The sequence below is a fragment of the Thamnophis elegans genome, chromosome 6 (assembly GCF_009769535.1).
Source record: "Thamnophis elegans isolate rThaEle1 chromosome 6, rThaEle1.pri, whole genome shotgun sequence".
Lineage (NCBI taxonomy): Eukaryota > Metazoa > Chordata > Lepidosauria > Squamata > Colubridae > Thamnophis > Thamnophis elegans.
The window spans coordinates 71,813,236-72,310,800 of NC_045546.1; the positions used below are offsets into that span (position 1 = coordinate 71,813,236).

At 39.4% G+C, this 497,565-nt stretch overlaps 5 protein-coding genes and 1 long non-coding RNA gene across 8 annotated transcripts; 5 read left to right on the top strand and 1 right to left on the bottom strand.

Annotated features, from left to right (window-relative positions):
- Nucleotides 1-8,162: 8,162 nt before the first annotated feature.
- SLC24A3 (solute carrier family 24 member 3) lies at nucleotides 8,163-175,386 on the top strand. Its single transcript, XM_032219148.1, is given in 17 exon segments — nucleotides 8,163-8,293; nucleotides 100,371-100,447; nucleotides 121,376-121,450; nucleotides 123,713-123,797; nucleotides 126,196-126,299; nucleotides 133,996-134,070; nucleotides 136,601-136,626; nucleotides 137,396-137,449; nucleotides 139,370-139,509; nucleotides 141,966-142,067; nucleotides 142,070-142,125; nucleotides 143,622-143,901; nucleotides 148,296-148,462; nucleotides 151,191-151,305; nucleotides 155,178-155,290; nucleotides 170,011-170,076; nucleotides 171,003-175,386. Coding segments are annotated over 15 exon segments (1,599 nt in total). The 5' UTR covers nucleotides 8,163-8,293; nucleotides 100,371-100,447; nucleotides 121,376-121,384; the 3' UTR covers nucleotides 171,153-175,386.
- Nucleotides 175,387-202,345: 26,959 nt separating this feature from the next.
- Nucleotides 202,346-274,120, top strand: RIN2 (Ras and Rab interactor 2). 2 transcript variants are annotated; one of them, XM_032219931.1, is made up of 12 exons: nucleotides 202,346-202,709; nucleotides 216,767-216,851; nucleotides 232,191-232,285; nucleotides 245,496-245,688; nucleotides 247,916-248,030; nucleotides 248,672-248,744; nucleotides 253,271-253,362; nucleotides 255,050-256,174; nucleotides 265,928-266,233; nucleotides 267,726-267,857; nucleotides 271,584-271,747; nucleotides 272,419-274,120. In XM_032219931.1, the coding sequence occupies exons 2-12, from the start codon at nucleotides 216,795-216,797 to the stop codon at nucleotides 272,737-272,739; spliced, it is 2,673 nt and encodes an 890-aa protein (XP_032075822.1). In that variant the 5' UTR covers nucleotides 202,346-202,709; nucleotides 216,767-216,794; the 3' UTR covers nucleotides 272,740-274,120. The 2 variants fall into 2 exon arrangements, with proteins under 2 accessions (XP_032075822.1, XP_032075823.1); XM_032219932.1 differs by lacking the exons at nucleotides 202,346-202,709; nucleotides 216,767-216,851; nucleotides 245,496-245,688 and having other exon boundaries at nucleotides 232,210-232,285.
- Nucleotides 274,121-283,737: 9,617 nt separating this feature from the next.
- Nucleotides 283,738-284,714, top strand: LOC116509954. 2 transcript variants are annotated; one of them, XR_004255581.1, is made up of 4 exons: nucleotides 283,738-283,782; nucleotides 284,063-284,139; nucleotides 284,339-284,420; nucleotides 284,641-284,714. It is a non-coding gene; the product is annotated as an uncharacterized LOC116509954 (long non-coding RNA). The 2 variants fall into 2 exon arrangements; XR_004255580.1 differs by lacking the exon at nucleotides 283,738-283,782 and having other exon boundaries at nucleotides 284,021-284,139.
- Nucleotides 284,715-294,009: 9,295 nt separating this feature from the next.
- CRNKL1 (crooked neck pre-mRNA splicing factor 1) lies at nucleotides 294,010-316,176 on the bottom strand. The gene is made up of 14 exons (XM_032219953.1): nucleotides 316,080-316,176; nucleotides 314,725-314,877; nucleotides 310,196-310,287; nucleotides 309,927-310,085; nucleotides 309,221-309,387; nucleotides 308,959-309,137; nucleotides 307,844-308,014; nucleotides 306,826-307,017; nucleotides 305,732-305,791; nucleotides 303,269-303,349; nucleotides 301,397-301,636; nucleotides 298,276-298,377; nucleotides 296,909-297,157; nucleotides 294,010-295,448 (listed from the first exon to the last, which is right to left on the bottom strand). The coding sequence occupies exons 1-14, from the start codon at nucleotides 316,125-316,127 to the stop codon at nucleotides 295,284-295,286; spliced, it is 2,058 nt and encodes a 685-aa protein (XP_032075844.1). The 5' UTR covers nucleotides 316,128-316,176; the 3' UTR covers nucleotides 294,010-295,283.
- Nucleotides 316,177-316,285: 109 nt separating this feature from the next.
- CFAP61 (cilia and flagella associated protein 61) lies at nucleotides 316,286-466,125 on the top strand. The gene is made up of 28 exons (XM_032220451.1): nucleotides 316,286-316,367; nucleotides 319,304-319,469; nucleotides 319,569-319,719; nucleotides 321,609-321,685; nucleotides 329,856-329,923; nucleotides 330,894-331,020; nucleotides 337,475-337,607; nucleotides 338,191-338,344; nucleotides 341,576-341,640; nucleotides 345,130-345,238; nucleotides 360,650-360,684; nucleotides 360,739-360,926; nucleotides 363,684-363,723; nucleotides 364,830-364,969; nucleotides 367,236-367,362; nucleotides 371,269-371,346; nucleotides 371,721-371,927; nucleotides 374,110-374,244; nucleotides 392,101-392,228; nucleotides 405,260-405,358; nucleotides 407,334-407,502; nucleotides 411,117-411,291; nucleotides 418,612-418,904; nucleotides 427,182-427,509; nucleotides 431,229-431,320; nucleotides 431,767-431,972; nucleotides 451,465-451,555; nucleotides 464,409-466,125. Exons 2-28 carry the CDS (start codon nucleotides 319,312-319,314, stop codon nucleotides 464,607-464,609), a joined length of 3,774 nt encoding a protein of 1,257 aa, XP_032076342.1. The 5' UTR covers nucleotides 316,286-316,367; nucleotides 319,304-319,311; the 3' UTR covers nucleotides 464,610-466,125.
- A 19,019-nt stretch (nucleotides 466,126-485,144) lies between these two features.
- Nucleotides 485,145-486,533, top strand: INSM1 (INSM transcriptional repressor 1). The gene has a single exon (XM_032219254.1). It carries the CDS (start codon nucleotides 485,145-485,147, stop codon nucleotides 486,531-486,533), a length of 1,389 nt encoding a protein of 462 aa, XP_032075145.1.
- Nucleotides 486,534-497,565: the final 11,032 nt, after the last annotated feature.

Sequence of the window (497,565 nt, forward strand, 5' to 3'; positions counted from 1 at the left end):
GAAAATCGGGCAAGGCAGTGCCATATCCATAGCGGATGCCATTGTGACACTTGAATTTTCATTGGAGGAAGGCAGTAAATGAAAAACGAGGAGAGAGAGTAGAACTGAGTACTCTGAAAAAAGCTGTAACCAGCTGGAATCCTGAAGGGAAATTCACACTGCAACAATAACCTTTTTAAAATTAGAGTTGTTAACACATTGAAACTTGCTTTTGACATAGAAACCAACTCTAGTTGCTACTTAGTGATGTATCTTTGCAATATGATGATTAAATATCTCACCAAAAATACTTTTACACATTTTTTCAGCCATCCTTCTCCTTTATTACAATATTTTAAAATCTATTTTGGAGCAACTTTTTCCCAGAAAAGGTCTGATTCAGATTAAGCTTGATAAAATCTTTTGTTCTGCTGCCACTTTGGAATTCTTATCTTGGCATGTGAACTCCCTAAGGATGTATTTGGAAAAGTGGGGGAGTGGGAGGGGGAGGAAGGGAAGGCCTTTGTATTTTCTGAGTAACGTCTTGACTCCCATTTAAGGAGCAAGTGCAGACCTGTAGGAAAAAGGCATATATTGATCTGAATTCTTCATAACCTAATTATATACTTGCCTTGCAGCAAGATTCTTCCTAAGCACTCCAAATTTAAGAATTGTGTATATGCTTTGCACATTTCTCAGGCCATTCTTAAAGTAAACTGTTTTTCTTGCTTGACACAAAATTACAGTTTCAGATTGCAATACTTATGTATGCAGGTAACCAACTGTTTCCATGCTTGAGACCGGCTCCCAGTTTTATGGTCAAGCAGGAAAAACATGAAGCTCACTCACGAGCGAACCGGCAGTAGTGCCTACTGGAACCCACGCCTGTACCTACTGTTTACCCAAGGTTTCCAGCACCATTTGAACCATAGATTTGGAAGCCAAATAATTACATTTCAGGTGTTTGTTTGTGTGCATTTTCATAAATTAATGAAGGAAACTAGAAGCCGATGAAGAAAAACGCCTGTTTTCATAAATGATTATTCCAGCATGTTCAAATTTGCATTATTGAAGTCTCTAGAGATGTGAAACATCTTTTTTTTTAAATTAAGAAGAAAATAAGATTTCCTTCATCTGTGTAGCAATAGTTTTTTTTCTTTCTGTCTCATGGACAGTGCTGAACTGACTGATTGTCAAGTTTGCTGCTGGATTATCTGGTGTTCAATGTCAGATGGTCAGAGGTGATGAAGAAATCCTTGACTGATCACTGCAAATACTCTTCACTTCTATTCTCCACATACAATTCTTGCTTTTATTTTTAATTACTTCCTTCTCCTTCCTACGTGCTGTTCTTCATGCTCCATGCAAGATATGCCCAAACCAATCCACCCATTTCTTCTTATTCTTGCATCTTGCCCTTTCCCAGTAGAGCAGAAGAATAAGGAGTGTGGTGGTGGCCAAAGAGGGGGTGAGAGCTGTGTTGAGTTGTACTGTTTTGATGGTTGAGTGAATCTTGCTTTGTACTGTTAACATCTCATAGATTATGCGTTGCCAAATACTAATTAAAAGGTAAAGATTCCCCTTGCACATATGTGCTAGTTGTTCCCGACTCTAGGAGGTGGTACTCATCTTTGTTTCAAAGCTGAAGTGCCAGTGCTGTCAGAAGACATCTCCATGGTCATGTGGCCGGCATGACTAAACACCAAAGGTGCACACAACACTGTTACTTTCTCACCAAAGATGCTGCTGCAGTTCTTTCCAGAACACCAACAGGCCTCAAAGAAGCTCTGAGAGCTGTGGTTCAATACTGCAACAAGGATAATCTGGAAATACACTATCAGAAAAACAAGATTATGGCTTTTGCCTAAAAGCCCAAACTCTGCTTATGGAGCATTAATGATAATAAAATAGAACATTCTTGCCATTGTTGTGAAGTGACTCACAGCAGTTGTTAAATTAGTAACACTAACTTTGTTAAGTTGTTACGTGAATCTAACTTCCCCATTGACTTTGCTTGTCAGAAGGTGACAAAAGACGGCCACGTGACTCCAGAACACTACAACTGCAACTGTCATAAATACATGCCCAGTATCTGAATTTTGATCATGAGACCACCGGGATCAGAGGTGGGTTCCTACCAGTTCGCACCTATTCGGTAGAACCGGTTCATCAAATCTACCAAATCGGTTAGAAGAGGTTCCACCAGTGGACCCGGAAAGCAGGCCACACCTACAGAAGAGGTTCCAAACTGTTTTGAAACCTACCACTGGCAAGGATCTTGTAACTTGACAGCTTTAAGACTTGCATGCTTCAATGCCAGAGTTTCTGAATAGCTACTTGGACCAACCTAAGTACTAATTCATAATTTCATATCCAGTCACATGGGTGGCAAGCCACTCCCACAAAGGAGGCCACACCCACAGAGTAGGTTCCAACAATTTTTGAAACCCACCCACTGACCGGGATGCTGGAATGGTTTTGCATGCCATTAGTTGGAAGGAAGCCCATTGTGAATATACAGCTTCTATTGGAATATGCTGCTTCTATTGGACAAAAATCTGCCAATGCATCCTTAAATTTTTCCAATCCAGCTGCACTTAATGCTTAAACCTAAACTCTTTAAAGCTAAGCCTCTAGCCCAGCTCCTTTATGGGACTTTGGTTGGCCACCAAGCGTTGGGTTTACCTGTCTGGAAAGGAGCCCAATGCCATGCTCTACCCTTTGCAACATATCTAAAAACTTCCATTGAACTTTTGAAAGGCTTTGCCCCAGAGATTCCAGCAAGGTGGAAACGTCAGAATGTGTCCTTCTTTGTTGCGCCTCTATGGAGACATCTGAACCAGGTTTATATTTCCTCTGATTAGTAGATATTTTGGTCACCTAGGTTTGGCTTATGCCTAGATGTTGCTTATAGACAAAGTAGCCCCTTGTCTACAAGTACCCCAAAATACAGCACATGTACAGCTAGATTTTGCATAGCAGTGTAGAAGATGCATCGAACTCTGATGAGCCAATCACCCACAATGAATTCCCTGTAACTATAATTCATCTAAATTTTAGATGTTAACATTTCCCAGGTGTTAATAGATTCCTTTATTTTGCTATGATTTTAGATTTAATACAGTATTATTTTAGTCTTTAATTATATGCTAGTTAGGTTATTTTAGAAATGTATTTTAGTTGTGTTTTAAATTGTATTTGTTGATTATCTGTGCTGGTCTTTGATCACATAAATGGAATTGAAATTGATGTAAGTAATGTCTTTTAAATGCAGAGTTCTCATTTTAATTAACAATGAAAAACGGAATAAGATTAAGATGTGTTTGTGTGTGTGTGTGTGTGTACACAAACACACACATATGACTCAATTTCTAAATTCTTAACAGCTATCTAACACATAAAAAGGAATCAGAGAATGTACTGAAAGAAATACATCTAAAGCTTAATTTTTTATACATTGAAGCATGTTGTGGAATTTTGCAAATCAAATTTTTTATTGTTAAGGAAGATTATCAGTTATTTTGAACTTTGAAATAAAGACTTGTATTAACATGACATTGAATAGTAAGAAATCAATGCTTCCAGGTTTAAATAATATTCAGTATATTTATTATGATTTTAAATGAGAGTTTTTCAACAATTATTTTTTTCATGTTTACTGGACACCACACAGAAAGTTTAAAAAGAGTGATGGAAAACTTATTGTATGATACAGTAAAGTCTTGTTACACTATTCTTTCATTTTAGTTTAATATCAATAATTTTGTTGACATCTTTTTGGGAAGGATTGTATGGTTTAAAGATCAGAATGTGATTAGAGTTTACTTTGCTTTGGAGTAAACAAGCTTGTGTTCTGCTTATCAACTGGCTGTTGAGAAGATTGATTAAAATTGTTCCATATGGTTAACATTTTATGCTTTGCTTTAAAACATTTTATCTTTTTTATCTCTTTTTTCTTTTTTCCAAGGATTTGTATATGAAGTAACCTGGGGTTCAGTATGAATTAATTTTATCTTTTTATTTGTATAAGGCAGCAAAAAATCTTGCTACACTTATCCAACAATTTTGGCACTAATTCTTCTTTTCCCCCGATGTCTGTATGGGAAAACTGAATGAAAAAAGAGATATATGGGAAGAAAGAACTGTAATACATTTAACTTGAGGCAAGAAAGAGTGAAACTTGTAATGGAAACCTGGCATAAAACACTGCTAACTCTTGAAAGAGGTTCAGGCTGAGACTGCATAGCAGATAATGAGCACCAAGCTGCTGTAGCCTGCCAAATGTTATTGGCACATGAACATGTACTCCATGCTTAATCAGAGCAACATGCAAGTTTCCAGGATTAAGTAGCACTTGCCCCCCCCCCCCAAATATCTTGGAAAGGTGCCATGAGTTTGAATTGAAATGGAAAAATTAAGAGTTTTGCTCATTATTGTCTCCTGTAAAGTGGGAAAGGAGGACAATATATCAATAACAATGCATTGCATATCTAGTTAGTTACCTCTCATGCACCTAAAACTATTCTTGTTGAAGCCATTCATAAACATTTGTGAAAAGAGCATAAAATTATCTTGACTAGTTTATCCAACATTTGTGCTTCCAAAAATCAGTTGCCTTTGGAAGCTTTCTAATGCCCTTTGCTTTTACATGTTTTTCTGGCTATTTTGTTTAAATATTGCATTTTCAAGCTTACTTAACAGGAACAGCAAAATGATCCCTATGTGCTTTTTATGAGAAAGAGCCATGCTGCTGAATAACAAAGCACCTGCTTTGTATACAGAAGGCTTGAAGTTCCAGCTTTGGCATTGTCGCAGTGGCAGAACTAAAACTGAATCCTGGCAAGATATTGAAAGTTAGAAGGGACAGTGCTAGGCTGATCTGGTTAATTTCAAAAGAGGGCTGATTTCCCACATTTCTTACCCTGGCAATTTATTTAATTACTTGTTTTGTTTTCCTTGACCACATTTGTGTGTGTGTGTGGGGGGGGGTATGGGTATGTTTCCTGCAACACAAAGCACTTTCTGGTTTCATTGACATAAGTGTTCTCAATTTTATTTCCTCCCCAACCTTGTAAAGTATGCAATGCTACAAGTAGCTACCTTATCTGGGAGGTAGAGTACTTCCTCTAATTAAGTTCAGGTTACTAACACTCCCTATTTGTTGCCTACAAATATATTGGGTTCCTTTCCCATCATCCCCAGTCATCACTGCCTGGGGGGCGGCTGGTCAAATCACTAATAGCTTGAGATGGGATCATGGGTTATTGAGATGGGTTATTGAGACGGGAGCATGAGACATTGCCTAAGCTGAAACAGTGGTTGACTGGTTTGAAGCAGTGACTAAGAACATTGTAAAGTCTGATAAATGTTAATTGTAATTGTGCTAGATGATATCCTGAGACAGGGATGGGTTCCTGCCAGTTCTAACCTCTTCTATAGAACAGGTTCCATAAATCTACAGTGCTGTTTAGAACTGGTTCCAGCTACCTCCCCCTGCCCATCCACACATCATCAAGATGAAGAGCGAGAGGAGGAATTCTGGGGGTTGAAGTCCACAAGTCTTAAAGCTGTCAAGTTTGAACACCCTGGGGGTGTTTTTCTAAAGGGTTAGGGGTGCGAGCGTCTTGTAACTTGACAGCTTTAAGACTTGCACACTTCAATGCCAGAGTTTCTGAGCCAACATTTTGGTTGCTAAGCAAGAGCGTTGTTAAATGAGTTTCACCACATTTTACAAGTTGGCCACGCCCACCCAGTCACATGGCTGGCAAGCCACTCCCACCTGGGCACATGGCCAGCAAGCCACTCCCACAAAGCAGGCCACACCTACAGAAGAGGTTCTAAAAAATTTTCAAACCCACCACTGTCCTGAGAGCTCCCAGCTGTTTCCTTTCAGTTTATATTTTCAGTGTTACTCTTAACAAACATGCATGGAATGGGGATTTTGCTTTGCAATGGTACGACCCAGAGATTAAGGACAAGGAAATGTAAGATTACTGTAGGAATACAAGATCAGCAAAATACTGTGGACCAGAGGTGGATTGCTTCCGGTTCGACTCGGATTGGGCGAACCGGTAGTGGTGGTGGCAGGAAGCATCATGCGCGAGCACAAGCAAATCGGTACTGCCGGGATTTGAATCCCACCTCTGCTGTGGACATAATATATTTAGACTTCAGCAAGACATTCGACAAAATAGACCACAACTTACTTCTTGGTAAGCTAGAAAAAAGTGAGATAGATAGCATCACCACCAGATGGATTCAAAGCTGGCTGATAAACCGTACTCAACAAGTAGTCCTTAATGGTACTATGCCTACATGGAGGGAAGTAAGCAATGGGGTACCGCAAGGTTCCCTCTTAGGCCCAGTACTCTTCAATGTTTTCATAAGCAACTTAGATGAGGGAATAGAAGGGGGACTGATGTAATTTGCAGATGATACTAAGCTGGCAGGAATAGCTAACACCTTAGATGATAGGCTCAAAATCCAGATGGAACTTGACAGACTTGAACACTGGGCCCTATCAGGGGTGGGTTTCAACCGGTTTGCAGCGGTCCCTGCGAACCGGTTGGTCAGCAAACCCGGAAGTAAGTAACTTCCGGGAATGGCGAAGGGCCCACCCGCCCGCCCGTTCTCCTTACCGGTCTTTGAAGGCTTCTGTGCTTCCATGCAGGGGCATGGCACATACAGCGCCTGCGCGATTCTCCGTGAGCAGCTGGAGCATCGTGCAGGCGCTAAGACGCATGCGTGAACTGCGCGCGTGCACGAGGATGCCGCCGGCCCCGTTCCAACCGAAGAGGTTGGAATGGGATAAGCAACCTACCACTGGGCCCTATCTAAAAAAATGAAATTCAATGTAGAAAGTAAAGTCTTACACTCAGGCAAGAAAACCCAAAAGTCTATAGACGGGGATGAAACCAGGCTTAATAGCAGTAACTGTGAAAGGGATCTTGGAGTCTTAGTGGACAACCAGTTAAATATGAGGAAACAGTGTGCGGCAGCAGCCAAAAAAGCCAATGCAATCCTAAACTGCATTAACAGAAGGATATGATCAAGATCAAGTGAAGTACTAACACCGTTCTGTAAAGCATTAGTAAGACCACACTTAGAGTACTGCATCCAGTTTTGGTCACCATAGTACAAAAAGATGTTTAGGTTCCACCACAAAACTGCGTTCGACTAAAGCGCGCTCGACGAAACTGCATAGCTGACATCATCACAGGGCGACAACAGCGCGGAGACAGAAGCACACTGTAAACGCTAAACCTAAAATTAACACCTAAACCTAAACCTAACCCCCCTAAACCTAACCCTAAACCTAACCCTAACCCTAAACCTAATCCTAACCCTTAACCTAACCCTAAACCTAACCCTAACCCTTAACCTAACCCTTAACCTAACCCTAAACCTAACCCTAACCGTAACCCTAAACCTAACCCTAAACCTAACCCTTACCTTAACTTGAATCGGCTTGCTTTCAAAGCGCTATTTAAAGCGCCCTTCTTTCTCCGCGCTCGCTGTTGTTGCCCTGTTGATGACGTCAGCGACGCGGTTTAATCGGGCGCGCTTTATTTGAGCGCAGTTTTGTCATGCCACGGATGTTTAGACTCTAGAAAAAGTGCAGAGAAGACCAATCAGGATGATTAGGGAACTGGAGACTAAAACATAGGAAGAATGGTTGCAAGACCTGGACAGGGCAGTCTAGTGAAGAGAAGGACCAGGGGAGACATTATAGCAGGGTTCCAATATTTGAGGGGCTGCCACAGAGAGAAAGGGGTCAAGCTATTTTCCAAGGCACCCAAAGGCCAGACAAGGAATAATGGACGGAAACTGATCAAGGAGAGATTCAACCTAGAAATAAGGAGAAATTTTCTGACAGTGAGAACAATCAACCAATAGAACAGAAGTTGCCTTCAGAAGTTGTGGGAGCTTCATCACTTTCAAGAAGAGATTGGACTGCCATTTGTCAGAAATGGTGTAGGGTCTCCTGTTTGGGCAGGGGAGCGTGTGGACTAGATGACTTACAAGATCCCTTCCAACTCTTGTTAAATGGGAAGTCTAATTCCTTTCTCTTTGTGACCTTTTCCTTGCTGGATCTGATCCTGACACCTAGAACAATAAAAGTTCAAATATAATGCTTATCCAAGTATACTGACTTTAGTTCTTTCTTTCTTGGTAGTTTATGAATCCCTGAACTTTGATTTGGAGACTAGTGACAAATGGCTGGGAAGAAGACTACTGCAAGAAAATGAGGATAATGTCACTGATAAACCAGAAGAAGTAAAACATCTCTATCGAAAAAATTGCACTGAACCAGGTAGGATGGAAGTTTTCTTATTTGATTTGGGAGTCTGTGAGGTTCAATAGTTGCAAAAACACCACCCCTTTAATATTCCCAATCATGCAGTTTTTGTATGTATTGTAAAATGAATGATGGCAAGTCTCTTCCAGTTCATACTCAAGATTAAGAGGCTTACAGAATTTCTGTGGACTTTACATGCAGTGTGTATGAAAACCGTGAAACACTTTTACTAGTTTTAAGTGCTCTTTGCTTTTATTATCATTGCAAACTGTGGCCTGAACATGGATTTTGAATGAAAGAGTTTAATAATTAATCATTTATTAAATTGATCTGCCACTTGACTTTCAGTGAAATTTGTAAAGTATTTTTTTAATAAAAGGCCTGTTTGTATATAAACGGTAGATACATCTTGGACATACAAATATTTAGCATACTTTACAGCCTATTTTTCTTCAATAAAACTATGCTCCCTTTTAGTACTATGTCCCCTAACGCTGGTTGCTTCTTTTAGCTTTTCTATTTTTAAATTTTAAATGTTTCTTTGTCTTGTTGGGAGTGGGCGGCATACAAATTTTATTAAACTTGGAAACTTGGAAACATTCTGATTTGTCAGCTTCTCAGTTGTTTCTTCGTCTTTGTAGAAAAAGCCCCACAACTCTTTTCCTGAGGATTTCTTTTTGTACACATTCTTATCCTTTGTTCCCTTACCTTTATGGAGAATCAAATTATGTTGTTGGTAAATTATTTGATTTCTACGTGTTCTTTTCCATTTTCTCAATGGGGGTTGTCCCCTATACAGTGCTTTGGTTCTCTTATTATATCATTTCTACAATGACATTGTTTTATGCTTGCTATGCATAATGAAAAGGAAATGAAAATCCAAATGTAAATGAAAAGGGTGATCTGTGTTTAAAGACCTTAATAGGAAGTAAGATTAAGGGCAATTAAGAGAACTTATTCAAAGAGCAGTTAATGGCTACTTGTCAATTATCCCAGCTCATACTCAATAGGACACAAGAAACTGGGTAAACTTGTATGTCATAAGTTTTTTATTAATGTTGGGAGGGAGCCTTACCTGAATGCGCTAACTTCCAAATAAACATTATTGAAGGCTCTTTCAGAGGAGAGTGCCTTGCTTGAAACTATACAGTTCATTTAAGTAATGTATAAGACCTCTTGTTTTAATTCTATTTTCAGTTAATAATGGAAAAGGACATTTCTCAGGAAGAAAGGTTAGAGTACAGATGAGGAAAAAATGAAATACTGAGTTGTAATTATTAAATGCATACATGTTCTCAAACACTCAACAAAAACAGCTGCATTTATGTATTTTTAGCTAACGTCACTATAAAAATCAGAAAAGCAAGTGATTAATGAACTGAAAGGTTTGTACATACTAAAAAAGATGAATAGATATTTATAGAATTATTTAGCTGACCACATAATTTTGCCAACAAATTTATTATGAAATCCTGGAAGTTTTGTTTGCAAATTCTCACTTACAGTATAATTAACAGTTACATTAATTAGCTGTTATCTTCAAAAAAGCAATATTATTTTTATAGATTTTTCTGATGAATGCCTATATTTTCTTTAACAAAAGTAATGTGTGTTAAGTCCTCGGGGCTACGATGCCACTCAAAGATATTGCCGGCTGTTTCTTGCCAAGCATGGCATATGCCATGCCTCAATGGCTCCGTTTCACCTGGCTGCCAATGGCATGGCAGAACAGACAGTTTGATCAGCCAAAGAGGCATTAGGCCACCTGGGGCCTGGAAATTGGTACGATAATCTGTCCCAATATCTTTTGGCGCAACACATAACTCCTTGCCCAGTAACTAAGCAAAGGCCTGCAGAAAAACTTAAGGGTTGCCGGCTCTGAACAACCCTGGACTGACTGCCCCCCAGCTATGCAGCGGAACAAGCCCCTGACAAATGCAGCACCACCCGAACTTTTAATGTTGGGGATCCGGTCTATGCCCAAAATTACGGGGCTGACCCGAGGTGGCTGCCTGGCCCCATCATTCATCTAACTGGACCCTACTCTTATAGGGTCAAGCTTAACGATGGATGAATGTGGCGCCAACACATTAACCAACTCAGAAGAAGAGCCACAGCATCCAGAACCAATCAGCATCCAGGGCAGGCCCAATCCTACCCTGGAGAAATAACAAGTCCATTGGGCCTTCCCGCACATCCAGAAGCAAACCAACCCCCCCCCCAAGCGTTTTCTTCGCTGGACTGACTAGGAGATCCAGGCCTTCCAGCGATGTTCGAGTCTCCCTCCGACCTATCTGCACAGTCTCCAGTAGTTCCGGAGGACTCTTCACCAGCTCCTCCTTCTTCAGCCACCGCCCCAGAACTGAGATGATCTGGGCGGAGCCAACACCGGCCAGCATACCTACGCGTGTGCCATCTGGGAGGAGAGGGATGTTAAGTCCTTGGGGCTACGATGCCACTCAAAGATATTTCCGGCTACTGGATGCTCCTGATTGGCTAAGATGCTAGCAGCCAGCCGGTGGGAGAATGCAGCCGTTCTATTGGTTTAGCCATCTGACAGCTCCTATATAAAGAGCAAATGGCAAATGTTGTTGTTGCATGTTCGGGAGTTGCCTTGCACATGCTTTGTTAACTTGTTAGAATAGTTCAAAAAAGTTTTATTTCTTTTAAGACAAACATTTTATCATTCCTCAATCAGTGAGACATCGAAGTACAATTTTTTGTATGTCAAAATAATTCTAGTTTACCACCAAATTCTTGTCTAGCCTAATATATACCCCTCCCTCCCTCCCCCCTCCCCCCCAACCCCCCTCCTCCTCCCCCCCCGACTTCCCAGAACCCGTACACGGTATGGATTTTTAACAAACACAGTCTAAAATCTATTGAGAAAAAAAGAAATAAAGAAATTAATAACATTCTACATTGACCTTAGCTTCTTCTTGCTGAACTAACTTTAAACAATTTAAATCATTTCTGATCTTAAGCATAGGCTAACTGGAATTTCTTGGTCCCGTATTTATTTTGTATATAGTCAATCCATTTTTTCCAGTCTCGTTTATTTCTCTCATTTGAGTGATCTTTAAGATATGCCGATATTTTAGCCATCTCGGCTAAGTTTGTAACTTTCAATGTCCATTCTTGAGTTGTAGGCAAGTCTTCCTTCTTCCAGTATTGCGCCACCAACAGTCTTGCCGTCGTTATTAGGTGCAGAACCAAGTTAGTTTCTACCACTGTAAAGTCAGTACATATACCTAGTAAAAATAAGTGAGGAGTAAACTTTATCCTTCTTTTAAAGATATTTTGCATAATCCACCACATTTTTATCCAAAATGCCTTAACCTTTTGTTAGAATAAAGGTTATTGGTTACTGTTCAACCTGCCTTGCCTCAGTTCCTGCCTGCCTAGTTCTCCATACAAAGCAACATTAATATTTCATTTAAAGGAAGAAATAAAAGGAATTGTGATTGTTGTTGTTTTCTGTTAATATATTTTGGGCATATGAATAGGTAAGATTGGATAACTTTTCCTCAGGAAGAATGAAGACAGAACCTCTCCCAAACAAATGGGGTTATTTTAGTCTCTTACTTGTTATTGCACTGCTTGTCTCCAAATATGCAGAAATGTAAGTACAAGGATCTAGATGCAGCAAATTGTGACTTATCCAAAATGCAGTTGCAAAATTGGCTCAAAAACAGAAACACTTAAAGTGCTTCCCCCCCCCCGCTTGCCCTTTAAATTGGGGCATGTACGTATGAGTTCTTGATGACCCCTCCAAGAATACATTTGTAACTAAAAAGTAGGGGCGGGGCTTGAAGTGGCAAGAGTCCATATATCTCAGTTGTGTTTGAAATACTTTTATATCTTGGTTGCCAACATCTTGGATAGCAGGTGTCACTGGCAGTATTGAATTAAATGCAGCTCTGGAGTTAGAAAGTCGCTTTCTATATGCAAAATGTTGTGATCAGGCTATTAGCTGGCGGCTTAAAGCAAGAGCCCACTTTACTGTGCTTTTGCTGAAAGGCTCAACCTGACTTTATTTGCCAGTGATTTTCCATGGATAAAACCATAATATGTTACTTTGAGCTTTAAGGTCTAAAAAGTTGTGGGGGACTATCTGAGGAGCTTATTTATTTATTTATTTATTTATTTATTTATTTATTTATTTATTTATTTATTTATTTATTTGACTTATATACCGCTTCATAGGGCTTTCAGCCCTCTCTAAGCGGTTTACAGAGTCAGCAACAACCCCACAGTCCGGGTCCTCATTTCACCCACCTCGGAAGGATGGAAGGCTGAGTCGACCTTGAGCCGGTGAGATTTGAACCGCTGAACTGCAGATCACAGTCAGCTAAAGTGGCCTGCAGTAGTGCACCCTAACCACTGCGCCACCTCGGCTATTGAGCTGCTTGTCTCAATATGAACGTGCCTAAACATAAAATCCTCTAGAAGAACGTTTCTTAGCCTTGACAATTCCCAGAATTCCCCAGCCAGCACAAATCTTAAATTTGCCAAGATTGAGAAACACTGCTCTAAAAGCTGCTCCCATTTATTGGGAACCCGGGGTGGAGAGCTCCTTTTGCTGCTCTGGAGTGGTGAAACTTGCTTCCTTGCCTCAGGACATATATTCAGCCCTCCGTTTTCTGTTTTTCGAAAGGGAGGCTAGGCATTCTTCCTTTGACTACAGGTCTTTTCAGTTTCAATAGCTTAATGTGTGTTTAGGTGTTTCTGTGAGATTTTCCATGATTACAGTATGCTTTCTGTTTCTTGTTAGCTGTCTTAGTGGAAAGGCAGTATATATCCTAAAAATAAATGGAAAAAAAAGAAAGAATAAAATTGCTTGAAACTCAGGCTGCGACTTGACTATCCATGCTTCACATCAGGAAGTTCAGGAAAGTAGCAGTCCTGTTCTGCTATTCTTGTTGGTGAGATTATTTGACCCTCTGCTGTTTTTGAGGTTTAGGGGAAAAGACTGGCTCCTGCTTGATATGAACATTTGAAAGGAGAGAACAAGCAGAGTTCTGCTTCACCCAGACAAAAATACCCAACACTCATTTGTGAGGACTCGAAAATGTCATTTTAGCGGAAAAGTGATAGAAAACAATAGAAAATTGGAAATAGACTTTCCTTTCTTTCTTCAATGTATTTATTTATTTACTTGCTTGCTTGCTTGTTTGTTTTTAATTAAATGTTTATGACGTCCATCTCCCCTACAATCTTCTCAAAATTGTTCAATATCTCACTTGCCTGCAATTCTTGGAAGAATATTCTTTCTGGAAATTTGATGAAATATGCCTTATGTGTACCTCCTCACTGTAGCAATATGAATTTTATGTGGATACGTTTGTTTAAGGAACACATCAACTATGCCTTTTCTTTGATGCTTTCAACTTCAGTCTCTGACTGGTAATCTGGATATAGTATTTCCTAGCTATCTTCTGGGATTTTTATACTAGGTTTGCAACTAAGTATAATATGGAGAGCAAGCTAAACCTTCAAATGCTCCAGTAAAGTGGCTTAACATTTTCCTCTGTCTGCCCTGTTCTTCCTAAGTCACCTTTCAATAAACCTAGATTTAGATCTTAAATATGAGATTATAACAAATGAAAAAGGGCAGGAAGCTAGAGGCAGAACAGGTTTCCATCTTCCGCCATGCCTTTAATATATTTTACAATCACACCATTATTTCTATGCCCCAGTGTTTCATGTGTACTATGTAATTTTTATAAATTAATTACAATTACTTATGTATTTCTATTTACTGTTTTCATCATCACAAAAGAAAATTGTAGAAATGCATTTTAAGCAAAATACGATTAGGACTGTGCGGAATTTTTGTCATGTTTATATTTCAGTATAGAGTGTTAATACTTCTGAATAGTCTACTTCAATCAAATTCTTGGCCTCACGGCTGCTGAGTTATCATATGCCTTTGATTTCCATCTCTGTAAAAAAAATCTTTCTCCACAGGAACTGTAGCTCATTGTCTTGAAGCTGTGGCAGTTAGTTGCTCCTCTGTGTATGGTTAGCATTGATTTCCATAAATAACATTATCTGGCATTACGTAGGCCTTAAAGATTGACAATGAAGTAGTAACACAGTATGATAAAATGTGGAATAATAATGGCACATAAAAATAACATATTCATGGACATAGACATTGAACATATTTGTTCAACTATAGTGAATTGGGAGCACACGGGTGTCTATTTGCAATCTCGTAACGTGACATCTAATCCCTGACTTGGATGCATTTTTCTCAAGTAAATGTAGGCAAAAATATAGAATATTATTTTCCTTTATTGCAATAAATAAGCAGTGGGGTACAGGTTTGGTAAAAAGAATAGGAAAAAAGGTACGTCATTTCGGCTCAGGCTAAAATAATTGGACACACACCACATCTGCCCTCCAGTTTTATTCAAAACACTGGATGTTGACACTCTGAGTTATAAATGGTAAAGTCTTGATTAAAAGAGCTTTCTTTGAGATTTTTCCCTACATATTTTTTTTGCAGATTTCTGGAAGGGATTTTGCTTCTACCATGAGTTGTTTAGATACTGTCTGGCTTAACAGGAGTTACTGGGTTTATTTGGAAATAGCAAGTACGAGTCTGTTCAAGTTTAATTTAAATCTTAGTTGCTTTAACATATATTTAGAAGCAAATTCAACTAAAATTGGGATAGTTACAACATGAATATAATGCACTGCAGTTAACCTTGAATGTTTACAAGCATCCAGCAACTTAGACAGTTTTGAAAGCTTAAAGTAAACATGAAGCAAAGGTCTCTCTAGGCCACACATTGCACTAAAGCATAAATGCCAAACGTTTTTGCTTAACATAATGTATATACCTATTCTAAAACAGAGTGGGAAATTGGACATATCATGATAAGCCACAAACGAACCACAATATGACTTTATGTGAGTGGTGATCTTACAAGACCTGTTTGATTCCTTACAGATACTTGGTAGATAATTTTCATGGTTCCAAGTACATAGACAGATATTGCATCCTAGGAACACTTGGATGGTCTCTTCATTTGTTGGGAAGATTATATCTTGCAATTTGCATAAGAACATATAAATAATCGTCTTCAGTGCTGGATTTGGAAGGGACTTCCCATGTTAAAAAGTGTGTCAGCATTTTGCAATCTTAGCTGGCAATATCTCAAGGGGAAGGAAGACAAGAGAAGAATGTATATACGGGATATAAATGGGAACGGGTGACCCTTTAAACCCCATTAACAATCTCCCTTTTCTAAAGATACCTCTTTACCATCAGATAATCTGGGTTCACTGACAAATGCGTGCTCGACAAAAGCACGCCGACGAAACCGCGGCGAGAAAACCACGAGGTCGAAATCGCGCCGACGAATGAGCGCAGAAGCGCGCCGACAACACCGCGCCGACAAAAGCGCACCTTCAACAAACAACTAATAACAACCTAATAATCCTAACCCTAACCCTAATCCTAACCTTAACCCTAACCCTAACCCTAACCCTAACCCTTACCTTAACTTAAACCGCGCTTTTGTGGGCGCGCTTTTGTCGGCGCGTTGTTGTGGGTGCGTTTATGATGTCGCAGTTTTCTCGCCGCGGTTTCGTCACCACGCTTTTGTCGTGCGCACATTTGTCGGGTCACGGATAATCTGATCATTTCCCAGCTTGGCCCTCCTGGAATGAATCTAGTCCAAATTTCTCAAAGCAGCATTTCAGATGGCTTTGTCTCTAATGCATCCTTATGCCTTGAACCAACTACAATAAAAGTAACAGGCCAGAGTTTAGCTCTTAATGTTTGCCTACTAGTTGAAACTTGTCTTCTTTCTTGAGTGTTTTATTCCATTGATGCTGCCTGGTAACTATGGGACTTATTCTAGAAGCTCCCTTGTAAGGGAATTACAAATCTTTGTCCACAAGAAGGAATACAGTCAGACAACATTGCTCATTAAAGTCCCAAAGGTGCTTTTCAAAAAACAACTGGACTTTATTTTTTTTCTTTGAAACTGTTTCGCTTCTCGTCCAAGAAGTTCTGGAAATTCTGGAAGCTTCTTGGATGAGAAACAAAACATTTTCAATGGAAAAAAGAATCCAGTTGTCTTTTGAAAAGCACCTTTGGGACAATCAATGACCTGGATGATTGAGAATCTCCATAGACATTGCTCATTAAACAGTGTATTACTGATGTAGTGTCATGTGATATAGAGGTCCTAAATTGCCTGTGGAGCAGCACATATGGTACTTTCTAAAACCTGCCTGATAACTCAGAATATTGGTTTATCCCAGGCTTAGAAAAGGTTTTACCTTGGCAAGGTAATTGATCTAGACCAGTGTTTCTCAACCTTGGCAACTTGAAGATGTCCGGACTTCAACTCCCAGAATTCCCCAGCCAGCATTTGCTGGCTGGGGAATTCTGGAAGTTGAAGTCCGGACATCTTCAAGTTGCCAAGGTTGAGAAACACTGATCTAGACCATAGTAACGAAATTTTGAAAGCCTGACTGTATCTCCCTTCTTTCTCCCTTATACCTGAGGGAGTTACGGCAGAGTGAATTTGAGTTTCTTTTTAATGCTTTCTTTGTTTCCCAGACTTAAATCATATTTTGGCAGATGTTGCTGCATAGTTTTTCCTATGTCATCTCTGGCTCATGAAGCCCACCTGAAGTTAAACGAGGGAAATCAGCTGGAATAAAGATGTGATTATTAGCTTTAAGAAGACTAGATACATGATGTGAGAATGTCAAATGTTTAGAGCGGACAGCCTTCCTGCATCTCAGCATTTCTCTCTGAGTCAGCTACAGACAAAGAGATTATGCTTATTTACTGTACTATAATGTCCCTAAAATTATCTTGGGCAAGCAGTAGAATGATGACACAATGTATGGATAATGCTCTATGCTTTTTTAAAACATAGTGAAGCCATGATGAGAAAGGAATGATATTGCTATTGTTATTGCATGGTTTCTGATTCACTTTGTACATTGGAGAAATAGTGAGTAAGCTGTTGTTGGAGAGAGACTGCCAGAGGAAGGAGACCAATGGGAATTAGTCTACAACAGGGGTAGGCAACCTTTTTATACCTACCACCCACTTTTGTATCTCTGTTAGTAGTAAAATTTTCCAACTGCCCATCGGTTCCACAGTAATGGTGATTTTATGAAAACCTAATGAAAATTTTTAAATAATGCTATGAATTTTTTTTAAAGTTAATTAAATTTTAAAAAAAGGAAAGTGCTTCAGTATCAGACAAAACTCCTACCGCCCACCATGAAAGCTGGAACGCCCACTAGTGGGCGGTAGGGACCAGGTTGACTACCACGTGGCACGACAAAACCGCACCCGATTAAACCGCGTCGCTGACGTCATCAACAGGGCGACAACAGCTAGCGCGGAGAAAGAAGGGTGCTTTAAATAGCGCTTTGAAAGCAAGCCGATTCAACTTAAGGTAAGGGTTAGGTTTAGGATTAGTTTTAGGGTTAGGTTTAGGGTTAGGTTAAGGGTTAGGGTTAGGTTTAGGGTTAGGTTAAGGGTTAGGGTTAGGGTTAGGGTTAGGTTTAGGGTTAGGTTAAGGGTTAGGATTAGGTTTAGGGTTAGGTTTAGGGTTAGGTTAAGGGTTAGGTTTAGGGTTAGGTTTAGGATTAGGATTAGGTTTAGGGGGGTTAGGTTTAGGTTTAGGGGTTAATTTTAGGTTTAGCGTTTACAGCGTGCTTCTGTCTCCGCGCTGTTGTCGTGCTGTTGATGACGTCAGCTACGCGGTTTCATCAAGCGCGGTTTAGTCGAACACGGTTTTGTGGTGGAACCGACTACCACTGGTCTATAATCTCCTACGTGGGCACAAGTGGGCAAAGTCTGACCCATCTTGAATGCTGTTGAGCTTTATCCAGTATTACCTCGGTGCAAACTGTCAGTCTGAGAAGATTCCTATATATAGCCATGAGCAATAAATCAGCTAATTGAATTTTTCACCTGTGGACCTGGCTGTTCTCGTCTGACAGCTGTGCAATGTTGTGGTTTCCAGGTTGTTTTTTAAACCTATGTATTGCATATATTGTAAACTATCCAGAGTCCTTCTAGAATTGGGCGCCCTCAACAAATCTAAGAAATAAATAAAATGAGGTCTAATTCAAAATTAATTAAGCCGCGAGCTTTCAGCCCTGGCCAGATATAATCGTATCTATAAAAGTCACAAAATAATTTGTTGGATTGTAAAATAAGCAGGAAAAAATGGAATTTCATTGGTAATGTAATGCCTAAAGGTGATATATCTGGACCTGGTGACATAAAAGCATCTCTATCATTCTAACATGCCCAATTGCATGCTGTTATGCTATACAGAGCCTTTGAAGATATAATATTCCACTCCCTCTTTTACTTTGCAGAGTTTCTTTTTAATAAGGTATTTATTTATTTTATTTATTTATTAGACTTATATACCGCTTCATAGGGCTTTCAGCCCTCTCTAAGCGGTTTACAAATTTTTTTAGCAAATTGAGTCAGCAACTTGCCCCCACAGTCCGGGTCCTCATTTTACCCACCTTGGAAGGATGGAAGGCTGAGTCAACCTTGAGCCGGTGAGATTTGCAGAACACAGTCAGCTAAAGTGGCCTGCAGTACTGCACCCTAACCACTGCGCCACCTCGGCTTTTAAAGTAGGCAATGTATCATAGCTCAGAAAGCAGTCTCTTGTGTGAACCCACAAGCTTTAATGTAATTTTGGTCAGCTGTACAATAAGCCAAATTTGAGTAAAAATAGATGGAGATGTCGCACCTATTTTAGCTATATTTATCAGTGATAAACAGCTGCAAAGAAAAGACTGCCTTCAAACAAAAAAATGAAGAAAAAAGGGAGATTGGTGGACCAGAAATCATACAATTAAAATATAAAGTACTAATATGATTCAATATTTTCAAGCTGCAATCTAGAGAATTACTTTGTTTGTGGAGCTCTGTCTATGTTAACAATGGCTTACTTATTGAGCAATTTATCTTACTTGTTCTCCTGAAATAATGAGTATTAAGAATGAAAAATTGTAGACGTACTATTGAAAAACTGAAAAACAAAGATTTGGTTTAGTATGTCAAAACTGGGAAAATATGAATGAATACTAGCACATGATACCAAATTGCATCATCAATCTATATCAACATTATTCCCAACACATGATTAATGTTTTAATGGAAAAGTATGTAGATTTTATGATAAATAATATTTACTATTTTATAATGTTAGTAAGGTAAAGCAGTAAAGAAATCACTATCATTTTATGTAAAGCAGCATCTTTGTAAATTCACTGATCAAAAATAAATTGGTAGATTCAAAAATCATAATAATCACTTGCCGTGTGTGTGGGCATACAATACCATACTTTTCAGGAGCTCCTTAAACCTGTTGCACCTTCTCTTACATTTGCGTAACTACTCTCAGCAGCTGATATTTAAAAAAATATGCAGGAAGGAGGAGCCAACGTCGTGACGATATATAGTGCGGACTCGACAGTCCGAGTCCGCCGATGACACTTGCCCCTGGACGGTCCCGACGGTCCTGAAGAGACAGTCCCGAAGAGATGGTGACTAGGAAGACAAAACCTTGCTGGTCGCAGGGACACCGCAAAGTCCCTGATCGACCCAAGGAAAGCGCCTCCAACCAGCGGCAAACAGGCAGCCCCCACACTGACAAAGTCAGAGACGGCTCCGGAAGGAAAGAAGAAAGTGTTCCATCTGGTGAGGTTTTCTTTACTTTCAGAAGATTGCCCTAAGAAACTTTTTTTTCTCTTTAAAGATATTAGTCCTCTAAGTAAGAATAAAGTGGCGAATTTAATCCTTATTGGACTGCCTTAGAAAGTTCTTTGCTTTTGCTTGTAAGGATGTTTTGTGGATTGAAGTGATTGCAACGTTTCCTGTTTCTCCGCTTGAAGTCAATGGACTGATTTTTTTTCCTTATTTTTTACTGCTTTAATTCTTTTGGCTTAAAATGAAACTTTTTTTTTATATCTTAACAAATTCCTCCTTCTATTCTATTCCTCATATTAAAGATACTTGAAGAAAAAGTATAAAAAAGGAAAAAAGTTGAATCTGCCAGTCGGAAGCCTGAGCCTGAAGTTTTTTTTCTTGAAACAATGTATCCTCTATTCATTCCTATTTGACTTCACTGACTTTGCAAACGAAGGGTTTGGAACTTGTCTATAAAACCTGATACAGACTCAAGGGCACAAACAGTGTTTTGCAGGTGTGTTTGGAAAATATTTTGGCAAAAGAAGGAAAAGGAAAGAAAAAGGTAAGAAAATATGCAGTTGCTTTAAAGTGTTCCTGAACAGATGTATGCACACCAGTGCACACTCTGAATCACACCTAGCCCTTTAAATATGGATTTTTATGTAGCCTTAGTGAATAACATTCAAAGGAATGATTTATTATAGTACTATATATAATTCTGATTAAACTTATTGAAAGATTTAGACAATATTGGGAAAAAAGGAGGATTAAAGTTGCCAGGTATGCATCACCAAAAAAACCCCAAAATTACATATTATTTATATAAACTTTATATGTATTTTAAGTGTGAATTTAAAATTAATTAGTATCATTTGAGTAAGAACATAGTATATTTAAGTGCACTTGGGAAGACTTTCTCCAAGTGTGTTTTGTAGGTTTTCTGCCTACATCCGAGTCACAGGCAACTAATCAGCTTCTGCTGCTTTGCATTCTTACAACCTTCATCTTTAAGCTGGACGTAGAATGGACAGCTTTCCAAATTGGAGGCTGTTCTTTGGAACGTACAACAAATGGTTCCTCTTATTGAGCCTGGCAATATACAGTATAAACAGAACAGGCTGTAATGGAATGTGTGGATGACCTTGAGGAGAGAAGGGAAGAGATGCTGCCTAGAAAACTATCAGACAAGAAAGACAGGAGTCTCCTATGGCTTAATTGTCAGAGAAGCACCCTATATGATAAAGCAGTTAAAAGTGGCAGTGGGAAATCTGTGCCTTCCGACTTGCAAGATTCTATTAAATGTAGCCTTACAATAAAGTAGAATTAGCTCGCGTGGTCCTGTTTCCTGACTGGCTTACCTGAGAAGGTTAACAGATACAGATGTACATATATGTAACAGCTCAAATCTTCTTTAGAAGACTATATCACTAATAACCAAGATTATGTGTGAACTGACAGGAAACGGGACAGGAAACCATTGTTGAACATCTTTAGGTAATTTGATGCATCTCTTTAAGGTATATTGGGATATGACTTGCACATCATTGGAAAATCTAGAATGATACTGTGCTATAGGATAGATTCTATACACTTAGCATGTTACCAGTAGCCTCCCACCGTCCAGTGCGATCCCACAGAGTTGGCCTCCTTAGGGTGCTGTTGGCCAGACAGTGTAGGCTAGCGACCCCCAGGCTTCTCTGTGGGAGCGCCTTCCCTCTGGAATGAGCTGCCCCCGGAGCTTCGTATAATCCCCGACCTCCGATCCTTCCGACATGCCCTAAAAAGTTCGCTTTTCCAGCAAGCCAGCCTGGCCTGAACAAAACAAAATAAATTATTGACCATTGTTAATTTTAATTCGATTTTTTTTAAAAAAAAATGTTATTGTCAATTCTAATTGGGTTTGTTTGGGATATTCTATTTAATTTTTTAAAAACTTTTGTATTATGTGTTTCTTTTAATGTTGTATGCTGCCCAGGGGTGGGTTTCTCGCCCCGTTCCAACCGGTTCGGTGGGAACGAGGCCGGCGGCGTCCTCGTGCACGCGCGCGGCGCACGTATGTGTACTAGCGTCTGTGCGATGCTCCAGCTGCTCCTGGAGGATCGCGCAGGCGCTGTATGCGTCCTGCGCATGCGTGGAAGCGCAGAACTCGTCAAAACCGGGTAAGGAGCGCGGGCGGGCGGGCGAGTCGCCGTTCCCGGAAGTTACTTACTTCCGGGTTCGCCGACCAACCGGTTCGCAGGGACCGCCGCGAACCGGTTGAAACCCACCCCTGATGCTGCCCTTAGTCCTTGGGAGAAGGGCGGCATATAAATCTAATAAACCTAAACCTAAACCTACATTTCTGGAACGAAATGTCTGCAATTGTTCATAGTGGAATTGGAAAAACTGATAGTTTGGATAATTCTGTGAAAGTCTTACAGGGTTCCCCCACCCCCTGGGAAAACAGAGCTCAAGAATGAATGAATCACATCAGAGTCACAATTTCCAAAAGAGCCAGTCATACCAAAACAAACTGTCAGCAAAAAAGATAATTAAGTTGATGATGGGTTGTTGAAGTTAGGCGTGGATGAGAACTCAGTGGATGTTCTTTAATTTTGTGACAGGCAGCTCTCAAACACTACATTGCCATGCTCACGTCATCCTCATATGTGGGCTACATCTACCAGAGAGCATAAAGCTGAGCCTATATCCTACATTATAGGTAGTGCTAATTTCTCATTCTCACCTTATCTTCACCAGTGCAAAATGAGGGAGAGATGAGGTCGGTTTCTGCCGGTTCGCCCCGGATCGGGCAAACCGGTAGTGGCAGTGGTGGGAGGTGGTGGGTAGTGGCATGTGCAGAAGCGTTGCGCATGCGCGAACCAGTAGTAAAATAAATTGAAACCCACCACTGGATAAGAAGCATGGATTCTATCTTGATTGGATAAAAATCTCTGAAGTGTTGGGGCCTACAAATTGCAGTCGTCCTAAAGTTTTCTTCCTGTATCAAGACCGTTGAAAGTTGAAGTCAGGAGCAACTAGATGGAAAGGCTAAACTCTAACATTCTCCACCCTTTCTGAATGGCTGATCATTGAACATTGCAGGAGTATCTGCCACATCTGATTCCTTTGATCTTGCTACTTGTTGTAAGTTGTATGATTGTCCCTGAATATCTCTCCCTGCTAGTCCAAGTCTTGCAATGTTTGCAGACATCACAGAATGGGTTTTCAAATCCAAGACTGAAAGACTCCCATACCATGCCATCCTTGGTCCTGCAGTACAGAAGGTTTACTGTTACCTGGATGACACCTTCCACCACCTGTCCCACTCAAATGGGAGAGGATAGTGCTTCCATTCCTTCCTTCTTTTCCCGATTTTCGGCCTCTGCATCTAGACTTAACTTAACTATCTAATCCAGTGTTTCTCAACCTTGGCAACTTGAAGATGTCTGGACTTCAACTCCCAGAATTCCCCAGCCAGCGAATGCTGGCTGGGGAATTCTGGGAGTTGAAGTCCGGACATCTTCAAGTTGCCAAGGTTGAGAAACACTGATCTAATGTTTTGCCTCTTGCTACTCATTACTTCCCCTCCTGTTTTTCACAGGAAAAGAAAAGTGCTTTGATTTTTCTTGTGGTACCTAATTACTATTGCACATCTCCAGGGGCCTTGGAAAGAAAGAACATTTACATGTAGTCCTCGAGTTATTAATGGAGCTTGCCCGTTCCATTAGTAACTTGAGGATTCGTGGGAATGTGAACTGCAATACCTGATTGCTGGTATGCCAGGTGAGAATACCCTTATGCCAAGGTATACTGTGTAACCACGTTTAGGTAATGCAGTAAGTCTCAAGATGGTTAAAATGCACCAAGTTGTGTGCTAGGGCAGGGCTGGCAAATTTGATTTCATTGAGGGTTGTGTTTCACCTTGCGGGGGGAATGGTCAGGGGGCATGGCCAGCTCAACATCACTCATACAGGCTCTGTTTTTGGCCGTGACAGCGTGTGGCCCTCCTGAGCTCTGTTTTCACTGGCAGAAGGCTGTCACGGCCAAAAACAGAGCCTGGGAGGACTGCACATTGCCCTCCCAAGCTCCATTTTCACTGGCAGAGGCACCACAGGCCGGTCCTTTGCTGTTTCCAGGGTGGGCCCATGGGCCAGGTCTAAGCGCCCTGTGGGCCGGATCCAGCCTGCAGGCCTTGAGTTTGATACCCTTGTGCTAGGGAGTGTACATTTCTTAATTGACTTCTATGGCTTAACATCTAATGCAGTGTTTCTCAACCTTGGCGACTTTAAGTCCTGTGGACTTCAACTCCCAGAATTTCCCAGCCAGCTATTTTCCTGTAAATTAGTAATAAATCAAAACAATTATTTACCAACCTCCAATAATTTTGCCATTATTGCAAGCAAGCTTATAAGAGATCCTTCCGCTTGCTATTGTCAATAATTTGTGTTAATCCCAGAGGTAATAAGGAATCCCCAAATTTAGTAGATTTGCCCTATAAACCCTTGTTTAGAATTCCATGTACAAGTAAGCATGGTAATCTACAATCTGACATTCAAGGTTTTGCAATTATCTTTCCATATTGTATAGTCTCTGAGACTCAATTAACCTGTGCTGTACTTAAAATCATTACCCTGTTGATTCACTTTGTCTATCTACTTATTTCTCTAAAAACCACAATATGCTATGCCAAATGAAGAGATCACATGCTTTTAACAAGAAACTCAAAGAATTAGAACCCTACCACCACTTTTTATTTGATATATAAAGGACAGTGTGAGGAACCTCTGGCCCTTTCATGAAGCTTTTTCCTGTCTGGTGATCTCTGTACATCTTTGACTGGATTTCATTCACAGGGCTGTAATTCATCTGGAGAGTATCTTAATTTTGTGCATTTTTTGATGCTTCATATCCTAAGTACAGGCGCCCTTTGGTAAAGCTTTAGTTTCTAAACATAATGTGCAGTGATTGCTTCCCCATTTGATGCAGAAGGGGCAGGCTCTGATTACTTTAATTGCTGCAAAAGGAGTTGGTGATGAGAGTGATTTCATCTGTTTTTCCTTTTACAATTCCAGCTACTTTGTAGAGTATATGGAAGGATTACGATAAATAAAAGCAGAGAGATTTAAAATTAAAGAAAACATATTTCAGCCTAAGGAAAGAATTAAGACAATTGCAAGCATGGGAATGTAATGCATCCTACTGGTCTTGAATTTTACATCATGGAAATATGATCAGATTCTGCTTTTATATTTGTTGGAGGCTACACTTTCTCTGATGTTACAATTCCAGCCTTGTTTCTTTGCAAGTTAAGGCTAATGCTAAAGGTGATGATTCAGATGTAGTAAGCTGCAAACTTTTAAATTCTTCATACTGACAGTCAACTTCTTATCTTAAAACAGCAGAACAGAGTCTTCTCCATACTCTGTCAAACAAATGTTGTGTTATTAGGTGGATTAGCTGTGCTGCCTGCTTGAAAATTACCAATTATAGCAGAAGACATGTCCTCCTTTCTTTTGATGATTTATATTTTCTCATGTTGATACATACAGAAGTTAAAATCTCTTCCACACCCCCAATCCCACACCTTATTTTTCTTCCATTACTAACACAAACAATTTTCTGGCTTTAATAGCATATGAAGATTGCAGGAAGAAACCTTAGAATTCCCCCTATTTGCAGAAGAAGAAAAAAAACCAAGGGAAAGTGTATATAAGCAAATTCATAAAAAAGTAATGTTGTAGACAGAACGTAGGAATTGAATCTGATGGCTTAACTTTAAATTTCTGTGCTACTTCATGCATGAATGTATAAATCTGCTTACTTTTTAAAGTGAAAATATTTTGTTGTTTTCTTTCTAAACAAAATTGCACATATAAACATACCTCTAACTTGGCAAAGTGCTCTGTTGGCAAACACAGGCAAAGAGCTGGACAAATGTAAGTCAAAACTGAGATTTAGCACATCCAGATTGCTTTAGAACCGTTTTTTAAACCTCAGCAACTTTAAGATGTGTGGACTTCAGCTCCCAGAATTCCCCAGCCAGTATGTTTGTGAAGCATATAAATGTCTTTTTAAAATATGGGCCTGTACCAATACCTTGAAAGTTAATATTAAGAAACTGTTCCTGGACCCTGCAGTTTTGGAAATAATAATATCTCCTTTTTTGGTTAAGATGTTGGAAAGGTTACAGTTAGCAGTAGATTCCAAGTCCATGAGGTCATAATATGGTCTTTTCAGAAAGAAGTGGCTTGTGTTTGAAGGAACAGGTATTTAATTTAGGTATACTTCTGGATATATTCTTAATAATGGACCCCTGGTTGCAGCAGAGACTAGAAATGATGACTGATCAACTTTAGCCAAACTTTAATTGGGACAAAAAAACAAAACACTTTCCTACTGTTTGGACGTGGCTTTTCAACTCTTATAATTTTGTGATAATGTTATGTCCAGATTACTGCAATGAGCTGAATGTGGAGACACTTGTCCATTTCTAGCAGCCTTTATTGGCTATAGAACACAAGTTGACTTATAAATCCCTAAACAGCTTCAGATGTTTTTAGGGCCAAAGTCTCCAGAGTTTTTCTCTAAAATATTCATCAGTGGAAGGAAAGTTGGTGATATAAAGGCATCTTAAGGAGAAAATTGCTAGGACTTTCTGTTCATGTCTTTTTTTTACTTTTGATAAGTTTAATGATACTGATACTGTCCTTGACTTATAATCACAATGGGGACCAGAATTTCCATTGCTAAGCAACACAGTTGTTAAGTGAGTCATGCCTGATTTTTATGATCTTTTTTACCACAGTTGTTCAAGTGAATCACTATAATTGCAAAAGTCAATTATACAGCATGCTTCCCTCCTCCCGTGGTCTCCTTAGTGCTTGCCTCGTGCTCCCCCTCCCCAGTCTAGCTTGATTGCAGGCGGAGCAGCTGGCCAGGCTGGGCTGGATGCCGACCTCAGAAGGCAAGCGGGTATGGGGGACCACCAGTAAGGCCATGTGGAAGGTAGGGAAGCATGACAAGGCCTCAGGGAAGGGAGTCACTTTACAGTGAACTGCGCACACGCAGTCACTAAAAAAAATAAAATGGCAGCAGCCCAGCAGTGGCAAGGGAACCAGTTCAGGGGTGTGGCAAGCCTGGTTCACTGGCTTTTCTGCGACCCAGGCCTGGATTCTGCTACTGGTTCGGCCGAACCGGCAGCAACCCACCTCTGAAATGGTTATAAGTCAAGAATTACCTGTTAGTACATTAAGGCATGATGGATTTGGTCGTTTATATAGATTGATTTACAGTAGTTCAAAGTTACAATGACACTGAAAAAAAGTGACTATTTTTTGCATGTACAACAATTGCAGCATCCCCATGGTCACATGATCAAAATAATTGAGGTTTGAGGTTTATTTTATTTATATGCTGCCCTATTCCCTGAGGGACTCAGGGCAGCTCACAAACCCAAGGGGGGGGGAGGTAAACACAAGAAACTACAACAGAAAAGGTACAAGGGAATTTAAAAGACAACCAACAGTCACACGATTCGAGAGGGGAAGGGAACTCATCAGCCCCAGGCCTGCCGACACAGCCAGGTTTTAACAGCTTTTCGGAAAGCCTGGAGAGAGGTGTGGGTCCGAATCTCTGCGGGGAGTTCGTTCCAAAGGGCCGGAGCCGCCACAGAGAAGGCCCTCCCCCGGGTAGTAGCCAGATGACATTGGCCAGTAGATTAAGGTGACCAGACGTCCCGCTTTTGGCGGGACACACCCGCTTTCCAATGCATTTTCCCGCGTCCCGCCCGCCTTTTTAAAAGGCACGCTTTTTTTGGCGCTCGCAGCTCCCGCCCATCAGCTGCTAGCTTGCTGGGCTGGCTCATCGTTCTGTTCTCTATCCTACCAGATGAGCCAGCCCAGCAAGCTAGCAGCTGATGGGCGGGAGCTGCGAGCACCAAAAAAAGCGTGCTTTTAGCCTTTTACCTACTACCTACAAATTTAAGCCAGCCCAGCCTGCCGCTCACTGATTGGATTGGCCTGGACTCCAGCCAATCAGTGAGCTGGCTGGGATGGGAAATTTTCAGCACGCTTGCGCGTCTCCATTTCCTTTCGACAAAAGACGAAAGAGGTTGCAGCTGCGCTGACTGGTGAGTAATCTAATTCTAATCGAATTTTCCGCTCGCCGCGGCAGGAGGAGAGGGTGGGGGCAGCTGCAGCCGCCCGCGGCAGAGAAGTTCCACGCGGTTCAGGGGCTCCCGCCGCCCGGCAGAAGCCCCTGAACCGCGTGCGGGCGGCTGCCCCCTCCTCCTCCCTCTCCTGCGGCCGCGAGGAGTAGTCCATTCGTGCAGAAATTGCCCGCCCCGGCTGAGTGAATTGGGATCGCCTGCGGCCGCGAGGAGTCCATTTGTGCAGGGGTCCTCGCGGCCGCAGGCGATCCCAATTGAATTCACTCTGTGCAGGCGGCAGCCGCTGCGCCCACGAAGAGCTGCCTCTTCGTGAATGGGATCGCCGCCTCCGAGAGCATGGGCGCAGCGGCTGCCGCCCGCACAGAACATCCTCTCGCTTCCGGGGGTCCCGCCGCCCGGAAAGTTATGGAAAGTTATCTGCGGGCGGCGTCCGTTCGTGATTGGGATCGATCGCCGGGGCAGCCTCTCGCTTCCGGAACTTCCTCTCTCACTTCCGGGGGTCCCGCCGCCCGGCAGAAGCCCCTGAACCGCCGCGGAATCCGTTCGTGAATCAAAATGGATCCGCGCGGCAGGAGGAGAGGTTGGGGCGCTGCCAGCCGCTCGCAGACAATTTCCTCTCGCTTTCGGGGGTCCCGCCGCCTGGCAAAAGCCCCTAAATCGCGTGGAAGTTATCTGCTGGCGGCGTCCGTTCGTGATTGGGATCCATCGCCGCCTCCGAGAGGTTATACAGAACACTATTTACCTAAATGTGCATATATACAGTTTAGTATTTTAGCATTTATTTTTGAAAAAAATCAAACTCCTAAATCATGGTGTATAGCTTATTGCTCCTATCTTGGACATATTTTTTCTGATCAAACATTTGTGTTTACTGGGGTGGTGCATAAAGCTGAAAAGAGTTATTGTTTGTAATTTTTCTACATTATTTTGCTGTTAAAGAAGAGTTTTCTTCTTGGGGATAGATATTGATGGAGATTTCTTGTGCCATTAGGAATTGTTGCAAAGAAAAGATAAAGAATCTTATGGTGTGATATTGGTGAATTTTTTAAAAAAATAGTCTGTGTTGTCTTTCTGTCCCAAATAGTTAAATATAATTTCATTATGAACATCTGCAGGGTTTATGGGATTCCCATAATATGGGACATTCATGCCTTTGTAGGTCATATTTGCCCATTTGTGGTTTTCTGTCTCATCTGTGAAATTCACAACCTTTTATTTGTTATGTTCTGAATTTTTCTCTTTTTAGAAAGTGATAAGAAATCTACCTGCAATTTAATCTTGACCAGGCATCCTGACTTTTAAGAAGTCACTGACATGCCAGTTTTAAAATTGTTTTTTTTCTTGATAGTTAAGGTCAAAAATTTAAACTTGCTGTCACAACTTTGAGCAGGGTGTGAGATTGTTGATGTCCATTTTACTGTCTTTCAATAACTGTATAATGTTCCAATCAAGCCTCAAATTAAGATGTTACCAACTAGTATGTGAACTACTGGAAAGATTGTGTGCCTATAGAGTTAAGAGTAAGAGTTTCATTTCATGCATCAGAAGGCTGTATAGTGTAGAGAGAAAAATATGTTCAAAACATTACAGTTGTATGTGTTAGCCGCCTGAATCTATATTACTGTCTTTGTTTTAAAAATTTTCTCTCAGGATCCCAAAATGGTATTTGTTTGTATGGGTTATATTTATCAATATGTATTGCATTAAATATTGAAATCTAAGTATTCACTGCTACTGTGGATTCTCACAATTGTTTGATGGGATTTCAACATAGGCTGGCAAATTTGAATTTTGAGTACCCTTGATTGGGTCTGACCCTCTGGACTCCAAGGAGAGATTTTAAGAAACACTGATTTCTTTTGCCAGGTAATATGTAATAGGTTGCCACTGCAAGTGTATTTGAAAAAGATAGCTTACTCTATGGTGTTGTTTTTTTATTTTTATACTGGAATTCTTCATGAAAAAATCCAAAAGGATTTACAAAAGAATAATAAAATATCTCTTCAAGAAAACAATAAAACTAACAGTGTCAATGAAGATAATATAGAAAAGCAAGGCATAATTCATTTTTAAAAAGCAGTCTAAGAGGGAGGTTGTCCTGAAGCACATGTTACTCTAGAATTGCCTTGGGTGAACAGGCTTGATTTCAGCTGTTCAAACAAACCAATGTGTAGAAAACAGCTACACATTTCCTAATTTATTATTAAATAATTTGTATTCTATCAGGGGCTTTCAGCAGTTTACAGCAACAAAAATGCCAAATAAAATTATATTATTATAAAATCATTGTAACAATTCCACAAAAACAATAAAAAGAAAATCCAGTGATAAAACCATATTAAATCCCAATGGCTCTAGATTCTAGAAGACAGAATAATTTGTACAGCCTTCCTGAATGGACAGCAGGTTAGGGCTCCCTGCTCTGGAGGAGGTTTCCAAAGGATGGGCACCAGCTGAGACCTTCCTCCTGAGAAAGCCCTACCTTTGTCATGAATGGGATTACTAGCAGGGCCTCCCCAGAAGATATTTAAAGCTCTGGTAAGATAGCTTTGAGGGGGGTGGTCTTTAAATATTTGGACTTAAGCTGATTTTGGAAAATCTGTAAATTTTAAAGCACAAAACTGCTATTGGCTTGTTTCCAGATGAGTCATTTACTGTAAGGAGTATAGGCTCAATGTATTTTAAAATAATATTTTATTTATTGTGCATATGATTTTTTAAAATAGTGGTATTCTGTGTTGATTCTTTTTTTAAATTGTCTTAGACTATTTAAAAAAAGATTCTATCCAAAATAAATTGAAACAAGCCATTTTAAAAATTTCTATGCACAATACTTTGAAATGGACTCAGGAGTCATGATTGACACTGAGTGAATTTGCACTTTTAATAATCAGGAAGATACAATGGCATTGAAAAAAGTGACTGATGACCATTTTTCACACTTAGCGACCGTTGCGACCATTTTTCACACTTAGCGACCGTTGCAGCATCCTCATGGTCACGTGATCAAAATTTTCTTTGGCAACAGATTCGTATTTATGCTGGTTTCAGTGTCCTGGGGTGACCTTTTGACAAAATTTTTTTTTTTTAATCAAGCCCCCCCCCCCCCCCCCGGGTCAAGGGTGTCCCTCTTTTCCAATCTGAAAATCTGGTCACCTTACAGTAGATGGAACCCGGAGGAGGCCTAATCTGTGGGATCTAATGGGCCTTTCAGATACTTGGCAACTGACTTATATTTATGACCGTTGCTCTGCCCCATAGTCATGTGATCACCTTTTGCAATCTACTGACAAGCAAATAGGGAACATTCTGACAATAGGGGAGCAAGATTCATTTAACAACCGTGCTACTAACTTAACAACTGCAATGATTCACTTAACAATTCATAGTAATAAATGTTGTAAAATGAGGCAAAAATCACTTAATAATTGTCTCACTTACCAACATAAATTTTGTGCACAGAAGACTTACCTGTAGTTGTTTTTCAGTGGCTTGAATACTTTTTAGGGATTGCAGCCAAGAATTCTTGGAGATTGTAGCAAAAGACTGCCTATCCTTGCTGGAGCACCTCAACTGGCATGTACTAGCCTGCCCTCAGATACCTTGGGTAGCCACATTGTGATGTGCCTAGTAAAAATTCCCATGGAGCAATTAGCCAGGTGAGGATCTTCTCTGTTGAGGCACCTTGTCCTAAGAATTGTGTCAGGCACCTAGCTTCATTGAGTGCTCTTGGAAGGAATATCCATCTGGTTCAGTTCCAAGCCAGGAGAAAAGCACTGGAGACAAAACGAAGGACGGAGGCTGATTGGAAACAGGGTCCATTTCAGAGCACCTATTCGGTAGAACCGGTTCGTCAAATCTATCAAACCGGTTAGAAGAGGTTCCACCAGTGGACCCAGAAAGCAGGCCACACCTACAGAAGAGGTTCCAAAAAAATTTGAAAGCCACCACTGGTGGGTGTGTAATGTCCCGCAGTTATCTACACATTAATAATGATCTAGTAATATTTCCTTATACATTTAGGGACCTTTCCTTACATAATTGGTGTTTTCTTTCATACTTTTGGATTTCTAATTTCTGTTTCCGTTAGTTGGCAATTGCTAAAACCAATCCCATGTGAAAAAGTATTCAAAGCCTTCTTGATTTTAATTGTCAATTTATTCCTGCACATTGTAATATTTATTCATTTACATATCTCTGTTTTTCCACTGTTGTGCAAACACAATTCCAGCTGCTGCTAACATGTGTAAAATTAAATATATATTGTACTCCCTTTCAAATAGCCAACAAATTATTTCTGGTTTTAATTCCATATCTTGCTTTATGATTGCTTCCAACCACTAACTTCTGAATAGCTACTTGGATCGACCTAAGTACTAATTCATAATTTCATATCGGGTCACATGGGCGGCAAGCCACTCCCATCCGGTCACATGGGTGGCAAGCCACTCCCACAAAGGAGGCCACACCCACAGTGTAGGTTCCAACAATTTTTGAAACTCACCACTGATCCATTTATTGATGAAGCAGAAGCACCTGGATGGCTCTGGGCAGCTGACCACATGGAGTGGAGAGTCAGGGATATTTATACCTTCTCTTGGTTTTGAACTTGAGCTTCCTGTTCGTGTGCAAGAACAAGTATTCTATTGGCTGTTGTAGGAGTCATAGCTGGCTCTGTAGGTTGTCTGAGAAGTTTGGTTGAAACCTGGAGGGTGATGCAATGTCCCCAGGTGATTTTGCAATGTGGTGAGCTCTGCTGCTAGGTAATCCTATTATGTCTTGGAGGGTCATGTCTTAATCTCACCCTGGAGCTGGAGGTCTTTTGTCTTGTAAATAGGATGGCCCAGACTTTCTTAATATCTGCTGGGGAAAGGGAACCTGGGCTAAGTTTCTGTCTCCCTTAAGATTTCTATTTCTCTTTTAGAGGAAATATAATATTCTGTCTTTTAAAAAAAATATTTCTCAAAATATTTAGTTCTCCAGGGGTGGGTGCTAATTTTGTACAGTGCTTTGCTTTTGGAAATATTTTAGACAATTTCTGCTGTTGATATTGAATGAACATACATTTCACTATTGCTCTAAATGCAGTGTTTCCCAACCTGTTGACTGGAGAATTCTGGGAGTTAAGTAACACACATCTTAAAGATCCTGAGGTTGAGAAACAGTGCCCTAATGGGGTGTGTCTTACTTGTATATGTTGATTATGAGATATTAAAACCCATTTTTATGCTCACAATTCAAAGGCAAGTCTGGTTCACAATTCAAAAGTTTTATTGCGAAGACATTGAAAACACGGTTGCAAGCGCGGCCTCCCAGATTCTTCCCCATGGCTTGAGTACAAGGAGCGCAAGGACAGATTTCAAGTAATACAATTTATACGTTTCTACTCATCATGCATGACGCCTACGAAGCCCTCCCCATTTGTTTGAGGTTATTATTTATTTATTTCCTTCATGATGGTTGGGCTTTTTATATTGTTCTGTAAAATTGATGTCTAATTCAGCTTGGTGCGTATTTGTATACTAACGTCTACTGTTAAAGCGTGACCCGTCAAAACCGTGCTCGACTAAACAGCGCCCGATTAAACTGCGTCGCTGATGTCATCAACAGGGCGACAACAGCCAGCGCGGAGAAAGAAGGGCACTTTAAATAGCGCTTTGAAAGCAAGCCGATTCAACTTAAGGTAAGGGTTAGGTTTAGGGTTAGCTTTAGGGTTAGGTTTAGGGTTAGGTTAAGGGTTAGGGTTAGGTTTAGAGTTAGGTTAAGGGTTAGGATTAGGTTTAGGGTTAGGTTAAGGGTTAAGTTTAGGGTTAGGTTAAGGGTTAGGTTTAGGGTTAGGTTTAGGATTAGGTTTAGGGGGGTTAGGTTTAAGTTTAGGGGTTAATTTTAGGTTTAGGGTTTACAACGTGCTTCTGTCTCCGCGCTGTTGTCGCCCTGTTGATGACGTCAGCGATGCGGTTTAGTCGGGCGCGGTTTAGTCGAGCGCGGTTTTGTGGGTGAACCCTGTTAAAGTACATGCTACAGATAGTCTCTTGTCAGTGATATTTCTCTCATAGTGAAATACGTAGTATTGGCATTGGTATAATGCTGTGCAAATTAGGAATTATTTCAGCTGAGGGCTAGTGGTAAATATTTCTTCTATTGTGGCTTTGTTAATCTGTGTGAAGTTGAACCTGAGAAGCCGAAAGAGAGGTGGGGGGAAATATGGTCAAACATGACTTTGTGAGAACTGTACGTCTATAAGCTTTGTTAAGAAGAAACAAAGATTTGAGACCCAAGAGAAAAATGTGAAAATTGGGCTGAACAATCTTAAATGTATTAAATATATATATAATGCCTGCTTGTCAGTCTCTGTCAGAAAATTGCTGTGCAACAAGAGACAGCATTTTTGCTCAGAAAATGACTGCTTCAACTTGTAATTTCCCCCCTAAAAACAGCATGAGATCCATTTGCAGCTGCTAGTCCAGATTCCTGTTAGCAGGCAACTGATAGCCAAAAGCACACTGCCTGAATCGCAGAACATCATTCTGGAAAGTGATAGCTTAACTGTTTCCAATTATGCTAAACGTTTCCAAAATCTGCCTTTATGCGGCCTTCCCTGGGGTGTTTTTTTGAAAGTTTGTCAGTGTTAAAAGTTCTGATAATCTTTTCTGCTCTCTCTTTTTCCTTAAATAATGTCTTCATGATTTTAAATGTGAAAAATATGAATATGTATTTCTATACTTTTAAGTACTTGTGAATTTGCTTCAAGAAATCTGTTTTTCTTAAGTGGTATATAAAATTGTGTCTGTGTGTGCGTGTGCATGCATACTTCCTTCCTTCCTTCCTTCCTTCCTTCCTTCCTTCCTTTAGGATTTGTTTCATAGGTTTAGTTCACCTGTGTTTGAAACTCTAAGGATATGTTTCTACACATCTGAACTTCAATGCAACACATAGCTGGAAATTTTCCAAGTTCCATTTTTTAAAACATCCTGTGTCAAAGGGAAGATCCTGTGAAGCTATCTAAAATTAAATGATTTTACATCTTTGGCCAGAAATTTCACCATCATATCAGCAACCATTTTTATTTATTATAATTGAGATTTATATCTGACTTCAGAAGGCAGCAACATCTAGAATGCTGGTTACAAAGAATTTAGGCTCACGGTACTAACATAAATCTTTTAAATTTATCTTCACTTTCCATCTCAAAGCTCCAGGACTGTTATTAAATCCTACCAGTGCTTTGAGGGGAAAAAAAAAAAAATCTAATGCCATGATCATTTGGTAAGATGTATGTTAAACTAAGCTAAGGAAAGACATCGTTTCAGACAAAAAAACAAGAGAACCTAAATAAGGATAGAAAATACATTGTTAGAGATATGGTTGTAATGAACTAGTTTGCCATTCATCCCATAAATCAAAACTCCTTGGCAACCTATTATTACTCTGCCACTGGCACAGTCTTCTGCACCCAGGGAAACCTTAAAAAAATCAAGTTACCTTGTACCAAGTTACCTTGAGGTAAAATGGATGGCCTATAAATTTTATAAATAAAATAAAATAAATAGAATTAAAATTGTAGGTTTAGACAAGCCACAAAGCTGAACACTTATTAGAGCACATCAAGTTCAGTGTGAGCACCCTGTCCTTTTCACTGAAACACATGGAACAGAGATGTATCATTGCCCTAATTTATTCATTTTTTTTCATTATCAAGAAAGAGCATTATCCACCTATGCTGGCCCATAAACCAGTCTCTCTCCACTGTATAGATGATGTTACCATCCTTCCAGATGAACATGAAGTAACCATTTTAATCTCTATTGTTCTGCAAAGAGGTTCTAAGTCTCTGGATATTCCATCTAACTAACATGTGGTCTCAACTGTTGTATCAGAAAGTTTTATCAGAAATACATTTATGGCTTTTGTAAATCTAGGAGAAAATGTGACATAAATTTTACACCTGAAGTTTATAACTTAGGCACGTTAGGAAGATCATTCAAAAGGGATCTCATCAGTTTCATCCAGCTACCGTATATCTTTTGTTGAAAAAAGACAGGTTCCATCAGGGAGGGGACATTTCAAAGTCAAACACCAATAGTAGCAAATTCCTTCTTTCATTTTTGGCAAGGTGTACTACATGCAACAAACCTCACCTCCATCCTAACATTTTTCATTTAACAGAGAGGTCATTGAACACATTCCATTAGATATTATCTTAATTGCTTAGTTCTTTCTTTCCTTTTTTGTTGTAGACATCAGAAAGCAGTTTTGGGGATATTTAGTTTCTGACTATCTCTGTGGTTCGTTTCCTGAAATATATCTAAATCCCGATCCCAAGACAAAATGTTACATAGAGGTACATTTGTGACTGGCTTACAGCCTCTCTTTCATGTTTTGCTTGAATCTCTGTAAACCTAAATTTGACTGAGTGTCCTTGTCCTCTGTTAGGATAGGATGTATGGCACAGTGGTGGGTTTCAAAAATTGTTCGAACCTACTCTGTGGGTGTGGCCTCCTTTGTGGGAGTGGCTTGCCGCCCATGTGACCGGATATGAAGGTGCCAACGACACTTGTCAGAACCACCTTAAATTACCTTACACATAGCACTGGCATGCATAAGAATATGATGCAAACTTGTTTTTTAAAAGGCATCTTTGGTTTGCGTTAAAACAACTTCAACACACGCAATGTTCTGATTGTACCACAAACGCAGTAGTCATCCTTACCTTTCACAGAGGCACTGAGTTTTATAAATATGAGCATGATAGTGTAGAATAATCATATCCAAGAACCAGTGGTGGGTTTCAAAAAAATTTGGAACCTCTTCTGTGGGTGTGGCCTGCTTTCCGGGTCCACTGGTGGAACCTCTTCTAACTGGTTTGGTAGATTTGATGAACCCGTTCTACTGAATAGGTGCAAACTGGTAGGAACCCACCTCTGGTATGGCAGATGATCCTGGGAATAAAGGGAGTGAAGAAGGGGCCTAGAGAAATAAAATAGGCTTCAAAGAAGGCTAGTAGAAGCCACATGGTGGAAGGGATGATGGAAATTGTTGTCTTATACCTGGACTACAGAGATGAAGAAAGCTGCTTTTGGCTGTTTAAAGTTCTGTTTTCTAAATGCCTTGTAAATAGAGTGGTTTCATTTCTATTTTCACATTTTAGTCAAAAGCATTATCAGATTACTTTATGGCAAATGGAATCCATTTCTACTATGAAAAGGGAGTCTGTGGAATCCACTTCCTGACCTAAATTGCCATTGGAGGTTTCACAGGGGATGGTATTGTTGGTTTATAGGCTCCAATAGTTCTGTCAAATTTGTGCCAAATTAAACATTCAGATGGTATTAGATGAATTTCCTCATCCAATTGTAAAATTCCCTTCTCAGAAAATAGCAAGTGAAATTGAAAACAAAGACGTAAGGCTGAGATCTCAAAGAATACATTTCTGCTATTGATTGATTCTAGTCCCAGTGAATTAATGCCACAATGTAGTAAGCTTGCTAAAAAGAATGAAGTAAAGGAATACTCATTAAGTTGCTTAAAGAAGAATCAACTGGCAGACAATATGGCGGAATGAAAGCAGGGGTGGTTTCTGCTGGTTCGGTCCGGTACACTTGTACCGGATGGTCAAATTTACCGTGCCTTTCAGTACCGGTTGGTCCGGTGGCACTGAACCAGAACACTCCTGCCCACCCCTGCTCGCTCCCCCCACCCACCCGGTCGCTGCTCGATCTTGATCTCTCTCTTCCCACCTCACCATGCTTCCAAAGTGTGGCACAAGGAGCAGAAGCCCCCCAAACCCAGCGGGGAGCCTAAGCAAAGGAGGAGGCAGAGAGCTGGGTGAAAGAAGGGGGAAATCCTAGTGAGTGCTGCCTTCTGCCAACTCAACTCCACGCAAATCGGGCTGCAAAGGGTGCCTTAAGGCAGGTTGATCAGGACAGCATGCTGCTGCAAAAAGCTGCACTGCTACTGTTGGAGCTGCATTGCCCCACTGGCCTTGGGGATTTCTGCCCCTCATGCTGTGCTTTGCAGCTGCCAGAGTCCTACATGGATCTCTTTGGGGGGGCAGAAGGGGCAGAAGTCCCTGAACTAGGGTTTCCCCCTTCCTCCACCCAGCTCTCCACCTCCTCCTTTGCTTAGGCTCCCCACTGAGTTTGGGGGCTTCTGCCCCTCATGCTGTACTTTGCTGCCATTGCAGCCGCGCGCAGACCTCTTCAGGGTGCTGGGCAACCTGGTTCTGGGGATTCCCCCCCCCAAAAAAAGACCGACCATGCTGCCAAGGACAGGCACCGGATGGGATGCCAGTGGTGCTGGGAGCCAGGCTGTGCGTGGAGGAGCCGGCGTCTGGGGCGCCCTGAAGCAGCGCCAGTCAGCATGTCCCGCAAAAAGAGGGAATATCCATAAAAAAGGGCAAGGGCGGCAGAGCCAGGCCTCCTCCATGGCCCAGGAGGGGGTGGCCAACGGGGGCACTGCCCAGCCAGCCCTCCCTCAGCAGCAGCAGCGAGTTCCATGACGTCACCTTCAAGGTAAGCAGCGGCCACGGGCGCCACTTGGCCAGGACAGTGGGGCTAGCCCGGCGCTCACCCAGCCACTGCTTGTCGGGTGGGCAGTTGGGTGGGTGGAGGGTTGCCCTGGCCCGACCAGCAGCAGGCATGAAATCCCCTCCTTTTCCTTCTTCTGCGGGGCGTGCTGCCTTGTCTTTGACAGCCGCCTCGTTTCCAATTGGGGGGGGGGAGGAATCCTCTGCATGGATCTCCCAATTGGAAACGAGGCGGCTGTGAAAGACAAGGCCTTGTGTGTATGAGAGAGAGAGAGAAAGAAAGAATGAGAAAGAGAAAGAAAGAAAGTTGGAGAGAGACAAACAAGAAGGAAGGAAGGGAGGGAGGGAATTTATGATCACAATTGAGCCCAAAATTTTGGTTGTTAAGCAAGAGCATTGTTAAGTGAGTTTCACCACATTTTCCAACTTGGCCATGCCCACCTGGTCACATGACTTCTGAGCCACTCCCACAAAACAGGCCATACCTACAGAATAGGTACAAAATAATTGAAACCTACCACTGAATGAAAGGCTGAGGATTTGCTGTCATGGCAGTGGGAGCATTAACTGACTTTTTTTGAGACTCAGGGAAAAATATTTATTAAGTACTACTGAAATTCCTAACATAAGTCAGAAAGAGAAATGAAGGAATGTGTTACAATGACCTTGTGTGTGTGCTCTGAATCTCAGCATGCTTTCTCTAAGCATTTACTTGGATATTTTTAAAACATAACATTCTTTTTAAAGAAAATGTTCAAGAACTGACCATATAATAATTCCTAGATGATATCTTCACTCAAAATTGCAACCTTTTTTTGATATTGTTAGAAAGGTTGCAATCAGATTGGTACATATTACCATTTTAATTTCCTTTGTCTCAATGTGAGGAAATGGAAAAATTGCACAACATTTTTTTAAATAATTAATACTTCTGTAGCTTTATTGGGCATTTTCCCCAAAACATAGGAAATGATGCAACACTTGAAATTAATTCACTTTCCAAATTCATTTTATCAGAAAAATAGAAAACTAAAGAGTTTCTTTGGATCAATGATAATTTAAAATGTGGGAATAGCGCTGGCTAAAAAATTAATAGACCTGCAAAGTTTTCTGAACAATCATTAATAAAAATGGAGTGGAAACAAGAATAAAATGACTAATTCCTGACAAATATTGTTGTTTTGGATGGAAATAAATGTGTATTTTTTTTACTTCTTTAACATTATAAATATATGTAAAAGGTAGGATAATAATGATATGGGATTTCTTGTTTTACTTTTATGTTATTTCCATTTGTTTATTTTTAAATTTTCTATGTTTGTATGATTATTTGACTATCATTTATTAAATTTGTAAGCTTGCCTAATTGTTTGATGCACAGTATATCATATTGAAAACAGCTGACACACAACAAAGAAAAAAATAATCGATATCTGAAATCAACAAAACAAACACCCCTTTTAACATGCAAAATTCTCACAAAGGACCTAACACTCAACCTAGCCCAAAGCCTGGGAGAAGAGCCAGAGTTTAAAGGTCCATTTAAACAAGGTCCATTTAAACAAGAGCAATGGGAATCTCTGGGAGAGAAGCTGTTCCAGAGACAGGAGCCATAACAGAGAAGGTCAACTTCCAAAAATGGGAATTCTTCAGATGTGGTTAGTTGAAATAGTCACAGCTACACAATCCTGCGAGGGTTGAACGTGAATCTGTGTCTCCCCATCCAGACACCAACAGCCTCACACACTGAGACAAAACATTGACAGCATCATTTGGCTTCCTATCCACTCTTTTTCAAGATGAAATCAACATTAAATTTTGGACAGCCAACAGAAGTCTTAATTTTATGTTTGCCATTTTAGCTGCCAACCATTTCTAGGTTGTTCCTGTCAGCCTCTGCTCTACTTCGCTTACTTACTATCGGCTGCCATAGAAATGGGAAGGGTGGGGGCATGGTGTTTGGGATGGGAATAATTGGTGCGGGAGTGAATGGAAAAGGGAGTTTTCTTCTCACCATCTTCTGGCTGGTGTTTGGACTTGGTCAAGGCCAACCGTCTTGCATACCAACCTGATGATGCCTTTTGGAGATGCACCCCACATGACACCTAAGGGAGTTGCAGATTGGACACTGGGGTGGGGTCATTGGAGGGAGCAGACAGGGTTATCATTTGATATGTATTTGTCCGCGCCTTCCTGGCTCAGATCTTGCTTTACTTTCACAGCTATCTTTTCATAACCAGTAAAAGTATTTTAATTCCACGAACAACGGAGTTAGGAGTTTTCTTTCTTCGTTATTGAGGGAGGCATGCCTGACATTAAGCAAGATCTAACCTCGCACCCATCCTGGAGTTAAAAGCTTCCATGGGGGGGGCACCTAAATGCCTAACCCCTGCAGCAAGCAGGAGAAGAAAATGGCAAGTGTCACAACCAGCTGAAAACCAGAGGATGACTGGCAGGCAGCTGAAAGAGAGGACCTCACTATGACCCATGCTTTACACCTTCTTCAGGAGGCTTGGGAACGATGACGCATCCATGTAAGTCTTGCTGAAAGTGAGAATGGATTAGCCGAGCAGGCAGAAGGGGGAGAAGAAGATCTGGTTAGCCCTGAAACATCCCTGAGAACAGCTATCAGAGCTGGGCAAGAGGGAGAGGCCCCAGCCACAGCAGCAGCTGCAGTTCAAGCTCCCCCAAGGAAGGGGGGGGGGAACCACCAAATGCCTCAGATTCCTCCACTTGGAGTGAAGTACAGAGGAGATCCCAAAGAACTGGGGTTTTTTTACTGCAAGTTTAGGATTACATGCAAGAGTATGGGGAGGATTTCTCATCGGAAGTTGTCAAAGTGAGAAGTACTATGGCTTTGGAAGGCAAAGCGGCTGCCTGGATGGTAGCCTTGCGTAATGATGATTCCCCCCTGCTGAGGGATTACAAGGGGCTTATGACTGTCCTGAGGAAACGTTTTGATGACCCCCTTCTAAATCAAAAGGCGAAAAGCAGGATGAAACTCTTAACGCAGGAGGGGAGGCCTAAGGCTGAGTACACACAGGAGTTTCATGAGCTGTTTGTGTATATGCGGGGAAGATATGAGGAGGCACCAAAAGAAGGAAAAGAGGGACATTGGGAGCCCCATTGCTACACTAGACATGACCCAAAACCAACCCTGGCTGGTAGGGTGGAACCTGGCTGGCAGCTAGGGAGATGCTGTGAAACTGCCTTGGAAGGCGTGAAAGGTGCTGATGTCCTTCCCCCAGCCCAGGAGGAGAAGAAACCCTCCTCTTCTGTGGGAGAAAGTGAAACTGATTCAGATGATGACCACTTGGTGAGTCCCTGGTCAGGCCCCATGACCATCCCAGTAGAATTAAAAGTACCATCAACTGAAGCCCAGGGGAAGATACTGGCTCTTTTAGACTCTGGATGAACCTGATGTGTAATCAGCCCAGAGGTGTTGGAGAAAATGGGTTTAAGACTGAGGTCTTTTAAAGTGCCCATTGTCTTTGCCAGCTGGATGGGTCAATCACTGGGGGTGCCTCTGCCCATTTTGTAACTGAACCAATAGAAATGTGGATGGGGGATCACCAAGAAACCTTGAGTTTCATCGTGGCACCTGGGATGGATCAAGATTTAGATTTAGATTTAGATTTATTGACATTTGTATGCCGCCCACTCCCTAGGGACTCTGGGCGGCTTACAAACAAAACAAAGGGAAATATATAAAAATTAAAATAAGAATACAATTATTAAAATTACACATCAGGCATACTGCTTAGAGTGGGGCTGGATACTAATCAACAGCCCCAGGCCTGCCGGAACAGCCAGGTCTTAGTAGCTTTACGGAAGGCCGGAAGAGTAGTAAGGGTCTGGATCTCTACAGGGAGATTGTTCCATAGGGCCAGGGCAGCAACAGAGAAGGCCCTCTCCCAGGGAGCCGCCAACCGACATTGACCGGCCGATGGCACCCAGAGGAGGCCCAATCTGTGTGATCTTATCGGTCAATCCCTCATACTGGAATTCCCATGGCTATGGAAATGGAACCCTTACGTGAATTGGAGGAAAGGGTGGTTGTGCATTCATTCTGCTAAACCCCCTGAGGGGAAGGGGAGGATGTCCCACATAGCCAATGCCAAAACGAACCTAGCTGCCGCAGTGCAGGAAAAGATTGAAGGAGAAGAGAAAATCCACAAAGAATATTGGGACCTCAGGGAAGTTTTCAGTGAAAGAGCTTCCGACAAATTACCTCCCCACCGCGCCACTGATTGCAGCATTGAAATCCTCCCAGGGGAAAAGCTCCCTAAGCCCCAGATTTATTTGATGACCCCACATGAGATGGAAGAATTATGAAAGTTCATTGACAAAAATTTAACAAGTGTGTTCATACAACTGGCTAGACCACGGGTGGCCGCACCCATATTGTTCAGAGAAAAGAAAGATGGCTCCTTTCGTTTATGTGTGAACTATAAAAATCTTAACGCCATTTGCATGGAAAACGTGTACCCTCTACCACTCATGAAGGACATGTTGGCCCAGTTGGGTAAAGGGAACATTTTCACGAAGTTGGACCTAAGGGAAGCATACTACAGAGTCAGAATAAAAGAGGGAGATGAGTGTAAAACTGCTTTCAACTGCCCTTTGGGATGCTTCCAGTTTAAAGTACTCCTGTTTGGGCTTCAGGGGATGCCAGCAGTCTTCATGCAGTTAATAAATGAAGTCTTGCATGAGCACCTGTACAAAGGGGTATTGGTTTACCTGGACGAGATCCTTATCTACATGGAAACACGTGATGAACACATGACTTTGGTACGCTCAGTTCTCAAAAATTTCCGGGCTGTTGAACTTTATGCCAAATTGTCTAAGTATGAATTTCACCAGGAGAGGATCGATTATTTGGGATACTGTATCTCCCACAAAAGTATCAAGATGGACCTGGCAAAAGTCCAGGCAGTCACTGAATGGGCACCTCCTCGCACCCGCAAGCAACTACAAAGTTTTTTGGGATTTGCAAATTTCTATCTACAATTTATCCCCTCATTCGCGAGCATTGCACTGATAATTACAAATCTCCTGAAATCAAAGGGAAAGGTTAAACCTAGACCCGGGTAAGCCTCTGAATTGGACTATGGAATGTCAAGCAGCTTTCGAGAAATTGAAGTGATTGTTCACTGCTGAGCCTGTTTTAAAACACCCAGACATTGATGCACCATTTGTGGTTCAAGCTGATGCCAGTGACATGGCAGTGGGGGCAGTATTGTTCCAAACAAACACAGAAGGTAAATTGCAACCTTGCGCTTACACCTCACGTAAGCTTACAGAAACAGAAAGAAGGTGGGCCATATGGGAAAAGGAAGCCTTTGGTGGCAGATGGGCCTTGATGACTTGGTGACATTTCCTGGAGTGGGCAAAACACCCTTTTGAAGTATGGACTGATCATAAAAACCTGGAAGCATTGAAGACCCCGCGTAAGCTATCCCCTAAACAAGTGCGCTGGGCGCAGCATTTCAACCGGTTCAACTTTACCCTAAAATACATCCCAGCAGGGAAAACATTATGCCTGATGCTTTGTCCAGGCTTCTCCAATACAACAGCACCAGACCAACTGTGGTTCATCCAGTCATCCCGGTTAAGAACCTGGCTGCCCCAATGGTTGCTAGGAGCCAGGGCCCAGTGGACTTAGATGTGACCACAGACCTAATGGACAAACTTAAGAAAGGCCTTGAGTCTGATGACTGGTTCAAAAAATATTCTGATGAATGCACCATGAAAGATGGACTGGCTTGGGTGGGAGCTAAGCTGTATGTTCCTGCCAGCTAAAAACTGTTGTCCTGCAACGCACCCATGACTCAAGAATGGCGGGTCATTTTGGATTGTAAAAACTTGATTAAGAGGCAATTTTGGTGTCCTTCCCTGAAAAAGTCATTGAGTCCTACATAGCCAGTTGTCCTGTGCAGCCACAAAAAGACCATAAAGGAAGTCCCAAGGTCTCCTTCAAAGTATTGTCCATCCTGGGGCTCCGTGGAAGGAGATATTGATGGATTTTATTGTCAAGTTACCAGAAAGTCTTGGAAATACGGTCATTTGGGTAATCAACGATCTGTTCTCCAAACAGGTTCATTTCGTGCCTTGTTCCAAAATCCCATCAGCTAAGTCATTGGCTAAATTGTTTATCTTACACACGTATAGATTACATGGAGTGCCTGAACGCATTATTTCAGACAGGGGGGTCCAATTCACCTCCCACTTTTGGAAAGAGTTCCTGAAATTGATTGGCTCCACCCAGGGACTAAGCTCCACCCACCATCCGCAGACTAATGGGGCTTGTGAACGGGCTAATTCGGTTCTGGAGCAGTACCTTCAGTATTTTATCAATTATCAACAGGATAATTGGGCTGAACTCTTGCCACATGCAGAGGTGGCATACAATAATTCAGTACATAGCAGTTCCGGAATGATCCCTTTTAAAGTTGTGTTTGGCCGGGATTTTGTATCGATTCCTGAATTGCCTCAAGAGAAACCTCAAATTTTATCCTTGTCCAAGTGGAGTAATCAACTTCAACAGTTTTGGCCAATGACTCGCAAATCCTTAGACGCGGCTCACTATGCTCACAAAAAACAGGTGGATAAAAAAAGGGCTAAGCCTAAAGAGTACCAAGTTGGAGATAGGGTGTTTTTGTCCACTAAATTTCTACAAACCACCCAGAAGTCGAAGAAACTGGGTCCAAAATATGTGGGTCCGTTTCCCATTGTGAAAATCATTAATCCGGTATCAGTAAAATTGGAGTTGCCGAAAACCCTTCTGAGGATTTATTCCATTTTTCATGTGAACTTACTTTAACTAGAGCACAATTCTTCCATTCGTCCACCTCAACCTTCACCCCCTGTTCCTCTTCTTATTGAGGGAGAGCAACATTTTGAGATTAAAGAAATCTTAGATTCCAGGAAACATAGAGGATGCATCCAATGTTTGGTATCCTGGAAGCATTTTCCCCCTTCCCAGGCTGAATGAGTGGATAAATCCCACGTCAGAGCTCCCACACTCTTACAGAAGTTCTACACCAAATATCCTGATAGGCTTTAATTTTAATACTGCTGTTGGTTGTTATTGTTGCTGTCTTTTGTTTCCTCTTTCCCTAGGGTTGCTGTCCTTCTTCTGAAGGAGGGCCAGATGTCAGCCTCTGCTCTGCTTCGCTTACTTACTATCGGCTGCCATAGAAATAGGAAGGGTGGGGACATGGTGTTTGGGATGGGAATAATTGGTGCAGGAGTGAATGGAAAAGGGAGTTTTCTTCTCACCATCTTCTGTGCATCCTGGTGGCCGGTGTTTGGACTTGATCAAGGCCATCCATACAGCATAGCAACCTGATGATGCCTTTTGGAGATGCACCCCACTGACACCTAAGGGAGTTGCAGATTGGACACTGGGGTGGGGTCATTGGAGGGAGGGGGCTGGGTTATCATTTGATATGTATTTGTCCATTCCTTCCTGGCTCAGATCTTGCTTTACTTTCGCTCCTATCTTTTCATAACCAGTAAAAGTATTTTAATTCCACCAACAATGGAGTTAGGAGTTTTCTTTCTTGGTTATTGAGGGAGGCATGTCTGACAGTTCCCATTTTCAAGCTGATGCTTCTCAGAGTCTTCCTGGATATTTTAAAGATTTTCTGCTGCACCACTGTCTATGTTCCACCTGTCCTTCTTCTCTAAGAATTGATTCGTATCAGAGTCTAAATTAATTCTTACCATCAGCTTCTTATCAGGAAAATGAGTACAAACTGTTTTGTCTGTCTGCATGGATATCTGAAAAGCCAGCATAAAGTCATGGCTAAAGGAAGGCTTATAAAGGGTGGATATCACCGGTGTTTTTTGTTTTTTTTTAAAGTTGAAGAAAGTGTAAAAAGTTAGCACCCACCCTTCTCCTAGAAGAATGAAATATTCTAGGAAATATTAAAAAGGCAGAATATTATACCTCCCTGGACGAGAAAAGGAGAAACGTGCTATTGGAAAACAGCCCCAGACCTTTGTTAATAGCCCCAGAAAGACTGGTGCCAACCTATCTACAAGACAAAAGACTGGGCTAGTCTATTTACAAAACAAAAGGACATGCTAGGATCAACCCTCCCTCAAGATTCAAACCAGGACAAAGCCATTAAGCCATAATAGGAATTGCCCAACACCCTTTCAGAACACAACTCTCTTCATTACATCATCACCCAGCAAGATTCAACCAAGCCTGGGACAACCTACAAAGTTAGCCCTGCATTGCTCCATGGGAGTCTGACAACCAATCAGAATACCTGCCCTTACACAGGAACAGGAAGCTCCAAGGCAGGGCCCAAGAGAGGGTATAAATCTCTCTCTCTCTCTCTCTCTCCCTCCCTCCCTCCCTCCCTCCCTCTCTCTCTCTCTTCCTCCCTCCCTCCCTCCCTCTCTCTCTCTCTCTCTCTCTTCCATGTGCTTGACTGCCCAATACCTCAAACCATGTGGTCCTGTTTACCATTAAAACCATCCTTCCAAGCAGTCTCCATGTTTCCAGTGTCTTTCTCCCCACTTGGAACTGAACCATGATGGGCATTTCTTCCAACAATTGTTTAATATTTATTATTTGGACTCTTCACTTGTCCATTTTGCTTTATTTTTTATTGCAATATATTATAAGCCACCCAATCAGCACAAAAGAGACCCCATATCCCAGAAAGGGAGTATGCATTTCTCTAGCATGCAGCCAAAGACAAGGCTGGCATCGTGACTCCCATGTATTCCTCCCTATACAGGAAAGGAAATTGTTTCGCTTGTTTTAAATCCAAGCTTCACACAGCACAAGAAAGTAGAAAACAGAAATAAGGTTCCAATGAAGGAGAATATTTGTAACTCGGGGTTCAATTGAGGGGTCCTTGGTGTTATCTGAGCTTGGTAGTTTTCTTGCAGACATTTTATTACCCAAACTAGATAATATTATCACTGTTAATAGAGAGTGGGGTTCAGAGGTGGGTTTCTACCAGTTTGCACCTATTCGGTAGAACCGGTTCATCAAATCCACCGAACCGGTTAGAAGAGGTTCCACCAGTGGACCCGGAAAGCAGGCCACATCTACAGAAGAGGGTCCAAATATTTTGAAACCCACCACTGGTCCTTGGATATGATTATTCTACACTATCATGCTCATATTTATAAAACTCAGTGCCTCTGTGAAAGGTAAGGATGACTACTGCGTTTGTGGTGCAATCAGAACATTGCGTGTGTTGAAGTTGTTTTAACGCAAACCAAAGATGCCTTTTAAAAAACAAGTTTACATCATATTCTTTTGCATGCCAGTGCTGTGTGTGAGGTAATTTAAGGCGGTTCTGACAAGTGTCGTCGGCATCTTCATATCTGGTCACATGGGCGGCAAGCCACTCCCATCCGGTCACATGGGCAGCAAGCCACTCCCACAAAGGAGGCCACACCCACAGAGTAGGTTCGAACAATTTTTGAAACCCACCACTGGTGGGGTTGCTCTCAATTTATATTCTAGTGGTTTGTTCTGTCAATGCTGGTGGGGAATGTGTCAGTCTTGGTGGTTCATTAGTTGGGCTGTTTACTGTTAGCTTGCTTATCAGTTTTTGATTGGGGAACTGTTTACTTCATGGTTGGTCTAATGTTAACCTTGGTATTAATCTCTGCTCATCTGTGTGTTGATTGTTGGTGAGGAAGTGTTCTGTTCTTTTTGTTCTCTTTTTGAGGATTCCTTGGTGTTCTCTGAGCTTAGTGTTTTCTTGCAGACATTTCATTACCCAAACTATGTAACATCATGAGTGGTCATCCAAACTTCCAGGAATTCTCTAATTTTTCCAATTTTGAACTTGGCTTGGTCTGGGATGGTCACATTTGACCAGCAGAAGCTATAGTTAAGTCTATCCATGTGTTATGAAATTAAGGAGTTTTCCTTAATAGCAGTAGACTTATATACCGCTTCATAGGCCTTTCAGGCCTCTCTAAGCGGTTTACAGAGAGTCAGCATATTGCCCCCAACAATCTGGGTCCTCATTTTACCCACCTCGGAAGGATGGAAGGCTGAGTCAACCCTGAGCCGGTGAGATTTGAACCGCTGACCTGCTGATCTAGCAGTAGCCTGCAGTAGCCTGCAGTGCTGCATTTAACCACTGTGCCACCTTGGCTCTTAAGTCTTCTAACTAGTAGTTGGTGTTAATGGGTGCACTTTGCTAGATGAATATCCACACAACTTCATCAAAAAGTGCCTAACCACTCAATCTGATGTAGCACAACCAATACAAGCTGTGAAATGATAATACTGCCATACATCAAAAACATGTCAGAAATCACCAACAGACTACAGTGGCACCTCCGTTCTTGACTGCTTTGAAACTTGTTGAATTTGGTACTTGACGCATTTCGATGAGAAAATTTTATCCTGGCACTGGTTTGTTTGGTATTCAACACACAAACTAGAACTTGATGTCTGTTGCCTCATGCTTCACGTCTCGCTATTTCTTATGGGAAAAATTGTTTGATACTTGTTGTACTTCCTGAAACCAGTTAACGATGAGACCGAGTGTCAGCTTCTGCCTTGCTGTTGCTTCAGCTGCCATGAAACGGGGGGGGGGGGGCTTGTATTTGGGAGGGGTTAATTGATGTGCTGGAGGAATGTTCTAGGATGTACCAGTCGTTGGGATTGCGCATGCGTATGTGTTTCCCGCCTGCATCAACGGCCTCGACATTCCATCGTCCGGCCTGTCTTTTTGAAGTTATCTCACACCTGACATTTGAAGGACTTATGATTGGACTGGAGCTTTGATCCTAAGGGGGGGGGGGAACGGGCTATTCTATATATCAATTGCTTTCGCGCCATATTAATCAGACTTTGCTTTGCTACTGCTCACTTACCATTTATAATTAGTAAAAGTACTTTTGATTTCCAACCCATGGAGTCTCTTAGTCTTCTTTCCTAATTATGTAATGGAGTGGGGCTTGACAAGAAGCAAAGTCTGAAAATAAAACCCCTTTCCAGGAGATTTACGTCTACCGAGAAGGGAAATAATGTCTTCTCCAAGCAGAGAGGAGGAGGGGGCCGTTGGAGGGGCGAATTCCAGTGAACTAGGACCTCCCGACCTTTCTTTACACGAGCCCAGCCCGCCTGACCGATCCTTGCACGAAGATTTATTTCAACTGCAAATTTCCAGCCAGCCTGAACCTTCCCCCCCACCCCGATGGTCAACTTCGGTGGGACAAAGAGAGACAGAGACAAGCTGGAATGCTGGACTCACCCAAAGACCACCCCGACAAACTTCGCTGGAGCCGGGTGCCGTGAGAAAACCCCAGACGAGTGAGTTCCCTGACTATTGGAGCCAAAGGTACTTTGAGGAAAGAAGGGGGGGCGATGAAGGAGAATGGAGAAGCTACCAGCACCAGGGGCCCATGAGAAAACCCCAGCGGAGTGAATTACCTGATTATTGGGGTCAAACATATTTGGGGGAGAGAAGGGGGGAGGAGGAAAGAGACTGGAGAAATTGGCAACGTTACCCACGCCCGACATCTCCCCCTCCCCCTCGGCCTGCTTCGCCCCCTGCGGCTAGAGGTGTTGCTGATCAAGGAGGCCCTCCCCCCCGAAGACATCGGATGGCTAAGATCCCTCCCTTGCCTGTACGTTATAATGGTGGTTCTGCTAGCCTGCCCTCGTTTCTTATGCAAGTGTTTAACTACATGGAGATTTATGGCCGGGACTTTGAAACTGACACCATGAGAGTCAGGATGATTCTTTTGTCCTTAGATGGTGAGGCGGCTACATGGTCAACTGCGTTGCATATGTCTGGCTCTCCCCTCTTGGGGAATTTCAACCGCTTTATGGAGGCTTTCCGCCAACGTTTTGATGACCCGTTAACTGAGAAGCGGAACAAATTGAAGTTTTTAACCTTTGAACAAGACGATAAACCTGTCGCCCAATACATCCAGGAATTTCAGTGTCTTTCCCAATACATGAGAGGTTGGGGGGAGGACGCCCTTCTGGACACATGCTGAAGGATTGAATGAAGACATTTATCAGCAATGTGTCAATCGTAACCTGCCGAGACGTTTAATCACTTGGTTTGAGCATGCAGCGGACGCTGAACTCGACTTAACCCGTCTCCGTTATGCTAAAGAGGAAAGAAGGAAGCGGAAAGAGAGGGCTGCCAAATCCCTCCCCCCTCCAACCACTCAATCGCTCTTCAAACGACGAGGTGAAGCAAGGGGGCCCCCTTCTGGCTTCTCCAGGCCTGTAACATGCTTTCGCTGTGGCAAACTCGGGCACATCGCCCCCGAATGTCATGCTAAATTACCCCTCTCTGCCCAACCCCCTCCCAAACGTGAGGAAAAGTCTGCCAGAGGCCCTGAAAAGAAGAAGAAGGAAACAGCTTTCGCTGGGGAATCCAACCCCCCTCCTTTTGCCCAGCCATTAGAGGGAGACGCGGACGCTAACTCCTCTTCTTCGGAGGACTCCGATGACGACACATCGCCTCACTGGGTGAGTTCAAACAAGGGGCCCCTGCTAATCCCTATTGAATTAAAAGTTCCTCCTGAGGGGATACCTGCCACCCTCTTGGCTTTACTTGATTCAGGCTGTTCCCGGTCCATGATCAATCCAGCCATGGTGGAGAAATTAGGCCTCAAATTGCGCACTTTGAAAACCCCAATTGTATTTTGCCAAATAGACGGCTCCATTGCGGGGGGGGGGGCGCCCATTTTTTTACGGAGCCTTTGGAAATGAGGATGGGTACCCATACTGAATTAATCTCTTTTGTGGTCGCACCGGGCATGGACAGGCCACTCATTTTGGGCATCCCATGGCTTCGAAAGTGGAACCCTCACATAAATTTCCGGACAGGCCGCTTACGCGTTCGCTCGAAGGTGCCTCCAGTGGGGGAGGGCTCTCCGGACCAACCTGCCGTCACTGACGTTCCTGAAGTAGCCGCTAGAGGGCAGGAGAGGATTGCAGGAGAGGAGAAAATTCCGAAAGAATATCTGGATCTTAAGGAAGTCTTCAGCGAACAATCTTCGGACATTCTGCCCCCCCACAGGCCTACTGATTGCTCCATAGACATTTTACCCGGGGTTAAGCTCCCTAAACCCCGGATTTACTCCATGTCGCCCAGGGAAATGGAGGAGATGCGTTCTTTCATTGACAAAAATTTGAAACGTGGTTTCATTGAACCAGCCCGACCCAAAGTGGCTGCCCCTGTACTGTTTCGTGAAAAGAAAGATGGTTCTCTTCGCTTATGTTGTGACTTTAGAAACCTTAACGCGGTCTCTACTCAGAACCTCTACCCACTCCCATTAATGAAAGACTTGTTGGCGCAACTAGGGAAGGGCCGCATCTTCACAAAATTGGACCTGCGAGAAGCTTACTATAGGATACGCATTAAGGAAGGGGACGAATGGAAGACTGCTTTCAACTGCCCTCTTGGTTGTTTCCAGTTTCGGGTTATGCCTTTTGGCCTCCAGGGGGCTCCTGCTGTGTTCATGCAATTTATTAATGAGGTCTTGCACGATCATCTGTACAAGGGCGTTATCGTATACCTGGACGATATCCTCATTTATACCTGCAGTTACGACCACCACGTCAATCTGGTACGCACTGTTTTGAAAAAACTCCGTGCCGCTGACCTTTATGCCAAATTGTCTAAGTGTGAGTTTCACCAAACTAAAATTGACTATCTGGGCTACCGCATCTCCCCTGATGGCATTGAAATGGACCCTGAAAAGGTGAAGGGGGTCACTGAATGGGACGCGCCCAGAACTCGTAAGCAATTGCAAAAATTTTTGGGGTTCGCCAATTTCTACCGTCAATTCATTCCCTCTTTTGCTAACATTGCTCTCCCTATTACTAATTTGCTCAAGACGAAAGGCGACCCGAAGCCTAAACCCAATAAGCCTTTGGACTGGAACATGGAATGCCAGGCGGCATTCAAGAAGCTTAAACGCCTTTTTGCCGCTGAACCAGTTCTTAAGCACCCTGATCTCGACCAGCCTTTCGTCGTCCAGGCTGATGCCAGTGATGTCGCCGTAGGGGCCGTTCTGCTGCAAGCTAACGACCAAGGTAACTTGCAGCCTTGCGCATACACTTCCCGTAAACTCACTGACACGGAGCGGCGTTGGGCAGTTTGGGAGAAGGAGGCTTTTGCGGTCCGTTGGGCCCTCGCTACTTGGCGCCATTTCCTGGAAGGCGCTAAACACCCATTTGAGGTTTGGACTGACCACAAGAACTTGGAAGCGTTGCGAACGCCTCGTCGTCTCTCCCCCAAACAGATGCGATGGGCCCAATATTTCAACCGTTTCAATTTCACTCTAAAGTATATCCCGGGCGGAAAGAACTTCATGGCAGATGCTTTGTCCCGATTACCTCAATATAATTGCTCTAAACTGAGTATCGTCCAACCGCTCCTGGCAGCTCCGGTACTCACACGTCAACAGACCCACGCTCAGAAGGAAGTGCCTCAAGATCTACTTTCTGACCTTAAAAAAGCTCTTCCTCAAGACGACTGGTTTCTGAACTATCGGGACGAGTGCACCATGAGGGACGATCTACCGTGGATTGGTGCTAAATTGTACATCCCCGCTTCCCTACGACTTGTCGTCCTTCGTCGCGCTCATGACTCCAGATTGGCGGGTCATTTTGGTTTCGTAAAAACTTTGCACCTCGTGAAGAGACAGTTCTGGTGGCCCTCTTTAAAAAAGGACATTGAACTTTATGTGGCCAGTTGCCCTGTTTGCGCTACCGCCAAAAAACCGCTGGGGAAACCGCAGGGGCTTCTCCAGTCCGTCGCTCGCCCGGTTGCCCCTTGGAAGGAGATTTCTATGGACTTTATTGTTGAGCTTCCCGAGAGCCAGGGGCATACCGTCATCTGGGTGGTCACTGATTTGTTTTCCAAGCAAGTTCATTTCGTGCCTTGTCACAAAATTCCTTCCGCCAAGGCATTGGCTAAACTGTTCCTTTCCCACATCTACCGTTTGCATGGGGTTCCCGACCGTATTATCTCCGATCGTGGGGTCCAATTCACATCTACTTTTTGGAAGGAGTTTCTCAAACGCATTGGCTCCGCCCAGGGCCTTAGCTCCGCCTACCATCCTCAGACTAATGGCGGCTGTGAACGTACTAATTCCGTCCTTGAACAATATTTACGTTGTTTCATCAATTATCAACAGGACGATTGGGTTGACTTGTTACCACATGCTGAGGTGGCCTATAACAACTCGGTTCACTCCAGCACGGGGTTTACCCCTTTTCGGGTCGTTTACGGCCAGGATTTTGTTCCTATTCCCGAATTGCCTACGGCCCAACCTCAGGTTCCTTCAGTTGCGGACTGGAGTGAGCGTCTCAGTCGCATTTGGCCTCTGACTCTTTCCACTTTGGACGCTGCCCATAAAGCCCATAAGAAGCAAGCCGATAGGAAACGCTCTCAGCCCTATGAATACCACACTGGGGATTTGGTGTATTTGTCCACAAAATTCTTGCACACTACACAGAAATCAAAGAAATTGGGACCCAAGTATGTTGGCCCTTTCCCTATTGTGAAAGTCATCAATCCTGTTTCTGTTCGTTTACAATTGCCCAAACATCTCAACCGAATCCACCCAGTGTTCCACATCAACCTCATCAAGCCGGTTCGGGTGTCCCACTTACGGCCCCCGGATGACCCTCCGCCTGCTCCGTTGCTGATTGATGGGGAACGTCATTTTGAAGTTCGTGAAATTCTTGATTCCCGCAGGCACCGTAATCGCATCCAATATCTGGTGGCTTGGAAACACTTCCCCCCATCCCACACGGAATGGGTTGATAAATCTCATGTTCGTGCTCCCCGCCTGCTACAGAAATTTTATGCTTCGTATCCCGACAAGCCTTGACTTTTCTCCCCTCCCTCTTCTTTTTGTGTTTTGTCGTTTGTCTGTTTTGTTTGTTTTTCTTCCAGGCCTGACAGCCTTTTTTCCGGGGGACGGCCGGATGTCAGCTTCTGCCTTGCTGTTGCTTCAGCTGCCATGAAACGGGGGGGGGGGGCTTGTATTTGGGAGGGGTTAATTGATGTGCTGGAGGAATGTTCTAGGATGTACCAGTCGTTGGGATTGCGCATGCGTATGTGTTTCCCGCCTGCATCAACGGCCTCGACATTCCATCGTCCGGCCTGTCTTTTTGAAGTTATCTCACACCTGACATTTGAAGGACTTATGATTGGACTGGAGCTTTGATCCTAAGGGGGGGGGAACGGGCTATTCTATATATCAATTGCTTTCGCGCCATATTAATCAGACTTTGCTTTGCTACTGCTCACTTACCATTTATAATTAGTAAAAGTACTTTTGATTTCCAACCCATGGAGTCTCTTAGTCTTCTTTCCTAATTATGTAATGGAGTGGGGCTTGACACCGAGGTACCACTGTATTATAACTGCATGGCATCAGTATAGCACATAAATTAATTAAAGCCCTCCAAAATATCTTAACAGAAAGACCCATCAGCCCAGAAGAAAAAACAGGAGTCCTTTACAACATACAATGTAAGGACTGCAACAGCCACTGTGTGGGTAGCCACTATGTAGGCAGAAGTTAAGTCCATCAGAGTCAAGGCTTAGGGCTAATTAGTATTTGAGATGTAAAACTTTTAAAGTTCCATGAAGTCCTTAGCTATTCATTGAAAGAGATTTCATACTCCTTACCCTTTTCTACAGTGAAGAGATGATGGGCAACCTTCAGTGGCTGCTAAGCTTTAGGGAACCATATTAGGTCTTGCTTTGGGTATTATATTTCTTCTGGGATATATGTTACCTTTCTGAATGTCACTACATAGTTGTCTGCTTTTTAGTTTTTGGAAAATACTAAAAATAAGAGCCGAGGTGGCGCAGTGGTTAGAGTGCAGTACTGCAGGCCACTTCAGCTGAGTGTTATCTGCAGTTCGGCGGTTCAAATCTCACGGCTCAGGGTTGACTCAGCCTTCCATCCTTCCGAGGTGGGTGAAATGAGGACCCAGACTGTGGGGGCGATATGCTGACTCTGTAAACCGCTTAGAGAGGGTTGAAAGCCCTATGAAGTGGTATATAAGTCTAACCACTATTGCTATTGCTAAAATAATAATAAAAAAATCCTTCAACAGAAGATTTTGGACAAAACATCTAAAATTTGACTACCTTTCACCACAATACACTGAAAAACAAAAGTTTTTACTGGATCTATCTTTACAGGTAGCCCTTGACTAACAACCACAATTGAACCCAAAATTTATGTTGTTAAGTGAGACAATGGTTAAGTAATTTACTCCATTTTATGACATTTCTTGCCACAGTTAAGTAAACCACTGCACTTGGTAAGTTAGTAAACTGATTGATAAGTGAATCTAGCTTCCCCATCGACTTTGCTTGTCAGAAGATTGCAAAAGGTGTCCTTCGGGATTGGACGGCATATAAATATATTTAATAAATAAATAAAATCTAAATATATTTAATAAAAGGTGATCCCATGACCCGAGGACACTGCGACCGTCATACATATGAGTCAGTTGTCAAGCATCTGAATTTTGATCACGTGACCATGGGGGATGCTACAGCAGTCATAAGTGTGAAATATAGTCACAAGTCACTTTTCTTCAGTGTTGTGTAACTTTGAATGGTCACTAAATGGACTGTTGTAAATCAAGGACTACCTGTAGTATATGGAACAATATTATCTGAATAATGCCTCTGACTGTTTTTCGGAGTATGCTAATGAATTAGAGAGTTGTGCTGCACATAAATGTAGAGGAAGAGGAGGAGAGGTTATAATGCAGTTGAAAAGGAGAAGGGAGAGAGGACAAAAGAAGTGAATGGCAACAGTATTCGGAGGAATACATACACACCAGAGGTGGGTGCTGCTGGTTCAGCCTGGTTTGGCTGAACCGGTGGTGGAATTCAAGCCTGGATCACAGAACCGGCAGTGACCCAGGCCTGCCACGCCCCTGAACTGGTTTCCTCGTTGCCGCTTGGCCGCTGTCATTTTGGATTTTAGTTCACTGTAGATTTTTCTGCACATGCATGAAGAACAATTTACATCGAATAGTGCAGATTTTTGCCACGCATGTCTGGCGCACGTACAGGTTGTGAACCGGCCAGTGGTGGGATTCAAATGATTTACCAACCGGTTCTCTGCCCTAATGACCAGCTGAGTAGGCGGGGCTTGGTGGTCATGTGATCATGTGGGCGTGGCCAGGCCAATGTCACTCAAGTCGATGGGCACTTCGCCTTAGTTGTTACAATGGTAATAAGGGTTAACTGGAGAGGCAGTTTCTGTAAGCAGGGCAATAAAGATTAGGCTAGAAACAACACCAGAATGTTTCCTTCCTGCCTTCCTTACAGGATTAGCCCTATAAAGTGGGAAAAAACAAAAGATTTCTTCCAAAAACCGGTTCTCCGAACTGCTTAGAAAGTTACCAACCGGTTCTCTCGAATAGGTGCGAACTGGCTGAATCCCACCACTGGAACTGACAGTAACACCAACAGCAACCCACCCCTGATACACACACAAACTATCTTGGGATAGTGAACAAAACTATTATTTCTCCTTTGTTTGCATGGAAATCTTGGGTTGACTTTGTTTGCATACAAAAATCATTTTAAAATGTGGACTGAGATAACACTGGGTCATAAGATAATATTGTCATTTTATTCAAATCCAAGTGAGACAATCAGTGTTATGGTCTGGTCAGTGGCTGATAGTGGGAGAGATTAGAGGAAAGGCAATAAAATAAAACTCAGTGTAGACAAGGAGGTTCCCCTTCAATGTTCAGCCTATTCTGAGACCATGAGAATTGTAGTTCAGAAATGCTCCAAGGTCAGTGTTTCTCAACCTTGGCAACTTTAAGTCCTGTGGACTTCAACTTCCAGAATCCCACAGCCAGCATAGCTGGCTGGGGAATTCTGGGAGTTGAAGTCCACAGGACTTAAAGTCGCCAAGGTTGAGAAAACACTGTCCTAGGTATTGCATTATCACTGCAGGCAAAAGCCATTTAGGAGGATCAGACTACTTTTAAAATTAGTATAGACTATTACATCAGTTCTAAAATGTCTCTGACAGAATTAATCCTGCCATACTTACCCTCACTAGGAACCATTTGATTGGATTGCTGCCGTGCTCTTTACATAAATCTGCCTTTTAAAATAGTATGAATTGAGGCTTTGCAGTGTTTTTATGTAATAGTGTCTGTGCCAGTAATGGTGCCTTAAACATGAAACATAATATCAGTGAGAAGGGGATATAATATGTGGATTATAGGTCACAAAGGGACTTGGACAAGACTTTTGATCGACTACAAGTACTAATTATGTTAGCTGACTACTGTGTTCCAATACAGTGGAATGTTGGAGAAAAACAGAGTAACAAAATTGGGATGCTTTTATTAATTGTGTTGTTTTGGAAACTAACTAAACTCAAAGCAGCTTAGTGGTTCCTCCACCTCCAACCTCCAGCATTTCTTAATTTTTTTAAAAAAAGGACTATGCTATTAATATTCTGTGGAAACTTCAGTTGAAAGCATATGTTCCTCCTTCTCCAGGAATTGTTCTTTGACAAATTTTGTTTTTAAGTTTTAAAATAATCTGACTCAAGTTGTTCCCGCATGTATGAACGCTGGGTACTGCCAACAAATGTTAGCATTATTTAGCATTTGTTCTTTACATTTATTTAGTTGCATTACAGAAATTAGCAGTGTCATTTTTATATTTTGTTAGGAAATTTTGTGTCTGAAGAAAGAACATTAAATCTTGTAATTAGTAATCAAATTCCAGGTGTTTTGCTGATCATCATCTTTGTTGTCTTTGTATATATTTAGCATTTGTATTTCTTAGAAATATAACTGCATCCTTTAGCTATCTAAGTCAAAACATTATAATAGGTTTTTTTTAAAAGTATGGATGTTGTGGTACCGTGTTCAGCTTTTGCAAACTGAACTGTATAAAATAAATGTACAAAGTTGTGTCTGTAGAATCACAGAAGCCACAGCCAGATCAGAAGCTCAAATTGAGGATATCTCTAAGTTTCAGAGGTAAGGATTTTATCAGGGAAGACTATAGGTACCAATTATCCAAAATGTTCAAGTGAAACTTTGACCTTATACTTTCTCTGTGTGTGGTTTTTTTTTAACCATAAGAGATAGCCCTACCAATAGGAGAATTTTAAATTGGTGACTTCTTCCTATAGCCCTTCAGTAATGGTTGAACATATTGTATCTTGCAAAATCAATGGATTCAGCAATGGTTGAACATGTATCTTGCAAAATCAATGGATTCAGCAATGGTCTCACTGTAGTACTAATTAGTTTTTTAAAAGTTATACAAAAGTTACAGAACGTATTCTAGAAGTTGTGCTAGCAACATGTATCTCATTCCCACCTGGAAATAGAGGAGTTACTTATTGGCTACTTACTTTGCTTTGATTTTTCAGCATGAGTGTGGAAATGGAGATTACGTTTCTTTTTTAGTCAGCATCTGTATTGCCATCTATAAGTAATCCCCCCCCCCAGAAGTGAAATCCAGCTGTGAGTGATAATACAATCAAGCTTGATTTCCACCTTCCTTCTCCTATAAAAAAGTGATGTCTGCTGCATTCCAAAACTGCTTCTCTTGATTTTACTTTGAGTTTTAGTAATTAAGTGGATGACAGCTGTGAGGAACATTTTGTAGTGGTGATGCATTTATATATGCATGGCATGATTGTTGTACTCACCCATGTCTGCTTTTGAATAAACAAGTATTAAGTGTTGAAAAATATATTTTGGGGTAAATGGGTTTGCAATAGGTTTTAAAGAACTTTCAGTTGGTAAGTTCAAGCAGCTATTTTGGAGCTCAGTTTTTTAGGGGAGAAACTAAAGGCCAAACTAAAGGTGATGGTGGTAATTCCAGTGACGTGCGGTGAGGTTTATGCCTGGTGAGGCTCAGCTGGGCATCTCTTCAAAGACTCGCCAGTTCCTTCCCAGCCTTTGGCGAAGCAGCTCAGCGGGGTAGGGGGAATTTGCATTGCGGGAGCCACCAAGCGCCCGGGTCTGCAGCAAAGGCGCTTGGAGGCTCCCGCGATGCAAAGTGCCCCGCCGCCCCCGATGCCACCGCCCGCCTGCTGCCCCGGCCCACTCCTCTCTCCTCTGAAGCGCGCCCTTCAAAATAACCCGCCCAATGTAAGCGTGCTCAACTGCAACAACAAGGCATGATTCGCTGCTCCCAGATCAGGAGGCGGGAGAATCAGTGCCTCCTTTGCATATGAATTTTTTGCTTTTTAACTCTTTCTTAACTTTTAAAAGGCGTAGAATTCCTTATGCAAAGGAGGCCCCGAGTTCTCTAGCCTCCTCCTATAGTTAACACTGAGAGCAGACACCAAGCCACTGTGACTTGAAATCTGGTAGCAACTAGCCTGGCTTTAATTATTTTTAAAAAATTCTTTAAAATTCTTTCCTTTCCCTCAGGAGACCGTAATTCCATGGGCTTAAATTTATAGTGCAGTTACTGTTACATTTATATCCAAATCTTTCTTTGGGGTCTCATACACTATGCATTGGATTTTCCCTTAATTTCTGTCCTACAACCTTTAGGCTGATCCAAAGACACCTGGCATTCTCAGTGGACAAGTGGGCTTTAAATCTGTTTATCCTTGATCCGAGACCAGCTTCTGAAGAACTGCATTCCAGTCAGCTCTGGTAGGCTGAGAAGTGCAAAGGCCATCCTAATGTACCCTTAAGTACTACCAAATTGTGCTTTTTGCTCAACCAAAGATTGGAGCTGGATTATGGAGAAAAGTGTTTGGAAAGAGAAAGTGCCAAAGCAAAGCTTGTGGGTGAAGCGTGTACCCAATATTAACAGACTGCTTTTTCTTAAAACAGCTATCATTTTAAACATACAAATCTGTTACCATTCAGAAGTATGATTATAAAAATCATTTGAATGAAGAAATTAGGGCAAAATTGACAGTACCAGGGATTCTCATTGTGAGTATTGAATTAAGCTGTGCAAAATATTGAGAAGAGAGGTAGAAGCATGAACTAAGCATCTTTTCTTCAACTGTTTAAATAACCTCATTATTTGCAAGACTCACAGGGTTGGAGAGCTATTCCAAAGTACTGCCATATATATGTACATGCACAATCTCAGCAAAACAAAGGGTATAGGATTGTGGTGTAAGTACCCCTTCCTATCACTATACTGTATCACAACTATACATATACTTTATTGCTTTATTGGGTTTATTCTGTGACATTAAAAAGACTACACAGGAAGGCGAAGCATTCTTGGAACTATAAATCTGACAGGATAAATGTAGAGTGGGTGATTGTATCAAACTGTGGCAGGATGAGATGTTCTGATTGAGATGGAATAGTAAATTGGTCTCAGTTACAGGATGATTGTTGTTCGTTTTTTTGTCTACTTCTCCAACCAGTCTTTATCCTGTTGGATTCTGCTCCAGCAGGAACCCAAAGTAGCCTTGTAGATGAGTACAGATCTGCGAGGAGAGATCCAACCTAGAAGTAAGGAGAAATTTTCTGAAAGTGTCTACAATTCAGGGAGATCCAGAAGAAGATAGAAATACATACTTCAGCAGCATCAAATAACAATGGTTGAGGCGACAAGAAGTGCAAAAACCCAAACTTTGTATCTCCCTTGACATCTGAAGTGGTAAAAAGAAGGAGGAAGAGGAGGAGGAGGAGGATTAATAATCAATGGGATAGCTGGATAGTTGTGGATGCCTCATCACTGGAGGTTCCAAAAATACCTTGGAAAGCCATTTCAACCAGGATGATATAAGGTCTCCTGCCTTAAGCAGTGATTGGACTAGAAGACCTTCCAGCCTTATGATTTTATGTTCTATGCAGTAGAAAATTGGGGTCTCTGGCTGAGAGCTGTCTGACAGATACAGATGGGCAGGCAGTCACCATCTACACTGAAACGAAAGACATCACAATGGCATTAGGATTCCACTCAGTGAATTCCCTCTGGTTTCCCCCTTTTAGCCCTAATGATAGTTAAACATTATAGTCAGCTGATGCCCCCCCCCTCCATCATTTGAACTTTGATTACCAACTACAGTTAAACAGCAAACTCTGGCTGATTCATATATTAGGATGAGACCAGAGGTGGGTTCCTACCAGTTCGCACCTATTCGGTAGAACCGGTTCGTCAAATCTACCGAACCGGTTAGAAGAGGTTCCACCAGTGGACCCGGAAAGCAGGCCACACCTACAGAAGAGGTTCCAAAAATTTTTGAAACCCACCACTGCTCCTTGGATATGATTATTCTACACTGTCATGCTCATATTTATAAAACTCAGTGCCTCTGTGAAAGATAAGGATGACTACTGCATTTGTGGTGCAATCAGAGCATTGCGTGTGTTGAAGTTGTTTTAACGCAAACCAAATATGCCTTTTAAAAAACAAGTTTACATCATATTCTTATGCATGCCAGTGCTGTGTGTGAGGTAATTTAAGGTGGTTCTGACAAGTGTCGTTGGCATCTTCATATCCGGACACATGGGCGGCAAGCCACTCCCACAAAGGAGGCCACACCCACAGAGTAGGTTCGAACAATTTTTGAAACCCACCACTGGATGAGACATACTTCGATTTGTTTCATTTGAGCTTAGCACAATGTATGAACCCAAACATACTCACTTCTAAACCATGTATCAGATGTATAGAACTCAAGATGCCAACACCAAATGCGCACTCCAAAAATTTCAGTATGATCCTTATATACAGAACACAACCCATCAAAAGTAATAACTGAAATGTAATTTTTAATGTGATAGGAAAGGGATAACAGCACAACAACTGTAAACCATTCAATTTTGTTATAGTTAATTTTAAGTTTGGTATTAAATTCAAATAATTATTACCTACCCTGCCGTTTTTAATCCGTGTTCTTTTTTGGCTCAAAAAGAACACGCTGTCAGGTATGAATTATATGTGCTGTGTTTTAGTATCCCAAGTTTGGAATTGAGCAGAATACATACACAGTGTTTCAATTTATGAAATTAAATATATTACTTCTATTAAGCTTTGGCTAGGTGACTGGAATCACTGATTGAAGATGTCATGGTCTGAAGAATACGTTTAGTTTTTTAAAAAAATTGAGAGAAAGAGATAACCAAAATCTTTACTCTAAACATGCCCCTTTGGGAGGGTTACATGAATAATTTAGGGTTCTGGTTATCACCTATAAAATTCTTTATGGCGTAGAGTCAGGTTACCTGAGGGACTGTTTATCCCATGAAATTTGTTCATCCAGTAAAATCAGGCAGAATTGGTATACTTCAGAACCCTTCAATGAAACAATGCCACTTATTGGGATCTAGAAAACAAGTCTTCTTCTCTGTTGCAGTGTCTAACTTAATGATATCCTCCCAGAAAATAATGTAGCTCTAATTCTAATGATGTCCTGGGGACTTTTGAAAACATTGCTGCTCTCCCAGATTGTTGGGTTGGGTGATTATGGAGACCCTTTGATGTTTTGGTATATGGGATATTGTCTGAATGTCTGTTTTACTGTTTTTCTGTTTTAGGTTGTAAGCTAAATTCAATAAATAAATAAATTTATTTTCCTTTATTTTCTCTCGTATTTCTCTCAAACCAGATGTTTCGTAGTAGCATGTCACAGTTTCAAGCCAAGGGTGCTGGCTCTTAGAATGTGAACTAAGGTTGAATGTGCTTATTGGGAGTTGGCAATTCATGAATCATAGGCTGAACCCCCCCCCCACCAAACTAAGGGAGGGGGGGTCAAATGGCTGTTGGGGGTACTGCTGTTGCATGAAAGGTGGGGCAGGCAGTAAAAGAAAGGAATGCAGACTATGAGGAGGGGAGGGGGGGAGTCAGGCCAAAGGAGAAGCACAATATCAGCTGGCTGAAATAATTCACTTCTTTTCTGATCTGCTAGCCGGAGGGAACTCTTTTTAAGTTTAGTCAAGTTTACCGAGACCTGTGAGTTTTATCTTTAAGGTATTTGTTCCCTTCCTATTTTAACTGCAGAATTTGCCAAGGGGAATTGATTGCGTTTCTTCAGGGTTAACATAGGTATGCCACTGATCCTAGGTGAAACAAGACCATCATCAGAAATGAATTGAAATTATGCCCCTTTTCAACAGTGGTGCTATTTCTTTAACACAGCAAATAGATTTTATTTTAAAAAATGTCTATGGATAATCATCCAGGTCATGGTTGCAACTGGATTTTTTTTCTTTGAAAATGTTTTGCTTCTCATCCAAGAAGCTTCTTCAATTCTGAACTGAACTGAAGAAGTTTCTTGAATGACAAGTGAAACGTTTTCAAAGGAACAATAAAGAAAATCCAGTTGCATTTTGAAAAACACCTTCGGGGCAATCATGACTTGGATGATTCTCCATAGACATTTTTTTAATCAAATCTATTTGCTATGTTAAAGAAAGAGCACCACTGTTGAAAAGGGACATAATTTCAATTTATTTCTGATAAATTGCACATTTGGGATTTCATTAAAAAAAATTAACTACATAGAAACATGAAAAATGTTTCAAGCTTCAGAATTCTGTTCCCGGTTGTGGAGAAAATGATTGTGTCAGTTGTCCTAAAGTTGCATAGAAAATCAGCCAGCTCCTTTCTCTGTTGCTGAAGTTGTGACTAAGTGATGGTTTAAAATTCCATCATTGTAAAATCATCAGTACATCCAGTTTTTGACATCCAGTACATCTGGAAGCACCCATTCAGAAAAGGTTTCCTAGAAGAGAAATGACTTTTCAAGCTTTCCACCTGAAAAGGAAAGACAAAGAGGTCTTTGTTAATACAAACACATTTTATGCTTTACATATTACATTTTAAGCCAGCGTGAGAATTTCCCACTATTATTGTTATTGCTTTTCTCATGCTCATTCTCTAAATTACTTTGCAGCATTATAGTATTTTAAAAAGCTATGTGATGTAATCAGATCAAGATTTCTTGTTGCTTTCGTGCAAACTAATTTGTAACAAAAGCATTCTATTTAAAGCTACAAACTTTAGTTTATTTAAAATATTTACTAGTCATATTTCAGCCAAAAATGCTCACAGTATGCTTTACAATTAAATAAAGAGAGAGCTTCTGACTGTGGAATTAGAATCTTAAAAGACATGACAGATAAAGACAAAAGGGTGAGGCAGGAAAAAATAAATACTTATGTAGTGATTCTTAATCTTTTAAGGATCTTAGCCATCCCTTTTGCCGCCACCCACTGGGATGGCATTGGACGCCTTTATAGGGAGAGGCAAAATCTGAATCTGTTGACAATAGCATTTCCCCTTTCTTTCTTTTTATCTATCTATCTATCTATCTATCTACTATCTATCTATCTATCTATCTATCTATCTATCTATCTATCTATCTATCTATCTATCTATCTATCTCTTTCCAGATAATTGTTTAGCCCTTCAGTAGAAGTGTCTATTTCCTTAACATTACCATAAGATGGCAATTTTCATACTGTGACAGAAGCAATAACAAATCAAATATCTTTATTACAGTCTTTCACCAATTTTTACAGTAAAAAGAAACAGTTTGACCCAACAGCTCATGATTGAGAAAGAGAAAAGAACAAAATCTTCACGAAATGTAAATTCAGCTCTTCCTTTTAAGTTTTGCCAAGTGAGTTTTTATTGGCAACACCCTGTGGGTGTAAGAGGAAAGAGCTTGTTCATGCATGGCACATCCACATCTGATAAACTTATTGTAAAACATACCGTGAACAGTTCTGTATGCATTGTATGTACAGCAAACTACATGTACAGCAAAAAGAACAGTGATTCATGAAATTATCTGTCGGTATATTTCTGTTTTCTATTTCATGTAAAAATGCAAATAGAAAAATAGGAACCACCTGTGGTGGGAAAGCTCCATGCACCTTCGGTCACATGACCACAAGATGTCTTTGGACAGCGCTGGCTCTTTGGCTTTGAAACGGAGATGAGCACCGTCCCCTAGAGTCAGGAATGACGAGTACACATGTGGGAGGGGAACCTTTACCTATATTTCTGTAAAAATGTTCTGGTCCTGAATTTTGGAGACCATGATACACAGACACAGATACACAAGGACACACATGAGAGAGGGAGAGAAAGAGAGAGAGAGAGGTGTGAAAGTCGACCTGTATTGTTCATGTTTGTTTTTATTTTCTTTGCAACACTATGCCTACTGAGGGATTTCATTTGACTCAGAGTTTTGTATGCTGACCAGACTCTTGTGAAGTCATGCCAGCAAATGTTATTCTATTAATTAATTTAGGATTCTGCAAACAAAAATAATTTGAAAATGAATAATACTTCAGTGCTATTAATAGTAGTGTTGCAACATTTATATCATTATATCATTCATTAAAAAATCTTTTCAATGAATCGTCATTTGCCCTATTTACTTCAACAATTAATATTTTGGGGAAAATATTTGTCTTTATAAGTATTTAAAATTTCTGCTGATAGTCTCAAAGAAGCTACCTTCTGATCTTTCATACATAGGAATAAATGTTCCTTTTAAAATGGTGTCTATACATCATATCATTGATATGATTATACATCACATTTGCCATATAAAAACCAGAAACATTTTTCTTTTCTGACTTTATTGGTTTCTTCATGTTCAAGTATATACAAGTTTAATTGTTTAACTAACATTACACAATATTTTTATCATTGATCAACAAAATTTGTATTCAATATTAAGATTAAAGCCATCCCATTGTGCCCATAATCCAATCTAAATACTGTAGAAGTAACTAAAATTTAAGGTGCTGTATAAATATAAAAACATGATACCAATACTATTAGCATGCACTATGCATATAATTAGTAACTGAATATAAATTGTTTAACTAACTGTAAAACTGTGGTGCTAATATTTATGTAGACAGTGTCGGCTGGCAGGGCCTCGGAGGAGAGCCTTCTCTGTGGCTGCTCCGACCCTGTGGAATCAGCTACCCCCAGAGGTCCGGACCTCACCCACCTTCATGGCCTTCAGAAAAGCTGTTAAGACCTGGCTGTTCCAGCAGGCCTGGGGCTATTGACCTTATTATGTAGGGTCCAGCCCCAATCAGAACGTATGCGTGTTGGAGAATTTTTAATTTTTTTATTTTTATTTTTATTTTGTTTGTTTTCTTTTGTTCTGTGTAAGCCGCCCGGAGTCCTCCGGGATTGGGCGGCCTATAAATCTAATTAATTAATTAATTAATTAATTAATTAATTAATTAGAACATAGAAAAAGGGGATAGTAGGGAATCTGAAGACTAAAAGTGCAAGAAAAGCAAACAACAAAAATTCAGCAACAAAAAATTATGGGCATTGTTGAAATCATTCTAATGGCTCTAGTGCCAAAACAGTTATCTGATACAAGATAATTTTAGGCAAATACATAAGATGCAAGATCTATATAAATTCTCCATCCAGGGGTTAGGCTAGATGACCTACAAAGTCCCTTCCAATTCTGTTAATGTGTTAAAAGCCTATAGAGGTCCTATAGAGAGAACAGTTGAAGAAGCTTCAGTAAGCACCCCTGTTTTTAAGGAAACATGACAAATCTTAGGATATGTAAGTAACATATCAGAGGTGGGTTCCTACCAGTTCGCACCTATTCGGTAGAACCGGTTCGTCAAATCTACCGAACTGATTAGAAGAGGTTCCATCAGTGGACCCAGAAAGCAGGCCACACCTACAGAAGAGGGTCCAAAATTTTTTGAAACCCACCACTGGTCCTTGGATATGATTATTCTACACTATCAAGCTCATATTTATAAAACTCAGTGCCTCTGTGAAGGGTAAGGATGACTACTGCGTTTGTGGTGCAATCAGAACATTGCGTGTGTTGAAGTTGTTTTAACGCAAACCAAAGATGCCTTTTAAAAAACAAGTTTACATCATATTCTTATGCATGCCAGTGCTGTGTGTGAGGTAATTTAAGGTGGTTCTGACAAGTGTCGTCGGCATCTTCATATCCGGTCACATGGGCAGCAAGCCACTCCCATCCAGTCACATGGGTGGCAAGCCACTCCCACAAAGGAGGCCACACCCACAGAGTAGGTTCGAACAATTTTTGAAACCCACCACTGCATAATAATATAATATGTTACAACTACTAGGTGATGTGGGGGAGAGTAATACATATTTTAAAAACCAAGACTGTCAGATGATGTAGAACTACTAGTTTAGACCAACATGAATTAATTTATGTGCTGATAATGGGAAGGGTGTTCCCAGCAAGCACTACACTGGTGCTTAAAAGTTTGTGAACCCTTTTCAACTTTCAATATTTCTGCATAAATATTATCTAAAAGTTATCTGTATCTGAACCTTTGCTTTAAGTAACTGGTATAGCCCTCTGGGTCAGCAATAATTGCAAGTAAAAGTTTCCAAGAACTGTTATCAGTCCTACACATTAGCTTGGATAATTTCTAGCCCATTCCTCCTCACAAAACAGCTTCAATTCAGGGATGCTGTTGGCCTTCCTTGCATTAACTGCCCATTTCAGGTCCTTCCACAATCTTCTATAGGACTAAAATCAGAATGTTAACTTGAACATTCCAAAATAATACTTTTCTTCTCTACTTTAACTATTTGGTTATATATGTGTGCATGAGAGAGGGGGAGAGAGAGGGGGAGAGAGAGGGAGACGCAGCATACACAAAGGAAGCATTGTGATGTGCAAGATTTGCCTTCTGGCCTGATGAAACCCCAATGTACTCCTGCTGTAAGTGGCCACCTATCTCTTGGAAGAGGATGTGAAAGGACAGAGAAGTGAATACTGGAGGATGAATGACACCGAGAAGGCAGAACCTCTTAATTTCTGTTTTCTGTTTGTCTTCTCATATAAGGAAAAAAAGGAGCCAGAAATTACAGTCCTGTCAGCTTGACATCTATAATAAGCAGGCTATTAAACATCACTGTGTCAACAATTAGACATGCTCAATTAACAGGAGTCAGGCTAAGTTTGTTAAAAGGAAATCACGATAGACTAAATCTATCTCTTTATTTGGTAGAAATAAAAATATACCAAGTAGCAATTTTAATTACTTTTATTTTTATCTATAAATTAAATACTATATTACCACAGTCTAAAGGTGTTTAATATAACTTTTATTAATTTTGAACTGAAGAAAATGTGAAAACTTGTATTTTTATATATAAAGGCTTACTGTTTAAAAACAAAATATATTGCATTAATATTTTTTAGATGTTTAAAGCAGGGAATGATGTAATGTAGCAAATAGCTAATTGTAATGCCTTCCACATCAAGAGTACAATACCATTACTCCCAGGCAAAAACATGATCTAATATGGTGGTAATGAAATTATGAGCATGTCCAGGTAGGGGGACTAAAGTCACCTAACAGCAAAAATTGAGGGAACTCCATTATCAGTCTGAAGATAGGCTGTGACAGCCCAGCTCAAAGATCCTCAGAGTTAAAATTATATTTAATCAAGTACTATGCATATCTTCCACTTCAGGAGCTGAGACTCTGATCACAGGTAAGGTGCTTTCTGAGACCCAGCCCCCCTCCTTAATCTGAAGTCAAAAATTCTGGAAGACCCAAAACCCAGCTTGGCATATTTCTGAAAAGATAACATCACTGTTTCCATGCAACCAAGTTTTGATAGTATATAATAGGTTCACCTGTTCATCCACAACCGAGTCAGTGAACAGGGATTTGTTAACAAATGCATTTATCAAGAACTGTTTGCGGCCAAATTCACTAGTAATCTGGTCAATGGATATAGTACTTGGGCTGCCCAGGCAGCAAGTGCAGATCAACACCATAGTGTTGATTCCTCATTACTGGTAGTGTCTGGTGCCGTCTCTCTCTCAACCTGTCCGTCTGGCCCCATCTTCACAACTTCACACACCACAGCACAATTCTCCAAGCTGCCTTGCTCCAGTGACATGTACCAATCACTGATTACTGTAAATTCTTCTTTGCAGCTTCTCACCTTTCCTAAACACCTTAATCAACCAGGGCCAGTTCCCATGCCAACTGAGCTCTTTCTCACTAATGCTTGGACGCAGAATTGGAGGCAGGTATTCTCTCATATAGGCAGGAGCCACTATCATGACAACTCAAAAAAGTAGGCTTCAACCAAAGAAATCTACTGAGCAACAACCTCTCACTGCAGTAACAGAATGACCCTAGTACTTGTAACACTAAGGGTCCCCAGCTAGTTCATGACAAAACTGGGATTGTTGAAACCAGGGTTACAACACAACATTCCAGTTCATGCTAGAGAGCACCTGTCACCATGCCTCATTGGACAATTTGGGAAGAGATGGTTGGAGTTTCCTCTGACCTGGAGGAGGCTTTATTATAAATTGCTGCAAAAGGATGAAAACCTTATTAGGATTTTGCTTTTGTTTTTTTTGTCTACTTAATAAGACCATCCAATATCAAAACAATTCTGGGAAACTTACACTATTAAAAACAAAGGCAATCAGGAAGAGTATACATTTCTGAATACAAATTCCAAAGACTTCTCACAAAATACACCTAACAGATGCTCAACAATCACTTTACTCCAGAGCAGTGTTTTTCAACCTTGGCAACTTGAAGATGTCTGGACTTCAACTCCCAGAATTCCCTAGCCAGCATTCGAGTTGAAGTCCAGACATCTTCAAGTTGCCAAGGTTGAGAAACACTGCTCCAGAGCCTGGGGAGGAAAACTAGATTTTAAAGAACTTCTGGGATTCCATGAGGATGGGAACCCCACAGATTTTTTTTATGGGGGGGGAGATGCTATTCTAGAGGGAAAGTGCCACAACAGAGACAATACACTTCCTACATCCTGCTAGATGGCATTGTTGATAAACAGACCTGTTGTGAACGGACTCTTCCTGATCTTACTGCACAAGCAAAAATAATAGAAAATAAGCAGTGCCTCAAATAACCTGGCCTTATGCCATGAAGAGGTTTATTATGTACCTTAAATTCTGCCTAGGAGCTCACTGGGAACCAGGCCAGCAGCTAGAACAAATGCGCATACTCAGGCACGCCATCCCTGCCTTCTCCAAAGCATCCTGAGCCAGATGCAGCTTTCATATGGTCTTCATATAAGCTTCTATTTGAGGTACTGCTTATTTTCTATCATTTATGTCCATTGCATTAATTTGGCCTATTAGTAGAATAATGGGTTCCACCACAAAACTGCGTTCGACTAAAGGGCGCTCGACAAAACCGCGTAGTTGACGTCATCACAGCGCGACAACAGCCCGGAGAAAAACCTAAAATTAACCCCTAAACCTAAACCTAACCCCCCTAAACCTAATCCTAAACCTAACCCTAAACCTAACCCTTAACCTAACCCTAAACCTAACCCTAAACCTAACCCTTCACCTAACCCTAAACCTAATCCTAACCCTTAACCTAACCCTAACCCTAACCCTAACCCTAAACCTAACCCTAAACCTAACCCTAAACCTAACCCTTACCTTAATTTGAATCGGCTGGCTTTCAAAGCGCTATTTAAAGCGCCCTTCTTTCTCCGCGCTCGCTGTTGTCGCCCTGTTGATGACGTCAGCGACGCAGTTTAATCGGGCGCGCTTTAGTCGAGCGCGGTTTTGTCGTGCCACGGAATAATGATATTCTACCAAAGAAGAAACCTCATGAAAAAAAGGCGTGTGATTTGCAACCTCATTCCATACAGTTTCCTTAATATGTACATTCTGCTGTTTGGTTTATCCCTTTCATGAAATTTCTGAAGGGAAACCCACATTATTTTTTCTGTGTTTTATCTTTGTGTGTTAATCAGCTGCTCATCCTCCACAGAGAAACTGATTATACCACTTGCTTATCTATTGCTCCTATTCCCAAGCTTTGGCATTTTGTGCTGATCTTCCTGTGGTAATGACTTCCCACAGATCACTCTCAACGTGTAGAATTTCCATTTGTAAATGTCCATAGCTGATAAGGGTTACTGCTGAGCATTGCTATTTCTGGATTATAGCTTTTTTCCAACCGTTGTAACTCTGAGTTCCAGCCTGATTAGATAGAAATCTGTTTATAAGCTCATGTCATATAAATCTGCTTTTTTGAGCAATAGAGTCAGTTGTTTGCCCGAAAACTCATCATCTGAGCCCATTGCCTATTAGACAAAGCTGTGTTTACAGAGGGGCCTTACAGTATGAATACACTGAGTCAGGGACCTTTCAAAGTTAGAAGAAAAATGTCTTTATTTGGTTCAGCATAATTTTTTATATATAATTATACATCCCTGATGAACCAGGATGGTAGAAAATGGCTTGTGAGAACCAAGAGAGAAAAATATCCATAACATAACATATGCAGTACCGGAGGTGGGTTCCTACCAGATCGCACCTGTTCGGTAGAACCGGTTCGTCAAATCTACCGAACCGGTTGATTGATTGATTGATTGATTGATTACATTTATATGCCGCCCTTTTCCCCGAAGGGGACTCAGGGCGGCTCACAATTCAATCAGGGAAGGAGGTACAGACAGGGGGATAAAAAAGACGAGACACAACAATACAAAATTTAAAAACACACAACAACCATACCATTTGAGAAGGGGGGCAAAAACTCTTTAGCCCCAGGCCTGTCGGAACAGCCAGGTTTTAAGGGCTTTGCGGAAGGCCTGGAGGGTGGTGAGGGTTCGAATCTCCACGGGGAGCTCGTTCCAGAGGGTCAGAGCAGCCACAGAGAAGACTCTCCTCCGGGTAATCGCCAGTCGGCATTGGCTGGCGGATGGAATTCGGAGGAGGCCTAATCTGTGGGATCTGATCGGTCTATTGGAGGTTAGAAGAGGTTCCACCAGAAAGCAGGCCACACCTACAGAAGAGGTCCCAAAATTTTTTGAAACCCACCACTGACACACACACACACACACACACACAGACTCAGAGAGAGAAAGAGAAAGAAAGGAAGAGAAAAAGAAATAAGAAAAGAAAAAAGAAAAAGTGAGAGAGAGATGAAAGAAAAAAAGGAAAAAGGGATAGAGAGAGACAAAAGGAAGGAAAGAGAGACAGAGAGAGACAGAGAGAAAGAAAACACATGGCCGGCAAGCCACTCCCACCAGGTCACATGGCCGGCAAGCCACTCCCACAAAGGAGGCCACACCCACAGAGTAGGTTCGAAACTTTTTTGAAACCCACCACTGTGCAGTACCCATATCTGACAGAGTTGCACATTGATTCTCCCTTTTCTCTCCCCTCCCCACCATGAATGTACATGTACTGTACAAGGAATGTATTCTCTTTAGTCCAAATGCAAACCCACCTCCTGCTTTTATTCCAACAGGGGCCATAGTCTTATTTTATATTAACTGACCCCGAACGGGTAGCCCTTTAACAAGTTCTTCTGCATCTTTAATCAGTTCAGAGAATATTAGAGCTGTTTCTGACTGCTGCTCTTGTTCCTCACTTTTTATTGAAATTGGATCCTGAATATAGTCTCTCTCTTCAACTATTCTTTTAGCATAGAGTTTTAGCATAGACTTTCCCTTCTTGCCTTGACCTTATTTGACATCAGTTCTTTTCCATTGTTACTCTTGAGCATTTTCACCTTACTTGTACATTTTTTCTGGGACATTTCTTATTTTTTTAAAAGAATAACTCATTTTTGCATTCTTCCTATTTTTCTCTGTTGTGGAAAATATTAAGGAATGAGGTATTTTTCCAGTTTGTTTCTTGCTTGAGTTTGGATGCCTGCATTTAGATGTTGCATGTCCTTTCTCTTGCCCAACATTTTCATCCTGGCAACTAGCTCTAAGACCACTTGACTGTATTACTTTTTGGAATTATGGAAATGGGTTTCTCCACATTGGTATTCATAATGTTACGTATCTCTTTCAATAGCTGCTCTCTTCAGATGAATTAAAACATACTATAGCAATAGCAATAGCAGTTAGACTTATATACCGCTTCATAGGGCTTTCAGCCCTCTCCAAGCGGTTTACAGAGTCAGCATATCGCCCCCACAGTCTGGGTCCTCATTTCACCCACCTCGGAAGGATGGAAGGCTGAGTCAACCTTGAGCCGGTGAGATTAGAACTGCTGAACTGCAGATAACAGTCAGCTGAAGTGGCCTGCAGTACTGCACCCTAACCACTGCACCACCTCGGCCACCCGGTCACATGGCCAAAAAGCAACTTCCTCAAAGCAGGCCAGACCTACAGAAGAGGTTCTAAAAAAGTTTGAAACCCACCACTGCACAGGTTATACTAAGGAGATCCAACAACACATAAAATCTTTATTACAACCCAAACCCCTTGCTTCATGAGATAACATTTAAATTATTCATTACATATACAACTAAATCTGAATCTTATATGCTGACTCCCCTATTTCATTCCATATTGGTAAATTTATTAAAATTATCAGCTAGATATCGTGGCAGCATATTTGTTTTTTTCTGTTTAGTTAACAGGTTTTTGTTTTTTATTATGAAGCTTCTTAGATTTGCCCTGAGGGAAGAAATAATTTAAAAAGACAAATGTCATAGAAAGCAGAAAGAATCAGTCTTTATTCTTCACAGGTTGAGGGGTGGGCTCCTGCCAGTTCTAACCTCTTCTATAGAAGAGGTTCCACAAATCTACAGTGCCATTTAGAACTGGTTCCAGCTCCCTCCCCCTGCCCGTCTTCACATGATCAAGATGAAGAACGAGAGGAGGAATTCTGGGAATTGAAGTCCACAAGTCTTAAAGCTGTCAAGTTTGGACACCCCTGGGGTTTTTTTTCTAAAGGGTTGGGAGTGCAAGGGTCTTGTAACTTGACAGCTTTAAGACTTGCCTGCTTCCAATGCCAGAGTTTCTGAGCCAACATTTTGGTTGCTAAGCAAGAGCGTTGTTAAGTGAGTTTCATCACATTTTACAAGTTGGCTATGCCCACCCAGTCACATGGCCAGCAGGCCATTCCCACCCAGTCACATGGCCGGCAAGCCACTCCCACCCATCACATGGCCAAAAAGCAACTCCCAAAAAGCAGGCCAGACCTACAGAAGAGGTTCTAAAAAAGTTTGAAACCCACCACTGCACAGGTTATACTAAGGAGATCCAACAACACATAAAATCTTTAATACAACCCAAACCCCTTGCTTCATGAGATAAAATTTAAATTATTCATTAGATATACAACTATTTTTGTTCTCAAAAATTTGGAAAGTGTGCAACAGTTCTTTTAACATGATGGAGGAGTCAAAATATTTCTTAATTATGTAGTGAAATCTCATCAGAGGATTGAAAATGTCCCACAGTTTGCTACTGATCAACTTCTGAATGTCAGACTGTTTTAATTAGGCATTCACTTATTCCGTGTCATTGAGCTTGGCTAATATGAAAATATGAACTGTAGCCTTGGTTACCACTGCGATTAGCTCTTTTTTCTCTTCTTTCTTCCCAGAATGTGACAAAAATACATTTTTGCAGGCCATTGAGTAAAAATCTCCTATATGTTTTTGTAAGAAGAAATAGGTTATTAAAGTACATAGGGAATTTTGAATTGCCCTTTGCAATAATTGTTGCAGTCTAAATTTCATGTTTGTTTATTATTATACCTTATAATATAGTTGTTATATCTTATAGTTTTCCATTGTGGGTTTTATCTGGAGCAGTTTGGAATAGTTCTGTTGGTGTGATAGATATTTTAATTGGGTCATGGTGATTGTTTTTTCCTTGTTTGGGATCTCCTTAGAAACTTTGATGAATCCCATCTAAATTGAAGAAAGAACGGGAACTGAAATTGTTAGATAAAAAGTTAAATCTCTGAAAATGAAGAAGACACCTGGATCCGATGACTTTCCAGTTGATTGAACTAAAAGTATATTTAGTTTTTTATTTTGTTTAAAAATTAAGCTAAATATGTTTGTGTTTCTGTTCCTTTTTGCCTTTTATTTTTTGTATTATAGGTAAATAATAATTAAAGATAGGTTCTTAACTCCTGTTCTTTTATGTCGACACTTTTTCAGACACTTATCTTTTAGTTTCAATGGGCAAATGCAATAGTTTTCCCAAAGCAAAGTAAGGAGATAACAGTTTCATATATATATATATATATATATATATATATATATATATATATATATATATATGTGTGTGTGTGTGTGTGTGTGTGTGTGTGTGTGTGTGTGTGTGTGTGTGTGTGTTTAGTTGGATTTTTATACGGTCATCAAGATTCCAATGATAGTTAGTCAATGTAATTGTTTTAATTTAAAATTGGCAAATCCGCAGCTATTATTTTGCTGGGTGCTAAAAAAAAAGTTTTTGCTATGGTTTCTTGGACCCTTTGAAGTGGATGCTGACTTTTTATAGATTTCTCCAGTTTTATAATCTAGTTATAAATCTATTAATCTTTTATGACCTAAAACAATCTGGTTATAAATGATATGTTCCCATCTATATACTACTGTATTAAAACTGGCTCAACTGCTTGATTATTTTTATCCATCAGTTGGGCGGAACAATGCACCTTAGGCCAACAATTTTTGAAGCAATGTACTTCAAAGAAGGCATCCCAAATCCACAACCGAAGATTCCTGTGGAATTGGAATTTGACAGTTGCTGATGCTTCAGTGCTGTATTGCCACCATGGTTAAGGTGACCAGATTTTAACATCGGTAAAGCGGGACACCATTGATGGGGGTGGGGGGGGTTCTTCATTAAAAATTTGGTCTATATGGATTCTCTTCTCTCCTCCCGGCACGCACCCCACTGAAAGCGCTTTAATCAGTGGGGTGCATGCTGGGAGAAATCTTTACTCTCCTCCTGGCATGCACCCCACTGACTAAAGCGCTTCCTTTCGCCCACCTGAGCTCTGCTGCGGGCAAAAGAAAGCACTTTAATCAGTGGGGTGCATGCTGGGAGGAATCTGTCCTCTCCTCCTGGCATGCACCCCACTGATTAAAGCGCTTCCTTTCACCCGCCCAAGCTCTTCTGTGGGGGAAAGAAAGCACTTTAATCAGTGGGGTGCGTGCTGGGAGGAATCTCTCCTCTCCTCCTGGCATGCACCCCACTGACTAAAGCGCTTCCTTTCGCTCACCCGAGCTCTGCTGCAGATGAAAGAAAGCACTTTAATCAGTGGGGTGCCAGGGGAGAGGACTGCGTCGTGCATTCTTTCCAAAAATCGGGACTTTTTTAAAACGCCGCGGGACGCGGGACAAATTGTTAGAAATCGGGACTGTCCCACCAAAAGCGGGATGTCTGGTCACCTTAACCATGTTCAGCACCAGTCACATGATTGTTATTTCCAGTACTCTGTACCAGCTTCCTATAAGGAAAGTCAATGAGGAAGCTGGCAGGAAGTCCAAAGTTGCTCCAGCTCCATTTTTTTGTCCTCTCATGGTGATTCTGTTTCTCTGTTTAGGTAAGGAAATACTTGTGAAACAATGATCCAATGGGTCAAGGGGTTTCTAGTTTTCATTAAAGTTATGCGTGGCACGACAATTCCGCGCTCGTCAAAATAGCGGTGATAAAACCGCGTCGCTAAAGCCACGATGTCATCACCGTGTGTCATCACCGCCACGACAACAGTGTGGCGACAGAAGGACGTTTTAAAACAGCGCGGCGGCAGAAAGCCGATTTAAGTTAAGGTAAGGGTTAGGATTAGGGTTAGGGTTAGGTTAGGCTGAGTGCTTCGGAAGGCGCGGATTTGCCCTCCGCCCTTATGTCAGCGCGGTAAGGTCGCATTTGCTTTAGCGATTCGGACGGCGCAGATTAGCACTCGTGCTTATGTCTCCGCGGATAAGGGCTTCGTGGTATTGTGGTGGAACCAAAGTTATGCTGTATTATATATCAAAATACCCTCTTTCTCTCCTACCTGGTATCAATAGAAAATTTGAAAATATTGAAACATTGTTTAATATTAATGTTCACAGACTATAACCTTTTGCTTTATGCGACATAGTTTACTTTATAGAGTTCCAAATATCAGGATGAGTTTGGAAGTCTGTCTAGCTATTGATACAGAGAGCTGAACCGGTATTCTTGTACGGAATAACATAACCATGATAAATGTAACTTGTATGTTGGTCTATTTTAAAAGTCATCCTATTTTTATTTTTTCATATTGTCGCAAACAAATTTAAAGAAAAACCAAATATTTTTCTCAGCCAGAAACATCACTCAGGGTTTTAACTGCATAACAATAATTGCCTCTGGGTGTCTATAGAAATTCTCAGTCAGGTTGCTTCTTGTAAAAGCACCTTTGGGACAATTGTCTTTGGGGATTTTTTAAATTTTGGCTTATCGTTAAACTTTTATTTTAGCTTCAGCTATTGATTGGAATAAATTTCAGAAACCAGGCCTCTTTGGACCCAATTTGATGAACCTAATAAATCTGTCATCTTCAAAATGACAATGACCGAGGGCCATATTTATGTTTATTTCGTTTCTTAGTTGCCACTCGGTGGGGGGAAGGGGGGGAGTTAGAAGGAACTGGAATGCGGTGCCTGAGTCCACTAGACAAAACATCCACCAGACGCAGCGTGTAAACCAAGGTTATAGCAACGAACATCTGCTGAGACTGAGGGAGAAGATCCCACTGGATTAATTGGTTAACATGACCCAAGACACCTGAGGGGATGGGAAGTTCTATTCTATTTATTACTCTGAAGTGTGGGAATTCCCCAGAGTTAACTTTGATTTTCTAAATGCCGATACAATGTACTCAATAAAAGGTCTTTCAAGCCTGAATGGAGCTTCTGAGTCCTGATTCATTTGGGTGCATTGCTCGGAACCATGACAAAATCCTTACCTTTTTTTATCTGAAGTTCAGTTTCAATAGTTGCACTTACTGATGTCTATGTGGCCCTCAAAGTCTGCAAATTCTGCAAGATAGGTGCAGTGTCATATCCAAACTCCCTGGGTTGTAGATAGCAATAGCAATAGCACTGAGATTTATGTACCACTTCACAGTGCTTTACAGCCTTCTCTTAAGTGGTTTACACAGTCAGCATATTGTCCCCAACAATCTTACCGACCTCAGAAGGATGGAAAGTTGAGTCAAACTTGAGCCAGTCAGGATTGAACTCCTGGAGTGAGCGTGAGTTAGCCTGCAATACTGCATTCTAACTACTGCGCCCCACAGCTCTTAGATACATGTCTGAATGGATATATTAAAAAAAGAAATGGAACTTGGATCATAACCCCATGCTTGCCTATCTTACATGTTTTGAACCTGTCCTGAGGACACTGCTGCACTAAATAGTACAAGTACATATGGAATTGGTGCCTGAAATAGCTTTGATGCTTTATTTAAATAATTTGTTACAAAAAGCTATATACCCCCCTGTTCTAACCCCCCTCGTCCCACACCAACACACTCCGAGTCAAAGATACTTTCCGGAATTTATTAACAGACAGACAGGTCCTTGGCAGCAAACCAGCACAGATAAGCCATGGCAGCAAACCAACACAGATAAGGCTTGGCAGCAATCCAGCCTGCCAAGCTCACAATTATGTCCTCCAACATTAGTTCATGCGTTGACTTCTGCAAAAAGGGCGTGTGCACAAGCAGTCCTTTTATAGTCTGGAGAGGAGCCTAATGACCACCAGCTGAGTGCAATTACCTCCTGTACTTGCGCAACTGTTCCTGATGCCTATTTGCTCTTCAGTGCCGGGCATCCAGGAACAACTCACTGCTGGAGTCCAGATCACTCTCCCTTTTCTCCTCCCCACTGGTCCAAGGTTCAGGCACCGCCTGGTGGCCAATCAGCCTCTCTGCGCCCTGCTCGGAGTCGGAACCCTGTCCAGGGTCCTCCACATCCTCCAGAGCTGACTCATAGGGCCCCTCGCTGTCGGAGTCTGGTGGCAGCTCCAACGGCTCCTGCTGGGCCACAACACCTCACTATTATGGGATTCTAGAAAAGCTTACATTATGGGTTAATCCTAGTTTGGCGAAGGGGAATTGCTCTTTGTTTGGTTGATTTGGTCTGTTACAGGTTTTGGAGGAATTAGGTGAGGCTTTTAGACAATCATCTGATAAAATACATTTTACAGGATACTGAAGGAAATTTATACAATTGATATTAACTATTTATTTGGAGCGGTCTGGAGATGAGAAATGCTCAATGTCTATTCTCATACCAAAGAGTGGAAAACCAAGAAATATGCAAATTACCATTTTACTATTTCTTCATGGAAACAAAACTTTGCTTGAGAAGAATAGAGCTAGTCATGGAGAGAGAAATGCCAGCTGAACAAGCCAATGGGAAAAAAATATTAGACATACAATCACATAGATAATGCAAGTAGGATAAGTATGTGTTGACATTAACATTCTTTAAATATTTAACATTAAATCAAAGTTTCCCTTTGCATTTAAAAAATGATAATAATATTTTGATAGGCGAGAAACAAATGCACACTTCTTCACATAATAATAAATAGAATATGGAGTAGAACTGAAGTAATAATACCTGAACAACTGTGGAATAATGGTTAACCTGAAGTGAATATCAACTAAGTTCTGATATTTACTCAGCTCAACTGTGCCTTAGTACAAGAAAATGGTATGTTGTTTTGATGTTTGCAGTCCTGAGGATCTGTAGAATTTATTTCTCCCGAAGAGTTGCTACATTTCTGCAAAATGCATAGCCCACATTAGCTTCCTGTGGCTTATGCCATCCTATGCATGGATGCTGCTCCTAATTGGGATGTGTTGCACTTCCGGCTTCAATAAAAACATACATTGTCAATAAAGGAACAGGAGTTATGCATGCAGGATCAATGTCATGGTATTTATCTGATATTTATCTGAACTTTCTACATATTGGGATGAACGGAAAATGTCATCTTTTATATTTATACTGTACAAGGATTCTCTTTAGTTTATTCTCCAAATCTTATACATACACACTTTCAATCTCTCTTTATGAACTGTAAGGGACCTTTCTATTTATTATGAAGTAATCCCTTTTAAAACGTAGAATCATTCCATGTGATTTATGTGAACACTATATCCTGTCCAAGTTCCATAGCAATAAGGAAGAAAGGCATACTTTGATTGATTGCAGTGGAGGAAAAGTAATATTTATACAGCTCATTCTGTTCAAATATCTTGAGTTGTATTTACTATATTTTGATTGGTTGGCAGGGCACATGGAAATCATGGATCATGATTCTCTCCCTTGTCTCAGAGCCAGCATGATCAAGTATGGATCTAACCAATGTAGATTCAAATTAATATAGGCATGCTAAAATGCCTTGTAATATTTATTAGGACAATTTATGCTTTTAAATTCCATTAAACATATCCTATATTTCTGTTATGTACAGCATATTTACTTCATAGTTTCTATGAACGTCAGAGGGACTACTTCGAAGCAAATTATATAGCACTCTGTGCTTGAAAGTAGAATGGAATGCATGCTATACTATCTATAAAACTTGAGCTGACGTGTTTGCTAAGTTTTCATTGTTTTTTTTTATAAATTTTTTATTTATTTATTTATTTCCAAGACAAACATATATTGTAAAAGGTATATCAGCTGGTTACAAAAAGCTTTTGTGCATCTCTTCCACCGTCATCAAATATAATTCATATTAATTCAAATATCTTAACTCAAATATTTACTATATTAACATCATCATACCTCCACTTTTATTTGACCACAGTTATTTAAACATCCTTCATCCTTAAATATACCAAGATTCAATCCATAACCACATGCTGGCATTTCATTCACTTATTTATAAAATCCTCCATTAACATTAAATCCTCATATCCTGTTTCAGCTAAACATCCATAATATTTAGTACCAAAGTTTTCTATTCCTCCATATATATAATTTATTATCATTATCCTTTCTTTACTTAACTATATGCTATATCATAGCATTTTCCCCCTATTAGTTAAAATTTAACTGTATATGGTTTTTTATGATATTTATTATTGTTATTAATAATCTTTATAGATAGTCCAATAATATTTCTAACCTTCCCTTCTCATATCCAATTATTACTAAGTAATAAGTATTATTAGCTAAGATTTCATTGTTGTTGCTGTTGCTACTGCTAAACTCTAATAATTACTGTAAGGATTTTAATTATGGAATGATCTCCTCTGAATATATTTGGTAGCTTAGTTTTGAAAAAGTTTATAGAAATTACATTGGTTTCCTTTGAGAATGTTTATTAAAGTATGTGGGTATCTCTTTCTTTTTGCTTCTCTAAAATTTCTAATGAGAATTAACGGATAATGTAGCAGAACATTTTAAAGCATTAAATTAGAAAAGTCCATCGCTTCATTCTCACATGATCTCAGGCAGGCTAATCTTTCATTCCTATTAGCTGGAACTGTCCATGCATTATAACATTTTCAAACAATGGGCTACTTTCAAACTACTACTATGCACCTTGAGATTTGCAAGAGTCTGTCATTGTAGCTATTCTAGTAAAAATAGCTTTAGATCTGCATAGTGTCTGTTTCTTGGTTTGGTATAGCTGGCATCAGTCTTGCCTTGCCAGTCAAAATGTGCTTCCTGTCAGCCTCTGCTTCACTACTTGCTTTCGGCTGCCATTGAAACGGGGAGGGGGCTGCCCTTGAAGAGTGTTCGAAGACTACAGTTGGTCCAGAATGCAGCCGTGCGAGCAATACTGGGTGTACCCAGATACACCCATGTTACACCCATCCTCCGCGAGCTGCACTGGCTCCCTATTGGTCTCCGAACGTGCTTCAAGGTGCTAGTCATTACTTTTAAAGCCCTACATGGTTTAGGACCTGGCTACCTGAGAGACTGCCTTCTGCCACATACCTCCCAATGACCAATAAGATCTCAGAGGTTGGGCCTCCTCCGGGTGCCATCGGCCGGACAATGCCGGCTGGCGGCCCCTCAGGGGAGGGCCTTCTCTGTAGCTGCGCCGGCCCTGTGGAACGATCTACCCATAGAGATCCGGACCCTTACCACTCTCCTGGCCTTCCGAAAAGCCACCAAAACCTGGCTGTTCCGGCAGGCCTGGGGCTGTTGATTAATGTCCAGCCCCACTTAGATAGAGTGGATGGTGTGGAATTTTTATTAATTGTATTTTTATTCTTAAATTTTAAATGTTTTTATCTTGCTCTGGAAGCCGCCCAGAGTCCCACAGGATTGGGTGGCATACAAATTCTATTAAATTCTAAATTCTAAAATAATCTCTGGAAATCAGTCCTGGTGTATTCACAGTGTAGATTGTGTACATTGTTTCTCTTTATATGTGTCGTTTTGACACGTATGGTAATCCTGGAAAGCATTTTTAAGAATACAAACGAATAATAAAAGTTTGTCCATGGCTTCTAGTTGAGAAAGCACTTTACTACAAGCAAGGACAATGCACTGAAGCCACTAAAGAGAAATGAAAGGTAGAGTGAAGGCAAACTCAGTTTTTTTTTCAGTGTAGTCCAGATTTCAGTGTAGCAGTGTTTCTCAACCTTTACAATTTCGAGCTGCATGGACTACAATTCCCCAAATTCCCAAGACAATATGCTGCTTTAAGGTCTTGTAATGGACGGTATATTTTATGCTCTGATATTTGCAGATATTTCCTTTGCTCAAGCAATCACTGGTTTATATTTTCTAACAGCAGCTTTATATAAATAGCACACTAGCATGCTGCTACTCTAGTTCCTTGTAGGGAAATTGCTTTCTTATCAGTCATATAATAAATAAATGAATGAATGAATGAATGAATGAATGAATGAATTCCAAATACAACAGCAGGCGGTTCTCCTCTAAAAGACCCCACTAATTGCAGTGAAGGCCCTACTACTATTGATTGATATTTGATAGATATCCTAGTGTTCCATTCATTCATTCTGTTCATATCTTTATCTTTGATTCGGAGTGTGTGTTGGTGTGGGACGAGGGGGGTCAGAACAGAACCAATTTTTCAGAGGATTTCTCCACCAAAAGAACCATCCAGTACTGGTATCACGAAAAATAAACAAATATCCTCAGGGGATTTTTGTAGCTATCCTGAGATGTATAGCAATAAGCAGTCTAAGCCTATCCAGCCATAAGAGATACACCTCCCACTTCCCAAGCCAAACAAAGTCAAGTCACATCTTCCATTTCCAAAGGTGATTGGAAAAGGAAGGGGATAACATGGGCTACTACAGTTAGGATTGTCTACTCTATTGTCTTAGTTTCATTGCTGTCTTAGGGGCTAATCATTATCTAGCAAGGAAACACAAATTGCTTAGTGAATGAAAGTTTTATACAGCTAAGCTGTATCATTAGGTATCAGCCAGAGGTGGGTTCCTACCAGTTTGCACCTATTTGGTAGAACCGGTTCATGAAATCTACCGAACCGGTTAGAAGAGGTTCCCCCAGTGGACCCGGAAAGCAGGCCACACCTACAGAAGAGGTTCCAAGATTTTTTGAAACCCTCCACTGGTCCTTGGATATGATTATTCTACCCTATCATGCTCCTATTTATAAAACTCAGAGCCTCTGTGAAAGGTAAGGATGACTACTGAGTTGTGGTGCAATCGGAACATTGCGTGTGTTGAAGTTGTTTTAACGCAAACCAAAGATGCCTTTTAAAAAACAAGTCTACATCATATTCTTATGCAGGCCAATGCTGTGTGTGAGGTAATTTAAGGTTGTTCTGACAAGTGTCGTCGGCATCTTCATATCCGGTCACATGGGTGGCAAGCCACTCCCATCTGGTCACATGGGCAGCAAGCCACTCCCACAAAGGAGGCCACACCCACAGAGTACGTTCGAACAATTTTTGAAACCCACCACTGTTATCAGCTATATAGAAGGGCCAAACCTGGTTGTGGTGCTTCTGAAAATACAGCTGGAATTGCTGGTTTTTTTTTGAGGGGGGTGGATTAAAAATGCACCCTGTGATAAAAACACACAAATACACTCCTATGTTTCTTTTTAATTAAAAGACTACATTTTGTAAAGACTTTGTTTGTAAGGATGCATGTTAAGTACACAGTGCAAACAGCTAAGCTGATTCAGAAGAACAATCTATGCTGATGAGAGTAATTGCATTTGGAGGTTATTTTGAGATGGTTGCTGTGTCTGGGACGTGAATCAGTTTCATGGATTCTTCTTTGCTGCAGCAATTGGTGGGGAGGGCAATTCAGCCTTGGTTTTAAGCCTTGATGTTCGGAACCCAGCAATATACAATATGAAGACATGGGGCTTTTTGCAGTTTGAGCTGCACACAATCCCCCCTCCAAGTATTGTGACAACGTAAAAGCCCATTTGTCTGGTACCAAGATTTACTGTCATCTGTACTTTCTGTTGGTCAAAACAAAGTATTCCATTCCACCTATGCATTCCCCAAAGCCCACACAGATTTAATTACATTGGATGGGAATTTATAGTATGAAGCTAGCAAAGGTTCTGTTCTTAATAGAACCATTTGTTTGCCTCTTCCTTAATTAGGATTTTTCTGCCTGGTAAATTTATTTTAACAGGTCTACTTATCGTGGGTCAATAGTTTTTGATGAAACATCAGTGTAATTTTTTCTTCTTCTATTTCAATCCCTGTTTTTTGATTTTATGATTTTGGGATGTATTTAGCATTGTTGTTACCCTGAAAGATAGTATAAATGCTTATTTTCAGGAAAATTTCTGCTTGTTAAATGAGTGTCATTCCAAGAGTGTTATTTCAGGTACTTGTTTTGTACAAAAAAACCCCTGTGTAATTGAGCCCTTTATCAATAATTAAGCTCCTTTTGATCTAATTTTAATAAATTTAATAAAATAAATAATAAAACAAGTTCATTGTGATTACCTTAATCCTGTTTTTTTAGTGGGAATTTGTAATGAACAACAATCTTGTGGATTATATGATTCAATTCCTGTAAGATATCTATTAATGGATCATATATGTTATTAATGTTTTGAAATTTAGTTGGATGAAACTATACTAGCCACATTTTTTAAACTCTAGTTTTATTTTTCTGTATGCTATGTTCATAATCAGTGCACAGCTTTCCTGTAATTTTCCTTGCATTTAAAAATCCTGCTGAGATAAAATGTCCTGGGAATACTGCAAATTATGCCATCCATCTGCTCAAAAGTAGCTTATTTTTTATTGGGCGTGCAAGAGGGAAATAAGATCAAATAATCAGTTCATAGTTAGAAACTCTTATCAAAGTTATTTAGTATCTCACGTATGCAAAGGGGTGCCACAGATTTGGAAAGAGGAAGTTTTGTTAATGGTCTGATAGCTGCTACTAGCTTAGAATATGAGAAAATTATTAATGTATATAATATTGTACAATGAATGTGAAAGAAGAGTGTATTGTCTTTGGTATAGCATCAGGGGTGGGTTTCAACCGGTTCGCGGCGGTCCCTGCGAACCGGTTGGTCGCCGAACCCGGAAGTAAGTAACTTCCCGGAACAGCGAAGGGTGCGCCCGCCCGCCCGCCCGCGGTCCTTACCCAGTTTTGACGAGTTCTGCGCTTCCACGCATGCGCAGGATGCATACAGCCCCTGCGCAATCATCCAGGAGCAGCTGGAGCATCACGCAGACGCTAGTACGCATGCGTGCACCGCACGCATGCATGAGGACGCCGCCAGCCCCGTTCCAACCGAACCGGTTGGAATGGGGCGAGAAACCCACCCCTGTATAGCATAGTAGGATTTCGTTAATCCAGGGGATTATTCTACCAGGAATTTAGCATAAACTTTTATTATGTTCAATAGTCTTGTTTGCTTTATAGAGCCTTGTGAAGGAGAACATTTTGCTGGATTGCAGCTAAATTATGTACAGCAGTCACAGCAACAGTTTTGCATTTCAATAGCAATAGCACTTAGACTTATATACCACCTTACAGTGCTTTACAGCCCTCTCTAAGCGGTTTACAGAGTCAGCACATTGCCCCCAACAATCTGGGTCCTCATTTTACCCACCTTGGAAGGATGGAAGGCTGAGTCAACCTTGAGCCAGTGAGAATTGAACTGCTGGCAGTGGGCAATGTTATGGAAGGAAGGGAGGGAAGGAGGGAGGAGAAAAGAAAGAGCAATAGCAATAGACTTATATACCATTTCATAGTGCTTTACAGCCCTAACTGATTGATAGAGTCAGCCTCTTGCCCTCAACAATCTGGGTCCTCATTTTACCCACCTCGGAAGGATGGAAGGCTGAGTCAACCTTGAGCTGGTGAGATTCGAACTGCCAAACTACTGGCAGCAGAAGTAACCTGCATTCTAACCACTGTGCCACCAAGACTCAATTGAAGTAGAATTGATTTCTCTTTCACTTTATTTCCTTGAATATTAACATAAGCACTATCTTTATTTTATATTAATTGGATGTGATTTTTATTATAAGGTTCAAGAAGATTTTGTTAATATAATTGCCAGCTTTATTGTGCAATTCTTATCTGAAAAGTGATCAAATTTAGGTATAAAGCTTTATCATCTGTAAAAATCAGAGGATAAACTCTTAAGTTACAAATGCTTTTAATTAGCAAATAATTGCCTCCCTATTTTTTCTTAAAATTAGGTATGTTAACCATAAGTAGGTCCCAAGCTTTAAAAAAAGAACTGTTAAGTCTTTTTTTGATGAACAAGAACTAGATAGGCCCTACCCAATTAGAAACAAACTAATATTTCTGGATTAGAAATATTGCATGAGAGGGATGGAGAGGCAGCCATCCTTATTGAATTACATATAGTTCTGTACTATGCCAGGTAGCCTTCTTCCTTCTGTCAAAGATTTCTTGCAATCACATAGATAGTGGTTCTGACGTCTTGTACATTACTACTTTAACAATATCTCATAAAATACCCTTTTAAAAAAAATCATTACAGTGGTTTCATCCACTTCTCCTCTGTGTAAATCTGACATTAATTGCCTTTCTGTAAGCTGTACTTCAGATTTACGGTCTTGCCTTTTTAATTAGCCAGATGAAAACTTTCCATTCAGTTGGATTTATAGGAAGAGCTTTGCAGACTTCCTTGTTAATCAAGTTTTAAAACATAGACTGATCATGGAACTGATTCTATAGAGCAGTTATTTATTACCAGCGATAGTATACTAATAACATTTTTTTAAAAGGCATATGAAAGACAAGCTTGATCAAAAGCTCTTTCAAGTACATACAAGTACTTTCAATGAGTATCCATATTTCATGTGTTACTGAAGCATAATGAGAACTGTTGCCAGCACTGAAGTGCATCCTTTATCTCATATATCTCAGATATATACAAACCACAGAATCATGTAAGAAGGGCACCTGCCATTCTTAGATATTTGAATTTATCATGAGGATAGCAAGCTGTTAATGTTCAAAAGCATATTTTTCCTCTTCCCATCCCTTCCTTAATTACTTGTAAATGTGCATTGATGTAAAAGGCCGATAATAGGATGAATGATCCATATATATTGTTTTCTCAGTGTAATGATCTCCAAATGTATTGGATTTCAGTTTCATTAATCTTTAACTGGAATGAAGGTACTGTATATGTAATTTTTATCATTTTTTGATGTAAGTCCTGTATCTATGTAATACTGTTGGTAGAGCAGATATTGGTTAAGCAATTATTATCAGTGCACAGACCCACAAGGCATATATCTATCATACTTCTTCCCAAGATGATGCTACCTTCATTGATAAACTATAGCAATACTACAATTTTTTCTTGCAGCATTAAGATGTCCAATAAATATTTTATCTCCAGCAATAAACATGCAAATATTCTAGAAATCAAAATCCCAACTGATTTACCATTTCCTGTTATTTCAGTTACAACAGAAAACCTGGGAAGTTAATAGGATTGTCCAAAATGTATTGACATACCATTCCATTATGCTTTGTTTTTTCAGAAGATTAATTTAAAGAGTTATTGTATGCTATATCAGGTTTAAAAACATTCACCAAATGAATTATTATAGACTGGGTTTTTTTTAAAGTGCAGGTCATTTTAGTATAATCCCAATTTATCCTTTCACATCAACATTCAAAATGAAATGAGAAAATCAAATAGGAATTGTATCATAACTCCAAGTTTCCATTCTTAATCAGTTACTGTCAAGTTAGAATCCATCAGCATAAATGTGAAGTTAAGTGGATTATTTATATCCCAAAACGCATTGCTATCCACCTGCTTATATTAAGTGCATTTACCTCTTTAAAGCCAGTCTTCCTACCTAAAGGTAGCTTTGGAGATTTTTCTCTTGTCCTTTTTTTATTCTAGTTCTCTTAAATAATGTAATAATTATCTGATTGACATATTTCTAATTGCTAATACTTCAATGTTCTCATAATCTATAAAGAAGCAAAATAGTATAACTACAATAGATATAAAAGTTCTATGCGCCCCTGTTAAAATGTCAGGTTTTGAGATGTAAAAAAATCAGACCAAGATAAATCACTTCAGAATTCTTTCTAATTTAAATATAACATATAAACTATACAATTCAATTGAAATTGAAAATAACCTGAAATCTTTTAGGGGGTAAATGAAAATTATTAATAGACTTGGTAGTTACAGGATAATCAACTGCCTAAAATACCATTTTGTAACCACTTTGGAGAATATGCTTCCAAATCATCTTTGCAGCATAAATTGCAAACCTTGGTGAGCTTATTAATTCATTTTTATTAAATTTGTAACAACTTTATTCCAAAACGTGATTAATCAAACTTAGTCCTCATTATATTATCTATTTACATTGGATGTGATTTGTCAACTATAGTTATGACAGCAACAATGTAAAGTAATAAGCTTTTTTTATAATTTACAGTATGAGTACAATCTTTATGCTCACTGACAAATTATGAAGGACATCTCAAGCACTGGTTAGCATAAAGAATGTGCTGATATTCTTCTGCTTAATCACTTCTATTTGGTTCCTTCTCCCAGCAGAAATACTGTAGCTAAATGAATTTAAAAATATTCCTAGTTTATTTAATGTGTTTTCCAAATCAGAACATTTAGCTTTTTCTTCTCCTGTCCAGATATAAATGGATGCCAGAAAATAAGAACAACAAAATTACTGGTTAGGACAGGAATAAGGTTGTTTGATCATCCCTCTAAGTAACCATGTTCACATACATGAGCTCAATTCATAGGTGGGTTTAAATAGGAACAATTGAACAGCTGGCATGAAAATTGATATCTCATTTTAGAAAATTATTGTACCGGACAAGTTACTTTTTATTTTAAATTGGCATTTTGTATGAGGTTCAATAGTTTTTCAGCTATAAATGCACAAATATTTCTGCAAAATCCTCTGTATAATAATGCAGAGAGAAAGCTTGGATTGTTTATAAATCTACATTGAAAAATATTCCACCAAAATTGCCTTAAATAATTTTTTGCATAGTAATGTCTTTCTCTGAAAATTTGCACACCTATCTGCATTCCCATATGCTACTCCCTCAGAATTCTCAAAACTTCCTAACCCTGGAATTGAAGAGAATCAGGGAGCAAAAATATGTAACGAAAGATAAATACCACAGCTATTGATGTTGCTCTCTTATGAGAAGTATTAGACTCCCTACATTAAATAAAAGGTACACTTGTGTGTAATGTGATTCCAAATGTTGGATCAAATAAAATTGCAAACCTTATTTTTTACACAACATGGTAAAAAATTTCAAACAAGAGAATAATGCACGAAAGTACAGTTCTCTCAATGGGGTAAATTCATGAAAATCTGAGAGCATTTAACAAAATTGCAAGGTTTCAAACATTTTTCCTATTTTAAGTTTTGGCATGTATACCTGAAAAATCGCTGAACATTAGGTGAACACATTACATATCTTAGAAGTATACTTCAAATGTGGAAAAAAGATTATAAACGTCATTCACCTATATAGGAAATAGACAAGTACAGTTGTTACACTGAACTTACACTGATAACACATTTAGGAAATTTACACATTCCTGGAAGTTATAATTAACTATGCAAATGAACTGCAACTTTTGTTTGTACAAAGCCTAAGTCAGAAATATATTGCATGACATCAAATTATCCTGGTGAAACAATTCAAGCCAGATTCAAGACAGTATATTTCTTGCTGCTCATTTATGAGAGTATCATGCGTAAAATAGCTTATAGTAGTTCAAAAGTAGTCAAAAAGTTCAGATTCCTTGTTAGGATTCTACAAAACAGTTTGAGAACCAGTTTTGCCTTAAATGTTTAACAGTAACAGGACAATCTGCCATCCTTGACAAAAAGGAAATGGAGATTGGGATTTTTTTGGGTATATATATTTTATTTTATTTTTAAATATACATCAACATCAATACATGAACAGTGGGAATCTGGGTATTGTTCTTTTTGATACAAATGTGCAATGCAATGTGCCATTCTAATGCCGATCACAATATTATTTGAGCGTATATAGTAATACTGTCTTTCAACAATTCTTTAAACATTCATTTGTTTAAAAAAAATAGTCCAATCATGTGTATGATCCCCAGGATCTGTTGCACCCACTTAACTTTGGGGCAGCGTTCTCTTTCAATTGACAGTCCCTGCAGCCTGCCTGAAGCAACTCCAGGTCACATGAGGCCTTTGTCTTTGAAGCAACTTCAGAAAATGCTCTTCCATGGTCTCTGCAGCCCCTGAAAACCACACGAAAGCACAGCCTGTTTTTGCCTGACTTTCTGAGGCCCAGGAATTTGCATGAGATCACCTATCCTCACACAGACTCAGCAGCCTCTGAAAATTGTGGAAAGAATGTGACATACTTTAAAAAACAGTTATCGTCAGGTGTTGGTGAATGCTGTGTCCCCCAAACATTGCAGCATGTCACTTGTGACATTCATGTCCTAGATTCGTCATCATTGTATTAGTATATATTCAGTCAGATCAATAAAAGCCACTGGTCCCATTGATGACTAACTATAGTACTACAGTTGTTTCCTTTGTCTGTGGATGTGCACCCACAACAGTGGTGGGATTCAAATAATTTAACAACCGGTTCTCTGCCCTAATGACCAACTGGGTAGGCGGGGCTCAGTGTTCATGTGATTGGGTGGGCATGGTCAACTCAACATCACTCACGCCGATGGGCGCTTTGCCTTAGCTGTTACAATGTAATAAGGGTTAACTGGAGAGGCAGTTTCTGTAAGCAGGGCAATAAAGATTAGGCTAGAAACAACACCAGAATGTTTCCTTCCTGCCTTAGTTTAGTTTAGTTTAGTTTATTTGTCTTGTATGCCGCCCACTCCTAAAGGACTCCGGGTGGCTCACAATAGACAAGGGAAGGGGGATAAATAGACAAAGACAACACTTTAAAAAACGCAACATTCACAGTTTCCGTGGGGCTGGATGTTTCACAAGCCCCCCGGCCTGCTGGAGCAGCCAGGACTTGGTCTCTTTGCGGAAGGCCGGGAGGGTAGTGAGGGTCCGGATCTCCATGGGGAGGTCATTCCAAAGGGCCAGAGCTGCAACAGAGAAGGCTATCCCCCGGGGAGTCGCCAGCCGACATTGGATGGCAGATGGAATCCGGAGGAGACCTAACCTGTGAGATCTAATCGGTCTATGGGAGGTAATCGGCAGGAGGCGGTCTCTCAGGTACCCAGGTCCGATGCCATGTAGGGCCTTATAGGTAACGACCAGCACCTTGAAGCGGGTCCGGAGACTAATGGGTAGCCAGTGCAGCTCGCGGAGGATAGGTGTGACATGGGTGAACCTGGGTGCACCCACAATTGCTCGCGCGGCTGCGTTCTGGACTAACTGAAGTGTTCGAACACTCTTCAAGGGCAGCCCCATGTAGAGCGCGTTACTTACAGGATTAGCCCTGTAAAGTGGGGAAAAACAAAATGGGATTTCTTCCAACAACTGGTTCTCCGAACTGCTTAGAAAGTTAACAACCGGTTCTCCCCAAATAGGTGCGACCTGGCTGAAACCCACCACTGACCCACAAGACTCACAAATGTAGTGATTAGTATTTTTTTTCAAATGCTGAAAGATTAACCTGAAAAGTTATATACTTAGTTTATCCCCAGACATACAATTCAACCATTTTACTGCTAGTTTTGCCATTCTTTATCTGTGTCTAATAGCAATAGCAGTGAGGGTTGAACCATTGTGTTTTTGCAGCAGCATTTTGCTACTATTTGCTCAAAACCCACATGCAGGGGTGCTTACTTAATCCTGCCACAGGTCTCTACCCCTCACACACACACTTTTGTTGTGGCCCAGCAGGAGCCGTTGGAGCTGCCACCAGACTCCAAGGCAAAGGATGTGGGGCATTTTAGCTCAGCACTATTAGAGAACCAAAGCTGTCTGCTGCAGATGGACTATCAGGAAAGCTGTTTTCAAGGAAGTATAAGCAGATTTAGAGCTGGCTTGGTGACAGGGAAAGAGTGAACACTAAGAGGGGACCCTCAGAAAAAAATGCACAGAACTGAGAAAGAAATCCTAAGTAACCCCACCTTGATATTGTTTAGTATTAAATGGGACAAAGAAATTTAGACAGACTTTCAAGATTCTGTTAGTCTAGATCAGGGGTCCCCAACCTCCAGTCCGTGGATTGACACCGATCCGCGGCATGTCAGCAACCGGCCCATGCAAACAAGCAAAGCCCCATCTGTGGAATGCAGGCAGCATGTAAAAGCACATCACCTCTGGTCCATGGGAAAACCTCTTTTCACGGAACTGGTCCTTGGTGCCCAAAAGATTGGGGTCATTGGCCTAGATTACTATAATAAATAGCATTCTTGGGATCCCTGCCAGGCCTGTTTCTTGACTGCCTTATACTAAAATGTTGACAGGAAGGCACACTTAATTCCTGCCTCCAGTCAAATTTCTATGCTTTTTGCTGTTGGGGGCAAAATTGCTTCCCACCTTCCCCCCCTCAATTTGACAGGTTTGTTGAAGCTCATTGCTTCTGCCTCCTTAGCCCCAGAGAAGCTCCTTCCAGAATTTGCCTTGCAGGATTTATTTGTTTGTTTGTTTCTTTGTATCCCGCTTTTATTGTTTTAACCAACAATATAAGATGGCAAATATATCCAATACACCTCTCCCTACCCATTTTCCCCACAACAACAAGGTCAGTTGGGCTGAGAAAGAGCCTGGCTCAAAATTATCCAGCTGCCTTCAGGCTAAAGTGAGACTTGAATTCATGGTCTCCAGCTTTGTAGCCTGGTATCTTAACCTCTAGAACAAAGTAGAATAACCTGCCCACCTCTCTCCCCCCAAAAGTACCTGAGCTACAGCATGTCCTTTCATTAGTAGAAGCTTCCAGAGCACTTCTCCCTTAGTGTGGTGTTGTGGCCCAGCAGGAGCCGTTGGAGCTGCCACCAGACTCCGACAGCGAGGGGCCCTATGAGTCGGCTCTGGAGGATGTGGAGGACCCTGGACAGGGTTCTGACTCCCAGAGGCTGGTTGGCCACCAGGAGGCACCTGAGCCTTGGATCAGTGGGGAGGAGACAAGGGAGAGTGAGCCAGAGGCCAGTAGTGAGTTGTTCCTGGATGCACGCCATCGAAGAGCTACTAGATGTCAGGAACAATTACGCAATTACAGGAGATAATTGCACTCAGCTGATGGTCATTAGGCTCCTCTCCAGACTATAAAAAGGCTACTTGTGCATACACGCTCTTTGCAGAAGTCAACACAGAATCGAATGTCCGAGAACTTTGTATGAGCTTGGCAGGCTGGATTGCTGCCAAGCCTTATCTGTGTTTATTGCTGCCCAAGCTTGTCTGTGCTGGGTTGCTGCCAAGGACCTGTTTGTCTGTTAATTAAATGCTGTAATTTATCTCTGGCTCAGAGTGTGCTTTGGTGTGGAACGAGGGGGATCGGAACAGTGTGGAAAGGCCTTTTAGGATACTGCTGCAAGTTCCTTACTGTTTGCTTGGTTTTTCTCCCCCTTTTGGGGGGGGGGGGGAGAATAGGACATTTTCACATGATAGCTTTATTCCCTCCCAAATCTCAGGTATGACATTTGTATAGGGGGGAATTTATTGCTCAATCTCTCCACTCTCCTTCCCCAAATACCATACTTGGGAACATACCACAAGTAACCCAGTGCTAGGATTATGTTGCAACCCAAGTAGCCTCATAATGGTTCATTTCACTGTGTCTAGCTGCACTGGACAAAGACAAATCCTGGGAAAGGAAAAAAGTGATGCCTCCTGACTGCTTGCCTGTCTGCGTCCCTCCCTCCTGCCTGCCTGCCTGCCTGCCTGGTATTCACAAATTCTGTTCCCCTAACCAGACCCATTCCCATGAAAAATGGATGGAAGGCTATGAATATAGTACTGAGAAGTAAGAGACCCCCAGGAACGAGCTCCCCGTGGAGATTCGAACCCTCACCACCCTCCAGGCCTTCTGCAAAGCCCTTAAAACCTGGCTGTTCCGACAGGCCTGGGGCTAAAGAGCTGTTGCCCCCCGTCTCAAATGGTATGACTGTTGTGTGTTTTTAAATTATGTATTGTTATGTTTCGTCTTTTTATTTCCTGTCTGTACCCCCCTTCCCTGATTTGAATTGTGAGCCGCCCTGAGTCCCCTTTGGGGAAAAGGGCGGCATATAAATGAAAAAAAAAAAAAAAGAGCAAGCTCATGGCTAGTGTTGGAGATAGTATGAATGTATCAAGCATATGTAGGCTATGGAAAATGAGCCAGGAGGCCATTTGTGGCCTCCTGACTGGAAGCGACCTTCAAACCTCCCCCCAAGACGCTCTTTCTTACTTAGCAGACCTGTTTTCCCATCATATCTGTCAGAATTCTGCATCTGAATTTGTTGTTAAGAGTTAAAATAGCTAAATATCATCAGGATTAGTTTATTTTTGAGAAGCTGAGAAAAGACACATTTATGTTTGCCTTGTAATCTTTCTAGAAAACTCTTCATGTTCACTATTGGAAACAGTGAATGTTGGTTTTTTTTTTACCCTATGTAGCAAGGTGCTTTTTCTGTGTTTGTTTCTGAGTTAAAAGATGATTAGTTCTGGATCAAAACGCCCCTTGTGATCAAAGCCTATTATCCTGGGATCAAAGGGATCTCTGTCTCCTCTCCAATATGCATATCCATTGTCCACTTTGGAAGGTTCTCTGCTTGCTATTTGAGAGATGAAATCTTTGTCTAAAAGTAAGAAATCGGAAAATGACACAAAAATATTTCAAAAGCCTCGATTCCTTGATCAATTTATTTCTATTGCATGTGCTTAGATGTTTTTTTCTTTGAAGGGAACATTTAATAGAAATGACACATTTTCCAGCAATAGATAGCACTGGACAAAAGAACAGGTTAACCTAGGTCTTCACATTCAAGATATCAAAGGTGGAGAATGCCTTCTGGTTCAGAAGCTTGCATTGCTGCTGACAAAATGACTTTGAATGTTAGTTGCTGAGCAACAACAGTGCTCCAATATGATTGGGCTCAAATTTTATCTATTGGTTTCTGTTGTGGCCCAGGAGGAGCCGTTGGAGCTGCCACCAGACTCCGACAGCGAGGGGCCCTATGAGTCAGCTCTGGAGGATGTGGAGGACCCTGGACAGGGTTCTGACTCTGAGCAGGGCGCAGAGAGGCTGGTTGGCCACCAGGAGGCACCTGAGCCTTGGAACAGTGGGGAGGAGACAAGGGAGTGTGAGCCTGAGGTCAGCAGTGTTCCTGGATGCCCGGCACCGAAGAGCTAATAGGTGTCAGGAACAGTTGCGCAGTTACAGGAGGTAATTGCACTCAGCTGGTGGTCATTAGGCTCCTCTCCAGACTATAAAAGGACTACTTGTGCACACGCCCCTCTTGCAGAAGTCAACGCAGGAATTAATGTCGGAGAACATTATTGTGAGCTTGGCAGGCTGGATTGCTGCCAAGCCTTATCTGTGCTGTATTGCTGCCCAAGCTTGTCTATGCCCGTTTGCTGCCAAGGACCTGTCTGTCTGTTTATTAAATGCCGTAACTTATCTTTGGCTCGGAGTGTGTGTTGGTGTGGGACGAGGGGGGTCAGAACAGGTTTCCAAATAAACAGCTAGTTTGCCACTGTGGGAACTAATTCAGCTGGTTTTTGCTCTAAGCAAGCATGTTTTTCCCTTATATTCTTAAAATCTTAATTTGTATTTGTATTTTGTATTTGTTTATTATTTATAGGCCGCCCTTTTCCCTGAGGGGACTCAGGGCGGCTTACAATTTATGGGGAGGGGAATATAAGACAAGACATGAGACAGTACATAAGTAAAAATAGAACACAACATTCATTCATCATTCAGGTGGGGACGGATTAGAATCTTTATCCCCAGGCCTGACGGGATAGCCAGGTCTTGAGGGCTGTGTGGAAGGTCTGGACGGTGGTGAGGGTGCGAATCTCCATGGGGAGATCGTTCCAAAGGGTCGGAGCTACTACTGAAAAGGCTCTCCTCCGCGTAGTTGCCAGTCGACACTGACTGGCAGATGGAACTCGGAGGAGGCCTAATCTGTGTGATCTAATAGGTCGTAGGGAGGTAATTGGCAGGAGGCGGTCTCTCAAGTACTCAGATCCACTACCATGGAGGGCTTTATGGGTGGTAAGTAGCACCTTGAAGCGCACCCGGAGATCAACAGGTAGCCAGCGCAGCTCGCGGAGGATAGGTGTTATGTGGGCAAACCGCGGTGCGCCCACAATCGCTCACGCGGCTGCATTCTGGACTAGCTGAAGTCGCCGGATGCTCTTCAAGGGCAGCCCCATGTAGAGCACGTTGCAGTATTCCAGCCTAGAGGTCACAAGGGCCCGAGTGACCGTTGTGAGAGCCTCCCGGTTCAGGTAGGGTCGCAACTGGCGCACCAGGCGAACCTGGGTAAATGCCCCCCTGGTCACAGCCGACAGGTGGTGGTCAAAGGTCAGCTGTGGGTCCAGGAGGACTCCCAAGTTGCGAACCCTGTCTGAGGGGTGTAAAATTTGGCCCCCCAGCCTGAGTGATGGAACACTAGCCAAATTATTGGGAGGGAAACACAACAGCCACTCGGTCTTGTCCGGGTTGAGTACCAGTTTGCTAGCTCTCATCCAGTCCCTAACGGCTTCGAGACCCCGGCTCATCATGTTCACCGCTTCATTGAGTTGGCACGGGGCGGACAGATACAACTGGGTATCGTCCGCGTATTGGTGGTATCTTATCCCGTGCCTCCGAATGATCTCGCCCAGTGGTTTCATGTAGATGTTAAATAGTAGGGGGGATAAGACCGAACCCTGCGGCACCCCATATATTAGGGGCCTAGGGGTCGATCTCTTAATCACTGTCTGAACATTTTATTCTAGCAGCAAATGTGCCATTAATTAAAAAAAAAAACATGCATTGCATGGCATTTCCTATCATAAATAGAGATGACTGCATCTTCAATGACTGTATTTCTAGGGATTCCTCTGTTAAAGTCCTGAGGTTTGCAGATGGTACAACAATCACTGGTCTCATTCTAGACCAGTGTTTCTCAACCTTGGCAACTTGAAGATGTCCGGACTTCAACTCCCAGAATTCCCCAGCCAGCATTCGCTGGCTGGGGAATTCTGGGAGTTGAAGTCCGGACATCTTCAAGTTGCCAAGGTTGAGAAACACTGGTCTAGCTAGTGATGAGTCTGCATATAGACGGGAGGTTGAACAACTGGCCTGAGGTGCAGCCGGAACAATCTGGAGTTGAACATGCTTAAAACTGTAGATGAGAGTGGTTTTAGGAGGAGCCCTTCTAGCAATAGCAATAGCAGTTAGACTTATATACCACTTCATAGGGCTTTCAGCCCTCTCTAAGCGGTTTACAGAGTCAGCATATTGCCCCTAACAACAATCCGGGTCCTCATTTTACCCACCTCGGAAGGATGGAAGGCTGAGTCAACCCTGAGCCGGTGAGATTTGAACAGCCGAACTGCAGAACTGCAGTCAGCTGAAGTAGCCTGCAGTGCTGCATTTAACCACTGCGCCACCTAGGCTCTGTTCTATTCTAGAATCCTGTAAAGCTTTGGTTCTATAATCTCCCAGGACTTGAAATGGACTCCTAACATTAGAACCATCATTAAAAAGGCACAACACAAAAGGCAGAAATGTTCTTTCATCAACTCAGGAAGTTTAGCCTACCCCAGGAGCTATTGATACAGTTCTACAGGGAAATTATTGAGTCTGTCATTTGTACTTCTATAACTGTTTGGTTTGGTATAGAAACCAAACAGGACAGGTATAGACTCCAACAAATAGTAGGACTGCAGAAAAAACAATTGCAACCAGCCTGCCTTCCATAGAAGACCTGTCTATTGCATGGGTCAGAAGGAGGGCTGAGAAAATATCTACAGACTCCTCACATCCTAGACAAAAAATGTCTCAACTCTCTCCCTTGAGTGCCACTATAGGACATTATATGCCAAAACAACTAGACACACAGACCAGGGGTGGGTTTCAACCGGTTCGCGGCGGTCCCTGCGAACCGGTTGGTCAGCGAACCCGGAAGTAAGTAACTTCCGGGAACGGTGAAGATCCCACCCGCCTGCCTGCGCTCCTTACCTGGTTTTGATGAGTTCTGCGCTTCCACTCATGCGCAGGACGCATACAGCGCCTGCGCGATCCTCCAGGAGCAGCTGGAGCATTGCACAGACGCTAGTACGCATGCGTGCACCGCGCGCGTGCACGAGGATGCCGCCGGCCCCGTTCCAACCAAACCGGTTGGAACGGGGCGAGAAACCCACCCCTGACACAGACAGTGTTTCCCCTCATGCTATCACCCCGCTGAACACCTAATTCCCACAGTATTGTCTTATTTCTAAATATATTTACTCATGTTGTATGGCTGCAGTATTATCATTATCCTCCCCATCTTCTTTATTATTCCCTCTTATTGATATTATTATTATGCTTATTATTACTCTGTTGCTTTACATGTACAGTGAGAACGTTTGCACCAGAGACAAATTCCTTGTGTGTCTTTACCCTTGGGCAATATTTTTCCCACAATTAGTACTATACGTCGTGATAGTGAGAAAATAATAAAATTAGCCCCATTCACTTTACAATTGCCATCACTGTTTCCCAGTTAATATATCCTCTGTTGGTACAGATTTTGAAATAAGTACATCCACCTATTTGGGAATTGCTCTGAACTGTAGAGATGATAAAACTCTCAAGTTTGTATTGTCTCATATTAACCCAAAGTTTTTAAATGTGCTTCTAAATTATGACCGGTATTGTAAGCGTAATTTTATTGTTTTAAGAAGGTAGATCTTTCAAGCCTAGTTATTATAACATCAAATTTCATTATACATATTTACACTGATATAAAATGAAGTCGCTTGGTAATAATATTGAATGTAGGACAGTTTCCATAATATAGGAACATACAAGGATTGACGGTTCCACCACAAAACCGCGGTAGACTAAAGCGCGCTCGACGAAAGCGCGTACCTGACGTCATCACAGCGCGACGAAAACATCAAGCTGTGAGCGGTAAAGTTAAAATTAATGCGAAAACTTTACCCTAACTCCCCCAAACCTAACCCTAAACCTAACCCTAAACCTAACCCTTAACCTAACCCTAAACCTAACCCTAAACCTAACCCTTAACCTAACGCTAAACCTAACGCTAACCCTTAACCTAACCCTAAACCTAACCCTACGCTTAACGTAACCCTAAACCTAACCCTAATCCTTAACCTAACCCTAACCCTAACCCTAAACCTAACCCTTACCTTTAAATGAATCGGCTTGCTTTAAAAGCGCTTTTTAAAGCGCCCTTTTTTCTCCGCGGTCATATTTGTCGCGCTGCTGATGACGTCAGGTACGCGCTTTAATCGGGAGCGCTTTAGTGGACCGCGGTTTTGTCGTGTCTATAAAACTACTGTGCTTGTTTGATGAATATATCTTTACTACAATTCAACTATTTCCAATGTTTTGATTTTAGTTTCTTTTTCTTTCTCAGCTCTCCGTGAATTCCCTAATGACATCTTTACAAATGAAGATCGGCGTCATGGAGCAGTAATTTTGCATGCTTTCTGTGTGAGTTATCTGCCTTACATGCATATTATGTCAGCTGCCTTAAAAGAGATGAAACAGCAAGGGGTAAAATTAATATTGCTTATTCATACCTTAAACGTCTTAAAATGATTAAAGGTTCTAGTTTTCAGTAGGAAAAGTGAAATAACTGTTCCCATCAAAGTTCTGATTCACAGGATAAAACCAAAAAAAGCAAATACTGCATTTTTAAAAAGCTGATCAGCCCACTTGAATTGAACTATGGTAGCATCTACTGTATTCTGGCTACGAGGATAATTCAAAGTTTCAGGGTTGAATTCCAGAGAGAATATTGAACTTTGTATCATATGTTTTTTCTGTCATTTCCTGGAAAAATAGTAAATTAATTGCTTATTTGAACATACTTTCTCTCTCCCCCGCGCTCTTAATAAACAAAGATCGAGATCGGTGTCCTCCATATGTCTGGATTGATGGTAAAGGTCAATTTGCTGATTACTAATTGCTTTCAGCTTGATTCACACAAAAGAGCCAAGGAGCTAAGACAGCAAAATGAAAGAAAGGCAATCGCATTCTATAAAATCCAATATTGTTCCAGGTTCCACACAACCACAACTACTTAGTAGTCCATTGCTTCCTTGGCTAACCAGCTATTGGAACCATTGTCGAAAATGAGAAACTAAAATATCGGCATATCTTAAAGACCATTCAAATGAGAGATATAAACGAGACTGGAAAAAATGGATTGACTATATACAAAACAAATACGGGACTAAGAAATTACAGATAGCCTATGCTTAAGATTAGGAATAATCTAAACTGCTTAAAGTTAGTGCAACAGGAAGAAGCTGAGTTTAATGCAGAGATGTTATTAACTTCTTTTTTTTACTTCCTTTGTCTTAATATATTTTAGACTGTATTTGTTAAAAACCTATACCGTGTACGGGCTCTGGGAAGTCGGGGGGAGGGGAAGGGAGGTGGGGTGTTGTGGGGAGGGGGGATATATAGTATGTGTTAGATTTTAAAGTAACGCGACTGCACTTGTATACTGTTGCTCTTTAATTTCACTGTAAAAATAGGACAAGCTGAATATATTAATCGATAGTAGAAATACACCGAAGGGAGGAGTAGAGGGATAGAAGAAAGAGGGGTAGAGAGGGTGGGAGAGAGGATGGGAGGGAGGGTGAGAAGGAAGGGTACTGGGAGAGAGGAGTGGTAGAGGGGGAGGGGAAGTAGGGTAGAGGAGAATGTTGGAGGGAAGATGGAAAGTTGGAGCGGGGCGAAAGAAAGGGTGTATGGAGGGTCGAAGAGGTACATTGGGTTTCTATTTTGGGGGGTATTGTTGACAGGAGGAATGGCTGTGTTTATTGTTTAATGTTATATGGCCCCGGTTATGCACAGTATATATGTGACTGTACGAAATGAAAATGTAAAATAAAAACACATTTACAATGGAAGATTTTTTTAAAAAAAGAAAGAAAATGAGAAACTAAGCTATGTCTATTTTCTGTAATGTTTCTATTATATTCATTTAATTTCTTATCTATTAAAATGATAAACTTATGATCTGTAAGAGTTGTCTTATCGAGAGATGGGTGGCATAATAGTAATAGTAATAATAGTAATAATAGTAATAATAGTAATAATAGTAATAATAGTAATAATATTAATAATATTAATAATATTAATAATATTAGTAATATTAGTAATATTAGTAATATTAGTAATATTAGTAATATTAGTAATATTAGTAATATTAGTAATATTAGTAATAGTAATAATAATAATAATCATCATCATCATCATCAGGCTTCATAACACCCCAGACTTAGCAATTATTGATAAGAAAAACAAAATGTCTGGATAATACCTGGAGACAGCAGAAGAGAAAGAACTGGAGAAGGTAACAAAATACAAAGACCTGCAAATAAAAATAGAACAACTGTGGCAAAAGAAAACAAAAGTAGTACCAATAATAATAGGCATCTTGGGTGCAATCCCAAAATAACCAGAGCACCACTTGAACACCATCAGCATTGACAAATTCACCATGAGTCAATTGCAAAAGGCAGCTTCAGTTGGAACAGCTTACATCCTGCGAAGATATCTTTTAAGACCATCAAACATCCACATCCGCCTACCTCAGGTTCCTTGGTGTGATGTCTCCCTTGGACGACTCCCTAGATTCCTTCTTAGAGGTCAAGGGAAGATGAGTACCTTTCTGGCACAGTTGATTAATGGCTCTGAATGGCTGGCAGAAAGAGAATTGGAGGAGGCTTCAGCTGGGGAAAGTTTGCAGTGGCAGACAGCTAATGAAGAGGAGAAGGAACTGCCTTCTGTCCTGATCCAAAAATACACAAGAGCAACGGAGGTCAGCCAGATTATTCATAAGAAGGCCCCGCCCATCTTGATGGGCTGCCCTGGATAGCTGGCTATTTATGAGAGCAGACAGAGGGAGGCAGTGCTGGGAATAATGTTTTGGTTTTCTAGCTATTTGTTTGATTGTCGTGATTCCTGCTTCACCCTGTTTGGAATTGTGCCTTGGAGAGTCTGAACTTTTCTTGCCAAATAAGCTCTCATGTGTGGATTTAAGTTTTGCCTGGTGGGTTTAAGTTTATTTGGTGGAGTTATTTGAGCATCTTTTAATTGCTTTGTGGACTTGGCCTCCTTGTGGCTGGACTTAATTGGGACAGTTCTGAGTTTTGGTGAAGGGAATTGCTGGGGAACATTAATAAACTCAGTAAACCACATTTACTTGTGTGTGTGAATGAGCAGGGCAGCACAGTTAGAAGGACTTGATAGGTGGACAAAAATACCTGTCTGAACATCTGGCTGTGTGACAAACCATAATTAATAATCCAAGTTTTTGAATAGTGATTTATGAATGGGTTCTTAAAGTTGCTTAACTTTAGGTCAAGTAGGCAATCCTGTGATAATCAAATGATAATATCTAACCAAAAAGATAAGCCATCACACCAGTCAAAGTTTATGTCTTTTGGTCTTGCCCTTCACAAAAGTCAAATTTGAGGAAGTTGAAGTGTTCAGGACTAGTAATGGTGATGGAGGTACATTGTAGCGTACATAAAAAGGAATAGACACCAACTTGACTTTTTTGACAGTCCACGTGCACACCCTCCCCCACCCCGCCTTCTGATACTCTGGGCTGTAGACAAACTCTATTCTTAGCCAAGTTAAGTGAGTTTTTTCAAGACCTGGCCTTGTTGAAGGCTCAGTGGAGTTTTACAGGACTGAATAGAGAAATCCTACAGCAGAATGTTACCATGTTAATACTACCCCCTTTGAATATGAATCAGGGCTTACTTCTTGGGCATTTTTAAGTTAAAGGTTTAGGAAAAAGTTTTAGAAAACAACAAACAGTGTGGTTTGTCAATAACAATTTTAATAGAATTAAAAAAATCATAGTACCTGAAAATTCTCTTTGCAGAATTGCGTAGTATTTGTTAGTAAACTTATTTATGCTTATTTCAGTTCAACAATCACAAAATACTTACTGGGCACAAGAAATAAAGTGGCTGGTTCTTTATGAAATCATTAGACTTTGTGATAGTTAAGCTTATTAATTTAAGATGGGAGACAATAAAAATTAATACTATATTCAAAACAAGAAGCCAACGATTAAATGGCTTGCATCTAGTAGAAAGATAATTTTTCAAGACAATATTAATAAAATAAATAAATTGGCTGTAGTGTGACATATTAAGTAACAAATATCTAAAAATGCGCTTAAAGAGTAAAGAGATTTAAAAACATAGAAAATATGTAGTTGGTCCACTCATCTCAATGTGATCTATGTTAATTTGCAGCTTTGAATAAAGCAGTCAGATTGGTCTCTGGGCTATTTTTATGTTATTGGGATGAAAATGTTACTTTGTTTTTGATCTTTAGTCAAAATAAATTGGAATGCTTGATTGGTTGACTGATTGACTTAGGCTTTAATTTAGAACTAGAATTTCGTTCCTACTCTTTCTGCAGAGAACACGCCAGGGATCACTCACCCTTTTTAGCCAATGTTAGCTGTAACACTGAATTGTGATCCTTTCTCTTCCAATACAAACATAAATAAATAGCCACACGTATCTCTTTCATCCTAGATCTGCTTATCGAAAAACTAAGCCATATAGCAGAACAAATTATAAACTTGCATGCACATTGTGTTCTGAGGTTCTATCTAAATTAAAATCAGCTTTGAAATGCAATAGGAACTAATGAGCTTTCTTGTGAAATGTGTTTCTTTTGAATCAAGGAGGGAATTATAAGAATTTAATTCATAACTAATAGGCAATTAATTATTACTTGCTTATCTCAACTATCCTTATTAGTTTATGTATTATACATTCTGCTACAAAAGATATGTTTGCATAGCGTTCTTGCTTGCTCTTGAATGTCCACATTAGCATTTATGTAACAGTGAAAGCACTATAATAAAACAGAAAACAAAATTAAAATCATCATATAAAAAGCGCTATGAAAACAACCTAGAAAATGAATCATGGCAGCAGCACTTGAATTGACTTAAAATCAAATAGCCTGGGCTTTCAGTCTCACTGTATGTTTTGTGGGTGGTGATATAATCAGTTATTATCCTCCTTGTCAAGAGTTTGATGTCTTAAAGCAGGATTTTAATGGATTTAGTCTGGGATAACAGGGTGAGATATCATAAATGGTATATACAAAACTCTTGACACTGAGGAGAATCATGATTGGATTGGATTTATTATATTTATATGCCGCCCTTTTCCCCGAAGGGGACTCAGGGCAGCTCACAATTCAATCAGGGAAGGGGGTACAGACAGGGGAATAAAAAGACGAGACATAACAATACAAATTTAAAAACACACAACAGCCATACCATTCGAGAAGGGGGGCAAAAACTCTTTAGCCCCAGGCCTGTCGGAACAGCCAGGTTTTAAGGGCTTTGCGGAAGGCCTGGAGGGTGGTGAGGGTTCGAATCCCCACGGGGAGCTCGTTCCAGAGGGTCGGAGCAGCCACAGAGAAGGCTCTCCTCCGGGTAGTCGCCAGTCGGCATTGGCCAGCGGATGGAATTTGGAGGAGGCCTAATCTGTGGGATCTGATCGGTCTATTGGAGGTAATTGGCAGCAGGCGGTCTCTCAAGTACATGATGCATGTAGCATTGAATGGCAATAGGAATGGAACATTTTGTTTCTGGAATTTGACTTACCAATTTGTCTGATTAATAGGTCAGTGCTTTCTGGATTCCACTCCATAGCTTTTATTACAGCTGCTCATAATCCTGCTCTGATCTAGACGTTTATCTTTGCTGGTCTGGCCAGATCTGTTTTGATAACTATGTCAAGTCCTGGGTCAAAAATATCACACATAAATAGAATAATTTAAGAGGAATCCCTTTGTTTCTGTCAGGAGTCCTGCACTGAAGAGGGAGGTCAAAACTCCACATCCTAGTTACCTTTGCCCAAAGTTCTGTATTTTCTCAATGTCTTTTTGGTCTACTTTTTACTTTTACTTTTTACTTTTATCTTGAGTTGGTAACTGAGAGAACGATGTGACCTGTTCAGGAGATGGATTTATTTGGTTGAAAAAGTAGTAATCAATAGAATGAGGGACATGGAGTTTCAAGAAGAACTAAATAGGTTGCCTCTCCACAGTAGGGACAGAATTAAACAGGGTGTGTGGGAATCGGCAAGATATCTAAATGACCTGATCTCCCCAAAACAAAGAATAGCTTTCTTCAGAGCCAGATTTAACATTCTTCCTTCAGCACTCCTCCAGGGCAGGTATAAGAGAACACCTATAGCAGAATGGGTTTGTATATGTGGTAAAGGAGAAGTGGAAGATAATTCACATGTTCTATTACACTGAGAGCTATACAGAGCTTGTAGGTCTGCACATATTCTCCCCTTATTAGAGAGATTACCAGGGAGGGCAGACAATTTTTATCTAGGCTTTCTCCTCCAGGACACTAACCCAGTTACCACGTATGCAGTAGCAAAGTTCTGCGCGGCTGCAATGTCCATGAGAAAAAAATTGGCTACAGAAGTATAGTTGTCATCTTGTACCAATTATCTGGACATACCTTTAACAATCTTTGGACCATTATGTTATTATCCACTTTTAATGTCAATACTTTTTATTTTATTTTTTTCTCATATATACATTCACAATTATATAATCTCATAACTGTTGTTAATAATATGTATTTATAACAATTTTTCTCCCCTACAATTGACAATATAATTGAGATTGCCTTCTTACCATCCCATACACCCATCTTATTTTACAACAATCCTACTTCTTCTTCCTTCCTTCCCTCCTTCCTTCCCTCCTTTCTTCTTTCCTTCTCTCCTTCCTTCCCTCCTTCCCTCCTTCCTTCCCCCTTCCTTCCCTCCTTTCTTCTCTCCTTCTTTCCTTCCCTCCTTCCTTCCCTCCTTCCTTCCCTCCTTTCTTCTCTCCTTCTCTCCTTCCTTTCCTCCTTCCTTCCCTCCTTTCTTCTCTCCTTCTCTCCTTCCTTCCCTCCTTCCTTCCCTCCTTTCTTCTCTCCTTCATTCCATCCTTCCTTCCCTCCTTTCTTCTCTCCTTCTCTCCTTCCTTCCCTCCTTCCTTCCCTCCTTTTTAATTATATTTTAATGTTAGTATTTTTAACATAGTGTAAAAACTAATGTGTATTGCTGGTCTTTGACATAATAAAGATTTTATTTATTTACTTGGTTGAAAAGTTTTTAAGTTTTTAAGTTTACGTTTTTAAGTTTCCTTGTTTTGTGATGTAAGTGACTAGCTTATTTTTACTTTCATAAAAATGCAAGGGTTCCCACTTTCCGACTGATTCCAGGATTAGCTGTGTCTTTCTCTGTGCTATTAGGTGATTTGTTTTGCGTGCCAGCTGCGTCCTTTACTGGATCAGGACTCCCTGCACTCAATCATTCAGTCCCTAGTCATCTCAGAGATGGACTATTGTAATGCACTCTAAATGGGGCTACTCTTGAAGAGCATTTCATTTTACAGCTGTTGCAAGGTGTGGTGGTGCAGGAAATTTGGGGGGTGGCAAAAATGGCCCCTGTAACACTTTCTCCATGAGCAGCATTGGTTACTGTCTGCCTCTGGATGCAATTCAAGATGTTGGTGATCACCTTTAAAACCCTTCATGGCACGGGTCCAGGTTATTTGAAGGACCATCTCATCCCACTGGGATTGGCTCATCCCACTTGCGCCGGCAGAGGTAGCAGAGGTCCCATCAGCCTGATTATTCCAAGATACTCCTGGCAGAGTCCAGGTGGAGGGCTTTCTCTGCTGTTGCTCCTGCCCTCTGGAACATCTTACCCCCACTCCCCTCCAATGTGCGGTTATCCTGTCCTTTCGTAAGGGCCTAAAGACCTCAGTCTGCCAATTGGCCTGGGGCTCCAGTGGGAAAACCACACAGTGGATGTGGTTGATCGAGTAACCACTGATCCCACCCACCCCCATGTGTCCTATAATTTTAATGTTCAGTTTTAATTTATTCAGGTTTTAATGTAGATGTATTTTTATGTGTGTAAGAGTTACCTTATGGTAAGATGGGTGGCCAATAAACACACACACACACACACACACACACACACACACATATAAATGTTGTATATATAAATACAACAAATGTAACAAAAAGGCAACAGTAATAAAAAAAATATTGGGTTTCTGCCTGGATGGTCTCTTGTGACGAGCCGAAGGACAGAGAATGGAAGTAGTGATCTTCCTCCCATATTTGGGCATACCGGGGGTTGTAACTCTAAAATAGATACCTTTCACCCTGGCTTGGCTGATAAGGAGTCGAACTCTGTAGCTTAGTGGTTAACACATCTGCCTAAGATGCAATACAGCACAGGTTCGATTCCCAGTAAGGGTATGGCTAGTTGATGAGAGCTAAATAGCTTGAAATAGATCTATACTAGTCTCCCTTTATTTATTTATCAGCACAAATACAACATGTGTGTGTGTGTGTGTGTGTGTGTGTGTAAAGCCCATTCACAGAATAGCATTAGCATTTAGATTTATATATCGCTTCACAATTCTTTACAGCCCTCTCTATGCGGTTTACAGAGTCAGCATATCCACCCACCCATCCCAGCAATCTGGGTCCTCATTTTACTGACCTCAGAAGGATGGAAGGCTGAGTCAATCTTGAGCCGATGAAAATTGAACTACCGAATTGCTGCCAATCAGCAGAAGTAGTTGCAGAATTCCATTCTTCTAACCACTGCGCCACCATGGGCTCACATATATACATTTGTGCGGGACAAATTACAAATTAATAGACTTTTTCTTCTAATATTTAAATATATGCAGTAAAATGGAAAATGCTATTGCAGCTCTTGCTACGTTTGATGGTATTTACCCCATGGAAGTGGAGTCATAAGCAGCTCTTCCATGAATTATTGTGGTGTGACAACCTTAGGTAGCAAGTTTGATGCTATTAAGAACAGTAGAAAGAAAGCCAATACAATACAGCTGTAAATCAGTGAGATAGTCTATATAAGTTTTACTGCGGCAAATGGCAGGGGCAAATAGTCCTAGAGAAAGGACTAATAACAATTTGGTATTGTTTGGCTTATGGAGAGAATGCCATGAGCTTCTGTTTGGATGAGCTTTAATAATAGGATTGCTCTCTCTAGTCCTAGTATAATGTTATCCTTACTAATTTGATCTTTTCTGGACATGCATGTTCTGGGTTTTTACAGCTTTACTGCCTTTTAATATTGTAAGCTGCCTAGAGTCTAATGGAGTTGAACGGCCTCCTAATTCTCATTAAATATGTATAATCCGGGGGGGGCAGGGGGTGGATAAATAGATGAAGGATGAGTATGTAAACATCTGAAGGTCAAATCAGTTCTCATTATTTGTCTCTCTTTATTTGGTAGCCTAAAATCACAGAGAGAGAAGGCAGCATGGTTACTGTGCTTTCTGACAATAACTAAAAATGTCTTCTCCACAGAAGATTGTTAACGTGAAGATACTAGTTTGGGGATTCCTTCAGAAGACAATAGAAAGAGCATCCTGACCTTTCAAATACCATTCAATCAAGATGGCTGACCCCAGAATTATGAATTCTAGATCAAACTATGACAATCAGTCTATGCTTCAGTAAGCACTAGACTTTGAGGCGCAGCAGTATTCATTCATTGCCTCCTCATCTATCTACTATCTTCTCCTTTTTAAAATAAATTATTGTTACTTCTAAAATAACAGAAAAGAGGAACAAAAGAGAAAGATTTATGCATTATAAAAATACTTAAGCAGTTAAAATTAAGTGAAGAAAAATATAACAAAATATTAAAATATAGAATATGTCTATACTTTTGTAATTGTACAAAAATTACAATTGTACAAGTGTGTGTGTGTGTGTGTGTGTGTATGAGAGGGAGAGGGAGAGGGAAGGAGGGAGAGGGAGAGGGAGGGAGAGAGAGAGAGAGAGAGAATGAATGAGAATAGAATAGCAGAGTTGGAAGGAACTTTCAAGGTCTGCTTAGACAGGAAATTCTATACCATTTCAGACAAATGGTTGTCCAATCTCTTCTTAAAAACTTCCAGTGTTGGAGCATTCACAACTTTTGGAGACAAGTTGTTCCACTGATTAATTGTTCTAACTGTCAGGACTCCCTCTTCTTTGTGGCAACCCCTGAGAGATCAGAACACTGTTATAATGTCACCCCTAGACCTTCTTTTCATTAAACTAGACATACCCAATTCCAGCAACTGTACTTTATATGTTTTAGCCTCCTGTCCCCTAATCATCTTGGTTGCTCTTCTCTGTGCTCTTTCTAGAGTCCCAACATGTTTTTTACATTGTGGTGACCAAAACTGGATGCAGTATTCCAGTGGTGGGATCCTGCCGGTTTAACAACTGGTTTCACGGACGTTCAAATTGACACCCAAGCGATCCATTTAAAAGTGGCATTTAATTTATAAATTTACAATATTTGTAGTTAAAAGAACTATAGTTACTGTAGTTCTCACTAGTAATGCGAGGGCCCATGTTATGGAACAAACTGTTAACTGGCATTTAAGCAAATCTTCTCTTTATTACAACTTAGGAGAGGACTCAATAATATGTTACCCAGGTCTCTGAATATTGATTTTGAGTGTGTGTGAAAAATACTCCATATATCTTCTGTTTGGTGGAAAACAGGCAACAGTATGTTGGCTAGCAAGATAGTCTCTAGATTAGAGATCTTAGTTTGCGTAAGGTCTCTAATTTCTAATTAGCATGTGTGGACTTAAACTGGGCTTTTTTTTTTTGAAGAATTCGTGTTGCATGGTATTGGTGTGAACTGCTATCTTTCCTTTTTCTTATTTCTTATTTCATGCCTTCAATCTATTTGGCTGTTTCATCTTGCTTTTCTGGATTCTACATAAAGTTCTAAATCTTGAAAAGAAATCATGTATGTACTTTGTATTTTTAAAGCCACCATCTTTTTAGTATTCTTCTAAGCAAATTAATAACAATGTTTCTTTTTTGAAATTAAAATTAAATTAAACTAAAATAGATGGGCTGTTGGTCTGCTCCAGCAAAATGCTGCCTGTGTGATTAAGTTATTATAAAATAAGGGTATAAATGAAATGCTTTCTGAAATATTTATGACATGTTTATTTATTTTAAAATTTTGGATGTCAAAGCTTAGTTTTCCTGGGGAGCTTTTATAATAACATGACTATTTAGAAAACACTTAAACTAAAGCAGTAGTTATAAACATATTATATAAGCAATAAAGGCATCATCAACAAACTCATTTTATAGTTAAAAAAAACCCTATGAGACTATATATTGCATATTTTAAGTCCTAGTTCCAAGGAATGGAATAACAGAAAATAGGCTAAGCAAAAATATTTTCTTTGTATAAAAGTTTGTATTTTCATTAAGAAGGATTAAAGGATGCTGAAAATTATCTACATGAAATTGCTATGTGTAATTTTATCCAGTCTTATAAATCTGAGAATATGATTGGGTGGGCTTGTGGTCTAGAAAGAAATCCAAAGTTTGATTTAGAATTGGGAAAGTGTGTGTTCTAATCCTGCCTTAGGCATGAAAGTCAGCTGGGTGATTTTGGTCTGGTCATTCTGTCTCAGCCTGAAGAATTGGCAAATGTACATCTGGGAAAAAACCCCTCTATGCTCCTGGAGCCCAGGGTTTCTCATCATTGGCAAGTTTCAACTCCCAGAATTCCCCAGCCAACCATGGTAAAATTGCCCTGAGAAACCATCTGAGTCTGAAGATTTCTTATTTTTCTTCTCTTTAGACAGTCCTCACCCATTTCTATTTTAGTGAAAGATTCATCCAGACTTTTTGCCTATGTCTGCATGATTTAGAAAATGACTTTTGAATTCCCAAAGCATGGAGGAAAACTGAAATGATTAGGCTTCTTAAATCCAGAAAACATCCTCTATCTTATCCCTCAATCTTATTATTGAATACAACTACAATTTATACAAAATTAATAGCTAAGTAGCTAAAATAGTATGTTGTCCCAATATACATATTTGTAGGTCCAAATATACATAATTAAAAAGTATGTATTGTTGCACAACCAAATCACTTCTTTTAAAAACTTGTTATTTAAGTATATATACTTAAATAGTATAATAGTATATATATATGTGTGTGTGTGTATGTGTATGTGTATGTGTGTGTGTGTGTGTGTGTGTGTGTGTGTGTGTATATATATATATATATATATATATATATATATATATATATATATGTGTGTGTGTGTGTGTGTGTGTGTGTGTATGTAGGTCTTTGGTTATTCGGGCTTTCTCCCACGTAAAAATACAGTAAAAATATTGGGTTTCTGTCTGGATGGTCTCTTGTGACAAGCCGATAGACAGAGAAAGGAAGCAGTAGGCTTCCACCCATATTTGGGCATACCAGGGGTTGTGACACTAAATTCACACACACACACACACACACACACATATAAGAATTATAAATTGCTTTGGAACTGTAGGGAAATCTGCTTTGGAGCCTGAGATTCCTCACGCTGCACCTTTTAGCAATTCCTTAAAGCAGCCGAGGTTTTTCCTAGGATTACACAGCAAGATCTAGTGAAAAGACGCAGTTATTTTAAAGAGTTGGTGACAGGTGCTGCACTTGTGCCACTCCATACTCCATAGTTCTGATTTAGTTTAATAGCCACAAGTGAAAAGTTATTAGAGATATATAATATGGCCCTATTATTCCATGCAAAAATAGGTATTAATGACTTAAACTAAGGTGAAATAACAAGAGGTTCAAAGTAAGGATGTCCCTTTCCACTATCATTATTTCTGTTAATAACCAATATTTGGTGCTTAGGAACAAATGGTATTAATGGAGTAAATATATCTTAAACCTCTTTTCAAATGAAATGATCTTGATAATATCCAGTGCTCTACAGAAGCCATTTCTGAAAAAGCCTTATATTACTGTGAAGATTAATTTTAAGATATCAGTTACCATGCATTCATATGTTTGTAATAAATAGAAGTCTCATACGTTGGTCAAAGGTTTACTTACCTTAATAAAAAAATCTTTGAATATCTATCTTGACATTAATGGAACAAACAACTTTTAAATTCAAAGAATTATAGATATTTTATGCACATATAACAGAATAACACAGTTTGAAGGGACCTTGGAGGCCTTCTAGTCTAAAGCAGGAAACCCTATATCTTTCTCGGAAGATTAGATACAAGATGTCCAATTCCTAAACTTGGGGGAAATTAAAAATCAAATGTAATGCATCAATATATACATACTGAAGCTGTTCTAAAGGAAAACATATGGAGGGCATATTTAATGAATTGCTTGATCTCAAGACAGGGATGCTTAAAATTGAAGTGTAGACTTGGTGGCAGATGATCAATTACTGGCTTAAGAAGCACAGATTTGTTTTCTTTACCTTTAAAAAAATTATTACTTAACGAGCTGGAAAATATCTGTTGAGCAAAAGGTAATATCATATCAAGTTTCTGTAGAATGTATTTACCGTAGAGTGTAACAGGTAAAACAGGGGTTTCTTTGATGGCGAAAGTACTATATAGGCAGTCCTTAACTTATGACTGGTCACTTAATGATGTTTGAAGTTATGACTTGCAACCCAGATTCAGAGCCGAGGTGGCGCAGTGGTTAGAGTGCAGTACTGCAGGCCACTTCAGCTGACTGCTATCTGCAGTTCGGCGGTTCAAATCTCACCGGCTCAAGGTTGACTCAGCCTTCCATCCTTCCAAGGTGGGTAAAATGAGGACCCAGACTGTGGGGGCAATATGCTGACTCTGTAAACCGCTTAGAGAGGGCTGAAAGCCCTGTGAAGCGGTATATAAGTCTAACTGCTATTGCTATTCAAAGTTCTGATGCTTGTCCTCTCAGAATGGCTGTCCTCTCTCCTATGGTCATTTGACTACATTTTTTGTGCTCAGCAAACAGGCTGCATTTATGGCTGTTTGCAATGTCCCATGCTCACTTAACCATGATTTACATTTTTGCTATAAACTTATGTTTACTTTTGGTTCCTGGAAAAAGAAGCCCCATCCCAAAACAATGAATTTGCACAACAATCATAGTGTTCACATTATGATTGCTGCCTTTACATAATGACCTTTGCAAGATGGTTGTAAAATCAGTCACAATTGTGTGGTGACCTGCTTAACAATCACACTACTTCAGATGTTAGCTTAATGGTTGTAAATTGAGGACCGTATTCAAAATATTAGAAAAAAATACATAGGTCTGAAAAAAATGAGAAAGTGGGGGCTGCAAAATTCCATTAGAAATCAGTTTTTTTAAATACTTGCCTTTTCCGGATTTGAGAAAAAATAGGGTAAGCACAATGCTTTCTAACCTGCACTTCTGTAGATTAGATATTCTAATCCCTTTAGCTGAGCCCATTTCACCATGCTTATCCTGGAATTGAAACGATAACACTATTTCCTACAGTGCTTTCCATCAGGGGCATTGTAAGAGTTATGGGTTGCTCCTCTTGTGCTAATATCTTTACAGAATGGGTGGGTTTAATGTTATGCTTCTTTTTTCAGATATGAAACATTCAATTCTCAGCATGGTAGCAAAGCAGAGTATAGTTGCAGAGAAAACATTACCACATATAACTTTATTGATGTTCCTGGGTTTGCGGTTGTTGTTGTTGGTAATTTTTTATGATCATTAACTGTAAGAAAAAAAAAGACATTCAGTATACAGGTATTTGTGTGTATTTGTACGTGGGGTGTGCATGTTAAAAAGTTAAAATTAAAAAGACAGGTATAGTTGGACGATAAACTTTTATTAATGCTAAATATTAAGTCCGTAATGAAAAGTGACTCATATTGTCTCTATGTATTGTAAAAGTGAATGTTTATATACTTTCTTTTAAATAGCAGGAACACATAGGCCTAATCAATTCCAAATCATTCAAACTCTCTCAAGGATAAAAGAAATTATTGTCTCCCAATAAGGCACTATCTTGATGTGGTTGTGGATTGTGTCCTCTGAGGGAAATGAGAGCTATGCCAGAAGTTCAACCATACCAGACAGGTTTTATCAGAGTGCCTCTCCCATAAACAATATGGTGAGATATAATTTACAGAAAGTTATACCGAATCAGTCAACTCCTAGGCCAATAAGTGCCATGCTAAATGTTAGATGTTTACCAAATGGACATCTGGTGACAACTGTACTATCTGAGCATCTAGAACAGCACAAAAATAATATAGTAAGGTTGTATTCTTTGAAACTTGTTACAAAGAAACATCTAGTACAAGTTTTAAAAGATGCCAATACTGTAATATTAAATATAAGTTTGCTGCAAGAAACAAAGCAACTAATGTATAGCATGGCTGCAGTTATAACTAGATAACTTGGATGCAAAATCACCAAACAAGAAAAGAAGTCAGTGCACCACCAAAATGGAAGATCAGATTGAACAATAAATCAGCATGCTAAGATCAAATGCAAGCAAGCTAGAACAGATGAAATAAAAGAAGCTGAAGAGCAAGAAGACCAAAGACTACCCAATCGAGAAGTATAAGAATAAGGAAGTACTAGAAATAATAAAGTAGCAAATACAGTCAAGAAGATACAAACTTAAATTACACAAGAGGAATAATCTCAAATTTCAGTTGAAACAGAAACATTTCTACCAATCAATTGAGAGACAGCAATGAATCAGTCAGTATCTGATGAAGAAGAAACAGTGAAATGCTTGGAAATACAAAGAAATACAAGAATGCAGTTTGAATAAAGGAGTTCGATAAGAATAAAAAGAATGAAATGAAGAACTTGTAATATCAGAAATGGTGGAGAAAAGGGCTAGGACGATCAAAAATATGGGTCTAGGAAATTTCAGATAGCTTATGATGAAGATCAGAAATGATACAAATTGTTTATAGTTAGCCTAGCAAGGAGGAGCTAAGCTCAATTTAAAGACGTTATCAATTTTCTACTTTTTCTTTAGGTATATTTTGAACTGTTTTTGTTAAAGATTTATACCTTGTATTGGTTCTGGGAAGTCAGAGTGGGAGAAGGTTGGGGGGGTTGGGAGGGGGGGAGGGAGCGGAGTTTACTAAGTTGGAGGAGGGGTGTTGGATTTTAACGTATTATGATTGTACATGTATACTGCTATTTTTTTCTTTTTTATGTATATTGAAATGGAATTATAAATACCATCAACACAAAAGGGAGTTTGCTCAGAAGCTGAAATACACCAAGTGAATTAGAGGAAGAGTGGGAAGCAGAGGAGAGAAGAAAGATAGGAAGAGAGGTACAGGAGAGACGGTGAGGGAGGAAGATGAGGTGTATAAGGAGGAGTGGTAAGGGGAGAGAGGAGAAGGAGAAAGGAAGGGGAAGTAGAGTAGAAAAGGATGATGGAAGGAAGAAAGGATGTAGAAAGGGGGAGGAGAGAGGGTGAAGAAAGTGTCGGATAAGATATAAATATGGTGTATGGAGAGCAGAAGAGCCAATAACTGGGGTTTTTTTTTTTTGGTAGTTGATGGCAAGATGAATTGATGTAATTACTTAACAATACAACATGATATTGACTATGTAATAGTATACATGTGATTATATGCTATGAAAATGGAAAATAAAAAATTTTTTTATGGAAAAAAGAATTGGTCAGCACTAGAGGTAGATAAACTGCATTGTTTTCGGTTGAAACATCTGCTTGGTTCATATGCACTCATTGCCAATCAGTTTCATAACAGAATGCAAGTGGTTGTAATTGAACATTGGTTAACATTTGGAAAAACCTAAATGATAATGAAACATCCAACCCAAGGGTAGCTACCAGGCAACGACAGGCCAATTACTTGCTTACCAACACATTTTCACATTGCTAAAGGGTATTTTAGATGATGCAGTCCGATAGCAACTAGCTGAAAACAAGCTCTTTCCATCTGCACAGAAATGAAACCATCCAAACAGCAGAGGAACAAAAAAAAAAATAATCAGCTCCTAACTGACAAAATTATTTTAGAAAACAGCAAGAGGAAGACAAAATTGAACGTAGCTTGGATTAATTACTTGAAAGCATTTGACTCTCTGTCACATGATTAGATAATTAAGTGCCTAGAAATAATAAGTCAGTAGGAACATCAGAAGCTTTGCGCAAAGATAAATGGCATATAGCAAAAGCAATAACAGACTTATATATTGCTTCACAGTGCTCTACAACCCTCTCTAAGCGGTTTACAGAGTCGGAATATTGCCCCCAACAATAATCCACGACCTCCAGTCCTTCCGATGCGCCCTAAAAAGTTGGCTTTTCCAGCAAGCCAGCCTGGCCTGAACAAAACAAATCAAAGTATTGATTATTGTTAATTTGAATTCTTTTAAAATAATGTGTCATTGTTAATTTTAATTTTGGTTTGGGGATATCCTATTTAATTACTTTTTAACTTTTGTAGTATGTGTTTCTTTTAATGTTGTACGCCGCCCTGAGTCCTTGGGAGAAGGGCGGCATATAAATCGAATAAACCTCAACCTCAATAATTTGGGTCCTCATTATAGCAACCTCGGATGTTGCAATAAATTTCCACAATCTTACAATGTCTTTTCCTCTCCATCAAGTTTATTATGTCTGTTAGTAATGGCACCTTAAATAGCAATAGCAATAGCAGTTAGACTTATATACCGCTTCATAGGGCTTTCAGCCCTCTCTAAGCGGTTTACAGAGTCAGCATATCGCCCCCACAGTCTGGGTCTTCATTTCACCCACCTCGGAAGGATGGAAGGCTGAGTCAACCCTGAGCCTGTAAGATTTGAACCGCCGAACTGCAGATAACAGTCAGCTGAAGTGGCCTGCAGTACTGCACCCTAACCACTGCGCCACCTCGGCTCAAACAAAGTCAAACAATGATAGTTTCCTCTCCATTCAAGGAGAACAGAGAGTGATGCGGCGTACACATTGCTTAGTGATGCAGTGTAGTGATTGCTTTTTGGATGGGGATGATAACAGCTGAGCTTTTTTCCCCCTTGCTGGCCTTTGCCTCACTTGGCAAGAAATCTGCTCAGTTATCCGAATTAGAAAACAATTACTTGTTTCTAGCTCCAGTAGACAGTAGTAATTAAGCAGGAGAAACATGTTGCAGGAAGTACTAAAGCCAGTCCAGTGGTGGGTTTCAAAAATTGTTCGAACCTACTCTGTGGGTATGGCCTCCTTTGTAGGAGTGGCTTGCTGCCCATGTGACCGTATGGGAGTGGCTTGCCGCCCATGTGACCAGATATGAAGATGCCGACGACACTTGTCAGAACCACCTTAAACTATCTCACACACAGCACTGGCATGCATAAGAATATGATGTAAACTTGTTTTTTAAAAGGCATCTTTGGTTTGCGTTAAAACAACTTCAACACACGCAATGTTCTGATGGCACCACAAACGCAGTAGTCATCCTTACCTTTCACAGAGCACTGAGTGTTATAAATATGAGCTTGATAGTGTAGAATAATCATATCCAAGGACCAGTGGTGGGTTTCAAAAATTTTTGGAACCTCTTCTGTAGGTGTGGCCTGCTTTCCGGGTTCACTGCAGGAACCTCTTCTAACCGGTTCGGTAGATTTGACGAACCAGTTCTACCAAATAGGTGCGAACTGGTAGGAACCCACCTCTGAGCCAGTCCCACTCAATTACATCATCATCTTGACCAGAAATTCTTGAAAAGAAAGCATGCTAACACCTCTCCAAATGGCTTAGCTTTTGGCACAGCATTTATGACTCTGCAATGAAAAGGTAATTAGTCTAGGGAGACATTTTTATTTAAATGTGCTTGTTTTAATGAAAACTAAAAGTAGTTCCAATTGTTTGGGGACTGAAATAAAGTAGGTTTCTATAAAATTACCTTTCTTCACTGTTACCTGTCCTATGGAAATGTGATCATTATTTGGCATCTCCAGAAAAGAAACTGGTAATACATAATTTCGCACAGGTAAGTGCACAGAGGATCTTTGCATATGACCTGACCATGTGCTGTGCATTAAAGGGAATATCTTTGCATGCGCTTTAGCATTTCCCCCCCCTCATAGAATAAGACTCTCCTGTTCCTGTGTATGAGGTATAGTGATATCCAGTGATTCTGGATTAGCCTGCATAAGATGCTTGAGTGACTTGAAGGTTCCCTTGTGCTTGTACAAAGCTCTACAAAAAGGAATGGGGCATGTGGAATTGATTTTCCACTGAGATGGGTTCAGGAGTCATTGTGCAGGGAAAAAGCTTTGTCTGTGCATCAGGATTTATTTGCATGGAACTAATAGGATTGCAGTGTTTCTCAACCTTGGCAACTTGAAGATGTCCGGACTTCAACTCCCAGAATTCCCCAGCCAGCATTTGCTGGCTGGGGAATTCTGGGAGTTGAAGTCCGGACATCTTCAAGTTGCCAAGGTTGAGAAACACTGGGACAGAGCATGTGAGTTGATATTAATTCAGCATTTAGTATAATCAGCATTTGATTTGTAATGCTTGTACTGAATCTGTCTAGGCATGGGCAAAAATGCTACTGGAAGTTGAATAGCAATATTGTTTATTTATATGGAAATCACTTGAAATCAGAATAAAAAATGTAAAAGCAACAAGGAACACATGGAAAAATATAAACATATAAACGATATGTACATATCGAACAAATACAAATGAATAGAACCATGTATCCATCACAAAAGTTTATTCAGTGATTGATGACTTCAAGTACTTTCAAATGTGTGACAATTAGCATCAAAAACACTGTACGCTATGAAAATATTGTGCAATGTTTTTCCAGATATATATGATATGAAACGGATAGTTTTTGTACTATGTATTGTGTATTATGTAATCCCTTTTATAGAGAATGCTTTTTGGCATACTTAGGTGCAATCTGCATAGTCCCTTCCTTTGGTCTTAATATAGTGCATACTTCAATAAAACACCAATGAATGTCCAGGTGTTGGATCCATCTGGGAAGGAAGAAGCAAGGATGGCAAAAGCAATGTGGTCTTTCTTCTAAGGGTAATTTTTCCAACTGCTCAGGCAGACAGCATAAATCATTTGGGATTGATTGTCAGTTGGGAACAAGGAAACCAGTTTCATATTTTGGAGCTGATAGATGGACGGAGTCTGTGCCGCCTTGCCTACCAGTGATTACTTCAAGATTACAGCAAAAGCCATAATGCAGATTTATACCACTATTTCTTAGACTGAACATGGCCTGAATTAAGGAAAAAATTAAAACATGTTTGAAAATATACAGTTGTTTTTACACACATACAGATATTCACCTACCAATTTCCTGTAGAGAACTGGGCATGGAAGGACATATCTGCTTGGGTTAATAATTCCTGGTTTTCTAGCAGGAAGAGTTGTTCTGTGCAGAGAGTCCTGTTTAGGGAGCTGAAATGTGTAATGGAGTTCTCTCAACAACTTCCCTCAATAGCTTACTGTTGTGGCCCAGCAGGAGCCGTTGGAGCTGCCACCAGACTCCAACAGCGAGGGGCCCTCTGAGTCGGCTCTGGAGGATGTGGAGGACCCTGGACAGGGTTCTGACTCCAAGCAGGGCGCAGAGAGGCTGGTTCGCCACCAGGAGGCACCTGAGCCTTGGACCAGTGGGGAGGAGACAAGGGAGAGTGAGCCGGAAGCCAGTAGTGAGTTTTTCCTGGATGCACGCCATCGAAGAGCTATTAGGCGTCAGGAACAATTACGCAATTACAGGAGGTAATTGCGCTCAGCTGGTGGTCATTAGGCTCCTCTCCAGACTATAAAAAGCTACTTGTGCACATGCCCCTCTTTGCAGAAGTCAATACAGAATCGAATGTCAGAGAACTTTGTATGAGCTTGGCAGGCTGGATTGCTGCCAAGGCTTATCTGTGTTTATTGCTGTCCAAGCTTGTCTGTGCTGGGTTGCTGCCAAGGACCTGTTTGTCTGTTAATTAAATGCCGTATTTTATCTCTGGCTTGGAATGCGCTTTGGTGTGGAACGAAGGGGGTCAGAACAGCTTACTATTGAGGGAAGTTGTTGAGAGAAGTCTATTACACATTTTAGCTCCCTGCACTGGACTGTAGAGTACAGTGTTTATATTCTTTCTGCAAGAAAACCAGGCATTATTAACCCATTATTAACTATGCCCCCATCTGCCCTTCTTTGGAGTTAGAAATTGAGTAGTTTTGGACCTTTCCCCATTCCTCAGGTGTAGGCTAAGCTGGGAAGATAGAGAAACGTCACAGAGGGCTGCAGTGGGAAACAACTTCTATATTGCTACCAAAGATTCCATATTTTTTACTCTCTGCCTTTGGTCATAATAAATTTTTTTAATCATATTATCAAGAAAACAAAGTAGACATGCCAATGTTGAGCTCAGTTAAATAGTGTCTCTCCTCTGTAGTATTAAAAATATAGATAGATGTGCTTTAACTCTTTTAATAGAATGAAATGAGGAAATATCATGATCAAAATAGCCTCTTCTCAATGGAATGCCTTTTGTTTCTTTAGGCCATCTACATGTTCTACGCTTTGGCTATTATCTGTGATGATTTCTTTGTTCCTTCGTTGGAAAAAATTTGTGAAGTAAGTATCTGCTGAAAATAGTTTTCCATGTTTATTGAAATATATGCATTATCATGTTTTGCATTTAATCATATTTCATTTCTTATTTTACATTTGCCATATCTACAGTAGAGGTTTCCTGAACATATGTATGCTTACACCATTTCCTACTCTGTACTTCTTTTATCAGTGAGAAACATAAGGAGAATAGCCTTGACTATTAGTACTTTCCAAGAAATGTTATTGATGATGCTTCACGGTCTCTGAACATGGAAGTTAAGGCTAATACACGTGGGGAAAAAAATCCATTCTGAATATGTCTAGTTCCTTGTAAATGTCCCCTAGCATATTAAACATAAAGGTTGTGCAAGCTTCAGATTCAATTCTGCAAGTTGCTTTGTAGCATCGGGAGAATGAATGCAGCACCAGCCAGTAATTCATTAAAACACCCATTTCTGTTGCCTGAAGCACATGGCTGATATGGAAAAAGACACAGCTGGTTTAATGACCAACAGATGTTACCTTGGCATTTTTGCATGTTACAAGATAACTTTTCAGCATAATTGATTCTGAAGCATTGCAGAATTCTGTGAACACACTGTATAGAAGAGGAATCCATAAACACATGAAGTGCACATTTCCCTATTCTAAGTTTTTAAAATGAAAAACACACATATTTTTTCCTAATTTCCATATTGTTTTTTAAATTGGTGTCTGTTTTTTAAATGGAAAATTACTGAAGTGGTAGAGTACATCGTATTCCAAACACAGTTATGCTATTAAATGTGTGTAATACTCTTAAGGTACCAGCAGTTCCCTATCTGTTTTTTTCCGTACTCTTTTCAAATAACTGCAGCAGGGTATTCGACTTTTTTAATTAAATAACTTAAATTATACAAGGATTGTGATTGTCTATAAGGCCTGACATTCGAAAGTGTTTATTAAAAAATATGAGCTACAGTGTTTCCAACAGTGTAATTCTGGTGCAAACAGTTGTAACTGCATGATGTGTTTGTTTGCCCTGAACTGAATAGAATTGTTTAAATTTAAAAAGTCCCCATTGGGCAAATTTTAATTTCTCTTTCATTTTTACAAATATAATTGTATCTTTCTGTATCTTTTTTTGAGGTCCAACATTTACATAATTCTAACGTATTAAACTTATTCCAAAACTACACAACCCCTTTATTTTACTCCTAATCTAATATCATCCCCACCCTCATACCACTTTTTTTAAAATATTTGCCATCAGCTTTTGATGACACAGTCAAGGGCTCCAGGAATTTTTTTTTTTTAAGAAGTGATTGGCAGGATCCATGACTCTAGGTTGTTGATTATTGCTTAAAAAATACAGTCTCATCCAGAATGCATATGCAGGATCATTGTTTAAGGACTATTGCACATTTATAAAATAAATATAATAGTGGGCATGTCTGCAAACCTTCTCATTACAAAGCTTTTGGCATTTGTTTCATTCAAACCTTAAAAATAGCAATAGCAGTTAAACTTATATACCGCTTCATAGGGCTTTCAGCCCTCTCTAAGCGGTTTACAGAGTCAGCATATTGCCCCCAACAATCCAGGTCCTCATTTTACCCACCTCGGAAGGATGGAAGTCTGAGTCAACCCTGAGCTGGTGAGATTTGAACAGCCGAACTGCAGAACTGCAGTCAGCTGAAGTAGCCTGCAGTGCTGCATTTAACCACTGCGCCACCTTGGCTCAAGAGAACTCTAAAACATGCAAATTGAAGTTGGTAGGAACTGCTATTCAGCAGGGCAGAGCAAAAATAGAATATTTAGGAAACAAATAAGTGATAACCAAATCAAGCACCCCACTTCTCAATCAGTACCAGTACACAAAGCCTAGGGGAAAAAAATGTGTACTCAGTCATCAATCTAGATCTGTAAAATTGATGTTAATGAAAAAGTGCATGAAAAAGTGCTTGTGAAGGTTAGAACTCCAATTCTGGAGTTCTAACCTTCACAAGCCATGAACGCATCCTTACTCAGGCGCGTATTAGATGTCTTTTGCTTCTCATCTAATATTTGATCGATATGACAGTTGCTTAGATTAGTGGTTCCCAAACTCCCAAAGAGAATTCTGGGAGTTGAAGTCCACAAGTCTTAAAGTTGCCAAGTTTGGGAACCACTGGCTTAGATGTTTTAACTACAATTTAAATGTGTTTTTAGTTTTTGTTCTCTCCTTTATTGTGCCTTGAGAAACATTAAACAAGGTTTTAAAGTCATATCAGTCAATCATTGATTTTTCCCCTCCTTCCGCAGCGCTTGCACCTCAGTGAAGATGTGGCAGGGGCAACATTCATGGCAGCTGGCAGTTCTGCTCCAGAGCTGTTTACATCTGTGATAGGTAACAAAACGACTAACTTCTAACCACTAACATTTTTGAAACTAAGAATTACTATTTACGGCTGTGTCCCTGCTTTGCTAAAGTGTGTGTGTCTCTGAAACTAGCTAATGCTGATGGAAGAGAAAACCTTTGTGGCAGAAAAAGTGACAGTTTGATTGTCCTATATGACGAAGTGGGATCTTGTATGATGCCAACAGCGTTCGAACTCTGAAAAATCTATGTATGGTTATTAGCAGAAGTCTGTTAACTAGGAACACATGCCTTGCATTCATTACATTCCTGGTATTTCTGAGTGGGATGCTGAGAAGCACCTATGCCACAAATGCAAGAGAGGTGAACAGGGCTGACTTAGAATGCTGCTTTATTTTATTGGAAGTAAATGAACTGCATTGAAATGTACCCAAATGTACCCAAACATGAAGCCGACCTGTGGGTCGGAAGTATAAAAAAGTACAAGGAACCTATTATCACATATGGTGGACCTGCCCGGAAACACAAAAATATTGGACAAAAATTTGGAAATGGGTGCAAGAAATTACAGGAGAACAGATAAAATACAAACCCGAAATCTTTCTACTGGGAATAATCAAAGGGAAATATACAAAGAAAATTAAGTACATATTAACACATCTGCTAACTACAGCTAGAATAGCATTTGCCCAATGCTGGAAACAAAATAATACCCCCTCGGATGAATTAGTGATTAAAAAAACTTTGGATTGTGCAGAGATGGACAAATTAACACTGAAATTAAAAGATAAAGAAGAGTCAGAAATTTGGAACAATTGGTACAAATGGCTGCAAAACAAGAATAAAATTAATTAAGCCAAAAAACAATATATATATAAATATATATAGAACTATGTATAAAGGTGTGTAAATATAGAAGCGAAATATTATGTACATGTACAGGTAACATAACAATGTTGATGTAATGATTGTAAGGTGTTGTAGAAGGGAAAAAATAATTTTAAAAAATCTGTTAAAAAAAAATGGCAGTTGAATGAGAACAGCATAAGTATTTTTAATAGGAGTCATCTGAATATGTAACAGATGGCAAGGCCAGATTGTTTGGTTGTTACTAAGCAAGAATATAGAGAAAATATGATACTGTCCATCACCAGCAGATTTCTGAAAGAGGGAACTCAGCATCTGATTTGAGGAAGGATGGATCAGCTCTTCTAGTCTTTCTCACAGTAGATTTCACTGCAGCATCTTCTGTATGGTCAAAAGAGAGAGAAGCCAGAGCAGCAGGCAGGGCTGTTAGACGCCTTTATGGAATGTTTGCAGAGGATTCCTTGCCAGATCTCCCGCCAGGCAGGGAGCAGCGCACTTTGGTGGGGGTCGTTGCTGTAGTGAAATATGCAGTTAGAACAACCTGTCCAGCATTCTTAGGTCTATACCAAAACTTCCCGCTCATGTCAATCAAAAGTGCAGTTTAAAAAAAACGTGAGACTTTACACCTCCAATGTTGTATCATGCTTTATATGGAGAAAACAGAATACTTTTCATTTACGCATCTCAGCAATCATATATGCAGCTTTTCCCAAATATATTTCCAGTACCACCCAAATCTGAGAAATCCTTTATGTATTATTATATTCGAGACAAAAATGTGATACAAATAGTCTTTCCGTTTCAGGACAGTTCAAAGTTACAGCAGCCTAGGGAAAAAGTGATATATGGTCTATCCTCAAAGTTACGACCATCATACCAACCCCCCCCCCCAAAGTAATCACAATTTGGGTACTCGCATTTATGAACAGTTGCAGCTTCCTGTAGTCATGAAATTGCAATTTGTGACCTTCATAGCCAGTTTTCAACAAGCAATATCAATTGGCGAAGTGGATTGGCTTAACAGTTGCCCGATTCACTTAACAACTGCTGTAAAAATTTGTTGTAAAATCAGGTCCAATCATGTGCTGACTCACTTTACAATTGCAACAACTTATTGACAGAAATTCCAGTCCTAATTGTAGTCATAAATTGAGGACTACCTGTAGACTGGATATAAGGAAAGTCACATTTTAAGAGCTTATTTGCAAGAATGGCTGGGAGCAGGTCTTATTCCCCCTAATTTTGCCTCATCTATCTGGTTTAAAAATGCACATGGAAGTTTATTTCACTATCTTACTTCGAGACATATGTTGGTTAGGGCTCTGTGCATTTTGAATAGATGTTGAAAAATCTTTGGATAAATGTTATTGTAATTCACTTTATTTTATCATGCAGAAACCACATCTGGCTGCATTTGTAATTCTGCATATGTTATCTGCTTTAATCAAAGTTTAAAGATTATGCAATTTTTTTCTACAGTTCTACTCTGAATAGTTCTAATTCATGATCAGAAATCATGTCTGCCTTTTGATAACACATTGAAATTATCCCCCATCCCCAGGTGTGTTTATCACAAAAGGAGATGTAGGTGTTGGAACCATTGTTGGCTCTGCAGTATTCAACATCCTGTGCATAATTGGAGTTTGTGGCCTATTTGCAGGACAGGTAAGGTAATTCATGAAATTCAAAAACATTTCTAAAACTTCTTTTAACCTGTACAGAATGAGAACGTGTACAAATATCACTTGTCCCTGATCTCTCTGTTGCCAGAACCACTATCGAACCTTACTTTAGGAAGTGCAAAACGCTTCATATACAGTATAGGTATTATTTATAGAAATATCGTATTTTTCGGAGTATAAGACGCACCAGAGTATAAGACGCACCAAGATTTTGAAGAGGCAAATTTTAAAAAAAGTTTTTGTACTCTGCAGACCTCCCAAAAACAGCCAATTTGTCAACAAAATGAGCCCATTTTTTGTCAAAAAAAAGGGCATGCATAGCCTTTAAAAGGCTTGCAGAGTGCTCCTGGGGGCTGGGGAAGGCAAAAAATGAGCAAAAATGTCCCATTTTTTGTGAAAAATGGGCCCATTTTTGTCAAAAAAAAAGTATGCATAGCCTTTAGGAGGCTTATAGAGTGCTCCTGGGGGCTGGGGGGGAAATGAGCAAAAAATGCCCTGTTTTTTCGCTCATTTCTTTCCTCCCCAGCCCCCAGGAGCACTCTGAAAGCCTCCTAAAGGCTATGCATGGCCATTTTTGCAAAGGGGGTGGGGTTTCAGGAGGCCAAAAATGCTGTATTCAGTGTGTAAGATACACCCAGATTTTCACCCTCTTTTCTGAGGGAAAAAGGTGCATCTTATACTCCGAAAAATATGGTAGATTCCTGAGTTTCAGGAATTGTTTAGTTTAAGAATTTGATTTTCACAATTATTTGAAAGTGAAACTTAAAATGTCACACATGCCTGGAACGATGCTATTCACTATTGCTAAAGGCATTTTTGAAGGTAGCAAACCACTTCCACTTTACTGCCATTAAAACTATGTGAATATATCCATATAGTTATCAGAAGGACATTATCTGTAAGAGGACGGGTAACCTTTTGTTCATCCACAAATTTGTTTATCTTTGGATCAATATATGTTAATGTAAGTCAGCAACTTTTTTCTTTATCCATTGCTGAAATAATTAGTTGAGAGAATATGGAGAGAATTTCCATAAAATTGATTTTGGGATAATGAAAATGCTACAAGATTTAGCCTAAAACAAAAACCTTACTGAATTCCATTCAATGTCTTTTCAAGTAGCAAGGAATGCAGGAATTCCTATAGGAATGCAATAGCAGGTTTCTTTTAGGTACAATAAGAGATCACTAGAATTTTTTTTTAATGAATCAATGCAATACAAACTTTTAAAGTATCACCTAAAGAAATGCCAGAACCCTGGACTTTTTTGCAAGATGACTCTTTCTTGAAGTCAGCTACATAAAGAATCGTGCTAGAAGAAATCTGAATGGCCCAACTTCTGTAAGATGCTAAAGACCTTGGTTTTCTCTCAGGCATTTGGGAAGGGTTTTAAGTAAACTCCAGCTTTTTTGACTATGGATTTGTCAGATGGGAGAATCTATTTGAACTTCTGATATATGGTATATTGACCCTTGCTTTAATTCTTCTTCTTTTTTAACTTATTTGAGATTGTCACTATTTGGGAACTTTAATGCACTGTCGGCCACTCAGAATGGCTGTAACAAGATGAGTAGATAGATAGATAGATAGATAGATAGATAGATAGATAGATAGATAGATAGACAGACAGACAGACAGACAAACAAACAAATAAATAAATAAATAAATAAATAAATATACAAATATATCTTCAAGATCTCTGTCTTACAATCCAAAATAGTTGTGGCTCTTCGCCATAGTGAAGTATTTGAATACCAAACTATTTAGCACATTAGGGATAATTTTCAGTTTCTTGAATTGTAGTTGGAAGCTAATTCTGACTCCAGAAGGTAAAATTCTGACAATCATATTTTCAATTGACTTTTGAAACTAGAACCATATATAATGCATTATAGTAATTTGGTCAGGAGATTAGTGAAGCATGAAGCATTATGCCATATTTAGTGGCTATTACAGAACTATCTGTCTAGTTAATGATTAATACAGGGAAGAGAATTAAATTCAGGAGAAAAGGTATTAATACTCAATTTTTCTATTTGTATAGCTGTTCCATTCATCCTAACAAAATGTGGCACCTGAATATTTGTTCAGACTAGATGAGTAACCCCTGAAAATCCACAAGGATTTCTTTTTTTAAAAAAATATTCAATTCTAGATGAAGTTGACCTAGAATGTTATTCTGTTATGATACATTATAGGCCCAAGGGAATTCTTATACAATAAAATCACATGCTAAATCCTAGGGCCTAGACAGACAAAATCTGTTGTTTCCTCATTTACATGAACCCCACTGAAATGGAAGGCTTTTCTCACCTCCTGGAAAGCAAAGGGAGGAAAGAAATTTAGGAATTTATCCTAGATGTATTTGGTAGAAGTCTCCTTGTAATATTCAAAATTTTCAAAAAAGAAAAAAAGCTAGTCCATGTAGCAAAGGTTGATGGGTTAGTTCTCCTAATAGCACCAACTCCTGTAAATACATATATATAAGTATTATCGAACAACACAGGTAGTATTTTAAAAGATAAAAAGGATTTGCAGCCTAAATGAAGCATGGGGATAGATAGGTGTGTGTTTTTTTCAGTTAAATTCTAAAACGTAGGAAACTGAGGTCTACTATAAGGGAATTTCCCAGTGGAATTTTCTTTACATCTTTTCACATTAAGTTCTCCCCGTTTGCTGCTGATTAAGCTAAACTTTGTTGGAGAGAGAGTTGCTTGTTTGTGTGTTCATGAAGAGAGTAGCAGAATTACATAACCAGGATAATAAAGGAAACTATTATAAATGGCATTAGATGGTAATGTAAATGGCATTGAAAGTAAAATAATCCCAATCAGACCATTCAAGAAATATAATTTATGAAACACACTGCCTTTTGCATCATCACAGCAATTACACAAGAGTGATTTTGCAATAATCATGTACCAATTTGATCCCTGACTTAAGATAAAGCACTTTTTAAACAACTCCTATCTTTTAGCATCTTCTATTTGGCTCTGGAAGTAATGGCAGTCACTTGAGTCCTATAAACAAATACTTGGGAATGAATAATCCATCTGAAGCTTTCCATATGTTTATTTTAGCAACTGGAAACCTCATTTCGTATTTTCACATCCCAAAAGCCTTTGTATCACATGATCACTGTCACCATCTTTACTTTTTGTTCTACTCTGTGGGCATCCCTGAATCAGGGGTGAAATTCAGCAGGTTCTGACAGGTTCTGGAGAACCAGTAGCAGAAATTTTGAGTAGTTCGGCGAACTGGCAAATACCAACTCTGGCTGGTCCCAGAGTGGGGTGGGAATTAAGATTTTGCAATATCCTTCCCCTGTCGCACCCACCAAGCCACACCCACAGAACCAGTAGTAAAAAAAATTGAATTTCACCACGCCCTGAACCTTTGGAGTATACGGGCAACCTATATCTTTTTAAAGGTGAAACAAGGTAATTAAGATCTGTTCATGCCCAGCTGACAGATAATCAACACAGAGAAGGTACAAGGCTAAAGGGGAAGAGAATTCTGCAGTGCTCCTGCTGTCAGCTGGACTATTTCTGAACAAAGATTGAATGCATATGCCTTTGTTCAAAAATAGCCTGCTGAGAGATAGAAGGTAAGGAGGGGCTTTTGGGATGAAATGGAAAGAGGTAATAGGTAACAAGCAGACTGTTATTGGCTGCAAAGGAATGGCGGTGTTAAAGTGGCAGAACAAAAGTGGCCAGTAAAAATTGGACAGATACCATCTCACAGCATCCCCTGAACAGATCAGCAATCCTATTATTAGGAAAGCGTGCCATATCATACTCAAAAATACTGTCTTGGAACCAGAGTAATTAAAGACCATGTGAGTTGCCTCAGTTATGAGCTAGGCATGAAAGGATGACATAGTATGAGGATATATTTGTGTTGTGCCAGGATTAAGGAAGAGCCCTCACATTATTCCCCATAGCAATTAATCTGTTATATCCATAAAGTATTGTTAGCACCAAAGAGCACTAACTCTTGCAAAGCACTAAGCCATCCCAGGTCTTGCAAATGAAGTACTAATTTTATGTAAAATAAATGTAATATTTAGCAACATAGAAATAGACAATGAAGGATCCACAACTACAGCAGGTTTGCCCAACAGAATCTCCTCCCTGATTTTAATCTGAAGATTATGGGTCTTATAAACTTTATCAAACTAAACTGTCATATAAGAAAGAAATCCTATAGATGGCTAGATGCATAGTTGGGTGACTAGTAGTTAGTTATGATATATCCTGGATGGTGGAGTAGGGGTTCTGCCCAATTTATTGGTGCCAAATATTCTTTGAGCAGCAATAATTCAAATGCTGCTTCTCTTTTCCAGTTCTGCATTTTACCGTCTACAAGTACCGTAATTCAAATGGATTCAGTCTTTGATCTCTTTTATCATGCTTGTTTACGTGAACTTGCTGCCCTGTAAAATGATTTTGGGTGTAATTGTTTTGATACAAAATACTCTCTGAAAAACTTTGCAGCATATGATGTACTAAATGAACTAGATGTTATAAATAATGCAGGGTTATTTTAAATAATATGTAATATAGTCTTGATTCATGCCACTAAATAAACTTAAAAGAATATATCGTTGTATGGAATCGGAATTCTACAGCCAGTGTGAAATATATTACCACCAAACTGACTTGAAACATCCTAGTATTGCAGCCCACAGAGTGATTTTTGAATTTGATGACAATAACTCAAGCCTCACCTTAATGCAGTGGCAAAATGAGACAGCAATGGGGCAATAAGAGACCTGTGTTGATATAATGAATCAAATCCCTTCAGAATGCAAATCAGCGATATTCATATTTTGGAAAGCTTGTTTTTATGACATATTGAAATATTTATTAGCATAACAAGGAGTGAATTGGAAACACATTTATATATATATATATATATATATATATATATATATATATATATGATTTTTACAACCCCCGGTATGCCCAAATATGGGAGGAAGATCACTACTTCCATTCTCTGTCCTTTGGCTCGTCACAAGAGACCATCCAGGCAGAAACCCAATTTTTTTTTTTTACTGTTGCCTTTTTGTTACATTTGTTGTATTTGTGCTGATAAATAAATAAAGGGAGACTAGTATAGATCTATTTCAAGCTATTAGTTCTCATCAGCTAGCCATACCCTTACTGGGATTTGAACATGGGCTATATTACATACTAGGCAGACATCTTAGCCATTAGGCCACAGGCTCTTATCCGTTATCAGCGAAGCCAGGGTGAAAGGTATCTATTAGATTTTTACAACCCCCGGTATGCCCAAATATGGGAGGAAGATCACTACTTCCATTCTCTGTCCTTTGGCTCGTCACAAGAGACCATCCAGACAGAAACCCAATTTTTTTTTTATTGCGCTTGGGTGAATCTATATCACTCAGCATTCAAAAATGGAATTTTGCCAGATGCCATCTGATTTTGTCATCTCAATGCTTAAACATATATAGCTTAGTTTCTTAGAAGAAAAGGTGTTCCTCTTTTCTTGCACTGAAGAAGCAAACGAAGAGGCTTCTACTAGGGTCAATTTTCAGTTTTCACTAAAACCAAGATGCCAGCACCAATAATAAATCTGTCACTAATGATCATAAATTATGCTGGCATAATTATTCCCCCCCTTCCCCCATAAATGTTCATATATGTTCATAAGTGATCTCTTGGTCCACATCCAAGGTCAGATTCAGAAATAGTTCGACACATACTTGGTATGGGATAGTCTGCCCTGACTTGTTTCCACTTCTGGAACATGGTTTCAAAAAAAAAAAAAAAGAATTCTCTTCTTGCTGTGAGGATTCTCAGAAAAAACCCATCCCTTTCAGAGGCGTGTGCTTCCCTTCTGAAAGCTGAGCCATTGTTCAAGCCCCCAAACTAAAGAAACCAGCCCCCCAATGAATAACTGTGGTGGGTCTATTCCAAGCCTGAAGAAAGGTGGAACAGACCGACCCATTTGCACAGGGAAGGAGGAGGTAACTCTGCCAGTGCCTCATCTTGTTCCTCTCCTGCCCCCTTTTTTACACAACAGTCATTCTGGTATCTCCCAAGCCAAACTGACAATCTAGCTTCAGTCAGCAAGACCTGTCATAGACACCTCATTCTGCAGGTTTACCTTTGTCTGAATGCAAAAGAGCCCTGCAAATACAATGTACTAAGATCTGCTTCTCCCCCGTCTCTCTAGCTGACTGCTTGGCTGCCTTGTCAGTGCCCCAGAGCCCATTTGCCTATTAGCTTGCTACCCATCCCAAAGGCTCACTCATTGTCTAATTAAAAGGATTACTTTAAATTTCAGATAGAGTTATCATTTAAGGAAACCTGCAGGGACGTGCAGGCAGGGGAGGCAGAGCCTCACCACTGTCATCATGAAAAGGAAAATAAAATCTAAAAGGAAAAAGGCTGAGCTAGTTGCTGCCAAAGTCACAGTGGATGACTCTGCTTAGTGCTTAACTGTTTTAAAAAGCCTGTAAAAAAAAGTGCCCTCTACAGGAGGAGGCAGGAGAACGAGGTGCCTCATCTAGTCTGAGAAGAAAAAGAATGAAGGAAAACTTTTTCGCAAAGGAGAAAAACAAATGCTGTCGCTTTAAATCGGAACTGAGCATGCCTGGCTATGGAATTCTGGGAGTTGAAGTCCGCAAGTCTAAAAAAATTTGAAACCCCTGTGTCAGTGCCTCACCAGCCATAAACCTCACTGCACGTCACTGGAAACCAGTATCCCTTCCATCAATATTTCATACAACCAATGTCAATCCCTGCCATGCTTGTGTGTTACTGTTTACTGTTTATTTCATTTTATTTCATTTGTATGCCGCCCTTTTCCCCCGAGGGGGACTCAGGGCGGCTCACAGCTCAAAACAAGGGAAGGGGGGATACAAACAATTTGACAACAACATAAAACAATGTTGCGCATTTAAAAGCGCAACAATCATACCATTCGAGATAGGGGCACGGTTCTTTAGCCCCAGGCCTGTCAGAACAGCCAGGTTTTAAGGGCTTTGCGGAAGGCCTGGAGGGTGGTGAGGGTGCGAATCTCCACGGGGAGTTCGTTCCAGAGGGTCGGAGCAGCCACAGAGAAGGCTCTCCTCCGGGTAGTCGCCAGTCAACACTGGCCAACGGATGGAATTCGGAGGAGGCCTAGTCTGTGGGATCTAATCGGTCTGGTGGAGGTAATTGGCAGCAGGCGGTCTCTCAAGTGTGTGTGAGAGAAAGAGGGTGAGTGCGTGCGTGCGTGCGTGTGTGTGTGTGTGTGTGTGTGTGTGTGTGTTGCAGAGCCATCATTTGCAGTGGAGCAATGCTCTGGAATCAAACATTGGAGTGCACAGCATTGGAGAAGGTTTTGAATCAAGATAGAGCAGGGCAGAACCTGCTTCAGAAAAGTAAAAATCTGGCTTAAATTGCCTTGATTTACTTTAAACTCAAGGTATCAAATCAGAACAGAGACCTAATCTCTCATCATGTGGGACTAGGTACTTTTCTTTGAAGTAACCTTGGGTTTCAAAACTGCAACATTTTCAGATTTCTCATAGTGAATAATTGTATAAGGGAAACAGCTACCAAAATTTCCAAATTATTCTAAAACCCCTTTCTTGCTATTTGTTTTTGATGCAAAGTTTGTGCTCATCAATTCATTTGCTTTTTTGCTTTTTTTTTCTCAGATAGTTGTACTGTCTTCTTGGAGTCTCTTGAGAGATTCAGTGTATTATACCTGCTCGGTTGCTGCACTTATTTTGGTAAGTACTGAGTGATTTTTCTCCTAAAGAAAGGTTTTGGTTGTGTATGTGTGCATGTCATACTGACCTAGCCAATCAAATTTGGGTTTGCATTTGTGTATATGCCCAGTTTGCATAGCTAGTTTATGATTAGATATATTGTACAAATCCACAACTGAATAAGCCATGGCTAATTTGACCTTGGATAAGAATGTGATGTGAACTCAGTGTCTTGTCTGCCCTTAACAAACAAAGGAATGTTGGTCTTCCTATTTTGTAAGGTTTTAGTAATGAGAGATGTTTTAACCAGTATATATTGATCGTTTTGCTCTTCTGGACATTCCATTTAATTGAATACAAGTCACACTCCTTAACAATTTCAGACATTATCCTTTAGTGACAGTTTAGATTTTGTCCATTGTGATCTGAAAAAGCTTGTTTCAAAACTTTAGAACAGTGTTTCTCAACCTTGGCAACTTGAAGATGTCTGGATTTCAACTCCCAGAATTCCCCAGCCAGCATTCGCTGGCTGGGGAATTCTGGGACTTGAAGTCCAGACATCTTCAAGTTGCCAAGGTTGAGAAACACTGCTTTAGAATGTGAGGCTTCAGCTTTAGATAGCCACAGCTGTATTGAACACACCAAAGTTTAGTATTTAAAGCAAATGCTATATACATTCTGAAGTCTCGAAACATATGTTGTCTTTCAGAAAATATGTTTTAATAACTGAAAGGTGGCATAAAATTCATTTTGTGAACTGCCAAGATGTTATTTTGTGCTGTTTACAAAAGGGATAGTTGTTATCCCTTCCTTCCCATCTTTAGATGTTTATTTCCAGTTATATTTTATTTATTTATCCTATTTATGCCAGCTTCAATTTCCAGTCTTTCAGCAGTTTACAGTAATTACAAGAAAAACAAGCATTTAAATAAAATGTTTTTTTTAATAAATAAAATGTTAAATAAAATATCATTTATTTAAATAAAAGTGCATGCTCAGTGAACCGGTTGTTAAACCAGTAGGATCTCACCCCTGCTGTGCTGTCCCAACAGTATATAGCTAATGTAGGAATTAAGAGCTGTCTCCTTTAAGAAACTATCTTATGGGAAATGTCATCCCATAACATATGACCACATCTGTGCCCCCTGATTGGGCAGTGGGGTACTCTGCCCGGGAAATTGATTTATTACTGGGCACTCACTGAATCGCCATCGGCACTACCAGAAGTAGCTTTGCACCAGCAGCATGGGTTAGAGGAATTAATGTCTTTTTACACTACGTGATGGGACAGATCATGGAATCTTAACACTGAACTGTAAGTTTTGCTATTAAGGATGCCTGATAATAAACGCGATCTGAAAGATATTCCTAAGCGTGGAGTTAACTGACTGCCCGAGCAGAATCTCATTGCCCGGGGCAGAACACCTGCATCTAACTGTAAAAGAAGTAGAAAGCTACAAGTGTAACTGTGCAAATACCACTTCTAAATATCCATTCCAGTTACTTTAATTCGCTAGCATCATTGTAGGCACACCTGAAAGAAAAAGGACACAAGTTAAGTGGAAGCACAGAATGTCAGTGCACCCTGGTGGTCATATAGAGGAAAGCTTCTTTCTGGTGGACCTTGCAGAAGAGGAATAGAGCTATATGTTGATTGCAGAAGGAACTGCTAAAATCAGGGACTGCGATTTCAATATGGAGATGGAAGGCTTAAATCTTAGAAAGTTTTCCCACATTCAGAATTGATATGTGTGTATAAAGTGACATCAATGGAAAGGTGGATATATGATGTACTATTCAAATGAATGCACTTACATGAAAATAGTGGCGCTATTCAGAAAGATGCCATATGACTAGTTATTTGTCCACTGAGCCAAGGTGGCGCAGTGGTTAGAGTGCAGCACTGCAGGCTACTTCAGCTGACTGCAGTTCGGCTGTTCAAATCTCACCGGCTCAAGGTTGACTCAGCCTTCCATCCTTCTGAGATGGGTAAAATGAGGACCCGGATTGTTGGGGGCAATATGCTGACTCTGTAAACCGCTTAGAGAGAGCTGAAAGCCCTATGAAGCGGTATATAAGTCTAGCTGCTATTGCTATTGCTAACTGAGTTCTTTACATGAAGTTCACAGTGCAAAGTGAGAGTCTCGTGTGTTGCACATACAACTACTTAACGGAACTTTATATCCCACTTATTTGCCTCTCTATATGATTTAATATGTGCATTTTATTTAAAATTAGATAAATTGCTGTTGGATAATTAAATTGGAAACTCAAACTCTGAAATGGCATTTATAAATATAACTGTGATTTATTTAAACTCTGCCTTTTTGCTCTAATTCACATGTTAATTTAAAACAAAAATTACACGTAATGTATGTAGTTCTACATTACAGATGCTTATGGAGTCTGGGAGAATGAAATGTGTAGAATAATTTGGGTTACAGAGCCAGCATAAAATACTGAGATATGAGATTCTTTTTTTAAAAGCAAGAGATATTTTATTAGCAGTTCCTCACAGTAATATGTATTTTTTCCCATTTTCCCCCCTCAGTTTATTTATGATGAAAAAGTTGTTTGGTAAGTAGTACGGTTGTCATTTGCCAATTTAAAAAAGTAGAAAAACCAGTGTTCTGCTAAACTGCTCAGGGACCAATTTCTATCCTTCAGGACAATTAAATAATAGAATGATTTGTCGAAATCTTTTTTTAAAAAATTAAAAGAGAAAACCTTTTTTCCCAGGACTTTTGGATCAGCCCTCAGGAGCAAAGTAATTCTCCCAACCAACCTTAAATGTAATGCCAAATTCACATATATAAAGGGAAGCTTGGTAATAAGGAATTGCACTGCAGGTTTTAGTGAATGATTATGGTGAGCTGTGTCATGTCCATTATATATTGCTAGCTCTTTTGTCAGATGATGCTTCCATTCCAAATCATTGGATTTGGGACACACATAGACTAAGACTTATAGTTTGGCCCAACATTTTAGGGATTTATTCTTCGCACAGTCACATCTCAAGAGAATGAGTGCCATCTCAAGGTCAGAGGTTGAAAAGAATCAGCATGCTGTTTTCAATTGTCCATTTTGCCAGTCACTCTGCTATGCCTTCTCCCTGTCCATCCAGCTTCATTTTTGATACCCCAGATTTCTCCTTTCACTATCATGTGCCATCTCACTCTCCATAAGCAATATTATTATTAGAGGGTATCTTGCCCTCTATGCTGCACACTTGTCATCATTCACCCTTCCTTGTGTCATTGGCCTGAATTTCAGAAGAGAAGACAATCATAGTCATGGAACTGTGCTGTTTATTTTTTTTCCTTTTTTCCTCCTTGGCTGATCATAGGTGGGAATCCTTAATCCTAGTGCTGATGTATTTCATCTACATTCTTATCATGAAGTAAGTACAATGTGTCCCAGCCCGCTTGAAAGCTTCTCCTCAATAGAGTGCAATTTTTGTACACTTTGGCAGTTATATCTTCCCATTTTTATTAGGAGAGACATCTTGGTTCCCCCACCATCATCCCCTTGGCTTCTCCACTTTCTATCATTGCTCATCCTACTGTCATATTAGCAAAATATGGGGGCTACCCTTGAAAAGCGTTCGGAGACTGCAATTAGTCCAGAATGCGGCCGCACGAGCGATAGTGGGTGCACCGAGGTACACCCAGGTTACACCTGTCCTCCGCGAGCTGCACTGACTACCAATTGGTCTCCGGACGCAATTCAAGGTGTTGGTTATTACCTTTAAGGCCCTACATGGCTTAGGGCTAGCGTACCTTCGAGACCGCCTACTGCCACATACCTCCTATCGGCCAGTAAGATCCCACAGATTGGGCCTCCTTCAGATGCCGTCAGCCACACAGTGTCGGCTGGCGGGCCCCCAGAGGGGAGCCTTCTCTGTGGCTGCTCCGACCCTTTGGAATCAGCTACCCCCAGAGATCCAGACCATACCCACTCTCATGGCCTTCAAGAAAGCTGTAAAAACCTGGCTGTTCCGGCAGGCCTGGGGCTGTTGACCTCACTGTTGAGGTCCAGCCCCGATTAGAATGAATGTATGTGGTGCTGCGATTTTAAACCGTTAAACCGTTTTTTTTCCTCTTTGTTGTAAGCCGCCCAGAGTCCTTCGGGATTGGGCGGCATATAAATTTTATAAATTAAATTAAATTAAATTAAATATGAGGGGAAAAAACCTGGTCACCTGCAAGATTTAATATTCTCTGTGTCTCTTTGTTTCAACCGTGTGGTCATCTGACTTTCTGGAATCCAGATGTGGCAAATCCAGCCATATTGCAGCCTGTCTCATAACTAGCCCACAGCTGGCGGGGGGGAAAGTGGTTACACAGAATATTTCATAGAATAGACAAACAGAAGATTATTGAAGGAGACAAAAGAGCTCGGTACACAAATATAGCTGGACTGTATAGAAATATGGGAAACGAATAAATACATCAAGTAAAGCAAAGGCCAAGATTTCTGCAAGCCGAACTCTGCTGTTGATGACTACTTAGATGTGTCCGTGAAGTTACCTTGGCAACAATACAGAAATCATTTGCTTTTGTCTCCTCTACAGCCAAGTCTAATTTATAGCCCTGCATTTATTGGTAGTTCCTGTCCAAGTATTAAGCAGGTCTGACTTGGCTTAACTGTTTTGAGATCAGTGAATGTTAATTAATACAAGTCATAGAAACTTGTTCCTATAGGTTTCATCATATGTATTATTTTTACTTTACAAAAAATATCCGTGCTCATTTAATATAAACTATACATTTATAAACAGGATTTACCTATCCAAGAGTTGAATTCTGACTCTCAACATAATCACAAAGCATGCCAAAACTAGGAGAGGAGAGTGTCACAGTTCTGCATAATCAGGCTCTTATTAGCAAAAGTGAATAAAATGTGAACAAAGCAGTAACTTCTGATCCAGGTTAAATTTTTATTCAATTGGCAGGACAAGCAAAATTATGAGGAACATCACCATGGGACATCCTCATATCACAAAACAAGCTCTTAAAATGAAGGACAGGTTATAGGGCCAGCTGGAGCCGAACTGATTCCTTACATCATGTAACCAGGCAAAAACATCAAATACTGGGCCTCATGAAGGTGGCCCAATAAGAAGCATTCTTTAGCAGTAAAGTAAAAGGTTGCAGGATTGCAAATGAAAGTTGTCTGGGCCTTCCCAGACAATAATTCAAAAGTAGCTGCTCTGCTGCTTCCCCCACCGCGTTCAGCCAGGAATCTGAAATGAGACCAGGGGTCGTATAGCATCTAACAGTGCTTAAAATAATTCCTAATTCCTTTCCTCTTTTTGTAGATTTAATGCCAATCTTCGGCATATGTTTGAACGGAGAACAAAGAATGTAACAAATATGGTGAATGGATTAGCAAATAATACTGAGATGGATGACAGCAGTAATTGTGATGCTACAGTGGTATTACTAAAGAAAGGTTCCAGTAAGTCAACCTGCTTGCTTATAGAACTCTAACATTTAATGAGCTAGAAACTCAGGGTCAATTTAGGCATTATTTTTGATCCAATTGAATTTCATCCATTTTATTTTCCAATCAAATCAATAGCAATGATATGGACCCTCATTTACAAGTCCCAACTCCAAAGCTATTATTTGCTGCACATAGCAACCACTGGGCACAACTGGTTGTGATAAGGTTACTTTCTCTTCTACCCACTCCACTGAACCTAACTGTAATATAAATCAATTTCAAGGAGAGCTCCAAGCAGAGGATAGATGGATGGATGGATGGATGGATGGATGGATGGATGGATGGGGAGAGAGGAGGGGTTGACTAGTTGGTTTTATGAGTACAGTAGAGTAACTCTTTCTCAGCAGATTTTGAAATATTTTACTAGCCTCGGATGTGGTATATATTTTTTTCTATTAACTGTATAAGGTTCTAGTGCTAGTTGAACCAACTGAATTTCCTTTTATAAACTGTTTTAGATGCTTCATATTCTGGCACTGGTTTGTATATCACTATCTCACTGTAAATTAAGCCACATTGAATACAATTTGGAAACTCCTGTATTCCGTTTTTAAATATTCAGCTTTTATATACTATATTTATTTTTTATATAATAAGTGAAGTAAACTGTTTTTCTGTTGTCACTAAGCATTCCTTTAATCATTACTTTAGATGCTCTTTCAGATTTAGCTGAAGAATGAGATAGGAAGATCTTAAATAAAATAAAGCGAAGAGGCAAAATGAGTCCATTCTCATTGTCATTAATAGCCAGTTTTCAAACCTGATGAAGGAAGAAACCAAACTTCACTCGCTCAAAGAGTTAACAAATTACTCAGCTTTTTCTGCTAATAGCGGAAATAACTGAGCATTCCTCCCTTTACCATGTCTACTTTCGCAAGTCTTCTCAGCCTGCCTCTCTCCCTCCCTCTCATTTGCCTACTTGTCCTTAGACAGGCAGTAGAAGTGCTGTATCACTAGCATTTGCATCCTTCAAAGTCAGCTGAAGGAATGATGGGAGTACACAGCTAAAGAGAAATCTCTTGTCAATATTTAAGGGTTTATGTGGAGCCGCAAGTGTTCTTCAGCCCCCTTAGCAGAATCTGGAGGTGGAGTGACACCTATGGGCCAATTCTGGCACAACAATGTTATAAAATAAACTTAGTTTGATGTCTTAGCATTACATCTGAACCAGGTCATTAATTTGTTCAACAAGCCATTATGAAAAATCCTGGTTTAGCAGTATGTATGGACACAATATCTAATCTCAGATTGTGGGGAAGAACATTATACATAAACTTTCCAAAAAAGGAGTAGGCAATTTGTGGGCTAAGACAGTGGCCATGTTCCCCCTTTTTTTAGAAAGTTAATGTTATTAGGTCAAAAGTGGGAAAGTGGGAACTTTTAAGTAAAGGCAAAATGTCTTGGACTCAAGTTCTTTGGCAACAGTATAGAAGTAGTTGGATGTTATCTTTCCCTGAGATGTTTTTCAACTTCCTATTATACATTTCATCTCTTGAATTCCCTGGATTCTTCTCACCCTCCAAGCACAAAACCAGTTCCAACCCTGCTTAGCTTCCAAGACTTCCAGGACACATGACCAAGGGGATGCGGCAGTGATCATAAATGTGAAAAACCAGTAATAAGTTATTTTTCTCAGTGCTATTGTAACTTCAAATGGTCCCTAAACAAATAGTTGTAAGTTGAGGACTACTGTACAAACAAAAATAGAAAAGTATTTCTTAATAGACTTGTATAGGATTCCACTATTAATCACAACAGCACTCCATCTGTTTACATGTACAGCTAAAAACCATTTTAGATTTAGTAAGAAATATTATCTGGAGGACAATGCCCAATTATATTCTACTTTGGAAACTAAGCTGCTGTTTACATTAGGAGTCTGAATGGCTCAAACAATAATATTAAATATTTTGTAATTTGTTACATCTGTAGCTTACCATGTAGCATAAGATATAGATCAGCAGTGTCGAGAGCATAGTGGATTATTATTCTAGTCTGTAAACTGGTTAGGAACAAAAATCTGTAATTTATAAAAATTAACCATCCATATACCTCTGGTACAGTATATATCCATAAATTATCATTTTAAAGTTACCTACAGTTTATTTTTCTGTTATAAATTATATATAAATATCTAGAATTTTGTAGTGTTTATCCGAAAATATATTTGGCCAACATTAGCAGATAGAAAAATATGATAATAGAGGCAAAAGACAGTGGTGAATGGACTCAATACATGTAGATTTTTCAGAATTAATTATTGTATGTTTTTAAAAATTAGGGAGATGCTACTAAAATGTTAAATGGAATTAAGGCCAAAAATATCATATCTTGTAGAACTTTCAGATAAGAAAGATTGATGATGCAAAAGACATTTTCCTTCCAATTCTGTTATTTTTTTTTTAAAGGGAATTTCCACCACAAAGCCTCTGTAATCATGGTGGATGAGTTGCTGTCTGCATATCCACACCAGCTATCCTTTTCAGAGGCTGGACTCCGGATTATGATCACAGTCACTTTCCTCCCAGAACCCGGCTCTCCATGGCCAGTCGCATGTTGATCAATGAGGTATTTACTAGGTTTTATTCAAAAGTTACAAACCACCCTTTCTCTTACTCCAACTATTAACTTTTGCCACCTTTCATCCTGCCCAGAAAGCATTATCATAGCAGGAAGAAAGCAGGAAAGGAATGGTGTCTTCTGCTCATTCCTAATGTTCTCCTGCCTGTGGAGATGACAATTTAACCCAGAAGGCTTCCCTTGTGCCTTGATAACTTCATACTAACAGGAATTTGGTTAGCCAGAATTTGTGGTTCATGTAACACAGTAAAAGCACTACATTCTGAGTCTGCTTGCAGCACTCAGTTATAAGAGGACATAAAGGGGATATTTGGGTCAGCAGGCTGTTAATTCCTGGCAAACCAGAATTTGATATGGTATGTAATAATCTGACTCCTCCCATTCACTTCCAGAATCTTTGTCATTGGGATGGTTTCATTAGCCTTTGGAGCTCTTATAAAAGTTCCGGTTCATATATGGTGGACCTGCCAAAAGGTTAAGGCATTCTGGATAAAAATATGGTGGATTATGCAAAATATCTTTAAAAGAAGAATAAAGTTTATTCCTCAGTTATTCTTACTAGGTATATGTACTGACTTTACAGTGATAGAGACTAACTAGATTCTGCACCTAATAACGGCAGCAAGACTGTTGGTGGCGCAATACTGGAAGAAGGAAGACTTGCCTACAATCCAAGAATGGACATTGAAAGTCACAAACTTAGCCGAGATGGCTAAAATATCGGCATATCTTAAAGATCACTCAAATGAGAGATATAAACGAGACTGGAAAAAATGGATTGACTATATACAAAATAAATACGGGACCAAGAAATTCCAGTTAGCCTATGCTTAAGATCAGAAATAATTTAAATTGTTTAAAGTTAGCTCAGCAAGAAGAAGCTAAGGTCAATGTAGAATGTCATTAATTTCTTTATTTCTTTTTTCTCAATAGATTTTAGACTGTGTTTGTTAAAAATCCATACCGTGTACGGGTTCTGGGAAGTCGGGGGGGAGGAGGGGGGGTTGGGGTGGAGGGTGGATGGAGGGAGGGGTATACATTAGGCTAAATTAGAACTATTTTGACACACAAAAAATTGTACTTTGATGTCTTACTGGTTGAGGAATGATGAAATGTTTGTTTTAAAAGAAATAAAACTTTGAATCGAAAAATCAACCAGCACTAAATCTCTGGTTATTTGCAAACATATTTAAAGCTAAAAGATTAATAATTATTTAAAAATAAAAAATTCTCTGTCTATTCAAGTGTTCTTGAATTCAGCCTTTTATATGCTTCCCATGGAAGGAGTATACAAGGCTTAAGGCATCAATGAAAGTTACATGCGCTTTAAAATCACAATGTTGTGACATCATATTGGCATCAGTCAAATATTTTTGAACAAATAATTTGGTCATTTCGTTTTGCATACCTCTTTATCTTTTCATTTGGTTTATTTGTCTTTTTAAAATGCCTGCAGGTTTCACTTTGTTTTTGTTTTCTTCCAGAGACAAAGATTAATCAACAGCCGAGTGTATACCAATGGAGAATCAGAGATAGCCATCAAGGTCCCTTTCAAACATACCATGGAGAATGGATCAGGGCTCAACAACTCTGCTAAAGGAAGCACGAATGGAACCAGGAGAGATGAGGAGGCTGCTGCGGGTGGCAATGAAACAGAGAATGAAAATGATGACAATGAAAACAATGAGAATGATGAGGAGGAGGAAGATGATGATGATGATGACGACGACGACCAAGGCCCTTACACTCCTTTTGATCCACCATGTAAGAAATTCCTTTGTTTCTACCTATCTTTCCTTAACATTTCAAATCCTTATCTTTCATCATTCCTTAATGATGAAGTACCTAATTTCATCTTTATAATCTTCTAAACTTTCCCTTCCCTTCAATTCTTTTCCCATACAGACAAAATTAATTCAAATTAATTTACTGTTCTTAAATAATTGTATTCTTTGATGCCTTGTAGGAAAAAGGGAAATAATAAATGCCAAATATTATTTTCTATATTCAGGGCTTTGTATGATTTGACAGTTTAAAGTAGTTTTTCCTTTTGGGTTAAGATAAGCAACCCAATGTTTCCCAGAAGTTTCATTTCATTTATTAAATTTATTGGCCGCCCAATCCCGGAGGACTCCAATTTCCACCAACCCTAGCAAGAATGGGATTGTGGATCTTGTTCTAAATGTTTTGTGTATCACCAAGTTGCCTTCTCATCTTTTAGGGGGAAATCTTACAAAATCCTCTTATATTGTTTTATATTATATTTATGTTTTCCACTTCCAAAGAATAACGTTACAGGTCTATGGACTCTTGAAGAAATTTCAGAAATGTTTGTGTTTTTGCTTTAGTTATTAAGCAATTAATATTTGTTGCGCTGAAAGCAAAGTATGAATTAGGAAACATTTCTGTTTTGGCTCTTCCTGATAGGATGCTTTAGAATTAGAGCACTCCCTCTTTTTGAATTGCTGCTGATTGCAAAGCTTTTGTAATGAGTGAGCAATGTTACTGACACGTGCTACCACTAACACTGGAGCGGGGAGGACAGTAAAACTTTCTGACCTTCTGGAAAGCTACTTCTGCACTGAAAGCATCCACGAAATACTTCCTGTTTCTTTGCCTAACTGAGGAAGAATTGAGAATTCTCCGCAGCCAGCTTGCAAAGGGTCTGTGGCCTAGAGAAAGAACCTAGAGAGACTAGAGAACCTTTGAAAAATACTAAAAAAAAGAAATCATTATTTGATTATTTAAAATAAAAGAGGTGAATATTGTGAGATGGAAACTGAAAAGATAATCTCTAATTCCAATTTGGCAGCAATAAACATGCTCATACTTCAAAGCTTGGTCACCTTTTCAATCTAGAGTTTCTAATAAGGAATCAACTGTCTAAGGTGAGGGTTTCCAACCCCTGGGCCATGGCCCATTGCCAGGCCTTCAGCCCTTCAGAACCGGGCCATGTAAGTGGCGGGCGAGTGCATGCATGCACATGCCTATCCCCATTTGTGTGAGTTGTGGGTAAGTGCCTGCATACACGCATGCCTGCCACTTCCACAAATGGGGCTGCACGCATGAGTCCTTGCCCACCGCTCATGCGTAACCATGCCCTCTCTTCCCCCTGCCATTCTGCAAAGCTGGAAAGGTTGGGGAATTCTGGTCTAAGGGCCCCATTACTTGGTTTTACTATTTGCTGATTAATCATTGTGGTTGCTATTGAACTTATTTTACGGATGTTTTAAATTGTTTTAATGCTTTTAATTGTTTTAGAGTATTAGAAGTGTAAGCCACCTAGAATCCCCTGGTTGAGGTGGTAGCTATAGAAATTGAATAAATAAATCTTTGAATTCTTAATTTTATAGATTGGAAGGCCATATTTCCTACAAAAAAAAGGATTTTAAATTGTACTTAAAATGATCTGATCAGGGTCCCTGAATTTAGTACGCCAGCCAGCAGTATTCCATAACCGTGTGAGGTGCAGTGGGACCAAGAATTGTTCCATTGAAATAGAAAATGAATGGAAGGTGCACCAGCACCTGAGTTGAAAGTATCAGTAGGAGCCTTCAGTTTAGGTTGTAAAGTTTGGGACATGCTCCATGTTGCATGATGGAGACCTTGTTGATTTGTGTAAAGTCTGCCTTTTGCCCTAGTTTTATCTCACACTTCACATAAGTTCATTGATCTCTGCTGCTCCGGTAAAGAAATCATCAGGCATAAGACAGATTCCATTCTTGCACTGAAAAAAAGAAAAGAAACACAACAGTATTTAGAGAAGTAAGACTCACTCAAGTAGTTTTTTTGTAAATAGATTGCTGTTATCATAAGGAATTGTAACTTTAATGATTAAAAGGAGAGGGAACAGCTTGTCATTGTCTTCATTATTAGCACTAGGTATTAGAAATTGTAGAATTAAAAGAACTTGTTTGAGTCCCTCTAGCCTTTTCAGGATGGTGTCCTGCTCATTCTTAAGCATTTGTGAAAAAGCATTTGATGGGGTTAAATGCATCCTATTACAGATTGACTATTAGTTTAATGAAAATCACTTTCCCTTCAACTGACAAGACAGGCTTGAAGGGGGAATTATCAAGGTTGTTTTCATTTTATTATTGTATACTTCTTTTGTAATGCATGTATCATTTTGTATACAAAGTTGTCCCTTCATTAGAGTTAAACTAATTCAAATTTATGGGAATTACATTCTGAGTCCCATACTCAGTTACCAATGTTCTTCTTTTAGATGCTTGCTCTTTGATGCCGGCTTGAGGCTATGCTTGGTAAAATACTGGTCCAAGGAAATGTTGGGGAGGAGAATCTCTAGTACAAGCCATATACTCCTAAAAAGTAATATTTCTACACAGCAGCACCAAATTTCTTCTTACGAATGAAGATGAATATAGATGTTCCTCCTTTTCTTTCCTTTTTAACTTATATTCATTCCCTACATGTTACACTGGACAACACTTTTTTCCCAAAAGTTTTGCTTCCTGAAAAACCTTTGATGATAATGATAGATCCCTTCAAATTAAACAAAAATATAACTCCAGAATGACTATCACATAGGAATCTTGAGAAGTAATAAATTAACTTTTAATGACTATAAAGTATTCATGATGCATTTAATGCCTATAATGTATTTAATTGTTTCTGACATGCTGCATGAGTTCAACAGGTCTAAAAGTGTTTTGCTGCTGATTTTCATTTGCACTCAGTGTCCAATCCATCTCACTGCAGCGTCCAACAATAGTCAGCCAGCATTGATGGATTTCAGTTGCCCTGATACTGTTTTTCCATTGTGGCAATGTCTCAGTGAAACCTTTCACCATATTCACACTGATTCCTTGTAGATTTTCAGGAAAGTGAATACAACATGGGCAAATGCATAAAACAAATCTTCAGTGACATGTTGTATTTCATGGCTTTTTAATGCTGCAGGAAGCTTATTAACCAGCTGAATGTAGGTTGATGCTCTGCAGTTGCCATTAACATTCTCAATGACACCCTTAAATACTTTCCAGGATTTTATTTGACCCCACTAACAGATCTTTGGACCACTTGTCATTGATGAAATATCTGATATGTAGACCAACAAGTTTGCCTTCCTTAATTGTGGCATCAGTTATTCTTGGAAATATCTGTCTCAAATAATGAAAACCTTCCTTGTTCATCTCCTTTGTAAAAATTTTCATGAGTCCAAATTTTATGTAAAGCAGAGCCAAAAATATCTTTGTCAGGTCGAAAAGTGGATCATATGCCACATTTTTATGTCCTGGAACTCTAATTTTTTCAGAGTAGCCATTTTTTAAAAATTTAATGTGACTCTCTTGCATGACTGTCCCATCTGCATATGTAACAACATTACTTGATATATCAGAGCTGCATTCCAAGTAGAACCACTACTTTTTATATTTCCACAAATATTCCAGTTGTACTTGGTGTACTGGGTACGCTTTAACAACAGTTCCACATTTTGTATGTTTCTTTCATGTGTCCAACATGAACTAAAGGATGTACATTGCTGTTGTGTAAAAACATAGTTTATATAAAACAACATGTGATAGATTAAATTGCAGGTTATTTTAATGATTAGCAGCAAAAACCCTGTAAAATACATCCAGGAGTGTTCGGGAAGAAAAATCTTTGTTGCCCAGAATTATTTTAAACTGCTGGTCTTTGACTATTATTATAAAGTCTATAAAGATATATCCATCCATCCATCCATCCATCCATCATAGCAATAGCAATAGCTGTTAGACTTATATACCGCTTCATAGGGCTTTCAGCCCTCTCTAAGCGGTTTACAGAGTCAGCATATCGCCCCCACAGTCTGGGTCCTCATTTCACCCACCTCGGAAGGATGGAAGGCTGAGTCAACCTTGAGCCGGTGAGATTAGAACCACTGAACTGCAGATAACAGTCAGCTGAAGTGGCCTGCAGTACTGCACCCTAACCACTGCGCCACCTCGGCTCTTCATCATCTCATGTGTCTCTATCTTTTCTGCAATATATGAAAACTTGCTGACCTGAATTACTCAGATATCTATACTTTTGACTAAGCATATTTTCCACTGCTGTTTTTAGCATAGCTTTGATTATTTATAAAAATGTGGCATAAGAAGTGCAAGTAAAGTTCTTTGATTCTTACAAAATGTATTGATTTATTTTTACAGCTGGCCTAATAGAAATTATCAAGTGGCTCTTCACCTGGCCTCTATCTTTGCTCTTATACTTCACGGTGCCCAACTGTAGCAAACCCCACTGGGAGAAGTGGTTCTTGGTCACTTTTGCTTCCTCTACACTCTGGATTGCAGGCTTTTCCTATATAATGGTCTGGATGGTATGTATTAGGCTTGAGTAAGATAGCGTTAGATTCAGTAGATGCACTGCCTTCTCACAGTAAAATCTACCCTTCGTTTTCAGAACTAATCAGCCAGAAGCTCATAAGGAAAATATTATTATCCTCCCAATAGTTGCCAATAATCAGTGAAATGATGCCAGGAGTGACAAACCCCATAACTCAGGTGTCCTTGTGGCCTCTACTTGATTAATAGTCCTTGCCATCCCTTCATCACAATTGCAAAAAACCAGAAGTATCATTTTCGCGCTCTACATGGGGCAGCCCTTGAAGAGTATTCGGAGACTTCAACTCGTCCAGAACGCAGCCGCGCGAGCGATTGTGGGTGCACCTCAGTACACCCATGTTACACCTATCCTCCGCGAGCTGCACTGGTTACCGATTGGTCTCCGGATACGCTTCAAGGTGCTAGTCGTAACTTATAAAGCCCTTCATGGTATTGGATCTGTGTACTTGAGAGACCGCCTGCTGCCAATTACCTCCCAAAGACCCATTAGATCTCACAGGGTTGGCCTCCTCCGGGTGCCATCTACCAGCCAATGCCACCTGGCTATTACCCGGGGGAGAGCTTTCTCTGTGGCAGCTCCGGCCCTCTGGAATGAACTCCCCGCAGGGATTCGGACCCTCACCTCTCTCCAGGCCTTCCGAAAAGCCATCAAAACCTGGCTTTGCCGGCAGGCCTGGGGGTGATGAGTTCCCTCCCCTCTCGACATGTATGGTTGTGCGACTGTTGTCTACTCTTATTGTTTGTATTTTGTCTTTTTATGTTCCCCTTTTTTTCCCCCTTGAATTGTTCGCCGCCCTGAGTCCTCCCGGAGAAAGGTGGCATACAAATAATAAAATACATACATACAATACATACATTCTGCTATTTTGAGTTAGGGAAAGCACACAACTATGGAGTGTATCTTAAAATAGGCTTGTGGGCATTCCCTTCCCCACAAATCTCAGGAAAAACAAAATTCTGAACTAGTCCATTTGTGTCACCTCCCCCAAATAATTATACCTAGTCTTACAAGACAGGGAAATTTATACAATCAGTCTATCCTAAGTGCATTTGCCAAATCTTTTTGTAAAAATCCACATCCTCTAGCCAATCCTAATAAGGTGCCCAACTCTGAGTGCTTCAAGGCAATCTAAAGAGGTCTCCTTTAAACCAGGAGACATCTTGTGCTCTGGGAAATATTTATCTCACTAAATAAAACATTTTTATTCTCAGCTAGAAATCACAAAAGAAGTTGAGCAAGGATCCATGGGACTAGTTTTAGAGCATATCCTCTAAGGAGACAGTGATTCAAACATCACAGTTGAAATCTAACTATTGCTATTAAACACCATCATACATAGTTGACTATATATGAAAGATGTTACCCAGATAATCTGAATATATCTGATTTTGTCAGCAAAATATTAAAAGTACTACAAACATCTTGATATTCTCAAATAATTTTAGGAAATCAGCCACTTACAAATCAGCCACTTACAACCTGAAACAACTTAGCAGGTCATAAGGTTGTGGGGGCCATATGCACAGGGGAAAAAACCCTCTCATGGCCTGCTTATTTGCACTACATCACTGTAGTACTAATCTTGGTTATGGACTGGTCATTGCCTGTGGTTCCACCACAAAACCGCGCTCGACTAAACCGCGCCCGTCTAAACCGCGTCGCTGATGTCATCAACAGGGCGACAACAGCGCGGAGACAGAAGCATGCTGTAAACCCTAAACCTAAAATTAACCCCTAAACCTAAACCTAACCCCCTAAACCTAATCCTAAACCTAATCCTAACCCTTAACCTAACCCTAAACCTAACCCTAACTCTTAACCTAATCCTAACCCTAACCCTAACCCTAAACCTAACCCTAACTCTTAACCTAATCCTAACCCTTAATCTAACCCTAAAGCTAACCCTAAACCTAACCCTTACCTTAAGTTGAATCGGCTTGCTTTCAAAGCGCTATTTAAAGCGCCCTTCTTTCTCCGCGCTGGCCGTTGTTGCCCTGCTGATGACGTCAGCGACGCGGTTTAATCGGGCGCGGTTTAGTCGAGCGCGGTTTTGACGGGTCACGTTGCCTGCAATGAAGATTATTCTCCTTTCACAAGCCTTGAAGTGGTTTTTAAGCTGTGGTTCTTAAATTCTGTTTTTCCTCCATCTGGCCTCTTCTGTAGTGGTACCCAACCTTTTGGGCACAAAGGACCAGTTCCACAGAAAATGTTTTTCTGTGGACCGGAGAGGATGTGGTTTTACATGATGCCTGCATCCCGCAGATAGGATTTCATTTGTTTGCATGGTCTGATTGCTGGCATGCTGTGGACCTGTGCCAGTCCATGGATTAGAGGTTGAGGAACCCCTACTCTAGCAGTCTGTCTTACCATGTTAGTACCTACAGTTCTTTCAGTATACTGTAGCAGACCAGAGAGTGCGCTCAGTAACAATTGTGGTTGCAAGCTCCCTATTCTAGGTTTCATCCATAATATCACCCAAGCCAGTTGCAGCACAGGCTTCCTGGAATCCAATTAGATCTAATACCTTTTTCAGCCAAAGTGTTCTAATACGTACTACTGCTCCTGCAGAATATAGTTGTAGCCGCATGATTTTCAGTGGGGAAACCTAAAGTGTCTCCATCCACAGAACACCTCGCTGAAAACCAGATGGTATTATCTTTAACAGTGTTTAAGCAACCTGACAATTCATTTTATTTTTCTAGGTCACAGTCATTGGTTTCACTTTGGGTATTCCAGATGTGATAATGGGGATCACATTCCTGGCAGCTGGAACCAGTGTACCAGATTGTATGGCAAGCCTTATTGTGGCAAGACAAGGTATATTTGTAATTCGTTATATATGAATATTACAGCGTTCTTGAAGATATTTAGAAGGCATTCTTTAATTTTGCTTCAGGGTGAAGAAATAACAATGTCTACAATAGAATATATATTCATAATATGGAAAAGAGTGTTCAGATAGGTAGCCAAAAAATAATAATGAAGAGGGATAAGGAAAGTCTCTAAATTTGCATGCCCTCGATTTTCTCTTTCCCATCTCTCTTTGGTTTTTTACCATAAGAATGTTATGATGGATTACCCAGATGACAATTTGAAATATAGGGCCATACCTCTGCCTTTTCTTTTTCCTTTACAATTCCATCCTCCTTTTTCTTTTCATTTTCTTTCTCTCTTTTTTTTTGTAGCCCTCAGAACACTTTCTTATCATAACTGCTGAAAATCACAGCCTCCTCCATTTTACATTTTGGCTCACCTATCCCAATATTAAATGTATTGGCCTAACTTCTAAATTGGAGAGCCCTGGATTTTGTCATCTCTACAACACTATTTGTATTATGCTGGAGACATAATATTCCTGTGATGCAACATATGGCAAAGAATGTGATATTGGTCAACCAAGGCCATGGAAATCACATGACTGCCAAAAAGAATATGTCAGCAGCAAGCACGTCAAGTTTAGCACCCTTCCCACACTGAATTCTAGCCATACAGGATCTAATTCTGTATTTTTAAAACAGAAAATGAGTAGAAAATTGCAACCAAACATGTTGAAGCTGGAACTATGTGACTATCAGACTCCTTAGTGTTACAGTTTTTAAAGGATTTTTTAGGATTTTCCATTGTGGTTAGAATTAAGGTAAATTCTAATCCCAGTGCTGGTTTTGACCATTAGAGCCTTTTATAGCACAGGCCAGGTTAATTGAGGGACTGCCTCTTCCCCACTACATCTCATCCCATATGGTCCAGCAGGTATGCTGTAGGTCCTATCTGCCAAATAGCTACATCTGGCAGGAGCCAGGAGATGGGCCTTTTCTGCTGTGGCACACACTGTGGAACATTATCCTCCCAAAGTGAGATTGGCCCCATCTCTGCCCACCTTCTGGAAGTCCTTCAAAACCTGATTGCATCAACAGGAGGTCACAAGTGAATTGTTATCTGATGTGGTGGCTCCGTTGAACATAACTATAATCTGATGCTTTTTTCTAGCATTTTAATGATACTATTCATTGATTTTTTTAAAAATTGATTTTATGGTTTGATTGTAATGGCTCAGAGTCACAGCCAAAAAGAATATGATAAATAAATAAAAATGTTTGTTTCGGTTTTAGTGTTAAGGTTAAACTTCAGTTTAATATCAGTCAGGGGAAAAGGTAGATTTGAAATGGGGTAAATGTTTTATATTAAAGTTAAATTTAAATTAGGATATTGTACTGGGTATGGTTGAATTAGAGATCAGGGTTATTATTTAAGTTAGTTTTAATGATATTTATAGGTTATATTGTTGGGGTTAGGTTTGTAAATATATATTGTCATGTTGGGGTTAAATCAAAATTATAGTTAATGTTCAGTCAGGATTATAGTAAAATTTAGCTGAGCCACTTAAGGCTGTAATTAAGAGAGGAAAGATTCAAGAAGAAAGACTGAATTTTAAAAATGTGGACATGGGGAAGAGAATTTCTTATTACCCTCTCTCCTAACATGTGTCTTTTCTTTTCTTTTCATTTTCACACATGATTGTGTTCCTCACAGAATGCAACTATCTCAGAGAATATGCTACTGCAAGATAAGAGATGACAATAATTTGTGAAGGGCAGGTTTATAATCCTGATTGCTGATAGTTACCTTTGTGTTTAAGAAGAGACATAACTTTTCAAGACTAGTTTTTTCTCAGCAAATGCTATAGAAGAGTTGCTTTTTTGGAGGGGGGGAATGCTAGACTAAATTAATCCTTTAATCCTTTAGAGTCAACAGCTATTTTCAAATCAAAAGCCACATTGAGAAGTGGGAAGGGGGCAGTAATGGATGGCAACTGGGTTATTAGATTTAATATAGCCTCCCAATCATTGGGCATTGGGTATTGTATAAAATGTAATGCTAAATCAAAACAAACATAAAATAAAACAAGACAGCCTGGACTAAACAACTATTAAAACAAGCAAGACAACTCATCCCTTGCGTACATTAATCCCAGGTCTGGGACCAAAGCCAGGTTTAAAGGCTTTTCAGAGCCCCAGGAGGGAGAGTGCCATCTTGGCCTCAGCATCTGTAGAGGGGTGCTATTCCATAGGGTGGGGGGTGCATCAGAGAAGGCACACTTCCTAGGTTCTGTAAGATGACAACATTTAAAAGATGAGACCTGGACCACATCCACTCTGCCTGAATGTACCAGACAGGCAGAACAATGGGAGAAGTGCAGCCCCTTAGGTAACCAGGTGCTATGCCATGGAGGGCTTTACATGCAATCATTATCATTGATACAGTTATCACTGTCCTTAGGATAAAATAATGGTTGCATTTATTGTTAGTATTCGCTACCAGTGTAATTCAAGTGAAAGTAACTATATCACTATTATTTTCATTTTAAAAATCAACATAGTTATCATTACCAGGTATTATTAAACAATCAATTGTATCAATTATTATTATTGAGCCATGGTGGCACAGTGGTTAGAATGCAGTACTGCAGGATACTTCTGCTGACTCCAGTGACTGCAATTTGACAGTTCGAATCTCACCAGGCTCAAGGTTGACTCAGCCTTCCATCCTTCTGAGGTCAGTAAAATGAGGACCCAGATTGTTGGGGTTAATATGCTGACTCTGTAAACCACTTAGAGAGGGCTGTAAAAGCACTGTGAAGTGGTATATAAGTCTAAGTGCTATTGCTATTATATTTATTAATATTAAAATACATTACAGTAGTTTGGCACATGGTTTCACATCTTTAAATCTGTTCTCTGTGTGTTGTATTTGTATCTTGTTGTCAATGACTCAAAAAGAAAAAAAACAGATTACCTAGAAAACTGGGAATAATCAAATAGACACTACCTCTCTCCGGGAGAAGAAAGGAGAAGAAAGAAAAGAACAGTAGGGTTATAGCCATTGTGTACTCTAAAGTTTGGAGTTTCATATAAAACTTCACTTTAAACTCTTTATTGAAAGTAATATATAGCAAACCACTATTGCTGCATACTAAGTTATGCTAATGAGAACAATGACAAAAACAGGATGAACAGGAAGCTTCAAGCATCTTCCCTCCATTTGTCCCAAGAGATAGATGTTAGGGAGGCTTTTTAAATTTCTCTATAATAATATTGGAGTAGTATTTCTCCATTTCTTAAATTCTGCTTATACTTTGGTTTGGTTTGGTTTGGTTTATTGGATTTATATGCTCTTTGTTCTGAAGAAAGCTTACATATGATTTTACAACATCTTAACTGGTCATAATAAAAACAATGCTTCAGTAGCAGTCTCCTGCCACATACCTCCCAACAGCCGATAAGATCTCACAGGCTGGGCCTTCTCCGGGTGCCATCAACCGGACAATGCCGGCTGACGACCCCTCGGGGGAGGGCCTTCTCTGTAGCTGCTCCGGCCCTGTGGAACGACCTACCTGCAGAGATCCGGACCCTTCCCACTCTCTCAGCCTTCTGAAAAGCCACTAAAACCTGGCTGTTCCGGCAGGCCTGGGGCTGTTGACCCCATGAACGAGGTCCAGCCCCACCTAGGTTGAGTGTATGGTGTGTTGCTTTTAAATCTGTTTTCTCTTTCCCTATATTTTAACTTTCATTTTTACTCTTGTACTTTGTAAGCCGCCCGGAGTCCTACGGGATTGGGCGGCATATAAATTTATTAAAATACAATTAGTTCTGTTTTGCAGTAATTCTGACTTATCTATTCTTGTGTTGCAGGAATGGGTGACATGGCCGTTTCTAACTCCATCGGAAGCAATGTCTTTGATATTCTGGTTGGCCTTGGCCTTCCATGGTCTCTACAGACTCTAGCAGTAAACTATGGCTCTGTTGTAAGTTTTACATTTGCCTGAATGAATGCAAATGCATAAGATGGAAGATAACTTTCTAGACAAAAGCAAAACTCAGAAGAAATTAAGAATTAAGGTGGATAAAATTTTTGACTGGTACCACCTTACTGCTAGCAAGGGCTAACAGTGGATACAATTAAAAATGATAGCTTCTCTATATACCTTCTCTATATACTACTACAATGCGCTCTACATGGGGCAGCCTTTGAAGAGTATTCGGAGACTTCATCTCGTCCAGAATGCAGACGCGCGAGCGATTGTGGGTGCACCTCGGTACACCCACGTTACACCTATCCTCCGCGAGCTGCACTGGCTACCAATTGGTCTCCGGATACGCTTCAAGGTGCTAGTTATCACTTATAAAGCCCTTCATGGTATTGGACCTGGGTACTTGAGAGACCGCCTGCTGCCAATTACCTCCCAAAGACCCGTTAGATCTCACAGGGTCGGCCTCCTCCGGGTGCTGTCCACCAGCCAATGCCATCTGGCTACCACCCGGGGGAGGGCCTTCTCTGTAGCAGCTCCGGCCCTTTGGAATGAACTCCCCACGGAGATTCGGACCCTCACCTCTTTCCAGGCCTTCCGGAAAGCCGTCAAAACCTGGCTGTGCCGGCAGGCCTGGGGTTGATGAGTTCCCCTCCCCTCTCGACTTGTATGGCTGTGTGATTCTCGTGTATTTTAATTACGTGTATTGTGTTTATGTCCCCTTTCCCCCACTGAGTTGTTCGCCGCCCTGAGTCCCTCCCGGAGAAGGGCGGCATACAAATAAACTAAATCCAATCCAATCCTATGTAACTAAAAAAATTACAATTACAATTAGTTCTGTTTTGCAGTAATTCTGACTTATCTATTCTTTTGCTTTCATTATTTAGTATCCCAATCCCAAAAAACTTTTCAGCAGCTTATATTTCTTGGTTTCAATAATAAAATTAAAAGGGGAGGTGGGGGGGATTATATGAGAAGCATAAAATGCTATCATCTAGAACAAGTATGTCCATCCCAGAGAGGTGGACTGTTCGACAGGTAATAATGCGACCTTACAAGACACACACACACACCCAAAATAAATGAACTAACAAGTTACAGAAAATAGTTTGCGAACTATTATAAGTCATTGATGTCTACTCTCCATACACTGCTAGACCTCTTAGAAATCTGCCTCAATCCAAATTCCACAATCCTTTCCAATGGATTTACAGTATATACTTACACAAGCACCATTTCACATCCAGTGCTATTCTACAATACCTGTGTTATTTATTTTTATATTTATAATTGATTGTAGAAAATTTACAAGAAAGAAAATACGAGCTGTTTTCAGAATCACATGTCAAGAAGTCAAAACAAAACAATTCTCTTTACCAAGCTGCATAAGCTAGTATCCAAGCAGTCAAAATAGAAAAGGGAACAAATGGGAGCAAGCTACTTTATAGAGTCGAAACATTGATTGTTTTGCTGCTGTGGAACTGGATGTTCACTAGCCATCCAATGTAAAAGTAGCCCTTCCTGCAGTGGGGGGATTCAAATAATTTAACAACTGGTTCTCTGCCCTAATGACCAGCTAGGTAGGCGGGACTCGGTGGTCATGTGACTGGGTGGGCATGGCCAACTCAACGTCACTCACATAGATGGGATGTTACAATGTCATAAGGGTTAACCGGAGAGACATTTTCTGTAAGCAGGGCAATAAAGATTAGGCTAGAAACAACAACAGAATGTTTCCTTCCTGCCTTCCTCACAGGATTAGCCTTGTAAAGTGGAAAAAAACCATAATGAGATTTTTTTCCAACAATTGGTTCTCCAAATTGCTTAGAAAGTTAACAACCGGTTCTCCCAAATAGGTGCGAACTGGCTGAATCCCACCACTGCCTTCCTGGCATAGAGCAGTGTTTTTCAACCACTGTGCCGCGGCACACTAGTGTGCCGTGACATAGTGTAAGGTGTGCCGTGGGAAAAACACCTTATATATAGTCAATATAGGCACAGAGTTAATTTTTTTTAACATTTTCTAATGGTGGTGTGCCTCGTGATTTTTTTCATGAAAAAAGTGTGCCTTTGCACAAAAAAGGTTAAAAAACACTGGCATAGAGGAAGAAGAAAAATCAGATAATCCCATTGCATTATGAATTGATTTAGACCCGCTGATGCAGTCCCAAGAATGGTCCCTGACAAAACATAAGGAAGAGCATTGCAAAGATGAGAGAAACCTGAGAATAATCCAATGTGGTTAGATGATTTTACAGTTAGACCTGAGGGAGCTTGAAAAAACACCAGCTGAGTATAGATGAAATAGTAGTTGCTGTCTTTGTTTAAGAGTAGCCTTCACTGACTGTCTTAGTTGTGTTAATTTGTCAACACTGATTATCCAACAGCCAGTGAACCCTCCGTTTTCTTCTTGAAGCTTAAATTTTGAACTCCAGATCCCTTGTCTAAGTCTTGACCTGGTTTTGCTTTTGAGGTCTGAGCATATTTGCTAACTTTGTTTCTCTGGCTACCAGTAATTCTTTTGTACAGTGAGATCTTGGACACTATAATTACACATTGCTGTTCCAAATCCCTGATCTGGTCCTATATAAATATAGTTAGATAATAAATAAATACAGTAAATAATTCTTATTCATAATGAAAAAGAATGTGCCTTTTGAGAGCAGTCTTATTAGAAAAAAATAAACAGCATCAATTTGAACTGACCTATTTAGGGATAAGATTTGCTAAATGCAAAATAAAGTAAAAATCCATGTCTAATGGACGGCTTAAATTGGACTATAATAGGAACTGAAATTTATATTATAGAACTATAACAGTGATGGCGAACCTTTTTTGGCTCGCGTGCCAAAAGCGAGGGGAGCGCAGGGGGGTCATGCGTGGGCGTGCCACACCCATAATGCAATGCGTGACCCCAGCACACATGCACACATGCTCCCCCCCCCATTTCTTGCTTGCTTTTCTCGCCCTCCCCTGGCTCCAGAGGCTTTATAGGAGCCTAGGAAGGGTGAAAACAGCATCCCCCGCACTCCCGGAGGGCCTCCGGAGGGCTAAAACAGGCCCTACGAGCAAACTGAACTTCCAGTTTCCCCGTAGGGCCATTTTTTTGCACTCCGGAAGCTTAAAGGAAGCTCCTGAAGCCTTCGGAGGGCCTCCAGGGTGCAGGGGAGGCTGTTTTCATCCTCCCCACGCTCCTATAAAGCCTCTGGAGCCTGGGGAGGGCGAAAAATGGCCTCAAAAAAAGGTTGAAGTCAGCTGGCCAGCGTGCGTGCCCTGACAAATGGCTCCGTGTGTCACCTGCAGCACGCGTGCCATAGGTTCGCCGTCCCGAAACTATAATGACTGTAATATAATTGAATTCTTCAATGCATTCCATCCTACATTTAATAAAGTAGAGCAATCAGATTTGGGGCTGCAAAAATCTGGATAACCACTAGATGGTAGCAAAGTCATACAATCTGAAAAAGTAATAAGAGAAAATGTAAACCTTTTTACAGATGGTACAGGTAGTCCTTGACTTACTACCTCAATTGAGCCCAACATTTCTGTTGCTAATTGAGACAACTGTTGAGTGAGTTTTGCCTCAGTTTAAACCTTGCTCGCCACAGTTATTAATTTAATCACTGCAGTTGTTAACTTAGTAACATGGTTAATTAACTCAATCTGCCTTCTTCGTTGGCTTTGCTTGTCAAAAGGCCAGCTAAGATTATCACATGACCCCGGAACATTGCAACTGACTCATAAATATGAGTCAGTGGCCAAGCATCCAAATTTTGATCATGTGACCATGGGATGCTGCAATGGTCATAAGTCACTTTTGGTCATAAGTGTGAAAAATAGTCATAAGTCACTTTTTTCAGTGGCACTGTAATTTCAAACGGTCAGTAAACCATTGTTATAAGGTTGAGGACCCCCTGTACTTTAAAACACAAGAGTGAAAATGAACTGGGGCCTGAAGTTTTATCTTGAGATCCTACTTGAGAGCTACCTGTCATATTTTTGAAGCTAGATCCAAGTTTGAAGAGTCAAAATAATTGGAATAGAACATATTATGCCAGAGGAAGAAAAAATGCCAGATCAAAGACAGGAAGTTCTTCAATGAAAACTGACACAGAAAGCCTTTTGTCCATAACAACCCTTTAACAATGAGCCAATTACTGAGATATGGTCAGATAGCTGTTCTATGTATGACTTAAGCAACTTGGCAATTCATTTTATTTTTCTAGGTCATCATCATTGGTTTGAGTACTCCAGATGCAATAGTGGGGATCATATTACCAGATTTCAGGGCAAGCCTCCTTGTAGCAGCATTGCAATACCTATTAATATGAATGTACATTACAGTAGTTGGGCATACAATTTCGTTAAGTTCATTTCAACTTTAAATTTGTTTTGTCTCTCTCTGCTGTATTTGTGTTTTGCTTTCAGTGACTCAAAGAACAGAGATATCCTCATAGAAACCAGCAGAATAGAACAGAATAGCAGAGTTGGAAGGGACCTTAGAAGTCTTCTAGTCCAACCCCCTGCTTAGGCAGGAAACCCCATACCATTTCAGACAAATGTTTGTCTAATCTCTTCTTTAAAACTTCCAGTATTGGAGCATTCACAACTTTTGGAGGCAAGTTGTTCCACTGATTAATTGTTCTGTCAGCAAATTTCTTCTTAGTCTAGGTTGCTTATCTCCTTGATTAGTTTCCAATTATTAGTTTGTTTGTTTGATTAGTTTAGTGCTTTGGACAATAGCTTGACTCACAGGAGAGGGTACAAACAGTAAGGATACAGCAACTGTGGATTCTAACCTTTGGAGTTTCATGGAAACTTAACACTCCTTAATGAGGGTAATTTGGTACCAAACCACTACTGGTGCATATTAAGTTATGGTAATGGAAACAACAACGGCAAAAACAGGTTGAACAGGAAGCATCAGGCACTTTCTTCTCTACTCTTTCCCCACCCCAAATTGCACAGAAGGAACAAACAGATAGCCACACATTTCGGACACTTCAGAGTATGCCAAAGGAAGAAAAATTGCCAAATCCAAGAAATTAGGTGCTGCATTGGAAGCTGGCAGGGGGAACTTTTCATCTGCAACAATGGATTTAACACTGAGGCCAATTACTGACAGAGCTGGCAGCCATCTCTTTAATGGATGAATTCAAGCATAATTGTGACAGTTATCTGTCAAGGATGTTTTAACTGTACTGATCGGGGATTAGACCTGAGGATTGAATTGGCTCCTTCCAATTTTATAATTCTACTATTTTATATACTTCCTGGAATAGGTTGGTTTTGGCTTTAGTAACAGGTCCTCATCTTCCCTGAGCCAAGTATGGCAGCAGAAATAGAAAGCAAAGAATGCTGCTCTTCCTATTTTCTTATTTTTTTTACTCTCCATGCAAGGGAACTGGAGTCAGCTTGTCTTGAACAGTATATTGTAAACTCATCTTTTTATTCAGTGAAATTGTGAAGGGAATTCCCCCCCCCCTGCCTGTTCCATGGAAGAGAAATGAAAACTCTACGGCGGAGCCCCAATCTAAAAGACTATTCCACTATCACCCACCACCCGTCTTAAGAAGGAAAGGAAGGCTGGAGGATGCAGTGATTAGAAGGCAGGCAAACACTGCTCACAGCCTGGAGTTCAATTCAGATGGGGCTCAAGGTTGACTCATTCATCCATCCATCCTTCCAAGTTCATCAAAATGAGGGCTCAGATTGTTGGGGACAATAAGCAAATGATGCTTATATATTGTAAATCACTCAGAGAGGGCTGTAAAGTGTTATGGGGCAATATATAAGTCTAAGTGGTATTGCTATTGAATAACTGTTTTATTATTATTTATTTTTTATTAAATATATTTATATGCCGCCCAATCCCGAAGGACTCCGGGTGGCTTACAAAAAAATAAGAGAAAAAAAACACATAACGAGAAAAGAAACAGTTTAAAAACAGCAACACCCTCATACATTCATTCTAATCGGGGCTGGACCTCAACAGTGAGGTCAACAGCCCCAGGCCTGCCAGAACAGCCAAGTTTTTACAGCTTTCCTGAAGGCCATGAGAGTGGGTATGGTCCAGATCTCCGGGGGTAGCTGGTTCCCTTATACTGTGGGAGTGGAGAAAGGGGAGCGCTTTCCCTTCCGTGTGTAACGTTCTCAGTTGATGGCATGAGCTATACTGATAGGCTTCCTTTCCCTATGAAATGTCTAAGAGGTGATTTCCTGGTCAAACTTCAAGACGACTTACTCTGCAAATCAGCTTCCTAATGGCTGGTGCTTAAATATTGCTTTCTTGATAGAGCTAGTGCTTTTTAATGCAACCTTTTGTCTGTTGTGAGAAGAGGAAGCAGCAATGTAGTGACAATGAAGTATGCTACAGCCAGAAGGGGGAGTCATTGGAGTACTCTTGTTCCTTTCTGGGTTTTCTTCAGTTATTCTTTTGTGCATTTCCTGGTTCTTCAAAGATCCCCCACCCATTGGACTTTTCTCCCAGTGTGGGACTTCTGATGCATAGATTAGAAGTATATCTTGCCAACACCTTAGCCAGGGATAATTAGCTTTTGTTCGCCCAGTATTTTTTGTTTCTTGAGTCATATGCCAGGAAGCTTTCTTGCCTCAAGTAATCCAATCTGGAAACACGGCTGTGATGCTGTTGTGGGCAGCTGAGTCTATAATCCAAGTACATGGAAAAGCTGCAAACTCCTCCGTTGCAACATTCCCAGTGAATTTTTACCCAGAGAAAATTCCCTAGGGAAATTTGCCTGCTTTATTCATTAAAGAGACCCTAAGAACATATTCAGCATGAAGAAAAGTGATTTCTTGGCCCTTTCATGCAGTGATCCTGCGTTGGATCAGGCTGCCCTCTAAGAATATCCTAGATGCATTTTCTTGGTATTGTATTTTGGGAATTAAGGAGACGTTAAAAAAACAATGACAGGGATAGCAATGCTAGATAAAAATCAAAGTCTTAAACCCCGTCTTCTGTAATATATCTATGATATTTCTGCATTTTAAATTAATTTTTACACTTTGTTTTGCCTCTACATATTCTAGCTCTCATGTGTTTACTGCCTTTGAAGGCAAAGTAAGAAATAGTTGATACTGATGCAATACTACTGAGCATTATTTTGACGCAGAAACATTTTATTTTAATTGCTCATTAGGCAGAGAACAACTTACAAACTAGGAAGAAAGTCCTTCTGTTGAACGAACAAGAAATGCATTGTTAACAGGGCATGAACTTTAATCCTCAGTTATTTTGTGGTGACAGATGAATGCCTTTCTTCTTCTCTCTTTCTGTACATCTGTGAGCCCAGCTGAGCATCTAGAATCTGGAAGTCATCCCATCACCTTTAGAAGAAGATTTGTCTGCTAGAGATGCCCTGAGCCCTCTGAAACAATGGCGGCTTGCCACTAAAAATATTTGGATAACCGAAAGAAAATAAAAGCAAGCCAACAAATACTAGTTAGAAATATGTCTGGAAAATAATTGTGTTTCTTGGACATTGTCCTGATATTTATATGGCTCCAGGAAAAAAAAAATTAACAGTTGATTCAATATAGGGTTGTTTAACTTTTTAGAGGCCTGAAAGTGGATTTTTTTCACCTATCTTGATGGATCATAAATATTGATCATGTAGCAGGGACTCTTTTTGAAGCAGCATGTAAAATTGACACCATGTAACTCTTTTTTCTTGAAGGAAAATATGAAATGCATTTACATACTCTGAGTAATACTGAAATCTTTCTTTCTAACCATTTTCAATTCTAAACAGCTATAGTTTAAATATGCTGTCCCAGCAGACTTTATTTCTAACTATGTATTATGATCCCACTGAAGTTCCAGTTAGATCATGTGTATACTGGAATAGAGCCAAGTACAAAAATATACACATCTGTTACTACTAAGGTGACTAACGGGAATCCATCTCTCTTACTGTTGGGAAATGTCTTGTTTCTGAAAACCTTTAAAGATCCAGTTGTGGCTTCTTCAGTACTGCCATGCTGCTGCTGCTATGGTCATGTGATTGTTATTTCCAACACACCCCAACAGCTTCCTATAAGACAAAAAGCCAATGGGGAAGCCAGCAGAAAGTTGGAAGTTACTTCTGTTTTGCCCTCCTTATGGTCATTCTGTTTCTCTGTTTACATAAATGGAAATACTTCTGAAATGAGACCCAACATGTCACAGGTTGTATTTGTATTTGTATTTGTATTTTATTATTTGTATGCCGCCCTTCTCTGGGAGGACTCAGGGCGGCGAACAATTCAAAGGGGAAAAAAAGGGGGAACATAAAAGACAAAATACAAATAATAAAAGTCAACAACAATCGCACAACCATACATGTCGAGAGGGGAGGGAACTCATCACCCCCAGGCCTGCCGGCAAAGCCAGGTTTTGACGGCTTTTCGGAAGGCCTGGAGAGAGGTGAGGGTCCGAATCCCTGCGGGGAGTTCATTCCAGAGGGCCGGAGCTGCCACAGAGAAGGCCCTCCCCCTGGTAATAGCCAGGTGGCATTGGCTTGTAGATGGCACCCGGAGGAGGCCAACCCTGTGAGATCTAACGGGTCTGTGGGAGGTAATTGGCAGCAGGTGGTCTCTCAAGTACCCAGATCCAATACCATGAAGGGCTTTATAAGTTACGACTAGCACCTTGAAGCGTATCCGGAGACTGATCAGTAACCAGTGCAGCTCGCGGAGGATAGGTGTAACGTGGATGTATCGAGGTGCACCCACGATCGCTCGCGCAGCTGCGTTCTGGACGAGTTGAAGTCTCCGAATACTCTTCAAGGGCTGCCCCATGTAGAGCGCATTGCAGTAGTCCAGTCTTGAGGTCACGAGGGCATGAGTGACTGTTGCGAGTGCCTCCCGGTCCAGGTAGGGACGCAACTGGTGCACCAGGCGAACCTGGGCAAATGCCCCCCTGGTCACAGCCAACAAATGGTGTTCTAAAGTCAGCTGTGGATCCAGGAGGACCCCCAAGTTGCGAGCCCTGTCTGAAGGGCGTAGGTTTTCACCCCCCAGCCTGAGTGATGGAATATTGACCAAGTTTTGGGGAGGAAAACACAACAGCCACTCGGTCTTGTCTGGATTGAGTACAAGCTTGTTAACCCCCATCCAGACCCTAACAGCCTCCAGGCACTGGCACATCATGTCAACCGCTTCACTTGTCTAATACTAAGAGTGCAACACTATACAATATTATTATAATGTGTCTTAAGTAAGATTGCTTTTACATAAATAAGTATAGTGTTCCACTCTTCAATGTACTCATAAGAGTCAGGGTATATATATATATCAGAGGCAGGAAGAGTGAGCTGTGCCCAAGGCACTTTTTTGGTGGGAAAAAAACCCTTTGCAAAAATCATTTTCAGTGTCTAGGAGCCTGGTGGTGCAGTGGTTAGAATGCAGTACTGTCATATTGCAGTATTACAGGCAAACTCTACCCACAGCCAGGAGTTCGATCCTGACCGGCTCAATGTTGACTTAGCTTTCCATCCTTTCGAGGTCAGCAAAATGAGGATCTAGTTTGTCGGGGGCAATATGCTGACATTGTAAACGCCCAGAGAATACTGTAAAGCACTATGGGATGGGATGTAAGGGTAAGTGCTATTGGTATTGCTATAGTCTCATGATCTCTAGCCTTTCTCCTAAGGAGGAAGAGAGTCCTAAGAAAAGACATGCCTGATTTTACAAGGTGCTCTGTGGCACGATATGCCTGCCTTGAATCACCTTTTCCCCTTTGAAACTTAATTGTTGCCTAACCCAATCCTTATTTATTTATTTGTTTATTCATATTCTGCCTTTATTACTTTTACAAATAACTCAAAGCATATTTTGAACATATTCAATCTACCTTCCTCCTCCTATTTTCCTCATAACAACAACATCCCTGTGAGGGTTAAGGTTAGGGTTAAGCTGAGTTAGGCTGGCCCAAAGGCCAACACTTTAACCACTGCACTGAACTGACTTTAATATGCCTCTAATTTAATGTTAGGCTTCTGTATTATGATGGACTTTTTGCACGGGCTTCCCACACACCAGAACTAATATTTACTTGTTGATACTGTCACTTTTTAATTGAATATGCAACCAGACATGTTTGCATTCCTCAGGACATAACAGCATTTGTGCAGTATCCATTTGAAGTAATGAACAAAGTTGTATTATGTTAGTTGAGGGAAAAAGTAGTTTGTATAACAAAATGAACTCTGGCTGAGTACAGATGTTTTCCCCATCCTCAGGATAAAGGGCATTCCCTACAGGCTTCACTCCTACTCCCCATACAATGTCTGCCAGTTTCTCAGAGCTGAAGAGAAAGGCTGGAATTTAACGTAGCGCCTCTGCTTTCCAAGAAGATCCCAGGAGGGAATCAGTCTTAAATCCTGGAAAATTCCTGGTACTGAACTGAATCAGCCCATGGTTAGACTAGGCTGCTTCCCGTATTAAAATATGGGACACTTTCCTTGAAAAAGGCGTACTTGTAATCTTTCTGCAAAGTTGATATTAACAAAGAAAATCCAATATAATCTTCAGATGTTTGTACTATGTATCTGTTATGGAATATGACATTAAGTAATATAAATACCCCGTGACCCGACAAATGCGCGCCTGAGAACAGCGTGCTGACGAAACCACGGCGATAAAACCGCAACGTTGACAGCGCGCCCACAAAGGCGCGCCCACAAAACAGCACCGACAGAAGTGTGATTATGGTTAAGGTAAGGAGTAGGGTAAGGGTTAGGGTTAGGGTTAGGGTTAGGTTCAGGGTTAGGTTTAGGGTTACCTTTAGGATTACCTTTAGGGTTACCTTTAGGGTTAGGTTTAGGGTTCACCCACAAAAGGGCGAACGACAAAAGCGCGCCTGACTAAACCACAGTGACAAAACCGCGAGTTCTAAAGCGCACCAACGAATGAGCGCTGAAGCGCGCCGACAACAGTGCGCCGACAGAAGCGCGCTGTAACCCTAACCCTAAACCTAACCCTAAACCTAACCCTAAACCTAACCCTAAACCTAACCCTAACCCTAACCCTAACCCTAAACCTAAACCTAAACCTAACCCTAACCCTAAACCTAAACCTAAACCTAACCTTAAACCTAAACCTAAACCTAAACCTAACCCTTACCTTAACTAAATCGCGCTTCTTTCGGCGCGCTGTTGTCGGCGCGTTGATGACATCGCGGTTTTAGCGACGCGGTTTAGTCAGCGCGGTTTTGTCGTTCGCCCTTTTGTCGGGTCACGTAGGTTTAGAGCGTGCTTCTGTCGGCGCGCTTCTGTGCTAATTCATCAGTGCGATTTAGAACTCACTGTTTCATCAACGCGCTTTTGTCCAGCACACATTTGTCGGTGAACCTAAATACCCATCCCATGGACAGATGTATTGTAGAAGATACACTTGCAAATGACACTCACATCCTACAATGTAATTTTGTTCAGTCTGTAGCAATGCTTCTGATGCCAGGTTTAAAGTGTGATTTCCTGTGACCTTTGGTCAACCAATCTTTTCTTTAGATATTGCCAGATGTTTGTGAAGTGCAATCTAACAAGCTTACAGTACATTGATTGACAGATTTTGTTTTATTTTTAAAAGTTATTTTTAAACTTTTTTGTCCTGTCTGTGTTGTACTTACCCTATATTCTCCCAAAGGGAATGCTAATCTATTGCTAATCAAGTGTGAAATGCTGAAAATTTAGCATACTTTTCCATATAATTACGGTTTCCAGCAGGAAATCTGGAATGTTTATGTAATGCATGCCAAATTGGCAATGGAGGACAGGCAGTTTAGCCAAATGCAAGCGGAAGGTAACACTGTACTGTTAATCTGTATCAAATGAATCTAAATTAGCCTGAGAAAAGGCAGCACCAATCTTAATACAAGCTGAATGAAGAAGCTAGACAAATATCCATTGGAAGCAAAACAAATTAATGCAGAAGTAAAGGATGAATTTGCATAGCCTAGCTAGGAGCAGTCTCACAGAATGTTATGCAGCCAAAGTCAATGAACTGGTAGATAGATGTTCTATATGAGGTTGGCAATGATTACCCTATGTTCATACACGGCATCTTATGAGAATGAAATAGAATAGAATAGAAGTTACAGAGTTATAGAAACCCTATACCATTTTAGACAAATTGTTGTCCAATCTCTTAACTTGCAGTGTTGGAGCATTCACAATTTCTGGAGGCAAGCTGTTCCACTGACTAATTGTTCTAACTATCTGGAAATTTCTCCTTAGTTCTAAGTTGCTTCTCTCCTTGATCAGTTTCCACCCATTGCTTCTTGTTCTACCCTCAAGTGCTTTGGAGAATAGTTTGACTCCCTCTTCTTTGTGGCAGCCCCTGAGATATTGGAAGACTCCTATCATGTCTCCCCTAGTCCTTCTTTTCATTAAACTAGACATACCCAGTTCCTGCAACCGTTCTTCATATGTTTTTCATAATGGTACCTTATTCTGGTTTGTTTCCTCTTTTATCCATGAGTTGGTTATGCCATGTTTGTAAAATTCTTTCATGTTTTTCTCATCCAACTTCTTCTCAAAGGCAGCATAGTCTTCCCATTTCCCATAGTCTTCCCAATGTTTTTTTTCAGAACAACTATGAAAAGTAATATGGGTTCAGAAATACAGGTAGTCCTCAACTTACGACCACAATTGAGCCCAAAATTTCTGTTGCTAAGTGACACATTTGCTAAGTGAATATTTCCCCATTTTATGACCTAAGCAATCACTTCCTGTAATTGCGTAATTGTTCCTGACGTCTATTAGCTCTTCGATGGGGTGCATCCAGGAACAACTCACTACTGGCTTCCGGCTCACTCTCTCTTGTCTCCTCCCCACTGGTCCAAGGCTCAGGCGCCTCCTGGTGGCCAACCAGCCTCTCTGCGCCCTGCTCGGAGTCGGAACCCTGTCCAGGGTCCTCCACGTTCTCCAGAGCCGACTCATAGGACCCCTCGCTGTTGGAGTCCTGTGGCAGCTCCAACGGCTCCTGCTGGGCCACAACAGCTAGCTATCTTTTAATTTGTCATTTGCTGCACCTGGAAAATTATTCTATAGCAAGGAAAAAACCCTGAAGCTGCTGGTTAGCATCCATTTCTTTAAGCCACTGAATTGGATAGATTGGAAACATTTGACATGATGTTAAGCTCTTTTTACTTTCTTTTTCTGCCCTATGTTCTATCATGAATCCTATCATGAGATAATGAGAAGTCAAAGGTTCACAAGTTTCAGATAAGGTTTAAATTTCCTTTTCTGGCTGACTTTATCATTCTCTCCTCAGGCAAATATGAGGAATTGAATGTCCTTTCAGAATGAGGTTTTTTTTTTAAAACAGATTTCTCTTTTGGCAAAATTCAACCACAATAAAATGCAACTGCTCCCTGTAAGAACAGCTGTTGCCTTCAGCACTTAAATCACAGAAGAAAAAACCTGAACTGAAGCAAGAGACATCTTAAAAAATAGAACTCTGTTCTGTATAAGAGCAACTCTTGCCTTCAGCAATTAAGCAGTCTTTGAACATGACAGACTGTTTTAGAGAAAAGCCCCCGATTTCATTATTTCTGCAAATACTACTCAAATCCCAGAACACACTGTGCTTTCTGGTACTTCATGTCTAAGCAATTTCAAATATGTCTTTGTAAGTGCAAGCCAGAGCAATACACACATTAGTCACCCATACTTTATTCACACAATGTGAGCTTTGCTAAATAGTTCAGACAGGAAGCACAACCAACTGAATGATTATAGAATTTTGCAAATCTGAAAGTACATCTCTCCCCTTTCGTCTTTTCAGCCCAAGAAACTAGAGAGTGTCAAGTGCTTGATGCCAGGTGCCAGATTAACAGGATAGTGAATCTCTCCAGTTATTCCTACAATGTAGAAGATTCCTGGAAAATCTTTCTAGCTGTATTGAATGGAGGGAGACACATGTGAAAAAAATGGCTAGGTTAGGTGGATTTTTCAGGAGCCATCAGCCACAATTAGCCTGTCAGCTTCTGCTTTGCTATCGCTTCAGCTGCCATGAAACGGGGAGGGAGGGCATGGTATTTGGGAGGGGTTACTCATTGTGCTGGTGGAAGGTTCTGGAGTTCACCGACTGATCGGACTGCGCATGCGTGGGTGTTTCCTGCCAGGTCTAACGGCATTGACATTCCATCTTCGTGATGCCTTTTGAAGTTATCTTGCACCTGACATTTGGAAGACTTATGATTGGACTGGGACTGTGATGCCAAGGGGTGGGGAATGGGCTATTCTATATATCAACTGCTTTCGCGCCTAATTAATCAGATTTCGCTATGCATTGCCTTTTAACCATTCTTAATTAGTAAAAGTACATTTGATTTCTACGCATGGAGTCTCGTGGTCTTTCTTTCCTAATTAACTAATGGAGAGGAGCTGACATAGCCATCCATGCCTTATGCATCTCAGACTACCAAACTATGGAGAAAGACCATCCCCTTTGTTCTGTATAATTATGAACTTCTCATTGGCCTTTTGGAAAGAAGGTACAGCGGTAGATGACGGGCTGATCCTGCTGGTAGGGTCCAGCCATACTCCAAATGCAGTATTCAGTTTGATCCTAAAGATGTGGCATTACAGACTTGCTTAAAACTGTATATATAGTTCTGACAGCCAGTTTCCTTTTACATAGAAATTATAACTGCAGTTCATTGGAAATAAGGTGAATAATAGAATTCTTAACATATGCTACTAATTTTTCAGATTCGATTGAATAGCCGTGGACTTATCTATTCTGTGGGCTTGTTGCTGGCTTCAGTTTTTGTCACAGTAAGTATATATTTCTTTATATTTTAAAAAGGAATTGTAGGCATATTGGCCATTGGGGGTGGGGGAATCTAAACTCCACAGAGGTAATACCTGTGGCTGATCTTCAAACTCTTATCAGTACCAGTTCCCATGTTTAGATGGAAAGCAAAGGAGCATTCAGACCTGCAAATTGGATCTTATCTTATTCAGTACCAAGAATGAAATGGAACAGTTTCTTAAGTCAGTGCGGTTGAGAAACATAATATGCGATATAATAAATCTGTTGGGTTATTCTCATAAGGATCTCTTTGTCAAGGAACCTAGGCCAGATTGTTGCTCTTGGAAGAGGAGATGCTGCTGATTTATAAGAAGGATTAAAGGAGAGAAGATTATTCGGTTCCACCACAAAATCGCGGAGGACAAAATCGCGCTCGGCGAAAGCGCGCATTTGACGTCATCACAGCGCGACGAAAACATCGCGCTGTGATCGAAAAATGTAAAAATAAAGCTAAAACCTTACCCTAACCCCCCCAAACCTAACCCTAAACCTAACCCTAAACCTAACCCTAAACCTAATCCTTAACCTAACCCTAAATCTAACCCTAAACCTAACCGTTAATGTAACGCTAAACCTAACACTAACCCTTAACCTAACACTAAACCTAACGCTAACGCTCTCAACCTAACCCTAACCCTTAACCTAACCCTAACCCTAACCCTAACCCTAACCCTTACCTTTATGTGAATCGGCTTGCTTTAATTTTAATTTTATTTCAATTTTTAATTTTTTTCGTCACGCTGTGATGACGTCACATGAGCGCTTTCGTCGAGCGCGATTTTGTCCTCCGCGCTTTTGACGGGTCACGGATTATTCACATTGGTTCATAGATATGGGGGAGCCAGCTCTAGATTTTATATAGAAGTAATGACTTTCTTTCTATTTCCAGGTGTTTGGAGTTCATTTGAACAAGTGGAAGTTAGATAAGAAACTGGGGTGTGTGTGCCTTTCCCTCTATGGAATCTTCTTGTGTTTCTCCATCATGACAGAATTTAATGTCTTCACTTTTGTAAATTTGCCTATGTGCAGAGATCATTGATCCTACGGACAGTCTGTTGAGATGCAACTTCCTTCTGTACCAGTGCAATATGAAAATGGTTGGCATTTCCAAGCAGTATGAGGTCCCCTATGAAGGCTGGGAAGCTCAGTGGGGGCCTCTTCTTATCTTGGCTTAGTCTCTTTCTAAGCCATATTTTCACACATACAAACGCTCACTTGGAAACCACCTATATTGATGTGAAGATTTACAAATTCAGAGAGTCTGACGGGCTAACTAACTTTTACCTGGCTCTGAGCCAGAGAAACTGAACTATTACAGTTTTTTTTTTAAGTTATTTGATGGAAGACTAAGTTATGAATTGAGAACTATAGCTAAGATACAAAGAAGAGTATACATTGCATTGACTGCTTTTGGAGAAAAAAACGAAAGGAATTTATTTTATTCTTCTTTCCTAAGAAAGTTTCCTTGCAGCTTATCTACTTTGCAGAATATTGCATCTCATTGGATGATTCTGATGTTATAAACAGCGCTGTGAGAGCTAAATTCCAGGTACTTATTAACAAGAATGGACTTGTACTTTTCAGAAGTAGTACACAATGACTTCCTTATGGAAAGTAATGTATCCCAGACAGAGATTTGGGAGGAATCTTAACTGAATTCAGACTGTAGAGATGAACCTTGCTGCCATTTTATTCTTAACAGCAGAATGTGATCACTAGGTTGTTTAGAATATTTCCAAGCAATAGTTTTAGGCCAATAGGCCCCGGCAGACTCATGAGATGAAGTCCTGGTTTTTAACTTGATTATTGCCAAGAAAACTACATGGATATATCCATGAAGTCACCAGGAGCCAAATGTGACTCAAAGGAGATTTAACACTTCCCCCCCCCTTTAATTTAAAATACAATGCCTGGACTAATCTGTTATGGGTTCTCAATGTTTATTGAGACTATTTCTTTAGCACTTTTAGATTGAAAAGTACTTTATGACACCCCCTCCCTTTCCTCTTTATCCTGGCAAAAGTTTGTTAAGGTAAGCACTAATAATATTCCTGTGTCTTAAAAAATAGTGCAGTTGAAAAAGTCTGTATCCCCGCGCATATCAACTTCAGGACTATGTTAAGGTTTGAACCAAAATTGTTTTGATACAAAACAAAATTCAGATATTTGGATCATCGGACCATCTATTAACATATGGAGACTGGAGAAGAGGAAATGGATGTAAAGGGACATTATTAGCTGAGAAGGCAATATAAGTACATGGCACATGTTTTAAAATAATTAGTTGAAGACACTGGTTTGTAAAAAGCATATATTTGCACATATGTTATTGCTGATGTTATCATTTGCCATTCTGCAAAGGATACACTGGACCTGGTGGGCATATTATTGTTTTCCTTTTGTATCCCACTGGGTGGTTTGCTTATGCAAATCCTATTTTAGGAATCTTTGTTGGTGGATTCTTCCTGCTATTTACCACAAAATTGCATAGCACTTATTTTTAATTTTCTTGAACCTTGGACAGAGAGGATTGGATTTTGACAAACTGAGAAAGCTATGATAAAGTCCCCATTCAGTGTTCCATTGAGTCTGCTGTCTTTAATGTGATTTGCTCTATTTACTCTGGAAATCCTGAAGACACCTCAGCTTCCATGTAGATCTCATCCATCCCCATTACATTTTCAGTAATAAGAACAGCGTTCCTGACTGTCCCAGTGACATTTAGCCTGGACTGTCCTGTTTTGTTTTATTTGGTATGTATGCTTCGTTTTACTCTGGTTTTATAAGAAGGGATCTTTAGCTAGGCATGTGTGCAAAGATTTTATCTACATAACCCACAAAGGTCATTCTTAACAGAAAAACATCAAGCTGATGCGTGGGTGTAAACACGCCTTTCAATCTACCCAAAAAGTTATACTTTAGTGTTTCCTTATTTCAAATGAATTTCTTTTTGGGATCAATAGTATGAAATAAAATGTCATGATCTGCAGTCTCCCTTCATCATAGCAGCTTGCTTTTTCTTATGACTTCCATAGTTGAATTTCCCCTCGATCTAGTTAGTGTCATCCACATACGTGGCTAATTTGTGGCCAGCCAGATAGAATAAATGTATTAATACAACTTAGTTTAACCAATAAAAAGTTTGCTCTTTCTGCACCTCTCCCTCACACATACACATGAAAATAATTTGGCAATTGCTCCCTTGTGCTCATTTTTAGTGTTTTCAGTTCTATGTCAGACAAATGCAATAAAATTGTCCGAACTTATGTTCTTACACTAATTTAATGTTCCAATGTATTCTGAGGTACTATAGCAGCATTCCAGATTTTCTATCTCTTTGTTAATTAACTAGTAAGCATCTAGCATGGCAAGAGCTATTTTGATGTATTGTTGAATGCATAGGACTAGAAGTCAATGGGTGGGTGATGGGTTCTGGTCATTTAGGCACAAAAGCCAGCCACTGACCCAGGGCCATTCATTCTCTCTCAGCCCTAGGAAGAGGGTAATGAGAAACCACTTTAAAAATGTCAGCGGGGAAAAACTTCAGAAAAGTGTTTTTTATACATTGTAGACAAATTATGACTTTTAATCTAGGGAAATCAATCATTTCACATAGGGATATAACAGGATTTTAAGCTTTAAATTCAAAACAAACTCTTACAAAGGAATGAAATGCAGAAATAAATAAACAGTGTCAATGACTGTCTTTTCAGAGATGTTTGTCCACTGTTACAGATTTTTTTCATTAAAGATTGCTAAATATGCTCTTATGAAATCTTAGGATTCTTATAATACTTTTACCATCCACCATGCCTTCTTCATTCTGTTTTTAATTAAATAATTATGGTTGCTCAGTATATTTCCTTCGATCAAACCACTTTAGCATCCAGAAACTTTAACATTCATTATCATCACTTCCTTTTGGTTGTGTAATAGATTGTATGTAGAAATCCATTTCACATCATCCATATGATTAGGATGGGTTGTTCCCATTGTCAACACAACACAATTTATTGGTGAGACTTATATGGCTTCGGTCTTGACCAGCTCTAAATGATCCCCCTTGGAATTTTTATAGCTCCCCACTCCCTCAAAACATAGAAAAACTGTTTTCAAAACAAAATGGAACAGAATAAATGAAGAGCCTGGAATCTCACCTACATAATACTTTGGAAGTAAAAATAGTTTGTGGTCTTGCGCAGTATGGCTACTAAAAATCTGAGCAGTGCACAGTGACATGTTGTTGACATACAATTCTTCATTTTGCATCACTGTCTTTATGGAATTGAATAATCCCAGTCTAAATTTCTATCTTTGTATAAATGGAACACTCTGCAACTATCCCTTCAACTCAATAACAATAACAGACTACTTGGAGAACAGAATAATATTTAAAGACAAATGTTAATTTGAGCTTTTACCCTAATGCTAACAATAAAGTAAAAAGGCTGGTTGGTATTACCTATTCTCCTGTTCCCAGGTCCTAACACTACATATGGCCCCTGGCTGCCACCCTGATCTTTTCAGCACTTTCCCTTCACTCTCAGCCACATAGCACATCCCAACTCCTTTATTTTAAAGTTAAACAATGAAATAATCTTCCCACCTAAGCTGAGAACAGTTTTATTTCATTTACCAATTCAGTTTTTGATTTAATACCAACTTCCCTAGGGAAAAAAAGATTGTGTTAGTTTCCCTTTAAACTTTTCACCTAAAAGAAATAAAAACAGCTGTTTTTTTTTCTCTATGTAAATTTGTTAGCAATCTATAATGAAAACATATTAGCCACTGGTACTTCTTTCTTTGCCTTCAATGTTGATAATAAGGAATAAAGAATATTAAGGCATTTTTGAGGGTCATGTTGGAGAAGATATCAATTTATGTGACAATGTAATATTTAAAAAATATAAAGCAATAAAAGATGGGACTAGAAGATACAGTTTAAAACATAGTTTTAATTAATTCAGGCTTTTTCATCATAAAAGTGAAAATGTCACAGTTTTGCAAATAGCAACTCTGCTCCAAGTTAAGTGACATGTTTATTTTATTTTTTTATACATAAAACAAGTAGAATCATAACATTTTCATTTTAAAATGTGTTTCTTTTTGCTGTAGGTTTAAAGCATATGTTGTACGTAGCAAATTGATCATATCTTATTTTAGGCATTGATGTTTTGCAAGAATAGTGTAAACTGTTTTGTTTTGTATAAACTTGATAACATAATTTTTCCAGAGCACACTGGATTCAATAAAATCTGCCTCTTGGCATCTAAGATGCTATCCCCCTTGATCTGTTTTCCAGTACCTGCCCTCTTCTTCCTTTTGTTCGAGGATGTGATAGTTGATGGTATCGAAGGCTGCTGAGCTGTGCAAGAGAAATACTAAGACCACATGTCCTGTGGGCATCCCAATATAGATCTTGCACCAAAATAATTGATCTCTATCCCATTTCCCAGCCATATTGCAATAGGTCCAGATTAATTGAATACTGGAGTTAATGATAAACTGAATAAGTGTTCTCTAAGTAAATTAAAATTAAATTTAGTGCTTTTATGCCAGTAAGAATTTAGGAGTGGGAAAGAAATCAAGAATGTTAATGAGGCCTAAAGCAATTGGTCCACAATTCATTTATACTTATCTGTAGCCATAGCAGCTGCCCAGAAGTGTCACATCCTGAAGCCAGAGCCAAAGACAATCTTTGTCCTAAACCAGGGTCCTGATAACAAGCAGTTTCAAGTGGTTTCTCCCCCCTTGAATCATAATTATATATAAGACCATGCAGTAATGGTTATGACAACTCATATGATGTTTCATATTAATTGATGGATAAAAAGAAATCCTGTGGCCCCACCCCCCAATGTTAAGTAATGAGAAGGAAAAGATGTAAAGTCTCCCTGCTTGCATTTATATCATTTGTTTCAGTGATCTGGTTGCTGTTAAATGAATAAGGAATAAACATTTGGAATGTCAGATTGAGATTACACATTGTAGTCTCATCCCTACAAAATGAGAATTCATTACATCCATCGTACAGGAAAGATGGTCTGGATTGGGAATGGAAAGGGATTTAGAATAGGAATAGGAAAAGAATAGAATAGAATAGAATAGAATTCTGGCTAGGGAAGAAGGTTGAATTATTGAATTATTTTTAAAACAATTTAATTGATTCTTTAAAAATAGAGAAAAACCAAAGGGGGAAAGAGACAATCCCATAATATTATTGGATTTTCCTCCTTGATGTCTAGATTTAAAATAGTTAATCCAAAGAACAAAAATCTAACAGTTCTGAATGATAGTATTTGTTAGAAAGGTTAATGTTACAATATAAGTATCCCAGGCAGGTGGAATATGTAAGAACTGTAGGGCAACAAAAGTATTGTTGGTTTCCTGCTATCTTTCTGTTTAAAACAGGGATGTGAAACTCAAGGCCCAGGGGCTGGATCTGGCCCACGGGGTGCTTAGATATGGCCTGCGGCGCTGCCCTGGAAACAGTGAAGGATTGGTCCACAGTTCCTCTGCCAGCAAAAATGGAGCTCAGAGGGCCCACATGCGGCGCTCCTGAACTCTGTTTTTGCTGGCAGAGGGTTGCAGGAAGCCACCACAGCTGAAATGGAGCTGGGAGCCTGTTTTCGCTGGCAGAGCACTTGGGCCACCACAGGCACCTCCAACATGAGTGACGTCGAGTTGGCCATGCCTTCTGGCCACACCCACTCTCCCCCCCCCCCCAAGATCAAACACAACCCTAATGCGGCCCTCAATGAAATCAAGTTTGACACCCTTGGTTTAAAAGGATAGAATCTTGACCATAGGTAGCACCTCTGTTTTGATTGCTGTCATTCCTATCAGTATGAGTGACACCTGGTAAACATCTGCTCAATTCATTCATATAGATACACCATATATCTTCCCCGCCCCCCAGCCTATTATCAGAAGATGACAGAGATATTATATTAGAGGAAAGCTAGGTATGAATCATTCTTCTCTCTAAATGCCTCTTATTCTGATTATATTTTAACGAGATAACTAGACAAGCAATAAATATGCTGACCTATCATTCTAGTTTGGTCTTAAGTAGGAAACTTGAACTAGCCTAGAATAGGTATAGAAATGCTCTTCTAGGAACAGGTCACAAAACCTGTAGGTCTGCCTGTGGAATTCTGGGAGTTGCAGTCCATGTATTTTAAGGTTGTTGAGGTTGGCAAAATACTGATCTAAGTCATATATCTTTATTATTTTGTCAGGCATAATCTCTGATAAAAGCTGTAATGAGCAAGCAGGTAATATTTTTCAAGTTTGAGAAAGGGAGAAGCAGTAGGGATTCACAATTGGGTAAGTGTGAGAAGGAAAAAAAGAAACTGAAGATAAAATAGCAGTCTTCCACACATTTCTATGATATAATAACACAATAAAGAGTCATATATTTTCATATAAAGCAATCACTAAAGGTGTACACATAAACAGTCTCAGGAATTAGAGCAGAATTAGAGACAATTCCCCAAGGAATTCTTTTTTTTTCAGTTCATCCTTAACAAATACTAAAAGGAAATATGAACTAAAATACTTTAATATAGTCATATGCTTCCATTTCCGGAAATTCTGTTGGAATTAAAGCCGTACAATCACAGATTAAAATAATTAAAACTACTTTTCTTTGTCTGGAACACTGTGGGTCTTACCAAATACTTATTTATCAAATAACAGTGTGCTATTAAGCAATAATTGTATCTTGTACTTGGCCAAACTTCCTATCAAAATTACACAGTTCTAATATACATACATGCATGCATGCATACATACATACATACATTGTGCGTGTGTGTGTGTGTGTGTTTATATATTTGTACACACAGACACAGACACACACACACACATTACAGAAGTGTCACATTTGTATAATAGCTTTGGACTGCATATTAAACGAAAAACCAAACGGATTATTTCACAGGAGTGTAGTTAAGGGGGGGGGACTATTTTTGAAGCATAATACATGAAGCAGAAAAAGAAATCAAATCTTGAGGTGGGGCAAAGTTGAACCATTTAAGACTGAAGGTATGAGGTACAATTGTTGAATGTCTTTCAAATTCCAAATTCTCTCAGAGGAGGGAGAAAAGCCCTATTTCTTCTATAACATTATATTCCTGTCTATTCTTTTTTGTGATCCTTTTCTTCCTTTCTTCCCTGGAGAATTGTCCCATTTTATCCCTTCATTCTTATTTCATGTCATAGTCTTTTTAGATAAGACCTATGCCCAACAGACTTAGATTTCCCTAATTTGCTTTCTAATATAGATTAATGCAGTCAATAGCATACTGCCATCATTTACTAGAAATGTACAGCACTTCAGATTTCATTCTAAAGATATTCTTCCAAGCATATGAACACAGCACATAGCTGCAACTCTTTAAAACAATTATATTTTCCGCAAGATTATGTAGCTGCCAGAAAAAAGTAACTGCTTTAAAGCGTATAAGCAGATATTGTGTTCATGTCCTCATATTCCCATAGCATATCATAGTCCTATTATTTACCCACTGGGTGGTGGGGGACAGTTAGAAAACCATCAAGGAAGAGCTAGAGAAAATCTGGCTGTGATTTATTCCATAGAAAATAGAGGTATAAGGCATCCCAGTGAGTATAAGGTGGTGCCTCTTTCTTTCTTTCCTCTCCTCTGTTCCTAAATATTGTACTCCCTTATTTGTACTCCCTTATTTGTACATATTAAAACTATAGTAACTATGGTGTCTTTCCACAGATGCTCTTAAGGTTTTGGTACTTTGCTTGCATCCTGTTTCTTCTATTGACCTTCCTTTGTATCTTCAAATGTATTGTCTCCACTGAAAGTGCATGTTTAGGGTGTAGCTTTAGATTGTATAAGTAGAGCAAATGGAATTAATCTATTTGTTTCTGTTATTCTACTAAGAGATCATAGGCTGAGTTGCTGGTAGAAAAGAATAATTCTGTTCTGTATTTTCATAACACTAAGTTTCCAAAGAAGAAAGTGGTATTTCCAAAGTGGAGTTTGCACTCAGTATATATAATTGATCTGTCTATATAATTTACATCCAATTGCCATACAAAATGAGGTATGCTATCCCCACCTGCTAAATAAATCATAGTACCCCGGCTACTGATAATCCATCTGGATGACTGCAGTTTTTATGAATAGTTTATGTTCTTGAAAACTGCAGATCCTGTACTGAACAATATTTAAAACAAACCAGTTGTGTGTACAAGTAGTTGGACACATTTTTGTCCTTATTTTTTTAAAATTGAGAAACATAGATTTATATTCAGGTTTGTACCTTGAACTTTGTATTCTCACCCCATGGTAGCTGGCTGCCATTTGAATTAAAAATAAAATAGTTTTGGCTGCTATTGAGCTAATAATTGCTGTCAGCAATTGAAAAGCCTAAAATGGCAATGGTGAGTTTATCATGTTTTTATCAGGCAGTAAACTGGTAATCTATCAGCCCATTGTGTGTATAATGTATCAGATCTAATTGGGTATAGCTTACCTTTGTAATTTTTATAGTATTTTCTCATTAGTAGAATTACTGAATCTAAACTCTTTCTTTGAATACAGTATAAGATTAATTTTTTTGTGCTGGTGCTTATACAATTATCCTTATATTTATTGTATTTATTTTTCATTGAAAATACAAATTTTGTATCAGGGAAGCAATCTTATTTCAGAAGGACACAGAAACTGAAACTGAAAATTGACTATGTGTTTATTCTGTAAGAACACCACTCCAAATGAGCCATCTGCTTTTGTGCTTTTCTATAACAAAACTTCAATTGAATCAGTTTAAATAATGAGGGTTGTCATCTGCTGAGAGGTTCTCCTGCACAAACATCACTGATGTAAATGTGCAGTGTGCAAGAAATTAAAACAATGACTTTTAGGTGGTTATACCTATTATCATTTCTGAGCTGGTCTAAATCTATTAAATTGCCATATTTACTCTCATACTTTAAATAATGTATATACATTTAGTCTCTAACTGGCACATGTCTCCTTGGTGCACACTGATTGTACTTCGGTTCTTTTTTATAAGCAGCACAAGGTAATAAATGGCTCAGGTTTTGCTAGTACATTTGTGTGTGCATGCATATGTTTATACCAGGCACCAAATGGTCACCTGTCTTTAAACCTACAGCCTTTTCATGTGATCCTTGGTGTTTCAATAAAGATAGCAAAATACATTAAACTAACTCATGTTTTGGGCTAATTATTTTTCTTTGGGTTTTCAATTTATCACTAAAACAAGAAAAAACTCCTACAAACTGCTCTCAAGAATTGTATCTTAAACAATGGCAGAAATATTGGATGTGGAGGAAATGTGTTTTCTTTGGTACTGATGAATATCTTTTCCTTTTCTTTGTAGACACAAACTAATATATCATCACTTTCCAATTTACATTGCAGTTTCCAAAGTAGAAATAGAAACAAGCTCTGGGCCTAGGGAAACTCCTCATTCTCCAAACTTAACACTGAAATCAGGCAATATTGGCAATTGGAGATTTTAGCTACTCTGACATCTAAGATTGCAGAGAGCCAGAAGGTCACAAATTCCTGTCCGCTCTTGCTGATAATTTTACTTCCCAGGCTTTTGGAGAATTAACAAAGTCCCAGAACAGTAGGTGTGACACACACTCTCTCTCTCTCTCTCCCTCTCCCTCTCTTTTTCTCTCTCCCTCTCTGTTTCTCTCCATCCCCTTCCTTTTTTACCACGCTGGATGTCAAAGTAGATATAAAGTTCTGGTTCTTGCTCTTCTGGCAGCCTCAACCATTGTTAACTGATGTTGTTGTAGTGTCTCTCTCCAACTTCTTCTGGGTCTGCCTCATGTTCCTTGACGTTCTCCTCTTGTATATGCCTTGTAATAGTATGGAATCCCACAACATCTTCTCCGGGTGAGCAAACCAGTTTGTACTTTAAGATTGGTTCTATGCCAATTCTTTCTCTTGTCTCACTTCTGATTTTTTTCTCTTCTGGTCACTCCAGCAACTTTCCTCAAACATCTCATTTCTTTGGTGACAAACTTTCATGTATGATTTTATTGTAAGTGTCCATGTTTTAGCACTGGTAGCACAGAGTTAGGGTGGGGATGAATATGCTTTGTATGAGATACTTCTTTGTGCTGATTGGTACTACCTTATGTTGTAAGAGTGGAGCAAGTTGTCCCAATACTTAGAATAGTAGGTTTACTTTCAAAAAAGGGAAAGAAATTACAAATTACTGATTGGGCGATCACAGGTTGAACGTGAGCCAGTAGTGGGATGCAATATTATATATATATATATATATATATATATATATCTATATATATATATATATGTTTTCTGAGGTTTTCGCGGGTGTTAATATGTAGGTCTTTGGTTATTCGGGTTTTCTCCCGCGTAAAATTGGAGGTGTCTTGGCGACGTTTCAACGAAGTCTCATTCGTCATCTTCAGGCTTCGTGCTTCCAGGAGCAATGTGAGATCTTGGCTGTTTCTTCCTTTTAACTGCCAGTGGGGGTTGAGCTGATTGGGTGGGAGCTTGGTTGTGTTCTGATTGGGTGGAGGTGTGTTCTGAAGCCTGAAGATGACGAATGAGACTTCGTCGAAACGTTGCCAAGACACTTCCAATTTTACGCTGGAGAAACCCGAATAACCAAGATGTGTGTGTGTGTGTGTGTGTGTGGTGTGGTTGTATGCGCCCCAATTATGGGAGGAAGCACAAATACAACTATATATATATATATATATATATCTATATATATATATGTATATGTATATGTATAGTATATATATATAATATATAGTATGTATGTATGTAGTATGTATGTGTGTGTGTGTATATATATATATATTATATATATATATATATATATATATATATATATATATATATATATATATATATATATATATATATATATATTATATGTCATGTCCTGTGCTTTAGGTTATGGTGCTGAGACTTTGACCAGTTTTGTAGATGACCTTTTCTGGAAATTAGATAGAACCAAGAAAACTAGCAGGGTCATACTCCCCTATTAGTGGCATTTGTAGTGAAATGTAGTTTTGATAACCAGGAGGGAGGAGCTGTATTCCAGAGGTCCAAGAGACAGCAAAATTTAGATAATTTGGCTAGGAGGAAGAGGGTCAAGAGAGCTGTACTCTAGAGGTTCTCAGAGTATATCTTAATGCAAATAGTTGTTTTAGTTAGGCAAGATATCTGCCTATAGGTGAAGAAGAATAAAGGAAACCGCTTAGAAGTAACTCTGTGTGACTTTCTTGGCTTTTGGAACCTGATAGTAATCTTGCTAAACTAAAGCAATTGTGCGTCATTAAAGATATACTCTGAGAATCTCTAGGGAGCAGCTTAAATGTCACTGCCTTTTGGTCCTCTGAAATGCAGCTCTTCCTGAGAATCCAGACATTGGTTAACAGGCCTTAATGACAGTTTTATGATAGTTCCAGCCTTCCTGTTGCAAATTGCCCTGAAGATAGTGTTGTAGGGGCCACTGTTCAATTTTGGATCCCCATCTAATACCACCTTCACTCTGTTTCCTACTTTGTTTAATATCTGCAACATGAAACTGCTGGGGTAAGGTCATCAGGAACTGTGATGTCATTATTGTGTGGATTTCTTACTCCAAGGAAACAAGACTTGAACACTGGCAACTTCAAATAATAAGCTGACTGAATGAAAGAGAACAAGCTGAAATTAAATGAAGATAAAATGAAAGTAGTGTTGGTAAAAAGAAAGCTGTATTTTGAAATTTAATTAAAATGTGTTGTAGATTGGATTGCATCTCTCCCATCCCTCAAAAGAGGAGATTGTCAGCCCTTTGAGATACACTAGCCTAGGAAATCAAAGCTATGAATGCTGACACATGGAGAAAAGCACAAGGAGGAATATGTGGCTGCCTTGGGCCAAAGATCAGTGGGTGCCACCCTTAATTTTTTTCGCACAAAGGGAGGATATAATGTCCCTGCTGCGATTTTAAGTTTTTTCTGGCCAAGTCGCTAGCAAACTTCTTTATGGAACCTTGCTCAGACCATCAGCTTCGTGTTTTACACCATTAGAAATAGTTCAATCTAAATTCATTGGATCAATTCTTCAGATGCCGCGTTTCGTCTCAAATGCACTTCTGCGCCTGGAGACAGGACTGACAAAAGTTGAAGCAAGAATCTGTATAGCATCCTTAAATCTCTGGCTAAAGCTTAACTTTTCTCTGCAAGGCCTTGCTCCATTAATCCTCCAAGACAAATTCTCCTCAAATTGGATCAAGTCTGTTGAGTCCAACCTTGCCAAACTAGCAGGGGTGGGTTTCAGCAGGTAAGCACCGGTACACCTGTACCCGTTCGTCAAATTTAACGTGTCTTCGTGTACCTGTTCTTCCAGATGCCGTGTACTGGAATGCTCCCTCCCATGACCTGCCTCTTTGCTCGCTCCCCCTGCCTGCCCAGTCGCCGCTTGCTCACCCCCCCTGTCCAAATCAGGCTTGCCCACCAACAGGCGCCTCATTTCCAATTGGGGATGGGAAATCCATGTGGAGGGAGGAAAATACATGGGTTCCCCACCCCACCCATTAGAAATGAGGTGACTGTCAGAGAGAAGAGGGTAGCGCACACCACGTGGGCTTGTCCAACAGCTGAAGAAGGAACAGGAGGCGAGGATTCAGCTGCTGCACAAGCCCACGTGTCATGCACTGCCCTCTTCTCTCTGACAGCCGCCTTGTTTCCAATGGAGAGGATGGGGAATCCATGTGATTTCCTTCCTCTGCCTGGATTTCCTACCTCCAGGGGAGGGAGACATAAAGAACCACAGAGAGACAGACAGACAGACAGACAGAGAGTGAGACAGAAAGAGATAGAGAAAGAAGGAAAGAGAAGAGGACGAAAGAAAGAAAAAAAAGAAGGAAGAGTGATGGAATGGAAGGAAGGAAAAAAGAAAGAAAGAAAGAAAGAAGAAGAAAAGAAAGAAGACAAAGAAAGAAAGAAAGAAGAAAGAAAGAAAGAAAGAGCACATGACCACAATTGAGCCCCAAATTTGGTGCTAAGCAAGAGCATTGTTAAGTGAGTTTCACTACATTTTCCAAGTTGGCCAAGCCCATCCGATCACATGACCACTGAGCCACTCCGACAAAGCAGTAGATTCTAAAAAAATTTTGAAACCCACCACTGCAAACTAGGCTTCTCCCCAGCTTCAATACTCAAGATGGACTATGACCTAGCAAGACAAATCTTGCGACGAAGAATGGAGGACATTGAGAGGCAGGCAGACTTAGGGAAAGCTCCATTGTTTCTGGCTCAGATGCCATTAGATGTGTTGTTGCTCCTGCCAGCTATCTTAGTCAGTTAGAGTCAGAAAACCACTGGAAAGCATTTTCGCTCGCACGGTGCCATGCGCTTCCATTGGCTGTCCTTTACGGCAAGTATAAAAGGATACAATTGATGGAAAGACTCTGTCCCTGCAGCTCAGGAGAGGTGGAGACTGTGGGTCACAGGCTCCTTAGATCAGTGTTTCTCAACCTTGGTGACTTTAAGTCCTGTGGACTTCAACTCCCAGAATCCCCCAGCCAGCATAGCTTTTCTGGGAGTTGAAGTCCACAGGTCTTAAAGTCGCCAAGGTTGAGAAACACTGCCTTAGATGTTCCTTTTACAGAGAGATTAGGAAAAAACATATTCTGCCAATAACTACTGTATCCTGGCCGTTCTGATACTACCTATCTTCAGTGGCTGTTTAAGGATGAACAGTCCATAACTACAAGTGGCCAGATTCTGATTTCCGGTTACTGGGGATTCGTCATAAATACATGTCTTCTTCACCATAGTTCTGTTATATAACAAATATGGCAAACCTTTTGCATTGCTTTCAGTGTTGAACCTACAATAGGCCGCAAAGTTTATGGATTGTAATTTTAGTATAGTTAGACCATGTATAATTGACAGATTGGATTTTATTATAGATTTTAGTTGTTATTTATTATTTTATGTATGATTTTTAATTGTATATTTACTGAGCATTTTTATTTTTTCTGGTCTCTGGTCTAAGATTGTAATAAATTGTGGGGGGGGGGGGGGAGAATGCTGACACTACTTTTATTACATGGTTATCCTAACAGAATCTTCCAAGTTAGAATGCATCTTTCCCCTCCCTCCTTTCATCTTCAAGAGAATTAGGGAGAGTCAACACTGAGACACTTTCTCAAATTACATTTCTACCTTGGACTGAAATATGTCTGACTGTTGCCTCCTTTTTTTACAACCCATTGGAGAGACTCATATCCCTTAATCCCAGGTGTAATTGGATTTGCAGCACAATTGTACTAACCATAATTCTTCCTGAACCAATCAGGAGGCTTTGTGATTGTTCCCCATGCCTCAGTTACTACCTGTCTCAACTATTGCAATATATTTCATTTGGGGGTACGCTAGAGAAAGAATCAGATAATTGCAGTGGACACACAAAACATATCGATATGATAGCTGAAAGATCTGCACAGGCTACGTCTTACATACTGAGCATAATTCATATTGACCATTCAAGTCCTCAACAGCTTGGGGAACTGATTATCAATGAGACTGCCTCTATCCAGCCACGAACTTTCCCAGTCACTTGGGCTAATGGGACAGCTTCTTCTGAAGATGCCAAAGCCTGGACTCTCCATTACACAAAAAAGGCTCTCGTGTGGCTCCTAGGCTACACAATGTACTTCCTAACTAGATGTGTTTAGCTTCAGACTGCACAATATTTAGGAAGATAATCAAAACACACCTCTTTCATAAGCTTTTTGTTACATACTGACAGACAGTATGGTAGTTTCCACCAAGATCCTCTGATCCGGTGGGAAAATACTCAAAGGTCTGACAGCCCCCTATAAAAGGGCTGCTGCCAGAAAGAGACTTTGCTGGATTGTACATAGTGTTTCTTAATAAAGAGCTGTTGTTACTGTTAGCCTGAGTCTGCCTCATCCATTCACCCAATCTAACACTGGTGATGAGGGTGGGATTGGAAGGCAACTAGGCACAAAAAGAGCTGACTGACAATCCAGCAACACAATCCTGCCCGGAGCTAAACGCAGCATCGAGCAGTCATCTTTAGGTGATAAATTCAAATCTGCGTTGACTGAATCAAGATGACTATGCATGCCCCACCAGCTCCATACCACCCAGCCACCAAGCACTGGGACTCATATGATGAGGTTCGAATGCTTCCTCAAAGCCAACAACTTCCTGGGCCTCCTGAGCTACTATGGGCCAGAGGTATTTGACACCACCAAGGACCTATCCAAGCCAACGCTGGTACAGTCAGTCACTTGGTCGGTGCTTCAACAGACGCTGAGGACACACTACGCTCCCAAACCGTCTAAATATGTGTGGAGGCACAAATTCAACCTCCATAACCAGAAGGAAGGCAAAACGATCAACCAATATGTTGCTATGCTTCATAAGGCCGCAGCATATTGCAAGTTTCGCGATCTCAATGAATTGCTACTAGATAGAATCATTTGCGGGGTGCGAGACATCAACCTGCAGCAAAGGTTGCTGGCAAAGACCAACCTTACACTGCAAATCACATTAGACGAGGCCAGAGCAACAGAGTCCTCGACCAAGTAGACGGAAATGCTGCAGAGACAAAACAGCCCTAAGAGCACGCGCAGAGCAGCTGAAGTGCATCGCGAGACTAAAGAGCGAGATCTCTCTGACAGTGAGGACGAGGTCTACCGCATGCGCAGAGAGAAGCGGAGAATGGCATGAGAATTTGAACCCTGTTTCCTGCCTTGCACCGGTTGTGGAGGAAACCACCAGCAATCACCCCGCAGAACAAGAAGCTGCGGATCTCCATCCTCCTTGAAGGGTCTCCATGCAGCGTGAAGATAGATACCGACTCATCACTGACCATTATGTCCTGGTCCACACTGAAAAAGGCCATCTCTAATCTAAGGAAGCACAAGCTGAGGTTTCCAGAGATACATCTAAGCGACTACCGGGGGAACTGAATCCCCATTTGGGGTCAAAGCACCTTTTGGGTGCAATTTCAAAAAATTGGTGGCTTGCTTCCTGTACCAAGGTTGGCGGAAGCCCTGCAGAGCCTCCTAGGTTTAGACTGGTTCAACTCCCTGGGCTTGGGAGGTGATCGGCATTAATGCCGTTAAAGACGACAGCACCGAAGAGCTAATGCGAGAGTTCGAGGACATCTTTGGCACCGGTCTAGGCAAGTATGTGGGGACCTCAATTTCATTTAATTTGGACCCCAACGTTGCCCCCATTAGATTAAAGCCCCAGAGGGTCCCTTTCGCCCTCCGTCCAAAAATTGATCTTGAATTGGACAAACTAATTGGCCAGGGGATTCTGGAGCCAGTTGATCACACGCTGGGAGACCCCTATAGTGACCCTGGTCAAGCCTGACGGGTCTGTCTGCATCATAAATGCACCATAAATAAGGCCCTAGAACAAAGCGCTTATCCGGTGCCCATTGTCCAGCATTTACTTCACTCCCTTGGCCTGGGAAAAGTATTTGCTAAATTAGATATGGTGCAGGCATACCAGCAATTGCCTGTAGATGGCATCACAGTGGAGGCCCAAACCATTGTGATGCATAGGGGTGCATTTAAATGCACCTGGCTACCATTCAGAGTTAGTATCGCCCCTGGACTGTTCCAAAGGGTCATGGAACGGCTTTTGCAGGGGATACCAGGAGTTGTCCCCTATTTTGACAACATCTTGGTATCAGCTTTTTAGGAGCAACTTTTTAAAAAGATTATGAACCGTTTTGACCAGAATTAGCAAAAAGGGTCTCCGTTTAAAAAGAGAAAAATGCCAAATTAATGTTCCAAGGGTTGAATTCCTGGGGTATTTGATCGACGGCTCCGGAATTCACCCAACAAAAAAGATTAAAGCTATCCAGGAAGCCCCCCACACCTTGTAATCAGACCGAGCTGCAGGCCTTTCTCGGACTTCTCAATTTTTATTTGACAGAAAGCTACTGTCGCTGAGCCCTTGCATCGTTTCCTTGGCAAGAACGGCAAATGGACCTGGGGAAAGGCCAAGGCCATCGCTTTTGCCGCAGTTAAAAGACTGCTGTCAGTGGACACGTTCCTAGTCCAACATAACCAGACTTTGCCTCTTGTCCTGACTTGCGACACCTCTCCTTTTGGCATCAGCATAGTCCTCAGCCACTGCATGCCCAATGGAACTGAAGCCCCCATCGCTTATGACTCGAGGACCCGGTCAGCGGCCGAGCACAACTACAGCCAGCTGGATCATGAGGCTTTGGCTGACGTTGCTGGGGTAAAATGGTTCCACGAGTATTTGTATGGCTGGGACTTTGAGGTCATCACGGACCACAAACCATTGCTAGGGCTCTTGGCTGGGGACCGGCCAACTCCTGCATCACTGTCATCATGGATGACATGCTGGATTATTTTCCTTGCGGCCTACAGCTACCACCTCGTTCACAGGCAAAAACTTTGGGACACGCTGATGCTCTTAGCTGGTGACCACTTCCTGAACTGTTGGAAGATCCAACCCCCGATACCCCGGTTTTGCTTATAGACTGTTTGGAGGCCGGCCCGGTGTCATCAAGCGAGGTTGCCCGCCACTCTCGCGAGAGACAAAACAATCTCTCAAATCTTGAACTGGGTGTGGAGGGGGTGGCCCAAAGTGCCGGTTGGGTCTGAGTTTAAAGCATTTGTAACCAAAAAAGATGAGCTATCTGTATTGTCTTCTGTGGGGGGACCGTGTTGCTGTTCCACACAAACTGCAAGTTGCAGTATTAGAGGCCTTGCACGTAGGGCATCTGGGAATTGTCCAGATGAAATCTTTGGCAAGGAGTTATGTGTGGTGGACTAACATGGATGGGGGCATAGAAGAATGGGGTCTTCTAATAGCACAGGAGAGAAACTTTGGCTATGAGATTGAAATGGGCAAATGGTGGGATCTATGGAGTAAGACCATTAAACTTACAATATCTACAGCATTCAAAGAAAACATATACAAGATGGTTTATAGGTGGCACTTCCCCCCAACGAGGTTAGCCAAAATGTTTCCTGGGTTATCCCACTGTGTTGGAAATGTGGAAGAAAGGATGGCACATTCTACCATATTTGGTGGTCCTGTACTGAGGCCACGAAATACTGGAGAAGGATTCAAAAATGGCTAAAAGAGGTTACTGGGGCAAGCATGGAATGGAAACCCGAGAACCTTCTACTAAGCATTAAACCAGAAAACATGAGCAATTCAATATGGCATTTGAGCCTACATATAATTGTGGCCGCAAGAATAACTTATGCACAATTTTGGAAATCCACTACCTTACCGTCGGAAAATGCTATAATTAAAAAGATCTATGAATGTGCAGAAATGGACAGAATGACGGGCTGGCTGAGGGACAAAGGAGAAACGGAACATTATCTTAGCTGGAACTTATGGTATATGTGGGCGACAAAGAGAACAGCAGGGACTTAAAACGGGGAAAGTTAAATAGCAATTGTTAACAATGGGAACTAAAAGTGAACATGGGTATTGTAATAGATCCCTGAATTTTGTAATGAGAAGATGTGGCTTAGAAACCTAACAATGAGGAAGGGGAAAAAAAGGTGGGCTGTGAATGACTGTCACCGCGGGGGGGGAGGGGAGGGGGGGTTGTATGTTTAAAATTGTATTTGTATTTGTATGTTTTACTCTTAAAAAAAATGTATAACTAATAAAGATTACTTTAAAAAAAAAGAAAAAAGAATGGGGTCCAGACCAGCTCCCCCAGAGGCACCTGCTAAGGAATGGAAAAGACTTCAATCACCCTGGTCGAGGGTGCACATTGATTTTGCTGGCCCAGTTGATGGCCAGGTCTTTATGGTAGTTGTGGACTCCTACTCGAAGTGGTTAGAGGTAGTCCTCATGACTGCCATCACAGCAGAGGCGGTCATCAAGGCACTATGGCGACTTTTCTCCAGGATGCCTGCCTGACGTCCTAGTCTTGGACAATGGGCCCCAATTCATGGCCATGCAATTTGAAACTTATTTAGCTACTCAGGGAATCAGACATGCCCTGGTCGCTCCTTTCCATCTGGCCAGTAATGGACAGGCAGAGAGAATGGGGTGATCTGCAAAAGAAGCCCTATCCAGGATGAAGCCGGGAGATTGGCAATATGGGTTGACCAATTCCTCCTTTACCAGCACATCACTCCAAGTGCTACCGCTGGCAGAAACCTCAACGAGCTTCTGATGGATCACCGACTAAGATCGCCCTTCGACCGGCTATACCCAAATTATTCTGCCGTGACTCTCCCAGATTGGACCAGCAAAATCAGACACTTTAGTGTAGGGGATCAAGTTTACGCCCATAACTACGCAGGGGGGGGCCCTCTCTGGATCCCTGCCACAGTAACAGGAATTACCAGACCTCGCTCTTACAGTTGGAGCTCGAGGACGGTAGAATTGGGAGATGGCACATTGACCAACTCCGAGGCCGCATCTCCAACTCCAATCTTAGGCAGCCAGAGGCAACTCCAAGAGTCAGCCAAAGCCCTACCCAAAAGGAGCATGAATTCACTCCTTCCACAGACAACTCAAACCCAAAGGTACCGGGTTACTTATCTGGTGAGGTTGCAAGGCTGCAGTGACTTCCGAGCGAACTGGCTCCAGAAACTCCAGCCGCACCCTGTGGAAAGTTCCAGAAACTTCCACCAGGGGAAGCCAGAGAGACAACAGGTCCATCCGACCTGACCAAAGTTCCAGCGCTGACTGAACTGCGCAGGTCAGAGCGAGTCACCAGAAAACCCGCCTACCTGCGAGAGTATGTAACCAGCCGCATCAACCCAACTAAGAGGGGAGGGGTGTTACATACTGAGAGACAGTTTGGTAGTTTCCACCAAGGTCCTCTGATCCGGCGGGAAAATGCTCAAAGGTGATTGGTTAAGACGTCTGAAAGCTCCCTATAAAAGGGCTGCTGCCAGACAGAGTCTTTGCTGGATTGTTCATAGTTGTGACTAATAAAGAGCTGTTGCTACTGTTAGCCTGAGTCTGCCTCTTCCATTCACTGGATCTAACAATTTTAACTGTTAATTATTTTGGTGACTCTTTTTATCTGTAGTCTCAAATGCAATAATAAGTTCTGTTCAGTGCAAAAACTGTTTGAACCTACTCTGTGGGTGTGGCCTCCTTTGTGGGGGTGGCTTGCCACCCATGTGACCGGATGGGAGTGGCTTGCCGCCCATGTGACCGGATATGAAGATGCCGACGACACTTGTCAGAACCACCTTAAATTACCTCACACACAGCACTGGCATGCATAAGAATATGATGTAAACTCATAACCAGTGGTGGGTTTCAAAAATTGTTCGAACCTACTCTGTGGGTGTGGCCTCCTTTGTGGGAGTGGCTTGCCGCCCATGTGACCGGATGGGTATGGCTTGCCACCCATGTGACCGGATATGAAGATGCTGACGACACTTGTCAGAACCACCTTAAATTACCTCACACACAGCACTGGCATGCATAAGAATATGATGTAAACTTGTTTTTTAAAAGGCATCTTTGGTTTGCGTTAAAACAACTTCAACAGACGCAATGTTCTGATTGCACCACAAACGCAGTAGTCATCCTTACCTTTCACAGAGGCACTGAGTTTTATAAATATGAGCATGATAGTGTAGAATAATCATATCCAAGGACCAGTGGTGGGTTTCAAAAAATTTTGGAACCTCTTCTGTAGGTGTGGCCTGCTTTCCAGGTCTACTGGTGGAACCTCTTCTAACCGGTTCGGTAGAGTTGACGAACCGATCTACCAAATAGGTGCGAACTGGTAGGAACCCACCTCTGTTTCTGTTTCTACTTGGTCTCTTATTGTTGTAAGTCATTAAAAGTGTCAGAATAAGCAAAAAGGTGCAGTTTAAATTCAATAAGCAAAATGAAATTCAACCTGCTTTGAAGGAGATTAGAGTGCTATACAGTCCTTCCCTTTTTATTAAATTAACTTTTATAATATTAAGAAATGAACCTGTTTGGGAGCTTTCTTCCCCAATGGGGAGGAGAGGGAAATAAATAAAAACACCTTTCCTTGTTTTGAAAGATGTATAAAATAGAGGACAACATGCAGGAAAGTATCTTGGTTTCTTTGTTCTTTCATGTATCACTGGCACTATTTATTTGCATTTGTTAATTTTTTCAAGGCTTCCTGGAGGAAAGAAAGGTAGAATACATTTGTACATGAAAGCATATAAATGCATTCTTAAAACCCTGTTAAGCAGGTTAGCCTGAGAATGAATGACTAGCCACGTATTGGCTGCACACAATCCTGATTTGACTGAATTAAATAACCAGGTGCTTTGGCTGTTTGTGAGTTAATACATGGTTTGAACTCAAGAATTATGGTTTATCAATTATGTATTATGAATAACATACCATCGACCATGGTATCCTTCTGCGACGACTGCGGGAGGTGGGGGTGGGAGGCGCTGTCTTACAGTGGTTCTCCTCCTACCTCTCGGACAGGTCGCAGTCGGTGTTTGTTGGAGGGCAGAGATCGACCCCTAGGCCCCTAACATATGGGGTGCCGCAGGGTTCGGTCCTGTCCCCCCTTCTTTTCAATATCTACATGAAACCGCTGGGTGAGATCATTCGACGGCACAGGATAAAATACCACCAGTATGCGGACGATACACAGCTGTATCTGTCCGCCCCGTGCCAACTCAATGAAGCGATGGACGTGATGAGCCAGGGCCTTGAGGCTGTTAGAGACTGGATGGGGGTCAACAAGCTTGTACTCAATCCAGATAAAACCGAGTGGCTGCTGTGCTTCCCTCCCACTAATTGGCCAAGTGTTCCATCTCTCAGGCTGGGGGGTCAAATTGTACACCCCTCAGATAGGGTCCGCAACTTGGGAGTCCTCCTGGACCCACAGCTGACCTTCGAACACCATTTGTCAGCTGTGACCAGGGGGGCATTTGCCCAGGTTCGCCTGGTGCACCAGTTGCGTCCCTACCTGAACCGGGAGGCTCTCACAACAGTCACTCGTGCCCTTGTGACCTCTAGGCTGGAGTACTGCAACGTGCTCTACATGGGGCTGCCCTTGAAGAGTATTCAGCGACTTCAGCTGGTCCAGAATGCAGCCGCGCGAGCGATCGTGGGTGCCCCTCGATTCATCCACGTAACACCTATCCTCCGCGAGCTGCACTGGCTGCCTGTTGATCTCCGGGTACGCTTCAAGGTGCTAGTTGTCACCTACAAAGCCCTGCATGGTATTGTATCTGGGTACTTGAGAGACCACCTACTGCCAATTACCTCCTCTAGACCAATAAGATCCCATAGATTAGGCCTCCTCCAAATTCCATCGGCCGGCCAATGTCGACTGGCAACTACCCGGAGGAGAGCCTTCTCGGTGGCTGCTCCGACCCTCTGGAACGAACTCCCCGTGGGGATTCGCACCCTCACCACCCTCCAGGCCTTCCGCATAGCCCTTAAAAGCTGGCTGCTCCAACAGGCCTGGGGCTAGAGATTTGTAACCCCACTCGAATGGTATGACTGTTGTGTTTTTAACGATGTATGGTTTTATGTTTGTAACTTGTCTGTCTTTCCCCTCCCACCAATTGTGAGCCGCCCTGAGTCCCCCCAGGGAAAAGGGCGGCATACAAATAAAGTATAATAGTATAATAATAATACTATATCAACTCAATCACTGTAACACATTTATGTATGTTTTATTTATGTAAGTCAGTTAAAATAGAACATTAACACAGTGAGTTAAATCATTAAGAAAGCTCTGTTCACAACCCATTGATGCAAAGATAAACAATCCCTCCTGTTTGGATCAGTCAACACAACTGATAATGTTTTTCAGAAGGGTGAATCTTCCCACTTCACTTTTAGCTTTCTCAACTTGGAACAAAATTAGTATTCAGAGGAAAATGAAGCACTTCACTCTCTCAAGCTGCCTCTGCTAAGCAACCAATTTATTAGAGGAAAGAAAAATGTTCTCAAATACAGAATATGCATAAATCTTTGACAAACAAATATGGCTTATTTAGAACTACAATATCTGCTATGCTGTTTTTGGAAAAGGAAGCCTTTTTGTGGAGCAGAAACTCAGATAGAAAGATAATAAAAATGCTCAGAGAAAGCAGCTCAAAGGGAATTATTCCAATTGGCAGAGCAATACATTTTCAGAGTGTTAGCATTTGTAGAACGTAAGAATGGTTATAAAATTCAACTTTTGAATGATCTTTTCTTAAAATATTTTTGTATTTTTATGGCTACATCTTTTCTACCATTAGCAGAAAAGCTCATAAAATAGATTATTAAATAAAACAAGATTTTTAAAATCAATTAGCATGCTGCTTCAAATACTACAGGCAGCATCTGCTAAGGTTTACTAAGTATCACATGATGAAATTTCACTACTTTACTCATTGCTAAGAAAAATAATTGGAAGTTATGAATTTATATTTACTGAACGGAGCTATCAGGAGCAATTTTCCTGGTGAATTCTCTCATTGGGCCAAGACAAGTCCTTCCCCGATTAATTCATTGTAAACTCAATGAACCCTTTATGTTGTGGCCCAGCAGGAGCTGTTGGAGCTGCCACCAGACTCTGACAGTAAGGGGCCCTATGAGTCGGCTCTGGAGGATGTGGAGGACCCTGGACAGGGTTCCGACTCCGATCAGGCACAGAGAGGCTGGTTGGCCACCAGGAGGCTCCTGAGCCTTGGAGCAGTGGGGAGGACACAACGGAGTGTGATTCTGACATCATGCATTGGAGCAGTGGGGAGGAGACAAGGGAGTTGGTCCTGGATGCCCGGCAACGGAGAGCTAATAGGCGTAAAGAACAGTTATGCAGTTACAGGAGATAATTGCACTCAGCTGGTGATAATTAGGCTCCTCTCAAGACTATAAAAGGCATGAGTTTCCATACGCTCGTTGCAGGAGTCAACGTATTTACTAGAGCTGGAGAACTCTTGTGGCTAGCTTGGCAGGCTGGATTGCTGCCAAGGTTAGTCTGTGCTGGATTGCTGCCAACGTCTAGTCTGTGCTGGATTGCTGCCAACGTCTGGTCTGTGCTGGATTGCTGCCAAGGTCTGGTCTGTGCTGGATTGCTGCCCTTGAAGTATCTTTGTCTCGGCGTGCTTTGGTGTGTGAAGGGGGGGTCAGAACACCTTTATATAAAATTCCACCTAGATAATTGACCTCACCCTTCTCTTCCTAGCATCTCAATAATATGAGCGTTTAGTAAGCTATTTCTCAAAATGGCTACTGTGGCTAACATTCAGTTTGATCTAAGGTCAAGGTTGATTTGTGCTAAATAGCAATAGCAATAGCAGTTAGACTTGTATACCGCTTCATAGGGCTTTCAGCCCTCTCTAAGCAGTTTACAGAGTCAGCATATCGCCCCCACAGTCTGGGTCCTCATTTCACCCACCTCGGAAGGATGGAAGGCTGAGTCAACCTTGAGCCGGTGAGATTTGAACCGCCGAACTGCAGATAGCAGTCAGCTGACGTGGCCTGCAGTACTGCACTCTACCCACTGCGCCACCTCCGCTCATATGAACCTAAGATTGCAAAGAGGCAAAGTCTGAACTGCTCTTGCAGCATCCCAGACTTACTTTACAATAGTTGAGGATTGACCTGAAAACAACGTTTTATAATATATTAATCAATTACTCTAGCGAGTACTGTGTTCTCAGATGCCACAGAAAAGGGGGAGAGGGGAATGAAAGCAAGCCTTGCCCTTCTTTGCCTAGTTTGGTTCAGAATGTCTTAAGGCAAAAAAACAAGCTGATTAGGTAATTTAAACTCTGAAAGGAGAATTCAGCTTTATAGTGTATTCTGGACCTCTTATTGCTGGAGCAACTGAATAAAGACCTAGTGCAAACCTAGAAAAGAGAATTTACCAGGACATCCTAGATCAGTGTTTCTCAACCTTGGCGACTTTAAGTCCTGTGGACTTCAACTCCCAGAATCCCCCAGTCAGCTGGCTGAGGGATTCTGGGAGTTAAAGTCCACAGGACTTAAAGTCGCCAAGGTTGAGAAACACTGTCCTAGACACAAACAATAGTGTCATTAAAAGTCAGAAAGCAAACCTTATTTTCTTGCTTGGTAGCTTTCCATTCAAATAATGTTCCCCTTCAGTTTCTTATCTCATACCAGCAACAGAGACCACTTTGGGGCATTATATGCACAACAAGACCTGCCTAAATTCAGTCGAATGCTGTATTGACAAGCACCCAATAGGGCATCAACTGCAAGTTCTGAAATAAAAGACCTAAAACAGCCTGGCTAAGTCCCAGGTAATGATTTTATTACTGCCGAACTCTTACAATAAGGAATAGCGGACCCCTATACTTGCTCCTCTGTTCTCCTACATTAATCACACTGCACAAATACCAGAGAACTGGGGTTTAGCCATTATAATGCCCATTTATAAAGAGGCTGATTGTGAATTGCCCGCTAACTATTTAGTCCATAAGCCATCTTAGATTAATAAGTAAGCTTTATTTATTTCTTCATTTATTTACATCCTGCCTTATTTTCACAAGTAACACAAGCCGAGGAACATATCCCACACACCTTCCTCCTCTTATTTTCCCCACAACAACCATTCTATGAGTTGGGCTAAGAGTGAGTGACTGGCCCAAGGCCACTCAGCTGGCTTTCATGGGCTAAAGCAGGACTTAAATTCACGGTCTCTTGCTTTCTAGACTGGTGCCTTAACTACCAGACCAAATCGGTTCTCTCTGGCTCAGGTTTTATGCTAAACATCTCCACAACAAATTGATTGGATTAATTAAATGAGCAAGCAGGCTTTAGAACTGGACACACTATTCCGGTACATGCCCTAATACAGCAACATTGGGATGAAAAATATTTATCTAAAACAACTTCTGCACCATATGCCACATTCCTTGACATTAGGTCTGCATTTGATCTAATTTTCAGAACAAGGTTGTGGATAAATTCAGACATTGGTGGAGGAGCTGTCAATTGGCGTGTGTGTGTATGTGTGTGCCTATCTATCTATCTATAACATATATGGAATATATATTTATTCTATAATAAAGATTAGTTGCCATTTGCAGGGACATTGCAATAAAGAGACCTCAGCCTGAAGAAGAGTGAGACATTTAACTTAATTATTTAATTCATTTTCTCTAACCTCCCATCTCAATGACTGGGTGGCTTATAATTTGAAGATAAAGGATAGTTTGTCTAAATTTTCAAGCACCTCACAAGTATAAATTTTAAAACATGAAACATCATTTGATCTACCATAATCAGTCTTTAAGTAGATTTTCCACATTAGAAGAACTTTCCTCTGGCAACAGGTGTCTTCTCATGCAAATCTACTGGTCATAGCGATTTCATTATCCAAACTAGGTAACACATCTAGCTTGGGTAATGAGACACCTGAAGAAGAAAAAAAACAAGCTCAGAGAACACAAATGACCCCTCATTTCAATCCTGAGCTACAAATATTCTTCTTTAGCGATACAGTAATTTTACTTTAATGTTTGTAGTCTTTACAGCTGTAAACAAAAGCTACTCATATTCAGTTTAGTTAATATTTTTCCAGTTGCTAGTTCTTCTAATATTTCTAAAGCTCTGTTTGATAAAAAAAATGTTTAAGCTTACTAATGTATATTACGTTCATGGTTCCATAAATCCGCCTCATCTTTCTTGCTCTATGCAGGAAAGAAAATACCATACTTTCTTAAATAATCTAATGGGCAGTTTTTTTCCTAAGTTCCAGATTTTAGTAACCCGATTCAAAAACAATAATTTGAACAGGAACCTTTTTCCAGGAAGGAAAAACAAAACCATTCTGTTTCAAGTCTCCTTCAAAAAGTCAATGATCCATACTGTTATTCATTACTAAGACTGCCAAATGGAAAAAAATGTTTTGCTTTGAAATAATAATCTTTAATGATTATGCACAATGATTTGCATATCAGAATGCAAAATACAGGACAATAAGATCATGTATAACAAGAGAGCAAACAGTAGAATTAAAAGGAAATGCAAATAATTTCTGCCGTATCAGATCCTTATATGCAATTCTCAATGATACCATTTTATTCAAATACAAAAAGGCACTTCTGTATATTTCAGTTCTGAACATACATGAAATATATTGTTTTAATGTATGGATCCCAATAGGTCATTTGTCTAATGTGTAATCCAACATATTGATCTTTCTCATTAACTGGTATTAAATATATGTGCTATGTCCTCTATCTCTGATGCTTCACAAATACTTGACAAGGAACTTGGTTAACATATTTAACCATTTTGCCTAGCTGGTTAAATCTGACTTCCATAAAATAGCCCCCTGGAATGTGTGAGTATTCCTGAATTTAGATATTTCCCAGTCTGAAAGGTACATCCATTTGAATGTGTTGACCTTACTGCAAGTAGCTCAGTGGTGGGATTCAAATAATTTAACAACTGGTTCTCTGTCCTAATGACCAGCTGGGTAGGCGGGGCTTAGTGGTCATGTGTGGGCATGGCCAACTCAACATTACTCAGGTCGATGGGCAGTTTGCCTTAGCTGTTACAATGTAATAAGGGTTAACCAGAGAGGCAGTTTCTGTAAGCAGGGCAATAAAGATTAGGCTAGAAACAACACCAGAATGTTTCCTTCCTGCCTGCCTTACAGGATTAGCCCTGCAAAGCAGAAAAAAACAAAAGAAGATTTCTTCCAACAACCGGTTCTCTGAACCTCTTAGAAAGTTAAGAACTGGTTCTCCCGAATAGGTGCAAACTGGCTGAATCCCACCACTGAAGTAGCTATATCTATTAAAGCTTCTACAGCTAATCTTTGACTTATGACCGTTTGTTCAACAACCATTTGACGTTATGCCGGGGCTGAAAAACTGGATTTATGATCCGTGCCCAAAGCTCTGTGCCCCCATGAGCATGTGATCAAAATTTGGGTGTTTGGTAGCAGCTTATTCACACTTATGATGGCAGGAGTGCTTTCACTCCCTCATCTATATCCTTTTGGTCACCCAGCCCTTTGCCTCGCAGAGCAGCAAGCAGGGGCCAGAACCACATGGTTCTGTGGCTGATCTTTTGCCTTTTTCATCCAGCCACTGTGGCCAAAGAATTGCCTTGCTATCTTTCCTATCTCCTTTTTGGATCCAGCTTTTCATAGCTTTATGAACTTTACAAAGACAGTACTCAAGAACTCATGTGTAGGAAACCTTACACAAAGAAGTTGGGTCCAAAAAGGAGATAGCAAAAGGCCACTGTAGGGAAATAGGAAAGAAGGCAGCTGAATGAACAAATGCTTGTTGTGGTTTGCTGGGATGGACTGGGACTTCCTGGTGCATGGCAAGCAGCCCCAGAGCTGCACAGTTCTGGGGCTGCTTCCGGTGCAATCAAATCCAGAATAGCTTGATGGGGCTGAGTTGTTGCTTAATGACCTGTGATTCTCAGTTAACAACCGCAATGGGTTGTTGAGACCAGGATTGCCAGAGTAAACCAGTATGGTCACATGGCATCTTGCTTTACGACCACACCTACTTGTCATATTTTTTGGAGTATAAGATGCACCTTTTTCCCTCAAAAAAGAGGCTGACAATCTGGATGCGTCTTATACACTGAATACAGCATTTTTTGCTTCCCAAAACCCCGCCCCCTTCACCAAAATGGCTGTGCATAGCCTTTAGGAGCCTTGCAGAGTGCTGCTGGGGGCTGGGGAGGGCAGAAATGAGCAAAAAACAGGCCTTTTTGCTGAATTTTGCCCCCCCCCGCCCCCAGCAGCACTCTATAAGCCTCCTAAAAGCTATGCATGCCCTGTTTTTGACAAAAAATGGGCCAATTTTTGCTCATTTTTGTCCTCCACCTCCCTAGGAGCACTCTACAAGCCTCCTAAAGGCTATTCATGCCCTTTTTTGCGAGGCCTGCAGAGTGCAAAACCTTTTTTTTTAAAAATTGCCTCTTCAAAGCCTTGGTGTGTCTTATACTCCGGTGTGTCTTATACTAAAAAAAATATGGTATGATGGCAATTCTGGCACTCCTTGTGGCGATTGTAAATCAAGGACTACCTATATTATTTGTTTAGTGTATGGCACTACACTAAATAAAGGTGTTTTAAGCCAGATCATCACATTGTCTCATTGTCATTGAATAAACAGTTGATTCTGTGTTGTTTGCCCAGGAGACGCCCAAGTTCAGGATTCCTATACTTTTCAAGAAGGCACCTTCCTTGTCCCTCACCACCTATATAATAGCTATTGAAAGCATTAAAATGTATAAAAGCAAAAGTAAACAAGAAGAGTCAAGGGGATGTTGTTAATAATGGAGCCAACTCACAAGTTCATGCATTGTTCGGGGTCTACTGGCAGAATCAGGTTTTGAGGGACCTTTGAAAGCTCCGGAATCATGAGGCCTACCTCATATTTGTGCGGGAGGAGATTTGAGTGCCACAGCAAAATGTAGCTCCCTGAACAATAGCATGAGTAACATGCCCATTGGGTTGGTTTTGATGGGATGAGTAGATGAAATAGGGAAGAGGTAACCCCTCAAATAAGTAAATATCAAAGCTGAGTTGAAACGTGAGCTTCCCTAAAATGTTTGGGGTCTCCAAGTCATTTGACTTAAATCAAGTCATTTGAGTATAAAGTTGATCATCATTTTTTAGAATGAAAAGCAATATTTAGTTTTTCACCAGTAACATGTAATCAAACGGCTCTGAAATTAGGAATGAGAAACGTTTGTCATTCCCAGTAATATTAGTTAAAGCGTAATTTGAATACGTCATCTCTATTGCTAAGTTCAATAAAATATGCTTTACTACATTAAAGCTTTCTGATCTTTCAGTTTTGTTAAAAACAATTTCTTCAAAAAGCCCCATTTCAACCATTTTCATACAATTCTAGTTATTTGTAAAAATGTTTTCTTCGGGCATGATTTTATCATTGCATAAATCCATTCTAGTTTTGTGCCTGGGAAATGGAGATTCCAGGCTCCCACCACCACCATCACCACCACCACCACCACCACCACCACCACCACCACACACACTCACAAACACACAAAAATAAGTAGTTTTGCCTAGAACAAGTAGCAGAATTTATGTCTTTAAGTAGAAGATTTATTATTACACTTATGTGCAGCTGGTGAGTTTCACTGGTTTGGCTGAGTGGAAAGCATTCCAGCAAAGTTTGGAAGGGAAGACAGAAGGCGGTTCCCTTGGGAGTTTTGTATTCTTTTTGCATCAAGCCCTTCCAAGGCTAAAAAATGCTGAATTTAGCTGACTAGACTGACAAGAAGTGGACGTTGTGGATAGATTTACCTTGCCTATGTGTTTTTGCGATGGTAAGGTGTTAATGAATGCTATCACATCTGGTCTGCAAAACTCCAGACAACCCCTAAATAGCAGTTTTCTACTCTCTACAGTAGTATTCATCTTACAACATGCATCAGATAACCCAACTTAAAGTGTCATATAGAAAGGACTATAATTTCTAGCCTGTTCCAGCTATCGCAAACAGCTGGTGCTGTACAGGTGGCCCTTGATTTACAACTTTGTTTAGTGACTGTTCAAAATTATAAAGGCACTGAAAGAAGTGATTTACAATCAGTACTCACACTTATGAGCATCACAACATTCCCGAGTTATGTAAACAAAATTTGGGCGCTTGGCAGCAGGTATGTATTTACAATGGTTGCAGAACCCTTCCCAACCATCTTCCAGGACAAAATAAGTCAAAGGGGGAAGCTGGATTTGCTTAAGAACTATGCCAAAATGGTCCTAAAATTAGGAGCGACTCACTTAACGACCACCTTGCTTCAGGGAAATTCTGGACCCAATTATAGTCGTCATTCGAGGACCTGTACTTGCAACTATCCTTTAAAAGGGAACGGTTCTGACACAATCCTCGAATCTGTGCTTTAAAAAGCAATCACCTGGATGCTCTACCTGGCGAAAGAAGAAAACGCCCAGCTACCCGCAAAAGGCTTTGTTTTGCTACGTTTCGCGACGGCCGACTCGCACGGATTTCGTGCTTGCGGCTGAAAGTACGCCCAAAGCCACCTGCGATTCCTCTCCTGCCTGCGGTTGTGCCCGAGCCCGCTCGGCATTCCTCAAGTGCCAACCTGGTCGCCGCCCGCCCCGCCGGCTCCCTGGCTGCTGACCGGCCTCCAGCCTTTCCAGACTGACTCCCTCCCTCCCTTCCTCCCTTGTTTGCTCCCAGTCCTCGGCCCAAACGCGACTTCCTCTTCCTTTCCGAAGCTCCCGCTGTCCGTCCTAGTTCGGGCCGGACTGCCCTCTACAGATCGCGGGGGGGGTGGTGGTGAGAGCGCACTGCCGAGCCTGGCGCGACCGGGAGATCTCTGGCGCGCGCTCTCCGTCTCTCCCCCACCCTCCCGTCTCCTCTCGCTCTCTCCCCGTCTCCCTCCCGAAGTGCCGCTCCTCCCGAGGGACGCAACAGGAGCCAGGAGTTGGCGGACTCGGAAGAACGAAACAAAGCCCGGTCGTTTCGCTCGCCTCCCGCTCGCTTTTTTTCCTCTCGCTGCTTAGCTTAGTTGCGCCTTTCCGATCCCGCTGCGGCTTCTTCGGAGGACTTTTCTCTGCCTTTGTGGGGCTACTCAGCAACCCCGAGAGGTAAGGCGCAGAACGGGACGAATCTGCCCTGGTAACTAGTGAAATGGCGTGGGAAACGAGGACCCCCCCCCTTTAGTTCACGGAGGGGGGGGGGGAGAACCAGAGGGAAAAATGCGGGGTCGCTCCGAAGACGAGGGCTCTTTTCTCCTGTTCCCCCTCCCCCATGTCGGTCCTATTGTAGGAACCATTTGGAAAAAGGGTTGCCAGAAAGGGGTCACTTTTGACATCCGGGGTTGGGGGCTGGAGAAACCGGCTGCGTTCTTATAGTCCCTCCGCCGATCATCAGCTGGAGCCCAGTGCGTTACTGAAGCCATCTCGTTGATAACACACTGAACTATAAAGTAAACATACTAGCTGGCGGGCACGATAGGCTGAGCTCCCTTGTAGCCAGCCACATTTCCCCACTTAGCGTCTTGGACGAAGCGAGGCTTAACATTCTTACTCGGGGGCGGCGGGGGAGGGAACAGCTGATTTCCGAGGTGTTAGTTTTCAAAGGCGAGAAATGGGCAGGCAGATGGTTCCCATTCCTTTGGGGGCGTTGCGTTTGTTTTTTCTAGTAACCCCTGGAGATCAATCTTTGCCTTGTTTCCCCCCCCCCTTTTTTAAACATCCAGTATCTTTTGTCAACCTTTTTTTTTCTATCACTGAAAGTATTAAGAAGTTTTTCTTTTATTTGTTTGTTTTAAAGTCAATTTAGTTATCCTCTGGATTTTACTTGAATGGGGGAAGATAGCACATGAAAGAAAGGGTTGTTTACTATGAATTCCTTAAAGGGGAAGGATGATTCCATGAGTTTGCTGTATAAGAATCAGTATGCTATATGGAGTATGCACTTCCTACCAGACAAAGGTATGAGGGCTCTTGCAGAGTCTTTAGAGATCCCACATTGTACAGAACTGTAAGATCATGCTTAGAATAGAACTGGGCAATGCAGGTTGCTGAGCTTGTTACATATTGGCCAAAACATGCCACAATATATTTGTGCTGAATCCCTAGTGTTAAATGGAGAATCCTGCATATGCCATGGGTACACCTAAAGGCCTGTAATCTCCTTCCCTATAGTGCTAATAAAAAGTTATATAATAGTTTTGATTGACTAACCCATGATGAGTCAACATGTGTACCTACTTGTCTCGTTCTTATTCGTCCATATTGCTACTAACTGGAGCATAACATGCACCTATCATGAATTCCTACTTTGAGGAACATAACTAGGCTATCTAAGAATCCGAATAGTATGAAGGAGGATGGTGCTTGTTTGCTATATATGTGCTTAGAAAAGTATACTTGATAAGATGAAAGTCTGAAAGGATTAACAAAGGACACAAGAGGGATGAGAAGTTCTCAGTTTTTGGTAGAGTCAAGAATAGATCTTAAGAGAGTGAAACTACAGTGAATACAGAGGGACTCTAAGAACAGATCCTGTAGGTCCTGTATGACAAGATTAAAGTTCTTAACAGAATGAATGGAAAGTGGATGTAATGAAAAAGGGTGTGGGAAACTGCTTGGAACAGAGTGAACAAACTTATGTTACAAAGTACTTATAGAGGTTTGTGAAGTTATATTAATATTAGAAGGCTGGATGAAGGGGAGAGAGAGAGAAAGAGAAAAGAGAACAAAAATGTCAACATATTGTTTGCTTATAGAAAGAAAAATATAATTGGAAAAATATAGTAAAAGAAAGCAAAGGTTAAGATTAAACGAACATAGAGAATGCACAGTACAGGTAGCCCTTGATTTACAACCAGTTGCAGGTAAAGATCACATGACCCTGGGATGCCACAGCCATCATAAATACATGCTGTTGATCATGTGACCATTCTTCCCTTTGTAGATTATACTTGCATCCTTATCTTTGGTCAACATTCTGTATCGTCATAAGTGCGAGGATTGGTTGTCAGTAACTTTTTCACTGCTGTTGTGATTTTGAACAGTCACTAAATGAATAATTGTAAATCGATACCTGCAATTTTGATAAAAATTATAATTTTGGGGGGAGTGAGTGGAAAAGTGCTAAATGAGGAGCCTCCAGCAGAATGAAATGAAGCATTTTTTAAAAAAGTAATTCTATGACCCTGGATGAAACTGAAGGGAATGCTGGGGTAATCAATTGTTATTTTAAAGATTTGTACAGGAATGATGGTGATACAGGTAGTCTCTGACTTACAACCGTAGTTGAGCTCAAAATTCCTGTTGCTAAACAAGACACTTGTTAAGTGAGTTGTGTCCTATTTTATGACTTATTTTTCCACAGTTCTTAAGCAAATCACTGCAGTTGATTAGTGAATCATATGGATGCTAAACACATCTGACTTCCATTGATTCTGCTTGTCGGAAGCCAGCTGGGAAGGTTGAAAAATTGTGATCACATGACCCTGGGACAGTGCAATTGTCATAAATACATGCCAGTTGCCAAGCAGTGAAATTTTGACCATGGAGATACTGCAATGATTATAAGTTTGAAAACCAATCATAAATCACTTTTTTAGTCCCCTTGTAACTGAATGGTCATGGAATGAATGGCTGTAACCTGAATGTCAAAGAATGGAATTTAGACCAATATAATAAATGTTAAAGAAGAAAAAGTCATAAAAGCTGTGAGAATGTTGACAAAAAATAAGGATGCAAGTATAATCTACAATGGGAAGAATGTTAAATTATGGGTGTGATTTGCTAATGGAATAGTATTTTGTTTAATTTTGATTGTATTTCATGCATGCAAGTTGTCTATATGCCTGATCATTGGAAGAATGTTGCTATTGTTGCTTATTCAAAACAAAACTTACCAAGAATGAATGCAAAAAATGACAAGAGGATTAGTCTGTTATGTATGCTTGGGAGATTGCTTATCAGAATTCTGATAAAAAGTAAATAAGAGGTGTCAGGGAACAAAATTTGGGAAGTGGCTTTCTGCCACATAGGGTCTCCACAGATGTATTTTTGCCCATCAGATTATTGAGAAATACATGAATGTGAGATCTGTCATATGTTACTGTTTTAGACAAAGTGTTATGATGAATAGATTTTGAATTATGGAATGCTGTGTGCAGGTACAGAGTGGGAGTTGTGCTGAATATAAGAGCAATACATGAAGAAACTATCATGAGAGTAGATGAAGCATTTATCAAATTGCTCAAACTTGAGCAGTAAGAAAAGAATGTGTAAGTGTCCTTCATTGTTTAAGGCATTCAAGATAAATATACAATGAATACTTGTGCTTGCACACACTGAGACATGGCGGTTAGTGGGCAATGAAAGTTTTGGGGTGGCACATCGATGGTCACCAGCACCATGTTGCATACCCTGTGCTAAAGTTAATATTCTTAATAAGACTAGTGTATTTTAAGTGGTCAATGCATTTGATATAAGAAGCCAATTCCAGTGTAGATTTTCACCTCGGAGATTACAAGGGAAAGATTATTGTATTTTAGCCAATAATGGCTTTCCTTATAGACCAAACATTCATCTGTCTGAGTCTTTTACTTCAGGCTACCACATCTTGATCCACATCTCTTTTTACTTTCATACATTGGTTATCTAGATTTTTGGAGCCTAGATTAGAAGCTCTATTATTCCTGTTGGTGATGGAAAGTGATGGAAAACTTGAGCAATACATTAAATATAAATTATCTTTTGACCCCCATACCAGAGAAACATGGTATGTTAACATTTCCTTAAAATATAACTATTTTAAAAATGGATGAATATAACTCGACCAGAAGTTCCTCAGCAAGACAGACAGAAAAAATGTGTGCTCTAAAGAACCACATATAAATTCTGTCTGACAAACCAATGCCGAGATCCTTTTGGATCAGAACTTCCCTGGAGAGGAAGTGAAGAAGGAGCTGCATCTCACTAGACCTAGAGGAATGTAACAGGTTCCTCGTAGGTCAGAAATTCGCTCTCTGAATTGGCGTCGGGGGAGGCAGCATGGCAACATGGCTGCTATCAAAGCTGCGGTCTTCTGGCCAAAGCTTATGAGCAGGAGCAGTGCAGGAAAGGAATGTGAAACCTGATAAGAAGATTGAATTAACCAACTGACATAAATCAGAATTTGGAAAAGGTAAAGAACCTTGTGAGTATAAATAATATTGATGGACAGATTGGGATTTTGGCAGAAAGAAAGAAAAAAAAAAGGGGGGGGAATGATGGTTAAAATTATTAAGCCCTAAAAGTACTCTTTGTTTTAAACAACTTGGAGACAGAAAGGAGGAAACAGAGAATTGACTAACCCATTTAAACACAAACTTTGGATTTGGATTTGAAAAGATTGTGCCTGTAAAAGAGATTAAGTGACAATTGGGAACTCTACAAAGGATGGAAGAAGGAGGAGTGAAATGGAAGTTAAAAATATACCAAGGAGACTTGCTTTGTTCGAGCCTGTTCTAACTAACATATCTTAAGCAACTCTAATTAATGAGCGGTGGAATGTAACAAGGAAAAAAAATCAAGAAAAAAGCACTATTTCTTCACTTATAATCCAATCTTGTCTGAGCAATGAATGGAATGTGAAAACTTCATAAGAACCAACTGACATAAATCAGAACTTGGAAAAAGAAGCGAGGAGAAGCAAAAGTTAAAAACACACCAAAGAGACTTGCTTTTTTAGAGTTTCTTTCTGTAATTTTGGAACTGGACATTATGGAAAGGTGGGAATTTGAAGAATTACGTGAAATTATAAAAAATATGCATAAATCATTAAAATTAAGTTTAAATAAAATTTTGAAGGTAGAATCTGAGGAGAGGCAGAAAGTGAAGGAAGATGAGGGGAAGGATAATGAAAGGGTAGAAATGGTGGTAAATAAAAAGCAGACAAAAATTTCACTGAGTTTGACAGTGGCATAGGGAAAACTGAAGAGGGGGGATATGCCCTAACAAAGGAAAATAAAAAGCAGACTAAAGATTTCACTGGGTTTTCCAGTGGCTTGGGGAAAATTGAAGAGGGTGGACATACCTCAACAAAGAAAAGGGAGGAGAGAGACAGGAATAGAGAATTGGGACAAAAGACTTACTTGGAAAAAAACAGATATTTAGAAATTGTTACGTGGAGAAGATAAAGTTGAGATATGTGATTTACACCTTTATGTGATAATTAAACTGAATTGCTAACTGATTGAATATGATAATGGAAAGATAATTAAATATAGGTTGAAATATACAAAATATGGATGCATACAGAATTCTTAAGAAGATGAACAAAGTGGGGTATGTATTGCTTGTTATTCTACATAGCAGATCAATAGAATTTTAATGAACATTGAACAGTAAGGATTGTAATTTAAAGACAAAGTAAGCTAAGTTAAGATATGGAAAAATGGAGGGGGAACATGAAACATACTTACAATTGAGACTACAAAGACAGTCATGTAATGATGTATAATTATATAATATTATGATGAGAATAGCTGGGAATTGTAATCAGGTCCACATTCCAGGAAAATATAGGTTTTCTTGGGGGGGTGGTGTAAAATGTAATTACTATATATGTATACTTTTTTTCTGTCAAAAAAAGGAGGAGGAGGATATTTGGTAAAATTAAAGATGTTTATTGAAATGAAATTATAAACATCATCAACATAAAATGGAGTTTGCTCAGAGGCTGAAATACACCAAGTAAATGAGATGAAGAGTGTGGAGTAGAGGAGAGAGATAAGAGTAGGAGAGAGGGCGGGGGGAGAGGAGGAGAGAAAGAAGGAATAGAACGGAGGAGAAGGAGAGAGGAAGGGGAAGTAGAGAAGAGAAGAAAGACAGGGAAGAAAGGAGGTAGGGAGGAGAAGAGAGGGAGAAGAAAGTGATGGATAGGGTACAGTTATGGTGTATGGAGAGCAGAAGAGCCAATAATCATTTTTGGGGGTTGATGGTAAGACAAATCGATGTAAATATTTAATAATATAAAATAATGTTGGTTATGTAACAGTATACATGTGGTTATTTGTTATGAAAATGGAAAAATAAAAAACTTTTTATTAAAAAATGGATGAATATGTTACTTTAAAGAAACAATGAAAGCCAATGTATCTTAAGCCTTCTGTCCGATTTTCTATACTTTTATGTATATATCTATTATCAGTATGAAAGAACTTTAGTGTTTTTTTTTTTAAACACATCAATGTGGTTGCCCGAAAACTGAAGAAAAACATGACTATTTCATTCAAAAGTTCACATCATAATGCTTCCATATTTTTTGTTTATTATTATCAGGACATGTTTTCTAATGTATTGGAAGGATATGCAACCCAAGGAAAGAGATTTATATTGCTTTTTCTCAATTGCATGTAATCAAGCAGTACAAATCACAAAGACTTGAAACAAGAAATTATCTGGCTGGTTTGATGTGGTTTGTTCAGCTTATTTCTGGATCATGAATGTATGGGGCTGCTTAATAAGGTTTTTTTTTTTTAAAATGCTTTCTGATAGGCATAACATGAAAAAAAACCTCAATTATGCAAGAACTCAGAAGCTTCTGGTAGTTAGAATATTTGCTCTAAATCAATAGCTAGTATGAGATTCATGAGATTCTTTGGCTCATGAGGTTCCATTTTAGATAACTCTTTCCAGAAATATTTTTGTGCTATAGAACTTCAGGCTGCATGGATTTTGAAATATTCTAGGATGCCCATGAAAATACAGAGAACATAGAATAATAGAATTGGAAGGGACTTGGGGGGGGGGCTTCTAGTCCAACCCCCTGCTCAAGCAGGAGATCTGAACAGCCATTTCAGACAAATGATTGTCCAGTCCCTTTTTGAAAGCCTCCAGTAATGGAACACCCACAGTTTCTGAAAGCAAGCGGTTCCATTGGTTGATTGCTCTCACCATTATAAAATTTCTCCTTAGTTTTAGGTTGCTACTCTTCTTAGTTTCCATCCATTGTTTCTCATCTTGCCTTTTGGTGTTTTGGAAAATAGTTTGACCCCCCCTCCCACCTCATCTTTGTAGGAGCCCCTCAAATATTGGAACAATGCTATCATGCAGAATAATAGTAGGACTGTATGGCATCTCACCATCATTTCACATGAATTGAGAGTCCTTTAAAAAAATCTACTCTCTCTGTAGCAGCATATTGCAAGAATGTTTGATGGTGGTGTTTTTCTGCAGAGCATCCTCTTTTGTTATAGATTTGTTATTAAGGAATTGTTGATAAATGTTTGAAAAATTCCAGAATGCCCAATAGAAAGTTAAAATTACTAATGTTCATCTGTCAACATGTTTGGGTAACTTTTCCTGTTATGAGACTGGAAATATTTTTCTCTGATTCTAGCAGTTGCTTTTGTTGCTTTCACATCACTAGAAACTAATTGTATAATGATTTTCTCAAAGACTTGTATTGGATTAAAAGTAGGAGGCTTTCTCTTTCCCAACTTTTTCAGTATAATTTTGGGCCTTTGTGTCAGAGATATCGTCTTGACTTGTTTATCTGTTCTTTCTTTGTAACTTCATTGAGCTCTATGGGAAAATGTTCCCAATCTTAAACATCAATATCAAATTTCTAAATACTTTTTTAAGGAAATATAATTGTCATTATTCAGGTTTATATTCTGGTTTCCTTTCAGAAGCCCTTCTCTAATTTTATCTGTGCAACAGCCCTGTGAACTAGATGAGTTCTCATGACTGAGAAGACTGGAAATGGATCTCCCTGATCCTCTCCAACACACTGCCTTTTCAAACCATTGTTCAATCATCTTTCCTGGAATGGCTTTCCTCCAAGGGCTTTCCAAACCTTCAAGATTTGCAGACCTTACAAACACTGCTGTATTGTATCTGGTTGGGCTAAAAGCACAATAGAAATGTCCCTGAATGGACTTTTCTTAAATATTATATGAGCATAGGGGAATATGCTGCAATTCCACAGAGCAGCCATTTGTTCATAAACTATAAAAAGCTTTGGAAAAAGAGTAGAAAGCAACCTAGCTATTAGAAAACTGTTTTTAATTGCATGAATAAATAAGAGTTTCAGAAATTCCTAAACACTCTTGGGAAAATGTATTTTTCCTGGCCTGAAGGAAGAAAACATGGAGGAGCTTAATGGAAGATCATTGTCATCAGGTTTAATAAGCTGAGATATGTTAGACAATATCCTGTCATATTATAGCTGAAACGTAGGTTTTTAAAAGCCAAGTATCCAAGGTTAGTGTTTTATCTAGTGTCTTGTAAAATAAAAGGAAACTAGTGCAGGACAATGCAAATAGGTATATAAAAAGTGATCTTTAGTTTCCATCAGATTTGGTAGGACAATGGAAACAGTGAAATCTGTTTCACAGATCTGAGTCACAGTTGAGCAGAGAAATTCTGCCTCGTTCCATGCATAGAATTTATTTACCGTATATACTCGAGTATAGGCCGACCCGAATATAAGCCGAGGCACCTAATTTTACCACAAAAAACTTGACTCGAGTATAAGCCTAGGGTGGGAAATGCAGCAGCTACCGGTAAATTTCAAAAATAAAAATAGATACCAATAATGTTTTTGAATATTTATTTCAAAGAAAAACAGTAAACTAGCGGTGTATTCAATGAAATACTTCACTCACCTCATGATGCTGATGTCCCGCTGTGATGATGATGTCCCGTGCAGCCGCGGGAGCGATGTCCCGCCTCCTATGACACACGGCACAGTGATTCCTATCATTGGATCACTGTACCAGAGGAGGTGGGACATCGCTATGTGGCTGTTTGCCATAACAAGGAGGAGGTGGGACATCGTTGCAGAGCGGCAGGAGGGGGAGGAAGGGGAATCTTAAGACAGCCCTGCATTACATTAGAACATGAGGAGGGGGGATGGTGCGGTGCGCGCTGCGCGGCAAACTGACACAGAGGGAGGGGAAACTCACAGGGGCACTGGGCCATTCACGAGTGTCACCCAGCGGCATGGCCCCGCCCCTTTTTCTCCTCCATTTCGGGCAAATTTTTCACTGACTCGAGTATAAGCCGAGGCGGCTTTTTTCAGCCCAAAAAGTGGGCTGAAAAACTAGGCTTATACTCGAGTATATACAGTACACAATTTTATATGACACACAGCTCCCAAGACTTCAGACTGTTTACAAAGTAAAAAATCTCAATCTGTACACTGTGTGTATGTGTATAAACTCTCTCTCAATCACACACAAACACACACAGCTCAGCATCAACCAAATAAAAATATTGCATTTGTATTAAAATCAAATTAAAAAGAGAAGTTAGCAAGTGTTGCCTGAAACAAACATTTTCATCAGTTGTGCCCATCGGCTTTTAAGTATATAAATGGACAGAAACCTTTCAGTGATATGACAAGAATAAAGCATCATATCTGCCAAGGCTGCCAATGTAATATAGTCCAGCTCCCAATCTCTTAAGGTTTAAAATGTAGATCCTCCCTTAAGAATATGCTTGCTGTCCATTTTAAAGCAGGTATTTTATGATCATAATATTGTGGGTGTTCAGTTTTTGCCAGTATTCTGAAACACTCATTCTATCCTGATTCAAAAATGTCTCATGTGTAACAACAAAGTCAGTTTTTGGTGAACTGCCTTGACTTTGAAAATGAATTTGTAGGACATGACATGTCATAGCTGAATCACTGCAAGTTTACAGAATTCCAATAATATTTTAATGTAGCATTATCTATGTGTGAAATACTTTAGACTACTAACAAGTGGGTCCAAATAACCTCTGAACCTCTGATCTAACAGTTTCTTTGAAATATGTTCTTTAAAAATATTAACAAAGAATGCAGCAGCCTTTCTTCGTTCTTATCTTTTGACACAGATCTCTAGAGAGGAAATGATCCTTGGGGTTCCCGTTGAAATGTATTATGTTTTCTTCAGTAACTTTAGTTGTTTGTTTGTTTGCTATTGCAAAATCCTCTACTTTTAAACTATTGCTTGCTTATACATAGTTTTCATTCTGATCTGTTTTCTCCTGATTTGCTGATCACATGCTTTGTTTTGTTAATAAATAATTTTGGCATTTTTCACAGTGGGAGAGTGGATAAATTGCCATGTCAAGTTGTTTTTCAAAATGTACATTTTATATTTCCACGTTTTAAAAAAGAATTTAAGGCAAAATAGTTGAGCTATTATTTAGTAACTCTACTATTAGATATTTTATAAGATATTCTATTTGGACCTTGGGAGAGTAAATCAAAATACTCATACCATTTAGTATTAAATATCATACCAAAATTAACTGAGGAGAGAGGACATAGCTATTCAGTTATGAAACTCCCTAAAGAGATGGACAGAAAGTATTCAGCAAAGATAATGTTGATTCTTTTGGGGAAGAATCTTACCAAAAGATAATTCACCAGTAAGTAAAGCTCAACTCCCAATTTATAACAACCTGTTTTCAAGTCTATATATTCTGTCTTGAGAATACCAAGAAAATTTGTTCCAAAAGAGGATTTTTGACAACCATTTTCTTGCTTGTGAGAAGGTAAAAGGCAAGTGTGTCTCTATAGAAGAGGTAAAGAAAATAGGAGAAAGCTTTCTTAGATAGAAGTAAACAATTAACAATAGTAGTGATGGAGGATGTGACTACAAAAATGGTTTGTTTTTCTGTTTTCTTAGGCAATGGTATAGCATAGATGAGCTAAAGAGAGCCGATAACATAAATGTGCTGAAGAAAGAGCATTAGTGTCCTCCGTGGTGGGCGGGCTTGAACTCCAGTGAGGATTTTTAATTATGTACATGTTGTTGGCTGAGTGGATTTGTAGTCAAAAAGTCGCAAAGACCCTAAATTTCTAATATCCTAAATGAATGCATCTTGGAACAGATGGACCAGAAAGGAGGTAATTCTTGATTGAATCCTAAATCATGACTGTGATCTGAGGCAAGATGTAAGTATTGTGGAACTAATAGAAATGGGTGACCAAAATATTGTTACATTCAGCATACATGGAAATGGGAAACTGCCAACTGAATGCAACAGTCACATTTGATTATGGAAGGGGCACTTTTTCAGATATCAGGAAATTGTGAATCTCTTCTTAACGCCTGAATGTTAATTAAAACCACAATAACTGGGAGTCAATAGGGATGTATTTGGCAGGGTAAGAAAGAATGGTCCATAACTTAAGAATTTCCAAGCCTGGGGAAAACCATATCAATAATAATTATAACATTAACAGCAATAGGGGCTTCACAAACACCCTATCTCCGGGCTTGGGAATAGAGCCTTAAGAGATATAGATGACTTCGACAGTGGGAGTCATATGTATCTGTGGGGCAGTGGTGGGTTTCAAAAATTGTTCGAACCTACTCTGTGGGTGTGGCCTCCTTTGTGGGAGTGGCTTGCCACCCATGTGACCGGATGGGAGTGGCTTGCCGCCCATGTGACTGGATATGAAGATGCCGACGACACTTGTCAGAACCACCTTAAATTACCTCACACACAGCACTGGCATGCATAAGAATATGATGTAAACTTGTTTTTTAAAAGGCATCTTTGGTTTGCGTTAAAACAACTTCAACACACGCAATGTTCTGATTGCACCACAAACGCAGTAGTCATCCTTACCTTTCACAGAGGCACTGAGTTTTATAAATATGAGCTTGATAGTGTAGAATAATCATATCCAAGGACCAGTGGTGGGTTTCAAAAAAAATTTTTGGAACCTCTTCTGTAGGTGTGGCCTGCTTTCCGGGTCCACTGGGGGAACCTCTTCTAACCGGTTCAATAGATTTGACGAACCGGTTCTACCGAATAGGTGCAAACTGGTAGGAACCCACCTCTGCTGTGGGGTAAGGGCTCTTCCAGACGGGCTGTGGCAGAGAAGGCATATGCTTCCTCAGTCACATAAGACAGCAATGTTTAATAGAGAGGACCTGTAGCCCGCCCACCCTGTCCAAAAGTACTGGAAAGGTAAATTTAGAGAGGGCAAAGTATAAGTGTACTTATAACTGTGTTTAATTAAAGCAGACAAAAGACATTTCACTTAATGACTGTGTTGCTTGGCAATGGAGTTGCTCTTTCCTATTAGACTCATTAATTGATGACTACCTGTACGCTTAAGTTGTATGCCCCACTTCCTATTTTTTTTCTATATATGGTAGTTGCTTTAATTCAAATTTAGCAATCTAATTTCCTCATTTAAAGTGAGATTTGAAGTAACTTTGCAAGAGTCCTCTAGTTTGGAGCAGTATTAAAATCATTTTCTCATCAGCTTAGATACAGCAACTAATTATGTCCAGAAAACAAGGAAAAAGAGAAGAAAACATATATAAAAGCAAATGCTAAACATGAACATATAGCATGTTCTTAAGCCTTCATACCACAATTTAGAGCATCAGATTGTTATACTGTAATAACCTCGTAGTTTGAGATAACCAGTGCACAGATTTGTTTCCACAAAGGTTGCTCTGTGTCTGATTAAAGGCTGTGCTGCATATCAACTTGCATAGAACAATTGCATGTTTGTAGCAATAGTCATGGTTTAATGCAGTAGTACCTACTATGTGCACAACTCTTGAGAGAGAGAAAAAAAAGATTATTCATATTTTTTCTGTTAATATTTATATTTGTATTAAAGGTAATGAATCACATTGCAGGGTCCTCAGGAAAACTTACTACAGCTTCAAAACTATGTATTAAAAATCTTAAATGTACCTGATACTTGAAGATTTACTCTGGTAAATAAAATGATGGCATTGTTTCAAAGATGGAACGTGGAGCATGTGTGCTGTGTCATATCTTACCAGATGAGCAGATACAATAGGAGAAATTTGGTCCACCAGATGCCATAAAGGACTTATAGGACACCACTAGCACTTTGAATTAGCAGTTAGCAGTTAGACTTATATACCCCTTCATAGGGCTTTCAGCCCTCTCTAAGCGGTTTACAGAGTCAGCATATTGCCCCCAACAACAATCCGGGTCCTCATTTTACCCACCTCGGAAGGATGGAAGGCTGAGTCAACCTTGAGCCGGTGAGATTTGAACAGCTGAACTGCAGAACTGCAGTCAGCTGAAGTAGCCTGCAGTGCTGCATTTAACCACTGTGCCACCTCGGCTCTTACTTCTCTCACTTGCATGTTTAAATTTAAAATTACTACTTGCTACTTTTATTGTCCCCCATACTCTAAGTAAAAAAGGATTTTGATTATTTCTTTCATGAAACATCATATAAAATCAGGTAACTAGCAAGTTCTCACTCTATTGCATGGTGTTGTGATTGGCCATCAGTGATCCTGTACATAATGTCCTCTTCTATTTTGTAAAAATGAACAAAATCTTTTTCTTACTATTTGCAGAAGTTGGAATCTCACCACCACCACCACCCCCGCCATGCCCTAGCCTTACAAATCTCATCCTTTACAAATACAGCTGGACTAACACAATAACAATTGAATTCAGAGCGTTGTTAAGTATTGGCACCATAGACAGTTCCTGTATTTTGGCTCCTGAAATTTCAAAGTAATCTAGTGTGAAACTATATCAGATTTGTGCTAGAAATAGGCTGTCGGTTGACTTCTGAAATGACTTCAAAAGAAAATTGCCAAGCTTAAAATAAAGATATACCTCTTTAAACAACAAATAAACATGTCCATTGCATTTAAAACACAATTTTTAATATAGTAATTTTACTCCACTGAAAATTGGAAGTTAAATATTTCCCCCCTTGCACTTCTCTCTTTCCCTTAGTTCTCTAAGTATTGTCTTTTCTGTTTTTATCTTATAATGAAACCTAATAAAATATGTTTTTTTTTAAAAATAAATGGTTTTGTTGTATTACATGTAGAATTTTAGTAAACCTGTTGTATTTGTTCAGTTTAGACTGAGATCTAGCAAATAAGCAACTATTAAGCCTTTGTATGCTTTCACAATGAGCCTGTTAGAATACATCAAAAACAATTTATGGGTGTGTTTGTGGAGAGGGGAAAATGCCAGTAGCACTGTCCTTAAAGTGTGATTCACAGGAAATAATAGGTCAAAAATACATTAAAGGCTCTGGTAGAAAGAAATGATACTGTGTTGTTAATGGAAAAAAAAGTTTGGCAAAAATGATGTTGTGACTGTTTCTGTGGCTTGGAAAGGAATTTCCTATAGCCCAGAGTAACCATTAAATATCTCTCTGTTTTTAGTTCATTAGGGCTTTCTTTCCCAGAGAAAATGTCAACTTCTGCCATGGAACCCCAGTCTCCTGATGAGAGAGGAAGTTTTTTTAAGGTAATTAAAATATTGGTACTTATTTCAAAATGTATGTCAATTATCTGCCCGCTGCTTTTCAGTTTAAGAATTTGGACAGGCTTATGGTGAAAAAGCTTGGTTTTCTTTTATATGGAAATTGAGAGTTGGGTAAATAGATTATCTGAAGTATAAACAGATTATTTTAAGTGTGTGTAAGTAAAACAAGAAGAGACAAGGTCAAAAATGAATGGGCGATGAATAAATACCAAAATGAATATAAGGTAAGTGATTATTATGAAATAAATACCCGGGCATGGTTTCATCATATAAAGCAAATATGTGACGAATTGCAAAACAAAATACATTGAAATAAGAGCAAATGAGTTGATACAAACAGGAAGACAGAGAAAAAAATCATTGATGAATGGAGATCTTCAAAAAAGAAGCAGGAATGGTTTGCAAGGATAGAAGTGATTGTTGAATGGTATTGGATCCCAAACAAAATAACATTATGACTATATATTTACATTCTGTTCAAAGTTTCTTTTGTTGTTTTTGGTGCCTACATGTTGGCTTTTCCTTTTGGCAACTGCCTGGACAGGTCCCTGCAGTTTTCTTGGCAAGGCTTTTGGGAAATGGCTTGCCACTGCTTCCTTCCCAGGGCTAAGAGAGAGTGACTGGTCCAAGATCATCCCCCTGGCTTTGGGTATAAGGCAGGACTGGATCAGAGTCTCCCAATTTCTAGTCTGGTACCTTAACCACTACAATAAACTGGCACCTTTCAAAGTTTATTCCATACATTTCAGAAGTCAGATATAACAGATCAACTGCTTCTCTTGTACAACATTATAAGCAATTACATTCTGGTGCAGTTTCATATTTCTGCTAATTTAATTGGAGTTTGAATTGTGTGTGAAGTAGTGACTGAGTTCTAGGCCCTTCCTTTAAAAAGCAAAACTGTTATTCTACTGAGTGACTCCATTTGGGTAAGAGAGGGAACCATAAAATAGCCATATTTTAGTCTAGCTTGTTGGGTTTGATTTCAACCTTTGGTTAATTTCAGATATATCAAGAAGATTGCATTATTAAGTATACCAGGATTGTCTAGCCCCCAGGATCATATTTGCAGCTTTCAGAATTAGGTTGCGACAGATTTTGTTCCCAGGCAGACTGAACAGTTTACTATGTTATCTGACTTAAAGGAAGTTAATGGTTTGTTTTTATTATGGAAAGTCTATTTCTTTAAATCCACTTCAGCTGTGGAAATAGTGGTTTATATTATGGCAGTTGAAGCAAATTCCTGTGTTTGGCAAGGGGATAGAGTTGTCCAGACATATAAATAATCTCTTTCACAAAGAGGAAAAAAAAATTTGCAGACTGGAAAATAAAATTTTTTGGTGGATGTAGTTTCCTACCCTTCTTTCTTTCACTCCCAGCAGGTGCAGGAAATGGATACCACCTACTACACTAGAATTTAAAACCTATGTTTTGCTATCTCAATATTAAAATGATGTCACAAAAGACAACATCTGTAAAAGAATAGGAGGTATATGTAGGATGCAACCATTCCATTGGCAATATAGTTTTGCTTCCTACTGCATTTTAAAAAACCTCTTTTTTGTTAACATTTATTGTATGATTATTGTATACTACCAATATGCATGGCTGTTAATTATAGTACCATTAAAATGCCAGGCCCCAGCCAACTGAATAGACAAATTCATGCCATCTTTAGTGTGAGTTTCTGTTTGGTGATCCTAATCTCAAGGGAATAGTCAACATTTATTTCATTATGGATCAGGTGCTGACTGATCTTGATCTTTTTGAAGTTCATGATATCATCATCATCTTCTTCTTCTTCAAAACCATAATTTAGAGCCGAGGTGGTGCAGTGGTTAGGGTGCAGTACTGCAGGCCACTTCAGCTGACTGTTATCTGCAGTTCAGCGGTTCTAATCTCACCGGCTCAAGGTTGACTCAGCCTTCCATCCTTCCGAGGTGGGTGAAATGATGACCCAGACTGTGGGGGCGATATGCTGACTCTGTAAACCGCTTAGAGAGGGCTGAAAGCCCTATGAAGCGATATATAAGTCTAACTGCTATTGCTATTGCTATAAATTATAGGTGTCGGTTTTCTTTCTCATACTTTCCTGAAATCCAGTTTAATATCATACATTCATAAAATATCTATCTTTTATGAACTTTCCTCCCTATGAGTAATTTTTTTTTATTTCAACACATTAATAATCTTTATATGTTTTTGAGTCAAGTAAAGGGAGTTATCTACCCTGTTCGTTTCTTTGTCAACAATTGCCTTCTCATTTACATTATCTTTGTCTTCTTAATATTTAACTCAAGCCTAAAGTTTTGCTTTCTATTTCTACGCTGATAATAAATTCCTCTAAATCTTCTCTACTGTGAGCTTATAGAATAGTTCAAATTGCTAGTGTTTCAACTTCCATTTTAAATGCCGCCTGTTCAGTCCTGCCATTCTTGTATTTGCTGTATAAGTTAAACAGATAACAATCTGCACTTATTTTGTTCCCTTCCTTTCAGAACTATGTTTCTCTGAATTCATTTTTTAGAGTGGATTTCTGATCACTATAACAAAGGATAATCTGATTTAATCAAGAAAAATTAAGCAATTATCTTCCACATTCCAGCATGGTCTATACACATGATGGCAAGCCTATGGCACACATGTCAGGGGTGACACACAGAGTCCTCTCTGTGGGCACACGTGCCATTGCCAGCTGCTCTTCCGAGTTCCATCATGTGCATATCAGCCAGCTGCTTTCTTCTGGATTCCGGCACTCTGGCACACGTGTGCACGCTCCAGTTTTGGCACTCAGTGCTGAAAAGGTTAACCATCACTGATCTATCCAATTAAAGTCTTTCTCCATGCATGTCGTAAATTTATTTGTAAAGAAAACTTTACAAATGATGCAAACAATTATTGAAGTAGTCTGGTAATTTGTGCATTCTCTTACATTCAACTTTTTCATTGTGAGTTTATTTCTTCATTTACCAAATTCCAGTACAGATGTGTTTCCCAAGGATTCTAGGCAAATGCACTAGTCTTTTACCATTGCTAGGCCATGGTTTTTTAGGTTAGTATTTGTTTTCATCTAACTGCTACACTTTACTTTCAACTTTAAACAATTCACAGGATAGCAATAGCAATAACAGTTAGACTTATATACCGCTTCATAGGGTTTTCAGCCCTCTCTAAGCGGTTTACAGAGTCAGCATATTGCCCCCAACAACAATCCGGGTCCTCATTTTACCCACCTCGGAAGGATGGAAGGCTGAGTCAACCCTGAGCCGGTGAGATTTGAACAGCCGAACTGCAGATAGCAGTCAGCTGAAGTGGCTGCAGTACAGCACTCTAACCACTGTGCCATCTCGGCTCTTGCAGGATTTTTCATCTACATATAGTGCTGTTTTGTTTCCTAGCTGGTTTAACTGCTGTATCTCATTTTCTAATGTATTATTTCTCTACAAATGTTTCTGTTGATTTGTAATCCTGTTTACAAACAAATTCAACACAATCGTTTTATTTTAATTTAACTTCATTTGCCTCTACAAATGATCACGTGTTTTGACTTTATATGGTTGGCAACCTACTCTCTTTAATTGTCCAAGTTTAGCCTGCATTTTTCCACTTTTCATTTATTTTCTATAACTTGGTGGTTAGACTGTAATGCTGCATATTCTAGCCCAGTGTTTCTCAACCTTGGCAACTTGAAGATGTCTGGACTTCAACTCCCAGAATTCCCCAGCCAGCGAATGCTGGCTGGGGAATTCTGGGCATTGAAGTCCAGACATCTTCAAGTTGCCAAGGTTGAGAAACACTGGGCTAGCTCCTGTTCTGAAGTTTCTTTGATTCTGTTCAGCAAAGAACATGTGTAGAGTCTCTGCTTATATTGCTACAAGCAAAGATGTCATTTAAAATTCTGTTACTCAATGCCTGCTGCATTTGCCTAATCCAAATTTTCTTGTGATCCTGGGATATTTTAAACACTTTGTGTTATTCCCTTCCTTCGTCTCACTTTTCCATGATGTAAATTAAAGTGGATGACATTGATACTTAGACAATAGGAGAGAAAAAAGCACCATCCTTCCTATGTTATCTGTGCCATGCATTATTTTATGAGATCATTTCTCACTTTACCTTCTTTTGTGTGAGGCTAAAGAGTCCAAATCACTCTTGGGCTCTTTTTTTTTTTTTTTTTTAATTTCAGGGAAATTGCTACATCTTGTGATAATTTATTTAACACTATTTTGCATCTTTCTTAGTTTTATAGTCTTCTGTTCTGCCCCCCCTTCTCCGCTCGTTAAACAGACGATAGGCAAACAAACTTAAAAGGAACTCTCTTTATCAGTTCTCGGCTCAGACTGGCTGTGAGCCCAAAAATAACATAATTACAGTCTCTGCCTGAAGATAACGGAATGAAAAACAAATCTTTCTTACGGCAACACAAGTTGAACAAAACGAAAGCAAAGCACTTCTTCCAAAATCTCTACGAATCAGGGTTACAGAAAAACAAAGCACTTATCCAAGTGTATCTTACATAAACCACGACCGATGATCAAACCATGTTGAACGAACCAAGGAACGTTGACTCCTGCAACCAGGGCGTGGCACTATCCATCCTTTTATCCCCAGAATATGCCCCTAACGAGCCCCAGCTGCATAATTAATCTTGCATCCCGAAAAGACTCACAGAAGACTGCTGCTGAGTCACAACAGTCTTCTATAGATTCCAGAATTATATACAGGTAATTCTTGATTTACAATCATTTTTTTAGCAATCGTACAAAATTAGCACTGAAAAAGTGATCTTCAAGTGGTCCTTGCACTTGCAACCCCCACAAAATCAAATCAAAACTCTTTGAGCACTTGGCAATTGGTGTGTATTTGTAATGGTTGCAGCATCCCAGGGTCACATGATTGCCATTTGTGATCTTCCCCAGTTGAAGTGACACTTAACAACCCTGGCAAAAATATTATAAAATCAAGGTGTGACTCACTTAACAACTACCTTGCAATTCAGGTTTCAACTGTGGTTGTAAGTCAAGGACGACCTTCAAATCAAATCAAATTAAATCAAAACCTTTACTCCCAACTCCTGGTCTAAAAATAGATACGTAGGATTGTGCAAAATTTAGCATTTCAGAATGGGACAATCCAGACATCTCTGATTTATTCTGGGATGTTTTACAACTTTCAAAAGTATATCTTCAGAACTATTTGAGATGTCTTAAATATGCTGCCCTAGGCAAAATAATTCCCAGTTTAGAGGAAAAACCACCAAACTATATTCAGAATAGTCTAGAGGGGAATTGGGATCTTTGGAAGAGAAGTTAAATGCTCCAGAGTTTGGTGTTTTTTCGCATATTCTTTTTGTATACAATTTCAAATGCAGAATTTTCTTTTTAACACCAGCTTCCTACTGGATTGACATTTCGATTCGAATTTAAATTATTTTTTCTGTCAGCTCATATAAATATATTGGTTAAATCTGGGTTTTTGTGTCAATACACAGCTATGTTTGTTTGCATTGAATTTAATTTGCCATTCTTACAGAGTTCTTGACAATCTGTTTTTGATCTAACCATTTTCAGTGCTTTGATATGATTAGCAAACATGGCCGCTGGTGCATTGCTTGATCTTAACACAAGATCATAAGATGGATTCCCGGTGCTTTGAGCTTGGTGGTTTCCTGCGGATACTTTGTTATGAGGCCAGTTTCCCAATCCTTGGGAAAAAGAAGCTTCCTGGATATTTATATATAGTGCCTAGCCCTGTCAGTAGAGTGTGGGTTTTTTTCCTTGATGGTTCCTTGATTAGACCATTGTTTCTTCCCAAATTGTTTATCTGGGGCTGTTTCCTGCTTATCTGGGTGTTGGTTTTTAGGGTGGGTGCACTTTGGGCTACTGATTTCCTTTCTTGACATGTAATTATTAATGGCATATAGATAGTTTATCTCTGTTCTTTTCTTGATGTCTGATTTGTCTTCATGCCAAGCTTGCTTAGAGTTTTGGGGTTTGGTTTGGCCTAACTCATCAGATTCTCATTTGAAATTCTGATTGAAAATGCACCATAATGAGTGGACGCTTTGCTGTTTTTTATTAGCTAGCAAGATAGCTTTGCGAAAAGAATTGCCTCTGAATACTGGATCCAAGTCTCTCCAGAACAAAAACGCTATCTCTGAGATTATGCATGTGATTCCAGACACCCATTCCTCATGAGTAGACCATGGAAACTGTCGGTTTTACAGTCTGCTTATGAATGGAGTGGCCAGAATTGATTCTGGAGAGCCAGAATTTAGATCAAGCTCAAACTTGCATATCAGCTTTTATGGACAATATTCTTGGCCGAGCCTTATCTCTTAATCCCCTTTTTTTAATTCTTTGCATATTGGAGAGATTAAGATTCTTCAGACTGTCAAGATTCTATTATATTCATTGGATGAGTTTCCTCCTTCTTAAAAGGCAATTTTGATTTTGGAAGTTTAAAAATACATGAATTTTTTTTCGGACTATGCAGCAAAAGGACACTTAGTATATGGATTTTGGAAAGTTAATAATGGACTAAGGGGCCAGTGGAATTTGGAATTACATCTTGGAATTATTTAGAAGATACTTGCTCATGGGGAAATGGAGATTGCTTTCATTTTTTAATGAAAAAAGACCTTATAAACTGCTAACTGAACACTAGAGACAGTATAAAGAAAGATAAAAATCCTTAGTGCAAACTTTTGAATACCTTTCAGCAAAGCTTTTGGACAATGGATCAGATGCTTGATAAAACTGACAACATGTTCTTGTGAAGTTGTAAAACAAGAAGCAATGGATGTTTCTGAAATAAATTTGACAGAGGACGTAAGATACTATAGAAATATATCTGGTGGATGACTTGTTCCTTAACGGAGATGAAAAGACATTAAATCAGGAACTTGATTTGGATATTTTCATCCCCTCTCTGGATATACAAAACAGTTCGACTAATATTTCGAAGGACTTTTCTTAGGAGTGACAAACAAACGTTGATGATACTATCTTATTCTACTGCACCAAACAGAATTAGAAGTCAATGCCTTTTCTTTCTTTTTCCCCTTTTTCCTACTTTTCTCTTCCCTTTTTCCTCCCCTCTTTGTGCTATTATTTGTTTTTTTATTTTTGTATTTTATATTAGAAACTAATAAAAAGATAAAAAATTTAAAAAAGGAGTGACAAACCAAAGGATACATTTTATTTATGGATACAAGAGAAATTGGTTAAAGTTCTAAAGGGATTTTGCTTTGAAACATAGATGAACTGCAAATTACCTCTGGAATTTTTTCTGAAGAGGGTCAAAAATATTTTTTAAAAACTCAGGAAAGGTTTATAAGTTTGGCTTGCTTTAATTACAGTTAAAAGAAGAAAATAGTTATATCTGGTTGCCTTACTGGACTTTTACTGATAAATTTTACATCACTTTTAGATCTTTTTTTCCATATCTAAAAGATGAGATATGAGATATGGCGGGTGGGACCTCGTCGAAACGTTGCCAAGATACTCTCAATCTTACAAGGGAAAAGACCCGAATACGCCAAGACCTGCAAATATATAGAAGTATATATAATCACTATATTATGAGACTGAATTCATTGAGGATATTGATTGAAATACTGCAGATATTTTCTGTTTAGTGGTGTAGTGTGGTTCCCCCTGCTGGACAGAATTGTGAAACAATATACTTTGAAAGGAAAGCTGATGTGAATCCATTGACCCTTTTGTTCTAAGGGGAACAAATTAACTAAGGCTGGCTTAGTTAATTGCTCAGAGTCCAGAATATGACAAAATAATGAATTTCAAAGGGCTCAAAACCTGTTCACTTATTTATCCTAATAAAGATGTTGATTGTTTATGAATTTCATTCTGGACTAGTTTTCTTCTTTTATTTGAAATTTTTACTGAGATCTCAGCTGGGACAGAAGATTTAAATTTTACCTTATAGTGAGTTCTAATAACTTCACAATCTCAAATTTGATATCTCTTCAAAACTTTTATCTCTTCAAACTGCTATCTTTTCAAAATAGTAAGATTTTATTTTCTTTTGTTGTCATTCGGTCATGTCCTTTACAACCCCACGGACTACAGAACACTACTCACCCACCCCGTCCTCCATTGTCTCCTGGAGTTTTGCCAAATTCATGTTCACTACATCAATGACACTACCTAACCATCTCATCCCCTGCCGTTCCCTTCTCCTTTTGCCTTAAATTTTACATTCTTTAGGATATGCTATCTTATACTTTCATCTTGTTTACTCAGATCCCCTGTTTTTGCACAGAACAATATTATGGCATTAGAAATGACATGACATAATTAATTTTGAATTCTCCATTAATAGGAATTTGTAGATGTGGTTGTCTCAAAATGATTTTTCAAAAGGCAACTGGACTGTTTTTCCTTGAGGAAGAAGAACAAAACATTCAAGAAACTTCATCAGTTGTGATGACTTTGAACTTTGCTGTCATCAAAAGGGTGACCTTTTTTCCCCCCAAATGCTGAATTTTATCCTGGTGTGTTTGATGTCCTATATTGTGCCATGGACTTCTGAATTGGTTGTTTTGTTTCACCAATGTACAGATCTGCATATGTCTCACTGCATTTTATTGCATATATCACATTGCTCAGTTTTTGTCTGTACGTTTTATCCTTGAGTATTCTTGAGTTTAAAGTATACTTATATATTACTTTACTTTATTGTCAACTTTATTACTTTATTACTATTGTAAACTTTATTACTTTACTTTACTTTATTACTTTACTTTATTGTCATTGTACATATATACACAGTTTACACATACAACAAAATTCACATAACACCCAGAGACCAGGCCTAATACACATAACAATCCCCAAACACACCCCCACGCACCAAAAAAATCCCCACCCCTAAACCACCCAAACATCCACACAACAGACCAAGTAGTGCTGTCCATTAGCTCACTGATGGTGGCCCTTTAGTTCATTGGTGAGTGCAATTATAGCTCTGGGATAAAAGCTATTCAGAAGACGTGTGGTCCTAGTTTTAATTATTCTGTATCTTCCGCCAGAAGGCAACAGTCTAAAAAGATTGTAAACAGGATGGGAATATGTTGTGTTGGTTGACAATTCTCCTGATCTTTTCAGATATTCCTACAATGTATGGAATAAGAACATTGCTATGTTTGTTATTCTCTCTTTGTCTGTAATGCAGTGCGGTGAGGTTTATGGCTGGTGAGGCACTGACACAAATTTTTTTAGACTTGTGGACTTCAACTCCCAGAATTCCACAGCCAGGCATGCTCGGTTCCGATTTAAAGCGACAGCATTTGTTTTTCTCCTTCTTTCTTTTTCTTTTTTTTCTCCCTTCCCCTCCTCACTCCCTCTCTCCCTCCCTTTCCCCCCCCCTCTCTCTCTCTCTCTCTCTCTCACACACACACACACACACACACACACACAAAGTTGGATTGGAGGGAGTCAGGGAGACCACAGGAGGAGGCAGGAAGCCAGTCAAAGAGCCATACTGGAGCACACACACTTTCGCCCAGCCCCAGAAGGATCCAGACCAGCTTCACTGATTACAGGTTTGAAAAGACAACATGGCTCTGCCTGCAATCAAACTACACTTGGGGAGGGAGAGCACTTCCCTCCAGCCTTTGCCCAAAGCCCCGCACCAGGAGGATGAAGTTTGAATTCCTCCCCCTCCCTCTGACCCACACGTACCTTTTCCAGCTGTTTCAGAGAGGATTTCAACTCTGCTCTTGCTTGCCATCATGAAAAGAAAAAAAATGTAAAAGGAAAAAGGCAAGAGCTGAGGTCAGGCTGAGCTAGTTGCTGCCAGAGTCACTGTGGATGACTCTGCTTAACTGTTTTAAAAAGCTTCTAAAAAAGCACCCTCTACAGAAGGAGGCAGGAGAACGACGTGCCTCATCTACCTCAGGAATTTTTCAGATTTTAACCCTTGCTTAACTCTGCTCGAGTGATCATAAAACGCTGTTGTTCAGAACGTTGTTCTGCTGCCTTCTCCTGTAGAGGGCGCTTTTTTTAAACAGATTCCATGTCGTGTTTTTAGTTTTTCTTCTTTTCCCTTTTTATTGATAGGCACACTTTCAGTCTGGTCTATAGGGTTCTGATCAGTCCCATTTTCTGCTCAAGTGGTGGTGAGAATCAAAATGTAAATACTGATTTCTGTGTGGGGGTTTTCTGTAAACTTCAGTGTTCATGCTTCTGCCTTCCTTAATATGCCCTGCATCGTCTAGAAAAGCCAGTTTTCTGTTTTCTTTAACATCTTCCTGTGTGAACTTAATTTATCTGTCCATAGAATTGATGTGTTTGGTGAAGGCTTCCACTTCCTGTATTTTAATCTTCACCCAACTATTGCCCACATACCTATAGTGAGTGGGTGGAAATCCCGTGAAAGAGTTTAGGGCTTTGGTTTCTATATCTTTCATGTAGAGATTGGCCACAATGGGGGACATAGGTGAACTCATAGTGCAGCTTTTGTCTCAAGAAACCTTCATTGTATTTAAAATAGGTAGTGGTCAGGCAGAGGTCCAACGTGGCACATATGTGGTCTGTAAGTAGGTGTGATTATGGACATTATGTGCAAACACCTATGACTTATTCATCATATTTCTGAAACAAATAATGACAGTGTTATGTAGTATGCATATATTGGATCCTTAAACATGGGCAAGGAATTCTGAATATGGAATTCTTGGCACAAACAATTACTTAGAAAACAAAATGATAGCATGTACATTTAAGTGATTATCACATCTTTGGTTTCATTCTTTCAACATCAATTATATTCTTGTTATAGAAGATGGAACTTGCTGAGATGGTGAACATGACAGTTTAATTATCGTGTTTCCCCAAAAATAAGACAGGGTCTTATTTTCTTTTGACACCCCCCCAAAATAAGTGGTTGGCCTTATTTTCGGTGATGTCTTATTTTTGAGGTGCAGGAGGAAGTGTGCGTGGTCACCTCATGACTGCTGCTGTGTTGCAATATTTTGGGGAAGGGTTATTTTTGGGGGGAGGGCGTATTTTAGCACATGCATTCAAATGCCCAATTGGGCTTATTATTCAGGGAGGTCTTATTCTCAGGGAAACAGGTAGAGACAGAACATTGCTTAAGTTTAATGCTGATTAGAAATACTTTATTCATTTTCTTCACAAACTGAAAAAATGAATTATGATATATGGTTTGATAATTAGAAAAATAGATTATAGAGAAATATAAGCAAAATTGTAAGCATAGAATAAGATATTAATATACATTTATACCTACAACTGCTATAAAAGAAAATTTGAAGTAATTTCTTTTCTACTGGATTATTGTTTCTGTTCTTCTATATCTTTTCTTTCTATTTTTTATTCTAAATATTTGTTTTTGGTTTTATCTCTCATCTTAAAATTTTAATAAAGTTATATTAAAAATTGTATACCTGTCATAGGTGACCTTAAACTTGATTTTGAGATGTTGTGCATAACAAATCCTGCCATAAAATGTTAGCAGAAGCCTTGAGTGAATAGAGCAATAGAATTTTCTGATAATATTTACACAGTTAATATTTATGGATGGAAGCCCAACATTTGGAAAAAAAATGAACTCAAAATTCACATGCATTTTGAGAAAATGTTGCACCCAAAGGATCAATATTTGGTTGGTTCATCTGAAAAGGTTCTGCTCTTGCAGGAAAACACTATGAAGAAAATAGGTGTAGAATTTTTCAGTTTGTACATAAGAGAGCATTTCATTTACATTGAGGTACTGGTGACATTTACAATATTCCATCGGCCTAACTAATATGTAATATTTGAAAAACTGTAATATGATTTATTCATAAATACACTATTATTAGTGTACAATTCAATTCATTGTTAGTTGCTTCTTAGAACTCCTTAGTGCAGTGTTTCTCAACCTTGGCGACTTTAAATCCTGTGGACTTCAACTGGCTGGGGGATTCTGGGAGTTGAAGTCCACAGGACTTAAAGTCGCCAAGGTTGAGAAACACTGCCTTAGTGGTTCAGAGAAATTGGGTTGGTATTTAAATCCCTGAGAAATTAAGTGCTTCATTTCAATAATTATAATTCACACTAATGGGATACAAATATCTTTCAATCATACAAAATTTCTCAGAATGGATGAGTCTAAACCAGTGATGGGCAACCTTTTTGGCGTGGTGTGTCAAAAATCGGCAAAAAATCGAGCATAACTCGTGTTGTGTGTCACTTCGACAAAAACATAATTTTGCGCAATTTATAGTTTAAACTACAAAAATGTATAATTGCAATATATAATTGTATTTAATAAACCAAAAACAAATTATTTAACATACCTGCTTAGTAACTTCTTTCATCCTCACTTTTTTCCAAGAGCTGGGAATGATTAGTTTCAAAATGTCTATTTATATTCCACGTTCTGCTTACTACCGTTTCAGTACATAGAACGCAAAATGATCTGCCATTTTTTTCTATAATGCCATACATCTCGCTCCATGTCTCTTGAAAGGGTCGGCCACTGCCACTACCACTCCCTTTACTTAACCTTTGTTTTTTATTTTTTGGGTGCTCCATCAGTGGGCCAGTGACAGCAGATAGAATTATAGATAGCCAATTAGGGGTTAACTAGCCTAACAAGCTAACACAACCTCCCCCTCACTTATCTCAGTTATTGTGGGCAATTACAAGTCCATGGCACCCCAATAGTTGCTGCTAATGGTGCTCACAGTTCCCGTTGGCACTCCGCTGTTCCCTGCTGTGGTGCGGTCGTAACCGACAGTCCCAGGAGTAGACTCTCTGTGCCGGCCTGACTGGAGAGAGGCGCGCACTGTTCCCGCGCTCCTCTCCTGCGGGTCCTCCCTCACCGCGCTGATGACGTGTGTGTGCGCACGGCATGCATGCCTTACCAGCAGCCCCTGCGCTCAGAAAGGGGCGGCGGCGATACAGTAAGTGAGTGTGGGCGGGGGAGATCACACGTTCCCCCCCCCGTTCCTCCAGCACAGATTCTTTCATCCTCGGCGGCCGTGCAGGAGCCGAGGATGAATCGCATGAAATCCTGTGCGTGTCACCCCAAATGGCTACGCGTGTCGGCACTGACACGCGTGTCATAGGTTCGCCATCACTGGTCTAAACCAATGGAGGGAAAACTTATATAAATTATATAAAAGCTTGTCATGTTATTGTTCCATTTCTATTTAATTTCCATGTTTGTATGGTTTTAGGAAACATAATAGAGTTTAGAGATCTGCTTTTGAACTTTATATCCAACATTTGAAATGTTTCTTTATATGAAGACTCTTTATGTGGTCTGCAAGGGAATCAAATTGTTTCCAATATGATAAGAGAGAGTCTTCTAAAATAGAGACTGAGGAATTCTCACCCACATTGGATCCAGGGTGCTGCCTTCCAGTTGACTTTATCCCTCTTCACAATTCCTTTCATTTTCCACTTATAAACCTAACTGGCATCGCTTCCTCAACGCATAAATGTTCAGTGCACCAAGTTCCTTCAGAAAGATGCTCTACTTTCCCTACAGGGAACACCGCAAGGAACGGAGCAAAAGAAAAAGCTTTAGCTAAGCTGGAAGTTCAGCTTGGAAGGGAGGGGGAAGGGGAGAAGATTATTTTGCTTCTAGATACTGAATTCCTAGAGTGGAAAGGAAAAGGCACATGCAATATTCTGTCTGTTCCCCTCTATATAGATTTTTCTTTTGGAGAAATGGAATGAGAGAGCAGAAGCCCCCCTATAAATGCAGGACAGTAACAAGTGGAAGATGATGTTGAACGTCTGAATCCTGCAAAAAAATCCTAAGAATGGGTACAGGGAAGCTGAATGCAAAATACTGTAAAGGCAGCCACCGCTCAAATGAACTCTTGCAACTGCAGCTTTCTAAGAGGAAATTGGCTTCTTACACTACCAGCAAAACTACGCAGGTCCCCAGTGTGAAAGACTCCCCGTTCCTTCTACCGTCCTGCCTTTCCCAAGATTTAATAATCATCCCCACATAAGATCAGCCTAAAGCTCCAACTTGGTTAAATGCAGCACTGCAGGCTACTTCAGCTGACTGCAGTTCAGCAGTTCGGCTGTTCAAATCTCACCGGCTCAGGGTTGACTCAGCCTTCCATCCTTCCGAGGTGGGTAAAATGAGGACCTGGATTGTTGGGGGCAATATGCTGACTCTGTAAACCGCTTAGAGAGGGCTGAAAGCCCTATGAAGAGGTATATAAGTCTAACTGCTACTGCTACTACTACTACCTCTCCTTTAAAAGGCAGACAGAGGAGTTTATTCTCTCTGGATCTCCTGTACATCACGCCGTGCCTGTGACATTAAAAATTACTGCGCGGCAATTGGAAACTGCGGTGCGGCGTTTTTTTGTCGTGTGCGGCCGCAGCTTAGAGGGAACATTGATGAAGAGATGTGAAAGTATCAAGATGGGACTTAACAAAAAAAATTTCCTCTTTACAACTGAAAGACAATGCCACCCTGGTTTTATAATCTTGGATTATTGATATTTGTCCACTCTCTTGGGTTCTTCATGGGTTCTTTAACAATGTATGGAAAATGATATTTTGTGTGATCAAACTTTAAACCTATATATATATATATGTTGTTGTATTTGTGCTGATAAATAAATAAAGGGAGACTAGTATAGATCTATTTCAAGCTATTTAGCTCTCATCAGCTAGCCATACCCTTACTGGGATTTGAACCTGGGCTATATTACATACTAGGCAGACATCTTAGCCATTAGGCCACAGGCTTTTATCCGTTATCAGCGAAGCCAGGGTGAAAGGTATCTATTAGATTTTTTTTTTATAAATTAAAAAAAAATCTTATTTGTATGTATGTATGTATGTATGTATGTATGGCTTTTATTTATTTTCTTTTTTGTTGTTTGCATATTTTCTCTCTCTTCCAATATCAGTTCAGGAACAATACAAATCTTAAACAGATTTTTACAAATCATTTATTTAATGTTTTTGGTTTAGTGGTTAAGGCACCAGTAGAGAAACTGGGAGACTGTTAGTTCTGCCTCAGAGATAAACCCCAACTGGGTGACCATGAGCCAGTATTCTCTCTGAGCCCAACCGACTTCAAGGGTAGGTGTTGTAGGGAAAAGAGGAGAAGAAGGAGTATTAGGTATGTTCACTACAAGCTGATTTTATATATGACTGAATGAAATACGTGCTTCATTATGTTGGTTCCTCTTAAGAACGGGAAGTCAGAATTGGGCAGGGTGAAATGAGTTGTAATCCTAAGTGACTCATCTTGTCCATTCTTTTATTTCTACACCTTCCACTTTCTGATGTCATATTGCTTTTGTCCTTCAAGCTAATTGACACAATTGCTTCAGAAATCGGAGAACTGAAACAGGAGATGGTACACACAGATCTGACACTGGACGCTGGACGCACCAGTTTACCAAGGTGAATTAAAATTCTGTATCACTGGACTCATTTGGTGGGCTAATGTAAGGGTGTGTTGTGTTAATTAAGAAGGAGGTTTTCTTCAGTATATATTGTTTATAGTTTTAAACTATGAAAAATATTTGGGTTTCAGATGCATTTTAAAATGGTTTGCTTTGGCAGTAGCTAGCAATGTAACGCTATACTTTATGTTTCTCTTTGTTTATGCTGTTTCCCTAACTTCCTGTAAAAAGTGATTGTTTCCTTTGATCCGTATTCCATAATTAAGAATTCATTTATTAGTATTTGGGTTCTTTACAGAAAATGTATAGAATCCTATCATTCTTTAAAACTTAATTGCTAAAAGGTTATTATTTAAAATGGACCACATTTTTAAATATTTTCTGCTAAAAAGCACTGAAGAGTGCTAGTTCATTCGGATTCAGTAGAATCAAATATGTGTAAAATTCTATTTCAGTTTGTATCAGTTCTGCACTTCAATTTGTCTTTAAGCTTTGTTGATGGTAGTTGAATTTACTGAACTGAAAACAATGTGTTAAGTTTTTTAATGAAATATTATCTCCACACTTTGTGTTTTTTGTGTGAGAGATTGCTGGCAATGTGAACTACAACATAGTATATGGGAAGACCTCTGGCATATAAAACATGAGCATGCTGATATCACATAAACGATAAAATTACTAAGACAGTGTGCAATCATTAATGTCTCCTATGTCATCAACAAGATTTCTTCATATTGCAGCAAACTAAGCCTGGGAAAGTAGAAGCAGTCCTCTGTCCTAAGACTTTTGCATTAATTGGTATCCTGTGTGATAGTTGTGGATTTCTGAGTGTCTGTATCATTTAGTAAGTCTTCAAGATAAGATTTGGATTCAGCTGATGAACCATCTACTTCATTGTGTGAGGGTTGTCTTCTTTTAGTCTATAGAAATAAACTTGGACGTGGCATTGAAGCATTTTGCAAGTTTCCTAATTTAGAGAAATAAGAGAAACAATCATACTAAAATTCTTAAGTGGCTCCTCATATAAACAAATGAAAATCATGTACCTGTCTCAGTTATTATGTAATCCATCATGTATTGGAGGGCATATGTTGACCTTGTTTGTTTTCTGCTAGAACTTGGTGTTAGGACCTGAGGCAGGAAACTTTATGATAATCCTGATATCCTGAAAAAAAAATTACCTTAAAGCATGGTAATTATTGGCATATAAGATCTCTAAAGAAATAGAAATCAATCTCTCTTTCTCTCCTCCCCCCTCTCTCTCCCTTCCTCCCTCTCCCTCCTCTCTTACAGTAGGAGTTGTGAGTCTAGGAGGACACTCAAATTATGCCCAGAGTCTGTCTGGGGGAGGGCAACTCCTTCCAATACCAAAGATTGTAGTCTTAGAAGCATAGGAGCTCAAAACCCAAGGCCAATCAGTCTTACTAGAGTTCAGTTGAGGCTTGTTGTTCCCTATCCAGATTGTCACAGCCTCCAGACCCTGAGAAGGACATCCACATCATTGCTTAACTTACCAGAAGTTAACCCCATAGAAACAAAGTGAATCACAATATTGTGCCACTTACCTCCAATCCTCTGAATCACTCCAGAAGGATGCCATGGTTGATGGTATCAAAAGCTGATGAAATGTCAAATAAGGCAAGGAGGTGGACCCACATCCACTATCCTGCCTGTGCCAGAAATCATCCAAAAGTCAATCTGTGCCATTGCCATACCATACCCAGGTCTGAACCCTGACTGAAAAAGTTCCAGATAATTCTCTCCATCCAAGGTCCTCTGAAGCTACTGCACGACCACCTTCTCAGTCACCTTCCCACAAAAGAGGATATTGGAGTCCTGGAGACGGTTTCTTGAGGAACGGGTAAAGCAAAAGATCCTTGAGAAGTGAAGGACTGTCAACTGTTCAAACTGTCAAGCTTCCAAGTAATAAGTCCCCGGAATGAACAATCCAAGGCAGTTATATTCAGTCAGAGTCCGTTTATTAGGAACATATCAAATTGTCAAGGTCTTGGTGTAATTCTGGCTCTGACCAAATCCCGGAATTACACCCAGTAAAAAGCAAAAGTTTGAACCCCTCCCCCTTCCCCAGAGTCACATTCTCCAATCAGCTGTCCAACTGTCCGGTGACTCCAAACTCCATCTTCAGCCATCTGCGGGCACATTCTCAGTTCCCACAGGAAAAATGCTACCTAGCCATAACATCCCCCCTTTATCTCTGCTAGAATGTGGCAAGCCTGAAGCCTCGTTTGATCCCCTTATGAATACCTAGAAAAAGCTTAGAAGAAGAACAGGAAATGACTACAGTGAAACATGGCTACACATATGTCAGCTTCAGGGTTGACAACAACCTCTTCACTCCAAGAACTCATTGCTGTTAAAAACTACCCAAGAGCCTGAGTCACACTCACAAGCCAGAAGGGGCATGGATCTAGGGAGCAGGTGGCTGAACTCACAGTCCTAAAGACCCTGTCCACTTCCAATAGGATCAAATGGTATTATGCCAAGTATGTGCAAGTAAAACCCACTATATCCCAGATTAATTCTGTATCTTTTCATGTACAGGTAGTCTTTGACTTACAACCAAAATTTCTGTTGCTGAGCGAGACAGTTAAGTGAATTTTGCCCCATTTTACAACTTTTCTTACCATAGTTGATTTTGTTTTTGTTTTTTGAAAAAAAAATATTTTAATTGAACAAAAGCACAAAAAAAGAATCATCCTTCATTACATCTTGTAGAAAGCCTGTCGATTGGTTACAGGTAACTTTCGTGCATTTCTTCCACAGTCATTACTTATAGTTCATATTAGATTATACACTTTAAGTCAAAAATCTTTGTATATCTTACTATCAATGTACCACAATTCTCATTTGACTACAATTATTTCAACATGCTTTTACCTCAAATCATTCATACTTAAAGTCACAACCACATAATGGCATTCATTAGCTATTTCAAAAAATGTCCAATAACATTACACCTTTATAGCCTCTTTTAAGCAAGTCAATTAATACAGTTTCTAAGCCTTTCCCCCCCTTTTATTCCAACTCACTGATTAAAATTTATATCCAAGTTACTTTTGCCAATACCATAGCATGTATATATTATTAAACAATGACCATTAACATTTCCTTGTTATTATTATAATTGGCTAAAAATCGTTTACTATTTATATCCTATCTCCTCTCGTCAGACACCCCCCCCAAAAGAAAAACCTTATGCCTTTATAGCAAGATCTAAATAAAAAATTGTTAATAAAATTTTATAGGTCTTTTTCCCAAGTCACGATTTGCAAGTTATATCCAATTTTTTTTGCTAGATTACCATACATGTATATATCATTAAGCTGTATTCATTATCATTTCCTTTTTGTTATTATAGTTAATTAATTGTTAGCAAATAAACATTTGATAACAATCTAAAACAATCCAAGAATTACAGAATTCCTACTTATTAATCACCAAAATCAACTGATTTTTTATTATCAACTTTCATCGTCAACCTATATCTTTCCAGTAACAAAACAGTCTTATCTCTCTTGCCAATTGTGGTGTAAGTCTTCTTTTTATCTCCTTTATAAGGTTTTTATAGACTTCTCTCCGCACTTTGAACTCACTGTTTAGGATTTATATCCAAGTTACTTTTGCCAATTTGCCATAGTTGTTAAGTGAAGCACTATAGCTGTTCAGTTAATTACATGGTTGTTCAGTGAATCTGCCTTCCCCATTGACTTTGCTTTTCAGAAAGATGATCATATGATCTCGGGATACTGCAACCATCATAAATATAAGTCAGTTGCCTAGTATCTGAATTTTGATGATGTGGCCATGGAGATGCTGCGACAGTCATAAGTGTGAAAAGTGGTTATGTCACTTTTTTCAGTGCTGTTGTGTCTTCGAATAATCACTAAAAGAACAGTTTTTAAGGCGAGTACTACCTGTATCTGAAGCATTTGCTTGTGCTGTTGTAATGGGTATTTTTCATATCCAGAAGCTGTGGACAAGATTGTCAATAATTCCAACTCATTACTTAAATCTTGATCCTTGTCCATTTGGTAAAGTTGCCAGATGATGGCTCATTTCAACGATAGAGCTAATTAACGTGTTCTTACAGGAGATAACCCTAACCCTAACCCTGGAATACTAAGGAAGGCTAATTATTGCTTAAGATGAGTTCTTAATATTTATTCTATGCTCTCTTTTTGAAGTAGTGGACAACCTGTTCAAACAAGTGGTAGGAACTAAGTTCCAGATGAATTTAAATGAAATTGAGATTTTATTAAATGAGATATTATTTAACCCAGTCCAGTTTGAGATCTAGTCTGATTTGGGGTCTCATTTTCGAAATTCTCTTTATAGGTGATCAAAACTAGGAAATAGACAGTGCCACAGCTGATTTTGAGGCATATCTGGCAGATTTCATTACTGTGATGATCTTTTTGAACAAGGTAGACCTGTTCTGAATTGGTTTTGTCTGTTGTACAGTCTCCAGTAGGTGGTGCTGGAAGACATTGGTCTGATATCTGAGCATTTGTCAATGAGGTATTATAAAGTTCTATCGTTTTCATGCTTTTTCAACTTTTACAAAAGCATATTACCAATGCAGCATTCTTAGTATGTAGGCAGTACACATTTTTATTTATCTTTCTGATTCAAGGACCTAGGAAAATAGCTTACATTGCCTGGACATAAGCTGAGTGAAACGAATCCTCACCAAAACAAGTTATGTTAACTGGTAGGAAAGAGCTCATCTGAAATTTAGATATGCAACTGTATGGGAAAGCATGTTCCCCCAAGAATCAGCTGTGCTGTTTATGCATTTATTGTCTTTTATGCCATTGTTTCTATCCATGGTTTAAGATCTACACAATGGATTCTTCTTGGTGTATCATCATTATCAAATATATCTACGGTGATACCTAATTATGCATGATGCTAGGTAGGGAGAGAAAGAATGAGAGTGTGAAGAAGATAATCCTTTTGCCTCCATATGCTTCTTTATTCCAGCTGGTCTTATCAGAATAATTTTTAATTTCAAAATGGAAATGCCCCAAGAGAAAAGTTGAGGAAAGAAGTGTGTAACCTTCTTGTATTTAATGTTTGCTTGCACATTGGTGTAGATAATTTTGAGTCAAGAGGATTTACACCTCATGAATGGTTTACACTTCTTTATCTCTTTATACACATTTGCAAAATAAGAAGAAATTTCAAAAGCTCCTTATAGGAATATTAGAGAATCAATCATTTGCTGGGGACAGGTAGTAAAAAAGCAAGCTTTCTCCTGGTCAGTAGAGATGACAAGGAAATAAGAACTTCATTATTTATGAATGGGACATTTTTATTAATTTATTTGATGAACTCATAGGTTACTTGAAAGATGAGATAACTCTAGGCAGCTCGCATATTACATTTTAAAAAGAAGCAGGCAGAGCTGTCCCCCGAAGCCACAATATGAGAATAACAACACCAGACATTAATAACCAACAGTGATTAAGAAAGAGGAAAACCCCAAACCAAGTAACATGCAAGACAAAAGTTATGTAATTATAAGGAAATAAAAGATTTGTAAAAGCACCAGTCAGGTTTGGGGCCTTTTGGATTGCTCCATAGACAAAGTGCAGCCACGAAAAGACCCATCTCTTAGGTCCTCCAAGATGACACAGTTTTACAAATAGAATTTGGAGTGAGTCAACTCTCCCAGATGTTACTGACTGGGCAAAAATAATTTAAGTGGAAAAGAGTGATCTCACCATCTAGGGTATTTGCCTTCCTGGGGATCCAGAGTTTTGGTACTACCTGAGAAGGAGCGTTTCCCAAAAGGTGTTTGGGAATTGAAAACAAGCAGGTGTGTGATTGTCCCAAATAAAAGAGTCACACTTAGAGCAGTGGTCTCCAACCTTGGCAACTTTAAGTCCTGTGGACTTCAACTCCCAGAGTTCCTCAGCCAGCTTTGCTTAAAGTTGCCAAGGTTGGAGACCACTGCACTAGAAGATAGCAGAGATGTGGGTAAGAGAAACTCCAACCCAAAGGTGAGAACCTCAGCAGTCATCTTCAGATAGCAAAAAAACCCCTTCCAATTATTGGAGCTGCACGACTGCTGAGAGGTAGGGGAGGAAAAGAGCCCCAGGGGCAGAATTCTACAAACCAGTTCCAGAAACAGAGGCCTGTAAGTCAGTGGTGGGTTTCAACAAATTTTGGAACCTCTTCTGTAGGTGTGGCCTGCTTTCCGGGTCCACTGGTGGAACCTCTTCTAACCGGTTAGGTAGATTTTCTTATTAAATGTTTTATTCATTTTCATTTTCAATTTTGTACATTCACTTATATACTGGATATTTGCAATAATAATAATATAATAGTAAGAAAAAAAAAACACCCCAACCTAAACCCAACCTATCGCTTTCATACACCCCTTCTTCTCCCCCTCCAACTTTCCTTTCTCCCTCCAACGATCACCCCTCCTACTTCCCTTTCCCCTCCTATCTTCCTTTCTCGCCTTCCTCACCCTCCTTCCCCTCTCATCCTCCTTACATTCCCCTCTTCCTCCCTCCTTACTTCTCCCTCTTCCTTTCCTCTACTTCTCACTATGGTGCATTTCTCTATTCCTTACGCCAAAAAGAAAAAAGAAAGGAAAAAAGCAAAAAGAAAAAAAAAGAGAAAAATAAAAGGAAAAGATAAGGAACAACAGTATACAAGTGTATTCTTCTTATTCTATATATTGAAACTATATCTCCACCCGCCCACCCACCCCCAATGAACCCCCCTCCCTAACCCCCTCCGACTTCCCAGGTCACACACCCGGCACAGTTCAGTACCATTCACCTTCAAAATATCTTATTAACAATAATAATAAAAATAAAATAAAAAGAACACTCCGAAAAAGAAAAAAAAAGAAAAACCAAAAAGTAAATAAAAAAAAAATCTTTTGCATTATGCTCAGCCTCCCATCGTTCTTAAAATTTAAACAGTGTGAATCATTCCATTTATATTTTGTCCTCGTCCCTTACTTCTTTGATATTTACCCCCATCTTCCTGTAGACTCTCCAGATAGCCTTTCTTAACCTTATATTCAAATATTAGTTTATACAAAAATCAATTTATCTTCATACTTTCGCTACTCATCTTCCTATCCTTTGTTTCACGTCTCCATTCCTCCCAAGCCCAAATTGCATAAGATTAGGATCTCGCTCTTCACTTTAAAATCCTGAGCTTTTTATGTTATACTTCAAGCATGTAAATCCGTAAAATGTGTGCCCAAAATCCATACCAGTTCGTTCAATCCCAAGATCCCTTCATCAATATCCCACTCCACCTTCCTTTCTGCCCCACTCTTCCCAACTTCATTCATCCCAAACCGCAATTCAAATAAATCTTAATCCCCGCTTTCCTCACAGAAAACACTTCATGCGCAGTTTGAATTGAAATTCAAATAAGTCTTGTAAAAGTCCCGTATAATATCTGCCTAGAATAAGCAATGCTTCTTTCCATTCCTCATCAGTACACAGCTTTACCATTTCATACCAAACAGAAATCCTAAAGTTTTAATCAGTCCAAAAGCTTAGAAAGTATTTTAAAGACGTCGCTGGGTCTATATTCTTTACTCTTCTGCCCTTCCGGAAAGAAAAGGCAACCCTCTGCCTTATAACCACGTGTCCCGCTGCTTTGAAAATATGACTGAATCCTCAGTTTCCGCTCTTCTGCCTCTCCAGTAGGGGGAGAACAACTCCCTCCTTCTTGTAACCAAGTGACTTGCTGCTTATCTTTCCTTCACCTTGTCCTTCCGCGTTTCCGAGTGAGTCAAGAAGCCCCGCCTTCAGAGTTTTATAATAAAAGTCCCGAGCTTCCGAAACAGAATTAATACAAAATCTTTGATTTTCAAATGTAACTGTGATTCCAACTGGAGCTTCCCATTTATACTTTATTTGACGATTTCTAAGTTCTTGGGTTAAAAAAGTATAGCCTCTCCTTGCTTGCAGCATCTGGAGCGGGATTTCTTTAAAGACAAACAAATCATGGCCATCGATTCGGAGCCTGTTGTTGTAAAACTTTTGAGTAATCGCATTTCTGGATTCTCTTGTGGAAAAGTATATAATTATGTCTCTTGGAAGCTGTCGTTGCTCTGCTACACGCGAATTCTGGCGATAGATTTTTCGAATATTCCAATCAAAATTGAGTCCCGGACCTCCCACCGCTTGGCTGAAAGCTTCTACAAACGTCTGTTTCAAGTTCTCTCCTTTCTTTTCGGGCAGTCCTCTGACTCTTATTGCAGAAGCCTTTCTGTTATAATTTATCATTGTAAGTTGTGTTTGAGTATCTGTAATCTCTTGTTGTAATGCTTGGATATTAGAAGTCAAATTAAAATTAGCCCCCTCCAAAGTTTCCAGTTTAGTCTCCATTTCTTCGATATAATCTGTCAAAGTAGACGTAACTTCAAACATATCCGCCTTTATTCGGGCAATTTTAGTCTGTATTTTATCGCATAAATCCAGCACAAATTCTTTAATTTCTTGTTTAACGTCATTAATTATTTGAAAGAAAAGCTCCTGTGTCAAGGAATCTCCAGTAGGTGGTGTAGGAGACAAAGGCAGCGATTTACTAACAAGTTCTTTAAGCACATGCGGGGGGGATTTTTTTGCCTGCTTAGACCTGGAAGGCATTATAGATAAAAGCTGAGAATAAACAGATAAACAGTGTCTTCAGCTGGTCAGTTCTCAATAAATTATTTGTAGATTTTGCTTGTTAATGAGTAGCAGTCTCCGGGGAGATAAAGTCGGTTAATTACGTCATCAATCACCAACACAGTAAAAACGCCATTTTGTATCCCAATTGCACAGAGAAGTTTCAAAGTAAAAACAAGGCTGGTGTTTAGATAGTTATAAAAAAAAAATCACAGGAGTAAGACCCGCTCGTGTTAGCTTGAGTTGCTTTAAACAATTTATCATTGTCCTGAGTGGGGGGGTCGCCCATTTAGGGCTGCAAAAAGGCAGCTGCGAAGAACTGGCTGGAGATAAGAGCTCAGTTACGCTGGATCTCTTCTCCGTTCGCAGCCCAAAAAAAAGGAAGGGGGGCTGTGAACTACGAATAAATCCTAGCACCTGAGCTTCTGCCTGCCCCTTTCTGCCAGAAAGGGGTGATATCTATTGATCTTAATTAGATATACAGACCAGAACTCTGAGAGGGGCTCCGTTGAGCTCCTTCAGCGACAGGCTCCTCCCACAGGAAGCCAAGGTTAGGTAGATTTGATGAACCGGTTCTACCGAATAGGTGCGAACTGGTAGGAACCCACCTCTGCTGTAAGTAATGGAGAAATGGGAGGAGGGATCATGAGCCCATTCACAAGTCTATGGAATGAAAAGGATTTTGTCAGGTGCTGCTTCATTTAATAATCAGGAAAGAAACCACTCAACTCCATTTGTTTGAAATTAAGTGTACTTTTACTAGTTACAAACGAATAGTAGCAAAGCTAAGCTGAGTCTGGTTAATTGGGTGCGAAAGCAATGAATATCATGTATAGGTCAATCCCCTCCCCTTGGCACCCCAGTCCATAGTCCAATTATAATTCACCCAACTGTCAGGTGGGAGATATCTTCAAAAAACATCATCAGGGTGGAATGCTGGACAGTTAACCTTGGCGGGAAACTCCCTTCCTCCACATGCACAATGAGATGGTCAGGACAGCTTCTAGAATATTCCTCCAGCACATAATGATTCCCCTCCCAAATACCCTGCCCCCCCTCCCCATTTCAATGGCATCCGAAGCAGCAGCAAGGCAGAGGCTGACAGATTTTCACATTCAAATGGGCAGAGATTGGCTGCAAGAGCTATATACCTGGGAGAAAAGGAAACTTTAAAGAAGTACTAGTTAAGAAAACAGTGCTGACACAAGAATCAGAACATAGAAATAGAACATACAGATATAAATTTACAGAATAAATAAGAATACAAAAAGAATAGCCGTAAACGTAGAGTAACAAGAAGACGGTAAGAGTAAAATAAGAGTTTAATTTTGTACAATAACAGTTTTGTGAGGGGAAAACAGCAATAGCAATAGCAATAGCAGTTAGACTTATATACCGCTTCATAGGGCTTTCAGCCCTCCCTAAGCAGTATACAGAGTCAGCATATCGCCCCCACAGTCTGGGTCCTCATTTCACCCACCTCGGAAGGGTGGAAGGCTGAGTCAACCTTGAGCCGGTGAGATTAGAACCGCTGAACTGCAGATAACAGTCAGCTGAAGTGGCCTGCAGTGCTGCACCCTAACTACTGCGCCACCTCGGCTCTTAGTCTTTGTGTCTGTATTGTTCCAGTGTTCTGTTCATATTAAGAAAAACCCTAACATAAAGAAAGGTGGCCACTTAGGTATTTACTTCTTAAGGGTTTGAGTTTAAATAGAAGAGGTAAATAGAAGAGGTAAAGAAAATAAGCAAAATTGTCTTATATTGCTTACAGAACATTGGCATTTTTTTATTTATGTATTTGTATCCCGCCTTTATTATTTTTACAAAAAACTCAAGGCAGAAAACATATCCAACACACTTTCCTCCTATTTTCCCCACAACAACCCTGTGAGGTGAGTTGGGCTGAGAGAGAATGACTGACCCAAGATCACTCAGCCGGCTTTCATGGCTAAGGTAGAACTTGAACTCATAGTTTCCTGCTTTCTAGCCTGGTGCCTTAGCCATTAGACAAAGCGGCTCTTGTTTGATCAGAGGTCTAGTATGGTCTTCTTGTTTGGTTAGGAATTTTGGGCAGAAGTGAGGCGCTTCCAATTGCTACCTTCTTCAACTTCCTTTCATTCCTCCCTCCCACTTAATGACTAAGGTCTGCAGCTGATGTTTCACCATCCTGCTTAGTCATACTCTTAATTCTCTACTGACTGCACCACTGCTATGTAAACAGCCATGTGCTAGTCAGTGTGGACACTGCCACTCCTCCTGTTACAGTGATAAGAGGGAAATCAAGATGCCAAGCACCCCAGACCAGGATTTGTCTGTAAACTTCAACTCTGCAACTTCACATGGCCTAACATGGCTAAAAATTCTCAGATACATGGAAGGGCAGAGCTACATAGCATTCTATTTCTAATTAGAGAGAACCATATTGAACAATTGATTACATTGTATTAGTGTGGGGGAGTACAGCTCTCAAGACACTTAAATCCCATTGCTGTTGCTTGTGCTCATTTCAATGGAGTTGGCTCTTGCTTGAAGCTGAATCAGTGGTGGGTTTCAACAAATTTTGGAACCTCTTCTGTAGGTGTGGCCTGCTTTCCGGGTCTACTGGTGGAACCTCTTCTAACTGGTTCGGTAGATTTGACAAACAGGTTCTACCGAATAGGTACAAACTGGTAGGAACCCACCTCTGAGCTGAATGTATTATTGGTGGTGGGCTGACATCTATTGATTCTTGGCTTATCTCTCGCATATATCATTCTTACTGGGATTTTGAACTGAAAAAGCGCTTTTGAAATTATTAAGGCATCCAGTTGCTGCTTCTTGGGATAATATAGTTTTTTGGGGGGCGGGGTGTTCAACCATAGCAATTTTGAGACCCATGGACTTCAACTCCCAGAATTCCCCAGCCAAGTTGGATAAGTTGCTAAAGTTGGCCACCTCTGATGTAGACCTTGCCACAAATTGGAGCTACTGTATAAGCCTTTCAGTCATTTGCTTTACAGGCTGAATAAAAGGGTATAATTGGGCATTTTAATAGGTCAGGTCACATGGAAACAATTAAGCATATTTAGCTGAAGACATGTAATTATTTTTCAGAGCTGTGTTGCATGCCCAGGGACATACTACGCCCTGTTATATCTGCAGATGGAGCTATAACAGGACTAGATGAATGAATCTTTATTACAGCCAAGGTATACTGAAGTATAAATGAAAACAGCTAAAAAACCCCATAAAAATAGAAAAGTACAATCAATTGTAATTGTTGAAATAAAAGTATATTAAAGTTCTGATAGACCTTTCATCAACTGACACCTAATTTTGATGGCTGCTGCACAGCATTTTGCTACTATCTGGGATTACAGTGAAAAAAAGGATGTCATGTAAGTATTGTCTAGGGTCCTGGTGTAAAAGATGCAGGATATAAGTATTGTCCATATCTCTATAGATGGTACAATAAAATATCACATACTGGACTATTTCAACATTTCTGGTTCCACACAAGCAAATGCATTTCTCAAATGGGGTTTTAGAGTATCTTCCCTGTAATAATGCTAAAGGCAAAATATTATACCTTGCCCAAAAGAAAGCTTTCCTTTGTGTCAAGAGAGATAGTTGACCATTTGCTAAAAAAAAATCTTCATCACCCAAATCCTATTTCTTTATTGAAAGGTATTTACTTCCAATTCAATGTTATTAAATATTTGGACAACAGTATGTTTGGAAGTCATAGCCAAAGGTTTGTAGATTCTGGACATAACCCATTAGTCATTAGTTTTTGTTTTATGACATTGTTCTAGTTCAAGGGGCAGCCCTCAATCATGATTTTTAGGAGGAGTCTCCAGTGAAAGAACTGGAGCCTGTAATATAACATCAATTGCCATATCCTAACCTCAATTTTAGACATCCCTGTATCTAGTCCAGGAGTAGTCAACCTTTTTATACCTACCGCCCACTTTTGTATCTCTGTTAGTTGTAAAATTTTCTAACTGCCCACCAGTTCCACAGTAATGGTGATTTATAAAGTAGGGAAGTAACTTTACTTTATAAAATTTATAAAGCAGAGTTACAGCAAACCCCTACCATGAAAGTTGGAATGCCCACCAGTGGGGGGTAGGGACCAGGTTGACTATCACTGATCTAGTCTAAGAAGGCCATTGGCTCTCCCTCTGAGTGCTACTAGTACAGATCTTAGAAATTCTGTTGCAAACACTTCAGGGGTGTTCAAGAAGTAGAAGTAATTACTTCCTTTTCTATTTCCATTTGTAGCCCAATCCATTTGCTGATGGACCAGCTTGTTTACTGATCTGGCTTGTTTGTTTTAGAGTTTACAGCTTACATCAACTTACAGAGTTGCCCTCAGGGTCACCTACAATAAAATACAGCTGAAAATGAATGCAAACACATATTGATATTTATTTTTATTCATCTATGAGCAAGATGCATTGTTGAAGGTTGTTTTTACAAGCACAGATTATTTTTGAATAATTTAAACCTAGGCTTTTAATTTGTTTTGTTTTTTGTTTGTTTCTGTTGTTTTAGCCTAGAGAAAGATATGGGTGATGTGTGCCCGGATCAGAAAGATTTTGCAAATATCATACGAGATTCTGGATATGATAGTCTCCCCAGTAAGCTCAGCATACTAGATAAACTTCTTCATACCCACCCTATCTGGTTACAGCTTGGCTTAAATGATGCTGAAGCAGTGGAAATTCTACGCTCTCAACCTCCTGGAGTAAGAAACTTTAATTTGGCCTTGAAAACAAGAGAAATACTTTGCTGGGGTATTGCCTTACTTTTAGATTCAGACCCCTGTCCATTCTCTCCTATTCTGAAATACCTTTTTAGCTTCTTAAATTTATATCCCACCTTTTCTCCAAAAATTCATAGCACTTTCTGTCCCAATAGGTTGGGCTGAGAGACAGTGACTGGCCTAAAGTAACCCAAAGGGTTTCCATGGTTGTTGGACATCTCAAACCCCCAATTCCAGTCAAACTCCTTCAGCATTCTACCAACAGACGTACATCATAACCAGTGGTGGGTTTCAAAAATTGTTTGAACCTACTCTGTGGGTGTGGCCTCCTTTGTGGGAGTGGCTTGCCGCCCATGTGACCGGATGGGAGTGGCTTGCCGCCCATGTGACCGGATATGAAGATGCCGACGACACTTGTCAGAACCACCTTAAATTACCTCACACAGAGCACTGGCATGCATAAGAATATGATGTAAACTCATAACCAGTGGTGGGTTTCAAAAATTGTTCGAACCTACTCTGTGGGTGTGGCCTCCTTTGTGGGAGTGGCTTGCCACCCATGTGACCAGATGGGAGTGGCTTGCCGCCCATGTGACCGGATATGAAGATGTTGACGACACCTGTCAGAACCACCTTAAATTACCTCACACACAGCACTGGCATGCATAAGAATATGATGTAAACTTGTTTTTTAAAAGGCATCTTTGGTTTGCGTTAAAACAACTTCAACATACGCAATGTTCTGATTGCACCACAAACGCAGTAGTCATCCCTACCTTTCACAGAGACACTGAGTTTTATAAATATGAGCATGATAGTGTAGAATAATCATATCCAAGGACCAGTGGTGGGTTTCAAAAAATTTTGGAACCTCTTCTGTAGGTGTGGCCTGCTTTCTGGGTCCACTGGTGGAACCTCTTCTAACCGGTTCGGTAGATTTGACGAACCGGTTCTACCGAATAGGGGCGAACTGGTAGGAACCCACCTCTGATCATAACTTCCTTCATAGTGTCATTTTATATTACTAATGTATATGAATAGTGGCTAGATGCCGATCAGGAGAGAAAAGTGTATCTGATTGTTTGTATTCGTGTAACTTTAATATTCATACACGTTATGAATCTGCTTTAGATGAGGGCCGCTATGTGACTCTCCTAGGCCACTGCTGCCTACTCTCACTAGCAACAGTTCTCTTAGAAATCTTTGTTCATCCTTTACCCTACTAGACAATTTTAGCTGGCGACTTAACATAAGATTCTGGTAGGTACTTTGTATTTGTACATGTCTGTCATTATGGTATCAAAACTTTTTCAAAAAGAAAGACATGGGAAAGAGGTTATTGTTCTGAGAGCAATTATTAACATTTTATTGGCTAACTGGAGTAGCACTTGCCTAGCTTGATGTTTGTCTTATGTGTTAACATGGAATTAATATTAACTCTTGGCCCGAACAGTTTTAAAAATGGGTTCCACCACAAAACCGCGCTCGACTAAACCGCGTCCGACTAAACCGTGTAGCTGACGTCATCAACAGGGCGACAACAGCGTGGAGACAGAAGCACACTGTAAACCCTAAACCTAAAATTAACCCCTAAACCTAAACCTAACCCCCCTAAACCTAATTTTAAACCTAACCCTAACCCTTAACCTAACCCTAAACCTAATCCTAACCCTTAACCTAACCCTGAACCTAACCCTAACCCTTAACCTAACCCTAAACCTAACCCTAACCCTTAACCTAACCCTAAACCTAACCCTAAAGCTAACCCTAAACCTAACCCTTACCTTAAGTTGAATTGGCTTGCTTTCAAAGCGCTATTTAAAGCGCCCTTCTTTCTCCGCGCTGGCTGTTGTCGCCCTGTTGATGACGTCAGCGACGCGGTTTAATCGGGCGCGGTTTAGTCGAGCGCGGTTTTGACGGGTCACGTTAAAAATGTAATGTCTGCATATTACAAGATCAAATGAGTAAACATGAACAAAGTTTGGCAATATTTTTTGCCATTTACAGGTTCTGGGTAATTAAAAATATCAATAAATATGAAGCTTTGTAGCTTATTTTGGATTCTCAAGTTATTAATATCTCTGTTGGAAGCTTTACAAGTTTACTTGCATGTAAGATGAGGCGAAACAGGTTCATAATATGAAATTCTTGAAAACATGGCTACTAAGTCTATGTAAAGCCTTGTTTTTTCTGATTTGTTTTTTAATAGACTTTCCTTGTTAGAAAATCATCAAGAATGCAGAAGAAAGTCCTATCGTTACGCCTACCAAATGATCTAAAGGGATTTTGCCTTAAAGAGTTTGCAATAAAAGAAAGCATCTATAGTAAGTAGTTCACAATATTGTCTTTCCTTGGCTGGACATAATGAATAGAAGATTCATCAGGTGATTGATTGTGTTTTTTTTGAAGGAATATTGTTAATCTGTGCAGCAGGGAGCAGAAAAACAACTGAACTGATTCATCTCAAAGTAATACATGTGAACAAAAAGGGCCAGAGCTGATTGGTAATAGAATGAGAGACCATGAGGAATTTCCAGAGCTGTGTATTAGACTGGAAAGAAAACTAAAATCACAAAAGAGACTAGTGGCCAAACACTACTTGTGTTGTGTTGTACCAAGATGTAGGAGCATCTCTGGAGTTGAGCTTTATTATTTTGGTGGATTGCATGACAAATAGTCTCCAATATAGACAATGAGATTTAAACATTTCAAATTAGGATTCTTGGATTGTTTGTAGCTCAGTTGTCAGTGTGTGTACCATTTTAAAAAATTTTCCTACTTTTTGATAATTTTTAAGCAAAAACAACTGAAGAATTATGGTAAAGAAATGCTGACTGTGATAAAAGTCTTTATTAACAAACAATAGCTAATGAATTTAAGCTTTATTCCTACATAGGAAGCATGTTTTGCTGTATTTTTCAGATCCTATATTGTGCAATTGAGCCTCTTTTCTTTTACTTTTCAGCTTTTTCCTTGGAAGGCTCTGGAATAAGTTTTGCTGATTTATTCAGGCTTATAGCTTTCTACTGTATTAGCAGGTAAAGGAGAATGTTCTTATGACAGCCTTTGTTTAACATTTCTTAAACTGTGGTTGCCTTGTTAATACAAATGTCAAGAATCTTTATCAAACTGAAAAAGAATAAACTGCTGACTAACTTTTTTAGTTGTTACTGAGCAGACAGCTGATTTTGAATATCTGAAACATCACTAATGAATCAATGAATTAATGGGCTTCATTGCATTCACTGATCAGTAAAATACAGTTTTATTACTAAAGTTATAGAAATTAAAAAAGAGAGTTTCCGTAAAATAACAGTAAATAAAGTACTAAGTTAATAAAAAAACAGTAGATAAAGGAAACAGAAATTAAAATACTTATGTAGTATAAGGTATTAACCTAATTTGATGGACTAGCTACTGCTAGATTGACATATCTATAACATGTCTTAACTAATACAATAATATAATTAAGACAATTTAATATACCATGGTTTTCATATTTTATTAACAATGTGAAACACTAAAATATTTAATTTTAAAACTCATTGATTGATTGATAAGATACTTTGTTATTAAGATTACAAGTCAGTCCATTTGCTCAGTTCTCATAAGTTCAGTATTATAACATATTAAACATTGCAAAATGAATTTGATGCTCCTAAAGGGTCTCAGTATTTGGCAGGCAATTAAATAGATTTTTGCCACTTACCAGGTAATTTGTGGAGTAAATCTTTTTTTTAAAAAAAAATGTTTTTTATTTATCAAAGAAAAATTCTGTGTGCAGGGAATACAATATTGCAGAAGAGCATGGCCAAGGGTTTCTAAGGACCCTTGCCTGCATGGCCCAAAGCTTTCCTTTTGTGGAATTTTTAACAGAATAACACATTTGGAAGAGACTTTGGAGGTCTTCTAGTCCAACCCCTGCTCAAACAGGAGACCCTAAACTATTCCAAATAAGTGACTGGGCACTCTCTTCTTAAAAGCCTTCAGTGAAGGGAGCACCCACAACTTCTGAAGGCAAACTGTTCCAATGGTTAATAGTTTTCACTGTTAAGAAATTTCTCCTTAGTTCTAGGTCGCTTCTCTCTTTGATTAGTTTTTCTCCGTTGTTTCTTGTCTTGCCTTCTGGAGCTTTGAAAAATATGTTCACCCCTTCTCCTTTGTGGCAGCCCCTCAAATATCGGAACACCACTATCATGTCATCCCTAGTCCTTTTCACCAGACAAGACAAATCCAATTCCTTCAACCATTCTTCATGTTTTAGCTTCCAGCCCCCTAATCATCTTTCTTGCTCTTTTCCGCACTGTTTCCTAAGTCTGGATGCAGTCGTCTAAGTGTGGCCTTATATCTGCCCTCAAGGATAACTGATGGGAAAATGGCAAAGTGAGCAAGAATGAAAATGGTGTGTTACTTTGGCAGACTGTGCTGTTTAAATAGGAGGCAGCTTATGTGGTACTGACTAGATAATATGTTTGCTGAAATGCTGCTTTAATCTTCCTGCCTATCCATATTGAGTATTTTCAATCCTAGGTGTTTCTTAGATGACCATATCACATCCCCCAAAGCATTGGCAAAACCATAAAAACAGACATTGTGCCATTTTCTGCTCTACCCTAACTTTTAGATACATACAATTTGCCAATATCAGCAAGCCCAAGCCTTCTGGTAGCCAATTCAGCTTTTGCCGGACATTACCTGTCCTGACCTGAACACTAGTTTCAACCTTGGGTAGGCCCAACTCCAGGCAGAGTGTTGTGACTTAGAGATTTTTTTTCCAGAAACCAGAGAAATACTGAAATACGCATAATGGAGGAAAAATTGTAAAGATGACAAGATTAGCAGAAATGGCAAAACTGACCTGTTTGGTCAGGGATAAAGGAATAAATATTTGTTAATAAAAGGCTGGAACTTTTATGGATTTTTTTTACTGAAAATGAAAGAAGGTGAAATAGTGATTTGTAGATTATTGACTGGAAAGGATTTGAATATGAGATACAAGGGATCTTTGTAACATAATTTGAAGGAGGGGGCAGAGGTTGCTCCTTTTATTATTTTATTATCATTTTCTTTCTTTCTTATCTTTATTGCTTTCTTCGTTTTTTAATTTTATCTTTTGTCTGTCTCTAACTTTTTTCAATAAAAATTATGTTTAAAACAATCTAGAAACTTTGGACTCAAGCAGAGTTCCTTGCTTTCCTACTTTAATTCTACACCAACTTTTTGTGGAAGTAAGTTGGGTTTAAAGAGTTTAATGCCAACTAGAATATATTTGCTTACTCCCCTCATTTAGAAAAAAAGGCCAACTGGTTCCACTGCTTCTTTGAGTCTCTGGGGTCTTTTGAAGAGCACCATAATCATTGATTTGTTACTGCTTAGTTAAATGGTGATACAAACAGAAAAGAAACCTCAAGAACAAAAGCCCTTCCCCCCCCCCTTTAGTCCTATTAGATTCAGTGACAAGAGCACTGCCTTAAACTCTGTAAAGTCACACTGGTGCTTGCTTCCTGCAATGTTCAGTGTGTGGAGTTCTGCTTTTTAAGGCAATGAATGATGGAGTTTGTATAAAAATCGAATAATGAGGGAGCAATAATGTAGCTTTGTTTACTCCTTTTACCGTAGGGACAGGCTCAAAGAATTGTCCTTTTTTTTTCTGTTTAGCATTTTCATGCACTTTATACATGAAGTTAAGATCAATTGATGTGTCTCAAAACTTACCATAGTTTCTTTCTGGAGATACTTTTGAAGGCATGCATAACCTCAATAAATAGAGCTTTTACAGATGATCTGGGTTTTACTATATTATCCAGTAAGTGACTCAATCCCAATCTGTGTTGTTTTATAACTTTGCTTTCTCTGAAGCCTGCCTGTTCAAGACCAAACAAAACAAAATAAAAAATAATAATTTTCACCAAATCTCTAGGATTTCAGTATAAATGTTTTGCATGTCATTTGTTTACATTGTTTAATACTGTACACTAATTGAGTGAAAACTTTTATGGTAGGAAGAGACCAGTGGTGGGTTTCAAAAATTGTTCGAACCTACTCTGTGGGTGTGGCCTCCTTTGTGGGAGTGGTTTGCCACCCATGTGACCGGATGGGAGTGGCTTGCCACCCATGTGACCGGATATGAAGATGCCAACGACACTTGTCAGAACCACCTTAAATTACCTCACACACAGCACTGGCATGCATAAGAATATGATGTAAACTTGTTTTTTAAAAGGCATCTTTGGTTTGCGTTAAAACAACTTCAATACACGCAATGTTCTGATTGCACCACAAACGCAGTAGTCATCCTTACCTTTCACAGAGGCACTGAGTTTTATAAATATAAGCATGATAGTGTAGAATAATCATATCCAAGGACCAGTGGTGGGTTTCAAAAATTTTTGGAACCTCTTCTGTAGGTGTGGCCTGCTTTCTGGGTCCACTGGTGGAACCTCTTCTAACTGGTTCGGTAGATTTGACGAACCGGTTCTACCGAATAGGTGCAAACTGGTAGGAACCCACCTCTGGAAGAGACATATTTCAGTTTTACACATTTCTTACTGAAGAAAAATTTGTCTAGAAATAGCATGATACTCATCTCATAGCAGTGTATATGATATATTGTATTTGAAACGTGATCATGTTGGATTAGTTTGAAACTCATTGGGTAATAAATATCTATTTATTAATGGGTTTCCCAATTGCAAAAATTGGGTGAAATAAATACTTTACAGGTACTACCAAAATGTTGATAATTTGCCTGATCTTCTAAATTAGATGTTTTCTCTCATAAAATTAAAAATATATGCAATCTATCTGGTCCAAGTGTCCAGTGTCTATATCCAGGGGTTAATACCCAGAGCACTCTAGAAGTGGTCTCCTAGGTACATTTTTTAATATGGAAGTAGGAAATGTATAAAATGTATAGGAATAATCGGTAGCTATATCCATTTAAAATAAATAAATTGTATTTTGCTATTTGACATTGCCCCAGCCTGACAAACAGCAGTGGCCCTTCAAAAGGGCAGGCTCACTGCTCAGCCTGAAAAAAAAGGATTGTGTTCTAATTTATTTTGGAATTATTTATTTAATTAATCTCAGTTCTCCATCCAACTTTTATCCTAGCTCTGACAACTGACATCAGTTATGTAGGATGTGGAGGCTGACCAGAGGGTTTTTTCATACAAAACCTAGCTGTTGCTGCTTTGTAAATTATATATTTGCCTTGCAGTGATTCACTAAACTTCCCCAAAAAAGGTTTGTGGTCTGGACAAATGAAATGTGTATTTCATTTATACTGCAACTGAGCAACAGTTCAAATGCCTTTAAGATCCTTCTTAAAATCTCCAGTTGAGAACCAATTTTGTGATGTTTAAGTTTGTTTAACTTGCAATCTGGTCACTCTAATTGTAAGCAAAAAGTGGGAAATTCTGAACTATTCAATATACAAGTTTATTCTGAACTATCTAGTAGGAAACATTGTGAGGAAGTGGCAACAGAAAGTATTGTAGCTGACATTAAGAGACGAGATGTAGAAGAGTAAAGCAAGTTAATGCCTTAATTGTTTCCAAATAAGGGATGTCCTGCCATTCACCTTGAAGTTACCTCAGGCAATTGCAGCAGCAGCAACAGAGTCTGAACTTGAAGAGGCGGCTCAGCTAGGATTGAGTAAGTAAAAGCAGACAATGGTGGGAGGGAAGGACAGAGTTAAATTGCAGCTGTGACACCGGGAAGAGATGGTTTAAATCTCTAGTCTCTAATACGGCAGTAGGTTGCTCATAATGCACTCCTTGATTTTGCATCTAATCTCCCTCAAAACATGTTTGCATTAAATTTATTGAATTTTACTAATAAAAACAAACAATGGGACATAGGAATGCTGCAAAGAAAAGCATCAGCCTCAAGTTGTGTTTTCACTTAGACCAATGTAGATATATTTAGAGTATAACATGTGTTGGTACAGTGCTTTGTTTTCCTTCCGAGTTAAGACTGTTTTATGATAGGCTGAGTTTATTATGTCAACTATTTTGTGAGTGTGCTTAAAATGCTCCCAAAATTCTATATATCAAAATGGCCGCAAAATATTGGGTACTTCTGTTTTGAATATTTTCCTGCATGTCACTTTTGTGATTCAACCACACACACACACACACACACACACACACACATCAATTGCTTCTTGTCATTCAGGAGAAACATTGGTATCAAGTAAGTATCTGTTTCTCTCCATGAGAGAAGCATATTTAGAAAAAGATAATTCAGATTAGGAAAATGGCATATAGAAGAATATAGAAATGAGTGGTGCAGAAGGGTTAAACTTTCTCTCTTAAGTCTGAAACTGTCATGTGGCCTGGAAGTATGTTTTAGCTATTTTTGACTGAAAAAAATGAGGTCTTTAAATATTAGTTTGAGTCATAGAAACAGTCCCATAGAAGTTATGGAATTAATTCACAGCGGAATTTAAAGCCAAAGGTTCAGTTCTGGCATTGTGACAAGCTATTTTTAAAAACACCATTTCTCTACTTCTGAAGTTATGGGACGCAGTGTTTATAATTTTGATGATTTGTTACATTTGTATTCTGCCTGTGCTTCAATTAGATTATATAGTCCCCTCTTTCTGCCTCAGGAAGCAAAATGAGCTTCACATTCATATTAAAATTTGAAGATGATACCTTCTCTACCACCAATTCTAGTCCTTCTTGCCATTAGCCATGGTCTAGCTTAGAATACAGAAACCTAAAATAAGTATGCCACTCTAAACCTAATTATTTGGAGACATAAAGCACAGTTTGGCACGATATTTGAATTAAGCTATGTTTGGCATAATGTCTGCAGTAAGCCACAAAAACTTTTATCACAGAGGATGAGATTTAGAAAATGGCCTTTTTAAAAACTGCTGTTGGCACTGATGAAGGCAAAGACAGCTTACTTCTTAGAAAGCCTGGCACATTGCATTCAAGGCAGTGTTTTGTCTGACAGAGAGCATTTCCAGACGAACCTCTTCTTCTGTGCTTTTAGGAAACAATAAGGCAGATCACTAGAATTAATGTCAAGCAACACCAACAGATGTGAGTAATAATTAGAAAATATTTGGAATTAACTGATGGGGTGTAGTACTGCAGAGTTATTCTTGAAAGGCACTAAGCTTGTGTAGTAGGTAACCTTGGTAAACTCTACCTTGTACTTGACTGTATGTATATTTCCTTTTTTCAACTCAACTCCAGGACCCAAAGGCTTAAAGCTGATCCTATAAAATACCCCCCCTCCCTTTAGAGCAAAACTTTTTGAGTAGAACATTCTAAGCACTAGAGGCATAATATTTGCATTCTTTTGCTAACTAAATAATGACTTTCAGATTTTTGGAGCTCTCCAGCTAACAACAAACTGCAGAAATCTCCACCCCTCCAGAAGCCTCTGCCTTCAGACAGCATTTATAAAAGCTCCCAGCAGCTCTGCCTCATAAATGGAGTTCATTCTATAAGAACCAGAACGCCTTCAGAGCTGGAATGCAGCCAGACGAATGGAGCTCTGTGTTTTATTAATCCTCTCTTCTTGAAAGTGCATAGCCAGGATGTTGGTGGAAGTCTGAAAAGATCAGGTCCAAAAGCACAAGATGTGAATGGCCCTGAGAGATCCTGTTCCCCCCCACCCAGGCCTCCCCCACCTTCTATTCATAGCCTTCTTGCACACCCTCAGCTGTCCAGGACTACAAACAAGGCCAGTCTGCCAGAGACTGTCAGTCAGAGCAAACCCTCCAACTTGGATGGGATACAGAAGAGGCCAACTCCTATCCCACCGCCTCGCCTGAAAAAAAAGGCTCTCTCTTTAGCACAGAGCAATGCAAAGAACTCAGCAGTAAATGAACCCAGCCATAATTTGGTGGATGGCACAGAAACCGCCTGCATTCCAGGTGGAACTCCGCCTCAGCAGAACTTGGAGAGCAAAAACAGCTTAGCTACACACCGTGAGTCACAAGTGCAGTGGAATGGAGGCCGGCAAAGACTAAGCAACATGAGTCTGTCCACATCCTCCTCTGATTCTCTGGATTTTGATCGGAGCATGCCACTCTTCGCTTATGATGGGGATACCAACAGCAGCCTGGAGGAGTTCGAGGGGGAAAGTGACCAGGAGAGCATGGCACCACCCTTGAAGCCCAAGAAAAAAAGGAATGGCTCGTTTGTGCTTCCCAAAATTGTCAAATCCCAGCTGAGGAAAATGAGTGGCGTCTTCAGTTCCTTCATGACCCCTGAGAAAAGGATGGTTAAGAAAATAGCAGAAATGTCTCGAGACAAGCGTACTTATTTTGGTTGTTTAGTTCAGGACTATATAAGCTTTCTACAGGAGAACAAGGAGTGTCATGTTTCCAGCACAGACATGCTTCAAACTATTCGGCAGTTCATGACCCAAGTAAAGAGCTATTTATCTCAGAGTTCTGAACTGGATCCTCCCATTGAATCTCTGATTCCGGAAGACCAAATAGGTAAGCAGTTGTGTGGCACCTTTCTCGAGCAAAAATATCCTGTTCCTGTGTCTACCCTTTCCCTCTGGCTCTTGTTCCTAAGTGAAGTGGCAGCTCCTTCTCTTGCTTGTCATTCACACTGCTTCAAACAGAACGTAACCCTCTGCTAGATCTGCATTTTGTTCAGTGCCTTTTCTTTAATATAAAATTTTCAGTGGATTCCTTCAATGTCAATGAAAAAAAGTATGTTCTTTGCTCTCACGTGTGACATGAATGGCAAGAGAAACAATAATTTGTTATTATTACTAAACTTGGGCTTCAGTTTTCTTTCTGGAAAGGAATACAGTATTCCAGATTTTATTTGTGGAAATATAATAATGTATAAGGCCAGGCATCATGATTGGGAGTAGAAGTTTTTGGTCTTTTTTTTTAGGATTTATTTATTAATACTTAAAATCTATGTAATCTGATGTTGTAGTTTAAAATTTAGCTTATAAAAATGAAACATTAGTAGAAGCAACAGTACAACAAATAGAAGCATTTTTAAAAAACAAATCCTTAAATAGCATCAAACTATAATGCCTTACAGTACAAAATGCAGTGCAGGGATAATACAATCCTACAGTTTTGTTTTGTTTTTAAAACCCTCAAATCAGAAGTGAAGAACTGGTTCTTAAAGTATTTTTTAAAAAGCCAAAAAAGGGAAATGTTATTTGTCTCTGATTTTGTTTGTTTTGTGTATTGTATATATTTATGGAAGGATGTGTATCAAAATCCAAGTTAGCTTTTTAGTATTGTTTCTATTCATTTTTGTAAGTATCAGTGACATCCATTTTGCTTGAAAATGTCCCTCAAGGCAAAAATACTTTCCCTGTAAGCTCATTTCATTGACTTGTTTCCCTTCCCCCTCTCATTGTTTCAGCGTGCTCAGAGTTTGTTGAAAAACTCTCTTGGAATAGTGGTTTCTGGGATAAAAAACTTGGCCTCCCTTAGTTAAATAGCGATTTCCATATGTAGGAGTCAGTGTTGATTCAACACTATTGCCAATGCAATAACAGCCTGTGAATTTTAAAAAAATAGTGTCATAACTTTAAGTGAAATATAGTACTTCATATCAAGATTTTTAAATATGCTGGTGCTTTGTTTGAACATACAATTTGCATGCCATGATGTGTACTCCAAAGTTGAGGAAACAATCTTAGGCTTTGTGATCTGCTAAGTTACTACATTATTCTTTTGTTGTTGCTATTCTGTGTCTGTGTGTGAGAGAGAGAGAAAAGCGGGGGGGGGGGGGGCAGTGCATTTTAGCTGCATGGTCTTAGCTGAACAATTGATGACCCAGGCTTAATTTTGCAGAAAGGCAGTTTAAGCAAGCAAGAAATTTTGCTTTTGAACAATTTTGCTGCCTTCACCAATCTTGAGGTTTGCAAATAACCACAACAGAGCAGATGCATCAGATGTTGCTGATTTAGGCAAGAGCTATGTGGCAAATCAATTGAGTCATCTTAGGCAACAAAACAAGGCCAGCCTTTTTCATAGGCTAAATTCAGGCTCTCGGTGGCAAATAAATAGAGAGGGAAAACAAATAATACAACTAGTTAAATAGTTTTTTTTTTTTTCAAATTTTCTTACTTGTTGCTTAATTTATCTACATTTATGTCTGCAGATGAGGCTTTATTCTCAGTTCTGTAGGAAGAATTTAGGATAACAGTTTCTGATCAGAGGCCTGTGATTTCAGTGCTTACATAAGGAATAAAGTGTACTAGTGAGGTAATAGTTTGGTTCATGGTGTGATTTGACAAGTTCTGTGTACCAGATCACCGCCTGATCTGACATACTACTTCCAAGAATTCCAAGAAATATCTCCCTGCCAGATATTTCCAGGAAAGTCACAAACAGAACAGTCTTGGCATGCAATTTATTTTGCTTCCAACCACTGAATCTGAAGGTACACTGACATGAACTTGGAAATGACTTTTAGGAAGCATGGAAAATAATCCATGGCAGGTTTCATAGGATGAAAAATTGTCATTGCAATATTGCACAGCAATGTATTAAATACGTTATATGGATTGTGCGAGCAACCTTCTTTCACTTCTCACAGTCAGATAGTGTTATTCCTCCTCCTTTGCCTTGATTCTTGTTTTTTAAGGAAGGGGGAAATGTCTCTGTCTTACAAAGATGTTACAAAGTCAGATTGCTGAAGCTACTCAGTTAATGTCTGTGGAGTATTTCAAGCATTCTAGAATAGGTATGGACCACCTATATGACTCCCAATGTTAAAGAGAACAATTTTTAGTATTCAGTAAGCACTCCCTACGAGGGCTTAAAGTTATGAGAGCAAATGCTGAATAATATCAAGATGGCCATGTGGTGAGTTCAGGGAATTAACTTTGAACTGTGTAGCTGTTCAATCATTCAGTTGCTTCCAAACCTTGATGATACAGTGGACATAATTCATCCAGGTTGGTTGTTCATAGCTACATTTTTGAGCTTTTGTAAGCTCATATTTATATAGGTGGCGCAGTGGTTAGAGTGCAGTACTGCAGGCCACTTCAGCTGACTGCTATCTGCAGTTTGGCGGTTCAAATCTCACCGGCTCAGGGTTGACTCAGCCTTCCATCCTTCTGAAGGAAGGGTAAAATGAGGACCCAGATTGTGGGGGCGATATGCTGACTCTGTAAACTGCTTAGAGAGGGCTGAAAGCCCTATGAAGCGGTATATAAGTCTAACTGCTATTGCTACTGCTATTGCTATTATTTTGCCTTCTTCTAGGCCCATTTTGAATGCTTTCTGTATTTCTAAGCAGCGGGGGCTTCTCCATGATTTGCCACTATGTTCAAAGCATTTAAGCTGGAGCATCCCTAGGTTTTTAGTTATTTCTAGTGAGTCGTTTACTACTGAATTATTTGTTATTGTGGTCAAAGTATTCTCAACCATTTTCTCCAGCCCTGCAATGCCAACACATCCATTTTTCATCCTCCAACTTTCACAGCCATATTACAATAGGAAAAACTCGTAATTTGACCATGCAAATTTTTCTTGTTTGGATACAATTTAATACTTTGTCTAGATCTGCCATAATTATCACAGGCAATTATCTTTTTCCCAACTAGTGAATGTCTACTTCATGATTATAGTGATTTTAAAAAACCCTTCTTATTCATCACTTTTCAAGGAACAATGTTCTCAGTAAAAGTCGATCACCTATTGTAGGTCCTTAGAAGGAGGACTTTTCCTCCTCTTGACTGCACGTAAAGAAATTCAGCGCTTTCTCAGGGGAATATAGGCAAGAGCTTTTTGGTGGGGATTTGGAAAACAGATTACAGTCTTAAGACAGAAGGAGCATGAGAAAGAAAATAATGTGACCTTGATTTTGTTTAGTTCCATAAACTGGAACGCCTCTTCAGCTTTCAGTCAGCCCTTCAAGGCAGGCCAAGTCAAGAAAGAGGCATGGCAAGGATTCCAGAATTGTTCAATGTTATAGTAAGGTGGATTCACAGAATTCCATTCTCTCTGCTGAACCTGACCAGCAGGAATCTAACTCAAAATGCAATGCAAATTATTCATACTGTCCCAGTAAATGGTTTTTGGCCCACTCTTTCTGGAAGGGTCCAAGTTATTTCAGAAAGAGACACTGAACATGTAAAAGAAATTTTGCCATGAGTTTGGTTAGACTCACTCTTTTCATCAGCGTGACCCTAATTCAGTGGTCTCCAACCTTGGCAACTTTAAGACCTGTGGACTTCAACTCCCAGAGTTCCTCAGCCAGCTTTGCTGGCTGAGGAACTCTGGGAGTTTAAGTCCACAAGTCTTAAAATTGCCAAGGTTGAGGACCACTGCATCTAGACAACCTCTTTGTTGCTTCCTCTCTCAGAGTTTCTGACTGAGCAAAGAAATTTCTCTGGCTCAGCAAACAATGAGAGGCTGCCCACGCTGTCCATCCCTAGCCCATGCTATAGTCATTTCCCAATTCCAGCTGGCAACCAAATCTTCAGCAGAGATGCCTCCAGGATTTTAGGAGAAACCCCATGCATCATCTGGAAACTTGAGGACATCTCTTGCATGCTTCATACAGATTGATCAAACAATGACCTCCCTCCTGGAGAGAGAAGAGGCTCCCATAAGCTTCAACAGCAGTCCGAGAATGCTGACTGTGGCACCCTCAGATCATATCACATTTTCTCCCAGACAAAAACCGTGCCGGATTGGGTTTATTTCTTATTATCCCAGAAGGCAAGTTCAGAATAGATCTTGCATCAAAACTATTTGGGAAGTAGGTCAAGCTCATCAGGAGGAATTTCCTGTTTGGCAAGTTGTCAGGCTGCCATATAAAATGCTGAGTTCCCTATTACAGGTAGTTTTCAAGTCAGGACCACAGTTGGCACCTGAATTCCCATGTTAAGTTGTGGTGATAAAGAAAATCATTATGTTACCAGACCACATTTTATGACCATTTTTATAGAGATCATTAAATCAGGCAATTGTTAAAGCAAATCCAACTTTCCCAGTTGACATTGTTTGCTGGAAACCATTTGGAAAGCTTACACATTTTAAATTACATGACCATAGGATGCTGCAACCAGTTGTAAATACAAATCAGTTGCCAAGTGTCTCAATTATGCTCATGTTACCAATAGTTGTAAGTGCGAGGACAAGCTGTAAATCACTTTTTCTGAGGCCATTATAACTTTGAACTGTCATCAAATGAACAATTGTGGGTTAAGGACTACTGTACATGTACTAGAAGGTTTCAAATTTAGGTTGGATGGTCATCTGTCAGAGATGTTCAACTGAATCCTGCAGGAAACTGAGACTAAAAGATCTCTTAAGTTACCATCCAATTCTATGGTTGCTTTTCTGCTACCACTTAAATTTAAGCAGCTACTTATTAAATTACCTAACTAATTCATTGTTTAAATTGGTGGGAGTCATTTTAGAATTGGGTTCCGTGATGCTTTATGGAGTATTCACCCTATCAAAACCATCTCCGTTACTACATAGCAAGAATGAAAAGCAGATATCGCCACTGGTGCTTTATTTTTCATTTATTAAACTATATTCATATATTATGAATTGTAAGAGTAAATTTTAATAAACAAACAAAGTGAAAAGAGAGGTTCTTTTAGGACAAAAGTTCACACAAATATTTGTTTTCATTAACATGTTGTGCCTCAAAAATTGCAAAAGAGTGTTTTTCTACAGGAAGCAGATGGACATTCCAGAAGTCGAAAGCTATTCATACTATTTAAATACTTCCTCTTTGGAGTGGCTAATTGCCTGATGAAAGGCTTAAAGTAACTCTAGTTAATTAAGTATTGCCCATGCACAAAAGAATTGTATGGTGATTAAAAAAAATAATGTTTGTAGCTGCAGTCCTAAAACATAATCTCTGGAAAATGCAACATTGTACTTGTGCAGGTTCAGACTATCTCTATAAACAACTTTATCAATTCAAAACCAGATTTGGCTAATCTTTTAAGCCAGAGATCAACATTGAGAAACACATGAGCTTTCATGTAGAGCAAATTGAAGTGCAGGGGGAAATGGTTTTGATACTTTCCCCTAAAAACAGATTAATATAGTTAAAGAAAAGAATAACTGCAAGACTCAGTTTTGCTAGTCATTGGCAATATTACTGTTGAATGAGAGCTGTTATCTGCTGGAAGTTGGGCCATTTTTTCTTTATTCTGGATATATATCATTAAGTTCAAATGGCTGATTTGTTAAATATCCTACAGTTTCATTTCTTGTAACTCCTGCTGAATTTAGCTCTTCAGAAAACCTCTCTGTAAGAAGCTGATTCAAGACATGATCATGTGCCTGGCATATAATGGAAGTTAACAAGGTTATTTAAAGTACTTCTCAGTTTGCAGGACTTAGTCATTTAATGATTCAACCATTTCTTTAGCTGATACCCTGCTTTTAAAATGCAAATAACTGTTACGTGTTTTTTAGCAGGATACAGTATCGAGGGCCACACAGCGACCCTTAAATGTTTTGCTTATCTAATTTTTCCAGAAATTTATACCTTTGTTCTTTTTCTTTTGCTTTATTTCTTACCATAGTTTTAGAAAATTTGTCTTCAGGACAATTGGAGTTTAACTCCGTATCAATGTTTGTTTAGTTAATTTCCTCATGGATTTTTTTCTTTTCAAGAGGAGCACCAAAGTGCATTTTTTGGGACAGTTATGTGTGCATGTGTTTTAGATTGATAGTGGCATATCACTATCATTATTTTTTTTGAGACAAATTCTTGAGTAACCTATTATGATTAATTGGATGAACAGGAAAAGAATTGTTTTTAGAACGAAACTTACAAAAATTGTAGGGTGGCTAATAGAACAACTTCACATATCCCCATTTTACATAATGCCTTAGACACTAGTGAAATGCTAGTCCTATCAAAATAATCTTGCCACCAAGGAACCACCCCGCTTCTCCCCCAGCCTCTCCCATGTATCATCTGCCAAGTAACTTTTGTAAATTACCAAAAATTCTACAAAAAAGCTTTTCCCTCAAACTACTCATTTCCCTCATGAATTGATAAGCATCATTGTTGTTGCCATATGCCTCACTGCTCTTCATATTGTACTGAGTGGATTAGGACACGGATTGCCACTTGCTAAAGGAGAATCAGAAAAGATAACACCTCATTGGGATGAAGTGTCAGGAATTGTGGAAAAATAACGTTCAGAGGGAGTGAAGCGATCCCTTTTGGTTAGTGCCAAGCTATACAAATATTCATTCAAGGTTACAAATATTGACTGTCTGTATACATAATACATAATGTCTCTGGAAAACAGTGTTGCAGTTTATTCAGAGATTTCAACTTGTTGGGAACCTTGTACATGGAAAGTGTGGGAGGAAAGGATGGATAGTCTGTCAAAATAAAAGATGTTTACACCGTTTCCTCCTTTGGCAGCGGGGGGGGGGGAATCAATGCTGATGCTTGTGTGGGTGTGTGGCAGTGACTTTGTTGCTGATTGGCTTTGTCTTAATGTAGAGAGAGAGGCCAAGCTTTTTTTCAGTCTAACACAGCCCCCAGATTTGCAGCTTGTGTATCATATTCTCAGATGTAGTTTCCTGCATTATCACCAATGCCCTTCTCCACCCCTGAAATATAAGTTCATTTTATTAAGAATTTTTTTTATAACAAAACCACATTTATAACTATTTTTTCTCCACCACCACTTTCAGCTTTTCAAATGGTTATTATAAAAAAAAAACATGCAAGTGGTTTTATGCATAATTATCCATTACTCTGAAAATAATCACCATAAGTCAATTACAAAAGGCTACTTTATTCAGGACAGCTTATATCCTGTGATAATACCTTTAACATCATCAAACATTAACATCTGCTTATGCCAGGAAAGGACCGGATAGGTGAATAAAAATGCCAAATCCAACATCTGACTGTGCAACAATATGGATTAAAAATGCCAAATTAAGTCTTGTAGAAAGTTAGTACCCACCCCCCTCCTAGAAGAATGAAATGCTTTAGGAAATATTAAAAAGGCAGAATATTATATTTCCCTGGATGAGAAAAGGAGAAACATGTTCTTGGAAAGCCACCCCCACCTTTGTTAATAGCCCCAGAAAGACTGGGCCATCTTATCTACAAGACAAAAGGCCTTCAGCTCCAGGGTGATAGGATTAGACCTCACTCAAAATCCAAACTAGGACAAAGCCATTAAGCCATAATATGAATTGCCCAGCACCCTTTCAGAACACAAGCATCTTCATTATATCATCATCCAGCAAGATTCAACCAAGCCTGGGACACAGACAGCCTACAAGGTTAGCTGGATCCCCGCATAGCCTCCTAGGAGTCTGACACCCAATAGGATATATTTCTTCCACAGGAACAGGAAGCTCTAGGGCAGGGCCCAAGAGAGAGTATGAATCTCTCTCTCTCTCCACTCCATGTGTTCAACTGCACCAGGACAATGTGCTTAATGGTTCTGTTCCATTAAGCCATCATTCCAAGCAGCCTCCATGTTTCTAGTCTCTTTCTTCCCACTTGGAACTGAACCTAGATGGACTTTTTTTCCGACAGTCTGAACATCTGGTTGACTGCATTATGCAACAGGCCATAATAATTACAAATGCATTGGCTGCTCAACCATCAGTGACGTTAGGATATTTTCTGTGTGTGAAGAGAGCAAGAAAATAATGGAGATATAATGTAGCAAACAATGTTAAGGATATGATTTAAATTAGCTGTTTTCAAAAATGGACTGAATGTATTTCCTGGAGCCCAAAATAAGGACCAATCATTTACGGAGTATCTAGTTTTCTAGTTGAGTGTTATGTTATGACAAGCAAATTCAAAGGGCAGAATTAATTAGTTGGATTGTTGGTGAGGCAATACCATGTTTTCCCACTTGGCCTTATTTTCGAGGGATGTCTTCTTATTTTTGAAGTGCAGGAGGCAGTGAGCGTGGTCACCTCATGGCTGCTGCAGTGTTGCAATATTTTCAGGGAGGGCTTATTTTGTGGGGAGGCTTATTTTAGTACATGTGTTCAAAAGCCTGATTGGGCTTATTATCCGGGGAGGTATTATTTTCAGGGAAACAGGGTATCTCTAACTCTGAATGAATGTGAATCTTGTGTCCATAGAGTTTAAATCTTGTATGTCGTCATTCAGGCCGCCGTATATCTAAATGAGGTTGAATGTCCCTAATTTCAGGGAGGGGGGGAGATTTGGGAAATCACAGAGCAGTCCAAACCCAGGAAGAGTTTAAAGAAAATCCTGAAGAGGTTAGTCTGTAAATATTTTGAAAATAATGTAGTAGCAAAGAACTAGTAGTAGTGAAGTCCGTGAAGGAAAAGGCTTGCTAAACTAATGTTAGTATATTTTAAGCTGCTACAAATATAGTATCTCCTACTTTCAGTAAAGCATTTGATTAAGTACCCCATAGTATTCTGATTTAGCAAGGTAGTTAAATGGCGTGACAATTATGTGGATGACTACCTGGATTAAAGATAATTTTCAGAAAATGCTCAGTAATGATTCCTCATTAAATCTGGAGAGAGGTATTGAGTGGATTGTCAAAAAGTTCATTCTTGGGATCTGTACTCATCAGCATTTTTATTAATAAGTTAGATGAAGGGATGGAGGAAGTACTGATCAAATTTTCAGATAACACAGGTAAGGTACACAAATGATCTTGAGAAACCACATAATTGTATGGTAAAGTAATTAAGAATTTCTCACAAGCTTACAAAACAAGGTTGACAAAATATATTAAGTCTGGATTGTTGTACTTATAGAACTTTAATATCATGCTTCAGATGCAGAAGTTTCTCAATAATTATATATTTAGCTGAAGATTTAAATCTTTATATATTACTAAGTCAGCCAGGAAAAAAAAATCTTCTAAAAGGAAGTAGTTTTGTTTTCTCTCAAAAACCGAAAATGGTACATAACACAGGAGTACGATTTTTCTTTTGAGAGCTTCATTCTGAATCATCTCCAAGTTGTAAGAACATATTCAGATTCGTTAAACTTCTATAGTTCTGGGATTCAGGATAATCTGTTCATTTTATGACAGATTTATAATGAACAGATTTTTATTTTACAATTTTGTCTTTCCTAATTAACATGAATAAGGATGACAATGGCCATTTTTTCTTGTTGGAAAGCAGTTGGAAAAGTGCTTTTAACATTAAAATTGTTTTAAAAATTTAATGAAATAATTTTCCTGGATGAAGAAAAAATCGGCTTCTTTGCCAGGTAATATTCTTAGATTGTTTGTCTTTTTTCAGATGTGGTATTAGAGAAGGCCATGCATAAATGCATCTTGAAACCTCTCAAGGACCATGTTGAGATGATGTTGAAAGAATTCCATACAGCTGATGGCTCATGGAAGCAGTTGAAAGAGAATCTTCAACTTGTCCGGCAGCGAAATCCTCAGGATCTGGGTGTTTTTGTCCCAACACCAGATTTCGTAGATGTTGAAAAGATTAAAGTCAAATTCATGGCAATGCAGAAAATGTACTCTCCTGAAAAAAAAGTTATGTTGCTACTAAGAGTGTGCAAACTGATTTACACTGTGATGGAAAATAATTCAGGTAAATGTTAGATTTGGCCTAAGAGTTTTAAGCTATTCAGAGATGTTTTTGTAAAATGAGAACCATTTCATCTGCCTTTTTTTTCTTTATTTCTGATATATTGTAATATCATACACTGCTATAGTGTTTTAGATAGTCTAAATCTTGGCTCCAGATGAGGTAAGGTGACATGTTTTTTTTTCCAAATCTTGGTGCAATTCAGATTGTATCAGATTTCTGTATGAATAAGGCTAATGTGAATGTGTTGTGGGGGGGGAGGAATAAGAATTTTAGTTGTCATTAACCATGTTTCAGATTTTCTTTTGTGAAAACTTTATAGAGGTAATTATAAAGATGAGTGTTGGTCTGAATTTAAATGGTGTGTCGTTGTATGAGAAAGGCTATTCATGTTGGTACCAACTCACATTGTTTTTAAGCACCAACATAATTTTTGAGAGTCAAAATAACAAAATAAACATGGAATATTCCGTGCTTCTTTGGAAATTGCAGTTATACTCCTACCTCCATATTCACTGCTGGAAAAGGCATTCATTCACTAAACACCATTGTAATTGCTGCTGTTGTGTTATTATATATTGAAGACTGTTGCAAAGTACTTAAAGCAAATGTCAACTATTTTTATACTGGATAATTAATAATAGCTTAGATCTCTGGTATCTTCACATGTGATATAAGATCTCTATCTTAGCAGATGAGTCCCAAACTGGCCCACTTTGCTCAATGTAAACAATAATCTTCCAGTCCTGATAGTTCAAGAATTATGTTGTGGAGTTCAATTATTTGAAAACTTTTGAGGACATTTACTAACATGGATGGGTGAATGAGATTCTTTTATATAAAAAGTGTGCTTTTTAAAAATCAAATGTTTCCAGAGATACTATTCTTTTACCAGTCAAAAATTCCTAAATTTAAAAAAATGCTTTTACTGTAAGCAAAAATAAAGCATTACAATCCTGAATTGGTGATTTTGAAATCTACTTTCGTACCTCGCCAATAACATGAAGAAGTAGGATGAGCCAACTTCTGAAATTAATTAATAGAAGGTTATGAAGCTAATCAGGAGCCTTACAATATCAGGTTGTCAAATTTGTATGGACTATTACACTAGTAGTTTGATTTACGAAGTGTTTCAATGTGTGAACAAGAGATAATTTGCTTAAATTTTTGAGCTATTTGTTTTTAGTGTATTGGTTCTGTATTACATTCTGCTTCCATGCCTTAAGGAACTCTGTTGAGACATGGCTATTGAGAGTGTCTAAATGATACCAGAATAAATTCCTACTCTATAAGCAAAGTTAAGGCTGCATCCAAAGCTGCATGAGTTCCTATAAACCTCAGGCTATATTCAGTATTATAGGTATCTGATGTTTGGCGTGATAAAAATGAAAATGAAAAGCGCAGCTTTTATAAATGGAGAAGAGCAAAAAGATCTGGCAATTAATTCTGCTATTGTTTGTATTCTGCCTCTCTACATTTCCTATCCTTTCCCTAGGGAGAATGTATGGGGCTGATGACTTTTTGCCAGTGCTGACCTATGTTGTGGCGCAGTGTGACATGCTGGAGTTAGATGCTGAAATTGAGTACATGATGGAACTGCTGGACCCATCCTTGCTGCATGGAGAAGGTAATGTCCTTGAAACTTTTAAGGATGATGACTTTTCTCCCAGGAATGTGTTTACTGATAGTATGTCTGAATAGAGAAGCTTGAAAAGTATGCCAAGGCTTCTAAATTGTTACCAACTGCTTATCAAAAAAGTCCTACAAAACAAAACAATGAGATAACCAAACCAAATGAAATTAGAAGTGTTTTTCCTAGTTGTTATGAGAAGTAAAAGGAGGGCATTTTTTAATCAATGGACTGTGTGTCTATGTGTCTGTATGTGTATACTTGGAAACTGGAAAATCTGTTAGCCTGTTAATTTAGATTATAATAGCTACAGAATGTTAACACGTATTGCTTGAACAAAAACTCTGATTCAATGTGACTTTCCTCACAACAAAACAAACAAGCCGTATGTTGCGATATCCACTTGCATTTCTGAAAGTCTCTCTTATTGCGTTCCACTAATATGGAAAGGGTTTTGTCATATTTATGTTTTTGAGTGTCAATTAAAAATTATCCTTCTACATTATAGAAGTATAATTTAAAACATATCTCCCCCCCCTGCCCCCAGAGCTAGAACAAACCTTCTCACAACTCAAGCCCCCATTCTAGACCAATGCTTGGGGAAAAGCTAGGTCTTCATGGATCTCCCAAAGTCTAAAAAAGTAGGGGTCCCACTGATTTCTGGTGGGAGACTGTTCCAAAGGCCATGCAAATTATCTTGGTTTAATACTCGATTTGGAGCTCCCTGATCTCAGGAAAAGATACAGCTGCTTTAAATGGAAAAGGAGGGCTGAGAGAAATGGCAGAGAGATGTTTCTGATTTAGAATGATCTCATTCATAGCTGGGTCTTTGAATCAGTGCATTGCATTAGTGTCGTACGATAGTGAGGTAATTAGATACTTCTTTTATTCCACTTTCAGCTTTTTGTATATTACCCTTTAGAGATATAGGTCAATAATTTTGACAGAAAAGACATGTTGTGGGAAAGAAAAAATAGTAGTGGTTCTCTCCAGTCTGTATTAATGTAGCCAAAACTGTATTTGTCTTAGAATGAGCATAACCTCTGGAGAAAAACATATAAATGTGTCTATTCCCTATAAATACCTGTTGACTCTTCTATTGGGAGTAAGTAGCATTCATACCTGCGGTGACCTACTGCCACCGGTAGCCTCCCACTGTCCAGTGCGATCCCACAGAGTTTGCCTCCTCAGGGTGCCATTGACCAGACAGTGTCGGCTAGCGACCCCCAGGGGGAGAGCCTTCTCTGTGAGAGTGCCTTCCCTCTGGAATGAGCTGCCCCCGGAGCTTCGTATAATCCCCGACCTCCGGTCCTTCCGATGCGCCCTAAAAAGTTGGCTTTTCCAGCAAGCCAGCCTGGCCTGAACAAAACAAAATAGTATTGATCACTGTTAATTTTAATTCATTTTTTTAAAAAAAATGTGTTGTCAATTTTAATTGGGTTTGGGATATTCCATTTAATTTTTTTTAACTTTTATATTATGTGGGGTTTTTTAATTGTTGTACACTGCCCTGAGTCCTTGGGAGAAGGGCGGCATATAAATCTAATAAATCTCAAATCTCAATCTCATAGTGATTGTAAGCATTTTCAGAACATATTTGCATTTTAAATAGGGCCTAGAGTATGTCTTCCATTCTAAAGAACTCTTTCTTTAGATTTCTACATTTTCAGTTATTTGATCCAGCATGAGTCTGGAACAGAGAAAAACATTCCAGAGACTCTTTCCTTCCAGTCCCAAGACAGATGAAAACAAAAGAATGCCGAAGCAGTTAAATCTGGACAAAAACTTCCCTTTCCAAGAGAAAACAAAAACAACTTCAACTCAGCTGCTTGCCAAGAGGCTGGATGCTGATATTTGCTAGGCCACCAAAGAACGTCAGGCTTTCTCTTTCCCAAAACCTTGGTGGCTAAGGAGAGGCGGGCATAATTCCCTTTCTGGTGAAAGAGGAGCTGAGAGAAATGTCCCAAAACTCCAATCACTTGATAATTCCTGAGGATATTACCCACCTTCAGCTGTACACAAATGTATGGGTGATTGCATACAATAGCACATATGTTCACATGGATATATTACTTTTGCACATATATATACTCCCCACCCCCACAGATTGCTATGTTTTGTTACCATGGGCAATTGGTTTTTAATGATTTTCAACCTTTTTTATTAGAAAGAAAAGATCTGAATCATCTCCTTTATTCCTCCCCCTCCCTTTCTTTTTTTTCTTTTTGGCTTTGAATCAGTCTTTTAAAAATGCTACTGCCTTAGACAAACCCATTCAGTTTTCCAGACAACAGTTTGAGAAACGCCGTTGCTTTCTTCCTAGAGCTTAGAGGGAGTGACTGTCCCAAAGTTACCCAACTACCTTTCATGCTGAAGGTGAGACTTGGAGCTCAGGTTCCACCACTCCTAGTCCAGCGTCTTAATCGCTAGATCCATCTGGTTTTACTCCTAGTGAAATTCAAACTGATCAAGTGAAAAGCAAGGCCCCACCACACTTTGCCAGAGACTTTATGTGGGTCATAGATTTTCAATTTACTCATCCCTGCTTTTAGGTGATAATGTAAAGCTACTGATTTACCTGCTATATTTGTACAAGGCAAACAATAGATGAAGATAGAAACTAAAGGAACAGAATAATTGCAATTCGCCATGGGCATAACTATTTTGAAGCTTCCTTTTTGCAGAGATCTTTTTCTGTATAAGCATTTCTGCTGCAGAGCTTTTCTCCTTTGTAGAATATTCTCAAGATGTAAACATGTATCTTCGGTATCGATGACATTTCAACCAGATGTCTTGAATCTCACTAGAGTCTAAATGAATAGTATACTCTTATTTTGTACAGTGCTGCGCTATAATGGAAAACACTACTGCAATGCGCTCTACATGGGGCAGCCCTTGAAGAGTGTTCGGAGATTCCAGCTGGTCCAGAATGCAGCCGCGCGAGCGATTGTGGGTGCACCCCGGTACACCCACGTTACACCTATCCTCCGCGAGCTGCACTGGCTACCTATTGGTCTCCGGATACGCTTCAGGGTGCTAGTTATTACTTATAAAGCCCTACATGGTATTGGACCTGGGTACTTGAGAGACCGCCTCCTGCCAATTACCTCCCACAGACCCATTCGATCCCACAGATTAGGCCTCCTCCGTATTCCATCTGCCAGCCAATGTCGGCTGGCGACTACTCAGAGGAGGGCCTTCTCTGTGGCTGCTCCGGCCCTTTGGAACATGCTCCCCGTGGAGATTCGGACCCTCTCCACCCTTCAGGCCTTCCAGACGGCCGTGAAGACCCGGCCGTCCCAGCAAGCCTGGGGTTGAGTTCCCCCCCCCCTACTCAAATTTGCTGTGTCTGTTGTGCTTTTAAGTTGTTAGTATTGTCTGATTGTTTTTGTCTTACTTTTTGCAATTTCCCCTCCCTTGGCTTTTGTTCAGCCGCCCTGAGTCCCTTCGGGGAATAGGGCGGCCTACAAATTGAATAAACTCAAACTCCAACTCCAACATGATAGTTAAATAGCCATTAAAACTTGACCTCCTCACTAAGAATCCCTAACAAGTTTCTGAGAAATCTAAGGACTCTGACAGGTTTCCAAATAACTGGCAAACTATTTTATTTGAGTTTCTTCCAAATTAATATTTCATGGAAATTATGGCTATGGTTTTGATTTGTTCCTCCACATATAACCAACTCATTAATAATTATTTATCTCCTTGTAATTTTCACAGGAGGCTACTATTTGACAAGTGCATATGGAGCGCTGTCCTTAATTAAGAATTTCCAAGAAGAGCAAGCAGCAAGACTGTTGTGTTCAGAGGCCAGAAATACTCTCAGGCAGTGGCATAAGCGGAGAACAACAAACAGAACAATCCCATCTGTTGATGATTTTCAGGTATTGTTTATGTTTTCCAGAAAGTGATTTTTCTGTTTTGTACAAGATAGAAGACTGGTGTTATAGAGTGCATAGCGATGATTTCCCTTGGCTGATGTTAGTTAAACAACCCTTCCTTTGAAAAATTCAAATGCAATGTATCAGTTGCATTCAGAATTAAAAACGGAGAGAAAGATTTCACTCAACTAACAAGAAACACACAGGATATGTGTGTAGTCTTTTCCTACGTCTTGGTTCTAATGCAACTAGGACTACCAAAGCTTCCATTACTAAGTAGTGAGATCATATGATGTTTCTCTTATTGACTGCATTGCTCAGTGATGGAAATTTCAGTCCCAGTTAGGGTAGGTTAAGTGAGGATTACCCGTATTACAAGGACAAATTGTATTCCAGCATGCATACTTTGTATTTCTTTCCTCCCTTCCTTCCTCTTTTTCTTTGAACCCATCATATGTTCCCTCAGAGTCTTGGCAATATCCATTTGCATATTAATATTATGCAACACCACTCTGAATGAAACCTTCCTATTTTGATGATGATGATGATGGTGGTGGTGGTGGTGGTGGTGGTGGTGGTGGTGGTGATTCCTTTATTTGTACTGGTGCAAAATGCAGCATTGAATGCTTTGCTTGTCCATTTTAATTTTTTCCATGTATTTTCCTGCTCCCCAGAACTACCTACGAGTTGCATTCCAGGAAATCAACAGTGGCTGCACGGGAAAAACATTGCTAGTGAGGCCATATATTACTACAGAAGATGTGTGCCAGCTCTGTGCTGAGAAGTTTAAAGTGGATAATCCTGAGAACTTTAGCCTGTTTCTTTTTATTGATGACACTTGGCAGCAACTGACAGAAGATACCTATCCCCAAAAAATCAAAGCTGAATTGCACAGTCGGCCACAGCCTCAGGTCTTCCATTTTGTATATAGACGCATCAACAGTGATCCTTACGGGGCAATATTCCAGAATGACAACAGTGACCAAAATACATAAAGCTAATTATTTTAATTGTTATATAAACTGACTAGGAGTTGAGATTAAATAATCCATATTCTCTAAAACCTACTGATCAGTAAGCGTATGAATTATGTATTACCATCAGTGATTATACATAATCTGTAAAAAAAAAATGCTGTGATGATCCAGCTTTACGGGTTCTTCAAAAGCAAAACATAGCATCCACCATCTGTAATCTGACACGGTGGCTTCTCAGATGTTCTGCAGTGCCATCATCTGCAGATCTGTAGTGGGTTTTACTTATATCTTTCATTTATGCATTATTTTCAATTGCATATACAGTGGATCCAACTTCTTTTAAACTAACTGTTAGGGTGACCATTTAATCAGTGTATAAATGCATTATTTTCTGATGCAGAGCATCAGTAAAAATATGGATAACAGCCTTTTTTTAAAAAATAGTTGCTTTATTATTATTTTATTGAAAGCAACTTTTTATATATATTTCAAGAAATTTTATAGCAGTTGCAGGTAAACTGTCGTGTTTGTAAAGTATTTTTTAATGATAAAATATTATATAATTATGCATGTGATTTTAACACAAAATAGAAAATAAATCTCTTGCTGGTTTTAGAGTAAGTGATGTTTTTTTATTTAATTATGTATTAATATCTAGCTTTCCAAAATGTCAAACCATATTTTTAAAAATGATTTTGTAAACAGGTCATGTTCAAAATTGGTCATTCAGATTTCAGCTATAAGAAGATGATTATGTCGGACAGTCATGTTTTGGGGAAAGATGGATATGTATCAATTAAGTTTGGTAAAAAGAGTAGGTTTGGTTTAAGAGTCACATATATTAGGGAAGAAGAAAATTGAAGAAACTACTTAGATAAGCAGTGAAACATTTCAAACAAACAAACAAAAAAAGAAGAAGTCAATTTGCCACGACTCAACTTCCTGACGTATAGTAGGAAAATGTTGAGAATCAGTACAGTTTTTTGTACCAAGCAGTTCAATATATATTTACAGAATTGTGATTTGGTTTCCAGGAGAACAGTCTGTCACTATATCAACCATAATATTGTGAAATTATCTCTCGTATGACGTATACAACTTCTTCTAAAACATGAAGATTTATTTTTTATTTTTTTAAACAGTATAGCTATAGAAATACTGCTTAGACATCTGTTGTGTTAAAGACGGCAGGAAAATGAGTTGATCAGTTAAAGGTTTTGCCAAAATTCAGAAGCAAGCCCCATCAAACACTATTAAAATTGTAAATTTTGCTTTCAGTAAGAATTTTGATAGAAAATTGTACTTTTCTACTTAAAAATATCAGAGCTAAGAATTTGCATTAATCTGTACATTCGGCAGATTTACCAAGATGGCAGAACAGTAAACACTCTTTAGCTTACATTTGTGTATGTCATCTATTTCTAAAACATTTTCTTTAAGTTCCCAAACTATATGCAAGTGAAATTCTATTCTGTTTGTTCCTAAGATTCCACACACCCGAGCATAGGTGATACCAACTGCAGTGTAAAGATAGGGGGGAACAAGTTCATCCCTGTAGCAATTAACTTGTTCAAGGCTAAAGATCTTGGCATGAGGCTGTATGAATGTCAGATGTGTAGTATTTACAAAATGTTCTCATTCCTTGAATGAATACAAACAAAATTCTTAAAAAACAATAGCACATACCCACCTCACAACGTTGTTGTTATGGAGAAAATAGGAGAAGGAAGGAGTATTATGTATGTTTATCATCTTACTTATAAATACAAAGAGATTAAAAAAAATCTAATCACAAAATAAAAATAAATATCTCTTACTCCACTCCTCATTCCATTTGTTAACAAAAAGATTGAACTGTTAAAGTTTGAAACTGAATGTATCACAATAATTGTCAGAAAACAACTTCTGAAGTGTGAAATTATGACTTCTTCGGGAAGCAAAGAATCATAGAGATTAAACAGTTGGCATTAAGTGACAGGAGAAAAGTTTCAAATAAGAGATAATAGTAAGAGATAAACATGGACATGATTTTGAATCACTTTCTTTTTTTAAAAAGTGGTGCCTCTTTTTCTACGTAAATAGAGAAAACAACTTTCTGCATTTGGAAGAGAAATTCTCCTAACTAGACAATATGAACAAATTTAATATTTAAATGCATGTCAGAACAATGACATTAAAACTCTTTTTAAGTGTGACAATCCAGCACTTATATAATAAATTACTGAAAATGCTAGATTATATATCCCCATTTGTAAAAAAAAGAAAGAGAAAAATAATTCCCCCCCCCCAATTTTTCTATCTAACTGGATAATTAGAATGCTTTGCAAATTTCTGAGGAATCATTATAGTATCTTAATATACTGGGCAATCAAAAATATCTGACCTATATATACTAGTATGTTCTGTTGCATAAGATGCATATGCTTTATGTGACTAAGGTGACCGGACGTCCCAATTATGGTGGGACAGTCACGATTTATAACAATTTGTCCCGTGTCCCAGGGCGTTTTAAAGAAGTCCCGATTTTCTGGCTTCATGTTGAAAGCCCAGTGGATTTGCTTAAGAAATCCTAACCGGGGCAACACAAAAGTCACTCTGTCTAACCCCTCTCTATGTCTCAGTACTTTCATTAAAATATAATTAAAACATTAAAGCAAGAAAACGGACCCCCCCCCGCACCCCTTTTACCTCATTTTATAAGAAAAAATGACCAAGTACCATAGAGCTCCAGGAAATACTTGGCTAGAGAAGCCGCGAGTGTTCCTTCCTGGATTTTCTGGAGGGGAGGGGCACGGAGGTTGGAGGTCGGCTCGTGTGGGAAAAATGGTGGCAAAGTTTCTTTGAAAAATATTTCCCTGACTAATTTCACCATTTTAATTTGCTCAGTTCTTTGTATTAACATCTACATCATTCTGGATTGACTTGGAGTGCTCACTTGTGCCTGCTGGTAAGTAAGCTGGGTTTTTTTCTTTTATTTTTTTAAAATAAAATAATATTTTATTTATTGTGCATAGGATTTTTTAAAATAGTTTTATTCTGTGTGGATTCTTTTTTTAAATTGACTTAGACTATATTTTAAATAGTCAGGAGGCATTGCTCCTGGAAGCACGAAACCTGAAGATGACGATTGAGACTTCGTCGAAACGTCTCCAAGACACGTCCAATTTTACACGGGAGAAAACCCGAATAACCAAAGACACACACACATATACATATACATATATATACATACATACATACATATACATACATACATATACGTATACGTATACATATACATATATATATAGTGCAGATATATATTTATTTATTTATGTATGTATATCAGTGGGAGGTTTCTACTGGTTCAGACTGCTTTGGCTGAACCGGTAGTGGTTTGGCAGCCTGTGGTGCTGGAACACGCAACAACCCATGCCTGCCACGCCCCCAAACTGGTTCTCCAGGCGGCGCCATAGCCACTGCCATCTTGTTTTTCAGTTCTGCGCATGCACAAAACAATTTTAATTGTGCTGTGCATGCACACGCACATGCGTATGATGTGCGCACACAGCACACACATGAGCAAACCGGCAGTAGTGCCTGCCAGAACCCACCCCTTATATGTGTGTGTGTGTGTGTGTGTGTGTGTGTGTATATAGTGTGTGTGTATGTGTGTGTTATGTATGTATTTGGGTAGATATACGCTTTCTCTTGAGAGCAGGCAACAGAATTTTGTTTTTAATGTGGGCCAGTGTGCTCGCAGTAAAAAAAATGGCAATAAAGCTGTCTTGTCTTGTCTTTATTTCATCTTTATCTTATTTATCTTATCTTGAAACAGCCAACAGACTAGTACAACAGACTGGCATTACCATAGCAAAGAAACCAACTAAAGCCCTCCAAAACATCTTAACTAAACTAAAAGACCCAATAGCCCAACAAGAAAAAAAATAAGTCATCCATAACATTCAGTGTAACACAGTGGTTCTCAACTTTTTCTTCACCATGGACTCCCTTTAAATGCCTTTTGTGGCACTGACCCCCCAAGACCTAATTCAAGATTTAAATCACAGCATTACTTCAAGCCTTTGCAGACCCCCTGTGACATTGCTACCACCCAGAGGTCCGGGGACCACAGGTTGAGAATCACTAGTGTAAGGAGTATAGCAGCCACTATGTGATAGGCAGAAGATTAGCAGAGCTTATCCATGAACAACAAGTAGCAGTCAGAACACACCATAAAAACTCCTTAATCTCACAAGATAATGGACAGATTCAACCACAACTTTAACTGGGAAATGGTGGGCATCTTAGACCAAGCCAAATACAAAACCACTAGGGAATTCCTAGAAGTTTGGCAATCAGACAAATCAATAAATACACAAGAAGAAACCATATTTACATTAACATTAAAAAAAAGCAAAGAAGGAAACAAAAAGATCAGAACACATCCTCTCTATCAGCCAATATTCACACAATCAGGAATTAACACCAGACTAACAATCAAACAGTACTCTAATCAAGAAACTATAAAGGAGAAAACCACACCCCAACAACAGTGGTGAGGGAAACTTTTGTATATACAAACCGGGTGCAAACCATTCAGTTGCAGTAATGATGTAACCTAAATGGGTAAAGGGTGAACGACAAAACCGTGCCCGACTAAACCGCATCGCTGACATCATCAACAGGGGACAACAGCACGGAGACAGAAGCACACTGTAAACCCTAAACCTAAACTTAACCCCTAACCCTAAACCTAACCCTTAACCTAACCCTAAAGCTAACCCTAAACCTAACCCTTACCTTAAGTTGAATGGGCTTTCTTTCAACGCACTATTTAAAGCGCCCTTCTTTCTCCGCGCTGGCTGTTGTCGCCGCGTTGATGACATCAGCGACGTGGTTTAGTCGGGTGCGTTTTTTTCGTTCGCCCTTTTGTCGGGTCACGGTATAAAGAAATGTCTGCAAACCAAGAATCAAGTTCAGAAAGCACCAAAGACTGTAGAGTTCGATCCTGACTACATATATTCTCTTCTATTGGATAGGGAGCTATTTTACACTGAATTACAGGAGTTATGTTCTGTATATCATGTCAACTCTGTTTTGAATGCATATCTGACACACATTTCTTTTCCTGGCTATTCCTCCTTCCACATCACCAGGCTCATTCTTGACTCTGTACATCTTGGAGAGAAAACCCATAATGTTTGAATTAATAATACTTGACATTTTTCCATGCCAGCTTCGGTGTTGCAGAAAAATCAGTTTGAAGATGTTGTTCAGATCACGGACCAGATTCCCACTCTAACCTAATCTGTTTTTCTTCAGGTATAGAGGTAGATTTGAGTCATTTAGTTTGAAAACCATATAAAGAACACTATATATTATTGAACTTTATGTGCATGTAACTTCATATCAAATTACTGTGGTACAGAGATACTTCATGTAATACAGGCTACAAAATGAGAAGCTGGAATGAAACTATAGGGTTTTATATGAGTTAGGACAGACTGAATTAAGCATTAAGATTTCCTGCTGGAAATTTTAATTGAAAATTACTCAGGCAACACAATCTTGGACAGAAAAACAACTACAAGAGGAAGTCCTACTGAATGCTGAAAAATTTACTTGTAGCAAAATTGTCTTTTTTCACATTAGAAAATAACTGCGTTGAACGGCCCAAATATTTTTTTTCTTTTAGTATCTATGATCTGTGTTATTTCATTGGCTAACAATAATTCCTTTGTAAAATATCAATATTATTTCTCTCTATAGAGTGTCACATTACCACAAGACTAAGAAAAGCTCCACTCACCCAGTTTGTATACCAATTTGTATTGGGGGTTGGTAACCCAGATTTAATAGTGGTGGGCTAAAATGATATTGCTGGGTTGATTAAAAGTCTCTTCCTCTCCATCTAGATCTCATAAGCTCCAGGCACTTGGCAATAGCAGTTAGACTTATATACCACTTCATAGGGCTTTCAGCCCTCTCTAAACAGTTTACAGAGTCAGCATATTGCCCTCAACAATCTGGGTCCTCATTTTACCCACCTCGGAAGGATGGAAGGCTGAGTCAACCTTGAGCCGGTGAGATTTGAACAGCCGAACTGCTGAACTGCAGTCAGCTGAAGTAGCCTGCAGTGCTGCACTCTAACCACTGCGCCACCTCGGCTCAATAAAAGCCATACTGGGAGTTCATACAGTTAGCAGTGTGTCTGTGTATGGTTGTATTTGAACAGTACACTCAAAAGACAAGCTAGGAAAAGAATTGTAATCCAATGTATTGTGTGAACCAAATATAGCTCTACGTTAGGGTTCATATGACACCAGAAAGTTGGATTAATGGAATAAACCTCACAATGAATATGCATGCCATAATAACACAATTCCTAAAAGCCCTGTGGTTTTTTTGTCTTCCTTCCTTGTTCCTGAAATAACATGTTTTTTTAAAAAAATCTTTCTTTAAAAAATTGAAAGTACAGATAGTCCTCCACTTACAACCACAATTGAGCCAAACACTTCTATTCTTAAGTGAGAAATTGGTAAAGTTATACCCCATTTTACAACTTTTCTTGCCACAGTTGTTAAATGAATCACTGCAGTTATTACATTAATAACAATGGCTTCAGCCATTGACCTTGCCTGTCTGAACGTCACATTATCCTAGGACATTGCAACCGTCACAAATATGAGTCAGTTGTCAAGCATCTGAATTTTGATCACATGATCATGGGGATGTTGCAACGCAGTCCTACATTTTTTTTCAGTGCTATTGTAATTTCGAACAGTCACTAAATGTTGTAAATTAAGGACCATCTATATTGCTGTCCTTTGGGATGACAGGAGTTGGAGCCACATATCTGGAGAATCCTGTTTATGCGTTAAAAGCATAGGGTAAATAAGTAGTTATCATTGAAGAAATTATGTTCTACTGTGTGTCATGAGGCAGTTAGGCTGTTTTCTCAGTCAATGGAATGAAAAAAGAAGAACTCCATTGATGGTTATAGCACAAATCTGGCAAGGAATTCATTCATGGATATTATTCAATAGTTCTGGCACCATAGTTTTATAAGGGCCAGTAGGAGGCATTGCAAAATGTTAACTAAGGTATACTAAAGAAATGTCACTGCAATAAAGATGAGGGTCAGCTGTTGGTACCTTCAAAATTACACCCTGAGAATGGAAAGCAGAGAAAGCAGATGTTATATGTCAGAGATGAGTAATGGAAAACATCAAACTGCTGAAATTATAGTTTGGTATTTTTACAAAAAAAATATGCTGGCATTCAATGACTTAATGTATGAGCTGACCTTAAAAAGGGCTCTGTAAAATGTTACACCTTTACACAGAATGATGATGCTAAATTACTGCATACAATAAGACAAACCAACTTACTAAATAGTCACAGAAGAGTTTATGCAGTGAGAACTAATAGAGGTGTAGATACATTTACATTAGCTCCCCAGAAACTTTCAAGCAATAAAAGCATATTCTTTATTTTGAATTACTGTATCTGATTACCAACAATCCTTACTTTAATGAAACCTTTCCACTTTGGTGTCCTTAAGATGTATTGGATAAAAACAAAACATCTAATTATAACCTTTGTATCATAACATTTATATATAACAAAGTTATTTTTTTAAAGGTTGCTTTCTAATTATTAAACAGCATGTTATTTATAAATGAAGCTTCATTTTTCTCTTCTTGATCAGGTCTAAAGATTGGCCCATATCACTAAAAAGCAGTAAAATTTTATTCCTTTTTTTTTTTTTGACAAGTTTCAGGTGGTGTCTAGCCATTTTGATTCTCACATAAGGTCTCTAATTTAAGAGTTAAAATACCAGCTGGTCCCAAGTCTCGCAGTGAAGGTTCAGAGCAGATGAGATATTTGATCCCAAGTTTCAAAGGAGCATTTTGACAGTTTTATTAGATAGGTTTCATACATAGATGGTAAGCTCTTCAAGCCAACAAGGCCTTGCCCATTGCACAGAAGTGAAACTAAATCCACTTGGTTCCTGAATCATTTACAATAAGACCAGTGTTTATTTCCCTCAGATATATGCAGAGGTGGGCTGTTACAGGTTTGCCCGGGTTCGGGAGAACCCGTAAGTTATGGCCAGTTCAGAGAATCTCCAAATCCCATCCTTGGCTGGCCTCACCCATGCCACCCCACCCCACCACTGCCACCCCACCAAGCCCCTCCTAGGCATCTCCATGCAGCCTGTTTCGGATGCAAGGTAAGTGCGGGGCCTGCAGGGAGGCTTGGGGAGGGGGGAAAACGGGCCTCCCAGAATAAGGTGATCAGATGTCCCGCTTTTGGCGGGACAGGCACGCTTTCCCACAATTTGTCCCGCGTCCCGCGTAGTTTTCAAAAAGTCCCAATTTTTAATTTTTGGCGCCTTCGCTAGCTCGCTCGCGCCCCCGCCCATCCGCTGCCGCTCGCTCGCTCGCTCCCCCGCCCATCCACACTAACTCTAAGGCAGCCCAGCCTGCTGTTCACTGATTGGGCCTGGACTCCAGCGAATCAGTGAGCGGGCTGGGGATGGAAAAGTTTAAGCACACTGCGGACTCGAGTCTCCATTTCGCCTTCGCCTTTGCTGCTTCAGGTAAGCAACTCCGGCGGCAGGAATCAGGAGGCTTTGGGTGGGCGGCGGCAGCCTAGCTTTGCAAGGGAAGGCCTTCCCTTGTGAAAGCCTTCCCTAGGGAGGCCACGGGCTGACAGTAGCCACTACGGTTTAACTTCCCCCCCCCCCACCTCCTCTCCACACCACTAAGGGACCCTAGCCTTTTTTTGTCCCTCCACAGTCCAGTCCAGTCAGTGTCTTACCTGTTCCTGCTGCTTGCCTGCTCCGTGCTTCCATCCATCACTGCTTGGAGGATCCATCGCATCGAAGTTCTGACTCTGCCTGCCTGCTGGTAAGTGAGCCGGGTTTTTTTCTTTCATTTTTTCAATTTAATGTATTTTAAAATATTATTTTACTTATTGTGCAAAGGGAGAGAGGTGCAGCAGAGCCAGCAGCGAGAGAGCGATCTCCACCACTGTGCAGAAGGAATCCCCGCCACTGTTCCCTCTAAGGTGTGCGGCTGTGCGGCCGCACACGTGGAAAGAAAACCCCACGCAGCAGTTTCTAACTGCCGTGCAGGGCTCATAAAATCTATGGTTAGCACGGGCGTGGGGACGGCGGCAGGAGCTTACGTGGCACAGCTGGTCTCCTAGGACCTCCTAGGTGCCGGCGGCGCCGCTCATTACCATCAGTCGCCCCGTGTTCAGCAAAGCAAACGTGGGGAAGTCCTTTGTGGGCGGCTAGAACTGGCCGCCCACAAAGGATCTCCCCAGACTTGTTTTGATGAACACGGAGCGTCTGACGGTAGTTTATGCCGGCCGCGGCCGCTCAAACTAGTGTCAGTCGCCCCCGTGTTCAGCAAAGCAAGCCCGGGGAGGTCCTTTGTGGGCGGCCAATCCTAGCCGCTTGCGCCTGGCGCTGCGGCTGAAGTAAACCCCCAAAGCCCCTGCTGCCACCGGAATATCTGCTGCCGCCTCCTCCTCCTCCAACAGCACTGCCAGATTTGCCGCCTGACGCTGCGGCTGAGGTGAAGCCGCCAAAGCTCCCGCCAGCACCCCTGCCCAGCTGAGGTGTTCCAAGCAGAGGGGGAGGCACCACCGCCGCTGCCATGGGCGGGGGCGCCAGCGGGAGCTTTGGCGGCTTCACCTCAGATGCAGCGCCAGGCAGCAAATGTGGTGGTGCTGTTGGAGGAGGAGGCGGCGGTGGCAGCAGTTATTCTGGTGGGGGGGGCTCGTTGGCATCTTCAGCAGCAGCCCTGCCCCCAGTGAAAAAAACGAAGATGGAGCAGATCCACACAGATGACGTCGCCACAACATGACTGGAGGAGGAATTATGGGAGATGAAGTCCACAAATCTTAAAGCTGTCAGGTTTGAAGACCCGTGAGGTTTTTTTTCCTAAAGGGTTATAGATGCAAGGATCTTGTAACTTGACAGCTTTAACACTTGCATGCTTCAATGCCAGAATTTCTGAGCCAACATGACTGGAGGAGGAATTCTGGGAGTTGAAGTCCGCAAGTCTTAAAGCTGTCAGGTTTGAAGACCCCTGAGGTTTTTTTTCTAAAGGGTTAGGGGTGCAAGGATCTTGTAACAACAGCTTTAAGATTTGCTTGCTTCAAATGCCAGACTTTCTGAGCCAACATTTTGGTTGCTAAGCAGGAGCGTTGTTAAGTGATACTGATATTATATAACACTTTTAATTAAGCGGGTACATTGAATAAACATAAATTTGAGTTTCAAATAATACTGATTTCGTTGTTGTCTTAGGTGACATCTGAGAAAAATATTCAGGTGCTCAGGCATGAAAATGTGCCGCTCAAACACTATACTTTTCTGCTCACACTGAAAAAAAATTGGAGGGAACATTGAAATTGAAAAAAGTGACTGATGACCATTTTTCACACTTAGCGACAAATTTTCACACTTAGCGACCGTTGCAGCATCCTCATAGTCACGCAATCAAAATTTTGATGTTTGGCAACAGATTCGTATTTATGATGGATTCAGGGTCCTGGGGTCATAAAATCACCTTTTGACAAAGTCAAATGGGGAAACCAGATTCACTTATGTTACTAAATTATCAGCTGCAGTTATTCACTTAAGAACTGTGGCAAGAAAGGTGGTATAGTGACCAAAGTTACAATGGCATTGAAAAAAGTAACTGATTACCATTTTCACACTTAGCGACCATTTTCACACTTAGCGATCGTTGCGGCATCCTCGCAGTGCGAACCATTAAGCAGTGGAACAGTTTGTTTCCAAGACTTCTTTGTGCTCCATTCTTGAAATTTTCAGGAAAAGATTGGGCAATCATTTGCCTGAGATGGTAGGAAGAGCCCTTCCTTGGGCAGGGAGTCGGACTAAACGTCGCTTCTGCCCTAGGATGCCATGATTCCCTCCGTGCTTTGTGCCACAATGATGGTGCTTCTCTGTTGTTCATGAACCAACAACTTCCCACATGAAACATACAGGCTAAAAGGCCACAAAGGGAATCAGCCCCTGGCCACTCCTAGACCCAGGTGAGCTGCCCTCCTTGGGTGGGTATAGAATATGGCCATTGTTTACTTGGTTGCTGGGGGAACTAGATTGCCAGTTTCCCTGAAAAGCCACTAGCCAGTGCCCAGCTGCCCATTCTCCCTTCGTGCAGTGGACGGACGTGCAGCTAGTTGGTCATGGCTCTCAGAAGGCTCTTCAGAGTAAGTGTGGCCATCTCAGCTGTCAAGAAACTGGCAGCGGGGGAGAAAGTCATACTTCTCAACTCTTCTGACTGATTGACAGCTATTTCTCTTCTCTTCACAGAACATCCGGAAAAGGTGTTCGCACCTTTTCTGTTGTCTGAAGAGCAACGTTGAAGACCTTCCTGTGCCTCCTGACAGGTACCACCCCCTTTTCCTTAAACCCTGGGCATGGTGGGGCACCATTGATGGACTGGAGAGTCTGTAAGAGCCTCTCCCCAAATGGCTTTCTGTCCAGAAGGGGCTTCAGGGCCAAAAGATGGGCAGGGTGACTGTTTGGGCTGAGAAAGGAGATGTTAGATGGATGTTTTTTGACATGTTACCTTTTTCTTTTGGCCAGGACGGCACAGGAACTGGAAGACCAGCGGGGAGAATGGGAGACACATCATGTGTCTGATGGCGGCACATCTTCCTCTCCTGGGGTAAGGGCGCTTCTCCAAGAACGCCAGTTCATGCTTCAAAACCGGGTGGGGGAAGGGAGGAATTCCCACTTGGGGGGAACCTGGCCAGCCCACATTATCAGCCACGTTTCCCATGGTCTGCTGTCTCTTTGCCCTCTATAATGCAGCCCTTCTTCCCGGGGAAGATAAACATGCAGAGGACTTTTAATTTATGCCTTCAATAAACAATTGTTTCTTGCAGGTTGTGATGGGTGGTCCTGCCACCACCCGGAGTCCCAGGAAGGAAGATGTCAGGCCAGCTCTCATTTCCCTGAGGTAAGTTCTCAGCTGAGGGATTCCGAAGCCCCCAAGAGAAGGGCTAGAAGAAAGGTTGGCAGAGGGCAGGCATCTCTACCTTCTGCCTCTACCTCTGCTGACAAAAGAATGACTTTGGTCTCTCCCCAGAAATGAGAGCTGTTTGAAGTGGACGCCGCGGCTGCCTACAATTTGGGAGACCTGCACTGAGTCGGTAAGTCCAGACCAGCTCCTCCCCATGGTAGTGGCAGAAGCCCTGACTCTGTGCATTGGTTAAAATGCCAAGAGACAGAATATTTGCATTCTTATTGCAGGACCCATCGGAAGAATTCCATCCGATGGGGACGGCTCGGAGCCCAGTGCAGGAGGGAAGCGGTGACTGCCTTTCAGGGTAGGTATCACTTCGGAGGGTGAAACACTTGCAGAGGGGAGGCATCTCAGGGGAATCCCACTGGAAGGCCATGTCCTTTGGCAGGCCAGCCAGAAGGGCTCCTAGGGCTTCCACATGACCACTCTTACAAAAGGTCCTAGGGCTTCTTTTGATCTTTGGCCCTTTTGTTTTCTCCCCCCAGAGAGGAAAGGCAGGAGCACCGCAGGCCGCGGCTGTCCACCGTTTTGGAGACCTCCACTGAGTTGGTAAGAACTGGACAATTCCTCCCCATGTAAAAAGAAGGAGCCCTGTCTCTGTGGATTTCTTAATATGCTAACGGACAAAATATTGATATTTTGATTCCAGGAACCACAGGACCAACCAGTGGAGGAGGAGCTCTCTCCTGGGCAGGACACCTCTTCTCCAGAGGTAAGAAAGTTTGGCAATGGGGCTGATGGTTAGGGTTAGGGTTAGGGCTATGCCACGACTCCTGATGGGAGTGGGAGAAATTTCTAAGCTTAAAGCTTGCAAAGGCTCTCTTGCTGTTGGCCCCCAGGGCCTGAATGCACCCTATCTTCTAGCAATATTATTGGGATGCAGAAAGCTTTAGCCTCCATATTGTTATTTGCAGGATTCGCTGACCGTCCTGTTGGGCTCCAGGACCAGCAGCCTCTGTGAGGTGGACTCCCTTGCTGACCTCCTGGAGGAGGAATCTGAGGATAGCTGGGACCAGGATGCAGAGGCCAGCTCCTCTTCCAGTCCATGGGTAAGAAAGACAAAGTGTTTTCAGTTGGGCAGGGATAGAGTCCTCTGGTCTCCTAACCTGAGGGAACTGTGCTGGAGCGCTCTGGGCAGTGGAGCAAGGGGACACCCGGCCCATCGGACAAAATACTTAGTCTAACTACAGTATATGCACCCAAGCTCTGGTATGACTGGTTCCTTTGCTGCAAAGCATCAGGGACCAGTGTTCTAAATGGGAAATGTGATCCCCATTCAATAGTCCCTTTTTTAAGGAATTCTGAGTTTCGTTTCTCTGATTGCTTAAGAGGAATCATTGTTGTTCACAGGATTCTCCAGAGGAAGAAGACACTCTGGAGGATCTCAGCAGCCTGGAAGAGGACATCCTGGACTCCCTGGACCGCCTTCTTAAATAAGAAGAGGTATGAGCCCCACAGATGGGAAGGTCTCCAATATGCTACGTGGGAAGAGCGGAGGGCAGGTACAAGTAGCTCTACAAAGAGCAACGTGGTACTAATAATAGTCTTTGATTTCTCCCCCAGATGCTTCCTCAGATTCCCCGCCAGAGGTCAGCTTGGAGGAGGAGGAACCAGCCCTAGGCACCTCGGGAGGTGAGTTGGTCAATGGTCCCAAGCAGCCTGTCAAGAGTGATTTGGCTGAAACAACAGCTGCCACATGGCAGCCCTGAGGCTTCAGGTGGGGAAAGCAGGCAGCTGCCAGCTTGCTAGTGAGGAGGAGGAGGAATTGCCTCCTAGATCCCTTCTAATTCTGTTATTCTCTGCCTACAGGACGCCTTCAGTAATGGAGCTGGAGGACAGAACCTCCCGACCTGCAAAGCCCTGCATGGCTATTGTTGTTGGTTTTTGTTGTTGTTGTTGCTTTTGTTGTAGTTGTCGTTGTTGTTATTGTTATTATTATTGTTGTTGTTGTTTGTTCTTAGTTTTTTTAATTTGTTATTTTATTTATATTGTTATATTGCTATTTATATTTATTTTATTTATATTTTTTTTTTAAATTATATTGTTAAAAATAAAAACAATGGTTCAAAAAAATTTAAAGGACTCGTCTATATACCAGATTCGTATTTATGATGGTTTCAGTGTCCTGGGGACATTTTAATTGCCTTTTGACAAAGTCAAATGGGGAAACCAGATTCACTTATGTTACTAACTTATCAGCTGCAGTTATTCACTTAAGAACTGTGGCAAGAAAGGTGGTATAGTGGCCAAAGTTACAATGGCATTGAAAAAAGTGACTGATGACTATTTTTCACACTTAGCGACCGTTGCAGCATCCTCATGGTCACGTGATCAAAATTTTGATGTTTGGCAACAGTTACAATTTATATTTGTAAATTGTAGTTATGTTGAAATAAAAAAATATATATTACAATACTATTTTTGCGTTGTAAAATTTTTGTTGCTCCGTATAAAATTTTTATCAAGCCCTCCCACCCACCCACCCCCCGGTCAAAGGTGTCCCTCTTTACCAATCTGAAAATCTGATCACCTTATTTATGTCGAGTTGCCGTGTAATTGTCGATTCAATGTATTTTTATTTAATTTAGTAAATGATAAAGCAAACCACCTCTACATGGCAAGGCAGTAATAAATGGGCTGCATAAATCCACATAACTTCTAGATAGCAACAGAGACACAGAACTTTCTAACTCTTTGCTGCCACTGATTGCCATCTGGATTTTTCTCACCCAGTCTAACATTGCAAATGTATATGTCAAAATGCATAGGATTATGCTGCAAATAAAGCTATTGAGGAAACTGTTTCCAGCTAAACAAGCTTATACTTGTTTCAAGCTATGTTAAGTTTATAAAAGCCCAACAGTAGCCCAAGGATACAGTACTGACATTGACACTAAAGAAAATATTTGTTCATAAAGCAATAGTTTTGAAAAAATTCATCTCCACTCCATCAATTGGTAAAGCAGGAAGCTAACTTTGCAAGTCCAGAGACAGAAGATTGATACTTCCCCCCCTAACAAATAGCATTTGGAGAATATAACAGAAACAGAATACTTATCTTTTTAGTTTTCTAAACTAGTTACCTATAAATTTTATGCACAAATTGAAGGCTCAATGTTTAGTTTTCCTAAACAGCCAAAAGGAGGAGTAAGGACATACAATAAGTGACCAAAGAGGTTCAATCAGACACATCTATTGGCACAAGGTCTGGAAACAGGAGATCTGAGATCACATATTCCATCCACTCAACCTTTTGAAGGTGGGAGAAGAAAAATCAATCACCAAAGAAGCCAAGAAAGAAGACTTAATATTTAAACTCACACTATGTACATATTTTCATAACCTATTTGACTCTGCCCAATGGATAAACATCACTTAGCTATAGATGACTCAAGGAACCAAGAGGTGTCATGTGTACAGGAGTAGTCATTAAAAGTAGAATCTCAGACTTCATTATTTCTAATTCAAAAATAGTTTGATCAGGATCACAAACACTATAAGTGGGATGACAAAAAATTTGGCCCCTTCCCAAACTATTTTCTGTCCCCAAAACCAGAGTAGTGGGAGAATATAATTTGGCAGCCTTTCTTCAACTGTACTGGAGCCTAAAAGAAATAACTAATTACAATAAAAAATAAATTTATTTCTTAAATCTAGACAATAGAATGAGATTTGAATTTGGGCTATTTTATTTGAATCAATTGGGAAGTGAACTCATATCTAACATCATATAGGATGTTTTATAAAGAATAAATTATTACTGGAAATTCATATAACCAATTGGTTTGGAACTATGATGATGCAAATATATGGATCCAAAGCATGGATCTTCTTGATGTCTTCAGATTCCACCTAAACCACAGCATATAGACCAGAGGTGGGTTCCTACCAGTTCACACCTATTCGGTAGAACCGGTTCGTCAAATCTACCGAACCGGTGAGAAGAGGTTCCACCAGTGGACCTGGAAAGCAGGCCACACCTACAGAAGAGATTCCAAAAATTTTTGAAACCCACCACTGATATAGACAGATGTCACCTGTGACCCAACAGTAGGTTCCAAGAAAAAAAAAAGTGAGACTCATTCAATGTCTATGATTTTATATTTTTAGATGCATCCTGACAATTTATTAAAATCCCTGCTTTAATCCCATCCTTAGGATTTATGCTTCAGATCCATATTTTTGAATTGGGGTATAGGAAATAGTTGAATTCATTGTTATTTTTCGTTCTGTGCAAATAGAGGTATTCAGTGATTTAATTGTTTCTAGACAGATCTAATATAAAAAAAATAGGTGGCTTTATATTATGTCCCTTCAATCCACATTTTAATGCAACTAAGTACAACGATAAATAAATCTGAACTCTGATTTTTACCAATTTCTTCATTCAGGCTGTTGTATTCTATGACTTCTCTATAGTTTCGGATGGGAAAGAAAATATAAATGTATGTTAAAAAACCAAAATCAAATAATGTAAACAAATTCAGTGCCTTAGAGACACACTATCAAAACCTGTTAGATGTTTGATTGTTGTGAATTGTTCATAATTTGATTATTTGAGATGCTGAGAAAAATTTATCTGAAACAGAAAGGATATGGGCTGGGTTTTTTCCTGATTTCGTTTGGTAATGCACAAAAGTTTTAGGGGGGGAAAGGATTTTGTCATCATGTTGCTCAGTAATCTTAGATCCTCCCATTCTCTCTTTTGCTTAGATCAGATAAAGTTCGTAAACGAAACCAGGAACAGTTGCGCAAGGCCCATAATTGCTTTATCCCACAAGGGAAACCGTCATTAGAGGAACTTCATTCATCCTAGGCTCTAGTCTAGATTGTATATCGGACATGTCGAAATCCCAGACTTTAAATACACATTGTTTTAGTGCCACTCGGTTGCCCACAGAGAACAAAGAAATTTTTTGTAACAAGATGAAACTGCTCTATTCGAAAGTATGTAGGACCAAATCTAGTCTTGGATCTAAAAAGGCATATGCATTATGCATTTTTCTGATCTTTATCTGATCTAATGCATTAATAGTGAGCATAACTGGGCTGTTCTATTGTGTTGCCCTTCGACAGCTGTTGCCAAATGTATCTGCCCCAATCTGCTTGGCGTTCTGACCGCCAGTGCAGCAATGTTTTATGAATCGAAACCCTTTATATTTAGAATCATTGGCAGCCTAAATAAATGGCGTAGAGACCCTTCAAATGGGGAGAAAAGATAGCTCAGATTTAGGAACTTGGCAACTTGAAGATGTGGGGACTTCAATTTCCAGAATCCACCAGTCAGCTATTGCCTGGGGAATTCTGGGAGTTGAAGTCCACGCATTTTCAAGTTGCCAATTTAAAAAAAAACCAAAACTACTGAATTGCTTCAATGGCTTCTTCGCGAGTGAATGACGACGTTTTACTGTGCCCATAGCCGGAACAGAAAATGAGGTGGTCGTAATCGACTAAATAGAACAGTGTTTCTCAACCTTGGCAACTTGAAGATGTCCGGACTTCAACTCCCAGAATTCCCCAGCCAGCGAATGCTGGCTGGGGAATTCTGGGAGTTGAAGTCCGGACATCTTCAAGTTGCCAAGGTTGAGAAACACTGAAATAGAAGTTACAGTACGGAATGGTTGCTAATCCAATTTATTATCTCTATATTTGTCCCTCTTAATGTTCGCCCTCTAACGATGGATGTGATGAGCCAGGGGCTGGATGCTGTTAAAGACTGGATGGGGGTCAACAAGCTTGTGCTCAATCCAGAAAAGACCGAGTGGCTGCTGTGTTTCCCTCCCACGAATTGGCCAAGTACTCCATCTCTCAGGCTGGGGGGTCAAATTATACGCCCCTCAGACAGGGTTCGCAACTTGGGAGTCCTCCTGGACCCACAGTTGACCTTCGAACACCATTTGTCAGCTGTGACCAGGGGGGCATTTGCCCAGGTTCGCCTGGTACACCAGTTGCATCCCTACCTGAACCGGGAGGCCCTCACAACAGTCACTCGTGCCCTTGTGACCTCCAGGCTGGAATACTGCAATGTGCTCTACATGGGGCTGCCCTTGAAGAGCATTCGGCGACTCCAGCTAGTCCAGAATGCTGCCGCGTGAGCGATTGTGGGTGCCCCTCGATTCACCCACGTAACACCTATCCTCCGCGAGCTGCACTGGCTACCTGTTGATCTCCGGGTGCGCTTCAAGGTGCTACTTATCACCTATAAAGCCCTTCATGGTAGTGGGCCTGGGTACTTGAGAGACCGCCTACTGCCAATTACCTCCACTAGACTGATACGATCGCATCGATTAGGCCTCCTCCGAATTCCATCTTCTAGCCAGTGCAGACTGGCAACTACCCGGAGGAGAGCCTTCTCGGTGGCTGCTCCGACCCTTTGGAACGAACTCCCCGTGGAGATTCGGACCCTCACCACCCTCCAGTCCTTCCGTGCCGCTTTAAAGATCTGGCTGTCCCGGCTGGCCTGGGGTTAAGATTGTAGCCCCACTCGAATTGTGCGACTGTTGTGTTTTCTTTTTAACATGCTGTATTGTCTATTGTTTGTCTTCTCCCCCCCATTTTGAATTGTGAGCTGCCCTGAGTCCCCCCAGGGAAAAGGGCGGCATACAAATAAAGGCAAAACTCAAACTCAAAACTGACGCTAGGGGGCGGAACATTACGCAAACTGCTCAAGCCCCTCCCAGTTTGCGAAAAGTATTTCCGGGTCTGTGGGTTCCCTGTGTACGCTTTCTTGGGGCGTTTGTTTGCTCAAGTCTTTTCAGCGGAGAAGATCTGCTCTCTTAGGAAAGCAGCAGAAGCAATTGCAGTCCCAATATTGCCAATACAGAACTAATTTTTTTCTTGCCGTGTGGATGTTGCCTGCGTTGCAGAGTCTTGAGGGTGGAATCCCAAGGAAAAGCAACATTGCCAGGGTGGAATATTAGAAATCACCTTTTCCCCAGCTAAGAAAAGACTTGAGATATTGCGGCGTGTGTGTGCATGGTTGGACGCGGCATTTATGTTGGCGGAAAGACTGCACCATGTGAATGTTGGAGGCGGCATTTACTTAGGGATTCTCTGAAACAGGAGTTGGCCAGGGATACTAGTAAGCACCTGGAAGTGTAGCTTGAATAAGTTACCTTGTACTTATTTTTGTTTTGGAGCCATAAGCCAGCAAAATAATAATAATAATAATAATAATTCAACAGTGGAAACTTGATAATGTGTGTATACAATAGAATTTTTAGTAAGTTTAGAGGAACAGTTAGTATATTAGCTTGGAAGTATTTATTGGAATTTTTAGAATATTATCAGAATTGTATTCATTTATATCCCACCTTTATTAGTTGTAAATAACTTAAGGGAGAGAACATCTAAGACTCCCCCCCCCCCCCAATAACAACAATCGGTTCAGAGAGTTACTGGCCCCAAAGACACCAGTTGGCTTTCATGCCTAAAGCAGGACTGCAATTCACGGTTTCCTGGTATGTAGCCAAGTGCCTTAACCACTGTACCAAACTGGTTTTCCAAATAATAATAGCCAGAGCATATTAGGAATATATATTGTATATAATAGCCTTACAGAAAAAGTTGTAGCTGTTTTAGCCTATGAAGAGATTCCACCTAGACTAGTTTGGTCATATTTTCCTGAAATCGGGGAAATTTTGGAATGACAACTATTTTCTTTAGGATTAATCATAGTTATCAAAAAGAAACAAATTTCTCTTTACTAAACAAGGTGAAAACCTACTAAATGTTTGCCTTTTGCTTCTAGAAGGATTTGTGGGGTTTCTTTTCCTTTTGAACATCTGGTGATTGTATCAGTGAAGATTCTCAATCATCCAGGTAGAGTTGCTTGGAAGTTGAGTCACGGGAAAAAGACTTTTGAAAGAAAAATATTTTATTGGTTACATTTGTGCATCCAGAATCATCATGTCTCCTGAATTTTAAAAAAAAGAATCTCACATATTTCTAAGGGTACCAAATTTACCTGCACCTGTTTTGTTGAAACCTGCCAAATTAGTTGAAACCAGCAGTCCTATCCATTCATAACAGTAAATGTTGCCATTATCATTAAATGGTCACCTATCCAGCCCTTTCATTTCCAGGTGCAACTCCTTTCGGAGCATCTTTGAATGAAAACAAAACTTGCTTTCCTTTCATCCAATAGGTAAGAACCCTGGTTTTTATAAATGATAGTAAAAGCAAATTATATTTTGATAATAAAAGGATGTTAAACTGGCCTGTTAAAATTCTTTGGATGATATACCTTTTCTTGAAAAAGGGAGTATTGTAGACAGCTTTTCAGATTGTAGGTAACTTATTTCAAGATTTTGTTTTGTTTTTTCCCCCTTGACAAGTGAAGGTGGCCTTATGTTTCATCACTCCAGAGCAGGGATGAGCTGCTGCCAACATTACTGCTGGTTTCAGTGCATGCGCACTTTTGTGTGCGCACTCGCACTTCACTCTGTGTTTGTGCGCAGTTGCCAATAAATAGGTCTGTGCATGCGCAGAACATTTAAAAATGAAAAAATATGCCGGGGAACGTGCCAGGGCACAACTGGGGAACCGTTGCCAGTTCCGGCAACCCAGGCCCACAAACCACTACTGGTTTGGCTGAATCGGTCCAAACTGGTAGGAACCCACCTCTGCTCCACAATAGAACATACAAAAATTTTTAACATACATTCTTGGAAAATATTTTTAAAAATATTCTTAAATTGGAGATTAGTTGATTATGTTTTATAGAGAGAGATTCTTTTAATGGACTAACTCAAAAGACACACACCCAATTTTATATTACTTTGATTCTAAACTTTGTTAAATATGAAAATTTTCATTGCCTTAATGTATAAATAAAATACATTTGGGACTTTACAATTTTAGATTGCTTGAAATGCAACTGATCTAAAATAAATTGTTATTGAGGGTATTATGAATCTATATTACAGGGCAATTAACAGCTAAAAATAGAAACATGTCTTTTTTAAAATGTTGAGTGTTGTTGGAATTTCACTTTAAGATGTCAACATGCAAAAAAACATCATCTAAGTTTTGCCATTTTAGAAACCTGTACAGAAATATAAGAAAATAATCACTGCAAAATGTAAATAGGTTTTACCAAAACAATGGTAAAATAAGCCAGGAAAATATAACGCTCAAGTAAATTCAAAGTGTGCATAGGTAGTCACACTTCAAGATTTTTTTTCCAAATCCTTTTAATTAGAAAAAGGAAAGTAGGCATGCTACAAAGTGCCGATATTTAACATCATTTTTATTTACAGGAATGCTTTTTGGCCGCATAATTATTCTTAAGACAATAAAATGGAAATTGCCATCTGTCCCCAACAAGTCAAATAAATAACATACCACTCAACAGCCAGCCTAAATAAACATCATGACACAAGCTTCACACTTTTGTACTTGCCCAAGAAAACAAGTACGCGGGAGCAGAATTTGTATCACAATATTATGAGCTACATTTATATTTACTGCCTCTTGAATGCCCATGAGAGGGAAGATGTGCATCAAGAACATACTGGAGTTGGAACAGGGAGCAAAGAATGACATAATGGCTTCCCCAGAAGCTTCTTTTGCAAGGAAGCAATAGAGGAACAGAAACAAGAACTTTACTAATTTTAAGGGGCCAGGACATAGCCCAAAGTTCTTGTCTGAATCCTTTTCTTCTTAACTCTGAAAGGGAAGCATAGTCAGCAGATCCACAGGAGCACTGCTGCCTCCAAGCTAAATATGAAAGTGGAGAGGCTAAAGTACCAGATAGCTGTCAGAACACCTTAGAAAAAACTAGTCTACTCAGAAATAGATTATTATTTGAAGTAGGTAAACAATACATTTCCAAGAAAGTACTGTAGCACTAGGAAGTGCTTGGCTGAAGATCATGAATTTTTTGAACCAAAGCTGTCTTTTGTACTTGCTTCTGTGATAAGTTGACCCCAGATGTGCTAATCTTTATAAACCACCCTTATCCAGTTTCTAAAATCTCTGATAGATTTTGAATATCTTCTTCCCTCATCCTTTGAAGTTAATAGGGGTGATAGTTCTTATTTGATTTGCTCTGTGCTGCAATTAAAATTACCTGATTATGTCCCTTAGTCTTAATGTTTGAATTTTGACACAGAATAAAATATTGTAAAATTGCCTGCTGAGATATTTGTGATTGGCCCCAAAGCTGCAGCTATTCAATATCAGTGAATTGTCCTGGATTCTAGTAATATGAGAATAGGAAAAAAATCCTTGTTTACTCTATCAATTTTATGCACATGTCATTTTATTTGTCTTTCTTCTAAGCTAAAGTTCATGAGATCTGTCTTATCTTTCTTCAAAGGGCAGTTACTCCTTTTTGCTTATTTTTCTGCTCTACAATGATTAAATCACAGCTATAAACATTAATCTTTAAATGCTTATGTTAAAAACATGCCTCTTTCACCTCAAGCATTAGCAATTTTTTGTAAAATAGTTTATTAGCAAAATCTGTACAATATAAAGGAGAAGAAATCAAAGATTTTGTTAGGGACTGCTTTCATCAATATCCTTGTCTGGATCTCTCTCTGGATTTTCATCCTGTTGCTGCTTCTTCCAGAGTTTAGCCATTGCAAGCAGTTTGAGGTTGGGTTGATTGGCAGCATCTTCTGGGAAGATATAATCATAATATTCTTCCCAGCCGGCATCAGACTAGAAAGAAAAGTGTGGACATAATCAAACCTCCATTATTACAAGAAGTGTTTTAAGCTATATGACATTACCACACAGCATTTGCTGTTTTCCTATCCTACTATTTTTTACAAAGTGCATTAAAAACCAATTTAGGCTGTTGCTTGTTTTAAAAATCCGAGAGAACTAAGGAAATACCTTGTCTCTCTACTGGATGTTTAGAAACCTTTATCTGAATAGATACTAATAGATGGGATGATTTTTCCTGAATAATATTTCCTGAACACTAAGCTTTGCTATGAAATATTAATAAACTGCTGCATCCTTTACACACATACATCACAGAGTACAACATTAGATTCGGTAGATTCTTTGAATTCACTCTAATTAATTAATGTCAGTCAAAAAGAATAAGCAGAAGGAAGAGGGAAAAACCTGCAATAAGGTCTACCTGCAAACACTGCTATACTGTATTACCGTGATGGTGAACCTATGGGATGTGTGCCACAGGTGGCACACGGAGCCATATCTGCCGGCACACAATCTGTCAGCTCCAGCACACACTGACCACCTGATTTTTGGCCTTCTGGAGGGCCAGGGGAGGATTGTTTCCAGGCCCATTGGGCCCATTTTTTGCCCTTCCCAGGCCCCAGAGATTTCATAGAGCCTGGGGAGGGCAAAAACGGCCTTCCCCTGCCTCCCAGAAGCCGGAAACAGATCATTTCTGAATTTCCGGTAGGCACGTTTTTCGCCCTCCCCATGCTCCGGAAACTTTCCTGGAGCCTGGGGAGGGCGAAAACGGCCTGCCCTGGCACCTGGAGGAAATACCAAGCTCAGCTTGGAGGCGAGCAGTGCGGCACACGTGTGTGTGTGGGTTCCACCACAAAACCGCGTTCAACTAAAGCGCGCTCGACGAAACCGCGTAGCTGACATCATCACAGCGCGACAAAAGAAGCACGCTGTAAACGCTAAAGCTAAAATTAACCCCTAAACCTAACCCCCCTAAATCTAATCCTAACCCTAAACCTAACCCTTAACCTAAACCTAACCCTAAACCTAACCCTTAACCTAACGCTAAACCTAATCCTAACCCTTAACCTAACGCTAAACCTAATCCTAACCCTTAACCTAACCCTAACCCTTAACCTAACTCTAAACCTAACCCTAACCCTAAACCTAACCCTTACCTTAACTTGAATCGGCTTGCTTTCAAAGCGCTATTTAAAGTGCCCTTTTTTCCCGCGGTCGCTGTTGTCGCCCTGCTGATGACGTCAGCGACGCGGTTTAATCGGGCGCGCTTTAGTGGAGCGCGGTTTTGTCGTGCCACGGTGTGTGGGTGCGTGCATGTGCAGGCGCGCTTTGCATTATGGGTGCCGGTGCGCGTATGTGCTCGCATTTTTGGCACCCAACAACAAAAACGTTAACCATCACTGTTATATAAAGTACTTGCGGCAAGCCAGATTTCCAGGTAGAAGTCTTACCCCATCTTCAGCCTGAAGTTTTCTCCGCTTCTTGACTTTTTCAGGCATGAGTTTTTCTACTCGTTCTCTGCTGGATTCTGTTCCAAACTCCTCTTCAAAACTTTTCCAAGATTCTAAGAGCATAAGCCTTTCTTCTTTCTCCTCACAATTTCTCATTGTTTTATTTGCCTCTTCATATATTTGCCGGCATCGTGGTAAATTGTTCTTTTTATCTGCTGAGAGTTCAAACTGAGCAAAACTGATCCATACCTAAAATAAAAAGCGCATATTATGATAAAAAGCTAATTATGTATGTACAGTAAGTTGTCATATACTTAATTATAGTCTTTCTCTGTCTAGGATTCCTCTCGATTAATGATATTTAAACTGTGTGTCATTTATTATAGAGCTGTATGTTTGAAATAAAGCTTTTAGAAAGAACTTCAAACTATTTTAGATTAGAACTTGTAAGGCCTGTATAAAATTACTTATCGTAATTTTTTTTTCTCCAAAGAAAATGTATTACCAAAACTGAATTATGTTTAAAAGGGAATAAGGAAAAGAAAATGGAAGTCAAATGTTGATCTTCTCCTATTTTCAAATAAGATAAAGCAGGTATAGAGAACAGCAAGCTTGTGCCATGCAGCTATCAGTCAAGTCAATGTTGTCCAGCAGCCTGAGATTCCTTCATGGATAAAGATAAACAGTAAGGGATGAGCGCAAAGCATGTCTCTACTAAGAAAGTCCTTATGTTAAAAATGAACAGAACTGAATTTTCCACTCATGTTTTTTTCTAATTAAATAATACTTCTATCAACATTTAACATAAAAATGGGAATTCTATTTCAATTAGGTTTTAACATTTAAAAAATACTTCATTTTTATTCTCAGAATAGGGTTGGATAACATGATAACATATCCAAGTGAATCAACTCTTTTATGCTACCCTAAAGGTGAAACCATTTCCCTGAAGTACAATAGAAGCGCAGAAGGCCATTACAGTAAGCTTTTTAAAAGGCAGATAAGGGCCTTTGACCTTATATGTCATACTAGCCTTATCAGCTGTTCCAAATTTGAAAACCTTTTGCAGCTTTAAGAGCAGCACTATTTAAATAAATAGAGTAATAAGTAAAGCATACTTAAATTACGATATACATAAGTTTAGATGCAACTTTTCTTTTCCTTTATTTTCTTCTAATAGGTTTTTCTATTTTTGTAAAACTAGTCATAAAATAAAATTTTAAAAAATGAATTTAAGAAAAACTCATTTAAAATTGCCTAAATTAAAATCCAGCTGCCATCTTATTTATTGCAATTTCAAAAGTGCACACACAATTCATGCTACTGCAGCCAGAATGGAATTCAGCATCGACTGAGTTAATCCTTACCTTAACATGCTGTGTTCGCTGAAGCAACCTCCTGTACAAATTTCTTGTATTCTCATATTCTTCTTGTTCAATTTCAAAGTCTATGTAAGATTTCCAAAGTACCTAGGAGAAGAAAACTCTGTTCTTCCAACTTAGCATATAAAAACAAATTTACAAAAAACAATCCATATAAAAAGTGCCTAAAATAATAGATATGCATGGAGGAAAAAAATGTGAGCAACTATTTTATTTTATGTACTTTTTAAAAGGGGGTTATCTTGATTATCTCTTCATTTTTATCCCTATATCATCAACTCTATGTTGCAGTAAGAGATGTGGCTGGTTCAAAATCACCTAGTCCAGTGATGGCGAACCTATGGCACGCGTACCACAGGTGGCACATGGAGCCATTTGCTGGCCAGCTGAGTTCACCCTTTTTTAAAGCTATTTTTCACCTTCCCCAAGCTCCAGAGGCTTTATAGGAGCCTGGGGAGAGTGAAAAGAGCCCCCCCCCCCGGCCATCCGGAAGCTTCATGAGCTTCCCTGAAGTCTCAGGAACGCAAAAAGCCGGTCCTACAGGAAAACTGGAAGTTCGGGAACGGACTTCCGGTTTGCTCAGAAGGTCGTTTTGACTGCTTCGGAGGCTTCAGGGAAGCCTCCTGAAGGTCCCTGAAGCCTTCGGAGCGCTTAAAACAACCCTCCGAGTAAACTGGAAGTGACTTTCGGTTTGCTCGGAGAGTCGTTTTGACTGCTTCAGAGGCTTCAGGGAAGCCTCCTGAAAGTCCCTGAAGCCTCTGGAGGGCTTCCGGGGGGGGGGGGGAGAGGCTGTTTTCGCCCTCCCCAGGCTCCTGTAAAGCCTCTGGAGCCTGGGGAGGGCGAAAAAAGCATGCAAAAATGTGGGGCCGTGCCTGTAGCACGCGTATGCACACGGGGTGTGTGTCGTGCATTGCATTATGGGTGCAGCACGCCCGCACATGACCCCCCTCTGCACTCCCCGCATTTAAGGCACGCGAGCCAAAAAAGGTTCGCCATCGCTAACCTAGTCAATTTGCATAACTAAAGATAAACCTGCATCTTTGTTTCCTTGTTTTGAGATCAACTCTTTCATATAGCTCATTAACAATCCTACAGACTTGAACTCCTAATGGAAATTATCAGGGTCAATTCTAATTGGCTATTTCATCTAGAATATGGTTTTGAGACCTAGGTGGGAGACTTAGAATGGAAAATATATGAGGGACAATCTCTTGAATTGTCCAATGGTTTTGAGTGGTCTTCTAGGCCATCTGACAGGTCTGTGTTGAGGTTATTACTATTTTTCAGTGGTTCTAGTTCTTTTTGGGACAACATAACCAGAAGGCAGTACTGCGAAATTACAGTTCATACAACCCTATGTTATCTTGTCTTTATACTATTTAAAATGCGACTGATGGGGCAGGTGATTTGGAGTGAGGTGCCATCATTATGCAGATGGCACCCTCTATTGCCCTTACCATCTAATTCCAAGGTAGCTAGACCCTTTGAAAGTTTCATGAACTCAACAATGGACTGACGCAGAGAAAGTGAGCTAAATCCAGACATGATAGAAGTATTGCGGTTAAAGACAAAGGTGGGCTTGTTTGGAAGGGGTTGCACTCCTCTAAAGAGAATGGGTATGACATTTGGAGTGTCTCTTCACACCTGGCTGTCACTATATGTAGATCAGTGTTTCTCAACCTTGTCAACTTGAAGATGTCTGGACTTCAACTCCCAGAATCCCCCAGCCAGCATTCGCTGGCTGGGGAATTCTGGGAGTTGAAGTCCAGACATCTTCAAGTTGACAAGGTTGAGAAACACTGATGTAGATGAATGTAAGGACAAGGAGAAGTCTGTACAACAATGGCTATTGTTCCTTATTGCAGTTAATGCACTCTGAATGCATTCCCTACAGAAGTATGTTTGGTCCCTACTTACCCAGTATTTAGAAAAATAACAAAATACCCTCTTTGCCCAAGCTTTTATTTGTTAGATAAATTTAATTTTATGTGATTTTAAATGTATTATTTTTGATTGCTATGAGCCAAGGAAAATGCCAGAGAGAGTTTACGTGAGCCAGGGGTGGGTTCCTGCCAGTTCTAACCTCTTCTTTAGAAGAGGTTCCACAAATCTATAGTGCCGTTTAGAATCGGTTCCAGCTCCCTCCCCCCGCCTGTCCGCACATCATCAAGAGGAAGAGCGAGAAGAGGAATTCTGGGAGTTGAAGTCCACAAGTCTTAAAGCTGTCAAGTTTGAACACCCCTGGGGGTTTTTTTCTAAAGGAATAGGGGTGCAAGGGTCTTGTAACTCGACAGCTTTAAGACTTGCGTGCTTCAAATGCCAGAGTTGCTGAGCCAACATTTTGGTTGCTAAGCAAGAGTGTTGTTAAGTGAGTTTCACCACATTTTACAAGTTGGCAACTCCCACGCGGTCACATGGCCGGCAAGCCACTCCCACAAAGCAGGCCACACCTACAAGAAGAGGTTCTAATTTTTTTTTGAAACCCACCACTGATGTGAGCCCAGTATTAATGGATGAAAGTGGGTTTATTGAGCTTGTTTAAAAAATCAGATTGCCGAGCAGTTCTTTTTGTTCCTCCTCAGCCCCCTTCAAAGTGGCATGGTGCCTGGTATGTCTGACCAATTATACCTGCTTCCTGAATTCCATAAAGGGGCAAGATGGGCCTGTCATGAAACAATAGGAATTTAGTTGACTATAATGCCAGTCTGTGCTTCCAAATGTAATAGCTACACTTAGTTCTGGATAGCAGATGCAGTGGAAAATCTGCCACTGCTTTCCCACATCCATCGGGTGCACTCCAGCCCATTTACCTGCGGCTTCCTCCAAGCCGGGCAGCCAGATCAACCTGAGCAAGCAGTCCACTTCTAGCCAATCTAGTTCATCAAGGCAACTAGAACACTGATTTCAGCACTACCAATACTACTACTCCCGTCCCACCCTCGCCATAGAGAGTCTTTTTGTTAACAAATTTGTAGCATGTCCCTGCACAAACTTCCTTGACAGAAGCACAGACTTAATTAAAAAATAATGTATGTCTCCTATGTATTCCCTCTGTATCTGACAAAAATACGTTATTGAGAATAGCATTCCCCAGAACCTCTCTTACCTCTGGCATATCCAATCGAGGTTGGCCAATAGCTAGTTCATATATAGCTCTGGCCCGGTCAATGTCACCAAGAATAGTTTCTAATTCAGAAAATTTGATCCATGATGTGCAGTTTTCAGGTGTAAACTCTAAAAACTTCTCATACAGTTTCCGACAGCGGTCAAACTCTCGCAGTTGTAGCTCCAGTTCAATGTAGCCTTTAAATAGCTTGTTCTTTGGACATTTACCTATAGATGTCCCCTACAAAGAAGGAAGAAGTTCTTCAAAGCTTCTCAAGAAAGTGCAGTTATACAAGCATATAAACCGAAATACATTTTTTTTCAGACTTGTTCCAAAAATGCAGTATCTGAGCTTTAAAAGCCTACTTTTTGAATTATTACATCTTATTGTCTTTTTATTGTATATTAAAATGGTCTACAAAGACCAAAAACTATTATAAGCACAGTAGCTTTATTTCAACATTTGGCGGGCATATTTCAACATTTTAAAAAATGCTAGCTGTAAAAGAAGCCATTAGAGTTCGGAAGTCAATAAATTTTAACAATAGTAGAAAAAACAAAGACAGTACAGTATTGACTAGAAACAAGAAGACTTGTTTAATGGTACCATCTGTATATAAAAAAATGTCTCTTGAGTAGTTTTTTTTCTTCCTACCACAACTTTGCAAATCAAGGTAAGCATGGGGCATTTTTTATAGGGAAAATCAATTTGTTAGGAGGGACTGATCCTTCTATATAATTTTAGAAATTACCATCAACTTGCCAGATGAGATTTTCCCTGTGGGACAAAATGTAAATGGCGAAAAGTGGTAGAACATCTGTTTCAATAGGAAATGCAGAAGTTCACCCTATAGCAACAAATATAAATTCAGCTGTTTACCAACTATTTAGGATAGGGACCTGTTCTGACCCCCTCCTCCGTCCAGTAACGAATGCCGAGACAAGCTTAACTGGAATGTACTTTAATAGCAAGACACCAAGACCTTGGTGGCTGAAAGCCAAACAGAACAAACAGATAAGGACCTTGGCAGCAACTCAGACAAACTCAGGTAGCAATAAACCCAGATAAGGCTTGGCAGCAATCCAGCCTGCTCACAGTAATGTCCTCCGACATTCAATCCTGCGTTGACTTCTACAAAGAGGGTCATCTGCACAAGTAGCTTTTTATAGTCTGGAGAGGAGCCTAATGACCACCAGCTGAATACAATCACCTCCTGTAATTGCGTAATTGTTCCTGAGGCCTAGTAGCTCTTTGATGGCGTGCATCCAGGAACACTACTGGCCTCCGGATCACTCTCCCTTGTCTCCTCCCCACTGGTCCAAGGCTCAGTTGCCTCCTGGTGGCCAGCCAGCCTCTCTGCACCCTGCTCGGAGTCGGAACCCTGTCCAGGGTCCTCCATATCCTCCAGAGCCGACTCAGAGGGCCCCTCGCTGTCGGAGTCTGGTGGCAGCTCCAATGGCACCTGCTGGGCCACAACAGGGACCTTAATAAACATTAATTACTTATAGAAGTAATTAAGTCTATAGCCTTGGTCTGATACAACATAAAAAATATCAGTACTTTTCATCAGATTTTTTAAAATTTCTGGACATATATATAAGCCAATAAGAATTTAAAGTATTGAATAGAATAGAATGAGCTGGAAGGGACCTTGGAGGTCTTCTAGTCCAGTGTCCTGCTCAAGCAGGAGAACCTATACCATTTTAGATAAATGATTGTCCAGACTCTTCTTAAAAACATCCAGTATTGGAATGCCCACGATGTCTGGAGGCAAACTGTTCCACTGGTTCTATTGTTCCATTGCTTTCAAGCGAGATCAACCAATTTCATCAATATATTTCTAGAACAAGAAAGTCACTTCATTTTACTTACCAATGCTCGCCTGGCAAGATTGAGATTCTTCTGCCTGATTTCAAACTGGGCGCAGAGCAACCATATTTTGGCAAATGTAAACTGAGTGGAGAAATAGTATAAAAATGTGGCTAAATTACAGTGCTTTCATACATACAAAAATGATTAAGATCACAAATTTTTGGTATTTTTAAATTTCTTCATTTTTATCCCACCTTCAGTATTTTTATTAATAACTCCAGGTGGCTAGCATAGATAATGCTCCTTCCTCCTCCTATTTTCCCCACAATAATAACACTATGAGGTGAGTTGGGCTGAATAGTGACTGGCCCAAAGTCACACAGCTGGATTTCATACTTAAAGAGGGCTAGAACTCATAGTTGCCTGATTTCCTCAATAAAGCAATTTTATTGAACCCATTAGAACAAAATATGCATACAGAGTATCTTTAGCAGGTTTGTTATTTCATCAGCCCATAAGGCTGACTGACAAGACATGATTTCTGAAAACACAAAATTGGACAATATGTCACTGAAAACAGGAAGACAAATTATAATTAATTTCTATTAGTTTTATTTTCGTTCTCATGTATTTTAATTGTGACCACTCAGTTATAATCTAAACTGCAAGTGATAAATGACTAGCTGATTCATTTTCTAGTTTCACAGAATGTATCATCTGATACGGAGTCTGAAGAAAGGGATGCATAATAAAGGAATGATTTATTTATATTGTAATAGTATATGGAAATAACTTGGAAGACAGGAGGGAGACTGGGCAACTGGGATATAAGAAGCTTCAGTCCACAGAAGCAGGAATAAGATGGGAAACATTTCAGAAGGGACTCTCCTTAATTTTTCAGGAGTTTCCTACCCCCCTCCTCAAACCTTGATTCAGAAATTTTGTTATTTTGGAAGAAGCAATGTGTCTTAAAACTCTGAATAAATTAAATGTACACTCACACACCATCACATCCATACAACTATGATTTGCTGTAGCAGTGATGGGCAACTTTTTTTGGGGGGGGAGCATATGGCATACCACCTCTCTAAAATGTCATCACTACAATTTGTCAATAAAATGACCTATTTTAGGATAGCGTGCAATAATGTAATTATGAGGGAACTTTATTTAGAACTTTGAATCTGGATTGTAAATCCTCTCTTTTGGTCTGTGGTAACTTCAAACAGTCACTAAGTGACCAGTCATAATTTGAGGACTAACTGTACTGTATAGACTGAAACAAACCAGATTTTTCCTTTCCCTATTCTCTTAACAATATCTACTTGATTATGGACAGGAGTTGAAGATACATTTAACTCCTGCTTTTCAAAATAATACAAATTGCTTCTATTGAACTAGAATATCCACTAACTAGAATATCCATTACATGAATTTCTCAAATCTCTTCTTAAATTATTTTTCATCTTATATCTGTTGTATTACAAAGCATAAACCAGCTCCCTTACATATATAGTTCTCCTTACCACAGGTGTTATTTATAATAAACATGCCCAATTTAATAAAAAATGTGTCTATGTGGCTATTTTCTAGAAAACTGAGTTCCAAAACAGTTGGCAAGTAGTTTTTTAAAAAAAATCAAACCTAGTTAATCCCTAAATGGTTTGAGGAACTGCAATGTTTATTTGTAACATGCCCTGCACTGTTTGATGTACAATTGCTTGCATTCCATGCTCTTGGATTTATCATATTCATACAGTGCACATGATTGTGCAAAGCACTGTATTTACATTGTATCAATACTTACAAAGTATCTTCAATTTAGAGTAGGAGTTTAATTCCATGCAGGGCCTACACCAAAACTTCAAGGAAATGATTCATCCAGAGTTATAGAGAGATCTGAATAAGGAATATAATGCCCTTCATATGTTCTGACAGTGTAGGACTGATAAATTTTTAAAAAATATTTCAAAACATTGTCTATTCTTGTTTTGGACTCTTAAATTGTAGGTTTTGCAACACAGTGTCTGTGCTTTAGGTGAAAATCTTCCTAATTAAGAAGACTTAAGGTGGGCACTGACAGGCAGATGAACTACATCAGTGGTTCCCAAATGTGGTCTGCAGACCCCCCCCCCGGGGGGGGTGTCGCAATGTCATCACGGGGTCTGTGAAGGCTTGAAGATCTTATGATTTAAATCTTGAGTTAAGTCTTGATGGTCTATGGCCACAAAAAGCCTTTAAAGGGAGTCTATGGTGAACAAAAGGTTGGGAACCACTGGACCAGATGATCCTATTTTAATATTTGCTCCATCCCCCTGAAATCTACCCCTATGTAGTTATACACATATTTACTCTCTAAATACATAAAAACAGAGTGTTATCCATCTTATGTGTAGACAATTCTTAAGTAGGAGGTTGCTGGTAGTATAAAAATTACATTAAATATAATATGATCAGACTGGAATTGGAACCGTGTGTGGATGAAGTTAATGAAAACACAATACACACAACAAAGATAAATACCTTTTTGTGGGGAATGAGTTCAATACATGCTTGATACACCTGTCTTGTCCTCTCTGGATCCTAAAACACAAGTCAATTTATGTGATACAGTTGGAACAAGGTTTCCAGGCAAGTTCAGTTCAAAATATTTTAGGAAAAAGTGACATTTAGCTACATTTTATCATTTAAAATATTTCTTACTACTTGAAAATCTTCATTCCCAACTTGACCTCTTAACATTATTGTCTGTTTAGAGCAAAATAAAGTTGTTCACCTGTCAAGGACTGTAATTTCAGAACACATCACATCAATAATTTTTAAAAATTACTGCTAATTTCTGAGTAGGCGTCAAGAGCCTTATAGTGTTTAGAACTTGTATATATAAGAATCAATCTCTGTGAGATAGGCAGCTATAAATATAATAAAAACATATCACATATAATGTGGTATGATCAATTATATAAGTTATGAGAAAAAAATCTAACTATATGGCTGGAGTGTCAACATTGATTTGATAACACATAATTCAATCAACGATGCATCAATAATGCTTTCATAGATCCCCACTTGCTATGTAATACTCGTAGTGATTTTTTTCAGCAATGGCACACTGCATATAGAAACATTGCCTCACACAGGTTTATTACTACCTTTTAATGCATGCCAACACAGAATATGATTGGACAAAAGTACGCATGCAAGGCATTTTCCAACCTATCAAAATAATTATATACCATAAAGAAAGCAATTAGAAATCAATGTGAAAATCAATTTTCACGATGCTTAAGTGTTGGAGGGGAGAGTTATAAAAAGGACCACAATCCTTTTGTCTCATCATTCTTGTTTTAAGCAATGATTGAAGTAATGCACAATTTATACTGTTTTGACTGTGACAGTTGCAGAAGCTGTTTTTAAAATGTATGTCAATAAACTATATAACATAGTCTGCCTTCTTGTATTCTATGATTTTCTTAGGAATTTAGTCAGCTATATGAATGATTCATCAGATAGTGTAAGAGTATACACATGCTAATAGAGTGTACAGTACCAAATTTCCTAGATCAAGCCTCATTTAATCAAAGAAGATGCAAGATTCATGAGTCATTTTCTTTTACCTTTGCCTCTAGCTCTTCATAGAGTGCATAATTGATCCACAAATAGATGTATCTCTTCCAGTGTCGCTTTTCTTGAATTGGAGGAACATTGGCAATGGCTCTTTCATAAACTTCACGTATCGTATCAGAATCCGCATCGCTTTCTACCAGACGCAGATAATCAAACCAAGCATCATAATTATGTGGATTAGCCTTTCAAGAGAAATGGGGAATACCTTTAGAAGTACAAGCATGGTACAAAATTATCAATGTAATTGTCAAAGCATGGTTTACTGATTGGTTTTCTGTTAATTCATCCATTCAGCTAACCGAGTCACCTTGCACGAGAAATGGCGGCAAGTAGCATTGCTATATCCAATTTCAGAAATAAGGATTTAACATAAGAAACAAAGACAGTAGCAGTGCAACAATTGTGGTTTTTATGACAGGTAAAAAAAAAAGAATAAGTACACCGATAATAATGAAAGCCATGAGAAATGTACGACTTATTTGATGAATCCTTTTTTCATTCTGCAGTTTATGTTGAGTGGTGTACAGAGTAGTACTTTCTTCCATTTTATCCACAGAACAGTACCTCTATGAAGAACTTCAGGCTGAGAGATAATTATTTGTCTAGAGCAGTGATAGTCAACCTGGTCCCTACCGCCCACTAGTGGGCGTTCTAGCTTTCATGGGGGGCATTAGGGGTTTGCTGTAACTCTGCTTTATAAATTTTATAAAGTAAAGTTACTTCCCTACTTTATAAATCACCATTATTGTGGAACCGGTGGGCGGTTAGAAAATTTTACTACTAAAAGAGATACAAAAATGGGTGGTAGGTATAACAAGGTTGACTTCCCCTGGTCTAGAGTCAGTAGGTGAGTTTCTGTGACGAGTTGCAATTTGAATCCAGGTATTCTGGCTGTAGTTTAAAACACTATTACAATTATGCCATACTTACTCTCCATATTTATAGGGCAAAAGCAATCAAGGGAACTACCATTAAAGTGTACACTTCCCCTAGAATTCAGGCACTCACTTTTACTTCTTCTTCATATTGGAATCTCCTCTTGCTAACAATAATATCCTCAATTCCCCTTCGGTCCCCAAATTTCTTCTCAAAAATTGTATAATTTTTGAAGAGTTCCTGTGCTTCATGTTTTAGAATTCTGTCCAGGGCATATTTGTATATTACTCGCACCCGTTCAAACTAGAAGAAAGAAAAAACGGAGGAAAAAAGAGCACTTTAAAATAGAGGATTAACCTGATCTTTATTAGTACATTCAGTAACTCTCAATTTTCAGTTAAAACAAAAATGTTTTTGAAATCTTGAAGAGTATTATACAAATGAATAATAGGCCAGGATAGTTTTATATTAGTATACATCAGAATAAAGTTTTATATTAAAAAAAAATGAAACCAGACAAAAACATAACTTTGGGGGGATGGGCCAATGTTGTTTATATCATTGTTTACATGATACATAATTTGTATTATAGATCACATCTATGATAGAAATATAAAAATATTGAGAAGTTTGATATTATAGTCAAAACTGGGTATCTTAGTTTAAGTCAAGAGAATTTGGGTTAATATTTAATTAAATAGGCTTAATTCAGTTAGCTTTAAAAAAAATCAACTGCAGTGTTAAACACTTTAGAGACTAAATGAAATAAAACTCCTCATTAAGACATCAGAATAAAGATCAGCATTAGGTGGCTGACAAGCCTCTTATCACTTCTAACTGGTCTCTTCCATCACCCTCTTGTCCCCCTAGAGAAGACTGATTTCACTTTCTCCTGCTTACTTGGCTCCTGATATTCCAGAAGTACATACTCAGTCACTCAGAAGTAATTTCCCTAAGAGAATCCACATGTATAGCAGAGAGAATAGATCTCTGTTGAGATCATGTGAGAAGGAAAAGGGACAATTCATAAAGATAGCTTACACCCAAGATATAGCAGAACAGAATGTTTTGCTATAAGAATATAAGCTTGTATATTATGTTTATAATGTGTTTTATTGTAAACCACGCAGAGAGATTCAAGTACGGGGCATTTTAAAATTATATACAAATATAAAGGGAAAATTAAACAAAAATAGTTTCAGCCATAATGCTGCTTATAAAATGCAAGCTAATAAACAAAACGTTACCTCTTTCTGGTTCTCTTCAAATTTGGCAAATGCAACATACAAATGTTCATTCATATGTTCTTCTCCAAAGAATTCCACAGCTCTTTCAAATACTTTTCTTGCATGTGCAAAATAACTGTGTTTTTCTTCAAAACGAGCATATTTGATCCAATTCTTAACATCGGGATGGACCATGACAAGTAAAAGACATTAAGGAACTTGAAATCAGATGTATTGCATTGAAATGTTTAGTATAAGACCAAACCTTAACTTAAAAGGATATATCTCTCATAAATTGAACGTGCTCTATCCACTTCCTTATATCTTAGCTCAAAGTTAATGTAGGAATGCCATGACTGTTCCTCTGGCTGCCATTCCATCCAACGCTCAAACACTTGGCGGGCCCCAGCAACGTTCCCCAGCATCTCTTCCATGTAAGTATACTTGTACCTTTTAAAATAAAAAAGGAAGATTGTGTCATTTAGAGTCATAAATCACAGACCTATTTGCAGATAGTAAAAACAATTCTTCAGAAATAAGTAAACTTTTTAAAAAAGCAACCTCATATTCAGTTTGGATCTGGAGTGTTTGCATATTTGGTCCTTAGTGTACTAAGCCTATAGTAATGGATTCCAAAACTGGAATTGCCACATGAAAATTGGTCATCAAGTGTATTACAAGAGGTCTTACAGTTATAAAGTCGAACTAGGACCACTCAAATCTGCTTTCAGCCACAGAAGGTGACTGTTGATTATGGGTCAATCACTGTTCTTCAATTCATTTTATTTCACAATCTTGTTACAGAGGTAAAACTAGAGTGAATCTTATGAAAATCAATTTGAGTCTCTGGAGGAAAACCAGCAAATAACAATAGCGTCATAATCAATGCTTCAATCTTTTTTCAGCAATCTGCAAAACATTTATTCTCTCTCTCCCCCCCCCCTCTCTCTCACACACACACTTAAATCTAATGAAAGTGTTTAGCTTACCAGAACTGATTAACTCTTGGTAAAATAGTGATAGCACGATCCCAGATATTTCGCGCATGATTAACCTGACGATTCTTCATTTCCATTTCAGCATATTTCAGCCAAAGAGTTACGTTTCGGTAGTCTACATCTAGAGCCCGCTCGTAGATGGAACGAGCCCTGAAAACAACACATTACTGAAATTAATGCATATCCAATTCAATTCCCTTGGAAGTGAGCATTATTAGATATTCATATTCAGAATTTTAAAAATGGTTGTCAAGAATTACCTTTGTACTTCTTTGAGGCTTTCTTCCCATTGTGCGTATTTGATCCAATTACTGATAACAGTCCGGTTTTTCCTGATGTTATCTTCAAAAGTCTTGGGAGAAAGTAAAGAGTTTACTTCTAGAAATCAAATAACTGCTGTAGATCCACAAAAATCTATATCAGAAAATTCTGACAAACTATGGTCAGTGAAATTTGTTAATCAGGAAGATTTCAAACAATTGGCCTATAATACAGAAGCCAGAGAACAATATAATCAAATTTCACTGCTTACAATTTTTTTATGACTTTGTAATCCCATTATTTGGGGTAGAATCAGGGTGACTGAATGAGCGGAGCGTACAGTGTTTGCAACAGGTAGTTTCTCTTTGTGCATTTGCCATTGCCTAGGACTGAACTCTCAACCCTCAGAGTGGGAAGCAAGAGTCTTTACCTCTAGGCTACCATGCTGTTCAGATTTCACTGCTGACAATATGTCTCATAAATGCTTTCAGAAAATACCACTTTCCTTTTATCTATATATATATAAACGTGAAAACACTCACGCAGGAATCACAAAATCTCCAGAACCATAAAGCCTACAATCTTGAAATTTGGCACGTATGTTCCTCTTGGCTTCTAGGTGCTCGGTAACAAAGGATTTTTCAATGACCATCAAAGCATTAGTATTTCATATATTATTATTAGCACCCTCTGATGTTAAGGAGTTAGACATTCTACTCCCAACCTGAAAACTTGGACATGGGTGTGGCCAGCGTGTGACTCATCCGGCCTTCTGGTTGGGAGTTTGGAGAGGGGCCTGAAGGAGAGAAGGAGATAAGATAGGGGAGTATTCTGTGGGACTAGCCTAAGGGAGAGAAGGGGAGAGGAGAGATTGATATAACTACTCATTAATTTTCAAAACGTGTCAATTTATCAAGTTTCATAGCGGAGCATGGGTATTCAGCTAGTCCTCTTATACTCAAGAAACCAGGGAGACACAACTCCATTTAAAATTTTCTCTTAGTAGTAGTGAGCCAATTTTAGTTTTCCATATATATAAAATCTCCTGTGCAAAATACCTAGAGCTCCATTTCCTAAAAATAACTACTTTATTATCTGCCTAGCTTGTGGTAGTTGAACATTAAGTTTGTGGCAGTTGAACTTTAAGACAGAAACTTCAATGCAATAGAATAATATTTATTTGGCCTATGATCAGCGAAACGTAAAAGTACAAAAAAACATTGAACCAAATAGATACAATATACTAGCAAATATCACATAATATTCACCTCTATTATTATATTAATGCTCTTGTATCCAGGTAATATAAATTTAAAACATTAATATGTATAAATAAAAACTATGTATTCCCTAATGAAGTATTTCAAATTTAAAGTAATATTTAAAGCAAAGGTGAATATGTACAGCTGTGTGAAAAAGTCCTGCATGCTTTATGGTTTACAGTTTATGACATTTTTTGGATAGGCCATTGATTTTATAATATTTTATGCTAACTGCTATGCAAATATTGTTATATTTAAATAAATACTGGTGGTTTTTAAGTGAAAAGCATAAGCTTTTTGCAATTTGGTGCTGTTTGGATGGGGATTGTGAACTACAATGACTATGAAAACAGATTAACTGATGCATACCCAATGGCATACATATTGCAATTACTAAGGCTGATGCTAGTGTTTTGTTAACATTTTTATTGTTTGTGGCCCTGAAAAGGACCGTTTAGGTAACCAAACATGGTTACCAATATGAAATTAGCCAGCTCTTATTGCTTAACCAATTTCGTTGTATTTAAGTACAATGACAATAAAGATTATACTTATCACCAGGCGGCATTGCTTTGGCATAGACTGTATAAGCCTTTGCATGTGATCTTTGGTGACAATGTGGTGCCAGGCTGCAATAATGGATTCAATCAGCTCCTGCTTGGTCTTCAGATGCTTCTTGCTTATTTCGTAACCAATCTTGGCCCACAAGTTCTCAATTGGGTTCAAATCCGGTCTCTGAGCTGGCCAATCCAGGAGTCAAACACCATGCTTCTTCATCCGCTGCTGGACGGACTTTGCTCGATGACAAGGAGCATTGTCATCCTGGAAGTAAAAATCCTTCCCTACAAGTTGCTGAGCTGAAGGAAGCATGGTCTTTTCCAGGACTTCAACATAATGCTTGGAATTCATGATTCCCTGCACAATTTGTATCCGACCAATACCAGAAGCAGCGATACAGCCCCAGATCACCACGTGCAATGGATGCTTCAAATATAGATTCAGGCAGTACGGCCTAAATTCTTCAGCTGGAAATCTTCTGACATATTTATTGCACTGATTCTCAGTAAACTAGAAATTGCTCTTGTCATTGAAGATGACCTTGGCCCACTATTTGTTGGTCCACTTGGCATACTTCTTGGCCCATGCACGTCGCCGAGAGCGGTGAGCGTCTGTGAGCAAAGGTTTACTTCGAGCCCTGCAGCCTTTGAGCCCTCTGGCAAGCAGTCTGCGACACACTGTGCATGTGCACACTTTTACATTACGTTTCACCCCAAATTCTTGTAATCTGAGGTGAGGTGAGCTTCCTGTCAGCTATTGAAATGCGTTGCAGAGCCGAATCTTGCCGTTTTGTCGACTTTCTTGGTCTTCTAGAGCAGAGCCTGTCATCAACTGAACCAGTTATTTGGTATTTTTCAACCACTCTGTTCTCTGTGGTGCGATGGCATTTCACTCTCTTGGCTATTTCTGTACAGGAGTAACCCTCTTCAGGAAGCACAATGATGCGATGCCACTGCTTAGTACTGGTGAAAGCAAAGGCCTTCATCCTTGCCCACAGCCAGAGCTAAATTAAATTTCTCGATGCTTTTCATGCTTATTTATGGTCAGAGAGTATGACAACATTGATCGGCTCATAGATTTAGCTTCTGTGCATTTTGATTGGTCAGCCAAAGCTCGCTGCTGATTAGCTACTTTTGATCCTAAAATTCTCGAAAATTCAAGTTGTGTTTGTTTTAGCACATAAACTCACTCAAAACCTTAAAAAGACTTTGGTTATATGAATAAAAATTATGCATCTCAATCCGACTACAGAAATTTTCATCAAAGTACTAATTTTGCATGGTTTCTATGAGTGAAAAGTTGATTAAACATGTAAATACAGCTTAAACTGAAAGCATGCAGGACTTTTTCACACAACTGTATTTAATCAATCTTGTCTTACTTTCATTGTGGTAACACAAAATTTAGCTAATGCACACTAAGGAACAGTTCTATATCCTGAAGAAGATTCACATAACATTAATTTGGATACTCAGGAAATTTATCTATTGGGGCAAAATATAAATTGACCTAATGTCCCTATAAAATTTACAACATAGTAAAACATGTGAGATAGTTTCAAATAGGACAGAAAGTTACATAAAAAATTACTATATACTTTAAGGAGATGCAGGATGAAAAAATAACAAATATTTTGTTTTAGTTGATGATACTGGGCTGTTATTTTAAACACCCAATGGACTAGACTCTAGAGCAAGCTTCACATGATTTTGCATCATACTATAATACAGAACCACTCAGAATTAACCATGCAAAAGCTGAACTATTAATATCTTTGGTAAGTGCTGCCAAATGTATTCTTGGCAACTGAATAAGCACCCAATCAAATAAGTCAAAATTTATTTAGGGATATTTTATTTGTCCATCAAACTCTGGCTACATTGTCCAAAATGCATAGAAATTGTGATAAGTCTGCAATCCTTTACTTATACAAGAGATAATTATTTTTCTCTGTACTTAATAATACCTACTGCAGAAAAAGTATTCTTAGCTAGTGGGTATGCACAACTTTTGTTGTGATTATACAGCTCCTTTAGAGAGATTGTAGGTCAAATTTTTAAAGAACAAATTTCAAGCCTCATAATGTGTTCCTAATATAGTCTTATGCCATTATGCTGATGTAACCAAACCAGATTTGCTATAGTTTCTCACTTCATGCAATACTAACAATGGGTTATAAACATGCAGAGGCAGCTGTTAAAATACTGGTCAAGGATCTGAAAGCCCAATTAGATGTGACTGCAATAGCAGGAAAGAATATTCTTGGGCAGCCATTCATTTTTTTTTTCAAAGCAGTTACACATCTAAGCCAAACAGCTATCCCCAAATTCAAAAAAACCCTAAGTCGAGCCAGATTTAATGCCTTCCCAAAACCTCGTCCCAAGGAACTACTGGGAATTCTATCTGAAAAGGAGTTTGGGTGAAGGAATTTCTGGAACACTTAAACCATGGGTTTTTTTATATATATTCCTGGATTGTGGTGGTTAATGCCTCATCTACCAGGAATCCCAAATGCATTTCATTTACAGTTATTATCCAAACAAAGTTATCTTATTTCCCTTAATGTGGCTAGGTTTGTTTTACTATTTGTAAAATACCATATCAGTCGATGACCTTTATTTATTTTTGTACACTTGCTTTTCTTTGAGTTTTTGAGTGGTGAAATCTTTATTCTAAAGCAATTCAGTATTTTATTATAAAGTAGCTACCTTTCTTTTCCGAAGCTTGTAATCATTTAGCTCTTCTTCATCTGTGATTTTCTGTTGAGGAGGTGGGGGAAGAAGCTCGAGTTCTCTTTCCTTTGCTTCTCTTAACAGTTGTTCTGCTGTTATCTGTACTTCTGCTGGAGCTTTATTTTTCACCTGATGGAGAACGTTTTTAAAAACACAATGTATTTTAGAAACCCATCTTTGGAATTGACATCCTGAATGTGGCACTGAACCCATAACTGTACAACCTCAGATCCCTTCCCCTGCCTAAATCTGATAGCATTGGTAAACAGTGCCAGAATTTTCTGCTTTGGAAACTGCTTGAAGATGCGTACTATAGCAGGTGTGTTAAGTCTTTATTACTTCACATACTGCAATTGTAAGTCCTTGACTTACAACCATTCATTTACTGAAAATTGCAGCAACACCGAAAAAGGTAGCTTATGACTTTTTCACACTTACAACCGTTGCACCAACCCCATGGACATTGATCAAAATTTGGATGCTTGGCAATTGGCATGTATTTATTATGATGATTGCAATATCCTGGGGTCATGTGATCACTTTTGTGACCTTTTGGTAAGCAAAGTCAATGGGGGAAGCCAGATTGAGTTAACTGCGTTACTAACGTAACAACTGCAGTGATTCACTTAATAATTGTAGCAAGAAAGGTCATAAAGTGGGGCAAAACTCACTTAACAACTACCTTCCAGAGTAACAGACTTTTGGGCTCAATTGTGATCGTAAGTCAAGAAAAGAAAAGAAAAGAAAAGAAAAAAAGGAAGGAAGGAAGAAAGGAAGGATTTCACATTAATCCAGAGCTGTGAATAATTGCCCCTCCAATATTTTCTTCTAGGCGCAGTAAACAGTTTATTTCTTGTAACACCAAAGGTGATAGAAATTATAATGAAGTACGTTATTTTTTCACATTGTGCAAGTTGTCCCTGATGACATTACTATAACTGTAGTTCCTCTTTAGACAAATATTTTACTAGGATTTTACTGGTGTTTCCTTTAAAATAAAATCAGATTTAGAGTTTCTTTTTATCCAAAAGCAAATTTGAACCTAAAGCGCCTTTATTTAAACACAGATCCCGGAGTGCTTCGGTGACTGATAACAACGATCTGATCTACCCTGCCTTCCTTTCTATCGGGTGGGTCATGCCTATTTCCCACACATCCTGAAAATCTCAGCTCCCGCCACTTCGAAGAGCAAGACTTCTAGCCCACGTCTACCTTTACCTATTAGGAAACAAACACTTAGACTGAGTTCACTGAGATCCAACTCCAAGTAAATAGGCCACGGCTGCCTGTGTGCTCCCTGACAACTTCGCACTTTGCCTCCCCCTGCCCACCTTTGCCACTTTGGGAATTCGCTGCTTCCCAGCCGCCGTGGACGCCATCTTTCCTCCCGTCGTATTAATCTATGCCGCGTTTTCCTCCTCCTCCTCCGCCTCCTCCTCAGTTTGAACTTTGACCTCCCAGCAAACCTTGCGCCGTAGAAGGTTGGGCTTTTGGTTGCCATGGGAACAGACAAACAGCTCCGTGGAGTGGATTCGGCGTCCGCAGCGGAGCTGTGGTTTTTTTTTTTTGTTCGGCGGAGCTCCCGCGCCCGGTCTTGAAAAGTGGCCGCTCCTGGGGAGGTGAGCCGTGGATCGACTCCTACAGTTGGAAACGGGCCTTTAGCCACCCTGTCCAGCTCTGCTCTTTCAAGTATTATTTCTCGAAACTCTTTGGGTTCTCTTCGCCAGAAATTCCCATGACACTGGTGGGGAATAGAAGCAGAGCAATGATCAACCTGGATGTTTATTCTGGCACTGCAAAAATCCTTTCCCCCCCCCCCCCCGTGGGCTTTGAGAATTCTGTTGTATTTGGATTAAAATCTCAATTTGGTTTTAAAAGAGGATGTATTAAGCAAGGGGCAGGGTCTAGCCCAGTGGTAGTCAACCTGGTCCCTACCGCCCACTAGTGGGCGTTCAGGCTTTCATGGTGAGCTGGTAGGGGTTTGCTGTAGCTCTGCTTTATAAATTTTATAAAGCAAAGTTACTTCCCTACTTTATAAATTACCATTTACTGTGGAACCGGTAGGCGGTTAGAAAATTTTACTACTAACAGAGATACAAAAGTGGGCGGTAGGTATAAAAAGGTTGACTACCTCTGATCTAGCCGATCATGGGATAGGAACCATAGTTACATGTGTAGCAATAGCAATAGCAATAGCAGTTAGACTTATATACCGCTTCATAGGGCTTTCAAATTTGGCGTCAAATTTCCATGGAAGTCGCCTATACCCACGATGGGTGAAGAGGCGTCAAGTACAAGTACAAGGGCTTTCAGCCCTCTCTAAGCGGTTTACAGAGTCAGCATATTGCCCACAAGAACAATCTGGGTCCTCATTTTACCCACCTCGGAAGGATGGAAGGCTGAGTCAACCCTGAGCCGGTGAGATTTGAACAGCCGAACTGCAGAACTGCAGTCAGCTGAAGTAGCCTGCAGTGCTGCATTTAACCACTGCGCCACCTCGGCTCTTTTTAGTTAGTGATGATTGTTCAACTTGTAAGTACAGGGCTCTAGGCCAGTGTTTTTCAACCACTGTGCCGTGGCACACTAGTGTGCCATGACATAGTGTAAGGTGTGCCGTGGGAGAATTACTTTATATATAGTCAATATAGGCACAGAGTTAAAAAAATTTAACATTTTCTAATGGTGGTGTGCCTTGTGATTTTTTTCATGAAAAAAGTGTGCCTTTGCACAAAAAAGGTTGAAAAATACTGCTCTAGGCTAGTTGATTAGGAGGCAAAATGTTGGAATAGGTAGGCAGGTTAGAGCTGGCAGTATGCAGATGGGAGACTCCAGGGAATATCATTAGCTTAAGTCTGGGAAATTTTTAAAAAAATCCTAGGACAGTGTTTCTCAACCTTGGCAACTTGAAGATGTCTGGATTTCAACTCCCAGAATTCCCCAGCCAGCATTCGCTGGCTGGGGAATTCTGAGACTTGAAGATAACAATTGTCAGTTTGGTCTAGTGGTTAAGGCACCAGCCTAGAAAGCCGGAGACTGTGAGTCCTAGTCCAGCTGGGTGACTTTGGCCCAGGCATTCTCTTTTACCCAACTCATCTCACAGAGTTGTAAGTAACAAAGGTAGGATATAAATAAATTAATTAAAAACTGCCAAGAAAACTACAGAAATACGAACCAAGAAATCAAGCTTGCTAAATACATTAGCTCCCCCCAATACATTAAAATATATTTCTAAAGACTGAGCCCTGATGATGACTGTTAACAAACAATTTTCTGCCACTCTAGCCAAACTTTAGAAAGCCTCTATAATTCACTCTTAATTTTACATCCATCAAAGTTTGAGAGTCTTGTTTTAAATATATAGTATCAATCGAGACTGTGCTAGTTTGTTTGATTATTGTTGTTTCACTTACTTAAATTTATTAAGTGTATGATCCATTCCAGTAGTGGGTTGCAATTTATTTTACTACCAGTTCTCTCCTGCGCGCATACGCAGAAGCATATAGGCGGTTGGGCGGAGCCTCCCACTGCTGCAGTCAGTACCAATTCGTCCGATCCGGGGCGAACAAGCAGCAACCCACCTCTGATCTATTCTACTAACATTTAAATATAGGATTCCACTACTTTATTATTTTATATGATACATCCTGCTTATCAGAGATCCCTAACCATAACCCTGGAATATCTATCTACACACTTCTTTAACCTATTTCTATAACATTTAACTGGGCAAAACCTTAGGGTAAAAGTTTTGAGCCAAAATACTTCAAATGGGCTAACTTACATAATACATCTAAAATTCAAGACCCATGATTCCTGTAGTACTGAAATTTGAAAAAATGTTTGAAACATAACATAGAAATTCATAAAAATCATAAAGCATTTTATGTCATAGTACAAAATGTCATAAAACATTTCCTATGGTGAACTACTGATGTTTGATTGTGCAATTAGCTTGCAGCAGTGGTGGTGCAGTGATTATAATGCAGTGTTGAGGCTAATTCTGATGGCTGCCAGCAGTTTGATCCCGACCAGCTCAGGGTTGACTGAGCCTTCCATCCTTCTGAGTTCAGTGAAATGAGGACCCAGATTGTTGGGAGCAATATGCTGACTCTGTAAGCCAATTAAAGAGGGCTGTGAAGCAGTATATAAGTCTATAAGTGCTAAGTGCTATATAGTTCAACCTGGGATATTTATAGGACAGATATATCTGACTATTTCCCTAAATTCATAAGAACTTTTGAAGTACATTAGAAACTCTGCCATTGTTGAAGCCATTGAGGAATCTGGTAAGGAAATACTTCCAAAATAATGATCCAATAATTCATGGGTGTTCTGGTTACATACTAAAATTCAGCTTACTGTTTACTTTGAAATAGGCACTATTGAATTATAAATTAAATGTACTTCTGTAAGGTTTAATTTCTTGACTGAAATATTTAAGGAATGTTGTGACTTTAAAATATTTCTGGAGATTAATTTTGGAACCATTTCAGTAATATCTTTGGTGATAAGTAGCATTATTCAAGTGGAATATTTGGTTATTGTTTTGTTACAGTATGCACAATGTCTTCCTTCTCATCTGCAAGAATCTCATCTACACCAGCATCTTTATTTGTATTAAATACCAGAAGGACAGAATCCCATGATATTCCTAATATTATCAATCTTATGAAATATGATACAGAAAGATTGTTTGGCAGGATTAATGTCATATATCTTTTGTAAGTAACACCATTATAACACCTTCTCATTATATAAAATAAATAAATCGAATTCTCTTTTACTAATTTCACTTCAAAAACATAACATTTATTTTACAGAGAAAAAACTAATCTTGCAGTGACTGTGATTAATGACAAAAATGTAAGTGTTGCTCATGCTGCATTTTTGGATTATCCTAACTGGGGTATTGTTGATGAAGCTAATTGGGAAACATATATGAAACAAAACTATCCTGAGACAAAGTGTACAGTAAGTATGGACATTTTTTTCACTCAAAAATTCTAATTCTAATTCATTTTTGTATGTTCTCAGAGGAATAAATGCATAATACATTTTATTCTATTTTTATTTTAAATTACAAGAAAACATGAAAAAATGACTTTATTTGCTAGTATTCCTTGATTTTATACCCTTGTCTTCTGAAGTCTAACCCCAAGTATTGTTAGCTTTGTTTGACAGACAGAATAAGACCACACACTTTTTTTGTCCTTATTTATTTATAATTAGTAATGTGTAGATCTGGCTCTGGCTATTAAAAATTCCAAAGGTTTTTTTCCAAGTATCACCTTTAACACTTAATTTTTCCAAATATAAATTCTAAAGAAAGGATGAGGGCAATCTTCAAGAAGAGATGTGAGAGAGTGAATAACTTTTCCCAGAGTTAACAAAATTACCAGTATTCTCCAGAGGCAAGACAAAACCTCTGTTAGCGTCCACAAAAATAATGTCAACAATAATAAATGCATTGATGACATTGAAATGTGAAATAGTTGCACACAGATAAATATAAGTGGATATTTTGAATTATAAATAGTTTATGGAGTTTATAATAATTATGGAGTGTTTCAGCATAAGAAGGAAACCATTATGTTTCCTTTTGCAATAGGAAAGGTAGCAAGCGTGAGTACAAAAACTATAGTGGAATTAGTCTGGTAAGTGTTTGAGGCAACGTTTTGTAGCATTCTGATTGAAGGGGTAGAAGAGGTGATAATGAACCAGATCTCAGAAATATAGCATAGCTTTATTTTGGGGCAGTTGATGTGTAGACCAGATTATTGTTCTTTATTGTGTACTTAAGAAATGTATGGATATAAGAAAGACATTTCTTTTGATTTAAAGAGAACATGTTGGTGAATAGAGTTGAATCATGAATATAGAGATGAAAGTTAGTTGGAAAATAAATGGGAAATATGTGTAATGGAATAAGAAGGTAAGAAATGGTATCCTGCAAGTATTTGGGTCCCAGCATCATTCAGTTGTTCATAAATGATTCAGAATTCTGCACATCTAATAAGGAAATAAAATTTACAGATGACACAAATTTTTCTCAGTTTTGGAAGCAAAAACCAAATGGATTGTAAAAAATCTCAAAAGAAACATCACAAGCTTGGTGACTGGGTTAATAAACAGCAAATACAATTCAATGTTAGCATTTTTACAGTTATGTCTATCAGAGTGATAGTTCAGATCATCTGCACAGCGTGCATAAAGAAAGCAAATTCCATGCTCGGGGTCACTAGAAAAGGAATAGATTACAAATAAGCCAATTATCACAGATGTAAAACAGTAGATCAAGAGGGAGGGGAAAGCTGAAGAAGTCATCAGATGCTCAAAGAGAGTTTAAAGAACAAAAGTCCATCTACTTCTATGATATGGCGGAAACAAGAATGCAGCCTTCAAGGATAGAAAGGTATGAACGATATGAAAGGTATGAACAATGTTCATTAAATTAGATTTATATTTCTTTTTCTTATCTAAGATCTTTGGGTTTTTTTGGCTTTTTTATTACTCCTTTTCAGTGCTATGTGTAAAATGTTTATGCAGAAAGGGAACAGCATGATACATACATACATACATACATACATACATACATACATACATACATACATACATACATACATACAGTCAGCTTTTCTGTTTACCCCAAGTCAACATATACTTCTAGGTAATACAATAACTTGAGAAAAGGATAACAAAATATAGTGAACTTTTTAAAAAATCCTTTACATTTTTTCCACAACTAAAATACTAGAGTAGTTTGTTGCAGTGTTGCATTCATTTTTACAAGAACAAAGCTAAAGTTATTTTATTAAAATGAAATGTTTTTATTAAGTTCGTAACTTTTTTTTTATTCACAGCCTTTAAATACACTATTTATGCATCTATTTGTAGCAACTGATGAATATGCAGTCCATTGTTGTCATGAAATTCTGAAGTAAGTGAATTTTGTGAAGATCCTGTATGGGAATTTTAAGATTCAACCTGTCCTTGACATTGAATTCTAATACATTTCGGTTTAGTAGTTCTATTTTGAAAGATTGCAAAGCTTATTCAAAGAAGGGAATTGCAGTGTAGTTCTCTTTCAAATTAATAATATGTCAATGTGTATTTCTGTTTATTGGGTATTTGCAAAGCAATTGTCAGCCCTTGTTGAATTTATGTATGTATTTATTTGATGTATACCAGATATTTGAGTATCTTTTTGTTAGCTTTCCTGGTAAACCAAATAGGAAATGCAACTAGATGAACTACAGCTACTCTATACCATGTGCACAATTATTAGGCAACTGAGTGTTTTGACCATATTATCCTTTGTATGCATATTTTCTACCTCCAAGCTGTATAAACTTAAATGCTTAATGGATATGAGCACTTCAGGTGATATCTATTTGTGTCATGAGGGAGGGTGTGGACTAAGGAGATCAACACCCTATATCAAGGTATGCATAATTATTAGGCAACTTGTTTTCTTCAGGCAAAATGGACTAAAAAAGAAATTCAAGTCAAAATTGTAACAAGTCTTTCATAGGGATGCAGCACTCTTGAAATTGCTAAGATATTGGGGCGTCATCGCAGAACCATCAAACGTTTTGTTGCAAATAGTCAACAGGGTTGCCAGAAACATATTGGGGGAAAAAGACGCACCTTAACTGCCAAGGATTTGAGAAGAATCAAACATGAAATTACCAGGAACTCATTATCCTCCAGTGCTGCCATATTTCAGCCTACCTGGAGTGACCAGAAGTACAAGGTGTTCAGTGCTCAGAGACATGGCCAAGGTAAGGAAGGCTGAAATCCGACCACCGCTGAACAAGACACATAAGTTGAAACAGCAACATTGGGCCAAGAAATATCTGAAGAGAGATTTTTCAAAGGTTTTATGGACTGATTGGATGAGAGTGACTCTTGATGGACCAGATGGATGAGCCCGTGGCTCCAGAGCTCCACTTGACTCAAATGCCAGCATGGTGGAGGTGGGGTACTGGTATGGGCTGGTATTATGAAAGATGAGCTACTTGGACCTTTTTGGGTTGCAGGTAGACTCAAAATTGACTCCCAAACCCATTGTCAGTTTTTAGAAGACACTTTTTTCAAGCAGTGCTACAGGAAAAAGTCTGAATCTTTTAAGAAGACTATGATTTTCGAAGTACCGTATTTTTCGGAGTATAAGACGCACCTTTTTCCCCTCAAAAAAGAGGCTGAAAATCTGGGTGTGTCTTATACGTAGAATACAGCATTTTTTTTCCTCCCAAAACTCCACCCACTTCACCAAAATGGCCGTGCATAGGCTTGTAGAGAGTTCTTGGGTGCTGAGGAAGGCAGAAAATGGTCCATTTTTTGCTCATTTTTACCCCCTCCCCCCCGGAGCACTCTATAACTGGGATGGCAAACCTATGGCATGCTGGCCAGCTGAGTTCAGCCTTTTTTAAAGGCATTTTTCACCCTCCCCAGGCTCCAGAGGCTTTATAGGAGCCTGGGGAGGGCAAAAACCGCCTCCCTCCAAAGGCCCTCCGGACTCTTCAGGAGCTTCCCTGAAGCCTTCGGAGCACAAAAAAACTGGCCCTATGGGCAAACTGGAAGTTCGGGAACGGACTTCCGTTTTGCTCGTAAGGCGAGTTTAAGCCCTCCAGAGCATTCAGGCCTTCCGGAGGTTTCCCTGAAGACTCCGGAGGACGAAAAACGACCCAACAGACAAACAGGAAGTGACTTCCGGTTTGCTCATAGGGCTGTTTTTAGTCTTCCGGAGCCTTCAGGGAAGCCTTCTGAAGGTCCCTGAAGGCTCCAGAGGACTAAAAACGGTCCCATGAGCAAATTGGAAGTGACTTCCGGGGGGGGGGGGAAGGCTGTTTTTGCCCTCCCCAGGCTCCTATAAAACCTCTGGAGCCTGGGGAGGGCAAAAACAGCATGCAAAAAATGGGGAGTGCCTGTTATGCACACATGCATTCTGGGGTGGGGGGAGTGTCGCGCATTGCATTATGGATGCGACATGTTCATGCATGACTCCCCCTGCGCTCCCCCCCTTATGGTACGTGAGCCAAAAAAGGTTCGCCATCGCTGCTCTATAAGGGCTATCCATGCCCTTTTTTAAACGAAAAATGGGCCGTATTTTGCTCATTTTTGCCCCCCCCCCAACTCCCAGGAGCACTCTGCAAGCCCCCTAAAGGCTATTCATGCCTTTTGGGGGGGGATGGGCCCGTTTTGGAAAAAAACAGGCCGTTTTTGAGAGGTTTTCAGAGTACAAAAACTTTTTTTTTAATTTGCCTCTTCAAAACCTTGGTGCATCTTATACTCCGGTGAGTCTTATACTCCAAAAAATACGGTACTCCACTGTGTGGCTAGTCAGTAAAGGCCTTAAAGATGAAAGAATAATGACATGGCCCCCTTCCTCACCCGACCTAAACCCTATTGAGAACTTGTTGGCCCTTCTTAAATGGGAGATTTAAGGAAAACAGTACACCTCTCTAAACAGTGTCTGGGAAGCTGTTGTTGCTGCTGCACAAAAAGTTGATCATCAACAGATTAAGAAACTGATAGACTTGGGGAGGAGCCGAAGTCGCGACAACGCAACGTGCAATCTCAATGCTCTGAGAACGCAGTTGACACTTTTGTCTTTGGGTGGTCCAAACAGACTTAAACCGTCCCATAGAGACGGTGAACAGGAAGAATACATCTTGCTGATCACAGGGATATCGCAAAGTCTCTGATTGATCCAAGAGAAACTCTTCAAGCCGGTGACAAAAAATCCAGCCAAATGGCTGATGAGGTCGGGACGGCTCCAAAACGGAAGGATATGGGAAGAGAAAGTGTTTTCAGCTGGTGAGGAATTTTTACTGTTTTAAAAGTGACTGCCTATAAATAAACTTAAAATTAATTTAAACTGGAGAACAGAAGAAATAAGCAGTGGAATTAAATTTGGACTGGTTTTGAACAGTGGGTTATCTTACTTTTTAAATGCTATTTTTATGGATGGAATTTATCCAAGCTTTTTAAAATGAATGGATTAAGTTTCCTTCTATTTTTTTTTTTACTACTCTCCGTAATATATGGACTAAAACTCTCCTCTTTTATTACTGTGGGTGCTTTTCTAACTCATTTAGAAATCGGACCTTTTTTTTAAAACTTGAAATACAAAAAGATTACAAAAAGAAACAAAGAAATGGTAACATTGTAATTTTGTAATGCTGCTACTCGGAAGCTAGATGTTTGTGTATTGGAAATGAAATACTTTTTTCACTGATTATCTTGGCTTGGCACTTCAAGGACTCAGCTTGTTTATAGTGAGTGATAAGAAGAAAAAAAACATACAGATGTCCCTTTGAAATAGATTCTTAACCAGAGAAAGGTGAAATGTTATTGTGATGCTTAATTCTGCTAAAACCTTCTAAGCTAGAGTAGCAGTATTTGTCAGCCGGAAATCATGGCGCAATTTCGACACCAGAAAGAAGTTTTAAATCTGCAAAAGATATTCTCAGAAATATAGAAATTATCAAACACAAATGAGAGGATAGAGAAGAAGTTGGATTACTTAGTGCATCTAACAGTAAAATATGACTGAGAAATTGAAGATGTTCATCAAATGGAAAAAGTGGCGGTTAAAATCCAAAAAATTGAAGAGGAAAATGAATATAAAGAAATTAAAATTGCTGAGACTTATGGTGATTGGTTTGTTTCTGAAAATGGAAAGAGTGGAATACTGAAAGAAGAATTAAATGGAGGGGAAATTTACCCCAGATGGGAAGATACAGAAGAGGAAAAAATAAAAGAATTTATGATCTTAGAGAAATCTTATTAGCAATAGTTTTGATAACACCACCGACAATCAAAGATAAGCAGATAAAAGGAAACAGAAGAAGGGCATCGAAATTACAAGAGAGATCTTATAAGCAAAGAGTTGCTAAGAGGAGTCCATACAAAGCTTATTAAGGAGATGATTAGAGGATTCATGTCACAAATGGCAGAAGATATGACACTGTTTTGTTACTGGAAAGATACAGGTTGATAGCTGGAAGAGTATAATTTAAAACTAGCTAAACTTAACAAAATTTAGTGATAGTATATATAGTTAAATAAATAATTGATAATGATAATAATGTATACAATGTGTAGTGTTACGATAAGTAATAACTGGATAGGAATATTGAATGGCACCCATGAAAGGAAGATTAGAAACCCTTTTGGATTATATATAAAGGTTAATAATAATAAAAAAAAAGAATTAAGTTAGATTCAGTTAAGTTTTGATTACTGGGGGGAAAATGATATGAAGCAGGATATAGTCAAATAAAGGAGTGATAATGATAATAACATATATGTATGGGTGCAATATAAGGAAATGAGATGTAAATTGTAAACAGCGATTTGGAAAGAAGGATAGAAAACTTTGTTACTAAATATTATGGAGGTTTAGCTAGATTAGGACATAAGGATTTAGTGTCATTGGAGGATTTTAGAAATAGTAAATGTAATGCCAGTATGTAGTTATGTATTAAACCTTGCTATATTTTATGATGAAGGACATTTAAACAACTATAGTCAAATGAAAATGGAGGTATGATGACAGTAATATGTATAAATATCTGAGTTAAAATACTTGAGTTAATATAAATTATGCTTGATGACTGTGGAAGAGATGAATGAAAGTTTTTTATAACCAACTGATACACTTTCTACAGTATGTAAAAAAGGAAGATTTTATGTGTTGTGTTTGTTTTGAAAATAAAAAATAAAAAAAACTTTTTAAAAAAGAAACTGATAGACTCCATGAATGGAAGGCTTATGACTGTTATTGAAAAGAAGGGAGACTATATTGATCACTGATTTTTCTTTTGAACTGTCAGAAATGTTTACTTGTAAATTTTATTTGTAAATATTCTCACTTTAACAGATGAAAATAAATGAGTGAGGTGGGATTTTTTAATTTTTAATTTAGTTGCATAATAATTCTGCACACCAGTGGTGGGTTTCGGATCCCATTGCAACCGGTACGTTTGCAACAGGGCCCGACGTCCTCCACATGAACGTGCGTGGTGCACGCATGCATTTGCCGTCCAGCAACACCTTCGCAAGCTACCGCAACGCTCCAGCTATTTGGCGGAGCATCACACAGGCGCTGTACCAGCTGCTCAGTGGAGCATCACACAGGCGCTGTACATGCTATACATTTGTGCGGAAGCGCAGAAGACTTTAAAGACAGATAAGGAGTGCGGGCGGGCAGGTGGGCCCTCCGGAGCACCGTACCAGAACGGTACCCGGTGCTCTGGGCAGGCTCCGGTACGCCCGTACCAGGGCATACCGCCTGCAACCCACCACTGCTGCACACTGATAGTTGTCCAATAATTGTGCACACATATTCTCCTAAGAAAACCATAACCTCACTTTTCCTTTCTTAAATATTCAGGTTTGGGGTTTATTAACATTTTGATTGACCAAGAGCACTGTAGTTGTTCAATAATAAAATTAATCCTCCAAAATACAGCTTGCCTAATAATTGTGCACACAGTATATTGTAAGGCTTCATTAACAGAATCTTGCAAGTCTGAGAATACAAACTTTCCGCCCATCATTTTTAACTGCTAGATCCATTGGGGAGGGGCCTGCTTAACTTTCTTTGACCATTAAACAATTAACAGGCTCGTTCCTTTGTTATCTGACAATTTCCTAGGTAGGATCTCTGTTCAATCAATTACACTGATTAATTGTTCTAACTGTCAGGAAATTTCTCCTTAGTTCTAAGTTGCTTCTCTCCTTGATTAGTTTCTACCCATTGCTTCTGGTCCTGCTCTCAGGTGCTTTGCAGAATAGCTTGACTCCCTCTTCTTTGTGGCAACCCCTGAGATATTGAAACACTGCTATCATGTCTCCCCTAGTCCTTCTTTTCATTAAACTAGACATACCCAGTTCCTGCAACTGTTCTTCATATGTTTTAGTCTCCAATCCCCTAATCATCTTTGTTGCTCTTCTCTGCACTCTTTCTAGAGTCTCCACATCTTTTTTACATCGTGGCGACCAAAACTGGATTCAGTATTCCAAGTGTGGCCTTACCAAGGCATTATAAATTGGTATTAACACTTCACGTGATCTTGATTCTGTCCCTCTGTTAATGCAGCCTAGAACTGTGTTGGGTGTTTTTGGCAGCTGCAGCACACTGCTGGCTCATATTTAAATGATTGTCCACTAGGACTCCAAGATCCCTCTCACAGTTACTACTATTGAGCAAGGTACTACATATACTGTACCTGTGCATTTTGTTTTTCTTGCCTAAATATAGAACCTTACTTTTTTCACCATTTAATTTCATTTTGTTAGCACCCAATGTTCAAGTCTGTCAAGATCTTTCTGTATTTTAAGCCTATCTTCTGGAGTGTTGGCTATTCCTACTAGCTTGGTGTCATCTGCAAATTTGATGAGTTCCCCATCTATCCCCTCATCCAAATCATTGATGAAGATGTTGAAGAGTACTGGGCCTAAAACAGAGCCTTGGGGTACCCCATTGCATACTTCCCTCCATGTAGATGCAGTTCCATTGAGGACTACATGTTGATTGCAGTTGGTCAGCCAGTTACGAATCCATCTGGTGGTGATGCTGTCTAACCCACATTTTTCTATTTTATCAAGTAGTAGGTTATGGTCTACTTTATCAATGTCTTACTGAAGTCCAAGTAAATTATATCAACAGCATTCCTCTGGTCCAAAATGTTGTCACATTTTGTTTTGACCACTAGTAGTGTTCCTTGTGAGAGAAGTACTTGAATGTATTTACAAGTGCGTCTGTGTGTGTTGCATTTGCTCTCCTCTTTTATCAGCTAAGCCAGGGAAATTGGTATGTATTGTGTCACAACCCCTGGTATGCCCAAGCTGATAAGAGGAGGAGAGCCTGTGGCTTAGTGGTTAATATAACTGCCTAATATTGTAATATTGGGCATACAGGAGTTGTGACACAATACATACCTATTTCCCTGGTTTAGCTGATAAAGGAGGAGAGCCTGTGGCTTAGTGGCTAATATAACTGCTAGCTGATGAGAGCTAAATAGCTTGAAATAGATCTATACTAGTCTCCCTTTATTTATTTATCAGCACAAATGCAACACAAATGTAACAAGGCAACATAAAAAAATGGCTTTCTGCCTGGATGGCTCCCAGAGTGAGCCGATAGACAGAAAAGGGAAGCAGTATGCTCCTCCCCATATTTGGGCATACCAGGGGTTGTGACACAATACACACACACACACACACAATCTGTAAATATTTTCAAAAATGTTTACTAATATAAAAAATTGGCATTTCTCAGTAGGCTGACCAAAAATTAGAAGAATTCTTAGTCTTACAGTGCCATTTTTATCTTATGTTTAAGGCATTAAGGTTAAGGCATAATCTTTCATGAGCTACATCTCAGTTCATCACAAAGCTTAAATTTATGCCTTAAAATAAAAATGAATTAGTTTAAAAGGAGTTACCGACCCCCTTTTGAATTTTGGTTATCCCACATTAACATAGTTCTCTTCCTGAAATGTTCTCAGTAAACTGGGCATAGCTTTGTATAAACATGTGGAAGATCTGTTATAAAAAATCTGTTGATCTAGACTTCATCTTGAATTTGACATGGAACTATAACCAGAACAGCAGTCATGTATATATAATCCATAGTTCAATAAATTTACTTACCACATTCATATGTTGCAAGCCTAATCTCGGGATTAGCAACACAGCACTCACTGCAGCCACTTTCCCATTTATATTTAAAGTAAAAAATAAAAATAAAATGTTTTGAGGTGTTTTTTAAAAAAAAAGATACAAGTCTTGGAACATCTTGCATGAATTCTCCAGAAAATTAGTTAAGTTAATTTTTGGTCTTTTAGCTTCTTAGAATGGCAGCTCCCATCTTGCAAATATTTGTGATCTTGCCTATATGACACCATTTCATATGTTCACTTGATTCCTGTGCTCTGAACATACATCTATTTTTTGGTAGAGATTATATGAAAATATTATCTTGCTGATCATTCTACTTCGGTAAAGAAAATTAAAACATGTCTCTTATTATGGTGTACAATAATTTGTTTACCTAAAATAAACAGAAAATAAATAAAATACAATATTGTTCACAGGACTGTTTTTAAAACTGTACCAGAATTACATTTCATATTTCTCTTCATACCATTTCAAGAGGACTTAGGTAAGGATTTGTTTAAGTTCTTTATGGCTCCTAAAACCTTTCTCCCTTTTCATTGATCCAATGCAATTTTAAGAAATCAGCAGCAGACTCAAATAAGTGCTACCTCTATTATTTACTACCTCTGTTAGTATCAGAACAAGCAGATTCATCAGAACTTTCCATGTGCTAGATAATTATTATTCTGTCATATGATCAATTACATTTGGAATGCTAAAAGCAAACAAGCTATTGATCTTGAACATGCATTGGCAATGTTTGGCACTAAGAATCTAGCTGGAAAAAATATCAAAGTAATAAAAATGTATTCAATTAAGGGAAATGTATATTACAACAGAATTATATACAACAGTATATAATAAGAATAAATCCCGTTACCAAAAAGAATAATAAATATACAAAGGAATTAGGATGTATTTGAAATATATTCCTATCTTTATTAGGGATTTTGTTGAAATGCTGTCTGCTGTTTATAGTAATCTATTTTGTTTACTGGCTTTTGATATTAATAAGTACAAAAATAAAAATGGATGACAATAATTCAATGAATCACCTAACCATTACTGGTTTATAATTTTTGCTTCCTCTCTTAGTAAATAACAAGACTGGGAATTGCAATTTAACCTCCTGATTTCCCAGATGACTGTAAACCACATTACCAGAAGAAGGGTTTAAGTTACAGGAGGAACATTTTTTTTCAGCATTTGAAGGACAGGAATCGGAGTTAGAGGCCGCTGAGGGCCTCCTGCTCCCATTCAAATACTTGATTTTGATTTTTGCCTTTGAATTTTAGTAGTGTGATAATCTAAGTGCTGAGGAGATGCAGGTGGACTATTGGGACAACACTCTTTATTTAAACACTTAAATTAATAGTAATTTTAATACCAGACATTAGAAACAATATTTAGTGAAGTATAGCTGAAGAGTCAATGCAGTCTGTGAGTTACCTTTTCTACATGTTTGTTGTCTTCAGGTATAGATTTGGCAGTAGCTTTTGAGCCCATGATGAATCCTATTAATTCATCTCTGATTATGGAATATTCCCTCCATGTGTCACACAGGCATCACTATTGTCCCCAGTTGTATACTCGCTGTGCCAGGTAATATTCTGCATTATGTGTGAGAGGGAACTAATCTTTTGTTGGTATCTTCATTTGTGTCTTTCAATGTTCCTTAATCATCCTTAATGCATTTATGCACCTTTTATGACATTCTATTCCAATGTGCGTTTTTGCTCTTGTTTCATTAATGTATTTGTTTGTTTGTCTTATTGGTATGATTCCATTCCAATTCTTCCCTACAAAAATCCTGCCACATTTCTTGGGCTGAGAATGAATTTCCATGGCTGAGAATGGACCTAATATTGAATCTTCTCAGTTTTAATTCAGTAATGACCAGAGTCCGCTGGCACTCCATTTAGTTATAAAATTGTAATATGAATATTTTCTATGATAATAACTGACATTATTATGCTGTCAGTATTTACTATTTTAATGTTTGGATTTTGGGCTACTGCAGGATTTTCAAATAGTATATAATACCTAATTTTTTGCGTGATTCTTACCTGATTCACTGGAATGGCTTTTCGACATGGGAATTGGTGGTTTATCTTACGGAATTTGTACTTGTGAAGAGAAAAATGTCTCTGACATGCTAGTTACTAACTTTGTGATGATGATCATGAAACTAATGTAATTTGTTGTTGAAGGAAGAGAAACATTCTCTCAAAAGCAGTTTGAAATGACAGCACTGAGATGCTTGTTTAGTTTCTATGGTAACTGGCTAAATGTGCAAGTGTCTTCTCATATCTCTACTTCGAAACATATTTAAAAGGCATTTAATATTGAAAGAAAGAAGAAAAGTGCATTACTATCACATTTATCAACTTCACATGCTTATGCCATATAGTTCGTTTCTTGAAAAAAATCATTTAATTATATGGGTTTCTTCGCATTCTGACAGGTAGTCAATGAGTTGGGAGTAACCAATCATTAATTGACCACCAGAGGTCATCATAGACCTTTTAAAATAGATCTTGGGTTCGTTAGTGTACGGCATTTAGTGAAATTGGGGTTAACAAAACAAAAAGACAGAGACAACAAGAAAGAAAAATCCAGCTTTTTTTAGTTCTCTTATATCATAATTAGTGGAATAGGTAAGCAATATAATGAATGAATAAAGGCTGGCTAATTTAAAACTTTAATCTTTGAAGGACCTTTGGCTTATTTAAAGATTTCTGCCCAAAAATCCAGTGTGTAAGGTATTTGAAACTTTTTACAATCACCAGCTAGAAAAACATAATTCACTCTTAGCAAGAACTGAATACACTTTCCATCCTTTGTGTAACTTACTATTATAGCTTGCTTTATTTTTTTTAAAAAAAGTATAGTTAATTTTACATTATGTATACAAATATATTTCAGGAAGCCTATGGCCAGTTATACAAATAGTACTTGTGTACATCTAAACACGTGTGTGCTTTATATAAAAGAAAATATACAAATATATAAATACTAGTATTTGCAACTAGCAATTTCTACTTTGACAAGAAAAACCAATTTACATTCAAATAATTGAAACAATAATTGTTATCCAAAAATCCAAATACTTGATGAAATAATGTGTGTTGGTAAAAAAAAAATATTTCATCAAGCATTTGTTGTGATATGGGTGAATAATAATAATAGACCAGAAATCAACTCAAATGTTATCTAGGAAGCTTTGTGGAGGTTTGTCCAAAGGAGCTCATAAAATCCATCATCAATCTGAATCAAATCTCATCCCATTCTTCTATGTTCTATCTATGGAAAGATATATATTTTAATAGTGGATTATCCTATAGATATCATAGAACATCTTTAGGAGTGCATTTTTATGTGGCCCTGGATCTTAGAGTCTATTGTTGCTTAATTACTATTATTGATAGCTGGCAGACAGGGGTGGGTTTCTCGCCCCGTTCCAACCGGTTCGGTTGGAACGGGGCTGGCGGCGTCCTCGTGCACGCGCACGGTGCATGCATGCGTACTAGCGTCTGTGCGATGCTCCAGCTGCTCCTGGAGGATCGCGCAGGCGCTGTATGTGTCCTGCGCATGCGTGGAAGCGCAGAACTCGTCAAAACCGGGTAAGAAGCGCGGGCGGGCGGCTGGGCCCTTCGCCGTTCCCGGAAGTTACTTACTTCCGGGTTCGCTGACCAACCGGTTCGCAGGGACCGCCGCGAACCGGTTGAAACCCACCCCTGCTGGCAGACATGACAGAACTTTATTTTTTAAATGCTGAAATATCCTTCTTCACTTCATGGGAGGAGTTAGAACTTAGCAAAACTGAGGATGCTTCAAAAACCTATAAAACTTGAATTATATTTCTTGTTGAATTGTTTGTTTTATAATTGTTAGATCATGTTAATCGAATATGGCTGTATGGATAAATGATCTCAGTTTTGGCATGTTCCAAGTAATAATTCATATTACTTAATTCATATTACAATAATTCAATAAAACATTAAGCAATCTTTCTATACATTCACTTTATATTCACATACTACTTTCCTCAACTTCGCTAAACTGATTTGATTCTCATATTGTGCACCTGGTGATCCCTATATGTAAAATCTGTTTTTCTTGCTTGAAGCAGATAAATAATTCTGTTTGCAAAAAATTATTAAGTTATATCTTTAAGTACTGTGTTTATCCATAGAATTCCCTAACAAGCTGGTCCCATGCTAAGAGTCCCAAATAGAAGAAATATTTATTTTAATAGACTTTTATTAGCTTTTACAATTTGTTTTAGTTTGTGAGCCACTTTGGGAAGACTGTTGTCTTCAAAGATGACAAAGAACTGGATTCAATTAAATAATCAATACTCTTCTTAAAATAATAAGAAAGTCTTGATGAAATGTACAATAAAGAAGTCTGTTGTGAGCCATAGTGCTAAGCCATTGTTAACACTTCTTGGTAAATGTGCAACTCTCATCATTCAAATATTTGGTACAGGTACTAAAAAAAACTCTTAAGTAATCTGCCTATAAATTGTTTATTTCATACTCTAAGAAAAGTACAAAATACATTATTGCTAAATATGAAGAAAGTAAGTCCATGGTATTTATTTATTTATTATTAAATTTACAATATATGCCACCCATCTCACTTTTGCAGCAATTCTGAATGGCTTACAAAATGATAAAAAGACAAAATGATTAACATTACAAAAGATTAAATGAAGACTAAAAACCAAGACAAGCAGCATCGAGGTGGAGGAGATCTTCTCTCTACCCTATCAGCCACTCTCAGCATAAAGCATCCCTATCAGTACCCCAGGCCAGCCGGCAGAGCCAGGTTTTAAGGCTCTTCCTGAAGGCCAGGAAGGTGGGAGCTGATCTCACTTCTCACCTATTACAAAGGCTGGGCCATATGTTATATAAGACTATATTTTTTCAATAAACTGGATGGATTCCTATTGAAACAAGTGAGAACTACTTAGTCTTTTGATAAAAGAAGCATGGAATCTGTCAGAAAAGAGAAGCCAATATTTAGTTTACCAGCATTATGAGAGTTACGAAGTCATGAAAAGGCAGGTATTTCATATTGAATATAATGTACATAATATCATATCATATTGTATATAATGTACATAACATGGCAAGGTATTCCATTTTTTCCATATTTTATTCCTTTTTAAAAAAATAATAGTTATGGCAGGGTATTCTTTTATAATATTATTCATGTTTAATCTTATCTGACTAGTATTACAGCTTGCAAATTCAGTTTTTTTGGGAATGAGGAGTGTGCTTTTTTCGTGATTAAACAGTGATCTCTCTTTCCATGTCCCCACAGCTGCTTTAGAAACTTTTCCAAGGTCATGTTCACACAATATGTGGAGATAATTGGGAACAGATCCTGAAGCAGCTGTGCAAGCCTGGAAAAAGATGCAGCTGCTTTAGTGATTCAAAAAAGGGCCCAACAAATTTCTGTAGAAAGTCTGGCAAGCCACTTTCAGGATCAAAAAGATTTCCAACTTCTAATAAATTAGTAATTGTAATATATAATAGCATATGATTCAGAGAAAATATAACATTACTTGATAGCTCATGAAATGCCCACATATCTTGTACTACATATTTTTCTAAATATTATATGCAGTTACAGAGTGTGGTGTACATGCTTTAGTATGTGAAAATGATCACTAAGAAGTGATATCAATGTGGTACCATATATTTGAATTTAAGTAGCACATAAATACTGTGGGTATATATATTTAGATACATGTATACATATGTGCATATATACATGTACATTTATAAATTGGAAATCCTGAATTGTTCAATAAGCAAGGCTAAGATACTAAATCATATTCCTTGATATAACCAATCCGTATATTCCACTTTCCTAATTGATTTGCAGCCTAATAACTAGTTTGTGACTTCATATGAGAAAATTTCCCATTTCAAAATGCTCAGACTAGTGCAGAATGTGTAAGTCAAAAGATATGCAGTTAGAATTGTATTGATATTGCAACTGTAGTTTTTATTTGTATAATTTTGGTATGCCACAGTTCGACATAGTATGGAAGATTTCTGAATACCATTGTTTTCATAGCAATTTAAAACAAAATGTTTGTCCATTGGTAGCATTTTAAAGTGATAAAATGATAAATAGTTAATGAACCTTGATCAATAATGCTAACCAATGATAACAATAATACAATATTTGAAAATAATCCTTGTCTTTAGTGTCATATATCAACTTTCAGCTTAGTTAAATATGAATAATAAGTCAGTTTGATACATACTGCAAGTACGGTAGTTGCGTTTCCTGAAATCAGTAGGTCTCTGAAGATGACTCAGAATGTATTGAATTTCAGATTATTTTAATTCAGGGAAAATCTCTCAGCACATTTTTTAAAGCCTTGTCAACCTGAAAATGTAAAATCACGCTATTTCCTAAGCAAGGCTCCCTGGTTTCAGAAAAATTAGAGGCGAAGGCCAGGCTCAGGAACAAGCATGAAGCTAAGGAATTCAATAATGTAAAAGTCTTTACTGAGTGCAATGAAGAGGTAGAGCTACAGCTTTTATGTTCTTTATAAAACTACCTCATAGCTTCATCTCTGAGTCTTTTAAGTCCTGACATTGCTTTTTTCTACCAGAACAAGGCCTATCGGTTCTTCTCACATCTAGTCTGACTCTTTACTTCTTTATGATCCTTGACTTGGCCAGGCCAAGAGTCTTCTTAGAAAATGATGTTTCCTTCCTTTGTATATTCCTTTTTTCATTTTATGTAGTCTCTGTTCCTGTTTATTTCTTATTTTTCTTTAAACGTATGTATTTAACTGAAACAGGGCAGAATTATTTCTTTCACTACTGATACTACAGTAAGGGTACTCTAAGAAACACCTTTCCCATTGACCATATTCTTGAAAACAAGAAAAGTCAATATAAATCTTTCCTTAAATAATTGGGCATATCTCCTGCAACCATGTTTTCATTATACTGCACAATTATGTATAGGGCAGAAGAATACTGTATCAGTTCAATTTTAAAAATCCCCTAGATTTCTAATGCCTTCTCTTTGCTTTATGACATATGTGTTCAGAAACTCCCCACTTTTTCTCTAATCAGATTGTTATAATAATTAGAAATGACTTCTGGGGTATTCAGTTACAACTGTATTTTTATTTTATATCAGAGCTGGTTGTTCCACATAAGCACAACATATCATATTTCATTCCAGAAATTTTTCTGCTGTTGAGTCTTAAAGTAAGGCATTTATTTCTTTTATATGCAATATATTCATCATAACTGGAAGGGCAAACTTTATTATAAATGTAGCTCAATCAAGTAAAGATATATTTTAAGTTCCTAGTTCAAATGAGACCCCATCCACCCAAAGCTTGTTTAAATATGCATTGCATTTAATCTGTCTTGTCTGTTGACAATTAACATAGCTCATGTTTAGAGTTAGGATTATGTGCTCATGTTTAGATAATAATCGGTACCTATTTCAGTTATTAGATTATATTTTCATTTTTAAAATTGTTTAACAACCCTTATACTATTTGTTCCAGTAGCCTTCAATATATAATTATATGATTAATTTTAATCATAGGATTAAAAAGAATTTGCAGTTATTTTGACTACTAATTCTACCAGTGGATTGGTTCAAAAACTAAGGATAGTTGTGTTGATGGGTAATCTGAATGAAAGACTTTGATTTGGTGCTACGTTTGCTGTTAAATCAAAACTCTGTCATATTATGATGTAAATCCAAATGCTGGTAGCTGAGATTGTACTGTATAACAATGGCTGAAGAAAGACATTTTTCTTGTTGCTTATATTAATTTACATATTATTATATTAAGTCTTTACATTAAAATGGATTAAGTAGTTTGCATTTCCTATAACCATCCATCATCTCTGCATAAGATTTTATGCTATCTTGCAAAATGTCCATATTTTATTGCTCATTGGTGTTTTTTGTTTATCCATTATACTTACATTATTTAAAACAAAAATAGAATCCTAAATTATTATTGTTATTCTTAAAAGGATAATCTCATTTGTAGGGTAGAAGACCATGATGATCTCACCCCAATCTTTTTACGGCATAATGATACTCTAAGGCAAACCTATGGAGACTATTTCCTTGCTGAACTGATAGAAGCTCAAGATGAAAATAATATTGCTGTAGTTTGTGAGGTAAGCATTTGATAGTAATAGAGAGTTACTAGATAAACTACTTGTCTGGTTTTTTAAATGACAAATTGGATTCATTTAAGATATCTCATAATATTTCACCCCTAGTTTGATTAGGATTGAAATTGCTCCCTATCATTTTGTACTGTATGTAGGCAGCAGATTTAACTATAGAAGGTTGCCTGTGGGCTTCTGTGGGTTCTAAATGAAGGATTCCTAAGCTTCTAGAACTTCAATTAACTGTCCTTTACAACTCCTAAAAAAAGTAGAGACATAAATACATGCCATCTTACTCAAAACAGATTATTTATCATGTTTTTTTCTTTTATACAGAGCTTCAATTCAGATTCCTTCTAGGCTTTTATTTATATTACATGTCAGATAATAATCTTGTTGAGATTTACTGGTGATATGGTTCTTCTCCATCTTGGTGGAGATAGCATCCAGGATTGGGTTGACATCATCTGTGAATTTTCAAGCATGAATTTTAGTACAAGAAGTTAAATGGTATCTTCTCTTACCTTATAAGAATCCATCTTTTTTGGTTGGGTGGAGGAACTTAACAGCATTTTAATGGATGTTTCAGGATAATGGCGTAGCAGTTGGGTTCATGAGTATATGTTCTGAAGTGAATGTACAGCTGCTTCATGACTGCTTTGACTTGAGACTTTTCCATGGACTTTGCAAACCACATCCAGATGATATACTTAAACCACCATGCATTTCAGTTAAAATTACAGGTGAACTCAAAATATTTTGGAAAATTTAACTTATTGCTAAAAAATGCATTGGGCTAATACATTTCCTAGCAGGGTCATAATACTCTTTAAAATGTATTAGTAATAATTTTCGTAGAGGAAACTGTGCATAAAAAACAGTGTATGAAAAGTAAATACTAGCTACATTAACTTTGGAAAAACATAAATTTTACAAAAAAATGTGTTAGATTAATTGACATTTTTAATAATAGCTAGTTTTTAAGTTTCTTAAAAGTTAATTTGTTTATTAGGCATCAGGCGATTTTAAAAATCAGCTGCTGATTTCCTTGTAAGTTTTTGAAGATCCCTGCTTCAGTGGAATATACTGTAACTCTATATCAGATAACTCCTACTTTACATGCCTTTCGGTTATCTCTCTATCTAAAGAATGTGGTACATATTTCCAAGACTAGCCATTCTCCCTGTTGGTATAAATATATTCTATGCAGGTGTGATGTCTGTCTTGGGCCCTCAGAAATAAAGCCCAAATCAGGCCTACATGGTCAACTGCATGTCTGGCATGTCTCTATAGATCAGTGATCAGAATGGGACTGTTCTCCTCCTACCCTTCACCGCCACTTTTTCACCCCCAGGGTTTCTCCCCCAATCATCTATCTCTGCCATTTCGCCTCTGCTGTTAGGGCCCTAGCTGTTCGTCCTGGGTAATGGGACTCAGCCTCTTCCATCCCAGGCCCTTCCTCACGGGCCTTTGGGAGAAATACTCTTCACCCCGGCCTTTGGGGCTCAAGAGACCGTTAGCTGCCAGCTAATCGGAGGAAGGGAAGGAGAAAGAGAGAGGGAGAGGGAGGGAGAAAGTGTTTTGTGTCGAGTTCCCAGTTGCCTTGGGTCAGAGCTAGAAAATCCTTAGCATTTGCATTCCCCCCACCCTGAAATGTTGTGGAATAGCTAGACAATCCTTTGCATTCCCTCCACCCCAAAATGTGGGGAATAGCGAGAAAATCCTTTGCATTCCTCCCCCCCAAAAAATGTTTGCTTTTCAAAACTCCTGTTTTGCTATCTGTAAGATGTCCTGGTGATATCCTTTCCACATACAAACTGGTGTTTCAAAACTCCTGTTTTTCTATCTGTGAGATGTCCTGGTGGTACCCTTTCCGCATACCAACAACATAACTGTTAGAGTTTGCAGGTAGCTTTTCAAAGCTCCTGTTTTGCTATCTGTGAGATGTCCTGGTGGTACCTTTTCCACACACAAACTGGCAAATTCACTTGCTCCCCAAAGATGGAAATGGTAAGTAGAACTAATATAAAGAACATTCCATCAATTCCATGGGGACATAAAATCAGGATATTAATATTTAAATTTGATACTTTAACACAATCACTATATCAATGTTATAGAAAACCAATTTCAGGGTTTTTAAGGCCCTCTCAGCACAAAGAAATATTCCCCAACATTTGGGGGGGGGGAGGAATGCAAAGGATTTTCTACTTATTCCCCACATTTTGGGGTGGGGGGAATGGAAAGGATTTATTAGCTATTCCCCAACATTTTGGGGTGGAGGGAATGCAAAGGATTTTCTAGCTATTCCACAACATTTCAGGGTGGGGGGAATGCAAATGCAAAGGATTTTCTAGCTCTGACCCGAGGCAACTGGGAACTTGACACAAAACACTTTCTACCTCCCTACCTCTCTCTTTCTCCCTTCCCTTCCTCTGATTGGCTGGCTGGGGTGAAGAGTATTTCTCCCAAAGGCCCGTGAGGAAGGGCTTGGGATGGAAGAGATTGAGTCCCATTACCCAGGACGAACAGCTAGGGCCATAACAGCAGAGGTGAAATGGTAGAGGTGGAAGACTGGGGGAGAAACCCTGGGGGTGAAAAAGAGGCGGTGAAGGGTAGGAGGAGAACAATCCCTAACTCTCAGTGATGGCTAACCTTTTTCCCATTGCACGCCAAAAGCAGGAGAGTGCCCACACCCATAATTCTATGCGTGCAACTCCCCTGGCCACGCACATGCGCGCATGACCCCACCCTGCCCCCTGTTTTGGTGTGCGATGGACCCATTTTTCACCCTCCCTAGGCTCTAGAGGCTTTCTAGGAGCCTGGGGGGGGGGCAAAAACGGCTTCCCCCGCCCCGCTCAGAGGCCCTCCGGAGGACGAAAAACGCCCCTACGGGGAAACCGGAAGTTCAGGAACGGATTTCTGGTTTGCCCATAGAGCCATTTTTTGCCTTCCGGAGGATTCAGGAAGCCCGTAGGGCTGTTTTTCACCCTCTGGAGGCTTCAGGAGGCTTCCATGAAACCTATGCAGGGAGAAAAATGGCCCAACGCACAAACCGGAAGTCCGTTCAGGGAAGCCTCCGGAGGGTGAAAAACGGCCTAAAATGAAGGCCGAAGTCGCGCACTGGAGCTGACAGGGCAATGCCTTGCGTGTCCTAACAAATGGCTCTGCGTGCCACCTGTAGCATGCGTGCCATAGGTTCGCCATCACGGCTATAGATTAAACAAGGCATTTGGCTAGGCCAAGATGATGGGTAGAGGTGGAGCAGCAGATAAATGTAGGGTGTGGACAAATACATCCTATATGCTTAGTGACCACTGGATTGCAGCAAAAAGCTTTAGTGATGCACCAGATTTCTGCAAATCTGATCTGATAACACTAATACTGATACCACCTGCGCTCTCTTAAATCCACCCACACAGCAACAAAGATCTAAATTGCTACTATTTTATATGGGTACAGTTTTTAGGTATCAGAAGAGATATCCTCCCTCAAATGTAGTTACTAGCTCTTTAATTGATCACAAATGTTGGGATAGAATGATCCATCTGAGAGATTTTTTTTTGTACCCAAGCAGCTGTATTTGGCTCCTTATTCCCTTATTCTAGGTTTTTACTAATGATTATTAAGAAATTTGCAGTCGTCATGAATGCATAAAATTTTTAATTTGCAATTATCATGAATTTAAAAAAATACTGTCTCTGAAGTTTTGAAAACTAAAATAGATAATTATAAAAAATTGAGCATAGGTTATTAGACATCACTACCTAGAAGAAAGTGCTGTTAAGCTTAAAGGTATTTCATTCTGAGTAGACTTATTAGGAATCCACATTTCAGAACTGATTCCCCCTGCCGAAAGTTTAAAAAATGTATAGAACTGAATATAAAAATAAGTTCATACTATAAGAAAACTGCTAACTTTATAATTTACTTTATGCTTTATTTTCTCTTTCTTCCATTTCCTCATTCACAAGATGAAAACATTAATGTAGGAAGTCAAAGAGAAGAGATTATGGATACCCAGAATATAGAAATTCAGGTAAATATCTGCAGGAATACCTTAATGCTGAAAATTAAATCTTCCTTAAGAAGTTGGACTTTCATATTGTGCCTGCCAATTAAACTAAGTTTTGGGTTTAGCTTTGTTTTTGAAAGCTGAATATAGCTGAAGAATAATAAATGTTATAATTGTAGTCAGGTTTACATAATTTTTCATGGTTACATTTAAGTAGAATCCATGGATGTGAATGTATGTGCAATTACTTCACATATATACATAGCTGCTTCTGATTAAATGGGCTCTAATACCGTGTTTCCCCAAAAATACAACAGGGTCTTATTTTCTTTTTACTTACAAAGTATGGCCTTGGGCTTATTATAGGGGAAGGCTTATTGTTTTGGAATTGCTGGGCAGCTGCTCCCTTGTGAACTGGCTCCCGAAGAGCCAGGCACAGCTTCAGGGGCAAAGCAGCCATGAGGTGACCAAGCGCACGAGCAACCGCCCGGCAAACCCCCTCTCCAGCCGGGCAGAGCACCAGTCACTGACCTAGGGGGTATCCCTAAGGCACCAAGCCATGTGGCGCTCTGCCTGCTCCACAGCTCCCGCGGCTTGGCACATTAGGGATACCCCCTAGGTCAGTGCATGGAGCTCTGCCCGGCTGGAGAAGGGGGTTGCGTGAGCGCCTGTTCAGCTCCCAGCAGGCATGCATCCTAGTCTCAACATGTCCGGGCCCAGCTCTCCCTGCAGCAGCGACCACTGCTGCCGCCGCGCTCCGAGCATAACGTCTTTTCCGGTTCCAAACTCCAAAACTTGGCTGCCGAGTCTTCCAGCAGCGGCCGCTCTAGGAGTGCGCTCTATGGTTGTGGGTTGGCTGCTGGAAGACTCTCTGTCCGGAAGACACCCCCCCCTCCGGCCAGGCAGAGCGCCATGTACTGACCTAGGGGGTATCCATAATGTGCCAAGCTGGGAAGCGGGCAGAGCACCACGTGGCTTGGTGGCTTAGGGATACTCCCTAGGTCAGTGACTGGTGCTCTGCCCGGCTGGAGAGGGGGTTTGCCGGGCGGTTACTTGTGAGCATGGTCACCTCATGGCTGCTTCGCCCCTGAGGCTGTGCCCGGCTCTTCGGGAGCCAGTTCACAAGGGAGCAGCTGCCCGGCAACTCCCTCCTCCGGCCAGGCAGAACACCACTCCCCAACCTTGTGGTATCCCGAAGGCACCAAGCAATGTGAGCGTCTTTCTCCCCCCTGTCTCCTGCTGTTTGGCGCCTTCAGGATACCGCTATGTCGGTGAGCCCGGGGGAGGGTTGTTCAAGGGATTTATTTTCAGGGGTGGGCTTATATTTTTGCCCATGCGAAAAATGTGGCAAGGCTTTAGTTTCTGGATAGGTCATGTTTTTGGGGAGACATGGTAATTTTTAAATTATCATAAGGTTGCTTTTTTGCTACAACAGACTAAACTAGCCTTTTCCAAAAACATTTGTATGTTACCATTGTATTTGATGTGTTATAATAACTTTATCTGAATTAAGATGAAAAGTATATGTATATGTTACTGAGCGATCCTAAATGAAGTTAAAATGTTAGCTTTTTTTGATTGTTCCAGACTGAAAAGCTTGAAAGCTGTGTGTATCCTTTTTAAACTTCCAAGCAAACATTTATTTTTGGTAGGTATGTCAGGTCAAGGCTGGAGTAGGCACTTTCAGGTGCCATCTATGGAGAGTGAGATTTGAATTAATTACTTGAACTCCGCCTTGGCCTTTTTATACAGTTCCATTGTTGCCATGACAAGTGATGATTTCCAAAGCAGATGTATCACTCCAAGCAGCACTTCTCACCATCAGCAAATAGATGCTTTCACCAATTCTAATCATTCTCCCACACTCGATCCACCTTTTACCCGTGGGCAGTTTAAGAAGTGTGAAATATAAATAAATATAAAAATGACCAGTTAATATTTTTAAGGCAAAACTTACACTGCATACATGCCAGTGAGAAAGGCATACCTTAAAAACTGAACAAAAGAAAATGCAGGATTAGATTGTCCCAAAGGTGCTTTTTTCAAGAGGCAACTGGACATTCTGATTTTTCTTTGAAGCTGTTTCACTTCTCATCCAAGAAGCTTCTTTAGTCCAGTTGCCTCTTGAAAAAAGCACCTTTGGAACAAGCATGACCTGGTTGACTGAGAATCTCCATAGACATAGAGGATTAGATGAGTCTTTAGTTTGCTCAGAAAGGTTATATAAAGCAGTGTTTCTCAACCTTGGCAACTTGAAGATGTCTGGACTTCAACTCCCAGAATTCCCCAGCCAGCATTTGCTGGCTGGGGAATTCTGGGAGTTGAAGTCCAGACATCTTCAAGTTGCCAAGGTTGAAAAACACTGATATAAAGAACAAGCCTTGAGACATTCTGAGTCTTCTGACCACAGAAAATAATGGAAGTTGAAATTCCCTCCTAGGTCCCTTCTTTTTCATTTCAGATCATCAAGGTAGTGAGTTGCTATTTTCATACAACCTTGAGAAAAAGTGAGATGTCTTTTTCAGAATTAAATGAAAATATTTGTTAAAATTCATTGTTCCTTGCCTGGCTGTATATGGAGTAGAGACTGTAAAAAAAAAAAAGAATGCTTGAAATTGTTTATGAAAAACAGAAAAATACATTGTTCTAATATTTTACTGCATTTGTCAGGCGGTATTTTTCCTCAAAACCAACGGAGAATTTGTATTTTCAGCATGCATATTGAGCTCAGTATCAACAAGAAGGTGTGCAGAGTTCATTGGAAGCATATTATACACAGAAACCCAGTAGTCTTTTTCTATGCTTCATCATAGCCAAAAGGCCAAGGTGGCCATGGCGAACCGGAAAAGTGAGATGGTTGCAGCCAGCCAGATGTGGCAAGTTGTCCTATTCCATCTTCATTTAGCAACCACAATTGGGCTGGTAATTGGGTTTTAAGTGAAGTGGTTGTGAACTCACTACTTATCATCTTACTTCAACTGTCCTTTGCTTTTCAGAAAGTTGAAAATGCAGGAGTTGACTGTAAAATTACTTCTTCATCACTGTTGTAATCATGAACCGTTGCTAAACAAGATGGTTGCTAAATGAGGACCACCTGTACACATTGTTGGGTGATGAGAACTCCTCAGTTCTAAAGCATTCTAAATCATGCATTGAGAGTGCATGGATACAGAATCCATATTTGCAAAGATAAATGTTCCAAAAATGTTATGAACAATCAAGCAATCCTTATCCCTCACTATTTTCATTTCTCAGAATATTACAATGCAATTTCACATACTTATTAAAATATGTGTTCAGAAATGAAAATATTGCCAATGTGTATGTGTACTACACAAAAGTGATGACTACAACATTTCATAATCCTAAAAAGGTCTGCTACGGCTTCCAAAAGAATGCACTAATACTATTGATTAGCTATGACCAGAAACTCAAATATTGTTTTTAGGACATAGAGAAATATAAATGCTGTTAACAGATTTTTTCCCTCCCCTCCAATTTGTATTCTAACAGAGATCCAGCAAAATTGGAAGCATTTCTTCTCAAGCTTCAAATGCAAGTGAAAGTGCAATATTATCTAAAGAAAGTATTCAGGCAAGTCCTTTGAATCTAATATTTTGGAGTCTTAATTTTTTATATCTTACTTATTTATATCTTCTGCATCCACTGTAGGTTTATTTACCGTATTTTTCGGAGTATAAGACACACCGGAGTGTAAGACACACCAAGGTTTTGAAGAGGCAATTTTTGTAAAAAAGTAGATAGGTAGATAGAGGGAGAGATAGAGGGAGAGATAGAGGGAGAGAAAGAGAGAGAAATACAGCAGGTAGGTAGGGAGAGAGAGAGAGTGTGTGCGTAGGTAGGTAGGTAGGTAGGTAGGTAGGTAGATAAAAGGATAGAGATAGAGAAATAGAGAGAGATAAATACAGTAGATAGGTAGGGAGAGAGAGAGTGTGTGTAGGTAGGTAGAGGGATAGAGAGAGAGAAATAGAGAGAGATAGAAATACAGTAAATAGGTAGGTGTTTCTGCTGGCACAGCACTTGATCAATGTAATTCTCATCAATCAAAGAGCTTTCCAAAGGGAAAAAAAAGTTTTTGCACTCTGCAAACCTCCCCAAAATGGCCCCTTTTGCACAAAAATGGGCCCGGGTTTTTTTTCCAAAAAAAAAGAGGCATGAATAGCCTTGGAGGGGCTTTCAGAGTGCTCCTTGGGGGGGGGGGGCAAAAATGAGCAAAAAACTGCCATTTTTTTTGCAAAAAACTGCCATTTGTTTGCAAAAACAGGCCCATTTTTTGTCAAAATAATTGCATGCATAGCTGTTGTGACTCAGCAGAAGCTTGCTGTGAGTTGTTTCGGGATGCAGGATAACAAGCAGCTGTGGCTCGTTAAGGCTCTCCTCCTGTAGATAAAAGACTGATGGTGCCACGCCTTAGTTGCAGAAGTCAACGTTCCTTCGTCGTTCGTTTGTTCGTGAGTTCAGTTCCATTCCTGTTCGAGTTAGTGTTCATGATTCAAAGAGGGACTTGGATAAGTGATTTGCTTTCTATAAACCTGGTTTGCTGTAAGAGTTGTTTTTGCATTTGCTGTGTAACTTTTTGCCAGAGACTTTATCTATGTTTATTTTGGGCTCGCAGCCAGCTTGAGCCGGGACTGATAAAGATATTTCCTTCGAAGTTCTGTCTGGCTGTCGTTTGGGAACAAGCAAGGAGGGGAGTCAGAACACATAGCCTTACGGAGCCTTATAGAGTGCTGCTGGGGGCTGGGGGGGGGGCAAAAAACAGCCCATTGTTTGCTCATTTCTGCCCTTTCCAGCCTCCAGGAGCTCTCTGAAAGCCTCCATAAGTGTATGCACGGCCATTTTGATGAAAGGACACAGCTTTGGGAGGCAAAAAATGCTGTATTATAAGACGCACCCAGATTTTCAGCCTCTTTTTTGAGGAAAAAGATGTGTCATACTCCAAAAAATACGGTATATCTTCTAAATCGAAGTTAAGAACTAGATAAGAATTTATGACTCATGTGTAGCAATAATTTACAGAGGTGGCCAGAGAATTTTAGTAATGCATACCAGTATGATGCTTTCTAATGCTAGCTAAGTCATAAATTTGTTATAATTCTAGCTTTTGGGAGGCATCTACATTTCTCTGCCTCATGGTGCTTGACTCCATTTCTTTTACATTTTTAAAATGTTTTTTCTTATTTTGATTATCCTTAATTTCTGCTTAATATTTTTTATTTCAAAGTTCATCATTTGTTTTCTTACCATCATTTTCTCCATTATATATTCATTCAAAATCATTCTAGAAGAATATAAATTTGAATCAAACTGGCTTAAATGTTCCATTCATGTACAGAGGATCATTACCCCAAGTCCCATAGGTTGCACAGAATCCTTTAAAGCATATTAAACTATTATTACTTTACATTAATAGGGGCTGAATCTTGGGCCCTGCATTTAGATATTTTTTTAGCTCTTTTGAAGAATATTTAAGAATTTCAGGAAAAATGAAATGCAGTAGATCACCTTTCCTTAGATAATTTCTCTCTTCTTTTATAAAACTTCAAACTCACTAATACAATGTTCCACCCTTATTTGTTTTTTCAAGAAAAAAACCACCTAGCTACAAAAATATATTGTCATGAGGCAAAGTGGAGATGGTAAGGCATTTTTCTTGGAAATAGAGGTGAAGATGAAGGCAAAACTCAAGTTCCTACTAATAAATAGAAATGTAACTTCAATGTAAGTTCTGTAAATGTAAGTCTTAACATTGAAGTTATTGTGGTCCAGCAGGAGCCATTGGAGCTGCCACCAGACTCCAACAGTGAGGGGCCCTATGATCCGGCTCTGGAGGATGTGGAGGACCCTGGACAGGGTTCCAACTCCGAGCAGGGTGCAGAGAGGCTGGTTGGCCACCAGGAGGTACCTGAGCCTTAGGCCAGTGGGAAGGAGACAAGGGAGACTGAGCCGGACGCCAGCAGTGAGTTGTTTCTGGATGCCTGGCACCGAAGAGCTAATAGGCGTCAGGAACACTTGTGCAGTTACATGAGGTAATTGTACTCAGCTGGTGGTCATTAGGCTCCTCTCCAGACTATAAGAGGACGGCTTGTGCACATGCCCCTCTTGCAGAAGTCAACGCAGGAACTAATGTTGGAGAACATTATGGTGAGCTTGGCAGGCTGGATTGCTGCCAGGGCTTCTCTGCGCTGGTTTGCTGCCAAGGACCTGTCTGTCTGTTAATTTAATGCCGTAACCTACCTTTGGCTCGGAGTGAGTTGGTGTGGGACGAGGGGGGTCAGAACAGAAGTTTATGGAAAACCCACACAGAGAGATCAGTATTTACATTTTGATTTTCACAACCCAGTGGAGCTCAAAATGGGAGTGATCAAAACCCTACTCCACCAGGCTGAAAATTTGCCCATCAGTGAAGAGGGAAAAGAAAAAGAACTAAAACATGTCAAGGAATCCCTCACAACTTATGGTTATTCTGACTGGTTCATCATCAAATCCAGAAAAAGATCCAGCAGGAGTTCTTCCATTACAGACAAAGAAGAGAACAACAAACATAGCAACATTATCATTCCATAGGTTGCAGGAATATCTGAAAAGCTCAGGAGGATTTTCAACCAGTAGAACATACAAATACACTTTAAACTCAAGAATACACTAAGGCAGAATCTACCCCATGAATAAAATACACAGACAAAAGCTGAACAATATGATATATGCAATACAAGGTTCCACCACAAAACCGCGATGCCCTTATCCGCGCCGACATAAGTGCGGAGGCAAATCCGTGGGGTCCGAAGCGCTAAGAAAAAAAATGACCCTACCGCTGCGACAACAGCGCGGTGACAGAAGGGCGTTCTACATGCTTCGTTCTTTGCCTCCAAAGGTAGCCCTCCTCCTCCAGCTGACAGCGGCAGCGGGCACGGGGCAAAGCGGGCTTCCCAGCAGCAGCAGCAGCCCGTGGGAAGGGTCCAGCTCAGCCGCGGGGGGCAGCAGGAAGCAGAGGAGGAAGCAGCAGCAGCGGCGGCTGAGGCTCTCCCGGGCCGGCGAAGCGGGCTTGCCCGGCGGAGGCAGACTGCCCTCTTCTTCCTCAACAACATCTCCTTGGACGGGCGGCCTCCGCCGCCGGCGCCTCCCCCGGAGGAAGAGGCAGGGCGGGCAGCGGCGGCGGCTGAGGCTCTCCCGGGGCCGGCGAAGCGGGCTTGCCCGGTGGCGGCGGCCGCCCATCCAAGGAGATGTTGTTGAGGAAGAAGAGGGCAGCCTGCCTCTGCCGGGCAAGCCCGCTTCGCCGGCCCCGGGAGAGCCTCAGCCGCCGCCGCTGCTGCATCCTCCTCCGCCGCCAGCATCGGCGGCCCTGCTCGGGCCCCCCGCGGGCTTCCTGCTGCCCCCCGTGGCTGTGCTGGACCCTTCCCGCAGGCTGCTGCTGCTGGGCAGCCCACTTTGCCCCGTGCCCGCTACCGCTGTCAGCTGGAGGAGGAGGGCTACCTTTGGAGGGAAAGAACGAAGTATGTAGAACGCCCTTCTGTCGCCGCGCTGTTGTCCCCGCGGTGATGACGCGCGGTGATGACATCGCGACTTTAGTGACGCGATTTAATCTCCGCTATTTTGCGTAGCGCGGTTTTGTCGTGCCACGCAATACAATGCAGTGAGACATGTGTACATTGGTGAAATAAAACAAGTACTTCACAAGTGCATGTCACAACATAGGAGATCAAACCCATCAGGACAAGATTCAGCATTTGAGAAAATAAAGTCATTCTCTTGAAGACCGAAAAGTCCACATTTTGGATAGAGAGGATCATTGGTTTGAAAGAGGTATAAAAAAAGGCCATTTGCAGCAGTGCCAAGAAGATTCCACAACCAATTGCATCCTGAGGGCAAAGATAAACCTCCAAGTGGCTTCAAGAGCTCTCACAGAGAGTGGACCAGATGACTGCAAAGAAATACAATCCTTCTATCATTCCCTAATTTGATCAGAACCTATCCTATCATTCCAACACCACCCAGTCTCAATTATCCGTACCTCTTCTTCCATCCTTCCCTCCCCCCCCCCCCACGCCTTCATCACAACTGATGAAGTTTCTTGGATGATAAATGAAATGTTTTGTTCTTCCTCAAGGGAAAAAACAGTCCAGTTGCCTTTTGGGGGGGGGGGGGAAAAGCACTTTTGAGAGAACGATGACTTGGATAACTGAGAATCTCCATAGACAGTTTAGATTTCCATTACTTTAAATTTATGCTTGGGCATTCTCAGTACTTTATATATTTCATTCCAGATTAATCTACGTTTTCTTTTAAATGTGAACAACACAGAATACAAATGTTTTGTATGTTTCCTAGGATCCCTGCCTTCTTAGATAAAATTTGTAAGTTTTAATAAAACCAATCCTGGAGATTTTTACCCCAAAAGATATACATGCATAGCATAGATGCATGTGAGCATGCAAGAATTCTTTCAGACACCATACTCCCAAAAGAAAATAATAATTTAATTACTTATTAGTGGTTAAAGTTAATTGCCTTTAAAATGAAGCATCCTATTCGTGTAAGTGACCTTTTGTGGTTATATACAAACACCAATCATTTTCACATGGAAATTGCCTATATACAAGGACACATACACAATTCTAGAAAAAGAGATTACAAAAATCTGGGTGGAGTAATCATAAACTATGTTTCTCTTTAAGTTCCCATTGAGTTCAAGGCTCTTATTACCAGGAAATTAAAAATTGGAAGCTTCTGTGATAGAGAAAGATTTGCTTACTTCAACACTCTCCACCTAAACTAAGGTAGAAACTGGAAAATGAATCTTTTTTTCTGTTTGCAAAAGGAAATATCAAAACAATCTAGGAATCAAACACAAGAAAACATATAGCAATAGCAGTTAGACATATACCGCTTCATAGGGCTTTCAGCCCTCTCTAAGCGGTTTACAGAGTCAGCATATCGCCCCCACAGTCTGGGTCCTCATTTCACCCACCTCGGAAGGATGGAAGGCTGAGTCAACCTTGAGCCGTTGAGATTTGAACCGCTGAACTGCAGATAGCAGTCAGCTGAAGTGGCCTGCAGTACTGCACTCTAACCACTGCGCCACCTCGGCTCTTGCACTCTCACTCTGTAGTTGTCCCACTGAGTTCAGTAGTCCTTCACAGATATACATGCATATTCAAAGAGGATAACAACCTAAGTCACCCCTCTTTTTGATTCACTGATTAAAGGGGAATATATGCAGTAAAGAGCTGTTCCATAGAAGCTGTCAAATGATCTGGATTTTCAAAATCCTTATTTATGTGAAGAATTTTCATGGATAAAGTAGTCTCTCCCCTACAAACATTTACCTCCTATACATGCAGGACATCAGAAGAGAAGTCTAGTATTCTACATCTCCTATGACATTACAACAGTGGGTTCTTACCTTCTTCTGTGGTCGTTTCAGTCAGCAAATTTGAAGTTTCTACCTACTGTTTTCAATGGGATCTCTTCTATTTCAATAGTCTTTCTACTTTCAACTAAAGTAAAATGATATGGCCAGTTTTGAGAGGCAATTAATAGAGAAAATGCTTATCTTTGGCAGTAAGAGAAAACTTATCCAATGCTATAAAACATTTTTGAGATTAATTTGATCCAGTAAATATATTAATATTGAGCATATTAATCCTGTAGCTCATTCCAGTTGTTTTTTTAGTGCTGCAACAAATTTATCTAAAGTGAGCAGTCACCATCTTGAGCGTCTTGATTTACTTTCACCCTATTGCAAATTCAGTATGTTATCTTCCAGTATGCTCTTTCAAAAAGTACTTCTTATTTTTGAAACAGAGATTTGTCAATACATTATTAGGATACTGTAAATGTTTCCATTTTATTTTCCTATTAATCCTGCTTAAAATTATTCAGTAGAATGTTTTGATTCTAGATGCATTTCTTCTAGTACATAGAAATTCACTGGTTTGACAATTATTTATTTATTTATTTATGGCTGATTAGTAGAAATAATTAGCTAGATCTTGCTGGTTTGAACTCAGTATTTTGAGATTTCAAAATACACACCTTTGTTACCAAGAGTAAAATCACATCTGTTGACTCCATGTATTGCCTCATTAGAATAATTAGCATACAAATTTTGTAAAAGTGTCCACTCTTGTTGCAATAATTACATCGAACCCCCTTAGTAGGACACTTTATATAGGTAGCATAGAAGATGCCATGAAAACAGAATTTCTCCAACCATTGACTCTGTTACATTGCCTGCTTTTTAAATATTAAATTTTTAAATACTTTTTCTTCATAGCCATATAAATATTTGATTATATTGTCTTATTCATCATTTATACCATGTTAACTTTATATAAGTTCATTATTTTGGTTTCTTCCATAGCTCTGTCTATTCATGTTGAACGAGCACAGTTGTTATTGATTATTATTATTTATTTGAATTTATATACCCCCAACTTCAATGGACCCTTACTTTTCTTACAGTATGTTCCAAAACTAAATGCTCTCAAATATGGGCCATAGCTTTTTTCAAATGAACTAAACTCTGTCATATTTTCAAAATTGTTCAAATCAATTATTTTTGTTAAAATAACAATGTATTGTAATATTGATTGTTTGATCTTTTGTTCACACCAATGAAATTTATCATTTTATTTCTATGTGTTCTTACATTAAAAATATATGAGTACCATCTTATCTATCAATTGATAAGAAAAAACTATAACATACATACAGCATTTTTTACTTTTAAGGAGTACCATATTTTTCAGAGTATAAGACGCACTTTTTCCCTCAAAAAAGAGGCTGAAAATCTGGGTGTGTCTTATACACTGAATACAGCTTTTTTTGCCTCCTGAAACCCTGCCCCTTCACCATGGATAGCTTGTAAGAGGCTTTCAGAGAGCTCCTGGGGGCTGGGGAGGGCAGAAATGAGCAAAAAATGGAGCGTTTTTTGCTCAATTTTGCCCCCCCCCCCAGCCCCCAGGAGCACTCTATAAGCTTCCTAATGCCTTTTTTTTGACAAGAAACATGTCCTTTTTCGCGAAAAACAGGCTATTTTTAGCTCATTCCCCCCCCCCCCCATCCTCCCAGGAACACTCTACAAGCCTCCTAAGGGCTATTCATACCCTTTAAAAGGGGGGGGCTGTTTTCACGAAAAACCGGCTGTTTTGGGGAGGTTTGCAGAGTGCAAAAGCTTTTTTTTAATATAATTTTCAGATCATTGAATGCCACTTTGCACGGTCAACTGCGTCTCCAGGTTGCAGACCTGCGATTTGCATATCTTTGTTGATGGTGTCTTGCAATCTCTGTTTTGGACACCCGCGAGGTCACCGGCCATTGACTTCTAGTTGATAGGCAGTCTTGTCCACAGTGGAAAATGCTGCTCTCTGGACATATCCGTACAAGTGGAGTTATCCTTCCCTCATTTTCTCTATAATTGGTGTCATACCAAAATGTTGTTGAATGATGCCCTTTGTGTTCTGGTCAAGAAGGGAGATGCCCGATATCCAACGGAGCATTTGCATTTCCATGGCATAGAGTTTGGACAAAGTGTTCCTACTAAACCAAATGGAGGCATATCTATTTGGAATCAAATGTACTACTTAATAATTAGTTGTATCTGCTGGTCACAAGCAACTACTGGTATCCCACTATAAATCTCTATTACAGTTTGTCTGGAGACAAGAGCCTTAAGGCATAATACATACTGAGAAATTGTACAGAAGTGCTCAGTAAGTGGTGCCATCTGATGGTCATAAATAATAATGTACTAAGAATCCTATCCAAAGTAAGGTCTGTTATGGGATGGTCAGAGATAAAAATGCAAGACTTTCCACTGATTTTGTCCTGATGAAAGGACTGGTTTGTTTAAGGACTGGCCTGCTGCCTAATCTTCAAGGTTGCCAGATTTAGCATATTATTGCATAAAGTCTGAGGAAATTGGGCCTCTGCTCCAGCTATGCATTGCACAGGGTTTGGCAGTTTATTTAACTTTTGTTACACTCCTGCACAGGGTTCAGAAACAAAGAAGATGTGGCAGCTACATTTGACAGGATAGATAGATGTGGGAGTTTTGATCATTCCTGTCCTCTGCCCATCAGACAATCCACATACATTCTCTTCCTAATATAGTTGCTATACATTTTTAATAATTGATTAAGCAGTTAGACACAACTTAAAGAGGAGGAGAGAGGAGAATTCTTCTCCCTATTTTTCATTCTTAGTAAATTACTTTAATTACTTCTTTTCTCTTTTCCATGAAAATACTCCCTTCCCAATGAAGGACTGTTTGTTTATTTGTTGGACTAGTTAAACCTTATTCAGGCTTATAAATAACTTTATTTCAACTGAGCGAGCTGTGTACTCTCCACCCATAATAAAGGTTAAAATGTCATACTAATGTTACATAATAATTATTAATCCTCTTGTGCTAACAAATATTTAGTAATATAGATAGTCATACAATAAAGGGGCAGGAGATATCCATTTTATAGAAATACTCAATGGCTAACTGAAACGTATCTTAAGGGCTCTCCTAAATTCCAAGAGTGTTGGAACTGTTGTAATGCAGGATGGATAGCAGGAGAGAAGGTTCATTTCTGAGGTCCCTGTAGTAACATTTTCTAGAAGAAGGGTCCTAAACAGAGACTTCTTTTCCAAATACCACCGGGAGCAAGTGGGTTCAATGATGATAATCAGTCAAGGACTATCTGTTTTAAAGTCATTCGAAGGCTCTCAGCACCACCTGGTTTGTGAATAGAAGGGCTGCCATCAGTCTTCAAAGTCTCACTACTCTCATAACAGCCTTGGGGTCTTGATTTCTAGACCTAGAATAATGTGAGAAATCCTCAGGTTCCCTGCTGTTCTCCACTATGTTGGGGAGATAGTCCAATGGAATGGGTTTTCGTTACTCACTTCCTCTTAAAATTGAGTCAATCAATTCTTGGTCACGCCTCCCTCGTCTGCACATGCCCCTGTTTTTGCCTCAGCCTTCGAGAGAGAGGACATAAGAAAAAAGTGCTGGACAAGACAAAGAAAAGCATTCCATTGGACTCCTAAATAATAAGACCCCGGCTCTGGGAAAGAAGTGGCCATTGGAAGGCCAGCAACTTCGGCAGATTCGGCTTTCTAGCCAAGTCGGCCCATGTGTGGGATAGCGACTCTATTACGTGGAGTGCGGGGACCCCCCGGCTGTCTCCCCAGCTTAGCCCGGCACAGCAGCCAGCATGAACAACAATGGTGTTCCAGAATCACTGGCAACCCAGACTGCGGAGGGGGGAGAGTTCCCCACTGGTGAAGCGCAGGGGCTTAGGAATGACTCCCTGGCATAGACTGGCATAGTAGCTGTGCCGCCGAACCAGACTTTGAGCGCAAACTGGAAATCCGTGGAACAGTAGGGAACATCTAAATCTCTGCCCAGCAATGACAAAGGAGGGCCTGCAAAGGAGCCAGCCTGCTTAAAAGACAAAAGGAGGGCAAATAGCAGACCACATGGGTTTGGAATCACCAGGGACAGCCGGGGAGGATCTCAACTCCTAATTGGTCCAGAAGACACCAAGACCCTAGGTTGACCACTAAGGCAGCAACTGGGAAAAAGGCAAAAGTTCATGCTTCACAAAGGATCCTTCCATTGGAAGTTCCTCTGATTTCACTATGCCAGTCAGCATTACCAATACAGGGCCCTACCATTCGGTCTATCCTCAGCACCCAGAACCTTCACCAAACGTCTGGAGGTGGTAGCAGTACACTTCAGGGCAATCCCTGTATGTGTCCAATGCTACCTGGATGATATCCTAATCCACTCATCCTCTTACCGCTGAGCGATAGAGGACCTCAGAGTCACAACCCAGATCCTACAGGATCACAGATTTTCAATGAACTTCAACAAAAGTCTTTCTTTCCAATTGACTACTGCATCTGGGGGCAGTAATAGATACCAATGCATGCGAGGTGTCCCTGTCTCGGGAACGCCAGCTCATCATAAGGACCCTGGTAAAACAAATTCAAGGAAATTAATTTGCAGTGCCCTGGAGCCTTCTGTCTCAACTCCTGAGCAAGATGATATTGTGTATATCAATACCAACGGTCAAGCAGGAGCAACTCCAAAACCAAGATCCATACCCTGCTGAAGGTGTGGCGATCTCTCCAATGGTAGAGTTCACAAGCACTAAGGAAGGGATCCGGGTTCAAGGAACCCAACAGGCTAACCATTACGACAGATGCCAGCCTTTTTGGCTGTGGGACACATGGCCAATCCCAGATAGCACAGGGACAGTGGTTCCAGCACTGGAACTACATCAATTGGCTGGAACTAAGGGCAACACACCAAGCCCTGAAGCAATTCCAGACAGGGCCACAGGACATCCAATTCTCATCCTAATAGACAAAGTGACCATCAAGGCCCACATCAAGGGGGCACCCACTCCAGGGTACTCATACAGCTAGGCCTCTGGGCAGAGAGGCATCTGCTCTCCATCAGAGCAGAGCACATCTCAGGAACAACCAACATGCAGGCAGACTGGCTCAGCAGGACCATGGTCTATCACGCAGAGTGGCAACTCCACCTAAATCTATTCAGGGAACTGTCAAGAAGGTTTGGGGAACTGATCCTGGACCTGTTCACCTCCCCAACAAACACTCAGCTAAACAGGTTCTATTCCAGGTATCCAATGCCAGGGGCGGAAGGAGCAAATACACTCCAAAGCCTATGGCCCAGGGGCCTACTCTATGTCTTCCACTCATTCCGAGAGTAATCAAGAAGGTACTAGCAGAAGGAGCAGACATTCTACTCCTAGCACCACACTGGCCCAGGCACCCATGGTTCGCAGATCTGGTCAGTTTGTTGGTATCCCGACCCTGGAAGATACCACCAGACAGGATCTCCCTCAGCCAGGGAGCCATAGTCCACCCAGAACCACAATGGCTACAACTGACTGTTTGGCACTTTAATGGGCAGCGCTAAGGCAATGTAAGTACAGTGATAGGGCCATACAAACAATACAGGCCGCTAGGAGACCCTCCACAAGCAGGATCTACGATGTGACCTAGAGAACCTTCTGTAGCTGGTGCTCCAGAATGAATCTTGACCCAATGAGCACCTCAATACCTAGGATCCTGGAATTTCCTCAGGGGGGCCTAGACAAGGGTCTCTCCCCAAACACTGTACGCAGACAGACATCAGCCTTAGCTTCAGTATTGTCATGTGGAAACCTGAATTCCCTGGCACAACACCCGGTGGTGCGCAGATTAATTAAGGGCGCAACCAACCTGAAGCCGCCAGTGGTAAACAGTTATCCCACATGGGACTTGACTAGCGTGCTGGAAGCACTTACCTCAGGACCATTCAAACTATTAGAATCAAGTAGCCTAAGACTCCTTACCCTCAAAGTAGCCTTTTTAGTGGCCATCGCCTTAGCCAAATGAATATCAGAACTGGCAGCAATCTCCACCAGAGAGGACCTGTCTGAATCCATCCTAACAAAGTGGTTCTACGTTTAGCCAGCCTTTCTTCCCAAGGTGAATTATTTTCACTGAAAGCAAGAATGAAAATTGCCGGACTTCTGTCCGAGACCCACTCACACTCAGGAGAAGAAATGGCAGACTCTGGATGTGAGGAGGGCTCTCACAACTATATCAAGAAAACAGCTCCGTTTAGGAAAATGGAGGCACTCTTCACATCGTTCCAGTCTACAACAATGAGCAGCAGAGTGACACCCTTGACCATAGGTTGGTGGCTAAGGTCTTGCATCATCAAGGCCTATGATACCAAGATGAGTGACAGCCCACTAGACAAGGAGCGCAGCCGCTATGGTGGCATGGAACACACAGGCTTCGATTGAAGAAATCTGTAGGGCAGCAACATGGTCTTCTCGATCACCATACACAAGACACTACAAGCTGGACTCCTTTGCCTCAGCCAAAGCCACATTCAGCAGGAGGGTACTTCAGAAGGTGCATAGGGATGGGGAGACTCAGGACCAGACTGCTACCCACCCTTAGGACTGCCAGCTTTGGTATGCCCCATTCCATTGGACCGTCTCCCTGACACAGTGGAGAAGGGCCACGTGTCTTACCTGAAATGCTCCTCGATGTGCGGGGAGATAGTCCAACCCCACCTTGGTGGCCATCAAGACCTGAATCCAGGAAGAACCGGAACCAGCACTGGAAAACGTCAATCACTGCGCCTTCATCAAAACCTGGGCATGCGCAGATGAGGGAGGCATGACCAAGAATTGATTGACTCAGCCTCAAGAAGAAGTGAGGAGCAAAAACCCATTCAATTGGACTATCTCCCCGCACATAAGCATGTCAGGTAAGACCAATGCCCCTTTTCAGAACAAGTGCCTGAAGCATTATTTCAACATCAGTAGCAGGTAAATACACAGATAACAAACATGTAGGATTATAATCAATGTGGTATAGTGATGAAGATGCAGGCCTGGAAACCAGGAAACTTCTAGGCCTCCCTTAGGCATGAAAGCTACCTTTGTGACTTTGGGCAATCTCTTGTCTCTCAGCCCAACCCATCACACAGGACTGTTATTAAGATAAGATAAGAAAGTAAGAGTAAAGTAAGGTAGGACAGGGCAGAGCAGGGCAGGAAAGGACAGGATAGGACAACACAGGACAGGACAGGATAAGATAACTTGTCATTTTTTTACTGAGCAAACTGGCCAACATTAGAAATGAAATTATGTTGTGAGGAAAATAAGAAGCAAGAGTATTACATACATTCGCAAGAAGTAGTAGTTTCATCATTTAGGGAGCTACATTTGGTGGGTCCTAGGCAGAAGGCCTTCTCAGCTGTGGCACATTGTTGAACAGCTCTCCTCGAGATTAAATTGGAACCATTATTCCTAACTTTACAAAGATCCTCAAGACCTGATTGTACCTGATTATGGGGATGCCAGAGAACTTGGCAAACTAGTGAGGTGGCTTCATTATTTGAATGAATGATTGAATGAATGAATGATACAGCTAGTAGAACATTTTGGGTAAAGCTTTCTTCAGCTAAGTTCAACCTCATAACTTGCTTCACAGCCAGCCTAGAACTTTCCACTGTCCTGAACTTGACCCATACTTTGGACTACTGAATCCATCTAGGAGTGGTAAACTTCTATTTTCTATCAAACTCCCAACCTATTCCTATTATATTCCTTTAGAAGCAATTAAATTTTCCAGGGAATCCTGTTAGCTTACTGTATATACTCGAGTATAAGCCTAGTTTTTCAGCCCACTTTTTGGGCTGAAAAAAGCCGCCTCGGCTTATACTCGAGTCAGTGAAAAATTTGCCCGAAATGGAGGAGAAAAAGGGGCGGGGCCATGCCGCTGGGTGACACTCGTGAATGGCCCAGTGCCCCTGTGAGTTTCCCCTCCCTCTGTGTCAGTTTGCCGCGCAGCGCGCACCGCACCATCCCCCCTCCTCACGTTCTAATGTAATGCAGGGCTGTCTTACGATTCCCCTTCCTCCCCCTCCTGCCGCTCTGCAACAATGTCCCACCTCCTCCTTGTTATGGCAAGCAGCCACATAGCGATGTCCCACCTCCTCTGGTACAGTGATCCAATGATAGGAATCACTGTGCCGTGTGTCATAGGAGGCGGGACATCGCTCCCGCGGCTGCACGGGACATCATCATCACAGCGGGACATCAGCATCATGAGGTGAGTGAAGTATTTCATTGAATACACCGCTAGTTTACTGTTTTTCTTTGAAATAAATATTCAAAAACATTATTGGTATCTATTTTTATTTTTGAAATTTACCGGTAGCTGCTGCATTTCCCACCCTAGGCTTATACTCGAGTCAATAACTTTTCCAGTTTTTTTGTGGTAAAATTAGGTGCCTCGGCTTATATTCGGGTCGGCCTATACTCGAGTATATACGGTAATAGCTTGTCTCTTGCATTATTTTCAATTTAAGAATTTTAAAATGTTAAAAAACTTCCAAAAATTTTAGTTTAATTAGATGTTGCAGCCTCCACATTGACAACATTCTCTGGTAAACCTACATATTTATCTATTATATTTGTCCCTGGTTTTACGCATTACTGAAAAAAACAGGTCTCCGAAGTTGCATGCAATTTTTTAAAAATTATTACCTTTTTGTCTTCATTAGAATTGACTTGTATATACTGTATCCCATTGCATGGATTGCTTGAAATCTGAACACTTTGCTGGGCACAAAAAGTTCATTCTGGATTGGTTTGGTGGAAGTATCTAGCTTCACTTTTTTCTTATTTGTTGACTGAAGTTTGAAATAATTAGAGTTAATAAAATGTAGCAGGGATGATGTTCCTCATATAAAGTACTCGACAACTGATGATCCACTGCATCTTTCTTTTAGAGAGATTTCCTTATCAGATTCTTCAGTGGCTTCAACAATGACAGAACTGCCTTCACTGAAAAAATTGGGATACATTCAAAGATGTCTCTGCCTTGAAAATAACCCATGTTGTATTTATATGGTCAAACATCACCACAGGAAATGTTTTATGACATTTTGTATGATGTCATAAATTGTTTTATGATAATTTTTATGTAATAAAATGTTTTATAAAATTTGCCAAATTTCAATTTCATAGGAATCGTGGGTCCCAGTTGCGGGATACATTCTGTAAATTAGCCCATATGAGGTATCTTGGTTTATATAGGTATTTATATTCTGCCATTACTATTTTGATAAATAACTCAAGGTGGCTAACATACCTAATTCTCCCATTCTTCCCCTATTTCCTCGCAACAACAACCCTGTGAGAATAGTTGGCCTGAGAGAGAGTGACACCCAGTTGCCTTTCATGGCTAAAATGGGACTAGGACTCCCAGTCTTTTGGTTTCTAGCCTGCTGCCTTAACCATTACATCAAACTCACTCTCCTTTAATATGTATTTTATTTCATTTTAGTTTATATTTAGTGAGTGTGTTTGTGTATATGTGTATGTATACACACACACAAACTCCACACACACACACACAGTAAACAGATATAAGATGATGCATATTACCAGTTTTATATCTGTACTCTACTTTTCAGGACGGCGTCTCAAAGATTTTGTGAATAATATTGTGGTACTCTATTATAAATGAAATCAAGGCTCTCTTTTTTATTGCTTCTTATTGCAGAAAGAGGAAATACTTGCTCAGATTTCATTAGAACATCCCCTAGAAAGCGACAAAAGTAAGGATCTGAAAGCAACTGAAACATCAACTACTACTAGTTTTGAAAGACAACTTTTCCGTCCTATATATAAAGGAGAAGTAAATGCAATTTGTATCCAGCTCTTTTGTATTGATGAGCAACATGAAACAAGGCAAGTACATATTAGATACATGATAACAGAGCAATTTAAGGGCAAAAATGAATTTTCTGAAAGCAGTCATATTTTATATTATTGATCTATGTAATATTCTATTTACCTGAAATAGATATACCTGGCTTATCAAGCTTTTATAAGATCAAGCTATTTATAATTTATAGGTAGGTAGAAATAAATAGGACAGCTCACTGTACAGAGAAGTTTAAACCTAAGTATATCATTGGAACTTGGAAGATAAATATTACTTTTCTGATAAAAGTGGTACCAATCGTTCACTTACATAGGAATATTGAATTGGGATAGCAGCCATAGAACATTACAGGAAAGGGAGTTGATCTTGCTTCCTGTGCTACTGTTACTATAAGCCTAACAATTAACTGTCATTTTTATTCTGGAAGAATGAGTCAGGTCAACTTACCTGTCTGTAATTCCTAGTCCCCCATTCAGGAATGTGTGCAGCAAACTGTGATGTCAGCAAAATAATGCTCCATGCAAAGAGACATCATCAAACAAATGTCACTATGATGTACGGAATTTGTGTCTAGCATCTGAATGAATTAACTTAATTTGTGGCATTTACATGATGACATCGATACCATTAACCATAATATCCTGACTGCCTGGCCAGAGTTGGGACATAGTATTATGCTGCTTTTCCTTCCACTTCTAGGGTCAGTTCCATTCAGTGTGATTATGTAAGGAGCTATGGGAATAACCTTGAGGAACAGAAAGAACCACAACCAATACAACAATCAGATAAAATAAATTTGAATACAAAACAAAAAATTTAGTTTAAGGAAGTATTTGAGACTTGACCCTCCTTGTCCTCACAAAGACAAAGAGAGGGAGAGAGGTGCATATTCAAATATGCAAGATTCTGTTATTGTAATCATATAATGAAAGTAGTAGCTACATTCATCCCTTTGGCTTTCTAATTTGGTCTACCTCAAAAGGCTGATGGATGCAAGAAGTCTGCTCATGGCCTTTTATATTGGGTGTCTGAGGGCTTGGCTGACTCTCCACAAACATCTACATGAAAACTCTGGGTGAGGTCATTCAAAGGCATGGGATGAGGTAATATCAATGTACTATGACATTCAGCTTTATGTCTCTGCCCCCAGACAACCAAATGACATTGAAGAGATTGGGTTTTACTGCCTAGAGGCCACAGAGGTCTTAATGGGAATGAACAGGGTCTGCATAGGATGAAAAGAGCCGAGGTGGCGCAGTGGGTAGAGTGCAGTACTGCAGGCCACTTCAGCTGACTGCTAACTGCAGTTCGGCGGTTCAAATCTCACCAGCTCAAGGTTGACTCAGCCTTCCATCCTTCCGAGGTGGGTAAAATGAGGACCCAGATTGTTGGGGGCAATATGCTGACTCTGTAAACCACTTAGAGAGGGCTGAAAGCCCTATGAAGCGGTATATAAGTCTAACTGCTATTGCTAAAAGGCTTTAGCTCAACTCTAGGAAGACACCGTGGCTTTGGGTATCAGGATCTCCTGTTCTTCTGATTTTCCATCCTTAGTTCTGGATGGGGCTGCACTACTCAAGACAAAATTGGTACGCAATTTTGGTGTCCTATTCAATGCACAGTATTTGTTTGAATTGCAGCCATGGCCTGGGGAACCTTTGCACAGATTAATGTTATGTGCCTCTTATGTCTGTTCCTGGATTAGGTGGCACAGTATATAATAACTCGTTCTTTAGTCACCTCCTTAATGCAAGGCGCTCTACATATGGCTTTTCCTAAAGAACCTCAGTTGTTCCAGAATGAAACGGTCTGGGCAATTACGGGAGGCTTTTTTGTTGCACATCTGCTCCGCAAGCTGCACTGGCTCCAAATTTGCTCCTGGGTATAGTTGAAAGTGATCATTTATTCTAAGAAGCAATTCATTTGGGGCCAGGGTCTCCACCATGTCACCAGGTAAAAGGGACATGTTCTGGGTCCCATCAATAAGGGATTGTCACCTAACATTGTGCTAACTATACTTCATTTGCAATTTAATTTAAATTTAATTTAGTTGATCTAATTTTGCTTGTAATTGAGTTGTGAACAATTATTCTTTTGGCCCCAACCACTTTTGAGAGGGCACTCCCTTACCTGCTTCTCTACAATCAACTGCAATACTTAGCTTGAAAAACCTTGCCCAGTCTTAATTTAAAAACAACTTTACCCATTAAACTACTAAACTTAATTGATTTTCTTCCCTCTTCTCTGGGCCTTTCTCTTAATTTCCCTTGTTAATTTTGACTTTTGCTTATGTTGTGCTTATGCTGAGAGTCAAATCTCTCCATTGGAGAACTTCTGCAAGTAAACTAAGCAGAAAAACAATAGAATTTGGTTATCCCTAAGCTTATTTCTACAAAGAAATATTGTGTCCTAGTAATGTCCTCAAACCAGTCATAATTGAACAATAAGACAAAAGGTGTTTTCTATTTAAATGTACATGGGAAGGACCTGTAGAAAAGAATGACGAAGTAAAAGATTCAGTGCAAAAAGTGGATGAGAAGTATTTGTTTGCAGTGAATGGAAGGAGAGAGAAAACGAGGTGATAATTAAGAGACTCTGTTGCGAAGGGCAAGAGGATTACTATTATTGACTTTAATGGGATATCCATTAAAGCACTTTGTCGATCAGTTTTTTGGTTTGTGTTTCAGCTTATATTTGGTTTTTAGTTGTGGGAAATGGCTAAAGTACATTTACATGCTGCAAATACCATGTTTCTTTAAAGTACTTGGCTTTATTTACAGGTCACTGGATTTCTTACATTTTGTTTTTCAACTTTTCCCAGTAAGTATGACATGTTGGTTTTAAACGTTTCATACTAAATGTATAAAGTAATTTATTGTGAATTAATTACTAGAATATTATTTGCTAAACATCATGCTTGTTTGCACAAGGCAACATTGTTTTTAAGGGAAAAATGACCAAATAATTTTTGAATTATTGTAAATATTTTTAGAGGGATTGTAATAAAACTTAATACAAGTCTGCAATGGAATCTTCACAGACTTGATTGTTCCTGCTCCTTATCACTTTATAATTTGGTGGCACAATGCTAAATCATAAGCATTGGTTTGATTTATTTATTTCTGTTAACAATTAGCATCAACACTCACCTCTTTCTTTCTGTTGAAGTAACTACCCAGTGGCAGTTCCTACCAGTTCAGCTGAAACGGTAGTGGTTTGGCAGCCTGGATCACTGGAACTGGCAGCGACCCAGGCCTGCTACACCCCCAAATTGATTCCCATAGTGACAGCAACGCCATCTTGTTTTTCAGTTCTGCGCATGCACAGCATGCATCAAGCGTGCATCAAGCGCACACAAAGCACATACATGAGCAAAGCGGCAGGAGTTCCTGCCGGAACCCACCCCTGAAACTATCCCAGGTGACCTTTGATAATAGAAAATCATAGCAACAAAAATAATATTGATTTCTTGCTATACCGTATGTATAGCGGTATTTATCCATCAGCCTTCAATGCCACCTGATAACCAGCATGAGTTTACAGAGTGCCACCTTAGCAAATGAATATCCTAGGGCCAAGGCAGAACTACACGGTGCTTATTTATTTATATATTAAATTTATATGCTGCCCAGCTTGGAGTTTGAAGCAACTCTCGGCAGCTTTTATTTAATTAATTCTTTCATGGCTTGGATTCAGGGATTGATTGTACAAGGGAATGGCAGCCTTGGTTTCCTTCCTTGCCCTATACGTGCTTCAACTGCTTACAGTTTGTCCAAGGTCCTGCTGAGAAATCACCAAATGTAGGAAAGTTTAGTAAAGAAGTGGGAAAAGTGAGAAGTGGGAAAAGACTTAACTCACTTTCTATAATCCTATCCTATATTTTGTATTTGCAGTTCCTTTTTTAAAAAATTGTTACTACTTTTTAGGACAAAGACTTTTGCATCATCACAGTGCCACATATGGTCCCTGAATTTCACCTGATCCAGAGTTTTGTTAGGATTATTCCCTTCATCAATTCTACACTGGATCAGGAGCTATATGTATTTCATCGATCTGGATTGCTCAAGTTAGTAATACATTTTGCTCTCACAACTATTTTCAGATAAAATGTTTTGATTGGAAATTAATGCATGCCATTTCCTACAATGGAAAGCCCTTTAGCAGATACTCATGCTCTTGTCACCTTTCAATGGATTAATGCAATGCAATGTATTTAAAAACCACTCAGAACTTAGCATTTGTCCAAAACACAGCAACACAGACAGTAGATATGCCACATTATACCCAAGTGTCATCCTTGCTTCAGGAACTGCACTAGTTATCAGTTCACTCCAGGGTGCAACTAAAGTGGTGATTATCGCCTAGTAAAGCCTTACAAGGCAATGGACCATGTCATACTGATTAAGGATTAAATGTAGATTTGTTAAATTCTAATAGATCATCATACAGAATTGTTGGATTGAGTGGAGTGTATTGGATTACTAATTTTGCATACTCAAGCTAAAATAATATCTGGACTGGGGATAACTTTTGAATATGAGTATATTTGTACTGTCTGTATATCTGTATTCTTCCCGATATTATGCTCCATCCTATACATAGGTTTGAATATCTATTTAAATGTCACAGAACAGCCATTTTCCAAATATCGCTCACAAAATAGCAAACAAACAAAAGTGATATTAAATTAAATGTTAAAATAGCATAAAACCTTAAAATACTACACCACATTAAACGAACAGTATTTTAGCTGTTTCAACATTTGCTCCTTTATATGAACCAACAATATGAAAGCATTATTGACGAGATTTGGTATGAATGAGAAATGAGAGAAAATGTATGTGAAATTAGAAAAACCTGGACCACCAGGTTTCATCTGAAGTCTCTCAAATTAAAGTATAATTCCTGGAGAAAATATGGATATACATGGAAAATGGAGCAGTAATGGAAAAATCTGAGTATAAGATAGTGCTAATAATCCCTTCCTGATGAAGATATATATAAAAAGCAAAGATCAATGCGATGTGTTTGCACTGTGAAGGTTTAAAAGACATGTGAATAGAAAGCGAGTTGCTGAAAATGGATAAAAGCAAGCTATCTAGAAACAGCATGGGGGCATGGGGGTAGGAGAACTAAAAGTACATACTTACCAAGATAAAGGGAAAAAGCTCCAAATGAAAAACTGATTGACAAAGATTGTAAAAAAAGGAAAAGCCTTATACAATAAGCAGAAGATGGCAAATGCAATACCAGGTTTGCTACTTAAGAACGAGGGCTGGAAAACAATAATACAACGAGGTGTAGCCTGAAATGCTTAATGGATACTTCTCTAAAATTTTGAATGCAAAGTACAATAATAATGGTGCCCTTACATCTGGACAGTCAAGTGATTCAGGCTTCTAAAATGAGTTAATTCTTTACTGAGAGGAAAATGAGCATGTACAGACTAAGATAGCTTTCTTCCACTTTGTTATTTCTATAATAGGTCTTTTTTTAAAGTGCTCCATTTTTAAGGTATATTTTTAAGGTTATTTAACACATTTTGCTTATTGTAACTAATTGCATATGCAGAGGCTATTTTTGTACTATTAACACATATATGAAAGAGATAGAAGCAAACGGCACTGTTTGGCATCTAGAAAAAGAGGAAAAGAACATCTAAAGTCACTATAAAATGGATGTTGTATTAACATAAGAGTAAACGCTTTCTTTCATTTAGAAAAGTACCCATGTTTCAAACCTATTTTCTTTTCAGCTCTTTGTGCAACTTGTTTATGAATAGTAAGAGTAAATAGTCCTGAAAAACAGCAGCAAGATGAAAACAGGTTGAATAATTTTCTAAAATCAGTAGTTTTGTATTGTCAGCTGGCAGGAGTTTTCTATCTCTCCTGACACGGATTCAGCTGGAAACTGAATGAAGTATTAGAAAAGGCATAAATATTAGGCTGATGAAAATTTATAGTGTTGATGTAATATGAGATATAATATATTTAAATTCCCTGCGAACACAGTAATAGCTCTCAAACCAACTTCAATATGAAAACTCTGTATCATAACTTGTGTTCCCCTCTTTCCCCTCTTTTAACAGTAGTTATTTTATTGTTGTCATTTATTATTTTATCATTTTAATGTTTTTAAAGTTGGAAAGAGTTGCCTCTGGACAAGATGGGCAGCACATATATCAAATTAATAAATCAATCACATTTCCTTTTTTCTTTATAGACAATCATTACTGTAAGCTCATTATATATCATGATTGCCTATTCAGGTCTGGGATCAGAACATTAGATATTAGTAGATATCGTTGTTGGAATTAGTTTTGTTTTCAACAGGTCTTTTCATGTAAGAGCAGCAAAATCTACTGATGTCTTTGCCATTAAAAGACTAATCCAAACCCTGGAATTGAATGAAGCTATATTGGATGACCTAAATAACTACTTATCAGCACGAAGAGATCCAGTAAGTGCTATAATAATACTGCTGGGAGGGAGGTAATAGTGAATGGATTTTATTGTAATTATTTGTAATTCACTCAATAATAGAATTGCTTTGGGCAGATTACAGACTAGTTAACACTCTTTTTAAAAAAGAAAGAAACATTAAGATGTGAAATTAATAAATCAGGTTGAATAGAAAACAGCAAGATGCCTTGGAGAAGTAGAACGTCAATGCTTGAACTAAAATACATTAATGTACTTGGAGATCTGCCTGTCTGGAGAGAAATTCCACAAGGAGGATCCCATATCTAAGAGAGTCCTTTTACTTGCAGCTGCCTACTTCATTTCATTTTACTTCTAAAGTTGATTGAGGGACCCAATGGGGGAATTTTCTTTAGATTGTCTACACCCAGCTTCTCAGGGCCAGTGCAAAAACCTTGAATTGGGCCTGGAAATAGATAGGCAATCATGTTGTTGATGGATTACTGGCATGATACGATTATATTACCTAGGCCCAGATAGTTGAAACTAGAGCTGCAAGTTACTAACTGAAAGTACTGAAAGTACTGAATCACCTTCAAAAATAGCTGCTCCTTAGTTTATTCTGTAGCTTACTAAAGCATTGAGCCAAGGTGGCGCAGTGGTTAAATGCAGCACTGCAGGCTACTGCTAGATCAGCAGGTCAGCGGTTCAAATCTCACCGGCTCAGGGTTGACTCAGCCTTCCATCCTTCCGAGGTGGGTAAAATGAGGACCCAGATTGTTGGGGGCAATATGCTGACTCTCTGTAAACCGCTTAGAGAGGCCTGAAAGGCCTATGAAGCGGTATATAAGTCTACTGCTATTGCTATTGCTATTAATAGTGGATGCCAGAATATCTCATCCCAGAAAGGATTGCAGCTAGTATATCGATCTGAACAAACATAGGTGGGCTGCTGCTGGTTCGCACCAGTTTGGGCATACTGGTTGTTAAGATTCTGCATAGTTTGGTGAACTGGCAAATCCCACCACTGGCTGGCCCCGCCTGCCCCACCCTATTTCACATCGACTGCCTTGGCTGAGAGTCATGCCTGCACCTAGCTACTCTCTGGCTCTTTCACTCACTTGCCCAGCCCACATGACCCAGCTGATCTCCGTGCCTCGTTCACTCTGCTCACCGCAGCTGCCCACAAAGGTAAGGCCACCATGAGGTAGACATGGTGAGACTTGGCCACCTTTTGGCCCTGGCTCTTGCCATCCTTCCGCCTGCATGCCACCTGTTCACCCTTCGCCTCAGGTCAGGGGACGCACCAGTCCCTGGCTCTGGCCTTACCCGGGGCCTCCGCTCACATGCCAGGCCGCTGCGGTGAGAACGGTGTGAGCCCCATGGGCTAGAAGGTAAGGCTGATTTCTGCTGCAAAACCCTTTTTAAAAACCTTGACTGTCAAGCAGTAAGACCCAGAAAAAAATGAGGTGCCAGAGAATCATCGTTGCTGCTGCTGCTGAAAAGTAAGTCTAAGGCTCCGGCCGCTATCACCCACCCCACCTTGTTGTGAGTGACATTGATTTGGCCATGCCCATTCAGTCATATGAAACCCCACCCAGTCTTTAAGATGAACTGGTTGTTAAGTTAGTTGGACTCCACCACTGTGGACAAATAAAAGTCTTTCTGATCAACAAGGCTACCTGTGTCCAGTTATAATAGTGTTCTGGCTCAGCCTTAGCAAAAGCAAGAAATAGACTCCTTGTCATGAAAACCCCCACTTTATTTACCTCTTGTGAATTAATTGCATTCACCCATCAAAAAGTCCAGGCAATAGTCCTTCAAGGAGTTAACTGCAGTAACAGACCTTAACAGTTCCTTGCGATAATTGCAAGACCGTGAGCTCCCAGCGAAAAGGCTGCAAATAAAGTTCTGGCACGCAGTCTCTGTGGCACCAAACACAATGAGCAAAATTTTCAGAAATACGAACTATTGTCTCCTATGACAACCACTCCCCTTTCCTTCTATTTATTCCCCAGCCAGGGAGGGGACATTCAGCATCCACGTGTGCTTTGCTTTCCGAGTCGACTCCTTGTCCTCAGTTGTTTACCTCTCCTAACTATTGTGTGCATATGTGCATCTGGAACAGGCCCAGCTGTTCTTCCGCCTCACTCATATAAGCCACCAAAGGCAGCTGTCTTGCCAGGGGCTGGGAAATATTGGATGGCCCTGGCTCTAACTCTGCTTCCGATGCGGAGCATCCATTAGAGCCTTCTCCAAACTCCAGAACTGGCCCAACCTCATTGTCTGAATCCTCCACCAGCTCTGCCAGCAGCAGGCAGACCACAACACTTAGTAGTTCCAAAAGTATGCACAAGACTGCATACTCTGATCTTCCAGAGTAATACAACCCTGTCCAGAACAAACTGAACATATTCACATGGGCACATGGATTACAAATGAACAGTGTATTTATCTTGTCTGGAATGAGATCAATTATTAATCATTATACCATCAATGCCAAGCAGTATGGTTTCAATGAAAAATATTAGTAAAGCTGGGTGTCATCCTCACATTGATACCAACCAGGCAATACTTTTAGTTGTTCTTGCACTACAGATACTAAGTAGTCTTAATATTAAAATTGAACTCAAGGAGATCTGTGTCATAACTTAGAAGTTTAGATTTGGGTTGCTTTCTTTCTTTTTCAAAGAGCGTGGTAACAGTTTCTCTGAAGGAAGAAATAATGGTCTGTTGAATCAAATTGACAAATTTGTCCTTACTAAATCTAACAAGGTGAAGTGCGCAAGAATTGAGCATCTGAGTTCCTAGTCAAAATTGCTCAAGGATCCTGTCTATCTTCAAAACTCTATAATTGGAACTTATTCAATGCAGCTAAAGATGATGATGCTCTAGAAATGTCTACATTAACTCAGAAACGCAAATCACAATGAATGCAAATGCCTTTACCTTCAGAGGTTCTAGCAAATAAATCACAGCAAACTGTAGTGGGTATTATCAACTGTTATTAAGTGTCAGAATGTGGCAGCTCTACTGGAGGACATTGTAAAGATAAAAGTGTTGCTGGGGGAGAAAACCCTTTTTTGTCATCCTCAGTACTCCAGAATAGGTTTACTAAGGAGCTCTAAATTTTATTTAGTTGAAAGCAGCATGATTTTTTATTCACTATGCTCTACTTGTTATCATGGTCTAAACTAATTTTAAAAAATTAATATGCCTGAAAGAGCACTTGAGTGAGTCATGTCAGTGGCCTATGTCAACTCCATATTCTACAGTGTGATTAGCACTTCAACAAGAGTATCAGGCATATCAATTGAAAAATCCACTGGAATTCTCTGGAAAACATATATTAGCCTATAGGGATGGATCATTTTAATTAGTTAACCATCTTACATGGGATTACTACCTACTCTCCTCAGTAGGTAGTAATTTGAACATGATAACTGGATAGATAATATATTTCCATTTTCAGATTGTTATCTTTCTGTCTTGTTTAAACAACTTAGGCAATAATGTACGGGGAGAACCCTGTAATTGGCATGCACCATACTGCACTGCCCAAGCAGGCATATTAAATTCTTTAAGGACCCACCAGATTGAAACTCTTCAAACACTGAGTCTGAGATCATCCCTGTCTCTTGTGGATAGCGTATAGTACATCAGCGCATCAAGGTTGAAACACTCCAGTAGACAAGAAGTCCGAAGACTGAGATGTACAGTAAATCTTATGGACTAAAGCAATTTTACCAGAAGCACCCCACTTTATAGGATGGGAGAAATAGAAGGTGTGTGTGTGTGTGTATGTGTATGTGTATGTGTGTATGAATGCGCACACGCTATCTTGGGTTCCTGAAGGAAAAGCTGGATAGAAATCCAATCTGTCAGTCAATGTTTTCTGAATTAGTAAAGGAAAAAAAATGGTACCAACTTGCTTGTTTTTTTTCAGGATGGGACACCAGTTCAGGCATTTGTAGCAGAAGTTTTGAATCAAATTGTTGGAATATCTGTTATTAGAAATGAAATGGTATGTATTCATATTTGCAATTATTCTTATAGATTGGAAAATCCCATTCCTTTTAAACATCTGTGCAACCTCAGCACATTTACAAAAGGAATGATGTTGGGACTGTGATACTCCATCCATCAGCTTCCTGTTTTCATACACACACACATACATCCTGCAGATAATGTTGAAGAAGAATATATATTTGTTTAAATTAAGTTCACATGGTCTGGACCCTAGTTTCCCTCTCACTGCAAGGAAAAATCTGAGGGGAAAAGAACAAAAAAAGAATTTTTTTCTTAATAGTGGCATATCTTTTTATGCAGACAGAAGGATATAGTATTGATGCAGAGATGCAGAATTCCTCCTTAACCACTTCCTGAATTGCTTTCCAGGACATCGAATATATTCGCTCACATTACAACATTGAAGATTTTATATATTTCAGTCATTACCAGCAGGAAGAACATGGCCATCTTTACCATTTTTCTCTCAATCCAATTTTTCATCATTATGCCAAACATTTTATGAAGGAGATACTTCGCCTAGCCCATAAATCATGCCTCTATTATCCTATTTATTCCCAACCTGTAGAAGGCAAGGTAACTGCAAGCTTTTTAAAAATTAATTTTATTTTTTTAATTGTGTCTTCACTTTGTTGGGTTGATGCACAAAAAGATAATCTATGCACTTCTAGTATGAACTATATTGTGATTTGTGAAATAGATAAAAGAAAGAATAACTTTTAATCAATTATGATAAAATAAAAACTGCAAGATGTTTGCTATAAAATAAACATGCTACTTAGGCATTGTAACATTCTTAAAACACATTTAAGAATTACTATTTGATCTGAGGAACACATTCATTGAATGTACTCCCTCCATTTGTATTTATTACCTTTTTGTTGTTAGTAAAAAAAATGATAAATACTTTGAAAAGTTGTTCAGCTCTTACATAGGAGCCTCCTGGAATTTACTTCAAAAAATATTCAAAACTGTGCTGTTAAGTGTCATTTCTACAAGGAAAATAGCCAGTAATCAGCATAGGCTAGGACAGTGATGGCGAACCATTTTCGCCTCGGGTGCCAAAAGCATGTGCGCATGGGCTATCGCGTGTGCTTGCATGCCCACCCCCATAATTTAATACCCCCCACCCAATGCCCCCTGTGCATGCACATGTGACACACACACCCCCGCTGCCCTACACATGCACGCACTGCTTTCTTGGAGGATGGTTAAAACAGCCTCCCCCGGAGGCCCTCTAGAGGCCCTCCGGAGGCTGGAAACAGATCCTTTTCTGACTTCTGGTGGGCCCGGTAGGTCCATTTTTCATCCTTCCCAGGCTCCAGAGGCTTTCTAGGAGCCTGGTGAGGGCGAAAAACGGCCCAACCTACAAACTGGAAGTTCGGGAACAGACCATTGGGACTTTTTTCTCCTCCAGTGGGTGAAAAACAGCCCAACGCGCAAACCAGAAGTCCTTCCGAACTTCCGGTTTACACAAGCAGTTTTTCGCCCTCCGGAGGCTTCAGGAAAGCCTCTGGATGGTGAAAAATGGCTGAAAATCAGCTGCCCAGGATGCGCATACGCGCTGGAGCTGACAGGGCAATGCCTCATGTGCCCTTAGAAATGGCTCTGCGTACCACCTGTGGCATCCATGCCATAGGTTTACCATCATGGGGCTAGGATCTAAAGACACTCATGATAACTCAAATAGTCTTATTATTAATTTAAGATAAAGACATTACACAATAAACATATAATCCTAATCTGAAACAGAGATAAGCAGCCTTCATAAATATGAGAGTTAAATCCAGGGATTCTATAAGGCAATAAGAATTAAACACAATTTTGGTAATTTCTGAAGATCTTCATTAAGGAGCTGAGAATAAATAGTGGATAACTTCCATTTCTGATCAGCCAGCATGGCAGATTTGAAGTGGAAATAGGCGGACTCTCTGCCAATTGTAATAAATTCTCAGAGTCATTCTGCAAGGTGAGTGGCAAACAAACAAACAACTAACATAATGGATATTATATCCTGCCTGGATTGGGCAGACCGGTGGTTTGTATTTCTTCACCTTGAGCTGTGTTGCTTTAAATTTTGAAGGTGTGATTCCCCAATCCTTAGGAGCAGGTTGAAAAGTTAAAACAAAAAAAAAAGCTTTAGTGAATGTGCAGAAAGACTTTAGAAATACTCTAGATCTTTTATTGAAATGATTGCAGCTTTAATTATTACATCTTTCCTATGGTTTATATAAAGCCTGCAATTGAATTCACTGCAATGCACTCAGTCCTATTTTGTATTTATGTAAGCATAAGAATATTTCTTAGTGTTTATGCTATTTCATTAGCATTTGTCATTTACCTTTTTAATGAAAGCATCATTTATCTGTTTTGTAAAATAAGCAAAGGTTAAGAGTATGCATGTATTGTTGCTTAATAAGATTGAATGAAGAAGACTCGTGATTGCTGTAAAGAAAAATATTCCTCCGGGGGAAGCTTCTTGTGCTACAGAATCCCATAAACCAAACCACTTGTTTATCTGTCATTCCCAGTGAGATAGTAATATAATTACTCTCATAATTATCTTCATTAGGATAGGGAATTAACTGCAACCGATTCCTCTACTATGTGAGTGTTTATTTTATTTTTGAGGGAGGGGGAAGTACTCTTCCGGGTTTTAATCAAAGGGATAAAGGATTATTATATTCACAAAGCAGAGACATCTGTGATGCACTCTTCTGACATTCTGTGTGCTAAAATATAGCTTGTTGTCCTTCAGTACCAGAATCCCTGTGCCCATTCCCTGACATCTGCCCTACATTACATGGTTCCCGTGCGACCAAGACAACAGATTGTCTATCCTCTGGAAATGCTTGGTATAAATGCTCCATCAAAACAAGTCTCTAAGGATCAGGTGGGTAACTAAAGCAGAAGCAAGCAAAAGGCATAGCTCCAGCTAAATGTAGAATTTGACAGATGGGATGACATTACTGCCTTAATGCTGTTGGACTGCTTCTTAATTACCTTGAACCTCATGTTCATGCCCTTACAGTTCACAGTCAGCTGTATCATTTTCTATATATTCCATTAAAAAAATACAACTACGGGCTGCAGGTTTTCTATTATTAGAATTTGATACAGAATAATTTTATTATATTAAAATAAGCAAAGCTGCATTATGGAACTTTAATCAGGCCCTTTTCGTCCTTCCAGGAAGATAAATCCCAGTCCTGCACTTGCTATCCCATTCTCCCCCATTATCACATCAAATAGATTATCTGCATTTGGAAGTTCTGCATTATAAAAAGCCCAATTGAATCATAACACAGGTTTGTATAACCCAGTTTCCCATTTCCCGCAGTGACCAGCCAAATGTGCCTGGAAAATTCACAGTCCTGTCTCAGCAACCAGTATTCAGTGACATACTGCTCCTCAGGTTCCATTTAGGCATTGTGACTAATCATTATTGGTAGTCCTTCCCTCCCTAACATTCTCTAATTCCTTATTCATCTTGCCAGGTGGTATATGGGCCTATGTGCTTTGAGGATGAAAATGTGAAATGCATATAAGTGTGCCATCTGTTGCTTTTCATGATGGTAACTAACTGGAATCTCTTTACACGGTTGCTGGATATTACTGATTTTTTGTTCTTCTAGTTGCCTCTTGTATATTTAAGAATAACAGCCAACATAGAAGCTTTTTTTTAGTATACAAGTGTATTTGTAATTTTGAGGGAGGTAGGATTAAAATGGATATTTATTTTCAGCAACATTATGCAATATTTGTATACACTTCACACAGTTTTGGTACTAGTAAAACAAGCTGAATTATGAAAACAAAAATTAAAGAATAGCAATATGTGAACTAGATTGCAATTATCCATTGTTTTCATTTTTTTATGCTTTTAACTTCTGCAGTGCAGCTCTCTGATTTTAAAAAATGTACACAAAATTTGAAATTTTGAGACTTGCAAAGCTGAATATTAATGGATCTAGTTTAGTCATTCAGATCTGTTTTATAAATTTAAATAATTATAATTATTTTATGTAAACTTTATAAATTTACATCACCGTTGCTGTACTTAACATATTTGGATTCCAAAACTGGAAAGACAAAAATGTTCTGGGTTTTGGTTTCTCCTGCAGTGGCTAACCCAAAACAGTGTGGCTACTCTTCCAGAATGCAATAGTTTGTTACAGAGTTCAAAGCAAAATATTTTCTTAATTTCATCTACACCCCCAGCATGATTTTTATTCCAAGAATGAAGAATGAATATTTATTCCCTATAGAAATTTCAGTATTTGAAAGAGTACTTTATTTAGTGCAATAAGTTAAGCATTGAATTAGTGAAAGATTATTCTTTTATTAGTCCATGGAAAATATTTCAGACAGAAAATTTTGAGAAACCTCAAGGAAGAAATAGTTTATTCTTTGGAGGTAGGAATATAACTGGATCCTTCAGTAAGATATAGTGAAAAATGTTAAATGTCCTTGTTAGGAACAATTTCTATTGATGAAGGTTTTTTTCCAGGAATCTGCCTTTTGAGATATGTGTGTGTATCTGCATGTCTGTGTGGTGGGTGGTTATGTATACATAGACAATATGGCAAAGTGAAGTTCAACCAGTATATATAATTAGCTTGAGAACCATAATTATTTTTATAATTATAAGCAGTAGGTTGTCAACTTGTTTTATTGTCTCACCATCTGGGAGCATTTTGCTATCCATCTGTTTTATGTAATTAAGTAATTATCTATATAAACCTACAATGGGCGTTATAATTAACAAGAATAATTACTCTATAATGTATAATAAATTCATATATCTATTAATTTCTTGTTTGTTTGTTTCTGGCTACCAATTCTGTTGTGTTTTATTATTTCTCAGTTCTCAAAGTTGTGAAGTTTTATTATCGGTTTCAGGGATGTTTCTCTTGCTATTTAGACAAAATCTGCCATATCAAACAATATTCTTCTGGTCTCTGTGCATTCCACATATGAGTTTGCACTTGTATAGTCATAATCATTCCACCCAGAAATTCTAGATTAGCTTTGAAATACCTAAGGAAAGAGTAATGGACACAAGTTTGGAATCACTTTTCTTATTTGTGAATCAGCTCTGAAGATACCTCTGAATCTTATTTAAAAAAAGGAAAACTCTTAGTAGAATAACTTACATCTTCCTTTATTTGGGTCTATTAGTTCCAATCTGACCTTTTCTAAATGTTAGAAAAGGGTGCAAAGAGCTTCAGTTCTCCATCACATAAGCAAAGCGAGAAAAGATGCTGAATTTGATTCCTTTAATTCCTGATTTAATTCAGGCTAAGCTAATTTGGCAAGACCAGTTTTGTTTTAGGAATTCTTTGACAAGTGAGGAATGCCGCCACATCCTATAAAATCTTTATTGAGCTAAATCTGAACAGTTCTTCCCTTCCAAGCAAACTTTGTTGCTGTTAGTCGCAAAGCCGTGTCTGACCCATGGTGACCTCATGGACAATGTTCCTCCAGTCCTTCCTGTCCTCTACCATTCTCTGGAGTCCACTTAAGCTCACGCCTACTGCTTCGGTGACTCCATCCAGCCACCTCATTCTCTGGAGTCCCCTTCTTCTTTTGCCCTCAGTCTTTCCCAGCATTAGGCTCTTCTCCAGTGAGTCCTTCCTTCTCATTAAGATCAAGATTATCTAGCTATGAATAGCTAATACTGTACTTCTATAGCAGTGTTGAATATTTATTCAATGATGTTACCTGTCAGAGAACCTCCAGGTATTTGTATGGAAAAAAATGAGGTAATACTGCATAAATACTATGTTTCTGTTTCTAAACCAATGGATAATAGCACAAAGAAAATGGTATCCTGAGGAAAGATTATCTTGACCTTCCGGAATGTCATCCAATTTGGAGCTAAAATCACTGAGGCTAATTCAGTGGTAGGGAGAATATACAGCTAAACAAATGGATGGGGAATGACTATAGGTACCAAAAAAGGAAGCTTGCGAAATGATTTGAAAAAACTCTAATCATGGAGGACTTTGAATAAAAGAAGATATCACAAAAAAAGGCAAATGTAGATTGAAACTTGTCCATCCCTTTTGTTTCAGTCGAAGTACGCCAAAAGTAATACTTCAGAACATTTCCTTCCACATGTATGTCTCCCTCCCTTTTTTAAAAGGAGTTTTAAATGCCCAGAACAGTCCAAGGAGCCTGAGGAAGAGATACTTTTTGGAATTTTCTAATAATCAGTCCAATTTATTTTAATCATTATTAAGAAAGAAAGAAACCAAAAGAGAGTAACATTTAAATGCCAGTAATATAAACATTGCCAAAATATAAGTACCCAATGAAACCAAGTTCAACTTTTTTTGCCACGGTTATGCAGCATGACAGGAACCATGTAGAACTTTGCAACATTGTGTAGAATTTACCAAGTCCAAACTTGGTAGTTACCGGTAGCTGATTTTGGAATCAACATGATCTGACCAGGAGAAAATTTTCAGAATGTATATTAATATAGCAATTCAGAAATAGTCATCTACAATGATTCATATAAAATGTATTCAAAGTCATGGACTAGGAGGATTCATAGCCAGAAGCTAGCTGGAATACTACTATTGATACTATCTTTATTTTCGTTTGCCATAATCATTCCACTTCTATTTACAGGTCTTTGCATTTTGTTATTTTCTCCACTTATTCTATTCTGCTGTCTCATTTGTTAAATATGGGAGGATATGTGGCAGGTGCTTATCTGTTTAAAATCTAAGAGTACTTTAGCCTTTTCATTTTTTATTATTTTGTCTTATTTTCTTGCTTGTCGGCAAATGGCATTTCTTGCAGATATTCCACTATACCACTGTTGCTATTTTGTTATGCCATTGTTTGTAATCGCTGTGTGATTTTTTTTGCAGAAGCAGCTAATTATTATTAATTTAAATTGTTAGCTGCTCAAATCAAGTGGATTCTCAAGTTGTATTAAACATGAATCTGACTGTTCTATTCATTTTTTAAATTCTGAATATACTTTTACTGATATAATAAAAGGAACGTGAAACTTGATAGAGTCCTACTACAATTTTGCTACTATTTCAAGTCAGGAAAGCTGATAAGAGGTATTAATAGATACGTCTAAGAAGAGATTGAAAAGGTGCAGTTTCTTCATTCATTTAATAAAAAAATTTATCTGGAAGAAATTTTGCCTAATAAAAGTGTATAAGGCAAATTTGTACAACGTGTACAAGGCAAACTGAGAATCAGTGGATGTAATGATTAAGGCACCAGAATAGAAACCAGGAAAATGAGTTCTAGTTTTGCTTTAGGCATGAAAATTGGCCGGGTGATTTTGAGTCAGTCACACACTCATCCCAACTCACCTCACAGGATTGTTTTCGGGAAAGCAGAAGGAACAAGTATTAGGCATGTTTGTTGCATTGAGTTATTTATAAAAATAGAGATAGGATTAAATATCTTCTTAAAATTTCACATATAATAGTAATCCTAAAGCAAGAATCTGATGCCTTGAAAAACACCTACTACATTTCTGATTATTTGATTTGACCAAATTCTCATTATTCTATATATCTGTGAACCTAGAAACGTTCTTAAACCACAATAACCTTCAAGCGATATATATATATGTTGCAATCAGACTCCTCCCCAAGGTGGCTGTAGGAAGATTTTTCTCTCCTATCCACAATCTGCTGTTTTTGCTACCAAAGCTGGTTCTTTGTTAGTCTTGTTTCCTGGATTTGAATGGGGGCATTTAGGAATGACCCAAGGTGACTTTTAGATGGTTGTGGATACAATCAGGAGGAGGAATCTTGAAGATTGCAATTCCCTATGGGAGCAACTGGAAAGTTATTGGTCTATCAGCAGATTATTCTCATAAGCAAATCTTGGTTTTAACTTCCCTTTGAAAGCTTTTGTTTTGCTTTGTTTGTTATCTTTAAAAATTAACTGGCTAGCTGAATTTATTTCATCTCCCTGCTAGCTTTTATCTGCTTCTTTTGCTTTTTCCCTTTCATCTCTTTGGCTATTTTCATTAACAAAACTGCTTTTCCGTAAGGAAACATGTGTCTCTGGATAGTGAAAGTGCTTTTACTTTTACTTGATTTACATTTTTATTGGACATTTAGTACAGGGATTTATTTATCAATTTGCAAAAAAAGTTTGGAGATTATTTTTTTAATCCGGAAAATAACTTCCTTGCTCTTTTGTCTGTTTCTTGTTCTGCCTCAAAGAACAAAAGCTATCTATTACATTGAGCAAAAATGTATTGGATTATAAGGAGGCTGACATTTGAAAAAACATGCAATTCTTAGCTGAAACTTATTTTAAAAATTTGATGAACTCATAAAGACTGTAGAAAACATCCAGAAGCAAGTGATATATAAAAAAAATCAAACCAACAAAAGGAATGTGATTTCAAAGCAGTAGATTCACTGGGAAGAAACATGGACTCAGAAATAACAGAGCCGGCTCTATACACCTCCCTGAAGTTCAAGCCCACACTCTTATATAATAGCAAAAACCTGTGGTTAGATAAGTGGTATATTGTTTTTTTTTAAGTGCGTGATTGAAAGAGATTGGAGAATGGTTTTAACTGGAACGATTTCATCTGGACTTTTTTGGGGAAGGTAGACTGACTTTGGAGATTGAGTTTATTGTATTTAATCAGATTGATAAGAGATGGTATTAAGAAACAAACGTGGATATTTGCTCCAGATCAATCAGGCTTAATTTTGGGGATGATTTGGGTTAGTTAAAAAGCTGTGGTAAATTTTCTACAAATTCATTAGAATAACAGAGTTTTGGAATTTTAATCTTGTTTTATTTTTGTTATTACTGTTCTTCCTGTTAACTATTTTGTTATTAATATAGTATATAGATGACATTAAAAATTGTAAATAAAATTAGTAGTTTAGTAGTTTAAAATTCTTTGGGCCTGTTTCATAAATGATGGAAACTAATATTGTTGCAATATCTTAATCAGCTTTCAACTAGATAGGATAATATGCACCTTTTTCTCTTTAATGTCTTCTCTGTTTTGTTTTTCTTTTTGTTTGTTTTTTTGTTTTTTTTACAAAAATTGTATTTTAACTTTTTTTAATGAAATAAAAATAGACTTTAAAAATGATATATTTGTAGGGGTCATTATGATTAATATTATGATTAATACATAATGATATAAACACAATTTTAAAAAATTATTTCTGTAAGTTTCATGGCTGTCCAAAGGAAATTATTAATAACAGATTTGAAAAATATTAGACAGATTGCTCACAATTATACATGTTTGTCCTGTTAATATACACAATGAATTAATAATTTCTGTAACACAGAGAAAACATTTCAAGTATTTATAACTTGACAAAATAAAGCACTGTTCTTTTTTTGCTCATCTATTTTCTGGCTACTCTGTTTCTTAAAACTCACCATTTTATGGATTTTTCTGATTCATTAAGTCCACTTTTCTGTGGTTTTATTGTAAACTTATTTTAGGAAATTGCCGGGAATTTGAGATGTTCTTATATCTTATTTAGGTGTAATAGTTCTTTTTGAATAAATCATTCCCCCCCCCCTCTAAACCAGGAAATATAATTGTTCCTGATGCTTTGGTGATGAAGATCAATTGTGAACATTAATCTTGATTTAATGAACAATTAATACTTAAAAGTACTAATTTTGCCTAAGGAATTTTGTGAGTATATATTAGACATAATTTCATCAATGGAATATTTGGGGAAGTGATTAGAATAGCTGAATTGCTTCAATCGTAGCTTGCACACCTCCTGCCTCATCCCATGCTTGAGTGACTGTTACTTTTAAATCATAGTAAAATATGAGGCTCAGGGAAAAAAACGATAATTTATAGCATGGCTATAATGATAATTAATAGCATGGCTATTAAGCACTTCGTTTCAAATTTGTTGGCCTTCTGAGACATGAATGGCAATTGGAATTAACTTAATGCATTACTAACATCTTGATGATTTGTATATTGGTTAAAGAACATGGAAATAACTATGAAACATCACAAATAAGCATTTGTGTTTTTTTTTAATTTTCCATTTTTTTTTTCATTTTCATCCACTCACATATATACTGTGCATAGCCAGAGCCATACAACATTAAACAATAATCGCAGCAATTCCTCTTGTCAACAATAGCCCAAAAAATAGAAACCCCAATATACATCTTCCACTCTCCGTACACCTCTTTCTTCCACCCCCCTCCAACTACTGTCTTCCCTCCATCATCCCCCTCTACCCTACTTCCCCTCCCCCTCTACCACTCCTCTCTCCCGATCCACTCCCTCCCTTCCTTCTCACCCTTTCTCCCATCCTCTCTCCCGCCCTCTCTACCCATCTTTCTTCTATCCCACTCCTCCTCCCCTTGGTGTATTTCCACTATATGCCAATGTACTTAACTTATCCTATTTTTACAGAGAAATTAAAGAAAAGCATATACATGTGAAGTCGCATTACACTGAAATCTAACACATTGTCTCTAACCTAGTATATATATCTCTCCCTCCCCCCACCCTCCCCCCCCACGCCCCACCTCCCTCCCCCCCCCGACTTCCCAGAGCCCGTACACGGTATAGATTTTTAACAAATAAGCATTTGGACTGCTAAAGCTGACTACAAAGGGATAAATGTCAGACACCTGAATGAAGTACAGGCTGAGTTCATAGCCAGGAACTGAATAAATGGTCCTCTTCTCTGTCACTGATTTTTTTAATTCAAAATGGTATATGGAGGCTTTTTGCTGTAGCAAGTGGCTGATTGCTGAAGCACTTTTACAGTACATGCTGCCCCCACCCAAACCCCAATGACAAAAAGGAAAGATTATTGTCTTCAGGAAAAAAAGGGAATTTTCAGTATTTATAAAAATAAACTTAAAATAAGAGATATGGAGTTCAGCTATATAGGGATCAACATAGGTCCCAATGAATGAATTAAATGGAACTTGTTGCCTAATACCTGTATTAAAGATTTCAGACTTAAAATAAATTGTTTAAAAACACTATAATATTTTCATATCAAAATACTTTTCTTTTACAAAGTTTTTTTCAAAGGAACAATTATTTATTGCTCAATAATTTCCAACATTAGGTTATTAATGATTTCTATAGAAGAGGCTTGGGTCAAAACTAGTTATTTTTTCTTGTCTCAGGTAGCTGATGATTTTATACCACTACTTGTCACGCAGATACATTTGTTCTGAGCTGATGGCAGGCTGTAAATTTCCTCAGTGTAAATGTCAGCGGATTTTGTGTATTATTGCTATTAGATTTCGTTTGGAAGCTTAAACATTACACAGTTATGAGGAAGCACCAGATGCCTCATTAAGAAGAATGCTCTGAATGTTTACTACTTACGTGCATGTGTGAAATTAACAGTAAGGTGACCTATCATTGCTTGGAAAATATGTTAGTAATATAGAGATGCTGACATTATTTGCTGTAAAATATTCATACTGGCTTGCAGTTAGTTAAGTTGATTTCTTTCTCAGTGTGAAGGCTGTTTAGATATGGAAAATAAATATTCTTTGTCAAATATCATCCCAAGAACATCATTAGAATCAAACCTTACTCTTTCTGTGATATTCATTATTCATTTGCATTGTTGAATTATGTAGCATGAAATATAAATATAAAGGGGTTATAACATTTAATTTAAAACATTAACTTTAGTCATTTTTGATTATTGGAAACTTTCTTTATATTTTCATATTGTATTTATCTTGTATGCCTGTTCAGGATTTGAATCCTCAACAAGGAAAGTTAGCTGTTGCTGAATTTCAATCACTGTTGAAAAAATTGGGAAATAGTTATTTTACATAACTTGCAGGCTTCGGGAAACATTGGAACTGAAGTATGCCTTAAGAAATCAAACAATCTGAGTTTGACAGATTAAATCCCAGCAAGTGTCTATTGGGTTTGTGCAGCAAATACTTCCTATCTTATTTTCAAAGCAAAGATCTCCCAAAATGAATTTTTAGTTAACTAGAAATACCAAACATTAGAAGCAAAAGTATCATGGTTTGAACATAATGGGTATATTAAAAGTAAGGTTTCTATTTCAAATATCTTATTTCAGATTTCTTAAATTTCTGAAATTGTGAAACTTTTATGGTAAATTCAAAATACAAATTTTGAATCAAAATACATATTTTCACTCATGCCAAATTGATCATCTAAAATAGTGTTCAGTAAAACTTGAAGTACCTGTGTAGAAAATATCCCCTTCCACATTACCATATGCTCAGAAATCTTAAAGGAGTTTAAAATATTAAGCATTATTGTTTGTTCATTTGATTTACATCCCGTCTTTCATTCAGTAACTCAAGATATTATTCGTAATGCTTTTTCCACTTTTTCCACACAACAAGTTTGAGCTGAGTGGGAGAGCGACTGGTGCAAAATCTTCCAGTGAATTTCCATGACTAAGAATGGATCAGAACTTGGGTCTCCCTGCCTTAAACCACCCTGATTCTCTAAGACTTAAAATACAGTGTTAGTCATTGTCTTCATCCTTCTTTGCTCAAGGAAAGAGAGACCTCCTTGGGGAAGAATGAATGAGTGATGGCAGAAGCAATTTCAGTAATTTATCCTAAGAGCAGGAGAATTCTAAAGTTTTCTCCAACACTTGGGGGAAGGAAAAGGAAGAATGGTAGTGTTTAAACAAGAAAAATTGGGAATAGTGTTTTGTCCACCCCACTTTTCTCAAATTGAGCATGGGTGTTCATGTAATCTGTCATAATTGGTTTGAATATTTCCCTAAAGTTGTGACTGTCAATTCAGAAACTGTCTCCTAAATACAGTTGTTGTACTTAGTGCTATTACTAAATTTTGCACTGTATCCCATCTTAACTGCTTTTGATATTAAAAAGGATTGATTAAGGAGGTGAATACAGGAAATCAGAGCAGACTGCCTTACATAGATTGGATTACTGGGTAGAGAGAGTAGAATCTGTCCACTCAGGTGCAAGTTGAATTACTCACCAAAAGTGCATTCCATTTCCTGCATTCCATTGAGCCATGATACTCTTCTTTGATCAAGAGGAATGTCATGGATGTAATTTTGTTGGAAGGTTTTTTGCATAATATACTCAGCAGGCAATAAATTTCCCTATTTTGCATTATTGGCTAAGAGGAATGACACCTCAGAACTTTATTTATCATTCATTTATTTATCATTTATTTATCATTTATTTGTTTATTTATCATTTATTTGTTTATTTATTTATTTGTTGAGCTATAACCTTTAGGCTCATATGCAAGTTCCACTGAGATTAATTGATGTGCTTTGTTGCTACTCCCTGTCACCAAAAGACATTTTCTGCTATAGTATCTTTCTGCTACTTCATTTGGAAAAAGAACCCAAACTCAATGAGCATTTTGTACATAAAAATGGGCAGAAAAATATGGTTAGATATACTAAAAGTTGGAAGAAATTTCTTACTGTATTTATAATACTGCACTGACAAAAAAAAATTATGCATATGTCCGTGAATTTTTATGATGTCAATCTTCTGAATTTAAAAATCAAATATTCATTTTTAACTCCACAGAGCTGATTGGCCCTATTCAAAATTAATGTCTCGCCTTTCACATCAGAAATGGCCGCTTGTTAGGAGATGCAGAAAAGTAACAAGAGAGGCAGTCTGTCTTCTCAGGTGGAAACAATGTGACAGGTGGTCACAGCAGGAATGACTCATCTCAGCATAAGCCCCAATTCCAGTAATCAAAGATAATAAATCTTTTTCTGTTGTGCATTAGTTAATGATTACCATTTCATTCAATAATAGCAGAATATAAATAAGGTGGAACGTGATGGTTAATATATTGTGATGTCTGAATATATCTTTTGGGAGAATGTATATTATATTTTATAAGGATAAAGCAGCACTGTGACATGATATCAGCCAAATGTTTAACCTCTTGGAGCAAGTTGCTGTACTGGTGAAAAAGTAACTTATTGCACACGAGGGCTGTTGTAACTGGAGCTATTATATGGCAAATAAAAATGAGTTTAATGTATTTGTATTTGTATTTTATTATTTGTATGCCGCCCTTCTCCGGGAGGACTCAGGGCGGCGAACAATTCAAGGGGGAAAAAAGGGGGAACATAAAAGACAAAATACAAATAATAAAAGTAAACAACAGTCGCACAACCATACATGTCGAGAGGGGAGGGAACTCATCACCCCCAGGCCTGCCGGCAAAGCCAGGTTTTGACAGCTTTTCGGAAGGCCTGGAGAGAGGTGAGGGTCCGAATCCCTGCGGGGAGTTCATTCCAGAGGGCCGGAGCTGCCACAGAGAAGGCCCTCCCCCGGGTAATAGCCAGGTGGCATTGGCTGGTAGATGGCACCCGGAGGAGGCCAACCCTGTGAGATCTAATGGGTCTGTGGGAGGTAATTGGCAGCAGGCGGTCTCTGTATGTATTGGTTGTGCCATTCTAAACTCACAACTCTGCTTGAAGAGTAGATGGCATTGTGGCGTGGATGGTCTTTTGTGCAACTTGTATGCCACTTACACCTGTTCCTGGATCGCAAGGCTATGATCACAATTACTCATGCCTTGGTCACCCCCCAAGTGGACTATTTCAATGAACTCTCCATGAAGCTGATCTTGAAGAGTGTCTGGAAGGTTCAGTGGTATAGAATGCAGCAGCATATTATATGTGCTCCTAGAAGGGCATATTACACCTTTGCTCTAAAAGCTGCATTGACTGCTGGTCTGCTTCTGTGTCCAATTCAAAGTACTGGTTTTGACTTTTAAAGCCCCACATAGCAAGGAACCTGGTTACTTGAGGGACCACCTCTTCCTATTTACATCTACCTGTGCTATCAGATCCAGTAGGAAGAGCATAATGTGAGAGTCCTGTCTGCAAGGGAGCCCCATCTGACAGGACCTAGGAGAAAAGCTTTTTTCTGCCATGGCACCCACCCTCTGAAACATCATTTCTCCTGAAGGAATGAGGTTGGTCCCAACCCATGTGACCACCTGGAAAGCTCTTAAAGCCTAGATTATTTCAACTAGCCTACAGATTTCCTGTCAATAGGAAGCCTGTGTCCTGGCAGTGTTGTATGTAATATCTCCCCTCTTGTGATCTTGCTTTATTTTGTTTTTCCTGTGTTTACTGTTTTACTGATTTTATTGAATGTTAGATTTATTGTACGTCACCCAGAATCACTTTGATTGAGCTCTGTAAATTTTATAACTAAAATAAATATATCAGCTTGTCACATGGTGCCTTCATATTAAATCTTTTTTCCCCTTTTTCCTCAAAGGTAGTTTATATTTACAGTAAGTTTATGGCATATATCTTCCAAACCCTAGTCTTTCCCCCTTTTTGGAGTTCTTCCTTTTTGCTATTTTCTCCCTCCTCCAAATAACTTGAACCCAGCTAAGATAATTGCCAGATTCAAATCCGAGTGCTTTGAATTTATATACCGGAATTGTGGAAGAAGGCTTCTCTAGTAGAAAAGGAGAATGATGTCTTCTCTCACTCTTGAAACTTACCTGACAGTGCATGAAGGAACAATATTTAAATTGCAAGCATCTTTCTCATTGCTTAGTTCATTCTCTAGCATAGAGCAAGTTTAAATACTTGGTTTCTATATATTATTTGGAAATATATGAACTCAGTTATTGTTACGTATTGTATATCATGGCTAAAACAAACCATGCCTTAGTACAGTTCACTAATTCAGAGAGTTCATCTTGTATACTGATTGGTTTAACTTATTGCATAAACCTTATTCGTATGTTTAGTACATTACTGTTTAAAGTTTATTGTGTTGTGTGAACCCACCTCATGCAATTTGGTCAATAAACTAAGGCTATATCTTTTGTTAGTAAAAGATGTAATCCCAATTACTGAATAATCAAACAATTTGCAATTTACCTTATAGCATCATTGTATTATAGTCATTTAACTTTATTAATTTTAACTGACATTGGCCACTGGATGTCATGATTGCACTGCCAAATATTATTTAAAAAAAATAAATCTGAAAACATTTTTCAGTCTCCAATTAGCCAAGCATGCATATACATTTTTGGAAAAAAAAAATTTCCTGAGAAATATAGACTACATCCTCATATTTGAACTTTTATTCCAGTGTTTCTTGCAAAAAAGTATAATGAGCAATGGGTGTATCTGAATAGTATCTCAAATCTGCCTCATTAATATGCTCTCAAAAACAGTTCAAAAAGTCCAATACCTTCTTAACATTAGTAGAATGGGGGTGGGCAGCAGGAATGAGATAGCTATCACTGATTTACTAGTGAGACCCAATTTCAAAACTTCAAACCTCTCTTAGTACTTTAATCTTGATGATAAATCATATAAGAGATCCGGACACAACTTTAGGGCTCTCATAGTTAGCCAAAGAATCATTTACCATTTATGCTATTAAATAAAAAGGCAGTAGTCAAACTTGACTCTAATCTCACTAAATATCAAATGTCTTGACTTTCAAATCCTGTAAAAGAAAGAGACTGCACAGTACTAAAGAATATACTGTTCCATGAATTATAAAACTAATTCTATATGTTTTGCAACGGGCAATGTCATTTGCTGTTGTTAGTGCTATACAGGTAAGGTCTGGCTGGAGTATTGACTGATAGACTGATTGTAGGATTAGTATGCTTTGTGGGCAAACTGTGGTACTGTAGAAAGCTGAGGCATATGTAGGAGTTCTGGCAAGAGTTTGAGAGGAAGTGCATTGTTTTGATTTTAACTGGTTTAACGGGTTCCTGCATAAATAAATAAACAAATAAATACTTTTAATTGTATACAGTGTAGTAAAGTAGTGAGAATTACTATTGGTGTACCAAAAGCTGAGTAAATCTGTAATTCTCTTCTTGAATTAAAAAGTTCGGCATTTATTTGTTGGCTACAAGATGAAGAATTTTCTGGGCTAAGGAATCTCAGAGGTTTCTTTTAAGATTTGCCAGTTGGAAGAGATGGCATGGTCTATATTAAGGATTAGTGTTAAGAATTGTGTGAGTGCTGAAAGTTAAAATTGGGACATTGTATTATAAATTTTATCAGCAAAAACTGTATAGAAGAGTTTTGTGTATTGCTGCTATTTTTGAACAAATGACAGAAGGACTGAAACAGAATCAATTGGCAGAGAAAATAATAACTCATATTGGGGAGATAATGCACAAACATCATTTCATCTCTAACACAGTGCTAGTAGTAATGGATATCCATCTCCTCCCTCGCATAAAATAAGTTTAGTGAATTTCATGAAATACATCCTTTATTTTGGGTTTTCAAAGGCTTATCAAATATTATTATAAAACAGGGATTGATATCTCACTGCATTAATTACTCATTACTCATAAAAGCATTTATAGAAGTCTTATCACCTAAAGATTTCCAAATGTGATTTTGAGTCTGTGAAGTCATAGTAGGTCTCGCAGCGTCTCTATTTGACAAAGCTTTATCTAATATTGGAAATATAGGCACTTCTGTTTACATATTTAAAACAATATTTAAGCATGTTAATACAGATAAAATTTAAAATGCTGTTGTATTCCCATCTGGAAAATTACAAGAGACAGAAAAAGTCTGTTCTTCTGTTGAAAAAAGCATTTGCCCATGTGTGTAATACAAAAAAAAAAAAGCATTTCTATGGAATCATAGTGTTCGTAACAGACTGACTGCCATCTGGAATATGGAAGATCAGCAATTAAGGTTATCAGTTGATAGACTAATATATTGTATGCAAAGATGAATATAAATCTGGTTCTCATAATGTAACTGCAGCTCATCTACTTTGCCTACCTTTGTTATCTCCAGGTAGTGAGCATGATGAGAATATGAAGTGGATGGCCTTAATAGACCTTTCCAAAGAGGAATTTGCAACCATGCACTTGCCTTGTCTAAAATAACTTTATGTTCTGTCTACTGGTGTTTCCAGATTTATGGTCCTAGAGGATTTCAATCTGCTTTCCTTGGGTCTGGGCGTAGAGAAAGCCTTCGTGTTCATGGCCAGCATTGCAGCAGGCAGACCCATCTCACAATGGGGATTGTCACATATTATACATTACTTTTGTCTCACTGTGGTAGCAATATGGTCTGGGGTATATTACCATCTGTCATGAAAAGATGATTCCCTGTTGAATTTAGAATTTACTGCAACATGCCCTTACCTCCAGGCTTGCCATATTTGATTGATTCTCCCCAGGCACTTACTAGGCTCAATGGGTTTCAGAGGGAACACAAGGTTTTCCCTGGGGTTCTGATGCACAGTCCATATGAGGCCTTAGTCATTATTTAGAACAAGGGGGCAAAATGCCTTTAGATTGGACTGCACCTATGTGGAACTCTTCTGTTTGCAAACTCTGATGGAGCCCTTACAAATGATGAAATGGCAAAAGAGATCTCCAGAGCATCACTGGGGAAAGGGTAGAAGTAAATTCGACTTAATATAAGTAAGAGCATTCATTATGGCCTCTCTTGTGATATGATAGGGAAACACTTTTTTTCCTTTTTGTTGTTGTTGTTCTTTAAGTGTCAAACGATGGCTCTGTTCAATGTAACCCAGTCCCTTCTTGGTCAGGAGGGACAGGAATACCTACAAGGTTATTGAGAACTCTGTTTTGACAGTGGGCAACATTGCTTGGGTTTGTTCTACGATGGATTCCAGTTGAGCAAGTTCAATAGAGTTGAGGCATGACCTTGCGATATCTAGAACAGGGATGTCAAACTCAATGTCATTGAGGGCCCATCAGGGTTGTGTTTGACCTCAGAGGGCGGCCAGGGAGGTGTGACCAGGGTGTGTGTGGCCAGCTTGACGTCACTCGTGTTGGGGGTGCCTGTGGTGCCCCAAGCTCTCTGCAGTGAAAATGGGCTCCCAAGCACCATTTTTGGCTGTGACTGCCTCCTACAACCCTCTGCCAATGAAAACAATGCTCGGAAGTGCCACATGTGGCCTTCATGAGCTGTTTTCGCTGACAGAGGCACCATGGGTATGTCCTTTTCTGTTTCTAGGGCAGCCTTATGGGCCAGATCTAATCACCCCGCAGGCTGGATCTGGCTCCTGGGCCTTGAGCTTGGCACCCCTGATCTACAAGGAGTTAATCCTGTTACTTCTGAGGAAATGGACTGAGTGGGAAAATCTACAATAGTGAATGCTATCTTGAAAGATAGGATAACCTTGTCGATTCTGGAAGAAGAATAGTCCATCTCATTCACAAGATAACATATCTGGATCCTATAGATTTGGACTATTTCTGTTCAGTTTCTAAGCCTCCTTTCTGTGGAAGGTTGTTGAGAAAGTGTTCAGCCTATCACTCAAAAGATCCTAGAATAAATTGATCTTCTGGACCCCTTCTTGTCTAATTTCAAACTAGAATACTGGTTTGAGACATCTTTGATCACAGTTGCTTATATTGTATTGAGACAAGTTTGGTTGCACTTGGTGATGTGGCATCCCAGGATGGGGGTAATATATCCATCTTGGCTCCCTTTGGCATCTTGGCAGCCTTCGATACCCATTGATCATGGAATCTTTCTGAACTAGCTTAGGGTGTTGGAAGTTCTGTTGTGATTCTCCTTCTTTCTTTGGATCTGGTTCCACTCAGTGTTAAGGGGAATGTTAGTCCCTGATCCCTGCTTTGCAGGGGGGCCTTGAGAGCACCAAGGACCTCTCATTTCAACCCTGAGCTATTCAAATATTCTCTTTTGTTGGAATTTTTATGAAATATTCTTTGTTTAATTTATCCCATAGTTTCATCTGTACCCAATATAAATAGTGGGTGGGATGAAGAAGATGATGATTGCAGTGCTAATAAATTTTTTTATATAATTCCACTATATTTTTTCTTGTACAAAAGTGACAGACCTGAACTGCACGAAGTGGAATTCTGTATAGACTAACAAATTGGTGGATATTAGCATTGATACGTGAATTGGTTGCTTATATTATTTTAATAAAAGGTATATGTAAGATTACATGAGCAAGGAAAGAAAGGAGTCCTGGCAAGATTTTAGAATCAGCTTTGTTGCTAATTTCAATTTTGACAGGGTGTTTGCAGTAAGAAAATGTTTAGATTTGTGGTGCTTCAAACTTATTACAATTGTTGCTTCCTGAATCCAGTATTGCCACATTCGCCCTATGGTATTTTATATAAATAATGAAAACTTTGTTTACATAGCTACTGCAGATTTTGCCTCAAATAACTCACCTAATCCTAAACTGGAATTTCTTCTTTCTCCCAGTGGTATAATGTAACAAGAGCCACATTTCCATTTTGGAGATTTCTCACAAGCTTCATTCTGTGCTTTTCTGTTTCTGGAAACTACCTGGTATTCTTATTTAATAACAATTCTCTTCTCCCACTTTCTATACATACCACTTTTTTCTGTTCAGCATTTTAAACACCTCTGCATATATCTGCTTTGAGCTGTATGGATTTCTCCCATTTTTGTCTTGCAGGGAATATGTTTGTACTTTCAGTATCTTGTTCCATGAATTTTTCCATCCTTCCTGGACCTTTTTCTCCTCAAGTATTTAAAGTAATTTTGACAATTTCAACATATTTCATGGCAAATTGGAATTCTTTGGAAAAAAGTGGAAGGATACCAATAGCTCTGAATATTGGTTTCTCTAGATGTTGGAAAATTGAAATTCTCCAGATACGTTCTACAATTTGAAAGTTTCACATATTGCTGTGTCCATGTTTATAACACATTTGTAATCTAAATATATTAAAGAATTTTGTTTTTGTTTTTTATTCCTCATGTAGTTAAAGTATGCACTGTATCATTTCAATCGGAAGTTGTCCTTGGAGCCTAAGGTATCTGTCAATTGTAGAATAGTAGTTGTTGGAGCATCAAATGTAGGAATCTCTTTCCTGGAGACATTGATTTTTTGGTAAGTTTTTAGATTTGTTGTCATTTAATTTCACACTGGACAATTTTTCACTATATTTGTTCAATTATTGCATTTATGTCTCATCTTTTTAATGAAAGCTCGGTGTTATATACTTGTAAGTCTCACCTTGTTTTGTCTCTAAAATAATAACTCTTGATTAGGTTGGCTTTGAATAAACGACTTTTCGAAAGTCACCCAGGGAGTTTTCAGTTAAGGATAGAGTCAAACTGAATATCATCATTTCATGTTTGGCACCTTAGCTATTACAATTTACCTAACCAGTCTATACTGCTGTGATCTAAAGTCTCTGTGCTTGTTAACGTACACATGGTACTGCTTCCGTTCACTCAGTGTTAAAGGCAATCAAGTTGACTTTCATTTGTGTATGGCATACATCAACAGTAGGATTCACTTACCTTCCCTACCGGTTCGCAAATGTGAGCATACCGCGTCTGTGCATGTGCACCACCTTCTGTGCATACACAGTGCTCGCACATTACGTCGGGGCAGGTGGGCAGAGCTTTCCGCAGCTGTCGCTACCGGTTCGCTCAAACCGGAGAGAACTGTCTGAATACCACCACTGGCATACATTACGTGACCCGTCAAAAGCGCGAACGTCATAAGCGCACCGACAACACCACGGCGCTAAAACCGCGATTTCAAAAGCACGCCGACAACAGCCCGCCGACAACAGCGTGCCGACAGAAGCGCGATTTCATTTAAGGTAAGATTTACAGTTAGGTTTAGGGTTAGGTTTAGGGTTAGGTTTAGGGTTAGGTTGAGGGTTAGGTTGAGGGTTAGGTTGAGGGTTAGGTTGAGGGTTAGGTTTAGGGTTACGTTACAGCGCGCTTCTGTCGGCGCGCTTTTGTCGGTGCGCTTTAGGGCTAATTAGTCGCTCATTCATCGCGCGGTTTTGTCACCGCGCTTTAGACACCACGGTTTAGTCAGGCGCGCTTTTGTTGTGTGCGCATTTGTGGTGGAACCATACATTATAGCTGTGCCTGTAGTGGTGATTATTACTAGCTTTCACAATGTTGATGATGTAATTCCAAAAGAAAGATCTCTTAGAACGAAACTGTTAGAAGAAGACATGGACAGCAACTATCTCTGGTTTTAGGTTTAGCCAGGATGGCCAATGTTTTAAGACATAGTGGGAATTCCAAGCTAATATTTGGAGGTCCAGACTTTTTGTTGTTATTGTTAGTTGCCATCAAGTTGATATTGACTTACAGAAACCTTATAGATAGTTGTTGTGGATTGTATTTGCTCTTCAATCAAGTGGCTAATCCCTGCTAGAGTTGAGTCTGTGGTTGTAGTTATTGCTTTGATCAATTACAATGCTGATTTTTTTTACCGTTTCCTTCAATCTTGCCAAGCATGGTATCTTTATCTACTGTTCTTTCTCTTTGCATGTCCATAATATTAAACTGTTAGCCTTGTCAATTGAGTTGATAAGGAAAGCTTTAGCCTGATTTGCTCCACTATTTAATTATTTGTTCTTCCAGCAGTTCATAATGCTCAGTACCTTTTACCAGTATTTATTTATTTGTGTATCTGTTTATTTATTTATTTTCTATAGCCACCCATCTCAAACAAGTGACTCTGGGTAGTTACAGTTCTAAAACAATAAAACATTTTTAAAAAAAAATAAAAATAATCCAAAGCTAAATATACAGCGACCAAAATAATTAACTAATTAACAGTGCTCCCAAGACACAAGGACTTTAATACATTTGGAGCCCCAGTTCCAGTATACAGTCAAGTTTTTTAAGCCTTATGAAAGGCCAACGGTTTGGGGTCATTTTAATCTCTGAAGAGAAAATACAGTATTCCACAGGGTAGGCATTATAGCAGAAAATGTCGCTGCCAGCTGACATTTTGGCTGATGGAATCTGTACCATACCTAGTCTGCTGGACCAAATCAGACAGAAAAAAACCGAAACAATTTTAAGTTCAAAGCAGTACCATGTGTACGTTAACAAGCACAGAGACTTAGATCACAGCAGTATAGACAGGTTAGGTAAATTGTAATAGCTAAGGTGCCAAACATGAAATGATGACATTCAGTTTGGTAACCCAGCCCCAAGGCATGTAGGGCTGTAAAAGTGACAACCTGCACCTTAAAGGGTAGCAGTGTAAAACACGCTGGTAGCCAATGCAGCTCAGGTAGTAGTGGTGCTATATGTGCCCTGTATCCAGCACTATCTATTATCCATGCAGCCACATTCTGCACTAATTGAAGCTTCTGAATGTTATTTAGAAGCAGCCGACAATGAGTAGGGTCTCCTGGTCCAGGAATGGTTGCATCTGGAGTATCAGCTTCAGTACCGTATGTAAGGGCTTTCCTAGCCCGTGACCCGTCAAAACCGCGCTCGACTAAACCGTGCCCGATTAAACTGCGTCACTGATGTCATCAACAGGGCGACAACAGCCAGCGCGGAGAAAGAAGGGCGCTTTAAATAGCGCTTTGAAAGCAAGCCGATTCCACTTAAGGTAAGGGTTAGGTTTAGGGTTAGCTTTAGGGTTAGGTTTAGAGTTAGGTTAAGGGTTAGGATTAGGTTTAGGGTTAGGTTAAGGGTTAGGTTTAGGGTTAAGTTTAGGATTAGGTTTAGTGGGGTTAGGTTTAGGTTTAGGGGTTAATTTTAGGTTTAGGGTTTACAGCGTGCTTCTGTCTCCACACTGTTGTCGCCCTGTTGATGACATCAGCGACGCGGTTTAGTCGGGCGCGGTTTAGTCGAGCGCGGTTTTGTGGTGGAACCTTCCTAGCCATAGATGCCACCTGCTGTTTGAGCAGGAGCCATGATTCTAGGAGGACCCTCAGATTGCACACCATGTCCACCCAGAACCAAAGATGGAAAAACCTTGCCTCCGGAGGATCCAAATACCCACAGTCTTGCTAGGATTGAGTTGGAGACAGTTTTGCTCCATCAAGACCCCAACAGTACCCAAATGATATCATACTGAAATTCAAAAATGCCTTCACTCTCCAACTTTCACATCTATGTGTTGAGAATACTATGGACCAAACAAATTGGGTCTTTATTTCTGTTATTCATTTAAACTGCAGAAAGATACAAGAAATTGCAGTTCCTTTCTTTGAACCCAGAAACCATATCTCAGATACCCATAAAGTTCCTTTTCATTTATCTATAACGAATGGAATAGGGGAAGCATGGAATTCTTCTGACATCTGGAATTTTTTACCAGGTATAACTTTAGAAGGTATTTTTGTTAACTTATGTTAACAAAATGACACAGTGTATGCATGTCTATGTTTCTGCTGTCCCAGGGACGTGCAGTCAGGGGAGGCAGGCCTCACCACTGTCATCATGAAAAGAAAAGAAAATGTAAAAGGAAAAAGGCTGAGGTAGTTGTTGCCAGAGTCACAGTGGATGACTCTGCTTTGTGCTTAACTGTGTAAAAAAGCCTCTAAAAAAGTGCCCTCTACAGGGGGCGGCAGGAGAAGGAGGTGCCTCATTTAGTCTGACTTTATGATCACTCGAGCAGAGCTAAGCAAGGGTTAAAAGCCGAAAAATTCCTTATGTAGATGAGGCACGTGGTTCTCTCGCCTCCTGTAGAGGGCATTTTTTAGAGGCATTTTAGAGGCTCTGGAATCAACTACCTCAGTCTGACCTCAGAGCTCATGCCTTTCTTCTTTTACATTTTTTTTTCTTTTCATGATGGCAGGCAAGAGCAGAGTTGAAATCCTCTCTGAAACAGCTGGAAAAGGTGCGTGTGTAGGGAGGGGGGAGGAATTCAAAAAGTTTGATTGCATGCAGAGCCACATTGTCTTTTCAAACACACACACACACACACACACACACACACAGACAGCTGGATAAAAGTGTATAATCCCAGCTTCACTGATTACAAATTTGAAAAGGCAACGTGGCTCCACCTGCAATCAAAGGCTCGGATCGGAAGGCAGCAGGGGAAGGGGGGTGGTATGGCAGAGGAGCTGCTTTCAAGCCATTGGAAAATATATCCAATCCAACTTCTGTGTTTGTGTTTGTTTGAGAGAGAGAGAGTGACAGAGGGATCCAACTTCTCTGTGTGCGTGTGTCTGTTTGAGAGAGGGGGGGAGAGAGGAAGGAAGGAGGGGGAGGGAGAAGAAAAAGAATGAAGGAAAACTTATTTCGCAAGGGGGGAAAATGCTGTCGCTTTAAATCGGAACTGAGCATACCTGGCTGTGGAATTCTGGGAGTTGAAGTCCACAAGTCTAAAAAAATTTGAAACCCCTGTGTCAGTGCCTCACCAGCTATAAACCTCACCACACGTCACTGTGCTGTCCCCACCCTTCTTTGTGTGAGTGTGTGTGCACATGCATGCATGCTATGATCAGAGTGAGGCTTAGAATGGAGAAATCAACAGTGTTCTAAGCTGTTTCCGAATTTCCTCTTCTATAGGAATACATTGGGTGTTAATTCTAGATTTCTTTTCTCCGCAGCTTTTGGTTGAATCCAACCATTTTCATACTTGATCTTCTTCCCCTGCCCAGATTTAGTTCCATTCTGTTGTTTTCAGAAAGCTATCCTGTTGATGGATAGATGAATAACCAGTCTGAAGGAAATAATGTGAAGCTCTTTTAATAATTTATTTACCTTTGGATTGGACACCCATGTATTGAAGTAATATATTAGTCTATGTGCGTTGTGTATTTCTGCTTTCCTCTATTGCAACTGTATGTGTGTTCTGTGTACAGGGAAATGGGACAAGCCATATGCTATATGTTCTGCTCTGGATTACATGAGCAGAAGGGAGGAGAGTGGGGGATTTAGTATGGACTAACCAGCAGAATTCCAAGTCAATGCACCAACTGCTTCTCTCATAAGGAGACATTAGGGATTTTTTTCTAGAATGTTTTACTCTGCAGGTCCAAACCAGACTTGCTCATTTTACTTTGATGTTTCTTTTGGCAGCTTCTCGTACCTTACCAAATTTCGTCTCATTACATTCAGTTTTCAGACATGCAAACAGAGTTCTCATCTCTCTTACGCAGTGTTTTCCATTAAGATGGCAAGAATTAAGAGGGAAGATCTAGAGCTAGTTATTAAGAATCCACTTCTGCAGATAACAGTGAAGCATGTGGATTGCAAATGACAGATGCAATTCTATTCTGACTTACTAGACAACAACCTTGTTAAAGAAATACATTAACCTTAATTACAGCACTTAGATGGAGACTTTCACATCACATCTATATCATGCTAAATAGCCTAGAGTAAAATGCAGCTAAAGATTGACATCATATGATATTTGTACAATTCAGTACATATATTTTCTTTGAACAAATAATTTCGAGATGTGATTCAGAGTATAACTATGTTCAGATATCATTTAATCTGGGCAGTATACATTAGGTCAGGTCAGATTGGGTGAATTCCTCTAAAAGCCCCAGCAGAAGGACAAAGAGGCCTGTTACATTCATGCTGAAATAATTTGCTCTAATGCAGTGGATCATTTATAATAAATTACAAAGTATAACAATGAGAAATTAAGGACATATTTATATCTGTCCCACTCATGTTTATCATTAGACATTTTTCTTTCCAGCCCAGCCTGCTTCAAATATCAAATTATTAGTGTACGAAAATAACATGGGGAAGAAGTTGGCTCATTTATCAAGTGCTGCTTTTATTACCAAAAAAAATCTGTTTTATATGTGAAAAATATGTTTCTATTTTGTACACCTGCTTTGTTTATGTTACCTAATTATTTAAAGCTTGAAAGACCTCCAGAATAGTCAAAATGGTGTCAGAACTATTTTAGAAGGGTAAAAATGACCTATTTTGAACTTAAAATTGTTTCAAGTTTGAGATGAAACTTCTCAAGTTTAAAATATTTGGAGTTTGAAATGTTTTGCCACTCCTATTATTATTAATTTGTTGACTTGTTTACCTTTTGGAAAAGGTAAAACACTATTTACTACAAAAGATAGCTTTCTGGGTGTGGGTGTGCATGTGTCTATGTATTTTGTGTTATTTGTGTGTAGTTTGCTTAAAGGTGATAAGAAAACGACTAAATAAAAACCCAATATTGAAAGGCCAAATAAAACCTGTTCCATTCTGAATAAAATATGGAAAAAATATTTTGAAAATATCACAAAATAAAAAGCTAAGCTTCACTTACCATCCATAAATGTATAATATCTAAACTGGCACTTAGGGATATTTTCCTATAATTATATAGTTTATGTTTCATTTTTTAAAACATTTTTTTAAATCATTTAAAATAATTGTATTTTCCTTTTATGTTCAGGATTATATATTAAGATACAATCAAATGATCATATTGTTTTTATTTATTCAGTTCATATTAACAATGTGGAAATATTGCAGAACACAGAGTTTTGGCAAGAAGGAATAGGGAAATGCTATACCCCATTGTTAAATGGATCAGTTTTACTCCTTTAGTAAAGACAATGCAGAAAGCACAGCTATAATGTAAAGAGAAGAATTTGCACTACACCTTGTAGCAAGTATCTCTTTGTCCTATTTTAGTATCATCCCTTCACCACCTGTTATTAGGAGACTGTCTAGTTTCCCTACACATTAGTCCAATACATTGCCCAAATGTTGCATTTTTATGTTTAGGATAGCATTGATTCATTATCATTCATATTGATAATGAAGAAGACAAAAATAAAAACAAAAACTGCATATTCTTATATATAAGTATTTGAAAAAGTGTTTGACAGTGTTCCTATAGGTCAGTGATGGCGAACCTTTTTTGGCTCACGTGCCATAAGTGGGGGGAGCGCAGGGGGGGGTCATGTGCAAGCGTGCCAAACCCATAATGCAATGTGCAACCCCCCAATGCGCATGTGCGCACTATAGGCGCTCCCCCCATTTTTTCCATGCTTTTTTCTCCCACCCCAGGCTCCAGAGGCTTTATAGGAGCCTGGGGAAGGCGAAAACAGCCTCCCCTGCCCCCGCTGCCCCCCGGAAGCCCTCCGGAAGCTTCAGGAGGCTTCCCTGAAGCCTTCTGAGCAGTCAAAACGACCCTCCGAGTAAACTGGAAGTCACTTCCAGTTTGCTCAGAGGGTCGTTTTGAGCGCTCCGGAGGCTTCAGGAGGCTTCCCTGAAGCCTCCGGAGCAGTCAAAATGACCCTCCAAGCAAAAGTCTGTTCTCGAACTTCCAGTTTGCCCATAGGGCTGGTTTTTTTGCACTCCGGAGGCTTCAGGGAAGCTCATGAAGCTTCTGGAGCCCCCCCCTCTTTTTGCCCTTCCCAGGCTCCTATAAAGCCTCTGAAGCCTGGGGAGAGTGAAAAATGGCTTTAAAAAAGGGTGAACTCAGCTGGACAGCACACGCATGCATGCTGGCCAGCTGACAGGGCAGCGCCTTGCATGCCCTGACAAATGGCTCTGTGTGCCACCTGTGGCATGCGTGCCATAGGTTCGCCATCAGTGCTATAGGTCCTATAGCAGGGGTGTCAAACTCAAAGCTCGGGCCCAGTTCCAGCTCACGGGGTGCTTAGATCTGGCCCATGGGGCCGCCCTGGAAACAGTGAAGGACCAGCCCACGGTGCTTCTGCCAGCAAAAACGGAGCTCTGTTTTCGCTGGCAGAGGGTTGCAGGAGACTGTTGCAGGTGAAAACAGAGCTCAGGAGCCCGTTTTCACTGGCAGAGCACTCGGGCCACCACAGGTGCCTCCGACACTAGTGATGTTGAGCTGGCCATGCCCACCCTGGCCGCACCAGAGGTGGGTTCCTACCGGTTTGGACCAGTTCGGCCTAGTAGGTAGTAACTCGGCCGGTCACGTCCCCAAACCAATTCTATAGGCGCCACCATCTGGTTTTTTTACTACTATGCATGTGCACATAGTGTGCAGCAAGTGTGCAAAGCACAGCCTTGAGCAAACCGTCAGTAACAGAAGCCAGAACCCATCCCTGGACCACGCCAACCCTGGCCCCCTGAGGTCAAACACAACCACGATACAGCCCTCAATGAAATTGAATTTGACATCCCTGTCCTACAGCATCCTACATTTCTGTAGTAAGTTGTGCAATGGAAAGAGCAACTTTTAACTTTGCTTTTCTTATCAGATTTCTTTTAGATGTGTTGATCTGGATTTCAGGTATCATTATAATGCTGTCCATTGCGAATAATAGAGACACATTTAGACTGCAAACTATCATAGGCACGTTGACCTGAGAGTAAATCCTGTTCAGCTAAATAGGACTGAGATTGTTGATAGAATGAATATAGCACTTATTAAGTTTATCCTTTTTTTCTTTCTTTGGATTTGTTTAGAAATCACAATGGCTTAGCAATTGCATGTTTCTAAGCTCTAAGAACAGATACAACTCCCGTTATCTGGTAGCCCAGTATTACATAGTATCCCGCACAGCTGCCTTGTTTGGCAGTAGCTAGCATAATGCTTGCTGTTTAATTAGCCTTTTTATCTTTACATTTGTCTGAGAATGTCAGGAGCCTTCCATGTTGCCTGTCACTAATTAGTTGACTAATTAAATAGTTAGTGCTTACTTGCTGATCACAGGGCTAACATGTAATGAGTGTTGTAGTAATTGTCATTGTTTTATGCTATCTGCCTTTTGCCACACGAGTTGCCTGAAATATGTGCCCTTTTCGGACTGTTTTTTTTTTCTATATTGAGGGAAAATAATACGAAACAAAACAATGCAGTGGCTGGCCATGCACTTAGTATTACTGAACGTTCAGACAGAGACAAATAGGACATGTTCTATCTTGCCTGGCTGTGAAATCAATTAAAATAGATGGTGTCTGTGATAAATGCAAGACATAATGAAAGATAGTGCTCAAAATATTTGCAGCAATCATTTAATAGAGAATAGTGTACTATAGGTACTGTATATCTAGTCTAATGATTTTGATGTTTAATGCTAACCCGAATAGAACAATTCTTATCTATTTTCCCTATAAGCTTAGATCTCCAGGATGCATTTGAATTTACAATATTTTAACTGAGGTAGTTTTGGCTTTTGGGGAAAAATAAAAACCTGTCCCCAAACAGTTGCGCATTCAGCTACTGATCTGCTTCATGTATTTCATGTAGGATTGACCCATTAATGACTCCATAGAAATAGTGAAGATTCTGTTCTATTGCATTTGTCATCAGGAAATGGTTTTGAATTATTTCATTGTGTATTTTTAATGAGTCTCTTGAAAGTGGTACAACAAATGTTTGTATCTGATTCTTTAGCTTCCTTTTAGGGAGGTGCGCCTTTTGTTTCAGAAAGCTTATTTCTCATCCATGAATGTTTGTGAAATTCTATTTAATATATATATATGTATGTATGTATGTATGTATGTATGTATGTATGTGTATGTGTATGTGTATGTGTATGTGTGTGTGTGTGTGTGTATATATATATATATATATATATATATATATATATATATATATATATATATATATATATATATATATGTATGATTTTTACAACCCCCGGTAAGCCCCAGTTATGGGAGGAAGCCAACGGCTTCCATCATCTGTCAATCGGCTCGTCACAAGAGTCCATCACGACAGAAACCCAATATTTTTACTGTTGCCTTTGTTATATTTGTGTTTTTTTTAATTTATGCTGATAAATAAATAAAGGGAGACTAGTATAGATCTATAGTATAGATCTATTTCAAGCTATTTAGCTCTCATCAGCTAGCCATACCCTTACAACCGGGGGTTGTAAAAATCTAATAGATACCTTTCACCCTGGCTTCGCTGATAACGGATAAGAGCCTGTGGCCTAATGGCTAAGATGTCTGCCTAGTATGTAATATAGCCCAGGTTCAAATCCCAGTAAGGGTATGGCTAGCTGATGAGAGCTAAATAGCTTGAAATAGATCTATACTAGTCTCCCTTTATTTATTTATCAGCATAAATAAAAACACACACACAAACACACACACACACACACACACACACACATATATATATACCTTTGCAAAAAGTGAAAATGATCTAAGTAGTAATATTTTCAGTAATTTCTGCTTTCCTTATCACATCACTAATAAATTGGCAACATGACCCTTTTTTGTTTTAAAGCCAAGGCTGCTTAGGCCTCCTTTTGTAGCTGCACTTTAAAGCCAGGCAATGAAACCCAATACCTTTTACTTATTTCCCTAGATACTCTAATCCCTCCTGCTTTACAAGTATCTTTGAGCTGTTCTTCCCCTTTTGTATCCACAGCAACATGAATCCCTGCTGGAATTATTTCCTTCGATAAAGCAGGTGCACTTGTTTAATGCTTGGTTGGGTTGAGCTCTTAACTTGAAGCTTCAAAAAAAACAAAAACCTGATGGCTGCCCTGTGCTGTATAGAACAGACTATTCAGGATTTTTATATGTACCCCACAGAAGCAGTTCTGTTTCTGGTATGCACTACCTTTTCTTCAGCATGTATCCATTTTGCAATGATCAAAAATATGCTGTTTGTTTTAGTATTAAAGAATCTAAGGCTGAAGTGGATGAAGCACTCTGCAGTTAACTCTGAATTGTCAAAAAAATGAATTAATTGCAAAGTTTTCTGATTATAAATGCAATAATTTCCAAACTGTGTTCTATGAGATAACTAATATCGTTCCACCCAAAATAAATAGAACTTTAATAGCTTTTGTAAATAGAATGTTTATCCAGAAAGGAGGCTAATCCTAAATCTCTTCAGGATTTATTGTTCTGTTTTTGTATTCTTCAGTTAGCGTCCACATAAAATTATAACAATGCTTTATTTTCTAGACAAACTATTCTCAGTGAAAAATAGAGAATCTTCACCCATGCAAACTGTGCCTTTCATTATATTTACCCGTGAAATTTTTGTAACTATAGCTCCCTTCTAGGTAGGAGGTTCGGTAACAAATAAAAATCTAATGTAATGTACTAATGGTAATTCTTAACTTTTCTACAGTTTCTATAGTTTTGCAAGCTCAGATGAATTGAGCAATCCAAGATAATCATTCTTGAAATGTTAATCTAGCCTTCCTTAATGTGGTGTCTTCTGTTTGATGGATTTAAATGTCCATAATGCCCACAGACATACCCAAACTTAAACAATTGTGTGAGTTGAAATTCCAGCACATGGAAGTGACTGGATTGGGAAGAGATAGCTAAGTTGCCTTCATTTTGGCACCATAGTATTACAAGAAAATTGAATGAGAAAGCCTTAATTGCCAACTGCAAAAAATTAAAGTCCTAACTAATAAAGAGACCAAAAACTGAATTTCCACACCACCTTATTTGATTTAAGAAAATTTGGATCTGAACAAATTGAGAAAGTATACCTATCTATCAATCACTAAATTCTGTATAAGAGAAACAATTAAATAACAATAAATGTATTTCATTGCATATACATTTATCTGCAATCCAGAGGTGGGTTCCTACCAGTTCGCACCTATTCGGTAGAACCGGTTCGTCAAATCTACCGAACCGGTTAGAAGAGGTTCCACCAGTGGACCCGGAAAGCAGGTCACACCTACAGAAGAGGTTCTAAAAAAATTTTGAAACCCACCACTGCTGCAATCTCAATTTAGGACTGTACCTCAATGGAAACCTCTGGTAAAGTTCAGATGTTTGCAGATGACACAATGGTCTTTGGTCTCATTTGAGACCATACTGAGTCTGGATATAGACTGGAGGTTAAACAACTGGCCCTGTGGTAAAGCCATAACAATTGGGACTGAATACTCTTAAAACTGTTGGGATGAAAGCAGATTTTAGGGGAAGTCCTTCTATTTTGCCATCTTTTACCATATTTAACAGCATAGTATCAACAGTATAGTCATTCAAATTTTGGGGTTCTATAATCTCCCAGGACTTGAAATGACTTAATCATGTCAGAATTATTATTTATCCTTATTATCCTTTTTACTCCTCCCTTTTATTATGATTATGATTATCATTATTCTGTTGCTCGGTATGTACGCTGAGGGCTTCTGCACTGGAGATAAATTCCTTGTATCTAATCACACTTGGCCAAATAATGTATTCAATTCAATTCAATTCAATTGACTAATATATCTGCATGCGCGGGAGAGCGGGGCACATGCAGGAGACAAGTGTGCAAGTGTGGGGATCACGCCTGTATGTGTTGTGGTTGCGTGCACATGCGTGGGGGTCGCACATGCATGCATGGAGATCGCGCATACGTGGTGGTCCCGCACCCCATTTTTGGTCCCAGGAGGCTTCAGGGTGGCCTGCTAGGCCCAAAATTGGAGGCGGGGGGGTTACGTGCGCATGCACTAAGGGTGGGGGAGCATGGGGATGTCGTGGAGGCATGGGCAGGAGAGTGGGGCATGAGAGGGGGTGTCACGCATGCATTGCATTGTGGGTATGGGCATGTGCGCACGTACTTTCGGCACACAACGACAAAAAGGTTATCTATCACTGGACTAGGACTTAGGGTGATTATTATAAAGACAATGATAATACAGGTGGTACTCAATTTATGACCTCAGTTGGGACTGGAATTTCCATTGTAAGTCTTTGCAGTCACAAGTTAAGTCATCACATGACCATGCTTGCTTTTACAATCATTTGACAATGGTCATAATTCGAGTCATGATGGTTGTAAATTGAGTCATAAATTAAGTCATGTGATTGTAAATACAAACCCTGATTAACCAATGATGCTTTTGGGGGAAACTGACAAAAAAGTTGCAAGTCATAATCACATGATCATAGGAACTGCAGCCAGTCATAAATGCCAGCCAGTTGCCAAGTGCCTGAATTGTGATCACATGATTATGGGGATGGGGCAACGGTTATAAATTGAAATTTAAGTTATAATGTTTTTTTTCCCCAGAGGTCATCATTAAGCAAACAGTTGTAAGTCAAGGACTATGTGTAGGAGCAGTTATCACTACTGTTATTACTATTACTGGCATCAAAATAGTTTGTGAAAGTTGATGTAAATACTGATGACTATTTGCATAAGGTCTTTGATTTCTAAGCAACAAGAAACAGCAATTGTTTTTTCAATTGTTTATGAATAATATGAATTAAAAATAAATGAAGTAAATTTATATAACATTCTGGTGTTCTGTTTTTTTGTAGCCCACACTTGAAATTCAACAACCTTACATTGGTTTCAGCTCATGGCCTTCCAGGAAAAGATGTATCAAATAATCTGCATAAGCGATTTTTAATTAACAGGTGTGTTTTTTCAGTACTGCCAAAAAGACAAACATAAACATTATTTTATAATGCTATAAAGTATATTTATATTGTAAATGAGGCGTTAATCAAATTTAGTTTCTAACATTTGTACTCCCCTTGTCATGGATTTCAGCTATTGTCCTTTGCTAAATCACTACCCTTGTTTTGCCTTTGAAAACTATAGCAATCCCTTCAGTAATTTTTCCCTCCTCTTTTTAGTAAAAGTAGCAAAAAGGGGAAATGACAGAATAGAGATGGAATAAGAGGAAGCTATTCTTGAAATAGAGAAAAAAACTGGGTGAACTTTAAGCTAGCATTTGTTTATGCTATGGATGTCCACCCTTGGCAACCTTAAAACCAGGCCACATGGCTGGCTGGGGTATTCTGGGAATTGAAGTCCATAAGTCTTAATAGTTGCCAATGTTGAATACCCCAGTGGTGGGTTTCAAATTTTTTTAGAACCTATTCTGTGGGTGTGGCCTGTTTTGTGGGAGTGGCTCAGCAGTCATGTGACCAAGTAGGAGTGGCTTGGCAGTCATGTGACCGGGTGGGAGTGGCCAACTTGTAAAATATGGTGAAACTCACTTAACAACGCTTGCTTAGCAACCAAAACGTTAGCTTAGAAATTCTGGCATTTGAAGCATGCAAGTCTTAAAACTGTCAAGGTACAAGATCCATGCACCCCTAACCCTTTAGAAAAAACCCCAGGGGTGTTCATACTTGACAGCTTTAAGACTTGTGGACTTCAACTCCCAGAATTTCTCCTTCCCTCACTCAGCTGTTATCGCCGGAGTGCCACCAGAACAAGCGAGGTCTTGGGAGGGACCTTCCCTCCCCCTCCAGAGAGCCCATGCCAGGAGAAAGGAAGTGGGCTGGTTTGAATGCGGGCGAGCGGGTGGTTTAGTGGCCAGTGAGTATCTCCTTCACACGTTCGGGAAGGCGGAGAAAGAAAGGAGGTGCGCGAGAAAGCACCCATGCCACCAAGTGTGAAAGCGGGGGTGCTTTCTTGTGCACCTCCTTTCTTTCTCCGCCTGCCTCCTTCATTAGTTCGGGCAGGCAAAGAAAGAAAGGCGCATGATAGCCGGTTTGAATGCCAGTCTCCTTTCTTTCTCCACCTGCTTCCTCCACTCATTCGGGCAGGCAGAGAAAAAAAGGTGAGCGAGAAAACATCCCCGCCACCAAGTGTGAAAGTGGGGGTGCTTTCCCACGAGTCTCCTTTCTTTCTCCGCTTGCCTTCTTCACTAGTTCAGGCAGGCGGAGAAAGAAAGGAGGCGTGTAATAGCCGATTTGAACGTGAGTCTCCTTTCTTTCTCTGCCTGCCTCCTGCGCTAGGTGGAAAAAGAAAGGAAGCTCGCGATAAAGCACCCCCGCCATCAAGGGCAAAGGGGAGTGCCTTTGCCCTTGGCTATCGTGCACCTCCTTTCTTTCTCTGCCTGCCTGAAAGAGTGAAGGAGGCCACTAAACCACCCGCTCGCCCATGTTCAAACCAGCCTGCCTCCTCTCTCTTGACATGGGCTCTCTGGAGGGGGAGGGAAGAGGGAAGTTCTGTGGGGGGAGCTAGCAGGGGGGCAGGCCAGGGTAGGGACCGTTCCAGTACGGGGCCTCCGGAGGTCCCAGTACACAAACACATGCTGGATTTCTGGCACCAGTACGTGCATACTGGACCGGACCACCTGAAACCCATCTCTGGAATACCCCCTGGTTTATGCATTACAAGTTTGTAACAGCTGTGTCTGCAGTAATCTGCATTTCTTGCTAATCCATTATTTTCTTACCAGCAAATGTAAGCACCTCCTATTGTTTCATTCCAATTCATGTGTTTTCTTGTGGGGGTAATATAATACCTTATTATGGACTTCAATAAACTTTCTGAACGGGAGCAAGAAGACTTGATTATAGGATTTTAATCAATTTACCAGAATATAATTAATAATTACATTCAATTACTAAAATGAACTTGTTGTTTCTTCAGTTATTGTTTTAATGAGGATGATTATGCACTGATGTCACTTGGTTCATGGATTAATGTTGTGGCTGGAAAAATGATTGCTATAAACAGATCTGCAAAACATGTAACAGTTTCCAAGGAGAAAGAAGTGCCATATGATCATCTCATTCTCTGCACTGGCCAACAGTATCAGGTAAGTCCAAATATTGAGGCAGCAGTCCCATACCTAGTTAAATTGGGAAAATTTTCATTGAACTCAGATTAATTAATTTATACTGCATATATAATAATAAGTTTGGAATTCCTATCCAAAATATTTTTAATCTTATTTTTATCCTCTTTTTAGTTATTTTCAAGGTTGTGATCCCATGCTTAATTGAACAAATAATTTCAGAAATAGTCTATAAGAGTCAAAATCAGTGTCTTTAGTAAAAATCAACATGGCTGAATTCAATATAAGCAGTTGTAACTTGTAGTTTATTAGAAATCTTATTAAAATCTCAGAATCAGTCCCAGATTTAGATAATCTATTAACAAATGAGAGGCTGTGCTAATCAATTCCATGCTGTTGCAGCATAAGAAGCATAAGACTTCATCTTTGATCTGATTTATTTGACAAATCTAGCAGGATTGGAATTCCAAGGCTCCTCAACAAACAAGTTGCTACACTTAACTATTTATTCTTACTAAACAATTTGGATCGTTGTTTCAGAGATAGATATTTCCTTACCAGATTCCTTAATGTCTTCAACAAAGGCAGATTTTCTACTGTACTCCTTTCATTGGAAAAGTTCTTTAAAATTCAAGGAGATATTCAGAGATGTATCTGCTTGGAAAATAGCCCATATTAATTTGTACAGCACAGTCAAACATCAGGGGTTGACCACAGAAAATGTATTATGACATTTGTACTATGTCATAAATGTTTATGTTAATTTTTATGTTATCAAATATTCATAAAAGTTGTCAAATTTCAATACCAGATTATTTTATTTTATGGGCCTTAGAACTGTTAATGGTTGGGTACTGTTCTCAAGTGAATAAACTGGACATCAATTCTCTTCTCACCTGTATGCCAGAATCCCTGCTGACTCTTTTTGAGATTGATTAGTGGAGTTTGAGCAAGAAGTGTGGCTGAAGTGCTGAGGATGACTACAAAACCATTTGAAACTGAACATTTTAGATGTTCTTACAATAACATTGATATATCAATAACCATACCTCAAGTGGCTTGTAGAGTAGAAAATAATTCTAACCCTAACCCTAACCCTAACCCTGCCTCGTGTATCTATTTCTCTTGAAGAATCTTTTTCTCAGCTTGTTGCAGAATGGTAATGTGATCCCAGCCTTCCACGTTATCAAGATTACTTACTTTTAGTCAAGCAACATTGCCTTCTGTTCTCCTCCAAACACTGCCCCAGGGTTGTAAATGGATGTTCTTATCATCCATATATGTGATGCAGTGAGATGACAAAGAAGAGCAAATTGCTTCCTATGATAGCGGTTCTTTGAGTAGCCATTTGTGAATTCACACACTGCACTGTCTGCCTTCTATAGATACCAGAATTTAGCAGGCATTCTTAGTTTTATAAGCTTATAGGAGAGGGAACTGAGAAGAAAAAAAATGACAAATGTGAACATATTTTTAAAAAGCAACTAGGAAGTTAGTTATCCAATTCTTGTAGTTGAAAAAGCTGGTTATACCTCTAAAACTTTAGTTTAAATAGAGATGTTTTAATAAGTGAAACAGAAAAATTATCCTTTTATTGCCTGCATTAACTCCTCCACCTTTATTTTTTACACATTTTTGCCAACAATGGACAAGCTTCTTAAAGCCACTTTTTTACTGTATCCTGACTGTCCTTTTTACCTTTTCATTTTAGTGAAACAGATGCTCACAAAAATATTCCATTACTTTTGGGGAAATGGGACACTGTTGTCTATAGCAAATAAGGAATGTTACTGAGATCCAAAGGCCTCTTGTGTGGCCTGTGAGGTGTGTGGCCTAGAATTATCATATTGCAGCTGAATTTTCTTCTTATAAAATAGCAATCTTGAAATCAATTTCGTTTTGAGATATTCATCAACTAATTAGTTCCTCTTAAACTGCACTGAGTCAGAATAACCTATAGATTTACATGTCAGGGAAAATAGGAACACAACCTTTTCTCATAACAATCTCTTGTCAATTAAAAGAGAATAAGAAATGCTAAAGAACATGACAGAGCTTCTAGTGCATCAGTACTATCAATTAAGAATACTGACTGCATTATTTTTTATTCAATCCTTGCAATTTTTCAGTACCTGAAATCTCTTCAACCAGAAGTTGTTCCAAAGAACGATTGGAAAACGTTAGTTTTTAGCCAGTTGTTTTGTTTTGTTTTTATTTTGCTTCATCTCAGCAGATGGTAGACACTGCTTCCTTGAAAATACTTCAGCAGGGGCTTGACAACATCAATTTGCAACAGTTTAATAAAGAACCCCTCAAACTTTCTATGAATAAGTTGCATTTTTAAAGGGCTTTGGTACAATTACCAAAAATGGTTGCTGCAAAGGCAAGATTATTCACAAACTATACATATTTTCTCTCATGAGAATAGGAAGTGAGACAAAATAAGGAAAAAATAAAAAATAGCAGAAAATGAAGAAAAAAACTGAGAAGCTAGGGAAATGAAGGGAGTAAAAAAGAAATTATAATAAATTATTTTAAAAAGTTATAATGCTATTTATTGAATGAAAAAAATCACTTATTTCTCTTGCAAAGGGAAGAGAAGTGTACAGTAAAGGAAACTCAATCTAACACCAAAAGTTCAATTGTTCTCCATACTTTCTATCGTCGATCCTGGGTGATGAAGGGCTAGTCTCCAATATCCTTTCGAAGTTTAGTTTGCATTCTTGAGATGAGACAAGTTTAGAGTATCACTGAAAATAAGTGTAAGACTAGTTTGTATAATTTCAATGTGATGTGGGTCTTTCTCAATTTGTCTCAATATTTGGAGCTTAGGTGAGTGAACGCAACAGTAACATCTGTTAAAATAAAATCTGTATTTTGCCTGTAGACCTAAAGACCTAGATTCATGTGTCAAGTACCTAGAACATCAATATTTCTCTTTAATTAAAATATGTTTATTTTCTCAGCCAGATGTAGCACATTTCCCCCTCTATGGATTGGCTGCTGAGTTACTGCTTGATTAGTAATTTTATAGCTCATTATAAAAATATGAATAGAAGTATACTCTCTGGGGGAAAACAATGCTAATGTTAACTGAATATATGTTGTAGAAGGAAAATGAGGCCTTTAGTTACATTAGAGGAAATATCTGAGATGGTAAATATTATTTGAAGATGTAGATGTTAAAACAACCGTAACCAAACGACATGCTGCATGTGATGATGGCTTCCCCCCCCCTTTTTTTTGGACTTTTTTTTTTTTGGCCTTTTTGGCCTCCCCCCCTCCCCCCACCCTTTTTTTCCTCTTGTTTTATTTTGTTTTTTTGTTTTTGTTTTTTTAAACCCTAGTTTATTGTGGTGTTTATTAAATATACAACAGAGAGATACGGGATGTATATGCACCTGTGATCAAATGACATATTGTATGTGAAGATGGGTTTCCCCTCCCCCCCCTTTTTTTCTTTTTTCTTTCCCCATCTTTTCCCTTTCCCATTGTTGTCTGTGTAATAAAAAAATAAAAAAATAATTAAAAAAAATATATGAATTGCTGAAGCAGAATATATTTTAATAAATAGTGGTATCTGTGAGAAAATTAGAATTTTATGATGAATAATATTTATTTATCTGTAAACATAGGTCCCATGTCCTAGTGGTGCAGATATCAAAAAGTTATTAACCAACAGAGAGGTATCAACAAACTATAAACAGAGATACACAGGAGTAGTGCCCTCCAATCTTTTTATTATTTCTGATGATGAAGATGCATTAGCAGCAATTAACTGGCTAAAAGAAAAAGCGATTGAGTCCACAGGTAACGGTTTTACCAATTCTACTACATGAAGACAGCAGAGGTTTATGTGTTTCTTGGCAAATTGCATCTCCATTTCTAGCATATAATTATAGCTTAATTAATCCTTGCAAACGGTTTCCTCTACTCTTATTTATTGTACAGATTAATTTACAATGTACAGATTAATTTACAATGTCAGTTTTGGAGACATTTATATTTCTTGCCTGGAACAAAGATTGAAAATTAGAATTACCTATAATTGCTCTATGAAATTAGATTAACTGAAATGAAATACCTAAGCACAAAGTCTGGGATTGTTAATTAACATATGAGATAGTAATATCATTAAATATGTTTTGCAGCTAGACACAAGGTTTTTTTAGACAGAAAAAGCTGAAAAGAAAAGAAAATTTGACTTTTGGGGATTTACTGTAGAACTATCTGCATACTGTAAAAGGTACTACAGTTGGTTAATACCATGCGTTGATGTTTATATGGATGCAATGCATCCTTTCATTAAGTTGCATGCCTCAGAAGTGTTACTTTTGTCAACAGCACAGTTCAGTTTTCTTTCAATGAGTGGTATCTTCTGACTTGGAATTAGGCAATTAGACTGTTTTTCACCTCAAGACTTGACTACTGTAACGCGCTCTACATGGGGCTGCCCCTGAAGAGTATTTGGAGACTACAATTGGTCCAGAATGCAGTTGCGCGAGCGATACTGGGTGTACCGAGATACACCCATGTTACACCCATCCTCTGCGAGCTGCACTGGCTCCCTATCGGTCTCCGAACATGCTTCAAGATGCTGGTTAATACCTTTAAAGCCCTACATGGCTTAGGACCCAGATATCTATGAGACCGTCTTCTGCCACACACCTCCCAGCGTCCGATAAGATCTCACAGGATGGGCCTTCTCCAGGTGCTGTCGACTAGACAATGTCATCTGGCGGCTCTTCGGGGGAGGGCCTTGTCTGTAGCTGCCCCGGCCCTATGGAACAATCTACCCCCAGAGATCCGGACCCTCCCCACTCTCTCGGCCTTTCGAAAGTCTACTAAGACCTGGCTGTTCCGGCAGGCCTAGGGCTGTTGACCTCATGAACGAGGTCCAGCCCCACTAAGGTTGAGTGTATGATGTGTCTTTTTAATTTGTTCTCTCTCTATTTTAAATTTTTTAGTATTCTTTTAGAATTGTTTTATGTAAGCCGCCCGGAGTCCTTCGGGATTGGGCGGCATTTAAATTTATTAAATCTTGAAATCTTCATACTTGCAAACATTGCAGCACCTCCATGGTCATATGATAAAATTCAGATGCTTGGCATCTGATTCATATTTATGATGGTTGCTGTATGCTGGGGTCCTGTGATCAAATTTTGTAACCATCTGAGCAAAGCCAATGGGAAAGCCAGATTCATTTAACAACAGTGTGACTAACTTAACAACTGTGGCAAGATAGGTCATAAAATGGAGCAAAACTCACTTAACAAATATGTTACTTAGCAACAGAAGTTTTTGGCTTAATTGTGGTCATAAGTCGAGGACTACCTATAATTGTCTCTTTTGCAACCAGCTCAGAAGTGGCTGCTAACAACTGCTCGTTCTTAGCACTTTTTCTTTTGAGATCCCTTATTTCCATGTTGGACATAGCATCGAGTGTGTATTAATTCCCTCCTCCAGTGGCGTTCCAATGTGGCTATACATACAATATCATTTCACATGCCCATTCATAATGACGTGGTTGTATGTTGATTTTTGTGAAACTAAACAGAATACTTTTTATACCTTGCTTTGTTTATTGCAAACGTGAGGAATAGATTTACTTGTTCAGATATGTCTTTTATTTGTGGAGCAAATGATACTATGTACAATCTCCTGCTCTTATCCGCAATTGCAGAAAAGATGCCTTTTTAATCTGTCTCGTTTCTCCGTTTAATTCATTTGAATAATATTAAGAAAAGACTGCTTCTGCATTGACAAATCCAGTCAATTCAGACCCATTTACTAATGACTTATTCTGTTAGATCTGCCTTTTGGGACCTAAGAGGCAGAATGTATTCGGGAGGAGGGGGGGGGGGGGGCGACATAAAAAGCATTTTGCAGGCCATATTATTCACGGAAACTGCCCTTACTTTTTATTCTGACTTGATAGTAAGCATTTAGTGAGCAGTGCCATGTGTTCATCCTTTGTGTGTGTGCTTGTGTGCATGTACTGTACATGTGCACACAAGTATAAAATTTATAGAATGCACATTTGCTCCCTTTATGCAATCCGCCTTACAATCTCCCAGGTTTAGGTGATGGAGAAAGGCTGTTTTCATATACACTAAACCAAAGACTGCTGTGTCATCTTACCCAAAAATTGTGATTGCTGCTATGTTATATAAACTTATAAATTATAGTAATTTGAATGCAGCTTTTATGTAATTATTTTTTAAATTTATGTTGACATGCAAAAAACTCCTATAATGCCAACAAGAAAAAAGATACTGGTTGATTCATTGAACAAAAGAAATCCCTAGATATATTATAACCATTAAAAATTTGATAAAGAAAAACTAATTAACATAGGGGGGAAAGATTGATATAATAACCAGGCGCATAAAATGAATTCAAACTTATTATTAAATCTAGACTATATAAATATTTCTTCATCTAATTTGAGGACAAAGGAAAATTTGAAAAATAGACAGCAAACTTACATCCTGATCCATTTTAAAATATTCTTTGAGTGTCCAATAAATACAACATAATATTTTTGATGAATTAATTTAAATTTTAAATTATAAAAAGTATGTTTTACATTTCTTAATTCATGAACCCCGTAAAAACTTTGGATATTCCAATTCTTTGTCTATAACTACAAAGATCAAAAGTTACTTTTTCATCACTATCATAATTGGGAATGGTTGCTGTCCAAGGCACTCACTAAACAAGCACTATTTGTACCACTTAGTATTTATAATTATTACATTTCCCAGTTGTAGTCACTAAAAACATGGTCTGAGATTCCAATGGAACATATTGAAGAATCCCTAAACTGATCCATCAAGGCAGAACAAATGCAAATATAATCTTAAATCATGTTGATATCCGTGTCTCTCAGATCTGACAGTCCTAAATTGAGGTGAAATCTCCACCATAAATTATATTTTGGTAGCTTGCAGACTATAATTTAGGAAAAAAAGCTTTGAATTATTTCAGTAATATTCTTAATGGGTCATAAAAAATTAATTAGAGCAGTGTTTCTCAACCTTGGGGACTGCATAGCTGGCTGGGGAATTCTGGGAGTTGAAGTCCACAGGACTTAAAAGTCGCCAAGGTTGAGAAACACTGAATTAGAGCAATAGGGACAGCAGCTATCTTTGCCATCACAAAAATAATGAATCTTTCAAGCTGCAGTGTTGATACACCACATGAGTTTATTTGGCTTTTAGCTACGTATATGCTTTATTTGAATATCAATTAATATTGGTTTGTCCATTCCCAGTCTCATTCCCAAGTTTCATTTGATAGAAAATGTATTTCTAGTAAAGTAATGTTCTCGGAATGTATAATTCCAGCTTGCTGCAAGTTGTTCCTTTTTAATAGCTAATGCTATAACTGTTATTCAACAGAGAAATGCAAACCCTATAAAGATCCATGGTGGCAAAATCTATTGTAACTCTTTTGACCTCATGTCCAAGAGACAGGCAAAAAAAAGATTGTTTGTAAAGGGGGCTCTAGATAAAACATAACTTTTACATACATGGTATTTCAATTTGGTAGTTTGCTTGAAAGATGTAAAAGCTGGTCTGTCACGTATGCCTCCTTCAATATCCAAGAAATAAAAACCTCAACTCCATTTGAATAGAGATAAAGTATTTTTACTAGATATGAATTGAAAGCAGTAAAAAGGAAAGCAAGATCTGAGCCAAAAAGGCACGAACATGTACATATCAAATGTTTACCCAGCACCCTCCTCCCAATTTCCCACCTAATGTCCAATCTGCAACTCCCTATGGTGTCATGTGGGGTGCATCTTCAAAAAGCCTCATCAAGTTGGCATGCAAGACGGTTGGCCTTGACCATGTCCAAACACAAGCCACCAGCATGCGCAGAAGATGGTGAGAACAAAACTCCCTTCTTCATACTCCTCCAGCACCAGTAATTCCCCCTCCCAAATATCTCAAGCCCCCTCCCTCCCCGTTTCTATGGCAGCCGATAGCAAGCAAGGAAAGTGGAGGCTGACATGGTCTCTGGTATTATAATGTATTGGTTATAGGGGAAGAGATAGGGGAGGATTTCCTGAATGCATTCTTCCATGTAATTAAGTAAAGATTTCTGCTGCTCAGTATCAAAAGTAGATTGTTTCTAATTATTTCTGGTGAGTTGCCCATGTATTTTAATTAGTACAGTTTGTAGATTTGCAATATATATTATATGAGGTTGATCCTTTTCTTCTAATTCAGTAGCAATAATTATCTTCAAGGTTTCCGAATCTTTTCCAAATTAACAAACACGCATTTTCCTGATTTTTAAAATTTCCATGGATCGTAAGTATGCAAGTTTGTGAATGTATTGTCCATTTGTTTAGAAATTGATTGGATTTTTACCATGAATTTGAAAGTTTGCCCCCCCACACACACAAGATAGCAGTACATTAGAGAATCACATGGCATAAGGAACCAGAGCTGTTACAGAATCTAGTAATCCTGCTATAGATACTATGAAACCTCCTCCCAGAGGGGAGCAACAGAAACAGACCGCAAAGTGGGTGTGTAGGATCCCTAACTCTCTAAAAGATCTCTAAAGTGGCCAAATTGTGTCTTTTATTTCTAGTAAGGCTGATTAATAATTGTCTCATTCCATTATTTGTTTCACTAATACCACGTAGGCATTAATCATTAAACAGATCATGCCAAACTAATCTTATTGCATTCTTTGACAATGTGACAAAATTAGTGGACCAGAGGAATGCCGTCGATATAGTTTACTTGGACTTGAGTAAGGCATTTGATAAGGTAGACCATAACCTACTACTAGATAAAGTAGAAGAATGTGGGTTAGACAGCATCATCACCAGATGGATTCATAACTGGCTGACCAACTGCAATCAACATGTAGTCCTCAATGGAACTGCATCTACATGGAGGGAAGTATGCAATGGGGTACCCCAAGGCTCTGTTTTAGGCCCAGTACTCTTCAACATCTTCATCAATAATTTGGATGAGGGGATAGATGGGGAAATCATCAAATTTGCAGATGACATGAAGCTAGTAGGAATAGCCAACACTCCAGAAGATAGGCTTAAAATACAGAAGGATCTTGACATACTTGAACATTGGGTGCTAACAAAATGAAATTCAATGGTGAAAAAAGTAAGGTTCTATATTTAGGCAAGAAAAACAAAATGCACAGGTACAGTATACTGTAGGTAGTACCTTGCTCAATAGTAGTAACTGTGAGAGGGATCTTGGAGTCCTAGTGGACAACCATTTAAATATGCTCCAATGCTGGAAGTCTTTAAGAAGATGTTGGATAGCTATTTGTCTGAAACAGTGTAGGGTTTCCTGCCTAGGCAGGGGGTTGGACTAGAAGACCTTCAAGGTCCCTTCCAACTCTGCTATTGTATTGTATTTGATGATACAACCTTTGAAGCAAAATGTATAAATATTTTCTAATCTACAAAGAAACATATTTAGAAGAAAAATCCAGTGTTAAATACAGGTGACAAATTTAATCATAAAATCTTCAGTATGAAATTTATAACTCACAATTTCAGCTGTTCCAAAGACAAAGCTTCATTGTAAAGATGGTATATTGGTAAGTTATTTCCAGTAAGACTGAAAACAACATGTTAAAACATGCTAAAGTAAAGCTCCTACAGTATTTTGCAGTAACACATCTATATAGAAACTTAGTTAGGATGAGACAAAAGATTTCCCTTTTGAATAAAAGGGAAGTACCTAACATTCTCTCGGCAAACTGATATCCATTATTTGCTGCATGATGAATTCTTTAGATTTGATTTTTTTTTAAAAAAGTGCATGGCTATTTTAGATAGGCCTTGTAAATTTACCTCCAAAATCTTATTCCAGACTGAGGAAATATAGCTAATATAGCTGTCAGTCAGGATGATCCCTTGGTGAAGAATGTTAATGTAAGCCAGTAAATCTTAGGTCTACTTAGATTTAAGCCACAACAGTAACTAGTTTTATTCATTATGCGTTTTCATGATTTTTGCACTACTTTTCATTTGCAGATTTCAAAGTTGTTTAGAATAATATAATATAGTCAAAAGTAAATATAGAGGATAAAGTTCAAATATGGCTTTTTAAAAATCAACATTGAATTACTAGGTTAGCTGACAACATCAGAGGAAGGTCTAGGCCAGTGTTTCTCAACCTTGGCAACTTGAAGTCCTGTGGACTTCAAGTTGTCAAGGTTGAGAAACACTGGTCTAGGCAAATAAATCCATTTCCAATTTTTGGTGACAGCACTCTATTTTTGGAGTTCACTGACTCTCCAAATAATAAAGTTTCTTCTACAGTGTGGGCACCGGTACAGCGATTGTTTGTCTACATATCCCAACTGAGTGAATGTCAGCAAGCCGTAGTCTGATCAGTAGATCATCCTCTCCTGATTGTAAGGACCAGATAGGCCACTGTGGAAGGAAGTAATATATAACAGTATATAATAAACAACTATGTGTTGAGAGAAAGCTTCACTTTACAGTACAGAATTTACCAAATTTCAATTTCTTTAGATTTCATATGCAATAACTTTGATGCCCACTATGTAGGATAGAGAAAATAAGAATTGCAGCCCAACATTTCTGGGGTTAAGTTAGTGAAAATTGCTGCAGAAGGCCACTAATATCTTATGTTCTGGTACCTCTATTTTGTTGATTGCATTACATTTGACAGAAAAGAGATAGAAGAGGGGTAAATAAGTTTTCTAGTTGTAGAGTAAGAGAATTCTGATGGCAATGTTTTTCCTTTTCTTCTTTCTAATTTCCCAACATACCTAAACTTTTTTATTGTTTTTATTAGGAAATCTTTATAAACAAAAATAGAGGGTGGTTAGATAGAGAGATATGATAAAAGATGGTACTTTTTCCCTTTTCTTTTTCCCAGTGAGTCTCAAACCAAGATATGAAGTTTCCCTGCTTTGATGCAAAGTGTTTCCTATTTTTGGAATATATTATGCAGATTTTTAATAAATTATTGTAGCTGTTGTTGTTAGGTGATTCTGTTTACTTCATAGCATCAAAGCAACAAGGAGGTCACAGATCACTTCAGCTTTATCATATTAATTATATTAACGAGGTTTATTCTGTTTTTTTTCTTTTGCTTTCTCCAGGGAATATTATTATCTACGGGAATACAATTGATGTGTACACCACTATAGAATCCCTCTTATCATTAGGAATTAGTGGCTATTGTATACACCTTGTGCATCCTCCCTCGAATTCCAATATTACTTCTCTCAATAACAGTGCAATAGAAAGAGCTATCAAGAAAGCAATGTCCAAGTTTCGTGTAACTGAATACCATGATAGTTTATTGGCTCAGTGGAATGATGGCAATCACCCAGATCCAATCACATGTGCATCTTTCACTACAAGTACAAAGCCATTTAAGTTGCAATGTTGTGTAAGTATGTGCTGCCTTTGCTGAATTTTAATATATATCAACTGAACAATTGGAACAGGCTTGAATTCTAGAATTCTGCTTTTGGATCTTGCTATGCTGAAACCTAGCTTGAACCTCGAGCAGGAATCGTATTTTAGTCTGATTATGCTATCTTTTAAGTTTTAAACATAACTATTTCTTACAGAATAAGCTAGTTTTGTCTTACAGAATAAAATTATACTTTGGAGTTTGGGAGAAGTCTGCAAAAGTAATCTACCTTTCATACCTAACCCTAACCCATTTTTTTACTTTAACATTTTTTTTCCATTTTCATAACATATAATCACATGTATACTATTACATAACCAACATCATATTGTATTATTAAATGTTTACATCAATTCATCTTACCAACAACTCCCCAAATCCAATTATTGGCTCTTCTGCTCTCCATACACATTTGTTCCTTATCCATCACTTTCTTCTCCCTCTCTCCTCTCTCTCCCTCCCTCCTTTCTTCCCTTTGTCCTCCTTCCCTTCTCTACTTCCCCTTCCTCTCTCCTTTTCCTCCCTCCCCTTACCACTCCTCATTTCTCTCCTCCTCTTCCCCTCCCCTTGCCTCTCTCCTATCCTTCTCTTCTTCCCTTACCTCTCTCCTCTACTTCCCACTCTTCATCTCATTTACTTGGTGTATTTCAGCTTCTGAGCAAGCTCCATTTTATGTTGATGGTATTTATAATTATATATATATATATATATATATATATATATATATATATATATATATATATATATATATATATGTGTGTGTGTGTGTGTGTGTGTGTATACACATACATATACATATATATTCTGTATTCTCCTTTTTAATTAAAAAAAATAACAAAAAAGTATACATATATAGTCATTGTGCTTTTAAACACACACACACACACAGCCTAATTTTGGCCGAGATGTAGACCTGGTAAGAATTCCCCACTTTCTCATCATTATCTTTATATAATTATACATCCTTACATGTCCCCAATTTGTGATTCTGTCTTTTAATCTCAATAGTTTCCCATTGTAGGTATATTTCATATTCCCTCTCCATTTTTCCATATCTTGGATAAGATTACCCTTAATTGTCTCTAAATGGCAATCCTCATTGTTCAATGTTCATTACATCTCCCTTAATCTATCATATAAAATAACGAGCGATAAACATCTCATTTTATTCATCATCTTAAAAGTTCTGAATATGTCCATGTTTCATATATTTTGACCCATGCTTAGTTGTCCTTCTATTGTCATATTCAATTAATTTGCAACTCAATTTAATTATCATGTATAAAAGTAGATCACAAACCTCTGCTTTACAACCCCTCCATATCAGTTTCATATTTATCCATATTCCATATATTTTAACCTTTATTTAGCTATCTTTCAATTATCCTATTCAACCAGTTAGCAACTCCATTTTATTGTCATATTTAGGAATAAACCCCTATCTTAACTTTATATTTCCCCATGTAACAGTTTCTAGTTGTCTGATTTTTTCCTAGTAAGTCTTTTGTTCTTTGCCTTTTCCAGGTTTGATTTATAGATGTGAGTTAGATAAATTTTCTTACCGGTCTTTCATCTCTTCCACATCCTCCTGTTCATTTGCTTTGACAAGAAGTCAGCATCTTGTCAGCCATGTTGCAGACTGCCACTCTGACTCCGATTCATAGGGCAAATCTCCAACCTGCGGGGGACCTGTTGCCTCCCTCTGGGTCTGATGAGACACTGCCCTCTTCGCCCCCCCCCCCCAAGGGGTTCTGATCCAAAAAAGGACCCCCGGAGTTGGTTTGTCAGACAGGGTTCATGTGAGACTCCTTCAGAGCTCACATCTCCCACGTCTGTCCAGCTGAAGAACTTCCTGTCGAACTGGTAAATACCACCAAACCCATTTTTAATTTTAAAAACTCAAATTATTTCATCCTCCATCCACAAAATCCTTTTGCGCTGTTTTATCATAGTGGGGTTATTCCTGGGAGCGATGAGCAAACAATGATACATATTTCCAGCATGTCACCCAAGGTGTAAATGCTATCCTAGTCACCTGGCTAAAATAAGCAGCCTCTATATAGGACAGTAGCAATATAGGAAGATGGCAGCAGTAAATGATCGATTTATTAACAATGGCAATGGTATTATTTCATACCACATAAGAATAGGCAATGCTAAACCACTCCTGTGATTTACTAAGAAAATAATATGGAGGGAAAATATAGCATGATTTATGATACAGTGCTGGATCATGAGCTGAGAAACAACTGAAGACATGTCAGAGTCAGGGTGACATATAAATGTAATAAATAAATAAATAAATATCCAAGATGGGTTAGATAATATTCACTACTTACAAGAACCTTTAGTAGAAGAAAATGAAATAAGATCAATACTATGGTTGTAACCTGGCTGGACGTCTAGGAAGTAATGTAATAGGTGGAAAAATATGGCAAGCAGTAGAATCAGGATGAATACTGGTTGTAACCAAATTATGCCAGCAAATCCGGACAATGGAAGATAAATTGAAAGAAATTCACATCTTGGCACCAAATAAAGAAGAGTTGAGTGTGCTAGCTATCATACATATCCCTAACTTCACATACTAGCAAACTAATTATCCAATGCAGATTTGAGCTATATTTGGAAAGGGAGATGCCAGGTGTTCTTTTTCTTAAAAATAGCATTTTAAAATACAATAAAGACTATAAAAATGGGAAAAAGATAAAAAGAAAAAGAAAAGAAAAAAGAAAATAAGATTTCTACTCTGCTTTCTATCACATAGTTTCTATCTTACACTTTCTCCTTCCTCTTTTTTTCTCTTACTTTGTAATTCTCCCCTTCCCTTCGTTTCACCCTTTTTATTCCCCAAATCCCTAAACCATCAATTCAACATTTCCTTCTTTTTACAGAAAGTCCATATAAGGTTTTTAATCTTTCAAAAAAAAAGTATCATTTTTTTTCATGGCAGCAAAATAATCCTTAGGTTCGCCCAATAGAAAAATAGAAATGTCAGATGTAGTTTCAGAAAAGGCTGAGGAACTTATGCATACTAGATAATTAAGAAAACCAAAGATTACCAGAAATAAGTGAATGCATGCTCATTAATTATAGAAAGGCCTTCAGTCATATCAATCATGTCAAGCTGTGGAAAGTGCTTGGAAAAATGGGAATTCCAGAACATCTCCTTGTCTTCATGTGAAACCTATACCCAGATCAGGAAGCCATAGTATAGACAGAATATGACAAAACAAACTGGCATCATTCATTCATTCATTCATTCATTCATTCATTCATTCATTCATTCATTCAATCTATCTATCTATCTATCTATCTATCTATCTATCTATCTATCTATCTATCTATCTATCTATCTATATGTAAAATATATATATGGAAGAAAGCTGGACTGGAAGAAAAGGAGCATGGTTTTAAAACTGGAGAAAGAAACATCAATAATTTGGATTATGCTAATGATCTTGATACATGAAAATGCAGATAATTTGCAAGCTGTAGTATGGAAAGTAAAAAAGCAAAATGAAAAAAGAGAAAATTATGATTAAATGTACTTGACAACAAGAACCAGCCTTAGAATTGACACGGAAGAGGTAGATACCTCAACTGGTAGTGATCTAACTGGTAGTAGATAGATGTTCAACTGTCTACTAATTAGAATCAACAGTACAGAAGCCAGCAGTCAAGAGATATACTGCAAACTAATGCTTGGTAGAGAAGCTATCAAGGCCATAGAAAATATATTCAGGATGTGTCTATACCTACAAAGATCAAATTATCCAGGTAATGAGTTTCTCTGGTCTCTGCTTTATGGAGGTAACTGTTTGAAGAAGCAGAATAGAAAGAGCATTGTTACTTTTGAACGTTGGTGTTTTGATAGCCAGCTAAGTAAATAAATGGATTATCAAATAAATCAACTCTGAGGCACAATGTCCAACCTCATCTTATCATAGTTTGGATACATTATGAAAAAGCCTTGTTTTCTGGAGTAATCTGTAATGCTGGGAAAGATGGAAGGAAAGGAAGAAGGATGTTCAGCAACAGTGGGTGCAATATTGGAAGATCTGAAAGACCAGCTTCAGGACAGGTCCTCGTTAAAAAATTGTTTATGTATGAAGCCACTAAGAATCAACACCAATTTGAGGATAACTTAAGCAGATTATTGAGCTCATAGTATGAAAGACGGACACTCCTGTCTTGGAAGCCTTGTCGATCTTTTGGAATTGCAGTTTGATAGTTTCTGTTGCTGTTACCTAACTTCCAAGGTTTGCCTCAGCTGGCATTTCCCCCATAACTTCAGTGTATGACAGAAATAAGACTCTCAAAACCTATACTACATTTGTAGTGATTAAAAGATCAAAACACAAAAAGTAAATATTTGTAAAGTGATATCATCTAAAGCTAGTCCAAAAGAGTGGAGGGGAGGGAGAGAGAGGTAGAGAGAGAGCAATTTAACTAAACTACATTTTATTTTTAAAAAGAACATAGCATATAAAAATACTTTTTAAACTTTAAATATTAGATGCAAGCATTCAGTACTGAAAGAGATAAATCATAGAACCCCCAAGTCATGGTTAGCTGCTTACAAACGAATTAAAACACAAGATCCCAAAAGAAAATGTTCCAAGTAGACAACACAATGGCAAAGATCTACTCTATAACAAGATGAGATAGTTTCAAATTAATAATTGTTACAAAGGACAAAATGTAAGTTATCATTACTGTTCTGACCCACTCCTCCATCCAGTAATGAATGCCGAGACAAGCTTAACTGGAATGTACTTTAATTAGCAAGACACCCAAAACCTCAGTGGCTGAAAGCCAAGCAGAACAAACAGATAAGGACCTTGGCAGCAACTCAGACAAACTCAAGCAGCAATAAACACAGATAAAGCTTGGCAGCAATCCAGCCTGCCAAGCTCACAGTAATGTCCTCCGACATTCAATCCTGCGTTGACTTCTGCAAAGAGGGCCGTGTGCATAAGTAGCTTTTATAGTCTGGAGAGGAGCCTAATGACCACCGGCTGAATACAATCACCTCCTGTAATTGCGTAATTGTTCCTGACGCCTAGTAGCTCTTCGATGGCGTGCATCCAGGAACAACTCACTGCTGGCTTCTGGATCACTCTCCCTTGTCTCCTCCCCACTGGTCCAAGGCTCAGGCACCACCTGGTGGCCAATCAGTCTCTCTGCGCCCTGCTCGGAGTCGTAACCCTGTCCAGGGTCCTCCACATCCTCCAGAGCCAACTCATAGGGCCCCTCGCTGTCGGAGTCTGGTGGCAGCTCCAATGGCTCCTGCTGGGCCACAACACATTACTATTAATTGTATAATAACATGTAATGATGTAGTAAATAGTTTATAATTATATGCTATAATAAAAGTGATAAAATATGGTAATTAAAAATAGAATAAAAATGAAAATAAATATTCTATACTAATGGGCACAAGCTGCAGTGCAAAATACACATATGTTATAGGAAAATTAAATTAAAATAAATTAAAATGCATGAAATTGACCAATATGGCAAAGGTACTGGAAATCTAAGAAAATAAGCAATAAAGAGCATGTTCTATAGATACAATCTGCCCAAACTCATTGGGATATAAGAATTCTGGAAAAGAATGTTCTACATTTCAGAGCTCCAAGATGCCTATGATAAACTTCAGGGATTATTAAACAGAGATTTTAGAAAAGATGTTATCTTCATTTTTAAAGAAGGATCTGGCTTGCTCATAACCAAAGAAAGGCAAAGGAGAGTCTTAATAAAGCTAGTTTTGCTGATAGTGAGGATCAGAATCTATCCTTTGCTGATAAAAGAGCTAAGCTCATTGGGAAACATGTTAATCCTATCCAGAGGATAATTATACCCAGAACTCTAAACTCTATTTTCATCAATTAGGATTGGAGTACCACATCATCTTTTTTTACATCTTCTTACGTTTTTTCTTATATCTTTTTTCCATTTGATAAATTGGGAGATTAATCTATTCCTATGTCAAGACTCATACTTTTTCTGCAATATCTATGCTTTCTTCAATGTCTTTTCCCCCCCTAAATTCCACTTTTGACTCTATCAAAAATGGCTTGTCTTCAGAACCTCTCATCACCCTGGTATCTTTCACTAATACTCTGATCATTCATAATTAAACAGTAAAATCAGTTGGGTTCTTAGCTTTGCATTGATTCTTTTTCCATGTGTACATATGAATTGAATGTTTAAACCACTTACTTAATACAAAGCTTTTTTTAAGCAGATACTCATCAGTCACTATTCTCATTTATTCTTCGGACTGCAAATGGACAAATCAGTTTTTCAGTACTGTCTTGTCTCATTTTCACTGATCAGTTAACAACTGTTTTTCCCTATACATCACATTTATTTAGAATTTTACATACTTTCCCCCTAACCAAGAATGAATTAGCAGAAAAATTATGTGCCACGTTACCTGTATCTATGATTAAATTACAACTAGTCCTTGCGTAATGACTGTCCTGTTTAGCAACTGTTTGAAATCACAACAGGTCCTCCCACTTCCAAACAGCTCAGTGTTGGTGACATACCATAATTGACATTTGGGCACTTTGCAATTGATAGGCATTTACAAACATCCCGGTGTCCCACAGTCACATGATTGCCATTTGCACAGTTTAACGCCTGCTTTCTACAAGCAGAGTCAATGTAGGAACTAGCAGTAAAATTGCAAGTCGTGATCATGTGATGTCTCGCTTAAGAACTGCGGCAGAAGCAAAGGCACACGTCCATCTTGGTCGCATGATGTCTTTCTTAGCAGCTGCATTGCTTAGTGTTGGAGCTGCCAGTCCAATTATTGTCATTGAGCGAGGACTACTGGTAGTCCTTGACTTACAATAATTCATGTAGTGACCTTTTGAAGTTACAATGACACTAAAAAAGTGAGTTATGACCAGTTTTCACATTTACAACTGTTGCAGCGTCTCCATGGTCACGTGATCAAAATTAAGACGCTTGGCATCTATTCATATTTATGACGGTTGCTTTGTCCTGGGTTCATGTGATCATGTACAAAGTCAATGGGGAAGCCAAATTCACTTATCAAGTGTGTTATGAACTTAACAATTGTGGCAGGAAAGTTTATAAAATGGGACAATGTTCACTTAACAAATGTGTTACTTACCAACAGAAATTTTGGGCTCAATTGTGGCCGTAAGTCAAAGACTACCTCTACTTGGATTCATTTTTTCATTTGAACCAACGACCTAGCTGACACAATTGATACTTTCTGAAATACATTTTAACCTGGGTACTTGAGAAACCGCCTGCTGCCAATTAGCTCCCATAGACCCGTTAGATCGCACAGGGTCGGCCTCCTCCGGGTTCCGTCTACCAGCCAATGCCATCTGGCTACCACCCGGGGGAGGGCCTTCTCTGTAGCAGCTCCGGCCCTTTGGAATGAACTCCCCGCGGAGATTCGGACCCTCACCTCTCTCCAGGCCTTCCGGAAAGCCGTCAAAACCTGGCTGTGCCAGCAGGCCTGGGGTTGATGAGTTCCCCTCCCCTCTCGACTTGTATGGCTGTATGACTCTTGTGTATTTTAATTACGTGTATTGTGTTTGTGTCCCCTTTTCCCCTTCTGAGTTGTTTGCCACCCTGAGTCCCTCCCGGAGAAGGGCGGCACACAAATACAAATACAAATAAACTAAACTAAATCAAACCATCTCATTGTAATTAGACGTACACCTTCTCTTCCATAAATACATTCATCAATTCCACTCCACAAGTTTATATTACTTAACTATTGCATCCTTGACAACCATATTTTTCTTTAATTTATTAATTCCAACTGTTAATTATTTTAAGTCACAATCTTCCATTGTCATGGTTGTCATCAGCTCATCTTGACCTTTTCCACTCATCATAGGTTTGGTCAGTTGAGACTTTCATTAATTGATGGAAGAAATAGCTTTGGTTATTTGTCTTAATTATACCAATGCTCCACACAATATACAGTGCTTTGCTAGTGGAAAATTTACTAACGGTAAGTTTAATATATTTTGTCTAGTATGCTGCAAATGCATCCAAAGCCCTACAAGCAATATACTTTGTTTGTGTTCTAACTATTGTCTGCATTATAGTGACATAGGAAGGATACATATCTGCTTTGAACATGAAACATTCTAAAAACTAAGCTTAATTATTTAATTAAGAAATTATCTATGATTGACTAGAAAGTTACTAAAGTATTCTTTACTTTATTTCTTTCAACTGTTTTAGGCATTCTTTAACTTTACCAAAAAAAAAGTGGATTATGAGACTTTCAAAGCAGTTAATGATGCATGCCTTGTCTATGATGGGAGGCTTGTGATTGATACCAACTTCCATACTAATGATGTGAGCATCAGGGCTGCAGGTCCTTTAACCAAATTTTCCAATATATACTATGCTAATGAATGGACACACGGCAATTTCAACTCAAAAGAGATTGGTTTTCAGCTTGCTGCAGCCATGCTGAATCTTTTTGATCCAACTCTAGAGCCAGTTTTTGAACCTTCAGAAGATTTAGATAGACTAATTCCTATGTACAAGGGATGCAAAATTAAAGGTGAGCCAAATACATTCATTTTTAATAAACTTGCATTTGTATAACTTTCACCTTGATATATCAAAACTATTTTGAAGTAAAAAAAATCAATTCATGATATATGAAATTCAGAAAGATAACAATATTTACCCATTGGCAAAATAATTTAATTTTTCCTATTCTGTGTGCTTATTTTTTTAAGTATTTAAGTATAATAGTGCTCTGGGATTAAAGAGACAGGCACTTGCCATATAACAACTCAGACCTAACAATTGTTGATAAAAAATGACAAGTCTAGACAGTGGATGTAGCAGTACCTGGAGACAGCAGAAAAGAAAGAACAAGAGAAGAGAAGAAAACAAAATGCAATGGTCTGCAAATAGAAATAGAGCAATTATGGCAAAAGAAAGCAAAGGTAGTACCAATAGTAATAGGTGCCTTGGGTGCAATCCCAAAACAACTGGAAACTACTTGAACAACATCAGTATTGACAAAATCAGTCCATTGCAAAAGCCAGCTTTACTTGGAACAGCTTTCATCCTGCAATGATAACTTCAACATTATCAAAAATCAACATCTGCCTAACCCAGGACCTTGGGAAGGACTTGATAGGTGGATAAAAATGTCAAATCCAGTCTGAACATCACTGACTGCATGATGAACCATTGTAATTTATGAATCTTGTACGTCACCTAACTTGCAATGACTGGGCAGCTCATAACAAAGAAAAGACAATGAAATCAATGGAACATAAAACAAAAATATAAAAGATTGCAAGTATGATGAAATGAGAGGCTCCTTACTTGCCAAGGGCTTGAGTGCTACCCCATTCAAGTTCAGAATGAAATATCTCCATATCTGGAAATAGCCACAGTTACATGGCACAAATCTGTATAGCATCCAGGTACTCAGATATTGATAGCCTCAATATAATTGAGCCTCAGATATTGATAGCCTCAATATAATAGCCTCAATATAATTGAGTACCATCAGCAACCTTCTGCATCTTCCACAGCTATTTTGGATCTTTTCCAAACTCTGTGTCACCTGCAGAAGTCTCAGAGATCTTGAGTATCTTCAGGACTTTCCAAAAGTTTATAGAGCTAGGAAGTGCCTTCCTCCTCAGCTTCTCCCTCAATGACAGGGAGTTCTGCACCCACACGCTCATTTGTCAGTCAAACACCCCAAAAACACCATGTAGAAACAAAAGGACATCATCCACACCAGTGGTGGGTTGCCAATTTTTTTTACTACCAGTTCGAGTGTGCTTTCTCTCTCTCACATGCAAGAAGCGTCTGGGCAGGTGGGTGGAGTCTCCCACCATCGCTACTACCGGTTTATTCGGTCCGGGCCAAACTGGGAGCAACCTACCTCTGATCCACACCAACTCCTCATCAGCAAATTCCTCAGGAACTCTAGGAGGTTTACAAGTATTAAAATAGCAATAAAATAAAATTACACAGTAAACCTTCAGTTGCAACAAAAATAGGAAATAGATACAGGTAAATTTGTGCATATTTGTATACACACACTCATGCATATAGAGACAGGAAAATATTTACCTGCTTCCAGAAGTCCTTGAGTCTGAGGGGCCTCCTCACCTCGACTGTTTCAAAATAGAGGAGCTGCTCATAAGAATCCTGATATCTCTTCTACCTCTCCTGGCAGAGAGGACCATTAGAACACATTTTCTGGCTGCCAGGTTTAAACAGGTAGAGATTACTTTAAAAAGGTGCTAAAAGCCTCCAGCCAGGCACTGGGAAATGAATGGTTCAATGCAGCTTAAAAGGTAATCTTTTTTTTTTGAGTGGGGCCAAGACACTCTAGGCCTGTGATGGCGAACCTATGGCACATGTGCCCCAAAGTGGTCATGTTGCCTGGCACATGTGGTGTCTCCTGTTCTTCTTCTGGGTTTCTAGCATGCATATGCATGTGATAATCAGCTGGCCTTTGTGCGTGCGGCAGTGCAAGAAACTGGAAAAGCTGGTCTTCTGTTTTCCGGTGTGGCCATGCACACTGGCCAGTCACATGAGCTACTTGGCAGTAACTGGAAGACTGGCTAGGTGGCATGCATGTGCGCACAGAAAATCAGAAGTGCATTTTCCAGTGTGCACATGCCCCCTGGACAGCTCCTTTTCCTGGTTGTGGCCCAGACGAGCACCCTTGTGCACAAAGTGCTCCTTTTTGGCATTTGCTGCCACGCATGCACATGTACGCTCCCTTTTCGGTACTTGGTGCCGAAAAGGTTCACCATCATTGCTCTGCTGGCTGGAGAATTCTGGGAGTTGAAGTCCACAAATCTTAAAGTTGCCAAGTTTGGGAACCACTGCTCTAGGCTAAGGCCAAGTAGCCACCAGCCTAGAGATGCCAAGTTTTAAGGCAAAATTTAAAAGACTTAAAAAAAACACAGTTAAAAAAAGCAAAATGTAGGAACAGTGCATTATGTGAACCAGAGTGGTTACATATAATGTAAGGACTAAATACAATTTCAGAGTGTAAGTTAATTGAAAATGTCAAAGAAAAAAAATGTCCAAGGGAGAAAATAATAAGTATAATGCTCAAAAACTTGAACAACAAAAAGAAGCAAGAGAATGTCTTTTTTGCAATTCCTAACAAAATTGGAAGATGAGCCAAACAATTGGTGTACCAGAATGTGACTGCCTCAGGTGCCAGAAAATACAATACTAGCTCTGGTTTTGGCAGTATTCCAAATTCAACACTAGCCTGAGCAAAAGCTATTTTTGATTTGATTCAATCTAAAACACAATTAACTTGATTGTTACCAATGTTTTAAGTAGATTTTCTCATTTTATCATAGAAAACGGGTTTTGGAGGCTCAGAGAAGGACTACACTTAGTTTTAGGGTCTGCAAGCAGCCCAGAAAGCCTCATACTGTGGACAGTACATGAAAGAAAATTGGCCAAAACTTTGCCATCATTTTGTTGAACATAATTTCCTCTCTTCTTCTCACATTCTTCCTTCTGCTACTTTTCTCTTCAAATAGAAACTAGAGAAAATGATTTAAAAGAAGTGATAACAGTTGCAGTAGAACTCATAAAAAGAGACACTTAAAAAATATTTTTCCTCAGAAAGAAATGCTGTAGGTGCCGGGTATTTAATACTCAGTAATAGCCCCTGAAATAATTGTTGGATATTTGTTTTTGTAAGACTGACACATTACACATTTTGGCTTCCAAAGAGATAAAGATATAACAAAAAAAGAACAATTTCTCACATTTTGCAAACTTTTATGATCAAATCAGTTGTTAAACAGAAAAAAACATTAGAAAATCATAACCCCACTTGCCTGATAAATCCGTTTCCTCACTTCTTTGTCATACAGTCATATTTTCCAGGTAACATATTTGCATGGCAGCTCTGGTGAGAAAAGATTTCAAGCATGGAGTAGGTCTGAGAATCCAGTAATCCCTTTTCATTATTAAAAAGATCTTGAATGTTCATCCAGTATTCTGATCCTCTCAGTTGTGCTGTTTACAGAAAGCAGAATTTACCTTTTGCATTTCTTAAAAAGATTACAACGATTGAAGTCAGAACTTCAGTCCAGCATGTATAACCACCACAGTGCGTACCATCAATTAAATTGCAACAAAGTTTCATCTGTTCTTCCAGTCACCCCGGATTGGTTTTAAAAAAATAACAAAGTACTTTAAAGGCCTAACGAATAACAAGTTTACTAATTTTATATAATCTACATGCCTTGATAACATTGTTTTTCACAGGTGGTGTTCTACCTGGAAAATATAATTATCTGCATGTTTTTAAACCTGGGATTCCTGCCCGCTTGGATGTACAAGAATCACAACCTGATTATGTAAGTACTCTCTAAGTAATAAACAGTTGAGGTTTGAATTACAAGTATCTTGTATCTTGCAAGGCGTTGATATGAAGCATTTTTGTAATAACCAATCTCCCTCCCCATCTTTCTTATTTATTTATTAATTAGACTTATATACTGCTTCATAGGGCTTTCAGCCCTCTCTAAGCGGTTTACAAATTTTTTAGCAAATTGAGTCAGCAACTTGCCCTCACAGTCCGGGTCCTCATTTCACCCACCTTGGAAGGATGGAAGGCTGAGTCGACCTTGAGCCGGTGAGATTAGAACCGCTGAACTGCAGATCACAGTCAGCTAAAGTGGCCTGCAGTACTGCACCCTAACCACTGCGCCACCTCGGCTCTTGTTGTCTTCCTGGAGTTGGGTAGATTGATATGTGGTCTAGCTTTGCCTATTGTCCCAACAGTTTTCTCAATTTATTATAGGGGATGGCAATCACAACAGGAGATGCAGTAAAGGGAACTTACTTCAGAATACATGTCAACCAATACAGCAAAATAGAAACCATTACTTGCTTTTCAAAGGAACCTATTCCCGTTTCCAACTACATATGTTTATTTGGACAACACGAACGTCTTCTTAATAATCTTTGTTCTCGCTGGAGGGAGGGGCTGATCTCAAATCTCTATAGGTAAGAAAAAAAATCATTTTGCTTTTGAAATTATTATAATGCAGATATGTGGGGCAGATTTCCCTTTTGAAGAAGCATCGTGTCCTGATCATAGGCAACATCAGTAATGGGTACTTGTTCCTGAAAGATAAACAGAGAGTCCATGGAGAATATTGTTAGGAAGAGCTTAGTGACTTTGCTAGTCTGTATATTTGAATATACTACTGTATCAGCTGCTATCAGAAATCTTGATAGGGGGATACACATTTTTCAAAGAGAGAAATTAATTAAAATGTGGCTAATCTTTGGGACTGAGAGCTATAGTACTGTGTCAGATTTTGAGCACCTGTGATAGATGTACTACAAAATTATTGTTGTGGGAGATTTGCCTGTTCACTATGCTGGATAAGGCCTGTCCAAAAATACTAATATGCCATAGAAGCTAATGTTTTGCTTTGCTGACAGCCAGTCCTTGATTTTTTGAAAATTAAAATAATATGTAAAGAAAAGAGAGTGGGGCAGAGATTTTTGTTTTAGTAGTATATTGATGATTGTCGGCAGCAAACTGCCTGTTGCTGGTTTTTAAAAATAGTTGCTTGGCTGCCTTTCCTAGTAGAAGCTTGGATGAGAAAATAATGTGCATGCACTTTTTCTTTATTCTGGAATGCTTGAACTAAGAGATGTTTCCAGACTCAGTGGCTTGATGTCCATCTGTTGAGGAAAGGCATCCAGCAGCCTCAATCCACACATACTTGAAGTTTTTAAATACACGAATGTGTCATTGACATTCAGTCAGCATACTACCAAGCAAAAATATATGGATCTTTGGTTGACACAGTGATTAAATCTCTTTTAACATAGTACATCATTATGGTGAGATATCTTCAGGGATGGATCAGAATAGTTAGTGTGACGCTTGTGCAGTTAAAGCCCTGTGTGTTTTTTACATATGCAACAAATGTTAAAAAGGATCAGGGATCATGGCTTCAATCATGCAACACCGTCTTGAAATTTTGACCCTCCAGAAGCTGCCCTGATGATGAAGACTATTTCTTTAAGAAGTCTCGGGTAGTGTACTTTAGCGATAATGTAAATTATGGAATATGCATGCAAACTGATTTTGATTCATAGAACCCTAGTAGAAATCCTCTTTATTGGTCCACTTTAGAGCACAAGGAAAAGCTGTTTTGCTAACACTTCCTTTGAACAAACCATTAAATCTTAATGTTTCCAAATCACTTTGAAAAGTGGGTTTATCATTTGCATTTATATCTAAGAAACTTTTTTTAAAACAATTTTTATTTGCTTTTGAACAAGGACAAATAAACAAAAATAAAAATAAAAAAACCATCTTCCATTACAAATTGTAGAAAGTGTGTCAGTTGGTTACAGTATTTCCATGAATCTCTTCCATAGTCACCACCTGCTTTTTATATCAAATTTAAATTCACCTATATTCATGTATATCACAATTATTATATCTCAACCTTAATTTAATTGTTTTTACATCCTTTTATATATAATATTCAAAATCTAGAATGGGATTACATGATAACATTCCATTAAATCATCCTAAAATCATCTAATCACAATACATCTTTATAACATATTCTAGATAAAACTTTTAAACCTCCTCATAATCTCCATGTGTTGTTTATATAAAATTTCATATCAAACTAATATATCTATATGTATTTTTATCATTATTAATTATTATTTAACTATAGCAAATGTTGCTTCATTTTCTACATACTACTAGTAAACTAAATTTAGCCTAATTTTTTATTATACATTTTCATTGCAACAACCTGTATCTTCCAGTAATAGTACGGTCTTATATCTCTTGCCATTTGTAGCATTAATGTTCTAGTTACTTTCTTAATAAATCATGTATAAACTTCTCTTGGCAATATGTTATTCTTTTCATATCTCATAAAAGCTTAAAAGACAACATCTGCTCTTTCCATCAGCTTATCTTTGGTTATCGCTAGTACTTCTGTCAAGAGTCCTCCGGGATTGGGCGGCCTATAAATCTAATAAATTAAATTAAATTAAATTAAGATTTCTCTCCTTATCTCTGTCAATTTTTCTCTCTTCTTCTGTGCTTTGAAGTTTGGGGTAGAGTTCCAATCCATCTATCTCCCCTTTCCATATTCCACTCTTGCCATTACCATGTATTCCATATTCTCCAATCTCTTTTCAATTCTCTCTGTCACAACTAATAGATTTTGAATTTCAAACACAATCATTTGCAATGTTACAGTTTCTTTTTCCTGCTGAGCCATTCTTTCAATTTTGCAGACACTGCCTCTATATGGTTCAAGGCTATTTTAATAACCTTCAAACAGGTTCATTTATTATCTTTCAAGTCAAAATGTTGTCTTCCCTCCAATAGCTAGTGATAGAACTTCCAAAAGGCACCTGTATAAACAACTTGTGCTCTTCTTACTATCACTGTCAGTAAACAAACTGAAATAACCTTGAATCTCAAGTGATAAAAGAGAAAGAAGAAAAAACAATGTATCCAGCCTCTAAGTGGCAATGTGGCTTTTTCTTCTGTTGTTACAACCCTCTTTATAATCCTTTTTATTATCTTCTTTATATTCCAAGCTTAAGAAAGAAAAAAACCCTTAAATGGAGATCAAAAACAATCCAATCAATCAAATCAAGCATTATAAAAAAAGGAGAATTTTAATCCACAGGTATAAGCAAAAGTGAAAAAAGAAGAAGAAAGAATTAATCCATTCAGTTTTCAACGCAGATCAATCTCACCGCCTACAGTCTTCTGTCTTCAATCTTAACTTAACTTAATTTTTTTTCTTGGGTAGTCTATTCCTCTAATAATAAAATTTCCTCACCAATTCAACACACTTTCTTTTTCCGCTTTCTTCCCGTTCCGGAGCTGTCCAACTTTTTTTTCTGTCCCCCCCAAAAAGGGCTATTCCAATATCTTTCAGGGACTTTGTGGTGTCCCTGAGATCAGCAGGAGGTGCCCTTCTCAATCACCATATCTGCGGGACGGTTTAGGTCCAAATGGACCATCCAGCGGCATAAATTCGACTTCAATCTCAGAGCACCAAGATCACACATCATGATGTCATGACGTCAGCTCTCCTCTCCTATACCTAAGAATCTTGACCATTTCTTTGATGATGCTGTACATCAAATAGTTAGTATCTACATAATCAGAATATATAATCAGAGGAACATGAAAAATGAGAAAGTTATCTGCATAAAGATTTACAGTAAGAGGAAAACAAATACATTTTATCCAGGGACGTGCCGTCACTAGAGGCAAGGGAGGCGGGGCCTCACCAGTCTCCTCAGAGAAAGGAAAGGATTTTAAATAATTTTCTTAAAATAATTAAAGCCAGGGTAGTTGCTACCAGATTTCAAGTCACAGTGGCTTGGTGTCTGCTCTCAGTATTATCTAGGAGGAGGACAGAGAACTAGGGGCCTCTTTTGCATAAGGAAGTTTTCGCCTTTTAAGAGTTAAGCAAGGGTTAACAAGCAAAGAATTCCTTATGCAAATGAGGCACGTATTCTCTCGCCTCCTGTAGAGGGCATTTTTAGAGGCTTTTTAGAGTTCTCTGGGAGCAACTAGCTCAGTCTGTCAGAACTCTGGCTTTTCAAGAGGGGAGGGCAGGGCAGGGCAGGGAGAAGCAGAGTTGAAATCATCTCTGAAACAGCTGGAAAAGGTCCATGTGGGGAGGAGGGGAGGAATTCAAAAAGTTTGATCGGAAGGCAGCAGTGGAAGGGGGGGTATAGCAGAGGAGCTGCTTTCAAGCCTTTGGAAAATATATCCAATCCAACTTCTGTGTTTGTGTTTGAGAGTGAGTGAATGAGAGAGGGATCGAAGTTCTCTGTGTGCGTGTGTCTGTTTGAGAGAGGGGGGAGGGAGGGAGAGAGGGAGGAAGGAAGGAAGGGGAGGGAGAATAAAAAGAATGGGAAAACTTATTTTGCAAGGGGGAAAAATGCTGTCGCTTTAAATCGGAACTGAGCATGCCTGGATGTGGAATTCTGGGAATTGAAGTCCACAAGTCTAAAAAGTGCCTCACCAGGGCTAAAGCTGACCGCACGTCACTGATTTTGTCCCAATGTTGAAAAAAAGTGTTTTTTTAAAAATGCTATCATTAGAAAATGGAACACTAACGGCTTATCGAATGCACAATCCTACAAAAAATGCTTGTGGTTTTTTTTAAAATTTATATTTGGTTGTTCTAAGCCAGATTCATGCAGTTCCACATCATCTGGCAATGGAAAAAAGACTTGTATATTAAATCACAAATTACATGTTTTGTTTTTAGAGCAATCCTTTTTTTCAGAATTCATATCATGTAAAATGTCATCCTTAAAGATCTTGCTCTGCTGAATTGAAGAATAAATCATGCAAAATTTCGTATTATTTACTTATGTGAAAACCTTTGAGTTTTATTTTTTTGTTCTTAGATTAGAATCTTATTCTAAATTATAATTTAAAAACACAATGGATGGTTACTACATTTCTAGAAAGATATAGACAAGTTAGAAAATGCTCAGAAAAGGGCACTTTGAGAACTTGTCCTTAAAGGACAGACTGAGTCACTTGGATAGTGAGATGGGCAATGTCTAACTTTGCTAAATAAATAAATACAGCATGGAGTAAACACATAAAAGATGCATAATATCAATATACTAAAAGGATACTAAAGGGAAGATGGTTAGAAACTATTTTCCACTGAAACTAGAATTGATTGGATATAAATTGCAGCTACCTGGATTTCCTAGGTACTGACAGAGGTTGTGGATTCTCCATTTCTAGAGTTAAATGTGTTTTTTAAAAAGTTGGATAGCCACTTCTCAAGGATTATTAAACAGGTTTTCCAGAATATTGCAGAGAGCTGGATTACATTATTTTTGTAACTCCACATTTCTGTAATTCAAACTATATTATGGCTTCATACAATGTATGAACCCAGAATGTCAAAATACTGAAGGAAATTGTAGAAAGTATAATACATCTTTCAAAGTTATTATAGATACCTGCTAATGCCATCTGTGCCAGTAATAAGAAAGAACTCTTTAACATTTTAATAGTTCATTCCTTTCCATTCAAAATGGGAGAGCCTGTATTTTTCTTCCAATATTTTTAAATTTATAGCATTTTTAGGACAAAATATAGGAATAGAGATTTTTCTATTATTTTACATGGTTGCAATAAAGAGCATATTTAATATAGTATCACAGTATATGTAAAAGTACAGTGGATAGATCAAGTGATCCATGTCTACTTGGGCTTAAAATTCCATATCTCTGATATTTACCTTGCATTACCTAACAAATACATAGTCCATTTTAAGTACACTGTTGTTGCGTTTTTCCAAGTTCTTTACTCCAAGGCTAAAGTACGCTTTAAAAAAAATCCTTTTATAACTAGATTAGTTTTCCCCAGCCTGGTAGCCAATGCCAAGAATGAACTCAGTGAAACAGCTGTCACCTGGGAGTTAATTTGCCTCTTTGTGACATGCAAATGATTTTAAATTAAAGGACATATCTAGCCATGAATTGTATTCATCAGTTTCAAAATTTTAACCCTTCGGTGATGAATTTTATGAAAGCAGAGTTGTGTTTCAAAATTAGTTAAATTTAGAACTGGTCTACAAGAATAATAAATCCCACTAGTTCTGACAATACTGGTTTTACATTCCAGCTGAGTTAATCCTTACTATCTGTAACTGGAGCTTCAGACGCAGTACTTCTTTCAATTTCCAATAAACAAGTGTTCTGTTGTCTCGAAAGTGACTTCACTGTTTTCGCCACTGTTTCTCATTGAACCAAAAAAAAATTAGGACACAACATTTTAAAAAGTAGATTTTGGTCAACATCCCACTATTAAAATAATTATTGGGAACTATAAACTTCTGCTAAATATTCTCTTATAAATTATTACATATGATTTTAACTTCCTGTTAATGTAAGAAAAGTCCCTTTGTTGGGAATGCATACAAATAACAGTGGTCAGGTAAAATTTGACATGCTGTATTTTTTACCCTGTGATTTCAAATGTGATTTCAATGTACTGAAATTAATACTGAGTTTTAACAAGACATCCTTCCAACATGAAAAAGTAGCTGCAAATCTACAAAAATATGTGCATTTTAAATTTCTTAAAATAAACCCAGCAGAACAGAGAAGCCAAAGAATGCTTTCCTTTCTAATAATTATTACCAAATGTTTTATGAAGATTTTGTGATAACTGGATTTTCCTGCAAGAGTTAAAGTCCCAAGAAATTGTAAACAAAATTATATTAAATGGCCAAAACCTTTCAAAATCAGCAAATCTTGCCACTTCCTTGTTATCTTACCTCTGAGATCTTGTTTGATTTTAGGTATACTGAAATCACACTTATGAGATTTGATATTGCTTGAACTTTGATGGGATGTTGGCTCTCAAATGATTTGTAAGACCCAGAATATCAGTCTCAAATGATCTATAAGACCCAGAAACCTCTTAGATAGTCTAAGAACAATTTGTCAAATTATTTTAGTTATTTTTTTTTTAATCAAACTTTGAGGCCACATAATGCCTTGATGTTTCTGGAGAACAGAACAGAACATCACAGCCAACCAGAGACAATGCACCAAATAGAAACCAAATATATAACTAAAGGACAACCGCCCTATCCAAAGGGGTTGAAGGAGAAAATAAAAAAATAATTTCTAAATTTCATAAGGATGGAAGCCATACAAATCTCTACGGTGATACTGTTTCAGAAATTAGATGTCATTGTTTAATATATAGGATTCTGAGTTCATCCATTCTGCTTGATTGTATCAGTGAGGAAGAGGCAGTTTGAAATAAGGGATCTCTTAGACAGCTAGATCCTGTGCCATGGAAGATTATGAATGTGATAGCCAGCATTGAGAATTGCATCTAATAACCTGCGCAGCTCAGTTTTTAAAATTGATTTTTTAAAAATTTAACTGCTAGATCTTACAAAAATCTTCTAGACCAGTGTTTCTCAACCTTGGCAACTTGAAGATGTCCGGACTTCAACTCCCAGAATTCTGGGAGTTGAAGTGTGGACATCTTCAAGTTGCCAACGTTGAGAAACACTGCACTAAATGAACTGCTGTAGGATTACATGCAATATCAATGGTAAGATTGTTGTAGGTCAGCTTATCAGCATGCTGGAGTGGTCTTTCTTCTGCATTGTGTTCCAAAAGTTCAATTTAGCCTTTTTCTTTCTACTTTCAGGAAAGAAGGGTTTTTTTTTTTATCTTCAGTGATTTGACTTAGATTTTACTCCAGAGTATCCATAGAAGGGTCAGAACATTCAAGATGGTGACCACAACTATGTAACTGAAGCCTCACCAGTTTTTATGTGTGTCACACGTGTGAAACATAAAAAACAAAGCAGGACATTGATTGTATACCTGAAACTGCCATCTGACATTCTTACTCCCCACACTACCACTTATGAATGCCGCTGATTTTAGCTTTCTCTCCCTCTTACTAGATTACATCTTTTCATATTCAGCCATCTTGAATGTTGAAAATTTAATATATCTATTTACTAATGAGATTTTAGTTCTGTATATAAGAACTCTGCTTGTCCAGTTCATTGGAAATATCCTTGGGAAAAATCATAATGCAGTTCCAAGGTGGCTTTATGTTAAAATGGCAACTAAAATTACTCCCATCATTATTTCTAAGGTGCTTCTAAGACTATTCTTCTATGTATTCAGAGAGTGCATCAAACACCAAAACAATACTGTATGCATAAATATACTGTAAACATGTGAGAGACTTCGTGGCATTCTCCTGTTTAAAATATGTTTACTTAAACAAATACTTTCAGGAAAAGAAAAATAAATAGAAGGAAAAATTCCTGAACACTCTTAAATATGGAAGTAAAGAGAGAGATGTTAGCTCCCTGCTGTTGTTTTTGTTTTCATTCTATTTAGGAGTTTATATAAAAGGAAAAATAAGAATATTATCTAGTTTTCAGGCCTAACCTTGAGACTGTTAGGAATATTAGGGAATCTTGAGTCTAATAGACATAAGCCAATTCTGGGTATAACTGAGCGTTCTGGGTATAACTGAGAAATATGTTATTATTCGACTAGGATAGAGAATTCATCTGGATAAGAGAAGAGCATTAACAACTGCTTGACTTACTATTACCATATTTTTCGGAGTATAAGATGCACCAAGATTTTGAAGAGGCAAAAAAATAATAATTATGCACTCTGCAAATCTCCCAAAAACGGCCCATTTTCTGTGAAAATGGACCCATTTTTTTTAAAAAAAAGCATGAATAGCCTTTAGGGGGCTTGCAGAGTGCTCCTGGAGGGTGCCCCCCAAAAGAGAGCAACAAATGGCCCATTTTTCGCAAAAACAGGTCTGTTTTTTGTCAAAAAAAATGCATGCATAGCCTTTAGGAGGTTTATAGAGTACTCCTAGGGGCTGGAGGGGCAAAATTGAGCAAAAATCGGTCCGTTTTTCACTCATTTCTGCCTTCCCCAGCTCCCAGGAGCTCTCTGAAAGCCTTCTATAGGCTCTGCATGGCCATTTGGTGATGGGGGCGGGGTTTCAGAAGGCAAAAAATGCTGTATTCAGTGTATAAGATGAATCCAGATTTGCAGCCTCTTTTTTGAGGGAAAAAGGTGCATTTTATACTCCGAAAAATACGGTAGTTTCACCATACGTTACATGGAATGCAGTCCTAATCACCATCCCCTTACTATAACATATTTTTTTCAATTGACATAATATCCAAGTATGAAATCATTACCTTGCTTTAAACATTCTTAAGACTCAGCCTGTTTCAATATTTGTTGAAAAATGATCAGGTGAACATTTTGCACTCTTAAAAATGCTTAAAACGTCATATTCAACATTCATTCAGGTTTTATCTTGTTTGAATATCCTATTTATAAAGATATTTTACGTAAATATATTTACATGAACATTGTAATGTTCAGAATATCCTTGAATATCCTGTTTATAAAGCCATTTAATGTGAATATTTTTATATTAAATGTAACTTCAACCACATCTTTTAGGATACTTTATTTTGTTGTGACATTATAAATACATTACTAAAGATTTTAACTTCAGTAGATGTTCTGAGCTTTTATTGTAAGAATGTAAGCATCATGCTACTTGGAAGGTGATTATCAGTAGATTTTTTTAAAAATAAAATAATGAAAGACTTAATTTGTTTTTGAGGTTGGAGACTTAATGGTGTATACAACCTTTGCAGTCAGTTCTTTTAAAAATAAGTAATAAGTAAATGTTCTAAACAGATTTTCAAAATGTCAAGGCCACTTTACTTATAGTGCACAGGTCGGTGAAATATAGTCCTAGTATTATTGTGGGCACACATTCAAAAGGATTACATCTTCATACTCCAGTTTCTCTTGCAAATTTCTTTAAGTCTGCCATCAGTTTTCTTTTATGACAAAAACAAAAATGGATGTGAGTATGGCTAGATGTGTCTAATGCTACTCAGTAGACTTTGAACTCTTAATTAGGACAATGAGATGTTCATTTTGAAGAAATAAGCCAGAATAAAAAGAATACATAAAAGCTATAAGAGCTTTTCTTTTCTGGTCAAATCAAATCCGAACCTTGAATTGTATTATTAAAAGTAGACTTCTATAATAGATCAATATAAATAGCAAAGAAACACTAACAAGCATTAAGATATCACTCTTGTATTACATTACTGGATTTTTAAATGAACAACTATACTCCTAATGAGCAATAGCTCAGTCTAGAAAGCAGGGGATTAAAAAGCAGATGTATGGCTTTCTTATGTTTGAAAATGGATTACACTTCATTCAATAAAGTTTTGAAAATGACTAACACTTGAGGCACAGTCATGAGCAAAAAGCTGTAGGGCAGAAGTAGGAGGTTCAATTTTGATGAAGTTAATTGTTCTTTCCCTCACTGATTAGAGTGACATTTCAATTAGCCATGACTAACTAGTCTTAATGATTTAGGTAGGACCTAAGCATGACTAACTGAATTTAGAGCCAAACCATAATTTACCACATAAATTTTCTTTAGAGATTTTCGCATAATAGCAATTAATTTTGCTGGTTTTTATAATATGTATGCTGGAACTTTTAAGGGCTTAACTTTAGCATGATTGTGTCTATTAAACAAAACAACTATATCAATGTACTGTATAGAGGTGCTTCAAAATTTTAACCGCTAATTCTTGCATCTCTAAAAATCAATATAACAACTCATGTCTTGATGTAGCAATACAATACATGTAGAAGTAGCCATGCACATAGAGAGATGGAAGCACTACAGATAGTTCTCAGTTAATGACATCTTCAATTACTATTTGAACTTATGATGGCACCAAATGATTGGTACTTTTGACTGACTGGTTCCCAAAGTTTTGGCAATCACGGGACCCCCATTAACATACGTATCTGACTATGACAGAGTCTGAAGTTCCATGATCACAATTTGCAACTTTCACTACTTGTTTGTTTCCCATTAAAAAAAATACAATGGGGAAGCTAGTAGGAAGTCAAAAATCAGTCATGTAAAAGTCCACACTTAATGACCTGTGGTGATTCGCTTAAACCCAGTAACCAGAAACTGATGGAACTGCCATTGCTGTTTGAAATCATGCTTTACAATTGTATCACTTAGCAACCAAAATTCTGATCCAAATTACAGCTGTTAAGTGAGGACTACCTGTATCACTATCCCCTATTTTCATTAATACAAAAGATAATTCTGCTGTGAAATCTACTAATGTGTGTTCCAGTCCCATTGGACCTTCCTTACTGTTAATGTCAGCATCAAAGAAAATATACCAGTACTTTTATCTCTTCAAAAATAAACAAAAAACTAAGGAAATAAACTGCTGAAAATTGTAAACCATCAATAATAATTACAATTTTTATTTTAAAAAGGCTTACTTTAGGGCAGGAGTCACCAACCTTTCAACCGATCTCAGGGCCCACTAAATTCATAATTTTAAATCCTGTGGACCACTAGTATGATTTTTAAAAAAAAGATAAATATCATTTAGTGCAATATAAAAAATGGAAACAATTTTTCTGCAGATCACCAAAATTTTCTCGCAGACCCCTAGTAATTCACGGACCACTGATTGGTGACCACTGCTTTAGGGGAATTCACATTTCAAAGCCCTGTATTATAGTTTACCTGTTAATGACTGAAAATCAGATGTGTTGTAATTTTTAAAGGTTGAGGCAAGTCCTCCCATAACTTTCAGTGGTTTACAGTATAATTTTAATACTAGAGAGGAGATTGCAAGATAATATAAGAGGGATAAGCAAAAGAGTAGGTTTGACCTTGTCATTATCAGACTTTTGGGTTTAGATTTAGGTTTATTCGATTTATATACCGCCCTTCTCCCAAGGACTCAGGGCGGCGTACAACATTAAAAGAAACACATAATACAAAAGTTAAAAAGAGATTAAATAAGATATCCCAAACCCAATTAAAATTGACAATGACATTTTTTAAAAAAAGAATTAAAATTAAAATTAACAGTAATCAATAATTTGTTTTGTTTTGTTCAGGCTAGGCTGGCTTGCTGGAAAAGACAACTTTTTAGGGCGCGTCGGAAGGGCCGGAGGTCGGGGATTATATGAAGCTGTGGGGGCAGCTCATTCCAGAGGGAAGGCGCTCCCACAGAGAAGGCTCTCCCCCTGGGGGTCAGTAGCCGACACTGTCTGGCCGACGGCACCCTGAGGAGGCCAACTCTGTGGGATCGCACTGGACGGTGGGAGGCTACCGGTGGCAGTAGGTGGTCTTGCAGACTCTCTTTCCCAACAATCAGCTGTCAACCAGGGTGGCTGATCAAATCCCTGTTTTCTGGAATATTTTAAATACTGTAAATACTTATCCCAAAAGTTGGCTGCATTTCTGTGGAGATTCTGAACATATTTGAATTCTTGCCTTCAGCATTTCATTTCTTCTCATCTTTTACTGCAAAATCAGCAGATCGGATTGTTAATTCATCTTCAGTTGGGTTTCCATAGCTTCACTTTATTGATACAGTCTGTGATTTTTACGTAACTTTGGAATTTCATTAAAAGTATACAATACTGCTTTATTGAATCACAATATTATTTTAGTGATATAAGAATTTGGATTTAATAATAATCTTATTTCTGAGTCTTTTATCAAGCATGAATTTAAGTGCATCAGCTAATAAAAAATAGAAGGCAATAACTGATAAAACAACTTATTCTAGAAAAGTGTGCCAGAATCCATAGTTTACATGTTTGTATAATGTAGCTTTCAAAAGTTTTATAAAGCTGGTTCTATTGTTGAACTGCTGTTATCATTAGGATTTTTTTTTCTGTTTTTGGAAACCAACCTTCTTATAATTTAAGACTATTATTGTTTCCTACACTCCTTATCCTCTTTTCTGCCACCTTTTTGATAAATGGAAGCCCAATTTTTCTTCATTCTATATCTGTGACCTTATTTTCTGTTTTATAAGGACATAATTTATCCCACTGCATTTATTTTCAGAATATTAATCTAGTAAGATATTATTTTTAATTTAAACTCTGTACTTCAGAGAATTAGCTGTCCTTCACATCTCTGTCAGAAAGTGCAGAGAATGATTATAAACTTTCAAATCATTTTCATTATCAGTATCATAAGCATATTGACAAGTTATTGACGTTTCCCCCCTCAATTTTATTGATACTAATATTCTTGTAAGTTTCCCCCAATATTTGTTCATCATATAGGTTAACTAAACAAGATTAGCCTTGTCCCTCCTTTTTGTCAAGTTAAAGCCAGTTTTCTTATACTATATGTGGACTATGGTTGTCTGTCCTGAATGTAAGTTTCTAACAACCAACAGAGTTGAAGGCCTTTCTATAATTAATTAAGCAACATATTTCACTTCATCTTATAGTATAAAATATTCTTTTTTTAATTTTTCTATTTTTATTTTATTCAAAAGAAAGTTAAAATACTGAACTCCCCCCAAAAAATTAAAAAACAAAAAAACCCAAGACATAAAAATGTAACAGATATACACATATTATCCCCAAGTTGAATACAAATTAATACATTATTACAATATTGGTTCCTACCCCTTGTGAAAGAGCCCCCCCCCCCATATTCTCTTTGTTTTTCATGTTCTTAATAGCATAAATAGTACAATCTTCTAAGTGAAAGTCTCCTATTCCAGTCTCTTACAAATCATTGATATCCAGGTTTCAATGCATAGTCATAGTCATTTCATCTTTCTATGTCTTGTTCATGCTTCTTGTTGTACATATTCCTACTGTAATTCAGTGATTGAAGGCTTGGATTTTCTTTTCCTGCATCACCAGCAACTAAGTGTCGCAAAAGCTTTAATCTAGCCATTAATAAACACCATTAGTACTTCAAAAGATTCTCAACATTTTCTCAATAGCATGTTGATTACCATCTGACCTGAGAGGCCCATTATCCGACACTGTATCATCAGTCACTTCATAATATAGATGCCTGGTCTGTTTAGCTGGCAGTTGAAATGACTTTTACTCTGTGAGTGACTCTACTACACTCTGCTAGGAGTGTATACTTTTGTCATATACTCCTGACATTTTTTGCTCATCTCTACCAAGAACTCCCTGTGACATACAAGACTTGCTGGGGAAGTTATATAATTCAAAATTAAAATGAATAAAATTAGTCTTACATTCTTTATTCTTAACCAATTCATATTGTCACTAAATAATTGGTGCATTCTTTTTAAGGCGTTTCACATACTGAATTTTATTATCTGTCCCAATGGACAATCACTTAAATATAATCAGCTGCAGCTGCCAAAAAAAAACCAATATAGTCCTAGGCTGCTTTAACAGAGGGATAGAATTAAGGTCACGTGACGTGTTAATATCACTTTATAATGCCTTGGTAAGACCACACTTGAATCCAGTTTTGGTCGCCATGATATAAAAAAAATTGTTGAGACTCTCGAAAGAGTGCAGAGAAGAACAACAAAGATGATTAGGGGACTGGAAGCTAAAACATATGAAGAACAGTTGCAAAAAAAGGGTATGCCTAGTTTAATGAAAAGAAGGACTGGGGTAATATAATAGCAATGTTCTAGGGCAGTGTTGGCAAACCTTTTCGGCACTGAGTGCCGAAATGGGAGTGCGCATGCATACCTGCACACACATGTGCCAGAAACCAGAAGAGGAGCCGCACAGTGGGCATGCGCTCACCAGGAAGATGATCTTTTCATTTCCAGCACACACATGTGTGCCAGAAACCAGAAGACCAGCTAGCCAGCGCTCATGTGTGCGCCAGAAACTGGAAGATCATCTTCCCAGCGTGCACATGCGCACCAGACGGCTGCTCTTCCAGTTTCTGGCACATGTGTGCATGCAAAAACCAACTGGCTGGCACTCATGTGCATGCCGGAAGCCAGAGGATCAGCTTCCCAGTTAGCGCATGGGTGCATGTGGCTGCTTTTTTGGTTACCGGTGCTCCCACACACATGAAGACCAACTAGCCAGGGCACCAGAACCCGGAAAAGCAACAACTGACATGACCGGAGAAATGGCTCTCTGTGCCACTTCCAGCGCACCTGCCATAGGTTTGCCATCACAATTCTAGGGGCTGTCACAATAAAGCGGGGGTCAACGTATTTTGCAAAGCATCTGAAGGCAGCACAAGAAGCAATAGATGGGAATGAATCAAGGAGAGAAGCAACCTCTCCTTGATTAAGGATAAATTTTCTGAAAGTGAGAACAATTAACCAGTGGAAGGACTTGCTTCCAAAAGTTGTGCATGCTCCAACACTGGGGGGGGGGGGGGGGGGGGGTTAAGAAGAGATTGGGCAATCATTTGTCTGAAATGGCATGAGATCTCCTGGGGGTTGGACTAGAAGACCTCCAGTGAGCCTTTCCAACTCTGTTATATATATATATGTTATTCTGTTATTGAATATAGGGTGACTGGATATACCTGGTAATTTCCTGGATCCTTCATGTTTAGTTTTTTTTGTGAATAAAAATGTTTATCCTCAGTTATCAAGAACGCCTACTATATTTAAAAGTTAAAATAATCGGAAGCAAATTCTTTTAGCAGACTGAGAAATTGTTAATCAGCATCTGGAGAAGCAACTTCAATTAATGAAGGCACTCTATAACTATCTTTCCATCCACTTTAACTTCATGCATGTCTCCTCCACTCATTATATTTGCTTTCTGAGAAAAGGATGATCAAAAATAGGAAATGAACAGTTCTGCCTTTGTTTCCAAACATTGACCAATTTCTCTAAATTGTAATAATTATCCTCTTTTTAAGGAACCTATCATAGCATTTGTAACATCTCACACCAGCCTCAGTTCCTCTTGAGGTTTAGTTTTCCTCTGCATTTCTTGATTATTTTCTTGTCCACATTCTTTGCGGCTGTTGTCACCTCCTTTAATTGCCTTTTTTATTTTCAAATTGTCAGGTTTTTTTAACAAATTGGCTGTATTTGTGTAATAGAAATTACTCAACCATCCCTACTCACTCCATCATTAGCCTCACCTTTCTGTACCCGAAGTACATAATACAGATTGGCTGTCTTTTTTAATTCATCCGCCACGTTTTTATAAGGCCTCCCTACAACTATTGTATCAATTCATTTCCTAGTAAGTAATTTGCAAGACATGGGTGGAGCCAGTTGAAAGTTAGGTTGGCCCCAAATAAACAGGAGGTTTTGGAGGCTAATCTGTCATTCACAGTATAAAGTAGGTCATCTGTGCATCTTATTCTGGAACATTAAGCTTTTTTTTTTGGCTCCTTTTCTGTAAAATGTTAATTGTAAAGTTATGCTCCATTACTACTTTCACAATCAATTCAGGCAGCTGCTTGTGGCACTGTTAACCCTTCCAACCATGTTCTATCATTAATAGGTTACCGAATGCCAAATTCTGATGTCCACGCACAAGATGATTATCCGATGTCACTGAAGAAAGAATAAAAATAGCTTTCCCAGAATAACAAAGTTGGAAGGGACCTTATAGGCCATCTAGTCCAAACCTCCTGCCCAAACAGGAAAACCTATCCCATTTCTGACAGGTGGCAGTCCAGTCTCTTCATGAAAGCTTCCTGTGATGTTCTGACAACTTCTGAGGGTTCCATTGGTTCTTTGTTCTCACTATCAGAAAATTTATCCTTATTTCTAGATTAAATCTCTCCTTGATCAGTTTCCATTCATCATTCCTTGTCTGGTCTTTAGGTGCTTCGGAGAATAGCTTGGCCCCCTCCTCTCTGTGACAGCCCCTCAAATATTGGAACACTGCTATCTTGTCTCCCCTAGTCCTTCTCGTCACTAGACTAGCCATGCCCAGTTCCTGTAACCGTTCTTCATATATTTTAACTTCCAGTCCCCTAATCATCTTCTTCTCTGGACTCTTTCTAGAGTATCAACATCTTTTTTTAAAGTGTGGTGACCAAAATTGGATGCAGTATTCTAAGTGTGCTCTTTCTAAGCCTTTATAGAGTGGCATTAGTACCTCACTTGATTTTGATTGTATCCTTCTATTAATGCAATTTAGGATTGCATTGGCTTTTTTGATTGCCGCCACACACTGCTGGCTCATATTTAACTGGTTGTCCACTAAGACTTCAAGAGCCTTCTCACAGTTACTGCTATTAAGTTTCTCCCAATCTATATGCCTACTTTTGGTTTTTATTATCCTTTACAGTATCTTCCCAGGTATTAATGTTAGGCTAATTGGTCTGTAGTTTCCTGAGTCTGTTTTTTCTCCCCCTTTTTTGAAGATGGGAACCACATCAGCTCTTTTCCAATCCTCTGGTAGTTCCCCAATGCTCCAGGATTTTTGAAAGACATGGTACATTGGTTCTGCCAACTCCTTTAGAACTTTGGGATGTATTCCATCAGATCCTGGTGATTTATATACGTCAAAATCAGACAGGTGTTCTCTTTCCTTTTTTTTTTTTGCTTATTTTAACTTTTATTTTTAGTTTGTCTTTTACAGTTATGTTTTTGGTAGGTTGAGCTACAGTTTCTTTTTGTGTGAAGATCAGAGGTTGCCACAAAGAAGAGGGAGTCAAACTATTCTCCAAGGTACCTGAGGGTAGAACAAGAAGCAATGGGTGGAAATTAATCAAGGAGAGAAGCAACTTAGAACTGAGGAGAAATTTCCTGACAGTTAGAACGGTTAATCAGTGGAACAGCTTGCCTCCAGAAGTTGTGAATGCCACAACACTGGAAGTCTTTACGAAGATGTTGGATAGCCATTTGTCTGAAACGGTATAGGGTTTCCTGCCTAGGCAGGGGGTTCGACTAGAAGACCTCCAAGGTCCCTTCCAACTCTGCTATTGTATTATTGTATTGTATTGACTGATGCAAAGAGTGAGTTAAGCAGCTCTGCTTTCTCTCTGCTGCCTTTTACTTCCTTGTCGTCTTCTCTCTTTAGTGGACCAACTGTTTTCTTGATTTTTTTCTTGTTATTTATATGTTGAAAGATTTTTTTTTTTGTTATCTTTGACTTTTGTTGCAAGTCTTTGTTTATTCCGAGCCTTTGCTTTTCTGACTTCGTCTTTACAGATTCTGGCTATCTGCTGATATTCTGCCGTAGTTATGTGTCCCTCTTTCCATTTTTTGTACTTGTTCTTTTTGTCCTTTAGTTTATCTGAGAGGTCTTTGTGGGTCATGCTGATTTCTTCTTGGATTTCTTGTTTTTCTTTTTCAGTGGTATTGAGCTGGACTAGGCTTTTATGATCATATTTTTCAGAGTTTCACAAGCTTCTTGAGTTGTTTTCCACCTTCAGGATTTTCATCCAAGGAATCTTTCCCAAGAGCTCTCTGAGTTTGTTAAAACTCTTTTAAAATCTAAGACTCTGGTATCATAGTGTTTTATTGCTTGTGTTTGAATTATGCTGAATTCCAGTATGACATGGTCACTCTCACCCAAGGTTCCTGCAGTTTCAACTCCCTCTATCACTTCTTCTCTATTCATGAGAATTAAGTCCAGTATGGCTGTCCCTCTAGTTCCCTCCTCTACCTTTTGGACCAAGTCTGAAGTGAAATCAGAATGAAGGAAGGAATGGACAAATCCACAAGAGTGCACCTAATGATCAAACTATGATTTAATACATGTTTCTATATTTGAAAAATTACAAAAATATTTTGTATAGAGAATTGACATCTGACCGGACAGCAAGACAGGAAAAAACATACCATTGTAGACAACCATGCATGGAACAAATATGTGTTTTCTAGCATTAATAAAATAAACATTTGATTATTTCATCATATAGTAGGGGACCTAGATGAACAAACTAATCACAAAATTGGGGGGGAAAAACTATTTCTTTTTTTAGTCTCCAAATCTCATATTTTCCTCATGCTTCTCATCTTGGAACTATCAGTTTGAAGCGGCAGCATGGAATCTTTCCTAGCATAAGGACTGAAAATTAGAACTAATTAAAGCTAATTAAGTATAAGAATGGCCTACATGGCAGGATGAAGTAAGCAAACCTAACCCTCACAGATATCTGACCATAAATTACATATTATTGAACCATGAAGAAAATCTAAAATTGTTGATTCTTGTTAAATAATTGGCTTCCTTTTTTTGACCATATCTAGTTATGCTTCCACTATCAAGTCCCTGTTAGGATTTATAACTTTAGCTGCAGCATTTTTGCTTTTCATTGTGTAACATTTAAAACAACAATTGCCAGTTCTATAAAACAATCAATGACTTATTTGCCATGATGTTTTTTAGGTTTTCAGAGGCAACTATTTCATCCTGAGTAACTCAGTTGTCTTTACTTTATATTTGTATCATTTAGATGTATAATGGAACTTCACTGTTGTAGAAGGGCTTCCCAAGAATCAACTTTTAAATTATCTGTTATTTTAGAAATGTATTCAGTTTTAGCCTTTGCCGTATCGTAAAATGTGGGGCCACTTACATAAATATCTATCTGTACGTTATTGTTTTCCATAACTTTTTTTTTATTTTGAGAATAGACATACTGAGGATTTTCTTGTTTGACAAATTAATTTGGCTGCACTGCATTAGTGTAAGGAACATATTGCAACATGATTATGGCCTGTTTTCTGGCTTTATTAATCCAGAAACCTAAGTGATAAACAACACTTGTGTCATTGTCTACACAAATGTAATTTGTTTATGCAGAAGTTCAGTTAATCCTACCATCTGCTTTTCTCAAATGAGAACAGATAATGGAGGCACAGCTCCTCACAGGTCTTCAGGCTTTTAAATTCTGATAAAATCAGGATTCTTCACTGGCTCTTGCCACCGCTCTGAATTAAGCCACTTTAAATGTAATTACTGAAGCTGGCTGTACATCAGGAACATCCATTAAAAGAATTGATTGACCATGCTGTTACGGCAGGCATTTTATGAACAAACTATCATGATGGGTCCAGAACTGTAATTTATGAAAGCAAAAAAGCAGGTAAACACTTTATTAGCCGTTAATAAGAGGCACACTGGGTAACTGAATTTTGTCTTTTTTAACCAGCCACTTTAAGGAACCTTGGGCCTTGGCCATCTATCACGATCGTTTTAGTGATCTGAAGAAGGAACTTCGTCAGATCTTAGTATCTACCCAGGTAAAAAAATCCTTCCTGTATGCATTTAATATAAGCATTTATTATTACTGATTATTTGTTTTCATATTTCAACAAGCTGGAAGTTTGTTGTTTCTTCTTTAGTCTTAAACTATAAAGATTCAGAATATTGTCAGAGCCCGGTTGATCTAATAGTTAAGGCAGGAGCCTTAACGAGCAGGAGACTGAGTTCTAGCCATGATAGCCAGCTGAGCAACCTTGGGCCAGTCACTCTGTTTCAGCCCAATTCACCTCACCAGGTTGTTGTTGTGGGGAAAATAGGAGGAGGAAGGTTTTTGATATTTCTGCCACTTTGAATTATTTGTTAAAATAATAAAGGTGGTATACAAGCAAAGAAACAATTATGAACTTTAGGAAAAGTTTTATACACAGTTCATATCAATTTCAGTGCCCTGTTGCTTCGGTTACTTTATGTGCATTGCATCATTTTGAATGGATCAATTGCTTTAATTTTCTTAGAGTAATTACCTAAGAACATAAGAGACCTACAGGATCAGTTCAACAGTTTATTAATGCAAAATCCTGTTTCCATAGCTGGCACCTAGAAATCCCATAGCCAAGCTGTGAAGGTAATTGTTAATAGAGCTGTGTAAAGCATTCAAATGAGGTACTTCTCCTCGCATGGGAGCAAGAAGGAAACAGGAAACACCTCTTATTAACTCACAAAGTAGTGTCTCATAACCTAGTGTGATTGCTTGGAAAGCTGCTTCCACATGCCTCTACCTGAATGCAGTGCTGGGATTCAGCTAGTTCACACCACTTCGGGAGAACCGGTTGTTAACTTCCTGAGCAGTTTGATGAACTGGCTGTTGGAAGAAATCCTTAGGGCAGAGAACCGGTTGTTAAATTATTTGAATCCCACCACTGCCTGTATGTCCATCCATAGTTATACCTGCTTTTCAGCGACTACTCAGTATATTTGATATACACTCCTCAGAGTAACTTGTTCAGATGTACAGCTATAGGGTTCACCGACAAAAGCGCGCCCGACGAAACCGTGGCGAGAAAAACGCGAGTTCTAAACCGTGCCGACGAATGAGCACAAAAGCGCGCCAAAAGAAGCAAGCTCTAAACCTAACCCTAAACCTAACCCTGAACCTAACCCCAACCCTAACCCTGAACCTAACCCTGAACCTAACTCTAACCCTAAACCTAACCCTAAACCTAACCCTGACCCTAACTCTTACCTTAACTTAAATCGTGCTTCTGTCGGCGCGCTGCTGTCGGCATGCTGTTGTCGGTGCGTTGATGATGTCGTGGTTTTCATGCCACGGTTTCGTCGGCGCGCTTTTGGCATGCGTGCATTTGTCGGGTCACGCAGCTATAGAATTTAAATAAAATAAAAACAGTTTTTGCATTCCCTGAATTTTACCAGATGTAGTTATTTTGCTTGCAGATGTTTCATCACCAATAGATAACATTGTCAGTGCTTGTAAGTGTGGGGTTTGCTCCCTGTTTATATACAGTAGCTTGCCCTACCAGTGTTGGTGGGGATGCCATTTTCTGCTTAGTCGTTCCTTGATTATTGATTACCCCTCCCCTAGATCCCTGCAGGCCTTTTCCCTCCCCATGCCAGGTCCCCTCAGGCCTTTTCATCCTCACTTGGTTCCCACAGGATTTGGGCCTCCATCCCACCCTCATTACCTCATTGCTCTTACCTTTTGATGATCTCTGGAGCTCCAGAGCTTTCCGCAGCACTGCATAGAGTGGTTTAGGAAAACACAATGGAACGGTCCATCCTAGAAATGGCCACCATTTCAGCGTAACCACAAGTAATTGTGGGCACACTAAAAATGGTGGCCACTTCCAGGAGTCAACCATGTGACCTGGGAAAAGTGGCCTGCCCTCCTTTCCCAATATAAGGTTTTGTGATCTTCAAAAGATAAGTGTGCAAGGGGTTATGGGAGGTGGGGAGCAGGCCCAGTGGGGGTGAGAGAGATGGGAGGGCAAATGACCACTGGGGCAGTGCAGAAGCTGTACTTCAAAACAGTATCGTAAGTAGTTTTTGTGGGGTCTGGTTGTTAAGAAAAGATAACCTGTGCTTGTTTATACAAAGTCTACATCTAAAGGCAATATGCTTATAAGGGGCAAGTGCAATCAGATCTTCAATCCATTGAATAAATGGAACCATGCATTTATCTTCCCAATACTGCTATATCAGTCTTATAGTCATAAAAGGAAATGGAGAATCCATTTACATCCGAGTCTCAAATATCATGTATTAGGTACAGGTAGTCCTAGACTTACAACAGTTCATTCAATGACCATTTGAAGTTACAGTGGTGCTGAAAAATGTTACTTATGACCAGTGGTGAAATTCAATTTTTTTTACTACTGGTTCTGTGGACGTGGCTTGGTGGGCATGGTGTGGCTTGGTGGGCATGGTGTGGCTTGGTGGGCATGGCAGGGGAAGGATACTGCAAAATCCCCATAACCACCCCACTCTGGGGCCAGCCAGAGATGGCATTTGCCGGTTCTCCAAACTACTTAAAATTTCTGTTGTCGGTTCTCCAGAACCTGTCAGAACCTGCTGGATTTCACTCCTGCTTATGACCATTTTTCACACTTATGATTGTTGCAGCATCACCAAGATCCCATGATCAAAATTTGGATGCTTGGCAACTGACTCATATTTATAACGGTTGCAGTGTCCTGGAGTCATGTGATCACCTTTTGCAACTTTCTGACAAGTAAGGACAATGGGGAAGCGACATTCACTTAACAATCGTGTTACTAAGTTAACAATTGCAGCGATTCACTTAACAACTATGGCAAGAAAAGTAATAAAATGGGCCAAAATTCACTTAAACATCTTTTTTAACAACAGAAATTTTTGGCTCAAATGTGCTTGTAAGTCGATGACTACCTGTATATAGTTCAAAAGAATATTATCTGAATATTCTGAAAATGTCCAATAAGTTTTAAATATTGTTTTTTGTTGCATAAATAATAATTTGAGACCCATTGACACTTGCTATAAAAGTTAAACATCCATTGTCTAGGCAATATAGGAACCACTAATACTTTATTTCACTCATTAGTAAACTTCTGCTTATCAAATTAATTTCTTGATAACAAATATATATAAAAACTGATAGGTATTTTAGTTTTAAAGGATCTCACAGTTGTTCTAGATCCCAAGTGTTTCAGAAGCTAAAATGCTACTGGTCCAAACAATGTAGCTAGCAAATATTATAATTGTAAATATTGCTATTGGGTTATATCTGATAAATCAGGAGTGTTAAACTGGTGGCCCATGGACCGGATGTGTCATGTGCAGGCCACGCTCCCCTGGCTCCACAAAGGCAAAAAAAAAAGTTGTGATACGTTGCAATATGTCACAGGATGCAATTGAGTTTGGAACCTGTGTGATAGATGATATTTGTCTCTTAACACAGAGTATTTTGTGGTGGCACAGTGGTTAGAATGCAATACTGCGGGCTGATTCTGCTGACTGTCGGCTGCCAGCAGTTTGAGTGTCACTGGTTCAAGGCTCCCGTCCTTCTGAGGTTGGAAAATGAGGATCCAGATTTTGGGGGGGCAATATGCTGACTCTGTAAACCGCTTAGAGAGGGCTGTAAAGCACCGTGAAGCAGTATATAAATCTATTTATTATGGTTCCACCACAAAACCGCGGAGGACAAAATCGCGGTCGACGAAAGCGCGCATTTGACGTCATCACAGCGCGATGAAAACATTGCACTGTGATCGAAAAATGTAAAAATAAAGCGAAAACCTTACCCTAACCCCCCCAAACCTAACCCTAAACCTAACCCTTAACCTAAGCCTAAATCTAACCCTAAACCTAACCGTTAACCTAACGCTAAACCTAACGCTAACCCTTAACAACGCTAAACGTAACCCTAACGCTCTAAACCTAACCCTAACCCTTAACCTAACCCTAACCCTAACCCTAAACCTAACCCTAACCCTTACCTTTATGTGAATCGGCTTGCTTTAATTTTATTTTTATTTCAATTTTTAATTTTTTTCGTCGTGCTGTGATGACGTCAAATGTGCGATTTCGTCGATCGCACTTTTGTGGACCGCGGTTTTGACGGGTCACGATTTACTATTGCTGTTGCTATCTTCAAAATTCATCTTCAACATCTATCAGTTGGTCTAAAGACAATATCACAGTTTCTATTCAATTTTTCTAAACTGCCATCTTTTTCCTATTTTTGAAGTTGGGTTTTCCCATAAAGTCAAATAGGCATGAGAAAAAGGGTCAGATATTTTTATTACACATTCATAGTTTTTTAATTGACATAATTGTTTCCAGAGATAGTAGATTTTTAGTATATTTAGATGCTAATACTGTCCATACAACAAAAGGTGTTATATATGTATGTTCCAAAGTCCCAATTGGAAAATTAATACTGATTGACTTTTAATATTTAATACTTGACAATAGGTAAGCATGATAATATAGCTCCAGATTTGGAATGTTAAACCCTCCCTCATTAACTGATAACTGCATTTCCTATTAAGTTATTCTCTGAATTGAGAAACCGATACAAATTTTCTAAACAGGAAATATACTTTCTGAAAATGTTTTCCAAATATATAAACTGGAATTCCTTTCAGAATATAATTAATCTGAGAATAATATTCATTTTGACATCAGTCATCTTTCCCCAGAAAGGGTTAGGTTAAGGCTTAATTACCTCTGTTGATCAATTTCTGAAGACACCTCTGTATATATTTTATTTATTTAACATGTAATCAATATTACATGTTAGTAACTGAGATATTCTTTAGTATGCACAAACCAAGAGGAGATAGTAAAAATGCAGAATTAATATTGCTTAAATGGATGGGTAACTTAACATTGGCATCAATTCTGATTTGGACCAATAGTAGAGTAATCTGTTATTTTGCTAAAGGCATTTATCTTTTGCATCAACACTGGGATAGTAGAATAAAGTTTAGAAAATGGGTGTTCCAGATGTAAGAGATTTTTTAAAAAAAAATGCAGTTCAGTGTTTACCTTCTTTAATTAATCATGATTTTTAAAGAGAGGAGGCAATAGAAAATCATAGATACAGATGAAAATAACTGATATTTGGACCACACTCCATGAAAGTTCTAATTTCAAAATAGTTGTGAAGTTTCTGAATCTGAAAGCTCCTGGTAGCCTTCATGACTAATAACTCTGAATAAATCCATCTTTATTGCAATCCTAGTTCAAAGTACACAAATATAATCTAAAATATACTTAGTACAGCATCTCTGTCATACTTTTAAACCAAGATTTAGATCTTGGTTGCCTAGGTCCTAGGATGTGAGCTCTTTACTCTATCTTCCAGCAGGGGGCTCTACAGACTTCAAGTCAAAAATTTAAACTTTGCTAAATTAGTGGTCCCTCATTCATTACAATAGTTTAAATGAAATTTGTTGTATCTGGTATGAATGGAACAAATGCATAACTTTTATTCACCCTATTAATTCATTTGATCCTCATTGCAACGTATCCCTTCTGAATCAGTATGGTGAAATTTGTCAAGATGTATGCAGATGTGAGGAAACTATAAATCCAGGGTCAATGGAAGGTGACCACCATCTGGCCTGTTCATTATCACCTAAAATGAGTCCAATAAGTTAAACTCATTTGTTGATATAATGATTCAATCAATTGTGTCGGTACCCAATTCCCCAAAAGTGTTGTATAACTATTACAATTAATTTACAATTAACAATTAACTTAGGCCCAGTATTCTTCAATATCTTCATAAATGACTTAGATGAGGGAATAGAAGAGGAATTCATCAAATTTGCAGAAGACACTAAGCTGGCAGGAATAGCCAACACTCCAGAAGACAAGCTCAGGATCCAAAAAGATCTTGACAGACTATCCAACAAAATGAAATTCAGTGTTGAGGGAAAAAACCAAGGTTTTACACCTAGGCAGGAAAAAACAAAGGTGTAAGTACAGACTAGGTGAAACCTGGCTCAAAAACAGTAAGTGTGAGAGGGATCTTGGAGTCCTAGTGAACAATCACTTAAATATGAGACCACAGTGTGCAGCAGCTGCCAAAAAAATTAATACAACCCTTGGTTGTATAAACAGAAGCGTAGAATCAAAATCATGTGAACCACGTACTGCTTTATAAATCCTTAGTAAGACCACACCAGGAATACTGCCTCCAGTTTTGGTCGACACATTACATAAAAGATGTTGAGACTTTGCAAAAAGTGCAAAGAAGAGCAACTACGATGATTAAAGGCCTGGAGACAAAAACATATGAAGAACGGTTTCACGAATTGGGTATGGCTGGTCTAGAAAAAAGGACTAGGGGTAACATGATAGCAATATTACAGTATTTGAGGAGCTACCACAAAAAAGGGGGTCAAATTATTCTTCAAAGCATCAGAAGGTAAGACAAGAAACAGTGGCTAGAAACTAATTAAGGACAGAACCAACTTGGAATTCAGGAGAAACTTCCTAATAATGACAACAATTAACCAGTGGAACAGCTTGTCTTCAGAAGTTGCAGGTAGTTCATCTCTGGAGGTTTTTAAGAAACAATTGGACATCACCTATCTGAAATGATATAGGGTCTCCTCCTTGAGCAGGGGGTAGGACCAGAAGACCTCCAAGGTCCCTTCCAGCTCTATTCTGATTGAACGTCTAACACCCCCCCCCCCACATATACTATATTTCTCTAACTTGTACTATATATTATTCAAAGGTGGGTTGCTAATTTTTTTACTACCGGTTCGGGCGCGCTCCTGTGCATGCATGTGCACATGATGCTTCTCCACATGTGCAGAAGCATCCAGGCGGATGGGTGGAGTCTCCTGCCGCTGCTACTACTGGTTTGGTCGATCCGGACTGAACCGGCAGCAACCCATCTCTGATACTATTCAACCCACCAGGAGGCTGATAACAACACTAGGACTGCTCTTTATTTTGTTTATCCATCCATCAGTTGACATAACAATTCTGGCCTCGCATAATCTACTGTTTGCTGTTACTTTTTCTCTCTTTGCATGTTTGAGATGAACACACATACATACATTGATAGATTTAGTCTGCATGTATTGGCAAGGTAACTGTTTAAAACATGTTTTAAAAAATGTAAAAATCAAATTAGAAATAAGTTTTATGAAATATTACAAGTTTTTGCCTTTATTCTTTCCTTCCTTTTTTCTTGTCTCTTTTTTTTTAAGTTTAGTGGTGCTCAGTCATAGTTATATAGAGAAAACTTGGATGTCTCTGTGGTTTTAAATGGGAAGCTCACATTTCCTAACTTGGAAGATTACCAAAGTATATAAATGATAATTTTTTAAAATGACCCTAGAATTTCTTTCTCTCCAGACAGTCCAGGTAGTCCTCAAGTTACAACTGTTTGTTTAGTGACTATTCAAATTTACAATGGCACTCAAAAAAACGACATGACCATTTTTCAGACTTACGACCGTTGCAGCCTCCTCATGGTCATATGATTGCCATTCAGATACTTGGCAACTGACTCATATTTATGATGGTTGCAGTGTCCCGAGGTCACATCATCCCCTTTTGTGACCTTCTGACAAGGAACGTCAGTGGGGATGCCAGATTCACATAACAACTATGTGACTAACTTAGTTAGCACCAGTAGACTGGTGCCAGTAAAACTGTGGCACGAAATATTGTTAAATGGGACAAAATTCCTTCACAAATGTTTCACTTAGCAACAGAAATTTTGGACTCGGTTGTGATTGTAAGTTGAGGACTACCTGTATGTAGGTCAATTATTGGGACTGTTCATTTGTTAGCTAAAAATACTGAAAATTTGGTATCAACCTTACAGAACCCTAAGTAACCTTTTCCAGTTCTTTACCCTTCTCTAATGTTTTCACCGAGTCCTTTAATTTGCAAATTTACATGGCAAGAAATCCTCTTTTCCTCAACTGTAGTTTTACTATTGCCATCCAAAATGTTAACGAGTCAAAGGTGTATGTTTGAATTAAATCGAAGATAGTTGTGTATTGCTTCTTCTCCTATGTCTTGCAAATTTCAGATTAAATATAATAAGTACCTGAGGTCTGATTTTATAATGCTTCTCTACAAATGTATGATATTGTATTTTAACTGCCAAAATATATTTTAAAAATACATCAATTTCTTTTGAATTTCCATACATGTATTTTTATGTACCTTATCTTTACAGCATTCAAAATAATAAGATTTTTTTAATTTTTCTATATCACAACATTTTTCAAATCCTTATAAACCAATTTATTCTGTGATATTCTATTTATTCTATCATAAATAATACAATTACATTGATAACTATCTTTTTATTTTTATTTTTGAAAATGATAGAGTAGATGTGAGTCATGGGTACTGCTTTAAGTTAAGAGGAACTATTAGAGTAAATTGGACCAAAACATCTTTTAAAACATTCAGGTTTAATCAGTACTGTCTAAATATATAATTCAACTATGAAAAGAGATTTCATTATTTGGTTATACATATAGTAACCCAAACAATAATTGGAAACCCAAAAATCCTCATCAAGTTGTGGCTACTGCTCAACGACAAAGAAATTATAGATAGATAGATAGATAGATAGATAGATAGATAGATAGATAGATAGATAGATAGATAGATAGATTGTGTATCCTTAATTAATTAGAATGGAATGTTTTAAGTAAGTGTTTGTATGAATGCATATAAAGCTATCTTCCTACTATTCATCTAATGCAGTGGTGAAATTCAATTTTTTTTTACTACTGGTTCTAAGGGTGCGGCTTGGTAGGTGTGCAGGGGAAAGATACTGCAAAATCTCCATTCCCACCCCACTCAGGGGCCAGCTAGAGGTGGTATTTGCTGGTTCTCTGAACTACTCAAAGTTTCCGCTACCGGTTCTCCAGAACCTGTCAAAACCTGCTGAATTTCACTCCTGATCTAATGGTGGAATGGAAGATACTAGAAGGAAACTGCTGGCTCAGCTTTAGATTTTGGACTGTGGTTTTACATTACATACAGGAAGGGCTTTGGGGAAGAGATGGGCTGCATCTCACAAGGACCAGGAAGAATGTGTTTGAAAAACCACTGGCTCGGTTCATTCAAAACCCTAACCTAAAACTGGAAAGCGAGGGAGACCAATCTTTAAGGCCAAACTCCAAACATAATCCACAAGTCAACCAATCGGACAATGAGAAAGAAAGTGATGAGAAGGAAGAGGAACTCATGTATAAAACAGGAGACATAGGATGCAAATGCAAGATCAGCCATAATGAGCTTTGATGCCTTTACACTCATGCTCAAAATTTGGGTATCAAACGGGGAGAATTTAAAGTTCTAGTATATCAAGGCAGATGCGATATTGTTGCTTTTATTGAAAATTGATGGGATGGCACCCATGACTGGAACATGCTACTAGAACGATATAAATTGTTCAAAAGAAACAGGACCAAGTCAAAAAGGGAGGGAGAGGAATTGTATTGTATGTAAAGAATTACTACACCTTTAAAGGAATACACAATACTAGGAATGAAAGCCTTCTTGAAAGCATTTTGGTGAATATCAGGGAAAAAATAAATTAAATTGTAATACAGATCACCAACCAAGCAGAACTTTTTGCAATTATCCAAAGTATACAGGAAACATATCACTGTAATAATGTGGGACTTTTAACTACTCTGACATTGTGGGAAACAAACTCTTCAGTGAGTGGGGAATCAAACAGGTTTCTGATATGCTTAATTGACAACTTTGTCACTCAAAAGGTGGAGGTGGGAACTAAAGGGTCAACTACATTGGACTAATAGGGATGAAATGATTGAGGGATGAAGAAATTGTAGGAACTTTGGGGGAGAGTGACCATGTCATATTAGAATTCACTATAATGCAGGGACTAGGTGACTTTTAGACTTTGAGGGAGCTGACTTCAACAAACTAAGAGAGAGATTAGGAAGTACAGGTAGTCCTTGACTTAACAATCATAATTGAGCTCAAAATTTCTGCTGTTAAGTAAGACATTTGTTAAGTGAGTTTTGCCCCATTTTATGATCTTTCTTGCCACAATTGTGAATCATTACAGTTCAAAAGTTAGTAACCTGGTTGTCAAGTGAATCTGGCTTTTCCCAGTGACTTTTCTTGTCAGAAGGTTGCAAAATTTGATCACATGATCCTGGGACACAGCAAAGGTCATAAATATGAACCACTTGCCAAGCGTCTGAATTTTGATCATATGGTCATAGGGATACTGCAAAGGTTATAACTATGAAAAACGGTCATAAGTCACATTTTTCAGTGCTCTTGTAACTTTGAACAGTCACTAAACAAACTGTTGTAAATTGAGGACTAACTGTATTCCATGGATGGAAATTCTAGAAGGAAAAGCAGTTCAGGATGCATCGGAAGCTCTGAAAAATGAAATATTAAAGGCCCAAACAAAAATAATACAGAGAGAGAAAACAAAAGACACCCAGACAAGATCAATGGGATTTCTTGGTCTTACTGAGATTATTTAATTGAAGTTAATATATTCAAATGTTTTATGGGCTTTTCTCCAAATATTGACTTAACATTCAACCTACAGTCTGCTTCATTTGTGTTGTCTGGAAAACAATTATCTGGAATACCTGGCCTTAACATATTCATACTTTTGTTTGGTAGCCTTAATTTACTTACTGAGGATTTTACTGAATATTGAATATTGATGCTTTGGTATTAGCAGCTTTCTCCAACTAAATATAATGCAGCAACTTAATCCATTTTCACAGAATGCAATTTTGTGGGATAACTTTATTACAGCTCATCTGTATTATTATAAAATATAGTTTATCTTGGACTATATTATTGCAATCTGTGCTATTACTTTATTTAATGTTTACTTTATTATTATTCATTGTGCCTTTTAGAAAGGTGGATATAAATATACAAACATAAAGTGTGTGTGTGTGTGTTTGGTATATATAAATTATATATATATATATATATATGTTGTATTAGTGCTGATAAATAAATAAAGGGAGACTATATATATAGTCTCAAATATAACAAAGGCAACAGTAAAAATATTGGGTTTCTGTCGTGATGGACTCTTGTGACGAGCCGATTGACAGAGAATGGAAGCAGCTTCCTCCCATAATTGGGGCATACCAGGGCTTGTGACTTTAAATAAATATGGGAGGAAGCTGCTTCCATTCTCTGTCAATCGGCTCGTCACAAGAGTCCATCACGACAGAAACCCAATATTTTTACTGTTGCCTTTGTTATATTTGTGTTTTATTTGTGCTGATAAATAAATAAAGGGAGACTAGTATAGATCTATTTCAAGCTATTTAGCTCTCATCAGCTATTTTCTATGTTTTCTGAATAATTTCTATATTATTCAGTATGGTCTATTGTTAACGTATGGTTATTAAGTATTTCATTTTATTTTCTCCTTACTCTTTGTACTTGAGAACTGCAATTTTTCTCCATGTGTGAATTTTTCTACTAATATTAAATCCCTTTCTGTTTATATTCTTAATCCTCCCCTTTAACCCACTGGCATTCCTATTTCCTTAGTTTTCCTTAGTCTGGATACTACTATACAATTATCATCATCATCATCATCATCATGAGATTCAACCTGATTGGCTGCTGTACCAATATTGCACCATCCAAGATGAAGTGAAATGCAACCTGTGCCAACAAAGTTTTATTGCTGAACCTCACCTCCACTTATTTCCATAGCTTAGAGACAATATGTATCCTGGTCAAACAAACCCAAATCAATAATTTGGGCAATTTTTGAGCACCAGTATTATGGTAGCCGAGAGAATTTTAACATATATTAATGGTAAATAAAGCACTGTGAGCCCACTGTCAAACATAAGGCAAAATTCTATCAGTGTAATTGCATTAGCTTCTGTTGATCAAATTCCTTTTCTATCTTGATCAGTGATGCCAAAGGATATCAATACACTGGATGTTTTACAGAAGTGTGTTGTTAGTCTGAATCATTTATATATTAAATTAAATTCATAAATTGCGATGCAATCTTTATTTTTTTTCTCAGTTATAATTCAAATGGTTCTTTTGAAGAAAGCAAGTACATCTGGGTATTAATGCTATACACATACATACATACATGCATGCATGCACGCATGCATACATACATAATTTCAGTCTATTTTAATAATAGGGTTTGAAAGAGAAAATATTGATTTTTGGTGTATGTTGTGTAGTACAGCCTGTATTAATGGTGCTTTACAAAATACCTTAAAAGTAAACTTTGATAGATGATGTAACAGATAATGGTTTGGGGAAGAAAAATGGAAATGGGAAAAATAGTAATAAGAATGTAGCATGTATGCATTTTCCTTTCTCATTGTAGATAAATGAGAAATTATCCTCTCACACTCACGGTTTATCACATACTTGTGCGATAAACTCTGCACTTTCACTGGTGTCAGGCTTCCCTAAATGTGAGTAATAAAAGTGTTCTGTCAACAGCGATTCTATTGAAATGAACATGGCATGTGCTAGGCAGCACTTTGAGGATCAACTGGCATGTCTGCCTGCGTTCCAGGGAATGTGGTGAGCAGCTGCTTCTCTGAATTGGTTGTCAGGGGCTTTGGGAATAAGTGAAGGTGAAAGAGAGGCTTAAGAGGTAGCCTGTGGCTAAAGATACAAAGCAACAAATCCCAGGTTGATTTTGGTTTTACATTAGAATTCTCTTTTTGGTGCAGCATTTCACTAATGTGTGCTAAATTTATTTATCTGTGGGTTATTTGGAAATCCTTGTGCATTACTTATTAGACTGATAGAAGATGGTGATGGTACACTGCACACTTCAATCCTGCTAATGATTATCTCCAGACATTTACTTTTCTCATTTCTTGTTTGTAGGAAGAAGATATGCCTTCAATGCAAGAACTTGTGCGTCAAATTGTAGAAGGTGAAATTTCATTACTTGAAAGGCCAAAGACATATCTCAAACAATGCTTTAGGCAAAGTATATGCAATAACATGGTACAAAAAAGCATTCTCAATTATCTGAATTATAATAATTATCATTTACCAATGTTTGCCTGGCCAGGAATAGTGTAAGTATAAATGACTAAATATGTCTATTTTTGCAATGAATATACAATTCAGAAAAGTGTTTAGGAGTGAAGTGTAAATAGTTAAGCTCTAACTTTTTATGGTGAGCTAATGAATAAAATAGAGCTTGCCATTCAAGTATCCATGCTATTTCTACATGTTAAATCATTAAAAACAAAATCAGCAAACTATACTGTTAGACAATGATACATAACCATGCATGCAAATATATTAAAATAATAAAATCAAATATAGTTATGTGATCTGAGGCCAACAACATCAATAATAAGATATGCCTCAGTGCTACAGACTCCGTGATAAAGTAAAATAAAGTATTTCATTTCATCAATCTGACTGCTTCTAAATTTTGCTGCTTTTAAATCCTGTAGCCTCCTGGGCAGTGCTGGGGACTCCCTCCAAAGCAGAACTTGACAGATGGCTAGTGAGATTTGCATATTGCATTTTAGCTTTTTAATTGTTCATTCAAAATGCGAACTTTGTATCTCTCTGTCTTCCTGGACAGAAGGTACATTGTAGTAGGAGGAAGGTCAGTTTTCTAATGTACTGATTAGTGACCTGGCAGCTGCAGGGTTAACTCTCTTTCAAGGGGCAGCTCAGAAACTCTGACCAATTGTAATTTAGTTGCAGAAAGTAGTGGATTGTTTCAGCCAATAGGAAGGGAAAAAAAATAACCAAAGTAAGGAAAATAAAGTGAATAAAATGACTTCTATGTATACCAAATGGTGAAAATGAATTGGTATAATCAGGTGCAGAACTGAAGAGTTATCAAGAATTCTGGCATAAACTAAAATATTTTAAAAGAGATGGGGTAATAGTATGATGGGTATGATAGTCAAGGATGAAGGGGGGGGGATTATAACACACAGTCTATCTAGTATCTGCAGGCATTTTCCCATTAACTGCTGTTCTATTCAGTCAGAAAGGATAATCTTATACATATCCAGCCACAAAACAATCCCATAACATCAGTGGGGTTTATGAGGAATAGGATTATTTGAGGTCATGTCATGTAACGTGAAAAGGTGCGTATTGTTTCATTTTAGCACTAAAACAGAAGTACAGAGAAAGCTTTAGAGAAGTAAAAAAAGATTGCATATACTGTTTAACAAATTGTACAATTTATTTGTTTGTTTTAAACTATTTCTCTGTACTTGCTATATCAGTGACATTGCAAAGCTGTGTCCAATAAAATTTAAAAATGAAACAACTCAAAACTATTAAAATAATAGTTAAATTTAAAAAAAATTAGAATCACAATAAAAGAATACCTCAGCCTATGGAGCTAAGTAAATTGGTCTAAAAGAGCATGGATAACTTTCCTTGAATAACACTCAGACGCAATACCCAACTGTTGCATCAAAACATTAGACAAAACTCAACAAAAATTTGAATTCTCAGTTTGCACATAAATCTGCACCTAAATAATTCATCAAAATTATTTACCAATTCTTTTTTTAAAAAAATATTTTTCATTAGAATTTTATTACAACATAAAAACATAAAAATGTAAAAAAATAAGGAAAAGGAAAAGAAAAAAGAAGTGAAAAAAGAAAAAAAGAAAGTTGACTTCTGCCCTTGAAAACTATGTTCTAATTCCAAAGGATTGCTGCTAACGAGAGATGTATCTTATAATTTGCGGTGTTGATTCAAACTATGCCAAGAAAAGTGAACTTCTGTTTGGTTACTCTCTGAAAAACTGTTGGAAGGCAATGAGCTTAAGTGCTCCAAATTCTATACAATTCTATACAATTTATTCAATTTAGGTAAACATATTTGGTCTGATTCAGTGTGATTATGGCTGATATTAAATTAAGATATTTGAGAACTTGTTCTTTTTGCTGGGAAGAAAATTAGGCAATTAATTTCTTGCCTAAGGTATTTTTCTGCTTAAACCTATAGATGATTGAAAATGGATTACAAAATAGTTTTAATATTTTTTTACAAAACTATATACATTTAAATAAAAAGTAATTGGACTGTGCTTGAAAGTAAATCAAAAAGTAAATGACATAAAAGAAAGGTTTTAAATAATAAAAGGTTATAAATAATAAAAATAAAACATTGTAAATTGTAAGAAATTGTGATACTGATAGTATTAGATCAAGAAAAACTGTTTATTTTACATGACATCTGCATTTTGAGTTTTCCATGATCTTTTTCTGAAATTATATGTAAAATGCATATTTTCTTCATTTTAATACTATATTGATGGCTTCTTCTGTTTTGTTTGCCTTTTTTTCCTAAACTAGCAAAAATAAAGAGATGCTAATTCCTTAGAGTTCAATAGCTTTTGTTCCTTTTGTAATAAAAACAAAAAAGAATAATGTCATTATTGTTTGAATAAACTATATTTACTAAAATGGGGGTTATTCTATCACTTTAAATTTTTCAAAAGAGTTATACCCCTAGTCCAATTTCATTCAATAGAACATACTTCTCTGCATTCAGTTGAGTTTGGGGAGTATGTACAAAGAGAATTTCTGCTTGCATTTCTTCAGTTTCTTAGACATAGATCAGGGGTGTCAAACTCAATTTCATTGCAGATGGCATCAGGGTTGTGTTTGATCTCTGAGAGCCAGGGTGGGGGTGTATCAGGGGTTAGGGTTCCTGCCAGTTCTAACCTCTTCTATAGAAGAGGCTCCACAAATCTACAGTGCTGTTTAGAACCGGTTACAGCTCCCTCCCCCCACCCACCGCCCGTCCGCACATCATCAAGATGAAGAGCGAGAGGAGGAATTCTGGGGATTGAAGTCCACAAGTCTTAAAGCTGCCAATTTTGAACACCACTGGGTTTTTTTTTCTAAAGGGTTAGGGGTGCAAGGGTCTCGTAGCTTGACAGCTTTAAGACTTGCATGCTTCAAATGCTAGAGTTTCTGAGCCAACATTTCAGTTGCTAAGCAAGAGCGTTGTTAAGTGAGTTCCACCACATTTTACAAGTTGGCCACACTCACCCAGTCACATGGCTGGCAAGCCACTCCCACCCGGTCACATAGCCAGCAAGCCACTCCCACAAAGCAGGCCACACCTACAGAAGATGTTCTAAAAAATTTTGAAACCCACCACTGAGGTGTATGGTCGGGGGTGGGGTTGGCCAGGGTGAACCTTTGACACAAGCTCAAGATGTATTTCTCCCCTTCTCTTTTTTCTTTCCATAGTTCTTTACTATAACCATTTTCCTATCTCTTCTACTAGATATTACTGGCAAACATTTATTACATATTCTTCATGCTCCACTAAACTTTTTATTTCTAAATCTATACTCAATTGTTTAATAATAAATTGTTTTTTCCAGGCAGAAAAGCTATTTATACCATTGTATTGTTATTATTCAACTAATAATAAAATACAATAGCATAAAAAACATGATAATAAAAGATCTAACAGCAAAATTTCCAGGAGAGTAAATAGAAATGGCTGTTAATTATACATTGTTGATTGTAGATTAAATGGACCTACAGTATATAAAATCTGGCATTAAACTGTATGTCAGCCTCTGCTTTGCTGCTGCTTCGGCTGTCATTGAAACGGGGAGGGGGGGCATGGTATTTGGGAGGGGACTACTACTTGTGCTGGAGGAAGATTCTGGAGTTTCTGCTGCCTGTCTTACTGCGCATGCGGAGGAGGTTTCCCGCCAAGGCCAATGGCACCGACAATCCATTTTGGTGATGCCTTTCGAAGTTATCTCGCACCTGACACTTGGGAGAATTATGATTGGACAGTAACTGGGATGCCAAGGGGTGGGGAATAGGTTATTCTATATATCATTTGCTTTCACGCCTAAATAATCAGTCTTCGCTTTGCTACGCTTCTGTTCATTTATAATTAGTAAAAGTACATTTGATTTCTATCAATGGAGTCTTGTGGTTTTCTTTCCTGATTATCCAATGAAGGAGTGCTGACACTGTAGTATTAGCATAGGATGTTGCTTGTTTTCTATCCTGATCAGGCACTTACATAATTGTAATCCAGTCTACCTGCAGCACACTGCCAGCTGAAAACGGGCCATGTGGGAGCCTTGCAGGAGCTCCGTGTGTCCTGTTTTTGGCGGCAGAGTGCTGCTGGAGGCTGGGGAGGCCAAAAACAGGCTACCCTCTACTTGGCCCATTTTGGCTGGCAGAGGCACCGCAGGGCAGTCCTTTGATATTTCCAGGCTGACCCAGTGGGCCAGATTTAGGCATGCTGCGGGCTGGATCGGGCCCATGGTCCGTGAGTTTGATACCCCTGACTTAGATAATAATGATTTTGGTTTGGAGTGATAGTAAAATGCTTGCTATCTACTGAAAGAGCCTCCATTTCTTTCAGAAGGAACTGTTTCTCTTGCTTGTTATTCCCTATTCTCTACAAGTTTTCTTATAATATGCTTTTTGGTCTTTGTGTGCATAAAACCTCTGTCTTCATTAATACTGTATGTTGTCATAATGGACCAGTTGAACATCATCTGGGTGTGCATGCCATGAAGCTTCTGAGATCTCCAGAGTGTGTGGAGGAGTGCTTGGTGTGCTGACTTATCAGTCCTGCTTCACCATCACATTTGTCCTGTTGAAAGAAATGTCCTTCTGGGTTCAGCTCCAAGTGGGGAAGAAGATACTGGAGACATGGAGGCTGCTTGGAAAGATGGTTTATTGTTGGACACAGGACCACATGGCTTGAGCCCTGAACAGAAAAGGTGATCACATACTTCAATGTTGGTGGAGAAGAAGAAAAAGGGCTGAAGGAGGGGCTTGCTAGGCTTTTTATACCCTGTTTAGTCCCACTTCTCTGTTTCCTGTTCCTGTGTAAGAAATGTATTCTGATTGGTTGTCAGACTCCCATGGGGCCATGCAGGGGCTACTCTCTAGACTGTGATGAGTTCCCAGATGCCTTGTGGTCAGTTGAGTAAAGTTTCAACATTATCATGCCTTTACTCCCATCCCCCCTGGGGCTGGAGTGGAGAAGTCTTTATTATGTAAAGTGGGCTAGCCTGGCCTTCTCAATGGCCTATTGACAAAGTGGGGATGGGCAGGAAGCTACAGGCAACTATTCTGCCTTTTAAAGCATGTTTCTTTCTTTTCACATCCAGAGAAATATTCTGCCTTTTCAATATTTCCTAGGATATTTCATTTTTCTGGGAGAGGGCTGGATGATAACTTCCCACAGCCCTAGATTTAGTATCTTCTCCTTTTACCTAATCCTCAAATGCTTCTTGTTCATCAGTTCCAGTATTTTCAATACAGTGCCATAGGCACCATTCTGCTCATGGCCGTATTGAGGTTCTTGCTAGGCTATTTATCTCATATATGTGGTCAAAGGAAAATATCCATGTGTTTGAATGGGGAGGAAGCATCCCAATTAAATATAACTCTGGGAGTTAGAATTCCACTGCAGCAAGGATTCTCCCTTAGTAGGAAGCAACCCTTCTCCTACCAGAATCAACTGAGGAGTTAGTTGACTCTTTACATCACATGCCTACACATGCTATTTTCAATGGGAAAAGGCTTAAAATGATAGAACTGTTAAACATAATAAGTAAAAGTGAATCAGTGTGATGTAGTGGTTAAGAATCTGGACTCAGATCATGGAGAACCAGGCTCTAGTTCTGCTATAGCTGCGAAGGCCAACTGGGTGACCTTGAGCAATTCACTTCCTCTCATTCCAAATTAAGGTCAAGGTCAGTCTGCAAGAAACTGATTAATCATATGAAGCAAAATCAAAACTTGTTATAAGAAGTAGGCAAGCATAATGCAAAAACATGCAGGATAGCCACTAACAACAACCGTATAATAATTGTTTCTCAACCTTGGCAACTTTTAAGATGTGTGGACTTCAACTCCCAGAATTCCCCAGCCAACATGCAAGTTAGGAGTCTCTGGGAATTGAAATCTACACATCATAAAATTGCTAAAAGTTGAGAAATACTGATATAAATAAACAATAGTACAGAATAATTATTGGAAAGCCAGCTATTATCTTGAAAGTGTTATAAGGGGGCAATTACAAAAGCACATTAAGACCAAGAAATGAAAAGAACGCTAGAAACTTCACTCCACCTTAACTATCTGAATATAAGGATGAGTGAAGGAAAACCAGAGTTAGGTTTTCAAGATTGAAGTTAGACACTATCAGGAAACAGACTCCACAGGAACGCTGAAATTTCTATTGATGTAGGACAGGCTATACTGTACATGAAACAGAATCCTGAAGGATTTTAGGGGTTTTTTTTAAACTCTTCCGCATGGATCTCAATCTATAAGTTTGTCTTTCTGAATATATGTGCTTCATTGTGCTTGCTCTTCACTGGCTGAATTTCTGCATTAAGCTTCATTGGTCACTAAATTATTCCTACATTTTGGGTTTGCGTGATAATAGTTCAAAATGAACTATTAAATGCTTAGCTACAAAAAAGACAAAACAGAAACCACAAGTTCAACTTTTTATTGACCTGTTCAATGCCATTTTGCAAACTAGCTTGTCACTCTTTTTCTCTATTTGTTCCTATTTGCCTATCTCCATGATTGTGAACCTATGGCATGCATGCTTGAGGTGCACACAGCGCCGTCTGATGGCATGCAAGCCATAGCCCCAGTTCATCTCTGCCGCACATGCCCATTTGCCTCCCCCCAGTCAGCTGATCTTTGGGTCTTTGCTGTGCTTGCACGGGGGGGGCATGGGAGGGGCATGCACATGCGTGGGAGTGGGGCACACGCATGGGGGTGGGGCAGAAGCACGGGGCACATGCACATTGCATTTTGTGGGTTCGGGGCACACATGCACATGTGCATGCCACACTTTGGGCACTCGGTCCAGAAAAGGTTAGCCATCACTGGCCTATCTGATCTTGATGTCTATGTGTGACCCTTGGGCACTTGTCATTATATGCAAAGTAATTACACATTTGTACTTCAGTCTGTTAGGCTTCTATAAAGGGAACTAAGCTCCATAGAGGCTACAAAGAGATCTTCCCTTGAATAATGTCCCTCAACCTCTAAGAGGTATATTAGTGGAAGCATTCTTCACTTTTACTGGTTGACTATACTCCTGTCCATTATTTTATTAGCAGTGATGATCTTTCACATGGCCCTTTTAAAAATTATCGCATAGCAAACCAGATGACCATAAGAAGAACATAAAGACACTTTCCCAATTAATCTTCAAAACAATTTCTACTAAGAATCCAACTGGCGGTAACACATAGCTATTTTTAAAACTGCCTACTAACAGTCTAATCCCCATAAATTATTCTAATAATCTTGCAAAGATAAGCAAGATCTTGCTGTATCTAGCCTATTTCACAGGCTAACCATCCATGCACTGTTAGAAAATATGTTATCTGAACTTAATTTCTCAGAGTTTTATTTAAAGGTTCTATATTTCAATATTCAAGTCCTTTGTTCACTGCAGTTTTTTTTTCCAGATTTTTTTGGTATGTTTGTTCAGGTTTTCGACTGTAAGCTTCACAGAGCAATTTGGGAGTCAGTAGGCTCTAAATCCAAAAAAATAAATGAAGGTGTAAATAAAATGCTTTAATATATACAGAACATTTTCCATATCGACTTTCTCAGAGCATGCAGATATTCTTTGTCCCTATTAATTGCTTATTTTGTGAAGGCAAAAATAACAAATTTTCTGCTCAATTCTCACTCTAGAAAATTAACAAGCAAGTAAAATTATTATTTCCAATACAGAGCCTTATTCATTTCTTTAATCAATTGATATAGCTGCTCAATCAACATGCAGCTCAGGGCAGTTTACAGAATTGAAAAGAGCAAAGGCATTAAAATTCAGTAAAAACACATTGCACAAAAAGCACTTTTAAGCAACCAAAGACAACGAAAACCAATCAAAATTAGTCAAGACCAGCATAAAAACTCTCAACGTGGTGGAAATAAAAAGATCTGTGGGGCCCCACAAATCGGTCAGGTCTAATGCTTAAGAGGACTGTGCATGCTTCAAAACTATTTTAGTTTTTAGATTTCACATAGCACAGCACAGCACTTGGAAAAAGATGCATCTGGTTTAAGTAATGTATTAAAATAAATGCGATTTTTAAAGCAGCTGCATTTTTATCAAAATTTCACGCTCATGTAGAAACCTGAAAAAAGATAGAACTGCTTCATTTAGTAGTAGAGGTACTGTAAACAAGAACAAAAGCATTATTAACACTTAATTGTTTTGTAGTAGCTTCACTAAAGGGATATGGTGGCTCAGTGGCTAAGATGTTGAGCTTGTCAATCAGAAAGGTCGGCAGTCGGGGGTTCGAATCCCTAGCACCGTTGTGTAACGGAGTGAGCTCCAGTTACTTGTCACAGCTTCTGCCAACCTAGCAGTTTGAAAGCATGTAAAAATGGAAGTAGAAAAATAGGAACCACCTTTGGTGGGAAGGTAACAGTGTTCCGTGCGCCTTTGGCACTGTCATGCCACCCACATGACCAAGATGATGTCTTCGGACAGCACTGGCTCTTCGGCTTTGAAACAGAGATGAGCACCACCCCCTAGAGTCAGGAACAACAGCATGCAAGGGGAACTTTTAGCTTTAGCTTCACTAAACCATCACTATTAAGCTAACTATCTAGTAATTTCCTGGATTCTTAAATCACATTGGTTCACAAATTAATTTTCTGAACAAAAAAAACATGTGTTCTATAATGTTCATTCTCTAACAGCGTACATGAGACAATTCCCTTATGGGATGGGTTTTTTAGCAAGAGTGAGGTCAGATTTAGCTACATTCAGTGAAAGAATCCTTCCCCACCGCTGAGTTAAAAGTTCTATCCACACATTCCTGAATCATTAGAAATCATTTTGGCATGTAATTTGCTGTTTTCATTGCTGATTTCAATTTTGATCTGTTTCAAGTCAGCACGATAGTCAGACTTCCTTCTAATAAGGAGGTCAACGACAAAACCAAAATGAAGGTTGCACATCTTCAAGCTGCCTATGGACTAATGGGTTTGCTAATGGGTTACCAGAATGGGGGCACTAATACCACTACAGCTAAAGGTGACTTAAGCCTATCTTATTGATGAGCTGCAGCAAAATTAACATCAACCATAAGTGCAAGGAGGAAGAAAAAACATGTTGTACTAAACAGCAAGACAGAAAAAGCCCCAGCAACTGGCATTTTGTTAAAAAAAAAAAAAGCCCATTTTATATCACTTTTCCAATTGGAGTACTGCAATGGATTTGATTTGGTTGTTTGCCAGTATTTATAAGGCCTGAATCTAAAGAGAGCCAAGCCTTACAGTGATACCCAGTAGATTGGGATTGTAGGGATATGTGAAGCAGAACCCCCCAAATGCCTGAAAAGAGGTCACAAACGCAGACAATATTTTCCGGTTCCACCACAAAACCGCGGTCAACTAAAGCGCGTGTCACTAAAGCGAGGTGAAAAACCGCGCCGTCAAAACCGCGCGACAACAGCGCGCCGACAACAGCGCGCCGACAGAAGCGTGCTGTAACATAACCCTAAAAAGAGCCGAGGTGGCGCAGTGGTTAAATGCAGCACTGCAGGCTACTTCAGCTGACTGCAGTTCTGCATTTCGGCTGTTCAAATCTCACCGGCTCAGGGTTGACTCAGCCTTCCATCCTTCCGAGGTGGGTAAAATGAGGACCCGGATTGTTGTTGGGGGCAATATGCTGACTCTGTAAACCGCTTAGAGAGGGCTGAAAGCCCTATGAAGCGGTATATAAGTCTAACTGCTATTACTGCTATTGCTATAAAATAACCCTAAACCTAACCCTAAACCTAACTAACCCTAACCCTAACCCTAACCCTAACCCTTAAGTTAAATCGCGCTTCTGTCGGCGCGCTGTTGTCGCGCGCTTTTGACATTGCGGTATTAGCGCCGCGGTGTTGTCGGCGCGCTTTTGACTTTCGCGGTTATGTCGTGCCACGATATTTTCCAACTGTGAATCTCCTACGTGAATCTTCTCCAACTCTTGGCACAGAACGGGCGCCTGAGGTGCTTGGAAGGGGCTTATGCCCTCTTCCTTCTCAGCAAGGAAAGAAGGAATAGAAGATCGGGGGAAAAAAGATGTAAAACCACGCTTATGTTATTTTCCGACGGGGTGTGTGTGTGGGGGGGGGGGATAGAGGCAAAACAAGGGAAAGGAGGCGGGCTGAGGGCAGAGCTGGGAGTGGGCTCAGCCAAGTGTGAGAAACTGTTGATTGTTCTAGTTAAGGGAAGAGATGATAAGGCCGGATAAAGTGTGCTTTGCCCATAAGGCAGGAGGAGGAGGAGGAGGGACCGCAGCTGTATGCTAATAGGAACACCAAGCGACGGCCTCCCTCATTAAGTAGAGACTAGGCAGGGAAGGCACACATCGCTGAGCAAACACATTTGCGCCGGACAAATGAAACACGCGCGCCCTTGACGGCACCGCACTCCCGCACACGCCGCCACAGAGCAAAGGACAAAGAGCCCGCGAAGTAGAGGGCCCAGGGATTTGGGAGGGGCCGCCCAACCACCACCACCACCCCCGGCTGCATCTCCTGCCGCGGGGGCGGGCAGCTGGCGCCTGACCTTTCTGCTGCAATTGCTTGCAACTGTCTGTCTCTAAGCAGCTTCGTTGGAAAGTTAGCGCGGAGTGGCTTGAGCTGCAACCCCACCAGCCCTTCCGCCCCCCGTCCCGGCTGCTTCTGAGCGATGCTTTTCAGGTTTCTCGAAATAAGTTTCTTGCAAAGTCTTTGGGGCCCGGCTTAGTTGAGGCGGGAAATGCGGCCCAATGTATTCGCCTGCGGCCCACTGGGCTGTTCCTTCTCCTTCTCATCTGGACCCCAGTGTTTCTCAACCTTGGCAACTTGAAGATGTCCGGACTTCAACTCCCAGAATTCCCCAGCCAGCGTTCGCTGGCTGGGGAATTCTGGGAGTTGAAGTCCAGACCTCTTCAAGTTGCTAAGGTTGAGAAACACTGCTCTGGCCCTTCCGGGGCTGGGGGGCTGGGAGGGGGCTTCAACCTCATTTGCCACCAAAACAGTCAAGTGTCTCCTCTGGTTCCCCTAAATAGCAATAGCAATAGCAGTTAGACTTATATACCGCTTCATAGGGCTTTCAGCCCTCTCTAAGCGGTTTACAGAGTCAGCATATCGCCCCCAACAATCCGGGTCCTCATTTTGCAGTAGGACGCAAGCTGGTCCCGGCATTCAATGGGCGGACATGAAAATGGAGCAAGAAAAAAAACCAGAGCTCTTCCTCCCTCCCTCCCTTTGGTGGGTTTTGTTTTTTCTTGTTTTCCTCCTTTCATATCCCCCCCTTCTTTGCGGCGTAATTATTTAAACGGGAGATCCGTGGCAGCTTTATGCTAATAGTGCCGAACAAAGGTTGGTGGGGGGGGGGGGGAGAGATTGACAAGCAAGGGAGGGCGCGCAGCTTAGTAAGGAGAATAAAAGGCCGAAGCCGGGCGCGGGGGAAGGCGGGCGGAGGACGTTCGCGTGTCTCTCGCGTGTCCCTCGGGCTGGCACAACAATCGCTAATTCCTGTGAACACAAAAGGCCTCTCTCCCGAGGCCCCGCTTGGCCCGGGTCAAATAGTAGTCAGCAATGCCACCATTGTTTCCGCCGCGCAGGGAGTAAGAGCGGGGGTTCCAAAGCCGAGGAAGGTGCCCGCCGGAGAACAGCAGGGAGGAAGAGGCGGAGGGTAGAAAAGAGGCTGCTCGGATCGGGGAGTGGGCAAATGCGGCCTTCCAAATTACCCAGCGAGGTGCTGTTGCCCCTCAGTCTGTACTGCGCGGTTTCTTTCCCCTCCCCACTACACATAGGTGCTGCTTGCTTCTCTTTCTTTCTTTAGCACAAGTAATACAAATAGTAAGTGTGGCTAACAAGGTAATGGCACTGAGATTTATTGCAATTATAGCAGTTATAGCAGTTAGACTTATATACCGCTTCATAGGGCTTTCAGCCCTCTCTAAGCGGTTTACAGAGTCAGCATATCACCCCCACAGTCTGGGTCCTCATTTCACCCACCTCGGAAGGATGGAAGGAAGGCTGAGTCAACCTTGAGCCTGGTGAGATTAGAACCACCGAACTGCAGATAACAGTCAGCTGAAGTGGCCTGCAGTACTGCACCCTAACCACTGCGCCACCTCGGCTCTTCTATTATACTAAAACTGGTAGTCAATGGGCATGTGAGAGGACTTGTGAGGAGGGTGGGGAGAGCACCTTTCCATCTTATCACCTTCCATTCATTAGGCAACTTTTCAGAAAAAACGTTCTGTTCTTTCTACTTTAACTTATCCCCATCCTGAACCCATTAAGGAGAATGGTGGATCCTTAAGGAGAATGGTGGGTGTCTTTCCACCCAGCAGTTGGATCTTGATGGAAAGGGAAGCAAAGCCAGGGAATCAACAATTACTCAAAGCCAGGGTAAGGGGGGGAAGATGAGAAGGATAGGGAGGAGTGGATTGTAGAGAGAGGAGCAGTAGAAAGGGAGGGGAAGTAGAGTAGAAAAGGATGGTGGAAGGAAGATAGAAAGTTGGAGGGTGGTAGAAGAAAGAGGTGTATGGAGAGCAGAAGAGCTATAATGGGTTTTTATTTATTTTTTCCTTTGGGCATTGTTGACAAGAGGAACTGATGTAATTATTATTTAGGAGCCAAGGTGGCGCAGTGGTTAAATGCAGCACTGCAGGCTGACTGCTAGATCAGCAGTTCAGCGGTTCAAATCTCACCTGCTCAAGGTTGACTCAGCCTTCCATCCTTCCGAGGTGGGTGAAATGAGGACCCAGACTGGGGGGGGGAAGGGCAATATGCTGACTCTGTAAACCCCTTAGAGAGGGCTGAAAGCCCTATGAAGCGGTATATAAGTCTACTGTTATTGCTATTATTATTGCTATTATTTAACACTATATGATATGGGCTATGTATAGTATACATGTGAGTGTGTGTTATGAAAATGGAAATAAAATTTAAACAAGGAAGAAAAAAGAAAACAATTACTCTCCTTCAATTGCTTGGGCTACAACAATGAATAAGGGGAAGACCATTTGCCAACCTCATTACCTTGACAGAAACAAGGTCTGGCAACATGAGGAAGCAAAATTAATGCCAGCAAATATTCTGATCCTCATGTATTGGTGGAGAACAGTTTAACTTGGCTGTCGGAAACAATCTCAAGACAGAAGTCATTAGCAATGATTTGCACTATATTTTAAAATGAATGAAAATACCAAGCTGAGCTTCTTTGCAAAGCAAGAATAGTGGGAATAATGAGCATTTTTTTGATAAATCGATAGCATAAATTGATCCTCGGCCATTGGACAGATGTTTCCCTTGACTTAAATGGAAAACTAGCTCGAATATGCTACTTTATATTAACTCTATTAAGTGCCTTCCTATCGTGTGATTGTCAGTCTCAGCTTCACTTAAATTCTGTGTTTTAACTTATGCGCATGAAATCTTTTTCACTTTTCTATTTCCTTCATCGTGTATAGTTCATAATGGCCATTTCTTTTCTACTCACATATGTCTGATGTTGGAAACAAGATAGGAAGAGTGTGCTAAGACAGAACAGAGGAGATGCCAGGACATTCTGATGCTGATGTCAATTTTAAGTGAAGAAAGACTCAAAGGCAATGTGTGGCCCATGCTTTGCTTATTGTCATCGTGCTGGAGGTGGCACAGAGTACCGTATGTGATATGGTAGAGAATTCTGATCTATCTCATTTTCCCGTTTTAATGTTTGTATCACACATCAGACTTGTTTTGGTCCTATTTAACCAGTGCATAAGAAAACTAAGCCTCAAGCATGAACTTGGTGCATCCTAGTACAACTCTAGTCATTCTTTCTCTGGTCACATCATAGCTTCTTTTTGTGGCTGCAGAAAGTTTAGGCAACATTTCTTTTCTGTTAAACCAAACACTTCCCATTTTGATAGGAAGCAATCATAAAGTCTGCTACAATAGGATCACAATCAGACCATAGAGACTCTTAGCTAGAGTTTATAGGCTGCAAATCTTGTGTGTGCACTAAGGATGGAACAAGGATGGCAAATCGTGTGTGTGCACTAAGGATGGCAAACTGAGAGAAAATGCCAAGAACCTAAACATTTACAGCCTTCTCTGTTGGAAAGGACTCTGTGGCATTAAATAATATTTTGACTCCCATTAGTTAGCAATGCCAGTTAGCCATAATGCTGGAAGGCAAGCATAACAGATCAGATTTATGTCCACCTGAACATTCAGATTAAATACTGCCAGTCTGATTTCCTGGTACTTCTATAAATAAGAGAGCCAGAAGCCTTAAAAATGGCAATAATTCTGAGAAGGAGCTTGGAGTCCTGGCTTCCTAGGAGTCTTATTGAACTCCAATACACGATTTGTTTTCACAAAGAGTATGATTTGTGCAGGTATGGTTTTTTTAAAGGCATATGATGTTACCGGTAGTAAGGGGAAATTCATGTAAGAAATGGGAGAGAGAAATCTAGTCTGCTCTGCCCCCTTCCGTGGAGTACCTTGGTGACTGAAGGGAAGCCTTCAGGGGGCACCAATCTTTGTATGTGCTCAGACTCAGTATTTTCTGCTTCAAAAGATCCCAAGTACTGAAAATAGCCTTTTCCCATTATTTTTTCTATCCCCATTTGAATAATACACAAGTAAGCAATTTAGCTAAAAGTTGTCAGTGACTCATTTAGTAATATATAGGTTCAAACAGCACACTAAATCAGGTTGAAATGGTGTTGGATAGTGTGCTGTTCAATATATTACAAGAAATTCTATGATTGTCTTAAGCATCCAGATTACTGTATCATATTAAGCTATATTTTAGTTGTTTGAGCATAGCATGTGTTGTAATCACAGCTATTGCATTTAGTTAACCTGGTTTAGGGCCAATTGTACTGTGTGAATCCAGCTAACCAATTTTTTTTTTGACACTTGGTTTGCAATATACTGTAAAGCTTCCTTTAATGAGAGTGATTGAGTCACAATTCAAGCCAAGCTCAGGGCACTTCATGGTGCAATACTATATAAGTTTATTTAAGGCTGGCTGGCTCCAAATGACGCTTAATTTCCAGGTAAATTGATTTAGAAAGTCTCATTTATTTCAGTGGGAGAAAGAAAAAAATTAGTATTTCTCCCTGGAATGTTTCAGTGGAGGATTCTATTCTTTCTTAATCACGTATACATCTACTCAACCTGGTGCTTCTCATGTTTTAGCCTAAATTGATGGGATCTACATTCCAATACACAAGACTGACAATTCCCCACCAAGCTTTTTCCCCTTAGTGATTAAGTATCCTTAGCATCATTTCACAGCATCACTGTGGCACTCTGAAGCCCATTCTCAGGATCATTGCATGGTTGGATGAGCTAGATGATGTCATAAATCACTACTGGGAATCACTCTTTGTTTGCATATTTTGGGGGGGCTTTGTGCTTGCCTAGAATGGCACAGGAAACACCATTTTTCATCCTCTAAGAGCCTTAAAATCCTTAGAAGCCAACAGAATTTCACTTCATAAATAAATAATTTAATCTAGCCCTAATCTCTGTTAGTTGCATTAGAGCAGTGTTTCTCAACCTTGGCCACTTGAAGATGTCCGGACTTCAACTCCCAGAATTCCCCAGCCAGCAAATGCTGGCTGGGGAATTCTGGGAGTTGAAGTCTGGACATCTTCAAGTGGCCAAGGTTGAGAAACACTGGAATAGAATATTGTAATAGGTTGAAATACCATAAAACTGATGGGAATGGAATGGTATGTCCCCAATTTGAATTCTGGGAGTTGAAGTCCGGACATCTTCAAGTGACCAAGGTTGAAAAACACTGCATTAGAGGCATTCGCATTCCTCACTTTTGTTGCTGTTTCACCTGTTTTATAAGCTGCAGAAAAATTGCTGTGCCCACTGCTGATCCATCTGTTGCTCTTACTGCCAATCTTCCGACTAATAATGGCTGAATAGTGTTGTTCTGCACGAGCAGCATAGAAGAGGCTGTCTGTTAAAATCTCTGAATCGACTACCTCCTCTTTCAGTATCACACCATCCAGCAAGAAAAACAGTCACCAGCACAGATGTCTACTTATGGATCCCTCTGTGCTGCTTGGGAGGCAAGGAGGCAGCGGGGGGGGGGGGATTGGGGACATACCATTCCATTCCCATCAGTTTTATGGTATTTCAACCTATTACAATATTCTATTACAGTGTTTCTCAACCTTGGCCACTTGAAGATGTCCGGACTTCAACTCCCAGAATTCCCCAGCCAGCGAATGCTGGCTGGGGAATTCTAGGAGTTGAAGTCCGGACATCTTCAAGTGGCCAAGGTTGAGAAACACTGTTCTATTATATCATTTCACTGTTATTCTACTTCAAGCCCAGACAGGTAGTTTTGTTCCATGTGCTGCAGTGTCCAGTTCCCTAGGGAGACAACAGCAGAATGGTGGCTGGCAAGGTCAAGTAGGGACCACAGAAGAGGATTTGCCCGATTAGCCTGAAATAGCCAATAAACACCTCTCTGGCCCCATTGGTTGCTGGTCACCTGACTTTGTCTCTGATGTAACGGGAGGAGTTTCGACGCACACATGATAAGGGGTGGGTGGGTGGAGAAGGCAATTTTTAACAACAGTCCAGCTGAGTTCATCTTATCTGGGGGAGCAGAGAGTTTCAGAGTATGTCCTCAAAAGGGTTACATGTGAATGGAGGAAGGACTGCCAGGCATCCTAAGATGCTTGCAAAAAATGAGAGAACCTGAGTTCTCCCTGACTAGTTGCACACATTTCTGTAAGGGCTGCTTATGCTTGCTTTGAAAAATTGTGCTTCTCCTTTTTCTCCTTTCTCGTTGAAAAACTTAGACTGTTCTTTTCAAATACTTTTGAAAGGACAAGATTTTTAACGAAGAGGGTTCATGTTTACTTTCATGTGGCATTAGATAAAAGGCAAAAAATCTCAAGCGTAGTCAAGAGTTTACTGTGTGTTTCGTGTGTGTTAAAACCTCTTACATCTTTTGAGCCCCCCAGTGATTTAAATTAAAATAACCCACTTTCTCTTTTAAATCCATCTAAAATTTAATGACAACTGTATATAGTACAGAACAGGGATCAAATTTAATTGGGACAAATTACCAATGCATTTAACCCTGGCAATTGGGAAGCTCCCTAAATCTAAATGAAGAGACTAATTACATTGATATTAGTGGTGCGCGTTGGAGAGAAGAGAGAAAGTCACTGTAAGAGAATGGTTGAGAGAATACATGGAATCCATACCCAAACTACAGATTACAATTACTGAATGTTGACAACTTGGGTTTAATATAGAAGGACAGAATTACTTTCCCTTGCTATACAATTAAAGAAGAGTTATTTCTCATTTATTCTTCTTTTTTTTTACCAGCTTTAAGTGAGTAAAAGGGTCCTTTTGGGGAAAACATCTCCGAAAACGATTCTGTTCATCTCTTCGAGGTTTTGGGGAGAGAATGGAAAATTGACCTGCATAAGAACAAATCCATGTTCTGGTTAGCAGTCAGCAAAATGAAAGGCGCCGGGCCTCGAATGCTCCCCATGAAAGCGATTGAAGGGCGGGCTTGCGGAGGAGCGAACCAGCGCCGGTAAAGCGGTTAGGAAGCCGCGCTTCTACTCCCTCTCCCGGCTCTTCTTTCCCCGATTAGCTTTTTTGTTTCAAAGGGCCAAGCGCAAGATCGGACGGGAGAAACTTCTTGCTCGTAAGGCCTCGCAGCGCCCGAAGATCCGAACCGGCTAGCAGTGGGTTTGGGTTTGCGCGTCCGCCGTGGAAGGCTTAGCACGGAGTCTCTCCGGTCGCTGTAACACACACACACACACACACCCCGCTCCACGTCCCCAGCAGCACGCGCCTCTTGCTGCTCCAGATTGGCCGCGGTTCCCTTTCAATACCCAGAGGTTAATTTCCTTGACAAAGGTGGCGAGGGAGACAGAGGAAGACCTCCTTGGGCAGACAGGCCCTTTCTCTCCCTCCCGCTTTGGCTCCTTGATTAGACCCCTTGATTTAGCATCAGATGTCAAACAGCCAAATGCCCTCACTGGATTAAAATGCATGAGCCCCCTCGGGCTCCGTCCTTTCTCTCGCTCCCTCCCTGAGCCGCCGAGGGCGCCTTCATCAACTTTAAAGAGTCTGTATCAGAATGGAGACCCACCAATCCAGCCCACTTAAACCGAATGAATTCGGGTTTGAACCATCTGGTGCTTTGAGGAGGAGGAGGAAGGGGGGGGCGATTCTCTGCCCCTTTTGAAATGCAGCTCGGCTCCCTCCTCGAAGATCGCTCCGGAGAATATCGGATCCAGGCCAGAAGGTGGAAAAGAAACAATCCTATCACCCGACAGGAAGCCGAAATAAACGGGCACGGTTTCCAAAGAATTGGGCTCGCTGTAATTACATGTTACGCGGGGGCAAAGCGGTTACAAAATAGAATTTGGAACCTGGCAAGCAGAAGAGTCCAGGCGCGGCAGATGGGAGGGGTCCTCGGGGGTTGCTTGAGTCCTCGCCCCCCGAAGAGCCTCCGATGGTAGGGAACATGGCCCCGCTGCTTCCCTAGCCGGGTAGAAAGTTAGCCAGGAGGGGAATTTAAGCCTCGGAGCTGCACAGTCGCTGTTGTTCCTGAAAGCCGCTGGGTTTTGAGCCGGACTTGTTGCAAAGACTTGAAGTCAGATCCTGCCCCTAATTTCAGTGTTTCTCAACCTTGGCCACTTGAAGATGTCCGGACTTCAACTCCCAGAATTCCCCAGCCAGCTGGCTGGGGAATTCTGGGAGTTGAAGTCCGGACATCTTCAAGTGGCCAAGGTTGAGAAACACTGCCTTAACTAACTAGGATCCTCAAAGACGGCTGGAAGAAACGAAGCCCCCCCATCTCCCCGCCACCCGGAAGGTCTTAGACAAGCTAGGAAAAGCACCATTGCTCAGGATGCTCTTAGGCCCAAGGTGTTTACCTGCCTTCACAACACAATTCTACGCCAAAATGTCTCGTCGAGCCCATTCCATTCTGCTCAGTAGGACCTTTACACGTTTATAAACGCACCGACGCTCGAACGGGGTAAACAGCTGAAGCCGCAGCGACGTGACATGCGCACCCCCAAGGCAGCGGCGGTTCTGAGCGTCCTCGCTACAGCGCACATCTTTGCGGTCTGAAACAGCCACAGGTCCCCCGTCCCCCCACGGCTGTCCGGCAAGTGTTGCAACCCTCCGGTTGCGGTTCTTCGTCCGGAATAGAAAACTGGAAAGGGAATTTCGCTTCCCCACCACCCACACACACACCCACTCCCACCCTGGTTGGCCCGAGACATTAAACATGGCAATGCCCCACTGAACTTCATGGGTTTGCTGTTGAGTAGCTTTGCACAGGATTAAGCCGGGCAGCAGGGAAGAGGGTTGCGAGGGGGGGGGGGTGTTCCTCAAAAGCGCCAGCGCAGCCGCAGTGCTTTCTGCGGACAAAGCTTTCCGCCGCGAGAAGCCTTCGCCTTGGCGAAAGACAACAAGCGGCTGGAGGGAGGCGAGGCCGGGCTGGCGCGCGTCGCCTTCTCCTCCTTCCCTCCCGCCCCCCCCCGCAGCCCCCCATGTGTGGCGCCGGGCTGCTTCTGTTCCTCCACTAGAAGCTCGCGCGCCCCACGGTTTCTATAGCCGCCCCTTTCCACAGGATTGCCCCGGCCCCAGAGGGCTTTTAAACAATTGGCGTCCTTCTCTTGCTCCGCGCACCCGTCCCTCCTTTTTCTCCCGCCTGCGTTTTTTTGCCCTCCTCTCGTCGGCATATTTCGACTCATTCTTCTCTTTTGTTGCTATTTTGCTCGCGGAGGTGTGGGGGCAGCTCTCTCTCTCTCTCTCTCTCTCTCTCTCTCTCTCCCTCCTTCCCCCCCTCCCCAACTGCCAACACACTCGTCCTCCCCATCCTTTTATTGTCATGCTGATGGCTATTTCGATTTGGCAGCTCTTGGGCCCCGCCTGGAGAAAAGACACAAAAGCCAGGCACGTGCGCCTTCCCATAGAAAAGCAGCAGACCGTGAAAGGAGGCGGAGCTGGGCGTGTGCCTTTTGGGGGATGAGGAGGGGAGGGGGGGGAAGGGAAGGCCTAAGAAAAGAAGGCCAAAAAAAGGGGAGAGGGAAAACAAAAACAAAAAGCAAAGAAAAGCGCCGAGCCCCTCAGGTGCATCTGCTGCGCTCTACCTAGCTCAGCCACTTGCTCGGCGGGCGCCTGCCCCCTTTCTGCCTCAAAGCCAATGGAGCAGCCGCGGGAAGCGCTGATTGGCTCCAAGGAGGAGCAGGAGCCCAGAACAATGCTGTCCTCCCCCCTTAAAAAGCGGGCGGTGAGGCTGGGCCACTCGGGGGGGCAACATCACCGAGAGTCGGCGGCCGTGGCGCTCTGGCGGGGACGCCCGGGGAGTCCTCCTCAGTACAGACGGCGAGCGGGCGAAGCGAGGAGGCGAAGAGAAGCCTCCTCCTCCTCCTCCGCTTCTCTCTCGTTGGGCTCGGCTGACGGAGGGAAGGCGGGCTGGTCGAAGAAGGACCCAGCTGGATGCTAGCGCCGCGCTCGCCGCTCAGAGATCGAGGCAGCCTCAGCATCACCAGCCGCAAACGCCTCCCCGGAGCTGCCCGAGGATGCCCCGGGGCTTTTTGGTGAAGAGGAGTCGCAGACCTACGCCCATCTCTTACCGGACGCGTTGCTCCTGCTACCCGGGCGCTGGGCTGGAAGGAGGAGGCGATCCGGGGCAGCTCTTGGTGCCTCCGCCTTTTCCCGCCCCTCATTTCCCCAGCTCAGTTTCGGCCTCGGAATCCGCCGAAGCGGCGCTTCTGCCTGCGCCCGCCGCGCCGCAGTTCGGGACGCCGGAGGGCCCCTCTTCGCCGGCGCCTCTGCACAGCCCAGCGCGAGCGGTGAGCGAGGAGCGTAGCCTCCACCTGGCCTCGCCCGTCTCGGCCGAGTCCTTCCCGGCGCCGGAACCGTTACTCTTGGGCCCTGGAGGAGAACTCAAGCTTTGGGCAGTCGCGGCCGCCGCCGCCGCCCTCGCTTCTGGCCCGCCGCCTGTCCCCCAGCGCAGCCACGGGCCGAGCCCAGGCGCCTCGAAGCGGTCTCAGGGCAGGAAGGCCAAGGCGGCCCGCAAGTTGCACTTCGAGGACGAGGTAACCACGTCGCCCGTGCTGGGCCTGCGGATCAAAGAAGGCCCGCCGGAGCCCGCTCTGGCCGCGCAACAACTGCAGCAGCAGCAGCAGCAGCCGCCGGCTGGCTCGGCCGCGGGGCTGAGAGCGGGGAGCGCGCAGCCGCTGGGCGAATTCATCTGCCAGCTGTGCAAGGAGCGCTACCCGGACCCGCTGGCTCTGGCTCAGCACAAGTGCTCGCGGATCGTGCGCGTCGAGTACCGCTGTCCCGAGTGCGACAAGCTCTTCAGCTGCCCGGCCAACCTAGCCTCGCATCGCCGATGGCACAAACCGCGGCCGGTCAACGGAGCCCCGGCCAAGGCCAAGCCTGCTCCGGAGGAGGCCGCCAAGGGAGGAGGGGGCGGCGGCGGCGGCAACAGTAGCAGCAGCAGCAGCGAGCGGGATACGCCGAGTCCGGGGAGCGGCGGGGGAGGCAGCAGCGGAGAACCGGAGGCCTCCGGAGCCGAGGAATTCGCCTGCCCTCGTTGCGCCAAGCGGTTCCGACGCCAGAGCGCCCTGCGGAAGCACCTGCCGCTCCACCACGAGCCCCTGGACGGCTTGTCCCAGGCTCGGCCGCCTCCCGAGGCCTGTCTTGAAGAGGCGGCGTCCGGCCACAGCCCCCTGAGCTTGTCCGGGGAGTGCCACCTCTGCCCGGTGTGCGGGGAGACCTTCCCCAGCAAGAGCGGTCAAGAGCGTCACCTCCGCGTTCTCCATGCCGCCCAGGCCTTCCCCTGCAAATATTGCCCAGCGACGTTTTACAGCTCGCCGGGCCTCACCCGACACATCAACAAATGCCATCCCTCGGAGAACCGGCAGGTCATCCTGCTCCAGGTCCCCGTGCGCCCAGCCTGCTAGAGGGAATCCCGCAGTGCCTTGCCTCCAGCACCAGCGCCGCCCCGACCGACCGACCTACGGAAGGGCAAGGACTGTTAGTCTTGGCTGGCCTTTCCTGCGGGGAATCCGGCCGGGTCAGTTTGCCAACTAGCGACGGTCCTTCTTCAGCTGCTGCTGCTGTTTCGTAGGGCTCTCTCCCTTTCCCCCGACCCCTGCCAGCCATTGAGCATCTGTGTGATGTTGGGGTTTAAGGCGTCGTATCTGTGCGGCTCGGAGGGCGCACTCTGGAGCAGCCCCTTCCCTCTTTTCCCTGCACCCGGGAGCTGCTCCAAGGCCCGAGCTATTTTAATGGGACAAAAATCCCCGTTCTCTCTCTCCCGCTGCCCCAAGTGAATCTTAAGGAATGATGATGGATGCCTTTACATTTCACAGGCTGTGAACCGAACATTTTACCTACTTGATTAGCTTTATTATGGCTTGTGAACTGCTGGGATTTTGGCTTTACCTTTTCGTTGTTGTTGGTTGGTTCGTTTCCTTAAATTTTATTTTGTATGTGAACAAAATCAAACCGCTTAAAAGATATAACTTTGGTTAGTATAGCCACAATTGCCTTGACTTTATTGTTGTTGAAAAATGTTGTAGACGCTGCCTTAATATTATAAAATGCCAACCGTTCGAGTTTCTTTCTTTTTCGAACTAGAGATATTTGTTGACACTCTGTGTATATGTTGATTTATGCGCAATGGTTATTTATTGGTTATTTATTAATTATGGTGTTTATATCATTTTTGATGTGCTTTGCATTTCTCTTACCATTTCACTGTGCTCTTAAGTGCTGCAGTCCCAAACTCAACTTCCCTGGACAAAAGTCCTTCTGAAATCTGTGGGGCTCATTTCTAGGTAAATATACATTGGGTTGCACGATTACCTTTTTTTAAAAAGCAAATCTTGCCGAAAGGGATTTAATTTTTATATCTAGAATAAATGTACAACTGCAACTCTTAACTCTTGTTTGGAGAGCTCTCAAACAGCTCCGCTTACTTTTAGATGCAATCTCTTTTCTACACACAATTATTTTCTTAACTGTTAGCTATTTATAGAATGCTTCAATAGAACTGTTTTAACTGTATAATTATTTATTATTCAAATAAAATATTTTCAAATTCAAGTGTACATTGTTCTCCCCCCCCCATTTTTTCTATGCTTTATCCATTCCTACAGAATGGCCATTAACCATTCTGGTTGGGGCAAGATTACTCCATTGGGATTGCTGAGGCTGCAATTGGAAAAAGAAAAGTTTTGTGCTTTTTAGCTGTTAAATAAGTCCCGGTTGGCAATTGTGATTTATCTGCAATTTGAGGGGAGCATCTATTTCTTCAACTTAGGGGCAAATGCCTAATAAGTATCAGAGCTCATCACATTCACTCCTGATTTCTTATTTCAGTGTCTGAGCTCAGCTCCCGAAGCAGAAAGAGGTGGTAAAATAATACTCTTGAAAAAAATGCAGTGACCTTAATGACAGCACCAATGTTTTTCAACCTTTTTTGTGCAAAGGCACACTTTTTTCATGAAAAAAAATCACGAGGCACACCACCATTAGAAAATGTTAATTTTTTTAACTCTGTGCCTATATTGACTATATATAAAGTAATTCTCCCACGGCACACCTTACACTATGTCACGGCACACTAGTGTGCCGCGGCACAGTGGTTGAAAAACACTGGACAGCACTACCCTGGTGGACATCCTTTGAGTTAGACTAAGGGAGAGTTTTTGGTAGAAAGACATTAAAAACAATTAACTTAGCTTCTTAGATTAGCTTCTTAGAAAAGCCCTCTAGTGCCTTCAAGCTCTTTCCTGCTTCAGCTCCCCATTCAGAGACCTCTTTTCCACCGACACCTAAATTTCATTTTCCTCTTACTGCTTCCTTGTACTGAATGCAAGAAACCGCTCCAAAGTCCTGAATTTATTAGTGCAGAAAAACCTATTTTCCGCAGGTTTACCAAATGGTTTGGAAGTTCTTTTGTCAGAAAACTAGGGGTTTTCTTCTGGATGCAGTGGAGCATGGAGGGAGAGGAAATGTCTTCCAGAGCAATTTGTTGGGCACAACAACACTAGCTGGGGAGCCCACCAGTTCCAGGGAGAGAAAACACGACCAGGCTCCCATAGAATTCAATGGTGAGTACAGAATTACAGTCCAGTCCTTTGTGGGTTTGTTCCAGGTGAGCCTCATTCATTTTAATGGAGTTTCCTGGCTGGATGTGAGCGTGGTTGGTCAAGAGAAAACAAAGCAAGGGGAAAACTCCTTTTGGCTTGAACCCTCATTCATTCCCCCCCAAAATCCCCCCCCCCTTGCAGACGACTCTCCCTTCCACGGAGGCCTGCAGAAAGTCGCCTTCTCTTAGCTGTCCAAAGCCAGGGACTCCAGTGGCCAGAGCCGGCGCTCAAGGAAGCCCTGCCTGCAGTCAGACGCATTGGCCAGGGGGGGGGCTAAGGCTGCCCTCCAGAGACCGAGGCGGGAACTGCACAGAAAGGGAGCCGCGCACGTTGTGCCACAGTCAGCTGCAGCTCCACAGCCGACGAGACGCGCCGTGCAAGGGAGGAAGGCCACGCGCGAAGGGCGGGGATTCTCAGTAAGGCCTCCCAGGTATTTCAGAGGCAGCGGGTGCCGGAGGCGCAACGGCAAAACGGCAGAAATGCCTGGACAGACCGTCCTGCCCCCCCCCCGCAATCACCAGGGCAGTGTTTCTCAACCTTGGCCACTTGAAGATGTCCGGACTTCAACTCCCAGAATTCTGGGAGTTGAAGTCCGGACATCTTCAAGTGGCCAAGGTTGAGAAACACTGCACCAGGGTCTGCAAAATGTGGCCGTTCAGACGTGAAAGGTGAGGATTGTTCCGCCCTCCCGGCGCTGCCTCTGGCCCCTTCCGTGCTTCGCGTTAAATTTCGGAGGAAAAAGAGAGGCCTGGAACGGTTTCCTCGCGGAAGCCTTTTGTGTTTTGCCAATCCTACGCCTTATCCGAGAGGATTTCAGTGTTTTTTTTCCCCCAGCGGCGCTGAGCAATTTCTATGCAATCGCGAGACGTTTCTCTCCTGGGCGGAAATTCCGCTCCAGATGCGCACCTGCTAGGATGCCAGCAGGTGCGTTTTTCTTACCCTGCACCTGGGTGGGGAAGGTGTCTGAAAAATCAAATGGGCGGCCACTGCTACACACTTGAAGGCTCACCCCTTTTCACAGTTTATTATTTATAATTTGTAATAATTATTCCTATGCCACTAACTTGGATGACTCCAAAAGACTTCTAAATTTGAATGAAAGCCTTCATTAGGGCATTGGAATAGTATTTTTTTTTCCTATTTCAAACATATTACTTGCACTCAGAATTATAATTTTAAAAAAATGACTTCTGCTGTGACACCGCAAAGACAAACCTATTTAATCTTGCTTAAATAACCATGGAGCCATTTTAAGCAGGTGTATGTCATCCAGGGAATGAATTACATGTTACACATACAATTTATAGCCACCTCTGTTGGGGATCAGAAAAGGAATGTTCTTGCATTGTTGATTCTTGTGTTGGGCAGAAATTCTTGCATTAATAAGCTGGCTAAGTGTAAAAAAAAAAGGACGAATCAAGAGAAGTGTTAAATCTTCCAATGTCTCTTTTGTGGTGACTGACACTGGTCCTATAATTATTTTCCTCAAGGTTGGCTTCTTTGAGGTCAACAATGGTTATGCAGGATTTTGTCTTCATTCAGAAAGAGGAAACCCATAGACCTAAATGTCACCTTTGTTATAAGATGGCAAAAATTGGGGGGGGGGATCCCTTCTCCCCTCCCCTAGAACTTTGTTCTGTTTTCTGAAAAGTTACAAAAATGGAAAGACTTATTACTGATCCTCAAAATTCAGGTGGTAGCAGTGTCATGTGATATTAATTTGGGCCTACCTGCATTTATGATAATGTTCATTAAAATGTGCAAATATAAAGATAAGAACTAATACAAACCAAGAAGAATATAAAAAGGAAAAAGAAAATGCAGAAAAAGAAAATAATAAAGAAAAAATAAAGAAATTACTTCTTCCTCCATTAAAGCAAATAAAAAATTCAGTATCATATCACCTCTGATATTTCAACGGAAGATACCTTCTTTAATCTTTAAAGCCTTGTCATTCAATCTGATCAGCAAAAATCCATTAAGAGTTACTAGATATAATAATATATATTTTAACCTTAACCCAAAAAATCGGTTTTACATTCCTTTCCTTTTAATGCAGTAATTTATCACTTTCTCTAAAAAGATGGAAATCTAGCTCTCTTTCTTCCAATATTTTATTTATCTATTCACATACGTACTACTAAAATTCTTGGGTTGGTAACCTTTAACCAGATGAAATGAGGCATCATAAGGCAAAACATTTTCAACCAAGATATTTGAAATAGGATATTACAAAATGCAATCAAAATCTGGGATCTATGACTCATGTGGAATTGAAATTTGTCAAATTCTATAAAATATGACAAAAAAATTTATCGGAAAGCATTTTATTATTTCATACAAAATGCCATAAATCATTTCCTGTGGTCAACTCCTGAAGTTTGACTGTACTATACAACTCAATATGAGCTACCTTCAAGGCAGATACCTTTCTGAATATTTCCCTGAATTTTAAAGAACTTTTCTAGTGAAGGCCATCAGAAGCCCTTGAAAGCATCATTTTCTATTTCTCTTCTCAGAAACTCCTTTACTAGTTTAATATCCCTCTTTTGTAAACATAAGATAAGAAAGCTGACCAAATCATTCTTCTGATGTATTACTTGTTGGTCCCTTTTAACTATTAAGATATCAACTGGTTTCATTTATACATTTAGTGTAACATTGTTTTCCATTTCATTCTTGTAGCCTGACATTTTAAAATCCATTTTCAGATCTGCATTCAAACCAGAATCACTCTCTGTTTTATCCAGTAAAATTTTTGTCCTCCATAAATTCTTCTGAATACATTTTTTTTAAATAGCAGACATTCTTAACAGTAATTTCCTGGTGCATTGTTTTGCAATAATTAAATTTCAATTCTTCCAAAGTCAAATAAAGTTCTGTATCTCCATTCTGTATCAAAAGATCTCTTATTTTATTTTCTGTAACCCTCTAGTCCAGTGTTTCTCAACCTTGGCAACTTGAAGATGTCTGGACGTCAACTCCCAGAATTCCCCAGCCTGCGAATGCGGGCTGGGGAATTCTGGGAGTTGACGTCCGGACATCTTCAAGTTGCCAAGGTTGAGAAACACTGGTCTAGGTGTTGAACTTGGAGTGGAAATCTCTGTACATTGTGAGGAGCTACCAGATCTCCACATCAGCAGCTTCCATTTCCTTCTTTTGGCCAACTCACTATGCTGACAGAGTAGTTGACGATTGGCAGGACATACATATTGATGTTCTTCTCATTGAACTGGCTCTTAAAAACCTGCCACAACCTTGGTAATACTTGGATGTTGCTGTCTTCTTGCCTCATCATCATGCTTTCCATGTGGCTGTGGAATACCAAAGAAATTGAAACTGATCTGTATATCTGCTATATGGCCCACGGATAGTTCCACCCCATTAGTCTTTACTTTGCCTCTCTTGATCATCTGACCAACATTTCTCTACTTTGAATGACATGCCCAATGTCCTGATTGTGCATCCATATCAGATGCATCAGCAAGTTGGTGTCTCATTCACTCTTAGCATACAAGTTGATGTCATCCAATCACCTCCCTGCGACCAATAAGATCACACAGATTGGGCCTCCTCCGTATTCCATCGGCCAGCCAGTGTCGGCTGGCAACTACAAGGAGGAGGGCCTTCTCAGTAGTCGCCCCGACCCTTTGGAACGAACTCCCCGTGGAGATTCGTACCCTCACCACCGTCCAGGCCTTCCGCACAGCCTTGAAGAACTGGCTAGCCCGTCAGGCCTGGGGATGAAGATAGTTGCCCCTCCCGAATGATGAATGCATGTTGGTTACTGTTTTATTATATGTGTCTTTGTTATTGTCTGCATTTCCCCTTCCCTGATTTTATGTGAGCCGCCCTGAGTCCCCTCAGGGAAAAGGGCGGCCTACAAATGTCAATAAAATCTAAAAAAATCTAAAATCCACATATAGGAAGTGGCTGATGGAAGTTCCACTCTTGAACTTGTATCCATATCTAGTCCTTGTGATTATTTGGCTGACGGGATTCAAACCTATGCAGAACAGTAGCTTGATATATTATTTATTTATTTATTTATTTGTTTGTTTGTTTATTTATTTATTTATTTATTGAATTTAAATTGCCGCCTATTCGACCATGGTGACTCAAGGCAGCTTACAGAATATAAAACCACATTTAACATGATAAAAACTAACCAAAAGAATAAAACAAATAAATATAGTACAATATAACAAAATCACTTCCTACCTCCCACCTCCTGTCCGGGCAACAGCAGATCACATGAGCCATTTAATGGGCTCCATTTAGTTCTGGGTTCCCCAGGCCTGCTGGCAGAACCAGGTCTTCAGCACCTTCCGGAAGAGTATTAAAGTGGGGGCCATTCTAATCTTTGGAGGAATGATGTTCCAGACAGAGGGAGCCACCGTGGAGAAGGCCCTTCTTTTGGGTCCCACCAGTGTTTCTACCTTGGGGATGGGACCCACAACATTCCCTGCCTCCCCACACTGATGGGTTGGGTAGATGTGATCGGCAAGAAACGGCCCGTCAGATTACCTGGTCCCAAGTCATGAAGGGCTTTAAAGGTGACAACCAGCACCTTGAATTGCACCTGGAAGCAAATCAGCAACCAATGCAGTTCCCACAGGTGAGGTGATACATGTGCACACCAGGGTCTGCACAAAACTATTCGGGCTGCTGAATTTTGCACCAACTAGAGCTTCTTCTAGATGCTCTTCAAAGGGCAGCCTCACGTAGAGCGCGTTGCAATAGTCAAGATGGAAAGTGATAGAGCATAAGTGACTATGAGTAGGGACTGTTGGTCCAGGAAAGGGTATAACTGGCACACAACCTGCAGTTGCACAAAGGCCCTCCTGGCCATGACCACCACTTGTTCTTTGAGCAGGAATTGTGAGTCCAGGAAAACCCCTAGATTACGCACAGAGTCTGTTTGGGGTAGTGCCACCCCATCCGAGACCAAAGGTGGCAATTCTCCCTGAGCCAACGAACCCCAAACCCAGAGCCACTCGGTCTTGCAAGGGTTTAGTTTTAACCAGTTGCTCCCCATCCACCCATATGTAGCTCTCAACGGTCCCTTGTGTGAGCTCTCTTGAGCTGACTTCCAGTGTTGTCCTCCACAGTCCCTCTGACTTTTTGTGTAGGCGCCTGTTGACTTTGTATAGCCCCAGGCATTCAAAGATCCTTGTGTGTGGCAGTGAGTTGTAGGTTTCTGAGATGGCAGTCTGGCTGGTGCTGGGCTTGAAGTAGAGGAGGAAGTGGCAGCAGGCTTAGATTGATGAAGACCACCACTGCAGAGTGCTGCTTCAACCATCACACACCCGTACACCCACAGCACCCACCTCCCAGCCTGTAGCTTTCACCTGCCAGCTGGCCTGTTTGTCTTGGACTCTTGTCTCTTCCTCGTAGGAGTCGCATGAGAGCCTCATGTAACAACCAGTGTGGCTCTGGGTTTAGGACAGCAACTGTCACTGCCAGCATTTCAACTGTTAAGCGGTGTGGTCATGTGACATCACACTTTATGACCATGTTGCTTGGCGACACATTGAGGAAATGACTAGGGCAGTGTTTCTCAACCTTGGCAACTTGAAGAGGTCCGGACTTCAACTCCCAGAAGTCCCCAGCCAGCATTCGCTGGCTGGGGAATTCTAGGAGTTGAAGTCCGGACCTCTTCAAGTTGCCAAGGTTGAGAAACACTGGACTAGGGCCTAGATATTGAGCGGTAACTTAGGGGAAAAAAGAATTTATCTGAATTGATTTTTTTTCTTTGTCTTGCAAACAGTCCTTCAAAATCTGTCTTCCAGTCAAGAGCAAAAATTCATATCAAATGGAAAATGGAAGTTTTCCAGTAAGTTAGGATTATATTTTTTCCCAAGATGGAATGTTTCATTTTTGATTTAGTACTAAGATATTATCTAGCCTTTTTGGTCAGGTTTATGTAGAGCCTGACAGGACTGCAATTTTGGTTATCTTCTCTGCTATGTTTAGAGTTTTTGATTTAGTTGTACTGAAATTCTTGTAGTTAAGCACCTAAGGAAGCATTACATTCTATTGATTCCTTTTAAATAGATGATAACTGGCATTTATAAATGACAATGTTCTCCAGTTTTTTTGTGGGCACTCTGCCTATTTAGTACAGAAGGAATCTGGATTCTAAAATTATATTACCTCAATGTAGTTCTAAGAATTGTGGTTAATGAATTTAGATTTGCAGCTTATGTGTTTTAGCTAATAAAGTCTTTAGGAATATCTGAATTATGGAACAGCAATATTACAGAGCATGTGTCAAAGTGAAGTTAAATAAGAAAAACATTTTTAAGGCAAAGAATAAATAAAAATCAAGAAAATATTTGGAAACTTAGGGTTGTAACCGTTAATTGATTCTCTTTAAAAAAAAATCTTTGCTGAAAATATACACCTTTTCAAAAGCTGCATTGGCATGTCCTGATACTTTGATATTTATAATTTTGAAGAGCTTATTGGAGCCTATTGTTGGCTTATTTATCTATTTAAATAAATACCAAATGCTAGTATTATATGATATATATATATATAATCTAGGACTTGAAATAATAAATATATATTTCTAAAGTTATTTTAGAAAATTGGATGGGGGGAATCCAAAACAAGGACTCAATAAAGTAACTGTACACAGCTTGATGGTGGAGTTCATTTTAAATCTATTCTGTTGTTCCTGGAAAACATCAAAGTTTTTTTTCCTGGTAAAATGTCATAGCAACAGCAACTATTCTATTTGCTTGCCTATTGAGTATGTAAATGGACAGCAATGGGTCTGTCACTAACATTTGAAAAGTTCCTATTAATCAGAATTTATTATTAATATTCAAATTGTGTTTCACAACATTGAAAACTCCAAAGCCTGGCATATCACATATAATGTTAGTATTTAGAAGTGCCCAAATTATGTTTGATATTCTATTCCTGCATAATAAACCTACAGATCACGCTGTATGTGGCCTTGAAACATAAGAGTGACTGATGATATTATGAATGTAATCCATAAAAGAAATCATTCATATGGTATAATTTTATGTTATAAATTAATGCATACCTGGGAATAATGCACTCATAGCAGTTACAAATCAAAGTGAACATGATGAGAAAGACATGTATCCAGGAGTCCTCATTTTCCCCATTGGGTCAAATGCAGGCTGCTACCCAGCCCTTTTCCATTGTATGTCTCTGTTTTTCTTATTATTATTAAATGGCAAAAATCTATAGGTACATATGCCAGTGTTCCAGATAGCATCCAAAATTAAATTAGAGTCCAAGGCAACGTGCTACTCAAGGTTCCAATTTATTAAGAGAGCCATGCTGGCACATCTGGGGGGAAACCTGAATCTGAAGCTTCTTCTGTCCCCCCCCCCAATTTAAAGTTCATGACCTTGCCCCCACACCCACAAGTCCATCACATAGTCCAATCTTCCACTGCCATTCTGGCAGTTCCACCCATCCAGTTCCGATCAGGGGCAGAGGCACCAAGACAAAGAATGACCTTGGCAATCTAAAAGGAATTTTATTTTGGTTACATCACATCCTACTCCTTACTATCCCCCTTCCATTTCCCCACTATAGAAACAGCATAGTAGATACAAGTGTGGCAGGCCGAAGATCCAAAAGGAACATGGCCTGACAACATATTTATTTTGTCCTATAGGAACAAGCAGTTTTCAGGGCCAGGGGAGAATATTAGCTGGAAAAATGACACGGGAATATATAACGTTATACTTATAACGTGAACTAACTCTGTTTAGGGAACTGTGTGAAAATCTCAGAAAGGAGTCATATAGAAAGTAGAAAGAGAGACTGGTCACCCACCAAATGTGTTTGGGATCCCAGGTAGGCAAGAGCAAGAACAAATTAAGAAAGAACTAGAATCAGCAAAGAAATTTAGCAACTATAAAAACGGTTTCTATTATGCTGAAAATACTGTAGGAAGAGAAAATAACACTGACAGTCAGTGTTCCAGGGTAAGAGCAATGTTGAATTAACACACCAATAATTAGGAGATGGAAAGGAGAGGATAATATGACAAATGCTCATGTCAACAATATTGTTAAAAAATAATGGCTATGCTAACATAATAAGGGGCAAGATGGGGTCATTGTAATATTTAGTTAGATGACCATATAAACCTGTTAATAAATAAATAAATAAATAAACAATCACATTGGTGAATCTGGGTGGCTTACAACATTAAAGACCCACAACATAAAACCCATAAAATTCCCCACACCTTATGGCATAGTTATTCTAAACAGCCTGTTTAGGGTTACCCGGACCCTTCCTAGTAAGGGGGAACCCGAGTTTCATCTTCAGTGCTCTGCTGAGAAATTTTCAATACACCTGGCAAATAAAATTTCTCAGATCCATTCTCAGTTGGTGACCCAAGCATGGTACAGGGGCTTTGTAGATGCCCGGAGTACAGACCTTCTCAAGCCAGACAAGAGTGTAGATGATGCTAAACTATTTAGTGTGTAAAAACTAAAAATAATTATGAAAATCTCCAAATGATCTCTTTAAATCGGGGGACCAACAAAATTTGAAATATAATTTAATTTAAATATGTGCAAAGTACATTGGGGCCCCTCCCTGACCTCCCCATCTTCTTATATATATGAAAAATGGCCAATATTGTAGTGCCCTTATATATATATTTATGGTATTTCCATGTCTAGAATAGTATGTATAGTACTTGTCAGCACAAGGATATAATAAAGCTTGAAAAATGCAGATGGGGACAACCAAGTGATCAGTGAGAATGAATTGTATAGAAGTCTAATCAGTTTTCAGGTAGCTCTGCTTCTGGTCAGTGGAATTTCTTGAA

Coding starts and splice junctions, on each gene's coding strand:
- RIN2 (XM_032219931.1), top strand. CDS start 216,795: ATGTCAACTTCTGCCATGGAACCCCAGTCTCCTGATGAGAGAGGAAGT. Junction 245,689..247,915: donor TACGCTCTCAACCTCCTGGA/GTAAGAAACTTT, acceptor GTTTTTTAATAG/ACTTTCCTTGTTAGAAAATC. Junction 266,234..267,725: donor TGTGATGGAAAATAATTCAG/GTAAATGTTAGA, acceptor TCCTTTCCCTAG/GGAGAATGTATGGGGCTGAT.
- CRNKL1 (XM_032219953.1), bottom strand. CDS start 316,127: ATGGCGTCCACGGCGGCTGGGAAGCAGCGAATTCCCAAAGTGGCAAAG. Junction 307,018..307,843: donor AATATGAAGAAGAAGTAAAA/GTGAGTGCCTGA, acceptor TTCTCTTGAAAG/GCTAATCCACATAATTATGA. Junction 305,792..306,825: donor ATGAAGAGCTAGAGGCAAAG/GTAAAAGAAAAT, acceptor CTTGTGTTTTAG/GATCCAGAGAGGACAAGACA.
- CFAP61 (XM_032220451.1), top strand. CDS start 319,312: ATGTCTTCCTTCTCATCTGCAAGAATCTCATCTACACCAGCATCTTTA. Junction 364,970..367,235: donor CATCGATCTGGATTGCTCAA/GTTAGTAATACA, acceptor TGTTTTCAACAG/GTCTTTTCATGTAAGAGCAG. Junction 451,556..464,408: donor AGATCTTAGTATCTACCCAG/GTAAAAAAATCC, acceptor TCTTGTTTGTAG/GAAGAAGATATGCCTTCAAT.
- INSM1 (XM_032219254.1), top strand. CDS start 485,145: ATGCCCCGGGGCTTTTTGGTGAAGAGGAGTCGCAGACCTACGCCCATC.